Consider the following 460,125-nt stretch of genomic DNA (forward strand, 5'->3'; position numbering starts at 1 on the left):
AGGAGATGTTGAAGGTCAGCAGCTGCAGCGGCTCATTATTTAATCCTTGTAGAGGTGGATGGCAAGGGCCAATATGTAGGTGACAAGGGGAACAGAGAGAAAGGAGATAGATGGACAAAGCAGGAACAGCCTTGAATGCTAGGTTACAGACAGAAGCATCAAGATATTTTAAGCAGGAGAGCAGTGCAATCAAAATGTGTGCTCTAAATGAAAGGTTTCCAGACTTTTTGCCTGGGGCCCACTGCAATTCCCCATTTCATAGCATGACTCAAAAAATTATGAGGAAAAACTCACTGTGCTGTATACATGCACCCTAATATTTTCATGTAGTCTGTTCTTTGCTAAACCATTTTACTAAAAAATAAAATATGGGTATGACCTAAAATACTAGTATCAGTTCAGTTCAGTCACTCAATCGTGTCCAACTCTTTGCCACCCCGTGAACGGCAGCACGCCAGGCCTCCCTGTCCATACCCAACTCCTGGAGTTTACTCAAACTCATGTCCATTGAATCGGTGATGCCATCCAACCATCTCATCCTCTGTCGTCCCCTTCTCCTCCTGCCCTCAATCTTTCCCAGCATCAGGGTCTTTTCCAATGAGTCAGCTCGTCGCGTCAGGTGGCCAAAGTATTGGAGTTTCAGCTTCAGCATCGGTCTTTCCAGTGAATACTCAGGACTGATTTCCTTTACAACCCACTAATGATCCTGCCAACCTGCTGAGTCAGGACCAACATTCAGAAACTCAATGCTTTAAAAAGTGTATTCTGGCTAGTGAGAAAGGATCGAAGGCTCCCTGCAGAGGATGGTGCCAAGTCCAGAAGAGAGTGTCCTGTAAACAAACACAGCAATCAAAGGGGAGAATGGACTTGAGATACTCAGCATGAGTTGTTACCCATTAACTAACTCAAGGTGGGGAAAGGAGTGTGAGGTTATCAGTTAAAAGGCCTTGGAACAGAAAACTCACCTCAGACATCCAACAATAAAGGATGACTGGCCAGCTTAGGAGACCAGAGACCAGAAGCCGGAGGCTCTTCAGGTTTGGTTTGCTTTGGTGCCCGAGTGTCATTGAGGACGGTTTCTTCCACGTGGTTTCAAGCGAGGCTGGCTTCCCTTTGTGGTAATAAGGAGAGGACAGGTTTCCAAGCCCCTCTCCCATCTTTGGTTCATGAAAGAAAGTGAAAGTGAAGTCGCTCAGTTGTGTCGGACTCTTTGTGACCCCGTGGATGGTAGCCTACCGGGCTCCTCTGTCCATGGGATTTTCAAGGTGAGAGTACTGGACTGGGTCGCCATTTCCTTCTCCAAGGGATCTTCCCAACCCAGGGATCGAACCCAGGTCTCCCGATTGGAGGCAGGCTCTTTGACTGTCTGAGCCACCAGGGAAGTCCTCTTTGGTTCATATGACAGCCCAAACCCTGTCCTGAAGCAATCCTGGGCATAGATGTCACTGACCAGAGTGTCAGCAGAAGCCTGATTCTGAAGCTGGGGGATTGGTACTCCCACCTAGTTGGATGGCTCCTGTGAACTCTGGGGAAATGGGAAATGAGAATCCCATCCAGGAAAGTCAGAATCCCTCAGAAAAGGGCTGAGGGCACAGAAAAGCACATGGATGCTGGGAAGTAGGTGATGTCTAGACCTACAGCCCGTGAAGACATGGTTACAGACCAACATTTCCATCTTCAGCTCAAAGGAGAGCCCCAGGTAGACAGTTACCAAGCTTGGCAGCTTTGGCTGGAATGGAGAGAATGGAGGTCACCCAGAAAGACTGCAGAGGTTCAGTTTACGAGTGGTGTGTGTTCATGTGTGTGTGCGGCAGGGGTTGGGGTGGGGTGGGGATGTACTAGAGCGGTGGTTCCCAACCTCTTCGGCACCAGGGACCAGTCTCCCGTGGGCTGGGGTCGGGGGTGTTTGGGATGATTCAAGCACATTACATTTGTGCACTGTATTTCTAACCTAATGCTGCCGCCGATATGACAGGAGGTGCTGGCCCACGGGCCAGAGGTTGGGGATCCCTACACTGGAGAAAAATTTCTGGTCCAACACATTGAAAATCAGAAATGTTTCAATATTATTAGAATAGAATCGAAACACCAATAACTAGACGCGTACACAACTGCAAGACAGTTCATTTTCAGTGAAACGGATCCCCGAAAGACACTGGACATCAGAAAAATCTATTGAAGAGGTCTTCTTAAGTGGCAACTGTGTAATTCTTTAAAGCTACAGTAATAACCCCCAAAATAAGAAAAACCACAGAAATACTGGTCTATGAAAAATGGAAATGCTAAGGGTAAGTAGCTTTATTTTATATGACCATGTTTTACAATAAAATAAAATGCAGATATTACACAGGGCGATTTATTAGGAAGCAGAGAACATAAAAGAATAAACATAAAGCTGTACTAAGGGGAAGGACAGATGCTGAAGCTCAAACTCCAATATTTTGGCCACCTGATGTAAGGAACTGACTCGTCTGAAAAGACCCTGATGATGAAGGCAGAAAAGGACGACAGAGGATGAGGTGGTTGGATGGTACCACCGACTCGATGGACAGGAGTTTGATTAGGCTCCCGGAGTTGGTGATGGACAGGAAGGCCTAGCGTGCTGCAGTCCATGGGGTCGCAAAGACTGAGCGACTGAACTGAAGGGGCATCTCACCTGGCAAATGCGCTTGTAAGAGAAGTAATGACTGGTCAGTGCCCAGATGAGACTCTGCGACAGGGCCCCTGGCTCAGCGCGTCAGCCACAGCCTGAGAAGCTGGCCGCCCGCTGCCCGGCCCAGCTGGAACCCTCAGGGCTCGCCAGGACCGCTAGGGGGAGGCTCTCAGACCTCGCGCCTCTCAACCAGCCCGGGTCTGGCCTCCGGCACAGGTGAGGGCCCATTCACCCAGGAACCTGAACCCGCCCACACTTCGGCGGCCAATCAGACTCTCCCGATGATCACGGTAACGGCCACACCCCCATCGTCAGCCAATCAGAGGAGGCCTCGCCCACTCAGACCTGGCCAGTGAGGCGGCGGCCAGGGCATGGTGGGCGTGGCCTCTCCCTCACACCCGCCCCGGGGCCTGCCCCGGGAGGGGGAGGGGCGGCCTGAGGGAGCCGGGGGCGTCGGCCGCACCTGACGACCCAAAGTAAGACACCCGGGCCGGGCGCCCGGGAGCCGGCCATGGACCCGGAACAGGCCGGACAGCGCGCGGACGCCGCGGCGCCCCCGCCGCCTTTCGTGCGCGTCGCCTCCTCGCTCTTCCTCGGGAGCGCGCGCGCCCCGGCCGCGCCGGAGCCGCTGGCGCGCGCGGGCGTCACCCTGTGCGTCAACGTCTCACGCCAGCAGCCCGGCCCGGGCGCGCCCGGAGTCGCCGAGCTGCGCGTGCCCGTGTTCGACGACCCGGCGGAGGACCTGCTGGCGCACCTGGAGCCCACCTGCGCCGCCATGGAGGCAGCGGTGAGCGCCGGCGGCGCCTGCCTCGTCTACTGCAAGAACGGCCGCAGCCGCTCGGCCGCCGTCTGCACCGCCTACCTGATGCGTTACCGGGGCCTCAGCCTGGAGCGGGCCTTCCGGGTAGGGCGGGACTTCCGGCGGGGAGGGGCGGGACCTTCCGGGAGCGGCGGGCTCCGCCGCCTGGGGCGCGCCCGTGGGGCGGGGCGCGCCCGTGGGGCGGGGCGCGCCCGTGGGGCGGGGCGCGCCCGTGGGGCGGGGCGCGCCCGTGGGGCGGGGCGCGCCCGTGGGGCGGGGCGCGCCCGTGGGGCGGGGCGTCTGTGGACCTCGCCGCAAGTGCTGCACAAGGGTCTACCCGCAACCTCTCTTCGCAGACGGTGAAGAGCGCCCGCCCAGTGGCCGAGCCCAACCCGGGGTTCTGGTCCCAGCTCCAGAAGTACGAGGAGGCCCTGCAGTCGCGGTCCCTCCTGCCCAAGGAGCCCTCGGGCCCGACTGAGCCCTAAGCGGTCAGCCCTGGAGGACGACCAACCAACTCCAAAGCAGGACGCTGGGGGGTCTCCTGCATCCTCGGGGTGGGAAGACGTAGTTCATGCACTGACGGGAGGCTGGGCCATCCTCTCCTGCCTCACGTCCCACGGAGTTTTCATTTTCTGTAGCTCCCCAAAGCCCTCTGTCCCCGCTTGATGGTAGCGTAGGGTTATGTCCGCAGAGAACTGGGGAACTGTTCCTCCCCTGGTTCTCAGGTTTACTAGACAGGGCTTGATCAGGAACATCAAAACCACTCAAGAAAACTTAGCCAGAAAAACATTTACTACAGAGAGGTGGAGGGCGGGGAGCCAAGGTCAGGAGATGGGGAAACCACAGGAGTCACGAGGACCTGTCACCTTGACCCTGGCTTCCTTCCACATTCGAGCCTGCCACCAGCTCAGGCCACAGTGGCTTTCCAAACAGACTCGTAGCTGCTGTGACTCACGGGTGTGGGTTCGAGGCTCTGTGACAGACCGCTCAGCTTGGGCTCCCAGTGTCCACACCCACTTCCTACCTTACTGACCTCCCAGTTTCAGCCAAGGTCAGGCCCAGACCACACTGACCACCCATGTGTCTGAGCGCGTTGATTACCCTGGTTCAGAGGCACCTCATCTGGGCATCCTACAGCCTGAAGACTATACTAGAAAATTAATCACCCTCAACACTCCTTAAATAAGATAAAGAGGAGAGAGTAAAGGAAAAGACAAAGGGGAGAGAGTAAAGGAAAAAACGGATAATACATGAATTACAGATAATGTAGTCCCTGGTTAACACATCTGAGTGTACACGTAACAAAGTAATGGATAAAACACCGAATCTGGTGTTTATCATTTCCCTTGACCCGCAGCCAGGGCCTCAGGCCCTGGTCCTCCTAGTGGGTGTGTGGAGCCTTCATCCTGAAGGGCCGAGCGTCCTACCTGCACTGTGCCCTCTGTGATCCCCTGCACAGCCCGGGAGTCCTGAGCAGCATGAATCCCAGCAAGCAAAGCCCTGCCGCCTCTTCAGAGTCAGGGTCAGGAAGTTTACTTGAGGTCAAGTAGTTAGGATTTGGTATTTTCACTGCTGAGGCCTGGGGTCAGTCCCTGGTTGGGGAACTAGGAGCCTGCAAGCCGCACAGCACCGCCCCCCCAAAAAAGTGTCAGTCACCAAGCAGAGCAGCTCTGATTTGTGCCTTGAGGATCCCCAACTGGCTAAGTGGGGTCTCAGCGTCCTGTCCCAAATGGAAGCATCCCACCTGCAGATGAAGACCTCTGACCAAGCAGAGCCCAAAGGGTAAAGCTGGGGAGCATGTACTCCATGAGTGAGGCACTGGGGTGGTTGTGAACGGGGGGCCCATCCTCCCCAGCCTTCCTGCTCCTGCTCCTGGTTTGCCAGCACGATGGCCCCTGGCTCAGAGCACACCCCACCCCCTGCAGGCCAGCACCCACCCTGCACAGCGCCATGCATCAGCAGCGCCCATCTCCAAGAGCCACAGCCCTCGTCATAACCTGACTTCTGCCACCTTTATGGAGGGCTTGCCAGCTGCCGCCTACTCCCCGCAGGCCCCTCACAGCTCATGTTGCCTTTCCATCTACCTGTGAACAGCTCCTGCCGTTATCTGCACATGGCAGGTGAGGCCACAGTGACTCCATCTGTGACCTCAGGCATGCTGAGTGGTTTGCCCAGCTGGGAGGTCAGGAGCCAGGACCCAAGCCCAGGTCTTCTCCCTGTGTGCTCGTGGTGCCCTTGCTGGCACACCCCCTCACCTGCTGACGCGGCCCTGGTGACACAGGTGCACAGCCGTCAGAGCCCGGGCCAGCCCTTGGTCCCCCAGCTCCATCTGGGGAACCGTCCAAGTCTCCCTGCACCAGAGGCCCGGGCACAGCACAGCCCCCACCTGAGCCCACGGGCCTCCTGGAAGCCCACCCACCACCGTGTCCGCCTGCTAACAGGTGAGGCCTCCTGGAAGCCCACCCACCACCGTGTCCGCCTGCTAACAGGTGAGGCCCGGGACCCGCTCCCCTCCCGGGGCCTGCACACTCAAACAGGGGCAGCCAGTCTGTGCCCATCAGGAGAAGGCTGGGTGAAGGCGCATCCACCCGCCAAGCCAGTAAGGGTTGGACCGTCCGCAGGCTGGTGTATGGGGCTTCCCTGGTGGTCCAGTGGTTAAGACTCCACCTTGCAATGCAAGGGGCACTGGTCCAGGGAGATCCCACATCCCACGGGGCAGCCCTGCGCCATAGAACTGTGGAGGCCTGTGCTTTACAGCCTCTTCTCCACAAGAGAAGCCACCGCAGTGAGAAGCCCGCACACCGCAAGGAACAGTAGCCCGCGCCTGCACGAGTTTGCAGCAACAAAGGCCCACCACAGTAAAAAAATAAAATAATTAAAAAAAATTAAAAGCTGGTGTATGAAAATTCCTATGGGAGAAACCCCAGCCTCTGGCAGTCCCAACTTCCGGCTCCTCTCCCGCAGGTGGACTGGGGGAGGAGGGTACATTGCACCCACCCTGGAACTCTGTCAGCAAAGCAGCGCCCCCGACCCCGACACGGAAGGCACCGTCCTCCGCGGGACAGGGACGAGGTGGAGAGCGGAGACGACCACTGTGTCCTTCACAGTGCGCAGATGCCTTGGTGGACTGCCTTTAGTGCTGCAAAACACATCTGTTTGCTCCTCCAGACTGACTTGTGTTGGTTCCTTATAAAAATCTGGGGTGGAAGGCACAGCCCCGGGAGGAGTGGTAACAGTTCCTCCAGACCTACATGCCTGCACCTACCCCACTGTCCTGTGTACAGGACAGGCCACTGAGAGGTGCCCAGGGCCCTCCAGGAGAGAAGAGATGAGACTCAACCCCTGCTCCCAAAGTCCAGGGCACCAGGAGGGCAAGAAGCCCCCTGAGGTTAACTTAGCCTGTGCAGGGGGCTGGCAGACCTGCCTGCAGGTGCTTAGGGCAGGCCGGTGTGGGTGCCCACACGCAGTCCCTGATGGTCTTCCAGCCCCAGCCCCACTGGCCGGGAGAGGGGAAAGGATGGCTCCGAAAGGCTGGTCACGCCGGGAGTGCCGTCTGAAACTCTCTGCCCTCGGCCTCCGGGCAGGTGCTAGGCCCCTGAAGGCAGTGAGGACTGACCAGACCCAGGTATCCCCCGTCTTGAGTCTCGGATGCAGGGCTGAACCCCTTCCTCTAAGTGGCTGGTGAGTTTGTGTCCCCGAGGCTAAAGTGACATATGGGGCAAGCTGAAGAGGTGCCTCGGTGCGGGTGCCGACTCCATGAACACAGGTCCTCAGCTTGGCCGTTCCACCCTGCCCCCCCAGCCCCCAGGGATCACACGCATGACAAATGGAGATACTGAGTCCAGAAGGATTAAACACCCTCCAGGGATGCCATCGAGGGCGAGTGCAGCGCAAGTCAGGCCCTAGCTGTGCCGCACAGACACGGAGCAGGGAAAGAGGTGGGTGGGCCTCCAGGCCAAAACAGCCCGGCTCCCTGAGGACCTGAATTCTCCCACGATGATAGGAGAACACCTTGGCAGTCCCTCTCGTTCATGGCTTTGAGACCCACCCAATGCTGGTCTCTGAGCATCCTCGCTGATCTCCAGCCACCTACCTCGGGCCCAAGGCTATGGACAGGCCTGGGCGAGAGTGGAATGACAGGCTGGCCAGATCTTGTGACTGCCCAGCAGTCACCTCCTAAACAGTCATCCTCCAGGGCCCGGACAGCCCTGAAGGGAGCAGAGTTCAGCAGGACTTTCTGTGATGATGAAATACCTGCTCTGTCCAGTATGGTGCTACTAGCCTGATGCATGCACGCTTGCTCAGTCGTGTCTGACTCTGCAACCTCACACTGTCGTCTACCTGGCTCCTGTGTCTATGGGATTCTCCAGGACCAGAACCCTGGAGTAGGTTGTCATTTCCTTCTCCCGGGGATCTTTCCAACCCAGGGATCAAACCTGCATCTCCTGTATTGGGGGGCAGATTCTTTACCACTGAGCCACCGAGGAAGCCCCACTAGCCTGACACGCCCCTCCAAACACACAGGGAGACCCTGAAATGGGGCCAGTGCAACTGAGGGCCTGAACTTCTAATTCTATTTAATTTCAATTTAAGAAGCCTCACACATCTGAGGGTACAGTCTCAAGGTTCCAGAGCCACCAGCATGCCCCACATGGCTCAAAGCACAGACCACTGGTCTCACAGGGGAGCAGGCCAGGGTGATGGGAATCATTGCATTTTTCTCCGGGCCTGAGGCTCTGGAACGGACGAGTAACACTTCCCTGACACAAGTGTCCCATCAGTGGGTGACCGAGGAACCTCCAGCGCGCCCGGGTCCCCGCGCCTTCTCCTTCCTCCAGCCCCGTGCCTCGGCCACCTGCACACTGCGGCTGCTCCGGCCCCATGCATCGCACCTGGTTCACGGTCGCAGCCCAGCGCACAGCGGCCCCGGGCCCACGCACTGCGCCCGGGCTCACGGCCCCCAGCCGCGCTCTCAGCCCCTCGGCTCCTCGGGTCTCCCCACTCACTGAGCCGCGGACGCCCCGGCCCCTCGCGCACGGAGCACCCAGCCCCGCGTCCCCCGCGGCCCGGTCTCCCCGCGCACAGCGCCCCCGGCGGCGGCGGCCGAGCGGAGCCGGAGCGGGGCGGCGCACGGCGCGGGGCCGGGCCGGGCGGCTCCCGGCGCGACTTCCTGTTGTGCCCGCGCCCCGCCGCCCGGCGCCCGGCGCCCCTCGCCCGCTCCCCGCGGCCCCGGGCGGCCGCCGCCCATGGATTTCACCTAGCGCGGCGGCCATGGCGGCGCAGTGCTGCTGCCGCAAGGCGCCCGGCGCCGAGGCCGCGCCCGCCCGCCCGCCGCCCGAGCCGCCGCCCGCCCTGGACGTGGCCTCGGCCTCTAGCGCGCAGCTCTTCCGCCTCCGCCACCTGCAGCTGGGCCTGGAGCTGCGGCCCGAGGCGCGCGAGCTGGCCGGCTGCCTGGTGCTCGAGCTGTGCGCGCGGCGGCCCGCGCCCCGCGCGCTCGTGCTCGACGCGCACCCGGCCCTGCGCCTGCACTCGGCCGCCTTCCGCCGCGCCCCCGCCGCCGCCGCCGCCGCCGCCGCCGAGCCGCCCTGCGCCTTCGCCTTCGCTGCCCCCGGGCCGGGACCCGCACCGCCGCCGCCGCTGCCCGCCTTCTGCGAGGCGCCCGGCGCGGAGCCCGCCTGCTGCCCGCTGGCCTTCAGGGTGGACCCGTTCACCGACTATGGCTCCTCGCTCACCGTCACGCTGCCCCCTGAGCTGCAGGCGCACCAGCCCTTCCAGGTCATCCTGCGCTACACCTCGACCGACGCCCCCGCCGTGAGTCCTGCTTCCGGGCGGCCTCTCCCCGTGCTGCCGGCCTAGGGGGGCGTTCTTGGGGGCGCTGCGCCCGCGACACCTGCAGAGGGGGGCCAGCCCGGCTCTCCCTGAGCCGTCCCCTGAGTCCTGTCCAGGCGCCGGCGGGGCTTCCCAGCTGGTGCCAGGGGAGCCCTTAGGAGCCCCGGACCGAGTGAGCCCCCAGGTTCTGGTCCCGGGGACAGGGGACTGTGTACCACCAGGGAAGCCTCTCCCTTCAGCTGTGCAGGGACGGGTCCTTGCCTGGAGACAGGGGCAGCTTCTGGTGAGCACATGCCAAGCTATACATCTGCCGGAGCCTGGCACTGCGACCAAGGGCCTCCGTGTGACCCGGTCTTCAGAGGACTGTTCCCTGGGGGTGGCAAGAGGGACAGACTTGCCAGAGTGGGAGACCGAGGGGCCTGAATCGGCTCTCATGCTTCAGGCCGCAGGGGACTGGTGGGTGCTCCGGCAGGTTGGCCCGTGTCCCCAACGCAGACATGCACAGGCTCTGCGGGGCTTTGGACATGGTGCGCCATCCGCCCAGGGGCTCGACGGGAAGGCTGGGCAGCCCAGACAGCACCCTTCCACCGCAGGGGTGCTTTCAGGACCGAGCATGGGGGTTCCTGGGTCCCTGTGTGGACCGCACATTTGTGACAGTAACCCCCCAAAAACACGACATTCAAGGAGCTCTGTGAGGCCCCAGGAGGTGCCATCCGTCACTGCTGTGGCATGTGAATAGACAGGGTGACGAAAAGGCATCAGGCCAGGAGCCATCAAGGAGAAATCTGGAAGAGCCTAGGCCAGACACACACCTGCGGGCTTCCTGCATGACTCCCAGGAGCCCCCAGCTGCCACCTCACCCCTTTGTGAGCTTCTGCAGATGTGCCAGCCTGGCCTTGCCCTGCTCGCCTGGCCCCTGCTGCCTGTCGGCCTGGCCCCTGCTGTCTGCCAGCCTGGCCCTTGCCCTGCCGGTCTGGCTTCTGCCCTGCCTGCCTGGCCCTTGCCTTGCCCACCAGGCTCCTGCTGTCTGCCAGCCTGGCCCCTGCCCTGCCTGCCTGGCCCCTGCTGTCTGCCAGCCTGGCCCTTGCCCTGCTGGTCTGGCTTCTGACCTGCCTGCTTGGCCCTTGCCCTGCCCACCAGGACCCTGCTGTCTGCCAGCCTGGGCCCTGCCCTGCCCGCCTGGCCCCTGCCCTGTCGGCCTGGCCCCTGCCCTGCCCACCAGGCCCCTGCCCTGCCCACCTGGCCACTGCTGCCTGTCAGCCTGGCCCTGCCCTGCCTGCCTGGCCCCTGCTGTCTGCCCTCCTGGCCCCTGCCCTGCCCCCCTAGCCCCTGTTGCCTATCAGCCTGGCCCCTGCCCTGCCCTCCTGGCCCATGCTGCCTGTCAGTCTGGCCCCTGCCCTGCTTGCCTGGCCCCTGTTGTCTGCCGGCCTGGCCCTTGCCCTGCCTGTCTGGCTTCTGCCCTGCCTGCCTGGCCCTTGCCCTGCTCACCAGGACCCTGCCCTGCCCACCTGGCCCCTGCTGTCTGCCAGCCTGGCCCCTGCCCTGCCCGCCTGGCCCCTGATGCCTGCCAGGGGCCTTCTGGGGCTCTGACAGCTGGCAGGCATGGCTCCCATCACAGCCGTGAAAACAGAGGCTATGCTTCTCCCTGACCTTGGAGTCCATGTGTTTGGTCCATCTAAGACCAGCAGAGTGGTCGGAGAGTGGTGGAACCAGGGCCCACAGCAGGCTAGCCTGCTGGCCTGACCCTGTCCCCAGCAGCCTGACCGCGGGGACCTGTCCCCAGCGTGAGCCAGGGGCCGCTTGTCCCAGGACCTGGGGGTGGAGGTAGGGGGTGAAATGCAGGTTCCTAGGTCCCAGCACTCTGTGGTCAGATCCAGGAGTTTGCATTTTTGAACAGTCTCCCCAGACAGGCCTTCCGAACACTGGGGCAGCCCTACGGGTCAGCAGAAAAGGAAGATACTGTCGCAGGCTCTGCATGGGCAGAGAACAGAGACATAGAAGCCAAAAAGAAGTCTTGTAGAAGTCCATGAAGGCTGACAGGGGCCTGGCTGGTCTGCAGGAACCGGATAGGCAGCCCTGCAGGCCCGGACATCCGCTAGGATCTGGGGTCCCCCACCCCTGGGGTCTGAGCACGGACAGCCCCCAGTGGCGGTCCTGGGTCTGGGGTCCCGAGCGGCAAGCAGCTGTGGCTGCCATCCTGGGGCTTGTCGCTTGCAGGGGGCTGGGGGCCCTCCATCACGGCCCTGGGGGAACCTGTGTGCGCTTGGTCACTGAAGACCCGTCCAGTTGGCCTCAGTGACCACATTGTCCCAGCAGAGGGGATGTGGGGGACAGATTCGGGACCCCACAAAGTGGCTGCAGTTGGGTTGGGGAGGCCCCGGCCTCCATCCACCCTTCCTGGAGACATCAGGATGCTTGGTGGTGTTAAGAACGGGAGTGCTGAGCTGGCCTGGGCAGGCTGGGGGCAGTGGTGGGCTGGAATGCCTGAGGGACGGCTCCCTGGTGGGGCAGGGCCATCGGCCTGTGGCTCTGGTCTCCAGGAGGGCTCGGCCTGCTGTCCCAGGGAGGGCTCCCTGGCTAGAGCTGACCCCTTGCCCACCACCTGCTGCAGATCTGGTGGCTGGACCCAGAGCTGACCTACGGCAGCGCCAAGCCCTTCGTGTTCACCCAGGGCCACTCCGTCTGCAACCGCTCCTTCTTCCCATGCTTCGACACGCCCGCGGTCAAGTGCACCTACTCGGCTGTGGTCAAGGTCAGCGCCCAGCAGCACGCCCTGCCCCCCAGCTGCCACCCAGACGGCCATCTGAGAAGGCGCGCACCCTGCCCGTGTCGGGGTCCTAGACCTGGCTTGAGCCCCGGGACACCGATACAGGGATGGGGCAGGCAGAGCGGCCGGGTCCCAAGGCTCCTGGCAGCCCCCCAGCCCCACCTCCACTCCCAACTGGGATGAGAGGTGTACAGGCCAGGAGCTGGGGGCTCCTGGAACGGTGTAGGGGGTCCCTGACAGAGACGGGAGGGTCCCTAGCGGTGTGGCTGCCTGACCCAGGTGGTGGGGCTTCTCGCAGGGATATGGGGCTTGCCGACTGGGCTGTGGGGTCCCCACCGGGGACACGGGGTGGTCCTGACGGGGGCGTGGGGCTTCCCACACGCTGTCCTGATGGGCGGGGCCTCCTGGGACGCAGGCCCCATCGGGGGTGCAGGTCCTGATGAGCGCCACGCAGAGCACCTACGTGGAGGAGGAGGGTGTCTACCGCTTCCACATGGAGCACCCCGTGCCCGCCTACCTCGTGGCCCTCGTGGCCGGGGACCTCCAGCCCGCAGACATCGGGCCCAGGTAGGCCTGCCTCTTGCTTGCTGCCCGGGGTTCAGGCTCAGGAGACGCTGCCAGGGCCCGGTGTGCGGCCTGCCTCCGAGGCCACCCTGTCTGGCCCCGCGTGGTGGGGCCAGCCCTGCCCCTGCCTAACTGTCACTGCCCAGGGGCCATCCTCCCCCGGCTGCTGTCACTGCCCAGGGGCCATCCTCCCCCGGCTGCTCGCACCCCGGCGCCCTGTGCTGCTCCTTCTGGGCAGTACCTCTGCAGGCAAACCTGCTGCGCTCTGAGAGGGCATGTGGATGGGCGCGGCCCATGGAGCCAAGGGCCTGCGGGCCGGGCGGTGGGCGGGGCTGGGCGTAGGCGGCAGCCTTCACGCCCAGAAGCAGAGGGAAGGCCCGGTGGGGCCGTGGGCTGGGGCTGGGGGGCCCCGCCCACCGTCTCCCCCATTGCAGGAGCCGCGTGTGGGCTGAGCCGTGTCTCCTGCCCACGGCCACCAGCAAGCTGTCGGGCGCGGTGGAACAGTGGCTGAGCGCGGCCGAGCGGCTCTACGGGCCCTACTTGTGGGGCAGGTACGTCTGCTAGCCCGGCCGGCCGTGAGAGGGATCAGAGGGCACGTGCACCACCCCCCCACCCCTCCCCGCTCCCCGAGCCCACCGAGAAGCGGCAGGAGGCAAGGCTCACCCGCGGCCCCCACCCCGGCACCCCACAGGTATGACATCGTCTTCCTGCCCCCGTCCTTCCCCATCGTGGCCATGGAGAACCCCTGCCTCACCTTCATCATCTCCTCCATCCTGGAGAGCGACGAGTTCCTGGTCATCGACGTCATCCACGAGGTGGCCCACAGCTGGTTTGGGAACGCCGTCACCAACGCCACTTGGGAGGAGATGTGGCTGAGTGAGGGCCTGGCCACCTACGCGCAGCGGCGCATCACCACCGAGACCCACGGTGCGCCAGGCGGGGCGGGGCGCACGGTGCCCGCACCAGGGAGGGCCGGTGGGGGCGGGCACCATGCACGGAGCTGGGCCCAGGCTGCGGTCTCTGCTCCGTGTGTGTGTGTGTGTGTGTGTGTGTGTGTGTGTGTGTGTGTGTCCCGCGGGGGCAGCTCGGTGGGGCCCAGGGCGGGGAGCAGCCAGGGCAGCGGCCTCGCTCCCGCCTGTCCAGGTGCGGCCTTTACCTGTCTGGAGACAGCCTTCCGCCTGGACGCCCTGCACAGGCAGATGAAGCTCCTCGGAGAGGACAGCCCAGTCAGCAAGCTGCAGGTCAAGCTGGAGCCAGGTACCTGTTCCTGCCCTGCCCTGCGCACGTCACCTGCAGATGTCAGGCCCCCCGCCCAGCCCAGGGGGGGCCTGCATCCCCACGAGGCTTCTCTGCAGAGGCCGGGCCAGGGAGGCTTCCCTCCGCAGCCTGCGCCGACTCTCACCGTCACTGAGCACCCATCTCCCCAGTGTGTAACCTGAGGTCTCCACCGAGGGCCCGCGAACAGGGCAGGCCCCCCCACGCACACACTCTCGGGGCATCTGGATGTGAGCGGCGGGGCCCTCGGTGCCCCCTGCCCTGCAGCACCCCACCGCCATCCCGCCCCCACCCCTGGGGGCCTGGGCGGCTCAGAGCGCCTCCCAGAGCCGCGGTTTCCCTTGCAGGCGTGAACCCCAGCCACCTGATGAACCTGTTCACCTACGAGAAGGGCTACTGCTTCGTGTACTACCTGTCCCAGCTCTGCGGGGACCCCCAGCGCTTTGACGACTTCCTCCGAGTAAGTAGTCCGCTCCCGGGGGTCGGGGTGGGGGCCATGAGCGGGGTTGTCACCGGGCTCCTGGCTCTCCCACCTCCCAGCCTCGGCTGCCTGGCAGGCCCCTGTGGCAGCCGTGGGCGCCCCTGCGCCCGCCCTGGCCCTGCCCACTGCTGCTCAGACCCCTGTGTGCTGGGCCCTTTCCCGCGGTGTGTGCCTGGCTAGAGGGGGAGGGGGACAGTGGCGCACCCGGGCCTGCTGAGTCCACTCCGCCCGCAGGCCTACGTGGAGAAGTACAAATTCACCAGCGTGGTGGCCCAGGACCTACTGGACTCCTTCCTGGCCTTCTTCCCAGAGCTGAAGGAGCAGAGCGTGGACTGCCGGGCAGGTGAGGCCCCCACCGGCCGTGTGTCCTCACCGGCCCACCCTCAGCCTGTCGGGTGCGGGGGTGGGACGGGGCCTGGGGGCTCTGTCTGGCCGGCAGCTGCCGTCACTCATTGGCGTGGAACTCAGGCTGTACCACGTGGAAGGAAGAGAAAGGAGAGCGCGATTCCTGGCCCGGAGCGGCCCCGGGGAATTCCTGGAGGAGGTGGCAATTAGGCTAGGTGTCTCAGTGGGTAAAGAATGCCTGCAACGTGGAAGACACAGGAGACTCCGGGTCGAGAAGATCCCCTGGAGGAGGGCCCTGCACCCCACTCCAGCGTTCTTGCCTGGAGAACTCCACGGATAGAGGAGCCTGGCGGGCTACAGTCCATGCGGTTGCACAGGGTCAGACACAGCTGAGCGATTGAGCACCCATACATGCAGAGCCGAGTAGGCAGTTCCAGAAAGAGCTTTGGAAACTGTGCAGCGGGCCTGGGGCAGGATCCAGGAGCAGAGGGAAGTTTGCCTCAGAGCAGGCTGAAGGCAGCCGGCTTGTTCGCAAGGGTGCCCCCAGTCCAAGGCTTAGGCTGAAGCAGAGAAGGGTCTGCCATCTCAAGGGGAGTCAGCATTTATGGTAGCGCAATGAGATGTGGGCTGGGGACCTTGTGTTGGGGAAGGTTTGGGAAGTGCTCCAAGGGTCTGGGGGGCAGGGATGGCAGGACTTGCCCCTACAGCTGCCCAGGCTCCAGGGCTCCAAAGCAGGAATAGCCTTCTCCCAGGGTGGTGCTCCCCACCCCGCGCCTCCGCCTGTGGGCTCACGGCATCTCACTGTTTCTGCCCGGGAGGCGCGGGCGGGCAGGGGGTCCCTGGCCACTGGCTCCGGTGCCCTGTGCCCCCTTCCCGGAAGCCGCCATGGCCTGCAGGGTCTGCAGCTGACTCCCGCCTCCCTAGGCCGCCCCCGCCCTTGGGGCTCCCAGACCCTGGCAGGGTCTCCCTCAGGCACACCCTCGGGGTCTGCAGTCTCCCGGGCATGCCTGCTGGGGAACCCAGGAGGGCGTCTGTCCTGCAGGGCTGGAGTTTGAGCGCTGGCTGAATGCCACGGGCCCCCCGCTGGCCGAGCCGGACCTGTCTCAGGGATCCAGCCTGACGCGGCCCGTGGAGGCCCTCTTCCAGCTGTGGACCGCCGAGCCCCTGGAGCAGGCGGCCGCCTCCGCCAGCGCCATCGACATTTCCAAGTGGAGGACCTTCCAGACGGCGCTCTTCCTGGACCGGCTGCTGGACGGGTCCCCGCTGCCCCAGGGTGAGTGCCACGGCCGCCGGGGTGGGAGGAGGGGGCGGCGGTCACCGGCCCTGACCTGCTGTGGCCCCAACAGACGTGGTGATGAGCCTGTCCAAGTGCTACTCGTCACTGCTGGACTCCATGAACGCCGAGATCCGCATCCGCTGGCTGCAGATCGTGGTCCGCAATGACTACTACCCCGACCTTCACAGGGTCCGGCGCTTCCTGGAGAGCCAGGTGTGGCCACGCAGGCCTGCCCTCCCCCCACCCGGCCACCCAGGCTGGTGACCCCTGCCCTCTCCCCACCCGGCCACTCAGGCTGGGCAACCCCTGCCCTCCGCTGACCCGGCCACTCAGGCTGGGTGGCCCAGAGAATGGGGTGGGGCCTAGACCCCAGCAGACCTCAGGGAGGTTGTGCCCAAGGCCAGTGGTCAAGCCGGGAGCAGAGTCTTGGGGTCTCACCGCAGGGCATGCACTCTGGGGCCGTCTGAGCTCCTTAAGGCCTAAGGGTCACTGGATCCCCAGGCCTGTGCCCTGGCAGGGCCCCTGCAGACCAAGTCTCCTGGGGAGGGGAGGAGAGGACGTGGGGGCCGGGGGAGGGGAGGGAAGAGCGCCCCGTGACCGGCGGCCACCCACAGATGTCGCGCATGTACACCATCCCGCTGTACGAGGACCTGTGCACCGGCGCCCTCAAGTCCTTCGCCCTGGAGGTCTTCTACCAGACGCAGGGCCGGCTGCACCCCAACCTGCGGCGGACCATCCAGCAGATCCTGTCGCAGGGCCTGGGCCCCGGCGCGGAGCCAGGCGGGGCCGCGGCGGACTCGGAGCCGGGCCTGCTGCTCGGGGATGAGGCCCCGAGCAGCGCCATCTCTCTCAGGGACGTCAACGTGTCTGCCTAGCGCTCGCCTCCCAGACACCACGATTGTGCCTTCTGGGCCCCAGGCCTGGCTGGGGGGCTCTGCCGGGGCCTCTCCAGGGCCGACCGAGGCCTGTGGACCCGTCCCCCCACCCCACCCCAAGCGCTCTTGCACTGCGGGCCCTCCTGTCTCAACACTGACTGCCAGGCGCTGCCCTGGGTCGACGGCGACCGCCACACTGTGCCTTCTGCCTGCCTGCCGGGAGGGCCTGGGCTGCCACGCCCGCCCCGCACGCCTGCCTCCACGGAGCCCTGGACCCCCACCCCCCGCCCCCGGGGCCGGCAGCCTCCCTCGGTCCCTGCCCGAGGGACGAGGACGCAGACATGCCCACGCTCTCCCCGTGGGGGACAGGGCGCCGCAGAGACGGTGGATGTCCCTGGGGAGGGGGCCCCGGAAAGCCTTAGCTCCTCAGGGAACTCAGGGTCCCAGGCCCGGGGGCCAGGGCAGCAATAACACGCAGGGAGGCGGGCACCGGTGCTGTTTATAGGGCCCCCTGCTGGGAGAGGCCCGGGAGCCCCGGGGTTCAAGCTGGGCCCCCGGGGGGACCTCCGCTCGGGGTCACCGCCATTGTCCCATTAAACCTCCACTCTGCAGACTGCCTCCCAGCCTGTCCGTCCCGGCTCTTGTCCTGCACAGCTGCCCAGCAGCTGTGGCTTCGGGTCTGGAGCTGATCACAGCCCTGTCCTCTGACCCAGGCTTCCAGCCGGAGGCGGGGGCTCTCGCCTGCATCCGGCCCCTCCTGACTGTCCCACTCTGCACGAGGAGGCCCCATATCCTGCCCTGCAGCCCACCAGGGTCCGAGCACCAGCCACCGGCTGCCCCCGACGTCTCCAGCGCCTCTGCCACCCCCAGGATCCCCAAACACCAAAGCCAGGGGCACTTGTCAGCAGCCCTGCTGTGGGCCTTTCTCCCAAACTGGAGTAAAGGGAGAGGCGAGCGGCAGGCCTGAGTGTGACCTGGGAGGATGGAGCGGAGGGGCTGCGGCCCTCGCTGGCCCAGGGGAAGGTGGGGCTGGCCTCCCTGGGGGCATGGCCCCAGAGCACGGCCAAGCTGGGGTGCCGGGAGCAGCGTACCGCAGTGACCAGGGTAGCGTCCGGGCCCCCTCCCCCTGGCCGCCCACGGGGCTAGGCTCCTGGGGCGGCACCTCTGCTGTGGGTCCACTTAGCGCTGCAGAGTCTCCCCCAGGATCACACGCGCAGACTCAAGTGACCTGTCAGCTGGCCCGCTGGCGAGACCCGGTCACAGAGCCACCCCGTTCCGAAGGGGCCGAGGCGCTGGAGGACGGGGGGTGGTGGGGCCGCCGCACGGAGCCACCAGGTTGCGAGAGCCCCAGTGACTGTCCTCCCTGCCACACCCCCCACCCCCTGGGAGCTGACCCAAGCCCACCCAGGCGTGGCCCTGGCTCTCAGGGGCTGTCCTAGCACCATGGCCGGGTGTGGCTGCTCTGAGCCCAGACACGGGGAGCGTCACCACCCCGCCGTGGTGAACAGGGAGCCCCGTGCAGGGCAAGCAGGGGCCCAAGAGCTCCACCGGCAGCGGGCCTGGAGCCCCGAGTCCCGGGCTCTCTGCAGCCCTTGGCTGTGCCCCGGGAAGGGCCCGTCCTCCCATCTTCTGGCCAAGCCCTCCACGGGGCTGACCTGCTTCCTTAGCCTCCTCCCTGCCATGGCTGTTCTCAGGTCTCCAGTCACAGTTTTTAGTCCTAGGCTCTTGGTTTCTTTGGCAGTTCAGCCTTCAAAAGCCATGTGGTCCCCCGAAGTCCCAATCCCAGCTTGGCAGGCGGGGGCCACATTTCGCCCCCCACGGCCCCACCTGACATTGGGAGGCTCAGAGGCAAGCCCACGGCCTCCCTGGGGTGACCCCCACACCGCGGTGGCATGCTCACCACAGTCCATCCTGGCTCTAACCTCCCCTCCGGGACATTCCTGCCTTTCTCCACTCCTTTTCCTCCCAGCTTTTGCAAACCCAGGAATGTTTTCCTCAGCCCAATTTCTTCCACGTGGTATCTTGCCAAACGCAGCCTGTGATCCACGCATGCTGCCAAGGTTTCCCAACCCCTTCCACCGGACCTGCGAGTTATTCTGGACGTCATTGGCCCCGTGAGTCATCACGGTTGAGTCTTACCAGATGTTTCACGGCTGCATACCACGGCCTCCAGTGGTATGGGGCCCCTGCCAGCAACCCCCACCCCACCACAGGCCCGTGTCCTGTGTCCTGACAGCCGCTCATCTGTTCTGGGGCTGATGTCTGAGCCTCGGCCACACAAGAAAACACTCTTAACGTGCCGGCGTTTTAAACAGCGTAGGTTTATTTCTCACTTGTGGCATGGGTCCACTTCAGGCCAGGTGGTAGGGGGTGGGCTTCCCGTCACTGGTTCCTCAGGGCCCCTGGCTGATGGACAAGAGCATCTCGGCAGAAATAAGGGGGTGTGGGGGGGCTCAGACGGCAATCGGACTCACTGGGGTCACGTGCCACATCTGTCCACGGCATTCACACTGACCCTACACGGCCACTCCCACCAGGCGCGTGGGGTGGGGGGTTTCTGCCAGCGGCAGTAATGACCACCATAGGGGCTGGGGGCACGGTGTTGGGGGCAGAGAGGGAGCAGTCAGGCGGGAGAGTGGAGCCAGGATGGTGGCCACGAGCACAGGACCTGCTGGAGTCAGGAAAGTGGGACAGTGGGTGGACAGCCCACGCGGCCTCAAGTCCAGGGACCGCGTCCCCCTCAGGCCTCACCCTGGGGGTCCACCCTTGCCCTGGAAGGCCTCCGCTCCCCTCCCCCATCTTACTGGGCCTTCCTGGTGGCCAGGCCCCTCTCAGGCCAGGTGCCTTGAGTGGAATGTCAGATGTAAAAGACGAGGCCCACCCAGTCGAGCGCCCGCCCAGGAGAGTGTACACCACGTGCGGCAGGGCCAACACTCGCCAAGCTGATCCCAAGGAGACAGAGCGAACAGCAAGCGGAGGAGGGAGCTACAGCCGTGGCGCTGACATCTCAACCACGTGCACGGAGGGGGGCGCTGAAATAAACCAGGAACAGACACTTGTGAAACGACCGGGACTTGGGCCAAAGAACCTCTCAAAGCCTGGAAGTTTTTAAAGGGACAGTTCTTAAAAAATGAAAACTAGGAAGAATGGTCACAAAGAAGAGGGGTCATGGACTGGAAGAGCAGACAAAGAGCACTCAGCATCAGCACACGGCCCACGAAGGGACAGTACACAGGAAAAGAAGTGGGGCTCGCCCCAGACCTGGGGTCATGACCCACCCGCACAGCGACGCTCAAACTGACAGAGGCATCCCCTTCCTCCACGCATTGGGAGGCCACCCTCCCTCCCTTAGCCATCGCCCCACAGCCGCCCATCAGCCCTTACGGCCAGACCAAGCCACCTGAGGCCACCTCACCCGGGGGCAGCCTCCCTAACCCACCTGTGGGTGTGTTCCCTGACATAGGCTGTTGTTTCACCAAGAGCTATCAGATGTCAGCTGTTCAGGTTTCTTTGTTCCCACTTTCTCTCTAAATAATCCCTGACCAGACCCTGGAAGGATGAAGGCCAAGGCAGGGCAATTGCAGGGCATGGCATGGCTGCCCCCGGGGCCAGCCCAGCATCTGAGAGGGGCTCTGACAGGCATGGGCAGTGTGCTGAGAGGACAGCCGCCCACCGGCCAGGCCTGGATAAACCTCCCTTGTTCAAAAACGCATGAGCAAGTGGCGAGGCACAGACTCCACGACCTGAAATGAATGTGACGGCTCACCCACGCTGCAGAAAACAAACCACTTTGGAAAAATGGTCATCCCAAGGGACGGGAGTCAACATTAGAAATTATCAGTATCGTGTTAGTAATAAAACATAAGGACACGTGACCATTGTGGAGCAACAAGCGGAAACTCCAACAAGAACATTTATTATTTGTAACGAGGTTGAAAAACCCCAAGGTTGATCTAAAATCCTGCCCTGCAAGCATCCATTCCTCTCAGTGAGCAGAGTGACCTGGGCCTGCCTGGCCTCGGAACGCTGGCTCTGTCCATCTATAGCTGTGGGGTCCTGGGCTGCCGCCGCCTCCCGTTTAAGTCCAGGTTCCTCGTCGTAAGACGGGACAGTGACAACTACCGCTGAGGTGCGTGAGGCCCATGCAGACTCCACGTCTCGTCGCTGTGAAACGAGCCCGACCCTCCGGCTCGCAGGGTGGACCCCTCCTCCACTCTGTGAACTGATGGGGCCGCAGGAGGACACAGGGGCCTTCGTTCCAGCCCTCCCGGGATGGCTGCTCAGTTGGACCCTCCAGACGGGCAGGAGAGAGGCCCACGCTTCCGAACTCCTCCCCACCACCAGCTACCACCACCCCACAGGGGCGCAGTCCACGTCCCTGGCGCTCACGACTGCTCCCCACAGCCTAGGGCCATGACCCCCACCAACTGGCCCCTAGCCTGGGCCCAGGGTTGTTTCTCACAAGCCTCAGCCCGGCCCGGGCCCTGCACCACGGGGTCTGTAGTTGCAGACAGGGGCCCGGAGCACAGCCTGGACAGCCACCCAGCGGGACACAGCCTCCAGTGATCCTGCTTAGGTGACTTCCAGCCCTGCTGCAGTAGACGTGGTGGAGGCTGGTCCCGTGGGCCCAGGACTCGCTCTGGTGGGGGACCTCTCACCTGTCCTGTCCCCTCAGGAAGAGAGTCCCAGACAGAAGGCCCGGCCCAGAGGGACAGGAGCCCCGCCGCCTGCAGGCCCAGGACACTGGGGCAGATCCTCTGGCTGCCTCTGGTGCGGCACGTGCCTGAAAGTGCCCTGCAATTCAGATGCACCAGTGAAACTGAGAACGTGTCTAACCCAAGTTCACCTCGAGGTGTTTTTCCCAAACACTGTTGTTCTGCTGCACATCCAGCAAGGCTTCCTCACCTGAGGGGCCCAAGGTCAGTCCTTTCAGCTCCACGGGGCCTCCCGCTATCTCATTTGTGCCCATCAAACACTGCCGTGACGTGGAGCTGGTGTTCCCACCTCACTGAGGGCCGAGATCAGACTAAGTAACTGCCCATCTCAGGGCCTGGAGACTGGGATTGAGAACTGGTCATCTCCCCAGTCCAGGCTGTTTCCAACTCCTCCTTCTACCCACCAGCCAGAGGCTCCACTCTTACAAGGCAGGGGTGTGGGGGTGGGTGGGGTGAGCCCAGGAGTGAGAGGAGAGTACTGCTAACTGGCCAGTGGATCATCTTCACACCCAGGGGGTGGGGAATGGGACCCTGAAGGGCTCCCGGGTAAGTGTGGCCCAGGAGGAGCTGTGCCAGGCAGGCCGACAGGACAGCTGCCTTCAGCCATCTCAGTGCTGGTCACAAACTCGTCCCTACGGTCGTGGGCTGCTCCTTGCCACAAACCAACTGTCTCCTGCCGCTTGTCTGGGCATAAGCCCAGCCCTGGACACTGATGTGCCCACAGGAAGCTACCTGCTCTCCAGAGCTTGCAAGCCAGGGTTAAGAGGCCCAGCAGAGGCCTCCACTTGGAGTCCAGTTCTTGGGCTGGCCCCAGCTCATCTGCTAACCACCCTTATGTGTTACCTGAAGCAGACCAGTTGCCCAACACCCCAGGGCAGTGAAATCCATCCCCTCATCCTTTAGGACATCCACATGAGGCAGCTCCTGGGCCATTCCTGACTCCCTCCAGCTAGAGTGCAGCATCCAGCCTGCCATAAAACATCTCCTGTTGGAGTCAGTGCTTCAGGGTAAATTGTCATGAAGTAAGCTTTGCAGGGGGAGATGTCAGATGATACTGAGGTTCCAGAACCTCAGCAGAGATGAGGACCCTAGGCCCCCAAACCAAGGGGCTGGGGCCTGGTGGGATCGAGGTAGGTCACGCCACCACTAGCAGCTGCTCCTCATGCAGGCCCCATAGGGGCCTCAGAGGGAGGAGCCGCAGCTGTCGCAGCCTCACACTGGAGGCTCTGGAGCAAGGTCGGCGGGCGTTCTTGGGTCAGGCTCATCAGCAGGAGGGCCTGTGGGGATCTGATCTGACCACCCTGCGTATGCGGGGGCTGGGCAAAGACGGCTTGGGGACGCAAAATCTGAGCTCCAGGTGGTAGCAGAGAGCTGTCCGAGGATTGTGCCCTCCCCACCTGCCCCCGCGCGGCTCTCTGTGAAGGGTCCAGCCGCAGCGAAGCAGGCCTGGAGAGGCAGCCGGAGAACAAGCGTCAGGGTGGCTGCCTGCCCTCCTTCCCGGGGAAGGGCAGTTTCCTCGAGCAGATCCTGAAGTCGGCGTCCTCACCAACCCGCAGCACTAAGCGGCCCTGAGCTGCAACCGCAAGCCCAGCGGGTCACTGGCCAGCCCTTCAGGACCATCTAGATGGCCGGCCGTCTGGGGACCGGCACTACGCTCCAGCCTCATCGCCTGCCGACTCACGGTCCAGGGCGTCTAACCGCAGCCGGCCTCTCAGGCCTGGGACGGCCGTCCTGGGGCTGCCACACTTGCCCGGACCCCAGCACACAGCCGCAGTGATGGCGGACACCGGACGGCCCACAGCCGGCCTTCCCGAAGGCGTCCCGTTGGCTCCCAGACACCCCCGCGTTGGGGCTGGGAGAAGTGCATTGTGGGAGGCAGCGCAGCATGCTGGGACTTGTAGTCCGCGGGTCGACGTCGTTCGAGGCGGCCTTGCCGGTCCCTTCAGCCTCAGGAGGCTGTCCCCACGCCCCAGCCCGAACCACACCGGTTCGAGGAGACGCTGGCGCCGGACTCCCAGGCGTGAGTCTCGGCTGAGACACCTCCAAGCGCCCCCCGCCCCCCAGCCCTGGAAGGAGAGGCACAACCAACACTGCCGCACGGCTCGGTGACGCGACTTCCGGCGCCCGGAGGGAGGGGCCATCCTGCCACGTGACCAGGAGCGCCGCGCCTGGTTGGTTGCTGGGACGACGGTTACCGGGGCGACGGGGCGGGCGGGCACCAGGGCTGGGGGGCGCTGTGGGTGCCGCGGGGCTGGGGGCCTGGGGGGCCGGGAGTGCGGAGCCTGGCCGGGCGAGGGGGCGCGGGCAAGTGGGACCGCGCGCGGCCTGTTCGCCCTTCCCTCCGGGGCCGCGTGCCCGCTCGGCTGCGCTCGGCACCGGGTCGCGGGCTGCAGATGGGCGCCCGGGGTGCCCAAGATGCGGGCGCCGGCCAAGGAGCTCTTCCGCGACGCCGCCTTCCCGGCCTCGGACTCCTCGCTCTTCTCCAGCTTCTCCACGCCGCTGGCCCAGTTCCGCGAGGAGATCACCTGGAGGCGGCCCCAGGTGGGGCGGGCGGGGGCGGAGGGGGGGCTCTCGGGGGTCTCGCGCGGCGTTTCCAGGCCCGCTTCCCGCTGTCTTCAGGAGAGGGCTCCCCTGCCCATCCCCCAGCCAGCTCCGTGTGTCCTGGACCCGAGCTCACAGCCCCCACCTGAGAGCGCTCCCTTCCGCAGGGGATTCACGGCCCCGCGAGCTGGGCGCTTCGGCACACGGCAAACTCAGCCCCACTTGGGTCTGCTGTGAAGGGCTTCTAGTCTGCAGGTCTCTTCTGACCACAAGCAGTCTTGCTCTGTTTCTCCTGCTCCTCTGGAAGGGCCAGACTGAGCCTGCAAAGCCACAGCCGTTTTGTTCTGCACGCTGCACGCATGTGGTGAACCTCATGCCCTTTCAGGTGTAAACATCTCAAGGTGGCAGTTTAGAGGCGTGCTCCAGCCCAGTGTGCTGTGTGATAGCTTTAGAAATGGAGTATCCGCTGAATGAGGCTGTCCCCGGAGCAACCTTGTTCTCCCCGAGTGCACCCAGCCTTCGTGGAGACCTCAGCATGCACCCGCCCTGGAAGAGAGCCAGAACTGGCTTTCCTTGGACAGCACCGAGGGCCTGTTTCCAAGGGGCAACGAGCCTGATCAGCTAGGCCAGTGGACTCTAGGTGCAGTGGGAGGCCATTGGGGTGTTTTTAGCAGAGGAGTGATTCGGTTGGATTTGTTTTAAGAAGCTCACTCTTCAGCCAAGTGTCCAGAGGGCAAGAGTGCAGGTGGCCGTTGCGGTGGTCCTGGAGAAAGAGGCAGGGGCTCAGATTAGTGCGACAGCCTCAGGCTGGGGCTCTGGCATGGGCAGATTTAAGGGAGATGTCCAAGCCAGGATTCATAGGTCTTAGTGACCAACTGGAAGTAGAGAGTGAGGATGAAGGGGGGATCAAGAATTTCTAGATTTCTAGCCTGAGCACCAGTGGGGTGGGGGTCCTGGCTGATGTGCTGCAGAAACGGGAGGTGGGCTGGAAGTGTAGGCTTGGGTTTTGCTCTCACAGGTTCAAGCAGAGCTGACAGTAGGCAAGTGGGTGTGAGAGCCAGGAGCTCAGGAGGAGCGGGTTAGATGATGCTCCTGGGAACAGGGACCACACAGATGGCTTACTGTCTGGAGTCTGGGAGGGCATCTTGGAGAAAGTAAGGGCAGAGAAGAAGAGACAGCTTGGAACCAAGCCTTAAGGAACCACAGGTGCCTTGACAAGCAGACTTGAGAAGCAGCAGGCAGAGAGGGGAGAGGACAGCCCGAGCACGTGGAGTCGTGGATGCCAGGAGGGGGCTGTTGGGCACAGGGGAGCTGCAGTTCTTATGCCACTGTGTCAGGAAAGAGGAGCACAGAGGATGCCCGTGGGAGGTGATGACATGGAGGTGACACTGATGCAGAGCGGTTTTGGGGCTATGGACCTGCTCGGAAGCAAGGGGGTGTTGTAAGAAACAGGAGGGAGGAAGTGGGGGGAGCAGCTCTCGGAGGAGATGGTCAGTGAAGCGCCGGGAGGGGAAGCAGTGCCCAGGGACAGGGCATCGAAGCAGCGGGCCTCCTCTCCCAGGCCTGTGCTGGTGGGATCCCGCCTGCAGGACTGGGGGTGGGGGGGGACATGTATGGACTCAGACACTGAGAGCAGCAGGGGTCAGGCCAGGGGGCTTCCGGTGGAGCCCCAGGCGCAGCCGCTGCTCAGAGGGACCTGGGTGTTTTCAGGAGAGCAGGAGGAAGGTCAACTCATCTAGGGTGTGGAGAGCTCAGCCTTGTAGAGAAGCGGTACGGAAGACCCCCTTGAAACCTGCCTTTGTGAATTTAAAGGGAAACCGTTTTCTAGACCAACATTTCACTGTTGCACAAAGAGGGTGGTGGGATTTGTCCAGAGTTGGGGGGGTGCCAATCAAGGAAGGTCGGCGGAGACAGGGAGCCCAGAATCCAAGCTGGACAGGCTGATGTGCAGCCTGGAGGGGCTGACGGGTACTGGCCGCAAGAGGCCAGCCATTTCCCGTGCCCTCTTAGGCAACGTGGATGCCCGGAAGAGCTCCTCCCCAACCCTGCCACACGAGGCCTCTGCTCTTGGTTTCCCGGCAGCTCCCGAGCATGATATCACTCTGGACGATTTTCTTATTTCAGGAAATCTGCGCCACGCCCCGGCTGTTTGCAGGTAGCCCACAGGAAGGGCAGGTGAAGCAAGGGCTGCTGGGGGACTGCTGGTTCCTGTGTGCCTGCGCCGCCCTGCAGAAGAGCCGCCACCTCCTGGACCAGGTGTCTGCCTGCCGCCCGCGGCTGTCTCTCCTCCTCTCTCTCCCTGTCTGACCATGTAGGAAGGAAGCGGGGCGGGGAGGGCACTCCGCCATCAGGCCCAGCGGCCCCCTCTCCCGCAGGAGCTGGCAGGGCGCTTTCTGCTGCACCTGCTCCACCATCTCCCGAGCCCTGGGCCAGCCATGTATGTGTGACACACACAGACACACACACACACACACGCACGCGCACACACCCACACGTGTATATATATGTTTTAGTTTGACGGCATTGGGTTTTAGTTGAAGCACGTAGGATCTAGTTCCTTGACCAGGAATTAAATCCAAGCCGCCTGCATTGAAAGCATGAAGGCTTAGCCCCCGACCACCAGGGAAGTCCCTGGCAGGCACTTGGAAGAAAAAGACAAACACGCCAGCCCAAAGTAGGAGAGGGCCAGTTGAGGGATCCTGTGCTGGTTTGGAGTAAGTTTCCTGGCTAGTTGGGGTGGTGGTTCTCTTTTCTTATAGATTTTGAACATCAATTGGCAAAAGGTGGTTAGAACTGTTTCAGATGTAGGCGGACCCCACAGGAATAGGAGGCCGCCCAGACTCCTTCCCCAGGAGCACTCGCGGCCTGGCTGAGTGTGACCAGTGAAAGCAGCAGTGTTGATCCCTTTCCCAGCGGCTCCCATGTCCCCGGTGCTGGGCCAAGCCCACTACAGTTGCCAGCTTTCATTTTCACAGGCCTTGCTGGCCTGGACCCCCTCTTACAAACAAGGCGCTGAAACCATGGTCACGTCCCAGTTGGCAAGGGCAGAGCTGGGACGCAATGGGGCCGTCTGGGTGCAGACCCCCTCCTGTCTCAGCCCTGGGCCGGAATCGCAGCCCCAGCCATGAGCAGGGGCCGGGCACTGGCGGAGCTGTGCCCAGGCTGCAGCTGGGGTAGCTGCCACCTCCGCCACGCAGGCCTCTGAAGTCACGTTGGTCATGGATTCAGGGCCTGCGCTCCCCGGGGACGCGAGCTCATGATGGCTGGCTAGAGCTTTCGGAGGCGCCGGTCGCTCAGAGCGGCCCTGGCACCTTTCACTGGAAGGTCTGAGACCTCCTGTCCCCCGAGTGGTGTTCACACGAGTCGGACAGCCAGGCGCGCGCCGGGGGGCAGCGTCCGGCGCGGTCACGCTCTGGCCGGGCTGGGACGCGCCACCTTGGGCCTTCTCTCACCGTCTGCTTTTGCCTCCCCCCACGTGCGCTAGGTCTTCCCTCCGGGACAGCCGAGCTGGCTCGACCAGACGTACCGGGGCTCCTTCACCTGCCGAGTGTGGCAGTTTGGACGCTGGGTGGAGGTGACCGTAGATGACCGTCTGCCTTGTCTTGCAGGGAGACTCTGCTTCTCCCGGTGCCAGAGAGAGGATGTGTTCTGGCTCCCCTTACTGGAGAAGGTCTACGCCAAGTACGCCGGCCGGCGTGGAGGGGCTGGGCGGGCGGGCAGGGGTCCCGGGCCGCAGTGCCCTTCTGAGGGCTTCCAGGGTGGGCTGGCCCGTCCAGAGACCGCAGCTCTGAGGCTTGGCCCGTGGGCTGCTGTCCCCTTGGCCCGTGCCCCCTTGCCCTGCCCTCACATCACGGTCAGGCACGGGGGCATCGCCTCTAAAGAGAGGGTGCACTCTGTCCTCTCTTTTCTCAAACCCAAGTGAGACAAGTCTCTCTGCCCACCTGGTTCTCTGGGGACAGGCGGCCTCTCTGCAGGTCGCTGGGAAGGAGTGAGGCGTCCGAGGCGTCAGGGTTGTCTGTTGTGGTTTTGAGACCACAGATGCCCTCCCTGGACGCACTGGTGGTTGTGCTGAAGGAGGCTGGGTTGGGAGGTGGGCCTTCGTGGCAGGAGTGAGCCCCTCCGTAAGCCTCGCGTCAGGCCCAGGGCCTTGATCGTGAGAGGCGGAGGGGTGTGCTCACGGCCACTGTGCCCACTCCTACTGGAGCCTGCGTGGGCCTTGTGCCTGGACGTGGTGGGGACAGGGTGGGGCAGAAAGAGAGGTGATTGAGGTGGGTCAGAGGCAGGCCGGGGGCACAGGAGGGCTGGGGGCCCAGTGCCGGGCCTCACGCCGCCTGGCCGTCCCCCAGGGTCCACGGCTCCTATGAGCGGCTGTGGGCGGGGCAGGTGGCAGACGCCCTGGTGGACCTCACTGGTGGCCTGGCCGAGAGGTGGAACCTGAAGGACGTGGCCGGATCCGGTGGCCAGCAGGACGGGCCCCGCGGTGCAGGACGCAGGACTTGCCGGCAGCTGCTCAACTTGAAGGACCGCTGTCTGCTGAGCTGCTCGGTGCTCGGCCCCAGGACAGGTAGGGTGGAGCTCAACCTGCGCGCCTGAGCCCTCGCTGCTTCCTGCCGGAGCTTTGTAGCCAGGTCCTGTTGGGACTGAGTCGAGAGAGGACCTCTGTCCTCAGAGCTGGTATCCCAGGTGTGCCCTTCCCTCCTGACCAGGCTTCTCCGGAGGGCAGTGTCCCACCTTCCCTTGACCAGGACTGGCCTCCAGGGTGAGAGGGGCGTCTGCACTGGGGCCCCCAGGACGCAGAGTGGTGGCACCATCTCTGGCCCCGCTGCTGACCAGGCAAAACCAGTGCTCAGGTCTCCACTCTGGTGATACACGTGCTCATGAAGCAAGTCTGTTGAAAGAAAAAGTCGCCCAAACTTGACCGCTCTGACTCGTCAGTGCCCTTTCTCAGCTGCTTTCTTCGCGAGACGCACGTGTCCTGTGTCATGTATCGCTCTGTGCGCTGTGTGGACTCTGTCAGGATCCTACGTAATCCCTGAATCGGCCGTGTTTCTCTGAGTCCGTCCCTTAAAGACCCGTATTTATGGTCTTTCCAGTTTCACGTTGTTAGAGATGACATCACAGTGAGCATCTTTGCGCACAATTGCTTTCATGTTTAAGATTATTTTTATAACAGGACTTTTGTCCTAAGTGTCATCCGGGCGAGGACCGAGGCCCAGAGAAGGCGGTTTGCAGGCCTGGTGGCAGCTGAGCCCAAATCCAAGGCCAGGTGCTCCCGCTGGCGCCTCGCTGGATCAGGTCACACCCCGGTTGACTTGCCCGCCATGGTCAGGACACTGCACCTGTGCGCTGCAGACGGCGGCCGTGTGTCCCGGGCAAGGAGGCAGGCCTGTGTCCGCTCGGTGTGGACCTTGCGGCTGTTCCTCCCCCAGGGACCCGGGAGCTGGGTGAGTTTCATGCTTTCATCGTGTCGGATCTGCGAGAGCTCCAGGATCTGGCCGGCCGGAGCGTCCTGCTGCTGCGCATTCAGAACCCCTGGGGCCGGCGGTGCTGGCAGGGGCCCTGGAGGGAGGGGTGAGTGCAAGCGGGCGCTCTGGGCCTCACTCTGCCCGTGTGGGCCGTGGAGGGCGGGGGGCACCGTGGCCAAGAGCCGTCTCGACCGTGCGCGTGCCCGGTGCCTGCGGCTTGGACCGTGGTCAGGACAGTTTGCTTGGTCTCTGGCACAGCCCCCTTGGCACCTGCTCGTGGGCAGCCTGCTCTGTGCAGGGCCCCAGACGGCCTTGGGAGGCTGGCTTCGTGCTGGACCCCGGGACCCCAGCGACGCTGAGGGCTGGGGCCTGTCCTGAGGGCACCCACGGACGGAGGATGCCCCCTGGGCTGCAGGTGGGCGCTTGCTCCCGGGCCTCTGCTCCGCTGAAGGGGGCTCCTTGCAGGGGTGAAGGGTGGAGCCAGGTGGAGCCGGCGGCCCAGGCGGAGCTGCTGTCGCAGCTGCAGGACGGGGAGTTCTGGGTGGAGGAGGACGAGTTTCTGCGGGAGTTTGACGAGGTCACTATCGGCTTCCCCAGCACGGAGGCTGGCCACCTGCAGAGCCTGCACTCAGGTGAGGGAGGCCCAGGCAAACCACCCACCCTCTGAAGTGGGGCGGGCCACCCGGCTCCACTCTCGCCCCACTCCGGCTTCTCTTGAGGGCGGAGCGATGGTCCCATCCCCGCTGCCCCGGGGGGGACAGGTGGCCAGGTGGGATGTCCTCACGGTGCAGGGGTCCTGACACCAAAGTGGGGCTGGGGGCGTGAGGGGGACCCCATCCCCGCGTCTGAGCGGCGCATCCCCGCCCAGGAAAGGTGCTGTGCCACACTCAGGAGCTGCCCGGGGCCTGGGTCAAGGGCCAGTCGGCAGGAGGCTGCCGGAACAACAGCGGCTTCCCCAGCAACCCCAAGTTCTGGCTGCGGGTCTGCGAGCCCAGCGAGGTGTACGTGGGCGTCCTGCAGAGGCCGCGGGTGCGCGCAGCCGGCCGCCCAGGCAGAGACTACCAGGCCGTGGGCCTGCACCTCTGGAAGGTAGCCCTGCCCGTGGGACATGGAGGCCTGAGCCCCCGGAGCCCCCCAAGTCCCCTTTCCACCCCCACCCCGTCAGATCTGAGTCCACGGGACTCGCCTCCTTCCCCCAGCCTGGCTGTGTCTTCTGGCCAAAGGCACACAGCATGGAAGCAGCCTGGCGGGTGGGGGGGGGGGTGCCCTCCAGTGAGCAGAGCTGCTGGGAGGGCTCCAGGGGGCGGTCCAGCCGTGGCTCTGCGCACATGCCCCTGGGAGGTCCTGTCCGCTCCTCACCCCCTCCCCTCCAATGCGGATGGGAGGTCCCGGTGTCTTGGGTCACAGCATTGCTGGCAAGCCTGGCAGGCCCAGATGGCATCAGCCACGTGTCTTTACCGGCACGTGTGTTTCACGTGGGACTCAGCTGCAGATTCTCAGGGAGGGACCCGAAGGCCTGGGTCCTCCAGGGCCCCCCGGCTCTGACGGGCGCTCCGGGGCCCCCTGCAGGTGGAGAAGCGGCGGGTCAACCTGCCCAGGGCCCTGTCCGCGCCCCCCGTGGCGGGCACCGCATGCCACGCCTACGATCGCGAGGTGCACCTGCGCTGTGAGCTCGGCCCGGGCTTCTACCTGGCCGTGCCCAGCACCTTCCTGAAGGACGTTCCGGGGCAGTTCCTGCTCCGGGTCTTCTCCACCGGGAGAGTCGCGCTCAGGTGAGGGGCGGGCCGGGGCGGGGCGGGGCGGTTCCGCGCTGGCGGCTCGCTCACCGGCGCCTCCTGCTTGTCCCCGCAGCGCCGTCCAGCCAGCCGCCCCGAGCCCCGGCCCCCGGGAGGTGCCGCCAGCGGGCGAGTGGGAGACCGTGCGACTGCGGGGCTCCTGGAGGGCCGGCCAGACCGCGGGGGGCAGCCGCAACTTCGCCTCCTACCCCAGCAACCCCCGCTTCCCGCTGTCGGTGCCGCAGGGCGCGGGCCCGCGTTGCGTGCGCATCTCCCTGCGCCAGCACTGCCGCGACCTCCAGTGCCTCCCCATCGGCTTCCACGTCTTCCAGGCAGGCGGCGGGCGGCGCGTGGGGCCCGGGGCCCCAGGGTCACCGGGCAGCTCGGGCAGGCCTGTCCACTCACCCGGGCTCAGAGCAGCTGCATACCCGGGCCCCGTGTGAGGTGTGGAAGTGGCTCAGCCGTGTCCGACTCTGTGCGACCTGGACTCTCCAGGCCAGAACACCGGAGGGGGAGCAGTTCCCTTCTCCAGGGGAGCTTCCCAACGCAGGGATCGAACCCAGGTCTCCTGCACTGCAGGCGGGTTCTTTACCAGCTGAGCCACCAGGGAAGCCCACCTGAGTCCTGAGCTGCTCCCAGATCTGTGCTTCCAGCCAGGAGCCCCCACAGGACGCTCTGGGCACAGGGTTGAGCAGGAGCCTCCCGAAGGCCACATGAATCCCCGGCCCCCCACCCACCGAGTGCCTGGACCAGCGGGGACCTGTTCTCGCGGGGACAAGCAGGGAGGGAGGGGTAGCCCACACCGCCTCAGACAGGACAGACAGATGCTCTACCTGCCCATGAGGGCTTCTGGACCAGAAAGGAGACTTAGAGCGGGGTCCCGAGGCGCTCAGAGCCCAGGAGCTCAAGGCGGGTGGAGTCCCAGGCAGGAGAGAAGGGAGGCTCTCGGGAGAGAGTGCCATTTCCCCAGCCATGCACAGCGGGAGCTGGGGCCCCACAGAGGGGAGACTGGCCCTGGGTCCTGGGGCCACCCAGGGTCGGGTGGCAGGCAGCCGCGAGAAGGCCAGGGGCTCACAGCGCCACCCAGAGTGCCTCCCGGCCTGCCTGCCCTTCTGAGACACGGGCAGGACGCCCTTTGCAGACCTGCAGCTGGAGTATTGAGGGGAGGTGAACGCCAGAGGCCACAGACTCCCCACCCCTTCTGGGGGCCCCGCTTGAGGATGGGGCTGGGCAGGGGCCGCTGCACCGAGGAGGGTGTGGCCGGAAGGTGGCCCAGAGCCGTGCTGTCGTGGGGCTTGGTGGGGGCGGCTCTTCTCGAGAAGCTCCTGTGCCCTTGGGGTCCCGACAGCCGTGGGCACCACACTGTGGCCATGCTCCACTCAGGCCACCCGGGGCCGGTGCCCAGGGGCTTCGAGAGAAGGGCCAGGGCACGGACGACAGTGAGATGCCCGCCCGGGGCGGCCGGCACAGCGGCGCTTCTGCAGGTCCCCAGGCAGGGGGCCATGTGGGCAGTGGGGCCCCGTGAGGGGCCTGGCGTGTGACGAGGGCCAGGCCAACTGCCGGCTGCCCCCAGCCAGGGCAGCCCCACCGGGAAGGAAGCTGGGTCGAGGCTGCAGGAAGAGGACAGGCCTTTGCGGTCCTGGCGGCCGCAGCCAGTCTGGTCACCCACAGGCGGGCCTGCTGTCTGAGCCCCGGCCTCCCCTAGGTTCCGGCGGACGGCGGGGGCCAGGACGCACCCTCCCTGCTGCTGCAGGAGCCTCTGCTGAGCTGCGTGCCGCACTGCTACGCCCAGGAGGTGAGCCGGCTCTGCCACCTGCCCGCCGGCGCCTACCGCATCGTGCCCTCCACCTACCTGCCGGACACAGAGGGCGCTTTCACGTTGACTGTGGAGACCAGAATCGACAGGTGGGCGCCGGGGCTGCGCGTGTGCGCCTGTGCACGCGGCTGTGTGTGGGTGTGGGGCGTGTCCCCAGCACTCCCACCCCAGGGTCTCTCCCAGTTACCCGCACAGCCTGACTCGCACCTGCCCCGCAGAGCACGAGGCCTGTGGGAGGAGAGCCGACGGGCCTGGAGCTCAGTGCCCCCACCCCACGCCCCGGGGTGCGGGGAGGCCCAGGGTGAGGGGCCTGGAGCTCACTGCCCCCCACCCCACGCCCCGGGGTGCGGGGAGGCCCAGGGTGAGGGGCCTGGAGCTCACTGCCCCCCACCCCACGCCCCGGGGTGCGGGGAGGCCCAGGGTGAGGGGCCTGGAGCTCACTGCCCCCCACCCCACGCCCTCGGGGTGCGGGGAGGCCCAGTGTGATGGGCCTGGAGTTCACTGCCCCCCCACCCCACGCCCCGGGGTGCGGGGAGGCCCAGGGTGAGGGGCCTGGAGCTCACTGCCCCCCACCCCACGCCCTCGGGGTGCAGGGAGGCCCAGGGTGAGTGAGGGGCCTGGAGCTCATTGCCCCCCGCCCCAGGGGGCGGGGAGGCCTAGGGTGACAGTGGCCTCCTCTCCTGCAGGCGCTCCATTCACAGCCAGGAGATGCTGGGGCAGCCCCTCCAGGAGGTGTGTGTTGGGTGCAGAGGGGAGGGCCCTCCCAGTGCCCTGGGGTCTTAGCTGCCTCCCAGCCCCTCCCAGCAGCCACCCCGCAGGCTGTGCTGGGCCCTGGGACAGGAGGGGCCCTTGTCCCCCCGCTGGGAGCCCCAGGCAGAGATTCTCAGGGTGGTGGCGGGCCTGCAGTAGGTGAGGCTGGTCTCCCGCCAGCCAGGGCAGCGCCTCCCAGCCCTCGTGCCCTCCTCCCGCAGGCCTCCTTCATGGCGGTGATGAAAGCCTGAGTGGCTGACCATGCTTGCAGGCTCTGGTGACCCACAGTGACCAGCCTGCACGTGTCCCAGGAGCAGCAGCCCTGCGGTCCAGCGGGAGCCACAGGAAGGGCACCAGGGTCCTCGTGGCTGAGCCTCCCAGAATCCTCCACGCAGTCTCTCCACTGCCCGAGAAACAGGCCGTACAGTGGACGGAGCGCGTCGGGACACACGTTATTTGAACTGTTTGTTAGAAACGTTTTTAGGATCCAGTTTATAAATAAACATGAGCACCGAGCAGCGTCCAGCCGGTTCAGGTGGCCAGCAGGAGCAGGTGGGGGCTCCCACCGGCCGCTGACACTCAGGGGATGATCGGGGGCCCGGGCGGGCCGGGGCGGGGCTGGTGAGGGGAGGATGTGGCAGGTGGTGAGAAGGCGGGCGCACGAGCTGGAGGGTGCCCGTCCACACAGGTCTCCCCGCCGTGTCCAGTCTGTTTCCCGCCCAGTGGCGCTCAGGGGTGGACGGGTGGTGAGGAGGCGGGTGCGCGGCAGGTCTTGGGCGGGAGCTGGAGGGTTCCCGTCCACACAGGTCACCCCCACTCCACGTCCAGTCTCCTGTCCTGGCCGGTGGCGCTCAGGGGTGGACGCTGTCCAATGCCCAGTGGCCGTGTCGGAGCTGCAGTCCTCTGCCCGTGACTCAGCGGGGGTGTCCCTGCGGGCCTCGGCCCCGGGCCCCCTAACCCTAAGCCTCTGGAGTGGGGGCCCTGACCTTGGCCTGGCGTGTCTCCTGTCCCCATGTGTCCCCCGACTCTGCACCGTGTTGTCACCGTGGTCAGGGTGCCTGGCCTGTTGGGCTCCTTGTCCCGAGTTACAGTGTCGTTTCTTGGGAGGGGCTGCAGGGCCTCTGGTCCTGGCAGGAAGTCTTCCCACCCGTTCCTGACTTGCACCCTCGAGGCCGCACCACGAGCCTGTGGCTCCCTGGGAGCAGGTGGCGTGCTCGGGAAACCCTGGTTCTGAGTCAGGGGGTGATAGGGTGGGACCACTGCCCCTGAGGGGACCGCCCCGCAGCTTCAGGGCCTCGAGGGGTCCCCGTCCCCACCCTCCCCAAGGTACCGTCTATGATGTGTCATCTGGGCAGCGGGGCAGAGGCGTCAGTCTCACCCTTGGCCTTCCTGCCTGCACTCCGACCCCAGAGAGGGAGTTGGATGTCTGCACGTGGCCGTCCCAGTTTCGTGCTTGGAGACCAGGAAGTGACCCCATCGCCCACCATGAGCGGTCCTGGCAGGGGTCCATGATCAGCAGCTCTCTGTGTCCCACCGTGGCTTGGGGGCAGTGTCAGCTGCAGGCCTGAGTTCCTGCAGCCTGGTCCTCCCTGCCCCTCCCTGAGCACAGCCACGGAGCGAGGGCCTGCGGGCTGGTGGTGGCGGCAGGTGGGGAGTCTGTTGTGCACACTCGCTGGGGGAGGCGGCCTTCCTCTGGGGCCCGACCACCTCTGCAGTCAGCGGGCCCAGGCCTGCTCCTGTCCTGCTCTGGGGCTGCTCCTCTTGTGGCCAGCGGTGGCCTCACCCCTGGCCCCAGCCTCCTGGCCCATCCCCTGCAGCTGCTCCTGTTCCTGCGTCTCAAACCCACTGTTCCCTCTGCCCCTCCCCGACCCACCTGGTCAAACAGCGCCCAGACAGGACGAGACCACCCCTGTGCCAGGGCTGCCGTCTCCCTGCCCCCAGGGCCAGTGGGTAACCCAGCTCCAAACCGCACGGTATCGCCTCTTCGAAGACCTCAGAGGCTGACGCTGAGACAAGTTTGGGGTGCAGGATGTTTACAAGGGAAGGAGATCTGATGTGTGCACCCGGGGGCCCGCGTGGGGCTGAAACACAGGTCTCCCGGGCAGGTGTTAACCTCAGGCATCCTGAGAAGAAAGCAGAGCTTCATGTGAGCAGACAGAAGTGGCCGCCTGCAATCCAGGACGGGGCCTTCGCCAGGAACCAGACTGGCCTGGGCCTGGCCTCGGACGTCCAGCTCCGAGTTGGAGGCGTCAGCGTCTGTGGTTAAGCCCCAGGCCTGCGGGGTTTTCTCTTGGTCCCGGGCCTCGGCCGAGGGCTTCCCTGGGGTGGAACTTCTCCCTAAGCCTCAAAGGGTGTGCTGTTTGCAACTGCCGCTGCCTCAAAGCAGAACTCGTCCTGAGATCAGCGGGGGAGAGGCCCGGGGGACGGGGGGCAGGGAATCTCTTCAGACCCGCAGGTACCCCCCGCCTCAGAGGCCTCTGCGGTCGGCCAGCTCACCCCTGCCTGACGGCCCTGCCCAGATGACCAGTGTCACTGCGAGCCAGCCCGTGCCGCACACCGCTCCCTCGGGCCAGCCCTGGCTGCCTGCTCCCCCGGCCCGTCTGGGGGCGCCCTCGAGCCAGCCACTGCGTCTCGGCTGTGTCATTTACCATCCCCTTCCCTTCCCCACTTGGTCCTGGGAGGCTGGTGACTTCAGTGAGAACAGAGAGCCGGGGCTTCAGGCATGGGCCCTGCAGATCAGCCCCCTTCCAAAGAAGCCTGAAAAGTAAGATGCTGCCCATCGCCTGTCACCATCAGCCCTTCACCCCTGGGGCGGGGCGGGGGTGGGGCACTAGAACCCCAGGAGGGCAGAACGCTGCCAGCTTTTCCCCAGGAGCCGGCAGGGTGGCCCATGGTTTTCCTTGGTTCCCCTTGGGCCGTCCGGGTCCCACGGCAGGGTCGGGTCAAGGCCAGGGCCACGGCCACCGCAGGTGGAAGGCGGCCACCGCCGGGGACAGCTGGTACCGGCCTTGCCCTCTGAGCCAGAGGAGGCGGTGTCGGCGTGCAGAGGCAGGGCGCCGTCGGGGGCAGTCTCCGTGCCCCTCGCAGCAGGCCCCCTCCTGCCGTCAGCCCCTGGGCCTGCCCCAGCTGTTGTGCCCTCCCTTCGCAAGAGGCACCGGCCGGCTGAGCTGAGGGGCCTTTCCTTCCCCAGGCCAGCCTCCGTGCCGGGCAGGCCGGTTCCAGGTGGGGCACCGCCTCCTAGCTGAGCCGTCACAGAGCAGCTCGTATTCTCTGGGCTCCAGTGTCCTTGCTGCAAGTGTGCGGGCTCTGCCCGTCCTGTGTCCAGACTCTTCCCCTTTGGTTTGCCCTGGAGTCCTCGATCTGGACATGCCTGCTGGGGTAGCTCCAGGCCTGCTGACGAGGGACAGGGACCTGCAACCCGAGGTCCCCACCGTCTGAGCCCATCCCCTCCCGCCCAGGGTGGAGGTCCTGATGCATTAGCATCCTCATCCTGAGGAGGTCCTGATGCATTAGCCCGTCTAGTATCACATCTGATTCCCGCCCCCAGGCCCAGCGCAGAGTTCCCGGGCGGAATGGGGCTGCAGAAGGCGGGACCCCAGGCTCTGGGAGGGCCTGGGGCCCCGGGCAGGCCCACTGCTGCCCCCGCCCTCTGCCACACTGACTGACACGGAGCCAGGCCCCGCTCTGGGCTCCACGGAACCCGCGCCAAGCTGAGGACCCTGCACGGAGCCCAGGGCTGTGTCCAGGGCCGGGGCCCTCCTGGGGTCCCCGATCTGTGGGCATGCGGGTGGTGAAGACCGCCTCCCTCCTGGGCACGTCTCCTGGCTGACCCAGGTGGGCGGGTCTAGGTGCAGGGGCGGGCGCCTCCTTTCCCGGCTTTCCCAGCAGACTTTGCCCCAAACGCCTGCCTGAGTTTCCTTGCCGTCTTCACTTCCTGCTCCGGACTCAGCGGGCAGTGCCTCCTCGGTGGGAGCCAAGTCCACCCCAGTCTCAACCCTGGACCTCCTCTCTCCCCACCCTCCCTTCCTCCCCAGGCGAGGTCAGCTTGGGGGAGGCAGAGCTTCTAGGGTGAGTATCAAGACCCTAGCTCCCTGAAAGCAGGTGTCAGGGCAGGACGTCCTGGGCAGGAGGCAGGATGCGGCCAGCCAGGCCAGGGCCAAGGCTCTCAGATGCTCCAGGCACTTTTTCCTGTCTGTCTGTCTGTCTGTCTCCATTCACAAGCATGCCTGGCTAAGTGCCCCATGTCTGCCTCATCTGGTTCTACTGAATTTCTTTTGCTTCCATGATATTTAACAGATTCATCCTAGCTTTTACTGTGTTTTGAAATGAAGGGAGAAGTCATTTTGTTCCCGAGGACCCTCTGGGCTTTATGACCCCAGCACTCGGCCTTGGACATGGCTGCTCCATCAGACGCAGTCGTTTCTAGCTTTGAGGACAAGCTTTGCAGGCAGGCAGGGCCTGCCAGTCGGCGGAGTGCTCAGCTCTGCAGCCCCGGTCCCATCCCTCCCGTCCCGGGATCCTCTCCTCACAGGGGAGCTCAGAGGCGGCCTTGGGTTCTGGCTGCAGCCTGGGGCGGGTCCGGTCTGTGCAGTGACCTTCAGGCCATTCCTCTGATTCCCAGCAAGTGCAGGCTGCTGGGGCCCAGACAGCACGGCCCTGAGAATGGCATGGGAGCTGGCTTGCTCAGGGTCCCTCAGACACTGGCCATGGAGGTTTGCTCAGGAGCACGCCTGTGCACAATGTCCTAACTCCCCCATGCCCTACACAAAGGCGCGGCCAGGGCCCAGCCTCAGGCGCCTGGGACTCCTGGTCCTTCATAAACAACCCAGGAGGTGAGGCTGCTGGGCAAGGCTCCAGCACTGGCTTGGGCGGACCCCTGAGGGTCCCCTGCAGGGTCCGGGGCCTGGGCAGGAGTGACGCTGGGGTGCTGAGGCATGCGTGTGTAAGTCCTGTGGGCTCACCCCTCAGTCCTAGCCCCACAGAGGGGACCTGCCGGCATCGGCACAGCCCTGTCCACCACCCTGCTCTCCTGGCCCATTCATTCCAAAGCCGCTCTGTGAGGACATGAGGACGAGGCCTTGGCATCCCTGCCCTCCAGGCAGGCAGGACGGTGTGCACAAGATCACCAGAGAGGCCTGACGTGGGGTGAGAGACAACACAGGGGGTGGCGGTGGGGGTGGGTGGTCTTCGACTCACCTGGGGTAGCCAGCTGCAGAGCAGGGCTGGGAGGATCGGGCACCCTCAGTGCATGGAGCATGCCTGCGGAGAGTGGCCTGGGGCGCATAGGGAGAGCGGAGGGCGGAAGTGAGGCCTCAGGCCGCGGGAGGAGCTTGGTCTCCGGCCCAGTTTTGAGTAGGGCCAGGTGTGTGCCTGTTTGTCTGGTTGAAATCTCAGTAACGGACTGGAGGGAGGGCCCGGCCAGAAGGCTGCTGCATTCTTCCGAGGGAGACAGCAGGGCATCCTGCTGGCAGCCGGCGAGGGGTGCGGGCCGAGGGAGTGGACTGAGCTGCAGTTCCTTGGAAGCAAAGCTCACACACGAAGCTTGCTGCTCAATCAGCCTGGCTGTCCAGACCGCCGCAAGGAGAACCAGGACCCTCCAATCCAGGAGCATGGTGTAGCTCTCTGTTTCTGAGATCTTCTTTATTTCTCTCAAAAATGTTTTGTGGTTTTGAGCATCCTGGTTTCCATTCCTACTTTACTGGCCGTTTCTATCATAAATGAGTGTTGAATTTTGTAGAATCATTTTTTTGCTTCTATTGAGAGGATTATATGTTCTCTTTTATTTCATTAGCATAGTGAATTACACAGATTGACAGTCTCATGTTAAATTAAGCTTTGTAATCCTGGGATACTTATTCCTGGTGGATTATTTGTCTTCTGCACTGGTGGATTCAATCAGCTAAGTCTTCTGTTTCGGCCGTGTTGGCTCTTCATTGCAGTACTCAGGCTTCTCTAGTCGTGATTTGTGGGCTCAGTTGCCCCAGAGCACTTGGGCTCTACCTCACCAGCCAGGGATTGAACCTGAGTCCGTTGCATTGAAAGGTGAATTCTTAACCACGGGACCTCCAGGGAAGTCCCAAGCTAATATTTTATTAAGGACTTTTGTGTCTGTGTTCAGGCATGATGTTGATCTATAGTTTTCTTGTAATAATATCTTTGTCTAGTTTTAAAAAAAATATTTATCTGTGTATTTGGCTGCCCTGGGTCTTAGTGGTGGCACATGGGCTTTTTAGTTGTGGCACGTGGGACCTAGTTCCCTGCCAGGAATCAAACCCGGGTCCCCTGCAAGTGGGACAAGAGGAGACCACCTGCCTTATAGTTGTTTGGAGGCCTGTTCCTCTGAAGGACCTTTCTAGTAATCTTTGGAGGGCCTTTTCTCCTAAATGAGTAGTGGCATGTAAGGAGTTAACCAGCTTCCATTGGAGGCTTCCAGGCAGAAAAAGGAGTCCCTCCTTTTGGAACCACCCCATATGATCTTCTTGAAAGCCCTCTCTCTTAGCTTTAAGAATCTCACCTTCAGTATATGAAGGAGTTTCTGGCAAATTAGCCTGAGGAACTAAGGTGGCAATCCCTATCAGGTCATGGTTCTGTAATGCTGCTCTCCTAGCTGCCTGATCAGCTGCTTGGTTCCCTTGTGCCACTTCTGTGTTCCCTTTTTGGTGTCCTTTACAGTGGGAGACTGAAACCTCAGTGGGCAGATGGACTGCCTCCAAGAGTCGAAGAATCTGATCACCATATTTGATTGGGGACCCTCAGTGGTCAAGTGGCCCCTTTCTTTCCAAACAGCCGCATGTGTGTGTAGCACCAGAAAGGCATACTTGGAGTCAGTGTAAATGGCTATTCTTTTTCCTTTTCCCAGCTCTAAAGCTCGAGTCAGGGCTATGAGCTCAAATAATTGGGCTGAAGTACCTGGTGGCAGAGGCTTAGCCTCTATGGTCTCAAAACTGGAGACTACTGCATACCCGGCTCTTCTTTTTCCATTCACAACAAAGCTGCTTCCATCAGTGTACCAGCTTTCCCCAGGATTGGTCAGAGGATCTTCTGACAATCCCTCTCGGGGTTTTGTCCAGCGGTCCAAGGTTTCTAGACAAGAGTGAAACGGGAGAGAGCCCTCGGGGGTAGGGAGGAGGGTGGCTGGGTTAAGAACCTCACAAGGGGATATAGTGAGGCCTGGATTTTCCATCAGCATTACTTGATATCTGAGGATTCTTTGATCAGACATCCATAAATGGCCTCTCCCATTTAAGAGTTGTTTTACTTGGTGGCTGGTAAAAAATAGTTAGTTTGCCCCCAAAGGAGAGTTTTAAAGCATCTTCTATCATGATTGCAATAGCTGCAAGATTTCGAAGGCAGGGGGGCCAACCTCGGGAAGTTGGATCGAGCCTCTTGGATAAGTAAGCTACAGGCTGGGGCTCAGATCCCAACCTTTGAGTTAACACTCCCAAGGCTATTCCCTCTCTTTCATGGACATAAAGTTGGACTGCTTTTTCTGGGTCTGGCAACCTCAAGGCAGGTGCCTGAATTAAGGCCTGTTTTAGTGTAGCCTCTGCCTTCTTTTGAGGAGTTCCCCACATCAGTGGGATTGAATCATCTTGTCCCTTTAAACTTTCATATAAGGGCTGGACAATTAGACCGTAGTTGGGTATCCAAGTTCTACAATAACCAGTTAGCCTCAGGAAAGCTCGCAATTGTTTTCGAGTCGTGGGGGAGGGCAACTGGAGGATTCCTTGCACCTGATCAGAGGACAGCCTCCTGGACCCGTGTGTAATCTGAACTCCCAGGTAAATGACCTTTGTCTCGACCATCTGTGCCTTAGCACGGGAGACTTTATATCCCCTTTCTGCCAAGAAGTTTAGAACCGGAATTGCATGTTGTTGGGCACTTTTCTCATCTGGAAAGCAGATTAGTAGGTCATCTACGTATTGTAATGTTTTCCCATTAGGTCTCAGGTCCAGATCTAGGAGATCCCGGCTAAGGGCTTGTCCAAACAGGTGGGGGCTATCTCTGAACCCCTGAGGTAATACTGTCCAAGTCATCTGTTGGTGTTTTTCTCCTGGGGCCTCCCACTCAAAGGCAAAGAGGTATTGGGATTCTTTAGCCAGTGGTATGCAAAAAAATGCATCTTTGAGGTCCAAGACTGTAAACCACTTGGCACTGGGTGGGATTTCTCCCAAGATTACATAGGGATTGGGTACTGTGGTATGGAGGGGGACTACAGCTTCATTTATGATCCAGAGATCTTGAACCAGTCGCCAGGTTCTGTCTTTTTTCTTTACTGAGAGAATGGGGATGTTACATGGCGAACTGGTAGGGACCATTAGCCCACAAGCAAGGAATTTATCTATTAAAGGCTGTAGTCCCTCCCGAGCCTCTCTTTTCAGAAGATATTGTTTCCGGTTAGGAAACCGAGTGGGATCTCGGAGGACAATGATGACCGGTTCAGCTTGGTGGGCTCGTCCAGGAATCCCCTGGTCCCACACCTGGGGGTTGATTTTGTCTTCCCATAGTTTTTGATCCCTCTCTATTGAAGGTGTATTGGGTTCTTCAGTAGTAACCAGGAGCTGTAGAGCTCTGGGGGCTGAAAGACTTCCCATCACAAGGGTGGTCCCCAGTTTAGTGAGTATGTCTCTTCCCAATAAGGGGGTAGGACACTCAGGGACCACCAGAAACTGGTGGGAAAATATTTGTCCATCCCAGCAACAAAGAAGTGCTCAGGTGAATCTTTTAGGAGTTGCTTTTCCTGTAGCACCCAAAACGGTACAGGTTTGGGAGGAGAAGGCTCTGGAGTAGGAGATCAAGACAGAGTAGGGAGCCCCTGTGCCAACCAAGAAATTCTGGGACCTACCTGCCACATCCAGTTGCACCCTTGGCTCCAGCCCGTGATGGTTATCTGTGACTGGCGGGCTGGCTGGAGCAGGCCGCTTCAGTCCTCTTGAACCATCGTGAGGGTAGGCTTGGCGCTTGACCTTGAGGCTCTTGGGTCCCGAGGGCAGAGTGCCGCCCAGTGTCCCAGTTGATGGCATTTGTGGCAAGCCGTTCTAGGAGATTTGTCACGGTTTGGACACTCTTTGGCCCAATGTCCCGCCTGTCTACAGATCAGGCATCTGTTTCGTGCCTTGTCCTTCAAGGACTCGGGGTTTGCCATAGGGCTTCTCTGGTGGGCAGCCAGCATCTAGGCATGCCTTGTCTCTTTCTTTCTCTCCTTCTCCTGGGCCTTGGCCTCCTTCTCCTGTTCTCTGTTATAAAAGGTATTGGTGGCTGTCTGGACCATCTCATCTAAAGAGGCAGCAGGGTCCTGCTGTTGTAGCTGCTGTAACTTAATTCTGATATCTGATGCACATTGGGACAGGAATTTGTCCTTTAAAATCACCCGTCCCTCGTAAGAGTCTAAGTCCAGGTTGGTAAACTTCTGGAGCGCCTCTTTTAGCCTCTCCAGAAAGGCAATGGGGTTCTCATTGGGCTCCTGAGTTATTGCTGAGACTGGGCACAGTCCCACAGGTAATAGGCTTCTTTATGTTTCCATGGGTGGACTTCCTTAGGGGTGAGTCTTTCTGAAGCTTATCCTACCCAGAACTGTTGCAACCTGAGAGCCAGGCGTCCCTGGGTCAGGGTGCAGATCCACAGGCAGACTGAGGCATGACAGCCTCCTAGAGATCGAATCCCCAGGCAGGTCGAGGCATGACAGCCTCCCGAGGATTGGGTCCCTGGGCAGGTCGAGGTGTGACGACCTCCTGGGACCCCTGGGACTAGAGGATCCCCCCCGAACAGGTTGAGGCGTGACAACCTTTTGAAGACTGATCCCTAGGCAGGTCAAGGTGTGATGACCTCCTGGGACCCCCTGGACTGGAGTTTGGGCGTCCCCAAGATCTCCAGTGTGACCAGTACTGGGTAGGATTAGGGGGTTGGATATTATAGAGTATTTCCCTCCCAAGGCCAGCTATTTTCTGGTTGTCTCTCCAGAAGATTGTAGAGGCAACCTTGTGGGTCTGGATGGGGCTCAGGAAAAGAGCATGAAACAGGAGGGAAGGGAGCAGAGCACAACCTTTGAAAGAATGACAAAGCACAAGGGTATAATGTAAACCAATTAAAATCAATTGGGTCCAAGATGACAAGTCAAATTCAAGTAAACCTTAATCCCCAGTCTATAAGCCAACAGACCCACCCAGAGGTGGCAGGACAGCTCCAAGGCACAAGGTCAGAAGAGGGAGCAGTGGGTGGTTCCCCAGTGGCTGGGATGGTCCTCTCACTCATTAGCATATGAATTCCACCCCCTCACAAAACCTAGCCCGGCCTAATTCCATGCCTCAGCCCTTGCAAGCCCTTGCAATGGTTCACACCCCGAAGCGTGGCTTCTCTCTGGATCCTAACAAATCCACCTCTTATCGCTTTGTCTCTCAATGAATGTTTGCAATGGGACATCAGAGCCTGAGTTTCACTAGTTTTAGCTGGGCTTGAGTCCCAGGAGAGAGCTGAAGGACAGGAGGAAAAAGCAGTGGGAAAAACGTGCCAAGGAATCCCCTTCATAGCCCGCCAGAAAATTTGCTAAATATCTGACTGGGGCTCACAGTTTCATTGGTCTGATCCTTGGCACAGAGAGGAGAAAGGACAGAAGAATCCCCACCGGCTTGGGTAACAGCTCCTGGGGCTCAGCAGATAGCGCCTTTGGGACGTGCTAAGGAGCAGCCTCCCCAGAGTCCCTCAACTGTGCCCCTGCCGCCCGCCTGTTCGCAGCAGGTTAGAGGAAACAAGAAACCAGAGATTGTAAAGGTCCCTCCAGCCATAGGAGCGAGGACCTCTTACCTTAACCGGAGGTCTTCTGGAATCTGAGACTGGACCGCGTGAGCTTTCTGCTGAGTTCGTTTTTCGCTGTCCCGGTTTCCAGCACGATGGGCCTTCCCCTGCGCTGGGTTTCTTCGCCTTCTGCTTCCAGCGCGGGAGCTTCGCTGAGTTGGGCTCCTGCTGTGCTTGGCCTCTTCCGCGCAGAGGTTGTTTCAGCCAGGTTAAACCCGAGTCACGGCACCATAGATGTCACGCGAGTGTATGTTCCTCGGTTCTTTGTCTCATCACAACAAAGATTTGGAGCGACAGACATTAAAGCCCTCGGCGCGTCACAGCTCTCGGGTCTTGGACAAACCGTGCTACAGCTCTTAGGCAAATCAGTGTTACAGCTCCATTTTATTTAGAAGATAGCAGGAGAGTGTGAGAGAGAGAGAGAGAAAAAAGAGCGCACGCACGCGGGAGAGAGAATCCGTGAGAAAGCGCTTTGGCTCCTCCTTTTATATGTTTTTCCTCCACCTGGGCCTGCCCTATGCAAATTGGGCTCAGCAGGAGTGCTGTTTGTTCTGCCTGAAGTCTTCACTCTGGTCCTCGGACCTTCCTTTGACCCTCCTTGTCTTTTAGCCACGCCATTTTGGACTCCTTTTCCCTATTCTACCTACCTAACACTTTGATGATTATGAAGCTTCACCTTTTATCTCCAGTAAGATTCCCTGTACTGAAATCTACTTACAGATCAATATTGGAGAAGGGAATGACAGCTCCTTTCCAGTGTTCTTGCCTGGAGAATCCCAGGGACAAAGGAGCCTGGCAGGCTACAGCCCCTGGGCCGCAAAGAGGTGAACATGACTGAGCGACAGACACACGCAGATACCAATATACCCAACCCAGCTTCGGAGAAGGCGATGGCACCCCACTCCAGTGTTCTTGCCTGGAGAATCCCAGGGACGGGGGAGCCTGGTGGGCTGCCGTCTACGGGGTCGCTGAGGGTCGGAAACGACTGAGCGACTTCACTTTCACTTTTCACTTTCATGCATTAGAGAAGGAAATGGCAACCCACTCCAGTGTTCTTGCCTGGAGAATCCCAGGGACGGGGGAGCCTGGTGGGCTGCCGTCTATGGGGTCACACAGAATACGACACAACTGAAGCGACTTAGCAGCAGCAGCAGCAGCAGCCCAACTTTCTCATGGTCAGTGACAGTGGTAGCGAAAGTCGCTCAGTCATGTCTGACTCCTTGCGACTCCACGGACTATACAGTTCACGGAATTCTCCAGGCCAGAATACTGGAGTGGGTAGCCTTTGCCTTCTGCAGCAGATCTTCCTGACCCAGGGATTGAACCCAGGTCTCCCGCATTGCCAGGATTCTTTACCAGCTGAGCCACCAGGGAAGCCCTTATGATTCTTATGATCAGTGTTTCATTTTCTATCTTTTCCACTCTTTCCCTTTGTTATCATTTTTTACTTTGAATCTATTTGTAAAATGTCTATTATTTACATAGTGTATTTTCACCTCTTGCTTTTTTAATCCAATTTGATAATCTTTGTCTTTTAATTGAAGTATTTAGACCAGTTACATTGAATGTGATTGTTGGTATGGTTGGGTTAAATCTACCATCTTGCTGTTTTCTATTTACCTCATCTGTTCTTTGCTCCTTTTCCTCACTATTGGATTAACTGGAATACTTGGTTTTATAGTCCATTTATCTCCTCTGTTTTTCTATTTATTATACCTCTTTGTTTTATCTTTTCAGTGGTTGCTATTGGGCTTTCAATATGCATATTTAACTTACGGATGACGGATTGGATGTAAGAGACAGGGGAAATTTGTGTGTTAAAAATGACCCTCAAATATCTGGCCTCGGCAACAAGAGGAATCATTCTCTGAAATAGGGAACTCTGAAGGAAGATTGCAGTGTGGGGGCTGACAAAGGGGCTTGAAGATGTGATCAGTTTTGGTTCATTTTCTGAGAGAGGGAAATTTGAAGGAAGATTACAGAGTCGGGGGGCGATGAAGGGGCTTGACGATGTGGTCAGTTTTGGCCAGGTTGCACTTAAATTGCGTGTTATATATCCAGAAGATGCCGGGTGGGCAGCCCATGTGTAGTCCAGAGGTCTGAGCTGGAGCTGCTGGCAGGGTCATGGGCACGGGGCGATTCTTGGGCCAGTAGGACTGGGTGAATCTGTTACGAAGAGTGTGATCAGGTGAGAAAAGCCCCGTGAAACTCAGCCAAGGACCAAGGACCAAGTTCGGGCCCACATGGAGAACAGGGGTGTGGGAGGAAAGGCCAGAGAGGAGCAGAGCACGGCACGGGCGCCATCCAGAGCCGGAGGGCAGCCGCCTAGCGAGTGCCCCCAGGCGCCGCCCCCAGGTGGTCCTGGGCAGCGTGCAGGGGCCTCGAGGCCATCCGAGGACCTCCTCCTTACCTGTACATGAGCACCTCGTGTGCATCTAGATCCGGTCCATGTTGTATTAAAACACTTAAAGAACTAGGGATGGGTCACCGCTGCCAAGTGCTGCTGGGAGGTGGAATAAGGTGGTGTATGGGGGGTTTGCGGGGTCTGTGGTGCGGCAGCCAGAGGCCCTCAGGGAAGATGTTTCTGGGCGCTGACCGGGGAGGGTCCCCTGGTCCCAGGCCCACACAGTGGTGGAGGCGGAGGGACTGAGGAAGCAGACTCTGTGCGTGTGGGTGTCTTTCTGGAGAACTTGGGCCTGGCGGGCTTGAGGTACTGTATATGCTCTAGCTGGGCCCTGCAGACAGCTGCGCCCCGGGGCGGGGCAGGCAGGCAGTGAGCAGACCCAGGCCAGTCTTCTCCAGAGCGTGAAGTATGGGGGTGCACTGCAGGACCACAGAGGACGAGGGGTCTGTGCTCTTGGCCTGCAGGCCTTCCCTGGGGACTGGTCCCCCAAGTCCTCTCCCTCCTGCTCAAGCAGCTGCTCAGGCAGCCAGCGGCCCCCGGGGAAGCAGATTCTCCGGTCCCCACCCTGTCCCGGGCGCTCATCTGAGCAGCACCCAGCCCACCGGCTTTCCGCAGCCCTGCAATCTGACAATCTGCCTGGTTGCTGACTTCCTAGAAGTGCAGCCCCACCACGCCAACCTCGAGCAGGAGACCAGCCGCTCGGCTCGGGGCCTGCCAGAGGGGGCTCAGCAGATGGGGGAGGGGAGCAAACGGGGGGTCTGCAGCGAGGGGCCCAGGACAGGCGGGTGGGGGAGGTGAGAGCGTGAGGGTGAGGCAGTGCGAGTGTCGGGCCCATGATTGGCCCCGTGTGTGCGTGTGTGTGTGTGTGCGTGTGTGTGTGCGTGTGTGTGTGTGTGTGTGCGTGTGTGTGCGTGTGTGCGTGTGCGTGTGTGCGTGTGCGTGTGTTTGTGTGCATGCATGCACGCATGCACATATGGACAGGCCGTGGGGGCTGTGCTGCACCAACCACATCCGAAAGTCAGCCGAGTGCAGCTCCGCCGTCTGCCCTGCCCCCGCCCCCCTGCTCAGACAGCCCGTCCACTCTCTGTTGGGCAGGAGTCCTCTCCCGGGCACAGGTTGGCCCAGGGTTGCCCTGTGCCATCGGCCCCTCAAGCCTCTGATGCTCAGGGATGTCTCATCTTTTCAGGATCGCTGAGAGAACCCCGTCTCCTTCACCACTTGGGAGTCAAAAGTCTCGAATGTACTTTCCATACTGTCTGTGGATTTTTAGCAGGGTGCTGGCCATCTTTTTAAAACTTTTTATTTTGGAAAATCTCCAATAGGCATAATTTTCATAAAAGAAGGCTATGGTGAACTCCAAGTGCCCGCCACCCCCAACTTCAACAGTGATCAAATGACTCACACAGTTTTATCTGCCCTTGCCCCACCAGAGGGGAGGTTTTAAAACAAATACCAGACATTATATCAGGTCATCTACCAAAGCTTCTGCATAAATGAAAGATAAAGGCTTTCAAGCACACTGCAAGGTCACTGCCACCCTGCATCAGGCAAGCAGCCAGCGCTCACGCTCCCCACTGTCACAGGCACCTATACAACTGTTTATCTGGACGCACTGGGGTCTGAGGGTTCTGGCTGCAGGCCCGAATCCCGAATCCCGTGTGTGATGGCGAGGCCTCGCCCACCGGCTTCTCAGAGAGTGCAGTCAGCCCTGCCCAGCGGGGCCGTGCTCTTCACGCCCCTGCCTTCCCAGCCCGGGCATCAGGCATCACCATCGAGGCCTCCTTGGGGGGACTGGGTTGAGGTGCTTCTGCCCCGACTCTACCTGTCTCAGCCTGTCCCCTCAGTCCCCCACACTCCAGGGCCACACCTGGGGGGGCTTCTCAGTAGAGAAGATCCCCCCGTGTTGTGTGACCTGCCTGCGGTCCCACGGGGAAGAGTGGAGCTACCCTCCCTCCCCGCCCTTGTCCGCGCCCTCGCACTGAGTGGATAAGCTGGATTGTGAAAATGGCGCTCCACTCAGCATCCTGACTGCCTGGCCACTAGCAGCTCAGCAGGCCCAGAGTCCACGTCCCCTCCCGACGGGCGCACCGCCAAGTGAGCCCCGTCTCTTCACCTCCCCTTTTTGTAAAGAATAGAAGTGGAGTTTGGGCTTCCCTGGTGTCTTAGATGGTTAAGAGTCCGCCTGCAGTGCAGGAGGCCCAGGTTTGATCTCTGGGTCGGGAAGATCCCTGGAGAAGGGCATGGCTACCCACTCCAGTGTTCTTGCCTGGAGAATCCTACGGACAGAGCAGCCTGTTGAGCAACAGTCCATGAGGTTGCGAAGGGTTCACACACCACTGAGAGGCTAACGTTTTCACTTCTTTTTTCTCACAGTTGATTTACAATGTGTGTTAACTTCTGCTGTACGGAAAGTGATTCCGTCATACATAGACATACATATGTGTGTTGTTGTTCAGTCACTAAGTCGTGGCCGGCTCTTTGCGACCCCTGGACTGCAGCACGCCAGGCCTCCCTGTCCATCACCAACTCCCGGAGCTTCAAACTCCTGTCCATGGAGTGGGTGATGCCAACCAACCATCTTGCCCTCTGTCGCCCCCTTCTCCTCCTGCCCTCAGTCATTCCCAGTATGCGTGTGTGTACATATGTATGTATATATGCAGTCTTTTGCATATTTTCCATTATGGTTTATCACAGAATACCAAAAATAGTTTCCTGTGTTGTACAGGAAGACCTTGCTGTTTATAAGAGTTATAAGAGTTTACATCTGCTAACCCCAAACTCCCAGTCTGCCCTCCCCCAGCTCCCTTCACCTCCCCTCTTGACTCTTGTCCTCAGGGCCTGGCTGTGTAGAGCGGCCCCCAGACCAGGGCTCACCAGGGGCACCCCTGGGGTGTCGCCAGCTGTTCTGTGCCCGCTGCAGCTCCTGTCACTGGTGACCAACTCCAGAGCTTAGATCAGTTTCAGGTGTGATTTGGGGGGTTTGGCGGGACCACTTCATGAAGCAACTTTTTTTTTTTTTTTTTTAAGTACAATTGAAAATTCATGGATGTGAACACTGTGTTTCAATCTGTTAAAAATCACTCTCCTTATGGACACTAGATGATCCTGTCTTTGGCCACGGGGAGTGAGCTTGCTTTGGCTCTCGAGTCCCTTTGATGTTGGCGACTGTCTTGATCTGCTTTGCTTTCTGGTATGAAAAGCCATTCTGGGTGCATCTTATCTGTTCCCCAACCCAGACCTAAAAGCATCTACTTCTCTCCGCGGGCCCCCTTCCTCCTCATGAGAAACGCTAGCCAGAGACCACAATCTGGCTGTTAGGCATGTTGGTTTCTAAGCCTTATCAGCAGTCAGAACCAAGAAGCTTTATCTTTAAGATAAGACACAGTTCGAGTACAAACCGATACTCTTCACTCAAATTCAGGCCTGCTGGCTTTTTTTCTTTTTCAAGTAGATTTTTGTCCTTGTTTGTTTTTGGCTGTCCTGGGTCGTCACAGCTGCACAGGCTTTTCTCTAGCTGTGGCGAGCGGGTCTACCCTCTGGTATGGAGCGTGGGCTTCGTTACGATGGTTTATTTTTTCGGAGCACGGGCTTTGTGGTGCATGGGCTTTGGGAGTTGTGGCTCCCCGGCTCTAGAGATCAGGCTCAATGTTTGCAGCACACAGGCTCCGTTGCTCCGAGGCACCTGGGATTCTCCCAGACCAGGGATCGAACCTGTGTCTCCTGCCTGGCAGGTGGACTGTCTACCACTAGGCCACCAGGGAAGCCCCAGATCTGCTTGGTTTTCACTAAGTTTTATTGATGATACACCTTTATCCTACAGCGGACGTCTCAACAATACCCAACACAATTATTCACTTGCTTTATCCCATAGCACAACAGTCTCAAAATAAAAACCTCACACTCTTATCAACAACATGGTTACTGAAAATAATTTAAGATGCACTTTTACAAAAATCATTGAGTTACACAGACGTACAGGAAAAACAGCGTCTTTAAAATAGTTGGAAGGTGATTACACACAATGGAACGTTTTAGCCATTCTCTTTGTTGTCAGGTTGTAAGGATGTACAATCGAAATACTGGATTTTAAAATCACTTGGAAGAATTTGGTAGGGTTATGCTACCAACTGATCTTGCAAATTAATTGTCTTCACCTTGCTTTCAAGTTCAAGAATCCCTTTTAAAATATAATGTAATTTAATTTAGTAATTGCATAAATATTTACCTGGTTCCAAAGCCAAATCTACAAACAAAATATTCACCGAAGTCCAGTTTCGATCCCTCTCCCCCTTCACCTCTTTTCTGCCTAGTCCCTGTAGGTAGCAATTTAATTTTAAACAAATGTTATGGCTTATTCTTCCATTTGTAAAAATATAGCCTTCTGCTCCTACATAAATATATGAGCATCAACATCCTTTTTTCACTTAGCTGTATATCCTGGAGATAACCATACACTCGTGTACAAAGACATTTCTCTTCCCTTTTTGCAACTGCCCAGTTCTGCGTGGTGGGGACGGGACAGACGCCACACCACCCAGGCCCGTGGACAGCTGTCTGAGCGGGGTCCAGGCTGTCGCTGCCCTGCAGCACTGCAGGTCAGCCTCTCCTGCACCCTCTCCCTAGGTCCGCCGTCCATCCGTGGAGGAGATTCCCAGAGGTGGGGTTATGGGGTCAAAGCTGGATGCTGCCCAGTGCCCCTCTGGGGGGTTAGAGGTCAGAGGAGAGTGTCCAAGGGTGTCCTCCCCCCGTGGATGGTTGTCAGACTTGGCTCTGGCCCACCTGACGGGAGACAGGGCTCCCGCTCCCTACACACTGAGGGCCCTCTTTCGAGCCGTTTCCACCTCCTTCTCTGTGAACCGTCCAGCTGTCGCTCTACCGGTCGGCATCTTGCCCACCCTCCAGAGGGCCTCCTGCCTCAGCATCGCTGGGGTGCTGATCAAGTTGGGCTCTCCCCAGACAGACTGGCTCATACCAGCCTGAACTGGAGGCCGCCTGCCCTTGGGGGCAGGGGCGGAGGACCCCCTCGTGGAGAGACAGAGCCCCGGGGTGCTCTGAACCTGGTTGCTGACTTCAAGGTGAGGATGACATGTGTGAGGCACATGCCTGCTCTCTGCCCACCAGACTCCCCAGCCTGAGGTTGCCACCGGGGAGCAGGGCCTGGGAGCCGCTGTCGGGCTGCAGGGACCCCTGCAGGGAGTGGGTGCCTGGAGAGGAAGGGGGGCAGAGAGTGGGCAGGGGCTGCCTGGACGGGGCAGGCCCAGATGGCCATCTCTGCTGGGAAGGGAGGCCCGAGACCAGGCGGGTGCTGGTGGTCGGAGGCCGCAGGGAGGCGGTGTCCCCAGGAGGGGGGCTGGTGCGGGGCAGTGGTCCTTCCAGGCAGACAAACCCCAGGCAGAGAAAGGGGAAGGAGGCCCTGGGGGAGGCAGGAACCTGCGGCCAGCCATACCAGCTCCTCACCACTGTGGGGGGCTGTGGGGGATCCCAGGGTTCAGAGCAGGAGGCAGAGCGGGCAGCCTGGCAGCCACCCTGGAGGAGGCCCCATGAGCCACCGGGCACCCCGCCTCAGCCCAGCCAGGCCAGGGAGGCGGGGTGGTGCTCACGTGTCCCCGTCTGGGCTCTGCCTGCCCGTGGTGTCTGAGGTGGGTTTGCAGGAGGAGAGCTGCCCCTGGCCCTGGCCCCTGAGTAACGCTACTGTTAGCGGGATGGGGTGCAAGGACCAGGCACTGGGAAGCCCGGGGCCCCCCTGCCCAGCCTGTGGGTCTGACTCTGTGGGCCAGAACAACAGGTCCACCTCTCAGGCCCAACTACTCCCCAAGGGGGAGCCGGAGGTGACCCTGGGGGCAGCCAGGCCAGGCCAGCAGAGCCTCACAACCGCTCAGGGGCCCCAGCTGTGCGGTTTCTCTCCCTAGGACAAGCCCCCCAGCTGGGAAAGGACTGGCTCGGCCTCTCTCAGGCACCCTGGGGTCCAGGGCGAAGGGCTGTGGCAGGGGCTACAGAGGACAGTAGGGCTGAGGGGGTCTGTCTGGAAGCACGAGGGGCCCGGGGGCCTCGGGGAAGCGTGTGGTAAGAGCGCAGGGCTGCCCGCCCCGGGCGCAGGACTGGGAGTACGCGCCCTGGACATGTGCCCTCTGGCCACCAGGCCCCTGGCCTGAGCGGCGGTCACAGGCGCAGGGGCAGTCCAGAGCCTGGAGGGCGTCTGGTGTGCTGGTCGTCTGACCAGAGGACCGCGGGCTCCGCTGCCCGAGTGAGCGGCTCCTTTCTGGAAACAGAGCGGTCGTCCCTGGGCCCCTCAACACCTGCCCCTCGTGGGCTCACCGGCAGGAGGGCCCAGGGCGCAGTGCAAGCCAGAGGCCCCGAGCGGGCAGGCAGCATGGCTGCGCATCCTTCACGGCCTTCCCGAGCCTGGTTGCTCCCCTGGGCCTGGCTGTGTCCCCCGGACTCTGCCCCTGGAGCGGGAGCGGGAGCAGGAGCCTGTGTGGGAATAGCCCGCCCCGGGCACAGCCAGGTCCTGCTCTCTGGCCCCCAGCCTGCTCCCCGCTCAGCCACAGGTGCTGAGCGATGGACAGTGTGGGGCGGGCGGTTGAGCAGGCAGGCTTCAGGCTGCAGAGTGCTTCCTGGAGCGGTGGAGGCGGCCGCTGCAGGGGCTGGAGGGTTCCTGGGAGGGCCCCCGGCACCGGCCGTGGGGGTCCCTGCCCCCAGCCCGGTGGGGGCGGAGTGGGAGGCGGGGTCCCTGGCGCCCTGCACTTCTCACCGAGGAGGCGAGGAGGCGGGTGGCAGAGCTGCTGGGGCTGTGCCCGTCCCCGGCCCTCCACCCCCACGGTCGGGTTGAGGCCTTGGCTCTCCCTGCCCCTCAACCACTTCCGCGGCAGTCCCATCTGATAGGCTGGTGGTCAGTGCGTGGAGATGAGTCACAGGTCACATCCGAGGGCCTGCGGTGGTGGCAGGGTGAGCCTCACACAGGACAAGTCTCGAGTGGAGGGAGGGCGTGTCACACCAAAGAGCTGCAGCCAGGCAGCCACATCCCGGGGCTGAGGGGCCAGTTCACCGCCCACCCACTGCCGACCCCCGCTGCACACCGCTTCTCCATTTTTATAAACTTGTTTTATGGAAAAGTTCAACTGTATGTCAAAATAGCGGGTCTAGTACAGAGACGCCCGGGCAGCCTGCCCCACGAGGACCCAGGCCGCCTGGTCTTACAGCAGAGTCCTGTCCCCTGTGTCACCTCAGCCGGTGACTCAGGAGTGAGCGTCCAGCAGGCAGGAGTCCAGCCAAGGCATGGTGATGGGCCCAGGGACGGAAGCCGGCCCCCGGCCCCTGCCCATGCTGGCTGTTCCCCGCCGTCCACTCACAGGGGACACCGTCCCCAGGTGGCTCTCGACAGCTCAGGCCTGCGGGGTCCCTTCGGGGGCTGGAGGCAGAGCTGGGCTCATCCAACTTCCCCTTCATGAGGGACCGGCCTGCAGGAAGATGGAGGGTGCGAGTCCAGGAAGAAACAGCCAATGGGGGGCCCAGACCCCCAAAGGGACGCGCCTGGAGGTGGAGCGGCTGCCGTGGGGGGACCCCAGGGAGGAGGGGCGAGCGAGCAGCCTGGCTGGAAAGAGTCCAGGACCCTGCCTTCCTCGGGTCCCTGAGGCCGGCCTGGCGGCTCAGGACACACCTGAGCCCAGGGCCTCAGGACAGTGTCGGGGGGGCAGACAGCCCAGGGGAACAGGGCCTGCCGTCTTCAGGCCTGGGGTAGAGTTCAATGGTGTTTCCTCAAGATGGGGCCTCATTTTCCTGTGAGGTGGTGGGGAGGATGGTCCCAAGGGGTGGGTGGTGAGCCTGGGGTGGGGTGAGGATGGTCCCCCAGGGGTGAGGGCTGAGCCTGGGGTGAGGATGGCCCCCGGGGCTGAGGGGTGAGCCTGTGGTGAGGATGGTCCTCAGGGGTGAGGGCTGAGCCTGGGGTGAGGATGGCCCCCGGGGCTGAGGGGTGAGCCTGTGGTGAGGATGGTCCTCAGGGGTGAGGGCTAAGCCTGGGGTGAGGATGGTCCCAGGGGTGAGGCCGGGGTCAGGTGAGGATGGCCCCCGGGGGTGAGGGGTGAGCCTGGGGTGAGGATGGTCCCCAGGGGTGAAGGGTGAGCCTGGGGTGAGGATGGTCCCCAGGGGTGAGGGGTGAGCCTGGGGTGAGGATGGCCCCTGAGGTTAAGGGTGAGCCTGGGGTGGGGTGAGGATGGTCCCCAGGGGTGAGGGCTAAGCCTGGGGTGAGGATGGTCCTCAGGGGTGAGGGCTGAGCCTGGGGTGAAGATGGTCCCAGGGATGAGGCCGGGGTCAGGTGAGGATGGCCCCCAGGGGTGAGGGCTGAGCCTGGGGTGGGGTGAGGGTGAGGGCTGAGCCTGGAGTGAGGATGGTCCCAGGGGTGAGGGGTGAGCCCGGGGGTGGGGGGAGCTGTGCGTTGTGTCGGTCGTGGGTGGGACAAGCTGCATGCCCTCCCCTCCCCTCTCTTCCCCCAGCAGTGTCCCCACCCCCGGCAGCCTCCACGGGTGTCCCCCCTCCTCCTCCACCCCCCGAGTGGTGTCCCATAGTCACCCCTGCCTTGCCCACTACAGTGACAGCAGGCGAATAACAGGCCCCAGGCCGGTTTGGGGCCAGACCAGCGGTGGTGGCGGGGGTGTTTCCCAGCCCGGTTTTGAGAAGAGGGGAACAGAAAGTGCTGGCAGCAACAGAAGGCTGAGCCTGAGGCCCAGAGGCCCGGCCCCCGGGGTGCCCTCGGCCCCCTCCCCGAGGTGACTGGGGCAGGGCTGGGGCTCGGCGAGGCCAGCGAGGTGCTGCCCCCACCCCTACATCTAAGGGCCCGCGGTCAGCAATCAGGGTAAACTGTCTTCCCGTGCAATACACCGGAGACAAGGCAAGGTCCAGGAACAGCGGAGAAGCAGTGTCAGACAAGGCGGCCGGTAGGACCAGCGCTCCTTTGCCTCAGGCTGCGGTGGCCGGTGACGGGAGCCCCTGCGCCCACACTAGTGGCCACGTCTCCCCGCGAACAGCGCTGCCCCCCTCCGCCCAGCTGTGCCCAGATTGTGAAAGCGAGGCCGGCCCGCCCCGCCTCCAGCCTCCCCTTCCAGCGCAGAGGCACCGCGGCTCCCGCCCTTCCATCTTGCAGGAAGCCCTTCCCCACTCCGCTCCGCCCACCTCCCGGGTCGGCTTCAGGGCTGCCTCCTTCTGGAAGCCTCCCGTCCTGACCTGCCCTCCGTGAACCCCACGAGGTGAGTGTAGGCTCCCCCTGTGCCGGGTGCGTCCCCCAGGGCCATCTCCCCAACGCCCTGCCAGCCGTATCCAGCGTGGTGCCCACGAGTGAGGCAGCTAGGTGGGCACGGAAGGGGGCAGACCAGTGTAGAGCCAGGCCAGAGTGGGCACACAGTCACGGAGCCCTGGGGAGGACTGCTGAGGCGTGAAGGCCCTCGGCCAGTGGCCACACTGCGAGGCTCGTGACATCCCACCTGGGTGTCCTCAGGGTCCTTTGCCCTCATTCTGGGCGGGTCCTGAGTCCCCCGCTTTCAGGACTCCTGGACCTGGGCCAGGAGTCCCCCGCCTCTGGCCCCTGATGGCGGGGACACCACTCCCACCCCAGGTGAGGAGACTGGGGGTGGCGGTGGTGGAGGAAAGGGGTCCTGGAGGCAGCGCGGTTCCCAGGGCCAAGCATGGGGATGGGGATGGGGGCCCTGGGCACACCCAGCAGCCTCCTAGGGAGCGACCCCGCCTCCCGGGCACTTCCCTGGAAGAGGTTCATCTGGACAGGGCAGGGATGCCAACCTCCTGCAGCATTGCCAGCAGTATTTTCTCTCAAACTCCAACTATTCCAAGGGGTGAAGGGCCAAGACCCCAGGGCAGAAGGAGCCCCCTGCCTTCAGTCCCGCATTTGGACCCCTACCCTCCACAGGCTGCCACACAGGCTCTCGGGCAGGTGTGAAGCAGGAGAGGTGGGTGCTGGGGCCAGGGGCGCTGAGCAGTGAGGGTGGGGACCTCGGAGACGGAGCCCTGTCTGAGCCTGAGGTTGCAGCAGCAGCGGGGCCGCGGGGCCCTGCCTGCCCTGCTCTGCAGAGGGCGCCTTAGGGCTCTGAGCCCGCCCGGCAGCGGGAATGGGTCTGGTCTGGACTCTGAAGCCAGCCTGGTGGGGCCAGCCCTCTTGGACCCCAGGGAACCCAGTGGACCTGGAGGAAAGGACCCAGCCCTGCCCTCCCTCCACGGTGGGGGGATGGTGAGTCGGCTGCAGGGCCAGTGGAGGGAAGGGCTGTGGGGTGGGGTGGCGGGGGGGCTGCACCCCACTCCAGGCCTCAGCCACTCATGTTTACACGCGCCTGCTCTGGCCAAGACTCTGCTTGTTCCCAGGCGCTGGCCACCCAGTTGATTCCTCCGCTGGGCCCTGCTGACCCGTGAATGGGACTTGTGAGGCCCTGCCCTGTGCAGGAGCAGGAGGGGTCCCGGCCACAAGCCAGGACCAGGGCACGGGAAAAATTCAGGAGAAGGTCTATGGCTGAACGCCAGGTTGCAGAGGGGCGCGGAGGGCTGTGGAGGCTGGGGGCTGGTGGGGAGGAGATGGTCAGAGAGGAGGGACGGTAGGGGAGGAGCCAGTAGGACCCTCCAGCCTGGTCTGCAGGGTGAGCCCAATCCCCTCCTCAGGGCAGGATCCCTGGTTCCCGAGTCAGGAGGCCAGCCAGTCCCCTTCATGGAGCCCCAGGTTCTGCCTGTGGAAACGGGCAGGGTGGGGTCGAACTTGCCCCAGCCCCTCGCAGGCCATGCAGGGAGAGGTACTGAGGTCAGGTGCGGATGGCCCAAGCCGAGGGGACAAGGCGCTGTCCTCAGATGCAAGGGGAGGGCGGAGCGGTCCCTTTGAGCAGGGTCTGGGGCCCTGAGCTCAGAGGGGAGGGAACACAACTCCAGGAGGGCCTGGAGGAGCCGCAGAGAGAACATTCTAGAAGGGGAGGGGGTGGTCTGCAAGGACAGCTTCTGCAGAGGGGCGGTGAGGAGGCTAGCTGGTGGAGGGGCGGGGGGAGTCGGGCACTGGAGCAGAGCAGCAGGAAGCCCACCCGGAGTGGGCTGTGCTATGCTGCTGTGCGTGCGAAGGTGCAGGGCCTTCCTGCCAGGACGCGGGGGAGGGTGGGGGCACTGACCGCAGACACAGGGGCCCCGCCCGGGAGATGACGGGGAAGGTGCCTCTGCACCATGGGAGGTCTCGACCTCTGGCTCTGCTGTCTCCAGAAAGACCACTGCTTCTCTGGGGTGTCAACAGAGGCGGCCGCTGGCCTCCCACTTCCTCTCCCAGGAGTCCCCCAGGCAGCCCTGGTCTGGGCTGGCACAGGCGGTGGGGAGCCCCATGGGCTGTCACTGCCATCAGCCCGCCCACTGCCTGCCAGCGCTGAGGGTGCGGTCAGGACGGTGCGGGGACCCGGCTCACCCGGCCCCGCTTCCCCACCAGCCCTTCGGCAGGACCTGTCGAGGCGTCAGCAGCTCAGGAGGGAACCAGCGAGTCAGGTCAGTGCCTGCAGGGGCCGGGGGTCTCAGAGGGTGAGGGCTGTAACGGCGTCTCAGAGGGTGAGGGCCGTGACGGGGTCTCAGAGGGTGAGGGCCATGACGGGTCTCAGAGGGTGAGGGCCATGACGGGGTCTCAGAGGGTGAGGGCCGTGACGGGTCTCAGAGGGTGAGGGCCGTGACGGGGTCTCAGAGGGTGAGGGTGAGGGGGTCTCAGAGGGTGAGGGCCGTGATGGGGTCTCAGAGGGTGAGGGTGAGGGGGTCTCAGAGGGTGAGGGCCGTGACGGGGTCTCAGAGGGTGAGGGCCGTGACGGGGTCTCAGAGGGTGAGGGCTGTGATGGGGTCTCAGGGGTGAGGGCGTGACGGGGTCTCAGAGGGTGAGGGCGTGATGGGGTCTCAGAGGGTGAGGGTGACGGGGTCTCAGAGGGTGAGGGTGAGGGGGTCTCAGGGGTGAGGGCCGTGACGGGGTCTCAGAGGGTGAGGGCCGTGACGGGGTCTCAGAGGGTGAGGGCCGTAACAGGGTCTCAGAGGGTGAGGGCCGTGACGGGGTCTCAGGGTTGAGGGTGACGGGGTCTCAGAGGGTGAAGGTGAGGGGGTCTCAGAGGGTGAGGGCCGTGACGGGGTCTCAGGGGTGAGGGTGAGGGGGTCTCAGAGGGTGAGGGTGAGGGGGTCTCAGAGGGTGAGGGCCGTGATGGGGTCTCAGAGGGTGAGGGCCGTGACGGGGTCTCAGAGGGTGAGGGCCGTGATGGGGTCTCAGGGGTGAGGGCGTGACGGGGTCTCAGAGGGTGAGGGCGTGACGGGGTCCCAGAGGGTGAGGGTGACGGGGTCTCAGAGGGTGAGGGTGAGGGGGTCTCAGGGGTGAGGGCCGTGACGGGGTCTCAGAGGGTGAGGGCCGTGACGGGGTCTCAGAGGGTGAGGGCTGTAACAGGGTCTCAGAGGGTGAGGGCCGTGATGGGGTCTCAGGGTTGAGGGTGACGGGGTCTCAGAGGGTGAAGGTGAGGGCGTCTCAGAGGGTGAGGGCCGTGACGGGGTCTCAGGGTTGAGGGTGACGGGGTCTCAGAGGGTGAGGGTGAGGGGGTCTCAGAGGGTGAGGGCCGTGACGGGGTCTCAGGGGTGAAGGTGAGGGGGTCTCAGAGGGTGAGGGCCGTGACGGGGTCTCAGGGGTGAGGGTGAGGGGGTCTCAGGGGTGAGGGCCGTGACGGGGTCTCAGGGTTGAGGGTAACGGGGTCTCAGAGGGTGAAGGTGAGGGGGTCTCAGAGGGTGAGGGCCGTGACAGGGTCTCAGGGGTGAGGGTGAGGGGGTCTCAGGGGTGAGGGCCGTGACGGGGTCTCAGGGTTGAGGGTGACGGGGTCTCAGAGGGTGAAGGTGAGGGGGTCTCAGAGGGTGAGGGCCGTGACGGGGTCTCAGGGGTGAGGGTGAGGGGATCTAAGAGGGTGAAGGCGAGGGGGTCTCAGAGGGTGAGGGCCGTGACGGGGTCTCAGAGGGTGAAGGTGAGGGGGTCTCAGAGGGTGAGGGCCGTGACGGGGTCTCAGGGGTGAGGGTGAGGGGGTCTCAGAGGGTGAAGGCGAGGGGGTCTCAGAGGGTGAGGGCCGTGACGGGGTCTCAGGGGTGAGGGTGAGGGGGTCTTAGAGTGTGAGGGTGAGGGGGTCTCAGGAGTGAGGGTGACGGGGTCTCAGGGGTGAGGGCCGTGACAGGGTCTCAGAGGGTGAGGGCCGTGATGGGGTCTCAGAGGGTGAGGGCCGTGATGGGGTCTCAGGGGTGAGGGCCGTGATGGGGTCTCAGAGGGTGAGGGCTGTAACAGGATCTCAGAGGGTGAGGGCCGTGACAGGGTCTCAGGGGTGAGGGTGATGGGGTCTTAGAGGGTGAGGGTGACGGGGTCTCAGGGGTGAGGGTGATGGGGTCTTAGAGGGTGAGGGCCGTGACAGGGTCTCAGGGGTGAGGGTGATGGGGTCTTAGAGGGTGAGGGTGACGGGGTCTCAGGGGTGAGGGTGATGGGGTCTTAGAGGGTGAGGGTGACGGGGTCTCAGAGGGTGAGGGCCGTGACGGGGTCTCAGAGGGTGAGGGCCATGACGGGGTCTCAGGGGTGAGGGCCGTGACGTGGTCTCGGGTGAGGGCCGTGACAGGGTCTCAGAGGGTGAAGGCTGTAACAGGATCTCAGAGGGTGAGGGCCGTGATAGGGTCTCAGGGGTGAGGGTGAGGGGGTCTCAGGAGTGAGGGCTGTGATGGGGTCTCAGGAGTGAGGGCCGTGACGGGGTCTCAGAGGGTGAGGGCCTTGACAGGGACTCAGGGGTGAGGATGAGGGGATCTCGGGGGTGAGGGCCGTGACGGGGTCTCAGGGTTGAGGGTGACGGGGTCTCAGAGGGTGAAGGTGAGGGGGTCTCAGAGGGTGAAGGCCGTGACGGGGTCTCAGGGTTGAGGGTGACGGGGTCTCAGAGGGTGAAGGTGAGGGGGTCTCAGAGGGTGAGGGCCGTGACGGGGTCTCAGGGGTAAAGGTGACGGGGTCTCAGAGGGTGAAGGTGAGGGGGTCTCAGAGGGTGAGGGCCGTGACGGGGTCTCAGGGGTGAGGGTGAGGTCAGAGTGTGAGGGTGAGGGGGTCTCAGGGGTGAGGGCCGTGATGGGGTCTCAGAGGGTGAGGGCCGTGACGGGGTCTCAGGGGTGAGGATGAGGGGGTCTCAGAGTGTGAGGGTGATGGGGTCTCAGAGTGTGAGGGTGAGGGGGTCTCAGGGGTGAGGGTGATGGGGTCTCAGAGGGTGAGGGTGAGGGGGTCTCAGCAGGCGAAGGCTGTGCCAGGGTTCTGAACCTCGGCGGGTAACCTGTAGGAGAATCCTGTAGGGGCTGATGGTCTGGCACCGGGACGTCCCTCATGGGCAGCGATGCAGAGGAACTTGGGGTGACTCCTGGGGCCTGGTCCCCCTCACTCGAGTCTCTGAAGTCTCTCGTGGGCTGAGACCAGTGTCTGAAGCTAGAAGGGAGGGGTCTGAGGGGGGCCCTAGCACAGTGAACGCGGCTTTGTGAAACCTGTCCCAGGTCCTGGGCTATTTCTAAGTTGGGCTCCCAGCTCCAGAGGACTCCTCGGCACCCGGACAACGGGGGTCAGCAGTCCACTCTCTGCCCCAGATCCCACTTAGGGTGTGGGACTGACAAAGGCACCTCAGCGCCGCAGCGAGGGTGGCTTCCCACCCCGCTGGGGGAGCGGACTGACCCGCCACCACGGTGGGAGCAGGAAGCGGAGCCTCTGGGGTGCCGCCCTTCTCCAGGGGCCGCCTCCCCCAGCAGGAAGTGGCGGTGCCCCCACAGCTGAGCTCTCTGAGCCCCGGCCGCCGCCCACCCCTGCCCAGGGGCCCCGCGCCCTCGCCTGGGGTAGGCAGGACCTGAGTGGGTTGTCATGGCTTCTGGGGACCCCATGCTGTTTGAGCTGGACCATGGGACTTGACCCCCCCCAAACCTTTTCCACCCCCAGGGAGAGGCCCCACGAGCAGGGCATTTCCTGCAAGGCTCGCGTGCACCCTGATAATCTCGCAGAGTTGATGTCCTTCTCCCTGACGGTTATCAGTCATTATAAAGGGGAAAACGTAAAGATGGCAGCTAGCTTTTTTAACTTGCTCTCTCCAAATACTGGGCCACACGAGGCTGTTAACTGAAAGTTAACACACCCACGAGTGTGGAGCAGGACACAGCTCCGAGACAGCCGTCCGGGTGCAGGGCATCCCGTGAGGGACAGGCCTGCCTCCCCCTGCCGTCCCGGGCAGCGCCTGGGTGACCGCTGCAGCAGGCCTCGCTGCCCAGAGTAGTGAGGGGCCGTCCTGGACCCCGCCTGGGTGGGGAGACAGCCCGGAGGCGCGCGTGTGGCAGAATCACCCCGTGCTCCCAGCAGGCTCAGAGGTTCTGGGCCAGGGGCAGACAGGCAGGCAGGGAGGACCCCAGCAGTTGCCCCAGTGGGTTCTGGAGTCTGGGGAGCCGCATGGCACGGGCCTGGGGCCACAGAACAAGGGGTGAACAAGCGCAGTCCTTCAAACATGAGGAGAGAGGTTTCACACACGTCGGAAGCATTCGTGAAGCTTGAATTGCTGGCAAATGGGCACTTAAAATTCAGAAGGGATTCACCGGGACAATTGGTGGAATATTTCCGCCGCTACTCGCTGCGGTCTGTGCTCCAGCTCCCCTAATGGACTGTGGCCTGGACACTCCCAGGGGGCTGTGTCTCAGGCAATGAGCGCCCACTCCCACCCCCGGCGCCCGTGAGCCTGATACCCCCGCCTCTGGATGTTTCTTCCCTTCCTGTGTGTGAGCGGGGGCAGGGGAGCAGACTCCACCCCCCGACGGACTGAACCCCCTTCTCGACCTCGCCTGAAGGTCAGGGAGCCCCCAGGGGGCCCGGTGCTCATGGAGGAAGGAAGGCCTCTCCCCCCACCCCTCCAGGCCCTTCCAGCCGGAGGAAGCAAGGTGAGGGGTGGGAGGGGGTCCGGAGGGTGCCTGCCACTCACACAGGCCTGCTCCATGGTCCCACACGTCTGACACCCATGCCTCCGGGTGCCGCCCAGCTCAGGGTGCCACACCAGGAACATCAGACCGCTGACCAAGTCCATCCCCAGGCTGGTGAGCTGGTCCTGGCAGTCCTGGGCTGTCATGGAGCGTGCGCAGGGAAGCGAGAGGTGTGGAGGGTGAGGCCGTGTGGGAGCTTCTGACAACGACTGGGTGGAGGTCACCCAGCAACACCCCAAGGCCGCCAGAACCACAGGGCAGCCCTGACCACGGGGAACTCAAGGGGACTCTCGAACCAGGTGGGGCATCAGGCCAGGCTAGGTGGGCCTGAGGGCAGCCTGGGAGGCTCTCGGAGGGGAGGAGGGAGGGAGGCTGGGAACCAGAGCACCCAGCCACCATCCCCCCAGCAAGAGGACACAGCACAGGAGAGAGAGGGGGGCTGGACTTCTCTGGAGGCCCGAGCTGTGGCCCCTGCTGCCCTGGACCTCGGTAGCCAGGAAGGGCCCGGTCGAGAGATGCCCGCCCTGCTGAGGTGCAGGAGTGCGTCAGACGCGGGTGCCTCCTGCAGCCAGGTTTGCGGAAGACATGGAGGGGGGCAGTGAGCCACGCTGGGACCCCACGGGCCCCTCAGTCTACCCGCTTTCAGACTCCAGGGCTCCTGGGGTCCCTGTCTCGCAGTTGCCTCTGAGCCTCCCCTGGTGAGCATGGCACTGGGCTGGGGCGAGGCTGGCCACCCCTGGGTCCCCATACTGAGAGCTGGTGGAGTGGGGCCCCTGGGGTCTGAGAGCGGGTGGAGCTGGCGTGGCTGGGGCTGGGGGTGTCCTTTCTGCCCGGCAGCCAGCAGGTCCCTGCAGAGGCAGGCTCAGGCACAGGGACCTGGGTCCAGCCCCAGGCTGGCTCCCCGAGCCATCTCAGGCCCACGGGCCTCTGAAGGCCTTGGTTTCCCACAGGTGGCCTAGAGGGTGCCTCGGGGCTTCTTGGGGTGTCCTTGGGCAGGTGAACTTGGGGTTCTTGAGGTGGGGGTGGTCAGACTCCCCCGGTTGGCCTACCCATCTCACACCCTGCTCCCCCTCTGCAGCCCCGGGATCATGAACAGCAGCAACTGCAGCTCCTGGGATGCCAACCCAGTCTATTACACGTACATGGGCGGGCTCCTGGCGCTCGGCCTGCTGCTCAACGGCCTGGCGCTCTGGGTGCTGTGCTGGCGCCTGCCGCGGTGGACAGAGACCCGCATCTACATGGCCAACCTGGCCGTGGCCGACCTCTGCCTGCTCTGCGCCCTGCCCTCCTTCCTGTACTTCCAGAAGCAGGCCTCCAAGGACACGCCGCTCTGCCAGATCTCCCAGGCCGTCTACCTGCTCAACAGGTACATGAGCATCAGCCTGGTCACGGCCATCGCCGTGGACCGCTACGTGGCCGTGCGGCACCCGCTGCGCGCCCGCAGGCTCCGCTCCCCCGGCCGGGCCGCGGCTGTGTGCGCCGCGCTCTGGGCCGTGGTCCTCGGCTCCCTGGTGCTCCGCTGGTTCCTGGACGTGCAGGACGGTGGCTTCTGCTTCGCCGTCCGCTCCGGGCGGAGCACCTACACCGGGGTCTTCTCGCTGCTGGGCTTCTACCTGCCGCTGGCCGTGCTGGTCTTCTGCTCTCTGCAGGTGGTGACCGCCCTGACCCAGAGGCCCGAGGCTAACCCGGGCCAGGCGGAAGCCACGCAGAAAGCCTCTCGCATGGTCCTGGCGAACCTGGCCGTCTTCGTGGTCTGCTTCCTGCCCTTCCACATGGTGCTGACCATGCGCGTGGCCCTGGGCCTGCAGACCTGCGCCATTAAGGTGGCCATGCAGATCACGGGCAGACTCTCAGACGCCAACTGCTGCCTAGACGCCATCTGCTACTACTTCATGGCCAAGGAGTTCCAGGAGGCGTCTGTGTCAACCACATCCCCCAGAGCCAAGGCCCACAAGAGCAAGGACAGTGTGACCATGACCCTGACCTAGGAGGTGAGCCATGGGCTCCCCTCCCAGGGGGAACAGTGACCAGAGACAAGGAGCCCCACGATCTGTCCTGAACTCGCTGTGGGCCGTGGGCTGTGGACACTCTCAGGAAGCTCAACTCAGCAGGACAACCTGGGCATGGAGCCTGGGGAGGCAACACCCCCACCCCCGGGGCAGAAGAGGGACAGGATGGGCACAGGAGGAATGGGGCCTGAGCAGGGCCAAGCCCAGGGACCCTGCTGTGTCCAGAGCCTGGCACACCTGGGGCACTGGGACGGGGGTGTCTGCCGGGTGCCTGAGGCTCTGATGGCCAGTCTTCTGCTACTGCCCCACAGGGGCCAGAATAAAGGGCTCCGCTGGGGCTCTGTGCCACCCACAGCCGCGTAGTGGGAGGTGGAGCGCCTGGGGCGTCTCCCAGGTGGCTTTCTAGGGCTTTCCACTTGGGGGCTCTCCACGGGCCCTGCCAGCTGCTTCCCATCCTGGCCCACTCCCCATCATCTCGGGGGCTGCCACCAGGGAGGGCTGGTCCTCAGCTGCCTTGTCGGTCCCAGGGCTGGCCCAGGCCTGGCCCAGGCCTGAGTGTGAGCAGCTGGTCCTGAGCTCCAAGTTCAGGTGTAGGGAGAGGTGGGGAGACAGTTAACTTCTGTGTCAGCAGGTGACACGGCATCTACAAGAGCCAGAAGTGGAGGAGTCCCAGGAGCCATCTAAGGCCTCAGCCTGGGTGTTAGGAGCTGCTATAGACAGAGACAGTCTCTGGGACAGAGAAAAAGTGAGAGATGGGAGAGAAGGAGAGACAGATGGGGAGAAAGCAAGAGAGAACGGGGGTGAGAGCGCAGGGGTGGGTAGTGTGGAAGGAAGAAAGGGGGGACAGTGACGGGGACAGGACGAGAGTGAGGAAGACGGTTAGCAGAGTGAGACAGAAGGAGCCTCCAGGGAACGAGGAGAGAGCATGAGGGCAGAGCCGGGAGGAGGGGCAGAGAGACTGACAGACAGACAGGTGATGGCTCAGCCTGCTCTCCCCCAGGCCCAGGTCCCTCCTGCTCTCCTGCCACCCGGGAACCCCAAGGGCCAGCCTGGGACCCCTTCTGGCCCTTTAGAGGGTCCTCGAGAGCAGGCGGAGATCAGGGGTTCTCGAGGAAGGACCAGGACCAGCTCTTCCAGCCAGAGGAGTTTGGGGCCCCGCACCCAGGGCTACAGGAGGAGTGCCTCCCAGGAGTCATGTGGTCCGGGGCCCACACTCAGGGCTACGGGAGGAGTGCCTTCCAGGAGTCATGTGGTCCGGGGCCGATGGGGTAACAGGGTGGAGGGCTGGACCAGCAAAGGTCCTGAGCTGATCTGATGAAGCCTTGGCTGGAGAGGCTCAGAAAAGGCCGCCAAAGACCCCTTGCCTGGCAGGGTGCCACTGCTCCAGGGCTGGGGCCCATATCCCACTGGGCAGAGGAGGTGGTAGGTCCACAGTCTGGAGGGGCCCTTGGTGGAACCCCTGAGGTGAGGGGAGGAGGCACCCTGACCCAAGTTGTGAGAGAGCCCCAGGCTGGCACCTGAAATTGGGAGGGGAGAGAAAGATGGAGGTGGCGAGGGGAGGGGAAGATGGAGGTGGGGAGGGGAGAGGAGGATGGAGGTGGGGAGGGGAAAGGAAGATGAAGGTGGGGAAGGGGAGAGGAAGATGGAGGTGGGGAAGGGGAGAGGAAGATGGAGCGGGGAGAGAAAGATGGAGGTGGGGGAGGGGGAGAGGAAGATGGGGGAGGGGGAGAAGGAGGTGGGGGAGGGGGAGAGGAAGATGGGGGAGGGGGGAAGACGGAGGTGGGGGAGGGGAGAGGAAGATGGAGGGGGAGAGTTAGAGAAAGATGGAGGTGGGGGAGGGGAGGGGAAGGTGGGGGAGGGGAGGGGAAGATAGAAGGAGGGGGTAGAAGAAGATGGGGAAGGGGAGAGGAAGATGGGGGAGGGGGAGGGGAGAGGAAGATGGAGGTGGGGAGGGGAGAGGAAGATGGAGGTGGGGAGGGGGAGAGGAAGATGGAGGTGGGAAGGGGAGAGGAAGATGGAGGTGGGGAGGGGAGAGGAAGATGGAGGTGGGGGAGAGGATGATGGAGGTGGGGGAGGGGAGAGGAAGGCGGAGGTGGGGGAGGGGAGAGGAAGGTGGAGGTGGGGGAGAGGAAGATGGAGGTGGGGAGGGGAGAGGATGATGGAGGTGGGGAGGGGGAGAGGAAGATGGAGGTGGGGAGGGGAGAGGATGATGGAGGTGGGGAGGGGGAGAGGAAGATGGAGGTGGGAAGGGGAGAGGAAGATGGAGGTGGGGGAGGGGAGAGGATGATGGAGGTGGGGGAGAGGAAGATGGAGGTGGGGAGGGGAGAGGAAGATGGAGGTGGGGAGGGGAGAGGAAGATGGAGGTGGGGAGGGGAGAGGAAGATGGAGGTGGGAAGGGGAAAGGAAGATGGAGGTGGGGGAGGGGAGAGGATGATGGAGGTGGGGGAGAGGAAGATGGAGGTGGGGAGGGGAGAGGAAGATGGAGGTGGGGAGGGGAGAGGAAGATGGAGGTGGGGAGGGGAGAGGAAGATGGAGGTGGGGAGGGGGAGAGGAAGATGGAGGTGGGGAGGGGGAGAGGAAGATGGAGGTGGGGAGGGGAGAGGAAGATGGAGGTGGGGAGGGGAGAGGAAGATGGAGGTGGGGAGGGGAGAGGAAGATGGAGGTGGGGAGGGGGAGAGGAAGATGGAGGTGGGGAGGGGAGAGGAAGATGGAGGTGGGGAGGGGGAGAGGAAGATGGAGGTGGGGAGGGGAGAGGAAGATGGAGGTGGGGAGGGGAGAGGAAGATGGAGGTGGGGAGGGGAGAGGAAGATGGAGGTGGGGAGGGGAGAGGAAGATGGAGGTGGGGAGGGGAGAGGAAGATGGAGGTGGGGAGGGGGAGAGGAAGATGGAGGTGGGGGAGAGGATGATGGAGGTGGGGGAGGGGAGAGGAAGATGGAGGTGGGGAGGGGAGAGGAAGATGGAGGTGGGGGAGAGGAAGATTGGGGAGGGGGAGAGAAGGGGGAGGGGAAGATGGAGGTAGGCGAAGGGAGAGAAAGATGGAGGGGGAGGAGGAGAGGAAGATGGAAGGGAGGGGAGAGAACAGCGCGGCCTCCCCCTGTGGTCCAGAAGTCCATCCAGCAGGGCACCCCCACCCTGAGCCCGCTGAGGCTTCCACATCGTCCCACCCCCTCCCAGGCTGTCGACCTTGGTGTCTGTGGCTGCCGCCTGGGGAACGACCACAGTGGCCGCAGCTTGGGCAGCGATGTCGTCGCAGGTGGTGACCAGCGTCTCCGTCTGCCTCCCTGCAGCTCTGGGTCTGCCGTGACTGGCGTAGTTGGACAGAAACCTGCTTCCTGTGGTCAACCAGGCAACGGCCACTGCCCACTGCTGCTGAGCCGGCCGCATCGTGCCTGAGAGGTGAGGCACTCTGGCTGGGAGGCCCCTGGCAAGGGGTCCTGCAGAGTGTCCACTAGGCCAGCACCTGCAGGAGCAGGTGCGTCATCAGCACGGCTTGAGAGGAAGCTCCGGGACCCTGCCACGCCCAGACCCCCATGGATCTCAGGACCGGTCCACTCCACTGCGGCCAGAGGGCCTGGCGGGGAATCGAGTGGCCGGATCAGCACCAGCACAAAGCTGGACTGTGAGTCCAGGCGGGAGGCCGCCTGGGGCTCGTGCTAGGCCAGGGCCGCAGGGCAGCTGCTCCTGACAGCCTCAGGTGACCAGGTCCCACCTCAGCCTCCCAGGACACACAGGGAGATTTGTTCGGGCAGAATGAGCGCAGACAGGCCTCGGGCAGGGCACAGCCCCAGGCCAAACCCACCTTCCTGCCAGGCCACCAGCCCCGACCTGAGGGAGATCGACATCCTGGCTGTGACACAGTGCAGCAGGGCCCTGGACCCGCACGGCGGTCAGCGCGGCTGGTGGGAACCCCCCTCTGCCCGTGCAGGTGCCCCACCCACGGCCTCCCAGCACGGCCTGGCCCTAGGGTCCTCTCCTGCCAGGAGGCACAGGCCTCCCCATTCCCCCACCGCTAGCACCGGGCATGCTGTTCTGGGGCCAGGCACAGGGGCGCTTCAGATGGCCCACCAGAGGAGCCGTTTAGGTGGCCAAGGCTGCTGGCAGCATCAGTGCTCTTGACCACAGCTCCAGTGCCAGGGAGATCAAGCGCAGCCATCCGTTCTGTGGCTCAAGCACAGAGCTTCTCAGCCGGCCAAGAGCACAGCCACAGCCCCTGCCCCCATTTCCTCTTGGGGCTCTCTGCTGGCCAGAGCGGCAGCTGGTGGACAGGAGGAGGTGGGGCCCTGGCCCTCCATGCCCCCAATCCCGGAAACTGCAGAGTACAATGTCTGCCCCACCAGATTCAATCCTGACCACCGGTCCCTTGGGACTCCTGAAGAGGGGCACCGCCTTGGAAGACAACCTTGAGCTGCAAGTGACCCGGGAGGGCCAGACCCTCTGCCTCCCCGTCCCAGCGCACTCCGTGTGCAGTGAAAAGCATCCCGGCACAGCTGGTCCAGCCACCCTCCTCAGCTGGTGCTGCCCTCTGACCTCAGCCACGGAGGCCCAGCTCTGACTCCAGGAGGACGTGTGCTGCTGGCCATGGGCACCTCCCCTCACAGAGACCCAGGGACAGACGAGACCCGGGGCTCAGGCTGGTGGCACACTCACTGGAGGAGGGCGGGCTCATTGGCCTGCTGCGTCCTCACCCCTGCCTCAGAGGGCCCCAGAGTCACCTTTCAGGGCTGGTCCCCTTGGGGAAATCAGGTGCCAGAGACCAAGCCCTCCCACCAGGTCCAGAGACCACTGCCCCCTGGAGGCAACGCTGGGGCTCAGCAGGTGGTGGGGAGCTGGGTGTCAGACCACAGAGCGGGGATGGGCTGCTATCCACGTAGGGGGCTGGCTAGAGCCTCTTGACCGGCTCCGAGGCTGCGTCCTGAGGGTGAACACAAGCCCATGGAGCTGACTTGTTTATCAGTATGCGCAGATAAAACCTGCCCTGTGCCTGGCACTGGACTCTGAAATGTGCACCCAAAGCCTCACAGGGCTGCACTCTGGGGTCCCCCATGGACGAATGGAGAGGAGAGAGGCTGGGAAGTGGGCCAGATAAGAGGGCAGGGCTGAGAAGGGGCTGCTCTGAAGGTGGGGAAGGGTGTGCCTCAGAAGAGCGGGAAGCGCCCTGCACGTGGGCCCTGCCATGTGCTGCCGGCTGGACGCTGGATGAGGGTCAGGACAGGGAGCTGCTTTGGGGGGTCCAAGGGGAGATTGACCAGGGCCAGGGTGGCACGGGGGGCGTTGGGACAGCAATGGCAGGTGTAGGCCAGCATGGGGACTCTGAACATGATGAGGGGGTGACGACGGGACTCCGAGGGACACTCGAGGGGGGCGTGGCTAAGGAGGAAGCAGGAGGGCTTCCAACAGAGAGGTTGCCAGGGTTCCAGTGTGAAGGGGTGTGAGGGCCAGAAGGGAGCAGGGAGACCCGGCAGCAAGGAGGCGGATGCAGCTGTGACCCTGTAACCAGGAGGGTGCTCTCTGGAGAACAGGGGGGTGGACTGCCCGAGTGGTCACGCTGTGTCCTGTCTCAAGGACACCCCCAGCCCCGCCTTGCACACTGCGCCTCGCACGCTGGGAGGCCGGAGTCACTGTGCTCGGCACTGCTCAGCTTGCTGGGCCTGGCCTGGTGTCCCACATGTGGCAGGGACAGGCTGGACAGGCCAGCCCTCGAGGGTGAGCAAGGTCGGAGCCTCAGTGTGGAGGCGCCAGGCCAGGCCGTCGGAGCCGCCCACTTCGCCCCTCCTCTGCTCTAGGCTCCGCCCCCCTGCCCAGGCCCCGCCCGTGAATAGGCCCCGCCCCTTAGGCTCCACCCAGGAATAGACCCCGCCCCTTATGTCCCGCCCCAGAACTTCTTTCCCGAGAGATTCTCAGAGAGGTTCTCATTCGGTGGGGCTGGGGTTGACTGATCTCACCCTCCCCTCCCCAAAGACATTCAGGCTCCAGAAAAAGGGGGCGGAGGCCCGGGTTTTGCCTCCCAGCACACCTGCCTCTCACCACGCGGCTGTGTCCGGCTGTGATTGAAGTTTCAGTTAATTTATGGAGGGAATGTGAATTCTCACTGTGACCCAGACCACAGGGTGAAAGTAGGCTGCTCGGCAGAGACCCAGCCAGGGCACGCGGGCAGCTCAGGTCGGGGGTCGTCCCACCTGCCCGGCTCCTGGGTGCAGGACTGCCCCTGTCTGGGAGGGGGACTGTTAGAACACCAGGCGGGGTGGCTTCCAAAGGGCAGGTCCCGAGGCTGGAAGTGGACCTCCCCTCCGGGAACCCGCCTGGTCCAGGTGCCAGCACGGCCGCTTCGTGGCTCACAGACCACTGTCTGCTGCTGGGCCCTCCCTGGTAGAAGGGATGCGGGAGCCCCCCCGCGTCTCTTTCCCAAAGGCACCAATCCCATTCCTGAGGGCTCCACCCTCGTGACCTCATCACCTCCTGAGACCATCACATCCAGCTGGGCTAGGTTAGGATTCCAACTTTGGAAGTTTGGACACGGACACTGTGAGCACAGCAAGGGATCTGACTGAGGTGATCACCCAGCGTGTACCCAGGACCTGTCAGCATCACCGATGCTGGCGTCTGTTAGGGGCTTCTAAGCCCCCGCCTGAGGACCACTCTGATAGTGAGCTGCCCCTCCCTGCCTTCTCCTGAGCCGTATCCCCACTCTGGGGGCACAGCCGGGACTCCTGAGAGGGACTCCCTGGCTGGGAATGATGGGGGTCAGGGTGGCCTTCCTCAGGCGCTCCTTTTCAGACACGAAATTCTGAGGACCCACCCCCCACCCCCTGCAAACTGCCGCCTGAGCAGAGGATAGGGAAGGGCCCGTCCTGCCTGCACTCGTCCCCTGAACGACTCAGCAGCGGCTTTCAGTGCTCCTCCCATCTCGTTCCCTGGACTTGCTGCACGGCCCTGTGGGTCCAGACACTGCTGGCCTTGGCCCCTCTATTTGTGACTTAATATCACTGCCAGTGGGTTTCCCAGGCGGTGCTAGTGGCAAAGAACCTGTCTGCCAATGCTGGAGAACCTCTCCAGCACCACAGTTCAAAAGCATCAATTCTTTGGCACTCAGCCTTCTTCATGGTCCAACTCTCACATCCGTACATGACGACTCAAAAAACCACAGCTTTGACTAGACAAACCTTTGTCGGCAAAGTGATGTCTCTATAATACACTGTCTAGGTTTGTCATAGGTTTTCTTCCAAGGAACAAGTGTCTTTTAATTTCATGGCTGCAGTCACCATCTGCAGTGACTTTGCAGCCCAGGAAATAAAGTCTGTTTCCACTGTTTCCCCATCTATTTGCCATGAAGTGATGGGACCAGATGCCATGATCTTAGTTTTCTGAATGTTGAATTTTAAGCCAGCTTTTTCATTCTCCTCTTTCGTTGCCCTAAAAATTATAATTCTATCAGGTCTGCATTTGAGATGTCGTTTGATCACTTAAACGACAGCAATAAAACCGAAAGAGAAAAACATCAAAATGATTTTAGAAGACAGAATCCTTGCTGTGGGTCTGCATTATTTTATTACCCTTGTTTGCAAGAAGACACTGTAATTACTCTTCCCACAAATGGAATAATATTGAAGCACTTACCTCCTAAGAGAAACTCAAAGCTCTTAGTGGAGAAAAGCATGTGTCTTGGCCCTGAATCAATCTTCAGAAGCCTGGGGTGGGGGGTGTCACCTTGGAGATGGGTCACTTCTAGGGCTCCTTGACCGGAAGGCCTGTGCCCTGCAGTTCCAACAGCTGTGGGTGACACCCCAACAGAAGTGAACGTTGGACTAGAGGAGACAGGAAGGCAAGAGCTGATGAGACTGGGGTGAAAGTTTGGATGAAAATTGTCAGGTTTGAACATGGGCAGTGTTTGCACATTCTGTGTGTGACTTGGGGCGTGTCCCCTACCTGATCCTATACAACAGGAGGCCTGGAAACCCACCCTTCGGCCGACGTTGATGGAACATTCCAAATGGGGGTCGGTGAGGTGGTCCAGCCCACAGACGTTATTAATACGAAGGCGTATAGATGCCCGATGCCGAAAAGGGACCTCCAGGTTCACTATGTCCCGTTGGAGGCTGGAGCGCAGGAAGGATAAATTGAACTATAAAGCGACAGGAATTACCTTGTGTGGAGCCCAGGAGAAACCTTAGGGCAGGGGTCAGTGAGCGCCCCCCAGCGGTCACCACTGGGGTGCTGGACAGGAACATTTCCGCTGGAGACGCCTGACCCACTAGCCGGCATCAGGTGTGACAGAGACCCCTCCCGGACCCAGGGACACAGAGTAATCATGGAACATCCCATGTGATGCCACAGACCCGCCAGTGGGGAGGTCAGTGACCGGCAGAGTTCCTGAATGAGATGGGAATTTTATTTACCTGTTTATACAGGTGCGTCCTCCCAGGGATGTCCATGAACAGGACAGGTGCGTGCTCCTAGGGAACGTCCATGAACAGGGAGTCTTTCCCCCGTGCAGTGGCCTTGGGACCCCCCGAGGAGCTGCCAGACACCACCGCCATGCGAGCGGTGCCCACGAGCAGCTCTCAGGCAGCAGGGCCTGCCGGGTTTCCGGCAGTCAGAGGAGAATGGACAGCATCCTCTTGCGTGCTCACCGTCTGGTCAAAGAAGGGGAAAGCGAATCGGCTCACGGCTGAACTATGCGCTGTTGCCTCTGTGTTGGGTTTTTACTGACTCGTGTGTGGTGGCCATAACCTGGCCAGTCAGGCAGATGGGCAATGGGAAACTGGTCCATTAGGGCCCATGCAAATCGCCATGGAAATTTAAGGGTTGCGTTAAACTAGAGCATTTCAACACCCATCAGAAGTACCCCTCCCAGGATCCGAGGTGATTGGAATTGGCAAATGGCTATCCTGGTGCTCTTGCATAAGGTGGCCCCCCAGGCTCTCAGCATGAGTGGGCATGGGTGCTCTGAGGGTAAGGTGACCCTGGGCTCATGGCATTAGTGGGCATGGGGACTCTGCAGCCACGCAGAGATGGGCTGAGTCTAGACACGGCCTCCTGCACCCAGACGGCTGGGGGCAGGCTGGGGGCAGGCTCCCCAGGGGAGGACCTCACAAGGCTGACAAGTCAGACTGACACCCCGTAGCCCCATAGACTACAAATGGGTCCAGCCAGGAGCGGACGCTGACTCTGGCCTCGGCTTTGTGGGTCTGGTGGGAGATGCAAGCACTCAGCTATACACACACACACACCTTCTTTCTCTGCTTCTTCTCAGAATGCGGAGTGGAGCTGCCTGTGCTCTGCGGCAGGTCCTTGCTGTTATCTCTTTTATGTACAGTAGTGTGAGTACGTTAATCCCAACCCCGACCTTTCCCCTACGGTGAACTGAGGCTTGTTTTCTGTGAGGAGTTTGCTGCTCACGCTGCCCAGCTTGTCCCAGTCTTGGCCATTGAGGAGCCTTGTCGGCTGGGTCGCTGTCTTTCTGACACACTCCTGCCAGTGTGGGTGTGTTTTGGGGGAGGGTAGGGAGGCAGATGCTCCAGGCTCACCCCAAGCCTCTCCAGCCCCAGCTCCAGAAGCAGCTGTTTCTCCTAGAAGTGCTGAAGGAACCAGCTCTGAGGGCTGCAGCCCTGCTGGGGTGGGGCTGCTCCGGGGTCCTCTCTGCAGACACAAACTCCTCTCCAGAGGACCCCTCCATCATGGCAGCCAGGATGGGTGGGGGGTGGGCCGGGGCAAGGGAGGGGGCAGCAGTCCAGAGACAAGAGCCCCTTCTGGAGCCGGCCTGGATGCCAGGCCGTGGCGTCTGCAGCCCATGAAGCCACAGGTGGAACCAGGGAGGCCCCGCCCACCAGAGCACCCCCCACCAGAGCCATCCAAGAGCCCCTCCCAACACCACCCTGATCATTCCCTGCCTAAAGAATGGACCACTCAGACCAGCACAGGGGGTGGGAAAGAAAGGGGTGCAGAGATGGTCCCAGGGCTGCCCCTGGGGCCTCAGTGGAGGGCGGCCCTCTCACCTGTAGCCAGGTGATGGGCAGATTCTTTACCATCTGAGCCCCCAGGGAAGCCCTACTACAGCAAGGCACCTACAGCAGTGTGTTAGCTGTGTACCTAGGCTGGCTTTGTTGGGCTTATGAACACACTCTTAGAACCTGCTGGCACGTAGGGGACTTACTATCCTTCATTCACAAGAGATTTTGATTAATTGTCCGATTTTCCTGTCTCCCTTTTCTGCAAATTTATTAATTAGCTAATTAAAATGTCTACATTTGGCAACTTCATCTTCCGTTAATCGAGCTGAGAGCAGTGTCAGCCACTCTGGACAAATAGAGGACTGCAACCATCTCTGACGGTTCTCAACTTCGAGAAGGATCTTTCTGCTGATGGAGCCATTGCTGGGACTGTTCAGAGTGTGACTAGGCTGTGAGAGCATGGGGATACTTTCTAATTATTTTGAAATTTAAGTTCTAGGACATTTAGAGCTGATGATTCTTTCAGAAGAGAAGACTCTGGAGAAGACTCTTGAGAGTCCCTTGGACTGCAAGGCAATCAAACCAGTCCAACCTAAAGGAAGTCAACCCTGAATGTTCACTGGAAGGACTGATGTTGAAGCTGAAGCTCCAATACCTTGGCCACTTGATGCAAAGAGCAAATTCATTGGAAAAGACCCTGATGCTGGCGAAGATTGAGGGCAGAGGAGAAGGGGACGACAGAGGATGAGATTGCTGGATGGCATCACTGATTCAATGGACATGAGTTTGAGCAAACTCGGGGAGATGGTGAAGGATGGGGAAGCCTGGCACGCTGCAGTCTACTCAGTCGCAAAGAGTTGGACACGGCTTAGCAACTGAACAACAATTCTTTCAGAGCAATTTTCCTGAAAAGATTTAACCCTTCATACAAGTCATTTCTGTGAACGTTTGAATTTAAATGCGAGTCTTTGCAGTGTCACGCTCACACCTCCTATCGCTCTTGGAGGCCGTAAAGAAACTGGCTCCTGGTTTGGTGTCACTTCAGGCAGCTCTGTGTGCACTCTTCTCACTGTATCTTCAGTTTTATTGAAGAGTTAATTTTGAGTCGCTGTCCGTGTAGTAACTGGCTCGTCAAAGCTTCATATGAACATTCTGTTCCTTTCTGCGTAATTTCCTTAAATTTAATTTTTGTTCCCAAGCCTGTGGATTTTGCTTTGCAATGTTGACGTTTTTCAAAACAGAGATTCCAAACTCCTGGAATAATTCTAACAACCCGCTGCTATCATGTATTCCAGCGCCCACGTTTGCGCTTTCCTTGAACTGTCTCCCTGAACAGCTCACAGCCCCAGTGCCTGGGGTCCCTGTCCTGGAAGCCCTTGTGTGGGAGCTGCAGGGCCTTTCTGTGGGGACAGCTGAGCGGCTGCCCCCACCGGTCCTGGTGCTGCCAGTGAGGACCCCTCTCTCCGCCCAGGGTGACCTCTCACCCCTGCGGCTGCTGCAGTGACCGTCCTCCCAGTGCTGACCCCCTGGGGGACGGGGCTCCAGGAACCCCCAGGGAAGGCGCCCCATCTCATCACCGCCCCTGCGTCTCTCTGGAAGCTGCTCTCTCCCAGGGGGGCTTTCAGAGACCCAGGCCTGTTCCCCATCCCAGGTGGCCACTGCAGGGTGGAGAGGAGACCAGAGCCCACAGAGAGCAGCCTCACTACCCGGGAAGGTGGGGCACAGGTCTTGAAGGGTGGGCAGCCATAGCAAGTGGGGGGAGTCTCCCTTCTCTGCCCACCACACCGGAAGCTGGTGCAGGCAGACACCGCTCCACGCGGCATACCCTCGATGGGTGGGCTTACCCAGGGCCTCTGCTTGGCTTCTCCCTCTTGTCTGTCTCACCCGAGGAGAGGGTGGGGCCCTGGGCTGGGGTCCCTACCAACCTCCCTCTCCGGTTGGGGCTGCAGGAACCCCCAGCTGAGGGGCTGTGTTCTTGGGAGTGGGAGATTCCAGGTGAGCTCCGGTCTTTGGGGAGAAAATGGCTGGGGGCTCCTCCGAGCCTGGGAGAACCCGGAGTCTGCAGTGACGGCCCTGCTGTGTGTGCCTAGCCATGAGGGCTTTCAGGGCGGCAGGGTGCAGGGGGATGGTGGGGCTGGGTGTCCCGTGTCCCCTGTAGCCGCGGGCTCCAGCCACCACGCTGGCCGTCCCCAGCAGGTCTCGGTGCGGGAGCCGCTGGGCCGTGTCCAGGCCGGCCAGTCACCAGCACTGGGACAGTCCACCTGTGGTCTCCTCAAGGCCGGGTGTGCTCACCCTGGACTGTGGCCTCTCCTCTTAGGTCTTACCTTTGATTTTGGTTGGGAAAGACTGAAGGTGGGAGGAGAAGGGGACTACAGGGGAAGAGACAGTTCGATGGCATCACCGACTCAAGGAACGTGAGTTTGAGTGGACTCCGGGAGGAGGCGATGGACAGGGAGGCCTGGCGTGCTGCAGTCCATGGGGTCGCAGAGAGTCGGACGCAACTGAGTGACTGAACAACAACTGTAGAGGAGAGGCCCCAGAGACCCCCTGCCGCCCCTTGCCTGCCCTTCGCCGGCCCGTCAGGCCCAGGGACATGGCAGGCCTCACGGACGGTTTATTGACATGTGGGGAGAAGGGAGGTCTGCCCCCCGCCCTCAGCTCAGGGAGCCTGCGGGTCCAGCCACAGTTGGGCCCTAGCTCCCTGCTCACGGGGTCGGAGCTGGCGTGGCTGGAACTTAGTGGCTGCCCCCCACTACCGAGGCCCCCGTCCTCTGCTCCCCTCTTCAGGCGTCTGGCTGCCTCCAGGCCCCGGGACAGGCCTCCCTCTGGGGACCCGGTACTTGCTCTTCTGACTGTAGAGCAGGTTCCTCTGGAAAAGGCGAGGGAGGCGGCCGTGATACAGCAGGACGGCCAGGAGCATGCCTGCGGGACAGCGAGGGTCACACGGAGGCTGGGGGCTCCCCGGGCCCGAGACCGCCGGATGCCGCGCCCCACACCCTCCACGGACAGGAGCCCACAGATGGGGCCAGGTCCCGCCCTGGCCTGGCTCCTGCCAGCGTCCGCTCCCCTGGGGCCGACCTCCCCCGGAAGTCGGTCGGGACCAGGAACCGTGTGCTCTCGCAGACCACACTCTGGGCCCGTGTTCTGGGCACAAGTGCGCCTTCCTCCCGGGGCAGTCTCCTGACACTGGCGTGTCGTCCACGGGGTGGTGAGCGTGGAGGTGGGGCCGAGGGGGCTGGGGGTCGGGGGTGGGGCCTGGCTGACCCCTAACCCCCAGGTTCTGCCCGGAGCTTCCTGAGTGGAGGACCCTGGACCCCCACCTGGCCGCCTCTCATCCCCCCGAGGGCGGGAGGCCCCCTTGCCTGAACCAAGCAGGCGCGTGCACACGGGTCCTGGCCCCCCCGCCTCTGCCCCTCGCGGCTCCCAAGGGGGTCCTGATGGCTCCAGTGTCACCATGGCAGCTCGGGGGTCAAAGGCTGGAGCCGTGTCCCCTGGATTCAGGTCATTCCCTGACCTCGCAGCAGGACTTCACCTTCGGCAGGTGTCTTAAGACAAGGTCTCCCTGGAGAAGAATGGACCCCAACCCCGTGTGACTGCTGTCCTTCTCAGGGGACACGTGGAGGACGGAGGATGGGCTGGGACGGGACCAATGTGCCCGTAAGCCCCGGACGCCTTTGGGGGCGGGGAGGAGGCCGCAGCCCCAGAGAGGCCCCACACCTGGCTTTCTGTGCCCAGCTTCCCGCGCCCACCTGGGGACGGGTGAGTGGCCCTGCTGTCCCCAGCCTTCACTTCTCTGTGGTTCCCAGGCCGGCTGAGAGCTCTGAAGGACAGCCCCAGCCCCTCCAGCCAGCGCCCGCGTGGGTTGGGGCCAAAACGCTCTATTCCAAATGCCTGCGTCTCCAGCTTCCCTGCGAGGACCCCCGTGGGGACCCTGGGGGAGGCCCCAGGAGCAGCGCCACCCCAACCCCGGCCAGCGAGCTGGACGCCCTATGGGCCACCCCTGTCCCAGAGGACAGCCCGGACCGGCCTGCCTCCGCCCCCAGGACCCCCGGCCCCTCACCTGTCACAGGGCCCAGCCAGTACACCTGGACATACTCCAGCAAGCTGTGCCCCGAGCAGCGGAAGGTGACTGAGGCGGCCAGCGCGGGGTTCAGGAAGGCAGACGTCAGGGGCCCGGCTGCGGGGAAGTGCAGACCTCCGTTCTGGCCTGCCTGCGCCGCCTGCCCAGCAGACCCACCCACTCACCTGGGGGGCCCGGCTCCACCCCTCTGTGCCAACTGGGACACGGGGAGGCAGCCGCCCAGCCCAGGCCAGAGGTCAGGGGTCAGGCAGCAGCCGGACAGGAGTGTCTCCCGACCTGTCACCCCTGCGTGGACTCGGCTCCCCAGCCTTTTTCTGCACACCCCACGCCCGCAGGAGGGCATCTTAGAGAGAGAGAGACCCAGAGAGGTGGGGAAACACAGAAGGAGAGACAGGGACAGCGAGAAGGAGTGAGACTTGGCCGAACAAAGAAACAGCAGCGGAGAGGGGTGCGCGGGGCCAGTGGGGTGGGGTACTCCCCTGGGCAGGGCCAGAGCCGAGCCTGGGCCTTGGGGGGAGTCAGGGAGGCTTCCACAGGGGTTCAGGGACCCACAAGAGCTTGGTCAGGAGGCTTGGCCTGGGTGGGGGAGGGCAGACCCCAGATGGGGCAGGTGGGGAGGGGGGAGGAGGGAGGAGGAGGAGGGAGGAGGAGGAGGGAGGAGGAGGGAGGGGAGGAGGGAGGAGGAGGGAGGGGAGGAGGGAGGAGGAGGAGGGAGGAGGAGGGAGGAGGAGGAGGGAGGAGGGGAGGAGGGGAGGAGGGGAGGAGGGAAGAGGTTGGGGGCTGCCTTGCAGTGGCAGGTGGGCCCAGCAGGCAGCAGGCAGGGGCTGAGGAGGAAAGAGCAGTCCCGGGCCCCCAAGAGGGGTGACGGAGGACGCCGGGGCTTCCAGACCAGAGCCTTGGCCCTGAGGAAGCAGGAGCCCCCCTCCCACCCCCTGTCTGCCTCAGGTGTCGGCCTCCCGGGATGAACAGGAGCAGCTTGGGGTGCGGACAGACCCAGCCGGAAAGGACTGACCCACCAGGGTCGGGTCCCTGCCCAGCGCGCTGAGTCCCACCTGGCTGGCCACCACCCCCAGCAGGTGCCCAGGCAGTGGCCACCCCAGGCCCGGTAGCCCCGGGCCAGCCTGCAGCCCCTCTCATGGGCGGCCACACAGCCCCAGGGACGGGCAGCCAGTCTCACCTGTGCAGGCCGTGGCGGTGAGCAGCAGGGCCACGGCCAGCACCCTGTGGACGGCACGGCTGCCCTGGAGGCGGAGGAGAACCAGGTGCAGCAGGAAGGCGCAGGAGCCCTCAAGCAGGGCGCCGTGGGGTACGGCCGTGCGCAGCGCCGAGCTGCAGTGCGGGTCCATGAGGCTCTGCAACACGTGCAGGTCGCTGAGCCCCCAGGCCCAGTAGAGTCGTGTCAGGGCACCGGCTGCCTGCACGCCCAGCGCCTGCGCCGCCAGCTCCAGCAGCGTGCGGGGCAGAGAGGCCTCGGCCAGGAGGAACCGCTGCAGGGACACCGTGGGGTTGGCTGAGGCCCCGTCCAGGGTGGCCCCGTGCACCAGGAGCAGCAGGAAGACCAAGGTCAGCAGCAGGTCGGGGCCGAAGCCCCCAGCCCAGGGTCCGAGCTCCACCAGCATCCGCATCTCCAGGCAGCAGGCCCCCAGCTGGGCCGCGCCCGCCGCCTCCCGGGCAAAGTGGGCATAGGCGCCCCTGGGGAGCAGGGCCTTGGCCGCCCTCCTGGATGCCTGGCAGAGGGCAAAGGTGGCGAGGAAGAAGCAGAGGGACACGTTCAGACTGGCCATCGGCCTGGAGGCTCCGGGAGGACGGGCCGGCAGGGCCTGAGCTGACGTGTCGGGCGGGGAGGGAGCCGTGGGAGCCTCACACCTGCGCCGCCCGCAGCACCTCCCCAGCCCGCCCCTCAGTCGGGCGTCCTCCGGGGACACCCAGCCCCCCTCAGCCACTCCGGGTGCTGCTCCCCAAAGCTGCCGGGGCTCCGTGACTCAGCCCGGGGCCCTGGCTCCACCAGGCAGCTCCTGGCAGGCGCCTGTGCCTGTGTCCAGCCGGGGGAGGGTCCCTGGGCACAGCTCCCTCGGGAGGGCGGCCGTGTGCTGGGTCAGGAGCCCCACATGGGGAGCAGGGGGCGCCCTGGCAGGACCGCGCTGGGCACCTTGGAAGCTGAGCCCGCAGAGACGGGCCCACCTCACCTTACACGGTAAGTCACCTACACGCGAGCAGTTCCGTTCCGAGAGCGCGCTTGTACGGCCACACAACGCTACGTAGTTTTGTGACTGTGATAGGCTTACCATGCTCTTTACACAAATATACAGGCTGTATGTATATACACTATACAGTCCCGGGAATTCTCAAGGCCAGAATACTGGAGCGGGTAGCCGTTCCCTTCTCCAGGGGATCTTCCCAACCCAGGGATCGAACGCAGGTCTCCTGCATTGCAGGCAGATTCTTTACCAGCTGAGCCACCAGGGAAGCCCAAAAATACTGGAGTGGGCAGCCTATCCCTTCTCTAGCAGATCTTTCCAACCCAGGAATCAAACCGGGGTCTCCTGCACTGCAGACAGATTCTTTACCAACTGAGCTATCAGGGAAGCCCTTTATAATACTCTTTACACAAATAATACATGAAAAACAAACAAACAAAACATGTTCAACCTTACAGCACACACAGTGCCTTGAAAAGTGCAGTAGTACATACCAGCGGCTGGCACACAGCAGCTGGCACACAGCAGCTGGCACACAGCAGCTGGCATGGAGTGAACAGCAAGAAGCATTACTGACTGGGGGAGAGAGGAGGGGAGACGGTGGAGCTGAAGGGTCATCAGCAACAGGAGACGGAGGGCCGCTTGGCTCACACCTGACGCTGACGGAACGGACGTCTGCAGCTCTGAAAGCTTGCAGCTTGAAGGCTCCTGAGAAGGGGACTTACTGCCCTGGATCTTCTGCCTGGAGGGTGGGCATGTCACCTGCGTTTCTAGGGAAGCTCGAAGTTAGAAGTGAGTTAGTCTCGGGCAAAATGGCTGCTTGGGGGCTTCGGAGCCTTCCTGAAGGCCCCGGCACGTGGTGAACTTGGAGGAGAGGGCCCGATCCAGGCAAGTGGGGTCCCCTGTGAACCCCTCTCCACACCCGACTCGAGTCCAGGTGAGCGCCTGGCCCGAGGACATCGCTGGGCCCTGGCTCCCAAGTCGGAGGGACTGGAAGTCCGGTGCTCCGCCCGTGACTCTGCTGGACACCGGCCGGGCTGCAAGGGCACACGGCCCAGGTCGTGGTCATGGACGCTCTGCAGTGACCTCAGGACCTGAAGCAGCAGGGCCACTGCCTCTGTCAGGCCGCCCCTGGCCCGGCGGCCACTCTAGGCTGAGGGGACAGGCTGAGCGAGGCCCAGAGGACGCGGAGGAGAGGCCCGAGCCGGGCAGGGGCCCTGGGGATGTGCAGCACCCTTGCCCACAGGCCTGAGCTGGAGCAGAGAGAGGGAGCTGGCTGTGGAGGAGGCTCCCAGGGGCGGGGGCTGAGCCAGGGGCCGGGGGCACTGCTGCTGAAGGCCAAAGTCCAGGTCTCCAGGACACAGCCACACCCTGCAGGGGCCAAGGCAGCGGGCGCAGGGAGGCGGAGGGGTCACTGGGGAGGGCCCCGGGGGAGACAGGCGGCTGGCCCCAGCCTGCCCCTGCAGAAGTGGGAGGGGGTCCTGAGCACAGGAGCCACGGCCTCTGCAGGCAGAGGCCTCACGGCCAGCCACTGCTGCCGGGGAAGGGGTCCAGGTGACGCCCCCTCAAGCCCACCTGGAGGCCCCCGGCCCTGCACCCCTGCTGCTCTGTCCCTCACATCCCTGCAGGCCCCCTCCCTCCTTCCCAGGAGCTCGACTCCAAAGATGAAAGTGAAAGTCGCTCAGTCGCGTCTGACTCTGTGCGACCCTGTGGACTATACAGTCCATGGAATTCTCCAGGCCGGAATACTAGAGTGGGAAGCCTTTCCCTTCTCCAGGGGATCTTCTGAACCCAGGTCTCCCGCATTGCGGGTGGAGTCTTTACCAGCTGAGCCACCGGGATGAAAGAACTGCCCTCCAAATCAGGGTGAGTTTCCTCCTGAGGAGCTCGGCCAGGCTGGGAGCTGCAGGGTGCCCCGCGTGGGAGGCCGCCTTCGCCGCTGGCCGCGCCCACGCTAACCTGCCTCCTGCCGCCGCGCTGGTCTCCGCACCCGACGCCTGCTCCCGACGGCGCCCCAGCTGGGGACGCATCTCCCCGAGCAGGTCACTGCACTTCTAACGTGGGGGGCTCGAGACCAGCTGAGGCTTCTGTTCTGCCCCCACAAGCACTCCTGCTACGCAGAGGGGCCCTGCCATCTGACGCCCCCATCCCCGCACCCTCACAGGTCTGATGTCTTTTCCCCACCAGGCACTCGTCCCCGCAGAGCCCAGGCCTGGGCGGGGGCGGGGGCAGAGACCTGCAGCTTAGGGACAGGAGCTGACTGTTTCAGCTGTCCTGGCAGACGACCTTGGGTTCAGAACTCTCCCGGGAAGTGGGAAGGCGTCTGGTGCCCCCGCCTCCCCACCCCCACGCCCCGGGAAAGGGGTGAGGCTAACCCAGCAGGAAGGTCCTCAGGGCCTGACCTCACCCAGGAGGCGCACACGCCCCCAGACTCCAGCCTGCCGGTGGGGTGTCTGTCTTTCCCTTCTGCCAGGTCCCCACCCCCTCCAAGGAGCAGGGAGCCTTTGGGACTGAAGCCGGTGATAAAAGAAACGCTCACGGACTGAGGAGCTGGGAAGTCATACTGCTTTTACGTGAGTTAACTTGTCTTAAAATTGATTTTTATTGGAGTGTAGTTGCTTTACAATGCTAACTTCTACTGCACAGCACAGTGAATCAGCTATACATACGCATATATCCCCCCAAGTTAACTTGAACTTGAGGCCAACTGGAATAGCCTGTTTGTGGCCCAGCAAACATACATTATACATGCTTTAATTATTAAAGGAAAGGGCGCACTGGGAATGTCTGTGGCTTCCCTGGCGGCTCAGCGGTAAAGAATTCATCTGCCGACACAGGAGACGCGGGTTTGATCCCTGTGTCCTGGAGATCCCACGTGCCTCGGGGCAACTAAGCCCGTGCCCCACGCCTACTGAGCCTGTGCTCTCAGGCCTGGAGCCACCGCTGCCAAGCCGGTGTGCTCTGCAGCCCGTGGGCCCCGGCAAGAGAAGGCGCCGCACTCGGAAGCCCGAGCACGGCAACTAGAGAGCGGCCTGGGCAGCAACGAACGCTCAGCACAACCAAAAGTAAATGAATAAATAAAAACAGAGGGTGAGATGGCTGGAGGGTATCACTGACTCGATGGACACGAGTTTGAGCAAGCTCCGGGAGTTGGTGACAGACAGGGAGGCCTGGCGTGCTGCAGTCCATGAGTTTGCCAAGAGTCAGACACGACTGAACAACTGAACTGAAAAAACAAAGAACGTCCAAATTAAAGACAAAGGTTAAATGCTTCCCTTCCTGGCCCTTCTTTAACAGTAAGACTCCCTCCCAGGTGCCGAGGACACGCTGACTCACTATGGAGTATGTGCTGGGCTGTTTGGAAACTTGAAGGGACACAGGGCTTCCCAGGAGGCACTAGCAGTAAAGAACCTACCTGCCAACGCACGAGAAGCAGAGATGAGAGTTGGATCTCCGGGTCGGGAAGATCCCCTGGGGGAGGGCATGGCAGCCCGCTGCAGCATCCTTGCCTGGAGAATCCCGTGGACAGAGGAGCCGGGTGGGTATGAAGGGACACATCTCTGACGTTCGACGTTCTCTGTCCCGACGAGTTATAGAACCGCTCTGGAGCACTTCCTCCGAGTGATCTGGAAGCTCTTTCCTGGACGATAGTCTTCCGTTTGGGTTCAGTAAAACTCTCTTCTCTTCCTGTTACAGATTATCGGTTGTCTTCGTGGACCCCGCACTTCCTCAGGCTCACGCAGAGCGTGAGTGCCTGCGGGGACCTCCCGTGCACCCTGGAGCCCTGGGCCTCCGCCTTGCCCGTTGGCCACCCATGGCTCCCCCGTGGGGCCTGGTCTCCAGGCGGCCACGGTCTGCCCAGGTCGGAACACACAGAGCGCGTGACCACCAGAAATCCTGCCTGGAGTTGGACGGTGATCCACACTGAGTCAGCAGCCTGAACTGGCTGTATTTCTAGATACTTCATACTTTTAGATAAAACGTAAATGGTGTGCAGCACACCTGTCTTGAGAGTGAACTCTCACCCATGAGACGCATGCACAGATGCAGGGCACCCATGCCTTCACCCCGGCGGGAGCGGAGCGCGCTCTCAGGAAGTCCCGTCCCTTCCAGTGGGCCCCGCCCCTGATCAGAGGCATCCGGCTTCCTGCTTTGACTCATCGGAGGCTTGGGGACCATCCCATGTAACCCACGTCCTGCGTCTGCCCTGCGTCTCCACGTGGGGGCCGGCAGGGAAGTGGGCTGGTTTTGTTTCCAGTGTCAGAGTTTTGTTCCCACTTAATTCTGAAATGGAATTCCATTTCATGGCTGAACCACAATTTCTTAATCCATCTTTCTGATAATGAACAAACATTTAGGTTTTCTTCCATTTTTTCCCCTACAATACAAATAAAGCTGCTTTCAGTAAGTTCATGTAAGTCCTTGTAGACAAATGTTTTTGGTTTTGGGGGGGTGGTAAGTAGCTAGAGAATCTTCTAAATCACAGGGCAGGACAATACTTAATTCTGTGAGGTTCTCTTGCTACTTCCCACAAGGTGGTCGTAGCATTTACGTTCCCAGGAGCATTCTAATGGCAGAAAGTGAAGAACTTAAGAACCTCTTTATAAGGGTGAAAGAGGAGAGTGAAAAAGCTGGCTTAAAGCTCATCATTCAGAAAGCTAAGATCATGACATCCAGTCCCATCACTTCATGGCAAATAGATGGACAAAAGGTGGATACAGGGGCAGATTTTTTTAGGCTCCGAAATCACTGTGGACGGTGACTGCAGCCACGAAATTAAAAGACGCTTGCTCCTTGGAAGGAAAGCTATGACAAAACTAGACAGCATATTAAAAAGCAGAGACATCATCTTGCCAACAAAGGGCCACACAGTCAAAGCTATGGTTTTTCCTGTGGTCATGTGTGGATGTGAGAGTCGGAGCATCAGGAAAGCTGAGCGCCGAAGGACTGACGCTTTTGAACTGTGGTGTTGGAGAAGGCTCTGGAGAGTCCCTTGGACTGCAAGGAGATCCAACCAGTCCATCCTAAAGGAGATCAGCCCTGGGTGTTCGTTGGAAGGACTGATGTTGAAGCTGAAACTCCAATACTTTGGCCACCTGATGCGAAGAGCTGACTCATTGGGAAATACCCTGATGCTGGGAAAGATTGAAGGTGGGAGGAGAAGGGGCTGACAGAGGATGAGATGGTTGGATGGCATCACCGACTCAGTGGACATGGGTTTGGGTGGACTCCGGGAGTTGGTGATGGACAGGGAGGCCTGGCGTGCTGCGGTTCATGGGGTCAGACACGACTGAGTGACTCAACAACAGTAGGAGCAAGATAGGAGACGCTTGGTGTCCACAAACGCGATGCTGTGAGGATTCCTGCAGTCTCTCCTCCTGGTGTCTGCTCCCTCTGTGGTGGGAAGCTGCATTCCCCTGATGACAGGTGATATGAGCCACATTGTCAGGAGCCTGCTTATTGGTCATTCAAATGCTTTTTGTTTTTTACTGAGTTGTGAATCTTTTTCATTATTGAGTTATAATAATTCTTCACATGTTCTGAACACAAGTCCTTTGTCCTGTAATTGTCTTCCAAGTATTTCCTCCCAGGTCCTGTTATGCTGTGCTTAGTCGTTCAGTCATGTCCGACTCTTTGCGACCCCATGGACTGTATCCCCCCAGGCTCCTCTGTCCATGGAATTCTCCAGTCAAGAATACTGGAGTGGGTTGCTCTGCCCTTCTCCAGGAGATCTTCCTGACCCAGGGATCGAACCCGGAACTCCTGCATTGCAGCAGGATAGAGTCTCCTCCTGGATTGGGGGAGGATTGGGGGTGGTAGAGTCTGCCCCCAGTGAAGGAGACCGAGATTCGATCCCTGGGTTGGGAAGATCTCCTGGAGAAGGGAATGGCTACTCGCTCCAGTATTCTTCCCTGGAGAATCCCATGGACAGAGGAGCCTGGTGGGATATAGTCCATGGGGTCTCAAAGAGTCGGACACGACTGAGCGACTAACACTTCCCTTCTTTACCATCTGAGCCACCGGGGAAGCCCAGGTCCTAGCCATTTCTTGACATTGATAAGTACTTGTAGAAGTTTTAGCTCTGTGTTTTGCATTTAGGTCCAAGATCCATTTTGACGTAGCGTCTGAATGTCTGTGAGAAGTGTAAGATCTGTGACCAGATTCTTTAAAATGCTTTTTGCTCGTGGGCGTCCCTTTGCTCCAGCCCCATTTGCTGAGAGGATTGCCCTGGTGCCCTTGAACGGCCCGTGTCCTTTGTCAAGATGAGCTGACTCTGTGTGTGTCCATTTCTGGGCTCTCCTGTACCCTTACTACTTGTCTGCTCGTTCACCGGCATCACACTACCTTGACTTGTTGCGCACTTGTTTTTATTTATTTAATTGTGGCAAGCGGGGTCTTCGGTCTCAGCTGCAGCGTGCAAACCCTTGGTCGTGGCATGTGGGGTCTCGTTCCCCGACCACGGATAGAACCTGGGACCCCAGCATCGGGAGGGTGTCTTAGCTGCCGGGCCACCAGGGCAGTCCCTATCCTGAGTTTTAAAAGCTAATGGGCAGTCTTGAAGCTGGGTGGTGTGAGTCCTACAAATTTGCTCTTCTTCAGTACTGTGTTGGCTCTTCTGGGCCTTTGGCCTTGACATATACATTGTGGGTTCAGGTTGTCCCTATCTGGCCGGCGCCCCAGCAGCGTTACTGGGGAGGCTGAGTCTGTGTGTATTCTAAGTAACTCCAGTGGTGTCCAACTGTTTGTAAACCTGTGGACTGTAGCCTGCCAGGCTCTCCTGTCTATGAGAGGCAGGTATACTACGGTGGGTTGCCATGCCCTCCTCCAGGGGATTTTCCCAACCCTGGGATTGAACCCGAATCTCCTGCATTGGCAAGCGGGTTCGTCACCGCGAGCACCACCTGGCAAGCCCTCCTGAGTCTGTAGCACCAACCAGCAAAGCTCACGTCTTTGCAGAAGCGAGTCTTGCAGTCAGTGAACACAGAATGTCTATTTACTTATAACATTGATTCATCAGAATTCTGTTGTTTTCTACATCAGATCCTGAGCATATTTTGTTTAATTTTTACCTACCTTTAAAAAAAAACACCTTATTTCTCTCCTATAGTACTATAAATGGTGATTTTAAAATTTCAAATTCCAGCTGTTTGTTGCTGGTACACAGGCAGGCCATTGACTTTTAGTTTTGATTCTATATTGCCCCACTTGGGGGCAACAATAAGTAGTTGCTTTAAACATCTGTGTATCCATTTCTCTAAGGCACACTTTGTCATTTCTCTGGGGTCGATGCCCAGCAGTGGGACTGGTGAGTCGTATGAAAGTGTGCTCTTAACTTTCTAAGGAAGTCCCAAACCCTTGTCCGGAGTGACCGCAGCTTTTCCAGTTTCACAAATAGTGAAGCATTCCAGTTGCTTCTTCTCACCAACACTTGATATTCTCAGGTTTTGCTTCTTGTTTTTGATTTCAGCCCTTTAAGTATGTGAGTAGTGGCACGTAGCATTTTTAAGTTGGGTTTTTTTTTTTTACCTATCAGAGACTTTGGAGGATTCTTAATGTATTCTGAGACAAGTCTTGGGCCAGAGGGTTGATTGGCGAATATCCTCTCCGCATCTGCAGCTCGTCTTTTCATTTTCCTTCACAGAGCAAAAGCTTCTTCACTGTCATAAAGTTCAACCTTGCATTTCGTTCTTTGGGAATAGAGCTTTTGGTGTCACGTCCAACAACACCATGCCTGCTTTGTATCTTGAAGTTTCCTTGTAATATTATTTTCTTCTGGAAATTTTATAGATTTAGATTTTCCGTAACATTTTGAGTTACTTTTTGTACAAGGTGTTGAGTTTATGTTCATTTTAAAAGACGTGTCGGAGTCCATCTGTTCCAACATCATTTGTTGAAACGTCTATCCTTTCTTCGTTGATTGCTTTTGCATCTTGTAAACAGCATCAGCTGGTCACACTTGTGTGTGTGTGTGTGTGTGAGCGTGTGCATCCACTTCTGGGTTCTCGCATGTGCTGCACTGATCTGTGTGTCTGTTCCTTCACCGATATCACACCGTCCTGGACTCTGGAAAAATGGCACAGCTGATCTCTGCGGGTCAGGAATAGAGATGCAGACGCAGAGAACACATGTGCGGACATGGGGCAGGTGGGAAGTGGAGTGTGCGACGAACCGAGAGATCAGGACTGACGCACACACCACCAGGCGTAAAACAGACAGCTGGCGGGGAGCTCAGCTCGGTGCTCAGCGAGGCCCTAGAAGGACAGGACGGTGCGGTGCAGCCCAGGGAGCTCAGCTCGGTGCTCAGCGAGGCCCCTAGAAGGACGGGATGGTGGGCGTGGGCTGCGGGCAGGCCCAACAGGGAGGGTGTGTGTGTGCATGTGGCTGATTCACTCTGCTGTACAGCAGAAACACAGCATCGTAAAGCAACCAAACTCCAGTTTAAAGAAAGACCACACTGTCCTAACCCCTGTCGTTTCGTGGGTCAAAATGGATATTGCGACTTTTCTAACTTTATTTTTCTGTGCCAAATTTGTTTTAGCTATTCCAGCGCCTTTACTTTTCACGTAACTTTTAGAATCAGGTGGTTGATATCTACAGGAATTTTGATTGAGACCATGTTGAATTTAAAAGTCAATTTGGGGAGAGATGACATCTTAATAAATATTGAACCTTCTAATTATGAATATAACTCTTCATTTCACTTAGGTCTTTATCTCATCGGTGCTTTATTATAGGTTTGGCATATTGATTTTGCATGTATTTTGTTAGATTTATACACATATAGTTATTTTTGCTACTGCTATAAATGCTTGCTTAGTCGCTCAGTTGTGTCTGACTCTCTGCGCCCCCATGGACTGTAGCCCGCCAGGCTCCCTGTCCATGGGATTCTGCAGGCAAGAACACTGGAGAGCGTAGCCGTTTCCTTCTTCAGGGTATCTTCCCGACCCAGGAATCTGCACTGCAGGCAGATTCTTTACCATCTGAGCCACCAGGGAAGCCACCAATACAAACGGTACAATTTTTTAAAGTTTCAACAGTTTATTGCTAGTATATAAAAATAAAATTTGTGTTTGTAATTCTGTAGCTTGTAATAATATATAATGGAAAAGAATCTGAAAAAGAATATACATATACGTGTGTATCATATACATGTATGCATATGTAACAGCGTCACATTGGTGACCACCTGAAACGTAGTGAACTGCACTTTAATGAAACGTAAGTGAAATGAGCGTTTGTATACTGATGTTGCACTCTGCAGCCCTGGTTAGCTCAGGCGTTAATTACAGCAGATTTGTGGTATATTCCTTTAGGACTTCTGCCTTGCGAGCCGTTCTTATCTCCCGATCTGTGCACCTGCTCTCTCCTCATTCGCCTTACTGCCCTGCTTAGGAGCTCCATTACCTTGTTGAATCGGGTGATGAGAGAGGGCGTCCTTGTCTTGTGCCCAGTCTAAAGCGTTAGGTCTTCATTTTTTGCTGTTAAGTACGATGCTAGCTTGGGCTTCCCAGGTGGCGCTAGCGGTAAAGAACCCTCTCGCCAGTGCAGGAGACATGAGACTTAGGTGTGATCCCTGGGTCGGGAGGATGCCCTGGAGGAGGGCATGGCAACCCACTCGAGTATTCTTGCCTGGAGAATCCCATGGACAGAGGAGCCTGGCGGGCTACAGTCCATGGGGTCACAGAGAGTCGGACACGACTGAAGTGACTGAGCACTCACACACACGATGTCAGCTATACAGTTAGTGCAGACACGCTTTTCCACGTTAAGAAGTTATCTTCTATTTCAAGTTTTGATGAGCAACGAGTATTGGATTTTCATCAAATGCTTTTTCTGCCTCTATAGAGATGATAATGTGATTTCTCCTTTGTTAGCTTAAGTGAATTAGAATGATTAGCTCTTGAGCTGAGCTTGCATTCCCAGCATAAACCCAACTAGGCCATGGGGTCCTAGCCTTTCTATGTACCCCAACATTCAACTTGGTGAAATGTAGTGTGTGTCGTGTGCTGCGTCGCTTCAGTCGTGTCTGACTCTCTGTGACCCCACGGGCTGTAGCCCGCCGGGCTCCTCTGTCCATGGGATCCTCCAGGCAAGAATACTCGAGCGAGTTGCCGTGCCCTCAGTGAAATGTTACTGAGGGTATTTGTTTCTATGTTGAAGGAGGACACTGGTCTATGGTTTCACGGAATGTCTTTGTCCAGTTTTAGTATGAGGTAACACTGACCACGTGAAAGGACTTGAAGTTGCCTGGGCGTGAGGCTGGTGCAGGGCTGGCGTGCCCGAGGGCACCTGGAGCTGCTGAGACAGCTGCAGCCAGTGCTGAGGGAAGCGGGCAGATGCTCCCGTGACAAACACCACCTCGCACCTCCCACCCCTCAGGGCTCTCTCCCCTCTCCGCCTGGCCGCTGGGAGGCGCGTGCTGTCTCCAGACACTGCTGGACAGCTGGCCCTGCAGCTATAAGGCCCCAGCAAACAGACCGACGCACGAGTAAAGCCAAGCGGGGACCCTCGGGTCTGGTGTTGCATAAAGAGCCGTTTTATTTCTTAACTGGACAGAGCTTAAGTGCACACACGGGACAGGAGCCAAGAGCCTAACACTCGGGTTCAGAACATCAGGGGCTAATCGGTACATCGGAATGGCGGTTGCAGTGCAGGGGCCACACGAGCACGTATGTACAGGCCACGGGGGCTCGGGGGGCGGCCGGCCGCGGGGGGCCCGGGTCGGTCCCGGGGATGAAGGGGGGGGCCTCTGGGGTCCCCGCGCTGGGGGAGCTGACAGGGACCGGAGTGGCAGCCTCGTGCGCGCTGGAACTTCAGTGGCGTTCAGGGACCCTCCTTGGGTGTCTCGCCTCATCCGGCCCAGAGGCGCCGAGGGGGATCAGGACTGACGGGAGGTCGCCGCAGTCACCCTGCCGTGTGCGTGTGTGTGTATGTGTGTGTGTGTGTGTGTGCGCGTGCACGCGCATTGTCAGAGAACAAAACGCTGGCTTCTTATGAACAGTCACTCAGAGCACAGAGGCCTTGAAGCGGACGGTCTCTCAACACCCGCCTCTGGCCCCCAGCCCGGTCACCGGGGCCCAGACTCTCCCTCCCGGGGCTCCGCCCAGGGCCGCCGAGGAAGGCGTGACCCCTCCCTGGAGGGGCAGCGGGGCCGCCCCCAAACTCACGGCAGCTGCAGCCCGAGCAGCCTCAAGCGCCAAAACAAAACTTGTCCGAGAGAGGTGGCTTCCGACATCGTTCCCTCCCCTCGGGGACACAGCTCAACCCCACACCTGACCTCCCAGCCTGCGCCCACCCCTGGGGACCTCCGGGGCCTCCAGACTGGCCCCCATGTCACAGACGGGATGGGGTCTCGGACCGCCTCTGCTGGCTCCCATGGCATCCGGCCCAGAAGAGCGGCTTTCCCGACCGACGCGCAGACAGAGTTCTCAGGCCCAGGCTGAGAGGAGGCGGTGACGGGCAGGGGACACCCTGACCGCCAAGCTCCCACCGGGACGGCAGGAGGCTAGGATGCAGTGGCCGTGGGGGCCCCCATGGCTGTGGGGGCCCCAGATGCAGGTGAGTGCCTCAGGCCCGCTCCGCGGGGCAGGGGCTCTGCAGGCTGGCTGGCCCCAGGCACCCTGCCCCCAGACAGGGCCTTGGACCCTGACGAGGCCGCGGCCTCAGGCTGGCTGACCTGAGGGGCTATGGCCCGGGCCCTGCGCCCCAGTCTCCCCGCAGGACAGCGGGGTGCTCAGGACTGACCCCTAGAACTCACCCGTGCATCCTCCCCTGCCCACGACCTCGGCTCAGTGATGGTTCCGGAGCAGCCGTCAGCCTGCTCTCTGCATGGCCTCCAGGGATCCCGGAGGGGCTCAGGCTCCCGGTTTCTGGACGGCGTTCGGTCCTAGTCTAGACCCTCAACCTCTGCCACCTGCTCTGGGCGCCGCGGAGTGGACGGGCCTTGTGCTATGGCTGCTCTGCCCTGAGCTGAAGAGGGGCTGGCCGTGTCTCTGGGAGGAGGAAGAGCTCCTCGAAGACCCTGGGCCGGTGGGTTCCCCGACCAGACCCTCAGCCTGGGCAACCCTGCGCGGTCCTGGGCGACCCTCGAGCACAGAGTCTGAAGAGGGGACGAGACGGGTATTGTCACAAGAGGCCAGAACCAGACCCGGCGACACCCTCGGACACAGGAAAAGGCGCCTGGAAGACGGGTGACCCAGCGCTGGCACTGGCCACCCGCACCGGCCGACTGGAGTCTCCCCACCGGGACCCCTGAACACTCCTCTCCCGGTAAAAGAGGGGTCCACGGCTTCCTCCCCTTGGCAGCCTGGGGCTCACCCCGCGTCTCACCCCTGCCCACGCTGCCCACAGCCCCTCGCTGCCCGGACCACTCGTAGACCCAGCCCCGCCCCCGGCCGGCCCGGACACCGGGCACCACCCTGACCCTCTCACCCCAGACTGGGCGCCTGGGCTCCCCCCGCCTGCTCCCAGGGGCGTGCGGCCAGCGTCCCCGACAGTCACGGCTCAGGGGCTGCCGTCCGGGTGAGACACGCGCCCTGCTGGAAGGGACGCACCTGCACTGCTCAGCCTTCAGGCGTCACACCCCTGACACACACGCGCACGCACACACACACGGGCCCGGGGCCAGGCCGGCCCTGCGTGCGTGCGGACCGGCCTCAGCTCCGGCCGGGGCCGTGCATCCCCGTGGCTCCCGGGGGGCCGCCCCGACCCGTCTGTCCCCAAGAGGCTTGGGAGGTGTGTGGGAACAAGGGCGCGGGTCCGTCTGAATCCTACAGGTCTACGTGAAGGCATTAGAAATAAATACTTATAAATAGAACACAGTCTTATCGTTAACGTCTGAGGGGACTGTCTCAACATCACTAACTAGTGTGTGTTAATTATAAGTCTATGCTTAAAAAAATATGAGAACGGCGGCGACGCCCGCAACTCCTGCCCCCCGCCTTTCTGGCGCCTCCCAGCTCCTCCCACCCGGGGCGCCTCCTGCAGAAAGAACGACACGCGTGGCCTCTGCTGGCACAGGTCGTGTGGCAGGTCCCCGGCAGGGCGGGCGTCCCAGGAGGCGGGCGGGGCTGGGCGGCGCTGACAGATGGCGATGACGAAGACGGGAGGCGGGGCCGGGCTTGCGGGGGGGCTGGGCTCAGACCCGCATCTGGGCAGACCTCCTTCTGGACAGCTTGGACCTGCGGGCCGAGAGGAGCAGTGGTCAGGGGGCCATGGGCGCCCGCAGGCTGGTGTGAGGGGCATTGCGGGCACACCCCTGCCTCCCCAACCGCCTGGGAGACAGTACCCTCTGCCTCCTGCCCCTGGGACCCGGTGGGAGCAGCCCCTGCCCCCGCCCCGCCCCCACAGCCTCCTTTAAAGCATCGCCCGCTGGGCCCGGCGGTCCCGACATAGAGGCCACCTCCCGCCGGCCGACTGCGGGCTCTGGAGGCCTCGGGGACCCGCCGTGGGCGGCCGTACCGGATGGTCCCGGCCAGCAGGGGGTTGAAGGCGTACAGCCAGTCGTGCATGTCCTTGTCGCTGCTGGCCTGCAGCAAGATGCCCCGGTGCTCCGTGCACACCGCGAACGTGTTGGGGGTCTGCAGAGGGAGCTGCTGTGAGGGCCAGGCCTCCTGCTCAGCCCGGGGCGGCTGCGGCTCCGCGGGGGTCGGGAAGGAGACCCGCGGGAGGGTCAGGGCCGTCCTGACCTCCCGTCCAGACGCCCCTGCAGGTGCGACACCCTGCGCCTCTCGTCCCGTGGCCACGCCCCAGGCGGACTTGTCACTGCTCCGCATCCCCAAGGTCCCCTCCCTGGGCCCCCGGCTCAGCTGTGTGCTCGGGGCCGTTAATCCCGCCTCTTCTCTCAAGCCTGAGCCCTCGGCGGGGTGGGCGTTGGGGGTCAGGCTGAGCTCACACCCCCCACCTTGAGGAACCCCGGGCCCCAGCCGGGAGGACTCAGAGCTCCTCACACACAGGCCCAGGCTGCCGCCTGCTCGGAGAGGACCTGGGGGAAAGCCGGGGGGCAGGAGGCTGCCCTCCTGGGCCCAGTGCCCTGCTGGGCCTGCAGGGCTCCCGACACCCTCTGTGGGTGTCTCTGGAAGACGCACCGTGTCGTCAGCCATCTGGGGCATCCTTGGCACCAATGCTCGACCCACCCCTCACTGCTGGTCATCACAAGGACGGCGCGCCTCACGGGTGGGCAGAGGGACCCCGGAACGCGAGAGGCTGAGCCCGACACCCCCACCCGTGACATCCACTCACACTGCTTCGGCCGAGCGGTGAGGGGACGCGGCCCTCGGGGGGCTGGGCCCGGCTCCCGCCCTCCCCGCCAGCCCGCGGCCGTGGCGCACCTTGAGCATGGCCTGCTGGTCCTCGCTGTACTCCACCTGGGCGGTGGACAGGTTGAGCACGAAGCGCTCCACGGCGTCCTTGTCGTGGTTGTACATGTAGGCGTAGGGCCGCCGCACCACCACGAAGCGCCTGGCCCAGCCGGCCGTGTGCGGCTCCAGGAAGTGCAGGTAGCCCTTCTTGGAGACGATGGGGCTGCGGGGCGGGACGCGTCAAAACCGCCTCTCCAAGGCCTCCCACCGCAACACCCCCACTTCCGCAGCCTCCCACTGGGCACAGCCCCCGAGCCCCTGCCACAGCCTCCCACCGGCCCTGCCCGGTCCGCGGCCTCCCACCGGGCCCGCACGTCCAGGCTCTGGGCCACCGTCCTGTCCTCTCTATCAGCTCCTTTTCCACCCCTGCCCTAGGTTTGGCTGGGGCTTGGTCTCCTGATTACAGCACAGAGCTGCCCCTGCCCCACATAGGGTGCAGTGGGGTGGGGTGGGGGGGGGGGGGGAGTCTGTTTGCCCCCAGCACTGCCCCAGGTCGGGGGGTGGTCTCCTGACTGCCTGCACTCCCCCAGGTCGGGGGGTGGTCTCCTGACCCCCTGCACCGCCTCAGGTCAGGGGGTGGTCTCCTGACCCCCAGCACTGCCCAGGTCGGGGCGGCTGCCGTCCCTGCAGAGGCAGAGCTGGGGTCCTCAGGAGCCGGCTGGGCAGGGCCCTCACACACCTGACACGGATTTCCTGGATGTCAGGCACCAGCAGGCGCTGGGGCTCCTTGTCGGCTTCCGCTGCCCGGGCAGGGGAGGGGAGCTTCTTGGCATCTACCTCGGGCAGGGGCTCAGGCTCCGGGCTGGCGGGCCGGGAGCAGGGCTGTGGGGTCCTGGGGAAGCAGAATGAAGCCACTGCAGCGCCAGGGGCACCTGGAGGGCCCGGGAACCTTGGCCAGGCTCCCTGGGGGCCAGCATCACCTCCGGGACCGCCGGGGCACTCACCAGGGTCCACCTGCCGCCGGCTTCTTCAGGGATGCCCTGGCCCCCCACCCCCACCCCAAGAGAGCAGCTCCCCATCTCATCTCTAAAGTTGGACCGAGGCTGACTCGGCTTCCTCAGGGACCACCTGCATGGAGGGAGCGGGCGGTCCGCGGCCCGGCCAGAGGGGCCGACGTGCTGGCCGACGTGGCCTGTCTCAGGATGGGGCCCAGAGGGCTTCACACCTTTCTCAGTCAGAGAACAAAGACCCCAAGGAGCTACAAGATCTGGGGGTCAGACGCGAGTGGTGGCAGCGGGGGCCCCACATCAGCAGAAGTCAGTGGACCCAAAGGCCCCCGGGCCTCTGCTTTGCCACCGCTTCTCCCACTGTTCCATTTGCCACTGGGAAGGGCTTTGATTGAGCGTTTTGACCTGTTCCCAGCCTTATGGAAGAGCGTATTTTAAATTTATGCTTTAGCAGAAAGTGGCCCGGGAAAGGCAGCGTGAGCCCTGCCCCGTTGCGTGGCCACCCCCAGACGCCGGCACCTCAAGCCGGCCTGCCCCCGCCATCCAGCCCCCGCCCCCGCCCCCCGCCGGCCGCGGTGCGCTCCTGCAGGCCGGCCAGCACCTACCTCAGGTCGGTGGCCCCATACCGGCCCTCGACCAGGGAGGGGCAGGTGGAGGAGGGGGTGAGCGTGGCGGCCCCCAGCGGGGACATGGACGGGTCCCGCAGCAGGGTGACCGACATCTCAGAGAGCTGCAGAGGAGATGGCGTTCTCTGAGCCAGCGCAGGGCCCCAGTGGGAGGGCACCTCCCACCCCAACGGCCGGACCCTCCTGCCTGCCCCACCCAGGGCTTCGGGCTCTGCCTCGGGGGAATGGGAGGACCCCTGGGCGAGGACCAGGGAGGGCACGTGTACCGTCAGCACGTGTAGCCCCACGGCCATGGCGAGAGAAGCTCTGGGCAGAGGGAGAGGCCAGCGAGAGGGCAGAGGGCAGGACCCCCGCAGGGCCGAGTGAGGGCGCAGGCAGGACCCCCCCGGAGGCTCCGTGCAGGGCAGCACAGGAGCTGGGGGGACAGGCCTGAGGCTGCCGGCCCCAATGGGCCCCCGGGTGAGGACAGAAGCTAAGGAGGGGCTGGACTCGCCCAGGACAGGGGCAGTGGGGTGAGGCCAGGTCGGACGGCACTGCTACTGGAAACAGTGGGCAGAGGAGTGCACCTTGCTGTTCCCTGTGCGGCCCTGGCCTCCAGGCCTGAGCCCAGAGGCATCCCTCTGGGCTGGTGGAGGGGTGTCCCTAGGAAAACCCGAGTTCCCTCTTGGAGCCGACAGTCCCGCGGGCGCCCCCGCCCCGTGCCCACCTTGCTCTCGCTGGCGCTGACGCAGACGTGGCTGTGGGTGTACTCTCTGTTGAAGGAGTGGGTGAGGAGCCGTAAGCACTGTGGGCAGAGAAAATGCCTGGTCAGGAGCCCCCAGGACCTGGCTCGGATGTGGATGCGAGCGACTAGCCGAGGGGCCAGGCACCCCAGGAGGAGGTGGGCAGCACCCCACCTCTCCCAGGGGGTAGGGCCATCTGAGGAAGCCTCCTGCGGCAGGCTGGTGCCTGGGCAAAGGAGGGGGTGGGGGCACACGAAGTGCAGGAGGTCTTCCCCGTGGCCCACCCAGCGGGAGAAAGGGCCGGCTTTGGGGAGGTGGTGAGCTCCCCGTCAGTGTGAGTATTCAAGAGCGGGGGGCACCACTTGGAGGAGGAGGCTGTAAACAGTCCCTGAGTCCCAGTGTGGGTGGGGCGGGGTGGGGACGAGGTCAAGGTGACTCCAGGGCCCTGGGGCCCTCGTTCTCCCAGGTCCCCCGCCTGCAGGCCGGCCGGCCACCCACCTTGACAGCCAGCTCCCGCTGCCGCTCGCTGGGCGCCTCCAGGGATGCTGGCCGGGCCTCAGCCGTGAGCGGGGAGGAGGCACTGGAGGAGCCGTGGGCCTCGGAGCCTTCACTGGAGGCGGGGGACAGCGTCTCGGGGCCGGGCCGCTGGGCCGCCTCCAGCTTCTCTCGCAGCAGCAGGTAGTGCCTGGTCTTCTCCACCTGTGCGGGGCGCGAGCGCGGCCTCACTCTGTGCCCTCAGGCTGGGGCGGGCGCCGTGGAGCCCACAGGCCTGCCTGCGCCCTAGTGCAAGCGGACGGACAAGCTCCGGGGGCGCAGCCTTGGGAAGGGCCCAGAACGTGGACGGACGCGGACCCGACGCCCTCTTTCCACCCACTGCTGCAGCCGGCGGCCAGTGCCCGCTGCTGGTCACGGGCTGTCCTGACCGGAGCCACCGAAGGGCTCGCGCCCCCCAGTTCTCTTCCCAATGTCTGTCTCGTCTCTGCTACACGCCCCCTAGTCTGCGGCTGGACCAAGGGCGCACGTCCCGCCCGAGCCGGGGCCGTCGTGAGGCTCTGAGCCCCGTGACAGGCGGGCCGGGCACTCACCTCCTGCAGGAGACTCAGCTTCTCCAGCTCCCACTGGTGGTCCAGGATGAGGCTGTCGCTACGCGGCCTCCAGCCCGCCAGGTTCTCCTCGCCGCGGACGTAGGCCACGGATGTGTCCAGCACCCGGCGGCGCCGCCGCTGCATGCCTGCACGGGCCGCGGACGTGGCATACCCCGCGGGGGCTGCGCCGGCCCCCACCGTCCTCCAGCCCCCCAGGGCCTCTGGGTGAGGGCTCCCCGCATGGCAGCGTAGCCGAGGTCACCCGAGTGTCCCCCGTGGAGCCTTCTCCCTGACCTCCATCAGCGCCCCCCCAACCCCCGCCCAGAGGGCGCAGGGCAGACGCCTACCTGGGCTACCCGCGTCAGCCACGTGGCACAGACTCAGCTCGTACACGCCCGTCACGCGGTTGCTGTGGAGGGGGCGTTGTCACCCGCGTGACAATGGCCGGGCACCCGTTCACCATCACATGCACTCTGGGCACGAGTCCCACGGCCCGCACGCCAGGCAGTGGGGGCTGCGGTGTCAGGGTCCCCGTCCCAGACGCCCGCTGGGCCCCCTTTGTCTTGGGACCTTTGACTCTGCCTAGGGCACCCCACTAACCCACTCATGGAGGGGGGCCCACGGTCCCAAGGTGACCTCCTGGATGACAGGGTCACAGGGTCATGGCCATCCAGGACCCCACGCTCTTTCCTCCCAGCTGTGCCCCCCGGGGCGGCCACCCACAACACAGGGTGTGTGAGCATCACTGAAGGTGACCAGCAGGGACCCTGGGTGTCCCCGCTCCTGGGGCGGGATCCCTCCACTGCCTTCCTCCCCTCCTCCAGGAACGCAGAGAGCAGTCAGAGTGCGAGAGGACTCTGGGCCTGGGGTCTGACCCCCCAGGTGCCGGGAGGCCTGGCTCAGCACATGCCCCTGGGGATGTGCCATCCAGGGTCCCTCTGTCCCCACCTCCCTGGGCCCAGTGTTCACCCTGCCCAGCGACAGGGCCCCACGGCTGCTGGGGAGGAAGGTCACCCAGGACCACCCATGGGAGCCCCAGAGTGGACACACAGGCCTTCCTGCTACACCTGGCAGGTAGGCTCCAGCTCTCTCCCGCCCCCCAACACAACATCCGTGTCCCCACAAGTGCGCCAAGGCCTCTCCCGCTGGTCCAAGCGAGATGGGCCGGAGAGCGCTCCTGGCGGGCTCACCTCTCTGAGGCCCGCAGGCTCCCACTGCCGAACAGGTTGCGGATGGAGCGCGAGGCGGGCAGCTTGGCGTCGCGCGAGTAGAAGACCATGCAGAAGTCCTTGGTGACCACGGCCGGCTGCGTGCAGTTCTCCATCTGCGGGGTCGAGGGTTCAGTGCAGGCTCGCCCGGGCCGACCCAGCCCCCCGGCCTCAGCCCCAGACCCTCAGTGCAGGCTTGCCTGGGCCGACACAGCCCCCCGGCCCTCTCCTCCCGGGGCTCAGCTCAGGCTCGCCTGGGCCGACCCAGCCCCCGGCCTCAGCCCCAGACCCTCAGCGCAGGCTTGCCTGGGCCGACACAGCCCCCCGGCCCTCTCCTCCCAGGGCTCAGCTCAGGCTCGCCTGGGCCGACCCAGCCCCCGGCCTCAGCCCCAGACCCTCAGCGCAGGCTTGCCTGGACCGACACAGCCCCCCGGCCCTCTCCTTCCAGGGCTCAGCGCAGACTCGCCAGTGCCGACCCAGCCCTCAGGCCTCTCCTCTCTGGGTTCAGGGCAGGCACGCCCAGGCTGACCCAGCCCCCTGGCCTCTCCTCCCGGGGGAGGCCCAAGAGCTGCACCACCCGCAGCCGCAGACCCTCCCCTCTCCCCCATCCCTGGGGCAGCCCCAACACAGGCAAGAGTCTCTGCCCCCACCTTGAACCAACTCCGGCTGGAGATGCCGGGTGTCCCTGCAGGACACCCCAACATCCCGGACACGGGCCTCAGCCTCCTCCCCGTGGAACCGGGGTGACACATGGCCCAAAATGTTTGTGAGGATCTGACTGGACCCTGTCTGTGCGCCCATGGGCCAACCCTAAAGGCCACGGGAGGTCACTGCACGACGAGCGAGCCGCTGTCTCAAACAGCAGGTTCTCTTGTGTTCCCGAAACCCCAGGGTGACAACGGACAACGTGGACGTGTCCTGGGGTCTTGCTTCGGTGATGCCCTACCAGTGTTTGCTCAGCCTGAGCAAAGCTCACCCCACGGGGCGGTCACACTGGCCCCCACGTTACAGCCACAGTAACTAGACTCTGGGGTAGGGAGGCAGGGTGGCTGGGTACTTCTGTCTCTACCGCCCCGCTGGCTGCTGCACCCGTGAGAAATGCCCACACCCCCAGCTTCTCCTACGCTTCCAAGGGAGTCACAGCCAGAGACCCTTGCGATGGGGAAAAGAAGGCTTCTGTTCTTGTGCTGTCTGGAACACAGATGCAACGTCTGGTGGTGCTGCAGCCATCTTGCAACCCCAAGGACAAACCCACACACTAAAGATAGAGGAACTGACTAATTCTGATCATTCCCATTAAAAGTACACAGATTAAACTCAAGGACTCAAGAAGCCCTCTGGGAAGACAACAGGGTTGGCTGGGGTTGTGTGGGACTAACAAGCCCCCTTATTGTCCATTGTCCGGAAACTCGGGCTTGGGGGGGCAGGTGATTTGGGGGGAGGCCCTGGGCACAGGTTTCTTGCCTCGATATAAGCAGAGAGGGTCATGTAAATCTTCTCTCGGTAAGGGGTGACCCGGTTCAGCAGGAGGGAGTTGTGCATGGAGCTGTCCCACGCAGCCTCAAACTGGTAAAAGGTTCTAGAAGGAAGCAGAGGTGAGGTAGAAAGATGATGGAGTGTGGTGTGCTCTCAGTGGGGACGGGGACATGCAGACGGACACACGGAGACAGACGGACGTGTGGGCCACCTGCAGGGCGAGCCGCTGGGGCCGGGGTCCAGGGAGGACAGACCCCTCCTTACTCAGGACGGGGCCACCGGACGCCCCACCAGAGGGGGCCCTGGAGCGCTCTGAGCGCCACCCTGGGGGGGTGGGAGGTTTCAGCCCAGGGTTCTGGAGCCGAGGCGGGAATGGGAGGGTGGAGGGGAGAGGAGCTGTGATCACAGGAGAGGCGAGGGACCCCCTGAGCCTGAGTAAGGAGGTGCGCGGCCTCTCCCTGGACCCGAAGGGAGCCTGCCGGGTCTGTAGAGCTCTCTGCAGCATCTCCTCCCCAACTGATCGCCCTGGGGGATGATGCTGGGGGTGGAAACCGGGGCGGCCCCCTGAAGACAGCACAGCCCCTGCCGCTGCGGCCGGGCCCCACAGAGCAGGCGGCGGGTGCTTCTTTCTGTCCCCAGTGTCTAAGTCAGAAAGTAACGACCAGAGCAAAAGCTCACCGGAGTGAGCGGCCAGGAGCCCACGCCACGGGCGGCTCGGGGCAGCCTCAGGGGCCAGACCAGTGGTGGCCTCCACTCCTGGCCGGCTTTCCTGTTACCCAACAGCTTCTGTTCTCAATTGTCCTAAACCCCTGCCTCAGTCCCGGCCTAAGAGTCGAGGACCGTCACTCATGAGCTGGGAATTTGCCTCAAGCCCTAGCGTGGCCGCTCTGCGGGCCCTGGCAGCCCAGCTTCTCCGGTTTCCACCCCGCATCCCCACGAAGACACGGCAGAGAACAGGTCAGCACAAGCAGGGCGCCGCACACGCCCCCGCACGGCCAGCCCCACCCGGGGTGTGGACGGCAGGGCAGCGACGCCGTGAAGTGGCCGCCCCTTCTCCGCGGCGCAGTCCGGGGTCACAGGAGAAGCAGCGGGACAGGGCAGGGCCAGCGCCGGGCACGTCACGAGGCAGACCCACAGGGAGGAGGTGAGGACAGCGGGGGGACCGGAGGGCGGACGGGGAGCGGGAGGGGAAACTGAAAACCGGAGAGGGCGGGCCAGCGGGCGCGGAAGAGAAAAGAGCTGTACCTAGTGTCACTTCCAAACGAAACGCTAAAGGCGGAGGCAGCCAGGACACACGTACACACACAGAAGAGACCACATGTCAGAACGAGCACCGTCACCCGGCCGGATACAAGCTGACTGACACGGAGCAGGCGGGCGCCGCACCACGCTGCCCATGGGGCTGCTGACCGCCATGCCCGGGGCCAGACACTACCCGGGGGGGGGGGCCCCACTGAGTCCACAGGGTGGGGGGGCCCACGCTGAGCACATGAGGGTGGGGGTCCACTCTGAACCCCCGGGGCGTGGGGGGTCCACTCTGAGCACACGAGGGTGGGGGGTCCACTCTGAGCCCCCGGAGGGTGGGGGGCCCACTCTGAGCCCCTGGGGTGGGGGTCCACTCTGAACCCCCGGGGCGTGGGGGGTCCACTCTGAGCACACGAGGGTGGGGGGTCCACTCTAAGCCCCCGGAGGGTGGGGGGCCCACTCTGAGCCCCTGGGGTGGGGGTCCACTCTGAACCCCCGGGGCGTGGGGGGTCCACTCTGAGCACACGAGGGTGGGGGGCCCACTCTGAGCCCCCGGGGCGTGGGGGGGCCCACTCTGAGCCCCTGGGGTGGGGGGTCCACTCTGAGCACACGAGGGTCGGGGGCCCACTCTGAGCCCCTGGGGTGGGGGGCCCACTCTGAGCACACGAGGGTCGGGGGTCCACTCTAAGCCCCCGGAGGGTGGGGGGCCCACTCTGAGCCCCTGGGGTGGGGGTCCACTCTGAACCCCCGGGGCGTGGGGGGTCCACTCTGAGCACACGAGGGTGGGGGGCCCACTCTGAGCCCCCGGGGCGTGGGGGGGCCCACTCTGAGCCCCTGGGGTGGGGGGTCCACTCTGAGCACACGAGGGTCGGGGGCCCACTCTGAGCCCCTGGGGTGGGGGGCCCACTCTGAGCACACGAGGGTCGGGGGTCCACTCTAAGCCCCCGGAGGGTGGGGGGTCCACTCTGAACCCCCGGGGCGTGGGGGGCCCACTCTGAGCCCCCGGCCTGGGCACTGGAGACGCCCCCCTTCCCCGTGTCCTTGGGTTCGTCCCCAGCAGGACCAGCTGGGCATACCTGGAGCTGCCACCCAGACCCAGAGAGATGCCCTCTGTCCCCAGGGCCCCCAGATGCCCCAGCTCTGAGGGGCCAGGCCCATGGGCAGAGCCAGAGGCCCACTGCAGCCCAGCTCGGAGCGATGCCACTTCACAGCACATGACCTTGGGCTGTCAGCAGACACACCACGCCCTGCTTCCTGGTCGGACGGTGGTGGTCACTGTCCTGCCAGCTACGTGAGCCGGTGTGGAGTGGAGGACAGCGCCTGCGCGCGTGGGTCAGGACTAGTCCTCGCCTCAGATGCTCCCACTGGCCCAGCACCTGGCTCAGTGCTGCCCCGTCGGCCTGCCTCAAATTTTGCTGAAGGACATGGAGGGCTTCCTTCCCTTGGCAAGGGCCCAGCCCACCCCAGCAGGGCGGGGCAGCGGCCACCTGCCCGTGTGGGACTCAGGCAGTCACGCAGGGGCCCCGAGCTTGCTGGACAGGGTGTGGGAGGCACTGACTCGTGCCCCCTCGATGACATGGCAAGGAGCTCAGACCCAGCGGGCTCACAGGGAGCCACGGTATACCCAAGCGGCGACTGGGAGGCAGGACCCCTCCCTCCCCGCCCCGGCCCCGGCCCCCATACCCAAGCAGGCGTCAGGTCACCCTGGAACTGCTGCCCCACCCCCCACAGCACTGCTCCCTCTGTCTAAGCAACACTCAGCCAGACCCCGGTGCCACTAAGGGGGGCGGGTGGCCCAGACATGGGGCCTCTGGAGCCACAGCATCCGCTTTACTGAGAACTGGTCAGGAATGCAGATTCCAGGGCCCTCACACCACGGAGGCAGAGATGCCGAGCAGGGCCGCCTTGAGGGCAGACAGTCAGCACTTCACGGTCAGCTCGCCCGTCATCCTGAGGACCCTCTGCACCCAGGCATCCTGGGGAAACTCTGAGCCACAGCAGGGCCAGCCCAGCCGTTCCCCTGGCGAGGCCTCGGGGCCTAGTCTGCCCTGCCAGCCACGCGCCACACTCCGGACCCTGCTTGAAAAGGGGCGGGCGCCCAGGCTGCACCCACAGCAGAGCCCCTGGCCATGCGGAGAATCCCCATCCGCACAGCCCTGCAGCCCTCACATTCCTCCATCCACGTCCAGGAGGCTCGGCTGACTTCCTGACCCCAAGTGAGCCCTCCAGGCGGGAAGGAGGTCCTGGATGAGGGGCCTGGAGACAGGACACCCCAGGTTCAATTCTGGGACAGACCGTCTGAGGCTCAAACAAGCAAGGGCCCACGTGGGGAACACTGGAAACTCAGAAGTTTTGTTGGGACTTCCCTGGTGGTCTGGTGGTTAAGACTCTGAGCTTCCACTGCAGGGACACCGGTTTGACCCTGGTCAGGGAACTAAGATCCCACATGCCATGTTGTAGGGCCAAAATATAAAAATGATTAAAAATAACAAGTTTAAAAAAAACTGTTGACAAAGAAAATGTCATGTGTTGCAAAACATCCTCTCCGCCTCGTTTTCTGTTCAATCAGTGTGACTTTGTGGCCAGGCAGGGGTCCTGCCAGACACGGTTCCATTCTCCCGGGTCTGTGTCACGGGAGCCCCTTAGTCCTGCCTCGCACCCTCTCAGCATATTCAAAAGCAGAGACGTTACTTTGCCAACGAACGTCTGTACAGTCAAAGCTATGGTTTTTCAGCTCATGTATGGATGTGAGAGTTGGACCATAAAGAAAGCTGAGAACTAAAGAATTGATGCTTTTGAACTGTGGTGTTGGAGAAGACTCTTGATCTCTTTGGACTGCAAGGAGATCAAACCAGTTCATCCTAAAGGAAATCAGTCTTGAATATTCATTGGAAGGACTGATGCGGAAGCTAGAGCTCCAGCAACACTTTGGCCATCTCACGCGAAGAACTGATTCATTTGAAAAGACCCTGATGCTGGGAAAGATTGAAGGTGGGAGGAGAAGGGGACAACAGAGGATGAGATGGTTGGATGGCGTCACTGAGTTGATGGACATGAGTTTGAGCAAACTCCGGGAGTTGGTGATGGACGGGAAGGCCTGGCGTGCTGAGGTCCATGAAGTCGCAAAGAGTCGGACACAACTGAGCGACAGAACCGAACCGAACTGAACTGCACCCTCTTGGGGCTGGAGGCCCTGAGGTGCTCAGAGGCCCAGGGGCTGCCCGGGGGGAGGTAAGAGAATCTCAGGGCTCCCAGCACGACCCCCTGGGCACTCTGAGTATGACCACCACCCCTGCTGCGATGGCCTGACAGGGCTCATTCAGACAACTTCTGACAAGTGTCACAGCCATGGGCGCCCATGGGCAGGCCCAGTGGGCAGCCTGGTGCGAGATTCTGCTGAGAATCTGCACATGAAGCCCCTCCCTCGAGGTGTCAACCAGAAATGCCTTAGGCTCTGGGAAGTATGTTTCTTGAAAGAGTCACCTTTAGAAGTGACCTAGGAACTCAGGGAAGGTGATCTGAGCCCCCTGAATTGCAGCCAGGGCAGCCCTCCTGTCCAGTGGGGACCATGATCACTGAGTGCAGCCACGCGGCTAAAAGCAGGGGAACGGCCTTGAACCTCAGAGACGCAGCTCTGTATCTGGATGTGACTTTTGCACAGCCGAGTGGCGTCTCCTGCCACGCAGAGTGAGCACTCTGACCAGAGGGACGGAGGGAAGGGAGGATCGAGGGGTGAGGGGACAAATGAGCTCCTCAGCAGGCTCTGAGCTTCCTGGAGACAGACTCCCCCTGTTTAGTCTTTAATCCCTTTTGAACAATCGCAGAACATGGCTCATGTGTGATGAATGAACGAATGAATGAGTGGGGTCGTGTCCCGTGCGACAGGTAAATGAATGAGTGAGTGGGGGTCGTGTCCCATCGATGGTGCAGCAAACAGGACAGAGAGGAGACTCTGCAAGTTCCTGACCCGGGCCTGTCCCGGGAGGCTGGGGCAGCAGCCCTCGGGGCACCTGAGCCACCTGTCTGGAGAAATCCGACCCTGTGCCTGCTGGGAGGGGTGAGGGTCACCGTGGACCACCCTCGTCCCCAGCCTCAACACCACCCTACTTTAGAGGGTCTCGTGGCCCGTTTCTGCCCCGGGCACTGGGAGCCCTGGGGCAGGAGAGTGAGCCCGGGTAAGACGCACGGACGGGGTGGAAGGTAGAAGGTCTGACCCGCTCTTCGTGGGTCAGGCTGGGTCACCAGCTCTCCTCCTTACTCCCTACCGTGAGAGTGAGAGCGTTTTAATAACTAGGCTCTTTGCTGAGGAGGTTTGTGCCTTAGGAGTATTTCAAATTAAATGCTAAGACTCTAGGGAGCCCTTTGGACTGCAAGGAGATCAAACCAGTCCATCCTAAAGGAAATAAACCCTGAATAGTCATTGGAAGGACTGACGCTGACACTGAAGCGCCAATACGTTGGCCACCTGATGCGAAGAGCTGACTCACTGAAAAGACCCTGACTCTGGGAAAGACTGAGGGCAGGAGGAGAAGGGGACGACAGAGGATGAGAAGGAGGGATGGCATCACTGACTCCATGGACAGGAGTTTGAGCAAGCTCCAGAAGCTGGTGGAGGACAAGGAAGCCTGGTGTGCTGCAGCCCATGGGGTCGCAAACAGCTGGACACAACTGAGCGACTGACCAGCAAGGCAGCAGTAAAAATAACCACACGCGTTAACACAGCTCCGCGTGCAGGCCCTCCTTAGAGCTTGTCTGATTCGTTGCATCTAGTCTCACACACTGGGGCAGCCCTCACAGAGTCCCCGGCCTACGGGCCGGACCGCAGGCTCCAGAAGGCCCTGCTATGCCTGCACATTCACACAGCCAGCCCGGCCAGCTTGCAGCCCCAGGCCCCACCCCACCCCAGACATCCGGGACGGGCCCCTCTGCTCATCCCCAGAACCTCCCACCACAGCAGCTTCCTGCTGCGTGAGGCAGGCCCTAGCCCAAGGCTCAGGGCTCTGACCCCTCGCCCCTCCCAGCTCTCTGGGCCTCCTCTTGCAGGCCAAGGCCACTGGGGGCCCACGAGCCCAGCTCTGCAGCTGGGGGCTGGGGTGAGGTCCTTCTGCAGCCTGGGGGCTGGTGCTAAGGCCCTGCTGAGTAGGAGCCCCCCACCCCCACGGCCGTCTCCTCCTGGCCATGGGGAATGTTTCTATTTCATGAGGTACCTTCAGGGGGTGTCCTGGACCACGCCTCTATCACACCGGGCTGACTGTGGACACGCAAACTGGAACAAAACGCACACCCCTGTGTGATCGTACTGATGGACTCATCAGGGAAACAGCCCCGAAGTCGGGTCCCCTCTGGGGATGAACCCCAGAGCTCTTTTGAGAACAGGCAGACTACAGGCTGCAGCCGCCACGGAGGGCCCAGTTTGCTTCCAGGACCAGCTGGCAGGCTGCCACCTCCAGGAAGCCCTCCAGATTGCCCAAGAGGAGCAGGTCCCTGCTCTCTGGGCCCCGCGGGGATGTGACCTTCCTCTAGTGCAGCTTCACCGCAGGTTTTCCTTGACAGAGTCCCCGCCACAGCCAGCCACCTGTCCCCAGGGAGGGCCTGATCCTGCCCTGGGTGTGCATGCCCTGGGGACACGCTGACAGGAACCACAGCCTGCTGACCACCCCTTGGGGCCTCAGCTAGAGCTGCCCGGGGCACAGAGTGACCATCCGTCCCAGGACCTCGCGCCAGACCTGACCTCAGCAGGTTGGCTGGTGCCCTGCCCTCTGCTCTGGGCAACCCCCCGAGAAGGGGCAGGCACTGCCCCATGCCCCTTTGAGGACCAGGCGTCCTCACTGGGGGCCTTCCGCTGCCCCCCTCCTCTTCCAGAACAGAGACCCCAGGGCACCGAGCTCTGGCCACAGTCCACAGGGCCCAGAAGAGACCGCGGCCTCAGGGACAGGGTCCATAACACGGACTGAAGTCCGTCCACCGCGGGGCCTCCAGGACCCTGCCCCCGGCCGCCAAGCCCAGAGCCCCGGTGGGGAGGATCTCCGTGGCTGGCCCAGGAGCCCGTGACTCGGGGGCTGGTCCTGGGACGAGGCGAGTCCGGAGCCGGGCCCTTCGCCCCTCACCACCCACCCGTTTCCTGAAGGGCGTGTGGTGGCTACACCAGGAGCCTGGCTCGGTGAGGGGCCGCGCCCGGGGCGGTGGGGCAGAGTGGGGAGGGCTGGGCCGGGCCGTGCCTGTCCGCCCCCGTCCTGCGCCCACTACGCACCCCCTTTGCTCTCTCACTGTGTGGGGAGGGAGCCGGCCAGCCTGCATGCGGGCGCCTGCTCCTGCTGGGGCGAGGCGGGGCACGGGCAAGGCTCGGGGTGGGGGGAGCGGGGAGGCCAGCCAGCGTCTACAAGGGCAGAAACTACCGAAGCAGCCAAGGTCAAGAGTGGAGGGCGGGGGGCTCAGCCGCGGGGGGAGGGTGATGGGAGGAAGCGGTGTGACGGGGAGAGGAAAAAGGAAATAAAACGGGAGGAGAAGACGGCAGAGACAGACGAGGAGGTGAGCGAGTGTGGAGGGGCCCGCAAGCTGGAATGAGATCTCGGGGCTGTGGAGTGGGGGCAGGCTGAAAGAAACCAGGGGCACGGATGGTACCTAGGCATGTCCGAATCAAGAAACTGCCTGCAAAACACAAACAATCAGAGGTTAGTGGGGGCGGGGGCCGGGGGGCAGCAGCAGCGGAGCAGGCGGGGGGCAGAGCGGAGGAGTGTCCGCGGCAGGCGGTGGCCCGTCGGAGCCAGGGGCCACACAGCCTGGGGACCCTGAGCGGGGGTCGGGGGACGGGGGCTGTGGCAAAGCGGGTGGGCAGCCGAGGCACAGGGCCCAAGGCTGGCCTGGGTCTCCAGGCGGGGAGAGCGCCTGACCTGTCACCCGCGGAGCTCTGAGGGCGTCAGCCGGGGTCTAGAGGACAGGAGGGCCCTTGTGGGGGGCTGCTGGGAGGCAAGCAAGCCTCCACATGCCGCCCGCCTGGGGCCACCTGCTGAGGGGGTCCCCGAGACTCTTCCCAGGGCGGGGCTCGGGTCAGGGCCGTGCTGGGGTCAGACAGCAGGAGGAGGGGAAGTCAAGCAGGGCCAAAGCAGCTGCGGGCAGAGACTCTGGTCTGGGGGTTTCCTGGAGCCCCCAGGGGCCCTGACCTCCGGCACCTGAGCTGGCCTCTCGTCCCGCGGTCCCCAGGGCACAGGCCTGGCCTCCTGACTTCCAGGAGCAGGGCAAACCTTTTCAGCCAAAGCCCCACTGACCCGAGATCCAGCCCCGTAAGCTCCCCAGAACGTGCCCCACAGCCACTGTGCCGGCCAGAGGACGGGAGCCCAGATTTATGGTCCCAGAGGCACCCACACCCTCCTCCTCTCTGGCCCACGCGCCTTCTAGCCCAAGAATGGAGATGTTGCCAGGAGAAAGGGAGGGCTAGAGGCTGGGGGACGCTGAGGTCGCTTTCCAGGTCCCCAGAGGCACTCGGCGTGCCAGAGCCCTCCCTGGTGACACGGGTCCCCTCAGCCCCACCCCCGGGTCCCGGTCTCAGAGGCCCGGGTCCCCGCAGGCAGCCCACGCAGAGGGCGCCAGGCCCTCTGCTGTGTCCCCAGGTTGCGTCCTCACGGCAACGGGCCTGCCGCATGAGCCGCACCCCCGTTCCCGTAAGCCCAGCCTGCCTGTCATGGTGCCCCCACCCTGAGAGAACACCCCCCAGCATCCTCATCCAACCCTCCCTCCTCTGGACACGAGTGCAGGCTGCGTTTCCTCTGGAAGGTTCCGGGGCAGGACTGGAGCAGAGCCATGCCTGCCCCTGTGGGTTGCTTCCCGCTCTCCGGGGAGTCTGCGAGGAAGCCCAGCTCTGTCTGGACCAAGACCCTTTATTCTTATGGATCCAGCTCCCCTGGCAAAGGGGGCCCCACCCACTCCAGCGCACCCAGCGCTCAAGACACTTCGTACGAACGCGGCACAGGAGCCCGTGGAGATGCCCGCAGCTGGAGCTCGGGGTCAGCTCTCGGCTTCTGCCTCTTAGGCCAGGTCGAGCCTTCAGAACTTGGGAGCCCCCTCCCCATGTCCCCACGCCCCCAGAAAGCAGCATCTCAGACAGAGCCAAGCCTACCAACGTCCCCCCAGGAGGGCGGCTCTGGCAGGGAGCTGTCTGCCCCAGCCTGGCCCCCAGAGGCCTCTCCCCCAAAACCCCCAAGCCCGGCAAACCCAGTGAGGAGGAGTGTGTGCCAAGCCATGCTGTTGGGCACACCCCCACCCCGGGATGCCAGACCACTGGCCAGCTTGACCCTGAGCTGCTCCAGGACCCTGGGCCGCAGGGAGGACGCCTGCTAAAGGGGACATGTGCCCGCAGCAGCGTGGCCGGGAAGTCCAGCCCGCTCACCCGCCCCATGCTGCCTCCCGGCCGCAAGAGTCCTGAGGACCCAGCTCCTCCGCCAGCAACGCCTGCGTGCCCCTCCATCAGGGGACCAAGCGACAGCTCACCAGGGGCCCCTCCCTGCACCACCTCCTGGAGGGTCAGGAAGAAGGGCCTGGAGAGCTCAGGGCCTAGCGCAGCCAGGCAGGCCAGGTGGGGGCTGAGAACACACTCCGGGCCCTCCTCCAGAGAGCACCAACCCCGAGAGGACTCACCGGTCATCCTGGGCTGGGCAGATGTATCCAGACGAGAGGATGCTGAGCGACAAGATATTAGGGTCGATCAGAGACTCGTCCGTTTCCGGGGTGTTTCGGATGCGACCTGCGGGAAGCGGGGCGGGCTGCACGTCACTTCCCAGGAGGGCAGGCGGACACCAGGTCCCCGCTGTCCACCTCTTCCTGGGCAGGAGCTTCCAGCTACAAGGCTGTGCCACAGGGCTCCCCACACAGCCACAGGGGCACCCGGCTAAAGGCAACACCAAGAGGGGCAGGGAGGCCCACGCAGGGTCTGCAGCTGGAATCAAGACTGATGGGAGAAATACCCACAATCTCAGAGATGCAGGTGACACCACCCTAGTGGCAGAAACTGAAGAGGAACTAAAGAGCCTCTTGATGAGGGTGGAAGAAGAGAGTGAAGAAGCTGGCTTGAAACTCAGCATTCAAAAAACTCAAGATCACAGCAACTGGTTCCATCACTTCATGGCAAATAGATGGATAAAAAGTGGAAACTGCAGATTTATTTTCCTGGGCTCCAAAACCACTGTGGATGGTGACTGCAGCCACGAAATTAAAAGATCCTTGCTCCTTGGAAGAAAAGTTATGACAAACCTGGACACCGTATTAAAAAGCAGAGACATCACTTTGCTGACAAAGGTCTGTATGGTCAAAGCTATGGTTTTCCCAGTACTCATGTAAGGATGTGAGAGCTGAACCATGAAGAAGGCTGAGCACCAAGGAATCTATGCTTCTGAACTCTCGTGCTGGACAAGACTCTTGAGAGTCCCTTTGACAACAAGGAGAACAAACCAGTCAATCCTAGAGGAAATCAGTCCTGAATATTCATCGGAAGGACTGATACCGAAGCTGAAACTCCAGTACTTTGGCCACCTGATGTGAAGAGCCGACTCTTTGGAAAAGACCCTGATACTGGGAAAGATTGAAGGCGGGAGAAGGGGACCACAGAGGATGAGATGGTTGGATGGCACCACCGTCTCGATGGACATGAGTGTGAGTCAACTCCGGGAGTTGGTGAATGGACAGGGAAGCCTGGCGTGCTGCAGTCCATGGAGTTGCAGAGTCAGACGTGGTTCGGTGACTGAACAGCACCACACGCAGGGTCTGCAGCTGCCCAAGGTGCTGCCTGTCAGGGGGCGTCCTCCCGCAGCCTAAGTTCTGAGCTTCTTGGTTTCTCAGCTATAAGTAACTCTTGCAATATCTCCCCACCCCAGTTGATAGGTTCCAATCACCCAGCCTGGGACCCACAGGCCCTCCTACTCATTGGAAGAGGACATCTTGGCAAGATGAGAAGGAAAAGATGTTTCCTCTCTTTTTATACTTAAAAAAAAAAATGAAGAGAAACACTATCAGTCAAAAATGTCTCCTTGCAAAGGCTGTTTCCAGCAAAGCCTTCTAAGACGCCTGTACTTGTGGTGGGGGCAAGGGGGTGACTCTGTCTACAAAAGTCACCAGAACTGCCAAGAGTCAGGACTCCCGCCTGGCGCCTCCGTTTCCCATTTCTCGCCCCTGAGTGCATGTGCTTAGTCAGACAGGCGTGTCTGACTCTTTGCAACCCCATGGGCTCCTCTGTCCATGGGATTCTCCGGGCAAGCATACTTGAGCGGGTTGCCGTGCCCTCCTCCAGGGGATCTTCTTACTCTTATAGTAATGGTTAATTTGATCACTCTGCCTCCTCGAGGAATAAACAAGTAATACTGAGTTTTCTTTCTTAAGTCAGAAAGGAATCACTGGGCCTCTCCCCCAGACCACATCTGCAACAGGGGTGTGTGCGCTCGTTCTGCTGTTCTTCTGATTGGTGTGGAAAGAAGATGCGGAACAGCTAAAATGAAACGTTTGTCCTGGGGCCCCCAGAACCCCGCGGTCTGCGATCCTGACCTAGTGACGCAGGACGACGGGCCCCCATCACATTCTTGCTACTACATCCTCAGAGCCACTCCCCAGACCCAGGGACAGTGCCCTTGGGCTGATACCCAGGGCCACAGCAACACCCGGGGTGAGGCCTCGGAGGTCCCTCAGCTCCAGGGCCGTGGGGTGGGGAGGTGGCTTCATGCTGAGGACGGACGGCGGTCCATCCTGGGAGGGATGGCGGTCCCTGTCTTTGAACGGAAACTGGGAAGACAGATTCTTTGCAAAGAGTCAGCAAAGGGAACATTTCCAAGACAGAAGAGTTCATGGGAGAAAGCATCTAAGCCCCTGGCACTGTGAGCTGAATTGGGTCCCCTCAGAGATGTGCTGTGGTCCTGACCCCCAGAACTTCAGAACGTGACCGCACGTGCAAACAGGCTCTTGGCAGACGTAAGCAGTTGAGACGCTGTCATGCTGGACTGGGTGGGCCCTCATCTAAGTATCCAGGCCCCGTGAAGACAGAGGATTGGGGTGACGCGTCCACAAGGGGTCCCCACAAACCACCAGAAGCTGGAGGGGGGAGGAAGGACCTCCCCTGGGGCTTCAAGGAAGCATGGCCGAGCTGCTGACACCCTCATCATAGGACTTATCCACAATGTGATGGGATCAACTTCTGTGGTTTCAAGCCATCTGGAGTTCGGGACTTCCTCACGACAGCCCTAGCAAGCTAGCACGGTGATTAAACAGAAGTCTGGAATCACCACCTGAGTCCCTGCGCCTCTCTTCAGGTGAGGGGCTGAGGCACCCAGGTTAAGTGAGTCAGCCAAAACCGCACAGCAACAGGAGTGGAGCCGGGTCTGGGGCTGAGTGCGGCCTGTGTTGCCGCCACACACCTAGCCCTCACTCACCCACCACCAGCTCCCGCACTTCCTTCCAGCGGATGTGGCTGCCCGTCTCGTGCAGCAGGGTCACGGTGATCCGTCTCTGGATGCCCTGCCGGGCACCAGGGAAGAGAACACGGTCAGTCGCGGGTAGGCCGGGCGGGGCGGGGTGAGTTGGGGGGCGGGGCGGGGTGGGGCCGGGGGCTGGGGGCGGGGCTCGGGGCAGGGGTGGGATGGGGGCTCGGGGCGGGCGGGCGGGGCGGCGAGGTCTCCGCACCTGGTGGAGCAGGAAGGTCCCCATGCACGGCATCCCGCCGCGGTGATCCACCACTGCGGGGATGTAGCTGGGAAAGAGGTGGCAGGTCTGAGGGCGTGCCCGGCCCCGCCGCGCGCTTAGCACAGACGGCCGGCCCCCGCGGCAGAGCAGAGGGCAGGGGAACCACCACCCGCTGCCCTAGGCCCCTCCTCCTCGCACATCACGCGGACCCCCGCTCAGCCCCGCGCGGGCAGCACGGCTCCGGACTCACTCGCCGTTGGCCTCCAGCTCGCAGATCTCGAAGTAGACCAGCAGGTCGTACTTGCAGTGACAGGGGCCCGGGCAGGGTCGCGTCAGCGTGCTGAGCTTGGTGGCCGGCACTGGGGGACCGGGAGAAAACGCGGGTGCAAACTGACCGCTCTCGGCTGAGGGCGCGCAGAGGAGGCGTGGAGCAGACCCCCAGCAGCGGCGAGAACACCGCCCTCCACGGGGAACGACCCCGGGGTACAGACGGGCCTTGGCCACCACCCGGGGGGGCGGGCGTGACTGAGGCTCATCCATTCCAGGCGGGAGGAGCCGGCAGCCCTACGTAGCTGGGCACAGGCAGTGGCTGGAGCCACACATGCTCTGAGGCCCCACAACCCACCCAGGACCCCTCGGCCATGCCAAGCACCTGCCTCCAGCACAGAGAGGCCCCAGCCCCGGGCCCCTGCCCTACACGTGCCGCTGCTCCCAACACACAGGCTCCGTGCCCCATGTGCCCAGCCACCTCTGCCCACAGCCCCTCTGCTATGGGTGCCAGGCGTGGGCTGACCTCCCAGGGCCCTTCCTCCAGGGACTTCCCGGGCTCGCCCACCTCCAGCCTTGCCCCCGGGAAGCAGCTTCCAGGCCGGCCTTTCCTCTAAGACCGTGTCCGTCCTGCAGGCTCAGTTCACAGGGCCCAGCCCCCTGGGAGCCTCCGGCCCTCATCCCCAGCCGCAGGCAGCCTCCTGGATGTCCCTCTGTGGCCCCCGCTCTGGCATGGAGTCCTGACTCCATGGGGCCTCCGGAGGGCCAGCGGAGGGGGTGGGCAGGGTGGTGCCAGGAGGCTAGGGGGCAGGGACGCCCCCGCAGGACTGCGCTCAGCCAAGGGCGGCTGGCCCACATGGGCACCCCTGCGCCCGGGAGAGCCCCACCTACCTGGCTTGGACAGCGGCATGACCCGTGGGAAGTGGCGGCGAGAGGGCCTCAGGGGGCTGTGCGGACAGAGGTGGGGGAGTGGGGAGAGTGACTGGGAGTGACTGGAGACTGGTGCCCCTCCCACAGGGCCTGGGAAGGTGCCCCTCCCACAGGGCCTGGGAAGGTGCCCCTCCCATGGGGCCTGGGAAGGCCTGACGCCGGGCCTCCACCAGCCGGGGAGGGGGCACCCTAGAACCCGAGACCCCCCAGGAGGCCCCAGGAGGCCCCGGGAATCTAGGCAGGCCCCTCCCGTCCCCAGGACAGGCGAGCCCTGGAACCAGCCCCTCCAGCCTGCTCTGCCAACACTCGCCCTGGGTCCCGCACATCAGCTCAGAGGGTGCCCGGAGGCAGCAACAAGGGGCCCCGAGGCCTGTGGGCTGCTCTCCCCACACACGGGGGTCCCACCCTGAGAGCTCCAGGCAGGGGAGGGAGCCGGGCCAGTCGCCCCCATCCCACCTGGGGGGGCGGAGGACTCGGGAGCAGGGCAGGTGGTTGCCCCCGCCAGCCCTGCATGGCTTCCCTGAGCCCCAGGACACGACCAAGGTTCTGACAGTGACCCTCTGAGACCCCTCCTCAGCCCCGTGGGGCCGTCTCTGACCCGCCCCGTGTCCGGCCGCAGACAGCTCCAAAGCCTGTCCAGGGCCTGTCCAGGGCCCAGCCGGCCTGCTGACCTGAGCACGTCCTTGCAGAGGGGCGGGAACGGGTGCTGCTGGTAGTGCCCGAAGACCTCGAACACGAGGGGCTGGCTCTTGATGTACTCGATGAAGGACTTGGTCACCTCCACCGCAATCTGGTCGGGGGGCGGGACGGACAGTCAGGGAGGGGAGAGCTCGGCCTCCGTGGAGCAGCCGGCACTGCAGGCCCAGACCAGAGAGCCCAGGGCTGACCTCGCCTGGGTCTGCCCAGCCTGCTCCTCCACATGCCCTGTGGACCCGCCACTGCGGGCCGGCCCAAGGGCTCTGCCCCCAGGACTGAAGGGCTGAGGGCCCCTGGGCTCAGCTGCTCTTTCAGATCACAGACCTGGAGGATGGGTCTCTGCGAGCCGGTCTGAACCCTCTCGGGCTCTCGTCCACTCGCCCGGCATTGTGGGTTGAACTGTGTACCCCCGGACCCGCCCACCACCCGCCACCCGCATCCCATGTGTTGAAGCATATATGTTACAGAAGGGTCTCCACAGAGGCGATCAAGCTAGAATGAGGTCGCCGGGGACCCCACAGGCCCAGTATTCTTTTAGGAAGGGGACTCTTGGGCATAAGCCCGCATGGGACACGATGTGAGGATCCTGGGGAAGGCGGCCGTCCACGAGAGGGTGGCAACTGGTTCTCGTCGCAGCCTCAGAGGGAGCGTGGAGCCCACCAGGCTCTCGGGCTTAAGCCTCTGGGGCTGAGGCGGGCAGCCCCTGGGCTGAGGGGTCCTGCTGGGCCACCAGGGAAGGAACCCACGCAGCGCCCTGGCAGAGCTGGCCCTGCCTCCCTGGCTTAGAGGCCACCGGAGCCCCTCGTCCCTGAGGGGCAGGATGGGCCACAGTTCACAGGGCCCTTCTGAGCCAGGCCGGGGTGGCTGCTCAGGGCATATCCACAGCTCAGGTCCAACTCACACTGGCCGCCTGGGCCCCGAGGCCTGGTGACCCAGTGGCTTCGGTCAGGGCCGTTTCCCCGCCTCAGAGCAGAGTCCCCTGCTCTCCTGACAGCCTGGCTCGAGTTGCGTGTTGAACCGTGTCCCCCTTGTCTGCCAGTTCTTCCAGGCTAGGGGTTCCTTGGCCTCTCCAGCTTCTGCCTGGCCACCCTGCAGCCCTCCACATGCCCTGCCCTGCCCCGCCTCGTCCCCAGGACCAAGCCAGGGTGACCTCGCTGGGCCCCAGACCCTTCACATCCACATTTGGCTGAGGCTCGCAACAGGGGCCCTCGGGGACTCTGGGCTGCCCCCACCCCCAGTCTTAAGCCCCCCAAAGCCCCTACTGCCCAGCAGGAGCACACGTGCCCCCGCCTGGCGTCCGAGGTCCTCTGTCCTCATGCCCAGTCCGGGGCTGGTGCTCAGGAGGAGAAGCTGGGACCAAGTAAAAGCAACTCGGGGGTTTCAGGGAGGCCCGCAGAGCCAGGGCCCCGGGAGGGTGGGTCGCGGCGGGGCGGGGGGCCCTGAGGACCCACGTTTTGGACGTGGTAGAAGCCGAGCGGGGGTCCCCTCCCCGTGTTCTTCAGGGGCTCCGTAGAGAAGGCCTCGTCATGGCGATGGATGAAGCTGCGAACCAGGAGGAGATGCTCGGTGGGTGCGGGGCCTGGGCACGGGCACCTCAGCCTCCGGGGGGCACCATGTGCCCCCGCCCCCCCCGCACCTTGCCAAGGCCCACCCGCACAGCCTGGGTAAAAGGCTCACTTGAACTGGCAGAAGATGTCGGCATATTCAGCGGATATGCTGGACGCCTGCAGGACGGTCACGCGGAAGGTGAAGGTGCTGCCCAGGCCGAGGTGGTCCAGGGCGGCGTCCAGGGGCCCGTCCAGGGCGGCTTTCTCAGGGCTGTCCAGGAGGCCTTCCGGGGTCACTGCTGCTGGGAGCCAAGGGCAGAGGGGCGTGGAGGGACCCGAGGTGCTGAGCCCGGGCTTGGGAACTGGCCTGCAGCACACATGCGGGCCAAGAGGCGGGCCGCGGGGACCCACCTGAACAGGTGTTGTTGTTGACCTCGTCGGCTGAGGGCCCGGAGTCTGCGGCCTGGCCCTGGCCTTCCACAATCCGCAGCTCCTCCTGGGAGGTCCCTGAGCGGGACATGCCCACCCCGGGGCAGGACTCGGCCTGGAACTGTGCAGGCGGGGGCAGGGTCGGACAGAGCGCTGCCGGGGACCCTGAGCGCCCACCCAGGCTCGCCCGTGCCGTGGGCCTACCCCTCCCCAGGCCTCGTTCCCAGGTTCTCAGGGCTATGTTAGTCTAGGAAGCGGGAAAGGAAGGTGGGACACATCTCTGGGGTTCAGCTCTGCCCCCACCCCAGCCAGGACCCCTTCCTCAGCTCCGTCCCCTCCCTCAGCCCCGCCCACCCGAGCCAGGACCCCTCTCTCAGCCCCGCCCACTGCTCCCCCTGCCTGGGCAGGACGCAGGGAGACTCTCCCAGCGGCTTTCAGGGCCTGGCCAACGCCCCCACCAGTTGCCCATATGGCCCCCACCGCCCCCACCCTGGGCCCTCCCTGCACTGCTGGACGCCCCGTGCCCCGCCTGTGAGGCCCAGCACTGACGACCTCTCTGAGAGGGACTGGGGGGCCCTGGGCCCAAGGCCTCAGAGCACCAAGGTTCAAGCAGCCGCCCGGGCTGGGGGCTCTTACCCGAGGGCAGGAAGGGCGCCTGCAAGGAAGACGCCGTCCTCCCCCCTCCCTGAGGCCCCGCAGGGCTGGGGGCCCGTCTGGTGGCATCTGTGGTCGTACCACTACCTTCTCAAAATGCTGGTCGTCAAAGGAGATTTTGGCTGTTCCCGACTGGCGGACGCCGGAGCCGTAGTCAGGGGCCTCCTCGTCGGCTGAAACAGGACAGAGCGGAGGGTCAGGCCCAGCTTGTCCCCAGGCGGGAGAGGGCATCCAGGCTGAGTGCTGGGGGGGGCGGGGTGCGGGGTGGGGGGGGCGACGTGGGAACCAGGTGGGGCTCCGACCCGCCTAGGGGCTCCCAGACTTGGCCAAGGGGCCCTGAATGACCAGGGCGTGTCCCGGGCACCCTGAAAGCCCACCTCTGCTGCCCCAGGGCCCAGCGGCAGCCACGTCATAGGCACAGCCGCTCTGAAGGGGCCATGAACTCCAACTTGTCAGAGCCAAGCTTTCTACCTCTGCCCCCCGTCAAGTCCTGCCCCCAGACTCAGCTGCTGCAGAAGAACCTAGGGTCTTCTGGATCCCCTTCCCCCTCCCCCAACACGCAGCTGGATACTCAAAGCCCCCACGCTCTCACACCCCATTCTCCCAGTGTGCAGGGTTCCCTACTGCCTGGGACAAAACCAAACCCTTCTCCTGCCACCTGAAGGCCCCTAGTCCTGGCCCCTCCAGGCCCCCAAGCCCCCAGCTCCAGCCACTCTGGCTGGACGCCACTGCAGGAGACTTCACAGACGCCAGGGGGCTCCGACCCTCTGTTCTGGGGCCCTGTGGGGGTGCGACCACCACCAGGATGTCCACGCCGGCTGCTTGAGGGCCCAGGGCTCTATCCCACCACCGCCCAGGGTCGGCAAGTGCACAGGAGGGCTCCTGCCACGGCGGGGGGACGCGGCAGGGATGACTGTCTCCTCCAGCTCAGCCACCACACGGGGGATGTCGGGTGTGGCCCAAACACACACAGCACCAACCTGTCTGTCTATGAAGCGGCCGGCAAGGTGGGCCTGCTCTACAGGGGCTGAGGGATCAGGAAGGGCCAGGAAGAGCCCGGGGAGGATGAGGCGTCAAGAGGGCCAGGGTGCCCTCAGGGGAGGAGGGCGGCACTGGATGCCCCAGCATCGCCATCACCTGGCTCGTCCCTAAAGCCAGCCCACCCCCAGGCTCCCCTTCTCAGCCGCATCCCCAGGGCCCTCAGCACCGTGGTCACACGGCTGGAGGAGCTGGAAAGAGCGCTTGGGATCGTGGGGAAGCGAGAGCCCGGCACAGGGGTCCAGACAGCCAGAGCGTGCGCTCACGGGCCACCCAGCGGGCGAGCAGGCCCCCCGTGCTGCTCACGCTCCGTGCCCCCGTCCCGGCCTGGGCCCTCGGCAGCCACACACAGGGCATCCAGGGTGCCCGGGCCAAGCCTCAGGGAGGGGAGGAAGAGGCCCGAGGAGATGCCGGGGGCTGGAGGCGGAGAAGGGAACGCTGGCCATCGCAGTAGAGGGACCCTCCAGCCGAGCAGTCCCCAACATGTCCTCCAAGCATCTCTCCACACTCCTTTCTAAGAAGCTTCACAGAGAACCCACTTTCAGAGGGGCAAACCCAGCAAACCCGAAGCCCTCCTTGGGGTGGTCGTCCCCAGCCCGGAGGGGCGGCCGGGAGGGGACTGGGCAGTGAGGCATCTGCTTCTCAGTGGGGGGCTGGACCAGCTGGCCGGCAGTGGGCAGGGGCTCACGGCCTCTGGGGAAACAGGTCTGCACCCGAGCGGCCACACACTCCAAAGGGGGCAGTGCTGGGGAGTCGGGAAGGCTGGGGGACCAAGGGCTGGAGTCTGCACACCCGTCCTGGGGCTGAGACCACGGTGGGGGCTTGGGGGGCACTTCTGCACCAGGGTGGGTCTGCAGGCTGCCTGGTGGGGGCCCCGAGCCGGAGGGGTTTCAGCCAGCCCCGGGCTCGGCCGGTGCAGCTCTGAAGGCTCCAGATGACCAGGAGGAGCCCCAGGGGCCCGAGCCGAGTGCCGGGCAGCAGGGCTTCTCTCAGGGAGAGACGGAGGAGGCTGGCTGCACGCAGACCACCACGCAAGGCTGCGGAGGCCTCCCCCAGCCCGGGGGCCCCGTCGGAGGAGGGACAGACCCCGCCCGGGCCGCCTGCACGCACCTGAGATGGCCTGCACGGCCACGCGCAGGAAGCCCTTCACCTCGCCCTTCTCGCTGACGACGGCCACGCGGTGCACCAGCGGCACGGGGTACAGCAGGTTGCTGAGGTACACGAAGGCCCTGGGGGAGAGGCCGCCATCAGCGCCGCCCACTGGGCACCGCGCCGGGCGGCGGCAGAGGCGGCAGGGCGGGCTCACGACACAGCACTGCGAAGCAGAGGGGAGCGGGCAGCCAGGCGGGGGCAGCCAGGGCGGTGGGGGCAGGAGCGGACAGGCAGTGGGGCGGGAGGGCGCGGAGGTGAGGGGGCGGTCTGAGCAGAGGACAGGGAGGAGGAGGGCTCAGCCTGCTTCAAGGAAGACGACCGGGGACCGCCTCGCTGACCTACGACCCTCACGCTGGCGCCGATGCCCCCCGTCTCCCCTGCCCATTTCCCAGGAGCCCCTGACACTCGCGGACCCCACAGAGGGCCTCAGATGGCGAAAGACGGCTCAGGGCTCCCTGTGAGCCTCTCCAGGAACACAAGGGGCGAGAGCTCCATGACGTCAGCCAGGGCCCCAGAGGAGGGCTGAACGGAGCCCTGAGGATGCCCCAGACGCAGCAGCGCTGCCTGGCACGGCCCCACCAGCCCCAGGGCCCAGAGCCCCCCTCTCCCGGCAGCTCAGCTGTTCACCCAGCTAGTGCCAGGACAGGCGGGCCAGAGGCCACGTCACCCCGTGGCACCCCCTCCCTGAGCCGGTCGACCTGCGGGATCTCACGGGCAGCGGAGGACACAGCCTGTGCTGCCCCGCGGGTGGGCAGGTGAGCACAACTCCCTTCCGTTCAGGGCGCCCTCCTTGCAGGGGACACCCCCCTCGTTGGAGGGATCACCCTCCTTGGGGACGTGCCCTCCTTGAGGTGTGTCCTCCTCGGGGGGACCCCCTTTGAGGGAGCACCCTGGTTTCCAGCTGTGCTCTGCCCTCCACTCCAGCCCAAAGGCACAGACCTGGCAACCCTGAGCTCTGGGGGTGGGGGGACTTCAGGGTGTGGTCCTGGCAGAGGGGCAGGATTTGGAGCCGGATGGTGGGAGGTGCTGGGGAGGAAGTGCAGGGGGTGGGGTGAGGGGGCCCAGGTGGGGACAGAGGTGCGGGCAGTTGAGGTGGGGGTCTGGGCAGTGGTCTGGGTGGGGTGGGGGCGCTAGGGGACAGGAGGAGAGGTGCATCGTCCATCGCCCCGCCCCTCATCCAGGCTGGGGTCACCGCTCTGCAAGGCCCGTGGCCGCAGGCTGGGGGCACGGCTGCCCCCAGGGCCCTGCGTCCCCTCTCTGGTGGGCTCCCGGCCTGGCCACCGCCGGCCTTCCCCTGGCAGAGATCAGGACCCTGCACGCCATCCTTGCTTGTTCCTCAGCTCTGCCTCGAGTCTCTCTGAAACCCATCACCCGGCCCATCAGCCCTGGCCTCCCTCCTCCTGTATGGTCTCCACGGCTGCCAGAGGGGACCTGAGACCTGAGCAGACCCCACCCATCGCAGCCTCAGAGCTCTTTGCATCCGACAGGCGCCCCAGCCCCTGCTGTGGGCCCAGCCCCGTTCTGGCCTCACACCCCAGTCTGTCTGCTCCCTCTGCACGGCCACCCACGTCTCAGCCTCCGGGCTGCTTTCTGCACAGCTCTACCCATTGGCCCGAATATACCAGTAGGCACAACCTCTGTTGACTGGTTTTGCGTTCTGGGCCCCCGAAGGCTGAGCTGGGCCCCAGGCGCCCCAGGGTGCAGCCTCCCAGGGCCTGCCATTGCAGCCCCCTGCCCTCCAGCAGGCGGAAGCCCCCTCCCCAGCACACGCCTCTCTGAGGACGCCCCGTGGCCTCTCCCTTCAGTGCGCTCGCTGGATGAGGGGCACCTCTGCCCAACCGGGGGCACGCGGGCACTAAGGCCCACTGCCCCGGCCACTACACAGGTAAGCAGAAGCCAGCAAGAGACGCTGGAGCCCGGAGAATGGAAGGCCTCACCCAAGTCGCAGAGGGCATCGCCCAGCACCCACCTCGGACAGGACGGGGAGCCTCCCCTCCCAGGCACCTGGGCTCCTGGCCCAGCTTCTCTGATGGAAACCGGGGGTGGAGGGTGGCGACCATGAAATGAGCCAAGTCACGGGGTCCAGAAGGGGAAGCACAAGGCAAGGACTCAGGCACAGAGCCGGCTCTGCTCCCCTGAGGCCCAGCCACCCCGTCCTGCCCCAGAGGGCTGCGGGGACTGGGTGGGGCAGCCCCCAGGTGTGGGGCCCAGTCAGCGCTGCCCTCCAGCCCTGCCTGCCCCTGGGCACAGCCTTCTGCAGAAAGCAGGGTCGGGAGACTTCCCGGAGCCCCAGGCGCTGGGCGGGGGGCCTGCCCAAACCCCTGCACCCTGCAGGGACCCACAGGAGGACCCACGGGGAGGGCACACCGCCTCGGTTGTGGGCTAGTGAGGGCACGATGCCTTCCTGAGGCAGAGCGTCAGGCTGTCCAAGGGCCACCAGCCAGGAGGGCCCTCTAGGCTCGGGGCCGCCTCCTGGAAGGCTCAGGGGGCAGCCCCCTGGGCGCTGGCTCCCGGCTCCCTGATGGCCTCTTGCAGCACCCTGCAGGGGACCCGGGACCACCCTGAGGGGCAATGAGAGGAAGGAGGTCAGCCCTCTTGCTCCTGAGCCCATGGAGGCCAGGCCCTAGGCAGTCCTAGGCAGTCACAGCAGGGCCGCGGCAGGCGGGCGTCCCTGCTCCCCGACGGCCCCGCGGCTGCACACGCCCCCTGCGGTCTCCAGGGGGCGCCTCCTGCCACAGGGCCCTCCCATCGAAGGGGGCCGCACCCCGTGAGTCCTAAGGCTCAAACCATCCCACTGGCAGCCTGCCACCGAAAGCTCCAGGGGAGAAACCATGTGTGACGGCCCCTGTGGGCCCACCCGGGCCGGCGCTGGAGCCCCCAGCACCACGCAGCAGGCGGCGGGGTCCCCTCTACTCAACCTCAACACAGACATTGGGGCTCCCTCCTCAACGGCATGCCTCAGCTGGACTGGGGGCGTTGTCTTTCTAGGGGCTCAAACACAGCACCGGAGGTCTAAGCAGTGGTGCTGGGGCTGGCGAACCACAGCTTCTGCAGCCCGTCTCGCAGGTGGAGACGGACGCCCAGGCACAGCAAGGCTGGGGCTCGGCTGGGGCGGGACCAGGCCGGCTCTGGGGCAGCTCCTGGCTGTGGGCGCCGCACCCCAGCGCCCACCGGCTTACTCAAGGTTCGTTAGGCAAATCAAGTCTTTCCCGATCTCCGGGGTTTCCCCGCATCGGAAAGCAAAGAAAACCCAGACGCTTAGGGTGTGGTAAACAGCAGGGCTGGGGGCTTCAAGGGCCCCCCTGGCTGGAGGTTGGGGTTTCACAGAGAAAAAGACGCCCGAGTCCACGGCCACGCTCGCCCTCTCTGAACCTCACTGCCGGCCGTGGGGGGCTCTGGTCCCCACACTTCTGGGGGTACCAGGCAGGTTCGCACACGTATCAGACGCAGCCCTGGGCGAGGGCTTCCAGAGGGCACGGCAGCCTGGCGGGACCCTCTCTTCTAGCTGCCCCTCGCCCCAGGACGATGACACCACCTTTACCCCGAAGGGACCCCCGGGCCTGGCAGCCCCTGCCCCTGGTGCCAGCACCAGCCTCGAGGGTCAGGGCAGGAAGACCCCAGGCCCACCCCGACTGACGTGGATGGGAGAGGGTGGGGCTTGAGGGGTAGAGGCCGGGCCCTCCAGACGCCCAAGTGAACGGCAGCGCCCACCACCCCAGGGGCCGGAGCAGCCTGGCCCTGTGAGGAGGACCCCACCGGCCACGGTGCGCCCACCCGCACACGGTGGCCTGACGCCTTGCTGGAGACCACTCGGGCTGAGCAGCCTGGCCCGCAGAGCACACCCAGGGAGCTCGGCCTCACCGGCCCAGCGCTTTTCTGCCCAGAATCCTGGATCCTACACTTAGTAGGGGGCACCTGTCCTCCTTCCCCGGGACCGTCCATCCCAGACGGTCAGCCCCTCACCTCCTCTCTCTGCGGCTCCCCTGCCCAACCCCCTTCTGAGAGCGAAGGTCCAGGCGGGGAGGATCTCGGGGGAGACTGAGCCCTCAGGCCCACCTCCTCACCCTGGGCCAGCCCACCCCACCCCCCAGCGCAGCGGCACGCAGGCTGACCCTGGACTCGGAGCAGGCCCCCGCCGGGACCCCGTGCTCGGAAGCGAGGGCACCTTGAAGCAGGCTGAGACCCGCCAGGGACAGAGGGGGCGGCAGAGGTGGGGGCCGGGGCGGAGCGTGGGGGAGCGGAGGAGGCGGCGCTAACCACGAGATTGGTGAGGTGCAGACGCATGCTGGGGCCACGGAAGCCTTTCCGGAGGGAGGCAAGAGTGGGCGCCCCAATTTCGCTTAAGCTTTGGAGAGAGAGCCAGCGGCTACCAGAAGGATAAAGGGAACCACACACGGGTCCTTCTCAGGGCTGGGCCTGCACAGCTGCTGCGCGGGAAAAGCCAATTCTTGCCAAACCAGAAAAATCAGGACGTTTCCAAATGAAGCCCCTCGCAGACGGCCGCGTGGGGAGCTGGCCTCTCGCGCGGCTTTGGTTTTGGTTGTTTCGTAACATCCCAGATCACGGGGGGAGTGTGGGAAGGACCCAGCTCTTTCTGGCTGAGACTGCAAGAACCCACCCCCATTTCTCCCAGTGACCCCACACCTGCCTGACACCCAGCTGCCCTGGCCTGTGCAGCCGGGCTTTCTGAGAGGCCGCATGGGGCCAGCCCCGGGGGTCACACCTTCGCTTGGGTCAGTAGGGCAGGAAGCTGGGCTGGAGCATCTCAGGAGAGAGCCAGGGGGCCAGCAGCCCCCACTCAGGGAGACCGAGTCAGAATAAATCCGCGACCCCCTGGAGAGAGCCTGCTTCCTTCCCAGAGGAACCAGAGGGCTTCCACTTCAGCAGCTGCACCCAAAGGCTCCCATAACAAACCCCGTTATCTGGGGGCCAGCCTCGCCACCGCTTCAGCACTGGCGCTCCAAGGTCAAGACTTCCAAAACCTCCCCTGAGCCTAGCCCAGGAAGCAATCCCAGACTCCTACAAAGGTTGCTGTTGAAGCTATCTTCCACCTCAGCAGACACAGAATGCGTAAATTCAGTCTCTGTGAGCCGAGGTTTCTAGACCTCTCCTCCTGGCTTCTGTTCCGTGTGACAGAAACACAGATGGACTGTGCTTGCCCCGTCCGCCCGCAGGCGAGCCCTGAGCCCCTCCTGGACCTGGTCTCTCTCCCGTCTGGAACCCTTAATCCCTGCCTCTCCTCCACGAAAGGGCACCTCCCCGGAAGGCACAAGGCCAGGAGCGTGTCTCCAGTGCTGACGGCCTGAAGGTCAGGAGGGATGGGGTGGTCTCGGTCTTAGATGGAGACTGGCTCAGAGAGAGGCCAGGCTGCCCAGGGCTTCAGAGGGAGGCCCTCCCACTGCCAGGCTCAGCCCTTCCTTCAAGACCCCCCTGCCCCCCGACGGCCTCCTCCAGGTTCTGCTCCTCTTCCCACGATGGTGGCTGGGGGGCACTGGGAGCAGACCCGGACCCTCTGTCTCTTTTGGAAAACAGCAGAAGGAGGGACAGCAGCCTCAGCTGATGGGCGAGGGGACGCAAGGATGCCTGCCCCCACTTTTCCAAACGTCCCGAGCCCCCTGCACGGGGGTGGGGGCTCCCCCCGGGGTTCCAGAGGCCTCTCTGCAGAGACAGGCCCCCCTGCGTGGAGCCTGTGCCCCGGGGCGTCCTGCCTCCTCTGTCACTGGCCCCCACCCTCCCCGGCTGGCCTCCCCGGGACGGCCAGGGGCGCACTCGCGGCCTCACTCGCTCCCCAGGGAGGCCAGCCCTTGCCTGCCCCCGCGCCGGAGCGGCGCCCTGCGGTGGCCCACGGTGCCCACAGCAGTGCTCCTGTGCAAAAGAGCTGGTTCCTTCCCAGCATGCCGTCCTCAACCTCACCAACCTTCCTACTAAACTGAACAGGGGGGGCCGGTCGTAAAACGGGTCCCGGCCGTCGCACAGCACGTGCTCCGGAAAGACGTCGTCCTGCAGGTCCTCCTCCTCCTCCTCCTCCTCCTCCTCCTCCTCCCCCACGCTCTGCTCCTCGGCAGGCTCGGTGGCGTCGGAGTCGGGGCTCGAGAAGGTGGGGGAGGGGGTGAGAGCAGCCATGCGCTCGCTCATGCATGTGTTGAGAAGAGGGTAGCTGTTGCAGCCAGAGACGACTGAACTGGGGTTAGTGCGACAAGACAGAGAGAAGTTAACACCGGCTCCTCGGGGGCGGCGGGGTGGGGCGGGCGGGCGGCCGCGTGTGGCCCGGCCGACACAGAGACCACCGAGGGCACCGTCTCCAAAGACGAGGTGGCCCAGGCGCGCCGTCCCCAGGCGTGGACACGCACACCCGCCCGTGGGGACGGTGCGCAGCCCCGAAGGTCCCGGCACGTCCTGGCAGGCATGGTCCTGGCCGGGCATGGACGAGGTCTTGGCCATACTGAAGCCTCAGAAACCACGCCCCGCGGGGGGCAGGGGCTGGGTGCAGCCCCTAGCCCAGGAGGCAGGAACAACAGGCGTGGACTCTGGGCTCTGGGAGCACTCACGCCCCACCGCTGACCCAGAAGGCCCGACCAAGCCCCATTCTCACCCATGGACAGGTGTCGCCTGAGGGCTATGGCCCCGAAGCTGAGGTGGGTGGCAATGCGGAGACCCCCTCCCCATCAGCGCCCGCTGGTGTGTGGAGAGGATGATGGGGTTGGGGGGGGGACTCAGACCAGGGAGCACCAGGGTTGGGGATTCGGGATGGAGGAGGGCCAGCACCCGCCTCGTGTCAGGGCCAGGGCCCAGGCCCCCGCCACCCACCAGTCTCCCAGTCACCCACCAGTCTTCTCCCAATCTCTCAGCCCGGTCCAGAGGCAGACACCCACCTGCCCACCAGCCGGAACCAGGGGAAGCGGTCGTAGAAGGGGTCTCCTCCGGTCACCACGTTGTCACAGTCCTCGATGATGCTGGAGGGCACCTCGGCCGCCCGGTCATACATCTCCCGCATCAGGTCTAGCCGCTGCCTGCGGGGCAGAGGTCAGCGTGGGCCCGGGCAGACCGTCCTGCTCAGGGTTGCCCTCGGCTCAAGCACGTTTGCCGGACAGACCCTCCACAGTCCTCGGAATCGGCTGACCGTGAGCAAGGGGCTTGCGGTTCAACACACGTTCACCACACACTTCTGTTAACCCCAGCGACGCTGCAGGGTGTCAGCAGAGGATGCGGCTGGGGCCAGCCAGGGTGGGGGGGGGACCCGGACTCGAGCACGGAGCCCCGGGAGCTGCTGAGCGAAGGGCGAGTTGTGATAGGACACGAGGAACAAGGCATTTCCCAAGTCATCAGCCTGGAAGACCAGCAGGCCGTGGGAGAGACACCCGCGAGGGATATTTCCCTCGGGGGGCCCAGGTGCAACAGGAAGGGCCTGGGGGGTCATTCATCTTCCAGGAGTGGCTGCAGCTTGGAGGCCAGGAGCAGGTGCGCCTGCAAACATCCATGGTTGGTGTGCAAGTGCCTGCGTTTGAGGGTGAGCGGGACCACGTGTGTGAACGTGCGTGGCTGCACGTGTGAGTGCGTCTGTGTTCTTAATTTCCTGTGTCTCACAGTGTTCTGATGTCTCTGGGGCCTCACTGCCTGGGAAGACCCTTCCCCCACAGCGAAGACCCCCTTACCCGGCCCAAGCCCACTCAACCAGCCAGTTCCCCTGCCCTAATCTCCGGGTGCAGGGCCAGGCCACCAGGCAGCCCCTGCCCCAAGCCTCCAGCACTGTTCTAACCGGCCGGTCCTCACCGTTCACCTTGTCCAGCTGTGCCCACGAACGCCTCGAAGAGGCCATAGTGAGACCCCCCTTCATCCCCGACAGCCCTGCACCTCCCCTGCATGCAGGTGTCCCTCCTTCCAGGGGAAGCTGAGCAACAGTAAACTTTTCTCCTGAGGCAAAGCCCCGCCCAGTCACCTTCACCCAGGAAGAGTCAGGCGCATGTGGCAGGGTGGGCGCGTGGGGCCCTGGAGGCAGAGGGGAGGGCAGACTGGCCGTCCTCAGGGGACCCGCCCTGCCCTCCGCCATGCCCAGGCTCCGCCCGAGGCAGAGGAGCACCTGCCTTCCTCCCCCCAGCACCTCCCCCACCCCTTCCTCCAGCTTCAGCCTGGCTTTGGCAGAGCAGAACACAGATCCCTTCATAAGCCTGGATCCTGCGTACTTCCTTCCAATTTAAAAAGACACTGAAACAGGAAAACTAGCCGCCAGACATCCGCGTTCACTCCGCTTCCTACGCACCTGAGTTTCTCCAGTGTCCAGTAGTGGGTGGCCCCGTTCTTCTGGTCTTGGACCTCCACGGCCACGATGGTGCGTGGGAAAGGGCGAGTCTCTCGGTCTTTGGCGGCCTCCGGGGGCAGCAGGTCAGGTGGCAGCGGGGAGTAGAGTGTGTCCGTGAGGAGGACAAACTGGAACTGGACCTGTGCCCGGTGAAGATGACACCTGTCAGCCCCTGGAGGTGGAGCCCAGCCCCAGAATAGCCTCCTTCCTGCAGCTGGAGAGGAAGCTCCACTACCCCCGCGCTCCAGCCTGCCTACGCGCTCCCCTTGGTCAGCACTGGCCTCCTTTCAGCCTAGGGAGGCAGAGCCGCTCAGCTGGGGGTCCTACGGGGCTGGAAAGGTGCCCACGGCAGACGGTGCAGATGGCATGGTGGGGGCTTGGCATAGCAGGACGTGGGGCGTGGCGTGTAAGGGACATGGCATGGCAGGGTCATGGCAGGGTGTGGCGTGGTGTGGCATGGCAGGGCCTGCTATGGGCTGTGGTGTGGCATGGCGAGGGCGTGGCATGAGCCTGCCATGCATGACAGGGGTGTGGCGTGGGCGTGGCATCAACGTGGCTGCATGGGCGTGGCGGGGGCGTGGCAGGGCAGGGCATGGCATGGCGGGGGCGTGGCATGGTGAGGCCGGCCCACCTTCTTCTTGAGCTCCACGCTGATGGCGTTGGCCTCCTTGAGGAAGATGGCGTTGCCCCACAGCAGGTCCCGCAATGATGTGAACTGGTACCACTTCCACTTCCGGAAGGCCCACAGTGCCAGCTCGCACTCTCGCTCGGTCCACTGGACTGTGCGGAGAGGCAGGCCCGGTCGATGGGGGCGGGGGTCTCAGGGCCCCCAGGGTCACACCAACTGTCTGGGTGCTTGGGAAGGGATTGGGCAGGGAGAGCTGCCTCGGGGAGCGGCCCTCGGGCCCCAGAGGGACCGCCGCACCCCCGCCGTGAGCTCGAGGGCCTGAGAGTCAGGCCGGAGCTCAGCAAGGACTGGGGGCAGCAGTGGGGCAGGGGCAGGAAAACGGGCTGCGGCCTGGCACCCTGCCCTCCACCCAGGTAGACGAGTCCAGACAAGGGTGTCCAGGTCACATCCGCGAAAGGGCCAACCAGCTGACCCAAGGCTGAGCTGGATGTGAACCCTGCCTGCGGGCGGTCCTCCGCCCAGCAGCTGCGGTCAGCAGTGGGCCGCCCAGGCAAACGCTCCCAAACCGAGCAGAGACCTTGATCCGGGAGGAGCGCTAGCGCCCCTCGGGCAAGACAGGCCGGGTGGACGCAAGGTGCCCGCACGGGACCCCGCCCCGTCCTCCTCGTGCTCCAGGCTGCCTCCCCCAGAACTGCACGTGTGTGCGCAAGTGTGTATGTGTGCGTGCACAGGTGCCTTCCTGCTGCAGCACAGCCTCCCAAATCCTGCCTGCAGATCGGGGTCCCCCGGGCAAAGATGAAGACCAGCCGACCTGCAGGGAGTGGCTCCAGGCCCATCTCCTCAGGGAGACCCCTCCCCAGCCCCAGGCAGGCCCCACTCGCCCCTGCGCCGGACACGACCCCTCACCTTCGTCCTCCGGCTCCTCCTCCTCCTCGTTCACCTCGGGATAGTACCTGGAGTCCATCTGCTTCTGCAGGGCCTCCAGTTTGCTCTCGTAGTCCTGGGCACAGAAGCGCGCCTGTGGCTCCACGCGGAGACCAGCCGCCTGTGGCCCTCCCCGCCGGACACGGCCCCCCCGCGCCAGCTCCGGAGGCTGAGCGAAGGGCTGGGGGAGCGGGGACCCGGGGTGGGGGCGCCTCACCAGCCGCTGCTGCTCCAGCAGGTAGGTGGCCTCCTCGCGCTCCCGGCGGTACTGGTCCTCCAGCTCCTGGAGCCTGTAAGAGCAGTGCGTGAGTGTGGGGCGTGGGGCGGGCGGCAGGGGACTGGGAGGGGCAGTCCCGCCCACCTCTGCTCCATCTCCTGCTTCATGTCAATGCCCTGCTTCTCCAGCAGCTCGCGCTGGGCGAAGGCCCAGTCCACGGGCTCGGCCGGCGTCTCTGCGCAGGGCGTGCGCTCGCGCTCCTGACGCGCCTGCTCAGGGTGGTTGAACCGGAACACGTGGCTCTTGCCCATGATGATGCGGTTTCCTGGGGGACGGGGACAGGGCCGAGGCCCGAGCTGGAGAAGCTTTGGTCTGGGGGGCCTCAGGGGAGGGGAGGGGAAAGGGGAGGAGTCCCCCCGGGGTCCCAGCGTCACCCTCCACAGGGGGCCCCCAGTTGTCCAGGAGCCAGCCCACTGTCTCCTCTGACCAGCATCCCCCTCACCTGTCCCCTGCGGGATGGCCTCCTCCCCTACCAGGACCTGAACGAGAGCCTCCTCATGCTCCCTGAGCCTCCCCTGGGCCCCGCTCCTCCCAGCAGCAGTGATGTTTGAGAATAGTCGTGGGGTGTCTCCACCATCCCATCCTCTCCACAACCCCGCACATGCAACTCCCAGGACAGCCTGGCCTCCTGTCCCATGCCCTGGGCCCGGCACCCCCCATCTGAGGGCTAAGCTTGGCCCCTCTGCCGGGCACTTCCCTTCCTGGCTGTCCCCTGAATGGCAGCAGAGCAGGGGCCGGCATGTTTCCAGAGCCAGGCTCCACCCTGTCAGCAGGACCCTCCCAAGGCACACAAGTGCCCCCAGGGCAGTGCCAGCCATCCCGGGACTATCCTGCCTGGAGGCAGGGGTCTCTATGAACCGCCTAGTTTCCTTCTGACTTTCTCCAGGAATCACAGCTCTACTCTGGGGCATGCAAACCCGGCTCAGTCCCACTCCCCACAAGAGGCCCCCAGCCTGCAGGCAGCTCCTCCTCCAGCCCCTGAGTTCCGCTCCCCTCCCAGCCTAGGCCCTGCCCTGAGCCTGCAGGCACTGATCCTGAAGTGACACGGGAGACAGAAACTGCTCTCTGGACCTGACCTTGCCTGGCTCAACCAAGCGAGGATGCCGGCCACGGGCGGCCCCATTAGGCCCCTGGGTCCAGGATGTGTGGTGCGTCCCCCTTCAAAGCATGCCAGGACCATAAAGGCACGGAGGGCCGTGTGGAGCAGCCAGAGAGGTCTGGATGTCAGGCTGGGGTGTGCCCTCTGTAACCCCAGCTGGGGCAGAGGGACAGTCCCTTCGTTCTTAGCAGAGTCACCAGAAATGGTGACACGACGGTCTGTCTTATGTGTCAGCGGAGCCAGGGAAAGTGCCCTCGTTCACAGCAAAGTCACCCAGACACAGTGATACAACAGTTTGTCTTATGTGTCAGTTCTGCTGGGGTGCAGAGCCAGGGAAAGTCTCTTCGTTCTTAGAAAGTCACCTGGACAGAGTGACATGACAGTCCGTCTCATGTGTCACCCAGACACGGTGACATGACAGTCCATCTCGTGTCACCTGGACATGGTTACATGACAGTCCGTCTCATGTGTCAGGTGACATGACAGTCCATCTCATGTTTCACCTGGACACAGTGACATGACAGTCCATCTCATGTGTCACCCAGACGTGGTGACATGACAGTCCGTCTCATGTGTCAGGTGACATGACAGTCCGTCTCATGTTTCACCCGGACATGGTGACATGACAGTTCATCTCATGTGTCACCCAGACACGGTGACATGACGGTCTGTCTCACGTGTCACCTGGACATAGTAACATGACTGTTTCATGTGTCACCCAGACACGGTGACATTACAGTCTGTCTCGTGTGTCACCCAGACACGGTGACACAACGTCCTTCTCATGTGTCACCCAGACACGGTGACATGACAGTCCATCTCATGTGTCACCTGGACATAGTAACATGACTGTCTCATGTGTCACCCGGACACGGTGACATGACAGTCCATCTCGTGTGTCACCCAGACATGGTGACATGACAGTCTGTCTCATGTGTCAGGTGACATGACAGTCCATCTCGTGTCACCCGGACATGGTTACATGACAGTCCGTCTCATGTGTCACCCAGACACGGTGACATGACAGTCCGTCTCATGTGTCAGGTGACATGACAGTCCGTCTCATGTTTCACCCAGACATGGTGACATGACAGTCCGTCTCATGTGTCACCCAGACACGGTGACATGACAGTCCGTCTCATGTGTCACCCAGACACGGTGACATGACAGTCCGTCTCATGTGTCACCTGGACATAGTAACATGACTGTCTCATGTGTCACCTGGACACGGTGACATGACAGTCCATCTCGTGTGTCACCCAGACACGGTGACATGACAGTCCGTCTCATGTGTCACCCGGACAAGGTGACATGACAGTCTGTCTCATGTGTCACCCGGACAAGGTGACATGACAGTCTGTCTCGTGTCACCCGGACATGGTGACATGATGGTCTGTCCATGTGTCACCCAGACACGGTGACATGACAGTCTGTCCATGTGTCAGCTTGGCCAGGGAGCGGACCCAGTGGTGTGCTCGGGCACTGATGTAAGTGCTGCTGGGGTGGGGGAACGTCTGTAGCTGAGGTGGCACCTCCAATCACGTGACCTCAGGACAGGAGACCACCCACAGGATGTGATGGGCCTCGCCCCTTGGGAAAAGGCCTTAAGAGCTAAACAGAGACGTCCCTGAGGAGAAAGTTTCACCTGCAGATTGCAGACCTGTCTGTCCAGCCCCCACTACCTCCCGAGCCAATTCCATGGAATAAGTCCCTCGGTAGATGGGTAGACAGATACAGCAGTATATACACGTCTGTGTGTGTGTGTACATACATCTTCCTCCTGCATGTTTTATAACACCAGGGCACGAGGCCCAGCCAGGGGGCCAGGGTGTGGGGGTCGTGCAGCCCACACCCCGGTGGCTGCTCTACCAAGGCTCCCCGCCATCCCGCCAGGGCTCTGGGACAGGGCCCCTCGTGGAGTTCCACCTCAGCGCTGCCGCCAACAGCCTTCAGCCCACCACCTCCAACCCTACGGTGCAGCCGGGGTGCCTATGAGCTGGCCAGGTGCCTGCAGCCCCACAGCCTGGGAGCAGGGGTGCATAGGCGTGGGGAGTGGGGCGACCCCCCCCACCACTGTACCTGACCGCAGGACGCTGGGCTCCGTGACTTTCTTGCCATTGACATAGGTGTCCGCCCCTTCACAGGGCTCTAGGGTCACCACAGCTACAGGACAGGTAAGGGACAGAGAGGAGGACTGTGAGGGGCTGTCACCATGGCTGTTTCACTGAGTCCAGCAAACTGGACTCAGTGCGAGTCCAGCAAGCTCTCAGGGTGGAGGGGGGCTCGACCCACCTGGGCACCTGGCACCCAACTGTGGCCCCCCACAGGTGCCTCCTTTCTGCGGCACCTCGACTTGGCCTCAAAGAAGCCGGTGGGGCATCTCAGCCCCTCACAGGCAAGGGAGGTGACACCCAGCAGGGAGGCTCTTGGACCCCAAGTCAGAGCCAGGGAGGCCATGCCGGGCACCCACCCTGCCCTACGGGGTCTCCAGGAGGGACGGTGCTGGAGTCCCAGAGCCCCTCCTGTCTTTGTGTCTACCCCCCGAGGGCAGGGAGAGCTTTGGGGACAGAATTGTGGGAGAACCAATGTCCTCAAAACAGCTTACGGCCACCACCCTGAAGTGGCCCGATCACAGAGAGGTCAGTGGTCTGCAGCCCCGAGGCTGGCCAGATGCCCACCAGGGAGCGTGCACTGAGCTTGGGGGCCATGGCCGCTGTGACAGCAGGTACCTCCTCAAAAAGGAAGACTGCAGCGGTGACGGAGACCCAAGGGCAGGCCGGCCAGGGAGATGGACAGATGGCCATTCCCAGCCCGCGGGAAGCTGCGGCATGAGAACAGTTGTCTCCTTGACCTGGGCTCACTGCCCTCCCACCTGTGAATGCCCCGACTGGCACCCCCCCATCTGAGGAGGGAGCCCTGGGTCCCCAGCCCAACTGTCCAAGCACCTTTAGAACCGGGGTGGTTCCTAGTAGTGATTAGGAAGCCGGAGGCGGGGAGGTGGTACCTTCACTTCCCCCACATGAGTCGCTCCGGAAGACACAGTGCTCCTCCTTGATGAAGTGCCCGCTCAGAACAATGTCCTGCCGCTTCTCCGCGTCCTCCCGGCCCACCCTGCGTGCAGTTGGCTGTCAGCACCGCAGGCCCAGCACACCGTGATGCCGCCCCCCGGCCCACGCCACCCCCCGCAGCCTCCTGGATGCCCAGCCCTTACAGGGAACGGCTGGAGAGCACACAAGTAGGGGCACGGGTTACCCCCAGACACGGCCTGGCCACGGGGAGCCGCACTGCCCAGAGGGGCCCGCAGTGTCGCCACCAGCGCCCCTCCCCGCGCCCCGCCCTCCCTGCGCCCTGCCGACCCCCACCTAGTGATCCCATCCTTGATGTAGTAGAGCAGGCACTCGGACATGAGCGGGTCCTCATTCAGGTTGACCAGATGTGGCGTCTGGGAAGACAGGGGGTCACCTCTCTTGGGGAGGGCAGGAGCCTGGCCCTGGCCACCTGCTGCCCTCTCTCTGCCTGGGACCACCAGCCCTAGGCCCGGCCTCATGGGGACACAGTGTCCCCTAGTTTGGCCTAGAGGATGGGGGGAGACTCTGATGGGAACCCCAGAGCCTTGGGGGTAGCACTCAGGGACGCTGGACCTCTGGAGGGGCTGGGAGTCCAGCTCTGAGCACTGGAGGCGCGCGGGGCTTGGATGTGCAGGGCAAGCCTGGGCTCCGTGGGGCCTGGGCCCAGTCCTCCACTAAAACAGGACCAGAGGTCCCCATCCCAACCCAGGGGCTGAGGCCCCAGGGGGAGCCAGGAGCCAGGAAGGGGGCGAGGGTGCCAGGCAGGGGGGCTTGGGACCTGGAGGCCGAGAAGCAGAGAGGCTGTGAGCCAGCCGGGTCGGACGCCCCCAACCTGTCCTCACCAGGGGTCTACCAGAGCGTGAGTCACGGCCAAGGGGAGTGCCTCCCCCATGGCCCTGTCTAAGCACTGCCCACCCTGTGCCCAGAGCAGCCACGGCAGGCTCCGCCCCTCCTCCTCTGCTCTCCCTCAGGCTCTCTGGGCCCCAATACTTCCCGACCTCCACCCCGTCCCGGCAAGGACTCTGCAGCATGGCGAGGCTGGACAGCTTTCCGCTTCCCACCTGGCTCCTTGGGGCCAGCTGTCCACACCCTCAGTACAAACCCCTGGGGCCCCTCAGTACTCAGCACAGGGTCAGGGCGACCTGGTCATCAGACACAGGACAGACCATCTCCAGCCACCCTGTTCCCGGGAGAGTGTCCTGCGCGTCTCCAGAGGAGACGTCTGGGGCAGTCTCCAGGGCCAGCCCCCTCCTGGTCAGTGTCCAGGCCTGTGCCACCAACAAATCCCTCTGCCACCAACAAAGCCAAAAGACTGCGCAACTGGTGCCCCGAGGGCCTGTGTACCCTGTACCCCAGCTCTGCACACTTCCCAGGGCACCCCCCAGGGACGGGGCATCCCCCAGGGATGGGGCATCCTCCCATGAGCACTCTCCCAGGGACAGAGAGCCGCCCCCCACGAGGGACAAGGCACCCCTCCCATGGACAGGGCGCCCTGCCACATGTAATGAATCCCAAACAAAACTAAAAGCCTATCTGGACAGATGTGAAGCACCCCCAGGGCGCCACTGCCCCCCGCCCAGGGCCCCATGGCCCCAGGCACCCTCCCTCCTGCCTCTGGGCCTCCACACGTGCTGCTCCCTGGCTAGCGGGCGGGGTGCAGACACAGCCTGAGGGGGGCCCAGCTTTGTCCCCAGGGAGCAGCCACCCTGAGGGATGAGCCCTCACACAGGTGCCCCGTTCTCCTCTTCCCTTGGGGCCCCAGCGGCACAGCACTGGCTTCATGTGCCGCCAGCTCCAAGACAGGCAAACACAGAAGCCCTTTTGTGAGATAAAAAGTCAGCCAGGCACTCCCTTGCTAAAGAAGCGGCAGGGCCAGGGCCTGAGGAATCCTGTGCTGGGGCCACAGCGGGCTGCCACTGCCTCCAGGAAGGCTTCCGGGCCTGAAGCGTGGCTCCTAAGGGCTCTAAGGGTCTAGCGATCTTTGGCAGAGGAGGGGGGGTCTGTGTTCTAGAACCACAGAGACTTTTCCCCAGTGCTCATGCTCTGCCCCACTTGAGTTACAGAACAGGGGGTGGGGCTTGGTTCCACGTGAGGTCCTGGGCCATGGGCAAGCCGGGCTAGGTGCAGAAGAGGAGTCCCTCCTGGGACGGCTGGACTTATTTCAGCTAACCTCCAAGAGGACAGCTGGCTCCTGGCTCGTGTCCCCCAGCCCCACCCTGCAGGCTCCTGAGGGGGTGCTGGCTCCCACTGTTTCAGGAACCCAGTCTCAACCTAAGGGGCCCAGCCCACCCCTCAGGCAGCTAAGTGACCTCTCTGATGTCCTTCGGCCACAGAGACATCCCGTGGTGAGCAGGGGTTGGGGGGCGGCGAGGGGCCACACAGGGAAGGAATGGCTGTGGGTGAGCGTGGCCGGGTGCCCGGAGCCCGCTTCCCTGCCCCCAGGAGCTGACAGCTGCCGAGGGCTGCAGGTCCCCCTTCCATCCATGCTGGGGCAGCCCAGGGAACGGATCGGCTCCTACCTTTTTGGGAGAGAACACCCCCAGCGTGCCACCGTCCTCCCGCATGGCCACGCCCATCTCGGCCAGCAGTGCTTCCCTGGGGGTCAGAGTGAGGGGTCAGCACCCACACAGGGCTTCATCTGGTCTGTGGGTTCAGGTGCCCCTTGCAGGGACTGCTCCCCTGATTGGGGGTCAGGTCAGTGGGGCCACTGGTGACAGGCGTGGGAGCCCTGGCTGCAAGACCCCAGAGCTGGGCACAGAGTCCCAGCCCCCACCTCCCACCTCTCCATTAGATGGCCTGGTCCCAGCCCCACCACCCACCTCTCCATTAGGTGGTCTGATCCCCAGCCCCCCAGCTCCCACCTCTCCATCAGATGGCCTGGTCCCAGCCCCCACCACCCACCTCTCCATTAAATGGCCTGGTCCCAGCCCCACCACCCACCTCTCCATCAGATGGTCTGGTCCCCAGCCCCCCAGCTCCCACCTCTCCATCAGATGGTCTGGTCCCCAGCCCCCCAGCTCCCACCTCTCCATCAGATGGCCTGGTCCCAGCCCCCACCACCCACCTCTCCATCAGATGGCCTGGTCCCAGCCCCACCACCCACCTCTCCATTAAATGGCCTGGTCCCAGCCCCCACCACCCACCTCTCCATCAGATGGTCTGGTCCCCAGCCCCCCAGCTCCCACCTCTCCATCAGATGGCCTGGTCCCAGCCCCCACCACCCACCTCTCCATCAGATGGCCTGGTCCCAGCCCCACCACCCACCTCTCCATTAAATGGCCTGGTCCCAGCCCCAACCACCCACCTCTCCATCAGATGGTCTGGTCCCCAGCCCCCCAGCTCCCACCTCTCCATCAGATGGCCTGGTCCCAGCCCCCACCACCCACCTCTCCATCAGATGGCCTGGTCCCAGCCCCACCACCCACCTCTCCATTAAATGGCCTGGTCCCAGCCCCCACCACCCACCTCTCCATCAGATGGCCTGGTCCCAGCCCCAACCTCCCACCTCTCCATCAGATGGTCTGGTCCCCAGCCCCCTAGCTCCCACCTCTCCATCAGATGGCCTGGTCCCAGCCCCCACCATCCACCTCTCCATCAGATGGCCTGGTCCCAGCCCCCACCATCCACCTCTCCATCAGATGGCCTGGTCCCCAGCCCCCAGCACCCACCTCTCCATCCGGATGGCTTCCGTCCGCCGCAGCTTCTCCTCCCAGGTCTCGTTGAGCTCAGCGATGATCTTTTCTGTCTCCTGGGAAGGGAGACAGAAAAGAATGAGGTCAGGGTTGGGGGCAGGCAGTGCACAGAGGCTTGGGTGCCAGGCAAAGGGGAGATGAGTAGCCAGGGCCCAACACCCCAGTTCTGGTCCATCTAGGCAGCACGAAGTCTGAAAGATCAAGGTGAAGGGCTGAGGGTCAGCACGTGCAAAGAAGGCACGTCTGTCCTGTGGACAGAGAACAGAGCGGAGGCTGACTACACCTGGAAGAGAAGCACATGTCGAGATGCCAAGTTGCTGGTTCCGAGGCTCAGGTATCCCCTGACTGCGGAGAGACGGACGATGCATCCCATTTCCATGCCGTCTCCCCACTCCCTTCCGGGACCCCCAGCCACGGTGGGACCCCCATGTCCTTGGTGGAATCCCACACCGCAGGTGAAACCCACACTCTGCTGGTCCCCCAGCATAAGGGGGCCTACGCCCCAGGGTGACCGCACGCCCCCGCGTCAGGCCGGGTCCGGCCCCTGTGCCTTTGTCCCCGGAGTCCCTTCAGTCTCCACGGTGGGCTCACCATCCACTGCTCACAGCCGGCACTGAGTACCCATCTGCTGAAGGAAGCCAGTAACCAGAACCCTACAAGCAGCTTGCCTATGGCCAGCCAGGGGGTGGGTGGCTATGCCAGGGCGGGTGCGAGCATGGAGACCCAGGAGGGGACGCAGAGGCTCTGGGACACCCGCCCGCCCTGCTCAGCAGATGGGCCCCGCGATCCTGGACAGGGAGCACTGGGTCCCTGGGCGGGCACCAGCAGGTCTGGGGCCAGGATGCAGCCGCGTCTCCTGGCACTGCTCACGCCGCCTCTGACCCTCTGCCTGTGACCGTCCGAGAGGAGGGGTCTCGGGCCCCGTGCTCACCACCTGAGCCCGGCCCTGCCTCACCTTCAGCCTTTCGATGGCCTCCTCGCTGCCCGGGGCAAACAAGATGCGCTCGTGCAGGCTGGACACGGAGGCGGCACGGCTGGACAGGGCCGAGAGCGAGGACGAGGGGCTCATGCCCGCCAGGGCGCTGGTCACTGTGGAGAGATTGTCAGGGGCTGGGTTCAGCTCCACCCCGCCACGGCTACGGTTATTGTTCTCAAGGTCGGACACGTCTATGGGAGGAAGGGGGGCAGACAGACGGGAGGAGAGAAAAGAAAGACCGAGTTGGGAAAAAGCAGGAGACGGGTGGGAGGAAGGCAGCACACGAGGACCAGGAAGGAGCTGGGCGCCCGGGCGAGCGCATGCAAGGCTGCCCCCGCCGCCACCCCCCTCCCGGGGCCTCTGCTCCCCTGCCCGCTCACCAACCCCCCTGCCCTCCTGCCCACCGCCCCTGCTGTCCCCAGCCGGCAGCCCCCTGAACCCTAGCCCTGACACTTATCCTCACCTGCTCCACCACCCTACATGCCCACTGGAGCCCTGAGCTGTGGGGGCTGGGCTGCACTGCCGACCCCACTGAGCTCCCTGGCAGAGAGTCAGCTGTGGGACCTCCAAGGGGGCTCCCGCTCCTCCACCCCACACACTGCTCTGAGACCCCCGTGGCTGGGAGGCGGGCGCTGTGACACCCCCTGGGGCGGGAGGTGCCCGGCCCATTCCTGGCAGAAGCAGACACACAGCAGAGAAGCGGCAAGCGTAGGGCAGCACGGGGTGCCGGGGAAGTCAAGGGCGGCCTACGGCTTTTGGGTGGGGAAGGGGCACCCAGCTGCTCTCCTGCCCAGGGCCAGTGGGAGACGCAGGCCAGAGGGGCCTGGCAGCAGACTCCTGCATTTCCAAGGGAGGGGGCTTGGGCTGGGTGAGGTCAAGGGAGGCCGGGACAGAGCCAGCCACCGAGCTGTCCTGGTCTCTGTGCTGATGTTCAGCATTTCCCAGGCCTCTAGAAACATGGGGGTCAGAGCCTGACCTCAGCCATGCTCAGCCTCAAGAGGCCTTGGCTGCTCCAGGCCTCCCCGTTGCCTTAGTCACCCAGCAGACAAGGGGGTGAGCCAGGAGCATGGCCCGCAGGGCGCGTGAGTAAGAGGACGCTGGTCCTCCAGCCCCAAGGAGGGGACGGCTGCAGAGAGGGTGCACCCGCCCCGTGCTGCCCTACACCCACAGGCCGGCGGAAGCGGGGTGCACAGAGAGCAGGGGATACACACATCTGGGTCCTCCGGGCACAGTGCCGGCTGCGGGGCAGGCGTGGGAGAGACAGAAACAGAAGACCAGGTTTGCCTCCAGAGGGCGCGTCCTAGGCCAGGCCTCAGGCAGGGCGGTGGTCCTCGGCGGGCGCGGGGGCGGCCCGGCGCCTCCTGCCCATGCGGCTTCCAGGAAAGCCGTTGCTGGCCTGCTCGGGCCAGCTGCAAACCCGAACACGCCGCCCGCCAGGTCCCTCCAGGACCAGGACCCTGGCCCCCCACCCAGAGGCCACTCAGCCCTAGAACCCGCAGCAGAGCCTGGACCTCGGGCCACAAGGGCCGCCATCGGCGGGTGGTGGGCCCAGGAAGGAGCTGGGGCCGCAGCCCCACTGCCCTGCGGGGACAGGCGGGCACAGACACTCACTGTCGGTGATGTCGCCCAGACCCTGGGCGTAGAGCAGGTCCCGCAGCCGCGTCACCTCGTCCTTCAGCTCTCGGATCAGCTTGTTGTTGGGGTCCTCGTTGATGACAGCGTTGCAGCGGATCTGCTTGGCCCGGTCGGCGTACCTGGGAGGCAAGGGGCACTGGGGGCTGCGCGCCTGGCGGCCGAGGGCACCTGGAGCCCCGCCTGCACCCACCTGTGGGGCACCGCCCTACAGGGGCTCAGCACTTGGGGAAACCAAGGCCCCAGGAGGGGAGGGGACCGGGGGGGATCTTCTCCCCACGGGGATCTTTTCCCACTCGGCCCTGTGGCCCCGGGGTGCACGGAGCAGTCTAACCTGCACCCCAGCTCTATGTGTTCCCTGCCAGGAGGCGAGAACGCCCTGGCCAGCAGGACCTGCAGACACGCCTGTCCCTGGGGGCTCATTAAAGACCCCCAGTGGCTCCATGGCCTGCAGGTCGGAGTGAACCACTCAGCTGAGAGCACTGCTCTCCCAGCTTCGTTTCGGGGTCCCGGGGCCACTCGAGGTCACAAGCGGTGGGACACACAAGAGGCCCGTGAAGTCCTGGGGGCCCTGCCGGCCACTGGGAGCCTTGAGGGACCCAGCGGAGCCGGCCCCCCTGGAGGCGCCTGCAGGGTCCGCTCCCACCACCCCAGCCCCCTCGGGACACACCTCAGGGTGCTCAGCGTCTCGTCATAGTTGATGTCTGCGGGGCTCAGCGCCGCCACCATTGCGGTCCTGGAGTTCCCGCCTGTGGGAAGAGACCCGTCGGTTGCCACGGAGGGTCATCCCCGCCCACCCATCCCATCCCCCACCCTCCTGGTGCCCCCCCACAGCGGGCCACTGGGAGGGAGCAGACGGCAGGAGGGAGGCTGGCCTCCCTCTCAAGCCAGGCACCTGGCTTGCTTGTCTTCTACATAAAAAAACGTTTTTCTCACATTTGGGAGAAATCCCTATGATAAAGAGGCACGTTGCGGGGGTTTTACGGCATTTACTAGTGGATAAGGACTGTTTGTGTCCAATAGAGATTTCACTTTGGTCTCTGTCATCTGGGATGTGTTTCCCACCAGACTCCCAGCCTGGTCTCCCAGATGCAGCGTGAGGACACGCACAGCACGAGGCAATCGGCCATCTGACTCCGTTCTCCTCTGGGCAGCAGGTCCTGTCGGGCCAGGGCTGGGGCGGCCCCAGGCTTGCTCCTTGTCCTGCCCTTGCTGGGGCTCTGGACACACTGACCCCAAGGACCTGTGTCCCGGGGCAGCGTTCTCAGGGTGCGGCCCCCCAGGGACTGCGGGCTGGCAGTGTGAAGGACTAGGGGTGCAATGCCCACCCTGGGGCGGGGCCTGAGTGTGGCCCCGGGGGAGAGGCCGGGTGACGGGACACACACTCCTGAGACTCTCGTGTTCCCCCCGGGGGGCACTTTCACCCCGTCTCCCACCTACCCTCTTCTCCACCAGGAGGCCTGGCACTGCACCCGATGAGGCCCACACCAGAGAGCAGCCAGGCTGCTTCTGGGGGTCAGGGTCATGGCCCTTGGTAGCCATGCAGCCAAGGAAGGCCCCAGAGCCCCAGCCGTCCACAGCAGCCCGGGACTCAGCTCACCCTTCTGGACATCAGTCCCCCCAGCCCCTGCACCCTGCTGTAAGGGTAGGCAGCGCGGACCCCAGGGCCAGTTTGGGCAGAACACATGGGTGTTGGGGTGTCTCAGGCTCCATCTCCCTCTCACTGGCTCAGAGCTCAGCTGGAGGGGAAGGCGGGGAAGGAAGCCAGCTCCGGACAGCCAGCAGGGCTCCCAGGGGTCACAGACAGGGGGAGGCAAGTCCCTGTGACGGTCAGGGCGCCAGTGCCCCGAGCCAGGGGCACCGATGTGGGGACTGCAGGTCTGCGGCCCCGAGGGCCACCTGCCCCCAGCCTGGTGGCGTAAACCCACTGCTGACATCGCTCTGGTCCCCCGGGAAGAGCCCCTGGGCTCACCGCTCAGCCAGGGAAGGATGGGTGCCCTCCGAGACAGAGCGGGGGTGAAGGTGGTGCCCGGCAGGTGTCAGGTCCCAGGCCGGGCGAGTCCTCACCTAGGTTTTCCCGGAGGAGCCAGGTCAGCACCGAGTCTCTGTAGGGAATGAAGTCTGTCTTCTTCTTCTTCTTGTTCTGTGGGGGACGGGCGTCCAAGGTCAGCCCCGAGCCCACCTGAGGTGGGGTCAGGGGGGCACAGATGGGGAGCGCGGGCTGGCTGCCCAGGGCTCGCGGCTGGGTCTGCCCTCACGGCCTCTCCCCCCAGACCCAGGGCGCCCCCGCTGGAACTGGAACTGGGGACCTGCCAGCACATTCCTCAGCCTCCCCTTGTCTGTCCCAGGCCCCTCGGGAGCCACACAGACACGGGCTGCTGCTCTTCAGGCCCCGAGGGGAGCCTGCAGGACCGAGGCCTGGAAGTCCTGGCTGTGGGGCGGGGGTTACTGAGCGGGTTTGAGAGCGTCCAGCCCCCAGAACTCCTCCTTGGCCCAGGGAGGCCTTCCTTTGCAAACTTGGTGGTGACAGACTCGATGTCCACCTTGTGTTTCTATCACTTAATCCTCAAGGGTGAACCTCTGCCGCCTCTGTCAGACTCGTTTCCACAGTAAATGCCCCAGTCACGCAGTCACCCCACGAGGGGTCCTGGCTGGCAGCTCCCTCAAAGGCTGTTCCCTCTGCTCCGTCTGCATGGCCCGAGCACCTCAGCCCCGGGACCTTCGCCCCTGAACCTCACTGTCTTGCCTGCCACCCGGCCACCCCCTGCCAGCTGCTCCCTACATGGCAGCCCAAGGGTGCGTCCAGATGCCGCCAGCCTTCACCAGCCCACAGCCAACCTGTGGCTGCCTCCCAGCACGTCCCAGCCAGCTGCTTCCTGACGCCGCTGGGGAGCAGGTCAGGCCGGGCCCTCGGCCTCATTACCTGCGGGCACCCGCGCTCCTGCGTCCAGGGCTGACCCTCAACTGGTCCTCAAAACCATCTTGCTCAGCTCCTGGAAGTCAGAGCACCTGACAGTCCCTCCTCGGTCCTTCGCGCAGCGCCCCACACGGCTCCTCCCGCTCCGCTCGCCGAGCTACGCGCCGGCTCATCACACGGTTCTTCAGTGTCTCACCTAAGCTCCGCACCTCCTCACAGAGTTTCTCGTGTTTCCCCAACAGCTTGTCACCATTTGTCACGGGGTCCCTCACACTCCTCACAGCTCCCACAGGTCACACATACGTGTCCACTCGTCTTCTCATGCATCCCCACACAACTCCTCACACGGCTCCTCTCATACTCACCACAAGCTCCACACACACGCCCCTCACACTCCTCACACGGCTCCTCTCATAACTCACCACAGGCTCCATGCACACGCCCCTCACACTCCCCACAGCATCTCACACACTTCCTCTCACATCTCCTCAGCTCCCCAGCATCCCCACGAGTCCTCACAGTTTTGCACGCAGTCTCTACGCGCTACTCACACCTTGGTGCGCAGCCCCCCTCGCCGGCCCTCGCGCTGCCCCCAGCGCCGTGCCACAGGGCTGCCCGGCTCTCCCGGTGCTGCGCGCCCGCTCCCGCGTCTCCGCACGCCTCTCTGCACACAGTGGGTCCTCATCTCGTCCCTCGCACGGGCGCTCCGTGGCTCTCAGAGCCGCTCCCCAGCAGCTCCCGCTGAGCCGCGGCTCCACACGCGTCCTCACACGGCCCCGCACACCGTGCCAGCTCTGCACACAATTCCCACGCCTTCCACACACACTGTCTCGGTCTCCACACAGCTTCTCACGACTCCCCAGAGTCCCTCCGTCTCCGCGCAGGGTCACGTCTGCCTCCCCGGCACGGCCTGCCCTCACCCGCGGCTCCTCAGCAGCCGCGTGTGCGTCGCCTCACACTCCTCCTCGGGCCCGACAGCTGCCCAGAGCCTCTCTCGGCTCCTCACAGTCCCGTTTCCCGCTCGCTCTCACGCCCTCACAGGGCTCCTCACAACCTCTTCTGGGTCGCCTGCCACGGCACGCGCCTCCTCCACGGCTCCTCACACACATCCACAGAGCACCTACACAGCTGGGCTCGCTCCTCGCAGATGCTCGTGTGGCCCCTCTCCTGCCTCCTCACGAGTCCTAAGCCCGTGCCCTCCCCTCACACCAACCAAGCTCTTCGGCTCCGCCTCAGGACTCAGGGCCGCACAGCTGCACAGCGGCGCCGCCTGCCCGCTCGGCTCCTCCACGACCCCCAGGCCCCGACCCCGGGCCGCCTCTCCCGCGACGCCCCCCAGGCCATGCCGACAAGAGGCTCCCGCTCGGGTCACGCTCACAGCCCAGCCCTGTCCTGTACGAGGCTCATCCCTGTGCTCGTCCCTGTTAGCTCCCAGGGATCTCCTGGTCTCCTGCCGCCTCTCGTCCGCCCCACAGCCTGCTCTCCGCTCACGGGCCCAGCCCAGCTCCGAGCAGGGCTGCTGTGTGCTGGGCTCCCACGGCCTCCCCCTCCCACCAACGGCTGAGACCTTCCCCAGAACAGGGGAGCCCTGCTTACCTTGTTGGGCCCAGAATCCTGCAAAAGCGAAGACAGAGTCTGAGGACAGAGCTCTGGGCCTGGGCGGAGGCCCCAGCTCTGCCCACAGCCCCCCGCACCCCACTGCTGCCCGTCACGGCCACCGGCCCTTGCTCTGCCCTCTGCCCTCAGAGCAGGATGGCGCGGAATCTGAGTTCACACCCCCACACATCCTCCACCAGGCCGAGCCATCACTCGAGGGTCTCAGCTCCTCCTGCCGGGCGGCCTGGGGGGCACCCAGGGTCACAGCACCTGGAGCCCAAGGCCACCCTCAGGGCCCGTGAGGGAGATGGCACGTCCTGGTCTCACAGGCTCCAGGAACGACAGGATCCTGGCTCCACCTCCAGCCGGAGACTCCGTCCCCACACTCTGTGCTTTTCTGTGGGCCCAGCCCCACAGAACGGACAGCACCAGGACAAGGGGCCGCTCCCAGCGTCCCCCTCCCCTGCCCCGTCCCCCAGGCTGCAGCACCCGGGGCTCGCTCACCATCTCGGCCAGCGCAGAGATGACCTTGCCCAGGGTGGTCAGGGACTTGTTGATGTTGGCTCCCTCCTGCACGGGGATGATGTGGCCGGGTGTCAGGTGGCCTCGGAGGCCCTCGCTCCCGTGGGACCCCGACCTGAGCTGAGCTGCCCTGATGGGAGGCCCAGCGCCCAGCCCCCCAGCCTGGGGGACCTGTGAACCCTCCCGCCCTCCCCATCCTATGAAGGCAGGACCAAAGTGGGTGCAGGAATCAACTCCCCTTCCGTCCACCCTTTGCGGCCGCCCCCACTGGGTGTTGCTCCATTTTCCCCTGAGCTGCGGGCTCCGCCTCCCCTGAGACCACCCGGGCATCAGGCCGCGCTGGGCAGGCGGCGGCGGTGAGGACCCTCGTGGGCGGCCCTACCTTCAGGCGCGTGCCCTTGGCCCCGGTGGAGTCGGCCCGCTCACTCCCAGCCAGGTCCACCAGGCTGACTTTGCTCACCTGTGAGGACAGGGGCGTCACACGCAGGAGCCGCGATGCCCGATGGGGCCTGCCCCCCGGGTGCAGCCTGCAGGGCCCACCCTCCCGGGCCAGTGTCGTCCGTCAGCTCCTCCTGCTCTGCCGTGCGAGCCCAGCGCCCGGGGAGGCTGCCCCCCACCCCCCGCCCCCCGCTGCCCGCTGCGTGCTGGCTGCTCTTCACCCACACATCACCGCCACTGTCACCCACTCCAAGGCCAGGCGCACTGTATGGTGGGATCTGAGCCCAGTTCCCAGAGCCCCTCCGCCACTGGTCAGCTGCCCTGTGGGGGTGCAGCTGCCCCAGCAATGGGTAGGGACCCCGGCACTCGCCCAGCCTGGGCAGGCCGCCACATGCTCCTGGGGGAGGCTCACGCCCTTTGGAGCCACAGAGGCTGCAGGCAGGAACCCCCAGTGCCCAGAGCCTGAAGGATGGGAGCGGCAGCCCGTAGCCAGACCAGCTCAGGCCCAGTTCTGCACTCCTGCCCTTCCAGGCCCCCGGAGGACGGCGCCAAGCCGAGGCGACCCTGGCATCATCAGGGACTGAGGGGCCCCTCTGCCGACTGTCCCGGGCCTGGATGGCAGGGTGGGCGTGGGGGCCGTCAGAGAAAACAGGGCGCTTAGGGTCAGGGCCACAGTGGGCGCCCGCCCCACCGCCCCTTCCGGCACCCTCAGTCAGCGTGTCTGGCAGAAGCCCCAGGAGACGAGGCCCCTGTCCTGGCCCACTCACAAGGCCTGGGTGCGTGGGAGGGGCCTCTGGGGCGGGGCGCGTGGGAGAGGCCTGCGTGTGGGAGGGGCCTCTGGGGCGGGGCGGGAGAGGTGTTCAGCACAAGCTCTCCTTTGTGCTCACAGACACCGGCGGCCAGTCAAGGGGGTCGCCCCCAGCCTGCACCGCGGCCCATGGTCAGCCTGTGATGGGCGCTCACTCAACCTGAGGCCTTCAACTCCACCCTGGGAGGACCCTGAGGCGTCCCCGGGCAGCGGGGCTGCCCTGCAGTGCAGCCCAGGGGACACCCTTCCCGGGCCCCGTGGGCTCCACCATAACTGCCTGGCGGGAGGCTGATCTAAGGTCACGGCCCCTCAGCTGAGTCCCGCCCACTCCCAGGTGGCACCCAAGGCCCAGATGAGGGGGCCTCTCAGGGGAGGCCCAAGCTGGGCTGTGGACGGTCAGCGCCCCGTGAAGGCGCCGCCTGCACCTTGCAGGCTGACACCCAGCTTGGTCTCCTTGCCCGCCTGACCGCCGCCCCGCCCCGCCCCACCCTCACAGCCGGCTCACTTTCTCTGTGGTGATGTTGGTCTCCGCGTCATGGCGCTTCTGCGTGAAGATGATGTTGAACACGGCGTGGGAGCGGCTGCTGGTCTCGTTCATGTTCGTGGCTGCCACCGTCCTGGGGAACAGAAGCCACATATGGTCACCTGGCGCCCTGCGGTTGGACGTGAGGGCCACTGGTGGTGCCAGCCTGCTTGGCGAGGACATGAGACGTCTGTCCTCGGGGCCATCTTGTCAGAGCTCGGGCAGAGCCCACGCCATCTGCCCACCTTGGCCACTTGTGGCTCCTGCAGCCCCCAGCTCGAGCCTGGCACTCGGGGTACCATGGCTGGGGGGTGGTCTCTCGGCTTCCAGGGGTTCAGCAGAGCCCAGCTATTGCTCACTCAACGCCTGGGGCAGTGGTCTGTGGACGGTGGCGTGGAAAGGCCCCCCAGGAAGGGAAAGAGGGGTCCACTGTCACATCCCATCCCAGTTGCTCCAGGAGAAGGCTTGAGGCTGCCTGACCAGAGGCCAGGGTTGGACCCAATGCCACCGACATGCAGAGCCCCCGAGGAAGCCCAAAGGCTGGGCTCACTGCTGGACAGCTCCCTGCACAGAGAGGCCCCTGCAGGGCCACGACAGAGTGCCGGGCGTCGGCTGCAGACCCAGTCTTCCTCACCCTCCCAGGAGCCCCTGGATAGCAGATGGGGGCTGTCGCCACCACAACCAGGGCAGACCCTCCTGGGCTGGGAGGTCCAGGGCATTGCAGCCATGGAGACCAATAACTTGTGGCTGGCAGTGCCTTGAGGCTGGCCATCTCCACACGCCTCGAGAAGGCAGAGCTGGGCCTCCCAGCCTGGCCTCAGCCAGGGCAGCCATCACCAGACCCTCTAGGAGGAGCTGACCCCGTGTAGGTGAAGGCATCCTCTGCACTGGGCGAGCTGGAGGTCCCTCGCAGGCTGTCATGTGCCCTAAATGGCCTTAGGCCCAATGGGAGCCCCAAACAACACCACGGGGACACCAACAGGCGCCCCAAGGCCCTGTCTCCCTTGGAGAGACTCGAGGCTGCGCTTGTGGTGGGGTGGGCAGGGAGTGTGGGCACGTCACCCGCACACACCGGGCCTTGTTCCCTGAGTCCATGAGGTCTTGGATGTCATTGTAGGAGGTGACCGCCAGCTTGGACAGGTCCTCCACATAGGGACCCAGAAGCGGGTGCTCCCGCACACGCAGATTGCCCTTGTTCTTGGGGTTCAGGAGGTCACGGACACGCTCGCAGTAAATCTCCATGTAGCTGACCTGCAGGACAGAGTTGACATCAGGGACCCCCGAGGCAGGGGAAACAGGGTACACCATGTACCCAAGCCACCCACTGGGACCAGGGCCCCTGCTGGAATGTGTAAGTAGAGGTATCCGTCTACCCCCGCCTGCCTGGCCCTGCCCACATGGCCATGCTGCCGGCTGGCCCAAGGAGGTCACACTGGGACCACCTTGGCCACAGCCCAGCCAAGCCACGCAGCTCCGAGCAGCTGCACAATAAACACCATGGAGATAACACTGCCCCTTCCAGCGTCCAGCGTGGGGTGGGCATATTTGCAACATACATGCGAGAATGACAAGAAAAGGGCACCGACCAGTGGGGGGACTGGCTTTAGGTCAGAAAAGCCACGCTCCAAGGGACAGGCAGTGGGGAGCCCTACCTCCACGGAGTAGGACATGTTATCGTTGGTCGTGTCGTTGATGCGGGAGAAGAGGTCCTCGCAGAGCTGCCGGGATAGAGGATACAGTCAGACGTGAGGCTGGGCTGTCCCCAGAGCCCTGTTTCTCAAGGTGCTGGGCTCCTGCACCCCAGCAAGGATTCTGCTCCCCAAGCGCCTCCCACACCCTCACGGTCCACATTAAAGGCACCAAGAAAGCCTGCAGCCTAGGAGTCACTGTCTTCTGATAACTCAGGGGTCCCCCGGCTGACATCTGACCCTCTCCTGCTCCTCCCACCATCCTCACCTGCATGAGGGAGAGGGTCTACCATGCTGCAGACCGCCTGAAATTCTCCCCTCCCTGACAAGTCCAGTACTGACCAGCTCAGATTTGGAGACCTGCCTAGCGCGCACCTCCTGTCCTGAGCACCTCTCCCTGCCTGGACCACCAGCCCTCACAGCTCTCCCCAGGAAAAGCTGCCCCCACCAGCAGCTGTCCCAGCCTTCCTGTCACGGGTATGACCATGGTGGGCGCTGGGCAGGGCTGGGCAGCTCCCGCAGCTCCCCATCCACGGACCTCAGTCTTCAGCTTCTTCACAGCCAGTCTGCCCCATGCTGCCTCCTGCCCAGGCCTTACCCTCCTCCTGGTTTACCTTTCTTCCTGGTCCCGGCTCTCCGGGGGGCCTGTTCCCGCCCTCCCCAGGCTCCACCCTCCCCGGGCCTCGCCCCGCCCAAGGCCCCACCCCACCCAGCTTCAGACCACACCCCATCTGCACAGCCTTCTTTAGGCCCCTCCCCAGCCAGCTTCAGACCACACCCCATCTGCGCAGCCCTCCGCAGGCTCCGCCCCAGGCCCCGCCCCGCCCCGCCCGCCGCGTGCCTGAGGGATGATGCCCTGCTGGTCCTTCTCCTGCTTGCCCATCATGGTGTAGGACTTGCCAGCCCCAGTCTGTCCGTAGGCGAAGATGCAGACGTTGTAGCCTTCGAAGGCGTGCTGCAGCATCTCCTCACCAATGTCGCGGTACACCTGCTTCTGTGAGGCGTAGTTGATGTCTTCCGGCTGCAGGAGGAGAGGGGAGCAGCTGCAGGAGGCTGGGGTGCCGAGCCCTCCGCCCACCAGGTTCACTGAGCGCCCGCATCACACCAGGGGCCTCCGGGGCCAAGGCCAGTGATGTGGGAAGGACACCTGCCCGCCCACCCTCTCACAGGACACCTGGAGAGGGGAAATAATCTGGGAGGGGGGCGGCTTCCGGAGGGAGCGGTAGGAGGAGCCATCAGGCTAGGGCCGGACAGAGCGGAAGAGCATTTCAGCAGAGGGAACAGCATGTGCAAAGGCTGGGAAGTGGGAGTACATGACGTGGTGCCTGAAACCAAGCTTGGTGTGGCGGCCGTGGAGTGCAAGATGGGGCTGGAGAGGCAGCAGGGTAGGAGCTCATGGGCTGGGCTATCGCCCTTGGACACTGTTCTGAAGACGGTGGTCTCTTTAGGCAGGACCGGGGGTCACCCTGACTGTGGGAGAGGAGGGGCCGGAAGGTGAAATGGGGAGCCCTGGGACCAGGCTCTCAGAGATGTGAGCCAGGGTGGGCCCTGGCCCAGGGGCAGAGGGCCTGACGCCTCCTAGGATGCAGGAGGCTGGGGGATGCAGGACTGCGTGTGGACAGGATGGAGGAGGTGGGGGTGAAAAGCCCAGAGGCCTCCTGGCTCCCAGGGGAAGTGCAGTGGAGGGCGTGGGCGGGCCAGCGTCAGGGGGCGGGTTCAGCTTCGGACACTGAGCTTGGGATGTCTGGGGAAGAGGAGACGTACAACTCAGACCCTGGGCAACCGCCCCTGGTGGGCTGACAGCCCCTGGCCCCTGGCACAGCAGGGGACAGTGCCCCTGGCACCTGCACTATGACCTGTCACACACAAGGCAACTGCGGAGGGCAGGCCCCTCCCCACAGGCCTCCACCTAGCCCACACCTCCCGCATCAGCCCTGCAGGGGAGCGGGTGGGTCCCTCACCCCACTGCCTCAGAGAGGTCAAGGGACTGGCGGACGGCCACACAGCAAGCAGGGCGGAGCTGGCTTCCACCACCCCCGGAACCCCAGCCCTGGGCTTACCGAGGTGTGTGACCAATAGGAGTAGTCGAAGCTGAAGCTTTTGGGCGTCTCCTTGGGCTGTTTGGGGTTAACGATGGCTAAGGAGAGGGAGACAGACATAATGTTTAGCGCTGCCCTGCAGGGACACACTGACCCTGGACATGCCCGAGAGGAACCCCAGGGCAGGGAGGCAAGGTCCTAAGAGACCTCTAGCCTCAGAAAATCCAGCCTCCAACCCCAAAATGGGCAGGGACGAGCCAGATAATCCTCTGTCACCAAGGCAGTGCAGAGTGATCCCTCTCTGCAGGCACTGGGTCGGAGCACAAGCCCACGACCCATTCCCTCCTCCTGGGTCCACACTCTGCTCGCCTCCCCAGCCCTGGTCTCTCACATCTGTTCTGCACACACGTGCCCTAGGAGGCCCGGAAGACTGTCAATCACAGCCACGTCCTCGCTGCTTTGGAGGCCCATCACACTCATGTGCTCATCCGCGTCCAGGGTGTGCTGGCTGTCCCTCTGCGGGGACACCACACATTCCTGCTCCTGCAGGGCCTGCGCGTCCACTCTCGGGGCCATGGGGCAGTCTTCACCTCAGCTCCCCCCAATCCCCCTCCTCCACCAGCCACACCTGGGCCGGCGGGAGGCAGCTCTCACGAAATGTCGGTTCATCAAGGGACGAGCAATACCGCTGGCAGGCCTCCCGAGGCCTGTGTCCAGCCCAAGGCCACAGCACCCCAGGGATCCCACGCCCTGGACAGGCCTTGGGTCCCGGAGGCCTGGGCTTGGCTGGCAGCATGTCTGCTGTGGCCAGGCAGCAGGCACTGAGGCTCCTGGGACACTGTCTGAACCCCGATGCCTGTGTTGATAGAGGACCCCAAGAACCCCTGAGAGCCCACCTGGCCGGGGACAGACGCCTCCCTGGGGCTTCACCTCCACCAGGAACTCGGGCCATCCTGGTGCGAGAGGACTCCAGGCCACTCCCCGCCACAGCATCCCATCTGAGGAGCGCGGCACCCTCCTCCCTATACTTGGAGATTCGGGCCATGCTGCCCACCCCTCGGACCACTTTCCTCAGCTACCGGGGGCTGGGGCCCTCGCTTCCTGAGCTCCAGGACCCCACACCCTGCCCCGCCAGCCCATGTCCTGGGTGACCTATAACTCTCACTGAGAGAGCAAACCGCACCCCTGAGGTGGGCTGAGTTACATCCCTCAGCATTCACACATCACTGAGTCCTAACCCCCCTCAGAATTCATACATGGGAGTCCTGACCCCAGGACTCAGGATGTGACCTTATTTGGAGACAGGGTCCTGGCAGGTGGAACTGGTAAGGAGGAGGTCACACTGGAGTTGGATGGGCCCTGATCCTACGGGGCTGGTGTCCTTTTTATAAGGGGAATGTGATACAGACACACGCATGGGGAAGGCTGTGTGAAGACGGAGGTGGAGGCCAGGACAGCGCTTCTCCAGGCCAGGAGACACCAGCATCTCCAGAAACCGCTAGAGGCGAGAGCCATGAAGGCTGAGTGCCAAAGAACTGATGCTTTTGACCTGTGGTGCTGGACAAGACTCTTGAGAGTCCCCAGACTCCAAGGAGATCAAGCCAGTCAATCCTAAAGGAAATCAACACTGAATATTCCTTGGAAGGACTGATGCTGAAGCTCCAATCCTTTGGCCACCTGATGCAAAGAGCTGACTCATTAGTAAAGCCCCTGATGCTGGGAAAGATTGAAGGTGGGAGAAGAAGGGGACGACAGAGGCTGAGATGGTTGGATGGCATCACCGACTCGATGGACGTGAGTCTGAGCAAACTCGGAGATGGTGAAGGACGGGGAAGCCTGGTGTGCTGCAGTCCATGGGGTCGCAAAGAGTCGGACACGACTGAGCAACTGATCAACAAGAAAAAGAGGTGAGAGAGGTGGGGAGTAGCTTCTCCCCCTCAGAAGGAACACCTTGATGTCACAGCCGGTGACTCCTTGATCTGGGACTCAACAGCCTCAGGACCTATTGTCTAAGCTGCCCTGTCTGCAGCCCTCTGCTCTGGAGCCCTGGGACACTGAGACCTGCACCCCAACCTTGGCCACCCTGGCCTTGACCAGCTCGGCAGGCAGGCCCCCCACTATGCGCTCCAGAAGGTCTTGCTCACGGCCCAGGTGTTACCAGAAGCCCGGTCCCTATGGCTGACCTGGCTCCGGGCCCCAGGCCCCAGGTTTGAGGGGTTCTAGGTGATGGCTCGGCACCCTGGGGAGGCTGGCGGGAGGGAGCAGGTGGCTGACCATCACAGCCCTTTCTTTGGAGCTGAAAGGGGGTCACGTCATCCATGCTGCCTCGAGGAGCGAGGCTGAGAGGAGACCTAGCTGCCTGGGTTTCAGCTCCTGCTGGACGTGGGGACGCGGCCGCCGGAACCTTGGCACAGATAATGCCAGCGCCGTGGAAACAACAATCACAGCGCCCCCCCGAGCGCACACAGGCCCTGGCACCCACCAGCGCCCCAGCTCGGCCCACCCTGTCACCCCACCCCGCCCAGCCCCCTCTCCTTCGCCGACCACAACCCCTGTCCCCCTGGTGCTGATGCTGTCCGGGCGCTGGGGTGTCTGCCTGCACTGGGACCCCCGGCCCCCCTAGGGACAGGGCACAGACATGCTCAAGGAACCTCGAGTGGGCAGGGGACAGCCTGCTGCCAGGGTCAGGGAGTGGGGAGTGGGCCTCAAGGAGAGCCTGCCAGGGAGACCAGCGAGCAGAGTTGCTCTGGCTCCGGACCTGCTGACACCTGCCCCTCCCACTGGCACAGAGTCCGTGGTGTGACTGTGACCCCACACTGTTCTGACCCCGGGGTCCTGTGGTGTCACCATCACAGACGGTCCTGGGCTCCAGAGGGGACGGCCCTCCCCAGGGTCCAGCCCAGGCCTGCTCTCCACCGACGCCTCTGAGCCCTCACCAGGGTAACCTCCCTGGGCCAGGGGCCACAGCAGCACCCACCCGCCAGCACCCACCCGCCAGCACCGAGGCGACCTGGTGGAGGGAAGGGGCTTCCTGTGTAGCCTCGTGTCTCCTCCTGAGGCTCTGAGGAGGGGCCAGGACCTGGGCTTGTCGGGGACTTAGCACCTCGGCCCCTGCTGCGGGCACACGGGGGACAAAGACGGCGCCGTGGGGTGGGAACAGCAGGGCAGGGGCTGAGCCAAGGGGAGTCGGTTTCTCAGAGTCCGAAGGCCTCACAGGCCAGCAGCAGCCTCCGCTCCTTCTAGGAGCGTGTGCTCAACACTGAGGAATTCTGTGAATCTGTGGCTAAACCCTGGGGGTCTTGGAACCGACATGGGGACAGTATTTACACCACGGAAATGGGCAAACAGAGGGTGTGTGTGTGAGTGTATGTGTGTGAGAGTGTGTGTGTGTGTGTGCATGCCCAAGCAAGTGAGGGGCTAGTTTAGTGACAGGCCACTGCTCACCACCTGCGAGATTTAGAAAGTGGCCTCACTGAGACGCAGACAGAAACATCAGTTTCAGGGGTCCGGGTGACTTTCTCTCAGCACTGGGCTCGTGTCAGGAGGGCCCTCCGGGTAGCAGGAGGAGTCATCCTGCCCAAGGCCCCCACACCCCCAGCAAGGCCCTCCCGAGGCTCCGCCAGCCATGGCCCTTGTTCCCGGCCCATCTAGTTCCATGTCTGTGTCCCCACGGGAACGTCACCCCCAGGGCAGTGAGGGCCTCGGTCCAGCTCCCCAGGCCTGATGTTGGGGTTGCTGACCAGGGCCCTGCCTCTGACACCACATGTCCGAGCCACTCCTCCAATACACAGGCCCACAGCCGTGTCACCGCCTCCTGGCCACACCCATGTTCCCTTCTGTGGGCTCCCAGGCCCAGCCTCACTCTATTTGGAGCCCAGAACATTCTAGAATAGTGATGGGAAGTGGGGCCAATTTCTCTGAGGACTTGGGTGTTGAGAATGCACACGAGCTGCTGGTCAACAAGGGCCTTTGTGCAACTAGCAGGGTCTGTGTGGGCCGAGGAGGCTGTCAGGGGGGTCCCGATGGACCTTCCAGAACAGCAGTCCATTCCCTGAAACACACAGCAAGCCCAGCTAGCCAGGGTCCAGCCTTGCAGGCAGGAAGGCCAGGCTGGGTGAGGGCCTGTGGGGCTTTGCGGGGCTGGAGGGCCTGGCCTTGAAGGCATCCTCCCCACCACAGGCACTGGCCTGGGTTGAACAGTGTCCTCCCCAAATTCATGTCCACTGGAACCTAAGAATGCAACCTATGACTTTACAGAAATAGGGTCCCTGCTGTAACATCTTCTCCAGCCTCAAGGGGGCCAGACTGGACAGACCCCCACCCACATGGGGGCCAGGCTGGAGATATAAGAGAGCCAGGTCCTGGACAGGCCCTCTGCCTGGATGGGGGCAGTAGCTGGACAAGATCCCAGCTTCCCGGGGAGGACGCCCAGAAGTGCGTCCTGTATTAACAGGCCCCAGCGAGCTGGGCCCTGTTCCTGCTGCCTGCGGTGGCCACCCGCTCACTAACGCCCCTTCGCAGCTTCTGTGCCCCGACAGTGAGACCAAGGACCACCTCCCAGGTAAGCTCTCGGCACCCGAACCCTCACCTCAGCTCTGCTTCCGGGCAGCTGGTAGAGACAACACCATTCATGAGTCACTATGAGCCCCCGATGCACCTGGGTGCCATGCTCAACAGTGCCCCCTCACAGGCCTCTGCAACATGCCCCCGGGCGTCTGCAAAGACCCCCAGCCCAGAACCCCCTTCCACAGAGCCCAGTGGCACCCCAGGACACCCCCAGGACAGGACACCCCCAGCCACGCCCAAATCCTCAGCCCTCACAGCCCCGGGAGGCAGCCAGCATCTGCCCCGAGTGCTCCTCCCCTAGGGCAGACCCTCCCTCCAAGGCTGTGGACGACAGAGTTGTCCCCCGCCCACCTCCCCACCCCAGGGCTCCCCGTGCTCCTCCTACAACCTGAGGACCACTGGGCGCAGGTTCCACCACAGAGCTGCGGGCGGCAGCTCCAGGTGCAAGCTGCCTGCCGAGCCCGCCAACCACACAGTGTGGGGAGGACGCCAAATTTCCGCCTGACACCAGGCGTGGAGCTGGGCTCCCGATCAGCAGGAGGTGATCCAAACACTGGTTCCACTTCCGGGGTCCCAAACAAGCCTGCTGGTCCCCAGTGTGAGAAGCAAAGATGCCTGCTCTAGGGGTCGGGGCGGGGGGGGGTCTCCAGGTGGCAGCAACACCCTGCTTCTCAGTCTGGGTGGGGCTGAGTGCTTCCCAGAAGCACGTACTCTGTCCCCTCTCCCCGGGAGCACGCGCCCCGTCCCCTCTCCATGGGATCATGCTCCCTGTCCCCTCTCCCCGGGAGCATGCGGCCCATCCCCCCTCCCCGGGAGCAAGCCAACCATCCTCTCTCCCGGGGAGCACGTGCCCCGTCCCCTCTCCCCAGGAGCACGCTCCCAGGGAGCGTGGAGAAACGGGGAGATGAGAAATCAAGAACCTTGTGTCCTGGGCTGAAAAGTACCCTCCACAAATTCATGTCTCCCCTGAACCTCGGAATGGGAGAAACAGAGTCTCTGAAGATGTATGTGTTGTTGAAATGAGGTCACACTGGATTGGGGCGGCTCCTAAGTCCAGCGGTCAGTGTCCATACGAGGCCAACAAAGACCCAGACACGCAGGGGAGAAGCTTCATCAGGATGGAGCAGGGGGAGGGCGCGCAGGCGTGGCCGTCGTCGGAGGCCACCAGAGGCAGGAAGAGTCCTCATCCGGCACCGCCACCCGGAGCCCCGCCCTGTCAGCACCTTGGGTTTGAACTCTGGCCCCTACGACTGCGAGACAACATACTTCTGTGCTTTTAAGCCACCCGATTTGTGGCCTCTGTTCCTGCAGCCCCAGGAAACCGTGCACCTGTGGCCGAGGGGGCCCCGGGGTCGCGCAGTACTCACTGGTGGTGCTCCCCGACATCTGGATGATGCACTTGGACTCGCGGCTCATCTCCCGGGAGTTGAAGGGGCGGACGCGCACCGCCACCTTCACCGAGGCCCCGGCCATCTCTGCGGCCTCTGTGGGTCACTCCTGGCAGCGGTGGGAGCCCCGGCGAGCAGGGGAGACACCTTGGGGAAAAGGGAGACGTGAGTTAGAAACGGTTTCCAGAAAGGCGGAGCAGGCGTTTCTGGCAATGGGACCCTCTCTGGTCCAGCCCCCGTGACACCTACTCAGATGACCAGTCCAGGAGGAGGAGGGACAGAGCAGGCGGCTGCAGGCAAGAAAGGCCTTGAGTTTTAGGAAAGACAGTCAACGGGATGAGAGGAGCCTGAGAAAATGGCAGCCTAACAAGAAGCAGCTAATTCATTCCAGGACCCAGAAGGACTCCGGGTGCCTCTGGAGGTCACTGACTGAGTGGGACTCCCCAAGGCGACTTAGTGAAGTGCACATGGGGGAGCACCACTCGAAGAAAAGGGGGGTTGGCCACCTGAGAACCGGGCGAAAACCACCAAAAGGCAGGGCTTCGCTGGTAGCGCGGGGTGCCGGGACCGCAGCCGCCAGCGCAGGAGACCGCAGCCAACGTCCTCGCCCACAGCCTCAGAGGGAGCCAGCCTGCTGACTGACCCCTTGGTCCGGGACGCCCAGCCTCCAGACTCGGAGACAATACACTTCTGTTGTCTAAGCCCTCGGTCTGTGCTACTTTGTGACAGCAGCTGTTAGCTCCAGCAGAGTAATGAAGACCCCGAGACCCCCACCCCACCAGTGAACATCCAGGACACGCCCCACCCCAACCCCACCGCCCCCACCAGGCAGGAGGCCAGAGGGGACCCTCAGGGAGACTGAGGCTCTGTGCAGCCTGGGGCTTTGAGGACCAGCTGAAGGTGGATGTGAGGAACCCAGCGAGATGGCTGGCAAGGGGGACCCCAGCCTCCCGCTCCTGCTGTGGGGCTAGCGTGCTGGCTGCCAGGGGAGACTGAGCAGGATCACACCCTCTATCGAGATACACAGAGACTAAAACGAAGACGGGAGCGCAGTAGGAAGAGATGAAGCAGGAAAGTGTCAGTCGTGTCTGCCTCTCCGTGGACTGCAGTACCCCAGGCAAGAATACTGGAGTGGGTTACCATTTCCTCCTCCAGGGGATCGTCACGACCTGGGGATGGAACCCAGGTGTCCTGCATTGCAGACAGATTCTTTACCTTCTGAGCCACAAATTTTAAATGCTTTGTAATTCATATTCTTGGAAAGAAAGTTATTCATCCATGAGCAAGTAAAGGATACTATTTTTAAAAGGAACTTTCAATGAGTAAGAAAGAGGTCTTGGAAATTAAGAATATGAAAACAGAACCTTTAAAAGTAAATAAAAAGCTTGGAAATACAATTAAGTAATTTTCCACGTGAAAAGAGAAATGGAATTTGAGGATCAATGAAAAGAAACTATTAGAGAAATAATTCAAGAAAACTTCCCAGCATTGCCAGTCATGAGTCTCCAAATTCAGAGGCCTACCTACCCCACCTGCTATAAAAGGTCATAAACCACAGCAAATGGTGAACTTTCAAGAGTTGCGGGCTAAAGGGAAGATTCCACAGAGAAAGGCAGGCCACAGAGGAGGGAGCCTCAGAAGGGCACCACGGAGGAAGAAACACTTTCAGATTGCTGAGGGACAGCAGCAACATTCAGCCTAGAACTCTGACCTCAGGCAAACCACAGCCAGGGGAGGGTGAAAGGGAGACCCAGGAAGACTCTGGAAGAGGCGGGAGCCTGTGCTCCACATGTGGGAAGACGTGGGTGGGGTCCCAGCCAGAGGACGGTGAAGGGGTCCCAGGAGGGCCCTGGGGCTGCCTGGAGGGGGACACCCCCAGTCAGAGGGCAATGGAGGGGATCCACCTGGGGCCAAGACAGCGCTGCAAGGCTGGAGGGTCTCCCATGCAGAGAAGCGTCCATCCGAGGGTTTGATCAGAGATCAGTGATGAGCCCAGGCATCAGTCAGTCATTTCTGATAACGTCTTCTACAAGAAGGAGACTCTAGGCACTTCCCTCATGGTCCAGAGGGAAAGAGTCCGCCTTCCAGCGCAGGGGATGAGGGTTTGATCCCTGGTCAGAGAACTAAGATCTCACAGGCCACGTGGCAACTAAGCCCGAGCACCACAGCCAGAGGCTCTGTGAGCCCCAGCGAAAGATCCGCGTGATAAACGAAGATCCACATGTAGCATCCAAGACCCGACTCAGCAGATTAATAAATATTAAAACACACACACACACACACACAAGCAGAGTGCACTCGAGCAGCAGGAGAGACTATACCAGCCCCGCTGTTGTAAACAACACACTGCACTAATCAACACACAGGAAGCACGGCAGGAAGACGGGAGAGAGGTGTCGAGTGCCGAGGGGTCGCTGATGGCGCGGCGGTGCAGACAAGCTGACTGTCCCGGGGGGAGCTGAATGGAGCAGGCACACCAGGACACAGGGACTCCAGGGTCGGGGGCACGGGCGGGGCTGCTTCTCACGGAGAGCCCCCCAGCCCCCACGGAGCTTGATGCCGCGTCCACAATGTGTCACTTTGGTAATATTTTAGGAACAAACAAGAGAAAAGCCAGAAAGGAAACTGAGGTTTGGAGACCCATGGTGAGACCCGGCTCGGGGCCAACGCCTGAGGAAGGAGGGCGGGGGCACGGCCAGTGTCGGCCACCACCCCAGGTGTGAATGTGAAGCTGGCCGTCATGTCCACTTGCGGTCACACTCACACAGAGCAGGCAGTCCTCCCGGGGACGCGGGCCCCGAGCAGGCTCCTATCTCGGTCTGTGCCAGCTCGACAGGGCTGACCCTCCCTGGGCTGGACGCCCGCAGGCAGGAGGTGAGTAGACGGAGCAGCGTCCGAGACCCGGATGAGGGGGGAGGGCAGGCAGGAGGGGCTTGGTCTCCAGGCTGAAGAGGCGGGGACCCGGGCAGAAGCAAGGCCTGTGTGTGGCGGGGGGCCCACCTGATGCCCCACCCTTCCCCTTTAGGAGGGTGGCCCGCAGGCATCCACCTGTGCACCCGACTCCCAGGAGCGGGCACCGGGGCAGGGCAGGGCCTGCACACAGGGCACCTGCTTTCTCCCATCACCCCCCTTCCCAGGGGGCCCTGGAGCCCATCAAGGACAAGTGAGCTCTGTCCAGGACGCAGGCTGAGGCCCACTCCCCTCCACGGCATGGTCAGGGGAGCGGCCTGGGGCCCTGAAAGGCCAGGAGACGGGGTGTGGTGAGGCATCACCCCCGTTCCAAGGCAGCAGCACACGGGGCCGAGTGTCCCTGTGGACAGCAGCCCAGTCACTGGCACGGGGCCAGCCCGTGACGCTGGGCACACAGAGCCTCAGCCCCGCCTGGCAGAAAGGCAAAATCCACGGGAACCAAGTGTGCCCCAAGGCTCGGCCTCTACAGAGCTGTTTCACCTCCTTCCGAGCTCCTCGAGCCCCAACAGTGCCCCTACCCCAGGAGTCCCTGAGGGAGGCCAGTGCCCAGAGGCTAGTGCTCGGGTGCCAGTGCTCAGAGCTGCCCCCAGGCAGCCTCAGCAGCGCAGAAGGAAGAGGGTCGGGCAGCCTGGGGCCAGCCGCCAGCCCGCGTGAGACCTAGCACAAGCGTCCTCACCTGCAACAGGGGCAGTGACCAGCTGGGTTCTCTGCAAGTGAGAACGACCCCCACGTGGCCGGGCCTTTAAGTCACCAACAGGGCAAGGGCATTCACAGCAGTCTGTCCGTGCGCACCCTCCCCTGGGCTCCCGCAGGCGGCCACGACTTTGTGTGATCTCCAAGCCAGTAGGAAAGGAGGCGATTTACTCAGCAAACCAAAAGGGTGGAGTAGACTGCCCTAACCAACAGGACAGATGTCTGCACAATGCCGCCTGTCCTAACTCGCGTAGATCCCGGGGTCGAGTCCCGAGGCCACGCCCAGGGTGGAATCATGTCACAGTGATTCGGCGCAGGCCTGGGGTTGGGGCCAGTCCCAGTCCTGCCTTTATCTCAGCTGTGTGACTCAGCCCCTGGGCCTCGGTTTACCCATCTGCACCATGACCAGGTTGAGGAGGTTGACCCCAAAGTGATCCCACTCTGGGGTCCCAGACCTCCAGGGAGAGTGACTTCCCCAGGGCTGCAGGGAGAGGCCGTGGCCAAGTCACTTGGAATAAGCCAAATGGGGAACAGCTTCCCTAATGGGGAAAAAAATGCATGATTTTTCATGCATTATTAAAATGTAGACAAATCACTTAGCACAAGGCCTGGCATATGGAAGGAATGAAATAGAAAGCTGATACAAATTTCTAGTAAGTAGGAGCTTTTCTTTTCCCAGGGCTGCAGGGCAGCAGCCGATGCCATCGGGGACTCGGGGCTGAGGAGTGGCTCCCGGGAAAGGGGAGGGGGCCGGCTACGGAAAGCGAGCTACTGGTCATGGCAACGGCCAGGAGCTCCAGGAAACAGGCAGCTCGGAGTTCTGGGGGCTCCTCCTCCTCGCTGTTGTTCAGTCGTTCAGTTGCCGGGGCTCCCCTACTACTGTCTGAAATGAACTTGATGCCCGTTAAGTCCTGAGCCTCCTGTCACCAGAGGCATCCAAGTAGGGCAGAGGCCTGGGGTCTCTTTCAGACCCTCCCACACTGAGGGTCTGTGACACCTCTGCTTCTGAAAAGATCTGCTTCAGCCTCCCCTGTAATCATCACTCTCTGGACAGTCTGACAAAAAGACCCCCTTCCAGGGTGGGGGGCGCCTCTGTGCACGGACCCAGGACCAAGAGCAGGAGGGGCTGCAGAAACCCAGGTGCCCCTCTCTGTACAGACAGGGGAGGGTATGGGCAGGGCTGGGGTCAATCTTGCAAACTCCCAGGGCCAGCTCCTCCGTGCCCCAGGACTCCCCAGAACAGGCTGGACAGGAGCAGGACTGTCCTCTCAGGCGACATAGCTCATCCAAGGCTACAGGGAGACGAGAAAGTACCAGGCCAGCCAACAACCAAGGCCGAAAGCTCAGGACATGAGCAAAAGCCCAGGCGATGGGGGCCGAATTCGGGGGCTGGACTCACGCCAGCTCCACCCTGCAGCCCCTTCCGGCCACCTGCGCGCCTCCATCCACACACCACGGATGTTTTCTCAACACTCTCACCTGCTTATGTCCATGGATGGCCATCCAGCGTGGACTGGAAGGCGTACCTCTCTGAGAATGCATGTTGCCTTACGCGGGAAAATCTCTGCACTTTTGAAACTGAGAAAAGTCTTAGGACATTCTGGGTGGAGTGGGAAGAGTACAACAGCTGGTGAATTCCTAGTGAGGATGCAAATCAGGATGAGGATTCTAACGCACATTCAGCAAGAGGCCCTATGCCTGAGACGTAAAGGCTGGGTCCTTTGAATACGTGATCCCAAGTCCTCAAACAGGTGATAATTAGAAACAGATGTTCAATTTGATAATGCAAAATTTTCAGCTCTCCCCAGATTTAGCTATATTCATTCAGTGCAATTCCAATAAGCAAAATATTCCAACAGGATTTTCAGTGACATCTGGCAAGAGTTTGGAAGAGAGTTTTGAAAGAGAAGAAAGAGGGGAGCACGCCCTACCAGCTATCATATTTACTCTAAAGCTGCAGTAGTTCCCAAAGTCTAGTGGTGTCGTGAGGAGAGAGGAAAGTGGGAAAAATGAAGCTGGGCCACAGACACACACACAGACAAACCCAAAATCCAACAGTGATAAAGCAGCGTCGCACGATGGGATAAAGTCAGTATCAGACAACTGGCTAAAGAAAGAGAGCTTGACCTTAGTCTGGGAAAGCATTTACAAGAACACACCGGAGACCCTGCTCATGGCCCTGGGGGGAGACCCGTGCACAGACATCAAACAGGAAAAGCAAAGCAGGGCTTGTGCGTCCAGGTCGGGGAACGCTGGAGGAAGACGCTGGTTCCCTCCTCCGCCTCCGGCCCGCCCACCCGGCGTTCACAGTGGGAGGAGCTGCACACAGTTTTTGAATCTGCTTGAAGGAATCCAAGAGCTACAGAAGTCACGCAGACTGGCGGGCGGAGATTCCAGGGATGCGGCTGCTGTGGGGCAGGGGACGACTTCCCCAGCACATTCTCCCCCAGCGCTTTGCATTCCAGTCACAGGCACGAGGCTGGGAGTCCAGAGTCTTCCCACGCAGAGAGCCGTTGCTGAGGGATGGAGAACCTGCAGAGCTTTTTGGTTGAAAAAAACAACACTTAAGAGGCCAAGATCCCAGGAGAAAGAAGCAGAGACTTAAATGGAGCAAATGGTCAGTTCTCCCCTTAAGACACTTGCCAAACTCCAAAGGCAGGAAAGGGCGGAAGTTTCGAACTCAAGCAGAAAGCCTCTGGAAATCAATGAGAATTCTCCCATGGTCTCAGGTGCCAAGGAGACAGAGGTCAGAGTTCAGGTCCCCTGGGAAAAGGGGCCTCAGCAACCACACCAGGACCTGATCTGAAAACCCTGACAGGCACAGACTGTACAAGCAGGGCAGAGCCACAGGTGGGATTGTTCCACCTCCTTGAGACCCACGGGCTGAAGCACGCCAGGCCTCCCTGTCCTCCACCGTTTTCTGGAGCTTGCTCAAATCCATGTCCATCAAGTCGGTGATGCCACACAACCATCTCATCTTCTGTCATCCCTTCTCCTCCTGCCCTCAATCTTTCCCAGCATCAGGGTCTTTTCCAATGAGTCAGTTCTTCACATCAGGTGGCCAAAGGATTGGAGCTTCAGCTTCAGCAACAGTCCTTCCAATGGATATTCAGGGTTGATTTTCTTTAGGATTGACTGGTTGGCTCTCTTTGCAGTCCAGAGTCTTGTCCAGCACCACAATCAGGAAGCATCAATTCTTCAGTGCTCAGCCTTCTTAATGGTCCAACTTCCACCTCCCTACATGAGTACTGGAGAAACCACAGCTTTGATTTGACAGACCTTTGTCGGCAAAGTAACGTCTCTGCTTTTCAATGTGCTGTCTAGGTTGGTTACAGCTTTCCTTTCAAGCAGCAAGTGTCTTTTAATTTCGTGGCTACAGTCACCATGCTCAGTGGTGTTTTGGAGCCCAAGAAAATAAAATCTGTCACTGTTTCCACTTTTTCTCCATCTATTTGCTATGAAGTGATGGGATCAGATGCCACGATCTTAGTTTCTTGAATGTTGAGTTTTAAACCAGCTTTTTCGCTCTCCTCTTCCACCCTCATCAAGAGGCTCTTTAGTTGCTCTTCACTTTCTGCCATAAGAGTGGTGTCATCTGCATATCTGAGGTTGTTGATGTTTCTCCTGGCAATCTTGATTCCAGCTTGTGATTCATTCAGCCTGGCATTACCTGTGATGTACTCTGCATACAAATTAAATAAGCAAGGTGACAATATACAGCCTTGATGTACTCCTTTCCCAGCTGAGAACTAGTCCATTGTTCCATGACTGGTTCTAATTGTTGCTTCTTGACCTGCATACAGGTTTCTCAGGAGGCAGGTAATGCTATGCTATGCTATGCTAAGTCGCTTCAGTCGTGTCCGACTCTGTGCGACCCCATAGACGGCAGCCCACCAGGCTCCGCCGTCCCTGGGATTCTCCAGGCAAGAACACTGGAGTGGGTTGCCATTTCCTTCTCCAATGCATGAAAGAGAAAAGTGAAAGTGAAGTCGCTCAGTCGTGTCTGACTCTTAGCAACCCCATGGACTGCAGCCTACCAGGCTCCTTCGTCCATGGGATTTTCCAGGCAAGAGTACTGGAGTGGGGTGCCAGGTAAGGTGGTCAGGTATCCATCTCTTTAAGAATTTTCCAAATTTGTTGTGCTCCACACAGTCAAAGACTTTAGTGTAGTCAATAAAGCAGAAATAGATGTTTTCCTAAAATTCCCTTGCTTTTTCTATGAACCATCGGATATTGGTCATTTGATCATTGGCTCCTCTGCCTTTTCTAAATCTAGCTTGTACATCTGGAATTTCTCAGTTCAAGAACTGTTGAAGCCTAGCTTGAAGGATTTTGAGCATTACCTTGCTAGCATATGAAATGAGTACAATTGTGCAGTAGTTTGAATATTCTTTGGCATTGCCTTTCTTTGAAATTGGAATGAAAACTGACCTTTTCCAGTCCCGTGGCCATTGCTGAGTTTTCCATATTTGCTGGCATATTGAGTGCAGCACTTTCAGAGCATCATGTTTTAGGATTTGAAATAGCTCAGCTGGAATTTCATCACCTCCACTAGCTTTGTTTGTAGTAATGTTTCCTAAGGCCCACTTGATTTACACTCCAGGATGTCTGAATCAAGGTGAGTGATCACACCATCGTGGTTATTTTGGTCGTGAAGATCTTTTTTGTACAGTTCTTCTGTGTATTCTTGCCACCTCTTCTTAATATCTTCTGCTTCTGTTAGGTCCATACCATTTCTGTCCTTTATCGAGCCCATCTTTGCATGAAATGTTCCTTTGGTATCTCCAGTTTTCTTGAAGAGGTCTATAGTTTTTCCCATTCTATTGTTTTCCTCTTTTTTTTTTTTTTTGCATTGTTCACTTAAGAAGGCTTTCTTATCTCTCCTTGCTATTCTCTGGAACTCTACATTCAGTTGGGTATATCTTTCCCTTTTCTCCTTTGCATTTGCTTCTCTTCTTTTCTCAACTATTTGTAAGGCCTCCACAAACAACATTTTGCCTTCTTACATTTCTTTTTCTTTGGGATAGTTTTGGTCGCTGCCTCCTGTACGATGTTGCTAACCTCCGTCCATAGTCCTTCCTACTTTACCTCCAGACAGTGAATTAAAAAGCAGAGACATCCCTTTGCTGACAAAGTTCTGTGTAGCCAAAGCTATGGTTTTTTCCAGTAGTCATGTACAGATGTGAGAGCTGAACCAACCATAAAGAAGGCTGAGCACCAAAGAATTGATGCTTTTGAATTGTGGTGCTGGAGAAGACCCTTGAGAGTCCCTTGGACTGCAAGGAGATCAAACCAATCAATCCTAAAAGAAATCAACCTTGAATATTCATTGGAAGGACTCATACTGAAGCTAAAGCTCCAGTGTTTCAGCACCTGATGAGAGGAACTGACTCACTGGAAGATTCTGATGCTGGGAAAGATTGAAGGCAAAAGGGGAAGGGGGTAGTAGAGGATAAGATGATTAGGTCGTATCAACGACTTGATGGACATGAATCTGGGCAAACTCAGGAGATGGTGGAGGACAGGGGAGCCTTCTGTGCTGCAGTCCATGGGGTCACAAAGAGTCAGACGTGACTTAATGACTGAACAACAACAGCTATTTCACTGGCATTTCAGGAGGGAGAGAAGATAAATTAGAAATGACGAACCAAACACTAAATTCTATATAATTCTATTTACATAACTTCTAAAACAGGCCAAAAATGAGCAGAATAAGCACGTTATTTAGCAATACAGAGCTAAATAGCAACAGTAACAACAAAACAGCTAAAGGGAGTTGAAAGTGGTTGGGCACAGAGAGCAAAAACTGCTGATTTTCAAAATGAATCTTGTAGGTATATTTGACTCTTCTAAATGATGTTCATATTTAACCTAAAAATTATTTTTAAAATAATTATCAAGTGGTTCAGGGAAAGTGGGAGAGACAGAAAGCTAGCTCACCTTGGTTGGCAAGTGCCATGTGCGTGAAAACAAAAATTGGTTTTGTTCATTAAGATTATTATTTCAAAACTGATGGGGGGAAAGGTGAATGAAAGACTCCCATATCTGGCAGTACGATGGATGAGATATCCTCCCATTAGAAATCACCATTAAATTGGGGATATATAACAAGCATCAGAATAAAAGAAGGGAATTCTGGAAAAGGGGAAAAAGGAAAGGAGCTGAAACGAATGTGGGGAGCCCATTCCACCAGCTCACCCAGGAGGAAGATGCAGCAGAAAGGCAGAGAAGTGGGTGTCACCTGCTCACCCAGGAGGAAGACGCAGCAGAAAGGCAGAGGAGTGGGTTTCACCTGCTGAGTGGGGGATGGGAGGCGTGACCTCAAAGACAGGCAGTCAGAAGTGGAACCAAGTGTCACAAAAATCTGGATCCTCTGGAACTCGGGGAAAGCCACTGGCCATCAGAGGGACGTGGGAATTGGTCTGAATGGCCCTCAGCTCCTGGTGGTGAGAAAGCCAGTGCTTCTGAGAATTTGAGGCCACAGACCTGAACTCACACAGGTTTGGGTCTAAAATTCACAAAGCCCCTGTGATCAGGGAAGCCCAGGGTTGAGACGTTAGCTCACAGTAGTCTCAGATGTTTGCACCCAAAGTATCTCACAAAAGCAGACACAAACCCCCCTTGAGAAGAGCTTCCTCCCCTAGGTGCCCCAATATTCCCAGAGACGAAGATCAGCTACATGGGTGCTCACGGTGGCACACCACCCAACACCTGAGATGAACTTCACCACTAGAGTCAGGGGGAAAATGCAAAGAAAACGTTATATCCTCAAGGATCTCAGAGGCTGCAGCTGTCAGATTCAGATCACAGTGAGTGCACGTAAAGTGTTCACAGCAATAGCGGGAGGGAAAGAATGCAGCAAAATATGGGGTGAACCACGCAGAACTTAAAACATGTAACCCTTTAAATTTTAAAGTTTAGCTGACATTAATCAGCAAATGAAATGGAGCTGAACAGGGAATTAATGAACTGGAAAATGTCCGGAAGAAAATTACCCAGAATGGTCCCAAAGAGACAAAATGATGAAACCAGAAAACCAAGGTTAGAGGCCATGCCACATGGAACAGTTCGTAATCCATCATGGCAGGAGGTTTAATGCACCTCTCACCACTGACAGACCATGCAGACAGGTAATAACAAGCACGGAGATGATTCGAACAACACAACAATCATGAACTGATGAAAACCTGTGCTCTCTCTTGCCCTCAAAAATTAGAGAAACATTCTTTTCTAAAACATAGGGAACATTTACAATGTTTTACCATGCGGACTCTGTATCGAATGGATCGTGTAATTTGAATAGAATAAAATTAAAAAATCAATAAAAGATCATTAAAAATCCATGTTAGGAAATTTTTTAAAATAAACTTCTTTTTTAAAAACGTTTCTGGCCATGACACGAGACATGCCAGATCTTAGTTTACCGACCAGGAATCAAACCGACGCCTCCTGCAGTGGAAGCGTCAAGTCTTAACCAGCGAACCACCAGGGAAGTCCCAACATCCAAATAACCAACACACAAAAGAAAAAACCACTGCAGAGTTACAAATAAACTCAGTCGTAAATGATCATGCACATACTACCAGCAAAACCGACAGCAGTTCCATACCCAGCCATGGCGGAGTTGTCAGGACCACGCTCAGCCTCCCACTGTAAACAACTAGCAAACTGGACCCAGCAGATGCAAATCACTGTTTTTAGACGTGGCAGAAAGGCAGGGAAACACATGGGGATGAGCCCTACCATCGCCAGATCTGCCCAGAGGCGACTTACAGACCTCAGGCACGGGCAGGGGGCGCTTGAACAGCTCAGCAACTTTGATGAGTTGAGGAGATGAAGGTCAGAGTTTGGGTGGGTGGCAGCAGCTGGAATGTGTGGCTCAGAGTCTGGAAAGGAAAGCATTACTTGGTAACAGAGCTCCAGAAATCTTCTAGGGATTCACTTGTCTCACTACCGCTGGTGTTTAGTCGGCCAGTCCTGTCTGACTCTTTGCGACCCCATGGACTGTAGGCTGCCAGGCTGCTCTGTCCATGGGATTTCCCAGGAGAGGGTTGCCATTTCCTTCTCCAGGGGATCTTTCCAACCCAGGGATTGAACCTGCATCTCCTGCATTGGCAGGCAGATATATTAGCGCTGAGCCACGAGGGGAACGTGTAGACCACGTCCATGCCCAAGCGGTCCAAGCAAAGAAGACTGAATAATTCCCAAAGCTCAAAATCAGCAGACATCTGTGCTCCCACCAGTCAGAATACAATTCTTGTGATCCCTCCACCCCAGATTCCCAGCCACTCAGCAGACACCCCAAATAAATCAAGTTTATTCTGGGCTTAACTATCCCTGGAGTGACATCTACCCAAAAGTAATTCTAGAAAAGCTGAAAATCAGGCCTTGAAGGGTCAAATAAGTCTTCAAACAATTTAACTGCCTAACAAAACAAAGCCAACATTCTTCACAGAAGAAAGCATAACTCAGATGCTCCACAATGTAGAAATGGCCCGAATTCAATTTTAAAAATGACTCCACACATGCCAAGTCGCAGGAGATGACTACACACACCAAGATGCAGGAGAAGATGATCTATAACTAGGAGAAAAATTCAGTAGGAATTTTTCTATAACCATTAAAGAAATAGATTCAAAAGTTTAAAATTGTAACCACCAAAAGAAAATCAGAAAACTCAGATACTTTTATAAGGGAGTTCTACCATACATACAAAAAAAAAAAAAAAACCCAGATATTTCCAATCTTATACAAGCTGTGTAGGAGAACAAGAAAAAGAAGGGAAACAGAAGGAGAAAAATTCTATCCCTAACTCATGCACTGAGGCTAAAACGACCTTGGTATCAAATGAGAGACAGAAAATTTAAGAAATTAAGATTTAGACCAATGTCCCTGATGAACATAAGATACAAAAGTTCAAAATCTAGCAAGAAAGTCAAACAGAAAACAAAAAAGATAATGTGATAGGTTTATTTCAGGAATACCAGTATGGTGATATAATGGCTTAACATTAGGATAGCTATTAATAAAATTCACCACATGTCAGATTAAAGAGGAAAATAGGTCAAGTGAAGTTCTTCATAGATACTGAAGAAGCACGCAAGAATTTTCAAAACCCATTTACGATAAAACTCTTGGCAATGTGAGGATAAAAGAAAACTTTAATCTTATAATGTGTGCGTGCCAAGTTGCTTCAGTTGTGTCTGCCTATGCGACCCCATGGACTTAGCCCACCAGGCTCCTCTGTGCAAAGGATTCTCCAGGCAAGAATACTGGAATGGGTTGACATGCCCTCCTCCAGGGGGTCTTCCCGACCCAGGGGTTGAACTTGGGTCTTCTGTATTGGCAGGTGGGTTCTTTACCACTGAGCCACTAGGGAAGCCAATCTCATGATATGCATCTACTAAAAATCTACCCAAATACCATACTTAACACTGAAATATTGGGGACACTTTCTTTAAATTCAGGAACGAGTTCAGGATGCCTACTGTTACCACTTTTGTGTAAGATTGTAGCAGAGGTTCTTGCCCGAGTGATAAGGCAGGAAGACAAGATAACAGTGGCAAAAGATGGGCTGGACTAGAGTAAAACACACTGTCATTATATGCCGACCATCTGCTTATCTCCACAGAAATCAAGAGGGTCCACAGACAGATTATTTGATTCAGTGGGAAGGGTCAGCAAAATTGCTAGGAACCAATCATGTTGGTATGCACTACAGACAAAGAGTTTTAAAAGTATCTTTTAAGGTACCATTTAAAGAAAAAGCGCAAGTACTAAGTACGTCTATGGGAATAAATGTAACAAAGGACACATCACATAGTACAGAAAATCTAAATAAATGAAGAACCATAATCTGTTCTTAAAAAAGAAATTTCAGTATCTTAAAAATGTGTATTTTCACCCAAATGAATCAAAACATTCAGATGTAACTTCAAACAAAATTAGGTGGGTTTTTGTGTGTGTGTGAAACTGGACAGATTGCTTCTAAGAATTTCTAAATAGTAAGATACTACCAATACCAGTAACAAGCTTGAAGAAACACAGAAGGTAGAGAGCATGTCTGATAACAAGGCTTAATATAAAACTGAAGTAATTAACACAAGGTGGTTGGGACAAGTAAGTCACCACAATTGTAACAGAAGGGACACCAGAAACAGGCCGGCACACACAGCCTTCTAACATCAGAAAGGAGGCTCTGCAGACTGATGAGAAGAGAAAGGGGCGCTGAGAAAACTGGTGTCATGGACTGAATGCCTGTGTCCCCCAAAAGTCCTATGTCGAAACCCTACCCTCCAGTGTGACAGCGTTAGGAGGCGGGGCACTTGGGAGCCTCGTGCCTTTAGAAAGCTCCAAGGGGACTTGCTTCCTGTCTCTGCTCTCAGCCCTGTGGAGACACAGAGTCAGCCATCTGCAGCCCAGAAGAGGGCTCTCCCCAGAACCTGGCCACGCTGGACCCTGACCGCGCTGGTGCCTGGATCCTGGACTCCCAGCCTCAAAACTGTGAGAAAGTAGCTTCTGCGGTTTGTAAGCCCCCAGTCCGTGCTGCTGTTCTGTTACAGCAGCCTGGACAGACTAACACAACTGGCCAGTCATGTGGAAAAATACACTGTGAGATCCCCCTTCATCCCCAAACAGAGGCCACGTGGACTGAAGATCTAAATGTGAAAACACAGTTTCGGAAGAAAACAAAACGTGTTCTCTCCATGCTCACCTTTAAGAAGGATTTCGAAGCCCATGAAAGATGCCAAATGGAAAAGTCCAGGCATCAAAATACTATTAAAAGGAGAAGAGAAGTCCACCCACCCAGCCACACGATCAACAAGGACTCACGAGCAGAACATGCAGAGAACAGACAAAGTCAAAGAGACACAAAAGGAAAAAATGGGCAAAAAGATATGAACAGGCAAGATACTTATTTTGCCTTAAAGGACATGATACTCAACCACAACAGTAATTAAGAAAGTGTTGTTTAAAACCACATCCATCAGGTCAGCATTAAAATGTCTGCAACCTCAGCTGTTGTGAGGATAGAACAACAGGAACTTAGGGATCATGGGGGAAAAGTTTGTTGGTTCAACCACTTTCAGAACAACAGGGCAATTTCTAGTAAGGCCGCAGACCCTGTGGCCAGCAGCTGCACAACTGGAGATGCTGTACATGAGCCCAGGAGGCAAGACGGAGGGAACGGAGACACCTAACTGTCCCCGGACCGGAGACCGCTCAGTCACACAGGAGCGCTGTCCAGATGTGAAAGTGGATGAAGCGTCCTGGGGAATCCGACAACTCGATTCAGAGAGGAGCAGACAAATGTGTACGGTGAGGTCAGCCCACAGAGCCTCACGCCCTGGCACACTGCTGAGAGCAGGGGAAACAACGGCGCTCCGAGAACGCTGACACTGAATTCAGGATGGTGGGGACGCCCCAGGCCAGGGGTCCAACCGACTGACGCTGAGGCCTCGGTGTGAAGCCCCAGCATGTCAGCACTGGGGACAGAGCCCTGCCTGCCTCTGTGGGCCCGTCTGCAGGGTGGCTAGGACAGGCCCTCCTCCTCCCCGACCCCGTGAGGATTAGGGGCGTGGGCCTCTGTGGCACAGCAGTGCGGCTCTCAGGGCTCATGGGCCCAGTGGGGGGCAGGAGTGGGGAATGAGGCTGAAGAGGGGCCCTGGGTGCAAGTCTGCCTGCAGAACCTCCACAGCAGTGGGGACACTCTCACCCCCTCCACGCCCCCACCCCCAGAGGCCCATGGCCACCAACACTTGGGGCGAACAGCAGCAGGTTCTCTGCAGAAATGGGAGAAAACACCCAGGAAGCACGGCTCCTCTGTGTGGGTGCGGCCCTCCAGATTCTGGCACCGGGGGCACAGCCTGGCTCGCAGCTGCCATCCCTTCACCTAAAGCAGACCTGCTGGCGGCACCCCCACTCTCCTGGCAAGACGGGGGAACACATCCACTCCCCAGCAGGGCCCCTAAGATGAGTGGACCAAGGCCCACCACGTGCATGAGGGGAGTAACAGCTTCAGCATAAAATAATGCAGCAGAAAACAGGCCCTGTGAGAAAGAGAAAACAACTCAACAAGCAACAAACCTCTCTAAACTTATCAGAATGTTTCGAGAACACACTGCATTTTCAAAACAAGAACAGGGTGCTATGAAACGGGAGCTCACAGAGACAAGGCAGATGGTGCTCTTAGTGATAAACTGTAGATGCTGAAACACAAAATTCCCCCAGAGAACTCCAAAATGAAGTCCAAAAATTGTCCAGAAAATAGGACATAAAAGAGACAGAATGAGAGAAAACACCAGAACACCGAAGACCAACGCATGAATCCAAGGAAGAAAACAGGAAAAAGGAAAGGGGAGAAATGTGCACAGACAGGAGAATAAAGCCTGTCTTCCGTTGGAAGGCCCTGCTGAACACCGATACACACAAAAGCCCACACGGAACCCGTCCACGCGGCTGGTCGGGAATCCACAGATGAAGAGAGGACGCTAAGAGATCCAGGGAGGGAAGTCGAGTTGCTGACAAAGACTTCTCTTGAGCACCTGGTGCTGGTGACGATGACAAAGCCTTCAGCATGAGTTACTGACAAGGAGGGCCCCAGACGGAGCAGCAACCCAGTGTGAGGACAGAGCGAAGATGCTCTCGAGCAGCCAAGGACTCACCACCCTTTTCAGGCAGTCACACAAGGATGTGCTCCAGCAAAAGCAACACAGGAAGCCAAGGAAGCAGCCGCTCTCGGGCCCATCAAACAGGGAGCTCCAGGGGATGCAGAGAGCAGCAGCAAGGAGGCGGCTTCCGGGCGAGGATGCCAGGAAAGAGGGCACTCAGCAGAAGACAGGGAGTGACTGGGAAGCTGGGGGAGGGGAGGACAAAGCAGATGCACTCAGACACTAGGGAGAGCTGTGCTCTGCTCCGCCCGGACCCCTGCCTGGCCCCACATCACCACTCAGCCTGGAGCTGCCGCCCTCCCGGGGTGGGTGTGGAGGCTCCCGGGGAGGACGAGGACCGGGGAGGAACAAGCAGGTACGGGCTGCAGTCTGTGTGTGCGAGCGTGTGTGAGGATGTGTGTGTGAGTGTGTGTGAGAGAGGGTGTGTGCACGCAAGTATGTATGTGTGAGGGGTGTGTGTCACAGTGTGTGTGAGAGGAGGTGTGTGTGTGTGTGTGAATGTGTACGTGTGAGGGGGTGTTTCTGTGAGAAAGAATGTGTGTGGGGGGGAGTGTGTGTGTATGTGAGTGTGGAAGAGAGTGTGTGTGAGTGTGTGTGTGTGAGGGGGTGTTTGTGTGAGAGAGAATGTGGGTGTGTGGAAGACAGTGTGTGTGTGTGTGAGTGCGAGACTGTGTGTGTACGTCTGAGCGTGTATGTGTGAGGGGTGTTTGTGTGCGAGAACGTGAGCGTGTGAGCGTGTGAAAGTGACTGTGTCTCCGGGTAGCCCTCCAGTCTGCCCAAGCGCGACGGGGAGCAGAGTGACCGGCCGGGCGCACGGCCCGACGTCTCCCACCACCGCACAGACCCCCAGCAGCCCTGACCGTAGGAGCAGCAGGGCCGCCGCCCGCCCACCGGCGCCCTGTGTGGGCGGGGCGTGAGGCGGCCGGGGGCGGGGCGTGGAGTGGCCGGGGCCGGGCGGGGCGGGGCTCGGCCCAGAGCTGAGCCGGGATTAGCAGAGTAAATCCCAGGGATAGAGAGGAGCGGACGGTGTGTCCCGCTCCGTCCGGTGGCACCTACCGGACTGCCAAGGGGCCGGGCAGGGGTGGGGAGCCAGCTTGGGTGGTGTGGGTGGGGAGCCAAAGCCCGCAGGGGGGCTGGCGGAAACGCAGAGGGCTCAGGAGGCTCGGGCTCCGCTGACCGCTGACCTTGAGTGTGTCCTCCCCCCTCCAACATCTCCAACACCGCGGCCCCCTCACCGGGGCCCGGAGGCGCTAAACCGGGGGCGCTGGGGGAGCTTGGGGTCACCGCTGGACCAGAAGCCAGGGTCCTGGCGGTGCTCCGGAGTTCAAACGCAAACCTGCTCGAGCAGGTGGCGCAGGAAGCACGGGTCTGCCAGTCGCCCTATCTGCCATCTCGCCCTCCCCCCAACCCTGGGCTGCCTCTGCGGGTGGCGCCAGGTGGGAAGGGTCCCCTCAGCGAAGGGTACAGCCCAGCGGCCTGCCCGTGTCCCTGGGCACCCCAGCTGAGGAGAGCTTGGGGGAGGGCATGGCCCTCAGAGTTCTCAGAGGGGCGCCTGGCTGTGGGGCGGGGGCGGGGGGAGACGGTGCAGGAGGCACACGGGGCAGGCGTGGGGAGCCCGGGCCTTTCGGTCTAATACTGAGTGTAGAGCGCTCTGGGGAGCACCCGGGACTGGGCACGGGGGTGACCCCAGCCAACCGCTCTCCATCCCAGGGGAGGCGGCCCAGGCCCCTCCAGGCTCGGAAGGGTCTCAGGCCTGAAGAACTAAAGGCCAGGGTGGGGTTCCCAGCCCCCTGGCAGCAGGACCCGCGCCCTGCTCACCCACCTTGGCTGGCTATTTGAGCTGAAGGGACCTGCTCCTGAGGCTGGGCACCCCCATCTCCACCTCCCACTCAGGTCTGTCCCCCCATTCTTGGTCCCTCCCCCAACCCCATCCCACCTCTGCAGGGCCCACTTCCCTGCTCTGCTTCCAAAGGATGCGGTCAGCCCTGGGTCAGCAGCGGCGACACCCAGGGACTAAAGGGGGCCAAGGCTGGTGGCTGGGGCCCCTCGGCCCGGTGTGTCCGGTGTGACTCCCAGCTTGCTGCACACCAGCCTCCACCTGGCTGTGTGTGGCCGGCCCCGCGGGAGGTCGCAGGAGGGCGGTCTGTGGGAGGACACGCAGGAGGGGCACGCCCGTGGCGGGCAGCCGCAAGCCCTCCTCAGGACCCTGACTCCACGCCGGACGCTCAGTCTCCCTGTGGAGCACACCCCGCGGACAGCCCTCCGCCGCCCTCAGCTCCAGGCCCAGCACGGGATGAGCTCCGAGTCCCCGCCCTGGCTGGGACCCGGCCCCCTCAGCAGCTTTCACAGCCCGGGAAGCAGACTGTCCCCGTTCACTGCATCTCCCAGTCAGTGGCCTCTTTGCAACGGTCAGCCCAGAAGGTTCCTGAGCCTTGACCGCAGTCGAGTGCAAACCTGAGACCTGACCCAGCCCGCAGCATCCTCCACCCTACACTGCAGACGCTGCAGGCGCCGCCCCCGCCTCACTCCTGACCCCCGAGCCCCGCGGCCTCAGCCGGGGCGGGTGGCCAACCACACCTGCAAAATGGCCGCCGCAGGTACGGCCCCCGCCCCCACTCCAGACCCCAGCGGCTCGCTCAGGGAGATGGGCACGCGTCTCGGCAAAGGCCCCCCTTACAGTCCGAGAGCGGGGGGCGGGGGAGGAGGGAGGCGGAGGCGGCGGTGCTGCAGAAGCGCGCGGGGCGACTCCCCGGGGTTAGGACGCAGACGGCCCTGCGCACACTGGCCTCCCCGCACCACCGCCTCACCGCAGCCGCCGGGGCCAGCCAGCCCTTTGCCCTACGGTCTTCTACCCCAGCAACGTTGGCATCCCCGGGAGGGGCGGCCGCCTGGGGTGGGGTCCGCGGATCTCGGCGGGAGAGCCCCCATCCCCGGGAACGTGGGCGCGCATCGCGCCCGCGCCCGGCGGGCCCCATGACTCGGCATTCCCTCCTTCCCTCCCCCTCCCCGCCCTGCGGCCCGCGGTCCCCCGCCCACCCAGCGCCTGGCAGACGGCTGACCCTCCCTCCCCACCGGGATGCTGTCCGGGCCCCTCCCCGAGCGCGAGAGATGCCTGCTGGGTTGGCCGGAGAGCTAGGGAAGGAGGCAGCTTAAAGGACGAGCCAAAAGGGCTGCGCGGCGGCGCCCCTGTCACCCGAGCCCCGGCGTCCGGGAGCGCCTCCAGCCGAGACGTCGCGGTCCCGCAGCCCCCTCCCCTCCTGCGGCCGGGCCACACCTGTTACTGGGGCGCCGGCTGCGTGGATGCAAGCCGTGTCCGCAGGCGTGCCCTCCCAAACCGTGAGCCTTTCTGGAAGGGAGAAGGGGTCTCTTGGGAGGAGGACGCGACCTGGACTGAGCGCTGGGCACTCCCGGCGGCGCGCACCAAGCCGGCGGCCAGCCCTCCCGCCGCAGCCCCCGCCCGCCCGCTTGCCCGCCCGTTTTGCTCTCCGCTCCAGCATCCGCCCTCCCCAACCCCGGGGACCAGGGCCCCTGCCTGCGCCCCGCCGCCCGGGACACCCTCCCTCCGGCCGGGCCGCGCCAGCCGCGCCCCCTCCCGGGTGCCCCTTCCGCCTCTCTCCCCTTTGCTCCATCCCTCCCCTCCCCCGCCGGTGCCGTCCCAGCCCGGGCCGCTTCCCGGGTGTCGGCTCCAGCCCGGGCGAGTGGAAGATCTGGGAAGCGGAGAGGGTTTATCGAGATGCTGCCTGCGCCCTCCCCGCAGCGACCCCGCCCGCGCCAGACCAGCGTCCCCCTGCAGCCGAAGCCGCAACCAAAGGGCCTCTCCAGAGGGCCGTGCCTCGCTGCGCAAGAAGGGCGGACACTCCTGAATTTGCCCCATTGTTCTCCGCAGGGACGGGGGAGGGTCGGGGAAGGGAAGGGGCCGCGCCGAGGGCTCCGGGCGCGAGCTCCCCGCCGGGGCGCTGGGCGCAGGTGCGGGATGCGGCCCTGGAAGCCTGGCGAGCCGCGGCCCTACCTCTCCGGCGTCACTGGTGGCGGTCGCGCGGCATGAGCACCGGCAGGGGCGCGGGTCCCGAGCGAGCGCAGAGCCGCTGCTGCTCCCCGGCTGCGCTGGGCGCTCTGACGGCGGCACCGCGTGACGGCTGCGGGCCCCCGGCCCGGCCCGCCCCGCGCCCCTCCCGCCGCGCTGGTTGGCTGCGCGCGGCGCCAGAGCCCCAGCCGCCAGCTGGTTTGTCGCGCGGGGAGAGGGACGGGCGTCGCGGCCGCCGCGGGGCCGGAGGGGGCTGGGGCCGGAGGGGGCTGGGGCCTGGGTGTGACATCACCGCTGACGGGCGGCGCCCTGGTGGGGAGGTGGGGGCCGGGCAGCGCAGCCGGGACGCGCCGCCCCCTCCTCTAGCGCAACCCCAGCTCACGGGGCAACCCCGAGGCCCCGCGACCATCCACCTGCATTTGCCAGCGTGCCCCGCGCGCCTGGCCCTCCCCAGCTCGGAGCCCTTTCGCGTGAAACCACTAAATCCCTACCTGCCCCACCCGCGATGCTGGCAGGACAAACGCGTCGACGAGGAGAGACAAACTCGGGTGGGCTCCTCTCTCGGGGAGGGGGCGTGGGGGTGTAATGGGTGTGGGGACACGGACTCCGAGGTGTAACAGGTGGGTTTTTCGATCGCGCCTGGCGTTCGGCCAGAGCATCGCAGACAGCCCTCAGCGCGGGGATGATGCAACCGGCCGGCCAGCGGGCCTGCCGCCTCTCCTCCCGGCATGCCTCGGGGGGAGACCCCCACCATCCTCTGGCCCCCACGCCCCCGTCCCCACACCCTGTTTCTCCAGCTCAGCTCGTTGAGACCAAGTCACTGGCGGCCCTCCGTCCACAGCCGCAAACCCCAGCCTTCGTCAGCCCCCCAGCCGGAAAGCAGGTCACCAGGGACGGACTGGCATCTCTGCCTGCCACCGGCCTCCATCCACAGCCCCACCGCTGGGCATTTTTGACAAAGCCTCCGGCCAGCTCACCCACCGGAACTGCGGTGACGTCATGCCGCCCCTTCCCACGCAGCCCCTGGCGCCTGCACCCTTCCTCCCCAGGGCCAAGCCTCTGCGGCGTCCAGCAGGTGCCAGGCGCTACCCTAAGGGTTTGCTCCGTTAACCATTTAATCCCCACCCGGCGTCTGAAGGAGATGCTTCACCTCCGCGTGCAGCGTCCGTGGGGCCTGGGCCTTGAAAGTGGCAAGGGCGCAGGCACATACAACCACCCTACTCTCCAGAGTCCCAGAGAGCCTCTGTTTCCTGGAATACCTACATAAAAGAGGAATTATTGTTCTTCCAAATTTTTGGTGGAAACGGCAGAACTACGTGGGCCCCAAGGAGGTGAATCTTTCATCACTCCCTGTGTTTCATACTTATCCCTCTGGTCAAGTGCTCTATTTCTTGAGCTAAATCTGGCATGTTTCTAGGAATTAATCCATTTCACTGCAATTTTAGAATATTCTTATATCTACTGCTTTGAACCTTTAAACCATAACTTTGTAACCCTTCTAAATTTCTGACCTTTTTAAAGCCACAGAATTCCTCCTGCAGCGCTGCCTCAGCTGGGCCTCACAAAATCTGGATGAGCAATGTTTTCATTTTCTTCAGATCTGAATATTTCTTTTTAAAATATTTATTTATTTGGCTGCACCAGGTAAACTTGACAGGTTCAGAATGAAGGTCAAGGAGTCTCCCTGTTTCTGGCTGGAGGTTGCTGCTCTTCTTCCTTCCTGCAGACAGGTTTTGAAAATGATCAGACCCGTGTAACAGAAATGTCCACAGCATAACAAACTTCCTTGCTGTCACCTCATTGCATTGTGGAAAGGAGGCCACCCTCAGAGACTGGGAGCCACACACAGCTTGCGATCTAAATAACAGTAAAGTGATCCCACACCTTGAATGAATTTTCTGGAATGCAAGGATGGTTCAGTATTAAGGACTCCATCAGTATAATCTACCATTCTAGTAAGTCAAAGGATAAAAAGAAATAGGATTATTTTAGTAGATATTGAAAGGCTTTTGACCAAAGGGCCACCCACTTTTTGGTTAAAAAGCAAGTAATTATACCCTTTGGGGAAAAGATGCCTTCTTCTTTCACTCGAGCAAAAGCAGCCCTTCAGGGTCTTGGAGGACAAGAGACTAGCCAGAATTAGTGTCTGGCTTCATTCTTCATCAGCTGTCTGACTCCAGGCAAGTTCACCAGCACCTGGGTCTGTCACCTCTCCTGCAGGTGGGATAAGAACAATGCCAACCTCAAAAGGCAGTGGTGAGGATTCGTGTGTGCAGTGCTGGGTCCGGGGCTGGGCACACAGCAAGCCCAGTACCAACAGTAGCTGTAATGGTGAAGCAGCAAAAGAATTCCCATTTAAAGAGGGATGTTGTCTCTGGTTTATTTAGAAGTATCAGCCAATGCAATTATAAAGGAGGAAAAAAGGTTAAAACATTGAAGCAAAAGAGAAACAAAATTATCAATATTTGCAGATGATGTAATTCTCTACTAAGAAAATTTCAGGGATGAGTGAAGAGCTATGGGAAGCAGTATGTTAATGGGAAGGTAAGAAAAGTTATCACCAAGAAGACAACAGTTTCCATAAAAACAGACCAGAACCAGTTAGAGCTTATAGTGGAGGAATCCAATCACAACAGTATTAAGGGAGGGAAAATGCCGGGAAATAACAGGAAATGTGCAGGCTTCCTGTTCATAGAGAAAGTATACAGGAAAACTCTGAAAATTCATGAAAAGAGAGCAATTAATGGAAAAGCATTATATACTCTTGGAAAGGAAGAATTACATTGTTTAAGGTCCAGTTTTCCCTAAATTATGAGACTGCTGCGCTGCCTACTGTGCTAAGAGGGCAGGTCAGTTTTTCTAAATTAAAGCTACACATTTGTTGCAATCTCAGTCCAGTGTTCTTGCCTGGAGAATCCCAGGGACAGGGGAGTCTGGTGGGCTGCCATCTATGGGGTCGCACAGAGTCGGACACGACTGAAGCGACTCAGCAGCAGCAGCAAGTTAAAGAAGAAGCAAACGTGAAAGACTAGTGGGGAAGTTTGTTAGAAAGAAAAAGAGTGAAGAGGATTTGCCCAATTAGGTCTTAAACATATCGTGAAATTCTGAAACATATCATGTCATCTAAAAAGATGACAGTATTAAAGGAAACAGATCAAAAGTTTATGATAAAGGCATCATTTCAAAAAATTTGAAGAAAATAGATGATTTTTATAACTAGTGTAGGATAATATGGGAAATATATAAAGTTGGATCCCCCTTGACACAACATCAAGATAAATTCCAATGAGGTAAACATTTATCTGTAACAATGACATTTTAGGAGACTAGAATGCATTGTGAATGGATGCACTCAGCATCTCGGTGCACAGAAATCAGGATACATAAGCTGATTGCCCCAAAGAAGACAGAAGGACTACATAAAAATTAAGCATCAACTGATAAAAACAATAATTAAAAAAAAAAAAAAACATCTACATGGCCCAAACATCATAAACAAAGCCAAGAGACCAACCCCACCCTGGAAAAACATTTCAAAACATATGATGACGAAAGGAACTTCCTAAAGGAGTAAAAAGCTTATGTAAACTAATAACAAAAATTGTAAGTAACCACCAGAGAAATGGCCAGGAACTATGAGGGGGTGGAGGGACACTGCAGAAAGAAAATTGCTCAATAAGCGAAGAGAGTCCTACTTAAAGAAATGCAGGTCAAAACAGTGCACTATTTTTTCTGACCTAGCACACTGTACAAAAGGTGAATGTTGGGTGACACGTGTGGGGAGGTGAGCTCTCCGCACTTGGCCGTGGTTGGCATCAGCTATTTGATTTCCCCGAATGTGTCTGCATTTAAGGCGCCCCTCTCCTTGATTCAGCAATCCCATGGCTAGAAATTTGCCCACGGTATCTACATATGAAAATTTGCCCCAAGAAACAAGATAAGCAAGGGGTTCACCCATGGGCACTGGCTAAATGCATCAGGGTGAACAGGAGAGATTTCTCTGGTGCTACTGAAAAGAACGAGTCTTAAAAGTTATGCGCTGATGTGGAAAGATCAGCAAGATGTTTGTTAAATTATGTAAAAGGAGCACAGGAGAGTGTGCATAACATACCCCACCAATCATAAGAAACTGTTAGCCGTGTTTGCCATGGTGGAGGCTACTGTTGGGGAGGGAAGCCAAGGATACATTCATGTATATATTCCTGTATATGTAGTTTGAATGCTCTCATCATATTCAGGTATATTTTTGTAGGTTAATGGCACTGAACTTAAGAGTAGACATTAAGACCCATTTTCATTTTTCACTTTTTGGGGTACCATTCGCAATACTAATAACTACTACATTAAATTGTTTAAGTTTTAAAAATCTTATCAAAGCTGTAGACTTCCATAAGGCTGAGAGACAAAAAGACTCCAGTCCATCCAAATACTCGTTAAGTCATATAAAACTGCTGATGCTCAACTAGTTTTGACTATGAAAAATAGTAATTTTAAGTGGTTTAGCCTCATAAGAATGTTGTAGAAAAAATATATCACAAAATTCAAAAGACACAAACTAAGTCCTTGCAAAGAGGAGAGAAAAACACCCCAGGCATCACAAACCAAAAGGGAACTACAAACCGTGGTGGTGGCTACACCAAAGGGAGCTGCTCCAGGGGTGGGGATGGTAAGGTCTGGACAGCAACATGCGGGTGCAGAGGGGACCAGGGGAGTCAGGTGGATAAGGGGTCCAGCCGAAGGAGCTCTGTGGGCAGGATGAACGACTGTCCAACACGGGTCATCCTTGGGGCGTGAACCTGCTTGAGTCCTCTGAGCAAAGTTGGGAAGAAAAGGGTTGGGCCAGGGCTCCTGCCTGGCGGGCAACCAAAATCTAGGCCAAGTCATGGCTCAGCAGAAAAGCCAAGGGTCGGTAGTGGGGTTGGGGAAGCAGGGAGCTAGGTGGAGCCTGTGCCCTGTGCTTGAGAAGGATCCCTGAACTTTCAGAAGGAAGAATAGAGTATTGAAACAATATTTGCAGAAGTACTGGCTTAGACTTTTCCAGAATTGTAGATAGAAGTGCTTAGTGAGGAATCAGTATGATCCCAAGTAGGAAAAAGAAGACCCAATCTGCAGAAACCAGAGACAATGAATAAGTGAAATGACGGAGTCAAAAGACAAGTCACCTGAAAAGAAGCCACAGTCGGGGTGGGTGGGGGATGCGCGGCTATGGAGCCAGGTGGGAGGCCTGGAAGAGTCTGAGAGGACACGTGGAATGTGAACTGCTGCGCTGTCTTATCCCCGGCCTCGTCTACCCAAGCCCTCTGCCCCGCGAGGACCACAGAGCATCTGCTGGTTTTACGACCCAGGCCCTCGAGACCCCGCCCCACTGGAGGCCCTGCTCAATGGAGGCCCGCCCATTGGAGGTGCAGTCTGGTTGCCTTGGCAACCCCCCCGCGGCAGAGTTCCGGGCTTGGCGTGCCGCAGGGGAACGCGGTTGCCACAGCAACGGTGGGGCGTGTCCGGCCTGGCACCGGGAGCCGAGTGTTCATCCCCGCAGACACAGATGCTGTTGCTCCTGAGACGAGAGGGCCCTCGGGGTACCGAGCCAGACGCGGACGTGAGGCCAGTTCGCGCGGTGCTCTGTGGGCTCCAGCTGCCTCGCGGTGGGGTTCCAGATCCAACGCCGCAAGGCCCTTAGCGGCACTTTCGGTTCAGTTCAGTCGCTCAGTCGTGTCCGACTCTTTGTGACTCCATGGACTGCAGCACGCCAGGCCTCCCTGTCCATCACCAACTCCCGGAGCTTACTCAAACTCATGTCCATAGAGTTGGTGAGGGGAAACTGAGGCCAGAAAGGGAAAGACTTGCTCCAAGTCAAAATGCTGGTGTCCAGGCAGGATCCTGCCAGTCCAGCCAGGACCGTTTTCGTCCCAACATTGGCTGCAGCGTGTCCAGGCCCCAAGGTGACCTGTGCGTCAGTTTCCCCGATCTAGTTAGTGCATCCTGTGTCCACAGAGTGCTCCTATCTGGTGGAAGCCCACCTGTCCCCCATTTAGCCCCTGGAGGCCTCTGCCCCGCTCCACCAGGGCCCACCCGAAGTCATGCTCTCTCTCCAGTTTCTGCAGCCTTCCCATCCTCCAGAGTCCCATCTGGAAGCCCCTCCACACAGCCTTCCGCCTTCCCCCACCCCACCCCGGGCTGGAACATCTCCCCCCTCCGAGCTCTCTCTTGCTTCATCCTCAGAGGGTCTCATGTGGTTGTGTTTAAAGTGGACCCATTGCCCTCCTTGGGGTTCAGGGAAGAGCAAAGCCAGTGTGTCCACACTCAGGTGTGTAAACTGTCTGAGAACCAGGCTGTCTGGTGCATCCCAGGCAGGAGAACACAACAGATCCCCCAGGCTGGTGGCAACACCCGTGCCACCACCCAGGGACTTCAGCGACGGTGCAGACAGGACTCCTGCATGACCCGAGGGGCTGCTGGGATGGGGTAGAGACCAGACACTGGCCACTGGCCTGGGTGCTGGGAGAGGCCCAGCAGAGACCCTGTCATACTCAGCACAGGCAGGGGCTAGAGTCCAGAACTGGCTGGAGACTACAGTCCCAGGGCTAGACTCTGCAGCAGGCTGAGCCCAGGGTGGCCCGAGGCTGAGCACACACAGACACAGAGTGGCAGCCAGGCAGAGTCTCAGGCCCACGTTCCGACACCGCTCCGGGTGCAAGTGACCTGGGCCCCGCCAACCTTTGTGTCATGATGCAGAACTTGCAAAGTGCGTCTTTTCAAATATCTGTGAACGTCTGAGCTCCTTACACACAGGTCCCTCTGCACAGGGAGGCACAATTGTCAACCCCACTTTGCAGATGAAGAAACTGAGGCTGAGATACTTGGAAAGGCCCTGAGGGTTCCAGGTGCCTGTGGTCAGCCTGAGCCAGAACCCTGACTGAACACTTTCCATGACTCCAGTAGCTTCTCTGGGGCCAGGCAGCCCCTGAGCGGGTGGGAGGAAGCAGGCTCAGGGTGACCGCGCATGCCCTGCATTGTTAATGGAGGCTCTGCTTAGCTGGACCCACGAGCGCCTCCCCGGGAACTGGGGCAGGGCTGGGGTGCAGCCCAGGAGTCTGAATCTGCAGGAAGGCACCTGCACCCTGCATCCTCAGCCCCGTGTCGCTACAGATCACGGGGAGGAAGGCTCGGTGTTGTCAGACTTTATGAAGAAGGGAACTGACCTGCAAGAGAGAAGCAGTACTGAGTCCCAGATCTTGAACCTGGAGCAGAGCTGGGGGACCGGCAGCCTGTGGGAGAGGAGGCAGGCGAGGCCCCCAGGCTTCAGGCTTGAGAGGCCCGGGGGGACCTGCCCTGCGTGTGGACAGCTCTGTGGGCGCTGTGCGTGGGGCGCTGGAGGCAAGCTGCTGACTCAGTGTCTGGCCTGCAGCAGCTGGCAGCCGGGCGGCTGGGCTGGGCCAGAGTCCATTGTGGGGGACCACGTCCACAGGCCAGCTGCTGTTGGTCGCTCCCTCCGTGACCCAGAGCAGGAGGAAATGCTGACCTTTTAAAGGTCAGTCAAAACCCCCAGCACCCCTCTCTGGCCCCTCCACCGTTTCCCCTCCTCTGTGCATCTGCAAAGACCCCACAGGCTCTGAGCTATGTCTGGGCTTTGGGGGCGAGGGCACAGGAAGGGGATCCTTCTCTGTGTCCTGGACATGTTACTCGTTAGGAGGGCTGCTCATCAGGGTTTCCTGCTGCCCACCGCAGGTCAGGGGTAGGAAGGCTGGGACTCCCCAGTGGCACGGCAGGAATTCTGTCAGCCTGCTCCTAAAGCCAGGGAGGGGCTGGGGGCTAGAGCCGGTACTCGGGTTCAGATGAGGAGGGTGTCCCGCCTGCCGCTAGACGCTGGCGAGGGCGGAGAGAGACTGTCCTGCCCAGGGCAACTTTGCAGCCTTAGAGAAGACAGAGCCATCCTCAGGAACTTTCTGCCAAGTGGGAAGGGCTGCCGTGGCAATGTCCAGGGGAGTACAGGGCACCCTGAACCCCTGTGTCCCCACTCTGTCCCTGGAGGCTGACAGCTCTGGGCTCTGCTTTGGTTCCAGCCAGTGGGAAGGTCCCGCAGGAGGTGGAAGGGCAGGAGGAGAGGGTGGGCTGCATGGCGGCAGGTCTCCCTAGCGTCTCCTTTTCAGAACCCCCATGTGGACACAGGCTGCCACCTGTGCCGAGGACTCTGATTCCCTCGCCAGGTTCTGGTGTGGAACCTCCTTGTGCCCCCCAGGCCGGGCAAAGACACCCAGCGCCACTGACTCCTGGGGCTCCCTCCCTCAGGGGGTGCTTAGCCCTGCCCCCCACCAGAATAAATAGCCCTTCGTGAACTGTCTACAGCTACCCCAGAAGTTTCCTGCTGGAACCCTCACCAACCCAAGCTGTGCTGTGCTGTGCTTGGTCGCTCAGTTGTGTCCGACTCTGTGACCCCACAGACTGTAGCCCGCCAGGATCCTCTGTCCATGGAGTTCTCCAGGCCAGAATGCTAGCGTGGGTTACTGTTTCCTTCTCCAGGAGATCTTCCCAACCCAGGGATCAACGCTGCACCTCCTGCACTGCAGGTGAATTTGTTTACCACTGAGTCACCGGGGAAGCCCAGATAATGAGTAACGACAACAAAATTCAACAGAGAGTACAAGAAAGAAGTTAAGGTAAAACCTGATGTTATGAAATAGAAAATAAATAATTTTTAGAAAGAAAAAAATGATTGGTTCTTTGAAAATGAGAAGAAAATATAACTACAGAAAAAATGTTTAAAATGCAACATTTATATAAAAAGTGAAAATCTAAATAAAATTGATAGGTTTCTAAGAAAATATTACCCACCAAGACTTTCTCATAAGGCATCACAGGCTGGATGCTTATGCCCCAACAAGTTCATATGTTGAAATTGTAACCACCGCATGCGGTGGTATTAGGAGGTGGGGCCTTGGGCAAGTGACTGGGGCCAGAGGGTGGAGCCCTCACAAAGGGGGTTAGTGCCTTAGAAAAGAGACCCCCGGGGGCCTGCCACCTCCCAGCACGTGAGGACACAGGAGTGCTCGGGTGTCTATGAACTGGAGACAGACCTCCCCAGACGCCAGATCTACTGGCACTTTGGCCGTGGACGTCTAGCCTCCAGAACCGTGAGAAGTAAATGCCTGCTGTTTACAAGCCCGCGGCCTGCGGCGCCCTGTTACAGCAGCCAGAGCGGCCTGAGGCACAGGGAGAGAAGCCCTGCATGGTCCATCACGCGGGGGGAGGTCAGACGCAGTAAAAGGCCTGACTTCCCTCACACGGGCTCGGGCGTCAGGGACTGTTGCAGGGGCAAGTCCTGCCAGCTCCTCCAGGAACATCATACGTGTTATTTATAATGATCTAAAGCAGAAACAAACAGGGCACCTTCCCTGGCTTGTTCTCTGGAGGTGACACAGTCCTGAGATCGACAGCAACGGCAGCAGGAAAGGGAGACTAAAGACGACACCGCTTTCTAATGCCAGTGCAGAAATCTTAGGTGGCGTTGAAAGTACCGTTGTCTTGACCATGTGGAATTTGTTCCAAGAATGAAACGATGGTTCAATATTCAGAAATCTTACAGTGAAATTCATTGCGTTAATAGTATACAATAGGAAAAATCATGTTATATTGATCAATGCTAAAAATAGATTTGATAAAATTCAACAGTTACTCCTGATATACATTCTTAAACTCACAATAGCACGAATCTTCCTAACCTCAAAAAGAAATAAATCAAATCTTAACATCAAACACAGCCTTCATAACTCTCAGACACCGTGTGTGCGCGCTCACTCATTCAGCCGCACCCACCTCTCTGTGACCCCATGGACTGTTAGCCCACCGGGCTCCTCTGTCCACAGGATTCCCCAGGCAAGAATACTGGAGTGGGCTGCCATTTCCTACTCCTGGGGATCTCCCCAACCCAGGGATTGAACCCATGTCTCCTGCATCTCCAGGATTAGCAGGCAGATTCTCTGCCACTGGGCCACCTGGGAAGCACCTCAAACATGGTACCCTACTCTATTTTCAATGTGATATTTACACGTCCCTGAACTTGCTTTATTTATTTTATTTTTTCTTTTTTAAATTATGAAAATATGATAACACGTTTACAGGAGACTTGGAAAATACAGAACAAAGTCACGTACAGTTCTACTCTATATTGCAATTGTTTGTTTTATTTATTGTTTACTTCCTCTCTTCCATGGTCGAGGATTTCGTTTGCCTTGTTCATGGCTGTTCACCCAGAATCAAGAGCAGCGCCTGGCATGAAGCACAGGCCAAAGAATATTTGATGAATGGCTGAATAAATGAATATTGGGAGGAACAACTCAACATATTTCCAAAAAGGTTAAAAATCAAACAAGGATGCATGGTATTGCTGTTTAAGTTCAGCATGATTATGATTCTTCTATTCCATGTGAAGACAAGAGGGAACGAGTGTCAGACCTAAGTGTGGAAAATAAGAAAGTTACACTTTTCAGATGAGGTATTTTCACTACTTAGAAAATTTAGGAAAACAAGGAATTTAGTAAGGTGGCCAAATGGCAAATCGACCAGAAAAAGTTCCAGCTGTGAATGTGAGCGAGCGCAGTGCTGAGAAGGATTCTCGGGGAGAAAGGCGGGTGACCAGCAGACACAGACGCGCTGGAAAAGGTGCCCAACCAACAGTCACAGTCACGGCAGTAACGACAGCACCCACGGCCTTCAGATCTACGAGCACCATCTGCGCGGCCCCAGGGGGCCAGCCCGCCTGCCGCCCTGCTCCGGGGCTGCGGCTCGGAAGGTGAGTGATGACACTCAGGGTGTGACCCCAGCACAAGGCCAGAGGACACACACCAGGGCGATCATCACGGAACTGCTTGACACCCCAAAATGAGCAGCCCCTGAGTGCACCCGTGGACGGGTGGGTAAGTGAAGTGTGCTGTGGTAAGTCCTACCAGGCAGGGTGAGGAGGCCAGATCTGCACACAGTTGCTGGATCAACCCCCAAACACGCCGGGTCAAAGAGGCAAACGGCCAGTGTTCCCCAAGTGCATGCGTCTACACGAGACTTTTACCTGTTGTTTGCCATCCATGCAGGCGTAGTAAAATTATGGAGGCATGCATTTAGTTCTACTGACCTTGGAGTTGAGTTCCTCTGGGGAGGGAGGAAGGAGAATGGGGTTAGGGAAGGGTCATTAGAAGCTTCGACTGTCTGTGAGATATTCATGGCTTTGGTCATTAATGAGGTGTGAATTTACACACAGCGAATGCTCAGATGTGTGCTGGTTGGTTTCGACAAATACGCAGAAAGCCAGGCCCCTTCCTGCCACTTCCAAAGGTTCTCACGTGTCCCTCCGTAGTCCATTCTCCGCCCCAGACGCGACCTCAGAGCTGATATCTAGTGTCAGAGGTTCCTTTGCTGATTCGAGAATCTCAGTAAATGGAATCCTACGCTTCCATGTCTGGATGGTTCCAGCACAGTACTTCTGAGCTTCCCCCACGCTGTTAAGACATCAGCAGGCTCTCCCTTGTCACTGTTGAGCAGGGATCCCTTCCGCAGCTATGCGGAAATTGGTTTGCCAGAGTCCTGCTGACGAACATCTGGGTTTCTAGTCTCTGACTAGTATTAATAAAGCTTGAACATTCTTGTACAAGGCTTTGGAGAGGACATATATATTTTTAGTTTCTCTTGAAACTAAAGGGGAAGTGCTGAGTCGTAGAAAAAAAAATCTGTGTGTAGATATACATATATATATACTTTCCAAGAAACTGCAGTACAATTTTTCACTGCCATCAGAAGTGTAGGAGGTTCACAACCTTGCCGACATTTGGTAGTGTCAGCCTTTTTCATTTTAGCCATCCTATCTTCCTTGATAGTCCCCTGATGACTAATGATCAGCACTTTTCATGTGTTTTTTGACCACTTGTATATGTTCGTGTGTGTGAGCGAGAAGTTGGTTCAAGTCTTTACCCATTAAAAAACAGTTGGATATTTCTCTATTATTAAGTTGCAGGATTCTTTATGTAACACGGATGCAAGTCATTTGTCAACCGTGTGCACCTCGGATATTTTCCACCAGTTTGTGATTTGGCCTCTTTATTTCTGTGATGATGTTTTTGATGAGGAGTGTCGAGTCTTTCTGAAGCTCTCTTTCTCTCTGTGTGTGTGGTCAGTCTATGAAGTCTGTGAATGTTTCCTCCTGGGTTTGCTTCTAACTTTTACCTGTTTGTTGTTTTTGCTTTTAGCTTTAGGTTCATGATGCAACCTGAAATGACGTCCAGTGGTCCGAGCAACACGCACTGAGCCTTCTTCTCCCTGGCCAGCCACACTGGCCCTCGACAGAAACCACTGGCCATGTGTTTTGGGTCCATGTTTAGACACTCTGTTGTGTTGCATTGATTAATTGGTCTTTTCTTTTTTCCAGTACCATGCTTTCTTGATTACTGTAGGCATCAGTACATTTTATTACTTTAAAAAACAGGAGCTGAAGCAAAAGGAGGAAAATGTTAACATTTGTTAAATCTAGTGGTGGGCACAAGGGTTTTGAAGCCTCTCAAAACATTTAAAAACATTAACATGTAATGGAAAACAGGTTCCAGTCACAAGAGCAACAAAAACTTATCAGTTCCTAAGAACAAAGTAAGTGGACAAGCTCTTTATTTAAAAAAAACAAACAAACAAGGTTATTGAAGATACTGAATTTATATGAGTAATTGAAAGATAGAATACTTTCCTGAAAGGAAAGACTGAGTATTATAAATTTAATGTAATTTCTATAAAAATCATAGGAGTATTTTAGGAAGGTAAATTCATCCTCAAGTTAATCTAGGCAAAATCAATAAGAGTGAACAGCAAGAAAAAATTGAAACAAGCAGAAGTAAAAATGCTAAGGGAAATTGATCTACCTTATGGGAACTCAACTTCAAAGCTATGATAATGATAATAATTCAATTCTGGCAAAAGATAAATCAAACAACGGACAGATGATAAATGAAACAAAACAGATACAAATGAATTTAGTTTGTGATAAGGTCACACTTCAAACAAATAGGGAAAAGTCAGTCTATTTTCTGAGCCATGTTTGTTGAGTAAAAGGATCTATTTGGGGGAGAAAAAAATAAGGTGTCTTCCTCCCTTTACATATACACAAAATCCCAGATGGACTCAAAACCTAAAATAAGAGCAACAACTTCTGGTTATTTTTGTCCCACAGAAAAATACAAATGCTATTTTTCATCTCCTTGGGCTACGGAAGACCTTTCCACAAACCATAGAAGGAAGACCTGACAGATGGGGCCACCTCAAAACCTAGAGCTTGAATGTCACAAAATTAGCGACAGTCAGAGTTAAATTTTAAAAAAGATTTGACCAGGAGGAAAGGCTTATAACATACACAAAAGATGTGACTGTGTTTCCATAATATCGCTGCTGCTTAGTCGCCAGGTCGTGTCCGGCTCTGCGACCCCCTGGACTGTAGCCCACCAGGCTCCTCTGTTCATGGAAATTTCCAGGCAAGAATACAGGAATGGGTTGCCATTTTCTTCTCCAGGGGATCTTCCTGACTCAGGGATCGAACCCTCATCTCCGGCATTGCAGGCAGATTCTTTACCGTCTGAGCCACCAGGGGAGCCCAGCAGTGTAACGCTTGCTGTGATATAAGTTCTGCCAACCCTGTGGGCTCCCAAGGGCTTTGAAGGCAGAGACTGCCATGGTTGGTGGCCTTCCTGGTGGCCCAGGTCAGCGACATGGCTTTGGGTCACTCCTGGAAATTTGAGAAGGTCCTGATGGTCAGGAACAGTGACCAGCACCCCGCGATACACCCCTTTCTGCTTGAGCCAGCCGCAGTGAGTTCTCACTGAGCCCTGGCTGGTGTGACCCACAGGGTGTGGCTCTGGTGACGTTTGACACTTTGTTGCAATATTCTATGATCGTGGACCTCACCCATGTCTGCATTTAGAGCCCCCAGGAGCTGGCCCGAGACCCACAGAGCTGACTGAATCAGGGTGGCTGTGAAGGTGTCCGCCCCAGGCCGGTTGACAGGCTCGCCCAGCTGACTCCCGGGTGCAACCAGGCTGAGAGCCACGCTTTGGGCGGCTGCGTCTGCAGCGGCTTCTGTCCCGCTGAAGTATGGTTTATACCATCCTATACCACTTCCTCTATCGGCTCCGCGGCCGCAGCGGTCACCGCCAGCACGTCCCCGAGCTCGTCCAGACGACCTTCTGCCAGTGGCATCCAGTGGTCCGTTCGCGCTCCACACTGGCTCCCAGCAGCCCCTGCTCTAATTAGGCACTTCTACCGGCCCCTTCAGTTAAGTTCCCAGACTGTCTGCACTCAGAGGTCCTTCATCTCCACGCTTTTTGCTCTTGGTATCTTCCTGTCTGTTTTTTTTACCCTTGAATTTGTGTTTCTCTCCATATAAAGGTGTGCTTGTTATTTTTCTAGAGAATCCATCAATCATCCGGGACCCCTTTGGTGCAGACGACCCTGTGGATGGTCGACAGGGCGTGGGTGTCTCCAGCAGAGGGGCTTCAGCCTGAGAAATTGTGGCTCACAGAGGGTTTCCTCCCGCCTGGAGGTCAGAAGATGACATCGCAGAAACAAAATTGGCAGCAAAGTGGCTGAAATGAGATCTTTTCTTAGATCTTGGCAGAGGAGAGGCTGCCCTTGGAGGAAGGAGTTTGGGGATCGGTCCCTTGCTCATCTGTTTTTCAGGAGCAGAAGGGAGGGAGCCGGAGGCCAGCCTGCACCCCGCGAGGCTGCTGCTTGCTGAGCTCAGCAGGAGCGGCCTGCGGCTGGGGTCCCTCCACCCTGAGCCTGCTCGTGGAGGGCCGTGGGCTCCCAGTCGCCCCCCACCTGAGGGGCACTCTCTGGAGAAGTGGGTGACCTGAAGGGGGCTCTGTGCAGGGGTCTCGGGCAGCAGTGAGCGGAGGCAGCCTGGCAGCCCTGGAGGACAGCGCGTTCCCTGGGACAGGGCGGCAGGAGCGAGATGCCAGTGGCCCCGTGGTCTGAGCCACATTCTGGGCAGGGGGCAGGGAGAGGAAGAAGCAGAGCTCACCTAGAAACGACAGGAAGGCCAGCAGAGCACCCGGGGGGCCAGCCATCCACGTAAGCTGCGGCACCCAGTCCCGCCTGCCGGGGGGAGCTGCCCCGGCCGGGCCCCGCATACCTGCTACACGAGGACCAGGGCCTTGGCAGAGCTGGGGGTGCCAGAGGGCCTGCCCACCTCCAGGGGAGACCCAGGCCGCGGCCCTGATGGCAAGCCCCCCCTAGAATGCCCCAGCGTTTGCCTCCTCTGCAGGCCCACCTGGCCGGCATTTAGGAGGACACTTCTCCTCCGGGCCAGCCTGGCCACCTCCCCGTCTCTGCGCGCTTCCCTGCTGTAAGGGAACTGCCCTGGGGAGTCAGGTCCCTGCTCCAAGCCTCAGGATCCTAATTCATAAACAGCCTGATTTCCTCAAGGGGTGCCAGGCTCGGCTGAGTGAAGTGCTGAGAAGTGAGGACAGGCAACCCCAGGGCCCACCCCCCACGCCTGGGCTTCAGGGTTCAACCCTTCCTGGATGGACCCGGCAGAGGACGGGCCCTGTCACCCCAGGACCCCCCAACTGTGCTCCTGGAGGAACCGTGAGCATGGGCAGCCTCTCGGGGTCCCAGTGCTCCCCCAACCCCTCCCCCAGCCTGGTCTGCAGCCTCCCGGGCCAGGGCAGGAGTCCTGGGAGCTTGGCTGCCCCACTCCCACTTCCTGGGGGGCAGGAGCACAGGGGGAGGTCAGCAGAAGGCCCGCACCCCAATCTTCCCTCCTCCCACCCTCCCGGTCTGGGGCCGGGTAGCACAAAGGGGACTGCTGACCTTCCCAGAAGCCGCAGGGCTGGGCAGAGGAGGGGGTGTCCAGGTTAGCAGCTGGACCCCAGTCTTTCCCCAAGACTGGGCAAAGGTCTGAGCTGGGGTCCCAGGGGAGGAACCCGAAGAAGGGACCACTCCTGACCTGGAGTGCAGGGCAGTCTCACCTTCCCCACCTGGAAACCAGGTGACCCCACACCTCACGGGGTCAAACCTCAAACCCTGGAGAAAGGTGACCCTCCTGCCGGGCCCCCTTGGTCCCTCCACTCTGCCCAGAGGCTTCTGGGACAGGAAGTCTGTGCCCTGGGGGTCTGAGGTGCCTATGAGTGAGAGAGATTCAGGCAGAGGAGGCCAGCCAGCTCACCAGGGAACAGGGGGCAACCAGCCAAGGCCTGGAAATGCAGAATTCTTCCCCACACAGGGAGTTCTCATACATGCAGAGCCTCGGGCCCTACCCGGGCCCCCTGAGTCAGGATCCGCTTGTAGACAAGCTTCCCACTGAGGCCTTTTCCACAGAAACTTGAGAGACGCTCACCCATCAAAATAGACTTGAACCAGCAGCATGCGACGCCGGGACCCAGTCTCAATCCCAGCTCGAACAAACCGCCTTTGAAAAGTGGTCTTTTGGACAGTAGGTTAAATCTGTCTCCAGGCAGGTGACGTTAGATACAATCATGGCATCGAGCTCGGTAGGAAAATGTCCATTTTTTAGGTGCAAATTGGAAGGTTTGGGGGAAATCACATAAGGTCTGTTCCCCGCAGGGCCAGGCCTGCCGCCTCACCTCCTCTGTCCCAGCCCCAGGCTGGAGGCTCACAGGGTGGGCCCCAGTGCCAGCTTCACAGCCAGGTGACCTCTGACCCCAGCCCACCCGCTCTGAGCCTCCCTGTCCTGCGGGTCCTCTGGGACTCCTGGCCACCTTGGGCTTGCCATGGAGCATCTCCGGTGAGAAATGCAGGTTCCCGGCCACAGACAGTCTGGGGGCTCACACGGGGACCCGCTGCCCTCTACACACAGGTCACGGGGGAGCACCTCTCCCCTGGCTGGCTCTCAGAGCACCTTCTTCGCCACGTTGCCAGAGCTGCAGGCGACTTCTGAGAGTCCGCAGGGCTTTCAGGATAAACCGCCAAGGTGCCCTCCTCTGCTGACGGTGCCGGCTCCTGGGGCTGCCCTCTCCGCCCTCCATCCTCATGCCCTGGTTAACTTTTCTCTCCGTCAGGTTCAGAGAGCTGCCCCCACCCTGTCCTCACCTTGGACCTGCTTCCTGCCGCCCCCCGAACAGTCATCGCCAAGCCTGCCGCTGCCCTGGGCCAGCGCGCTGGAGTCGTGAGCCCGGGGGTTTCCTCACCACCTTACTCACAGTTTCTTATTCCCGTACGGCTGACACAGAGAAGACTCTCAGTCAAGGATGGTGAACACACAAAAGCACGAACTGAGGGCTCAAAACGTCAGGACCTCTCCCAGGATGGGAAAGAACCAAGGCTGAAGTTTGCCAGAGGACAGAAACGGGGATCTAATCGCAGAGTTGTCAGCGGTGAACACTCAACTCCGAGCTTAAAGAAATCAATATGACTCTGTCAGGGCCCCCGAGACCACCCCCACATTCACTCAGGGGACCCCCAGGACTCAGCAGAGATTCAGGACAGAGAAAGGATGCAAAGTAGCGTCAGTGAGAGGAAGAGGCAGGCGAGGACAGGCCGGGGACCAGGCGTGAGCTTCCAGAGCCCCGCCCCACACCCACACACCCCGTCCCTGCTGCCACCCAGCAGGGCCGTCTCCCGGGAGCCCAGTGGACACACAGCGCCCAGGGTTTTTACTGGGGGGTGGTTCAAGCGCACCTGTGCCTGGGGAAGGTTCCAGACCCCCAGAGGAAGAGGGGCTTGGCTGGCAGGAGCCTCACTCTGCAAAGACATTTAGGCCAGCAAGGCCCTCTCCTCCCCGAGGGCACTGGGGACCCTCGGGAACTCCAGCCCCGGGCGGCCTCACAGGTGGCCCTCCGGAGCAGGCTGGCCGCTCTCCTGGGGCAGGGTTGGGGGAGGGGGCAGGCAGGCCTTTAACCCTTTACTGCACAGCAGGTGGAAAACAGCTCCCGTCAAGGAGAGAAGCGAAAAGACTTCACACTAGAAACACTGAGTATATGACTCTAGCTGCCGAATCACACACACATGCTCACTGGACACACACTCATTCAGAGGATCCACTCTCTGCCCCTTTAATGGCTATGAAATGACTTAAGAAAGTTTCTTCTCCTGTTCGTTAAGAAAAAACCTGGAACCGAGAGACTGACACACTCTGAACATCCAGACGATTTCGCGAGTGAGAGATAGCGGCGGCTCTGGCCTGCTCTGTGCTCTTCCATCAGGGACCCACGAGCTGTCTGTGTTAACTCCACTCACATATCCACGTATAGTACAGGACCTCAGGGACGTAGAAAAAAGCCTGGCAAGATGCGTGTGAGAGGATAAAAGTGGGCTAGTGTCAATGGAGGGGCTCCAGGGCATTTCATTTGCTTTCAGTTCAGCTCAGTCGCTCCATCGTGTCCGACTCTGCGACCCCATGGACTGTAGCACGCTAGGCTTCCCTTCATTTAAAGGGAAGCTTCATTGGCTTTAAATTTATTTTACCCTTTTAAAAAATTATTCACAGTGAGCACATAATGCTTTTATGTTTTAAAATTCAATTTAGAAGGTGACTGTCTGGGGGCTTGCTTGTTGGCTCAGTGTTAAAGAATCTGCCTGCCAATGCAGGGGCACGGGTTCGATCCCTGGTCCGGGACCCACGGGCTGCCACCACTGAGCCTGCATGCCTAGAGCCCGTGCTCGGCAACAAGAGACGCCACCGCTGTGAGAAGCCTGAGCCCTGCAACTGGAGAGTAGCCCCGTTCTCCGCAACTAGGGAGCGCCTCCGCAAAGCAAGAAGACCCAGCGCCGCCAAAAATAATAAATAAACCTAAAAAGAAAAACGTGTCGGGTGGGCGCCGAATTCATTTTCTTGGGAAAATTCCTGAGAACAAGTCCCCCAAGTTCTCCATCACATCAGGCTAAGCTGACTCACGGCAACAGTTGGCAAAGTGTCTTCCACGTATGATGTCTTTTGAGCCTCACTAACCCCCAAGATGTAGGCGCTCGGACGCCCTGCCACAGAGACAGTCCAGGTCGGGGAGGTTAGGTGACCGATGAGGCCAGATCCTGGGAGGACAGGAGTTTGCGGAGGTCTCCCAGCTGCCCTCACAGCGTTAACCGGCCCCAGAAATAACTGAGTTTAGGGAGCTCTCAGTGAGGTCAGATTTGTAGGGAGCTGTGGGCATGAGTTCCAGGGCACATGGGCCATTTCTCAACCTCTTTCCATAAGAGCTGGGGTGTGATCGGGGCTGGCTTAGGCTGGCGGCCCACTGAGAGGGTCTCACCAGCCCGCTAAGACCCCACCGGGGCCAGAGAACAGCCTCCACTTCTGCGTGTGCTAAGCCAGGGGTGCGAGATGGTGGAGCTGGGTGAGGGCTCATGAAGGAGACGTGATGCGCCTCAGAGGGGCTGTGCCCAGGGCCAGGGGCAACCGGGGTGTGGCTGTGCTGATGGCCCACAGCGGGGAGCTGGGGTGCCTGGCTCTGAGCGTGGTGGCCGGTGGTGCCCTGGCACATGGCATCTGCAGCTGTTGACGGCAAATCCCGAAAGCAATCCCCGGGCCTGGGGGACTCCTGACACCCGAGCGTCTGGGGAAAACCCCACAACCTGGAGCATCCTGTGCCAGGGCCGGGCTGGACGTCCAGCGCCGAGGCCGTGCTCCTCCGAGGCCTCCCCACCCCTCCGTCTCACGGCCGCCTCACTGCGCCTCTGCCTCCGTCGTCACACGGCCCCGGCTCTGAGTGAACCTCCCTCCTTGTAAGGACACCCGTCCCTGGAGGGGGCCCATCTGAGGGCCGCCCTGTCTTACCTGGCACCTCTGCAGTGATCTGTCAGAGGCTGGAGGCACAGACATCGGGGTTAGGACCCGAACACGTCTCTGGGGGAGGAGCACCACCCAACCAGAGCATCTGAGAGCATGGAGCTGCATGGACTGGGCCTGTTTCCTGGCACCGGGGTGGAGTTCCTGGGGCTGTGGACGCCAGCTGCCGAGAAGGCACGGGGCGAGGGAGTGGGGCCAGCCCCCAGAGCCCCGTGTGGCCTGCCCTGAGCAGCAGGTCCTCGCGGACTGCCTTCCCACTTGGATCCCGCGGCCGCCTCAGCGAGGAGAGTGAGGCTGTCCCGGCCCGGGGCTTGGTGGGGGCCTCAAAACTCCCTGAGATTCTGACTCTTGCGGCCCAGAGGCCTCGGGGCGCTTGGCACTGTGGCTGGGCAGCTCTGGTCTCCCTGCTCACCGAGGCCCCGATGCCAGTGCATCCCTGATTCGTGGTCCAAGCAGGGCCAGCAGCTGCTCAGGGCACCCAGAAGAGGCGACTCTAGGCGCCCCACCCCAAGCCCCAAGGAGGCCAGGCCTCTCCTCTCCGGGGCCCTCTCAGTCTGTTCACCGTCCCTGTGTGGGGTCCCCAGGGTCCCGAGGATGTGGTCAGGGGTCTTCTCTCTTCTGGGAACCCAGACTGGACTCCAGGAGGATAGTGCTGGGTGCTACCCCTCCCCCAGCCCTCCCCCCAGCACCGAGGAAAGCTCATGTCAGCCAGCAGCAGGCCTGATGCCAGGGGTGGGCACCCGTGCCCACCCCCCCAAGTCCCAGAGATTCTGACCCCTGAGGCCTTCCGGAGGTCAGGGTCATCCCCAGACTCCAGGAGGCTGCCCTCGGAGGTATCCCCAAGCACCCGCCTCCTCAGCTTCGTGGGGGTGGGCAGGGCATGGGCAGTGTTCGGCGGGATCAGAGCCTGGACAGGAGAGCCTGGGGTCCTGGACGCCCCTCCACATCTCGAGCCTCGGTGGGCAGGTGCCCTCAGCCCGTGCGCAGCCTGGAGGATCACAGAGGGGCACAGGGCCCACAGCCAGGGGGCGGCAGGCCCGGGCCAGGGGACACCAGCCCTGGGGCAGCTCCCTCCCCACAGGGGACCTGCGTTCACGGCCTCCAGAGGACCCGCCGGACAGGCTGTGCAGTCCCTGACGACACGTGAGCCCCTGGACTCCCCGGCACGAGGGGCAGGGCGACATTTCACCTTGTGAGTGTGTGCTAAGTTGCTCAGTTATCTCCGACTCTTTGCAACCCCGTGGACTGTAGCCCACCAGGCTCCTCTGTTCATGGGATTCTGCAGGCAAGAATACTGGAGTGGGTTGCCATGCCCCTCTCCAGGGGATGTTCCAACCCAGGGATCGAACCCTCGTCTCTTACATTTCCTGCGTTAGGCAGGTGGATTCTTTACCACTAGCACCACTTGGGAAGCCCTTTCCCTAACCTCACATCTAAAATGAACCTTCCAGATAGAAGGGAAACAGTCGGAGAGCGCTTGCTGCCAGCGCCACGGTGACTCGAGAGAGGCGGCGCCAGGCGCGTGCGCAGTCAGCGGGGGACGCGCCACGCTTCTCCAGGAAACCCTGAGTCCTGGGTTCTGACGTCCTCCTCTCGTGCTGAACTTTAAACTGAAGTTAGTGCCGGCGCTCCACTTACCTTCTGACTCACCATAAAGCCTGGGTCCACTTGTCTGACATTTGTGAGGCCAGCGAGTGCCATCTCTGGAGGTCTGCGGGCGCAGCGCACAAAGAGCCTCTTCCTGGGTTCTGGGGTGTGAGAAGGTGGGGCGCCTGGGAGATCCTAGATCAAGGTTCTGCTGCATTTAAAGCAATGCTTTTTTAAAAAACCTTTTTATTTTGTATTGGAGTATAGCTGATAAACAATGTTGTGATAGTTTCAGAAGGACAGCAAAGGGACTCGGCCATCTGTACACATGTATCCATTCTCAGCCATCCAGATATGTGTGCATGCCAAGTTGCTCCAGTCGTGTCCGACTCTGCGACGCTAAGGACTGTAGCCTGCCAGGCTCCTCTGTCCATGGAATTCATATACCCACTTTCAAAAGCAGGGTTTTCAGTCCAAATGTTAGCGGGAAATAGGGCCAAACACGGAATGACAAGAGCTACTTGGAGTATCTCTTTACTTCCTGGTGAACTCGGCCCGTGGGCACCCAGCTGTGCCCCGGGACGCGGGCTGGGAGGCGGCGGGCACTCAGGATGCAGCCTGGCCAAGCCCTGGCCTCACGGGGCAGGTGGAGGCTCCCGGCGCAGGAGCCCCAGCCCATGTCCTCTCTGCCCATCAGCACTGTCACCTTACGAATGACACTGCGCCGGGACCCAGAGGGGGAAGGCGCTGAGCCCCTCTGAGGCCCGAGACTCACGACCACAGAGCGGGCACCCCGGAAGCCCCTGGCACACAAGGCTTTTCTGCGAGCCCACCTGCTGTTGTGACTGATGCATCCCCATCACCCTGTGGCCGGGGCTGCTCTTCGTGCTGCCTGCCCGGTGCCCAGAGAGCAGGGAGGACAGGCAAGACCAGGGGTCCCAGGGGTCCTGGCCACCTTCATCATGGTGGGCATGGAGTGCCCAGGGCCCCTCAGCCCTGCTCTCCAAGGCTGCCCTCCGCTGGGCTCCTGGCCCTTCGAGGCCTGGCATCCTCGCCCACGGTGCCCTGACCACAAGGAAGCTGCACAGTTGGACCAGGAGGGGGCAGGGACAGTTGACAGATGGTGTCCGGAGCCCAGGCCTTGTGGCGCCTGCCAGGGCACGACTAAACAAACAGCTGTGGACCTGACATCTCCACAGGGCTGCTCCACGGGACAGGCTCCAAGTGGCCTGCTCCTGGCAGAGACCCACCCCTGCCACGCAGGTGGTGACCTGGCCAGGCTGCACCAGCCCACCCACCTGCCAGCCAGGACTTCAGGCCAGGCTTCCACGTGCCGCACTGGGCATCCGCAGCACTGCGTGGAGGGGTCCCACCTGAGGCCGTACACAGACAGGGTGACCCACGCGGCCTGTGCCAGGTGACAGGCCTCTGAGGACCTCCGGACAGGAAGACTCCCTGGGCAGGAGGCTTGGCCACCGCTTGGACAGAAGAGCAGGAGGGCTGAGCAAACACAGGGACAAGCATCCAGGGAGGGAACAGTACATGCAAAGGCACAGAGGCCCCTGTTAGACTGGAGTGAGGGTGGCAGGGGCAGGGGAGGCCCAGTGAGTGGATCCAGGTGGGCAGACGGTGGGCCAACCGGGACGGGGCTCGGTCACCGAAACCAGGAGCCCAGAGCCCTGAGAGGCTGCAGGCAATGAGGCCAGGGCAGAAGCCAAGCCAAGGGGGGCTCCCCTGTGGGCCGGGGCGCCTCTGCTCCCAGCAGGCAGGAGACCCCCAGAGTGGACACAGCTGTGACCTGGGGTCCCCTCAGGCAGAAGGCTCCTCCCCTGTGGCAGGTCAGGTCAGCACCAGGCCGGGCAGGGCTGACACACCTGAGACCCCGGAGGCCCAGGCTGGCACCAGGCCCCAGATGCCACTCAGGCTGGACCTGAGACTGCCAGCCCCCACAGGAGCCTGTGCCTCCGTGTCCAGGCCCCGCAGTTCACTCTTCCTGGCAGGCCCTGGGGTGGGCCCGCCTCTCCCTTTACCAAGACCCAGCCCAGAAGCCCCCACGACCTCCTCTGGCAGCCCCTGGGGGGTGTCCTCTCCTCCAGGCTCTCGGGCCTGTTTGGCCTCTCCTCTTGGCTCCCAGGAGGCTGCCCAGGCCCTCTGCCCACCGCCTCACCCACCACTGGCACCAGCAGGGCCTTCTGCTTCTCTTTTTGTGATGCTGCATCGGTTGGAGCGACCAGACTGGGTCCCGGTCCAGAGCGAGGGCTGGTAAGGAAGGGGGGAAGGTGTCAGGAGAGTGAATGGGGGAAGAAGGGGGTGCCCACTGGACCCCCCTGTGCAGGACAGGACCAGGCTAAGCAGTGGCGCCTGGCCCCTTCCTTGCAGCTGCCCCGAGTTGCTGTCTGCCCACCACTCAGGGCCTGTCCCCTGGGTCCGTCCATCTATCAGAGTGACAGAGTAACCCCACCCAGCAGGGCTGTGAAGGTCCCCCAGGGGCTCAGGCCGTGACTGTCCAGCCTGGCTAAAGCTCGTGGAGTCCCTCTGCCCCAGGGCAGCAGACAAACGTTCAGCAAGTGCTGAATGCAGGGGCTCCGCAGAGCTGGGAGGCGAATCCCCGTGGAGTAAGGTCGTGAGCAGGTCCCGGGAGGCGTGGCTGCCTACCTGTCCACCGTGAAGCCTCCATGGCAGCTGGACTGCTTCCCTGGTTACTGTGGTCCGGCGTCAGATCCCGAAACACAGAACAGAGCCCCCAGCGAGCTCCAACCCGGGCCCCTGTGGTCTGTACAGAGCAGGGTCTACTCTCAGGACGCCCGGTCAGTGCCTCTGTGGCCTGGGCACATGCAATGCAGGGCCCCTCCACGTCCCAGCAGCGGCTCTGCTGGGCAGGCGGCCCTCACCCGGGCCTGGCCCCCACCCCCGCGGCACTCGCGGTGCTGGGCAGGTGGCCCTCACCCAGGCCCGGCCCCTCCTGTGGCATTCGCAGTGCTGGGCAGGCTGCCCTCACCCAGGCCCGGCCCCTCCTGCGGCACTCGCAGTGGGGGGCAGGCTGCCCTCACCTGGGCCTGGCCCCTCCCGCTGCACTCGCGGTTGCATTTATTCTGCTCTCCTGCCGACTCAGAGGCTGGGGGACCCCCAGCAAGCACCCCTTGGTTATGTGCATGGAGACTGAGCAACAGAACCCTTGGTGTTGACTCGCAGAGGAAAAGCTTATTCCAAAGGGTCAGGAGGACACATGCCCGTGTGCACGTGTGCATGTGGAGCACACACTCCTTTCTTAGCTTCTTTTCAGAAAGCTTGTTATTTTATACTGCAGTTTAGCCCATTAACAGCGTTGTAATAGTTCCAGGTAGACAGCGAAGGACTCAGCCACACACACACACACGTGTCCATTCTCCCCAAACTTCCCTCCCATCCAGGCTACCTCGGAACATTGAGCAGAGTTCCCTGTGCTGTACAGGGGGCCCTAGTTGGTTACAGCAGTGTGTACGTGTAAATCCCAGGCTTCTCTGGGAGAGGAGAAAAGAATCTGCCTGCCATGTAGGAGACCTGGATTCGATGGAAGATCCCCTGGAGAAGAGAATGACTACCCACTCCAGTATTCTTGCCTGGAGAATCCCATGGATAGAGAAGCCTGGCAGCCTACAGTCCCTGGGGTCTCAAACACTTGGACACGACTGAGTGACTGAGAACGCACACACACGTAAATCCCAAACTCCCCAAGTATCCCTCCCCCCATCCTTCCTTTCTGGAAACCATAACTTTGTCCTCTACGTCTGTGAGTCTGCGTCTGCAGTCAGAATATACATTGGTACACCGCTACGGAAAACTATGGAGGTGCCTTAAAAATCTGAAAACAGAGCTACGACGAGACCCGGCAATCCCACTCCTGGGCATACATCCGGAGAAAAACGTGGTCTGAAACGGGTACACTCGCCCGATGTTCATCGCAGTCTTGTTCACAGACGTCAGGACACAGAAGCAACGTAATGTCCACCAACAGGTGAGTGGACACAGAAGCCGGCACGCACGTGCAGCGGGACATTACTCAGCCGTGGAAAAGGACGGAGTGGTGCCATTTGCAGCATCACGGTGGTCCTAGAGACTGTCACACTGAGTGACGTAAGAGCCAGAGAAGGAGAAGTACTGTGTGGCATCCCTCATTGCGGAATCAAAAAAGAAATGACATGAAAGGACATCTATACTTCTAAAGTGGGTTTTTCCAAGAGCTGAGCGAGAGTCAGCAAGCTATGGAGTGGGCTGAACCTGGCCCACGGCTCCTTCTGTCACCCAAGCGTCACTGGCACAGGCCCGCACCCCGGGACAGCTTCCTCACCACCACAGCGGGGCTGCGAGCTTTTACCACAGCCAGTAGGCCCACCAAGTTGGAAATGCTGGGTCTCTGGTCCTGTATGTGAAACGTGGGGGCGCTCTGTGCCAGCCAGCCTCACGGAGCTGGGAGTCCCTGGGGACAGAGCAGGGGAGGGCTGGAGGGCAGAGGCCAGCTCGCTCAGCTCTGTCCTGTTCTCGCTGACTGGACTTTGCCAGCTCCTCCCCAGACACCCCTGCTGCCAGGCCTTTACACGCAGGACAGACGTTGATAACGGTCAGGTAACGACGACAGCAGCAAAGTCGGGGGTGGAGCGGAAACCGACCCGCCAGGCTCGCCTCCTGGACAGCCCGGTGCCCTGCGGAGCCTGGTCATCCAGCACAGGGGCTGCTGGGAAATGCTCTGGGCACTGACCACGGCCAGGGCAGTCCTGGGACACAGGACGGCAGGCTGGGTGAGGACGATGGCCTCCCACTCGCTGCTGGTGGCCCCCCCGGAGGCCCTGAGCAAGCCGCTGTTCATCCCCAGCCGGCTTCTGCTGGGGCCCGGCCCCTCCAACCTGACCCCCCGCGTCATGGCGGCCGGGGGGCTGCAGGTGCTGGGACACATGCACCAGGAGGTGTACCAGGTAGGTCAGCGGGGCCTCGGCCCCGGCCCCTGGGCGGCCCGGTCAGCGGGGCCTCGGCCTCGGCCCCGGCCCCTGGGCGGCCTCCTCCCGGGAGTGGGAGCGGAGGGGCTGTGAGCCGTGTGTCCACCACCCCCAGATCATGGATGAGATCAAGCAAGGCATCCAGTACGTGTTCCAGACCAGGAACCCCCTGAGCCTGGCCATCAGCGGCTCAGGGCACTGTGCCCTGGAGGCTGCCCTGTTCAACCTGCTGGAGCCAGGCGACTCCTTCCTGGTCGGGGTCAGCGGTATCTGGGGGCAGCGGGCCCAGGACATCGCGGAGCGCATCGGTAAGAGACGGGGCGGGGGGGTGTGGCCCCTCACTGCGTCCTTCCCAAGGCCTCCTGCGCCAGCATGAAACCTGGAAGCACCCAGGTCCTGCTCCCAACCTCAGGCCCTCCCCAGGCAGAAGCTGCCCGCTCCCCACGCTTCATGCCTCCACCTCCTGCCGGCCCGCTGCCTCCTCCCAGGATGCCCCAGGCCCCATCCCCTGGTGTCTTGGAACTTGGGGTCAGCAGTTTCCAGAGCCCACAGAGGGGTCGGCACTGCAGGGTGTTCTCGGATCTCAGCCCAAACCCGGGGGACCCCCCCACCCCAGCTCTCTGAGGTCTCTAGGGGCCAGCCCCGCCTCTGTTACAAGACAAAGTTCCAGAAGCTGCATCTCCCATAAAATCTCAGAAGCAGTTTCTGGAGCTGCAAAATGCTGAGGTAGGGACAGAGTTTGCAGTCCAGAGTAAAATTTTCTGGAGAGACAGACAAAAGTCAAAGCCCGAGTGTGCTTTGGGTTTAATGATTGATCGTGGTTTGGAAATGTTGTGAAGCTCCTGGGTGGTCAGCTCCACACGCGGCCCTGTTTGGTCCAGGTCAGTGGACAACCCCTGACAGCCTGAGGGGGTCTTGACCCCTCGCCGGAGCCCCTCCAGTCTACACATTGGCTTCAAGGGGACCCCAGGTTGGGCAAGGCACCCTCCTGGCCTGGGGCTCCCCACCTCACCCCACACCCCCGGGCTGGGGCTCTGGGACAGTCTTGGGCCTCCCTGCCTCCTGCACATGAGGCTGGGGGTCTGCTGTGCACGGGGAGCAGGACAAGGGCCTGCTTTCCTGGAGCCCCCAGGCCCCAAAGAGGGCAAAGCCCGCTCAGGCCTCCCTCATCCATTCAGTCCTTCATCAAACGCTGTGGTCCCTCTGAAGTTACCTCTGATTCTGATGTCGTGCTCTGAAGTCACCTCTGATGTCACACTCCAAAGTCACCCTCTGATGTCACCCTCTGAAGTCACCTCTGATGTCACCTCACCCTCTGATGTCGTGCTCTGAAGTCATCTCTGATGTCACACTCCAAAGTCACCCTCTGATGTCACCCTCTGAAGCTCAGCCCTGCACAGATCCGCACTTCCTCTGTGGGGAGGGCAAGGGACAGGGGTGCTCCCGCCCGGCTGGGTTCAGGGAAGGAGGCCAGAGCAGGGGGCCGAGAGCTGTGGGACCTGCTCCCATCCGCGCGCCGCAGAGCCTGGATTCACCGAGCACACCCCAAGCTCCTCCCCGGGCAGCGGCTGGGCCAGTGTGCACAGCCCCACAGGGCCCACCTGCTCAGCACGCCACAGCCCCAGCGCTGGTCCCCACCCGTGTGCAGGGGCGCTCACCACTCACGTTGCCCCCAGGAGCCCGCGTGTACCCGATGGTCAAGGCGCCTGGAGGCCACTTCACTCTGCAGGACGTGGAGGAGGTGCGGGGGACGCCGTGACCCAGGGCAGGGCCGCTCAGCTGGGCCGGCTCAGGGCCGGGAGGGGGCCATGGCGGGTCCCCGGGGCTTCTGAGCCCAGCTGCCCGGCCCTGAAAGCTTTTCCACACCTGGGGCAGGTGGGAGTTTGACTAGGAGGGTTCTGCTCCCCAAGGAAGCTAGATCAGGACCCAGGCCATGGCAGGGTGCAGGGGCAGGAGTGGGGGGGGGAGCAGGCCATGCCCTGAGTCTCGGGGTGCCAGTCCCCGCTATCGGGCAGGATCATCCCATCCAGCCCAGAACCAGGCTGACCTCATGCTGGCCCCAGGAGGATGGGGTGGGGGGCTGAGGCCACTCTGGCTCAGCCTCAGGAAGAAAGTCCACATCATCCGGAACAAGCCCTCCTCCCAGACCCGAGATGCCCAGCCCTGCCAGCACAGGCGGGGCCGGAGGAGCGTCCGGTCCCCGCTGCCCAGATCTGGCCGTCTATGGGGCCGTCTGTGGGGCGGCAGTGTCTGGGGCAGGTCTCATCCCACCCTCACAGGACAGTCTTCGTGTGAGGGGCCGGCAGACCGGGGGAGGCCCCTGCCCCGCTGGCTCTGCCTCAGGCTGTCACCTTCTCCCTCAGGCCCTGGCCCGGCACAAGCCGGTGCTCCTGTTCCTGGCCCACGGAGAGTCGTCCACCGGCGTGCTGCAGCCCCTTGATGGCTATGGGGAGCTCTGTCACAGGTGATCCCATCCCCACAGATAAGCCTGGCCCTCAGGTGAGCCTGCCCCTCAGGTGAGCCAGTGCCTCAGGTGAGGCTGTCCCTCAGGTGAGCCTGGCCCTCAGGTGAGGCTGACCCTCAGGTGAGCCTGGCCCCTCAGGTGAGCCTGGCCCCACAGGTGAGCCTGGCCCTCAGGTGAGGCTGTCCCTCAGGTGAGCCAGTGCCTCAGGTGAGGCTGTCCCTCAGGTGAGCCTGGCCCCACAGGTGAGCCTGGCCCTCAGGTGAGGCTGTCCCTCAGGTGAGCCAGTGCCTCAGGTGAGCCTGGCCCTCAGGTGAGCCTAGCCCCTCAGGTGAGCCTGGCCCCACAGGTGAGCCTGGCCCTCAGGTGAGGCTGTCCCTCAGGTGAGCCAGTGCCTCAGGTGAGGCTGTCCCTCAGGTGAGCCTGGCCCCACAGGTGAGCCTGGCCCTCAGGTGAGGCTGTCCCTCAGGTGAGCCAGTGCCTCAGGTGAGCCTGGCCCTCAGGTGAGCCTAGCCCCTCAGGTGAGCCTGGCCCCACAGGTGAGCCTGGCCCTCAGGTGAGATTGTCTCTCAGGTGAGCCTGGCCCCACAGGTGAGCCTGGCCCTCAGGTAAGGCTGGCCCCTCAGGTGAGCCTGGCCCTCAGCTGAACCTGGCCCCTCAGGTGAGCCTGGCCCTCAGGTGAGCCTGTCCCTCAGGTAAGCCTGTCCCTCAGGTGAGCCGTGCCCTGAGTGTCTGTCAGTGCTGGGGACAGGGCCAAGCCCAGCTCAGAGCCAGGCTGGGAATAGGGTGGGGTTCGCTGGGGTGCTGGCAGGCCCCTCCCCACAGGAAGTAACAGGGCAGGTCCAGCTCCCTTTCCCGCTGGGCCCACCCCAGCCTCTCTTATGTGGAGTGGGGTTCAGGCTTTCTTGGGGTCCTCCTGGCCCTGGGCAGAGGCTGGGTATACCCTCTGGTCTGAGAGCAGGATCAGGTGTCCCCAGAGTGCCACCCCCCTCCAAGCTGGGCCCAGGGCCTGCCCACCTTGCCCTGACCCCAGAGCCCCAGAGAAGCCCCCGCCCTCCACTGCTTCCCCAGGGCCCCCACCCCTCAGCGGGGTCCCTTTCTAGGACCAGCAGCCCTGCTCTGGACAGTTGACCACAGAGGGAAAGGAGAGAAACTCCACCTCCAGGCTGGATCATCCTGGCAGACCTGCTGTCCTCCAAGGGGCCATGGGGCCACTGGGCACAGCCCCAGCCAGACCACCTGTCCCCTGGAGTCCTGTCCAGGGTGCCACACTCACCAGCGTCGCCTGGGCTACAATTCCCAGAGGCCCACAGGGAACGCTCTTTGGGCCCTTCTCCTAGGAAAGTGCGGGTGGAGGAGGGTCAGAGGCTCAGCTCAGCCTGCTCCTGGACTCTGTCCTCTGCATGCGCTGGACGTCTGCCTGGTGGGCTGCCAGACAGATGGAAGGCCAGCCTTCTGCTGCCCAGCTTCCCAGACCCGACACAGCCCTGAGGCCTGCAACCTCAGGGTACCCAGCTGACCCACAGGATGCAGACTGCCCGGCTGGCCCTCTCAAGTACCTGTGTGGGGACCCGGGGTCTAGTGACCGGAGGCCCTGGCCATCCTGAGCCCCCCGTGTGATGTCCGGTCTGCTGGGGGCTGACCGTGGTCCCAGCTCAGGGCAGGTTGCCAAGTCTGAGGCCCCGTCCTGCTCTCTGCTGCCCTCCCCCAGGCACCAGTGCCTGCTCCTGGTGGACTCTGTGGCATCCCTGGGCGGGGCCCCCGTCTACATGGACCAGCAGGGTGAGTGCGTGCCCCCACCCCAGCTTGTCGGTGGGCCCTGAGGGTCAGAAGTCCTCTCCAGTGTCCCGTGCCCCGTGCCGGGGCCTGCACGTCCGTCAGCCCCACATGGGGCCCGGTCTCCACAGGCCCCCGGGCACACACCAGCTCCTCCCAGGGCTGGACACCCTCCATACTGACCATACCCCATGTCCCAGCTGGGCCGTTGGGCCGGGACAAGCCCAGGGAGAGAGGGAGGGAGGAAGGGACGCTGCAGGACCAGCACTTGGAGAGGGTCAGAGCCCTGACGAGGAGGGCGCGGGCAGTGCCAACCAGGGAGGGACCTGGGTCCGTCCATCCAGGCCTCGGTTTCCATTGACCCCACCCTCAGGGAGGTGGCGGCAGGGCGGGGCTCTGATCCCAGCCCTGGTCCTCCATCCTCCCAGCTGGCTGCCTGCCCAGCGCCCTCCGCTGCTGCTGTCCGTGTCTTAAAACCCCGGGCAGTAGGGGCGCCCCGTGGACGGGCACCTCACGATGCGAGAGCATCACCTCTCCTCACCCCCGGCCACCCGCACCCTCCCTGCCTGCACTTTGACCCCAGCCGCGTGGGTCTGCCATGCCGAGCAGATAATAGCGGGGCCCTCCGGTTAGCTCAGCCCACCTGGAACAGTGTCGGGCCCGCAGGAGAGGGGTCTAGTCCCACAGCGTGCTTGGATGGTGGGTCCCAGGTCCCCCCGACGTCTGCTGGGCCAGGCGGCCCCCACGACTCGCCCCCACGGATGGCCCCTGAGGGTGTGCCCCTGTCCCGCAGGCATCGATGTCCTGTACTCGGGCTCCCAGAAGGTTCTGAATGCGCCCCCGGGCACCTCGCTCATTTCCTTCAGCAACAAGGCCAAGTGAGTGAGCCCCGCCCACCCCCACCCAGACCAGACTGGCAGCGAAGGCCAGATGGCACCCAGTGGAGAGGGAAGGAGAAACAAGACAGGCCTGGTGGGAGGCGAGGCCTGCCGGGGAGCCCGGGGTCTCCCAGCCCGGGGCACTGGGCTCTCCCCAGGCTGTCCCCTAGGCCCCTCCAGTGAACCCCAGCTGCACTTGCCCCCAGGAGAGATGAGGCCTCTAGCCTCAGTCTCCCCTCCATCATTTTCTGTGGGTATACTATTTTTAAATGATTTAGATTTAAATTTCACCATTAAACACAGAACTTAAGTATATGGTGACCTTATCTATGTTCAGATTTCTGAAGCAGATAGATGGACAGACAGACATCTGTGCAATAAACACTGTAGAACGTACTGAACAAATAGAGAAAAGCTCAGGGCCGGGATACCTGTGTGTCTTATGCACTTGGCATCCGTTTGGCATAGGGACAGGCCAGGCAACCAGGCAGAAAGCCCGCTCAGGACTGAACAGAGGCCCTTGGGTGCTGAGAGCGTCTCTCCCTGACTTCAGGCTTGAGACAGACGGAAGAGTCTGACTCACGTACTGGTGATGTTTAGTCACTAGGATGTGTCCAACTCTCTGCGACCCCATGGACTGCAGCGAGCCAGGCCTCCTGTCCATCACCAACTCCCGGAGTTTACTCAAACTCATGTCCAACGAGTTGGTGATGCCATCCAGCCGTCTCATCCTCTGCTGCCCCCTTCCCCTTTTGCCCTCAATCTTTCCCAGCATCAGGGTCTTTTCCAATGAGTCAGCTCTTCCCATCAGGTGGCCAAAGTATTGGAGCTTCAGCATCAGTCCTTCCAATGAATATTAAGGACTGATTTCCTCTAGGACTGACTGGCTGGATCTCCCTGCAGTCCTAGGGACTCTCAGAGTCTTCTCCAGCACCACAGTTGGAAAGCATCAATCCTTGTGTGAAGGCCCTTGCATTCAGGAGGAACAGCAGCAGCAAAGGATAGACATCAGTGAAGGAGCTCTTGCAGACTGGGCCTGCGGGGCGGGTCTGCAATGGGCGGACTGCCTGGAGCTTGGCGTGTGGCCGCCGAGTCCTGGGCCTGTACGTCAAACAGCAGTCTGGAGACAGCGTGGCTAGTGCAGTCCTCAGATTTCCCCAGCTTTCCAAACGAGTTTCCAGGATGCTTTCCTCAAACTGGGTCCCCCCCCGCAATCTTTCTGTGTTTGAACTCGCCATCCAGCAGACCTTCCCGTCTGTTCTCTCTGACCTGAGAATACAGCAGGGCGACTCCACGGGAGGAGACGGGTGGGCGGCGCCAGCCCGGGTCCCCAGGGACAGGCTCACACCCCCGAGGCAGAGGCACAGGCTGGACCCCGGGAGCCTGAACGCAGACACTGGGGCCTGCGGGCCCCGACCCGGCTCACTTCTGAGGAACAAGGTGCACTGCTGCTGGTTCTTTCTCCCCAGAAATAAGATCTATGCTCGTAAGACCAAGCCCGTCTCTTTCTACCTGGACATCCAGTGGCTGGCCAACTTCTGGGGCTGTGATGACAAGCCCAGGACGTGAGTGAGGGAAGCCTGGGGGAACAGGGACTGACAGGGAGGGGGAGCCCCCACCTTCGTTCCCCCGCACCCCAGCCGGAGCCACGGGCTCTCCAGTGCCAGGCCTGAAATGCCCTCCGGGGTACCCCCAGTCCTCGAGGCCCCGGGCGTGGTCCCTGGCCCCCTCCACCAGGCCCCCTTCTCCCAGAAGTCCTCACACTCCTGCAGGCACTTCGCACCTGGCCTGACAGCTTCTCAGTCTTGGGCCTCCGCTTCACCCACTTCTCAAAAGGAAGGCTCCCCAGGCTTCTCTGTGAGGGGAGCTTATCTTAACCTGAGCCCCTTACGTGACCCTCGGGGATGGGGACCCCAGGAACTGTGCCCTGCCCAGAGGTCACAGCGAGGCACCAGGCTCCAGGAGGGACCCAGTGCCCGGTCTCCACTGCAGTCCACCTGCCCCCACAGCCTGGCCGGTGCCCCTGCCCGGAGCCCCGCCTGCACCCCGATCAGCCGGGGCTGGGGGACACCAAGGCACCGCCTGACCGTACCCGCTGACCCAGGCCCCCTCTGTGCCCCAGGTACCACCACACCATCCCTGTCACCAGCCTGTACAGCCTGAGGGAGAGCCTGGCCCACCTGGCGGAGCAGGTACTGGGTGGGGTCGGGGGGGCAGTCGGGGAGCCTGGAGCTGGGTCTCGCAGGGCGAGGCTAGGGAGCCCCCGGAGCCCCTCCCCGGGGTTTCCTCAGGCTGGGGGGCCTTGCTGGAGGAGACTGGGCCGGGGCAGGAGGGCTCTGGGTGGGGCTGGGGGCAGACACAGCGATGGGACAGGTGTGTTCCCGCTCTCTGGCTCCCAGTAAAGCACACGCAAGGGCCCAGAGGGGAGGCAGCCTGCCAGCGGAGAGGCCAGGCGGGAAGGAGAGAGGGCGGGCCGAGGGAGGGCTGGGGAGTGAGACCCCCTCCAGGAGCCCCGCTGTGCCCACCGCTCCCAGGTAGGGCAGGAGCCGCACGGGTCAGCAGCGGCTGTGATGCCACCAGGGTGGCTCCCATGACCAGGGCAGTGTCCGCACTCTCGGGACCCAAGAGGCCCAGAAACGCACCGGGATAGCGCCCAGGGGCCAGCCCAGGGGCCAACCCAAGGGGCAGGGAGAGGCCTGGGCCGCGGCCAGCCTCAGCGAGGCTGCCGTGCTGTGCTGACCACGTCTGCCCTGTGTCCACTCACCTCACCACCGCCCTGGGCCGGGCGGCGGGCCTGTCCCAGCCTCAGGCTGGCGTGTGCCGCCGGAGAGGCTGGGGGCTGCACACTCAGGGAGGGGTTCTCCAGAGCGAGGCCCCGGCTGTGAGCTCTGGAAGCAGGGGAGGCTGGGCCCCTGGAATAGGGCCTGTGGGGTCAGGGGCTGGGAGGGCACTGTCTGCATCTGGCCAGCCCCCCGCCTCTGGCTAAGTGCGCACCCCCTCCCAGGGGCCTGGAGGACCCAACCGCCGGCTGGGGCCCAGGCTATTTCCCCTCCAGACCATTTCCACTCCCCCTGAGGGGCCCAGGCCCGGCCCTTGGGCAGAGTCAGGGCCCTAAACCTGCGGCTCAAGGGAGCTCCCAAGGGGCTCAGTGTCCAGGACAGGAGAGGAGACCCTCCCCAGGCCAGAGCGCCCCCGCTGTGGATGCCAGCCAGCTTCTCCCACTCTGGCCCCCGAGGAGGGAACCCACTCGGCCCCCAGCCTGCAACCTGTCCCTCCAGGGCCTGGAGAACAGCTGGCGGCAGCACCACGAGGCCTCCGAGTACCTGCACGCGTGCCTGCAGGGGCTGGGCCTGCAGCTGTTCGTGAAGGACCCGGTGAGGAGGGTGGGGCAGGGGCAGGGGGACAGGGGGTCAGAGGGCAGGGGCAGGGGCGGGGGCAGGGGGTCAGAAGGCAGGGGGCAAGGGAAGGGAGTGAGGGCAGAGGGCAGGGGGCAGGGGTGGGAACAGGGGGTCAGAGGGCAGGGGGCAGGTGGCGGGGGCAGGGGGCAAGAGAAGGGAGTGAGGGCAGAGGGCAGGGGGCAGGGGCTGGGGGCAGGGGCTGGAGGCAGGGGGCAGGGTGGGAACAGGGGGTTGGAGGGCAGGGGTCAGAGGGCAGGGGGCGGGGCAGGGGGCAGCAGGTAGGGGTGGGGAGAGGGAGAGCACCTCTCCAGCCCCCGTCTGGATATGTGGGTCTGGGGTGGGGGCAGTCACTGTCACGGTCACAGTTCTCTGGCCTCTGGATCTCAGGACACTTAAGTGGGTGCCCCTACTCCCCACAAAGCCTCCTGCCTGGAGTCGTTGTGGGTGATCTCTGAGCTGGAAGATGCCCCTCAGCCTGCAGAGCCCCAGCCAGACACCAGCCTGGAAGGGGTTAGGGATGGGGTATGCTGGATGAGCCAGGCACCCCGAGCTTCAGAGTGTGACCTGCCAGACAGCAGACACGGGGCAGGCTGGTGCGGGGGTGGGGATCCCTGGAGGCTGGAAGCCCTGCCCTGAGCGCCAGCCCCCGGGCATGGCTGCTGGGAGGGTGGGGACTCCGCTCTCTGGGTCCTTTCTCCCGCCTCCATGCTCGACCCTCCCCGCCGCCCCTCTGGAGGCCGGGCAGCGGGGCTGCTTGCCATCTGTCATGAGGGGGCCAAGCCCCATGCGTCCTGCAGGCGCTCCGGCTGCCCACCATCACCAGCGTGGTGGTCCCCACGGGCTATGACTGGAGGGACATCGTCAAGTACATCATGGACCACCATGACATAGAGATTGCGGGCGGCCTTGGGCCCTCGGCGGGGAAGGTAAGGGCCCTGCGGCCGTGAGTGCTCCAGGCCCAGGCCTAGGCCAGTGGCCCACGGAGGGCCAGGGCAGGAGGAAGGGGACACCTTTCTCTGAACCCGGGAGTGACCTGCCAGCCAAGGGCACCCTCTGCCCCTCCTCCCGCAATGGGGGACGCCAGCCGGCTCTGCAACGGCCCCAGTCATGGCAGCCGGGCCCCCGCCCGAGGTGACCTCCTCCCCCGACCTGGCCCCCAGGTGCTGCGGATTGGCCTGCTGGGCGGCAACGCCACAAGAGAGAGCGTGGACCGAGTGACCCGGGCCCTGCGGGAGGCCCTGCAGTGCTGCCCCCGCAGCAAGCTGTGAGCGGGCTGTCTGTCCCTTGTCCACCGTGGGAGCGGGCGTGTGGCCCCGGGGTGAACAGACTCTGCAGGGGGCACCAGACAGCTGCTGCCCCGCCCAGGCAGCCGCCCCGCCCCAGGCGGCCCGTCCCCTCCCAGTGAAACCTCCTGGTGTGGCCACATGGACCCTCAGCACCTCCCCTTGAGCTGTCGCCCCCATAGGTCCCCGGCCTCCTACGAAGGTTCAATAAAGAAGTGGCTTCATTAGTCTTCACTGTGTGGAGCCCTGCTCCCTGACTGCACCTGAGCTGGGGGTTTGGATTCAGGGAGCAGAACCTTGCCGGAAGGATCTGGGCTGGAGGACGGGTTGTGTGAGTCAGTCAGCTGCCTGGGGTCCCTGTCACTGCACAGTCTGGGCCTAGATCTTGAACCTGCAAACACCTCCTCTCCCACCACCTCCACAGAGGCCCCGCGGCCCACAGGGTCACGGCTAGGGCACCAAGAGCTCAGGAGCAAACAGCCAGTACTCAGGCCCTGAGGAGCCCCGGGCACACATGCAGCACCCTGCAGGCCCTGAGAGCCTGGGAGGGCCCGGCCCTGGGCCCCTCTGCACTCACATGTGCAGCAGAGGAGGGCCCCAGGACTGCAACCCCCCTGCCCTGGCTCCCCCGACCCCCTGCCCCAGCCCCGGCCCGGTTCCCCCGACCCCCTGCCCCTAGCCCTGCCCTGGCTCCCCCGACCCCCTGCCCCAGCCCCGGCCCAGCTCCCCCGCCCCCCTGCCCCAACCCCTGCCTGACGCCCCCAACCCCCTGCCCCTAGCCCCTGCCCCTCCCTGGGAGTCTGCCTGGGCCCAGCTCCCTCATCTCTCCTTCCTAGGAAGGGTCCGGCCAGGCCCGACCAGAGTGTGCTGCTGGCGGTCATGGCCACATCCATGTGTCCTGGTCCTCACTAGACCTAAGAGCCTGCAGGAGGCAGGCTCCCGGGTCCCGCTCTTGTCTAGATGGGCACTTGTCCCCCAGCAGCCCTGAGTCTAGGGGAGGGCTGGTGTGGGCCTGGCTCCGCCCCTGTGGCTCAGCAGGTGGGGGCTGGGCACAGCTGTGGGCCCTGGGTAGGGCCCTGAGCTGACCCGAGGCCTGCAGCCCGCGGCACTCTCAGCTACCAGGGGAGCTGGCGCCAACGGGCTGATCCAGATCCTGCCACAGGGCGGCTACAGTCAGCACAGGGGCTCAGAGGCAGAGGCCCTGAAACCCTGGAGCTCAAGTCCCCTTTCTTCCTGGGTGTCTTTCACGGTCTGTGCTGCTCGGCTCCTCCCCGGGAAAGTCCTGTCCATTTGGAGGCCCTGACAACCTCGTCCCAGGTTTTCTTCCGAAGCCCTGTGGTGTCAGCTCTCTGTTGAGGTTATAACCCCCTCTCGGTGACCCTGTGGGTGCAGTGGGGAAGGGGTCGAGGTTCACGTTTATCCAGAGGACACCCAATCCTTCCAATGTTTGTTGAACAGACTTTCCTTCCTGTCTGGTTGGCGTGGCCCCTTTTCCAACTGACCAGAGGTGAAGGTCTGCCTCTGCGCCCATGCATTAATGAGCTTATCTCTCCTGTGTCCACACTGCACCGTCTTCAGTACGTCAGCTTTATCATAAGTCTTGAAATCATATACATCTTAGTCAGCTTGTCTCTTTCCTCAGAATAGCGTATTGGAATTTTGGTAGGAATTGCAGTAAATCTACGTATCTATTGAAGCTGAAGCTCCAATACTTTGGCCACCTGATGTGAAGAGCTGACTCACTGGAAAAGGCCCTGATGCTGGGAGGGATTGGGGGCAGGAGGAGAAGGGGACGACAGAGGATGAGATGGCTGGATGGCATCACCGACTCGATGCACGTGAGTTTGGGTGAACTCTGGAGTTGGTGATGGACAGGGAGGCCTAGTGTGCTGCGGTCCATGGGGTCGCAAAGAGTCAGACAGGACTGAGCGATGAGCGACTGAACAACAAAAAATGTACCAAGATGAATGGAAACATTAAAAAATTACAAACTCCCATTCATGAAGGTTAATGTAGGTCTCGAAAAACTGTACTTAGTTTTCAGTGTAGAGGCCTCACCCGCATTTTGCCCAGTGTCACTTCCCCGCCCTTTGGAGTGAAGGGCGCTAGCAAGCATGCACAGAACTGCCAGCCCATGCCGCCAGGTGTATTCGCGGGACGTCACCACACAGTGAACCCGCGTGACTTCCTACAGGTCGTCCGGACGATGAAGCTCCATCAGGCTTACGTTGGGACACGAGCAGGGGGGTGAGCGCCAGTCTGGGGCAATGCCACGCAACACCGGTGCATCTCCCACGTGACCGCAGGCTGCTGTGAGCTCCCTCCCTCGTGGTGTTGAAAACGGGGCAGTCCCCGCTAGGTAGGCGCCGGACCCCGAGGCCGTGCCGTCTGCCCCGGTGAAGGGAGCCACAGCGCAGCACCTGGCTTGCCGCGTGTGACCTGGCTCTGTTTATGTAATCCCCTGCCATTCACCATGATCCAACGGAGATTTTTATTTTCTAATTTGTCTTTAGACCCCTTTCTAGAGCAGTTTTAGGTTCGCAGCAAAAGTGAGAGGAAGGTGCAGAGGTTTCCCAAACACCCCCTGCCCCGCAGGTGTGCAGAGCCCCCATTCTCAGAGCCTCATTTTGACCTCTGCGCTGAGGTCATCCTGTGAGCCCGGGTCTCTGACAGTGGCGCTGAGTCCTGACACTGGCCTTCGGGACGTTCTGCCGGACTCTTGGCCGTGGCAGTCGGTGGTTATGTCTTCCCCTTGGTCTTTCCTGCAGCTGTAGCTCTTACCCCTGCTAAGTACAGCCCCCTGCGTCCACCCCAACATCAGAGAAATGACACAGGGTGGGCCAGGACACTGCACCCCTCACGAATCAGGTTGGACCAAGCTAACACCTTCTGCAGCTGCCTGCCTCGTGGCAGGGCGCGGGATGGGCCTGGGGGCATTCCGTGTCCCCTCCCATTAGCGTCAGCTCAGGCCCCGGGTCCCACGGCCTTCAGAGAGGCCCACGTATCCCCTCCGCAGCGTGCATGTGACCACTTTCCGGAGGAGGTCCAGGGAGGTGGCTGCCACATGGACTCACTGGGGTTTGCAACCACCTTCTCAGAACCTGGGGCATGGGCTGTGGCTCAGAACTTAGGAGTCACGTCGCTGGGAGGCAGAGTGAAGACTGCAGAATGCCTGCTGGCCGGGGCACCCAGAGGGTGGGCAGCCCTGCAGGGGGAGGGGCTACAGGCCGCCGGCAGTGCGCTGACGGGAGGTGGAAACACCAGAGAGCTGAGATGAGCAGGGACGGGGGCGCCATCTGCCGGGAGAAGCCCCCTCACCTGGCAGGGGTGCTTCTGCCACGGTGCCGCTGGCGGGGGGCTGCGGGTGGCTCCCTCATGAACGAGCAGGTGAGGACTAGGGGCGGGCAGGGGTCGTTCACAGGGACAGAGAAGGGTGTATGCACACAAGCTTGTCCACTTCGAGTGTCCAGAAAGTAGGCAGTCCCAGCCCCCGTAGACACAAGCAGTGCTCTAGCAGATTCAAGGCAGATTCAGAGGCCCCGCCCCCTGGTGCAGCAGGTGCAGGCGAGCTCCCGGTCCCCCGAGGACTCTCAGCTTTTGGCCTTGATGACATCACACGTTGGGCTCGGCACACGGAGCGCACAGCACCTTCACCCCGGGGCCTCCGAGACCCACTGTCCAGCACACTTAGATGCCCACAGGGCTGCCCCTGGACAGGCGCGGGTGGGCCCTGGGGACAAGGCCCTCCACCCCCAAATCCACTCCAGGCGAAGCCCGTTCCCTCCTCCAAACATTCCCGGAGCCTCTGTGGGCGGTGCCGCCGGCAGAGGGCAGTGAGCCGGGCGCCCCGCTCAGCGCTCCTCGGCACCCAGGGTCTTGGTCTTCAGGAAGACGCTCTGCATGGCTGAGACCCGCTGCTCGTCCTGGATGTTGAAGGCCTGAAACTGCAGGCGGGGCGGGACAGCGGGGTCACGGGCCGTCGGGGCCGTCGGGCGCTCCCTGGGTCTCTCCCTCTGGATCTTCACCTGTGCAATCCTCCCTGAGGGTGGACACACCTGGGGCCCTCTCTCCCGGGCCCTTCCCTGGACGGGCCTGACACAGGGAAGCCCCCCGGGTGCACTGCCGCCCCACCCCACGCACCCTGGAAGGAGCCCGTGTGGGCTCTCAAGGTGGGGTGAGACCTGGACAGGAGCTGGAGGGGCTCTGTGGAGGGGGAGGGGAGACCTAACAGAGCCGGTGGAGCCTGGGGGCTCAAGGTGGGGCAGCGGGCGGACACACCCGGACGTGGGCTGGCCGAGGGACCCCCGAGTCCAGGGAAGCAGCAGGAAGCTGTCCCCAGCAGGCCTGGGGTAGCCGCACTTTCTCACAAGGAACGGAGCCCGGGGGGCAGGCGGGGCTCTTAGCATTTGCCCAGTGTGGGTTTGGGGGTAGTTCAGGGGGGACCGGGGGCAGGCTCAGATGGCCTGGTTCCGAGATGGGCCCTTGGCCCTTGAGGTCCCTGGCAGCTGGGGACTTTCATGGCTTGACGCTCCTGCCGCACTGCCCCAGCAAGGACTGACCTGCCCCACCTTCCTTGGCTCCTGACCAGAGGCCACACAACAGGGGTCCCTCCCCACCCACCATGACCCCACACCTGCCGGGCCCCCCAGCCTTTGCGCCCACCTTGTCCAGCAGGACATCGAAGTAGGCAGTGGCCCAGTAGGCAGGCTCGCCGGCGGGCAGCTGCAGGAGCGCCCGGAGCCCGCTGCCCACACGCGGTGGGGGGCTGCGGCCCAGGTGGGTGGCGTGGATGCGCAGGGCGGCCTCGGGCTGGCTGGCAAAGCGCTCGACGCGCTGGTAGAGGGCGCCCAGGTCCAGGCCCGCGTCCTGCAGCAGGTTCCGCTCGCGGTGCAGGAAGTGCGGCAGGTTCCTGGTGGCCAGGCAGCAGAGCAGCACCACCAGGGGGCGGTACACGGCGCCCTGAAGCTCTGCCCAGTCCTCGGGCGCGGGGAAGAGCGCGGCAGCCCACAGGAGCACCATCTGTGGGGCATCAGGTCAGCCCACCCCGAGGAGACCCCACCTGCCCACGCCTGCCCCAGCCTCTGTGCCTCCCTGGGCGTCCCAGCGGCCCCCACCCTGACGCCCCTCTTTCTCCCTGGCATCAAGCTCAGGGGCTTCTGAGGCTCCCACCATCCTCTGGGCCTTTCCCACGTGCCCCGTCCTGCACGAACTCCTACTGATGCCCTGCAGCCCTACACAAAATGCCCTGCCCGGTGACATCGTCCCTGCCCTCATCTGTGAGTCCAGGATGCCTGAATCCATCTGAAAGCCACCAGAATAGACTTATCTGCCCCCCTCCCCCCAGCACTTCCTCCTCCCGCACCCGAGCCCCCAGCCAGGGGCCCTTCCTGCCACTTGGCGCCCTGCCGCACGCCCCCCCAGGACCCCAGCCTAGCCGCTCCCCCTTCACACGGGCCCGGGAGAGGCCACGTGGGGACCACAAACCTTCAAGTGGCCAAAGGTCAGGCCTGGGCTCTGGCCACCGTCCCGCCAGCTCTCATGGTTGACCCGGTCGAGGATGGACAGGCTGTCTAGGCGGTGGCCCCGGAGGCAGCCCAGCGCCCCCAGCAGCCTGGTGAGCAGGTAGTCAGTGGAGACCCTGGAGCCCAACAACGTGTGCGGTCAGCACCGGAGCCGCCCAGGCCTCCAGGCACCTGCTCAGAAAGGACGGTCGCCGCCTCGGTGGCCTTCTGAGCCCCATGGGATGGCCAGGCCACACAGGGGCTGGCCTGGTGCTCGCAGGCCCCTGCGCTTTTCAGGACCCACCCCTGATGGGCCCTCGGGGGTGGAACGTCCCATTTCCAGATAGAAGCTCAGACCCAGGATGTGGGGGGTTGCTGAGTGCCCCCAGGCACGTCCGGCCCTCTCTGTGTGGACAGGAAGATGCCACCGTGACCCACCAGGGGTGAAGCAGTGGCTCTGTGTGGGCGGGCAGGGGCCGGGTGAAGCCCCCTGCCCAGTCAGGGTGACATCTCCACTCCAGGCCAGGTCAGGTCAGGACGGGACACAGTCCCCAGCCCTGAGTTTGAGGGGAGCTCACCCACAGCCCCATGCCCCCACCTCCCCTCACAGACACTGAGGGGGGCTCCCCTCCCCTGCAGGACGGGCCACCCTTCCTGAGCACAGGCTCCTGGAGGGGGACCCGGGACCCAAGGTGGGGCTGTGGGAGCTCCAGGGCCGGGTGGGGGGGCCTGCAGCTGGACAGCCCAAGTAGGAGCTGTCCCCTCCCTCACGGTGGGGGATGCGCGTCTGGGAAAGGCAGAGCCCAGGGCCAATGCCTCTCCTCGGACACTGACCGCCCTCCCGCAAGGGGCCTCCCCGCTGCCCTGCGGCCCCAGATCATTCCCCCGACCCTCGCCACTGTCCCACCTGAAGGGAAGGTGCTGGGTGGGGTGACAGAGGAGGCCACCCAGGACAGCCCCCCAGAGTTCCGAGTCCCCCCTCAGGTGCCTGACAGCGCCCCCTCCCCAGTGGGACAGAAGGCGCCTCCCTGTCCCCAGCGCCAGGAGCTGGCAGCGGGGGGCAAGCAGTCTGGTGGGATCCCTGAGGCCCTAGGAACGGCAGCGCTGTTCAGGAGCCCAGGGCAGAGGTGGGCAGGGGACTCTGCAGGATCCCTGCCCGCAGTGGGGAGCAGAGGGGTGACGGGCCGCCCCTCCCGCCGGCTCCCCGAGGCCCCGCACACCCGAGTGCATCCTACCTCCAGAGCTCAGCGCCGGCGGGCACCAGGGCCACCTCCTGGCGGACGATCCCTCGCAGGGCGCCCTCAGGGAACCCTGGCACCAGCTGGGCCCCCTCCAGGGCAGGCACCCTGAGCCTCTTCCGCACCACGGGCACCATGTTGAAGTGGAGCGTCCTCCAGCCGCTGGACACCCGCAGGGACAGGCCGAGCTGCTCCTCCCTCAGGCTGTCCGCGCTCAGGGAGCCTGCAATGGGCCACCTGCTAAGCCAGCCCCTCTCTCGGGCCGGCCTCCGAACCCCAACCCCCGTGCCTCGGGCGGCCCTGACCCAGTGAGACCTGCTCACGGAACAGACGTCAGGGGTCTGCTCAGGGAAAAGCCCACAGGAGCACCCGGGGCGGGGGGCGGATCTCTAGTCCAGGGGCGCCCCCAGGGAGACCAGGCCGCGGACACCGTGACCTGGGACCTGGGACCTCAGCCTCCAGAGCACGAGGAAATGTGCTTCTGTTGTTTAGGCCGCCAGGTCCCTGGGGTCTGGAGGTTCCTAACCCTTGGCTCGAAGAGGCTGATTTTAAGGCTGAGCCCCATGCCCCGGGACACCCAGTGCCCCCTCAGTCCCTGGCTGCCTCAGCACCCCTTTCCTGGACCCGTGGGCCCCTAACCCCGGGCCGGCGGGTCATAGCAGCCCCTCTGCTAGGGACACCCTGGGCTGCTGGAAGTCGGTCCCACCCTCCCCGCAGCCTGTAGCCCCTGCGGGTCCTCCAGAGGGTGGGGGCAGCCTCTGTGGCATTCCAGCTCCAGAGCCCGAGGGGGCCTGGCTGTAGCTGGATATCCCCTGATCAGGCCCTCCTGCTCCCCAGTTCCCACCCCTGCGCCCCTGCGTGACCCAAGAGCCCCCTCCAGGCTCCACCCGTGACACCCGTCCAGGAAGGGCCAGGCCTGAGTGAGCGCCCAGTGGCCCTGCAGCCAGGGTGGTGAGGAGCTGGCTGGGCACAGCCTCATCCAGGAGGAGGCCCTGGACCCCACCAGACATGCCGGCCTGGCACCGGAGCCTGCCTCCTGCTGCACATTCTAGCTGACCTGCTTCCCACTCCCCGCCTCCTCCCCAGACCCCAAGGGGCCCAGTCTAGCCCTGGAAAGCGCCCCAGACCACCAGGAGGGGACGTTCCATGTACCTTACCCCAAACACATACACACCCCGGAGAGAGCAGGCACTCTCAGGGCAGCAGGAGGGGCTCTGTGTGCGGCCTGGGTGAGGAGGGGTCTTCCCTGCCCTCCCAGTGCTGCCCAGAGAGGGTGCCAGGCCAGAGGCCAGGGGCCGGCCAGCTGGGGCCCAGAGGGCGGGTCATCAGGTCAAAGGGAGCCCCCAGCACGTGCCCTGGAGGACGGTCTCGCCGCTGGTGAGCCCACTCTGCACTGCCCGCCCCGGGCCTCCCACGGCCCCGGGGTTCCAGGAAGAGCCCACGTGCTCCCCACCCCCGTACGAAGACCCCTCCCCCACAATGTCCGGCAGGGCAGCTCTTGGGCCACCTCTGGGACCCCGCCCAGAGCAGGTCCCAGCCCTACCACTGGGGCCACTCCGTCCCCTGCAGGGCTGTCTCCCCACCGGCTGAGCGGGGAAAGGGCTCAGGGACCCCCAGCCCCTCCCATTCAGCGTGGTTGGAGGCCCCTGTCATGCAGACACCTGGGCAGTTTCACTTCCTTATCTGCCTTTGTTCACAGAAAGGTGGCTTGGAAGGCAGCCAGCCGCACCCACCGTCCCTGGCACTCCCCGCCTCAGCCTGCCCGGTCTCACCGGTTCCCAGGGTGGGGGCGGCCTGAACCCCTGAGCCTGGGCTGCCGCTTCCCTTTTAAGGCAAGTGTCAGAAGCAACGCCTGGAATTTCCTGCAGCAGGAAGCGTGGGTGGTAAGGAGGGGCCTGGCCACTGGGCAGAGAGAGCCCTGCAGGTGACAGGGCCCCGTGGGACGAGCCTGCCCGGCTGCCAGCGGTCACTGCGAAGCTCGGAGGGGACCGGACAAGACGTGGGCAGGGCTGAGCTTAGGAGCGCCCGCGACAGGCTGCGGCCACCCAGTGGGGCGTGTCTGCCATCAGCCTGCAGCAGCCCTGTGGGGGCCGGGTGGACAGCCTCCCCCTGTGGGCTCGGAGTCCTCACGTTGGCTTACAGACAGACGCCCGGCTCCCCCGGAACCTGCAGGACCTGAGCCTGGACGTGCGGTCAGACCTGAGCTCCGTATGCTGGGCTGCCCGGGACAGGTCAGCACCCCTCGGGTGGCTGCCGTCCCACTCGCTGATGTGGGGCCAAGAGGACTCCAGACGACAGCCACAGGCGCCTCGTCCTGTCCCCTCCTGGGGCAGCCGTGCAGCCTGTCTTGGTTCCCAGGCCTTGCCCCTCGGCCCTGCCCCCTGGAGGAGGCACTTCACCACCCAGGGCCCCCGCCGTGCTGGGCTGTCCTTCCAGTGCCCGTGAGGTCCAGGCAGCGCCTGCTGGAAGGGGGCCCCCAACTTCTGGGCCTGTCAGGATTGCCGCCCACGGCCCCCACCCATCAGATCACATCACCGGGGCAACCAGGGAGACGCTGAGGCCAGAGCCTGCTCACCGGACAGTTCCCCACCACAGAACCTGCCCAGGGCCAGGACACCAGCGTACATAGAAACAGGCCTGTGTGCACCGGCACACACACCCCTTCACGCGTGTGCACACATTCACTTATGATCCCACAGTCCCACACTTGCACACACACACACACGATCACACATGCATGCACTTACACACCCACATTTGCGCTCACACGTGCACTCATGAACTTGCTATCTCACACTTACACACACAATGCACTCATGATCCTACAGTTTCACACTTACACACACACATGCACTCACCATCCTACTACCCCACGCTTGCATACGTGTTCGTACATGTGTGCACTCACACACACGTGTGTTCACACACGTACTCACCATCCTGCTATCCCACGCTTGCATATGTGTTCACACATGCACCCACAATCCTGCTATCCCACGCTTACACACACACACACGCACTCCGCACCATGTCATCCCACACTTACACACGTGTGCTTACACATGCATTCACGGGCCTGCCATCCCTCACTTACACACACACCCACACATGTGCGCACACATGCCCTCAGATCCCACAGTCCCACATTACACACACACACACCCTTGCACACGCATGTGGAGCACGCTCGCCCGCACCTGGCGTGATGAGGCCGTGGTGCTTGCAGTACACGACGGCCGCCACCAGCAGGTCCTTGAGGACCCGCAGGACCTTGCTGGGCACGATGTGGCCACAGCACCCGGCGCTGGCCTCCGGGGAGGCCTCGAAGACATCGTCCGCCTTCCAGCGCTCCAGGCCGGCCGCTTCCTTGGGGAGACCCAGGCGGCAGCACCCCAGGCCGTCCCCCGCTTCGGCGGCCCCCATCTGCTCAATCACCAGGGCCTCGGCGTCCACCCACAGGGGCACCTCCATGTCCAGCGGGCCCTCCGAGGAGCGCAGGGCAAACTGGAAGGCCTCCAGGTCCCGGGAATAGTCCACGAGGAAGCGGGGGTCCAGGGCGTGTGCCCGCTCCAGCAGGGTGAGCACCACGTCCTCCGCGCGCTGGTGCTCCTGTGCCCGGGACGCCGCCCGCGAGCGCAGGGCTTGCAGGTAGTGGTGCCACAGGGGCACCTGCACGGCCATGGCTGCGGGCACAGCCCGCGGGAACGGGCTGGGAGGAGGTGCCTGCTGCAAGCGGCCCAGCTCCCACCAGCGACTGGCGGGCGGGCGGGCGGGGTGCAGCAGCTAAATAGCTGAATGGGGCCCCGGCTTTGAAGTGAGGGTGAGTCAGGCATCAGCAATTAGGAACGTCGCGGGCGGGCGGGGCCTGGCTTCCCTCCCGCCACCGCGGCTCCACAGCTCAGGCCCAAGGGCGTCCAGGCTTGGGACTTTGCCCCTCTGGGCCCGGCCCCCCCACCCCGTGCTGTCCTGTCCCGGGCACCCCCTTTCCACCCTTATGCCCGTCAGAGCAGCCACAGGTGGGACGTGGGCCATCCCCGCTGCTTGGATGAGAGGTGAGCAGGCCGAAGGCCGTGCCGACCCCTCAGTGGGAGCTGTCCACTGCAGCTTCCACCACCCAGCAGCCTCTCTCTGAGGGCCAGGCTGCGAGGCTATGTTTCCATGGCAACCCAGACACCACCCCCATCAGGCACCTGTGCCCGCATAAAGCAGGGAGCCCAAACCCCCTGCCGGGCATGTGTCCAGCCCCGGCGCCCAGCCCCAGGCCCTCAGACCCCTGAGGGGCCCACCTCCCACCCGCCTGCCCTTCAGCCTGAGAGGAGTCATCACCCCCGGGCCTGTTGCTGGACCCAGCCTGGTTCCAGAGAGGGCCTCCCTGGGCCAGCCTGGCCGTCCTGGGAAGCCTCGCCCTGCCGCCCACTCCAGCACAGTCCAGCCCCGCCTGCCACTTCACAAATCCCAGCCAGCCTCGGGAAATGCCCTGCCAACCCCGGGCCCCGCCAGGCTGGCCGTGCATCTGTGTTCAGCCACCGCAAGGTCTGCAAACCGTGAACACGGGGCCCTCCCCCGGCCAGGCATCTGGATACGCTGTGCCTGCAGTGCTCCAGGGGAGCCCCGCCCCACCCCCGCCTGAGACACCCAGGGAGCTGTGCACACTTCAACGCTGCAGGCAGGACCGGCATCAAGCACTCCGTTCCTGGGGCTTGGAAACCCCCCTAAGAAGCTGCAGCCCCCGTGGGGTGTCTCCGCGTCCACACCTCCCGGGATGAGGAGCCCACCACCTCACAAGGCAGCTCGTGATAGTCAACAGAAGGCAGATCCGCGTCCTCAGCCCAGCTGGCCCTGCCCTCCGCGGTTAGCCCAGTTAGCCCAGGGCAGCTCCGGGGGCTCAAGCCCTCACTGTTAGCAGCCCTCCTGGTGCCCTGCTCATCTGCCTGCCAGGAGGATGCTCAGCTGCAGGGAGACGCACTGGGGCCCTTCCGCCCTGACCTGACCCTCGGCACGGGGTCCTGCCTGCATCTGGAGCCACCGTCTGTGACTCAAGGATTCTCACATTGCTCCAGCGTCACCCTCCCACGAATCTCACCACTCTCCTGAATTCGCCCCAGAGACCTGGCGACGCCTGTCTACCCAAAGTGCCAAGAGCTTTGAGCCAAAGGGAAGGCCCATGCCATGCCCAACGGGCTGCCTTGGGCTCTGCGCCCTGAGGACCCTGGGGCAGGGGCCCTCCCCGCCCGGGGCACCAGCCCCCGCCGTGCCTGGAGCACTGCTCCTGGTCAGCAGCTCTGAAGGGCCGGAGGCTGGCCGTGCACGCTCCTCGCCCTCCCCGTGCCCATCCTCACCCTTTGCTGGTGCCCCTGCTCCTGGCACCCCACAGCCAGGCCCATCCTGGCACCCCACAGCCAGGCCCCTGTGCCCCAGGGTCTGGCAGACCCCTCGGACCCAGCAAACTCAACGTGCATCTCCAACCTCCCGCAGAGGGCTCCCCCCGCCCCGCTCCGGTCTCAGGGGAGTCCCGCTTCTGCCCAGCGAGTCCTGGATCTGCTCCCCCACTCCCCGCAGACTGTCCACCCCAGCCCACCTCTCCCCAGGCCTCTGGTCCCTGGCTCTGAGCTGTCGGGGCTGGCCCTCCAGGAGACAAACCTGACCGGGAGCCTCTCTGGTGTCATCCCTGTGTCCACGCTCCCAGGAACCTTCTCCTCCATCTCTGGCCAAGCCTCAGCCCCTGCCTGCCTGACCCCTGACCACTCCTGTGTCCCCTCGAGCGGCTTAGGCAGGCTGGTCCCCTGACAGCCCCTGACAACACCCCCACCAGGCATCCTCAGCGTGCTCCCCGACCCAGGGTGGCTGCCGGCGGCCAGAGGCGCTCACACAGCGGGCACTTGGGCAACAAGAGGGATTGTGGGCCCATGGGGCAGACGTCCCGGGAAGCTGGACGTGAGCTCCCTGCAGGGAGAGACGAGAGGGGAGTGGGTGCCCACCCGGCAGGCCTCAGACCCCGGGACCAGCGACCCACAGACCCCAGCGCAGAGGCACGGGAGCCAGGGGAGTAGGCATGCTCAGCGCCCCAGCGGGTTTGATAAGCTCCCCGCGGGCGGGAGGTGCAGGGCAGTTCAGCCCGCGTGTTTGCGTTGCTTCCGCCTCTCAGGGAAACTCAGCGAGGGAGCACATATTTCAGGAATTCCCACGCGCGCTGGAAGGGGCATGCGTCCCCCCGAACAGGCTCCTGAACGGCGGCCCCGACACGGGCTCAGCACAGGTGATGGACAGCCCAGGTGGCCAGGGGCTTGCAGAGAAGGGAAGCCAGGCCCCCCGAAGCACACCGCTAGCAGTCACCCTGGACAGCCTCCGAATGGCCGGGATCAGACCCGGGCTCTGGTCCCCGTCCTCACCCGGCGTGGCCTGCCTCCTCTACATGCCCACGGCTCCAGCCCATTCACGCCACACCCCGTATCACCGGCCACCACCTGACTGGACGGCAGACGCGTGCAGGGGTGCCCTGCCCTCAGCTGAGCCTGGTCTCCTGAATGCATCCCCCATGCTGTGGCAGGATCTGCCACCACCCCTGGTGCTCGCGGCCCGGGCACTGTCCCCCTGACCACCCGTCGGCCTCAGAGGCTCTGCGGGTAGCCGGGAGGGGCACAGTGGGCGGAGGGGCAGCCAACAGCCCCCAGGAGCCAGCCAGCTGCCTGGCTGCAGCCTCTCCTCCTAGGCTACCCAGCTCTGGCGTGAGCACGAGGGAACACGCAGGACTGGGTGTGCAAGGGGGTGCCAGGCCAATTGAACCTGAGGCTCATGGAGAAGCCGGGGAGGCCGTCATGTCCGGAAGGAGCCTCAAGAGGCCCGTGCGAGCGGGTGCGGGGGTGAGGCTGGGGTGTGAGGCTCTGTCCGTCCGTCCAGCGGGGGCTGCAGAGCCCTGAGGGGGTGAGCCGTCTGGGTGCTTGTGGACACTGGGACCCCTCAAGGAGAAGCAGGCGTGCAGGTGACCAGCAACGGTCCCCAGGAAGGTAACCCCCGCCCCACCAAGAGGGCAGTGGACAGCTGACCCATGAAGGTGTCCCAGGCGGGAAGGGAGCCGGGCAGGCACAGATGGACAGGGGTGGGCAAGGCCTGTGGGGAGAGGAGGGGCTCCGCGGGCCCATCACGGTGCGGGGAGCAGCAGGTGAGACAGGGGCCCGGGCAGATGCCCTCTCAGGCCCAGGGAGCGGAAGACCGCCATCGGGGTAGCCCAGGGCGGCCCAGCTCCCATCCAGGCCGGTCAGTCAGCCCAGGGCCAGCCCGCAGCCCACAGCCCTCCCCAGCGTGTATCGGTCGCTCACTCGCATCCGACTCTTTGTGACTGCGTGGACTGTGGCCCGCCAGGCTTCTCCGCCCGCGGGATTTCCAGCCAAGAGCGCTGGAGCGGGTGGCCATTTCCTCCTCCGAGCCCTCCCCTAGGCGCAGCGTCATCGGCACAGCCCGACCCAGGAGTCGACCAGCTCTCTCCTGAAGGTGCCTGGCCGCAGGGGCGGGGGAAGCATTTGCTTCCGGGTCTGCAGGCGGGTGTGGGTCGTTCTTGTTTTTCTTTTCAGTGTGTTTTTGTTGTGACAAAAAGGTAGCAGAAACCTGGCTGTCTCCTTGCGCCGCCCATGAGCGCGGGTGTCGGAAGGCGAGGCCACAAGTCACTCCTACTCCCCTTCCCCAAGACCAGCCCCCAAGCCTGCCCACAGCAGCGCCCTCGGGCAGCCCTCTGAGTGGATGAACACAGCCGGGCCCTGCTCCTGGGGCCTCCCCCCGGCTGGACACCCCCCAGAAAACCAGGGCTGGTAGTCCCCCGTGGTCTCTGGGCAGTGGCCTGCATGTCACGGGAGGTCCCCCGTGCTGCACAGAGACGGGAGGGTTGAGGCCCGTCTCCCACAGTGCACGGGTCCGGGGCCACTCGGGGCGACCCCGAGAGGCTGGCAGGCAGTGCCCCTGAGCCTGAACCTCCCACAAGTACCCCGATCCCGCAGTGCGTCACCCACAGCCTTAAGCGTGGATGGAGGGCCGGGCTGGCCAGAGGCACCGACTCAGAGCAGAGGGTCAGCTGTACCGGCCGGTGCCCAAGCCTGTGCCCTAGTGTCCAGGACTCGGCTGCATTTTGGTGCCACAGCAGGGTTCTCAGGGCAGCTTCTGTCCAGCACCTGCAGGGGACACAGCCCCAGAGGCCGCAGACCGGGGTGGGCGGAGTCCCAGCCGCCAGGGGAGCCACTCCTGCCGTGAGCAGTCCCCGGCCATCCCGCACTCGCCTGCCTGGGGTGTGAAGAGGCCCGAGAGCCGGGGCCCAGGGTCACGGAGGAGCCCAGCCAGTCAGATCCTGGCCGATCACAGCAGGGCCAGCCTTGAGGCCGCGAGGGTGGGACAGGGACGCCCGCCCTCCCCAGGGCTGCTGTGAGTCTCCTTCAGAGGACACATCAGGGCTGCGCGTCGTATCCACAGCTGGCACGCCCCCACCAGCTGCACAGCTGCCCAGGGCCTGAAGTGGCCTGAGCACAGGGGAGTCAGCACTTCGCTGAGAGTTTGAGGTCCCATCCTCTCGGGACGGGTCTAGGTCAAGGGTGGTAAATGCTGGGGCCCCCGGGGCCAGGCAAGGCCAGCCAGCTCTGCCTCTGCTTCCCTGCCCCTCATCTTGTGGTTCCCGTCCACTCATGGGCCCAGCGAGGCTGGGGCTCTGCACTGTCCCTGGGGAGTCTGTGGGCTACCTGTCGCCATAGACGCAGTGCGAGCCGAGGAGAATGCAGTGAGGCCCCTGCTTCCACGGGGGAACAGCGCACAGGGCCAGGGCGGCCGCGGGCTGGGCCGGGAGAGGTAGCCAAGGCCACAGCACGGCCCTCAGTGCCCGGGGACTCCCTCCAAGTGCCCGGGGGAGGTGCCGGGTCCGCGTGTGCGAGTCAGGACAGCTGTGGTCCTCCCCGACCCCACGCTGCCCCCGGCGCATCCCACAGGGCCCACATGCTGAGCACCTCCACAACACCCTCCACTCGGTCCAGAGCGTTCCTTGGGGGCAGTGCCCAGGCCCTGGGCTGAGCCCCACCTGAGGGCCCTGCTGGTCCACTGATGGCCCCGGGTTAAAGCCACAGCATGGACGCCAGGCAGGGAAGCCCTGGGTGGTGCCCACAGGGCCCTTGTGAGCCCTGAGGGTATGGCCACTGGAGCCAGAGAGGCGTCTCCAAAGAGAGGACGCTGGGGGGAGCGAGGACCGCAGACCTCTGCATGCTCTGCTCCACCACGAGGCTTCAAGTGGGCAGAACAGGCCGGGGTGGGCGTCAGGCGGGGCCGGGCACGGGCAGGAACAACCCCAGCCACCCAGGCTCACCAGCTGGGCTCGTTTCTGACCGTGAAGTCTGGTCTGGACTCGTCCGAGTAGTCTGCACAGACGGTCACACCCACCTCTGCAGCCCCCGTCCTCCCCCTGCCTGAGCACCCCATGTTGAGCCCCCAGGTAGGAACCCTCCCCGGAGGGCAGGGTCACGCCCTCCAAGCCCCCGAGCCCCCTCCCTGGGGGCAGAAGCAGGCCTGAGCCCCCCGCTCCTGGCCTCACCCATCACCACTCCTGACGGGTCAGCTGCTGCCCGCGCTCGTGTGGCCCCGGGAAGGTGCAGGGGAGGGAGCGGTGGACCTCCCATGGCAAGTGGGACACGCACGACCCCGGGGCAGGTCCCCCAAAGGGCTCCAGGGGACCAGCCTCCAGAAGACACACCCAGGGCTCCCTGGTCCCCCTGCAGGCTCAGTCTGCCCACCCATTACAGGCCTCACACCACTGAACTCTAGTCCCTTTGCAAAGGCTTGGAAAATGCCATGGTTTACGATCCTCAGTCAGGAGGGACTGGCGGTCTGCACGCCTTCCCCACCTGCTGTGTGGCCCCCAAGCAACTGCCCAGCAGAGGGCTAGGGCCCTTCCCTGCATGGGTGGGAGTCTGGGGGAGAGGCCAGCCCCTCCCCCATGTGGTCACTCAGGTAGACAGCGTCACCTAGGGCGTCTCCAGGTCTCCAGGGAGTCGACTACCGGACAACAGCGTTCCTTGGTCCCCATGGCAACAGAGCCGCCCTCCTGTTTCCAGGGAAACCAAGCCCTCTGCGTCATGGTTGCTGCAGCAACGCCTATGGGTTCAGTCAGCCACACTGTCCTGCCAACTCAGAGGGGCAGCTGGGCGTCCAGGACAGAGGAGCCAGGTGCTGCCGGGGTGTAGGGCCGGTACACAAACGCAGGTCCCGGCCCGGCCAGGGTCCAGGAGGAGAGTCTCGGGCCGCAGAGCCCCTGCTTTCTCTTGGGTCCTGTGCACCAGCCCGTGATGAGTTCTGCCTCCAGTGAGCCAGGCAACGGGGACTCCGCCGAGCGGTCCCGGCTGGGGCTGGACGCCGTGATCAAGGTCAGTGCTGTGGCCGCCCTCCAGCACCCTCCTGGGCACAGGGGCTGAAGGCCCCTTGGGAGGCAAGGGACCCTGCTCGGAAGGGCCACAGCTCCCCAGCTGCAAGGGGCACTGTCCAGGTGCTCACGCGGTCAGCGCAGACAGAGAGCGCGCGCCCAGACACAGACGCACACGCGGTCAGCGCACACAGAGGGACACACGCGCACACACACACGAGCGTGCACACAGGCGCACACAGGGACACACGCGCACACACACACACGCGGTCAGCGCAGACAGAGGGCGCGCCCAGACACAGACGCACACGCGGTCAGCGCAGACAGAGAGCGCGCCCAGACACACACACACACGCGGTCAGCGCAGACAGAGGGCGCGCCCAGACACACACACACACGCGGTCAGCGCAGACAGAGAGCGCGCCCAGACACACACACACACGCGGTCAGCGCAGACAGAGGGCTCGCCCAGACACAGACGCACACGCGGTCAGCGCAGACAGAGGGCGCGCCCAGACACAGACGCACACGCGGTCAGCGCAGACAGAGAGCGCGCCCAGACACACACACACACGCGGTCAGCGCAGACAGAGAGCGCGCGCCCAGACACACACACACAGGCGGTCAGCGCAGACAGAGGGCGCGCCCAGACACACACACACACGCGGTCAGCGCAGACAGAGGGCGCGCGCCCAGACACACACACACACGCGGTCAGCGCAGACAGAGGGCGCGCCCAGACACACACACACACGCGGTCAGCGCAGACAGAGAGCGCGCCCAGACACACACACACACGCGGTCAGCGCAGACAGAGGGCGCGCCCAGACACACACACACACGCGGTCAGCGCAGACAGAGAGCGCGCCCAGACACACACACACACGCGGTCAGCGCAGACAGAGGGCGCGCCCAGACACAGACGCACACGCGGTCAGCGCAGACAGAGGGCGCGCCCAGACACAGACGCACACGCGGTCAGCGCAGACAGAGGGCGCGCCCAGACACAGACGCACACGCGGTCAGCGCAGACAGAGAGCGCGCCCAGACACACACACACACGCGGTCAGCGCAGACAGAGAGCGCGCGCCCAGACACACACACACAGGCGGTCAGCGCAGACAGAGGGCGCGCCCAGACACACACACACACGCGGTCAGCGCAGACAGAGGGCGCGCGCCCAGACACACACACACACGCGGTCAGCGCAGACAGAGGGCGCGCCCAGACACAGACGCACACGCGGTCAGCGCAGACAGAGAGCGCGCGCCCAGACACAGACGCACACGCGGTCAGCGCAGACAGAGAGCGCGCGCCCAGACACACACACACACGCGGTCAGCGCAGACAGAGAGCGCGCGCCCAGACACACACACACACGCGGTCAGCGCAGACAGAGGGCGCGCCCAGACACACACACACACGCGGTCAGCGCAGACAGAGGGCGCGCCCAGACACACACACACACGCGGTCAGCGCAGACAGAGGGCGCGCCCAGACACACACACACACGCGGTCAGCGCAGACAGAGGGCGCGCCCAGACACAGACGCACACGCGGTCAGCGCAGACAGAGAGCGCGCGCCCAGACACAGACGCACACGCGGTCAGCGCAGACAGAGAGCGCGCCCAGACACACACACACACGCGGTCAGCGCAGACAGAGAGCGCGCGCCCAGACACACACACACAGGCGGTCAGCGCAGACAGAGGGCGCGCCCAGACACACACACACACGCGGTCAGCGCAGACAGAGAGCGCGCGCCCAGACACAGACGCACACGCGGTCAGCGCAGACAGAGGGCGCGCCCAGACACAGACGCACACGCGGTCAGCGCAGACAGAGAGCGCGCGCCCAGACACAGACGCACACGCGGTCAGCGCAGACAGAGCGCGCGCCCAGACACAGACGCACACGCGGTCAGCGCAGACAGAGAGCGCGCCCAGACACACACACACACGCGGTCAGCGCAGACAGAGGGCGCGCCCAGACACACACACACACGCGGTCAGCGCAGACAGAGAGCGCGCGCCCAGACACAGACGCACACGCGGTCAGCGCAGACACAGAGCGCGCGCCCAGACACAGACGCACACGCGGTCAGCGCAGACACAGAGCGCGCGCCCAGACACAGACGCACACGCGGTCAGCGCAGACACAGAGCGCGCGCCCAGACACACACGCAGGGACACACGCGCACACACACACGGGCGGTCAGCGCAGACAGAGGGCGCGCCCAGACACACACACACACGCGGTCAGCGCAGACAGAGGGCGCGCGCCCAGACACACACACACACGCGGTCAGCGCAGACAGAGGGCTCGCCCAGACACAGACGCACACGCGGTCAGCGCAGACAGACAGCGCGCCCAGACACAGACGCACACGCGGTCAGCGCAGACAGAGGGCGCGCCCAGACACAGACGCACACGCGGTCAGCACAGACAGACAGCGCGCCCAGACACAGACGCACACGCGGTCAGCGCAGACAGAGGGCGCGCCCAGACACACACACACACGCGGTCAGCGCAGACAGAGGGCGCGCGCCCAGACACACACACACACGCGGTCAGCGCAGACAGAGGGCGCGCCCAGACACACACACACACGCGGTCAGCGCAGACAGAGAGCGCGCGCCCAGACACAGACGCAGGGACACACGCGCACACACACACGGGCGGTCAGCGCAGACAGAGGGCGCGCCCAGACACACACACACACGCGGTCAGCGCAGACAGAGAGCGCGCGCCAGACACACACACACACGCGGTCAGCGCAGACAGAGAGCGCGCGCCCAGACACAGACGCAGGGACACACGCGCACACACACACGGGCGGTCAGCGCAGACAGAGGGCGCGCCCAGACACACACACACACGCGGTCAGCGCAGACAGAGAGCGCGCGCCAGACACACACACACACGCGGTCAGCGCAGACAGAGGGCGCGCGCCACACACACACACACACGCGGTCAGCGCAGACAGAGGGCGCGCGCCCAGACACAGACGCACACGCGGTCAGCGCAGACAGAGGGCGCGCGCCCAGACACAGACGCACACGCGGTCAGCGCAGACAGAGGGCGCGCGCCCAGACACACACACACACGCGGTCAGCGCAGACAGAGAGCGCGCGCCCAGACACAGACGCACACGCAGTCAGCGCAGACAGAGGGCGCGCCCAGACACAGACGCACACGCGGTCAGCGCAGACAGACAGCGCGCCCAGACACAGACGCACACGCGGTCAGCGCAGACAGAGAGCGCGCCCAGACACACACACACACGCGGTCAGCGCAGACAGAGGGCGCACCCAGACACAAACGCACACGCGGTCAGCGCAGACAGACAGCGCGCCCAGACACAGACGCACACGCGGTCAGCGCAGACAGAGGGCGCGCCCAGACACAGACGCACACGCGGTCAGCGCAGACAGACAGCGCGCCCAGACACAGACGCACACGCGGTCAGCGCAGACAGAGGGCGCGCCCAGACACACACACACACGCGGTCAGCGCAGACAGAGAGCGCGCGCCAGACACACACACACACGCGGTCAGCGCAGACAGAGGGCGCGCGCCCAGACACACACACACACGCGGTCAGCGCACACAGAGGGCGCGCGCCCAGACACACACACACACGCGGTCAGCGCACACAGAGAGCGCGCGCCCAGACACACACACACACGCGGTCAGCGCAGACAGAGGGCGCGCGCCCAGACACACACACACACGCGGTCAGCGCAGACAGAGGGCGCGCCCAGACACAGACGCACACGCGGTCAGCGCAGACAGACAGCGCGCCCAGACACAGACGCACACGCGGTCAGCGCAGACAGAGAGCGCGCCCAGACACACACACACACGCGGTCAGCGCAGACAGAGGGCGCACCCAGACACAGACGCACACGCGGTCAGCGCAGACAGAGGGCGCGCCCAGACACACACACACACGCGGTCAGCGCAGACAGAGAGCGCGCGCCAGACACACACACACACGCGGTCAGCGCAGACAGAGAGCGCGCCCAGACACACACACACACGCGGTCAGCGCAGACAGAGGGCGCGCGCCCAGACACACACACACACGCGGTCAGCGCACACAGAGGGCGCGCGCCCAGACACACACACACACGCGGTCAGCGCACACAGAGGGCGCGCGCCCAGACACACACACACACGCGGTCAGCGCAGACAGAGGGCGCGCGCCCAGACACACACACACACGCGGTCAGCGCACACAGAGGGCGCGCGCCCAGACACACACACACACGCGGTCAGCGCACACAGAGAGCGCGCGCCCAGACACACACACACACGCGGTCAGCGCACACAGAGAGCGCGCGCCCAGACACAGACGCACACGCGGTCAGCGCAGACAGAGAGCGCGCGCCCAGACACAGACGCAGGGACGCACGCGCACACACACACGAGCGTGCACACAGACGCAGGGACACACGCGCACACACACACGAGCACGCACAGGTGCACACACACACACGAGCACACACAGGTGTACACACAGACACGAGCACACACAGGTGCACACACACACAGGGACACACGCGCACACACACACGAGCGTGCACACAGGCGCACACAGACACGAGCACACACAGGTGCACACACAGACACGAGCACACACAGGTGCACACACACACACGAGCACACACAGGTGCACACACAGACACGAGCACACACAGGTGCACACACACACAGGGACACACGCGCACACACACACGAGCGTGCACACAGCTGCACACACAGACACGAGCACACACAGGCGCACACAGACACGAGCACACACAGGTGCACACACACACACGAGCACACACACAGACACAGGAACACATAGACACACACACACGAGCACACACAGGCGCACACACACACACGAGCACACACAGCTGCACACACAGACACGAGCACACACAGGCGCACACACACACACGAGCACACACAGGCGCACACACACACGAGCGTGCACACAGGCGCACACACAGACACGAGCACACACAGGTGCACACACACACAGGGACACACGCGCACACACACACGAGCGTGCACACAGACGCAGGGACACACGCGCACACACACACGAGCGTGCACACAGGCGCACACACAGACACGAGCACACACACGCGCACACACACACAGGGACACACGCGCACACACACACGAGCACACACAGACGCAGGGACACACGCGCACACACACACGAGCGTGCACACAGACACAGGGACACACACACACACGAGCACACACAGGCGCACACACAGACACGAGCACACACAGGCGCACACACACACACGAGCGTGCACACAGCTGCACACACACACACGAGCACACACAGGTGCACACACACACACGAGCACACACAGGTGCACACACAGACACGAGCACACACAGGTGCACACACACACACAGGGACACACGCGCACACACACACGAGCGTGCACACAGCTGCACACACAGACACGAGCACACACAGGTGCACACACAGACACGAGCACACACAGGTGCACACACACACACGAGCACACACAGGTGCACACACACACACGAGCACACACAGGTGCACACACACACACGAGCGTACACACAGGAGCACACACAGACACGAGCACACACACAGACACAGGCACACATACACACACACACACAGGGACACACGCGCACACACACACGAGCGTGCACACAGCTGCACACACACACACGAGCACACACAGGTGCACACACAGACACGAGCACACACAGGTGCACACACACACACGAGCACACACAGGTGCACACACACACACGAGCACACACAGGTGTACACACAGACACGAGCACACACAGGTGCACACACACACACGAGCACACACACAGACACAAGCACACATACACACACACACACAGGAATACACGGACACACACACACGAGCGTGCACACAGCTGCACACACACACACGAGCACACACAGGTGCACACACACACACGAGCACACACAGGTGCACACACACACACGAGCGTACACACAGGAGCACACACAGACACGAGCACACACACAGACACAGGCACACATACACACACACACACAGGGACACACGCGCACACACACACGAGCGTGCACACAGCTGCACACACACACACGAGCACACACAGGTGCACACACAGACACGAGCACACACAGGTGCACACACACACACGAGCACACACAGGTGCACACACACACACGAGCACACACAGGTGTACACACAGACACGAGCACACACAGGTGCACACACACACACGAGCACACACACAGACACAAGCACACATACACACACACACACAGGAATACACGGACACACACACACGAGCGTGCACACAGCTGCACACACACACACGAGCACACACAGGTGTACACACACACACGAGTACACACACAGACACAGGAACACACGCGCACACACACACGAGCACACACAGCTGCACACACAGACACGAGCACACACAGGTGCACACACACACACGAGCACACACAGGTGCACACACACACACGAGCACACACAGGTGCACACACAGACACGAGCACACACAGGTGCACACACAGACACGAGCACACACAGGTGTACACACACACACGAGCACACACACAGGAACACACGCGCACACATACACGAGCGTACACACAGCTGCACACACAGACACGAGCACACACACAGACACAGGCACACATACACACACACACAGGAATACACGGACACACACACACGAGCACACACGCAGGTGCACACACAGACACGAGCACACACACAGACACAGGTACACATACACACAGGAACACACGGACACACACACACGAGCACACACGCAGGCGCACACACAGACACACGAGCACACACACAGCTGCACACACGTGCAGACTCCAATAGGACAGAGCCTGGGGAGAGTCTGAACTGGAGGCTGGGGACCTGAGCCTAGCCCCAGCCCCCCGATCTGTGCTGTATGAACTCGGGCAGCCAGCCCCCTTCTCTGCGCCCCGGGCCTGCTGCCTGCACACTGGGGGTGGGGGAGACAGAGGACCCTCCCACCCCAACAGTCTGGCTCACTGCTGCCTTGGTGGCAAAGTGTGGGAGTCAGCGGGCCTTCCTGGAGAGCTGTGGGCCCAGCTGTGGGTGTGGTCCGCCCTAGGGTCTGTTCCCTGAGGCCCAGAAGTCCTGGTTCTGTCTCCCTTTATGGCCCCCACCTGGGTGACAAAAACCACAGCACCTGGGCGTCACCCCCGACGCCCCCCCTTCACTACAGACCTGCAGCCCAGTGCCCAGCCCTGCCATCCCAGCCCCTTAAGAGCCCCGCACCCCGACCCCCGCTGTCACCTGGCTCCAGCCTCCACAGCCAGCCCGTCCCTACCCTGCCTCACCCCCAGGATCCCAGTGAACCCCTGGGAACCAGCTGACTCAGCCGTTTATTAACCCAGTGACTAGAAGCTCAGAACTATGCTGTAGGGGGTGACGGGTCCCCAGGGAAGAGTCCCGGCCCACAGCTGTGCTGATGATTAGATCACACAGTGGGGCCGTGTGTGCACACCCGGGACGGGCAGGGGCAACGGCAGGATATTTGAATCAGCTGACGCACAAGGCGAGCGCACTGGCCCTGGTGGACTGTCCGCCCGGCTCCGTGAGGCCGGTGCTCCGACGCGCTGAGAGCTGGCAACCAGGCAGGGGCGGGGCGGGGGAGGCAGGGCGGCTCACACCCCCGTTCCCCAGGCAGGCAGCCCCTCACTGGGAGGGGGAACCTATCACCCCTTGGGAGTCCAGGAAAGTAGAGCCTGAGAGCTGAAGTCACTGTGGCTACATGCTGGTTTGAGGGAGAAACACAGGATGGTGCCCACGTCCAGCAGTGGGCAGCGGTGCGTGGCACATGAGGCTGCCCAGCTCCCTCTGTCCACGGGACGCTCTCATCTGAAAGCCGTGGGGAGCCCTGGCAGGTGTGCACAGCCCGCCCGCCAGCACCTGTCATCTGCATGGCAGTGATTGAGATCTCAGGGCAATTACTTGTGGGCGAGCAGACGGGCGGGCGGGCGCCAAAGGCACCCAGACAGGCGGCCCAGACAGATGGCAGGAGAGATGGCTCCTCCAGCCCTCTGGCTGCAGACAGAAACCGAGGGGCCCAGGCAAGGCGCCGCCTGGGGACAGGGCTCACATGCGTGGGACAAGACCTGAAGGGGCTCCCCCGCCCCCAGAGCCCCAGACACCCGCTCGCTGCAGCCAGAGCCGCTGCCCACCCCAGCTTCTCCCTGAGCCCCTTCCAGCCCCCCACCCACACTCAGAGCTGGACTCTCTGAGGGTCTGGACCAGAGCAGGTGGACAAAGCCGGCCGACGGACAGAGGAGCCCTGGGGAGGAAGATCTGTGATTCTAGACCCAATTCCGTCAGAAGTCTCAGAAAGGTTCAGACTCTTTCTTTTGCACTACGTTTTGAGTCGTGGTGTTTTCTAAGAACTTGTCCATTATATGTCAGTTTTCAAGTTTGCTGCCCGAAGTTGTTCCTAACTTCCTCTCGCTGTCGTTCTGAAGCCTGAAAGTCCGAGGCAGGGCAATCTCCCGCCCCTCGGTGCCGGGGGTTTGAGACCCAGGAGTCCCTGGGGACCCAGGACTTTGGGGTGAAGTTCAAGCGAGTCCCTGGCAGGCCTGGATGAGTAAGTCGCCCCCGATCGACAGTTTTCACTGCTGATGCTGCTGGCTGTGGGTGCCCTTTATGGTGTTTGTTTTCTGTTTCATTGATTTGTGTGTTTATTCTTCCTTTGCTTTTCAGTTCTTTGGATTGTTGTTCTTCTCAATTTTTGAGACATGTGTTTAGCTCTTCTTTAGTGATTTAGTCTCCTTTGTTTTTTTAAAAAAATTTTACTTAAAAAATTGTAGTAAATTATATATACGTGTGTGTGCATGCTCAGTCACGTTCAACTCTTTGCGACCCCATGGACTGTAGCCCACCAGGCTCCTCTGTCCGTGGGATTTCCCAGGCAAGAATGCTGGAGGGGGTTGCCATTGCCTTCTCCAGAAAAAAAAAATGGTGGTAAATTATATATACACAAAGTTTACCATTTTCACCGCTTTAAAGCGCACAGTTCAATGGCATTAAGTCCACTCACATCGTGCAAGCACCACCACCAGCGTCTCCAGGAGTTTTTCATCTCCCCAGACTGAACTCTGCTCCCATTAACACTGACTCCCCACCCACCCCCGGCCCTGGTGCCCGTCCCGCTTTCTATCACTACGGATGGCACTGCTCTAGGGCCTCGTACGGGTGCAATCAGGCAATATTTGTTGCTCTGTGTTTGGCTGACCTACTTAGTTAGTGTTGTTCTGTCACTAAGTCGTGTCCGACTCTTTGGGACCCCATGGACTGCAGCACGCCAGGCTTCCTGGTCCTTCACCAACTCCTGGAACTTGCTCAAATTCATGTTCACTGAGTCGATGATGCCATCAAACCATCTCATCCTCTGTCTTCCCCTTCTCCTCCCGCCTCCAATCTTTCCCAGCATCAGAGTCTTTTCCAATGAATTGGCTCTTTGTAGCAGGTGGCCAAAGTACTGGAGCTTCAGCTTCATCATCAGTGCTTCCAATGAATATTCAGAACTGATTTCCCTTAAGATGGACTGGTTGGATCTCCTTGCAGTCCAAGGGACTCTCAAGAGTCTTCTCTAACACCACAGTTCAAAAGCATCAATTCTTTGGCACTCAGCCTTCTTTATGGTCCAACTCTCACATCCATACATGACTACGGGAAAAACCATAGCTTTGACTAGACTGACCTTTATTGGAAAGTGATGTCTCTGCTTTTTAATATGTGTCTAGGTTTGTCACAACTTACCTTCCAAGGAGCACGCGTCTTTTAATTTCATGGCTTCAGTCACTGTCTGCCGTGATTTTGGAGCCCAAGAATATAAAATCTGTCACTGTTTCCACTTTTTCCCCTTCTATTTGCCATGAAGTGATGGGACCAGATGCCATGATCTTAGTTTTTTGAATATTGAGTTTTAAGCCAGCTTTTTCACTCTCCTCTTTCACCCTCATCAAGAGGCTCTTTAGTTCCTCTTCACTTTCTGCCGTTAGAGTGGTATCATCTGCATATCTAAGGTTACTGATGTTTCTCCCAGCAATCTTGATTCCAGCTTGTCCTTCATCCAGTCTGGCATTTCACATGATGTACTCTGCATAGAAGTTAAATAAGCAGGGTGACAATATACAGCCCTGACGTACTCCTTTCCAAATTTAGAACCAGTCTGTTGTTCCATGTCCGGTTCTAACTGGTGCTCCTTGACCTGCATACAGGTTTCTCAGGAGGCAGGTCAGGTGGGTCCGGTATTCCCATCTCTCCAAGAATTTTCCACAGTTTGTTGTGATTCACACAATCAGAGGCTTTAGCATAGTCAGTGAAGCAGTAGATGTTCTTCTGGAATTCCCTTGCTTTTTCTATGACCCAATGGATGTTGGCAATTTGATCTTTGGTTCGTCTGCCTTTTCTAAATCCAGCTTGAATATCTGGAGGTTCTCAGTTCACATAGTGTTGAAGCCTAGCTTGACAGATTTTGAGCATTACTTTGCTGGTGTGTGAAATGAGTGCAATTGTGCGGTAGTTTGATCATTCTTTGGCATTGCCTTTGTGATTGAAATGAAAACTGACCTTTTCCAGTCCTGTGGCCATATGGTTCTCATCATCTGTATCCCATGCCCCCCCAACTCACCACCAGTGAGGTAGGAATTTCCTTGAGGGAGCGGGGAACCAAGGCTGGCAGGTGACGGTCATGGGGCTGGACCCCACATCACCGAGGCACCAAGTCTGCTCCTCCACTCTCCACAGGAGCATTTCGTAAAGCAATTCCCTGCCTGCCCACCCCTCCACTCTCTATCCAGCAATTAAATAAACTTCATTTCTAGGTAAATATATATATAGGCTTTGGAAATCATGAGGTTTCTGTAGCAACAGCTCACCTCTGATGTTAGAGCATGAAGACAGCCATGGACAGTGTGTGTGCAAATGGGTGGGGTGATTTTCCCAGAAAGCTTTACTTACGAACAACTGGCAGGCCTGAATCTGGCCTGCAGATGGAGTCTGCTGAGCTCAGGATTAGCGGACGAAGGAATAAAGGGATAGTCGTGTGGGTACCGTCATACAAATGGTGGTAGACAGTTGAGCGGGTGGGTGGGTGTGGTGGACAGGCGGCCGGTTGGAAAAGTCATCATCCTCAAAGTGTGGCAGTGAGAGCAGAAGCCCCTATTCTGGAAACTGGCCTTTGTGATGAAAACTCACTGGATATCCTTTTCATCTCTGGTTGGCGTGTTGCGTGCACACAAAAACATACAGGCATCCTGAGTGCACAGCTCAACATCCTCCCCAGCACTTGGCATTTCCTGTCCTTTTCCTATTCAGCCATTATGGTGAACATACAGGGATATCACAGGGCTTGGCCGGTGGCTCAAGGGTAAAGAATCCACCTGCAGTGCAGAAGCCGCAGGAGACCTGGGTTCAATCCCTGGGTCAGGAAGATCCCCTGGAGGAGGGTATGGCGACCCACTCCAGTACCCTTGCCTGGAGAATCCCAAGGGCAGAGGAGCCTGGTGGGCTACAGTCCAGGGGGTCACAGAGAGTCGGGCACGACCGAGCAACCGAGCAACCGAGCACCACGCAGGCACAGGGAGAGCACATACGACTCTGGTCGCCACTGACCCAGCGACCAGTGGAGCTGAGCGCACTCCTGGTTTCCTGGCCCTGTGGGCATCGCCTTCTGCGAGGGGTCTGCTCTGCATCGTGCCCAGCTGTGCTCTGGGGCGCCTTCGCTGCTTATTATTGATCTGGGTTTGACCGCGTAATCTGGAGGCGGCCCTTTATTGAACGCGTGCGCTGCAAATGTCTCCTGGGCGCCTTTGGCCCTCCTGACGGTGCTTCTGAGCAGCAGTTCAGGCACCACCTGCCACTTTCCCCCTTAGGTTCGTGCTGCTCGTGACCTATTGAAGAAACACACTGGGCCTACTCCAAGGTCACAAAGACGTTCTTCCACGCTTTCTCTTAAAGGTTTTATTGTGTTACACTCACAGTTAGACACGCAATCTATCCTGAACCCATCTCTGCGTGGCGTGAGGTGGGGCCCACCATGCGTTCCCTTCTATGTGAATAGCCAGGCAACCTGGCTCCACTTTGAAAACCACACCAGCTTCCAAGGCCCCGCGTGTCATCTGTCACCACCCAGCGTGCGCACACGTCTGGGCGTGTGCATATACGCTCTTCCACGGGTCGGGTGGTCCTTACACCAACGCCACCCTACCCTCGTCACTGTGGATCCGTGACACGTCTCCACGCCTGGGAGCATAAGCTTTGTTCTTCTTCCTGATTCCCTCCATAATTTTGCCTCTCCCATAGGAATTTTCAAATCAGTCTGTTAATTTCTCCAATACCGGCTACTCACTCCGGTATTTTGGCCTGAGAAATCCCAAGGGCAGAGGAACCTGGAGGGCTACAGTCCACGTGATTGCAAAGAGTTGAACACAACTGAGTGACTAACATTTTCACATTTTTCCATATGCATTTTCGAATCAGTTTGTTAATTTCTACAAGCTAAAAACATTGCTGGAGTTTGGACTCGGATTTCATTGAATCTATAGATCAATTTGAGGGGGCTCGAGTCTTCCAATTCACAGACAGAACCTGTTCTTCCATTTATGTTTCTGCCAATTTTACTCAGTGTCATTCTCAATGGAGAGGCCTGGCACGTTTTACTACTACAATTGCTCCTGGGTGTTTGACCCGTTGGGTTGCTTACTGTTTTTAAAATGATGGTAGCTGAGAACCCAACCCTGTTCAGAGGGTCGTTCCAGCCCAAGGCATCTTCAAAGTGCTCTGTCGCTGACCTTGCAAACGGAGAGGACCCACCCCCATGCGGGTGGCCCCACCGCCCACCTCTGGAGTGCCAGTCCGTCTGGTCCACCGCCCCCGAGGGTCTTCTGTCCTCAGTAGGCACGTCACAGTCTGATGGCTGTTCTAGACACTGCAAAGTGAGTGCTGGCTCCCAGCGCCCTCCTGCGTCCTCCATTTCATTTTTGGTTTAAGATTCCAAAGTTGGGGGGGTGCTGAGGGGGAGGGGAGGAAGGGAAAGGCTCCAGGGGAAAGGAGGCGGTGCCAGCAGGGGGTCGGGGGGGCAGTGATGGGGTCTGTGTTCTGCCTCTGTCTCTGCCACAGGGTCCCCATCTGTACGAGGGGTAGACGGGTGGTCTGGGGGCTTCCCAGAGTCTGGGTGAGGGAGGGCCCATGCATGGGACAAGAGCTGGAAGGATCTGAGAGTGCCAGGGTGTGGCCAAGCCTTGTGTGGACGGCAGCCAGGGTCGCTGCACTCATCAGACGGGCCACGTCCCCCTTCCTGGCTCAGAAATGAGGATGGGGCCCCACAGTCCTCAGCAGAAGTTCAAGCCACCAGCCACCTCTCCTGTATCCCCGCATCCTCCGCCCCCCGACCCGCACAGACACAGACTGGATGCCCACGTCGCTGCCTCTGCCTCTTCCCGGACTCCTGATCAGAGTCCCATCTGGCTGGTGGACTCTTACCCTTCAAGGTCCAACTCAAATGCCACCTGCTCCAGGAAGCCTGTGTGGGCACCGTGTGCCACCTGCTCCAGGAAGCCTGTGTGGGCACCGGGACACGGGAGCAGCCAGGACCGGCCGGACGCTGGCCTCCCCAGCGTCCTGGACCCGCGTCCCTTCAGTCAGTGATTCAGACTGTGGACTTGGTTTTCAGTCATCCTGGTGCTGACCCGTGTCCTGCTTACGTGCCAAGCGCTGATGGGGCTGGGGGCTGGGGGTGTGGGTGCAGAGGTGAACGAAATGCTGTCCCCCACCTTCTCAGTGCCTGGTTTCAGGCCTGGCAAGGACTGCCCCATTGTTCCTCTTGAGGACCACACTACTGACTCAGCTCCTGGGGTGGTGCCCAGGGCCCCAGAGACCAGGACCGGGCGGTCCTGAGACGCAGCATGGCGGGGCCAGGTGTTATCCCGGACACAGAGAGGCTCTTTCTCCTAAGGAAGTGCAGCCTGGCAGCTGGCCACCCGGGCACAGGGCCCTCTGTGCCACAAGCCAAGCCACAGAAGGAGGGCAAGCCGACGTCCGGGGCTGGATTTGACTGGACGCCCCATCCTCGGGTGTGTTCTTCAGGCTGTGCCCAGCCCTGGGGTGCAGGGGGCCCCGTGGGAGTGCCCGGGGCAGAAGAGGAGGGAGGGGCAGGGGCAGAGAAGGAGAGCGGGCTGGGGTGGCCCCAGACTGTCCCTGCTCCCCTGCCGCCAAGGTGCGGAGACCCCAGGCCAGCATGCCTGCGGAGTCCTGCCTCCTGGCCGCTGCGGGGGGGGGGGGGGCGGGGCGGGGGGGAGGGGTGTCCAGGGCAGGTCCTGACACCACCACTGCTGTTGTAGATGCGCGACCCTGAGCTGCCTTCTCAGGTGGAGACAACACATATAAATGTGCTGAGAACCCTGGAGGAGCGCCGCGCTTCTCGCTTCACCCTTTTGTCCACAGACAAGGGAGCCCCTCCATTCCCGCTGCTCTGGGGGTGGGGGTCCCAGCCTCCTTCCCAGAGCGGGGGCAGCCACAGCTTCTGCAGCACCCCTCGCGGCCACACGGTGGCGCTGTTGCAGCTCCGCCGCCGCTAACCCCGCCGGCAGGCCGGGCCGCCACCGTCGGACACCCTCACTCACCGGGCTCCTGCCCCCGAGACTGCCTCTGTCCGGGCTGATCCGAGGTCCCCGCCGCTCTCCCGCTCTCGCAGGGTGACCCGACGGGGCTTCTGGCCGCCCTCCCTGCCTCACCACTGGGCCCCTCTGGACCCACCTTGGCCCACCCAGGGGTCTCCCTAGCCCGGCTCTGGGTGTACAGCAGCCTCACCGCCCCCGGAAGCGGCGGGGCTCCTTTTGCGAGTCCCCCCATCTCTGTGGACCTGTGTGCCTGTGCAGACCCCCGATTCAGAGGGGCCCCTCGGGGCCCGAGGCTGGGCACCAGCAACGGGGACAGTGAGCCTGCTCTGCCTGACCTCCCTCTCTGTTCTTCAGCGGCATCTGCCTCCGAGCCCCCTCAAGTCTGTGAAAATTGGGGTCCCAGGGAAGCAACCCCCACCCTCCACGGAGCCGCAGCCCCTGGGTCCCTGGGACCCCCCTCCCCCCATTTTCAAAGCTGAGAGCACAAGGCTCACGACGGCAGGTGACGGGCCTGGGCTGGGCAGCGAGCTGGCCGGGGCACAGCAGGGACCCTGCCCATCTCTAGAGGGGAGTTCCCCGTGACCTCGGGTGGGCGGACGGGAAGCCCATGGTCCTCGGGCTGGAGGCCCTCCCCGTCCATACAGCCGCACGCGGAGGGTGGCAGTGAGGAATCAAGAGGTGGCCGTCCCACTGGGTCTCCTGCTGGTGGCGTCACACGGAGGCTGTGTCCTCCCGGGGTCCTCAGAGGCAGGCTGAGCTGACGGGGAGAAGGCCCTGGGCACATGGGCAAGCTCCACGGCGGGTCTGGGGTCTTCTGGGAGGCCGAGGCCCAGCCCTGCTGTCCTCTCTGACCGCTGAGATTGCTGCCAGGGGCCTTCTGGAACTTTCCCAGTGCACTCCAGGTCACAGGAGGACAGCCTACCCCGGGGACAGACCAAAACCCGGAGGTGGCCCCCGGCCCACAGAACTGTAGGTGGAGTCGCGGGGTCTCCCGAGGGCAAGGAGGTGGCTGACCGAGGGGTCCAAGCCAAGCGCAGGCCCAGGGGCACGCCCTGGCTGGATGTCCCTCCAACTTGGGGCCCCTCCCTGCCGCCCCCGGGGTTTCTGCAGGGGTTGGGGGGAAGGGAGGGGAGGGGGAGGGGCGTTGGGGTAGGGGAGGGGGCGGCCTGAGGGCCTCCGCGCACCCCCGCAGCGGCTCCATCTGGGCCGCGGCCCATCGCAGGCACCCGGCCGCAGCTGGAACCCATTACGCCCCCAGCTCCTCCGGGGACGCCCCGGCTAATAAGTGACCCTCTGTAACTGTTAGGAATGAGTCAAGCCTGTGCCGCGGCTCTTTCCCGTTAGCGCAGGGAGGGCGCGGGGAGGGGGGCCTCGGGCCGGGGCCTTCCTGGCCTAGGAGGAGGCTTCCTGGACGTGACCCCTCAGGGAGGACCGCGGCTCAGCGCCTGCCTGCAGCCTCGCCTTCCTGGAGGACCGGGCAGGTCTTGGTGGTCTTGGCGCCCCCTCCCTGGCTGGGCCCGGAAGGGGCTGCCCGCATCTCCTCCCCTCTCTCAGCCCAGGGAGGGTGCTTACCACACACCGGTCATGCTGAGAGGCGCAGCGAAGGTGCTGCCCAGGGGAGGCAGTGCCCACAGCAGGGGGCGGGGGAGCTGCCTCCTCACCCCTGGGTCCTCACTCCGGGCTCCTCACTCCAGGGTCTCACTCCAGGCTCCTCACTCCAGGGTCCTCACTCCAGGATCTCACTCCAGGGTCCTCACTGCAGGCTCCTCACTCCAGGGTCCTCACCCCAGGCTTCTCACTCCAGGGTCCTCACTCCAGGATCTCACTCCAGGGTCCTCACTGCAGGCTCCTCACTCCAGGGTCCTCACCCCAGGCTCCTCACTCCAGGGTCCTCACTCCAGGATCTCACTCCAGGGTCCTCACTGCAGGCTCCTCACTCCAGGGTCCTCACCCCAGGCTCCTCACTCCAGGGTCCTCACTCCAGGATCTCACCCCAGGCTCCTCACTGCAGGCTCCTCACTCCAGGGTCCTCACCCCAGGCTCCTCACTGCAGGCTCCTCACTCCAGGCTCCTCACTCCAGGGTCTCACTCCGGGGTCCTCACTCCAGGGTCCTCACTCCGGGCTCCTCACTCCGGGGTCTCACTCTGGGGCCCTCACTCCGGGGTCCTCACTCCGGGGTGCTCACTCCGGGGCCCTCACTCCGGGGTCTCACTCCAGGGACTCACTCCACGGTCTCACTCCAGGGGCTCACTCCAGGGCCCTCAGTCCAGGGCCCTCACTCCGGGGTCCTCACTCCGGGGTCCTCACTCCGGGGCCCTCACTCCAGGGTCTCACTCCAGGGACTCACTCCGAGGTCCTCACTCCGGGGTCCTCACTCCAGGGTCTCACTCCAGGGTCTCACTCCACGGTCTCACTCCAGGGGCTCACTCCAGGGGCTCAGTCCAGGGCCCTCACTCCAAGGTCCTCACTCCGGGGTCCTCACTCCGGGGCCCTCACTCCAGGGTCTCACTCTAGGGTCTCACTCCACGGTCTCACTCCAGGGGCTCACTCCAGGGGCTCAGTCCAGGGCCCTCACTCCAGGGTCTCACTCCAGGGTCTCACTCCACGGTCTCACTCCAGGGGCTCACTTCAGGGGCTCACTCCAGGGCCCTCAGTCCAGGGCCCTCACTCCGGGGTCCTCACTCCGGGGTCCTCACTCCGGGGCCCTCACTCCAGGGTCTCACTCCACGGTCTCACTCCAGGGGCTCACTCCAGGGGCTCAGTCCAGGGCCCTCACTCCAGGGTCTCACTCCACGGTCTCACTCCAGGGGCTCACTCCAGGGGCTCACTCCAGGGCCCTCACTCCAGGGTCTCACTCCGGGGTCTCACTCTGGGGCCCTCACTCCGGGGCCCTCACTCCGGGGTCCTCACTCCGGGCTCCTCACTCCCGGGTCCTCACTCCCGGGGGTCTCACTCCCGGGGTCTCACTCTGTGGCCGGGCAGCAGGGTTGGCTCAGTTTCTGTGGCTCACTGAGCTGCTTCGGGCAGGGCAGGATCTCTCCGGGGTCATGTATGAGCTCGGACCCTGACTCCCAGCCCCCCTGGAACTGACATGAAAGTGAAGGATTTCTGTCCAGGCAGATTTGAGCAGAAGAGGCCAGGTTTGGGTCCTAGGAGCGCAGATCAGGCTGAGCTTGTACCAGGCATGGCGAGAGGGCAGGGCTGAGCTCAGGAAGCCCTCCGTCCCCTCAGCCTGGCCCAAGATCAGAGACAGGTGAGGGGTCTCGGCCTCACGAGGGTCTTCAGGGAGGGCAGAGGAGGTGAGGGCGGGCAGGTAGAGGCTGTGCAGCGGTTACACACCACGCCCTGAACAGGGCGGAGCCTTGGCAGAGTTCGGGGAAGGGTCTCCTTTTGCTGGAGGACAGGGCGCTGGGCCCTGAGGGGTGGTGAGGGGACCCGAGTCTGTGGCTCTAGAGCCCCCGGGGAGGACATCCACCGCCAGTTCCCCCCTCAGCCTGAACTCATGGCCTGAACCTCATGGCGAACGTCACGTCCGGTGGGCAGCTGGGCACGTCCCGACCCCGGGCAATACCACTCCTCGTGCGCTCATGTCCGGAGTGCTCACGCCGCTTCAGAATTGGCTGCCTCAGCCCCGGCGTTCACACGTCCTCCCCATAGTCGGGGCTGGGATCGGCCCCAGCGCAAAGGCCCTGCCCTGCCTTCAGCCCTGGAGAGCACCCAGGCCCCCAGCGGGCCACCTTCCTGCAGCCAGGAACCCGCAGGGCCGAGGCCAAGTGCCAGCCGGAGCCGGGGAGCCGGGGGCCAGCCTCTGGGGACCCAGGACCCCGGGTCTGCTACCGCTCCCAGGCCTGTTCAGAGCGCTTCCGCAGCCACTCACCTGCTCTGGAGGGCCAGGCCGGAGGCCGTGCCCTCTGTGCGCTTGCTGCCCCGCCTCAGTCCTGCCCCACCCCGTCCCCGGGCCCCCACGGCCCCTCCCCGTGGACAGGGTGGCCGGCCTCATCCTCCAGGAAGCCATGTGGGTGCAACCCGGTCCTGCTACTGGTTGCCAGCCCCTCTGTCCACGGGGCTCTGGGCCCACTGGGTAGGGTTCAGGCCCCTCCCTGTCAAACCCCACCGTGAAAACCAGGGGACCGCCTGCTCCAGGGGCGCCAAAGGCGAGGGCTCTGCCTTCCAGCGTCCCCGGAGAGACCCAGGGTGGAGGTCAGGGCAGCCCCGCAGAGGCGCGCAGAGCCTGGGCTAGGAGCTCCCTGACCGCTCTCCCTTCCTCACCTGAGCACCCCCAGGATGGGCAGGACGCCTGCCCCCTTCACAGGTGGCCTCGGGGGACCTCAGCCTCGCCTGGTCCTCCCCAGGGTGGGGTGGTACCCCTGCCCCAACTCCAGGGGATTCATGGCGGGTAGGCAGCGGTGCCGGGACCTGCCAGCCCCAGGGGTCTCTCGGCGCGTGTCTTTCAGAGGCTGGAGGACACCGTCCTGAGCCCCACGGCCAGCAGAGAAGATCGGGCGCTGACCGTGCGTGGGGGGCGCTGGCGGGCCTCCCCCATCCCCGTGCCTGCCCGCATCCGTGACATTGTGGCTGGCAGCCTGGCCGAGGGGCCTCGCCAAGGTGAGGGGCGCCCCAGGGGAGCGGCAGGGCGGTCGGTGGGAGTCCAGCCCCGGGGAGCCCTCCCGCCCTGTGCCCTGGCCTGGCTGGCCCCTCCGGGCCTGTCACCGTCCTGTGCCAGTGTGAGACCCCCACCCTCCCACGGAGTCACCCACGGAGCTAAAAGCTGATCTGCACAGCGTGCTCACCCCTGAGCCGCGGAGACCGTCCCCACCCAGCGTGCATTTCTGTTTGCAACTCTTGCGACTGCCAGTCTCTTTTCTCACTGGATGAGTGAGAATCCTAAAGGCTGGAGCTCGGAAGGCGCAGGTGCAGAGCGGCGGTCCGCCCGAGCTCCAGCCCCGCCCACCGGCCCCACTGCTGGCCCTCTCGCTGTCGGTCACTGTGGCCACCAGCCTGGCCCCAGGCCATGCTCCTGACCCTTGTGCATGGGTCTCAGAGACCCCTTTTGGTAGTGAGGGCCTCTCCAGCCTCTGAGAGGAGCCAGGGGCCTCGCTGGGTATGTTAAGGAACAAGAGAGCCCCTGCGTGCTTAGAGCAGCACTTCCTACTCGGGGGGACGGGACCCTGCAGCCCTGAGTCAGCAGTTCTCAAGCCCAGCGGGGGTAGGGGTGCCCAGTGTCCAGGCTGCCCCCACAGGCCCTCTGCTGTGCTGGTTTGGGCTACACTGGGGAGAGACGTGAGTGGGCATGTGCCCACCCAGAGGACAGGAGGCGCCGCTTCCCTGCACCAGGGGCCCCTGGGCCAGGTGGACAGGCTGCCGGACTGGGGGCTGGACGGCCACAGGCTGACCCTGCTGCTGCACCTGCAGGGCTGTGGGAGCCCCTGGCTTCCCCGGGCTCCGGGCCGGAGGAACACACGCTCCTGCAGGATGAGCTGTCCCGGCTGGAGGACCTGCTGGCCCAGGCGGGCGCCGAGCGGGACGAGCTGGCCGGCAGGTACCACACGGTCAACGAGCGGGTGAGTGCTCAGGGCGCCTGGCAGCCTGCCCTGGGGTGACCCACGGGCCTGCCAGCAGGGGGACGACAGTGGCCAGCCATGGCCGAACCCTGTGCCGCAGAGAGAGAAACTCAGGCTAGAGTGGGCAGGTGAGGCAGGATGGTGCCCAGGGGCCCTGACCCAGCTTAGGCAATGACTTGTGCCTGTCTGCCCAGAGCCCTGGGGGGCGGCCGGGACAGTCCCGACCCGTGGGGCCAGCGCCCTGCCCAGCCCGAGCATGCGGCCACGCCTGCCAAGGGGAGGTGGGCAGGCTGGAAGGAGGTGACTGCACCCCAGCCTCTCCCCTGACAGCCGAGGTGGACAGACAGGCCCTGGACACACCCTCAGTGCCCCCGGCGGCAACAGGGCCTGCCAGGGTGACCGGCTGCAGCAACAGGCCGTTCGGCCCCGAGCTGTGCGGCCGGGAGGGCCTCCGGGTGTGCAGGTGGGGAAACTGAGTCAGAGCGGTGATGGAGGTCACCGGGCAGGGCCTCTGTCTCGTGTCCAGTGCCCCAAGTCGTGGCCTCGGAGCAGGACGGGGCAGGCCCACAGCAGGGGTGTTCACAGCCCCTGTGTCTGCATGGCCCCCTGCTCTATGCGACGGGACGGACGACCCCAGATGAAGAAATAGGCTCACCGCAGGTCCCAGTCATGCAGGGCCGCGCTGTGGGCTGAGAGGTGACCCGGTCTGGGCCTTTCTCTGGTGTGACCAGTGACCGGGGCTGAAAGCGTGATGGCCCCAGCTGGCCATGCCTCCTCGAGGGTCCTAAGGGCTTCCTGGGGTCGGTGGTGTGCCCAGCCCCACGAAGGCCCCCCACCCCCATCCTCACCCCCAACCCCATGAAGGCCCACCAGACCCCTGTCCTCACCCCCTGCCCCACGAAGGCCCCCTACCCCCGTCCTCACCCCCAGCCCCATGAAGGCCCCCCACCCCCGTCCTCATCCCCAGCCCCACGAAGGCCTCCCAGACCCCCATCCTCACCCCACCCCCCAGGGAGCTCCCTGGACCCCCGTCCTCACCCCTACCCCACGAAGGGAGCCCCCAACACCCGTCCTTATCCCCAGCTCCACAAGAGGCCCCCAGACCCCCGTCCTCATCCCCAGCCCCACAAAGTCCCCCCGTCCTCACCTCCAGCTCCACAAGAGGCCCCCCACCCCCATCCTCACCCCCACCCCACTAAGGGAGCCCCAACGCCTGTCCTCACCCCCCAGCCTCACAAGAGGCCCCCAACCCCCGTCCTCACCCCCCAGCCTCACAAGAGCCCCCCCACCCCATCCTCACCCCCACCCCACGAAGGGGTCCCCCACCCCGTCCTCACCTCCACCCCCCACAGGGAGCTCCTCGGGCAGGACCAGCGGGACGGAAGCACTGGATGAGCTCGCTGCCCTCCCCCTCCCCGGCCCGTGTGGAGCTGGGGGTGGGGGCATCTTCCTAGCACAGGGTGGGGAGATGTTGGGAACAAGAGGCCAGTGGGAATATAAGCCACAGAAGCCCTGCAGCCAGATTAGGCAACCGAGTGAGTCAGTGAGATCCCAGCTCCAGGCCGCGCCCGCCCCCCTGCACACATCCGGCACCCCTTGTGCGGACCACGGAGGAGCCTGGTCTCCCTGAGTGCCCCGGAGGAGACGGGCGGGCGGCGTGGGGGTGGGCGTGACTGCTCCGTGGGCCTCTGTCTCCTTCCTCCGCGGGTCCCCCAGCCCCTCCGCGGGCCTCAGGGGAGCCCCACCCTCCCGCCTCCTGGGCCCCAGGCCCCGCCGCAGGGGGGCCCTCCGTGCTCCCGGTCTTCCTGTCTCAGCCCCCGCCAGCCGGCCCCCTGGGCCTGCTGCAGCCCCTCCTCGGACCCCCAGAATGTGCTCTGGGTGCAGATCTGGGTGGTGCCCCCGGCCTCCAGCAGCCTCTTTCCCTCAGAGCGAGGTTCCCGTCAGCTCAGCCCTGAAGACTCACCGGTGGTCTGAGCCAGTTCCAGGGGCTTCCCTGCCACCAGACCCACCTGGGGGCTGCAGGCCCACCTATGGTGGGGTGGCTTTGTCCCCCTGCTGGATGAGGGGCTGGGGTGGACAGAGGGTCAAGCCCAGGCAGAAGGGGCGGGGTGGGACCCCACGCGTACTCACTGCAGTGCGGGTGACCGCAGGCCGGCTCCATGTCCCCTCACCTGGCCTGACGCGGGGCCTCTTCAGCCGGCCGCGGCACGAGGCGCAGGGCAGCCGTGGGGCCCGCCACCAGCCTGACCCCTCTGACCACACCCCACTCGACCGCACCCCTGACCCCAGCCTAACCCCCACCCAGCTGGAGACCCCCGGAGCCTCCCACCATCCCTGGGAGGGCCCTGTGCCCAAGCTGCCCGGCCCGCAGGGCTTGGAAGCAGCCGGCCAGGTGGGTCATTGCCCTCTCAGCTGCAGGCCCGGCTGCAGGCCACCACGGCCCAGCTGCGGAGGTCGGAGCTGGAGCGCAGCATGGACCTGGAGGACGCCCTGGGCCGTCTGGAGGCGGCCGAGCAGAGGTGAGGCCGGGCGGGCGCGGCCAGCAGGGCTGCAGGGAGCCTGCCAGCAGGGCAGGTGCCCCAGACTGTTGGCGACTCCTCCAGAGAGACTCCGAGTCAGAGCTGGGGGTGCAGAGCAGGGCGGGGCGGGGGCCACACACCTGGGCCTCAGTCTGCTCCCTGGCCTGCCCCTCCCCAGACCCCCACACCAGCTGGGGCAGGGGTTCTGGCCCGTGCTACAAGCAGGGCACCAGAGCTGCCTGTGAGCCTTGGTTGGCCTGGCCAGTTCTGGGGTGTCTCTCAGTTGCCCCCAGTCCCACTCTTCTTCCCACTCCAGCCCTGACCCCCCAGGCCCCTTTGGCTTCAAGCCGCTCTGTGGTCACGACCAGGCTCATTTGAGCACTGTGGGTAATTGTATGTCACCCCCGGCCCCCCAGAGGGAGCCCCAAGCTCCAGGACACGCCCCTGGAGGGAAGAGCATCTCACCAGGGTCCCTGCCGAGGGGGGCAGGCGGGGCGGAGCCCCCAAGGCGGCTCCGTTGCCAGACCCAGGAAGGTTAAGCTGTCTGTGGCATGCTTCCCAGATTTGGTTCCTCCTCAGGGACACTGGCAAAGGATCAGTGCTGAAAAGCATCTTGAAAACCAGTTTTGGAGAAGCGGGGGGTAGGGGCAGGGGCTGCAGAAAATAAACCTCCAAGAGGCTGAAGGCCCCAGAGCGGAGAAGAGCAGAGGAACCCCCATGGGCTCGCGGCCTGGCCAGGAAGTGCGGGCTCTGCAGGGTTTGGGGTCCCCGACTGCAGCCACACACAGGTCTGCCTTGCGGGGAGAGGCCTACAGTCACGGAGGGGTTGCCCCCTCCCCGGCGCACACCTGACCCCTCCCCCCCAGCCCACCCCGCTACAGGAATGTGCCTCCCTCCCAGCCCCGGTTCCCTCAGCTGGGGCTCCCAAGCCCTGACCCTCTTGCTGGTCTGGGGTTCACCTCCACACCCTGGAGTGAACAGCAGCCATAGTCGTGAGGGCAGAACCAGGGAGCTCGGGGAGGGAGGAAAGGACAGCAGATATGTCGGGGGCGGGGTGGGGTGCCAGAGGGGGACCTGAAGCTGGCCTCCGTTTTCTGTCCCTGTCCGCGGGGGAGCCACTGCAGGCAGTCAGCACCACTTAAGAGTGGTGGGGCTGCACAATCAAGCTGGGGTCATCTGAGCCCAGGAGGTCTTGGGGCTGGGGGTCTGAGGGGAGGCTGCCCGCCTACAATCACGCTGCCGCATCCCTGCCCATCCAGGAGCACCGGCCTCTCCCAGGTGAACGCCCTCCTGCGGGAGCAGCTGGAGCAGCTGAGGAAGGCCCACGACAGGCTGGCCGAGGAGCTGGCCAGGACAACGGGCAGCGTGCCCCGTCTGTGGGCCGAGCTGGAGCTGCGGGAAGCACAGCGCCGGACCCACAGAGAGGTGCTCCCCAGCTCCTGCCCATGGGCAGGGCGACGCCCGGCTTGGTGCCCGCGGCTGACGTGGGGGTGGACAGCGAGGACCGGGAGGGGGTGAGCTGGTGGCAGCCCCCGCCACACCACGACCCTGCTCGGCCTGGCCACAGCCATCTGCGGAGTGGGGGACACCAGGTGGGAAGCCCCCCGCTTTGAGAAGGAGCCTAGGGCTGGACTGGGAAGTCGGGTGAGGGCTGAGCCCTGGCCCCCATGTGGCTGCCCTGTGCCAGAGGGAGGAGTCTCCATGGGCCGGACTCCCGGGCCAGCAGGAACCCCGCGGCCTCTTACGAAACCCTCAGCCCTGGTTGGGGTCAGGGCACGGGGCTGTGGCCTCAGCCTCACTGCAGCGGCAATGCCGTGTGGACCATGCGGGCTGGTCGCCAGCTGCAGGACACGCAGTGTGAAGTAGGGCAGGACTTGAGACTGTCAGCCGTGCCTGTGCCTGGCCGCACCTTCCCTGATCTGCCCTGGACGCCCCCCAGCGCCTGCCAGCGGCCTCCAGGGCCGGATTTCTCCCTGGCCATGGGGCAGAGGCCAAGGTGGTCCCCGGGTCCAGGCTGACCCTGCACGGGGGTCCCTCGGACAAGCCCACTGCAGAGGAGCCATCCCAGCTCTTCCCACATGGACCCGGTGGAGCAGGGGCTGCCCCCGCTCTGTGGACATGGCTCTTCCTGCAAGACAGCTGTCCCGGGACAGGAGGGTGTGGGGAGAAGGCACGGCCTTTCGGATCAGATCAGTCCTCACAGGGCGCTGGACTGCCATGGAGCCAGTGAGACAGGGCGGACACCTCACCCCCAGCCTCAGCTGGATGGCAGGACAGGCGCCCCGGAGGCAGACTTGGGTCCAGTCTGGCGCCACCGATCAAGGCTCTCTACTCCCCCTCGGCCTTGAACGCCTCTCCCACTTGCTGGCAGTGGCTTCTCTCAGCACCTTAACGAGGTCCTGGCTCCGTCTCCTGGCTTCCAGCCCGCCAACACCCACTGACCCCTGACTCCTCTGGCGGGCATCACACTCTGGCCGCTGGGGGTTCTCTGCTGTGACTTCCTGTGACCTCCGACAGCAGACTTCTGTTTATTCTGCTTCTGCTCATCAGGGTTCCTTCTCCCTTTGTCTGGGGAAGCCGCTGTTCTGTCTTCCACAGTTGCCCGAGTCCCCCCTCCCGCACCCCTCCCCTACTCCCTCCTCTGCTCCTCCCCTCCTCTCCCTCCCTTCCTCCTCCCCTCCCCTCCCTCCCTCCTCCCCTCCTTCCCTTCTCCCCCCCACCCCTCCTTTCTCCACCCCTCCTCACCCGTCCCCTCCCCTCCCCTCTGCCCCATGCACCTCACGCTTCCTGGGCTCCTTCCTACGCTCTTAGCCTCCTCTACTTATTGCCCTGGTCTATGTCGTAGGTAATTTGTTCAAGCCCACCCTGCTGCTCATCAGTTTCCTCTCCTGGTATCCAATCTCTGTTAAACCTGCCTATTTGGTGTAACTTCTATTACTGTATTTTTCATCTTTAAAGCTCCTGCTTTTATTCTGTTCTCTGCATATCTTAGTCTCACGTTTTCCAGCCCCTGCTCTGTTTGTTGCTGCTGCTGCTAAGTCACGTCAGTCGTGTCCGACTCTGTGCGACCCCATAGCGGCAGCCCACCAGGCTCCACTGTCCCTGGGACTCTCCAGGCAAGAACACGGGAGTGGGGCGCATGCTAGAGAGCAGTTGTCTTGTAGTCTGTTTCTGATGCTCCAATATCTGAACTCCTTCAAGGTCTGAGTGTATCGTTTCTCCTGGTTCTGGATCATGGTGCTGGGCTCCTTTGTGTCTTTGGTGGTTTTCTGATTTCTTCAGTTAAGAGCCGTGTAGTATCCTTGGAACTCTGAAAATTCTTTGAAACCTGGAATGAAAATGGTATGTTCCAAAAAAGATTTTCATTTGCTTCAGGCAGATTCTAGGGACTCTGATCATCTTTGGGGCCACATGGAAGTAAATGTCCAGCTTAAATTTACTGTTTCAAAACCACCCAGGTTTTGTGAATTAGGCTGAAAACTGCACGGAGGCTAACTCATGCTTCCAAATCCAAATCTCCAAGATTTTTCCTTTCTGTCTTGGTCCCTCCAGGCTGCTGGAGCAGAAGTACCCCAGCCCCGGGCTTATAAACAAACATTTCCCACAGCTGTAGAGGCTGGAAGCCCAAGATCAAGGTGCCAGCCCTTTCAGTGGCTGGTGAGGATGAGCAGGGCTGTCTGAATCACCGATGACACCTTCTGGCTGTCCACTCAAACGGCAGAAGGGAGGGAGAGCTCGTGGGGCCCTTTCCTAAGGGCACTAACACCCTTCATAGGGTGGAGCTGAGAAGCCCCACCTCCAGATGCCATCGCGTGGGTGATTAGGTTTCAACATGTGAATTGGGGGGGACACTGCCCCTCCTACAGGCTGCGTGCACGTGTGTGCTGGTTCACCACCCACTGCAGCTCCTTGCAGTGCCTGCAGGCAGGTGTGTGTCTGTGTGTGTGTGCACATGTGGGCATGTGTGTGCTGGTTCATCTCCTTACAGCCCCTGCAGGCAGGTGTGTGTGTGTGTGTGTATCTGTGTGTGTGTGCACACTGGTTCCCTGTCCACTGTACCTGCTTACAGCCCCTGCAGGCAGGTGTGTGTGTGTATGCGTGTGTGTGCGGGTCTGCCTGTCTCTAGCACACCTTGCTTGGAATGCAACTTGGGGGGGTCACTCTTATAGGTGAGTAGACTCCCCCTTGAGAGGACCCAGGCTTTCCCCTATGTCCTCGGAGCCCCTGTGGTCAAAGAAACAAGTTCAAGTTGCGTTTGGCAAGTCGCTCTCGAGTCAGGAGCTTTCCCCGTCCCTGGCCTACGTGTCCCTTACCACAGCGGCCGCCAGCCTCGCTTCCAGAAGCTGTGGAGTCTGGCGTGTCCTGTATTTCCATCAGTGTCGGGCAGGCGGGGCCGGTGTCCACCCCTCCGTGTCACCCAAGCTCTCGATGACCACAGTGGGCGGGGGCCGCTCCAGGAGATGGTGCACCGCAGGGGGCATTTGGGCTCGTGGGGGGCCTCAGTGGGGGTCGGGGAGGGGGCTCAGCAAAGGCCTCGTGAAGGGGCGGGCGGGGTGCGAGTCTGGAGCCAGAGGGCCTTCGGCTTTGTCTGAAGCAACACGGAAAAGCACTGGGGCTCCACCAGGTGGAGGGGCTGTGGGAGCCTGCAGAGCCCGGCCTCTGAGCTCAGCGTTTGGGACCCGGCCCTGGTCGCAGGGCTGGGGAGGCGGCACGGAGGCCGGGACTCTGAGTCTGGGCTTCAGTGCATTTCTCTGCAAGGCTGGCCTCGCTGACCACACGGGGCTGTATCCTGCCGCCTCAACTCTCGCCCACACCCGACCCCCTACCCCCACACCCCCACCGCCCACACCCCAGCTGAGTGCTGCCTTCACCCTCAGGGGTACCAGGCCGAGGGGGTCCTGGCTCTGCAGCTGGGGGCGCTCACCCCTACAGCCTCTGGGAGGGGAGCCAAGCGCTGTCCCAGGTAGGGGGCAGTCTGATTGTTGGGGAGGAGAAGGGGCCACAGAGGCTGATGACGAGGTCTGCTCCCCACCCCCGGTGCCGGAGGAGTGGTGTGGGGGTGAATGGGGTCACGGGCCCCCCACCCCTCAGCCTGGCCTCTGCCTCTTGCCTGCAGGCCGGGCGCGCCCGCTCGGGGCAGCCCCAGGACGCCCTCCTGCAGAGGCAGGTCACCGCGCTCCGGGGACGCCTGGCCGAGCTGCGTGCAGCCACCGAGAAGTGCGTGCCCACCCGCTGGCCCAAGGGGGACAGAGGGCACCCTGGGGGAGGTGGCCGAGTGTACAGGGCGGGTCAGGCAGGGGGCCAGGTGCCATGAGCGGGTAGGCCACTTAGGGAGCCACCGTCAGCAGGGGCGGGCTGACTTGCATGGAGCTTGGTCCTGGCCAGGCACCTCACCCTTGGTGACTGCCAGGACCTGTCTGTCGTGGGCCCTTGAGGCTCAGACAGTCCAAGTCCCGCTCCAGGCAGACAGCCCGTCCTGTGCGTCCTGGCCCAGCCCCGGCCCAGCCCTGCCCAGCTGTGAGGCCACCTGTGGGTCCTCTGCTGAGGTGGGCAGACCGCTGTCCTGAGACCAGACCCCGCCTGTCCCAGCCAGCGTGGAGCCCCCAGGCTGAGCCCACAGACACTCCTGAGGCTCAGCCGGGTGCGCCCTGGTCTCGCAGGGGCCTCGCTGACCTGCGGGCGGATGTGGCCAGGATGGCCCGGCGCCTGCACACGGCCTGCCTGAACCTCAGCTCCAACCTGCGGCTGACGGCCGGCAGTGAGGCCGCTGCCTTGGAGCAGCAGCTGCGGGACAAGGTGCAGGAGATGCTGCAGCTTCAGGGCTGCTGGGCCGCGGAGAAGGCGGCGCTCCAGGCCAGGTGTGTGGGCGCCCAGGGCTCTGGGTCTAGGGAGGCCCAAGGGTGGCCCCAGAGAAGAAGCTGGAAGGAAAGACAATAAACCATCAGAGGTGCTGCAGTCACAGGGAGGGGCAGGGCACAACCAGGGCAGGTGGGCAGAGGAAGCCTCACCACGGGGCAGGGAGGGGCAGGGCACAACCAGGGCAGGTGGGCAGAGGAAGCCTCACCACGGGGCTGGCGAGCTGAGCTCGGGTCATGGTGGGAGCTCGATGCTGAACTCGGGGTCTACACTGACCCCCGAGACAATGGGAGCCGCTGAAGTTTCTAGAGCGGGACAGGGGCGTCTGATCGCAGTGGGGATCAGAGGTGGCCAACGGCACTACGGAGGAGGCAGACAGAGCCGGACTCCCAGGCCCCCAGTGCCCTGGGCTCTGATCTCCGCGTGGACAGCCCTGCCCCACCCCGCTGTCCCCAGACTCGCAGAACAGACTCTGCTGGTGGAGAAGCTCACCGAGCAAAACGCGAGCAAGGAGAGAGCCATCTCTTCCCTGAGAATGGACGTGCAGAGACTGGTGCGTGGCTGGGAGAGGGTGGCTGGTGTGTGGGGACCTGGGCCTCGCTGAGCAGCCTCCCCCACCCCCCATCCCTCCAGGAGTCCCAGCATGGCGGCGGAGACCCGACGGCCCCAGAGGACTCGAGGGCGGAGGTGGAGACCCTGCGGCTTCTCTTGGACAGCATCACACAGGTGCAGGCCCAGCTGGGTCCTTCCCACGCGGGCAGCCGACGGGCCACAGGGCCCCTGCGGTTCAGGCTGGCCTGGGAGATGGTCTGGCAGGACCCGTATGCCCTCAGCCCTTAGCTCCATCCTCTCTGCTCCCTGAAGGTGGCCCAGGCAGATGCGGGGAGTGAGGAGCTGGCAAGGAGCAGTGGTGCTGAAGGCGAGGGGGCGCAGGGCCAACGGGGGAGCCCCCTGCATGCTGGGAACTCCCTGAGGGCTGAGTCCCCGGCGGACCCGGACTCAGCACTGTGGGCTGTGCGGCAGGCCATTCAGAGGTGGCGGCAGCGGGAGCAGGTAGGCAAAAGCCTGCCAGGCTGAGAAGGGCCGCTATGGGCCTGCCCGTGGCCCGCAGGAGGCTGCCCCCAGGAGGCTGACCTCCAGGAGGCTGACCCCCAGGAGGCTGACCCCAGGAGGCTGACCCCCAGGAGGCTGACCCCCAGGAGGCTGCCCCCCCAGGAGGCTGCCCCCAGGAGGCTGACCCCCAGGAGGCTCGCCCTGCAGTGCATCTCTGGTCGGAACTGCGTCCTTTCTCTGGGAGTAGGGGCCTCGGCTGGCTTCTGTGTTCAGAGGCCTGGCCAGGCCACAGGGATTCACCACATCCCCACTCCCGGGCAGGAGCTGCGCCAGCAGCTGGAGTCGTCCGAGGCGAGGGCCACGGGGCTCCAGGAGCAGCTGTCTGAAAGCCAGCGGGAGCTGCAGGCCTCAAGAAGCCTCCTGCAGGAGGAGCGCCAGGACCTCCGGGGCAAGCTGGAGGCACAGAGCCGGGAGGCACAGTGGAGCCGCATGACCAGCGAGCTCCTGGGGAGGTGAGGCTGGTGGGCAGAGCCACCTCCTCCACAAGGCCCTCTGGGAGAAGCTCCTGGGGAGGGGAGGCGAGCAGGCAGGTGCAAGCCCCTGGGGAGGTGAGGCCGATGGGCAGGCCCACAACCTCCATGAGGCCCTCTAGGAGAAGTTCCTGGGAAGGTGAGGCTGGCGGGGGGCAGGGCCACCTCCTCCACGAGGCCCTCTGGGAGAACAAGCTCCTGGGGAGGTGAGGCGGGAAGGCAGGGCCACCTCTTCCATGAGGCCCTCCAGGAGCAGAAGTGAAAACATCCAGATGGAGGCTGCCTCCCTTCCCTCTTCACCCCAAAGCCCTGCCTGCACTGAGCACCCCTCTTCCTGCTCTGGGCCCATCTGGGCTGCGTCCAGGACTCACTTTCCCAAAGCCCAGGCTGAGCATGAGCCCTGCCCCTCGGCCCGCCTCCCAGACGCCCTTCCTGGGACCAGGCTGTGTTCTGCCCTGCTGCTCCATTCCCATTGCCGAGAGTCCTCCAGGGGTCTGGGCCATCCCTGGCAGGTGGTCCATGGACCCCCAGTTCCCTGCCGGCCCTCCTGGCGTGTCCCGTGGGTCTGGCGTCTCCTGGTGCACTTGGCCAGGAGGCTGTCTGGATGCTTCTGTGCACGTCTGACTCTCCTGGAGCGGGTGGTGGTGAGGGCCGGGAAGAGAACCCCTGGCATCGGTAGCCCTGGGCTTCCCAGACCCACATGCTGCCTGAGCCGGAGTGTGGGGTGGGAACGTGCTGGCAGCCCAGGAAGGCTTCCTGCAGGAGGCAGCCATGAGGGACGAATGGACAGCCTCCCGTGCTTCCCCTCGCTCACCCGGGGGTCGGGCCTGCAGGTCCCTCGGGGCTACCCCTTCTCTGGAGGGCCCGACAGTGCACTCAGTGCTGGGACAGGGGGTCCAAGGGAAGATTAGCCCCAGTCCTGCTCATGCACAGACCATGGCAGAGACGGGAGCAGGCAGGTTAGGCCTGGCAGGAATGGGGGAGTCTGCGAGGTCTCGGGAGGGCCTTCCGGTAGGGGCGATGGGCGGAGGCGTGGTGTGGGGAGGGCAGGCAGGGCCACCTCAGCCTGCTGAGGAGCAGCAGTCACTGGGGCGGGGCCACGGGGGCCTGTTCGCTGGGACACCGCCTTCCCACGAGCAGCTAGACCGCAGCGTCCTGAGGTCTGGGAGAGACAGACCCAGCAGTCCCTCAACAAGGGGATGAGAGGCTGAGTCAGGAGGCGTTTGGGGCCTCAGGACTCAGTGCTTTGGGGCCCGGCCGGGTAGGCAACAGCTGAGATCCAGTCCTGGCTGGCGGGTGACCTGCAGAGGGGACCTCGGGGTTGGGTGGGGGTCAGCAGTGAGCTCAGCTCTGACGAGGGTGCGGGTCTCCAGGGTCGGCTGTCAGGGCGGGTGAGCAGCACCTGGAGATGTGGGGGCCCCTGGCAGGCTGGGGTTCTCTCCTTCCCACGGGGTCTCGCCAGACTGGTTGGGCTTAGCGCACGGGGGCAGAGGCCCGAGTTTAGGGACACCCCAGGGTCGGCCCTCCGGGTTTACAGGCTCTCGCAAGGCCCACACCCAGGAGCCACCCTGCCTGGACAAACCAGCTGGGGGTGGTCCACATGTGTCCCTGAGCCTGGCCCAGAGCGGCCTCTGTGGCCCCCTTGCCCTGTTCGCCCCCCAGGCGCTGGGCAGAGGTGCGAATGTGCCCAGGACCCCCAGCCTTGGCCTCGCCTCCTAGAGAGAAGACGGCTCTCGAGGAGACGGTTGAGGAGCTAAGGGGGGAGGCAGCCACGTCCCACGCTGAGAAACAGAGCTTGGAGGCCAGGAACGCAGAGCTGCAGAGGAGCCTCCGGCAGTGCACGGAGCAGAAGGAGGCGCTGGAGCGGCAGGGCGAGCGCGGCCGGAGGGCGTTGGAGAGCAGGTGGGCCTCCAGCAGGCGTCTCGGCCCCCAGGCCCCGCGTCCCCCCACCCCCGGGACCAGCCTCATCAGGGGGTGCTAGTGAGACCGCAGACCCTCTCACGCTGACCACCACCCACCGCCTTCACACCCCACCCCAAGTCCAGCCAGTGCCAGACCCCCTACCTCGGGCAAACCCACCCCAATCCCTGGGCCCCGCTGGGGTGGGCCCCAGCATGGGTGCCCTCTCCTGGCCCAAGCTGTCACCCAGGTCCGGGCAGCTACTCCAGGCCTGCAGGGGACCCGTGCTCCTCCAGGGCCCTGGGCCTTGGGGGCAGCCTCAGGCGGTCACCCTGACTGCGGGCCCCACGAGGTGGCCTGGCTCTCGTCCTGAGGTGGCCTCATGCCCTCTGCCCTCTGTTTCTGGGTCTCAGTCAAGGGCGCCTGGAGCAGCTGGAGGGCACAGTCTCGGGGCTCAAGACGGAGCTGGTGTCGGCCCAGGAGGCGCTGGACTCAGCACGGCTGCAGAGGGACATCCTGGAGAGCGAGAGGGAGGGTCTGCACGGCGCCCTGGCCCGGGTGCGCCCCCAGCCGCCCTGCCCCGCCCCCTCCTCATCAGCCTGGGCTCACAGGCCACCCCCCGGCCCCAGCCTCAGTGGTGTCCCTCCGCCACCCCACCTTACCCTGTCCTCCCCGGCCCCAGCCTCAGGGTGGCCTCCTTGGTCCCCGACCAGTGTACCCTGGCCCGTCCCCTGAGTGCTGGCCAAGCTGCTCTTGGGGGACCCTCCCTGGGCTGCCCGCTTGCCTCCCCTGGCTGCAGCCTTGGACCCAGGGGCCGCCATCCACCCCCGGGGCCTCACCACTGCGGGACCACTTCCAGGCCCCCCGGAGCTCCAGCTTGCATGCCTCCATGATGCGCAGCTCACTCCCCACCCCACCGCAGCTCCCCCAGATCTAGAACCCATCCCAGCTTCCCTGCTGGGTGACCTCTGCCCTCCCCGCCCTAGGCCGAGTCCAGCAAAGCTGACCTGGAACTGCTCGTGAGCCGGCTCAAGGCAGAGGGGGTGGAGCAGAGGGATTCCCTGGCCAAGATGGCTGCTGTGACGGAGGCGCTGGCTCAGGACAAAGGCTCTCTGAACCACCTCGTCCTGCAGGTGAGACGAGAGCCCAGGGGGACGGACCTCCCCCGGGTCCCGCTTCCCCAGAGCAGCCGTGAGCCCCAGCCAGTCCCGGCCCCCCGAGCTCAGGGCTCCCCTTTCGTCCATCCTCCTCCCCACCGTATCCACTCCTGGACTTGGGGGCGAGGGCACGTGGGGCTTGGGTCTGCACACAGACCACCCCCCATCCCCCCCACCCGCCAGCTGGAGCAGGAGCGGGACGAGCTGCGGGCGCAGCAGCAGATGCTGGCACAGGGGCAGGCGGGCACCCGGGAGCAGCTGGCGCAGGCCGAGCGGCAGGTGGAGCTCCTGCGGGCCGAGAGGAGGGGCCTGCAGCGGGCCTGCGGGCGGCTGGAGGAGCGGCTGGAGCGGCTGGAGGGTCAGGCAACCCGACTCCGGCGAGAACGGGCCCAGTTGCAGGAGCAGGTGGGCCAGGTGAGGGGGTCATGGGGTTCCCAGTCCCCAGCCCCATCCGGCAGGGCCGCCCCGCCTCTGGGGTGGACGGGCACACACGGATTTAGAAGCCGCGCTGGCCCTCGGACGTCGGTTTCTAACCTCAGGCTGCCCAGCTTGGCTGACTCGAAGCCGGCTTCCCGGTGTGGGAGGTAGGGGATGGGGATGCGGCACACAGAAAGGACGTCTACGTCAGGCCTGGGCCCAGCACCCAGGGGCTGGGTTCCCCCTGCTCAGAGGGTCGAAGGCCTCGGGCCCAGTGACGCTCACACACTCTAGGGAAAGGCTCCCCTGCCCCTCTGTCGTCTTGTCTGTCTCCTTCCTGGGCCACGGCCACACAACAGAGCTGCCCAGTCACACGCTCACAGCTGCATCCGTGCATCTGTTCCCAAATCTGCCGACATGGATCTTCCATGGGGGTGGTCAGACTCCGTAGCACAAGACGCTGCGGCCCGTTTGCTCTCTCCTGACTCCAGCCTTGGTGGTGCACGTGGAAACCCGTCCCTGCAGAGTCCTGGGCCCCCGTGGCATTCAGACTTCATGGCCGGTCACCTTCGGGACTCAGGCTAGCCTCTTCCTATTTCTCAGACTCTGTCCTGTCCTTTCCCTGTTTTGGTTGACGCATCTCTACGTTGAGTAAAGCCAGTGCACAGCTCAGCGGTGAGCCCTGGTGTGGCCACCACCGTGGTCAGGATGCAGAGTGTCTGCAGCAGCCCAGCAAGCGCCCCGGTGGCATGGCCGCCCAGGCGTCCCCTGCCCTGACCTCGCCACCGTGGACTGGCTTCACCAGCTTCAGACACTGCTGCACATGGAGTCGTGGGGTGCACACACTTTGGGGCCCAGTTTATCACCCTCAACATGACGTCTTTGAGTCATCTCTGTTGTTAGGTGTGGCAAAGGCTCCTGCTCTTGACAGCATAGTAATATTCCGTCGTGTGGATAAATTACATCTTTTACCCATTTCCCCACTGCTGGATTTTTAGGTTTCCGATTTGGAGGTAGCCGAGACTGCTACAAGCATGCATGTACAAATCTATACGGATATTCTCATTTCTCTTGAGTAAATACCTGAGAGTGAACTGTGGAGTCACGGGGTAGATGTTCTCGAACATTAAAGAATCTGCCAAGCAGTTTTCCCAAGTGGTTGAATCATTCCACTTGCCAGCACTGTGGGCGGCTTCCGGCTGCTGCTCAGCCTGGTCAGCGTTTGGCATCACCCGCCTTGCCACTCTCAGTGTGTGGAGTTGCTTGCCTTTGTGGTTTTGTTGGCCATTTTCTGATGATAAAAGGCATTGAGCACATTTTCATGTGCTTATTAAACATCTGTATCCCTTATCTTGTCAAGTGTCTGTTCAGGGCTATCGTCTACTTTTATTGGGCTTTCCCATTTTGGTTACGGGTTTCTAGTTCACATATCTTGGGTACAAGCACTTTGTCAGACAGATGTTCTCACGTTTGTGTGATCTGTGTACACATTTTGTTGCCAACATTTGTGATGGACAGGAAAGTTTAACGTTGCCAATATTCAGTTTAGCAAATTTTTAAAAAATTTATGGTTAGTATTTTCTAGGTGTTGTCTGAGAAATGTTGGCCCAGCCCAAGGACAAGACAGTATCCGATGTGTTTCCCTCCAGTTCTTAGGTCTGTGATCCACTTAAAGCTGGTTTTTCTGTACAGCAGAGCCTCTCACAGCGTGCTCCTCAGACCAGCAGCGTCAGTCATCACTTGAGAACCTGCTTAACATGCAGATTCTCAGCTGCCCTCCCAAAACCTACTGAATCTGAAACTCTGTGGATGGGGCCAAAACTCTGGATTTTAATCATCCGTCCTCGTGATTCTGATGTACATGACGGTGTGAAAACTGTGGGTGTGTGGTGTGAAACAGGAACTGAGGTCCATTAATGTTTGCATTAATATCCCGTTGTTTCAGCTCCAATTTTTAAAAGACTTTCCTTTCTTCTTGGATGATCTTGGCAACTTGTTAAAAATAAACTGATCATATGTGTGTGTGTATGTGTCCTGATCATATTGTTCATCTGTGCAGACTGACCGATTTGTTCATCCTTTCACCAAACCTGCTACAGTAACCTGCATTACTGTAGCTTTCTAATATCTTGTAATGAAGTAATGTTGAGCATTCCCATCTAATCCTTCTTCTCAAGATTGTTTGGTTATTTACATTTCAGAATCATATTTGTCAATTTCTACACCCAAAAAACCCTGGTAGAACTTTGCCTGGGATTTTGTTGAATTTATAGATCAGTTTGAGAAGAGTGGACATCTTAACTCTACCCAGCTGTCTATCCATGAACATGGTACATCTCTCCGTTTTTTCTTTACTTAATTCCTCTCAGCTGTGTTTTGTAGTTTTCAGTGTAGAGGTCTTACACATCTTTGATTAAACTAATTCCTGGATTTGATATTATGTCTTGCTGTTCCCATTTCATTTTTCTATGTCCATTACTAGTATATAGAAATATAATCTCATATATCAACTTTTGATCATGCAACCCTGACAGACAGACTGATAAGCACCAGGATTTTACATGCACATCATCACACTATATGTGAATAACAGCGGTTTTATTTCCTTTCTGGTCTCAGTGACTTTCATCTCTTCCCTTAATTCACTGGCTAAAGACCTACAGAAAAAAGTTGAAAAAAAGTGGTGGGCGTGACCATCTTTCTGTTAATGGCAAACCCGACTGGAGAAAGAATGTCACCGTTAAGTATGATGCAGTCCTCAGGTCTTTCATAGATGCCTCTTATCAGATTGAGGAAGTGCTCTTTCATTCCTGGCATGCTGAGATTTTTTTTAACGATGGATGGGTTTTGAATCCCATTAAATGTGTTCCCTGACTCTGTTAAGATGATCATGTCATGGTTCTCATTCTGTTAAGCATCCGGTTCTGTGGTGAAAGTCCACACTTTGCCACCCATCTTCTTGAACGTGCTAATCACAGCTGTGTCAAAGTCCGTGTTTGATAACTTCAGTATCTGAAAGCCAGACGGGCAGGGAGGTGCATGTGTCTGTTTTATCTTACATGCAGCTTTTTGCCAAGTGATTATACCCCTGACATACCTGGTTGTGTTGAATAAAAGCCACGTATTAAATATAAAAAACTGTAGGGATAATTTCAGGATCTCGATGATGCTGTTCTTCTAGGGAAGACTGCCTTTTGGTTCTGGCAGGCAGTGGAGGCAGATCACTGTAATCCATGCCTGAGATGATTCAAACCTGATCTTCATGTCCTGGAAAGCTAGAAGAGCAAAAGTGTCAGCGGCTCGGTCTTGTCTGACTCTTTGCAACCCCATGGATTGCAGCCCACCAGGCTCCTCTGTCCATGGAATTCTCCAGGCAAGGATCCTGGAGTGGGCAGTCATTCCCTTCTCCAGGGGACTTTCCCAGCCTAGGGATGGAGCCCGGGTCCTGCATTGCAGGCAGATGCTTTACCATCTGAGCCTCCAGGGGAGCTGGGTTTGGGGGAGTGTCTATTCTGCTTCACCAGCACTACGAGGACGAAGCCCTCCTGTGATTACAGCTGGAAACTTGGATGCTTATCAGGACCCTCTGCTCTGAGGTCTGTAAGCCCGAGTTCTTATACTCCTAAAGACACAGGACTGCTGGAAGCTCTCCCTGGCTTCTCAGCTCTTCAGCCCAGACTTAAATCCACACATGCTCTAAGGAGAGAAGAGATGCTGAGTGGTGGCCTCCTCCTCTGCCTCCCTTTCCTCTGAGATTTTGGCTCCTTCAGTCTCAGCTCCTGGGCAGCTCTCTGAGGCCATATTCGGACTCCTGTGACAGATTTTGTCCAGACTTTTGTGATGCTCCTGCTGGAGGTGTTAGTCTGCAACAACCTGGTCTTCTGTGACCTTCTTCACATTTCTGTGCAATGTCTCCCAGCCCCGGAAACTTGTGGCCCCGCAAAGGTTGCTGTTTAGATTGACAGCTGGGTCCCACCTGGCGATGCTCAACCCAGTAATTTCTCCATCGTGGTTTCAGGGCTGGAGGCCCCTCTGCTGTGAAGACACATGTGCACGGGGGGTCCTCTACGTCTCCTGGCCACGCTCCTCCTCCACTCTTTCCTCTGTTGCTATTCTGAAGGAAACCACTTTTTCCGAAGTCCTTCTCCCTCGAGAGGCCCCTCGTAACCCTCCCACTCTCTCTGCTGGACTTTCCCCTCCTCCTCCTCTAGGTCACATGCAAGAAACAGGCCCTGGAGAAGCAGCTGGCCCAAAGCCTGCAGGACCAGGAGGCCCAGATGGCCGCTCTCCAGAGGGCCCTGCAGGAGAAGGAGGCTTTGTCTGAAGAGCGAGTCCAGCTGCTGGCCAAGCAGGAGGCCCTGGAGAAGCAAGGTCAGCTCATGGCCGAGGAGGCAGCCGATCTCAGGTACCTGGGGACCTACGAGCAAGTGTTCGTGTGGCCTTGACCTCCAGGAGCCCACGTAGTGGGGATGGGCAGTCACCCAGTGACTGCAGGGGCAGAGCAAGTGTGTGCATATGGGAGAGAGGCTATAAGTGAGGGGCGAATGCAGTGCCTGAGGGCCCAAGGAGCCCCTGGAAGAGGCACATGTGCCTAGCACAGCCTTCCTGAGAGACGGAGCTGCGCTGGCCAGGTGGCAGGCAGCAGAAACCCATCTCAGACCAGCAGAAAGGTGGGGAAAGTCTTGCTCACGGACCTGAGCAGTACCGGGTATACACGGCTTCAGGCAAGGCTGGATCCATGCACTCCCATGGTACCCTCAACTGCCCGCCTCTCCCCTGTCATTCTTGGGCAGGCTCAAGGTGAAAACGGGCAAGATGGCCAGCAGACACAGAGCCATTGATGTCCTTGAGTGGATCCTGGGAGCCACAGGGCTCAGACAGGCAGCCTGTGGCCCTGTGCTTATTCCTGGAGCCTGGGTGGCAGCAGCTCCAGGGAGCCATGAGGCTGGGGGGGCATGGTAAACCCTGAAACCATCGGGGCCACTGCCAGGAGAGCTGAGACAGACACTCGTAGGCAAGAAGGGGTGCCCTGCAGACTTGCCTGGTGAACTGAGCTGGCCTGTGACCTCTGACGACATCCACAGGTCATGGCTTTCTGCACCTTGCGCCCGTCTAAGGAACATCCAAGTATTTTTGTAGAAAGAGTTCCTCCCAGAATTCCAGAACTAGAGGCTATGAGGAAACTTAGAGCCCGCGGTCCTTGAACTTCGTCATGGAAGAAAGAGGGAAGGAAAAAGGGAAGACTCCCCTCTCAATGCAACTGAGGGCACAGACTGCAGCAGGAAGCCTGACGAGGTCTCTGTGGGTTGGCGGCAGCAGAGGGTCCCAGGCTCTGCCCCTGGCCCCTCCCAGGCCCCACTGGCACTCAGGGCAGGGGTCGGGGGCCTCTTTCCTCCCGCCATCATTTGCTGCCCAGCTCACAGGCCCTGGTCAGAGGATCCTCCCGTGACTCACCCGTGACCACTGGGCCCAGGGTCTCTGTACACGGTGGTCCTGCAGACCCCAGACAGAGTCACATGCCCACTATACAGCGTTTCCCAGTGACCAGTCTGAGCCTCTGCTGACAAGGTGCTTGACGTGACTTGCTTCTCCTAATGAGTGAGGACCCTGGGTTTTGAGGTCGTCTGGCCCCCAGTCCCAGGCCCTGACAAGGCTGCAGCACCAGGGACCCCTCTCAGTTCTCAGGCTTCAGCGAGACGGCCTGGGTCCTCACCCGCACCCCCACGCCCTCGCTGGTGGTGCCAGCTGCCTTCCAGGAGGCGGGATGAGGGAGAGACTGGACTCGTTCTCAGAGTCTCTCCCTCTGGGTTACCATTCAGTGTCTGACCCACACAGGCCACGACCCCAGAGGGGACCAGGCGGGCGCCTGGGAGAAAGTGGGTGTGAGGCAGACAGAAAACTGGGAAGAGCCCTCCAGGCAGAGTATACAGGCACATGGACGTGGGGGGTGGAGAACGTGTGGGAGCTTAGATGGCGGGGACCTGGGGGGCAGGTATCAGAGAAGCGAGGCTCCTGGGCTCTGCAGACACCAGGGCGCCCTGGGAGGTGCTGACACGCCCCACCCCGATGCTAGAGCAGCCGTGTGCAGGGCCCAAGGGAGGCTTCGGGGGCCAGATGGGCAGGCTAGGCAAGGCCCTCTGCGCCCACAGCGCTCCCTGGCCCGCCGGCCTGTTTGGGGCTGGGCGTGGGCTGTGTCTTCACACGCCGTCTGTGCTGAGTGTTTGTGGAGTGTCCTTGTTGTTTGGCCAGTGGGTTTTTTTCACCGTGCATCAGGGCAGGACACAGCACATAACCATCAACATGAACGCAGGCGCGCTGTCTGGCTGGCGACTGATGGACTCGCTGTCAGAGAGGCGGGTCCTGCCATCACCCTCCCCAGAAGCGGGAGCTGCTGAGTCCCCGAGCTCATCCCAGGCATTTTCTGACTGGCCGTGTCTGTGCCCAGACTCAGAGGCAGCTTCACCCCAGGGATGGTGCTGCGTGTGTTCTGCGCTGGAGGCTGCTTCTCAGGGTGGGCAGAGAGTTTCCTCACCATTGTTAGCAGCGGACGAGATGCACCGGGTTTCTGAAATGTTCTCACGTTGACGCTGAGTCTGATTCAGGCCCTGTGTGAGGCTACAGGCAGTGTCCTGGACTGCGTCATCGGTTCACGTGTATTTCTAAAGCGCTGACCCTAGAACTGGAATTGCTGGTCCAGAGAAAGACACACACAGTGTATGCTTTAGTCCCCGTCTGCCAAAGTGGCCCTCGCACCCCTGCCAACAAGAGATATGATCACTGTTTTCAGCTTTGCTAATGTGATGCATGATGGATGAAACGGCACAGGTGAAATCTGAACCCCCTTGAGGACTAGTGAGTTTCATGTGTTTATTCACCATTCCTGTTTTCTTTGTGAATAACAGCCATTATTCTCATTTTCCTGTAGGATAGGATAAGCCACTTTCTGTCATTGATCGGTAGGAGCTCTTTGTACTCGATGGATATTAACTACAGTATGTTTAGTGCAAATATTGTCTCCGAGTCTGTCCCCCATCTTTTGACTTGATCTGTGGAATCTTTTCTGCACAAAACTCTGCCTCCCTCTCTTTAAATGTACTCAGAACTGTTGGCCTCCTTATTTTTGTCTTCTGACTTTTGTGTCTCGCTTAAGACTATAAAATATCCTTCTGTACTTTTTTCTCCGCTTTTTACAGTTCAGACTTGCTTAGCTGTTACCTGTTTTGGTTTTGTATTTAGCTTTTTAATCCACCTATTTTCTGTGTGGGCGCCAATCTGTTCTTAGAGATTTAAAATGAATGAGCCATCTTCTGCTTGCCTTCAGATGGACAGCCCGGCCTTGGAGGACACCCTCCTAGCAAATAGGCTCCGCGCTGCCCCTCGTCCAGCAGGGTCCTCTGCCGGTGTGGGTGACTCGCCTGTGCTGTGATGACTCTCTGCAGGGCCGAGAGGGACGCCCTGGAGAGCAGCCTCTTTGAGGCCCAACAGCTGGCGTCGCAGCTGCAGGCGCGGCAGAAGCAGCTGGAGGGAGAGGCCCGGGGTGCACGGCTGGCCCGGCAGGCCCTGCAAGGTGCTGCTCCAACGGGCCCCCTCTGCCCGCTTCCCTGAGCTTGTCCCCTGGTGGGCAGCCCCCAGTCACTGCGCCCCAATGGGGCCCGAACACAGCAGGGAGCTCACGTCTGAGGTCACCCAAGAGCTCCTGCCACTCCCGTCTGCGACTGGCGGGCACCTGCCAGGCCTGCTGCCGGCCCAAGGCTCGGGATGGGCTGTCACAGGTCCACGTGGCAGCCCCTGCCCAACCCCGTGCCCCTGTGGGGGCTGCCATCAAGACATGCGCCTGCTGAGTGGTCAGGGGGCTCTGTCCCACCAGCTTGCAGCCTCCCCAGATCCAGGGGCCCACGGGCGGCTGGGTGTTGGGGGCTGGGCCTCCCCACAGGTCTGGACATGCCTGTCACTCGGCAGTGGAACTGGAGCAGCTGCAGAGCGTCCAGGAGGCCCAGGAGACGAGGCTCCGGCGGCAGGCGGCGCAGCAGGAGCGAGACGCGCAGCTGGCCCTGGAGAGCTGGGCGCTGGCCCACCGCGAGGACCTCGCCCGGCTCCAGAGGGAGAAGGTCTGCCCGGTCACTGCCCAGGGGTCTGCTGTGTCCGCAGGGGCGGTGGGCCAGGAGACCAGCGGGTGGCAGGCGGGCCGGAGGACCGCTCACAGAGCGCCTGGATGTTGTGTCCCTCACAGAAGAGGTGCCCCCGGGTGTAGGCTGACCTGCCGCGGTCTGAGGCCCGTATTTGCAGGGAGCTCTGTGCCCTCCGAGCCGTCCGCTGGTCCCAGGCGGGCAGACCCTGTGTGGCACTTCCTCACACACACTGCTGTCAAGGTGCCTGGCACTCCCTGAGCTCAAGAACGGCTTCTGAGCTGTGACTGGGCCATGGCGTGGTGGATGCTGAGGCCCAGAGCCCTCCACAGCTCCTGTCACTGCGGGAGACAGGCCCTGCGGCCGGCTGGCCGGGACGGTCCCCCGGCAGCTGTCCCGCCCCGGTGCCCACGAACCTGCTCTCACTCAGGAGCGCAGAGGCCTGCTGCTCGCGCAAGCTCTGACCCGTGCGTCTTCACACCTGTCCCTCTCCTTCGGCCCAGGAGACCCTGAGTCTGTCTCTGATGGAGGAAAAGGAAGCAGCAGCACGCCGGCTGAAACAGGAGAAGGAGCTGGTGGCAAAGAACGCAACCAGGAGGGCGGCGCTGAAGGAGGAAATTCAGAGCCTAAGGCGTGAGCGAGACGAGAGTCTCCTTCAGCTGCAGCACGAGAAGCAGCAGGTGACGGGCCGTGAGGCGGGGCCCATCCACCCCCGCGCCTGCTCCGGCCCAGTCAGCGGGCTGCGGGGGTTGGCGTGAGAGGCGTGACGGGGGCCGTGAGGCGGGCCCCATCCACCCCCAAGTCTGCTCCGGCCCAGTCAGCGGGCTGTGGGAGTCGCCGTGAAGAGTCGCTGTAGTTGCAGCTTTGATCTCCCACCGCACTCCTGGTGCACATTCACCCTCCACTCAGTCCCTCCATCCATCTCTCCACACCCCCAGCCATCTGTCCATCCACCTGCCTGTCCAGCCATCCATCTACGTATCCACCCACCTGTCTATCCAGACATTCACCCATCTGCCCACTTACAAATATACACACGTATATCTGTATATACACACACACATATATGTACATATTATAAAGGGCCAGTTTTCATTCCAATCCCAAAGAATGACACTGCCAAAGAATGTTCAAACTACCTCACAATTGCACTCATTTCACATTATCACAAGGTAATGCTCAAAATCCCTCAAGCCAGGCTCTAATAGTATGTGAACCAAGAGCTTGCAGGTGTACAAGCTGGATTTAGAAAAGGCAGAGGAACCAGAGATCAAACTTCCAACATTCGCCAGATCTTAGAAAAAAGCAAGGTAATTCCAGAAAAACATCTACTTCTGCTCCATGGACTATGCTAAAGCCTTTGACTATGGATCACAACCACTGTGGAAAATTCTTCAAAAGATGGGAACACCAGCCCACCTGACCTGCCTCCTGAGAGATCTGTATGCAAGTCAAGAAGCAAGAGTTCAAACTGGACATGGAACAACAGACTGGTTCCAAATAGGAAAAAAAGAACGTCAAGGCTGTATATTGTCACCCTGCTTATTTAACTTCTATGCAGAGTACATCATGAGAAACGCTGGGCTGGAGGAAGCACAAGTTGGAACCAAGATTGCCGGGAGAAATATCAGTAACCTCAGATACACAGATGATACCACCCTTATGGCAGAAAGTGAAGAGGAACTAAAGAGCCTCTTGATACAGGTGAAAGAGGAGCATGAAGAAGCTGGCTTAAAACTCAATATTCAAAAAATGAAGACCATAGCATCCGGTCCCATCACTTCATGGCAAATAGATGGAGAAAAACTGAAAACAGTGTCAGACTTTATTTTCTTGGGCTCCAAAATCACTGCAGATGGTGACTGCAGCCATGAAATTCAAAGATGCTTCTCCTTGGAAGAAAAGTTATGACCAACCTAGACACATATTAAAAAGCAGAGACGTCACTTTGGCGACAAAAGTCCATCTAGTCAAAGCTATGATTTTTTCCAGTAGTCAAGCTCGGATGTGAGAGTTGGGCCATAAGGAAGGCTGAGACCAGTTCAAAAGAACTGATGCTTTTGAACTGTGGTTCTGGAGAAGACTCTTGAGAATCCTTTGGAGTGCAAGGAGATCCAACCAGTCCATCCTAAAAGAAATCAACCCTGAATATTCATTGGAAGGACTGATGCTGAAGGTGAAGTTCCAGTACTTTGGCCACCTGATGCAAAGAGCCAACTCATTGGAAAAGACCCTGATGCTGGGAAAGGTTGAAGGCAGGAGGAGAAGGGGACAACAGAGGATGAGCTGGTTAGATGGCATTACTGACTCGATGGACATGAGTTGAGCAAACTCCAGGAGATAGTGAATGACAGGGAAGCCTGGCGGGCTACAGTTCATGGGGTCACCAGGAGTTGGACACAGCTTAGTGACTGAACAACAATAACATTTACACACTTATGCACGCACTGTGTTTCCATTCAGTTGTCCGTCATCCTTCTATCCACTTGAATGTTCATCCTTTATTCACACACCCAGCCATCCACCCACAAATCTGGCCATCTATTAACATACCCAATTGTCCATCCACACACTTGACCATACATCTGTCCATCAATTTGCTTAAATACCCATCCAGCTATGCACACACATGACCGTCAGGACTATCCATCCGCTCATTCAGCCACCCATGCACTCACTCGCTCAACCACTCATCTGTCAGCCACTTACAGGCCCTTTCCTCTGTTCACACACTCAGCTGCCCACCCATATCCACTGTCCATCCGTGCATCTGGTTATCCTTCAGTCTGTCTGATGAGCCAACCAGTCATCCGTCAGTGTGTTCATCCATCAGCCAACCAGCCAACCAGCCTCTAAGCAGACACTGGGCATGTGACAGCTACCCGCCGAGACCAGGCTCTTTCAGTGTTCCATGCCATCCTAAAGCACGCACTGCTGAGTGGGCGGAATAGATAAGTGAATACCTCCATGTGGGTTATCGCATGGGACTCTCAGATGTTAGTGCAAACTACAAATTGCGATGGAAGAGTCACAGTGCAGGAATAACCAAGGTTCGTTGTCAGACTTCTGCTTCGCTGGTTTCATCCTCAGAACACTGGAAGGGGCGCCCTGTTTCGGGGCCCCCTTGACTGGTGGGAAACAGATTCGCAGACGGTGAATAACCTGCCCGGAGTGGCTCCGTGCACCTGCTGGGCACCAAAGCCCGTGTCCTCTGCTGTTCCACTCTCCTGCATCCTGGGAGGGAGGAAGCAAGCGTTTGCAGGGTGGCAGCATTGCAAGGGTGGGGGGCAAAGGAGGACCTGGAGGCACCCTACCGACGTCCAGGGACGGTGTGAGATTCTGGGTAAGCCCCTCAGCTTCTGCTGCCCGCGAGTGGCCCGCGGGCCTCCAGGAAGCACGACTCGCAGCTACAGTTTTGCTGTAAAGGACGCAGGTCAGGACAAGTCTGGTGGAGAGACCCAGGGAAGGGTCGTCTCTTCACAGTCAGGGCAGGTCACCTGCTGGCAAATCAGGATGTTTAAACCCGCAAGTTCAGGGTTCTGTTGGGGTTGGCTTGCATGGGTGTAATCAGCCTCCTCCCTAGGCTGAGTGGGGGCCTCTCTGCGGCTCCCGGATCACAAGCTCAGGTGCGGTCTCAGGGCGGGTCCAAAACAGAAGCCCCTCACTGGGGACGCTCGGGGTTTCCACGCTCCCCCGGCTGCGCGCAGACCGGCAGGCGGGCACCAACACCGCTGTGCCCACCTCTGCGGCACAGGCAGCACCCCAGGCCTTTCTCTTCTTGGGATCGCCAACCAGATGGGTCCTTCCACACTGAGCTCACACGTGGTCTTTTTTTTTTAACACCAAAGCACTCTGTATTGGGATGCAGCCGATTAACAGTGCTGCAGTTCCCAGTGAGTAGCACAGGGACTCAGTCATACACACACACGTATCCTTTCTCCCAGACCCCCTCCCCCTAGATGGGCCTTTTCCACGGCTGATGACACCCTGGGGGGCACAGGGACACCCCCCTTCCTTCTGCTGGCCTCCCTTTGGTGGGAGTTCTGCGACTGATATCAGTAACGCTAGAAATAATCATTGGAGACCCTGGAAGCAGGGCATCCCACCCAGGCTCATACACACACGCCTCCAGGCTGCCCTCCCGTGCCGTCCTGAAGCACGCACCATTGAGTGACTGAACAGATAAGTAAACATGCACATGTGGGTTGTCGCACTGTGACAGGACTCTCAGGGGTCCCGATGGGTCTGGCGTGGGGGGAGGCATGTCTGTGACTGACTGCGAGTCACTCTGAGTCCCCTCCCAGCCTGGCGACAGAGCAGGGCCCTTCCACCTTAGGGCCAATGGGTGCATGTGGCACCCCCGGGGGGCCCTTGCCCACCCCTCACTCTCAGCGACGCAGAGCGTCTGGGGAGGTTAAGACCTGTCCGTGGTTCTTGCTCTGTGCCTGGGGTGGGTGGGGAGCTCCAGGGAGGAGGTGGTCCATGAAGCCCCCTGACCTACGCTGGGGAAGAGCAGGTACTGGGCAGGTGCCGGTGGAGGGGGGGCATCCTGGGCGGAGACGAGGGGGGCGCAGCTGGGACCCGCCCCCCCAGGACTCAGCTGCCTCCGAGGGGCTCCCTGCTCCTAGAGCCCGCTGTCCTGGTGTCGGGGCCGTGACTCCCAGCACCCCACTGAGCCCTCCATCAGAGCTCCCAGCCTGCTCAGGAGCGCCCCACCCCTGTCACTCAGGCCCTGCTTCTACGAGACGCGGAGCTGAGCCGGCTGCGGGGGGAGCTGCAGCTGGTACGGCAGGAGGCCCAGGGCCAGCAAGAACAAGCCGAGGTGAGCCCCTCCGGGCCAGAGCCGGACGCCTGGCCTGGCCGCCCACACGGCCCAGCAGGCACAGCGGACCCCAGAGGCACCCGCTCCCTGCCTGCTCCCGGGGGGTCTCCCCTCCACCCCACCCCAGCCACCTGAACCTCAGTTTCCCCCAGATGACCCAGGCTCCCTGCCGGGGGGACAGTGTCTCCATGGGACGAAAAGGTGATGGAACGGGATGGGGCGGGGAGCGTGGGGTGGACCAGGGAGGGGAGGGTGGGCAGGCCCCACGCCCTTGCAGAAGCCGCAGAGGGGAGGGCCTGACACCAGCAAGAGGGGACAGAGCCCGGGTCTGTGCCGCTAGCCCCCCTGGCATGCTGAGGCGCGGCTGCCAGAGGCTCAGAGGCCTCGGCTGACTCTCTGGAGAGTCCCCTCCCAGAGGACAAGCGCAGCTGGGGAGGCCGCGCTGGACCTGAGGCAGAGACTGCCCGGAAAAGACTCTGCAGAAAATTCCGAGCAGGGCGGGAGGGGGCATCCAAGGGGCCGGGAGACCCCAGCAGGCAGCTGCCCGCCTGGGCCAGTGGACAGAGGCCCACAGGGCATGGAGGCCACTGCGGGCAGCCGGCTGGCCACCTGGGGCCCCAAGTCCTCCTCAGGAGTCCACGTCTGGGGGTGGGGCAGGCAACAGCAACCAAGACTCCGGGGAGTAGGGTAGGCCCCTGGGCCCTATGCCCCCAGCCCGTGGGCCCATTTATGGAGTGGGGTGCCGCAGACACCAGGGCTGCTCTGGAGGAGGGGCAGGGCAGGGTGGCAGGACAGGGGGTGGGCTCGGGCAGCTGGTGCGGTCAGGCAGGACCCCGGGGGGCTGGTGGGGAGCAGATAGGAGGGGCAGGGGTGATGGCTCAGGGCAGGGTTGGGGCTGGGGGACAGAACCCCTGCAGGGGTCAGGGCTGATCACAGACGAGGCCAGGCCCGGCTCCCCGCTCCCCTCAGGGCACTCCCTTGGTGCAGCCGGGCCACACCCTGTCCCCTCTGCCTCCTGCCTCTGTGCTCCCGGCCTGGCCACATGCCTTCCCCACTGGTGCCCCATGTGTCCCCAGCCCCAGGGGCGCAGGGTTAGATGCTCCTCTGTTGGTGAACGACTCAGTGAATCCAGAAACGAGTGAGTGGACGGCCCGTGGGCTGCAGGGTCAAGCCCAGAGCTAACCCCACGAGCAGGGCCGTGCTCGGGGCCTGCCCACAAGAGGCCGAGTGGACGTGCCTCCTGACCGAGGGCTGGCCGCCCAGAAGACAGGACCCGGGGAGGCCGTGCAGTTTGCGCCAACCTACCAAACAGCGGGGGGAGGGGCACTGGGTGGGGAGGGTACTGCACTGGGCGGGGGAGGGGCATTGCGTGGAGTAGGGGCACTGGGCAGGGGGAGGGCCCTGGGCAGGGGGTTACTGGGTGGGGGAGGGGCCCTGGGCAGGGGGTTACTGGGTGGGGGAGGGGCCCTGGGCAGGGGGAGGGGCCCTGGGCTGGGAGGGGCACTGGGCAGGGGAGGGGCACTGGGCTGGGAGGAGGAGTGTTGCAATCAGGAGTTGGCTGCCAGGGTGTTTCTTCACCCCCTGCTGCCTGACACGGGACCTGGATCCCCGGATCACTGAGCAGAGCAGCTCCTGGCACCCGGGAAAGTCTTGCCCAAGAGCATCTCTCCCGGGAGCCCCCGCCCTGATCGGTCCCATGCCCGAGGCCAGATGGCCCTTCCATGGGCACAGCCTGGAGGGCTGTAGAAGTTCCCTGGGGTTGGGGGCTCGCTTCCCCGACCTCTGCCCAGCTGCTCCTTCGGCCCACCCTGTGGTCAGGGGACCAGGAAAGACCCCCAAGACCCAGAAGCTGAAGCCCCGGCTGGCAGGGTCCCTTGGGAGCCTTCCCTCGAGCTGACTGGGGTGGAGGCGCCTGCCAGCCCAACTCTTCTAGGAGCTCATAAAAGGTTCTTTCGTCACCTCGGCCTGGAAATTAAAATCCACTGGAGGGGGAGGATGGGAAGAAGAGGCAACCAGGGAACACCAGTTGTTGGTGACCTGCGAGCAGGCCCCCGCGGGTGGAGGGGCTGCGGCCATGCCGTGTGGCGCACCACCACAGGGGCCACCCCTCCCCACCGGGCAAGACAGAGCACTCGCTGCAGCCTCCCTGGGGCCACCCTAGGGGCACAGCCAGGCCTGACGGGCAAGGTGCACTTCTCAGTGCAGAGGGGCAGCCGGGGGTACAGGCGGCACCGGCGGGGCTCCTTCCCCGAAAGTGGGGGCACGCCTGATGGAGCGCCCCCCGCCAGAGCCCTCGAGCACCAGCCTGTGGATCCAGGGGTCCTGGGGGTCACCCCCTGAGCCCCAGTGGTGGCAGCAGCAGGGCCCCGGACGGGGGAGACGGGGCTGGGCCTGAGTTCAGGGAGAGCAGGTGGCGTCCCGTGCACAACAGGAGGGGCTTCAAGGAGCAGGGCGCTCTTGCTCCGGGCGCCCCTTGGTCAGCAGAGGGAGCACCCTGGGCTGGGACCACAGGAAAGCAGAGTCAGGCCAAGCTGGGCCCTTCCCAAAGGGTGTCCGAGCTAGGGGCCTGGCTGCAGGGTCTGAACCAGGATGACCCTGCCCAAGGGCTGCAGGCAGAGCCCCCAACCCTTCCCAGGCATGTCACGAGTTCTTACGCACTTAGAGCTGGGTAGATGCTGGGCGTCCCCCATGCCACGTCCTGCTTGGAAGCTTGGGAGCAGTCAGCTCTTCCGTGGGATCCACATGGGGCCTCTGCCCCCCACCACGCCCCCACGCCCTTCACCACTGTGACCCCTCAGGACCCAGCACCGGGTCAGCCAGAGTGGCAACCCTGCCTCGCGGCGCCTGAGTGAGCCGTCCAGCTGGCCCAGGACGGTGTGCGGGGGCCAAAGCGGACCGCCTGCTGCCCCTACGTGGGGCGGCCCCTTGACCCCACACCGCTTGCTGCACCCCCCAGGCCACCATCAGCACCGTGGCCTCAGAGCTGAAGGCCCTGCAGGCCCAGTTTGAGGATGCCATCTCTGCCCACCAGACGGAGGCCAGGGCCCTGCGCGAGACGCTCCGGGCGCTGGTGGCCCAGCGGAGCAGCACAGGGAGAGAGGTGAGGGGCAGCACGGGGGCTCTGCGGGCACCAGGGACCCCAGCCAGGGGCCACGTCCAACCAGCAGTGGAGAGACCCTGGGCGAGGGGCACTGCCCACCCTGGACGCAGCTCCAGGGTCGGGGTTAGAGGTGTGCTTGGGGGCAGCCATGTGCTACCCTGCCAAGGCCCTGAGGCCAGCTGCAGGCTCCAGGAGCCGGGTGAGGTGTCCTGGGGGGGCCCGGCCAGGAAAGGCCCCAGGCAGGCGAGCGGGCGGGTGAGCGGGCTCAGCAGGCAGATCGGGGAGGTGTTGACGAAGGGCTCTGACAGGCCCAGGGACGCCTGCAGGGGGGAGGGCAGGAGGGCACGGGGTGGGGAGGGGCCGAGGGGCCCGCGACCTCATGCACTCCCGGGCCGGGTGCCAAGGCTGGCAGGGGCGCAGCAAGCGAGGAGAGGGGCTGGGCCCACCCCCCGCACCCCGAGTGGGGCCGCCAGAGGAAGAGAGCGTGATTTAACATGACAGCCTGTTTACTTTGGCCCCAAAGAGAAAGGTCTCTTTTCAACAGATTTCAAAGTCAGGCCTGGTCAGCGACCACACGGGGAAGCAGAGTGAGGCTTTAACACGGGGGCAGCAGGGGGAGGAGCGGGGAGGCTGGGCACATCCGTGCTTGGGGTAAACGGGGAGAGCGCGGCCTCGCGGGGAGTTTGGGTTCCCTGATCGCTGCCCCCAGAAAGGAGAGGGGCCCCAGGAAAGGGCTGGGGTGATGGGGAGGCTGAAGCGGGTAAGGGGGGCAAGGGGAGCAATGGCAGAGAGAGGGAGCCTGGAGAGCCCTCCCAGGCGCCAGGCTGGCCCAGAGTCACCATGGAAACCATAACACTTCACAGCCTTTACACTGGAGGGACATCCAGGCCTCTGGCAGCCCTGCCTGAGATCCACACACGTGTGCGTGTGTACATGTGTCGCACGTGCGTGTGTGTGCATGCACCCACCACGCAGCTCATATGCAGCACATACACCTCCATGCATGTAAAGAACACACTCCCATGCAGAGGAACACAGTGACAGCTCACGTAAATGCATTCACATATGCAAGCACATATGGACAACACACACGCGCAGCAAGCAGCATGCACGAGTCCATGCACACTCGCGTGCATGTGCACCACACACGCGGGTGGACACATAGATGTGTGTGGATGCACACGCCACATGCTCCGTGTGCTCACACGCAGGGCTGGGGCCCGCACAGCCTCTCCCCTGCTTTCCCGCCTCCATGCAGAGCCCTCGGGTCACCTCCCTGCAGGAGATTTCAAAAGAGGCTGTTTATACAATTTCTAGTAAAGAAATAATTATTATAATCACATTAAGCGATTTGGCCGTAAGATTCCTGTAAAAGGGATGGCTGTTCTCACGCGGCGGGGGGAGGGGCCCGCGTTTGTTTTGCTTGTTTTCATCTCCTCAGCCCTGGGAAATGAAAACAGCTTTTTATGATGGATAGGCCCTCTCCCTGGTGCTTGACCTTCAGGGTGGATTTCTGCTGAGCTCGGCGGAAAACGCTGCTCACGGTTGTGGCTCCCACATGTGGGGGGCGGGAGGGGAGCGGAGAGCGGCCCTTCCCAAAAACAGAACAACAAGAACCGTGGGCGGACGCGGGAGCCAGCGGGCCAGAGACCCGGAGAGTGCCCCGCTGCAGCAGCCAGAGTGGGCTCGCTTCAAGCCAGCGCCGGACACCACTCTGCGTGGCTCCCCTGGAGGCTTCCTTCATCTCTTCCTGCAGGGGGGGGACATGCCTTCTCCAGGGTTCCCTGGTCAGAGGGGAGACCCGAGGTCCTGGCCGAGCCTCGGCGAGCCCCCACCCCACAGTCCCTGCGTCCAGGATGGTCTGCCCCTTCCCGGGGTCTGCAGTCCCCTCCAGGCCCCCCAGCAGGGGCTGAGCCCAGGGGTCTGCAGGCAACGTGTGTCCCAGGGCAGTTTGGACCACTGACCCCCCTACCCGCGGTTCAGCTGAGCTCTCAGACTCACAAAACCACTGACTCCCCAGGCCCTGCCTGGAAGCTGTGGGTGAGGAGGCCCCAGTTATGGGGTGACACAGACCGCAGTTCTGGCACGGCGAGTGCCCTTCTCTGGGGCCAGCACAGGCCTGGCAGGGGGCAAGGACGCACCTGCCCCGTCTCCCGGCTTGGCTCGGCACACAGGCCCAGGGCAGCCTGAGGTCGCCACTTGCTCCACAGCCTTCCCTGGGGTTTGAGGCCCTCCATGCTGGCGCAGGCCCCGACACCCGCTCCTGAGATGGCAACAGCCTGGCCCCGGTGGCTCTGCTGCAGCCGGAGAATCATCAGGGAGCCTGCCCAGAGACAGCCCTCCCCACGCCCCATCCTTCCACGGTCCTGTCCCTCCACTCACCTGTCCCTCCACTCCCCACGTCTCCCACTCCACCATCTCTCCACGGTCCTGTCTCTCCACAATCCCGTCTTTCCACGCCCTGTCTCTCCACGCCCCCTTCACCAAGTGGGAGCTGAGGCCGCAGACGGGGCAGGGTTCCAGAGTCCAGGGTACGAGGCGTCTGTCCGCACTGGGGCGGGCAGGCCGGGGCCCCACATCCTCACTGAAGGACAAGAGTGGGCCTGAGGGACAGCAGGTGGGGCCAGTGCACACGGTGGGCAGAGCTATGTCCCTCACAGGCCCTGCTGGCCAGCAACCACGTCCCGGGCATGCGGGGAGGGAGCCCAGTGGTGCTTCAGGATCAGAAAGGGTCAGGGTGCTCCCTGCTGGGGTCTGGGATGGGCCCCCAGGAGCTCCCCTGCAGCCTCAGTGGGCCGGGCAAAGCCAGGCCTCCTGCTTCTCCTTCAAGGCTGGAGGACCCGAGGCAGGGGACACTGCTGCAGCCAGACCCTGGCCCGTGGCCCTCCACCGCCCCTAGAGCCACCCGCTCCCCCTCAGGCCGAGACGCTGCGGGCACAGCTGGACGAGGCCCACGAGGCGCTGGCCGCGCTGCACCGGGAGCTGCAGGGCAGCGAGGAGACCCAGGAGGGGCTGCAAAAGGAGGCCCGGGATGCCCGCCGGGCGCTGGCCGATGTGGCCCGCGAGAAGGACGCGCTGCGGGATTCCAACACCGAGCTGCGGGCCACCCTCCGCCGGGCCGAGCAGGAGAAGGCCAGGTAGGGCGGCCCCCAGGAGCAGCTCCCGCCAGCCAGCCCGATTAGGCCCCGGGGGCAGGGCGGTGGGACACAGGGTGTCCTACAGGGCGGGGCCCGACGATGGTGCAGAGGGCCCACCAGCCAGGCCCGGGTGCCAGCTGCCAGCTGCCCACCCAGACAGTCCACAGTGCAGGCCTGGGAAGGGGAGGCTGGGACGTCGCGGGCCTGTCCCCACCCTTGAGGAGTTCCGTCCAGTAGGGGAGACAGGCCCCGAGCGGCCGGAAGGAGACGGCCAAGGGCTGGGGAGCGAAGGAGGCCCCCCAGGGGCAGGATGGCCTGCAGGGTGCTGCGGCCTTCACAGAGAGCCTCAGAGGGGCCATGGGGGCCGGGACGGGGCTGGGGAGGGGGCTGAGACCTAGGGAGGGGGGCTGAGACCCGGGGAGGGGGTGTAACCTGGGGAGGGGGGTTGAGACCTGGGGAGGGGGTGTAACCTGGGAAAGGGAGCTGAGACCCAGGGAGAGGGCTGAGACCCAGGGAGTGGGGGCACTGAGACCTGGGGAGGGGGTGAGATCAGGGAAGGGGGCTGAGACCTGGGGAGCGGGCGGCTGAGACCCAGGGAGGGGGCTGAGACCCGGGGAGGGGGTGCTGAGACCCGGGGAGGGGTGTGAGACCTGGGGAGAGGTGTGAGAGCCGGGGAGGGGGTGTAACCTGGGGAGGGGGGCTGAGAGCTGGGGAGGGGGTGCTGAGATCAGGGAGGGGGGCTGAGACCCAGGGGGGGTGGGCTGAGACCTGGGGAGGGGGCTGAGATCAGGGAAGGGGGCTGAGACCTGGGGAGCGGGCGGCTGAGACCCAGGGAGGGGGCTGAGACCCGGGGAGGGGGTGCTGAGACCCAGGGAGGGGATGCTGAGACCCGGGGAGGGGTGTGAGACCCGGGGAGGGGGTGCTGAGACCCGGGGAGGGGGTGCTGAGACCCAGGTAGGGGATGCTGAGACCCGGGGAGGGGTGTGAGACCTGGGGAGGGGTGTGAGACCCGGGAAGGGGGTGTAACCTGGGGAGGGGGGCTGAGAGCTGGGGAGGGGGTGCTGAGATCAGGGAGGGGGGCTGAGACCCAGGGGGGGTGGGCTGAGACCTGGGGAGGGGGCTGAGATCAGGGAAGGGGGCTGAGACCTGGGGGTATGAGACCTGGGCGGGGGGAGCTGAGACCTGAGGAGGCGGCTGAGACCCGGGGAGGGGCTGAGACATGGCCCTGGCGAGCGGCGCGGCCATTGCAGAGTCCGACCCAGACAGAGCATGCCCGCAGAGGCTGGGCTTTGGGAAGCTAGGATGGCAGGTAGGGAGATGGCGGCCTGCTGGTCTCCAGGACGGTCCCCTGGGGGTGCCGGAGCCACCCCGCGCTCCCCAGCCTGAGCCCGCCCGCACCCCTCCGTTCAGCTTCAAGCGCTCCACGGAGGAGAGGGAGCAGAAGGTCCTGGTCCTGGAGGAGGCCTGGGCAGCGGCCCAGAAGCAGGCGGGCGAGCTGCGGGCCAGCCTGCGGGAGGCGGAGCGGGCGGCCGTGGACACCCAGCAGCAGCTCCAGGAGCTACGCAGACAGGTGAGGGCGCCACCCTGGGCCCCCACCCCAGGAGCAGCCCCATTCCCGCCTCCAGGCCCCCAGGGCACTGTCCCCAGGCTGGGAGCCGCAGCTGCAGTGCGGCTCAGACCCACGGGGCCCAGGTTGGGCCTGCCAGCGAGACACAAAGGCAAGCCCCAAACTCCCTGGCTTAAAACAATCGCCCTGATGCCCATGGAGCCCGGGAGCCAGAAATCCAGCCAGGGGTTAGCACGGCTCTGCTCCACAAAGATCACACCAAGGAGACCCAGCCACACGGGGCGGAGGGACAGATGGTGGGATTCTCCTGACATACCTTCTCTGGCACCCGGTGCCCGATGCTGGCTGTGGGGGTTCAGCCAGGCAGTGCCCACGACCCCCAGGTGGCCTGGGCTCCTCCCATCATGCTGCCTCCGAGCTCAGGGTGAACAGATGGGCACCACTTCATCAGCCGGCCTTGGCTTCTGAGGCCGCGGCCACTGACACGACCACCTTGGTCTCAAGCTCACCCCAGGGGGGTCCTAGAGCCCCCCTCGTGTGGGAGGCCTGCCAAACGTGAGCACACACTTTTTCAGCTTTCTACAGACACGGCAGTTGGTGAATCGCTGTAGGGACAGGCACAATACACTCCTTGTTCATGTGGCCTGTACACCAGGCATCCTTCACCTCTCTGGGCTCCTCAGGGTCCCGGCCTCAGGATGGGAGGCACCAGCAGGGGCTGGAGAGTGGCTGAAGGGGTCAGCTCCTGGAGGCTGCTCTCCCAAGGGCGCAGAGCAGACTGCAGCCCTGAGTGCGGCGTGACTCAGCTCCTGGAGGCTGCTCTCCCAAGGGCGCAGAGCAGACTGCAGCCCTGAGTGGGGCGTGACTCAGCTCCTGGAGGCTGCTCTCCCAAGGGCGCAGAGCAGACTGCAGCCCTGAGTGCGGCGTGACTCAGCTCCTGGAGGCTGCTCTCCCAAGGGCGCAGAGCAGACTGCAGCCCTGAGTGCGGCGTGACTCAGCTCCTGGAGCCTGCTCTCCCAAGGGCGCAGAGCAGACTGCAGCCCTGAGTGGGGCGTGACTCAGCTCCTGGAGCCTGCTCTCCCAAGGGCGCAGAGCAGACTGCAGCCCTGAGTGCGGCGTGACTCAGCTCCTGGAGCCTGCTCTCCCAAGGGCGCAGAGCAGACTGCAGCCCTGAGTGGGGCGTGACTCAGCTCCTAGAGCCTGCTCTCCCAAGGGCGCAGAGCAGACTGCAGCCCTGAGTGGGGCGTGACTCAGCTCCTAGAGGCTGCTCTCCCAAGGGCGCAGAGCAGACTGCAGCCCTGAGTGCGGCGTGACTCAGCTCCTAGAGCCTGCTCTCCCAAGGGCGCAGAGCAGACTGCAGCCCTGAGTGGGGCGTGACTCAGCTCCTAGAGCCTGCTCTCCCAAGGGCGCAGAGCAGACTGCAGCCCTGAGTGGGGCGTGACTCAGCTCCTAGAGCCTGCTCTCCCAAGGGCGCAGAACAGACTGCAGCCCTGAGTGGGGCGTGACTCAGCTCCTAGAGGCTGCTCTCCCAAGGGCGCAGAGCAGACTGCAGCCCTGAGTGCGGCGTGACTCAGCTCCTAGAGCCTGCTCTCCCAAGGGCGCAGAGCAGACTGCAGCCCTGAGTGGGGCGTGACTCAGCTCCTAGAGCCTGCTCTCCCAAGGGCGCAGAGCAGACTGCAGCCCTGAGTGCGGCGTGACTCAGCTCCTAGAGCCTGCTCTCCCAAGGGCGCAGAGCAGACTGCAGCCCTGAGTGGGGCGTGACTCAGCTCCTAGAGGCTGCTCTCCCAAGGGCGCAGAGCAGACTGCAGCCCTGAGTGCGGCGTGACTCAGCTCCTAGAGCCTGCTCTCCCAAGGGCGCAGAGCAGACTGCAGCCCTGAGTGCGGCGTGACTCAGCTCCTAGAGCCTGCTCTCCCAAGGGCGCAGAGCAGACTGCAGCCCTGAGTGGGGCGTGACTCAGCCTCCCTGCATTCCGTCTGCTGCCCGAGAGGGGGGCCTCTCCCCAGAGCATGTGAGCAGGGGCAGGGGTCAGCACAGCTCGCCAACTACCCCAGCCCCTTCTGGCACAGGGGCCCAGGCAGCCCCATCACAGTGGCTCCTCCATGTCCAGGTGACGACGCTGGAGGCAGAGAACCAGAGAAAGAGCCGGGAGCTGGTGCGGCTGCAGACCCGGGGTGCCCAGGAGCCAAGCCGGCAGGAGGCCCTGGCACTGCAGACGCTGGTGGCTGAGGCGAAGGCCGCCCGCGAGGACTCGCAGTGGGAGGTGGGCGCCCAGCACCCGGGGCTTCCGTCTGGCCGGAACGGGACCGTGCGTGGAGGCCCGGGCACCTCCCGAGGGGCGGGGGTGGCTGCATTTATTCCCCGTTTGCTCACGAGTATTCAGAGGCCCCTCAGCCGACTGCAGAGGGGCACCCTGGGGGCTGGGGCACAGGTCAGGCCGTGGGCAGGGTCTGCAGCAGCAGACAGGGTGTCCACATTGGGAGGGACAGGGCGGACGCTGCAGAGGCACGGTTGGGTCAGGGAGGGCCCGTCTGCCCCGGGGCTGCACCACCCAGAAGAAGGAGAGGACGGTGGCCCAGCGGGAGGTCCCTGGGGACAGGTCCTGGTCGAGGGCAGGGGGCTTGCGGGGTGGGAGTGAAGTGATCGGGAGGAGGGGTGGCCTGGCCACTGGCCTGCGTGTGCTGACGGGACGGCATTCCGCTGGTCCTGTTTACCCCTTTGGAAGCCCATGGCGGGTGCCCTGGACTCAGGACGACCGCGGGTGAGCTGTGGCAGACTGGCTTGGGGCTGGCCCCACACAGGCCCCGGAGCAGGCGGCCTTTGGCCATCACCTTCTCTGGCGAGGGTCGTGTGGCTGCCAGCCAGGCTCTATGCTGCCTGCCGGGACCTGCTTGGTGGTCCTGGGGTGCTCTCACCACCTGGGCTCAGGGGTCCCCGCTGCCAGACATGCTTTGGGAGGCAAGTCAAGGGTCCCCCGGCTGTGACACCCCAAGGACGGGGTGAGGCCGAGATGCCTGGTGAGTCTTGGAGGGTCTGGAGCCCCCACACCCGTCCCACAGGTCCGGAGGCTGCGGCGGATGCTGGCAGAGGTGGAGGCCCAGGCCAAGACCCGGGAGAAGCACCTGGAGCGGCAGCTCTGCGAGAGCCGAGGGTCCGAGCGGGCCCTCTGGGCTGAGCTGCATGGCGTCGCCCGGAAGCTGCTGCAGGCCGATGGCGTGGCCGACAGCCTCCAGGCTCGCCCGGACAGGGCCTGTGGCCGGGCCCACGGCCTCAAACAGGAGCCGGCCCGCGCCGAGGGCACCCGGCGGGAAACGGAGGGCCAGCGGGGCCAGCTGTGGTCCATGCTCCGCCCCAGCGTGGGGCTCCACGGATGGAGCCCTGTGGCCTCTCCTGAGCCAGCAGGGCCCCCCACCAGAGGTCAGTGCCCTCCACGCCCACCCTGTCACCCACCCGGGGCGCCCCAGCCCCCCCGGGGCTCTCCCTCGCTCCCCGAGAGTGAGGCCAGCAGCGTGAGGGGTCGGGGCGCCTGTGCCTCTGTGTTCACCCCCCACCGCGCCCAGCGGTAGTCCGCGCCCCCACCGCTCCCAGTGGCCATCTGCACCCTCACTGCGCCCCCAGCGCACCCAGCGGTCACCTCTGTCCTCAGGCTCAGAGGGCAGGTCCCGCTCGCTGCTCTGGTGGCTCTCGCCCGGCCCTGGAGCCCGCAGGGCAGAAGGGGCCCGGGCCTCCATAAGGGACGCCCAGAGGGACCTGACGCAGAAGCTGTGGGATGCCCAGTGGAAAGGGTAAAGAGAGTTGCTAGGACACGCCCGGGGGGCTTAGCAGGGTGGGGAGGAGACTCTCACTCGGGCTGCAGGCCTTCTGTCTGTCCCCCCTGGCTCTGCTGAGACCCTGGCGGGACCTGGTAGGACAAACACCACTAAACACTCGAGCCACTGGAAGCCCAGCTTCCCCCTTGTCTGGCTGTCTCTGTGCTCCGCCAGCCACAGGGCCCATCCTCCGAGGACCCATCCCAGGGGCTGGCCAGGTTACCCCAGAGTGCTTCGGTGACCTGCACTCTGGGGACCAAGCCCCCACCCCGCTGCCCTGGGGACCCCCATGAGCCCTTCCCTGAGCAGCCCTGAGCTGCCCCACCGTCAGCCGCCAGCCGGGCATGTGGACTGCCTGCCCACCCACGGGCTGCCCCCAACCTCAGTCCCCCCCAGGACGTCTGGCGCTCCCAGGCGGGGGGCCTGAGTGCCTGGTAGGGCGAGGCTGAGAGCGAGCCCACCTGGGCCCTCAGCCGCATAGGGCAGCTGCAGAAGGCGCTGGCCGTGGCAGAGAAGGGGACCTCCTGCCTCTGCCCTGCCCCGGGTGCCATGGCGCGGGTCATCCTAGGAAACGCCAGGCTTGGGCCCCAGGGGCTGCCCTCAGAGCACACACCCACCGAGGGCATTTTGCACTTGGCAGCCGGCGGTCTTTCTCAGCCGTGCTTCCGCATCACAAGAGAGTCTAGTCCAGAGACCTCCAGGGCCTCCACGCCACGGCGCCCAGCTCGTCTGCAGTCACGTGGCCCTTCCCCCGCTAGGTCCCTGCCCTGCGTCACCCCCTCAGAGAGAGGGCCGCTGCCCTGCTGGTCACCCCGCCTCATTTCTGTACCCTCCCCCTACTGGGTCTGCTCAGGAGGCAGGCCGGGGCCTACCACAGCGTCCAAGGGAGGGGCTTCCGGGGGCAAAGCCAGAAGGAGAGAAGGCTGGGTGGGGAAGGATCACCTCCCCTAGGGACCTTGAGCTTCCAGGCAGGACAAGTAGAGCAGGGGACGATCAGACGGAGGCCTCTCCACCAGCTGGGTGTCGGCCACCTAGACCCACGGCGCCTCAGTCTCCCGGGCCATGCAGGTGCCTCCCGAACCTGGGAGCCAGGCGAGTGGTCCCGCTTGCCCCCCAGGCTGGCACCAGGTGGAGGACAAGCTGAGCAGTGCACAAGCCATGTGGGCTCTGCAGGAGGAGGCGCTCCCGAGGCTGCAGGCGAGGCGCCCAGCATGTGTGGCGGGCTATAAGAGGTGGAGGCTGCAGGTGGCGAGCACCCACACCCCAGGGCAGTGGGGGGACGGGGAGGCCGAGAGGGCTGCTGAGGAAGGAGAGGTTTCAGCTGCCCGTGGTCAGAGGCCGCTGAGCTGGCTGAAGCAGATGGCCCCCAGGCACACTGGGCCCCACAGAGCTGACTCCTCAGGGTTGACCAGAGCAGAGCATCTTTGAGGTGGTCCAGCCCTTACTTTACAGACTGGGGAAACTGAGTCCTGAGCAGGGAGCAACTTGGCCCCCATGGCACAGCAAGCAAGGGGCAGGGTCAAGACAGGCTGCAACCACCCAGATCTGTGCTCTCAGGGCAGGGAGAGGTGACACTGGCCCAGCCTAGGCGCTCTCCAAGTGTGCGGGGTCGGGGGTCAGGTTTACCCGCCGTGGGACCAGGTCCTGGCTGGGAGCTTGTGAGGTGCCCAGGCACTGGGGGAGGGGCTGAGAGAGCAGAGGAGGGGCCCAGGCTGTGTTTCGTTTCACATGTATGTTCACGTGTATCTGTTCCACACACATTTAAAAGCCATTTCCTGTTTGCAGGTTACAATTTTCAAAATGTCTCTATTAAATTAACCTCACAAATGCAACTTTCACATACTCCATCCGCATTCTGTCTCCTGAGTTTATCAGAGCTAAGAATCACGTGTTGAATTTTCCCACTACAATTACTGGGAGGCAATGTCTCCTCTTATTTCTATCAGTCTTTAATTTCTGATTTCTGTGACACACTCTGTCTAACGTGAACTGGAAGCTTCTGTGCCCTGTCCCACGCTATTTGTCTTGAATTCTACTCTGCTCCGTGCTGGCAGTGCCACCCCACCCCACCACCCCGACCTTGGACTCTGCACTTGACTCTGTGTGTATTTGGCCGTCACTTCGTCAGCCTCCCTTCAGTTCAGCTCAGTCGCTCAGTCGTGTCCGACTCTGTGACCCCGTGGACTGCAGCACGCCAGGCCTCCCTGTCCATCACCAACTCCCGGAGTTCACTCAGACTCATGTCCATCAACTCAGTGATGCCATCCAACCATCTCATCCTCTGTCTTCCCCTTCTCTCCCGCCTTGAATCTTTCCCAGCATCAGGGTCTTTTCAAATGAGTCAGCTCTTCGCATCAGGTGGCCAAAGTACTGGAGTTTCAGCTTCAACATCAGTCCTTTCAATGAACACTCAGGACTGATTTCCTTTAGGATGGACTGGTTGGATCTCCTTGCTGTTCAAGGGACTCTCAAGAGTCTTCTCCAACACCACAGTTCAAATGCATTGGTTCTTCAGTGCTCAGCTTTCTTCATAGTCCAATTCTCACACCCATACATGACCACTGGAAAAACCGTAGCTTTGACTAGATGGACCTTTGTTGGCAAAGTAACGTCTCTGATTTTTAATATGCTCTCTAGTTTGGTCATAGCTTTTCTTCCAAGGAACAAGTGTCTTTTAATTTCATGGCTGCAGTCACCATCTGCAGTGATTTTGGAGCCCCCCAAAATGAAGTCTGTCACTGTTTCCATTGTTTCCCATCTATTTGCCATGAACTGATGGGACCAGGTGCCACAATCTTCGTTTTCTGAATGTTGAGCTTTAAGCCAACTTTTTCACTCTCCTCTTTCACTTTCATCAAGAGGCTCTTTAGTTCTTCTTCGCTTTCTGCCATAAGGGTGGTGTCATCTGCATATCTGAGGTTATTGATATTTCTCCCAGCAATCTTGATTCCAGCTTGTGCTTCATCCAGCCTGGCATTTCACATGATGTACTCTGCATACAAGTTAAACAAGCAGGGTGACAATATCCAGCCCTGACGCACTCCTTTCCCGATTTGGAGCCAGTCTGCTGTTCCGTGTCAGGTTCTGACTGTTGCTTCTCCGCCTGCACACAGTTTCTTGGGAGGCAGGTCAGGTTTTCCGGTGTTCCCGTCTCTCGAAGAAATTAAAGCTGTGTGCTGCCTGCACTCTGCTTCTCTCCCGTCGCTGACAGGACACTCCCTGCTGTGACGCCCCCTTTGTGTCCTTTTACTTGGGGGCCGTGTATGCGTGTTTCCCCCACCCCAGCCCCCCTTCCCTCCAGCGTCTGCACGTGGCGTCACAGCTCCTCCCCTTCCTGGTCGCCTCTGGGGCAGGCGGCACTGTAACGGAAGCACTTTGCCTGCTGCTCAGTGTTAAGCGTGAAGAGAAAGCGTGCATCTCCTGAGCTCAGGGACCCCTTGGCTGGACCCTGGGCCTCCCAGCTGCAGAGCGTGTACACCTGTGCCTCTGGGCCTACAGAGCCTGCTCTGCTCTGGGCGGTTCCCACTGAAACCTCGCTGCAGCCCGCCCTCCGCTCGGCCCCGCCCTCCTTGCTGACCTTGAACTTCACCTTCCTGTCACCGTGCTTGGGCACTCAGGGTCTCAGAGAGCTCAGCTGCCCTGGCTGCTCTCCCTGCCTCCCCGAGGCCCTGGGCAAGCCCTCATGTTTTCACTGAGGATGGTTCACTCTCTGGCTCCGGCTCTGGTCTCACCTTCTTGAGAAAGGTTCTGACACGATTCGCATTTCTCACTTTTCAATTCAAGACCCTCAGATCAGACTCTGGGGACTGGCTGCTCTCCTGAACCATAGCTGACAGCAACTCACTTGCTAATTCTTTTTCCTTCTTTCAAGAAGGGGGTCTGGTCTTGTTCCAAGCTGGGGTACAGAGGTTTCATGCGTCTCTGCCCAGACATTTCAGGCTCAAAGGGAAGGCAGAGAGCCAGATTCCAAGGGGAGCCACAGGGGGCCGTGGGGAGACATGAGAGAGCCATGGGGAGGTGTGGGGGAGCCACGGAGAGATGTGTAGAGACAGGGGGAGATGTGGGGAGCATTGGGAGTTGTGGGGAGGTATGGGGAACCATGGGGAGATGTAGGGAGATATGAGGAGATGTAGGGAGATGTGTGGAGATATAGAGAGATATATAGAGATATGAGGAGATGTGGGGAGAAGTGGGGAGATGTGGGGAGATGTGTGGAGACATGAGGAGATATAGGGAGATGTGTGGAGATATAAGGAGATATAGGGAGATATATGGAGATATGAGGAGATGTGGGGAGATGTGTGGAGACATGAGGAGATGTGTGAAGATGTGGGGACGTGTGTGGAGATGTGGGGAGATGTGTGGAGATGTGGGAGATATGAGGAGATGCAGGGAGATGTAGGGACATGTGAGGAGATGTGGGGAGATGTGGGGACCTGTGTGGAGACACGGGGAGATATGAAGAGATGTGGGGACATGTGTGGAGCTGTGGGGAGATATGAGGAGATGTGGGGAGATATGAGGAGATGTGTGGAGATGTGGGGACATGTGTGGAGATGTGGGGAGATATGAGGAGATGTGTGGAGATGTAGGGACATGTGTGGAGATGTGGGGACATGTGTGGGGATGTGGGGAGATATGGGGACATGTGTGGAGATGTGGGGACATGTGTGGAGATGTGGGGAGATGTGGGGACATGTGTGGAGATGTGGGGAGCTATGAGGAGATGTGGGGAGATATGAGGAGATGTGTGGAGATGTGGGGACATGTGTGGAGATGTGGGGAGATGTGGGGACATGTGTGGAGATGTGGGGAGATATGAGGAGATGTGTGGAGATGTGGGGACATGTGTGGAGATGTGGGGAGATATGAGGAGATGTGTGGAGATGTGGGGACATGTGTGGAGATGTGGGGAGATATGAGGAGATGTGGGGAGATATGAGGAGATGTGGGAAGATATGTGGAGATGTGGGGAGATGTGAGGAGATGTGTGCAGATGTGGGAACATGTGTGGAGATGTGGGGAGATGTGGGGACATGTGTGGAGATGTGGGGAGATATGAGGAGATGTGTGGAGATGTGGGGACATGTGTGGAGATGTGGGGAGATGTGGGGACATGTGTGGAGATGTGGGGAGATGTGGGGAGATATGAGGAGATGTGGGGAGATATGTGGAGATGTGGGGAGATATGAGGAGATGTGGGGAGATATGAGGAGATGTGTGGAGATGTGGGGACATGTGTGGAGATGTGGGGAGATATGAGGAGATGTGTTGAGATGTGGGGAGATATGAGGAGATGTGTGGAGATGTGGGGACATGTGTGGAAATGTGGGGAGATATGAGGAGATTTGGGGACATGTGTAGAGTTGTGGGGAGATGTGTGGAGATGTGGGAACATGTGTGGAGATGTGGGGAGACGTGTGGAGATGTGGGGACATGTGTGGAGATGTGGGGAGATATGAGGAGATGTGGGGAGATGTGGGAACATGTGTGGAGATGTGGGGAGATGTGGAGACATGTGTAGAGTTGTGGGGAGATGTGTGGAGATGTGGGAACATGTATGGAGATGTGGGGAGACGTGTGGAGATGTGGGGACATGTGTGGAGATGTGGGGAGATATGAGGAGATGTGGGGAGATATGAGGAGATGTGTGGAGATGTGGGAACATGTGTGGAGATGTGGGCAGATGTGGAGACATGTGTAGAGTTGTGGGGAGATGTGTGGAGATGTGGGGACATGTGTGGAGATGTGGGGAGATATGAGGAGATGTGTGGAGATGCGGGAACATGTGTGGAGATGTGTGGAGATGTGGGGACATGTGTGGAGATGTGGGGAGATATGAGGAGATGTGGGGACAGGTGTGGAGATGTGGGGAGATATGAGGAGATGTGTGGAGATGTGGGGACATGTGTGAAGATGTGGGGAGATATGAGGAGATGTGGGGAGATATGAGGAGATGTGGGGACATGTGTGGAGATGTGGGGAGATATGAGGAGATGTGGGGAAATATGAGGAGATGTGGGGAGATATGAGGAGATGTGTGGAGATGTGGGAACATGTGTGGAGATGTGGGGAGATATGAGGAGATGTGTGGAGATGTGGGGAGATATGAGGAGATGTGTGGAGATGTGGGGACATGTGTGAAGATGTGGGGAGATATGAGGAGATGTGGGGAGATATGAGATGTGGGGACATGTGTGGAGATGTGGGGAGATATGAGGAGATGTGTGGAGATATGAGGAGATGTGTGGAGATGTGGGGACGTGTGTGGAGATGTGGGGAGCTATGAGGAGATGTGGGGAGATATGAGGAGATGTGGGGAGATATGAGGAGATGTGGGGAGATATGAGGAGATGTGTGGAGATGTGGGGAGATATGAGGAGATGTGTGGAGATGTGGGAACATGTGTGGAGATGTGGGGAGATGTGGAGACATGTGTAGAGTTGTGTGGAGATGTGGGGAGATATGAGGACATGTGTGGAGATGTGGGGAGATATGAGGAGATGTGGGGAGATATGAGGAGATGTGGGGAGATGCGGGAACATGTGTGGAGATGTGGGGAGATATGAGGAGATGTGGGGACATGTGTGGAGATGTGGGGAGATATGAGGAGATGTGGGGAGATATGAGGAGATGTGGGAAGATATGTGGAGATGTGGGGAGATGTGAGGAGATGTGTGCAGATGTGGGGACATGTGTGGAGATGTGGGGAGATGTGGGGACATGTGTGGAGATGTGGGGAGATATGAGATGTGTGGAGATGTGGGGACATGTGTGGAGATGTGGGGAGATATGAGGAGATATGGGGGAGATATGGGGACATGTGCAGAGATGTGGGGAGATGTGCGGAGATGTGGGAACATGTGTGGAGAGGTGGGGAGACGTGTGGAGATGTGGGGACATGTGTGGAGTTGTGGGGAGATATGAGGAGATGTGGGGAGATATGAGGAGATGTGGGGGAGATGTGGGGACATGTGTGGAGATGTGGGGAGATATGAGGAGATGTGGGGGAGTGGCACCAGAGGCATTGCTGAGTCCCCCAGAACTTTTCTGTTCCGGGAATAGGGAGTGCGGCCTGACCTCAGAGAACAGCTGGAGCCCTTCCTGGTGACTCAACCCCTATGACCTTGGTCCCTGAAGGTCAACCCCCAACCCCTGCACCCCTCCAGCCTGACTTCTGAGGTCCCTACAAGGGGTTCCCACATGGGGTTCCCACATGGGTTCCCACATGCGGGTCCGACATGGGTCCCCACATGGGCTCCACTCGGGTGCTGACAGCATCTTCAGGATGTTGTTTACATCTCTCTGCCCACACTCATTTTTTGCTTGGCCAAGTGTTTAGCAGAGCATGTGTGCTAAAATCTATCCATATTATGTCCAATTTTTCTAAGAATCCTGGCAACTATCGATTCTCCTATTTTGGGGCCAGTTGGCTTCATCTGTTCTCCATCTTTCGGGAACCCTCAAAGTCCCTGACTCCAGCTCTGAGGAAAGTTTCCCAGTTTCTGTGATCTGCTGGCCATTGCAGTGGGCGCCGGGGAGGGGTTTCAGGCGCCCCTAAGTCAGCAGAGGCCCCTGGCACGCCCGCACTACCAGGGAACCTGAGCTGCAGTGTTTCCCGCTGGCCGGGCACTCAGGACTCACGGCCACACACCCACAGCGCGTCCAGGCCAGGTGGCCAGGCTGCCAGTGTGAGCTAGAGCAAGGCCTGCCTTTTACAACATCTTTCACTTTCACGGACTGGATTTTCCCCCGTTTCACATAAGCCAATGTGTTTGTCAAGAGAAAGTTAATTAAAAACATATTTTTCTAATTAAATGGTAGGCTGTGCTATGCAAACAGTAAGATTCTTGTTTGAGAACAAACCACCCCCCGCTTCCCGCCGTTTCCAGGGCTACCCTGGGAATTCAATGGATCAACAACGCAGACCCGAGCCCTGAGGTTAGGACACGCGCGAACACAGGCCCCCGGGGGCCCGGAGGCCGCTGGTGGCCCAGCCAGCGCAGGCGCAGCGGGGGGCCTGGCGCCCGCCCACTGGGAGAGGCTGCCCGAGGCTGTCCTCGGCCCAGAGCCAGGTCACGGACTCAATGGCTCGGAGGGCTCACGGCAGCCTCCTGGCACCCAGGCATGCCACGTCCACCAGCTCGCCACACGCCCTCCACACCCTCCTCTTCCACAGAGAGCTTGCCTCCAGGGCCTGAATCAGGCTTCCGTCCAGGTTCTAGAAGCAAAGCGGGGAGCGGCTCGGCCTCCCGGGCCGGAGGCACTGGCCCGCGCTGTGGCTGGAGTGGATTCCTAATGTTTGATCAAGAATGTCTGTGTTCCTTTAGGGTGCCATACTTACCCGAGTTCTTTAATATGTTACATGTATTTTATTTTCATAAAATGAATTGATGAGCTTTCCATGTTTTTCTGTCACCTGAGAGAGTCTAAACTGCCTCAGAGTTAAGCTTTCTTGAAAGGCTGCATTGAACTTAACCGCAAGCTCCCTGACTCGCCTGTCGTCTTAAATAACCATTTGAATTCCCTCTCCCAACTCTTCCCCCTTGGTCTGTTTCAGTTTTCCATCTCTTCTGGGGTCAGTTTTTGACATTTGGAAGTCACTCATCCCATATTTTTTAATGCACCACCAGGGAATCACTCTCATATTTAACCATTATTTACACGTGTTGTTGTTGCTCATTCACTAAGTCGTGTTTGACTCTTTGCAAACCCACAGACTGCAGCACACCAGGCCTCCCAGTCCATCACCATCTCCCGGAGTTTGCTCAAATTCATGTCCATTGAGTCGGTGATGCCATCCAACCATCTCATCCTCTGTTGTCCCCTTCTCCTCTCCTGCCTTCAATCTTTGCCAGCATCAGGGTTTTTTCAAATGAGTCAGCTCTTCGCATCAGGTGGCCAAAGTACTGGATCTTTAACTTCAGCATCAGTCTTTCCAATGAATATTCAGAGTTGATTTCCTTTAGGATGGACTGGTAGTTAGATTTCATTTATATCTGTAGTTACATCTGTTTCTGTCCCTGATGTTAAGAGATTTTTGTTTCTATTTAACTTGCCAACAGTTCATCTGTTTTATTGGCCTTTTCAAAGAATTAACTTTTATCTCTTTTCTCCTTTTTGTTCATTTTTATCCCTAATAACATCCTCTTTTTGTTGTTGTAACATTTCTGATTTCTTCGATTATATAAGTGATGTACTTATGTTTGGGCTTATTCTTTCAATAGTAAACGTATTCAATATTAGCCCATTTTCCTTCATCATGGTTTTCAATATAATTCTTCCCCCCTCCCTTTTTTTTAACCAATTTTCTAGGAGTTTGTGTCTTTATTTCTTCTTTTGTTCAAAGGTTATTTGTTAATGGAAGAATAATTAAAGCTTGTGTCTCTTTTCGTCACTTGTCTTACTGGAGAGCGAGCTGGCTCTGGGCGGTTACAAGCTTTTGATCGGCTTCCAGATAATCTGCTCTTTGCTTATGCGCCTGCTCTCTCGGTTGTTGATTTTGGTTGTTGATTTGTTGGTTCAGTTTTGTCTACTTGTTTGTGGTACATTTGGAGGGAAACTGGACAAGTTGATAGCAGTTTATAGAGAATAGATGTTTGAGATTTTCCAAGGGATTTTGAAAGAGAATAAGAAAACTGACTGCATCAGTATCGTGGTGAAAGCAGCAGAGGCCGGCGGGAGGGCGAGCAGGGAGGCAAGCAGGGAGGCAAGCAGGGCAGAGTCCAGAAGCGTCCAGCTGCCAGGAACCCACAGCAGACATGGCCTCCGTCCGGGCCGCTGAGGCCCACTGTCTGAAGAGAAGGGCTCTGCCCCTTACACGTGAGCTCTTCCCAGTGACGGTTCTGTCCCAGGACTGGCCAGAGGGCTCCGGGCTCCCAGAGGGCAGGACCAGGCGGCTGTACCTGCCGCCCATGCCCACCCGCACTGGACGTTGCCCAACCGACGAACAGACCGATCCAAGTCACCAGTGGATGAGAAGGTTGAGGACCTAAGCCCAAGAGCTCAGAGGGACGGGCTGGGGGTAGCAGCAGGCTCTGCTCTTGTGCAACAGGCTGGGTGATGAGTGTCACCCCCGCCTGCAGTGCTGGTGCCTGAAGCGTTTCCGCCTCTGTGACCCCCGTGTTCCGGCAGCCCTCATACGAGGGGGGACCCCACAGTTCTCCTATCCTTCCCTTGGTCCCGACAGGAACCCCATGAAATCGCATCACACCCGTCCACAGGACGGAAACCCAGGCTGGGAGCTGGTCCAAGGGTGCACACGAAGCCCCAGCCCCTTCCTCAAACCCAGGAGCTGCCGGAGTGGGCTGTCAAGCCTGGGCAGGAGGGCCGGGCGGCGTGCACGCCTGCAGCTGCACCCCACTCTGAGTGCTGTGGGCTGGTGACGCTGGCTCGGCCAGCCCCCACCTGTCTCAGGATCAGGGCTCAGAAAAGCCACCCAAGGAGGAGACTGACTCAGTGGGGCACATGAAGGGGGCCCATGCCATTAGTACCGCAATCATTCCAGTTACAGAATCCCGTACAAGCCGCGTCAGCACAAGAGCAGCGTAATGCTCCACAGGAGTGCCTGTGCCTCCTTAAGACCGTGAAACGGTTAAGCCATATTTGAGGGAAACTTCTGCTTTTCTACTGGAAAATGTATACAAACAGAAAACTGTCATTTCCAAAATTACAAAGAAGGGTGAAACTTCAATTTTAGGTACAAGCGTTGCTCTCCTTCTTTAGTTAAAGTCCTAAATAGTCAGAACCCCAAAAATCCATGCAGGGCCACTCTGCCTGCCTTCCTCACCCAGCCTGGGACGGGACCCCAGTCACGGCCCTGCCCTCCCGTGAGCCCGTCCTCCTCCCGCATTCATTGAAAACTGACCAGGAAAGGCTGTGAGAACCCCTTAGTTACCCCGCTCCTTGTGAACCACGAGTCTGCTGCCTGAGCCTGTAACCCGAGGGCTGAGCCTGGTGGGTCATCAGGGTCTCTGCCTTCGGGTCCCCTCTCTGGCTCTGTGCCCCCCACAACTCACACCCCGCCCCTCGCCGCTGTCCTGTCTCCCCTCCCCCAGCCAGGTTTCTGGAAGGGCTGCCCGCCTCCTGTCCCCAGACCTTCAGCGCCCCAACCCCGCCGCCTCACACACAGAGACCACCAGCAACTTGGTCCGGTCCAGAGGGTCCTTTGGGGCCTGATTCTCCGGCCTCTGGAGCATCCCGCACAAGGGGCCCCCCTGTCCCTCCCGAGCTATGCCAGCTCGCTGAGCCTCCCGGGGCTGTGTCTCCTCTTCTCTCTGCTCTAAAGTCCATTTGCCGCCCCTTCCTAGCCCGAGCCGCCGCGGGCTCCCTGAGGACAATCTCGGGGAGCCCAGTTCGCCTCCCTCGCCCCCTCACCTCCGCCTTCCCACTCAGCCGCCCACAATAGGACACCATGCATTCCCAGAGGCCCAGGCCCACTGTGCTGGCTCCAGCCCCGGACACAGGGCACCATCGCCTCTCACTGAGGCTCTGAGCCGGGTGGAGGGCGGGCGGGCTCGTGGCCCTGGGCTGTCAGGCTAGGAAGGCAGTGGGCAGCACCAGGCTCGGGCTGAGGAGGAAGCCCCAGCGTCCCGGGAGCACACGACGAGCCCCGAGGAAGCAGGGCGCACGTGGTGGGCATGGGGCCGAGCCCCACAGGCCGGCGAGCTTCCGAGGACTACTGGGGTCTTTATTCCAAGCTCCGGGAGTGGGGCAGGGACGACGCTTGTCTTCCGAGGCCACTCTGACCACAGGGAAGTGCCTTTGCCCACAGAAGGCCAACAAGGCCTCCTTCTAGAACTCTCCCCACCAGACGTGGCACCGAACTGTCTGAGGGGTGCCCACTGTACTCGACCTGTTCTTGCTTCTTTACACGCCGCCCCTGCACGTGGTCCAGGCAGACACCTGGTGCCGTCGCGTCCTCTGGAGCACACCTGGGCTGTGCCCCCAGGACCGCCTGAGTCTGCCTTCCCCAGGAGCAGCCAGACGCTGCGGCTGGGTCTGGATGGGAGCTGGGGGCGCAGCCAGGGCCCCGGCGCAGGGAGGGGCGGGCCTCTGGAGCAGCCGCTCTGGAGCGCAGGGGCCGGAAGCCTGAGGGCACTCGGGAGCCCCGGTGGCAGGGGAGGGGCCCCTGGGGGCATGGTCCTGCCTTCCTTCAGAATTAGTCCCTCGGTGTGTGACGGTGTGTGACGGGACATCCAGGGAGACGCTAGGGGCTGGCGTCAGGCATCCAGCCCCCAGCGGACAGCAGGGGAAACCCAGGCGGGAGGGGCGCGCCGGGAGTCGGGGGCCTGAGGTTGGCCGCTCCACGGCGGGCGCCCCGACGAGGACAGCGGGCGGACAGTGGACATGTACCTTCAGGGAGGATCATGAGCCGGGCCAGGGGCCCAGCCTCAGGGCGGAGCGTCTGGTCCACGCGCCGCCTGCGCTCAGTCCAGGCGCTCGGCCCGGCAGCAGGGAGCTCGCGCAGCGCGGTTGGAGAGGTGCGTCCTGCGGGAGGGGCGGCCGCGCTGAGCCCCGGACGGCCCGCCTGCAGGGGGAGCTCGCGGTGCGCCGGGCGAGGCCCCGGGAATCAGGGGGGTGGAGGGGGTGGTCTCCGGAGAGATGGGGGTGGGGAGACAGGGAATGAGACGTGCAGGGCCTGGGTCGGGGGAGGCACAGGCTTGGATGGGCTTCTCTGTCTCAACCTGCGATTGGGGGCTATGCCTGCCCCGGGCCTGTCTGCCTGCCGCCAAGCTCAGCGTCAGCCCAGGGCTGGCAGGCCGCCCGGGGACCTCCCCGCCCCTCCGCAGTGTGACCCCAGCCCTACCTTTGCTGTCCCCAGGGAAGCTCCCAGTCATGGCAATCACCTCCCATCCCACGTGGTCCCCGCTGCGTGAGCCAGTGCTGCCTGGAGCTGTGTGGCCCTAGCACGCAGCCGCCCACCCCTGGAACCCGAGTCCCCTGGAGGGTGTGTCCTGCCGCCCTGGTGCCCGGAAGTGTGGGCACAGATGGCCAGGTGCAGCCGCTGCCCCTGCTGTCGCTGAGCTGGCCCTGGCCAGAGAAGGGAGGGTTTGTCCCTCATGAAGGTCCTGGTGATGGTGTCCAGCCAGAGCCTCTCAGACAGGGCACAGGGTCCAGTGTTCAACCCTGGACTTTGCGGGGGCCCCATGGGCCGGTGGATCCCTGAGCTTGTTGAGGGTCGCTTGCCCCGCGGGGTCCTGCACAGACCAGTTCCACAGTGGGGCAGGGCTTGTCTGGGTATCCTGAGCCAAGGGCAGAAGGACCTGGGCACACAAAGGCCAGGCTTGGCCGTACCAGCACGTAGTCATGGCCGCTGGGATGCGTGAGAAGCTGGCCGTGCCCAGGGCTCTTGGACTTGGAAGGACAAAGATGGGGTGGGGGCCGTGTGGACAGGAACGCGGAATGAGGAGGGCTGGCTCAGGGCGGGAGGAGAGGCAGAGGCCGCCGCCACAGCAGGGCAGGATAGGGTGCCTGCGAGCAGAACCAGGGGCAGCAGGGTCCCCGCAGGGGCTGACGACTGCCTGTGCCCCCCGCTGGTGATGACGAGGAGGGTGGGCTCCGGAGCAGACTGGCCCTCAAGCCCCAAGGCAGGACAGCAAGGCCCCACCGGCAGGGCACCACCCGGGGCACGCTGTCCAGCTGAGGTGGGCTCAGGGACAGGAGGGCGTTCCAGAGGGAAGTGGCCGGGTCAGTGGGGCGGCAGTGGGAGGCAGGGACCCTGGGGACAGAATTGGGGTCAGGATGGAGGCTCAGGGGCCAGCTGATCAGGACGGTCACTGAAAGCCAGCGGCCAGCCTATCCACACAAGGCCACTTACCCTCCCGCAGAGGAGGGTTGGCCAGCCAGGCCCAGTCAGCATGACCCTGTGCTGAGCTGGGGAAGTCGAGGGCTCCGTGGCCACTCAGGGTAGGGGGCCTGGGGATCCGGGAGGCCCAGATGGCACCGCCTCGGGCAGCAGCCCTGGAGCCCGGGGGGAGGAGAGGAGCAGCTAATGAGTTCCAGGAGGTCAGCTGTGAGGGGCCCAAAGCCCATAAACCCTTTACTGGTGTCTCAGGAGGGGAAACCCGGATGCAGCCGTTTATTTATTTTGGATTTCACTTTTCTCTCCTCTTTTTAACATGCATATCCAGGAGTGTAACTGGATTTTTAAAGAAACAGGACTTCCTTTTGCAGTGGAGGGGGACTCTTGCCTTCCCTCAGCCCTGAAGAAGAAAAGACTCTTTGCTGCTGTAGTATGGCCTCTGGCCCTCTGCCCTCCAGACCTGCCTGCCTTGTCCCAGGGCCCCCAGAGGCCAGGCCTGTCCAGAGGGCAGGGGGGCGGGTCGAGGAGGCTCAGAAGCAGGGACTGGCCAGATGGCCCCTGACCACTGCCCCACCCGGCCCAGAGCTGGGGTAGTGGAGACGGGTCCTGGTTGGGGCCCAGGTTCCCATCCTGCCCCGGTGACTGACAGCCAGGCCAGGTCTGCCCTGAGTGTCAGCTGCTTCCTCCAAAGGGACCATCCCCACAGGGGCAAAAGGAGCCCCTAAACCTTCCCCCAAAGATCGTGTGTTCTTTCGGTGACCGGTGACGGAGCATCTACCCCAGCTCTTCCATGACCCTCTGTGGGGCGTGGCGGGGGTGGGGCCAGGAAGGGCTGTGCCCAAGCAGGGCAGTCCCCAGGCAGGCAGACTGAGGGCCCAGGGGCTGGAGGGTCTAGGTGACTGTGGGTCCCGGAAGCTGGGTCTGTCCGATGGGTATGAGCTCACACTTGGGACAGACAGGCTGGACCTCTCCGGTGCAGAACAGTGTGGAGACAAAGCCCCGGGCATCAGGGGGCTCTGCCAGGGAGACCCCTCAGGTCTCAGGCTTCCATGGCCCTGCAGGAGTTGGGGGAGCAGTCAAGGACCTGTAAGCCAATGCGTGGGCCAGAAGAGGGGGCAGTGTGGGGGACACAGGGTCAGCTGGCCTGCAGGCAGGTCTGGGGGTGCTCTGTGTGTACCGGGGTGCCTGCCCTTCCCCCACTGACAGCCCCCCCATCACCAGACAGGGGATTGGCAAGTAGGGGAGGGGCAAGCCTCAGCTCGTGATGCCTGTGGGACCCACAGTCCAGCCAAGTGGAGAGAAGGACACCGTTAAAACAGACGCAAGTCTCTCTTTGGAGGCCTGTGGGCGGGATTCCAGCCCAGACAAGGCCCAGAGGTCGAATGCGTATACAAAACCCCAAGCCCACCTGCCGGTCCAGGAGGGTGCCTGGACCCCCACAGAGGGCAGTGGGGCCACCTGGATGCCCCGGGCCTCTGCGCAGCCCAGCCCGGGGTGGGCAGTGAGGTGCCTGGGGTTTCCCCCAGGTCCAGATGGCAGAGCTGGAGCAGGCCCACGCCCAGTGGCTCCAGGAGCTGGCGGCCCGGCACCAGTGACTCCAGGCTGCAGAGACGGAACGCCTGCACAGAGCCCGACCACAGGCTGCACAGGCCCCGGCGTCCCGAGAGAGGGAGCAGCGGCAGGCGAAGATGCTGGAGGGGCAGGTGGGCTGGCAGGGGTGCACAGGGAAGGGGGCGCTGTGCCCGCCTGGCCTCAGCCTGAGCTCCTCCAGGCCACCCCAGGGCCCCCACTGTGTCCTCCCGTCACCCCACACTCACTGAGGGGCGGAGGCAGGTCACCGCCCTCTCCACGCCACCATCGACCCCCATCAAGAGGGGTGGGGACAGTCCCGCAGTCAGAGGTCGCTGGGTGTGAAGTGTCCAGACGCGCCTGGCACACTGCACCATGGTGGCTCTAGAGTCGGGGACAGGTCAGCAGTGTGTGTGGGGGACGGGGTGGGCACAAAGCAGAACAGCGCCTTGAGCATTAACTCTGCCCCTCCCACACCCACGCGCACACACATGCATGCACACACATGCATACACACACATGCACGTGTGCACGCGTGCATATACAGACACACGTGCGTGCACACACACCTGCACATACATGCACACACATGCGTGCACACTCGTGCAAGTGTGCATGCATGCACGCAAACACACACATGCTGGTCAGGGCTGCCCCATGTGCTCTGAGCTCTCAGACACCAGGGAGCCACCTGGTCAAAACCCCCATTTCCCAGATGAGGAACCTGAGGCCTGGACCCGTAGTGAAGCCTATTCCCCCTGAGCAGTGTCCCTCCAGGCCACATGGGCTCGGTTCACCAGCCGAGGAGCTCTTTGTCCTCGTCGTGGCTCTGCGGAAGGGGTCCAACCACTGGGGTGGGCGGTCACCTCGGTCCCCAGGACGCAGTGGTGGTGACCCTGATCACAGGTAGGACCAAACACCCTGTCGGCTGCTGGTGCGTCTGCCATCTGCCTGGAGCTTCTCCGCAGGCACACCCGCCTCGGGAGCCAGGGACCGTGGCCTCCCAGTCCTTCTGGTCATGGTGCTCAGCCACGGGGCCCGCCCGCCCGCCTGAGCTCCTGCCCGTCCGCAGGTGGCCAACCGGAGGCAGCCGCTGGACCGGGACGTGCAGTGGCAGCGAGCCTGCCTCCTCCAGGCCTTCCGGGCCAAGAAGTAAAGGCGGCTCCCAAGCCCAGGTGGCCAGGCCGCCCCAGCCCCGACCAGCAGGCAGCAGAACCGCCGCTCAGCAGGGACCCAAGCTTGAGGGGCGCCCTGGAGTCAGCGGCGCCCTCTGACCCTTGACCGCCAAGCTCCCCCGGCCCTCAGGACCCCGGGCCCTGGCAGGCGAGGACCGAGCTCTGGGCCCTGCTCTGTGACAGGCCCCCCCACCAGCTGCACGGGGCCTCCCTGCGCCCGCGTCCGCCCTGGCACCGGGCGGGTGTGCTGACCGGGCCAGGTCCCGGCAGGCCGACTTCCGCACGCGGGCTGCATTCCGTGCCCTCAGCTCTGTAAACACAGGGAAACACGTGGAGAACATTTCCACCAACTGGAGCCAAAAACATAATGTCCTGCAAGACCCAGCCACCACCTCCCCGCACCCAGAGGCGGCCCGGCTCCGTCTCCAGGAACTGCAGGGCCGTCACGGTGGCAGGTGGCTGGAAGTGACTCAGAGTCTGGTCCCCGTGATTCACTGGCCGCGAGAGGCACTGGGGTGTAAAAGTTAGAGTTGTTAGAGAACCACCCGATTTCCCAGCCCATAAACGCCGGGAAAATTCCTGCGGGAATCCAGCCCCGGTTGCCACGGAGACCAGGGCAGCCATCTTCGGCCGGGCGGTTCACCTGTCAGTGTTTTTCTCCCTTTTCCCATGAACACGGGTCAGGGTGATCTGGTTCCGCTCCAAACGGCCTCTGGTCTCATAAGTGACATGTTGACAACATCTGTGGGCGCCAGCCAGCCCAGGACATTCCTCGAGCACAGGTGCCAGCCGCACCCCATCCGGGCTCCTGGGGGTGAGAGGGCTGAAGCTGGCCGGGCCCCCCCCCGGCCCCGTCATGTGAGCTGTGGCCCAAGCGTGTGACACCAGCCACCTGTCTGCGGTGACAGGGACCCAGCCTGTAACACAGGCTGTCCTGCCAGGGCCTCCTCTCGAATGGAACTTAGTCATGGGGTGACTGTATGTTGTAAACTGTCTAGAGAGAGGTGGCCAAACATGCTCCATTCCGCCCGTCAAGTCTGTCCAATTATCGGTGGCTGTGTTGAGAAGGATTCTGAAGTTCGACCCAGGCTCAGAGCGGAAGAGTGTTCAATTCAGTTCAGTCACTCAGTCGTGTCCCACTCTTTGCAACCCCATGGACTGCAGCACACCAGGCTTCCCTGTCCATCACCAACTCCCAGAGTGTGGTGAAGAGTGTGCTGACCCATTAGCAGTGATGATCTGGGCAAAGGAGGTGTTGGTGGTGGTAGATGCACCCAGACGGCCACCCACTGCAGCAGCCGGTTAGAGAGCAAAGAGCAACCCAGAGACACCACCCCCCAGGCCACCGCTGGAGAACATCATACAGACGGGAGGGGAAGGCCATGAGACAACGTGTGACACTCAGGGCCTCTTCCCTTCCTCCCTGGCCTGGTGGCCCAGGGACCTCGCAGTCCGCTCCCTGTGGAGGAGGGACCATGGGGTGGTGGGTGGAGAGGAAGTAGACAAGCACAGCCGGAGACGAGTCGGCATCAACGCTCTCCTCTCTGCGGGCCTGGCCTCTCGGGGTCGCACATCTGGACCAAAGCTCCCCATGCAGAGGAGGTGCTCAGTGGGCGCCCACGGATGAAAGAGGAACAGAGCCCAGATGCAGGAGGGATCGGAGAGATCTCCCAGCACTGACCTGCGAGCCACCTGGGCTTGGACCAACGTTCTCCTGGTGATTCCCAGAGCCTCCTTGCCTGGCTGCTCCCGGGAGACCTTACGTGCCTGGGACCCTCTAGGATTTGTCATATTTCAGTGAAAGTTCAACCAGTGGAGGAGACACTATTTTCACTTGTTCAACATAAAGTTGTATATTTAGGTAAAAGGATTTTTCTAATGGAAGTAAACTGTTTTCTTAAACATTTCCAGCGGTGAGCACGTAGCTTCTGTGTGAAAGTCTGATGGTCACCGCGCCTGTGCGGATGGCTGTGCGCCCAGGACCCAGGCACCCCTCTGCTCCATGCACCAGCTGCCCCAGCCCGCCTCTCAGTGTCATGACCGCACCCGGCGGGCTCCCCAGGAGCGGGACCCCGCCTGCCCTCCAGGCTCTGTGACCTGCTGACCTCATTCTTGGAGCAGATAAGGGTCTCCCTGGGGTGTCACCTGTGTGGAAGCCCCATGGCTCTGGGGAGAGGGAGAGAGAGTTGGGGATGCAGCCAGCTGGCTTCTGCCCCTAGCAGCGCTGCTGGAGACCCCGCCCCGCCCTGCAGGGACCAGCCCACCTGGCCAGGTTCCAGTGGGGGAGCACGCCCCACCTTGGCCGGCATGGGGTCCTGGGGTGTCCCAAGTCCAGCTCGGGGCTCCCTATCTAAATTGCACACACACTCAGGCCCTAAATTAAAATGTCACAGGCCTGTTGGGGAGGCTCAGGTTTCCCGGTCGCAAAACACGAGCCTGCTTGATAAAATGATTTTGGTTTTGATAAATGTGGACTTTCTGTGGCGAAGACAAAGGCACCCTTGAGTCCGGAGGGGAACCTGAAACAGCACATTGCTAAAAAGTATTTCCTGATAATATTTTTAGCACCTGGAAAAAAGAATTATTTTTTCTCTCTTGCGCCTGTGGAGTGTGTGTGTGTGTGACTGTGTTTGAAATGTAATGCCCAGCGTGGTGGAGCCTCCTGTTAACTCCAAGTCTCCCAAAAGGGACTGCACATAGCCCAGGGCGAGGGCCCTGGAGGCTCAGCAGGCCTGTGCCTGGGAAGTACAGCCTTGCGGGGTTTCGCTTGCCGCTGGCCCCACCCAGACCAAGCGTGCCAGCTCTCCGGGGGGCCCAGGCCTGGGCATCTCACAAAGTGCGAGAGGACTCCCTTGGGAGGCGGGTTGAGGCCCTGTCTGGGCCAGCCGCTCCCACTGAGCCTGGAGAAATAGTCCTTCCTGGGTACGTCTGCTGAGCACCACGGCATGCACCCTGCCCCCATAGGCGCCCAGGTGAACCCAAAACTTAGCCCCGAAGTGAGCCTTTGCTAGGGTCCCCGGCATCCCACCCAGAGCAGGAAATGCAGCAGGGGGAGGGGCCCCCCCTGCACCCCCTGCAGGAGGGGTGCAGGTTCAACAGGGGTCCACGGTCAGCCTGGAGCACCCCACCCCGGCCGCCTCCCTGTCAGGGTGGGGCCCCCGGCCCTCCCCCCTGAGGAAACAAACAGGGGCAGGCTTCTGCTGGGCTCCCCACTGGGCTCCGAGCCCACCGCGCAGCTGGCAGACGCTGCCCGGTTCCCACCGAAAGCCACACATGGAAAAGCACGTCCTCCTGGGCTCCCACCATGGGGACCAGCCTTCTGGCCCCTCTGCCCTCTGGCGACCCCATGGGGGTCATGTCCTGCCCCCTCCCTGCCTTTGCCAGTGAGGCTCAGGAGCAACCTTCCTGTCCCAGGAGGGCGAGGCTGCCACACCCCTCCTCTGACCTTGGCCGTGACCTCCATGCTGCTGGCCTCTGGGCTTCCCCCACCTCCCCGCTCTGCAGCTGAGCCAGCAGGGTGCCAAGGAGGGGTTCATGGAAATGCCCGTGTGTGCCAGGGTGTGGATGTGTGTATGTGTGTGTGCACCAGTGTGTGTGTGTGCACACACGTGCACTGGAGTGTGTGCTTGTGTGTGTGTGTGCGCTGGTGTGTGTGTGCACATGTGTGTGGGGGTGTGTAAGGTGTATGTGCTGGTGTACATGTGTATGCATGTACATGTGTGTGTGCACCAGCATGTGTGTGTGTGCCAGCATGTGTGTGTGTGTGTGCGCTGGGGTGCATGTGTGTGTGGACATGTGTGTGTGTGTGTATGTGTGTGTGTGCTGGGGGGTGTGTATGTGTGTGTGTGTGTGTGCTGGGATGAGTGTGTGTGGACATGTGTGTGTGCATGTGTATGTATGTGTGTGTGTGCGCACGCTGGGTGTGTGTGTGCTGGGGTGTGTGTGTGTGTGTGCTGGGGTGTGTGTGTGCTGGTATGTGTGGTGTGTGTGCTGGGGTGTGTGTGTGTGTGCTGGGGTGTGTGTGTGCTGGTATGTGTGGTGTGTGTGCTGGGGTGTGTGTGTGTGGACATGTGTGTGTGCATGTGTATGGATGGATGTGTGTGTGTGATGGGGTGTGTGTATGTGTGTGTGTGTGTATGTGTGTGTGCTGGGGTGTGTGTGCATGTGTGTACACGGGCATTTCCCCACCCCCACCCCCGGCCCCCGCTAAGAGCCGTGTGGCACTGGAGTCTGCTCCCAGGGCAGGTCCTGCAGTCGGGTGTCATCTCTGAATTTCTCCCGCAAACATGTGCGGCCATGGCCTTTCTCATCCTGCGTTTTTTTGGAGCCACAGTTGTCCTGCTGCCCTTGGGGTCTCCAAGGCAGAAGCCTGACCCAGGGCCGGCCCTCACACAACTGAGCAGGATGGGGCTACAGTGGAACTGGAGGGACAGTCCCTCTCAGGGTGGTGCCAGCAGGGCATCAGCCACAGTGGGTGCCTCCTGAAACTCGGCACCTGACCAGCCTGGAGGGCATGAACATCACAGGGGTGATGTGTAAATCTGTGACCCCCAGTCATGGCTCACACATACAGGACCCCTCCACTAGCTCTTAGAAGTCACATTTAGTGTGCCTTGCTCTGACTGCAAAGTGATACATGCTTGTTGAGGACATTTGAGAAAATACAGAGAAGCACGAAGCCAAGTGTAAAACAGCCCAGCTGGTGAGAGCTGCTGTCCCTGCTGCTCTCTGCTCATCTCTGAGCCGCGCACCCTAGTCTTCAGGGGCCCCAGGCTTGGCTTGTGGTCATGTATCAGCCCGCACTAGCACCTGTGAGCAGGGATGGGGAGAGGTGCCGGGCTCCGGCCCTGCACTGGGGGCCCAGATGCCAGCCCCCGCGGGGACAAACACTCAGGGTCTGATTCTCAGGGCAGTGGGCCTGGCGGCAGGAGGAGGGCCAGGGTGGCCGCAGACTGGAGACAGAAGCTCAGTTGTGGGCTCTCTAGGTCCTGCCCCTGCCCACGCAGCATCGTGCCCGCAGGCCAGCAGGGACCAGCCACCCTGGAAGAGGGATGCTCCCCGCAGGTTTCGCCCCGGACTCCCCTGCTGTGAGGTTTCCTTAGGTCCCCAAAACCATCTCCACCAGTATTCTCCTGACTAGGCCACGCAGGGCGGAAACTTTTCTTCATGCCCTGCATTCTCCCAGGCCAGGTCCTCCGCTCATAAAACCGGATGGCAAGCCTCAGGGCTGGGGTGCGGGGTGGAGCGTGGATGCAGCCTCTGGCCGCTTCCGGAGGAGCCCATTCAGGCACTGCCAGTCAGGGTGGCCCCTGATCCACGACACTCTGGCAGGTCGGTGGCCAGGTCCCCTGGGGGTCAGGGGCCTGAAAAGGCCGCCCCCACCCCGGGGGAAACCTGCTCCCCAGGCCCAGTAACCCATGCAGGCCTGAGGGTCTGTTCCGGGACCTCTTTGTGGACAAGTCGCTTCCTCTGGGCTGGCCCCACGCGGGCGGCAGGGGACCCACGGAGGAGGAAGGGGTGGGCCACTCCGGGGGCGCTGGGCGAGGGCTGGGCCCGCCGTCGGCCTGACGCTTTAAGAGCCGCCTAATTTGCATGGCCCGGCCCCGGCCCCGCCCAGGCCCGAGTGACCGCCGGCTGGATATTTAAATCGCGGCCACAGGGGCGGGTCCGGCCTCCAGCGCGGTCCCGCCCGGCGCCTTCCTCCGAAAGAGGCGACCCGAGCGCGGCCCTGCCGGCAGGGCGGGCGCGACCCGGGAGTCCACCTACCTACGGCGCGGCCGCGCTGCCCGCACGCCCGCCCGGCCCTGCGGGTCACTCCCCACCGCGGCCTCGCTCCGTCCCGCGCTGACCGCAAAGCCCCGTTCCGTCCCCCTGCGTCCCCGCCTCGTCGCCTCTCTGTCCCTGCTGTGTCTTCGCTGGGTCCCCGCTCCGTCCCCGCTGTGTCCGGCTCGCGTCCCCGCTGTGTGTGTCCCCGCTCCGTCCCCTCCCGCCGACCCCCGGCGATGCTGCGCGGCGCCACCTGGGCGCTGCTCTTGGCCGCGGCCCTGGGGCTCGGGGCGCGCGGGGCGCGCGGCGCGGTGGCCCTCGCCGACTTCTACCCGTTCGGCACGGAGCGCGGCGACGCGGTCACCCCCAAGCAGGACGACGGCGGCTCTGGGCTGCGGCCGCTCTCCGTGCTCTTCCCGTTCTTCGGCGCCGAGCACTCCGGCCTCTACGTGAGTAACCCGAGCCCGCGGGGGGCGCCAGGGAGGGCGCTGCGCCCCGGCCGCTGCCCGCCGCCCGCCGCCCCGACTCCCGCCGCCGCCAGCAACTTGGCACCGCGGCGGCCAGAGGTGGAGTGAGGACAGCGCTTCCTCCTCCGGCGGCCAAGGCCGGACAGCGGCCCGAGGGAGCGGCGGGCGGGGCGGGGATGCGAGCTCCGGCCGGCCACCTGGGCCTCGCCGCTGCCCCTTTCCCTGCCCGACCGCCCGGCGCTGGGGTCGCGGGCCGACCCTGCGCAGCGTGGGCCGTCGGCTGTCCTGCGTGCTTCACCGACAGCGCTGCGGCAGCGGGCCGGCGCGTCCTGCATTTCCCAGTGGGGCGCGCCCCCCTTCAGTTCCTGGCTTGGCTGCCAAGGTCCCAGCCCCTCTGAGGACCACACGGCCCGCGCGCGCTTGGCACCTGAGGCCCACTGCCCCGAGGCTGGGGCCTGCCGGGACCTTCAGGGGCGCTCTGGGGAACCCGGCAGGCTGGTCCTCTCTGAGCCCCCGGTCACTCTCCTGGACCTGGGGGACCACTCAGGCCCAGACCGTCACACCGGGACACCCGGAGGGAGCGCAGGAGAGTAGGGGTGGCTACACCCAAGGACAGCACCTCCGCTCCGGGGGCGGGGGGCCCAGGCCACCGAGGGAATGAAATGTTGCGCCTCAGGGTTGCATCGAGCATTCACTCGGGGGGTGGGGGCCATGCGCCAGCACCCCGCTGTCCCCCAAATCCTGGCTGGAAAAGTGCTGGGCGGGGCTGAAGTCCTGTAACCTCCCACCCCGGCTCCCGCCAGCCCCTTCCAGTACCCCTTCCACCGCCAGCCTCCCCCCCTCCGCGCCCCCCGCCCCCGCGCCCGTCAACTCACCCCCATCAGCACCTCCCCCGTCACTCACCCCCATCAGCACCGCCCCTCTTGACCCCAGCTCAGCCCACATCCCCTCTTCCTCTCCCGCCTGGGCTGCTCCGATGCCTCGGGTGGGAGGGGACAGCCATTCTCTCTCGGTGCCACCCACTGAACGTCCCTCTGGGCCCGGCCTTGGACAGAGGGGCTGGGCTGACTTCCGGAAGCACGGGAAGGGCGGGCAGCTCTGGGTCTCTGGGAGCCAGGGAGGCCCATACACCCTAGAAGTGGGAAAACCCACGCTGGCACCACCTTTCCAGAGCATTCTGTCCAAGTGCTCCTTGAGCACGCGGGCCAGGCTCAGCCACCTGGCTCCAAGTCACAGGTGAAAACATGATTAAAACAGTTGACTCTCTTAACCGCCTCACCAAAAACACCCACCCCTGCCAAAACAACTGGGAGCAAGGGCTCTGAAGGGGAGAGCTCTGCTAGCAAGACCCGTGGGTTCAGGAGAAACCAGCCCTGCGGTTCATAACAAAATATGTGTCTCCAGAGGCTCTGTCTCCCAAAACTGACACGACCCGACACCTGCCGTGGGGACAGAGGGCCCGCGTCACATTGTCTCTGCTCCGCCGGGAAGACAGTCAGACTCCCGAGGACACTTGCCTGAAATAACTGCTGCGCTCCGTGACCGAGCAGGGAGCGGGGCAGAGGGTTAGAACTGAGGGCAGAGAAGGGAAGGGATTCCGAAACAAGTAGGTCAAACGGCTGCGTCCGAGTGGACCCCTCCGGGCCAGCCCCCAGCCCAGCACCGGGCTGAGGGAGAGCCCTCCAGGGCTGGGCCCCTGCCCCCGGCCTCTGCCCCCTTATCCCCAGCCAGTGCTCCGCAAAGAGCCGGTTTGTGGAGTGGGAGAGCACACGGGTGGGTGAAGGCAGGCCCCAGCCCCTGATGCTGCCCACACTGTACCCTGCTCACACCGTGACCCTGCGCACACCGTGACGCTGCCCACACCGTGACCCTGTGCACACCGTGACCCTGCGCACACCGGGACACTGCCCACACCGTGACCCTGCGCACACCGGGACACTGCCCACACCGTGACCCTGCCCACACCGTGACGCTGCCCACACCGTGACGCTGCCCACACCGTGACCCTGCCCACACCGTGACGCTGCCCACACTGTGACCCTGCTCACACCATGGCCCTGCTCACACCATGACCCTGCTTTCTGCTGGGAAACGGACCCGGTGCTGCTGCGTACGGGTGGCCCCCTTCTGGGAAGCCCCCTCATCTTGCCACAGCAGCTGTAGCCGGCACTTATCAGGCTGTGAGAACTGTCGAGAGTCCCTTCTCAGCACAGACCAGGCCAACACTGCCAGCGGGCATGGTGGTGGCAGCCGCCCTGTGGAGGGGAACCCTCCTCACCAGGAGCCAGACAAGAGGCTGCACCTTGGCCTGCCAGCCTGGCCAAGGGGCAGGGCCCACTCGGGGCAGTGTGAGGGCTGAGACACCCTCAGAGGGCCCGGTGGTGGCCGGAGGCCCCACGCCCCTGCAGAAGCCCCCAGCTGCAGCCCCCCGAAGGCCGCTGAGGGAGATCTTGGCTCCTCTGGCATCAGGCGCCCACTAGCACCTCAGGCAGTGATTCTTTTCCCTCCCCCAGGAGGGAGTGCCAGGCTGGCAGCATCTGTGAAGGTGCTGGGCACCCTGGGAGGGCCCACAGTCTGCTGCTAGGGTGCGCTGGCTGAGATGTGGACGTGGGGTCTGTGGCTGTGTCTCTAAGACAGCTGTTGGGGGTGGTGCCCGAGGTGGTACACCCCCTACCTCGGTGTGCCCCCGCCCACCCCCCAGAGGCTCTTCCAGCCCCTCCTGGCCACTCACCTGTGGAGCTGTGACCCCCTGGACTACCGAACGCGGGTCTTCCCCGTCCTGGTCTCTGGGGCACCCTGGTGCCAGTTCCCGGGGGCCAGCCCTGGGTGGGAGCTGGAGCGTGTGGGCGAGGAGGGCAGTGAGCCCTGTGAGCCCCAGGCGAGTCCTGCTGGCTGTCGATCTGGCCTGTGCCCTGGCTGGTGCCCCAGGAAGGGCTAGCTCAACACCTGGCATCTGCTGGCCCGCTGGCAGCCCCACCTGGGGCACAGTCCCACCTAGCCTCTCCCGGACCACCCACCCAGGGGAGGGGCTTCCACCGAGAACCTGGTCCCCCAGCTCTGCAAGCCTGTCCCGCCAGTGACAGGTGTCCAGCTGGCCCTGTCACGGCATCTGCCCACCAAACGTCTGCAAGACCCACCTGACCCCCAGACAAAACCAGTGAGACGGAGGCAGAGCTGGCCGCTGAGCTCTGCTTAGAAACGCATGAGTCCCTGATGGGCAGGGAGGGTCCTGGCCAGGCCCCTCCCGATGCCCCCTTCTTGCTGGTGCCCAGGGAGGACGGGGAGCCAGCAGCGGTCGAGGAAGCGAGTGTCGCGGGGCAGCCCAGTGACCCTGCTCTGGATCAGGACCGCCAGAGGGCTGCCACACAAGTGTGTTTGTCTTTGCACACTGTGATGGGGGCGCGCGCGGAGGTGCATGGGGACATCATGCACTGAGGGAAGTGCAGGGAGTCATGACCCCCTGGCCACTCAGAGGCCCAGTGCCCGGATCCTGGCTCCCAGACACCCACAGGAAAGAAGAAAATGAATCTGGGAAATCTCACTCCAGAAAGGAGGCATGTGACCCACGGATGATCAGGACTCCACGACAGGGCACAGAGGCCGTCGGCTGGGGGCTCTCGGTGGCCGCAGAGGACGAGTGAGGCATTAAAACAGTGGGAATGACAGCCTTGAGTCCGTTAAGTAAAGAGAAGCCAGTGGGTTCACACCGGCGTGAGTGAATGCGCGACGCGGCACGCACACGGAGGACGCTCTGCGTGCCCAGTGCTGGGTTGCTGTGCGTGTCCTCCGCAGGGATTGTCCCTGCCGGGGGGATGGACGCATTGTCGGCTTCGGGGTGAAGGCCGTCACTGCTGCAAGCTCCTTTCACGGTTCAGGAAACACCTGTCTGTGCAGCAGGAGAGGGAACACGGTCACGCAGGCAGGGCAGAATCCTAGCGTTTGCCGAGTGTGGATCCAAAGTGTGAGCAGTGTCTTATAGGCGTCCTGTGAGTCTGACAGACACCTCGTTCCCCTGGGAACGCCTTCCCATGGGAACCCCGGAGCCCCGGGCACGCACCTTGCCACCCTCACCAGGAGGCTAGCCTGCCCTGCTTGGGAGAGCTCAGGTGGCCCTGTCCCAGCTCTCGGGGGCTATGATGCTAGAAGCGGCCAGCTGGCCACACTGCCCCGGACAACCCACCGTTCACTCACTACGGACTTTCTGATAATTCACTTTTATGCGTTGATCTCGAAACCTTGATGGAGCCCCAGAGCTGAGTCAAGGAGGGGACACAAACCAGCCGCACTGTTTAATTTTCAGTTTTAAAATAACTTTTGTCTCGTTTGTTCGCGGTGCTCACCCAGCCCCTGGAGGAGAGTTAGCTCCTAGAAGCAGCCTTATAAATGTCGGGTGTTCATCTTCTCATCTTCGGGACGATACACCCCAATCCCATCATTCCGAAGCAAGCACACTGAATGTTTTGGCAAAATCCCTTCTGGTGTGTTGTCGAGTGTGTTTGGGGCTGCCTGTCATACAAGTTCCCATTCGGCACACTTCTTTCAGTGTTATACCACGAGCATTTTCCAGTGCCTCAAATTTGCTGTGCAAACCTGCTTCTGCTGACAGTGTAATATTCCATCCTGTGGCTATGAGCGCTGTTACTTCAGTCGTGTCTGGCTCTTTGCGACCCTGTAGACTGTAGCCCCCCAGGCTCCTCTGTCCATGGAATTCTCCAGACAAGAATACTGGAGTGGGTTGCCATGCCCTCCTCCAGCGGGTCTTCCCAACCAGGGATCAAACCCCCGTCTCTTATGTCTCTCGCGCTGGCAGACAGGATTGTTATCGCCAGCACCACTGACCGTAATTTTTGTTGGTCACGAGCTGTGGGCAGTGCGGCAGCCTCAGTGTTTCCTGGGATGCTTGAGTGCACGTCCAGCTCACACACCTTTGTCCAGGCCTTTGGTTCTTTCCTTTTCTTACAACAAGTTCCTCATCCACACCCTCCTCTGGGGTGAAGGGGGCTCCTCGCCTGAACTGAGTCAGCCTGGAGGGCACTGCTCTGGCCCCCCAGCTTCCAGGCCACACAGGGCACCTGTGGTCCAGCTGATGATGGCATGGGGGCAGTGGGCAGGCCCAGGGACAGAAGCAGGAGGACACTGCTCCTGTAGCTCCGAGACTGGGCAGCTGCCCAGCTGGACACCCCCATACCTCCTGCGTGGGGGCCCAGCCTCAACACCTCAGGTCTGTGACTAGCCCTCTACAAACCGGGCACGCCGCTCACCCCACTGTGTGCAAACCAGCGCTCTGCTCCCAGCCCCAGGGCTCAGTCTGAGCGTCGGGGCTGAGTCCGGGGCCACAGGAGGGGCACGCTGTCCTCTGAGCTGCTCCAGGGTCTGAGTCCAGAGCCAGACATGCCCTGCCACCTGCTCCTGGAAGAGGGGGCACAGCATAGGCACCCCAGAGGTCTGCTGGAGGTGGGGGCTGGGATCCCGGAGGAGTGACCGCCGTCCCGAGTGCGCCTGGCAGGGTGTGGGAGCAGACACACCGGGTCTGCACTCAGAGACGACATCTGGGGTGGGGGGTGTCTACGGAGCTCAGGGCAGCAAGGTCAGGCTGTGCTGGGTGCAGGCTGCTGTCCCCGCAGTGTCCAGGGCCCCCTGGGGACTTGGGATCTTGTCCTGGGGGACACCTGGCCGAGGGATGGCAGATGAGGGAAGAAGGTGGCTTTGCTGGTGGCGGGGAGCAGGAGCTGTGGTCTGGTGGGGGGCGTGGGGGCAGGGGAGGGGCGGTGAGGCCTGCAGGAGGCTCAGGACAGGGCCTGGCCCTCCTGAAGAGGCCGCCCTGGTGGAGGGGCTCAAGGGCCTGGGCTCAGGGCCACAGGCAGGGCCACGAGGCCTGGGAGGAGACCAGAGGGTAGTCACGGGGAGGCCCTGATTGGACAGCGGAGGAGGGGCAGGGTGTGCAGCCCAGGAGGGCCTGGGGGAGGGCTCTCTCCAACCCCCCACCCACTGCGGGGCCTGACGCCAGCCCTCTGCCCATCCCCAGGCCTCACCCTGGTACCATGGCAGCGGCTCCAGCCCCCTCAGTCCGCTCTGGCACTCCTGAGGCCAGGAGAGGCCCGCCCGGCACATGGGGTGCTTAGGGAGGGCCAGCCTCTCCTCTGCAGGCTCTGGTATCCAGGGCCCCACCTTGCCCAGGGCTCCGGGCCCAGCCCACAGTTGTCCTGTGAGCAGGACCCCAGTCCCCAGCTGTGCTTGTGGAAGGAATCCTGGTTCCCTAGAAAGCTGCCAGGAAATAAAAGACATGCCTACATTTTTCAAAACAAGCTTATAAAAGGCCTCGGGGCTTTATTGTTTTATTTCTGGCAGAGACGTCAAAGCAGGAACCGAGGCCCCGCCCTCCGTGATCTGATGTTTGCAGAGCTGGGTGCTGTAGCTGCGGGACCCCGGCTCCCCTCCAGACTGGCCCGCCCAGCCCGGAGCAGCCGCTACCCAGCAAGGGTGGCTCCAGCCAGCCCCAAACTGCCCAGCTCAGGGACCAGCCAGACACACGTCCCACAATTTCAGCTGTGAGTGGCCTCTGAGAGTCTCCAGGACATTTCCGCTCCTTCCCCGCTTTATCCAAGTCGGAAATGCCTCCAGGTGGTCTCTGCACTTTCTCCTGGGTCAGGGGAGGGCCAGCCCTGCTGCCAGCCCCCTTCCTGGCCACACACACCCCCAGTCAAGGGCAGGCCTCCTTCATGCCCCACGGGCCACCTTCCTGCTGCACATGACCCTGGGTCTGTCCCAAGGGACCAGCGACTCCCCCACCAAGATCCTCGCCTGCCAGGGTCCTAGGCGAGGAGTCAGCACCTGCGGCTGCCCGCTCCACATGGTCGGCTCCATCCACGTTGCCTTCACGGGGCAGCCTGGGAGCCAGCCCCAGCTCGGGGGGCCAGTGCTTAGACCCCTAGAGAGGAGGACCCTACTGTGGGCGAGCACAGCAAAGCCAGCACTGCCCCCGAGGCCTGGGCTTGGGAAGACCGGAGGGTGGCCACAGGGAGGCCCTGGACGTCAGGAACTGCAGGGAAGTGGGGGGCAGAAGGGGCTTCGGAGCCAAAGTCCTGCAGGCCGCTCCCAAGTGCCCTGCTCCCTGCCCCGGGGGTGTCTCCCTGCCTTTCTGCCAGCATCCCTAGGTGGGGGAAGCAGGCAGGCCCCCACCCCGGCTGGCTTCAGGCCCTGAGGGACGGTGGGTGCAGGACCCCAGCAAACGGCCAGTTCCATGTTGGGTTTCTGATCCATCAGCGGCTGAGGAGGCGTGGGCCCTCGCAGGCGGTCCCGGTCGAATCCTTTCTCCTGTTTTCCTGTCTCTGTTGTGTGTTTTACCAAGCGCTGGCGCAAGTAGAAAAAAAATACTAAGACTGACCTCTTGTGGAGGTTGCACTCGCAGGCCCCTAAGGGGAGGAATCACAGGGTGGGGTGGACAGGGGCCCCCGCAGGGGTCTCCGCACCCCCGGACCCTGCCCCGCCCGGGGATGTTCTTCTCTGGACAAAAGAAGTCCGAGGACGGTCCTGTCCAGGTGGGAGCGCTGGCCAGCGGCCTGGCCGCTCAGCACGGGGCCCGCGCCTCCCCACCGCGGTCCCGGCCCTGCTGGGCCCTGGCAGCGGAACAGGGCCGGCTTGTTCTGCCTCCTTCCTGGCCCACACCCCGTGGGAAGGGCGGCAGCCATCTGAGGCGGGCCCGAGACGGGAGCCGGAGGCGGCCAAGTGCTGGCGGGCAGGCCGGAGGCCTCTGCACACGCCGCACGCACCTGAGCCCGGGCTTCAAAGGCAGGAAGGAAACTTGGCGGAGCGTCTGCGGAGCCACGCGGCCGGGCCAGCTCGGGGCGGGGGCGGATGGGGCGGGTGCCGGATGCGGGCCGGGCGAGCGGGCAGGTCCTCCGGCAGGTGGCCCAGCCCCGGGACCCTGCGGCCACGGCCTTGGCCTCCTGCCCTCCTAACTGCGTCCCCCTCCAGCGCGGTTCCTCACCCTCCACTCCGTTTACCTAAACGCAGGCACAGAGCCGCACCGGCGCCAGTGCGCGGCTCCGAGCGCAGGCCGCGCCCCGCCAGCCAGCCACGCCACGCCCCCACGCTCGCCACGCCCTCCCAGACCACGCCCCTCACATTCGCCTCGCCACGCCCTCGCCCGGGCCCATCGCCCTGACCACGCCCCCGCATCCGGGCTGAGGTCGTAGTCCTGCACTTGCCTTCCTCAAAATTGTTTGGGTTCCTCCATTCATATTCTGTCTACCTATTTATAATTAAAATACGTTCAAGCTACTCCACAATTGCACTCACCTCACACGCTAGCAAAGTAATGCTCAAAATTCTCCAAGCCAGGCTTCAACAGTATGTGAACCAAGAACTTCCAGATGTTCAGGCTGGATTTAGAAAAGGAAAAGGGACCAGAGATCAAATTGCCAAAATCCGTTGGATCATCGAAAAAGCAAGACAGTTCCAGAAAAACATCTACTTCTGGTTCATTGACTACCCTAAAGCCTTTGACTGTGTGGATCACAACAAACTGTGGGAAATCCTTCAAGAGAAGGGAATACCAGACCACCTGACCTGCCTTCTAAGAAATCTATATGCAGGTCAAGAAGCAACAGTTAGAACCGGACATGGAACAACAGACTGGTTCCAAATAGGAAAAGGAGTACGTCAAGGCTGTATATTGTCACCCTGCTTATTTAACTTCTATGCAGAGTACATCATGCGAAATGCCAGACTGGATGAAGCACACGCTGGAATCAAGATTGCAGGGAGAAATATCAATAACCTCAGATATACAGATGACACCACCCTTACAGCAGAAAGTGAAGAGGAACTGAAGAGTCTCTTGATGAAAGTGAAAGTGAAGAGTGAAAAAGCTGGCTTAAAACTCAGTATTCAGAAAACTAAGATCATGGTATCTGGTCCCATCACTTTATGGCAAATAGATGGGGAAACAATGGAAAAGTGAGAGAGTTTATTTTCTTGGGCTCCAAAACCACTGCAGATGGTGACTGTAGCCATGAAATTAAAAGACACTTACTCCTTGGAAAGTTATGACCAACCTAGATAGCATATTCAAAAGCAGAAACATTACTCTGTCAACAAAGGTCCGTCTAGTCAAGGCTATGGTTTTTCCAGTGGTCATGTATGGATGGGAGAGTTGGACTATAAAGAAGGCTGAGCACCAAAGAATTGATGCTTTTGGACTGTGGTGTTGAAGAAGACTCTTGAGAGTCCCTTGGACTGCATGGAGATCAAACCAGTCCATCCTAAAGGAAACCGGTCCTGAATATTCATTGGAAGGACTGATGCTGAAGCTGAAGTTCAAATACTTTGGCCACCTGATGCGAAGAGCTGACTCATTGGAAAAGACCCTGATGCTGGGAAAGATTGAAGGCAGGAGGAGAAGGGGACGACAGAGGGTGAGATGGTTGGATGGCATCAGTGACTCGATGGACATGAGTTTGAGCAAGCTCCGAGAGTTGGTGATGGACAGGGAGGCCTGGTATGCTGCAGTCCATGGGGTCGCAGAGAGTCAGACACGACTGAGTGACTGAACTGATAATTAAAATATATTATTTAATATTTAAAAATATATTTTAATTATTAATACCTAGATCAAGTTGTTCATCAGTTTCACTGCAGTGGGCTTTTGGGGTTGTCCCTACTTTTAGGCCATCCCTACTGGTGCTGTTTGTGAAAGTCCGTGAACACATGTCTGGGTGCACGTGGGCGCTGGTGTAAGGGTGGGCCCTGGAGGGAGAGGGGCGCACCTGCCACTCCAACCCTGACCCAGTGGTGTGGGTGGGTGAAAATGCGGTCCTGATGTTCTTTTTCATTCCTGAGGCTGAGCACTGGATTTCCTCATTCGTAAATGCACAAAGTCTTTTCTCTTTTCCACTGAGTTTGCTTTTTTCATGTTACTTTATGGGAGTCTGTATCTTCACTGGGTCACAAGTGTTGCAAATAGATTTCCCCTTTTTTTCTGCGCCTATTTCACTCTCTATAGTGGCATCTTGGGTGAATAGACACGCTTGAGTTTAACGTGGTAAATGAACCCATCTTTATTTTTATGGTCAGAGGTTTCTGTGCCTGATTTTTAAAATTCCCCTCAAGGCATGAATACATTTCCAGTCATCCTCCCACCCGCCAACAGCCTCATGGCTGTGTGGCTTGGTCGCTCACACCTGTGCCCCGGCACACGCACACGTGAAGCAGGCACATGACTCCACTTGAAGGAAAGTAGCCCCTTCGGCCGCCTCCCTTGCCTGAGGGTGCACACGCTCGGGCACTTCTCTGTGTCTATTTAGATTGTCTCCAATATTTTCAGGACAGTTTTATAATTGATGGCAGGGAAGACCTGCATGTTTTTTGGTTAGACTTATCCTTGAGGACTTGATATTTTCTGTACTATATAGATGGTGTCTTTACTTCGTTTCTTTTCTACTTACTTCTGTTAATGCAGAATCTCAGTTGAGCTCTTACCTTTTCTAATATTATAGTTGAAGCCAGACCAAACCTCTTATTAATTTTACTACCTTATCCAGATTCTTTTGGGTTTTCCACATCCGTGTTCATGGCATTTGCAACTGGTGACTGTGGTGTTTCTTCATCCCTAATCATTTTACACTTGGGCTCATTTTTTGCCTTGCTGTGCTGGCTGGATATCTGTGTCCAGCAGATGTAGTGTTAGCAGGGTCTGAAAAAGGAAGTGGTCCAAGTTTCACCACTAAACGTGTTGCTTCTTCCTGTTTGCTCTCAAGATGCCCTTTTATCATGTTAGGATGTCCCTTCACGGGCTTCCCTGGTTGCGTAGTGGTAAAGAACCTGCCTGCCAATGCAGGAGACATAAGAGATGTGGGTTCGATCCCTGGGTTGGGAAGATCCTCTGGAGGAAGGCATGACTACCAACTCCAGTATTCTTGCCTGGAGATTCCCAGGGATAGTCATATTCCTATTCTCATATTTGGGGAATTTTTCACATGTGGATGTTGGCTATTACTAGATACCATCTCTGTGCCTACAGAGATGATTGATGATTATATGATTTTCACATTTAACCTGTTAAATCGGTCATTTAAATTAATATTTTCTAATGTAAAGGCACACTTGTACTCCTAACAAAAATCCAAATTCGTAATGATTATCCAACTTATATATTGCTGGATTCATTTTGCTAATAATGCATTAATATTTCAGCAGATTTTATATGTGCCATTGGCCCATTATTGACTGGCCTTGTTAACTTTTACCATCAAGGTCATGCAAGCCTTGTAGAATGAGCTGTTCTGTCTGGAAGAGTCCATGTGCCTCTGGGCTTATCTCCTGGATGTTTGGTAGAACTCACTGGAGCTGCCACCTGGACCTAGAGCTTTCTTGGTGGGAAAATTTTGAACACTAATTCGATTTCTTTATGATCATATATTAAAAATTAGGTTGTCTGTTTCCACTCACATGTGGTAAGCTGTTTTTCTCGGGGGAATATCCATTTTATATACAATTTCAAGGTTATTAACATAAAACTGTTGAGCTCTGGGGTTTGATGGTACCTTCCTGATGTGCCAGCATCAGCCTGTCACTGCTCCTTGGAGACTGCCCAGGCCCAGGGCTCCCCGTCGGCTGTTAGGAGCCCTGGCGAAGCAAGCACACACCATGTGGTTTGCATTGGTGTCCCTGGCTCTCTGAGTCCCATGAGGCCACACAGAGGGGCCCAGGCAGATGGAACCCAGACTGTGGGCCTGCATCACAGCCAGGAAACCCTGGGCCCGGGGATGCCACCTCTCTTGTGGCAAGCCTGCCTTTGTCCCCAGCGGAGACCACACTTTGTCCAAGGCCAATCTCTACAAAGACAAACTCAAGACCCAGCCCAGGCGGGGAGCAGACAAGCAAGGCATGCAGACCGCCTCCCTCCCGGCCCACCTCCCCTCTGGCTCCACCTGAGTCTGCCCATCTGCCCGCCTCTCTGATTCTTCGGGCCAAACCCAGGCGATCTGCTGCCCTCAGGACTTGAGCAGCGGGACAGGTGCAGGTGGCTGAGCTGGATCCCATGGGGGCCGGAGTGCTCCATGGCCAGGCCTCCGTCCACCAGGCCCCACGACTGCGTGCAGACCGCCCGCTGACCTCAGCCACCCCCCCCAGGGATCACAGAGGCAGCTCCCGGCCTACACTGAGGAGCCCCCCGGGACAGGCAGACCCCTGGCCCATCCCCCCATCACTGTCCCTGCCTGCAGACCTGGGGGACTCGGGCTTTCGTCCAGGGTCTGTTAAACTTGATTCAGACCTCCTGGCCCACTGGTGTGGCTAAGGACCAAGGCCATGTCGCCCAGCACTGGTGGCCTCAGTCACCACACACAGCGGACCCTGAGGCCAAGTGTGCATTGCTGTCCGGGAGACAAAGGCACACTGGCGTGTTTCCCGTGGGGGTGGGGCCCGCACCGGGGCAGCAGGCGCAGCAGGGCAGTGTGTGACCCGAGCAGGCCAGCGGGATTCAGCAGCCAGGCTGGGTGGCCCTGCGGTCAGGGAGAGGGATGCCCCCCTTCGCCCCGGCCCCTGCCCAGAGGGCCACCAAAGGGAGCCAGACCCTTCCTGGGGTCGCGTTCTCTGAGCAAACAGGGCCGGAGGGGTGGATGGGGCAGAAGACCTTGGGGTGATCTTGAGGCGGTTGGCCTCGGGCTCGTGACACCAGGTGCCCTCAGAGGGTGGGGAGGCGGGGTGCCCACTGGACTGCTGACTCCAACCTCTGCAGAGGCGGGGGTGCCTGTGAGAAGCCCCCCGCATCACTGCCAGACACAGAGTTCCAGGGGGTGGACGGTGGCAGTGCTGAGGCCAGAGCGGGCAGGTGAGGCTGAAGGGCAGCAACATCGTGGAAGCATATGGACAGTAGTGAGCGCCCACCCCGGCTGCAACGGGCCAGCGTCTGTGCCCACAGGCCTGGAAAGTGGCGGTGGCTTTGCTGCCTGGCACAGAGCCCTTCCTTTCGCGGAGTCCATGGTGGTGGCCGTGTCTCTGGCCCCAGGAGGACCTCGGGGCATCCCCACCAGTCCCATCAGAGAACACACCTGAGGGCCCCAGCCGGGAGACCAGCCGCCGCCGGCCATTGCCACAGCAACAGGCCCATTGAGGGGCCCCCTTGGTCCAGGGGCAGCAGCCCCCCGACACGGGCTGCAGACCTTTCTGCAAGGTCAGGCGGTGACCGTGGGCGCGTGGTGGCCACCAGGGCTCTGAGCAGGCGGTCGGCATGTGAACAAGTGGAAACACAGCTATTTTTAAAGGGCTGTAAAAACAAAGGAAAGGAACAGTGCAGCCTGTGCGATGGAGACTGTGGTCCCGGATGAGAGTATTTATCGTCTGGCCCTGCACACAGCAGTCAGCAGACCCTCCTGCAGACCCTTAGCAGCCCCCGCCCCCCTACCACCGCCGCGGGTCAGGACAAACCCTGCGTGTCTGGACCCTCAGAGCCCCCTGCCCCGCGGTCGCGGCTGGAGCGGGATGGGTCTGCCCATCGCCCTTCCCTAGAAGGGGCTGAGGCTGGACGGCTGCTGCCCCCTAGTGGACACCATCCGGTCCGGCTTAGCTGCACCGTGTGTGAATCAGGCAGGCTTTCGGGGAATCCCCTGAAACTCGAGGTCCCGCCAAGCCAGGGCTATGCTCCAGGTGCTGGGGTGGGGCTGAGCCCCCCAGGGCAGCTGCCGCTGTTCTCGGTGGAACCGAGCCGGCCCCTGGCCTGTCCACCTTCCTGATTTGGCCACCCACCCTGCTGGCCCTTCCCTTGTCAGTGGTCGAGTCCAAGTCGGCCCCAGTGGGGGGTGGGGGGGACAGAGTCACAAACCCCACGGGTCACGCTCCGCTCCTGCGAGCTCTCACGGGGAGCCGCAGCGCCCCGTTTTACACAGGATGCAGCGGGCACTGACTCGGGCAGGGGGCCCGCTGGGCAAGGACGTGGGCCTGCGCTGGGCTCCCGACTCCGAGTCCTGCTGCTGCAGGCGCTGGGGTCGGGATGGGAGGGGTCTGTGCTGCCCGCCCGCCCCTCTGCACGTGCGGGGCCCCTCAGAGGAGACCCCAGACACTTCCCCGACAGACGTGCAGGGGCGGTCTCACGTTCACACACGGAGGCCACGTGGCCCAGATCCACCTACGGGGTCCTGTCCCCGCTGCAAACCCGTCTAAGCCCCAGTAAACGGACTCGGGCATCTTCTGCTCCCTCCGGAGCGCGGCAGTCAGGGGCCCGCAGCGAGCCGCCCTAACCCCAGCGCGGGGGCTCGAGGGGGCGGGCAGAGCGCGGCCCCTCCTCCCCGCTCCCTGCGAGGCAGCCCCCGCCTGCCCCTTCTCCTTCTCACGTCTCTCTTTCTTTCTCTTTCATCTTCACCACCGAGATAGAATTCACATACCCTACAATTCCCCCTTCATGGATCACAGTCTTGTGGCAAAGGGACTTGAGCGGTGTGCTCAGTCGCTCAGTGCTGTCCGACTCTTTGTGATCCCAGGGACTGAAGCCCGCCAGGCTCCTCCGTCCATGGGATCCTCCAGGCAAGAATCCTGGCGCGGGTTGCCATTCCCTCCTCCGGGGATCTTCCCCACCCAGGGATCCACCCCATGTTTTGTGTCTCCTGCATTAGCAGGTGGATTCTTTACCACTGAGCCAGCTGGGAAGCCCCGTGAAGGGACGCATGTAACTCAGTGAAATTATGGATGCTGTGCAGAGCCACCCAAGACAGATAGGTCACGGTGAAGAGTTCTGAAAACTCGTGGTCCACTGGAGAATGAAATGGCAACCGACTCCAGTATTCTTTTTTATTCCAATCCCGAAGAAGGGCAATGCCAAAGAATGTTCAAACTGCCATATAACCACACTCATTACACGTTAGCAAGGTTATGCTCAAACTTCTTCCAGCTAGGCTTAAGCAGTATGTGAACTGAGAACTTCCAGATTACAAATGTGGTTTCAAAGAGGCAGAGGAACAAGAGAACACATTGTCAACATTCACTGGGTGATGGAGAAAGCCATCGAGTCCCAGGAACACATCTACTTTTCCTTTCATTAATGACAGTAAAGCCTTTGGCTGTGTGGATCACAACAAACTGTGGAAAGTTCTTAAAGAGACAGGAATACCAGACCACCTTCCCTGTCTCTTGAGAAACCTGTATGCAGGTCAAGAAGCAACAGTTAGAACTGGACATGGAACAACAGACTGGTTCCAAACTGGGAAGGAGTACATCAAGGCTGTATATTGTCACCCTGCTTATTTAACTTATATGAGGAGTACATCATGAGAAATGCGGGGATGGATAAAGCTCAAGCTGGAATCATGATTGCCGGGACAAACACCAATAACCTCAGATATGCAGAAGACACCACCTTAATGGCAGAAAGCAAAGAGGAACCACAGAGCCTCTTGATGATAGTGAAAGAGGAAAGTGAAAAAACTGACTTGAAACTCAACATTCAGAAAACTAAGATCATGGCATCCGGTCCCATCACTGCATGGCAAATAGAAGGGGGAAAAGTGGAAACAGTGACAGACTTAAGTTTCTTGGGCTCCAAAACCACTGCAGATGGTGACAGCAGCCGTGAAATTAAAATCTGCGCTTGTTCCTTGGGAGGAAAGCTATGACAAACCTAGACAGAGTATTAAAAAGCAGAGACATTCGTTGTGTCGATAAAGGTCCATACGGTCAAAGCCATGGTTTTTCCATTAGTCATGTATGAATGTGAGAGCTGGACCATAAAGAAAGCTAAGCACCGAAGATTAATGCTTTCGAACCGTGGTGTTGCAGACCATGGACTCTTGATAGTCCCTTGAACTGCAAGGAGATCAAACCAGTCAATCCTAAAGGAAATCAATCCTGAATATTCACGGGAAGGACTGATGCTGAAACTGAAGTGCGAATACTTTGGCCACCTGATGTGAAGAGTCAACTCATCAGAAAAGACTCTGATGCTGGGAAAGATTGAAGGCAAAAGGAGAAGCAGGTGGCAGAGGATGAGATGGTAGGATGGCATCACCAACTCGATGGACATGAATCTGACCAAGTTCTGGGAGATGGTGAAGGACAGCAGAGCCTGGCCTGCTGCAGTCCATGGGGTCGCAAAGAGTCGGAGAAGACTTAGGGACTGAACAGCAAGCCTGCAATTCACCCTCTTACACTTCAGTGGCTTTTCATGTATTTTCAGAACTGTATGTCTGTCACCACAATCGCTCTTAGAATATTGTCTTCACCCCAAAAGAAACCTTGCACCCCGAGTTACCACCGTCCAGCTTCTTAGCACGCCCCCGACCTGGGCAATCACTAATCTACCTTGTGTCGATGGATTTGCCTACTCTGCATGTTCTGCATAAGCCGAATCATCCTGCCTTTTGTGACTGCTTCTTTCACTTAATGTTTTCAAGGTCCACTCACGTTGTGGGCAGTGTCAGTACTTCATTTCTTTCATTTGCCAGAAATGTTCCATTTATTTGTAACTTATCCGCTCCTTCACTGATGCGAACCTGGACTGCTTGCTCCTTTGGTTACTGTTAATGGTGCTATATGGACATCTGTGCACACACTTGTGTGTGGACATGTTTTCAGCTCTCTTGTATGTACACAGATGTAGTCCCAGGTGTGGAATTGCTAGGGCGTGGAGTTCTTCTGTGATTAACCATACTATTTTCCACAGTGGCTGCACGATTTTACATTCCACCAAGGGTATGTGAGGGTTCTAGTGTCTTCATATCTTCACAAACATTTATTGTGATCTATTTTTTCCCCATGATCACCACCCTAGGGGCTATGAAGTAGTATCTCAACTGGGTTTTCTTTAATATCTTATTTCTTTATTTTTATTTATTTGGTAGTTTCAGCCTGCAGAATCTTTAGTTGTGGCACGTGGGGTTTAGTTCCCTGACCAGGGATTGAACCTGGGCCCGCTGCTTTGGGAGCACAGAGTCTTAGCCACTGGAGCACCAGCAAAGTCCTTCTCACTGTGGTTTTGAGTTTCACCTCCCTGACAGTTAATGATGCTGAGCATCTTTTCATGTGGTTATTGGCCGTTTGTATATCTTCTTTGGAGAAATGCCTATTCAAGCCCTTTGCCCTCTTTTATTGGGTTGTCTTTTTCTAAAAACCATTTTTTACAGCAGTTTTAAGTTCAGAGAAAAATTGAGAGTATGGTACAGAGACTTCCCATATGCCCTGTGCCCCCCTCGTCGACCACCTCCCTTTTATCAGCGTCCTCCACCAGAGGGTACCTTTATGGTAACTGATGAACCTACGCGGACGTCTGCAGTTTGATTCAGGCCACTCTTGGTGCTGTGCGTCCTGTGGTTTGGACCAGTGTCTCGTGCTGCTGTCCCTCGAGTCGGGGCAGCATCCCTCCACCAGCCCCGCGACCGCCCTCGTTTTACCGCCTCCACAGTGCTACCTTTGCTACAATGTCACACTGTTCGAATCACACCATGTCGCCTTTTCAGCCTGACTTTTTTACTTAATATGCATGTAGGTTTCATCTATATTTTTTCATGATTTCACAGCTCATTTTTTTTCAGTGCTGAGTAATATTCTGCTGCCTGGATGGACCACAGTTTAATTATTTGTTCATCTACTGAAGGTTATCTTGGCTGCTTCCAAGTTTGGGCAGTTCTGCATGCAGCTGCTGTAAACATCAGTGTGCAGGTATCTGTGCGGACAACAATTTTCAACTCTTTTGGCTAAATTCTAAGAGTCACAACTAGTGGATCACATGGTAAGAGTATGTTTAGTTTTCCAAGAAACCGCCCAACTGTCTTCCAAAATGGCTGCGTCGTTTTACTTTTGCCCCATGAGCAACGAAAGAGAAACTCTGCCCCGCCTCCTCCCAGCCCTGGCGCTGGCAGTGTTCTGGGTCCCGGCCGTGCTGACAGGTGTGCAGTGCTGTCTCGCTGTGTTCTGACCTGCGTTTCCCTGGTAGCCTGCGAGGGGGAGCATCTTTTCCGTGTGCGCATTCGCCATCTGCACATCTAGTTTGGTTGAGGGGTCTGTGAGGCTTCTGGCCAGTGTTTGACCAGGTTGTCTGTTTTCTCATTGTTTAGTTTTGAGAGTTCTTCTATATTTTGAATAAATCTTTATCATGTTTGCAAATATTCTCTCCAAGTCAGTCTTTTCTTCCCACTGTCTTGATACTAGCCTTCACAGAGCTGGACTTTTTATTTCCTTTATTTACTGCATTAGTAGAACTTCCAGTACGATGCCGGAAAGGACTGATGAGGGGAAATCCCTGCCTTGTACCTTCCCTTAGCGGGAGAAGGTCTAGTTTCTCAACAGTAAGTATGGTGTTAGCTGCAGGGTGTTTTTTATAGACACCGTTTATCTTTATCACGTTGAGCAGGTTCCCCATCTTCCTAGATTACTGAAAGCCTTATCATGAATGAGTGCTGGATTTTGACAAATGCTTTTTATGCATCTATTAATATGATCATGTGATTTTTCTTTTTGAACCTCTTAGTTAGTGAAAGTCATTCAGTCATGTCTGACTCTTTGCGACCCCATGGACTGTATGGGCCATGGAATTCTCCAGGCCAGAATACTGGAGTGGGTAGCCTTTTCCTTATCCAGGGGATCTTCCCAACCCAGGGATCGAACCCAGGTCTTTCGCATTGCAGGCGGATTCTTTACCAGCTGAGCCTTGTAATGTGATCAATCAAATCAATTGATTTTTGAATGTCAAACCAACTTTGCATGTCTAAGATAAATCCCAGGTACGGTGGTGGTATATAATTCTTTCTATACAGTGTTGGATTTGATTTGCTAATATTTTGTAGAGGATTTGTATATCTATATCCATAAGAGATATTGGTCTCTAGTCTTCTTTTCTTGGAATGTCTGTCTAGTTTTGATCTTAGGATGATGCTGGCCTCATAGAATGACTTGGGAAGTAATACCTCAGCTTCTGTCCTCTAAGAGAGATGGTAGAAAGTCTGTATCATTTTTTCTTAAATGTTTGGGAGAATTCACCAGTGCACTCCTCTGGGCTTGGTGTTTTCCATTGGAGAAGGCTGTCCTCATTGATTCAGTATCTCTAATAAACATGGGCCTATCCAGATTGTCTGTTTCTCCTTGTGTGAGCACTGGCAGATTATGCCTTTCAAGGAATCAGTCCATTGTACTTTACCAAACTTGGTATCAAATTTGTTGTTGTTGTTTAATTGTTAAGTGATGCCCAACTCTTTGCGACCCCATGGACTGCAGCAGGCAAGGCTGCCCTGTCCTTCACCAACTCCTGGAGCATGCTCATTGTGTTGATGATGCCATCCAACCATCTCATCCTCTGTCATCCTTTTCTCCCCTTGCCCTCAATCCTTCCCAGCATCAGAGTCTTTTCCAATGAGTTGGCTCTTCACATCAGGTGGCCAAAGTAGTCAAGCTTCAGCTTCAGCAATTGTCCTTCCAATGAATATTCAGGGTTGATTTCCTTTAGGATTGACTGGTTTGATCTTCTGGATGTCCAAGGGACTCTCAAGAGTCTTCTTCATGGGGTCGCAAAGAGTCGGGCACGACTTAACAACTAGACAATTCAGAAGCATCAGTTCTTCAGCACTCAGTTTTATGGCCCAACACTCACATCTGTACCACATTCACATCTGTACATGACTACTGGAAAAACCGTAACTTGGACCAGATGGACCTTTGTTGACCAAATGATGTCTCTGCTTTTTAAAATGCTATCTAGGTTTCTCACAACTTTTCTTCCAAGGAGCAAGCATCTCTTAATTTAATGGCTGCAGTCGCCACCTGCAGTGATTTTGGAGCCCAAGAAGACAAAATCTGTCACTGCTTCCACTTCTCTTCCATTTGCCGTGAAGTTACAGGACCAAATGCCATGATCTTTTTTGAATGTTGAATTTCAAGTCAGCTTTTCACTCTCCTTTTTCACCCTCATCAAGAGGCTCTTTAGCTCCTCTTTATGTTCTGCCATTAGGGTGGTGTCATCTGTATATCTGAAGTTGTTGATATTTCTCCTAGCAATCTTGATTCCAGCTTGTGCTTCATGCAGCCTGGCATTTCGCATGATGTACTCTGCATATAAGTTAAATAAGCAAGGTGACAATATACAGCCTTGTCATACTCCTTTCCCGATTTTGAACCCAGTCCATTGTTCCATATTTGGTTCTAACTGCTGCTTTTTGACCTGTATACAGGTTTCTCAGGAGACAGGTAAGATGGACTGGTAGTCCCATCTTTTTAAGAATTTTCCACAGTTTGTTGTGATCCACACAGTTAATGGGTTTAGTGTAGTCAATGAAGCAGAAGCAGATGTTTTTCTGGATTTCCCTTGCTTTCTCTATGATCCAACAGATGTTGGCAATTTGATCTCTGGTTTCTCTGCCTTTTCTAAATCAAATTTATAGTCATAGATTTTTTTCATATTGTGTGTGTGTGTGCTCAGTCATGTCCAACTTTTGCGACCCCATGGACTGTAGCCTGCCAGCTTCCTCTGTTCATGGGATTTCCCAGGCAAGAACACTGGCATGGGTTGCCATTACCTCCTCCATGGAAACTCCTCCACCCAGGAATCAAACCCACATCTCTTGCATCTCCTGCATTGGGAGGTAGATGGGTTTTTTGTTATTTTTTCCACCACTGTGCCACCTGGGAAGCCCCTATCTCTTTATTATCCTTTCAATCTCCACGGCATCTGTACTAATATCCTCTCATTTCTCATATCTGTAATTTATGTCTTCTTTTTTTTCATAGATAGCCTGGCTAGAGGCTTATCAATTTTATTCATCTCTTCAAAGAGCCAGCTTTTGTCTTTGTTGATTTTTTAAATTGATCACCCATTTTCAACTTCATTGATTTTCCCTGTAATTCTTATTACTTCTTTTATTCTGATTTTTTGGATTAAATCTGCTCTTCTTTTTCTAGCTTCCTAAGGTAGAAACTTGGATTATTGCTTTTAGACTTTTCTTGTTTCCTAATACACGTTTAGTGCTCTACATTTCCCTCTTGGTACTGTTTTCACTGCATCTCACAATTTTTGATAAATTAATTTTTATTTTCATTTAGCTCAAATGTTTCTTAACTTCTCCTGACATTCTTAATGCCCATGTGTTGTTTAGAAGGGTGCTGTGTAACCGCCATGTAATTGGGGCTTTTCCAGTTAGTTTTGCTATTGACTTCTAGTTTAATTCCAGTGCGGTCTGAGAGCAGATATGTAGAATTCTTATGCTTTTCGGTTTTTTAAGGTGCATTCTATGGCCATGGATGTGGTCTGTGAACGTTGGTGAGTGCTCCTTGTGAGCTTGAGGAGAATGTGTATTCTGCTGTTGTTTGGGGAAGTGGTATGTTGATTGTATCTAACTTTGATAGTGTTGTTGAGTTTGGCTATGTCATTTCTGATCCTCTGCCTGCCAGGCCCATCCATTTCTGGTGGAGGAGTGTGGAAACCTCCAGCTACAATGGTGGGCTTGTCCATCTCTCCTTGCAACTCTGACAGCTGTTGCCTTGTGTAGTTCAATGCTGTTGGGTGCACACGCGTTAAGGACTGTTATATCTTCTTGGAGAACTGAGGCTTTCATCATCATGGAATGCCATTCTTTATCCTTCATAACTATGCTTGCTTTGAAGTCAGATCTGTTTGGGATAAATATAGCAACTCTTGCTTTCTGTTGACTGTTGTCAGCATGACATGACTTTCCCCGTCGATTTAGCTTTCATCTATGTGGGTCTTCATATTTAGAGTGAGTGTCTTGTAGGCAGCTTATGGTCAGGTCTTGTTTCTTGGTCCACTCCGACAGTCTGTCTTTTCACCGGTGGTTTTAGACTACTGATGTTCAGGGTGACCACAGACACGGTTAGCTTAACATCTACCACGTCTGTTACCATTTTCTATTTCTCACCTTGGTTCTTTGTTCCTACTTTGTCTTCCACTCTTTCTGGCTTTGTGTGTGTGTGTGTTTCCAATTGAATGATTGGCGTACAGCAGTGTTACTTCCACAGGCAACATGGCGATTCACTATTTCTGTACATTACAAAGCGATCGCCACTGCAAGTCTACTTACCGTGTGTCACCACGCCAAGCTATCACACTGTTGCTGACTGTGTCCCCCACGCTGCACATCTCATCTCCGAGACACGGTATTGTGCAGCGGAAATCTGCACCTCCTCTCAGCCCCTGACCTGAGTCACTCGCTGCCCCACCACGCCTCTCCTCTGCAACCGCCTGCTTGTCCCCACGAGTCTGCTTGTTTATGTTTGCTCATTTGCTTCTGTAAGTTCCACGTACAAGTGAAGCCACACGATACTGTCTTGTAGATCTGACTCAACACCCACTAAGCCCAGCCGTGTCGCCGTGTGGTAACAAGTGGCAAAGCTCCGTGCTTTCTTAGGGCTCGGTGATATTCAGTTACTATGTATCTCCTTCTCCTTCATCCATTCATCTGTTAGTGCTTACTTTGCCTCCATATCTTGTCTGTTGTAAATCCTGCTGCTGTGAACATAGGCTGCACTTATCTTCAAATTAGTACTTTTGTTTTCTTTGGGAAAATACCCAAAACTGTAATTGCTGGATTATATGGTAATTCTATTTTTAATTTTATGAGTAACCTCCACACTGTTCTCCATAGTAGCAGCATCAATTTAAATTCCCAGTAACAGTACACATGGGTTCCTTTTCTCCACATCCTCACCAAAATATAAATTTTATGTGTTTTTGACAATAGCCATTCTGACAGGTGTGATGTGATAACTCATTTTGGTTTTAATTTATTTGATTATCAGTGAAGTTGAGCATCTTTTCATGTGTCTACTGGTCATCTGTATATCTTCTTTAAAAAAATATCTATTCAAGTCTTCTGCCCATTTTTTAAATCTGGTTTTCTTTTTTGTTTGATTGTTGTCAACACTGAGTTATGAGGTCTTTGTATATTTAGGATATTAACCCCCTTGTTGGATGTACAGCTTGCAAGTATCTTCTCCCATTCAGTAGGCTGCCTTTTCATCCTGCCTATACTTTCCTTTGCTGTGCAAAAGCTTTTTAGTTTGAGTCCCATTTGTCTATTTTTGCTTTTTTCCCCTTACCTGGGAAGACAGAGTCAGAAAAGAATTGCTAAGACTGATGTCAGAGAGTATACTGCCTGTGTTTTCTTCTAGGAGTTTTATGGCTTCAGGCCCTACATTTAAATTTTTTTATTTTTATTTTTATATATGGTGTGAGAAAGTGGTCCAGTTGAGTCATTCGTATGTAGCTGTCTAGTTTTCCCAGCATCATTTATTGAAGAAGCTGTCTTCTCTCTATATTTTGCCTGCTCTGTTGTAGATTAATTGACCGTGTGTGTGGATTTATTTATGGACTCGCATTCTATTCCATTGATCTAAGTGTCTGCTTTTGTGCCAGGGCCATCCTGCTTTGATTATTGTAGCTTTGTAGTGTAGTTTGAAATCAGGGTGTTTGAAACCTAGAGCTTTGTTCTTTCCAAGATTGTTTTGGTGATTCACAGTCCTTTGTGTTTCCATACAAATTTTAGAATTATGTGATCTGGTTCTGTGAAATTTGCCGTTGCTTTTTTGATAGGAATTGCACTGAATCTGTAGATTCCCTTGGGTCATATTGTTATTTTAACAATATTAATCCTTCCGATCCATAAGCACAGTATGCCTTTCCATTTGTTTGTGTTGTGTTTAGTTTCTTTCATTAGTGTCCTATAGTTTTCAGAGTACAGATCTTTTACTTCCTTGATTAGATTTATTCCTGCCTATTTTATTCTTTTTGATGCAACTATGAAGGGGGTTGTTTTAACTTCTCTTTCTGATAGCTCATTGTCAGTGCATAGAAACACAACAGATTTCTGTATATTAATTTTGTAACATTCATCTTTATTGAGTCAATTTATTAGTTGTAATTGTTTTTGGTGGCATCTTTAGGATTTTCTAATATATAGTATCATGTCATCTGGAAACTGTGACAGTTTTACTTCTTCCTTTCCAATTTGAATTCCTTTTATTTCTTTTTCTTGTCTGATTGCTATGGCTAAGACTTCCAAATACTGTATTGAATAATATGGGGGAATTCTTTGTCTTGAATTTTGTCAAAAGCATTTTCTGCATCTACTGAAATGATCATATGATTTTTATTCCTCAATTTATTAATGTATGTATCACATTGTGTTATTTGCAGATTTTGAGCCATGCTTAGGTTTTGGTTTGTCTACATAGGCTGCCAAGACATTGGGCCACCTCAATCTAATGACTTGTTTAATTATGTTAAGACAACTAGTCCCAGTATATGTTCAAATAACACTACAGTACTTCTCAGGGAGTGTGGACGCCTTTGTAACAGCAAAACAATGCTAATCACCCCTCTCCTTTGTGTCGTTGCTGTCACGCCTTTTACACATCATATGATTGGATCCATTATTGGTTTTATTATTTTAGAGAGACTGTTGTCTGTTAGATCAATTAAGAGCAAGTTTTAATTTTACCTTCACTACTTTAGTCCTTCTTTATTAAATATATTATTCGAAAGTATTTTTCTGTTTTGTGGGGGACCTTTTACTCTGCTGATAGTATCTTTTGATGCACAAAATGGTTTTACTGTTGATGAATTCCAGTTTGTCTACTTTTTCTTTCGTTGCCTGGGCCTTTGGGGTCATTGCCAAAGCCAATGTCGTGGAGCTTTTGCCCGACATTTTCTTAATGAGTTTTCTATTTTTAGCTCTTATGTATAGACCCTTGATGCATTTCAGTTAATTTTGTAATGGTGTTAGGGAGGGATCTAATTTCATTCTTTTGCAGAAGAATATCCAGTTTTCCCAGTCCCGTTTGTTGAAAAGATCATCTTTTCTCCATCAGATGGTCTTAGCACCCTTGAAAATCACCTGGCCGTGTATGTGAGGCTTCTTTCTGGGCTCTCTGTGCTGCCCCCTGACTGTCTGCCTTCTGGGCTCTCTGTGCCCCCTCATCTGTCTGCCTTCTGGGCTCTCTGTGCCCCTGATCTGTCTGCCTTCTGGGCTCTCTGTGCCCCCCTGATCTGTCTGCCTTCTGGGCTCTCTGTGCCCCTGATCTGTCTGCCTTCTGGGCTCTCTGTGCCCCCTCATCTGTCTGCCTTCTTTGTGCTGGTGCCGCACTGTCTTGATTACCATGGCTTTGCAGTCAGTCTTGAAACCAGAAAGTGTAAATCCTGCAATGTTGGTATTCTTTTTCAAGACTATTTTGGCTTGTCTCTTGATGGAACTTTAAAACTCGCACTTTATTTCTCTGAATATAATAAAGTTTGCTCTTTTAGAGTGCGTGTCTGGTAATTCCAGTTTCTGCTGTCCCTCTTCCTTCTGCTTATTCCTGTTAGCAGTTCTCACTTCCTTGCATGCCTGATCATCTTCGACTGTGTCCTGGAGTTTGTATTTGGGCAAATATTTACAGGAGTAACTCAAGGCCTCAGATGATGCCATTTTCCTCCAGGCAGAGTTTTTCTTTACTCCTGCCAAGAACCTGGTTCCCTGTCAGAAGCCATCTTAATCTTAGCCCCGGGCTTCAGTGCCTGGATGGCCCAGGTGAAGGGAAGGTGGGGTGAGTGCCTGCGTGGGGACCATCCACTTTGGGCTCACCCTGATCATGACGGGGGCCTTAGCCGCCCCAGCCTCATGTGTGGTCACCAGACCCCTCGCCTCGAGCTGGCTCTGAGGTTTGGCGTGTGTCTCTTTCCCTCCATGAGGCTACAGAACTGCAGGGCTGGCTTGCTTCTGCTGCTTCCACACCTGCAGACGCACTCGCCTCAAATACCGGGCTCACCTCCAGTCTCCCGTTGTCCGAAACTTGGAATCGAAACGCGTTCCCGTGTTCACTCTTTGCTGCCTTTCCGAGGTGTATTTATTAGCGTTTTTGGTTGATGTGGATCACAGGGCCTGCCCTCACCCCAAGGATTGTTCCTAAAAGCACAGTTCTGACCTAAGTTTCCCAGGACAGGTCATGCGGGTTGACAGCATACTCTGTGGTCATTAATTCACTCATCTTGCCCAGCCCAGGCCAGTTCAGTATTCACACCGTCCTACAGGTGAAAAGCCAGAGCAGAGAGAGGCAAGGCTAACCTGCCTGCTGGCTGCACAGCTGGAGAACGTGGGGTTAGCACCGGACCCCCTCATGTCCGACCACAAAGACGCCACCCCACCTCCTGGGTCCACTGTGAGGCGTCCTGAGCACAGGCGTCCCCATCTGGCCATTGAGGCCCTCCCACCCCCTGGCCTCTTTCTCGCCCCTGCAGACCTGCTCAGAGTCTGCCCTGCCCTTCTGAAGCCCCTGTCAGGAGTCGGACCAAGGAGCTAGGGCCACCGGGCAGGTCTGAGCCCCCCACCCTCCCACACCCAGGGCACACGCTGGAGGCTCCCCACCCCACACTGACAGCCCCAGGCCGGGCAGCATCGGCAGCAAACAGGTCAGAGCCTGCACCCCAGGAGGGGATGGAGCAGGCCTGGGGGCCCCAGGTCAAGAACCAGGAATTGTCGCCATCCTAGGAATGCCTGCCCAAGGCTGGCTCAGCTTCAGGGGCTGCCTGGTGGCTGAGGCTTGGCCTCTCTTGCTTTCTGCCCCAACAGGTGAACAACAACGGGATCATCTCCTTCCTGAAGGAGGTTTCTCAGTTCACCCCTGTGGCCTTCCCCATTGCCAAGGACCGCTGCGTGGTAGCGGCCTTCTGGGCAGACGTGGACAACCGGCGTGCAGGGGACGTGTACTTCCGGGAGGCCACGGACGCAGCCACGCTGCGGAGAGCCACGGCGGACGTCAGGCGCTACTTCCCCGAGCTCCCGGGCTTCTCAGCCACCTGGGTGTTCGTAGCCACTTGGTATCGCGTGACCTTCTTCGGAGGCAGTGCGTCTTCCCCCGTGAGTGTTCCGTCCTGGGGGGGTGGACATCCCTCTGGGGCCCAGGGTCTCCCTCCAGGCCCTTGCCTTGCTGGGCTGGGCTGGATGTCATCCCCGTGCCATGCCCAGAGGGGACAGTGGGGCTCAGGGACAGAAGCCACTTGCCCAGGTCACAGGGCCAGGCTGGAGGACGGCGGAGATGGGACCTTCCCAGCCTCCTGGAAACCACCTGCATCCAAGAAAAGGCCAAGTGCCCTGGCACGGCAGCTCACATACCCAGGTTGCAGATGGTCTGTTGGGGGTTTTAACAGGAGCATGATGGCGAATCAGGAAATGTGCGCTCTTTCTGTAAACATTACTACAAAAGAAATTTCACATGAGTGAACTTCTGTTTACAAACGGCCCATTAACATTTCTATACTTCCTTTGTTTCTTCTTTTTTTTTTCTTTTTACCTTTGTTTCTTCTTATCACTGCTGCTGCTAAGTCACTTCAGTCGTGTTCGACTCTGTGCAACCCCATAGACGGCAGCCCACCAGGCTCCCCCGTCCCTGGGATTCTCCAGGCAAGAACACTGGAGTGGGTTGCCATTTCCTTCTCCAATGCATGAAAGTGAAAAGTGAAAGTGAAGTCGCTCAGTCGTCTCCGACTCTTAGTGACCTCATGGACTGCAGCCTACCAGGCTCCTCCACCCATGGGCTTTTCCAGGCAAGAGTACTGGAGTGGGCTGCCATTGCACTAGTTTGTAAGAAAAATGTCTTTTTAACAAAAGGTAAAAGAAAAGCATCCACAACCCCGGCAGCAGGCAGAGCCATTCAGCAGGTGCTCTTGTATACAGAGCCACAGGACAGAGAGCACACGGAGCCACCTAGGGTCTGCTGCTGTGTGAGCGCTTCCTGCGGGCACTCTGCATTCTCTGTTCTTCTACATATTTGATTATAGTTTAACCTCCGCAGAGTCATTTTACCTATTACCTCTCCGCCTGGGACGAAGGAGGTGCCCAGGGTCCCTCCTGAGCGGACATGCTCCTCTTTGCAAACCCAGTCTGTTCCAAAATGATTGTCTTGTGAGACAGGGACCCGAGACTCTGGGCTTGGGGTGGAAGTTGGTCTGGGAGCTGGGAGGCAGGAAGCCCTCTTCCCCAGGGGCAGCTGCAGGAGCAGGTGGGTCCACAGAAAGTAATAGTCCAGCTTCAGGCACGGCCTTGTCCTCCTCAGACGCCTGGACCTGCCAGCCTGCAGGGCCCCCCACCGGTCTCAGCAGCCGGGGTCCTGCCCCCCAGACCTCCCCCCACGCCAGCCAGCAGCCGGCCCGTCTCCTCCCTGACTTCCAAGGCCTAGCACTAAGTCTGCCTTCCTGCAGGCGAGCACTCGGTCTCCGGGTCACCTTTCGCCGTGGGGCTCCCCGCGTGCGTGCCCCTCATCGTGGCGGCACTGCCCTCGGGCGTCCCCCCAAGGGTGCTGCACAGCCCCCAGTGGGTCGTGAAGTCAGATCCTGCACTCAGCACTAGAAGGGAAATGGCTGCCCGCAGAAATCTAATCTCTGCTAAAAGTGTGCCGTCACGCTCGCGAAAGCCACAGGCTGGTGAAATGCCGCAGCCCGGCACCCGGCCACACACAGTACCAGTCCCTGCCTGCCGCCCACACAGGGTTTTCTAGCTTCACACACCGTTGATTTCTAGCAATGGTGAGTCATCGGCTACTTGCACTCTGTTGTGATGTTCTGTGCGTATCCTTAGCCGGTTTTTCTGTAATGTTTCTGTTCTTTTTCTCATTGATTCAAGGACGTTCTAGCTGCATTAAAGACGCCGCCAGTGCCTCTGCCACGCGTATTGTAAAAACACTTTTCACTTCACTGTTCGTCATTTGGTTCGACCTTATGACACTTTTTTGGAGTCAAATGTATAAATCTCCTTTTTGGTTCTTGCAGTTAACAAACGTCAGGCTTAGAAATCCTTTCGTGAGACGCTCTGCGTACTTGCCTATACTTTCTCCCTGGGCGCCGATGGTTTCCTTTAAAACCTGACTTGATGGGGGTTTATTTTCCTGAGCTAAGTTTCTCCGTGTTTCTTATTTGTCCCGCGATCTTTTCTTAAACAGTTTCACTCTGCCCAATCTGAAATAGAACCTCTCTGTATATTTTCATGGAGGAGGATTCCATGAAAATCAAGAAACTTAATGAGGAAAACTGCTTTTCCTTGTTTCCCCTTTTTCTTTTTACATGTTTGCTCATTCCACACACGGTGGTTTGTGGGTTTGGTCAAGCAGGCACGACCCCTCAGTGCCCCCAGGCCAGCAGGCACAGGGCCTGCTCTCACCGTCTGTGGGCCCCACACCCCTCAGTGGGCTTCAGGCCCTCGGCAGGCGTCAGGCCCATGGGGGCAAGGTCTTGGGTGGGTTGGGGGCTCAGGCCCCACTCAAGCCCCTCTTTGCAGGTCAACACGTTCCAGACGGTGCTCATCACGGACGGCACGCTCTCCTTCACCATCTTCAACTACGAGTCCATCACGTGGACCACGGGCACACACGCCAGCAGCGGGGGCAATGCCAGCGGCCTGGGGGGCATAGCGGCCCAGGTAGGGGCCCTGCTCCCCACCGCCAGGGCTATCACGAGCTGGAGAGGCAGGCAGCTGCCCCTCCCCCCACACACACCCAGGGCAGGGCCTCTCATTGCCAGAACCGGAAATATTCCCGGCCGGAGGCACTTGTCCTGGCCCACACAGCCAGCCTGACAGCGCTAGCTGCCCCCAGGACAGAGCTCTGTGTGCCCCGCGGCTCCAGGGTGGCCTGGCCAACGGCCGTGGTCTGAAGGTCAGTGGCCAGCAGAAAATCCCAGGCATGCAGGGCGGTCAAGTGCAACCCGCCCAGGTCTGAGAGCGCCCTCTCCTCCCGGCTCTCTACTTTCTTCTAAGATCACACCGGCCCCTGGCCCCAGGGGAGGCCCAGAAGCCCAGGAGAGAGCAGGAAGGGGCGGGGCAGGGGTGGGGTGGGGCGGGGAGCGGGCTGCCAGGACACCACAAGGTCAGCACGGGAGGAACCACAGGTTAGGGTGGGCCCGGCTGGGAGGCAGGGTGGCACGGACACGCCTGACCCTTTAACGCTCCCAGCTCGAGGCAACCACGCGGGAGGCGGGCCTTGGGAGCTTTGGGGAGACCTGCAGACCCAGCCCGCCCCCGCCCTCCTTCTCCAAACCGCCCCCAGGCCGGCTTCAACGCGGGAGACGGGCGGCGCTACTTCAGCATCCCCGGCTCGCGCACGCCGGACATGGCGGAGGTGGAGACCACCACCAACGTGGGCGTGCCCGGGCGCTGGGCGTTCAGAATCGATGATGCCCAGGTGCGCGTGGGGGGCTGCGGCCATACAAGTAAGAGGATGGAGCGAGCGTTGGGGTGGCGGGCGGGGCGGGGCGGGGCCTGGGGGGTGGCTGGTAAGGACACGAGGGGCGCCCCGGGCGCCGCCCTGCGAACGCGTGACTCTGGCCATCTCGGTTCCCCGCGCCCGGGCTCACCCGAGCCTCAGTCACCCCCGAGAGACTTCCTGCCTCTGCCGTGGGGTAGGGGAGGTTTGCTGGAGACCTCGGTTGGCGGTGTAAACGGGAGGCGTGGAGGTAAAGTCCACCCAGGGCGTCCTGAGCGCCCCTGCGTGGACGCGTGTGTCCTCGGGAACCCTGGGAGCAGTTCTTTCCCCACCCATTTCCCAGCCTTGCTTCTTGGTGGGACTTGGTGCTGGGCGGGGTGGGCGGGTCCCCTGACCGAACGCAGAGCAGATGGGAGCAGGGTTCACCCCAGGGTCGAGCACGTGGCCAGTGGAAACAGCGGGACTGACCACAGAAGTGTGTGTTCCCGCCACACACATCCCCCCAACCGTGTGACCCTGAGTTGCAGACCCTCCTGTAAACCTACTTATACACGGCAAGGGCGGGGCGGGGCGGGGCTCAGACGACTGGTTCGGCCCCTCCAGCATCCGTGGAGGGCTGCTGATCACTGCCCCCGCCAAGCCTGGGGCCGGTGAGCCAGGTGCTCGGACCCCCGCCCCGCCCCCGCAGAGACCACCTCCCACTCCCATGGGGACCAAGGGCACAGAGAGGCGCTGTCTCCTGAGCGCTGTTCCAGGGACGAACCCAGCACAGAGCAGCCCCCAGACCCTCCAGGGGGACAGGCGCGCACCGGGGTGGGGCTGGGAGGGGGGCAGGCGCGCGCACCCGGCGGGGGGAACTGCGGGGGCAGGCGCTCCCTGCACGGAGGCCTGGACACAGCCCTGGTGAGAGAGCCCGAGTCCACCGGCTCAGCCGGGCACCAAGTAAGAGTCAGCATGGGGGTTTCGCCCCTCGCCCTGGGGGTGAAAAGCCCTCCTGCAGCCCCAGGAGAACAGCAGGGCCCCCGCCCCTTCCACCTGGCTCAGGATGGTGGGGGTTCAGGGCGTGGAGAAGCCACTCAGTCCCCATCCTGTGGGCAAGCAGCAGAGAGGTCTGGCACCTGCCAGAGACCGGGGCTTGGGTGGTGGTTGAGGAGCACAGTGTGGGTGCAGGTGGGTGAGCAGGGGTGGGCAGATACGTGCTGCCCTGCAGAGGCTGCAGGCTCTGACCCTGAGGAGTGGGGTCCTCCGAAGAGGGTGCATTCGTCCTCCGGGGACCCTGTTCCCACGTGGAGATGCTTCTCCCCCGTCCCGGCCTCTGTGGGCAGCAGATGGGGGGAGCATTGCTGGGCCCCCAAAACTCACAGGCGGAGAGGCCCCAGGAGCACAGTGCCATGAGGGTGGGGTGCAGGGGACCAGTCTCCTGGGGTCCCCAGCACACCTCAGGCCCAGAAGATGAAGCCTGTACCCATCAGTTGGGGTCACCAGGAAGGGAGGGTGGGTCACCAGGAAGGGAGGGTGGTCCACCCCTGAGAGGCGGGGCACCCACCCCTGAGAGGCGGGGCATCCACCCCTGAGAGGTGGGGCATCTACCCCTGAGAGGCCAAGCATCCACACCAGGCAGAAGGGCCGGCCCAGAATCAGCTCAGGCAGCCAGCCAGCAACTGCCACAGGGCAGCCGAGCCCCCCATCGCCTGAGTGCCCTGGCAGCTGGAGAATGGCCAGCGGGGAGGGGCGGGCCTCGGAGACACCCACACCCTCGGTGGCTCTCAGGACCAGAGGGCCCTTCCAGGAACGTCCCCCCATCTCTGAACGCCAGCCAGCTGTCCCTGGGTCCCTCCTAGTATTGGGAGAGCAGAAACCCTGGGACGCTCCTGTACCTGCCCGTGTGTGCGTGGGGTCCTTTTTTTGGCCAAGCTATGCAACTTGCAGAATCTTAGTTCTCTGACCAGGGACTGAACCCGCGCCCCAGCAGTGAAAGCGCAGAGTGCTAGCGCCTGGACTGCCAAGGGAGTCCCCGAGTGTGCTTAGTCATGGTGGGTTTCCGTGTCTTGCTCCTGCAGAGCGTGGGGTCCCCTAAGCTGAGCTCTGCCGGCTGCCTGTCCCCCCAGGCCAGGGAAACCGTGGCTGCTCTCTAGGCAGCTGCGGACAGCGCAGCACCTCCCCCAGGAGGGACCCCGGGCGGGGCTGACGCTCTGCCCTCCATGTGTCCGCAGCCTCCGTGTGCCAGACCCTGCGTCCCTGCCTCAACGGCGGCAAGTGCATCGACGACTGCGTCACGGGCAACCCCTCCTATACCTGCTCCTGCCTCTCAGGCTTCACGGGGAGGACGTGCCACCTGGGTGAGCTTCTGCAGGACACGCCCATATCCCGCTCCTTGGAGGGACCAGCCCCAGGAGGAACCCCACCCCCGCCCTGCCCCAGAGGGGCCACAACCTGCGGCCCAGGGTCTTTGTCCCCGTGTCCTGGGCAGCGTGCACGGACACCACGGGGGAGCCAAACACAGCAGCTCCACGGCCGTGAGCACCGCCCAGCCCTGGCGGGCCCCGTCCTCCCAGGCGTCCCTCCACTGAGGCTCCAGCTGCCCCGTTTTCCAGATGTGAACGAGTGCGCTTCCCACCCATGTCAGAACGGTGGGACCTGCACACACGGCGTCAACAGCTTCAGCTGCCAGTGCCCTGCCGGCTTCAGGGGACCCACCTGCGAGACAGGTAAGAGGAGCCCACCCGGCCCCACGCGCCAGGGGCCACAGGGCGCCCGGAACGGTCCTGCCAGACCTGGGGGGCAGGGGCATCAGGTCAGCATGCTGCACGGGCCTTGCCCCAGAGGCGGGTGGCCAGAGAGGTGGTGGGGGAGGGGGTTGCAGGAGCCCAGAGTCCAGAGGAGGGGCCTCGGGGCGCGGCAGGAGCACTGAGCACAGCACTCAGCCCTGTGAGGCCTGGGAACAGGGCAGGGCCTGCTTCCAGACCCTCTCACTCTAGGACCTGTGCCCCCAAACCCTCAACCCCAAGGGCTCCTGGCAGGAGTGGAATCTGCTCCTCCCCACCCTGGGGCTCTCGTGGCCTGGCTGTGGGTTGAGGTCTTTCTCAAGAGCCTCCTGTTGCTCCCAAGCTGCAGCCCACACTGCGGTTTGCTGAGTGATGGTGCACACCCCCAGCTTCACCACGGGAGGCTGCTAGGGGAGCCCAAGAGATGGAGCCCTTAAGATCAGCACATGGTGGCCCCTGACCCCCATCGGCTCAGCCAGAGACACTCCCCCCAGACCTTCAGGGATGTGAACTGTTATTTGGAAACAACACTGTTAAATCAAACGGGTGCGGGTAACAGCCTCACCAGTGTCTCAGCTAGAAAAACATTTCTAATGGATACTTAGGGCCACAGGGCATGTTTCCAAGTCTCTGACTCTGGTGTGTAGACATGTATCCAGGCCAGCAGGGAGAGCTGCCGTGGCCAGCACAGCAACACCCGCAGCAGCGGCCCGGGCCCCCAACAGCTCCCTGGTCTCCAGACCCGCCTCGGCATCCAGAGTCCATGCCAGCAGGGGCACCAGGCAGCGTCCAGAAGGGACGTGGGCGCTGGCTGCCTCGAGTCTCCCCACTCCCACCCGCGCCCAGCCCTGCTCTGGTGAGGTCAGGGTCCCAGAGACAGGGACACCCCAGGAGGCTGGGAGTTGGGCTCCTTCATGCCCGTGCCCCTGCCATCTGCTGCGATAAACCCAGTTCAGACGAGCATTCAGTGCCAGTGGCCGGGAACGGCCCTGGACTCCAGGGCCCGCTGCCCCTGGAGACTGCCAGGGCCACCCGTGTGCAGCCCGCGGTGCAGGGTGGGGCTCAGAGGGAGACCGGGCCGCACAGCCGGGAGCCCCATGGCCGTGCACACTGCGCTCACAGCAGAGTCTCCGTGCGATGACAGAGAGTGTCAGAACGGCGGCTGGTGCCGGGCGGAGGGCGGTGCCGCGGCGTGCGTGTGCCCAGCCGGCTACACGGGGGCGGCCTGCGAGACAGGTGAGCGTGCCCTCGGCTGGTGGCTGTGGGGCGGGGCGGGGTGCCAGTGGGGCAGGGTGCTGGGTGGTCAGAGGCTGGTGTGCAGCCGAGCTCCCCCTCTGCCACCCGCAGACGTGGACGAGTGCAGCTCTGACCCCTGCCTGAACGGAGGCTCGTGTGTCGACCTGGTGGGGAATTTCACCTGCCTGTGTGCGGAACCCTTCGAGGGACCTCGCTGTGAGACAGGTAATGGCTGTGTCGCAGCTCCCCATGGGTGACGGGGTCAGCTGCCCCCTCGTCCTCTGGAGGTGGGCTCTGGTCTGGGCTCTGCTGTGCACATGCTGGATGAGGCCCAGGAAGTCTGCTCCCCTCTCTCAAGCGGATGGCCACACTCCCCAGGCCCCGCCCCTTCAGCAGATTCTAGGCTGTTTATTGCCCCTTCTTCCTGCCCCAGAGCCCTCCGGTGCAAGGAAACAAACCTTGGGCTGATCTCCACCACCCGTGATGAAGTCTGCTCACTTCTGTTCTATTGCATGTTGTTTTAAATGCTGGTTGCTCCTTGGAAGAAAAACTATGACAAACCTAGACAGCACATTAAAAGCAGAGACTTTACCAACCAAAGTCTGTATAGTAAAAGCTGTGGTTTTCCCAGTACTCATGTATGGATGTGAGAGTTGGACTATAAAGAAAGCTGAGTGCCAAAGAATTGATGCTTTTGAACTGTGGTGTTGGAGAAGATTCTTGAGTCCCTTGGACTGCAAGGAGATCCAACCAGTCAATTCTAAAGTCAGTTCTGATCAGTCCTGAGTATTCATTGGAAGGACTGATGCTGAAGCTGAAACTCCAATACTTTGGCCACTGGAGGTGAAGAGCCGGCTCATTGGAAAAGACCCTGATGCTGAGAAAGATTGCAGGCAGGAGGAGAAGGGGATGACAGATGATGAGATGGTTGGACGGCATCTGATTCAAACAACCTGAGTCTGAGCAAACTCTGGGAAACAGTGCAGGACGGGAGGCCTGGCGTGCTGTAGGCCATGCGGTCACAAGGTCTCAGACGTGACTGAGCAACTGAACGACAACAGGACTCAATTAAAAGACCAACTAGATTTTATGAGCCACAGAATAAATTACGACTTCAGCATCTGACATCCCCTGACCTCCCAGGGCCTCCACCCCCGAGCCAACAATAGCTGTGCACCCATCTCCCCGGGGGTTGGGGGGGTGCTCAAGACAAACTCATCAGATTTACTTTGAGTCTAAAAACTTAAGAAGGAAGTGAGGTTTTGCTACAAGTAAGATGCAGGTGGGCGCTGTGCCCTCCACTGGTCTGTGGCCAGCAGGCCACACGCAGGGCAGGCTGTGTCCCCAGGGGACGGCGAGGCCTCACAGTGCAGAGGGTGGGCAGGTGGCAGCCCCACCTGCTGCCCGAAATCATCGTGATGTCACAGGACGGCCTCGACTGGCATCCAAGCATCAGCGTACTTAACTAAACTCATGTCAGAAAATAGATAAAGTGATTTCAGAAAATTTTACAAAGAAATCACTTTTGTACAAAGAATAATGCTAACAAAAGCAAACTGTGAGGAACAGCCACTAATACATCCACCCCAGTACAAGCTCTGGAGCCACACTTCAAGGCACAGAGGAAGCTGGCACAGAGGAAGCTGGCCAAAAACCAGACTAAAGACTGTCAAGCCTTCTGCTTCCGGCCAACGAGGATGAGCCACTCTGGGACTCTCCCTGTCACTCTCAACAAGAAAACCAGAACAGGCACAGGAAACACCTGTTCTCAGCCACTGGACAACTGAAAGCCATGAACTTCATTCCTGGGAGAGGAGGAGGAAGCGGGGTGGAACCCACAGCTGCCACAAGGCTGCATCAGAGCCGTTGCCAGGCTGCCCTGTGGGTGGGGAGGGGGTTCCAGACTCCAGCAGTTCCTCTGAGTCTCTGAGTCAAGGAGCAGAGATCCCAGTTCAGTGCCTGGAGGTTGTACTGGTGCCACCAACAAGGACAGAGCTGCTGGGGGGGGCGGCGGGGCGGGGAGGGAAGAGGAGAAAGCAGGAGATGAGCCCTGGACAGCTGCCCTGAGACCCCTTGAATCTGGGTGGGGTGAGAGCTGCTGGGCTGGGGAAGAACCACTGGGAGTGGTGTCAGTTACTGAAACTCAAGCCCACTCCTACCAGCCAGAGTGGAGCAAGCTCTTCATACCCAGGGCCAGTACTGAGTAGAGTCCCCAGTGGTATCACCTTAGTGGTGGGGATGAATACGTGCTAAGCTAATGGCAGGTCTGATCTGCCCCAAGAAAACTGAAAAGAAAGCTTGAAAGGACCAGACAGCTCTGTCTAGTCAAAGCTATGGTTTTTCCAGTAGTCATGTATGGATGTGAGAATTGGACTATAAAGAAGGCTGAGCACTGAAAAATTGATGCTTTTGAACTGTGGTATTGGAGAAGACTCTTGAGAGCCTCTTGGACTGCAAGGAAATCTAACTAGTCAATCCTAAAGGAAAATCAGTCCTGAATATTCACTGGTAGGACTGATGCTGAAGCTGAAACTCCAATGCTTTGGCCACCTGATGTGAGAACCGACTCGTTGGAAAAGACCCTGATGCTGGGGAAGATTGAAGGCAGGAGGAGAAGGGGACAACAGAGGATGAGATGGCTGGATGGCATCACCAACTCCATGGACATGAGTCTGATTAAGCTCCGGGAGTTGGTGATGGACAGGGAGGCCCAGCATGCTGCAGGCCATTGGTTCGCAAAGATTCAGACACAACTGACTGACTGAACTGAACTGAATTTAACCGTATGTCAGAATAAAATCCTAAACTCTTTAGATGAATGTAACAGAATCCAGGACCCCAGAATACCCACCCAAAAGTTACCAGACATACAAAAGGTTAAGAGTATATGACTTACCGCCAGAAGTAAAATAGATATAAAGAAATAGTGGCCAGAGATGGCCAGAGAATCAGCAAACATAAATGTTTGATCATCCATCATGAACATGCATGTGCCATATGTTCAAGAGTGTTGAGGGAAAAGACATAATGAGAAGTAGAAGATATTAAGGAAGAAGGCAATGGCACCCCACTCCAGTACTCTTGCCTGGAAAATCCCATGGATGGAGGAGCCTGGTAGGCTGTAGTCCATGGGGTCGCTAGGAGTCGGACACGACTGAGCGACTTCACTTTCACTTTTCACTTTCATGCATTGGAGGAGGAAATGGCAACCCACTCCAGTGTTCTTGCCTAGAGAATCCCAGGGATGGCGGGGCCTGGTGGGCTGCCGTCCATGGGGTCACACAGAGTCGGACACGACTGAAGCAACTTAGCAGCAGCAGCAGAATATATTAAAGAAGTTTCTAGAGATGAAAAACATAATATCTGGATTAAAAAAAAACACTGGACGGTGTTCACAGCAGGTTAGACGCTGCAGAAGGAAAGGTCAACGGCCTCGAAGAGAGAAATGGAAACGATTCGACAAGCAGCCCAGAGAGGGTGACACGGAGGGCAGCAGTGAGGGGTGGCCTGTGCAGGGACGCCGCGCGCCCAGCAGGTGTGACCCTGCAGTCCCTGCAGGAAGGATGGGCTGAAGGGGTGCAGGGAAAGAGTGTGAAAAAGCAACAGCCAAACAGTTTCTAAGTCTGATGAAAATGAAAACCCCAAAGTCAAGAAAAACATGAAGAAAACCATACAAAGCCCAACATAAATCAAATTGTTGAAAACCACTACATGAACCGAGGAGTTCCAGATGCACAAGCTGGATTTAGAAAAGGCAGAGGAACCAGAGATCAAACTGCCAACATCTGCCAGATCACAGAAAAAGTAAGAGAATTCCATGAAAACATCTACTTCTGCTTCATTGACTACACTAAAGCCTTTGATTGTATGGATCACAACAAACTGGAAAATTCTTAAAAAGATGGGACTAGTAGACTACGTTACCTGCCTCCTGAGAAACCTGTATGCAGGTCAAGAAGCAAAAGTTAGAACCAAACATGGAACAACAGACTGGTTTAAAATTGGGAAAGAAGTGCATCAAGCCTGCATATTGTCACCCTGTTTATTTAACTTATATGCAGAGTACATCATGTGAAATGCCAGACTGGATGAATCACAGACTGAAATCAAGATTACTGGTAGAAATATCAATAATCTCAGATATGCAGATGATACCATCCTTATGGCAGAAAGCAAGAGAAACTAAAGATCTTCTTGATGAAGGTGAAAGAGGAGAGTGAAAAAGCTGGCTTAAAACAACATTCAAAAACTAAGATCATGGTCCCATCACTTCATGGCAAATAGATGGGGAAACAATGGAAACAGTGACAGACTATTTTCTTGGGCTCCAAAATCACTCCAGATGGTGACTGCAGCCATAAAATTAAAAGATGCTTGCTCTTTGGAAGAAAAGCTATGACAGACAGCATATTAAAAAGCAGAGACATTACTTTATTGACAAAGGTTCACATAGTCAAAGCTATGGTTTTTCCAGTAGTCATGTATGAATGTGAGAGTTAGACCATAAAAAAAGCTGAGTACCAAAGAACTGATGCTTTCAAACTGTGATATTGGAGAAGACTCTTGAGAGTCCCTTGGACTGAAAGGAGATCAAACCAGTCAATCCTAGGGGAAAGCAAGCATGAATATTCACTGGAAGGACTGATGCTGAAGCTGAAGCTCCACTACTTTGGGCACCTGATATGAAGACCTCACTCATCAGAAAAGACCCTGATGCTGGGAAAGATTGAAGGCAGGAGAAGGGGACAACAGAGGAGGGGATGGTTGGATGGCATCACCGACTCAATGAACATGAGTTTGAGCAAGCTCCCGGAGATGGCAAAGGAAGCCTGGTGCGCTGCAGTCCGTGGAGTCACAGAGAGCCAGACCCGACTGAGCGGCTGAGTAACAACAACGACAGAGGGAAAATCTTAAAGCAGCCAGAGAGAAAAGACAGACACAAGCGTGCCAGCAGCCTCGTCCTCCGAGTCCGTGCAGGCTGGACGACAGTGGGACGGCACCCGTGAAGCCCTGGAAGAAGTAAGCTGTAACACTAGGGCTGTACACCACAAACACTGTCTTTCAGAAATTAAGGCTAAACAGAGATGCTTTTCAGATCGCCTCTCGGCAGCGCAGAGGACACGAGTATGGAGACCAGCCAGGACGCAGGGACGTGGAGGCACTGCTGGCTGACCCAGCCTGACTGATATTCACAGAGACCCACGTTCCTTCCAGGGCCTGCAAGCCTTCACCATGACAGATGACCCCATTGGCCATAAAATGAAGCTCAATAAACTGAAAAGGACTGTGTTCTCTGATCGCAGCAAAATTAAACTAGAAATCAACAGGAGACAGATACCTGGAAAACCCCGAGCATTTCAGTAACTCCATTTCACTTGGAGCCTCTGGCCTCAGCCAGGCCCTTGGTGCACCATCGGCCCCTCTGCACTCCAGATGCTGCTTCTGCTCCAGAGAAGGGGTTCGGGGCTGAGGGCTGCTGGGGGCCAGTCTCCAGGCACTTGGCACAAACAACAGAGGTTAACGTGCCTCCTCTCTGGCCCAAGGCCCTGTTAACCCACTCCCTGCCCAGGCCCGCTGCCAGGCCTTGGGTGACCGCTGCTTTTCTTGCAGGACACCACCCAGTGCCCGACGCCTGCCTCTCGGGCCCTTGCCAGAATGGAGGCACCTGTGTGGATGCAGATCAGGGCTACGTGTGCGAATGCCCTGAAGGCTTCATGGGCCTCGACTGCAGGGAAAGTGCGTGTGGGCCGGGCCGCCGGGGTGGGGGCCCCATGGGGTGTGCATGTGGATACCCATGGAGAGGATCTGGGAGTGGGGAGAGGGGCTGCACAGCCGGTTTTATGGGACAGTGGTCAGGAGGGCGGCCCCGTACTGAGGCCTCTCTCCCCTCCGTCTGTGGCAGGAACCCCCAGCAGCTGTGAGTGCCGCAATGGTGGCAGGTGCCTGGGGGCCAACAGCACCCTCTGCCAGTGCCCACCGGGCTTCTTTGGGCTCCTCTGCGAATTTGGTAAGTGCCCAGGGTTGGGACGGGGCTCCCGTCCTGCCCTGCCCTGAGAATCCCTGAAAGCACGGTGAGCCCCGGGTGTGGGGGGCACCCCAGCCTGGTCACCCCCGGGGTCACGCGGTCCCTGGGCCTCCCCCTCGTGTGCAGAGGTCACGGCCACGCCCTGCAACATGAACACGCAGTGCCCCGACGGCGGCTACTGCATGGAGTACGGCGGGAGCTACCTGTGCGTCTGCCACGCCGACCACAACGTCAGCCACTGTGAGTGGGCCTGCCTGGAAGCTGGCGGGGGAGGTGCTGGGAGGCCCTGGGGGCAGCAGGAGGAGGCGGCGAGGGGACCTGGGGGTGGGCAGCCTGGCCACGCGCCCTGCTCCACCCGCTGCAGCCACGTGTGAGCGCCACTCGGCGCCTTCCAGCTCAGCTGCTGGGACGTGGCCGCCTGACAAGCGCCCGCGGAGAAGCATGTCCGCCGGCATATGTGTCAGTGCAGACACCGAGTGAGCCGGGTAGAGAGTCGTCACGTGTGACGGTGGTGACGTGCTACCAGGTGGTCCTGATACCAGGACTCCTGTGGAGCCCAGCTCAGTCCCAACTCAGTCCCAGCTCACAGAAGAGCAAAGGCAAAATCTGGAAAATTCAAAAATGTGATAGAAGAGATTCTAGGGGGGCCTCCGAGCCAGCATGAGGACTCAAGCCTGGCATCGGTTCTGGCCAGGACGTCAGGGTGACCGTCCTCTGCCCCACAGCGCTGCCGTCGCCGTGTGACTCCGACCCCTGCTTCAATGGAGGTTCCTGTGACGCGCACGAAGACTCCTACACGTGCGAGTGCCCGCGGGGCTTCCACGGCCGCCACTGCGAGAAAGGTGGGCACGGCAGGGGTGCCTCCCACCTCCGCCGCCACAGCGCTCTCCGCACGGTTACGGGGGGCGGGGCGGGGCGCCTCCCGCCCGTCGCAGCGCTCTCCGCACAGTGCACTCCCCTCCTGCTCACTGTGTTTCCAGTGGGATTTAGAATCACCGATTTATAAAAAAACTCAGTGTTGTCCACTCGCTAGTTCTGTCCAACTCTCTGTGACCCCATGGCCGGCAGCACGCCAGGCTTCCGTCCTTCACCATCTCCTGGAGTTGGTCAGATTCACGTCCACTGAGTCGACTTTATAAACGTAATGCAGTTGGAGAATGTCGACGTTTTACAACACTTAGCCACGTAGGAACGTAAGCGCTCCTACGCAGATACGCTGCGGGCGTCACTGCGCACGCCCTGCCTGCCCAGCAGTCCCTCCAGCAGGAGTAGCAGCACTCAGGACTGTTTTCAGTGACCCAGGCATCCTCTGGTCAGGGTCCAGGGTGCTGGCTGCCTGGCCCCTGTGCCCACGTCTGTCCTCCCGGGCTTGGCACCTGGGCCCCGTCCAGCCCTCTTGCTGCCTCATGTGTCCAGAGAGCTGAAACCTGAACCCCTGCCTCTGCCACTCCCACGGGGCCCTGAGACTGGGCCCCCGGGGGTCTGACCACAGAGCCCACGGCCTCCACACCCCTGCGGGGGAGGGCTTTCCAGAAAGCAGGCTGATTCTGTGCAGAGCCACCGAGGTGCTGCACACTTGGCCAAGGCGTCCCCAAGAGGGGGCAGAGGGACATGGCGGGGTGGGGGTGGTGGCCGGAACCTGGACAAGCGTTCTGTGAGGCCCCACAGGGCATGGGAGGGAGGCCCCTCCTGCCTCACATCCCCCCCAAGATCGTCAAGCAGGCCGAGGGTCTACACTGCTGGCTGGGCTGTGAAGGTGCGACATCCACCCCGCAGGCCAGGGAAGGCCCCCAGTGCAGGCACAGGAACACGCAGATCTGAGTGGGAGTGCCGCGGCTCCCCACTCAGCAGGAAGGCGGCAGTGGGCAGCTCTCCAGCGCTTCCCCAGCAAAGCCCGGGCAGGGCAGGGTGGTGGAGGGCGGCGGGTGCAGGGGTGGGACTCAGGCGCAGGGGGCCGGGGCAGTGGGTGCAGGGGCGGGGCGGCGGGCACAGGGCCCCCAAGCCAAGTGGGGAGCACCTGGTGAGCTCGGCCCTGGGCAGCAGCCTCAGGGGCTCTGCTGACCAGCAGCCCTGGCCTGCGGGCACTCTGGGCCAAGAGGCTGGACCCAGCTAACCAGCCTCTCTGTCTGTCTGTCCCTGGCAGCCCGGCCGCGCCTGTGCAGCTCTGGGCCTTGCAGGAACGGAGGCACGTGTAAGGAGGCGGGCGGCGAGTACCACTGCGACTGCCCCTACCGCTTCACTGGCAGGCACTGCGAGATTGGTGCGAGCCCAGCCGGCGGGCCAGCCTGGGGAGGGTGGGGAGGGGCCGGCCTGGGACCCCTGCCCTGCTCCCTGCGTCTGCTCGTCAGGAGCACCCCACAAGCCCCCTACCGCCCCTGATGAGGGTGTGGAGGGACGAGGGGAGGGACCGGAGGGGGGTGCACGCGATCCCCGGCCCTACCCAATGGGTGCCTCTGCTTCCAGGGAAGCCAGACTCGTGCGCCTCGGGTCCCTGTCACAATGGCGGCACCTGCTTCCACTACATCGGCAAATACAAGTGTGACTGCCCCCCGGGCTTCTCGGGGCGGCACTGTGAGATAGGTAAGGGGGGCTCTCCATAGCCCCGTGGCCCCGAGGCACAGCTGGTGCGAGAGGCAGGATGCCCCTGCCCCCAGAGGCCTCAGTGGGGACAGTGATGGCCAATGGGGTTCCCGCGCCCTTGCAGCCCCCTCGCCCTGCTTCCGGAGCCCGTGCATGAATGGGGGCACCTGCGAGGACCTAGGCACAGACTTCTCCTGCCACTGCCAAGCAGGGTACACAGGACGCCGGTGCCAGGCAGGTGAGCGGGCCAGGTCGGGGCAGTGCAGGGCCCAGCAGGGGACTGGGGAGGGAGGGGAAGAAGGAAACCTCTGAGCAGCCTGCTCTGGGGGCCGGTTCTGTCACCCTGGGACAGGCTGCACAGGGAGCAAGGGGCCCGGGTCAGAGCAGCGGGAGGCCAGGCAGGGGCCAGCAGCGCAGTACAGGGCTGCCCTGTCCTTGCAGAGGTAGACTGCGGGCCCCCCGGCGAGGTGCAGCATGCCACCCTGCGATTCAACGGCACCCGACTGGGCTCGGTGGCCCTGTACTTGTGTGACCGAGGCTACAGCCCAAGCGCCTCCAGCCATGTCCGGGTGTGCCAGCCACAGGGCGTCTGGAGCGAGCCCCCCCAGTGCCACGGTGACCGGGGCCCTCTGCGGGGTGGGGGGAGCCACGCCCCGCTCCCTTGGGCCACGCCCCGCTCCCCTGGGCCACGCCCCGCTCCCCTGGGCTGAGCAGGAAAGCACGAGCCGCAGTTCTGACCCTGGGCTCTGTCTCCTCTGTGCCAAGTGAGGGCAAAACCTGGTGCTGATGGTGGTAATGACCGGTCCCCTCCACTCCGGACCCTTCTCTAAGGGCTTCCGGTCCTCAGAGCAGCCCAAAACATGAGGTCTAACACCCACAAGCCCACTCTGCAGAGGAAACCGCTGAGGCCAGGAGGCAGCCCAAAGGCAGAGCCCTGCAGAGGCAGATCAGGACTTAGGTCCCACTCCTGCTCCCAGGCCTGCCCAGGCCTGCGGGATCAGACCCTGCATTTGAACAAGGCACCCACGAGCCCCCACAAGCTTTTAAGGGGTGTTGCCCTGCAGGCAAGGCCTGCCTTGAGCCAGGCACCTGGAGACAGGGTGCTACAGACAGCACCACCAGCGGTGTGTTAAGCGAAACGGAACATTCCAAACTGTTCAGACCATCTGTGTAATGGTAACACGGTCTCAGAAAGCAAAGAGCTTTCAGCAGACTAGTTTAGGGACAGGACAGCATCCAGAGAAGGGAGGCGCAGAGCACACTGCCCCCTCCCAGATGCCCTGCAAGGTGTCGGGCCTGGGCGGCCCTCTCAGGTGGAGCGTCAGAACACAGGTGCGGTCACCTGGCCTCGAGCCTGCTCCTTTACGCATGTCCTTCCAAGCCCCCCAGGGCTAGTGGTCACTGTCTAGGAGGCCACCCCGGGCCCAGTGTTGCTTCTCCTCAACATGCCATGAGGAGGAGTGGGAACTGCCAAGGAACGTGAGCTCACAAGCCAGGATACCAGGACGCTCGAGAAATGCGGCACCTCAGAGACACTGATAGAGCCCAGACAACATATACTCCTGGGAGCAGAGACGTAGAAGATGAGGAAGAACATAAACGCAGGACAAAGACACAAAAGGAAACATGACGCTGGCCGTAAAAATAGAATCAACAAGTGATGTTTAAAAGAGGCAGAAATAAGATGCTCGAAAAACTGTAACAGTAGGAGTGGCAGATGCAACTTGTAAATAGGAACAAAGACGAAGCTAATGAGCTGAAAGGCCAGTGTAAGGAGCTGTGCCAGAGAGACGAAGGGAAACACTCACAGATTAGAAAGGAGGCGTGGGCTCTGAGGAGGGAGTAAGTGCTGACACTGAGGCAACAGGCCCTCAAGAGTGACACAAATTAAAATAGGCTGGAATGTTGCAACAACTATGGAGCTAAACCCCCGGAATAGCTGATAAATGAGCAGAGATTGAAAGGGCCTGCAGAATGTCAAACAGGAGGAGAGAAACACGAGACACAGTATAATAAAATGTAAGAAAATCAGGAGGAAAAGATCCTTAGAAAAAGGGACAAGAAGCCACAAGGGAACAAGAATCAGATTGGCACCAGACTTCTTATAGAGACGTCAGGAGTGAGGTAATAAAACGGCATTTTAAAGATAGTGAAGCGACCCATTCAGTTAGGGTGTGGACAGTTAGAAAACACCATCACACTCACTGTGACATCAAGGAAGCTCCAGAGAGCCCATAAAATCGTACCTCTTAACTCATTAGAGAGCTGAGGATGCAAAGTTTTCTCACAAGGAAGCACCAGGCCCAAACAAGTCCATGGATCAATCCCACCAAACCGCCAAGAAGCAGCCTGCTGCAGTGCTACACAGGCCCTCCTGGGGAGCAGAAAGAGTGTGTGCCACCCACTCTTCAAGGCCAGGACAACCTTAAACCAGCACCAGACATGGACAGGTGGACAGAGTAAAGTTATGGCTCCATTAAACGTGAAAACAGATGCAGAAATCTGATGGTCTATAAAGACTATACACCATAATGGGCTTCCCAGGTGATGCCAGTGATAAAGCAGCAGCCTGCCAATGAAGGGGACCCAAGAGACGTGGGTTTGATTCCTGGCTCAGGAAGATCCCCTAGGGCAGGAAGTGGCAACCCACTCCTGTATTCTTTCCTGGAAAATTCCATGGACAGAGGAGCCTGGTGGGTGACAGTCCCTGGGGCCACAGAGTCAGACACGACTGAGCACACACAGCATTCTTAAGTTGGGTTGTTGTAAAAATAGTTGATATTAGAAAAATTTGCTAACCAACTAAAAGAGAAAAGTCATATAAGAATTTCAATGAATGTATAATAAGCATTTGACAAAATTCATACCTATTCAAGTAACAAATTCCTACCAAGTAAGAATTTTAAAAGCACTTCTTATCCAGATAAAAATAATATGATACACACACACCTTTCTAGTACCACATGGTATAATACAGGACTTATTGGAGGGAAAACTTATAAAAGAGAAATAGCAGAGCCCACAGAGCCCCCCAGGTGTTCATTAGCCCACAGGGAGATGTGCTTAGACCAGGCATAAGCTAGGCTGAACACACAATTCCACTGAACCTCACCAGTTACACGCCACATATTTACAGAGGAATGAGGACAGGTTACGTTAAGAGGGCTATGGGATTGCCCTGGCGGTCATGGTTAAGGCTCCGTGCTTCCACTGCAGAGGGCACAGGTTCAGGCCCTGGTCAAGGGAGTTCTGCCTGCTACATGGTGAGGCCAAAAACAAAAAGGAGAGGAATCTGTGGACCAGTGTTCCCTGACCCTCATTATACAGGAGGAGGATCTGGAACTGAAAAGCTGCTCTTCCGCCGAACTGACTCAGACGTGCCTAGCTACCAACAAGGAGGAAGGAAATTAGCTTCTGAGGCAGTTTTATGATGGGTCTCATCTAACCTAGAATAGACATTATCCTAAGTGGAGAAACATTCCCCTTAAAATTCAGGACAAAATAAGGGTGCCCATTATCACCAAGTCTAGTCAACAGTACACTGTCAGTAATAGCCTATGCAATAAAGTAAGAAGAAGAAAGCAAAGTCATGAAAACGCTAAAGGAGGGAGGAGAAACATCAGTGTTTACAGCCAATACGGTTGTCTCTCAACCAAAAGAAAACTCTATAAATGATAGGAAATGTAATATGTTTGGTGAATATAGGTTATAGCAAAATCCATTGCATTTTTATGAGTCAACAATAAATAATGATTAAATGACATATTTTTTTGTAATTAATTATAAAAAAGACATGTGCAGATGAAACCAAAAACTGATTCCTTGAAAGGATCAATAAAAATAATAAGCCTCTAGCTAGACTGATCAAGGGAAAAAATAAAAATTAGCAATATCAAAATAAAAAGAGATATCACTTAAGACTATACGAGCATTTAAAGGGCAAGGAGATACTGGGAACAACTTCAGGCCAATATATCTCACAATGTAGAACAAGTGAAGAAAGATGCTAATGATACAACTGACACCAGAATAAATGGAGAATATGAAGAGCCTCGTGTCTATTACGGAGATTTAACTCGTGGCTAAAAACCTCCCTGCAAAGGAAACGGCAGGACCAGACGCTTCACTGAGTTCTGTCAAACCCTTCAGAAGGAATAACAGCACCATCCACACGGCTCTTTCAGAGAGTGTAGGAGGAAGGGATCCTCCTCAGCTCATCTCATGAGGCCAATATCGCCTTTGTGCCGAAACCAGAGACGCTGCACAAATGAAGGTACAGGCCAACAACATTCTTCATGTGCAAAGCACAGAATCCTAACAAGACATTGCTAAGATCCAACCCAGTATTACATCAGAAGGCTAATACAGCCTGACCTAGAGGGATTTATGTCAAGAACAGTTTAACCTTTGAAAATCAGTAAATCTAATTCACCATAGTAGAAAATAAAGGAGAAAACCATATGATTGTCTTAATAGATGCAGAAAAAGTCATTTGACAAAATTCAACTATTATTTTTAAAATTCTTAACAAACTAAAGAGTAGAAGAAAATTTATTTAACCCGATCAAAGGGCATCCATGAAAAAGATCAACAGCTAACAAAGTGCTTACGGGTGAAAGAGTCCCTGCCGTCATCAGCAGACAGACAAAGGTGTCCGTTCACCAGGGCCTTCCGCCACTGTCCTGGAGATCCTAGGCCACACAGAGGCGAGAAAAGGAAGACAGCACATCTATCGGGCAAGAAGTAAAGATGACACGATCGTGCACACAGAAAATCCTAAGAAATTCTACAATAGAAGCAACAGAACTAATAAGTGAATTCAAGCAGGTTACAGGATACAGGGTCAATACACAGAAACAATTATATTTTCATACTCTAGCAGGGGAGACTTGGAAAGTGAAATGGAACAATGCTATATACAATAGCATCAAAATGATAATTTTTATATATATGAAATGAATTATAGACATAAGTGTAAAAGTTAAAACTATAAACTTCTGTAAGAAAACAGAGAAAATCTTCTTGACAACTGGAATAAAACGGTTAGGTACTCAGAAAATATTACATTGTTTCTCCACTTCTCACCATACCAAACAATTAGTTCCAGATGTATTAAGGACTTAAATGCGTTTTTTTTTTTTGACTATGTAGTTTTGTGTAGGAAATGTAGGTTAACTATCTTTTTGGCCTTAAGGCAGGGAAAGATTCCACAAAAACAACTAAATATAAAAGGAAAAAATGGACAAGATGACTAGTTAAAAATTAGGAAGTTAAATTCCTTGGCCTTAAGAAAGTTGGGCTTCCCTTGTGGCTCATATGGTAAAGAATCTGTCTTCAATACGGGAGACCTGGGTTCGATCCCTGGGTTGGGAAGATCCCCTTGAGAAGGGGAAGGCTACCCACTCCAGTATTCTGGCCTGGAGAATTCCATGGGCTGTAGAGTCCATGGTGTCACAAAGAGTCAGACGTGACTAAGTGACTTTCACTTATGGATGTATGTTATCTTCACATATATGTATATACACATACATGTTATGTATAGTGTCTATGTAATACACACACATAAACGTATAGAATCAACCCAACAGGTAAGACACGTGAGTAGGAGTCTCACAGTAGAAAACAACATTCCCTCTGTCAGTGAAGTGCGAAATGCTAGTCAGCAGTACAGTGAGACACACTCAGTTGGCAAAACTTCTGAAGTCTAAAAGCCCATAAACTGGTGAGAATGTGGACAGACAGGGTTTGTTCTAAATTGCTGGAGGGCGTGTAAACGGGTACAAGCACTCTGAGGGCAGTTTAGTCGTTTGTCGAGCTGACCCCCTTCATATAAACTGTGTCCTAGCAACTGTACGGCTTGATAATTGTAAATTGAGGGAAAACTCTACACCAGGAGATGTGAAAGACACAGAAGCTTTGTTTCAACAGCAAGAAATCTAAACCCAACCCCAAAGCCTACCAAACAAGAGAGAGAAAGTATGGTATAATCACCCTGAGGAATATTACACAGCAATGAAGAGAACCACCCACAACATAGAAACATCTTATTAATATAACGTTGAGTGAGAAAAGAGTACGTTAACCACAATGTCCTATAAATAAAGTTCATAATAGCAAAATTGCCCAGCATATTGGTAAAAATTTAAAACTAAGGAGGCACAGAGGGGATAACCGTGGAAATTCAAGTCACAACAAGTGGGATGTGCGTGCGAGCAGATGAGCCGACACTCCTAGCCCCAGGTCAGGCGCCAGCCCTGGGGTCATTCTGTCAGTAGCTCTTATTTACTCACTTACACGTTAAGCATTAAGAGTAGACTGTTTTAAGCTGAACGTCGTTACTTCAGGAGCAAAACCCCCAGCTTTTAAAAACTCCACCGTGAATATTTCACAATGAAGGGCCAGCCCCCAAGCGTCTTGGGCTCATACACGACTGTTACACAGTGGCGCGGTGCGGTCCTCAGGAGCAGCCCCAGCCCCTTCCCAGAGGTGCGTCTCTTCCCCTCCAGGGCCCTCCTCGGGTGCTGGCCTCTCCCGGCACCTGGGGTGTCGTAGACTTCTGTCCAGAGCCTCTTGTCAAAGCTCACGTGCGTCCCTCCTAGTCCGGCTTCAAGTCATCCCTGCTAACAGCAGCAACACTGCTTTTTTCTTGGGGTCTCTCCCGGCGCCTGGCACCCGGGCTTTCCTCGCTCAGAAATCGACGAGTGCCGATCCCAGCCGTGCCTGCATGGGGGCTCCTGCCAGGACCGCATCGCCGGGTACCTGTGCGTCTGCAGCCCAGGGCGTGAAGGCACCCACTGTGAGCTGGGTAAGACAGTCCCGGCCTTCCGTGGGCCGGCCGCTCCCGCTGAGCTCCAGCGCCCCAGCACGGTCCCCTTGCCCAGCCACTCCTCTCCCTGTGCTGGGGTCTGGCTGGGTGCTGCCTGCTCTCTCGGGCCCCTGCTGGCTCTGATGTCCACAGGGACGGCAGTTTATAGATACACTTGCCTCTCGTCCCCCGGAAGCACAGACTGCAGCTGACGACAGCTGACCATGACCCTCCTCCCTGCCTCCCGCAGACCCTGGCTGGTGGAGGGCGGGGGGAGGTGGGGATGAGGACCCAGGGCCAGAGAAGGTGGGGTGCAGGGGGCAGATTCCAGCCCTGTGTCTGAGCCAGAGTAGGGGGGAGGCTCCATGAAGCCTGCTCCCTCACTCCTGTGCAGGCCAGGTGGCCGGAGAACCTGGGTAGTGAAGGCAGCAGGGGCCCGACAGGCTCTGTGGGCAGAGTGAGGGCAAGGGAAGCTGAAGTCTGGGGCACAGGAGGCCCCGGGGCAGCGGCCATGCAGCCTCATGTCCGTGTCCCTCTCCTCAGAGACAGACAAATGCCAGGCACAGCCCTGCAGAAACGGAGGCACCTGCAGGGACCTCCCGGGGGCCTCTGTCTGCCAGTGCCTCCCCGGTTTCACTGGAGTCCACTGCGAGACAGGTAGGGGCTGCTCTCGGGCTCCCCACGTGCTGGGCCCTCACCCACACTCATGATACCCTGGACACCTGGGAAAACCTGTTTCCAACAAGCACCGACGCTGGGCTGCTCAGAGCAGGGCGTGGGGACGGTGCCCGGGGACAGGCTTGTGGGGGGAGGGACCCCAGCAGGGAGGACAAGGGGAGGGCCAGGCCCCTGCCCGCCTCCGCCCCCAGCGACCTCGCCCCACCGTCCCTTCCCTTCCTCCCGCTGTCCTCTCCTCCCTCCCCCAGACACCCCCTTGCTGCCCTGGCCGACTCTCTGGGTGTTCTCCAGAGGTGGATGCCTGCGACTCCAGCCCCTGCCAGCACGGAGGCCGCTGTGAGAACGGTGGCGGGGCCTACCTGTGCGTCTGCCCAGAGGGCTTCTTCGGCTACCACTGTGAGACAGGTGGGGCTCGCCACTCCCCGCCCCCTGCACCCCCGTCCACCTGCTCCATGTCCAGCCACAGGCCATGCCGCCCCTGGAAGGGCCAAGCTCACGGCCGCCCCAGGGGCCTGGCGCTCCCAGCTCCTCACGGCGAGAGCCCCTCGCTCATGAGCCTGTTTGGGCCCCTTGGGGACCGGGCAGGGGACAAGGCCTCCCCTGGCCATGGCCTGCAGTAGCCCCCACCCCGCCGCCTGCCACCCCGGCACCGTGTCTCCCTGCTGTGCGTCTCCCCAGGGCAGGTGGCCTGATCTGTGCTGTTTGAGTGTCCCCAAGTGCCCCTAAGCTGGGCCTGACCAGCACCGCTCAGATGTGCAGGGTGGACAGGTCCTGGGCTCCAGCCCGGCTGCAGGGCACAGGAGCCGGCCCAGCGACGAGCGTAGTGTGGACAGTTTGTGGCCAGAGTACCTCACCGGGGCGGGGGGCCCTGTGGGCCCTGGCTTGGAAGCCCGGGGCTGCGCCCCAGCCCTAGCAGACACAGGCTGCGGAAGGGCCGGTGTTCTCAGCTGCTGCCCAGGAGTGGTCACCTTGGCTTGGCTGGGGGTGGGCCAGCCTGGCCTCTCCGTGGGGCCCCTGGCAAGCCCTGCCCCTCCCCCAGAGAGTGTCCCCCATATCTGCTCCCCAAAGAGCCACCTGGGACTGCCCACATGCATCCCACAAACACACCAACACGGGACCAGCCCAGGGCCAGCATTGAGGGCCCGGGGGAAGGCGCCCGGCCAGACGTCCACTCACTGCTGCCTCCCCCCGCAGTGAGTGACCCCTGCTTCTCCAGCCCCTGTGGAGGCCGCGGCTACTGCCTGGCCAGCAACGGGTCCCACAGCTGCACCTGTAAAGTGGGCTACACCGGCAGGGACTGTGACAAAGGTGAGGCGGCGAGGGCGCCAGTGTGGGGGCTCCGGTCCCGCCTGAGGGATGCAGGCACCCTGCGGGGCAGGACAGGGAGCCGAGTGTCCCCAGGCCCAAGGGCCAGACACCCGCCTGGGGGCCGGGACTTGCCCGGCCGACAGCTGACACCCCCCTTCCCTTGTTCTTGACCGAAACCCTGAAGAGCTCTTCCCACCAACGGCCCTCAAGGTGGAGCAAGTGGAAGAGAGTGGGGTCTCCATCTCCTGGCGCCCCCCCGAAGGCCCAGCTGCCAGGCAGCTGCTGGATGGCTATGCCGTCACCTACGTGTCCTCGGACGGCTCCTACCGCCGCACAGACTTCGTGGACCGGGGCCGCTCCACGCACCAGCTCCGGGCCCTGGCACCCGGCAGGGCCTACAACGTCTCTGTCTTCTCGGTCAAGCGCAACGCCAACAACAAGAACGACATCAGCAGGCCCGTGGTGCTGCTTGCCCGCACGAGTGAGTGGCTCGGGCTGCCCGCCCCCCGAGGGCCCCGCCCTGGCGTGCCCCCAGCAGGGTGCCCGACCCAGCCGAGAGGGCCCCTCCTCTGGAGGAGAGGGACAGTGACAGGGGATGGAGGGGGCTGGGGACTGCAGGGGGGGCCCCTGAGAAGGGGCTGGGACTGCCGTGGGGTGAGGACAGAGCCTCCCCGCAGGCTGGAGCAGAGGCAGCCGTGGGGCAGCAGGGAGGCCGTTTGGGTATGCTGCCCTGAAGGGAGCTGTGCGGAGCAGCTGGGCTCAGCTGGCTTGTCTGCTCCTGGGGCTGTGTGCGAGGGGGAACCCCGGAATACTTCCATGATGTGGGTTGGTGGGGGCTGGCCCTGGGAGTCAAGAGATGGGGAGGGCAGGCTGGAGGATGGAATGAGAGCTGGGCAGTGGCATGACTGCTGGGCATGTTGGGAGCCCCTTGAGGGTGGCTAGCAGGGTGGGGCAGGTGGGCACAAGTGGGAACAGGCTGGTGCGTACACAGGTGGGCACATATGGACAAGTCAGCATGGGCGGGCAGGTGAGCACAGGTGGGCAGGTGGGCACGGCCAGTCACGGGAGCAGGGCAAGCGAGGCAGGCATGGCCTGCCGGCCAGGTGAGCAAGAAGACGAGGGTCCTGGAGGAAGAGGGGAGCCCCTTCTCGGGTCCCTCGGAAGGAATGCGGCAGGCATCCTCCGCGGATGCCGACAGCCAGGACGCTGATGGCCAAGTGTGAGGAGGGACGAGGCCTCAGGGCGGGGTGTCCTGGGGAGGGACAGCACACGGGGCCAGGAGGGTGGCTGCAGCATGTGACAGAAGAGCCTCGGGGGCTGGGGACGGGCAGGGCCATCCTGAGCCCGGCTTTAGCAAGAAGCACTTTTGAGGCTGCTCGAGGTGGGCTCTGGAAGGAAGACAGCCTCCCCCGTGCCATCGGGGTAGGGGTGAGGCACCACTTCCTGCAGACCAGGGCTCGGCACTCTGGGAGCTGGGGCACCCCCTCAACTCCCTCAGCCAGGGGTTCGTCCCCTTCCCTGGTGTCAGTGAGGCCTCTCCTGGCTTCTCCCTGGCAGGCCCCAGGAGCCCCCAGATGGTGCAGAGAGTCACTGTCAGAGCCACCAGCCAGCCAGGGAGCCAGGAAGGTCCCACCCTGCTCCCTGGCAGGCCAAGACCACGCAGGACAGAGCCTGCAGCAGCCCCTGTGCAACGCCCCCGCCCTGAGGCAGTGGCCAGGGCATGTCCACCTGCCCCTGGTCCCTGCTAGACTGAGGGGCGCCTGCAGCAAGCCCAGGCTGGACGGGCATCTTGAGGCCAGTCTGTACAGGTCCCCAGGGCCCTTCCTGAGCCCCGTCTCCAGCCCTGGCCCCACCCTCCAGGGGTGAGGAGGGGCCACACAGGCTGCTCACCCACTGTCCCCAGGACCCCGCCCCATCGAGGGCCTTGAGGTTGCCAACGTGACAGCCAGCGCCATTTCGGTGCGGTGGGCTCTGCACAGGATCCGCCACGCCACCGTCAGCAGCGTCCGCCTGTCCATCCGCCACCCTGAGGCCCAGGAGGAGCAGTCCACTGACGTGGACAGGAGTGTGGACAGGTTCACGTTCAGGTAAGAGCAAGGGTGCCCTCTCCCCCTGTCCCACCGGGCTCCTGCCACCCTCTCCCCTCCCAGCCCCTAGAGGAGCAGGGCCATGTGATCAGCCCCGGGCCTCACCGCTGCCTTGCCTCCTGCGGGCGCCATATGCCCAAGAGAGCAGGGACGCTCTGACTCTGTGGATGGCACCCCCTGCAGACAGAACAGAGAGGCCACTGGAGGCCAGCCCAGAGTCCCTCCAGGCCGAGTCACCAGAGTCCTTGGAAAGGGAGAAGGCAGGCACCCTTGGGCTGCCTGACATTTTTACTTTGTTCAAATATGTTCAAACCTTAAACTGGTGAAGGACAGGGCAGCCTGGCGTGCTGCATGGGGTCCATGGGGTCGCAGAGTCAGACAAGACTTGAGCAGCTGAACTGAGCGGAACTGAAATTTCTTATGGATATTACATATTATATACCAACAAAACTACAAAATAAAATACAAATGAACCTCAGTCATTGAAAATGACTAATGACTGAAATAAGCATTTCAGCAGCATCACAGGGAAGCCTCAGACCCCCGGCCTAGGCCCCGAGCTCAGAGACGCTCCCAGACGGCGGCCCACGATGGACCCATGAGCCACCTTCTGAGCCAGGCAGGGAGGGTGGGCAGTGCTGGGGGCAGGGTGAACAGGGAAGGCGGCAGCTGTGACGTCCCCACCAAGTTCCTGAGCCTCTGACCACAGCTGTGGAGGTGGGCTCAGGGACAGCTCTGCAGCGTCCAGCCTAGAGCAGCCATGGGCCGTGGCTGGGAGAGGGCTCTGGAAGGCGGGCGGGCAGGCCACCACACCGCCGCACCAGCACATGTCCCATCTGCAGTCTCCTCTCCACCGTGTCTTCTGTGCTCTTCCGTCCAGCCGGATGGCCATCTGTGCTAGAGACCACGCCCCACCCCTTGTCTGTGAAGTGTGGCTGTGGCTCCTTCTGCCCACTCCCCAGGAACAGGGGGACAGAGAAACAAATGGGGTCCCAGGTGGGCACTCCTGTGTTGGGGTCCCCAAGGCCATCCCCACGTTCCCGAGGGGGTTCCCCAAGACTCAGCAGAGATTCAGGACAGAGAAAGGATACAAAGCGACATCAGTGAAAGGAAGAGGCGGGTGGGGACCAGTCACAGACCATGTGTGAGCTTCCACAGCCCCTCTCCACATAAGACAAGTCCCCCCCACATCCCCAACACACCCCATCCCCACCACCAGCTAGCAGGTACTTTCCTGGGGAGCCACGTAGACATATATCATCCAGGGCTTTTACTGGGCAGGAGGGCGGGCAGAGTCACAGGCACCTGAGCCTGGAGAAAGTTCCAGAACCCCAGAGGAAGGGATGCTCAGCTGGCAGGAGCCTCACTGTGCAGACATTTAGGGGCAGGGAAACCCTCTCCTCCCCGAGGGCACTGGGTACCCTCCGAAGTTCCATCCCAGGGCCAGCTTCGTGGGCAGCCCTCCCGAGGGGGCGGGCGGGCCGGCCTGTTAGCCCTTTTCCTTCAGTTGCCCTATGCTGGCCTCTGCTGTCTGAGCACCAGCTTCTGGCCACACCGCAGCCACCTGGGCCTGTGTCCTGTCCAGCGCTAGACAGACCAGGGAGGAGCCCCCTACCCCAGGGGCACCCAGCTCTCAGGCCCCAGTCTGGCCTCTGTGGGGGCTGCCTGGCCACCAGCCCTGGGACGACTCCCACCCAGGTCACACCAGGCAGGGGACGACCCCCACCAGCCCCAGGACAACCCCCGCCTGGGTCACACCAGCCAGGGGACGACCCCCACCCGTGTCACACCGGCCCCGGGACGCCCCCCGCCTGGGTCACACCGGCGGAGCGGTGGTCTGCGAGCAGAGCCATCCTGTTCCTCTCCCTGGCCTCCATTCCCCACAGGGCCTTGCTGCCAGGAAGGAGATACGCCATCTGGGTGACGGCCCTCAGCGGGCTCGGGGGGCAGGAGCGCCCCACGGAGAGCCTGGCCTCGGCCCCGGTGCATGTGTGGACCCGTGAGTAGAGGGGTGAGGGCTCAGCTCCCTTCCGGAAGCACCCCTAGCCCTGCCCTCGGTCTCTGAGTGGCCGCAGCCCCGGAAAGCTGCCCTGGGCATGTGCCCAGAGGTGCCTGGGAAGGTGACTGCAGGGGGCTGGGCAGGGCCCCTGCCGGGATGACCTCCCTAGGCCGCCCTCACTGTGGGTGCTCCTGGGCCCCCGCCAGAGCAGGGTCACCGAACAAGGGCAGGAGGAGAAGACAGCGAGGATGGGCAGGCTGTCCACCCGGGCGAGGACACCCAGCCCTCACGCCCCCCCGCCCCCCCAGCACACGGGCTGTCCAGGCACAGGAGGGGCAGTGAGCAGGGGTGGGGAGGGCAGAGCCTCGCCTGGTGGGACAGGCAGACAGCAAGGCTCAAGTCCTCACTCTGACCCTGGGTGTGGGGTCCCTGGCCCACCCTCTGCCCATCTAGCCCACTTCCTTACCTACATCCCAGGAGAAGGTATGCACGGCCAAGCTCAGGGGATGGAAAATGCCATGCGGGAGGGCAACCTGATGGACTGAGCTTGGAGGGGGGAGCCTCACGGGGTGGCTACTGTTGCCGGCCCTGAGCAGCTGCCAACTTCCCTCCACCCGTCCTCACGGACACAGTGAGGTCTGTGACAACGCGGTCTGGCTTCCAGCAAGGCTTCAGCACTCTGAGTCAGATCTTCAGAGTGTGTCCTGGGCAGAAGACCCCACCAGCTCCCTTCACTCCCCTCCCCTGCTCCATGCTCATCCAGGGCCTCTGCCGCCAGCCAACCTGACCGCCGCCCGAGTCACGGCCACCTCTGCCCACGTGGTCTGGGATGCCCCCGCTCCGGGCGCCTCTCTGGAGGCCTACGTCATCAACGTGACCACCAGCCAGAGCACCAAGAGCCGCTACGTCCCCAACGGGAGGCTGGTGTCCTACACGGTGCGGGACCTGGCGCCCGGGCGGCGGTACCAGCTCTCAGTGACAGCTGTGCAGAGCACCGGGGGCGGCCAGCTGCACAGCGAGCCCGCCCACCTGTACATCATCACCTGTGAGTGTGCCCCGCCTAGGAGCCTCCCCCGGCCCAGCCGCACTGCTCCAGGCACGGACAGGCAGCCCGGGAACAGGGCTGTGCTGGCACAGTGCTGGCGTGCGAGCGCGGGGGGCGGTCCTGCTGAGCTGACCCAGCTGGGTCAGCGAGCTGGCATAAGCGTCTTGTGCCTCCCCTCATGCTGCCCACCCCAGTGGGCCCCAGACGGTGAGCAGTAAATACAGGCCTCGCCTGAAAACAGTTGCCCAGAGGAGGCAGTGGCAAGACCCACGAGGCTGGCAGCATGGAGGCGGGCCCAGGTAGCGGCCTGGCGGCCAGGCCTGACCCACGAGGAACTGCTGGACAGCACCCCAGGGAAGAGGGCAAGACAGCCGGGGCGGGGGCTGGGACAGGCAGGGAGGGAGTGCACGTGGACAGATGGAGGCGGGAGCAGCCGGGGAGAAGCCCAGGGCCACAGTGAGGACGCGGGTCTGCTCTCGGGCCTGCCCGCCCCACGGGGGTCTGCACAACCCCCTTACCTGTTCCAGATCACAAAACAGTCTGTCTGGACGGTGAGGTGCTGCAGGGAGGTGGGCAGCAGGCTGGGCTCCCTCGTCTCCCGACCCACCAGCCTGCCCTCGGGGCATGAAGCACACTTGCCCTGAGACACTGAGACCAGCTCAGCCCCAGACCCACCTGCCAGGCGGACAGGGGAGGGGGGCCCTCTGTGAGCTGGTAGGGAAGGGCATGCAGGTGAGAAGGGCACCAGCCCGGGGTTGGGGCGGGCGGCACCACCCACAGAGGAGCTGCCCCTCCCGGGTGTGCGGGCTGTGGGCCTCAGCCCAGGTGAGTCTGGCGGGTTGCCAGGGCCTTGCCTCACCTGCAGGCGGAGAGCCTGGGTCAGGCGAGGGCTGGGACCAGCGCCTGGACAAAACCCAGGCAGCAACCACAGCTCCTCCGTGGGCAGATGGGGGGTACCCCCTCTTCAGCCAGGCACAGAGGAGCCCCAGACCAGCCCACACGGCCACCCCCTCTTCTGCCCGCCCACAGCCCTGAGGGACAGCACCAACGGACGATGGCATCGTGATGGCCTCCCCCAGAGGGCACTGAGAACCCGCCCGGCCCCCGCACGCCTGCCCGAGCTGCGCCTGCTCAACGACCCCGGTGCCCCCGCGATGCCGACCCAGGTCCCCAGGTGCCTGCCTCAGCTGCTGCCCCCGAGACCCCGGCCCAGAGCCCCTGTTGACCCATGCTGACTCTCGCAGGTTCTCAGAGCTCGTGGACGGCAGAGGACGAGTGAGGGCCAGGTTCAGCGGCTCACCCAGCAAGCGGGTCACTGTGAGATCACGTGAGTGGCCAGGCTGACCCGGGTGACCTCCTGTCCCCAGCTGGACAATGGACGAGGCCCCTAAAACCTGGGCTTTGAGACCACCCCCAGTGCCCAAAGTGTCCCCAGCAGGGACCCAAAGGGGTCAGAAGCCCAGGACTGCAGGGCCTGCGTGAAGGGACAGGCTGCCCGCAGGCACCAGAGGTGGCAAGAAACCTGTTAGGAGCGCGTCCGTGTGAGGACACCCCCACCGAGTGCTGCTGTGGGAGCGCAGGGCCCTTTGACTGGCGCATCAGCCTCACAGGCTCTAGAAGGGCTGAGCGCGTGGCCTGACTTGGGGCAGAGAAGATGGGGAGGAGGCGCTGTGGCCCCTAGGGAGGGGGAGGCGCAGGGAGAGGGGAGCAGGACGTGACTGAGGGGGAGACGGCGCCTCAGCCAGGGGCTCATCGTGAGGCAGCACGCTCAGCTCTCTCGGGCCACGAGTAACCTTCACCCAGCATGCGTGCTGAGGACAGGCAGAACGGGCTGCGCTCTGCCCGGAGAAAAGCTGATGCTACCCAAGGCGGTGCCAAGACCCACTCGGACCCCGCCACACCAGGCCCTGCGGACGTCCCCATGCCCTGAGGGAGAGAAGCCCCTTTCCGGAAGGAAGGCGGCCCCAGGACGGGCCTGGCCGCCAGGCAGCGGCTTCGTGGTCAGCACTGTGGCGTCCTGATTTCTCCTAGAGCCCACAGCTCTGGTGCAGCTGGAGAACACGGACGCGGTCCCCACGCTGGCCAGCCTGGCCCTCCAGCTCCCCGAACGTGGCGGTGACAAGGACGTGGAGAGCAAGTCAGCAGGAGCAGAGTACAGGGCTGACCACCCTCAGGGGCCTGAGGACGGTAGGTGAGGAGGGGGCTGCCCACAGCAAGGAAATGGCCGAGCACCCCACCTGCCAGGGGGCCCAACACGACACGCAGGGGGACGGGGCCGGGCCTGGGCACTGCAGCCGCCCGGACGCTGGGTGCTCCCTGCAGAGACGCCCCTCTCCCCCAGAGGTGTGTGTGGGGCAGACAGCAGGAGGCAAGAGGGTAGCCACGGGGCGGGCTCTAGCTGGAGCGCCACCAGGAGGCGGCCGCTACCTGCACTTGGCGAGCAGGGCCTGTCCCCTGGCACGCATGCTCACAGGGCACCTCCCCGCTGGGCAGCGCCAACAGGCTGCGTTCCTTCCACACACCCAGACCCCCGCTCTGCCTCTCCTCCGGCTCTGACCATCGGGGCCATGTCCCTCTGGGGACAGCTTAGGGGCATGGCCCTTTCTCCTGGCCACACCACAGGCCCAGACTGGGCTCGCCCATCAGCCAGCACTCTGAGAAGGCAGAGAAGGGGCACACCCAGGCACCTGTGCCAGAGGGCACTTGCCAGTGCAGGCTCCCGGCCCCACAGTCCAGCACTCACCGGATGAGGCCTGGGTGAGGCAGAGAGGCGGTCTGTGGCTCAGATGCAGAGGGAAGACACTCGTGTGGCTGTGTGTTTTGTAAGTGAAAACATTTTGCCCAAGGGTTTCCATTGTGTCAGCCCTTTTAAATATTAGATGCTTCATTTCACAAAACTCAGACACCAGAGGGGCATGGAATGGCCTCTCCTGGGTCCCCTGGAGGAGAGACCAGGGGTGCTCCAGGCTGGCCCCGGACGCAACCGGCAGCTGCGGCGTTTGCGAACGTGGAGGACGAAGCCTTAAGGGTGTGAGATGGTTGCAGTGGCAGCACAGGAGCTCTGCAGAGGCCTCCAGGGGGCAGAACCAGTCCTGGCCTCTGGCTCCCTGGTGGCTCAGACAGTGAAGAATCTGCCTGCAATGCAGGAGACCTGGGTTTGATCCCTGGGATGGGAAGACCCTCTGGAGAAGGGACTGGCAACCCACTCCAGTACTCTTGCCTGGGAAATCCCATGGACAGAGGAGCTTGGTGGGCTACAGTCCACGGGGTCGCAAAGAGACAGACAGGACTGAGCGAGTCACACTTTGGCTCCGTCAGGCTCACGATCAGACGAGGCCAGCCCCTCCTCAGTGAGTCTGGTTAGTTAGCTTTTGCTAAAGTAACGGCCGTCAGCCCAGGCACCCACCTATTAGCCAGAGCCCAAGCAGTGAGCGGCCTCCTGCCGCCGTCCTCCTGGGAACCCGCGAGCCCCGCTCTGTGCTGCTGTCCGCTGCTCCACCAGAGGCCAGGTGGCAGGGAAGGGCGGGGTCTCTGCCCGCATGGTGCCTGAGCACAGTGGGCTCTCCTCGGCGGTGGCGTCTCGCACGCCTCCGGCGCATGCGCCCTCTCCGCCCAGCACCTGGCCCCCAGGAGCTCACTCCAAGGGCTCCGGGGCCGCCTGCTGCTGTCAGCAGTGCGGCTCTCTGCCCTGCCCACAGCTCCTGCTTTGGGATGTGGAGGTGCCCACGTGAAGAGAGCCTGAGCTGTCTTCTGAGTGGGCCACCAGGCTGGCCTCCTTCCAGCAGTGGGCAGTGTGCAGGGTTGGCCGGGTTTTGGGATCCTGCCAGCAGGACGGCTGTGAGCGCACGCTGGACCCTGGTGGGTCTCTCCAGGGCCGGCGCGGTCAGTGGCTCACCGTGGCCCCTCCTCTGTCCCACAGCCTGTCTGCCCTGGGCCTCTCTGTAGAAGGCTTGCTGTCCCGTGGGGCCATCTGGGCACTGCCTGTCAGGGCCTGGGCTGTTCCTGGCGCTCTCAGCTTGCCAAGGTCCACGTGGAACTTTACACGGAACTTTCCAAGCTCCCGAGGCCCTCTGGGCCTGAAACACACACTCGACAGTTTCCCTGGGTGCAGGACTCGGGGCTCAGTCCCTCTCGGTTCTTCGTCCATCAGTCCACAGTTGTCTGCCCTGCCACTGCGATCAGCTGTGTTCTCGCTTCCTTCTAGACTGACCTGCCCCTTCTCTCTGGAAGCTGTCAGACTTCATTTTCTCAGGGAAAGGATGCCCAAGGGCACAGCTAACGCCCCTGTTTGGCATCTGCTCACCAAGCAGATCTCCGGGTCAGGGCCCCTCCTGGAGGAGTCCCAAGATGGCAACCTGCCGTTCTGGGAACGTGGAGTGAATGTGGGGGCTGGCTGGTGTTCCTGTTTCCCTCTTCTCACCCAGGACAGCTTCTGGACTATGCGGGTCACATCCCCCGGGAGCCACCTCCGTCCCACACACAGGTGGCCTGCGGGCAGGACCTGAGCCTCCCGACCCCATGATTTGTCCCCCGTACGGGAGCCCACTGCCCCACCGCAGGGCACAGCCGCATCCTCGTCCCCAGCCTGTTCAAAACAGGCTTCAGTTTATTTACTGTAGTGTGTGTGAGATGATGAACTCGGGATTCAGTAGACCGAGGCCACAGAAGGCGGGGCCCTGGTGAAAGCCCCTCTGCTGCACACAACCCCAGGTCCAGGGTCCCAGGCACGGCACAAGCGTCGGCCAGCCTGAGAAGAAAGCACGTGGTAAAGGCGGCACCTGGACTCGACGGCACGGCACGACCGCTGGAACTCTAGAGCAGCGCCGCGCTTCCACGGGAACCCTCAGTCTGTGTGTCCTAGATGCTTGCTGACGCGTTTACAGGTGGAATGGTTTCTGCAAACTGCTTTGAAATTAATGCTTCAACTAAAGAAAGCAGATGGAAAGCCAGAAACAGGGGAAGCCAGCCGGGCAGATGCTCCTAACTGAAACCGAGTGGCAGCTTGCGGGGTTCTTCATGCCCTAAACTGTTAAGCTTTGCCTTTTTCACAATAAAAGGCATCTTCAAGCCCTCAGCTCCCTTTAGCGAACCAGGAAACACAAAAGAACGTGGAAAGCTGGAGGGCAGAAAGGGGCGAAGGAAAGTGAAGTAGACCCGAGGAGGAAGGGGAGCAGCCGACAGAACCCAGGAGGCCACGGCGGGGTGGAGTGGGGGGCGGTGGAGTCTGCCCAGGCGGCACCTCACAGGGAGGCTGCCAGGGGGACGGCGGGGGAGCGGCTGGATCGGACGGTGGACGCTGACGGGGCAAGGCCAGCTCTGCCCCTCCCTGGCAGCGCCACTGCCTGGCCTGCTTGCAGCTCCCGCCGTGCCGTGCCGTGCCATCAGGAGGCAGACAGTGGCCGCGGCACAGAGGCTGCCTGGTCAGGGCTTGGGGACAGGCACTGGAAAACGAGGAGGGCTCTCGAGGGTTGGCCTCTGCATTCCAAGCAGAAGAGCCCCATGCACAGGGCAAACTCAGCGGAAACGTGGGGCACGGGGCACAGACCGGCAGGGGGCAGAAGGGCTCTCTGGAACCGAGCAGAGCCCAGCCATGACGGGAGCCGTGGGCCCAGGCTCCTCCGCCATGCGATGGCTCGGCACTGAGGCCAGAGGAACCGCTCCGCCCTGCCTCCTCCGCTCCCCGGGCTTAGGGGCTCAGGGTGGGCACACAGGCCACCCTCTCCCCTCGGCGCTCTGACCACCCCTTGGGCCCACTGCTGTTGGGGACAGCAGGAGGCAGCAACGGTGATGCTTCCTGGCCCTCCTGTGGGGCCCGAAGCTAACAGCTCATGACCCATTTGCAGACGCCCCTGGGAACTGCTCAGAAAACCCCTGTCAAAACGGAGGCACCTGCGTGCCCGGTGAGGATGCCCACAGCTGTGACTGCAGCCCAGGGTTCAAAGGCAGACACTGTGAGCTCGGTGAGTTTGGAACCGCTCCCCCTTGCCTGTTGGGGCCACCAGGGCCTGGCCTTGAGATGCCTGTCACAGTAGGCTCAGACAGGGGCCCGGTCACGGCACCCAGACCTCCAAGTGCACGGGCAGAGAGGCTGGCAGGCAAGTGAGCCTCCAGGCTGCCCACTGCCCAGATAACAGGGGGCTCTGGGGACAGTTACTCCGCAGGGACAGGAGGTGGTGGGGGGGAAGAGGGCCCTGCCGCCCTCAAACTTCCGGGACCAGGACGAGAGGCAGATGGACAGAAGTTCCCACACCAGACACACAGCCCTTAGGCCTATCAGGCCAAGACTCTGGTGAGCCCAGAGGGAAAGCAGCCTGCAGGCTCCCAGGACCCCAACCCAGAGCAGCACCCACAGTTGCTAAGCAGCCGGGACAGGGACCCAGCCCAGGAAGCCACGGGGCAGAAGCCAGGACCACAGTGCCTGCAGGACGAGGGGACGTGGCTGTGAGCTCCTGGCGAGCAGCGGCCCTCCTCCTCTGTGCCAGCAGCCTGCACGAAGGTGCCCCAGCCCTGCACGCGGCTGTTCTCAGAGACCAAGTCCATGCCGGTCTGGGAAGGAGGCGTCTGTCGCCATGTGTAAGTCCCTGCTCCCCGCCTTTGCCGCGCCTGCAGCGTGCTCCCGGCCCTGAAGTGCTTCTGCCCAGTCCTCACAGCACCCTGAGCTCTAACACGTTTGACACTGACCCCTTGCTGGTCATACCATTTGTGAACACTTCCCCCTATTCCATAGGCTGTCCTTTGGTTTTGTCGATCGTTCCTTTGCTGTGCAAAAGCTTTTAAGTTTGACTAGGGCCCATTTGTTTGTGTTTGCTCTTCTTTCGTCTTGGGAGACTGATCTAAGAAAATATTGTTTCGATTTATGTCAAAGGTTCTTTTGCCTGTGTTCTAAGGGTTTCAGCGTTAGGCCCTACATTCAAGGCTTCCAGACTATTGGTTTTTGTACGTGGTGTGAGGGGCTGTGATTTACATGGAGCTGTCCAGCTTCACCAACGCTGCTGGCTGAAGAGCCCATCTGCCACTGTGTGCCCCTGCTCCCTTCTCACATTAATGGGCCGCAGGCGGTGGTGTGTTCCGTCACCAGGTCACGCCGACTCTGACCCCGTGGACTGCGGCACGCCTGGCTTCCCTGTCCTCCACCATCCCCCCCAGTCTGCTCACACTCACGTCCGTTGAGTCGGTGATGCCATCCAACCATCTCATCCCGTCTTCCCCTTCTCCTCCCACCTTCAATCTTTCCCAGCATCAGGGTCTTTTCCAATGAGTCAGCTCTTCACATCAAGTGACCAAAGTATCACAGTTTCAGCTTCAGCATCAGTCTTTACAATGAATATTCAGGACTGATCTCCTTCAGAATGGACTGGTTGGATCTCCTTGCAGTCCAAGGGACTCTCAAGAGTCTTCTCCAACACCACAGTTCAAAAGCATCAATTCTTCTGCACTCAGCTTTCTTTATGGTCCAATTCTCACATCCATACATGACCACTGGAAAAACCATAGCCTTGACTAGATGGGCCTTTGCTGTCAGTGATGTCTCTGCTTTTTAATACTCTGTGTCTAGGTTTGTGATAGCTTTTCTTCCAAGGAGCGAGCGTTTTTGAAATTTCATGGCTGCGATCACCATCCACAATGATTTTGGAGCCCAAGAAAATAAAGTATCTCACTGTTTCCACTTTTTCCCCATCTATTTGCCGTGAAGTGATGGAACCAGATGCTTGAATGTTGAATTTTAAAGCCAGCTTTTTCACTCTCCTCTTCTGCCCTCATCAAGAGGCTCTTTAGTTCCTCTTCTGTTCCTGCCATTAGGGTGGTGTCATCTGCGTATCTGAGGTTGTTGATATTTCTCCTGGCAATCTTGACTCCAGCCTGTGAGTCATCCAGCTCGGCATTTTGCATGATGTACTTTGCACAGAAGTTAAAACAAACCGGGTGACCACATACAGCCTTGACGTACTCCTTTCCCAATCTGGAAACAGTCCATTGTTCCATGTCCGGTTCTAACTGTTGCTTCTTAACCTGCATACAGGTTTCTTGGGAGGTAGGTAAGGTGGATCTGGTATTCCCATCTCAAAGAATTTTCCAGTTTGTTGTGATCCACAGTCAAAGGCTTTAGCATAATCAATGAAGCAGATGTTTTTCTGGAACTCTCTTGCTTTTTCTATGATCCAGCAGATGCTGGCAATTTGATCTCTGGTTCCTCTGCCTTTTCTAAATCCAGCTTGTACATCTGGAAGTTCTTGGTTCACATACTGCTGAAGCCTAGCTTGAAGGATTTGAACATTACCTTGCTAGCACGTGAAATGAGCACAGCTGTACAGCAGTTTAAGCATTCTTTGGCACTGCCTTTGAGATTAACATGAAAACTAACCTTTTCCAGTCCTGTGGCCATTGCTGAATTTTCCAAAATTTGCTGGCATATTGATTACAGCACTTTCACACCATCATCTTTTAGGATTTTAAACAGCTCAGCTGAACTCTGTCACCTCCACTAGCTTTGTTCGTAGTGATGCTCCCTAAGGCTCACCTGACTTTGCATTCCAGATGTCTGGCTCTAGATGAGTGCTCACACCGTCGTGGTTATCTGGGTCGTGAAGATCTTTTTTGTACAGTTCTTCTGTGCCTTCTTGTCACCTTTTCTTAAGCTCTTCTGCTTCTGTTAGGTCCATACCGTTTCTGTCCTTCATCGTGCCCATCTTTGCATGAAATATCTCTAGTATGCCTAATTTTCTTGAAGAGATAGATCGCTAGTCATTCCCATTCTACTGTTTTCCTCTATTGCTTTGCATTGTTCACTTAAGGTGTTCTTCTCTCTCCTTGCTGTTCTCTGGAACTCTGCATTCGGTTGGGTGTATCTTCCCCTTTCTTCTTTGCTTTGTACTTCTCTTATCAGCTATTTGTAAGGCCTCCTCAGACAACCATTTTGCCTTCTTGCATTTCTTTTTCTTGGGGATGGTTTTGGTCGCAGCCTGCTGTAGTGTTACAAACCTCTGTCCATAGTTCTTCCGGCACTCTATCTGTCAGATCTAACCCCTTGAATCTATTTGCATTTCCACTGTATGATAAGGGATTTGATTTAGGTCATACCTGAATGGCCTAGTTGTTCTTCCTACTTTCTAAGTCTGAAGTTCTCAATAAGTATGTGTATGGGCTTATTTCTAGGTTCTCTATTCTGTTCAACTGATCTGTATGTCTGTTTTTGTGCCAATACTACACTGATTTGATCACTGTAGCTTTATAGTATAGGCTGAAGCTTGGGTTATACTTCCAGCTTTGTCCATTATTCTTGGGATTGCTTGGCAATTCGTGTTTTGTGGTTCTATATAAAGTTCAGGATTATTTGTTCTAGTACTATGGAGAATTTCATAAATGTTTTGAAAAAGATTGCATTAAATTTGTAGATTGTTTGGGGGAGTATGGCCATTTTAACAATATTAATTCTGCCAATCCAAGAGCACAGGATATGTGTCCAATTCTCTGAGTCATCTTTAGCTTCCTCTATCAATGTTTTAGTTTTCAGCATATAGGTATTTCATCTCCCTGGCTAAGTTTATTCCTGGGTTGTTGTTGTTTTATGTGATTTTAAGCAGGTTTTTTTTTTAACTTTCTGATATTACTAGTGTAAAGAAACACAAGAGACTTCTGTATATTAATCTTATATTCTGCTGCCTTGCTGAGTTCATTTAATAGCTTTTGTGTGGAGACTTTACAGTTCCCTACAGAGTGTGATCTCATCTACAGACAGGGCCAATTCCCCCTGTCTTCTTCCAATCTGAACACCTGTTTCATTTTCCCGTCTGAGTGCTGTGCCCAGCATTTCCAACACTGCACTGAATAGAAGCGCTCAGAGCAGACCTTCTTTGGCTCCTTTATTGTTTGATTTTTGCAAGGCAAGTCAGACAGACCCTTTGAGGCCTGTTTTAGGGTGGCTTTAGCACAGCTTTATTCCGGGGTTCATCCTGCCTCACTTTTAAAGCAAGGCCTTTCTGGGGTTTCTGCTGCTCTGAAACAGCCCACCGTTAATCCGGACCTCCCCACTCTGGGTCTGGGACTGTCCAGCTCCTCCGTGTTCCCCCCTGCTCACCTCTGTCCACCCTGTGCACGCACAGCTTCATCTCCACGGGGAGCCCTCTCCAGAAGTCTGGAGCTCTTCCTCTGCACAGCTCCCTCCTTGCTGGCCTCTGACTCACAAATTCCTGCCACCTCTGCTTCCCCAATTCCAATCTCTTGTTTCACCAACTCAGTGCAACCACTGCGTGGATCCCCCTGAACCCACCACAGCCCAAACAGTGCCTACAGGCGGAGTGCCGCCCAGCCACGGCGCTCGTGTGCTCCCTGCTCCTCAGGCCGGTCCTGCACTGTTCTCTAACGTCCCAGAAGACTCACTTCCTGTATCTCGCCCAGTTCTCCAGTTGTTCACGTGTGGTTAATTCCAGATTCTGCCACGACCAGATGACTGGAAATGGAAGTCTTAGCTAAGGCTTCAGATCCTAAGGCTCTCCTAGACTGAGCTCATGAGCTGGGGTTTTACCCACTGAACTCCCTGGATCTCTTTCAAACAGCTCCAGCATTCCAAAAGCTTTAATGTCTCATTTGTTGTTCTCTATAAACTTGTGACAGAGGCAGGATAAACAATTCCCGTTTTGTACGAAACTGAGGCTTAAGTTCCAGAGGCATCTCAGAGTACACTAGTTAGTAAGGCAGGGCTGGGGTAAAGACTCCTGCCCACCTCTAATGCCTGCATCTCCAAGGTTTCTCCATCAACTTCCCAGAAGAGGACAGTCTTACTGTTTCAAAGCTTTAGGGCCAAGTAGCCTGTCTCACAGAGAAGGAAATGGCAACCCACTCCAGTATTCCTGCCTGGGAAATCCCATGGACAGATGAGCCTGGAGGGTTACAGCCCATGGGGTCGCAAAGACTAGGACACAGCTTAGCAACCAAACAGCAACAACAATGTCTATCTCAAGCAAGACATGCCTTTGAAACAGCAGGCTTTATCTCTTACATGACTTTGTCAACACTCATCAGGATGTATACTTCAAATGGGCATACCTTATGAAAATTATACCTTGATAAAGTTGTTTTAAAATTACATAATTTTTATGTTGACATTTTAACACATCTATAGGAGAAAGTTTTATTAGGAATAAACAGCCTTCCTTAGCAACAGCCTTCCTCAGAAGCCTGCACAGTTACCGTGGGTTGGTGTGGCCTAGGTGAAGGAGCTGGGCAACATTCCGCTCAGCCCCTGGCTTCACAGAGCTCTCTGGTGACACAGGTATAAGAGAGTCTACAAAGTGCACCCGGACACCTGCTTCAAGGAGAGCTGTGAGAGCACCCGCGCCAGAGCTCCAGACAGGTGCGTCCCAGGGGGCGCCGAGCTGTGCCCACGGTGGTCGCTGAGAAACGGGGCCAGGGTGGCCCTGCTGACTGGGGCTGGGGGATGCCACAGGCCATGGCTAGGCCCGGCTGCCAAGATGTACAGCCCGGCTATGTGTATAGCAGCACAGAGATGGGCGCCGTGGGCATGGGGCGTGCTGGTGGGTCACAGGGCGGGTGCCGTGGGAGCTTACATGGTGGGTGGGGGTTGGGAAGATCACAGGGCGGCACTAGAGGAAGTCACGGGGTGGGTGCTGAGGCATCACTCTGGTTATGGAAGTTCACACAGTATCTGGCACTACTATTAAGAAGTGTTACTGACAAGCTCAATTATATAAATACAGTAAATCTCTATCTACTTTTTATTTACTCTCACCCAAGTCTTTCCCCAAAGGGGTCAAGGTAGCCACAGAATTATTATACAACGCGCTGCCTGAGTACAGACAGCAGAGTCCAAACCTTAGTCACATTCTCCACAGACCAACCAGGTGCCACAGGCCCTGGGTCTCGCGTTACTGAGTCCAGGCGAAGCCCCGTTGCTGCCTGACCCGAGCGCATCACCTGCCTCCCCAGACCCTGTCCCCCACACCCCCATTCACTCAGGCCCAGCAGGTGCCCGCCTGCCTTCACTCCACGACACCCACGCCAAGCCCGGTGGGTGCCGAGAGTAAGACGCTAACCTGTGTCCTCGTCTCACTGACCGCACTCCCAAACTGCAAAGCGTGTGAGCTAAAGACCAGACAGTCTCAGGACCGAGAGCTGGGGCTAAGGCAGCTGCCAGGTCAGAGGGACTCGTTCTTTTTCATAACCCACATTTCTCCAATTATTTCAGGAAACAAAGTAACAGTCCTACACTGAAGAAATCCTAAGGTACGTTCCCTGGGCCCACAGAGCTGCTGCCAAGTCTGAGGAGTGTCCCCAGCACTGGGTCCTCGGGCGGGCTGCCATCTCCCTGTGCAGCTCTGTGTCAAAGACTCTCGGACCATAAGCTTTCAGAGCTTCCTAAGGGGGTTAAGATGAGTGAGGAAAATAATCCTTAAGGCCTCCCAACAGACATAAATTTAGCCCAAATACACTGAACCCCACTCTGTCTCGAACAGCAGACACACACCTTCCCCAGTCACCAGCAATAGCAATGGAGGGCTGGCTGAGCTCTCAGAGGCTGAAGCACACCTGCCTCAGGGAGGCGGGACTGCCAGGCCCGCAGGGAGGACACAGAGGCGCAGCCTGGAGCCAGAGGTGGAGGGGCTTCAGAAGCGCCCAGCCCTGCAGAGGCGGCCACTGGGGGGGCACTGACCTCACATTGGGGGCTCTTGCACTGGGAGCCCAATGCTTGTGCACAGGACCCTAAGCGTTCAGAGAGCCTGAAACAAAAGGGATCTTCTAACACTATTCTTACTTATGCCAGCATTTCCCAACCTCTTTTGGCAATTCAGCCCCCTGTGACTCGCACCTCCCCACATGGAAACTCTGAGCAGGTCTTCTCAACAGTCTAGAAGATGCTGGGCTAACCCAGAGACCCACCTAGCGCTTGACACAGCTTCTTGTCAGCATGATGGCCCTGGGAATAAAGGAGGCATTCTGGCTGGGCCAGGGCAGCTCGGCAGTCGAGAAGCCTGTCTTCCCGGTGGTGCAAGAGAGGCGGGAGGCAGCCGGGGCAGAGCAGCTGCACACACAGCCGCCTGTTACTCAGAGGCCTCTGTAAACACCAGGAGCAGCAGAGCCCTGCAGGCCCAGGCTGACACTAAAGCACATCTTGGAAGGAGGAGGCTGGGCCCGCGGCGGGGGGGGGGGGGGGGGGGGGCCAGCCACATGTGAGCAGGAACACGTGACCTCAGGCAGGTGGCCCACTCCCCCCACCGCCACGTACTCAGAAGATGCACTCCCAGGCTTGCACGAAGTTCACCACCCACAGATACAACTTGAGTGTGAAATGTTTATACTGCAATAAGTCACCTGAAAGATAATATATTTTATTAGAACTCATCCAATAAATCCATTTCTATAAAAACAAATCAGAAATCCTCAACTATTAACTTATCAAATACTAGCTTTTAGAATACCTATTCTGAATACCTATTCTTAGGTGCTTCCCTATAGCTCAGACGGTAAAGAATCTGCTTGCAGTGCAAGTGACCTCGGTTTGATCCCTGGGTCAGGAAGATCCCAGGGCAAAAGGAATGACAATCCACTCCAGTCTTCTTGGCTGGAGAACTCCATGGACAGAGGAGCCTGGCGGGCTACAGTTCATGGGGTCACAAAGACTCGGACACGACTGAGCAGCTAACACTACACTACACCACTGCTGTTCTTAAAACCACGGAAAACACACAAATAAGCAGGAAACATTTACTTCTCTGGGGTAGCCTGGTGGGCTACAGTCCAGGGGGTCGCAGAGTTGGACACGACTTAGAGACTCAACAGCATAACAACAATTCACACACAACTGTTCATCCAAGACCAAAGTGCAAGAACTCATTTCAACAGAGAGACCAGGGACAGCCCATCTTCAGAGGGGATCACGGCATCGCCACATGAAGGGAGCAGCCTGTAGGCCTCGGGGCTGAGCTGTCCCGGACACCAGGGCGCAGCTGGTCCTCCATAAGCCTGCCCCCCCCCCACCCCCCACGGCAGAGGGGACGAAGCCCACAGCTCGAGGCAGGGAGGGGCGAGCCATTTAAGTCCTTTGGGGGCAATAGCCCAGAGCCACTGTATGAAGAGGAATGCGCACAAGTGCCCTCCTCCTCACACCCGGTCTGTTTTCTCTTCTAAGGACTCAGGATGTTCCTGCTGCGTTCCATCAACCTCACGCGTTTCTAAAGCCCAAGAAGATGAGGTCTAAAATCAGACTGAAAACGGCGTCCTGGCTGGAGTCAGTGGCCTGAGCAGCTTCCCTCCTCTGGCCTCTGAAGACAGTCGGCCAGGCCAGGCAGGCATCAGCCACAGGCAGGGAGACCTCCAGGACAGACCCTCACTAGATAGAGCCCAGGCTGCTCTAAGCAGGCAATGCACACACGTCTGCCCCAGGGGAGCAAGGCTGCCCATCAGGAATGCTTCTGCAACCTTCAGAAACCAGCTTTCGGATTCCAACATCAGAAAAGGATTCTCCCCTTAGGAACCAACCACCAAACTGAGGAGGAACTGCTACCTACAGCTTCCAAAGCAAAGACCATGGGGCTGGGAGAAGGTGCAGAGGTGAGGCACTGGAAGCCCTTCGGCTGGCTCTCCTCCGCCAGCAGTCCGTGCTGACCGTTTGCAAGTAGTGACCCGCCATATGGACCAGCTGATTTTGAAAGAGAAAATGATAGCCAACACTAAGGTGGAGCTTAAACACTTTTCATATACAACTTTTTCCAGTAAAGTCAGAAGTATTTTGGGTCTGTGAACCAGACGGTCACTGCGGCAATGACTCAGCTCTGCAGCTGCAGCACAAACGCAGCCACAGACGTGTGACTGATGAGGGATGGCTGGGTTCCAATAAAACTTTATTTACAAAAACAGGCAGAGCCAAGTCGGCCCACGGGCCATGCTGAGCTCAGCCCTGGTCTTTGAGGCCATAGGCTTCAGCCTATCCCCAGGATGACAAGTCCCACCAAGGCACCAAAGACCTCAAGGGTTTCAGGGAAACCTCAATGTTTCAAGCCCACTTGGAAAGCCAAAGCAGCATGTCCACCAAGCACAGCAGGGCTCCTCCCACAAGCCAGGCGATGTGGAGAGGCGCGGCTGGGGAGGCTAGACTAGATGCTGGGAAAGGGCTCCCTGAGGCCACAACTCATGCAATGCTGTTGGGGGCCACCGGGTAGTATGCACCACCTTCCACACCCTCCTCCTTCACACGCCGACCACCGCATCATCCTGCCAGCCCGCTCTCCAGCACGCTTCCCCGCTGCAGATGAGGTGAGGACCAAAGCTGCGAAGCCCACCTCACACCGTGCTGAGCGTTTAACAGCCAACCCAGGCTGGAGCTCCAGCCCTGGGCACCTCCCAGTGATTCAGCTCCAAGTCAGCACTACAGCCCAGAAAGGCCTCCTTCCTTTAAACTTTTATAAAAAAACTTTTACAGAGTTATATTTTAGGCTTTTTACTTATATTAAAGTTCTGTGTGCATATGTCTGTGTATTATGCATTCTGTCATTTCCAGCAAGGACGTCTCTACTGTACTCCCGAAGGTACCCCGTCTCCAAGGATCACCTGGAGAAGACGGCAGAGAGCAGTCCCGGGGCCCCGGCGCCGGGAGAACCGAGGAAAGCACATACGTACACACACGCTGCTGACCTGCGCTGCGCCGGGCCCTGCCGCTGCGCCATGGAAGCTGCGGCGCCAGGCGCCAACGGCGCGATCACTGGGGAGTGCGTGGAACGCGCCACTGCCGCGGTAACAACCTTAAGCCCTCAGCCACAAGGCCAACGGAGCGTGCTCCTGTTTTGACCTTAGAAGCCTCTGTTCCTACAAGAAACAGTCTACTGAATCCAGAGCGTGGTGCTGTGTTCTTATGATTAACCCCTTTTGATGTCTTATAAATTACATATCTAGTAGAAGACTTCCTGATGCTAAAGGAATTATAACTTATCCTTAAAACATTACAAATGAGCCACTGCTTTTGCCCACATGGCTCCTTCGTCAAACTCTAAAGTCATCCTTGGAAATCCTCAGAGTCCACCCAAAGGAATGAGTAAAACGGAATCAGAAAACTGTCAGGGGCATACACAGTTCTGTGTGGACATAAAAGGAGCAATCATGGGCTGCCAAGGCAGTCTTGTGCTAATCAAAATTTGGATCAACTGACCACACAATCGAGCTTAAATTTAAGATTCTGCTAGCCCCAAATGGGGAGCACAAGAGCAACACCCCAGGTTCCAGGGACAGCGCCAGCCACCGAAAGGCCACACAACACAAGAGCACAGGAAACCTTGTTCCCGTGGTCAGAGAAGGCAGTGAAGGTGAAACCTCCCTTTCCCCTGCACTAGGGCTGGCACGGCACCAACGGGGAAAGCTACGCAGCACCTCGCTGCCCCCACCAGCACCCCAGTAGACAAGGGTCCACCCGGTGTCAGCCAACCTCCGCAACTCTGCTGGGTCGGAACTGCTGCCACCGATGCTGGACTCCCGCGTGGAGGGACTCACGCGCCACTGGCCTTGGCGGAAAGCATCTCTGCAGTCGTGCTCCAGCGCGAGCCTGGAGGCACAAGCGTCTGCTCCAGGTGCCAGTCCCCAGAGTAAAACAAGGCTCCCATCCCCCAACGACACCCCAGCACAGTGCGGAAAGGAACTATCGTAAAAAATCTTTTACATAAGAAAAACAACACAAGCAGCCATTTAGAATCTTAAGCTCTCACTAACCAACACAGGCGCGTTTGCTAGAGGCGGCCTCGGCGCAGCGTCTGAGCCTCGGCGCCACTGCCTCTGGGCTGGCTCAGCCTGCTGCGGGCCTGTCCTGAGGCCGCACACACACCCTCTGGTCCTAACGACACAACTGACCCCAGATGGTGCCGGGCACTCTCAGGAGTCAGGATCACCCCAGTGAGGACTGCCACCCGACAGGACCTACCGTCTCTGCAGGAAAAATGAAGCCAAGTGCCACGAGTCTCAGGTTTTGGGCACATCGCCAAAAATGTCTTTTGCAGCATCAATCCTGTGCCAGCCAGCCCATCGCCGGGGAAGAGCCCCCAGAACATGTAGTGACCCCCATTCCCCCCTGCCGGGCTTGTGTCCCCAGGACTGGGCCTCTACCTCAGAGATGAGCCCTGGTGCATACACCCAAGCCCATTCCCCAACCCCAGCTCTTCAACGTTGCTCCTCAGAACCTGTGGCCTCCCCAAGGGGCCATGGAGCTCCCTGCAATGACACCAAGCCCAGACCCTGGCCCTGGCTCCAGACCCCAACACCCCGTGACCCTGGCAGGCATGCATTCTCCTCTGGCCTCAGAAGCCCCATCTGGACCATGTTCTGGCATGCTCCAGGTCAGCACTCCATAGCTGCCAGAGACATCAGGACTGGATGTGGCCCCTGGACCGAGCTGGCACAAAAGCAGGTTCCCCCACAGGTCAGAGATGGGCCTGTTGTTCAGAAATGCAAAAAGCATCCCTTCACAGCGCTGGCATCAAGAAACTGTGCAGGACAAACCACACGTCACCAGTCAGCTTTCTTTTACTCTGCTGTATACTGAACGCAATTACAAAGAAGTATTTTTTATTTAAAAACATGAGTATTTTTGTGGAAAATCTGCTACTTGTTGTCATTAAAATAAACTGTTGTGATGTACTAAGGCTTCACTGTCTTCTCCTAATTCTTTGTCACTAGAAGGATGTAAAATGACTCCTGAACCACAAGAAACATCCCCACTGTGTCACAGAATTATCACCAACACAGATGACGGAGAAACAGCAACACCAGACGCTGCTGCACTGAGCCCCCGACTTCAGGAGCTCCCAGCCTGTGGGTCAGGATGGAGCAGGGCCCTCCACATGAAACCCAACCGATCGAGCCAAGGCATCTGCTGCTTAGTGTGGCCTGTCTACCTCTCAGGTGATTTCCAAACATTCTTTCATCAAAAGGCCAGTTTAAGAATAAAAAATAACCTGAGAAGAATGAAGTGAAGTTCCCAAAAGCTTTGAGGAAATTAAAATAACCTTTCCTCTCTCTGGGCTCCCTTCACTGCAGTCCATGCGTCACAGCTCCTACTCCTCCTCCCTGTCCTCCTCCTCCTCCCTGTCCTCCTCCTCCTCCTCATCCAGACTCTCGTCATCAGCCATGCAGCCCTCAGACTCCTCTTCCTCCCGGGCCAAGAGTTTCTTAAAAACCTCAAACTCCTCAGCAGAAGAAACTGCTGTTCTGGCCAGAAACTCAGCTTCTGAAACTCGGAGGATGTCCTTCAGTAAAGGGTTGGGGACCTGTGTCTGCCCCTTCTTGTCAGGGGTCTGGTACCGGCCCAGCCGCTCCAGGAACACGTGTCTCTGTTTGGTCTTGGTCATGGAGTACTGCAGCAGGTCCGTCTTCACAATGTCCACGTGTTTAATCCCCATCCTGAAATAGGCATACTGGAGACACAGACGTGGTTAGGAAGGCAGCTGCAAAAAGCCTGGTAGGTTCCTAAAGCACAGCCAACTGCAGCTGTCCAAAAGCACGCGGAGAAACCTGACTAGTCAACAGCGGTAGAGCACTGTGACCCCCAGCATCTGCACGATGGCGACAGCTTTCAAAGCATTTTCAAATTTATATCGAGAAAGATGCAGCAAAAAATAAAGGGCAGGAAGGAGAAATCAAGATCTATTTTCCTTCATGGGGTAAGAAAAACTGGGACCATGAAAAAAATAGGTAAATAATTCAGAAAACATCTAGGATCTGACCTAAGCCATCAAAGTTGTTACCAGAAACTTTGGAACAACCTTCATACTTACGTTTCTAAGATCAACATGCACAACAGATTTGAAAGAAAGGTTCTAGCTAATTTTAAATTAGGTATTTCAAGCAGAGGTCTCATATGAACTCTAAGAAGGGGCCTGAGTATTCCGTTATCAATGGCAGGAAAGTTGCGGAAGATCTTTTACCCGTGGCGAAGAAGACTCCACACTGAATTCTGGCTGGCGCTGGGCCAAGAGGGTTTAATCTTGACCTTGTCTGCTTGCCCAGGTGAGTCAGCTGACCCTGACTGCACTGGAAACCTGCTGCTACCCAGCACGCCACCAGCCATTCTTACCTGAAATTTGTACTCCAGCTCACCAGGGTCCTCCCGAAGAACATACGGGCACCTGTGCAAAATCTCGGTGACTTGCTTCACGGTGAAAAGGCACTTCTCCTTAAGGACCCCAACAATGACTTCAATGTCCCGCTGACGCATGGTGAAAATTTCAGGGCAACAGTAAAGCACCCTCTTTAATTTCCCTGAAGATCATTAAAAAGGGCAAATACATCATTTTAGGATATTCCAGAAACCCAAGGGGCCAACCACACCTAAATCAAGCCTGAATTTAAAAAACAAACAAGGATCCTCTCCTCCACAGAAGGAGTGCCGACTTCAGATACGTCTTCCCAGGAGCACTGTGGAAGCAGAAGGGGCCAGAATGGCTCAACTCCCCAGTGACGCCCCTCGCTCCTCACTGCCCAGCCCCAGCTGACAGGCGCCTACTTCATATGCTAGGGCCCCTCGTGCCCTCCTCGCCTAGAAGAGACTTTCACAGGGATGTGCTGGGAAAGCCAGACAGGAGGCTGAGGCAGCAGTCTCTCCCACACTGGGGCTCTGGACTCCTGTTTCCTCCTGCAATAAAACAGTCCTTGAAACATTCACAACCAACATCTTAGGACCTAGGAGCTAGAACGCAATGAAAAGTGGTTCCACAATAACAGCGTAATAATAACAGCGAGAATCCTGACGCACAAGCACAGAGACTGATCTCCGGGTTCGCAGGGGCCGCAGGTCTCATCCACACTAAGGCACTTCTGAGGGACGGGGGCTCTGTCAGTAACTGTATTAAGAAAACCGGCGGAAACTGGGACCATCCCAGGCAAACTGGGGCCTGTGGCCTTCCTACAGATAACCAAGTAAGACTCAGAGCCCAGACACTGGTAAACCTCCCTAACAGGTGAGTCAATGTCTTGATGAAACACACTCAGGAATGAATTTCAGGAGTTCAGTGTTTACCTTTGCAGCTGAAGCTCACGCTGAGCTTCTAATCTATAACGAAGGCACGTAAGGCGTCAGGGTTTCCCAGGTGGTGCCAGTGGTAAAGCACCCTCCTGCCAATGCAGGAGACAAGAGAGATGTGGGTTCAATCCCTGGGTTGGGAAGATCCCCTGGAGAAGAAAATGGCAACCCACTCCAGTATTCTTGCTTGGAAAATCCCATGGACAGAGGAGCCTGGTGGGCTACAGTCCCTGAGGTCACAAAAAGTCGGACCTGACTGAAGCAACTGAGCTCAAGGATGGTGTTAAATTGAGCCTTTCAGATTACACTGCAACAGGTAATCTGTTAGGAGAAACACACACCATTACCTTCTGCCCATCTTCTAGAAAAGAGAAGGAGGCCTGTAGAGATCCTCTGAAATCTGGACTCCCAACCTTTTCTCCCCTTTCCCCATCCCCAACAATACTTCACCAATAACAGACAAGAATGAACAAACAGTAGAATTCCTCTGATGAACGTGGGTAGGGGTCCTTGGAGATCCTCATGAGCCCCTACCCTCCTCCTCTAGAAAAGCCCACAGAGAGACCCAGTGGGACTTCCCTGCTGGTGCAATGGATTAAAAACCTGCCTGCCAGTGCAGGGGACACAAGTTCAAATTTGGGAAGACTGCACATGCCTCAAAGCAACCAAGCCCATGCGCCACAACCCCAGAGGCTGCGCGCTGAAGTGACGGCAGCCTGCGCACCTGGGGCAGAGCTCGTGCCCTGAAACGAGAGAAGCCATGGCGACGAGAAGCCTGCACGCTGCAACCACAGAGCCGTCCACGCAGCAACGAAAACCCAGCGCAGTCAAAAATAAAATTAATTCCTTAATTTAAAAGAGAGAGAGATCCAGTGAACTTCTAGGATTTGGGGGGAGTGAATCCTGTGTCGGGGGGGGCGGAGACGGTGGCTGGGAAACGGCCACTCCACCTGTGTCCCAGGAATCTGGGAAGATTTCACATTTCCCATTAAATGGAGACACCTGACTGGAACCCAAGCCTTTACGGGGAACTCTAAGTGTCAGTAATGCCTGACGCGGCTCCAGACCCCTCTCCTCCTCCGCAGGGGAACTCTAAGTGCCAGTAATGCCTGACGCGGCTCCAGATCCCCCCTCATTCCGCAGGCACGGCCCCGGGGTGAAGGAGTCTAAGTCTCTGGCTTCACACAGACACACACAGCACTGAGCCCGCCCCGGGTCAATTGAAGCGTCCAAGGGCACACGCACACCCACGAGCCAACGCCACCGCTGACGTGTGCGGGGCCCACACCACGCGCCCACCGCCGTTCCCGACGCCAGAGCACCCACAGGGAACACACCAGACAAGAGCGGTCACTCAGCTCCCCCTCCCACCTGCAAGGCCCTCTGCAGAGGTCACTCTGCCTCCTCAGCTCTAAGCCAAATCACACATTCCTCTCAAGGACTTTTCCCCCGCAGAAACCTCCTCAATCCACCTCCCCAGGCTATTTGGTCTCCAGCTCTGACTCCTCAGCACTACATATAAAATCCCCACCACTTCTTACCTTCTCCAAGGCCCAGCTTTCGCAGGTAACTGGAGCGCTTCTTCATTTGCATCACAGGCAGTTTCAATAACTGAGGACTTTTCTTCAAGGCCACACACACAGGCTCTGGATTCAAACCCAGAAGTATTAATTCTGAAATGATGTCCAGCATCTGTTGAGGGTGGGTACCTGGCTGTATGCTGAGCAGTTCATTAACATGGACATCACTAAAACCCATGTCCCGGAGGGAACGGACAAAATTCTCTTGCAACACAGGAGTTCTCTGCTGCTCAAGGAGGCACTGAATCAGCCCGGTTCTGTGCTCTGGTTTCTGTGCACATTTTGGGGGTTCAACAAAGGACGACTCCTCAAGGCCCCCTCCACTGGAGACTGTCATTAGCTTACACAACAAAAAAGCAGCCGTCCTTTTCTGTCCTGCAGGCTGAGGAGTCTGCCTAGCGAGGAGGGCCCAGGTAAGGGGCGTCAGGCGGTGCCAATCAAAGACCTGTAAGACACAAAGGGAATGCATTCCTCATCACACCAATGCAACGGACACCACAGGATTTCTGAGTCAGGGTCTTTAGCTCGTTGGTCTCACGCAAACATAAGTTTTTATAAGCAATCTGCAAAGTCATAACTGAACTTTAAAAGCCTAGAGAGAAAGAAGTTCATGTACAGAGAACAGAGTTTGCAGGATAGGTTTGCTTTTGCTGTTCTAACTGAGGGGACCGGGACAAGGAGGGATTGGGAGAACAATTTCAAGGCCACTGGGTAAAGTATGCCTTCGGGTGTGGGGGGTCCTCTACCTGTTCAGTGCCTTGAGGGGGGTGGCTACAAATTTAGCTGAGAGATTAACAAGAAGAAAAAAGTGTATTTATATGCGTATGTTGATTCAGGAAAGAGGTAGCTCCCTAAATGACTACAGCTGGGGGCAAATGGGGGAGGAAGGTTTCTAGGGGAAGAGCAAACGGGAGGGCTCTTCGGAAAACAAGTGGGAGCCCAGAAAGTCTGTGACAATGTTTATGTTGATACAAGGGGTCGTCCCTCTTTTTTTTCCCTTCAAGACGGTAAACTCCCCTGGAGAAAGGCTCAATGGCGCCCTCACTCCCGGAAAGCTCTGCTTTTAGTGAGATAAGGGCCGCTCCAAGCAAGCTTCTTTCAGTCTCTGCTGAATCTCAAACGTCTTTAGTTTAAAATCATTTCTGTGCCAACTCTGGGGTCCGAGTTGGTACCCACACCTGAAAATTCCGTATCTCGTACCAGTCTCCAGATTCACCTAACTGCATTCATTCCACAAACGGAACGCCGTTAGCCTGCCAGCCAACTTCAACATTCCCGCTGACCTCAGAACTCTTAGGGGTCAGGCCGGCGCGCCACCAACGGGGCCCAATCCCCGGGTCCTCAACGCCCCTCAAGACGCGTCCCTGAGCCTCCCCAGCGCCCTCAGCCAAGCCCGCCCGCTCGGAGCGCCCGCCGCCCCTTGTCGCCCTGTTTGTGGTCCAGCCGCGGCTTCGGCCCAGCGCCGGCGGCAGGCGGGGTGGGGACAACGGGCTAAAGTCGCGCCAACGCGGCGGGAAGCGCCGGAGGCCGGGGTGCCGCACACCTCCGCGACCCGCAGGAGACCGGAACGCGGCGGCACCTCACCTGCCGACCCAGCGCCGCCATAGCGCGGAAGCGGCGCTCCCAGGACCCGTCGCTTCCGCCCTCCCGCGTCCGTCGCTTCCGCCCTCCCCCTCGCAAGCGCAAGCGCGAGGGAGGCAGTTCCGCCCGGCCCTTCTCCACCTGCGTCCGGCCGCCTGCACCGTGGGCTCTCCGACCGCGGCTTCCCTGCTTCGTGCCCACTCTGCCCGGATTTCCGCTTTCCGGAGCTCCCGGCTGGCAGAACAAATGAACAGCCCCTTCCCCACACGCTCGCTTTCCGTAAGAGAAAACTGTAACCTCGGCTCACACCGGCCGCCCCTCTGGTCCCGCAGTAACCTCCCCGGAGAAAGTAGCTTAAGGCAGAGACTGGGCGGTCTGAGTAAGATGGAATCGTCCCAGGTGACGTTATTTAAGATTCGATGTGGAATCTGTATCCAGTAAGAATTTTAGTGTAGAGTTGAAATGAGAATGGAGTGATCACCAGGTTCCAAATGGGGTCTGGGGGCCGCGGAGGACCGGGTCTAAGCCCCGCTCCGCACTTCTGAGGAGTTAGAACTGGGCCAGACCCAGGGACGCCCCCGCCTACCCAGAGCAGCACCTGCCAGGAACAGCCTACGGTCTCAGGAGTTCCCCTTACAGCTACGCAACCGTCTCAGACTGCAGCCCGTCCTTTGTAGACAAGCGCCCTGCTTTCTTGCCAGCTCCAATTATAATTCTTGATAAAAACACACATATTCTAGATGTGTTTAAACTGTCCAAAGGAACTCCACAAATCTACGGTTTTTCTTTTAAAAAGTTCCTCCCAACTTAGAGGTATGGTTTCCTTCTGGGATGAAATTGTTGCAGCCTAATTTGCATTTATTCTTAAATTTTGGATATAGACCTGTAATCGTTCAGGTATAGAAACTGGGCATCTTTCAAAAGGGGATAGTGGTGAAGAAGAACAAAAGAGTGTACTTTCTCAGCTGCCTAAATTCCATCAGTTTTAAGTCCAAACCTTAATTTGTAAGCATTTCTTGTTTTATCTACTTGTTTCTGAACTGAGGAAAAGGACTTGATTTTTGCATGGATACAGTTTATAGAGTACCTGCTCTAGGCCAGGCGCCAGACGGGGTGCTAAAAATATATCTTTTCACAAAAGGATTATGTCAAAGAAGAGGAAGGTTGTAAACCGTGTGGAACTCAAGAAATGGTTCTGTTTCTATTGATTTGCTTTTTTACCCTGATTTTCTCCTTGAAATATGCAGCTGTCAATACTGCAAAGCTAATCACGTTAATGCTTTTACACCCAAAGTCTAAGAACATCCTTGTGTGCCTCCCTGGAAGGAGTCACAGAACCTAAATAGGCGTCTAGGTCTAGAAAGAGTAGTGGCTGGCGTGCAGGGATCACTCCAGAAAGTTGGCAGCAACGTCAGTGCTCTGAGAAAGCCTTGCTCTTTGGAATCTTGACTGTAATGTGGGGAGGAAAATTTTTCAGCATCTGCCTCAAAACTTTAATGCCTGGATTCTTTCTGCAGAGAATACTCTCAAAGCGTTCAGACTTTCCTCTGCCAACAAATCAGGTGAGTTTTAATTATTTTTCTTATACAGAAGTAACAGTTCTTGGAGACCTAGAACTTTGCATTTTCAGCCCATTGCACACCTGTCTGAAAAAAGCATTCTGTAACTTCTTCTGTATTATAAGCATCATAGAAACTACAAAGGAAAATATTTGGGTTTTTTTTTAACCTTTGAAGAGTTCTTAGAACATCATAAGACTTGTTTCATTCTGAACAGTAAATGTCACTAACTTACTACAGACTTTAAAAAATACACTTCTAAAAGTCCTGCCTTTACTATCTCTGCTGGACAGAGGAAGAGTCCTCGTCATTCTCTTGAGACGTCAGAGAGACTCAGGCAGCACTTCCTAAAGGAAAGGGATGGTGAAATCCTATATACCGGAAGTGGAGAATAAAATGAACTGTCATCAAGATAGCTGCATACTTCCTACACGAATACTGGAAACTGGGCGCAGGATCGCACCTGAGGCAGGCTGGCCCTGAGCATCTTCTCGGTCCTCTGGGTAGGAGCCTCGGCCCGGCAGAGTGAGGACACATGGGAAAGGGGTGCTGGGGCCTTGGGTTTGGTTTTGTTTTCTTCCTGCTATTTGAGCAGGGGGTAAAATGAAAGGTTTCCTTCTGACCCCAACCACTCCCTCTCTCCAAAACAGATACAAAATAGAGGCTGAATTTCAGATTAGGGTGGAATGGAGCCTAGAGGGGAGGAGTTATCTGAGTATGTGAGAGCTGCACTGGGTCCTGATCAGGACGGGGAGAGGGGCATTCAGGGCCGGACACCCCCACATAGTCACAGGGGCTCCCTGGGCCAGATGCCCCCACATAGTCACAGGGGGCTCCCTGGGCCAGACGCCCCCACATAGTCACGGGGGGCTCCCTGGGGCCAGATGCCCCCACATAGTCACAAGGGCTCCCTGGGCCAGACGCCCCCACATAGTCACAAGGGCTCCCTGGGCCAGATGCACCCACATAGTCACGGGGGGCTCCCTGGGGCCAGACGCCCCCACGTAGTCACGGGGGGCTCCCTGGGGCCAGACACCCCCACATAGTCGGGGGGCTCCCTGGGCCACATGCCCCCACGTAGTCACAGGGTGAGGGAGACACCCCCCACACAGTCATGGGTCGGGGATCCCTGGGGCCAGACACCCCCACATAGTCACAGGGGCTCCCTGGGGCCAGACACCCCCACATAGTCATGGGGGCTCCCTGGGCCAGATGCCCCCACATAGTCACGAGTGGGCGGTCCCCGGGGCTGGATACCTCTGCATAGTCATGGGGTGCTGAGGTGCTGGGAGGGGTTGGGGTGGACAGCAGAGCAGAGACAGATGATGGGCCAGCCCTGCTGAGCTCTGCACAAGGGCAATGGCTGACACACCATGCCTCCAGTCTCCTTAGACTGGCGAAGCTGCACAGACCTGCTGGGCACAAAGAGGGACCCCCAAGCTGACCAAGGCGGAACCACTGTGGCACACGGAGACGCACAGATAGAAAAATAAGGAAATGAAGTGCTTCCCGTACCAGCACTGCAGAAGAATTCATGTGGTCCAAGTCAGGGTAATTGTTTACTAATAAAACTGCTTTAATTTGGAAAACGTTCAAGGAAATAAAGAAACAGTTGGGTCATTTGGCAAACAGTTCTCCACACTCCACGTATCAGACAAGCGTACACCAAGTCAGAGGAAACCGAAATCAGGCACGTGTACAAAAGTAAAAAGAGAATCGAGAACCTCTCATGTGCCTTTTGGAAATTCACAAATGAAAAGCCCTTTAGTAGTACAAAACTCAAACACTAGAGTGTTTTTTCAAGGCCATGAAAAAAAATGAATTCCACGTCTATTTTGTAAACCTAAAATAGCACAGCATCACTGGCTTTTGTTCTAACAGATGGGTTTTAGAAAGTGAGCTAGGCCTAATTCTTGAGCGCTTACTCCCTAACGGAAGGCGCCTGAGAAAGCCGTGCCTCCCTAAGCGAGTCTGCAGCGCGGCAGGGAGCTGGGCCAGCCGGCGCTCTGGATCCCACCCTGCTGCACGAGGGCCGGTGGGGCTCCGGGGCCCGAGCCGCGGCACTGGGGCTCCTGCTGTCCAGCTCCAGACCAACGGTGGACAGAGCTCTGCTCCCTGAAGGGGGAGAGAGGTAGGCCGCGTCACCTGCCTGCAACAGCATTCTGAAACCCTTGGCTTCCCTCTGGAGGCATTCTGAAGAGCAGAAGGCACCAGAGGAACCCTGCAGAGCCCACCCAGCATCATTCGAGACTTGCTGGACCCCGCCGCTGTGCCGGAGCTGCACATCCAGACACAGCCCCCGCGCAGAGGGCCCCGGACGCACAGGGCCGCCGCTGCCCACTGCGGGCCCCGGCTCCCTCGCCCTCCGCTCTCCTCCTCGCTTCGGCCTGCTCTGGCCATCAGCACTTCACAAACCCTCTCCCTAGGCCTCCACCTCATCTGTGGATTTGTCCTTGTCACGGGTGCCCACGGGTGTTCACCCACCTTCTAAGGCCCCTGGGGCTGTTCAGGGCCTCTGGAGTCCGGCTCACAGGCAGCAGGCTAGCCCTGGGCCCTCACCTTGGTGTCCAGGGCAGTGCGTAGGAGGGAGCCCCCCTCCCCCAGAGGCAGGGGGCGACTGGGACCCCCTTGCCCCCCAGTGCACGGGCTGGGCTGCTCACCTGACTTGTTTAGCCGACACACCTCCTCCCAGGTGTAGTCCGCCAGGTTCACGGGCTGTGTCACCCAGCGGTCTGTCACCAGCTTCTCCAAGGTGGTACGCTGCTCGGGCACAGGCTGCAACAGCCCAGACATGAGGTTCATGAGGTCTGGGGACGGAAGGGCATGTGGTCAGAGGGCTGAAGGTGGCCCAGGCTGGGGGTGGGTGGCGCGCACTGTGCGAGTGCAGGGCCTGGGCCACCGATTCTGACCAGCACCGTGGGGCTTCTGGAAGGCGGGGTCCCTGGCCATGCTTCCCAAAGTGCTGCGGGAGGTGTGTGGGGCCCCTGAAATGAAAGCTTAGTGCTAGAGCTCCCACGCTGCTCATGACACCAGGGGGCAGCAGCCCTCATGTGGGCTGCCCGCTGGGGCTCTGGAGACACAGAGCCATGGACACAGGCATCGCGTGGTGGGAGGGGAGGGAGGTGCAGCTGCGGAGCCCCGGTCTCTCCCCACGGGAAGGGCGCATGAGTGCTGAGGAGAGCCCCAGCCCTGAGTCTGCATCTGGCTCCCACTTTCTTTAACAGCGTGGGTGTCACCGCAACCAGGGCCACTCCAGACCTCAGTGCCCGGGTGACTGTCCTGAGAGCCCAGGGAGTAGAATTCGGAGCAGCCCACTCGCAGGTGGAGCAGCCTCTCCAGGGTGGAGCAGCTCCCCCAGCCCCAGGGTGGGGCATCCCCTGAAGGTGGGGCAGCCCCCCAGGGTGGAGCAGCCCCTGAAGGTGGAGCAGCCCCTGAAGGTGGAGCATCCCCCAGGGTGGAGCAGCCCCAGAAGGTGGAGCAGCCCCGGAAGTTGCAGCAGCAGGCTGCAAGAGCCCCACTATCATGGGGATCCAGAACGTTAGGAAAGCTCTACAATTCTTCCAGGTGGCTCTAGACTGAACTGTACCCCCCGCAGATTCCCCGTGTGATGATAGTAGGAGGTGGGGCCTTTGGGAGGTGAAGGGGGTCAGATGAGGTGGTGTGCCCCACCCCCCCCCCAGCATCAGTGCCCTTATCAGCAGAGGCACCAGAGGGCCTGCTCTCTCCTTTCTCTGCCCCGTGAGGACACAGGAAGAGGCAGCTGTCTACCAGCCGGAATCCGCCAGCACCCTGACCTCGGGATCTCCACCTCCAGACTGTGAGAAATAAACGTTAGCGCTGTAAACCCCGGCCTGTGATGGGCAGGCATGGCAGCCCGAGTGGACTGAGACTCGGGCCTCCACCCTGAGCGAAGAACCCAGGCACAGGCCTGATGCCTAAGGGCGCCTGTCACCTCACCACCTGTGGTGATGAATGAGTGCTCTTGGATCACATGTCGCGACTGGGAGACCTCAGAACCCTGTGGTCTGGCTCCCTGGAGCTCCTCCAGGCATGGGTCTGAGGGGCCATCCAGGCCCGCTGGCAGGGGTCGGCACTGCAGATGCAAGCCGCTCTCATAGCTCTGCGGGGAGCCAGCTCACAGGCGCTCCAGGAGGGACAGAACCCTGGTTCCACACGAGCGGTTGGGGGGGTCAAGTCCATCCTCCCCCTCCCTCCGGCCATGCTCAGAGGCTGCCAGTGTGTCCCTCAGAAGACAGCCCCTCTGGTCCAAACTTCCCTAAGATCAGTCATGACATCAAAGTCACCTCCAAATCGCCTTTCTGTTCAGATCAAAGTCTGAGAGGAACGGAAGAGAGAGCGAGCCAGCTGTGCCTGTGTGGGTGACACCATGCACTGCTGTGAGACAGGAGCCAGCCCAGGACGTCCGCCCGTGCGAGCTCACCTTCCGAGACCAGATACGGGGGGTTTATTGCGGCCTCCATGGTCTCCTCCAGCTCACAGAAGGGGTTCTCCTCGAAGATCAGCGTGTACAGCGTGACCCCCATGGACCACATCTCCAGCTCCGGCCCCCGGTACCTGCCAGAGGAAGAGGAGGCACTCGGGGCGCTGGGCCAGCCCCACAAGACAGCCAGGACCCCGCATGTCATCCAAGAGCAACCCCCAGCGAGACGCACCATACTCCTCGACCACGTCCGCCCCCCGCCAGCCACTGGGGATAAGACAACAAGCAGAGGCCCACTCAGCAGTGGAGAGACCAAGTCAGCAGGTGGCAAGGGGCTGAGCACAGTGTCTGCTGGGGAGCTTCCTGGAGGAGGAGGAGGGAACACCCAGGAGTGCAGGCAGTGCCAGGCCCCCAGGGACCTGGGGAGCCATGGCGGCTTCAGAGCAGGGCAGCCTGCCCTTCAGAAGAGACCTGAAGGAGCCCAAGGTGAGACTGGCACAGGCGAGCCTCTGTAAGGATGAAGCAAGCCCTCAGCAGCAGGAGGGAGGAGACGGTGGGGCGCGGAGTCCAGGCGGCCACCAGCTGGAGGAGCGGGCCTCGGGGATGGCGCCCCGGGGTGCTCTTGGTTCTCCTCTGTGCTTACAGATCCCCTCCTCCCAGCTACCATCCCTGGGCTCTGAGAGGCCGGCTCTCTGCCAGCCATCTGCATGGTTCAACCCTAATGCCCACAGCAGACCAGCAGGGTGAATCCACCTTTTCCTGCACAGAGGGCCAGGCCCCACGCTGCCAGCGTGCTTGGTCCCTCAGGTCTGGAGCTGTGGGTGGGGGCGGGGGCAGCCTGGGGAGCAGCTGTGTTCATCAGACAGGAGTGCAGATGCGGCAGCTGAGGGAGCTGGTGAGCAGAGGCCCAAGAGGAGCCTCTGCCTTCCAGGGGCCACAGAGGGCCGGGGACCCCAGGAGGCAGGAGCCGGGGGCAGGGGGCCAGGAGGCAACCATGAGGGCAGAGCTCAGGAAGTGAGAGGAAATGCCAGAACAAGAGAATGAGGCTTCAGCAGAAAGAGATGGCAAGGACGCTGGAGGCCAGGAGAGAACGCCAGAGCGGAGCAGGAGTCGGCACTCCTGCTGTAAAGAGCCGGTGACGAGCGCAGGCGAGAGCCGCGCGGCCTCTGGACACTAACCCTCTCCGCCACAGCTGCACAGAAGCAGCCACAGACACCCGTGAGCCCACAGGCGCAGCCCTGGGCCAACAGGACTGTCCTTACGACAGCAGTGGAGGCCAGTCTCCCACCCAGGGATGGAAGGATGTGGAAACGAGAGGGAAGACACAGGCAGAACCTGCGGTGAAGGTCCTGGATGCTCTAACCACGAGCATGCCTGGGAGACTCGTCAGAGCCACGCTTCTCCAGAGGGCGTGTTAAAGAGACACAGTGAAACACCCGCAATCAGACCTGCCTGGAGCTCAGCTCATGCGGGTAAAGACCAGTTCCATTGCATGTGGACAAGACAGAAATCTACACATTTGGGGCACAAACACTGAGCACCGTTTCCATGCTCAGAGGAGCCCTACAAGCCCTGAGCTCCGTCTCGACATTCTCTCTCCTGAGCTCCCTGAGACTGGGCCCTGCCCCAGTTAGGCCCCCAGCACAGAGTTGGACCCGCTTCTCATCTCGGCAAGAGCAGGGGCTCGCCCCACGCCCAGCTGACATGGAGGCAAGCCGGTCAGCGCCGGCACCGCCAGCAGCAGTGGGTGAGCCCCAGCACGGGCCCTGCGTTGGCGCTTCATGCCTCACGCGGCCAGCCCGACCGCACACCAGCGCACTAGCCTGCTGGTGCTGGCATCAAAATAAACAACTAAAAAAATTCTCTTCATGCCTTTGAAGAGTCCCAAATTTGGGGACTCTTTATCTTCTCTTAACTTTTGATTATAGTGAACTCCAAACACAAAAGGTGAGAAGGCAGTCTAATGAACCCCTGGCTTCCCCGACTGAGCTTCCTTTTCCTGCCCACTGACCTCCCGAAGCATACTGTGTCACTCGGCACCCTCATCACACAGAGGCACAACCTGAAGCCGCTTCCCTCTGCTGCCGCGGAAGGTGTGAGCACAGGCTGCCCGCCCGGGACACGTACGGGTTCCCCATGAGGACCTCGGGCGCGCAGTACCCGATCGTCCCTCTGCTGCCGCGGAAGGTGTGAGCACAGGCTGCCCACCCGGGACACCTACGGGTTCCCCATGAGGACCTCGGGCGCACAGTACTCGATCGTCCCACAGAAGGTGTAGAAGAGCTTGCCCCGCTCCAGGTAGGCGGCCGAGCCGAAGTCGATGAGCTTGATGGAGAAGTCCTCGGCAATGACAATGTTCTCGTCCTTGATGTCCCGGTGGAGGATGCTCTCGGAGCGCAGGTACACCACCGCCGATACCAGCTGGAACAGGGGCCACCGTTGTGAAAAGGACACTGAACACAAGGCCTCAGAGAAAGAAAAGGTGAAGCCGACTCTGTGTGACCCCGTGGACTGTAGCCTGCCAGGCTCCTCCATCCCTGGGATTCTCCAGGCAAGGATACTGGAGTGGGTTGCCGTGCCCTCCTCCAGGGGATCTTCCCGATCCAGGGATCGAACCCGGGTCTCCCATGTTGCAGGAACTCTTTACTATCCGAGCCACCAGGCCTGCCCCTCGGCAAATCCCCAGGAACACCAGGCGGCACCGTCAGCAAGAGGGACCGCGTGTACGGCCCTGCGGGACCCACTCGCCTGCGCCTGTGCCCTTCCAGGGACGCCCCTCATAAACACCGTTTCTAAGGTCTCGGTCTGTGTGCCACCAGTGACCTCCCCGGCAGACATTCACTCACCCCACAACAGGCAGAACGATCGTCTAGGGAGGACAGACAGACGGCAGCAGAAGCCACAGGACGCGTGGTGGACGCTTGAATGAGTGTGGGCTGGGTTGTGTGGGCAGTGGCCCAGGAGAAGGCCCAGAGGGGCAGTGATTTCCCCAGAGCTCATCGGGCAACTTGAGCAGGGCTGGGAGCAGAAGCCCAGTATCCAGGCTGCAACTTCCAGGCTCTGGCAGCTTCTCAAAGAGCAGCACAGAGTGGAGCCATGCTTTCCCCAACGCCTGTGGCCTTTCAGCGGTGCGGCCTCAAAAGAACTCCCGGGAAACGGGCAAGCGCATCAGTCTCCACTGTCTCCACTGCGAGAGGGTAGTTACTAGGATGTACTGCTGCCTGCCCACACGGCACGTGTAGTGTGGGGGATCAATAGCAGTAGCACCTCAGTGAAGTTTAAGTAAAATTAGTAAGACTGCTGACCCCACTCACCACTCGGACACCAGCTGTACCGATGAGCACCGTGATTTCGTGGACACAGTCATTCAGATCGTTAGAGAAAATTTTACATTTACAAGTGAATATCTTTGAGTCAGAAGCAACAATTAATGGCAGACAAACTAAGCTGAATTAATTAACTTTAAATAAATAAAGAGGGCTTCTCCGATGGCTCACCAGATAAAGAATCTGCCTGCAATGCAGGGAACACAGGAGACACAGGTTCAATCTCTGGGTTGGAAAGATCCCCTGGAGAAGGAAATGGCAACCCACTGCAGTACTCCTGCCTTAAAAATCCCAGGGACAGAGGAGCCTGGTGGGCTGCAGTCCAGTGGGTCGCAAAGACTAAGCACGAGCAAAACAGAGTTCTGTTGGCTCGGCCAGAATGAATGAATGAACATGTATTTACACACACACACACGCAGACGTGTGCACACCTGCACATCTGTGTATAGACGACACGTGTGCATGTGCACGCGTAACACTGCACAGATGTGCGCACGCACACGGATGTCTGTGCTTACACATTCACACATACGCTCACACGTGTATGGACATCCACCGACATACACACAGGCACGCGTACGTATCAGGCCCAGGTGGGAAGCAGAAACCACGTGCTGCTCTGAATATGGACAACTTTGAGGGTTACTAATTGCAAAGCAGTAACAAGCCTGAATCGGGTGAGGAGCTGCTCACCACAGAGGACAGCTGTGCACCGAGCAGACGCGACCCAGAGCTGGAGGCGACGCACACACTTGCACGCGACACTGCCGTTCTGTGGAGCCCCGAGTCCACGTTTACACGTGAAGCCCACTGTGCACACTGATTTACGAAAGGGCCGGGAGACTTATTGCAGAGTCAGCGGCGTCAGAGCCCTGAATGAACAGCAGTCAGGCAGCAGCTGTGGGTGACTCCACGTGTCATGTCACACGGAAACCTGTTTGCCATGAAGATTTCTGAAACAAACCTCCACCATCAAGTAAAGGAGATGCCTGTATAACCTTCCAGGGGAGGAAGACAGGGAGAGGTGGCATTCTTTGGGCAGAACTGTGATGACCAAAACTTACAAGTAGGTGCCTCAGAAATTTAATTTCAGAAATCCAGTAATTTCTGGGCATTCATAGCTTTGGGGAAGAAATACCACTTCATGGAAGCTGTTATTAGAAACCAAGTCAGCTCCAGGAAACCAAGAGCAAACCTGTGAACTGGTCACATCCCCCCACCCCGCACCCCCTGGCATCCCTCCACCTTTTCCAGGGAGCAAGGAATCATCTGGAATGAAACTCCCACATTCCCCAAACCAAAGAACTGTTGTCTCCCCTGCCCCACCCCAACACCCAATTTCTCTTTCACAGGACACCTTTCTACTTAGCTGGCTACTCTCCCTTTCCAAAAAATAACAAACAGACTAAGATCAATACACGGACAGACACGAAAGAAACCAAGACAAATAACCGAGATGGCCAGAACCGCAATCTTTGCAGGTCAATTAACCGGGCAGCTACATCTACTCAGCACTTCCCGTGCGCCTGACTTGGGCGTGCTGCACGGGGGCCTCTGCACTCCCTGTTTAGCCCCAGCAGCCCTGTGAGACACTGGCTCGAGTGAGGTCCACGTGCAAATGCGCAGGGTCTCCCCATGGCGGACAAGGACTCAGATCAGATGCACAGCCTGCAAGCCCAGCCCGAGAGCTGCACTGGTTCTTCTTTGAGGCTGGGTGGGGATCATGTGAATATAACACACTTTAATCTTCATCCCACATCCCCGGTCACCCCAGGGTGACGCCTGGCCTCACTCTTCCTCCCCAACCCCAACCTCACTCTCTCTACTTCAACAGTAGAATTCTCTTCTCGAAACACGTGTCCTACTCAGTAACACTCCCAAACCGGAGGCCGGGTCCAGCTTCACTGACTCTGGAGTCCTGGGCCCAGGCGGCCAGGCCCGGCCTCACCTGTCGAAAGATGTAGCTCGCCAGGGGCTCGTCGAGGCTGGGATGGCGGTCAATGAACGCAAACAGGTCCAGGCCGGAGCCGTGCTTCTCCATTACCAGCTGAAAGAAGCCTTGGTTCTCAAACACGCCCAGCACCTGGGGAGAGACGCGAGCTGGGTCCGGCCCTGCCGGGACACCTCCAAGGCAGTGCGCTCGGGCGCGGACATGAGACGGCACCCCACCTTGATGATGTTGGCGTGCTCCACCTTGCACAGGATGGCGATCTCTAAAGTGACCTTCCCAAGCTTGGGGTCCTCAATCCAACAGTCCTCCAAAACCTTCTCCTTCTTTATGAACTTCACCACCACCTACGGGAGAGACGGGGTGTCACTGCAGCCCTTCCCACCGGCCCCCGGCAGCTGTGGAGCCTCCACTCCAACCTAACCCCCACCTCCACCCCCAGGAGTCCTGGAACGTGGAAGAAGAAGCCTGATAACAACCGTCCAGCCTGAGGGGGCCAGGAGCAAGTCGGCAGCCAGCCGGAAGTCCCAAGTGGACCTGCGCGACCTGCACAGCGGCAGGATGGGGGTGATGGAGGACCCGGGGGGCTGATGGCAAGACCAGCCCTGGAGGTCTCCGAGTGGGTGTTCCTGGCAAGACCAGCGCTGAGGTCTCCGAGTGGGTGTTCCCCAGATACCCCACGTCACCCCAATTTCTCAACCGAGGACTGGATGTCCCGGCCAAGAAAATGAAATAAGAGGCCTGAGAACTGGAAAAAAAAGAACAAAAATGTCAATCATGTTGGTTTGGAGAACTAACCAGGGAGTTCCACAAGATGGGCGGACAGAAGACAAATACATGGAAAAAATGGTGTGGTGCGGCCACAAAAAAAGGAAGAGGAAGCCCACAGTGCCCGCCGGGTTGCTGATGCAGACCAAGAATGAGGTGACCGCCCGCGGATAAATAAAGATGGCAACAGAAACTTAACGAGTCAGCCAAGAAGCCCGTGATGCCCAGAGCAGTGTGTTTAAACCTTAGGAGGTGTGAGCACACTCAGAAAACTCCACACGACACAGCGCTGAGTGTTAAGTCACAGCTTAGAAACACACGTTCAATCCAAGAAGCTAGAAAAAAGCAAAGTTCACACAAAGTACCAGAAAAGCAACATAAAGAAAAGAAACACTTGATGAAAAACATGAGCAATTCTCTGGCAAGTCCAGCAAAGAGGAGAAAATGTGCCACGAGAGTGAGGCGAGCAGGGGGAGCAGCTCTGGCCAGGAGCACCTGCAGACGCGACGGCACGGCGCCAGCCACCACCGGCGTCCCGGGAGCACCCGCAGACGCGACGGCACGGCGCCAGCCACCACGGGCACCCCCAGCTCCGCGGGCCCCACACGACTAACACGCAGAAAGGAAAAACACTCATCTACACATGAATGTAAATGAGAAAATCCCAGATAAAAACGTTAGCAAGCCAGGGGGCTTCCCTGGTGTCCTGGGGCTTAGACTCTGCACTCCCAATGCAGGGGGCCCGGGTTTGATCCCTGGTCAGGGAACTAGATACCACAAACTGTGACTAAAAGATCCCACGTGCTGCAACTAAGATCTGGAGCCGCCAAAAAATTATAAATATTAAAAAATATATATTAGCAAGCCAAGTTCAGCAACACACTAAAAAAATGTTATAAGGCAATAAAGGATTGAGTCTACGAATAAAAGTTGACTGTGGTTATTCACATGTTAATAAAAGAAACAAGAACATGATCACTGCAATAGATGCTGAAAAGTCATTTGGCCTAAGTCAACATTTATTCCTTAAATCAAAAAAAAAGTGAACTGAAAATGAAATAGCCTCAAACAAAAAGTATCCATCAAGAGATGAAAGAGCCTCAAACAAAAGGTATCCATCGAGAAATGAAAGGAGTCACTGGAGTGGGCAGAGGCCCACCAGGAGGCTGGGCGGCATACCTGTTACTCCTCATGGCTCTGCGGGTCCAAGTCAAGGTGACAGCAGGAAGGAAAAGAAGGCGAGGAGATGAAACAATAGAGAAGGCAGCACAATCGTCAGTGCCAGCAGAGGACCAGACAGATCGACTCAAAATCTCTAAAACCAGCACGACTTTCAACAGACCCCCCTGCTGTCCGGCCAAGCCTGCAGCCACGGCAGATTCCGGCAGCGACGAGAAGCGTGGCGACAGGTGCCACACGGGCCCTCCCAGGAAGCAGCGGGCCAGGCCCAGGGCATCCAGGCAGCCTGGGGGTTTGCAGGGACAGGCAGCATGGTCAGCAAACGCCCCAGGCCTACCCACAATGGGACGGGGAGGGAGGGTGTGAGGTGCATCAGAGCCACCCCCCAGCACCCAGACCCCCCACCCCTCAGGAGCCCAGTACCTCCTTATTCGCCTCCTTGTCCACCGCCGTCCACACGAAGCCAAAGGCCCCGCTGCCAATCGGGCTGAGCGTGCTGTACTTAAGGGAGTACGCCCCCTCGCAGGCCGCCAGCCCCTCCAGCTCCAGGGCCTTGGGGGGCTCCTCAAACCAGGGCTTGGTTCCAAGCACCTGTGACCACAAAGGCAAGTCTGAGGGGCCACACGCAGCACGCTGAAGGAGGGACAGCGGAGGCGGCCGCGGCCCCCTGCGCACAGTGGGCAGGGAGAGCGGCAGCCACTGCCCCGCCCACTCCTCGGGCCCCTGGGGTCCCCAGCCCGAGACTGCTCTCCAGAGGGCACACCCAGGGCCTCAGTGTGCCAGTCCAAACTGGCGCTCACCAGGCCCACCGTGCACACGCAGCACATGCAGACTTGGAAGCCACGTGCGGCTCGCGCCTCACCCAGGTCGGACAGCAGCGTGGGGAGCCACGCAGAGCCTCTCCCGCCCTGGAGGGCACGGGGCGCTGACGGGAGGGGCAGTGGACAGCAGGCGCCGTCCGCAGACACCCACCTCCCCCAGGCTGGCCGCGGACGGCTCGCAGGTGGAGTGGGCAGAGCTCGGCAGGCTGGCCAGCAGCAGGTGGGTGTGCGGGGCCGAGTCCAGGCGGCCGTGCCGCAGGTCCTTCACGAGCCAGCAGCAGAAGAGGGCGGCCGGGCCCTGGAGCTCCACGCGCCGCACCTCGAACTGCACACCTGCGGAGGGCGGTGAGACCGGGCCCCACTGAGCCCCACAGCCGTGGTGAGGCCCGGCCGCAGAAAGGCGTGGTGAGGCCGGCGGCCGCACCTCCCCGGCACAGGGCCAGGGGCAGCCAGAGGCCAAGCGACTCTGGGGACCCGACCCCAGCCACCAATGCAGATGAGCCTAAAGAAGCTGCCCCAGCACCCTCCACGCACACACACAGGTGCGCCCGCTCTGCACACTGTGCCCACCACAGCACCCAGCGGGCACAGGTGCTCGTTGACACAGCCTCCTGGGGACACAGCAAAGCAAATGTGACTATCTTCTTCCTGGCAGGGGGTTTACAGGTTCTTTTACTTTCTTCTTTTTAGTCTTTTATTTCTAGTATTTCTGGAAATAACATATATTACTCGTGAAACTCTTTTAAGGTTAGGGAAAAAGCCCTGTAGTCAATGCCAGGAAACTGGCAGTGAGGAAAACAACGGGCTGAAATGCAGCACCGCTGGGAAATTAGGGAAATAGAAGCGACAAGCCAAGGGCTGACCGCCAGCCCCGGAGCGGGGGTTCCGGGCGGGCAGCCTCCTTGCACACGGAGCACATGCAGATGTGAAATCCCACACGTGGCAAACCTCACCCAGAATGTCAGAAGACAGTGTGGAGAGCCACACAGACGCTCTCCCCACCCTGGAGGGGCGCGGTGCTCACCCAGACCTGGCTGCCCCTGAAGCCCGACAGCGTGTGGCGACCCAAGCCCCGCCTCCCCTCCTGGCAGGACTGCCGAGGCCGGGGCTCTGGGACCCCACGCCCTGCTGCACCGCACACAGCGGCCTGGACCCCGGGCTGCCCCTAGCACACGCGCTTGAGGTCCTAACTTTCAAGAGGCAAACTATAACTTCAGGTTCTTTTCTTAATATAATTCATCATTTCTGCCACACTATTCCGGGGATGAAGCCCTCCAAGACACCAGGATGAGGAGGCCCCCCAGCCCCACAGAGCCCACTCTGGGGGCAGCAGGAGCCCGGCCGCACATACTCAGCTGCGAGCCGTCGCGGTGGCAGCAGCTCCCTGTGTAGGTGCCCTCCTGGATCTCCGGCTGCAGCTCAGCCACCCTGAGGGGTGCAGGGCCGGGGCCCTCGGCTCTCACGGGCGTGGAGGTGACCTGGAGGCTCAGCCCAGGCGCCTCCAACGGGCACTCGTCCTCAGGGCCGGCTCCCGGCACGGGGAGGACGCAGCTCGGGCTGTCGAGGCCGTTCACATCCCGGGAGGGCTGTGAGGACACCAGACAGGTCTGGGACGGCTCTGTCTCCTCCAGGCCCAGGCAGCTCTCACGGAAGCGCCGGCCCCCACCCAGATCAACACAGGTGCCAGTCAGCAGCAGCAGCTCCCGGTCGTCCAGCACATCTGACCGCTGCCTGGGCAGGGCACCCACGTCCACGTCCGAGCCCACCAGCGAAGGCGAGGGTGTGCCCCCGAGTTCAGACGTGGCACACGAACAGTTGGAAGAAGTTCGGTCTGTCCAGTCCCTGAAAACAAGCTCCTTGAGGTTCCAGGAAAACGAATTCTCGCTAGCCTCTGTGACCTCCACAGCCTCAAGGGCGCCGGGCAGGTCAGTGGCCAGGGCGTAGCAGGCCGAGGAGCTGCCCGAGCGGCCACCCCGTGGGTCTGTGGCTCTCAGGTCCGACAAGGAGGCAGGGGCAGAGGGCGGGGGCTGCCCCGTCAGGACCAGCTCAGCGTAGGAGACGCCCCACGGCCCCGCCAGGCTCGAGGCGGACAGCTGCTCCTTTATCAGGCACGTGTGCAGCTCCTCCCTGTCCTGCTGTGCCCCCAGCCAGGGCTCGTCCAAAGGTGGCGTCGAGAACAAGAGCTGCAGCGTCCCTGGGGCGCTGGGGGCCGAGCGCGGGCTTCCCGGCAGCACGCTCTGCTCCCCCTCGGGGTCCTGCCCGGCCAGATGACCCTCGGTGTGGGGCGCGGCCGTGGCAGCGTCAGGGCCCTGGCCTGACTCGCTGGTGCCACCCCGCCCCGCCCGCACCTCCTGACATGGGCCATGCGTCTCGTCCCCACCACTCCTGTCTGCCCCGGGGATGGCAGCTTCAGAGTCTTCCTGGGAAGTAGATGGCTTCGTGTCCCCCAGCTCAGATCGACTCCCCGGCTGAAGGCCCCAGCTGAGGAGCTCTGCTGTCACCGGCTGCTCTTGCTCTGAGACAGAGCGCTGCTGGCCCTTGGGTGATGACGAGCCGCTGCGGGCGGGTGGGCCTCCCTCGGGCACGTCTCGCGGGCGCTCGGGCGGTGACTGGCTTCCTTCTGGGATGCTGTCCCCCCTGCAGGTTGTGACGCAGGACGACACAGTCACTTAGGAGCCACAGAGGTCACACGGACTCCCCCTCCAGCAGAGACGAGCACAAAGTGATTACCACCATGAACAGGACAGGAGAGAAGGTAAACTTCTATGACAAAGTTAAAAAAATGAAACACCAAGTCACATGTTCTCCAGACAAATCCACACTCAGCAGTGACTCACCCAGGCTCAGTCAGAGCGCTAGGACCCTGTGCTCAAGGCTGCGGTCCCCACGGTCACTGGGCCCGAGGGTGGTCAGGCTCCCAGCGTGGCGGGAGTTAAGGGGAGGAAGGGGAGGAACCATGACAGCTACGAACGCCACCAGATCCACAGCGCAGAGCGGGAGAGGGAGAGGAGTCGGGGCTGGGAGACCTGGGTGCAGGGTCCTGGGAGCCAGAGCACAGAGCCCCCGGCACGCTGGGGATGGGGTACCACAGAGGAAGAGGCCACCGCAGCCCCAGGTGACTGCGGAGCCACGGACAGGGGTCCAGCCCGGCCACTAACACCCACATGGCACAGTGCTGGGCGCTGCCCTGGGTCAGCCCAGGCTGGACAGTGGCCCCGAGGGCAACAGAGTGGCCGTGCCTGGCCTGGCTGGGGGACAGGCGTGCAGCAATGGGTAAGCATTGCAGCAGAGGGCCAGGAAGAGGCACCGAGAGGCAGGCCCCGCTCAAGGACCTCGGCAGTGGAGGCGGCTATGAGCGGGATTCCAAGGACCCGCAGGACTCTCCAGGGGAACCAAGGAGCGAGGGGCCCTCCCCTCCTTGCCCTGTGTGTGTGAGCACTCAGCCAGGACTGATGGGTCCACGCTGCTGCAACCACTGAAGCGAAGCCAGAAGCCAGGGCTGGACGCAAGCGGCAGGGGCTGCGTCTGCGGGCCGTGGCGCCGCTCGAGGGGCAGGCTTGCCCCGGGGACGCACGGTGCCTCCAGCACGTGCACATGTGTGGGAGGGCGTGTCTGACACACACGTCTGTGTAGCGAGGGCTCAGCCTCCAGGGCACGGGAGGTGGTCTGGGGGAGAGCTGGGGCACTTTTGCTGCTCACCGTTATGCTTCAGTACTTAAACACACACATTCACACAGCACGGGTTTAAAACATCATTTCAAGACAACTTGAAACCTGTGCGGTGTCAATAAGCCTCACACGATGGCTAGCAAAAGAAGCCAGAGACGAGGAAGTGCATCCGGTCAGGTTCAGGACAGGCCCTGCTGACCTGCGTCCTGACCCCGGGGCAGCAAGGGGCACCATGCGAAGCGGGAGCAGGCCTCCCAGGGGCAGAGGAGAAGACCCAGCGAGGCGGGCGCGTTGCTGCCACTCAGTCTCAAAGGGATTTTTCAAAACGAGAACCTGGCTGAGAACACAGAAGCGCTGCGCAGCAGGACTGTGACCACTGAACAAGCGGGTCTCACTCCTACTTTCCTGAGCTTTCCAAACTGAGCCCTGCTCCTCTAGATGGAATACTGTGTTGTTTAAAAACGCACAGCAAACAGGGTCAAGGGGTTTTCCAAATGAGGAAGTTATGCTGGGACCAGTTCGCTGGACCCTGACTAAACGCTTCCTTCCCCGTAAAGCAGGCGGCGGCACGGCCATGTGGGGCACCGGTGCCACCTCCGGCGCCCAGAGCACCTCCCCTCCCCTCCCGCGCGCACCTCCCCTCCCTCGGAGGGCTCACCCCGGCGGGCAGGCGGGAAGGGGGCCTCCGGGGGCCGTGGGGCACGTGTCCTGGCTCTCCGCTGGCTCTGGGGTCTCGGTGTCCACCTTTGCATCTGGCAAAAAAGAGTGTTTCCCACTGGCTAGCACATGCCACTGAAAGCCTCCTCCTGTGCGCTGGGCAGGGGCAGAAGTGCTGCCAGGCCCACGCCCACAGCACAGCCCTGGCTCCCAGCCCAGGCCTGGGCCTCTCACTGCTGACAGCCCCCAGGAGCTCCACTCTCTGACTCCGGGAGAGAACCAGAGGCCTGCGGCCTGAGGCTGCGCCTCTCCTCAGGGCTGCTGGCCTCCCTGCCATGCCCAGCCTGCTCTCTTGCCCAGGAGGCCGCCCGCTCCTTCTGGCCTGAGGGCCTGAGGAGGCACAGCCTCCCCAGCTCTGTCTCCCTCTGGAGTGTGGGGTCTTCTCCGCCTCATTGCTATGCTTATGCCACCTGGCTCTGCCCAGGCTCCAGAGGCCAGATAGAGTGCCAGCCTACAGCAGGGCTGGGGCACCGCAGTGACTGGGCTGGCAGGGGCGCGATGTCTGTGCTGCGCAGCAGCCTGTACGGGGGAGGCGCCCGGGAAGAGCCCGGCCCCTGCGGGCAGGAGTGGCGGACAGGCACCACGGGCAAGGATGCGATGCCCACAGGCCCACCATCAGACCGTGAGGGCAGAGCTCCAGTGACGCTGCCCGCCCACCTCCTACAAAGAGCACGAGTCACACGCACATTGAAAGAACTTAGATTCTAGAAAAAGAGAAAAGGGTATCAGTGACAGAGAAAAAAAACAGACGAAAAAAGGAGTCTTTGCAGATAGAAAACCCCAGATACAATGAAGGAAATCCCACGTTAAGAACAGGGGTCACTCAAAGAGAGTCAGCAGCCTGACAAAGCATCTATTAAAGAACTGGACCCAGGGCCATCGTTGCTGTCCAGTGGTGGACGTCTGCTCTTTCAAAGCAGGAGGGTGGGTTTACCCCCACAAGGGAGCGAGAGCCACACGCCACAGACCAGCTAAGGCCACGAGCACAGCTGCTGGACCTGTGCACACTGGGGCGGAGTGCACGGGGGGGAGGCCGGGAGCTCGGAGGTGCTGCATGACACGGGAGATACCCCAACACCAACCAAGCACGACAAACACCATCTGACAGTGAGACACCCCAACACCACCCAAGCACGACAAACACACCTGACGGGGAGACACCCCAACACCACCCAAGCACAACAAACACACCTGACGGGGAGACACCTCAACACCACCCGAGCATGACAAACACCATCTGACAGGGAGACACCCCAACACCACCCGAGCACAACAAACACACCTGACAGGGAGACACCTCAACACCACCCGAGCACGACAAACACCATCTGACGGGGAGACATCCCAACACCACCCGAGCACGACAAACACCATCTGACAGGGAGACACCCCAACACCACCCGAGCACGACAAACACCATCTGACAGGGAGACACCCCAACACCAACCGAGCACGACAAACATACCTGACAGGGAGACACCCCAACACCACCCGAGCACGACAAACATACCTGACAGGGAGACACCCCAACACCAACCGAGCACGACAAACATACCTGACAGGGAGACACCCCAACACCACCCGAGCACGACAAACACCATCTGACGGGGAGACACCCCAACACCACCCGAGCACGACAAACACCATCTGACAGGGAGACACCCCAACACCAACCGAGCACGACAAACACACCTGACAGGGAGACACCCCAACACCACCCGAGCACGACAAACACACCTGACGGGGAGACACCCCAACACCAACCAAGCACGACAAACACCATCTGACAGGGAGACACCCCAACACCAACCGAGCACGACAAACATACCTGACAGGGAGACACCCCAACACCACCCGAGCACGACAAACACCATCTGACAGGGAGACACCCCAACACCACCCGAGCACGACAAACACCATCTGACGGGGAGACACCCCAACACCACCGGAGCACGACAAACACACCTGACAGGGAGACACCCCAACACCACCCGAGCACGACAAACACATCTGACAGGGAGACACCCCAACATCACCCGAGCACGACAAACACCATCTGACGGGGAGACACCCCAACACCACCCGAGCACGACAAACACCATCTGACAGGGAGACACCCCAACACCAACCGAGCACGACAAACACACCTGACAGGGAGACACCCCAACACCACCCGAGCACGACAAACACACCTGACGGGGAGACACCCCAACACCACCCGAGCACGACAAACACACCTGACGGGGAGACACCCCAACACCAACCAAGCACGACAAACACCATCTGACAGGGAGACACCCCAACACCAACCGAGCACGACAAACATACTTGACAGGGAGACACCCCAACACCACCCGAGCACGACAAACACACCTGACGGGAGACACCCCAACACCACCCGAGCACGACAAACACATCTGACAGGGAGACACCCCAACACCACCCGAGCACGACAAACACCATCTGACGGGGAGACACCCCAACACCACCGGAGCACGACAAACACACCTGACAGGGAGACACCCCAACACCACCCGAGCACGACAAACACATCTGACAGGGAGACACCCCAACATCACCCGAGCACGACAAACACCATCTGACGGGGAGACACCCCAACACCACCCACACACAAACACACCTGACAGGGAGACACCCCAACACCACCCGAGCACGACAAACACATCTGACAGGGACACCCCAACATCACCCGAGCACGACAAACACCATCTGACGGGGAGACACCCCAACACCAACCGAGCACGACAAACACACCTGACAGGGAGACACCCCAACACCACCCGAGCACGACAAACACACCTGACGGGGAGACACCCCAACACCACCCGAGCACGACAAATATACCTGACAGGGAGACACCCCAACACCACCCGAGCACGACAAACACCATCTGATAGGGAGACACCCCAACACCACCCGAGCACGACAAACACACCTGACAGGGAGACACCCCAACACCACCCGAGCACGACAAACACCATCTGACAGGGAGACACCCCAACACCACCCGAGCACGACAAACACCATCTGACAGGGAGACACCCCAACACCACCGGAGCACGACAAACACACCTGACAGGGAGACACCCCAACACCACCCGAGCACGACAAACACATCTGACAGGGAGACACCCCAACATCACCCGAGCACGACAAACACCATCTGACGGGGAGACACCCCAACACCACCCGAGCACGACAAACACCATCTGACAGGGAGACACCCCAACACCAACCGAGCACGACAACACACCTGACAGAGCACCCAACACCACCGAGCCGACAAACACACCTGACAGGGAGACACCCCAACACCACCCGAGCACGACAAACACACCTGACGGGGAGACACCCCAACACCAACCAAGCACGACAAACACCATCTGACAGGGAGACACCCCAACACCAACCGAGCACGACAAACATACCTGACAGGGAGACACCCCAACACCACCCGAGCACGACAAACACCATCTGACAGGGAGACACCCCAACACCACCCGAGCACGACAAACACCATCTGACGGGGAGACACCCCAACACCACCGGAGCACGACAAACACACCTGACAGGGAGACACCCCAACACCACCCGAGCACGACAAACACATCTGACAGGGAGACACCCCAACATCACCCGAGCACGACAAACACCATCTGACGGGGAGACACCCCAACACCACCCGAGCACGACAAACACCATCTGACAGGGAGACACCCCAACACCAACCGAGCACGACAAACACACCTGACAGGGAGACACCCCAACACCACCCGAGCACGACAAACACACCTGACGGGGAGACACCCCAACACCACCCGAGCACGACAAACACACCTGACGGGGAGACACCCCAACACCAACCAAGCACGACAAACACCATCTGACAGGGAGACACCCCAACACCAACCGAGCACGACAAACATACCTGACAGGGAGACACCCCAACACCACCCGAGCACGACAAACACCATCTGACAGGGAGACACCCCAACACCACCCGAGCACGACAAACACACCTGACAGGGAGACACCCCAACACCACCCGAGCACGACAAACACCATCTGACAGGGAGACACCCCAACACCACCCGAGCACGACAAACACCATCTGACAGGGAGACACCCCAACACCACCGGAGCATGACAAACACACCTGACAGGGAGACACCCCAACACCACCCGAGCACGACAAACACACCTGACGGGGAGAGCTCACATCCCATCAGACTCACACAGTCACACCTAAGGCCTGACACACACCATCTGACAGGGAGCACTCACGTCCTGTCGACACCACAGTCACATTTCCCCTCACTGACTGTATTAAATCCACTGGTGTTTCCTCCAAGTCCAGGTCTTTCCACAGACTCGCCCTCAGGTGACAGCACCCAGGGCGCCAGCCTGGGAGGGCCCCCGAGCCGACACCAGGGCGCCCGGTCGAGCCTCCTGGAGTGGAAGTGAGCTCCCTGGAGGCTGCCGGAGCCTCCGCTGGGCCTCTGCTTGCCGGGGCTCCACCTGCAGAAGCCCCGCACCGCGCCCCTCACACGGTCTCACGGCGTCACGGTGTGGACTCGGGGCTTTTATTGGAGTCATCCTAAATGTTCAGTTAAAAGCACTGGAAGGCCTCCCTCGTGGCTCAGGGTAAGGAATCCGTCTGCCCGTGTAAGAGACGCAGACTCAGTCCCTGGTCTGGGATGAGCCCGCGTGCCGAGGGCGGTGCGGCCGGGCACCACCGCTGCTGAGCCTGCGATCTAGATCCCGCGAGCCGCAGCCAGAGCCACGAGCCTCAGCCACTGGAGCCCAGGCACCCGAGAGCCACTGCTCCCCAGCAGAGGCCACTGCAGCGAGAAACCCTCCACCTTGACTAGAGAGGCGCCTCCGCTCTCCACAGCTAGAGGAAAGCCTGCCCAGCGACAAAGACCCTGCACAGCTAAAAATAAGTAAGTAAATTAGAGGAAAAAAAAAAAAAACACTGGGAATAGACAAAACTAAACAAACCCTACAAGACTGCTGCCTCAGGGATGGACCTGACGTCAGTCCCGCCTTCGGCTGCTTACAGAAAGCTGCGTCACTTACTCGCACAGCAAGACTGCCAACCAGCTGTGCCGCCGGGCGCAGGCACACGTGACTCACTTGGGCATCTCCCGTCCTGCGCTCTGCGCCAACACAGCCGTGAGACCCACGCAAGCGCCCCATCCCCTGGGGACGTGGAAGGCCCACAAGAGACAGAGAAGACCACCAAGTCCACAGAGCAGGGTCCCCACGCCACCACTGCCCCCATCACGCCCACGCCCACCCCCAGCTCCAGCTCCTCTCCCGTGCAGAGGGTGGCCCAGGAGGAGGAGGGGCTGTTCTCACCCTGGGCTGTGCCCGCAGGCTCGTCCCCCGTGCTGACCCCAGGCCCACTCTGGCTGCCAGCGTCCAGGCAGCTGGCCAGGTCCCGCAGAGGGAAGGAGCTGTCGTAGGCAAGGTCCATGTGGTGGTAGAAACCGGGAATCAGGAAGGTGATGTTCTGGGGACAAAGGGTGCTTCAGAACTCGGCAAGGCCCCGCCTGGGCAGAGAGCAGAGGACACGAGCAGGCCCGGACGGGGTCAGAACGACCCCAGGTCAGGATGCAAGGCCCGGACGGGGTCAGAACGACCCCGGGTCAGGACGCGAGCAGGCCCGGACGGGGTCCGAACGACCCCGGGTCAGGATGCAAGCAGGCCCGGACGGGGTCCAGGACGGCCCCGGGTCAGGACGTGAGCAGGTCCAGAATGCCCCCGGGTTAGGACGTGAGCAGGCCCGGACAGGGTCCAGGACGACCCCGGGTCAGGATGCGAGCAGGCCCGGATGGTGTCCAGGACGGCCCCGGGTCAGGCTCCTCTCAGCAGGTCCGAGCACCCCCAACGCCCACCATGGAAATCGTAACTAGTTCCTCTTTCCCTTAGCAAACCCTAAGCAGCCTGCATTCACGGACTCCCTGCAAGGACTCGGTGTCCCCACGTTCCTGTGGGATGCCCTTGTCCAGAAAGTACTCCAACTATGTGGTCGCTGACTTCAATTGAACTGTTTCATTTAATTCAAACTAGCATTTCTATTAGAAAACAGGGAAGGATCTCTTTTGAGGCTCTGCTTAAAGTTCTGGCTGGCTGGCTGGCGTGCAGTGCTGGCCCCAGCAAGGGTGGCGAGAGGCGATGGCTGCCCATGGGCATCGAGGTGCTCAGTGGAAGGCATGGGGAGCCCAGGCCAGCACCCACCTCAAGAGCCGGGCCAGCCAGGCGTGGGGCCAGGGGCAGGGGCTGCTCAGGTGCCGAGTGACACAGCATACATACAGCAGCCTTTCCCTCCAGTGTGAACCACCCCTCCACCAAGTGGGGGCCCATGCCCCTCCCCAGAAGCCCTGGAGGACCACCGAGACCACCAGGGAGGCCCCCTCAGGTGGCCTGACAGGCTCGCCTACCCGCAGAGCCCAGCCCCGCCCAAGAAAGAGGTTACAGAGACGCCCCCTCCGAGCCGACCCACCGCCACCCCTGGATGGTGGGAGGAGGCATGCAGGCTGTGACACCACCCTGCAGGAACTCAGGCCAGACCTCGTGTGGGACAGGCTTTTGGGCAGAGCCCCTTCCCTCTCCTGGGGGGCACCAGGCATGCAAGGGCTCTGTCGGAGGTCCAGACAAACGGGCACAGGTGGGGCGTGGGGCCAAGGCAGAGGTCCCGCTCTCTGGGCCCAAGTCCCCAGGGAAGCCGGCCACTGCAGCAGCAGGCAGGGCGCACAGGCCTGAGGGGGTCACGCCCGGCCCCCAGCCCACCTTGCCCAGGAGCTCAGCCTTTCCGTAACCAAACAGCATGAGGGCAAAGCTGTGGTTGATGCCGTAGATGGTCCCGTCCGGCAGGAGCGTGATGAGCCCACTGATGGTGGAGAACACCCAGACGGATGCTGAGTAGCCCCCGCCAGGGGCCGCCTCGCCATCTGCAGCCTCCTCGCTGCCCGGCTGGGACTTCAGCTTCAGGCTCACAGGGAAGGTGGCTCCATCCCTGGCTCTTCCGACGGATCTCTGAATCTTGAGGTGCTGGAAGAAAGACACGCCACTGTGCCCACCGCGGCACCTCTGGTGGCCCAAGCTGTGAGGCTTTGCTGCTCGGCGGGCGCCCCCGGGACACCCACCCTCCACCCTGCTCTTCCTGCCTCATCTCCCCACCACCCCACCCCAACCCTAGGGATGGCAGAGGCCTGACCAAGAGCCGTGGCTGGGCTGGGACCCAAGCCAGCACGGCCGCTTCCCACTCCAGAACAACCCGAACACGGTGCACACGGGCCATCCAGCCACGCGCCAGGACCAGCCTGGCCCCTCTCCCAGCCCTGCAGGAAGCGAGTGCCTGCCCACTCCCCACCTGGACCACCAGGCCCCAGCACCCGCCTCTGCAGGCGGGGGGCGGGGGCTCCCCAGACTGCTGGCCTCCAGGTGGTCTGTCCATCTCCACTCTGCCTCCACGGCCCCCATCATCCACACAGCCAAGTCCTCCATCGTGTTTCTCTGCTTTAAATGCTCAGAACCTGTCTGCTCTCCTGAGCAAATCCCACAAGAGCAGTGTGTAACAGGCTTTCCTGGTCAGCTCCTTGCTGCTCTAGAGACGGCCGGTCCCCAGGCCTGTGTCTACCCCTCTCCCAGTGCTGCCTGCCTCCTTTTTAAGGGTTCCCCCGCAAGATCTGCAGAGGCCCGAGGCCCGAACATGGGGGAGCTCCCTGCACCAGCCCTGCATCCTGACCAGGGGCGGAATCAAGACCCCAGGCTTCCCCTGGTAAGACCCCGGGCCCCGGTGAGCCCTGAGGAAAGAGGGCACAGCCTCTTTTGCGGCAGAGGTGGCAGGTGGATCCAGCACGGAGCTGCTGGGAGCGTGCCTGCACACGCCTACTGGTGCACACGCGCACGCGCGCCTCCTGGCACACACAGACACGCGCCTCCTGGCACGCTCACCTCCTCTGGATGTGTGCCTGGGGTGGGACACAAGCGTGCTTACGTTCAGAGTTAAGCAAGGGCTTCCCAGGCGGCGCTGGGAACCTGCCTGCCAATGCAGGAGCCAGAAGAGACGTGGGTTCGATCCCTGGGTCGGAAGACCCCCTGGAGGAGTGCATGGCAACCCACTCCAGTATTCCTGCCTGGAGAATCCCATGGACAGAGAAGCCTGGCGGCTACAGTCCACAGAGTGGCGAAAAGTAGGACACGACTGAAGCGACGTAGCATGTCCAAAAGGACTTACGCCAGCCCGCCAGAGTTAAGCATAAGAGGCTGCCGAACAGTCCCCACAGTGGTTGCGCCAGCTGAGCCCCACAGCGTCGGGCTTCAGGAGGCCCGCTGTCTGAGGACAGAGCAAGGAGCATAAAGAGAGGACGATGCGGGAGGGGAGGCTTCCATCGACCTAGAGGGACTGAAGCTAGTACCCCACCTCCCGGGAGGGCCCGGCTCTCAGCCAGAAGCCAGAGGACAGCCAGGGAGAGCCCACGACGCCCTGGCAGGGTCTATCTCCTGCAGCAGCAGAGCCGACCTCACCCCAGCTTGACCACCCCTGTCTGTCTGACCCTGCAGGCCGCTGATCGCTACATCCAGTGAATCCTGGCAGCGCGATCTCTATGAGAAGGCCGTGCGCAAGTTGTGAAACAGGGCCCCTGGGAACTGGGGGGTCCACCTGAGAAGAGAACCACCCCCGCCCCAACCTCCACTGCCCCCTAGAGCTGCCGAGCGACCGCCACCACCTGACCCGCAGTCCTGACTTGGGCGGGAGACAACACCCACCAGTCACTCCTGCTCCTCAAGCCCCCAGACCTCTCAATAAAGAGGCCCCAACAGGAGCTCCAGGAACGGGACCGGGGGCAGGGGTGGCCAGGCGGGCGCCGCAGAAGCTCGGAGCCTCGGTCACGACTGCAGTGCAGACACCCCTGCCGTCAGCTCATGAAGCTGAGTCTAAGAACTCGACCGACACAAGACAGAGAGACTCCAGCGGCCACAGGGCCCAGCCTCAGCCAGGCAGCACCAGTGGCCCGGGTCCTGCCCTGAGGACCTACCGTGGGGACGTGCTCGCCAGGAGCGGGGAGCTGCAGGGAAGGGATGAGGTCTGTGATGCGCTGCCCAACCACCTCCTCCCCAGACGCGAAGCCATGCAGGTGTGCGAAGAGCCCGTCGCAGGATGTCACGGTGCCCTGGGAGGAAAAGCCGGTGTCAGCCTTGTGACCCACGTTTCCTGCGCTTCAGCTTTAAACCTCACTGAGCCTCCGTGCCTTCCAGCTGAAGGTAAGGCTATGGGTGCTCCCCCCGCCCCCCCCTTGGAAGTGCAGCCACCCTCAGAACGCCGTCTCCCGTCCCCTGCCAGACGTTCCCAAACGCGTGTTCCCCCAGGCACCCACAGAAGCCCGGCTCACGCTGGAGGCTCACGGACCACACACACCCGGCACCCCGCGCCGGCCTCGAGTGCGGCCTGCGTGCCGGCCACCGGGGGGTGATGTATGGCCTCGAGTGCGGCCTGCGTGCCGGCCACCACCCGGGGGCGATGTATGACTTTATCCAAGTGTTAAGACCATCCGCTGGGGGGCCGGGCTCGTATCCCACGTGTATAGGTGAGGGAACAGAGGCCAGGGAGGCCGGATGCCCTGCCCAAGTGCAGCTACCAGGAGGGCAGCGGGCACACCCTCCAGGCCCCAGGCCCTCTTCCTGCCCGAAGGCCCCGGGGAACACCACGTGCTGACGTGCTGGGGGGGGCGGGCCCCGAGTGGTAAAGGGACGCACAGCTGGGAACCCAAACGTGACTCACGTCGCTCCGGAACGCCACCCAGGCTGAGACCCGCTCCACGGGCTCCAGCACGACCACGCGGCAGAGGCTGCGCTCCTGCTTCACCCGCTTCATCCACACGGAGACCGGGATCCTCTCCCCGCTGCGGCTCACAACGTCCACCTGGGCACAGAGGGGCTCAGAGCGGCCCGAGCCCGGCCCGCGGGCACGCCTGCCCGCTGCTCACCCACCTCCCAGACAGAAACTAAGCAAAGCGCAAACAAGGCCTCCGACGCCCGACTGTACGGCCTCTGACTGAGTGGCCTATCAGAAGAGTACGTGTTCTCAAACCCCACTTCACGGTAATAAAGCGAGGGGAATGTGGCGGCCAGGCTTCTCAAAGAGACACCCCACATGCTGAGTGCCTACATTTCCTTCTTGGCGCTCGTCCCGCGCACGGGTTATTTTCTGCGTGTACGTGGTCCTATCTAACTTGTTTCAGGGCCTGCGGCTCAGGGCTCAGCATTTAACACGCAGGTTAACACGCAGCCTGTTAACGTCCAGCCTGGATACACACACGGGAGAGCCCAAAGCTCCAGGGAGCCCTTGCAGCCATGCCAGCCCCCAACACCACCAGACAGCGGGGCATGGAGACGGAGAGGGAGACGACAGAACTGCAGCTCCCCGGAGCCTGGCCTGGGCCCTGCAGGCTTGCAGTGCGCTCCTCCTCCAGGAGCACCAGGAAGGCACAGCGTCCCCACTGACGTGGCCTCCCCGACGCCCACCCCTTCCCAGCTGCCTCCTACGCCAGGGCCGAGGGCGAGACAGCCGACTGCGAGCACCGGCAGCCCAGAGGCCCGCACTCACCACGGTGCCGAACACGACGGCGGCGTGCCCGTCAGCCTCCACGTGCTCCTCGCTGAGGGCCTGCACCACGTCGGGGTCCGGCTTCAGGAAGAACTGCGTGAGCTTCTGGCCGATGAGGTCATGGCTGCTGTGGCCCAGGAGCTGGCAGGCCCTGTCGTTGGCCACCAGGATCTGCGGTCACAGAGAGGAGGGCCCTGTGTCACCAGCAGCTCCTCCGCCCCCTGGAACAGCCGAGGGGAAGGCGGCGCAGGCCTCACTCCCCACCCCGCCGTCGGCACTCTCGGCAGAGCCACCCCGGCTCCTCCATCCCAGAGAAACAGAAACCGCTGCTGGCAGTGCGGCAGGCAGTACGGAGACTGCAGCCAGGCCGGCTTCCCCCAGCAAGATGGGCGCGGAGGTGCGGGCCAGCCCCACGCCCACCCATCTGAAAGCCTCAGCTCTGCGCACACAAACACGCATCCTGCAAATGCATTTGCTTTAAATCCTGGCTCTCCACGCTCGGCAAATGAGATTACATGACACACTACCCCCTCTCGAGTCTCTGCATCGATGGGAGGACTCGATCTGTCCAGACAGATTCATACTGAGGTCTCCAAAGTCATCGCTCTCGCCACTGCAGAGGCAGATGCAGCCTTTCTCCTAACTGTACTGACACACCTGGGCGCCCGTCTGAGGCCGTAAGCTGAGGCCGCAGACCCCAGGCGCGCAGCTGGGTCACACCCCGAAGCACGCACCTCTGCGGTCTTGGCATCCACGGTGAACACGGCCTTGTTGGGGTTGCACACGGGGGCCGGGAGCAGCGGCGTGGACCACCCTGGGGACAAGCCCCGCAGCAGGGAGCAGCAGGACGTGCTGCCCAGGGACCCCGTGCGGTCCGCCTGCCCAGGCGTGGCCGAGCAGTGCAACTTGCTCGTGCAGATGCTTTGGGCGGCCAGTGACGTCAGGCAGTAGGAGCTCCACCTCTCCTCTGGAAAGCGGAGGGACGCGTGAGACCCCACCTGCCCCGCCTCGAGCTCCCACAGGGGGCCCGAGGACGAGGGGACGCGTGAGACCCCACCCAGCCCCGCCTCCTGCTCCCGCAGGGGGCCCGAGGACGAGGGGACGGGACGCATGAGACCCCACCCAGCCCCACCTCCTGCTCCCGCAGGGGGCCCGAGAACGAGGGGACTACAGCGTTGAAGAGCACTTGGACGTGCATCCAGCGCCCCCCGGGGTCCGCCAAGACCCCCACACAGCAGCATGAGCGCTGAGCTCCCTGCTGTCCCAAGGCCCTCCAGGGCCCCCGGCCGCAGGGTCGTTTACCATCACTCCAGAAAGTCCACTCCAGCAAGCGGGACGTTCTCACCCAGCCCCTCCAGGTCCTCCTCTGCTTTTTGCACCTCCCTCCCCCCAGCCCGCTCCTCCAGCTCAAGCCAACTCCCACCTGCTGCCCCTCACGGGGACCCTCCCACAAGGAGCTGCCCTGGCAGAGCAGCGCTCTCCCCTGGCTGGATCTGGGCCCTGCAGGCCGATCCCAGCCCGGCTTGGACGAGGAGAGTGTCTCGTCTGCTCAGGAGTCACAGCAGGCCTTCCCCTCTTCCTGTCAGAGCAGAGTCGCCAAGCGAGGAGGCCCACATGGCCCCGTCCTGCACAGGCGCCACCCGGCCGGCGGAGAGAGGCTGCTTACCCGACAGCGCAATACGGCTCTGGCAGAGCTTCGACAGCCCGGTCCTCCTGCTCGAGTGTCTATGGGCTGAGGACCCAGACCTGCCGGGCTCCGAGGCTGCAGGCGCGGCGTGGCCCTCCGGGGGCACTGACAGGGAGGGGCTCCCGCCCGGGCCCTGGTAGTCCTCTGCGGAGGCCATCGAACCCCCGTCCTCCATGAGGAGCTAGAGAGCCAGCGGGACGGCTGTCCACCGAAACACCAAGGAAACTGACCAGCGTCTGCCAGGCAAGGACACAGGCAGCTTAGCTAGCTCGTCCTTCAGCTCAGTCCCAAACGGCCGTCTGGGGTCAGAACCTATGATGCGAGGACCATCGGAACAAAGAGGAAGGGGTGGGAAAGAGAGAAGGGAAGGGGGGAACCTGAGCGGAGTGGGAAGGGGCCAGGAAGGACGCTGCAGTACAGACCCACGGGTGGGGGGCCCAGCCAGGGGCCTCCAGGGCCAGGGCGCTGTGCCCCTAGAGCCTGCACCCCACTTCTGCATTACCGTCTGGGCGTCCAGAACCAAGAGCTGGCAGCTAGGGTTACAGGAAACAGAGACTGTGCTCTCAGAGGCTGTGCATAGACTCTCACACACTCTGAACTCCAGCACAGAGACCGTGGTCCCAGAGGAGCCTGGGCCGGACCATGTGTGGGTCCCAGAGAGGCTCCCAGAGAAGCAGGCGGCAGCAGGGCTTCCCCTGGGGACTGGGATGCTGGCTGCAATCATTTCTGTGATCTCGATCCTCGGGCTGACACCAGGGCTCATGGGCACAACCCTGGAACCCCCCCCCCACCCTAGTAGCACCAGGGGTTCTGCCCAGCCCACCAGTGTGCCCACAACAACGCCACGAGGCAAGGCCTCCCAGGCAGCTGGGCTGGGTCCAGTCCTACACACCAGCAGACCCACAGCAGCCGGCCCCAGTGCAACAGAACGCTGCACGCCACCCACACAGGAAAGAGCCCTGAAGCCTCAGGTCCTGCTGCCAGGGCGGGGCATGCTGTGGGGCCCCACAGGACCCCACGGGACATTGTTCACACAAGGCCACTTCTCCGAGGCTGGGAGACATAACTAACCTACCTAGTATGAAAAAATGAAGGTTAGCAAGATGAAGCGATGGAAGAATATGTTCCAAATGAAAGAACGATGGAAAACCTCAGAGAAAGAACTTAACAAAACAAAGATGAATAATCCACCCAGGTGGCTCAGTGGTAAAGAATCCACCTTCGAACACAGGAGACCTGGGTTCAATCCCGGGATCAGGAGGATCCCCTGGAGGAGGAAATGGCAACCTGCTCCAGTATTCTTGCCTGGAGAATCCTATGGACAGAGGAGACTAGTGGAGTACAGTCCATGGGGTCGCAAAGAGTCAGGCACGAGTAACCAAACACACACACAATCCACCTGATAAAAGTGTTAGTGTCCAACTTAGTCGTGTCCAACTCTTTGTGACCCCAGGGACGGTAGCCCCAGACTCCTCTGTGCATGGAATTCTCCAGGTAAGAATACTGGAGCGGGTTGCCATTGCCTTCTCCAGGGGATCTTCCTGATCCGAATATTGAACCTGGCTCTCCTGCATTACAGGCAGATTCTTTACCATCTAAGCCACCAGGGAAGCCCAAGAGTTCAAGATCATGACCATAAAGATGCTCACAGGATTCAGGAGGGCAAAGGGATGGACACAGTGAGAACATCTACTAAGAGTGGAAAATATGTAAAAGAACCAATCAGAACTGGAGAATACAACAGACAAAGAAATGCACTGGGAGGAATCAAGCAGATCAGATGACAGAGGAACAGACCAAAGACCTGGAAGGCTGAGTAGCAGAACCGCCCAAGCTGGACAGGAAGAATAAACCAGAATCGAGGAAAATGAGAACAGCCTCAGGGACCGCCGGGACAATATCAAGCACGGCAACATTCAAGTTAGAGAGGCCGCAGCAAGAGCAGAGAGGCAGAGCAGGGGCCTCCCTGGAGAGCACAACGGCGCAAGGGGCAGAGCGCCAGGCCCCGGAAGCACACGGCAACACGGCAGCGGTGCTGAGAGGCGACAGGCGGCCACCAGACTCCCTGTGGAGATGGCCCCTAATGTACATAAACGTCAAACCCATACGATGTACACCGAAACCAATGCTGCAAGTCAACTATACCTCACCTTTAAAAAAGGCATAAGAAAAGAAAAATAGGCAAAAGACAGGAAAAAAATTTCTCAGGAGAATATCCTGTAAACCTATGACAAGAAGCTTAATCATGACATTTGCATAACCATGACTACTTTACACCTACTAAATCAGCAAATATAGAAAACTCAGCAGTGGCCACAGGACTGGAAAAGGTCAGCTTTCATTCCAATCCCAAAGAAAGGCAATGCCAAAGAATGCTCAAACTACCGCACAATTGCACTCATCTCACACACTAGTAGAGTAATGCTCAAAATTCTCCAAGCCAGGCTTCAACGGTATGTGAACCGTGAACTTCTAAAGCTTCAAGCTAAATTTAGAAGAGGCAGAGGAACCGAGATCAAATTGCCAACATCCACTGGATCATCAAAAAAGTGAGAGAGTTCCAAAAAAACATCTGCTTTATTGACTCTGACAAAGCCTTTGACTGTGTAGATCATAACAAACTGTGGAAAATTCTTCAAGGGATGGGAATACCAGACCACCCGACGTGCCTTCTGAGAAATCTGTATGCAGGTCAGGAAGCAACAGTTAGAACTGGACATGGAACAACAGACTTTTCAAAATTAGGAAAGGAGTACATCAAGGCTGTATATTGTCATCCTGATTATTTAACTTATATGCAGAGTACATCATGAGAAATGCTGGACTGGATGAAGCACAAGCTGGAATCAAGATTGCCGGGAGAAATATCAATAACCTCAGACATGCAGATGACACCACCCTTATGGCAGAAAGTGAAGAGGAACTAAAGAGCCTCTTGATGAAAGTGAAAGAGGAGAGTGAAAGAGTTGGCTTAAAACTCAACATTCAGAAAACTAAGATCATGGCATCTGGTCCCATCACTTCATGGCAAACAGATGGTGAGACAAGGGAAACAGTGACAGACTATTTTGGGGGCTCCAAAATCACTGCAGATGGTGACTGCAGCCATGAAATTAAAAGACGCTTGCTCCTTGGAAGGAAAGTCATGACCAACCTAGACAGCATATTCAAAAGCAGAGACACCACTACTTTGCCAACAAAGGTCCGTCTAGTCAAGGCTATGGTTTTTCCAGTGGTCACATATGGATGTCAGAGGTGGACCATAAAGAAAGCTGAGTGCTGAAGAATTGATGCTTTTGGACCGTAGAGTTGGAGAAGACTCTTGAGAGTCCCCTGGACTGCAAGGACATCCAACCAGTCCATCCTGAAGGGGATCAGTCCTGGATTCATTGGAAGCACTGATGCTGAAGCTGAAGCTCCAATACTCTGGCCACCTGATGTGAAGAGCTGACTCACTGGAAAAGACCCTGATGCTGGGAAAGATTGAAGGCAGGAGAAGGGGACAACAGAGGATGAGATGGCTGGATGGCATCACTGACTCGATGGACATGAGTCTGAGTAAGTTCCAGGAGTTGGTGATGGACAGGGAGGCCTGGCGTGCTGCAGTCCATGGGGTCACAAAGAGTCAGACACAACTGAGCTACTGAACTGAAATCAGCAAAAATTAAAAGTTCTAAAAACTCTAATACCAAATGTTGATAAAGATGTGAATCAATGGGAACACTAACAATATAATCTCTTTAGAAAAAAAATCCAATGTTCACCTTTTCTGACAGTACTTTCCACTGTTAAGATTTACATCCTACAGAAATCTTTGCACACAGGTAGCAAGTCACACTCAAGAATGTTCAGGGCAGTATGGTTCATAATGGCAAAAGAAAAAATAAAAACCTAAGCATTCCTCAATTAGAAAACAGACTTAAAATCCTGGTACATTTGTGCTATGAATTATAGAGTGAAAATAAATTCTATACACACAGGGATAAATCTTAGGTGCTGCTGCTAAGTCGCTTCAGTCGTGTCCGACTCTGTGCGACCCCATAGAAGGCAGCCCACCAGGCTCCGCCATCCCTGGGATTCTCCAGGCAAGAACACTGGAGTAGGCTGCCACTTCCTTCTCCAATGCATAAAAGTGAAAAGTGAAAGTGAAGTCGCTCAGTCGTGTCCGACTCTTAGCAACCCCATGGTCTGCAGCCCACTAGGCTCCTCTGTCCATGGGATTTGCCAGGCAAGAGTACTGGAGTGGGGTGCCATTGCCTTCTCCAAATCTTAGTAACATATGTGAAAAAAAACCAAGTTACAGAAGACTATCGTCAATAGGATTCCTTCTGTGTAACATCCCCTCATCCACGCAGTTTAGGGATACACACTTACATGACAAACCCAAACATCAGGCTGAGGTGTCTTCTGAGGGTCCTCTGAGCTGCAAGGAGGAGGGGAACGAGGGCACAGGGTCTTCCACGTCCTAATTCGGGTGGTGGCTTAAACGTGTCCACTTTACTGTTTTGATTTGTGACTGATATTGCGAATCAATCAACTAGTATACAGTGAAAAACTGAGATATTTTACGTGTGCATGTTTACATAGCTCATGGGATCCTAACCAGTAACAGCTGACCATGAACCAAATAATGAACAGGAAGCAAGAAAGAAGCGAAGTAATAAACTGTTAGAAGGTGTTGCTCTCCCAGGGGCAACATCTAAACGTCACAGCTTGAGATGTCCTTCTTTCGGCATCTCAGTGTTCTAATTATTCCTACAATAACTGACGACGACATGGTCATGTTTTAGTTTTCCACTTCTACAACCGGAATATAGCCCAGCAGACTTGATTATGACTTCAGACACTGTAAATGTTATAGAGCTTTACTTTGTAAAAGACAGTAAATAAACAAATAAGTAAATAAATAAAACTCTTCAGCATACGTTGTAAATGTTATAAAAGCTTACTTTGTAAAAATGAGGAAAACCGGGGACAGGAGAGAAGGAAATGAAGGGAGGGGAGAGGGCACAGAATGTTTTATGTTTTACTTCCTGATGGGAAGAGCTGACTCACTGAAAAGACCCTGATGCTGGGAGGGATTGGGGGCAGGAGGACAAGGGGACGACAGAGGATGAGATGTTGGATGGCATCACCGAGTCAATGGATGTGGGTTTGAGTAAGCTTCGGGAGTTGGTGATGGACAGGGAGGCCTGGCGTGCTGCGATTCATGGGGTCACAAAAAGTCGGACACGACTGAGTGACTGAACTAAACTGAACTGAGAAAGTAAAAAGTGTCAAAACTTGATAAACCAAGAAGTGGCCTCAGAAAAAACCACCTCTTCTCCGTTCCCACCTTCTGTCCTGAGCACAGTCTGTGGAGCCAGCTCAGCCTCACACAGCACATCGGGGCCACAGCCCCAGGGTGGCTCCTGAGGGCACAGAGCCCAGCTTCACATGTCCTTAGATCACTTCCTTTCTCACCTGTTCAAGTTTGACTCAAACTGTAATCAGAAATGCCTGCAAATCCAGGCCAAGGTTTTTGGAATAGGTGGGGTGGTTTTTAAGGGCGGTGGGGGGGCAGGGGGAGGCAGTGTATGATTATTCTGTTTTGCATCCCCTCTGAGCAGAAGCCACGGGAAGCTGGACGCAGACAGCATCTTATGGTGCCTCAGAGTAACCCTGCTCCTGGTGCTGGTCTTGATTCCAGAAAGTGTGAGTGACGCTCCCCACCCCCAATCAAACAGAAGGAGAGGTTTGCAGGGAGCTTCTGGAAAAGTACTCCTTGCTCTTACAGGTGAACGTCTGGAAGCAACTGGCTTTCTCCCAGGAGAACAAACGCTAGGAGACAGTTGGTTCCAATTGCTCCCACCACTGCTGTACAAGCAGAGCAGTAGAGCTTGAGGCTAACAGGCTGGCGGGCAGAGCTGAAAATGACAAGATGTCATTTTGAGCCACAGGAGACCCTACCCTTCTCGACGTCAGGTGTGGGGTCTATCCTGAGACTGTTTCTTGCGTCCAGGCCCCCTCCAGCGTATCCAGGGTGACGCTGCTGAGATGGAGTGTGTGAGTCAAGGGCGCCTCTCAGACCTGAGAGGCCAGCACAGGCGTCCAGGAGGAGGCACCAGCAGAGTTGAGCCAGCAAAGCAGAGTGAGGAAGCCTTTCAGGCAGAGCTGCAATGAGTCCCACAGGGCCCCTGGGGAGGAGTCCACCCATCAAGACGGGTCTGGAGAAACTGGGCTAACTCCCAGGGCCTCCTGTTGCTGCCGGCAGTTATGGCTCTTACCCCAAAGACTGACTTTCAAAGCCTGCTTTGAAGTAACCTGACCAACAGGGGGAAGGGGAGAGTCACAGTCATTCACGCAAGAAATTATGTCTTAAAGCAATAAACTGTGGAAAATTCTTCAAGAGATGGGAATACTAGACCACCTGACCTGCCTCTTGAGAAATCTGTATGCAGGTCAGGAAGCAACAGTTAGAACTGGACATGGAACAACAGACTGGTTCCAAATAGGAAAAGGAGAACGTCAAGGCTGGATATTGTCACCCTACTTATTTAATTTATATGCAGAGTACATCATGAGAAACGCTGGACTGGAAGAAACACAAACTGGAATCAAGATTGCGGGAGAAATATCAATAATCTCAGATATGCAGATGACACCACCCTTATGGCAGAAAGTGAAGAGGAACTAAGAAGCCTTTTGATGAAAGTGAAAGTGGAGAGTGAAAAAGTTGGCTTAAAAAAAAAAAAAGAAAAAGTTGGCTTAAAGCTCAACCAGAAAACGAAGATCATGGCATATGGTCTCATCACCTCATGGGAAATAGATGGGGAGACAGTGGGAACAGTGTCAGACTTTATTTTTGGGGGCTCCAAAATCACTGCAGATGGTGACTGCAGCCATGAAATTAAAAGACGCTTACTCCTTGGAAGAAAAGTTATGACCAACCTAGATAGCATATTCAGAAGCAGAGACATTACTTTGCCAACAAAAGTCCATCTAGTCAAGGCTATGGTTTTTCCTGTGGTCATGTATGGATGTGAGAGTTGGACTGTGAAGAAAGCTGAGCGCCAAAGAATTGATGCTTTTGAACTGTGGTGTTGGAGAAGACTCTTGAGAGTCCCTTGGACTGCAAGGAGATCCAACCAGTCCATTCTGAAGGAGATCAGCCCTGGGATTTCTTTGGAAGGAATGATGCTGAAGCTGAAACTCCAGTACTTTGGCCACCTCACGCGAAGAGTTGACTCACTGGAAAAGACTCTGATGCTGGGAGGGATTGGGGGCAAGAGGAGAAGGGGACGACAGAGGATGAGATGGCTGGATGGCATTACTGACTCGATGGACGTGAGTCTGAGTGAACTCCGGGAGTTTGTGATGGACAGGGAGGCCTGGCGTGCTGCGATTCATGGGGGCGCGAAGAGTCGGACACGACTGAGCGACTTAACTGACCAGAAAGCAACAGCAGGAAGACACAGAGGGGAACCCGCAAGAGAAAGTGAGACACAGAATCAACATAGGTTTACTTTGCCAAATGTAGAAGGTAAGGGGACAGAAAGCATAAGACCGCACCGCAAGGCCACAGTCCTTGTCTAGGGAAAGAAACCCTTGCGAGGAGGTTAAAGACAAAGCCCAGGTGTGCAGTGGGGACGTCGGGCAGCATGGATGAGGTGCTACAGCTCACGGCTCTCCGCACACACGTCCACTGAGGGGCTCCTGGGTGTCAAGCTCCGCGAGCCTCCTCCTGGCCCCTTCCAGGGGTGGGACAGGCGCGCACAGTTCCTCTGCGGGCAAGGACCGAGCGCCGGGTGGGACCAGGCCCAGGCCGAGACCCTGAGCGGCGCTGAGGGGCGGGACCGGCCAGGCGCGAACAGCCACAGGGCGGCAAGCGGGCCGCGCGGGGAAGGCAGTGGGACAACGTGGGGCGCGGGGCGATGCTCCCACGCGGGTGGCTCACCTGAGATCGCCCAGTCACCCGCCGAGCTCTCAACGCGCCGGGAGGGCGCCAATCCGCGCCTCTAGCGCCACCAGCCAATGGCAGAGCGACGGCGCCGATCGACAGGTCCCAGAGGCCAACCGCCGGCGCCTGTGGGCGGGGACCCAGGGAACCCGCGAGGAGACGCCCGCGCTAACTGTTGCTAGGGACGCGCCGGAGTCCGTCTACGGTGCCTCGGAGGAGCCAAAATAAACGGCGCCTCCGCCAGCGCGGTCACCGGACGCCGTTTCCTCCGGTCTCAGAATCGAGAAGGCTGAGGACCGCGGACCTCGCCTATCGGAGGCCTCGACCTGAAGGCGCGGAGCAGAGGGCGGCTCCCTCACGGCCCCCGATGCCGGGGCCCGTTTCGGACTGCGGCGCCCGCAGTAGCTAGATAGGCGTCCAGGTCCGACCAGCTCTTCCGGACCCGTTAGCGGACAGGCCCCGGAAAAGAGAGCGGGCGCCCCGCGCTGAGCGTTAACTGGAAGCGGCCCCTTTGTACGGGCTCAGTCCACACCGCGACGCCGGGACAATGTCTGCCCAATTCTGCAGACGCCGCCACCGAGGCTCGGAGGGACTGGGGAGCTGCCCCGCCGTGTCCCGCCACCAGTCCACGAGCGCAGAGCGACCCCAGGCTCCTCTCCGCTCGCCCGCAGGTTCGGCTCCGTGCTTGCGGCCCCGAGCATCCCTGCCCTCATCCCGCTTCCCGCCTCCAGAGCCTCCAGTGCGCCCATTACCTGCCTGGCGGGCGGGGAGACTGGCGCCGCGGAGGCGGAGGCACGCGCGGCCTCGAGGGTGAACTACAACTCCCATGAGGCTCTCGAGCCGCGCAGGAGCGCAGGGCCCCATTGGCTGGGAAACCTCTGAGCTGGGAGCCCTGATTGGCTGAGGGGCCTGAGGCGACAGATTCCGGAAAGGGAAAGAGCAGCCAACATGGCGGCGGAGCGTGGCGCGGGCCAGCAACAGTCGCAGGAAATGATGGAGGGTGAGCGGCCCCACAGGGCGGCGACCGAAGAGCCCGGCGGGCGGGGGCGGGGTTGGCAGCCCGTGCCAGTCATGCCCGGGAGAAACGGGGCGGCCCGGGCCCAGCCCCGCGCGCCCCGTGACATCTGCCAGCCGGCAGGGCGGGGGTGGCCCCTGACAGCCGGACGCGGACCCCGGTGCTGAGGCGGCAGTGGCCGGGAGGGCGCGGGCGGCCGGGGCGACGGGGGCCGCAGGGCCGGGGCGAGCGGCGGGAGGGCCGGGCTTGTGGGTGAGGACTGAGGGCGCGGCGGTCCCGCAGCCCCCTGTACCCGCCCCAGCTGCTGGGAGCCTCGCACCGAATCCCTGAGCTTGACCCGCGAGACAGGTCTCCAGGCAGCTGACCGGGATACGAGGCGCGGGCTCGCTGGGACCCGCCCGAGGCAGCTCATTGGTGGACGCGGCAGGGGTGGAGAAGGGTCCTCTGGAAAGCGAACCGGTTGAGGGGAACGGCTGACCCCAGCAGAGAGTTGAGTAATAGAATCGACAGGTTCCAGTTTTCAAAGCTATAATAGATCCAGAAGACTAATTTCAACTCTTTGGCTTTGTTGAAAACAAATCTGCATGCGTGTTATGTGTGTATATAATTACATGCACACCTAGCCCCAGGGGAGAGCCAGTCGTGTCTTTGAGCGCTCATTGTACTTTTGGCTCTGCTGGTTTCCTGAGGGCTCCCGAAGAGAAGCCGGGGTCTCCAGTGTCAAGTGCTAGGGAAGGGGTGGAAGAGGCGGCCCCATGTTTGGGAGTGATGGCTGCAGCAGCCAGAGCCAGCTCCCTGCTGCACCTCGAAGGATGTACCAGTCAGCCAGGCTGGAGACCGGGGTTGGGGGTGGGGGGGCGGGAAAGAGCAAAGGCCGCCTCCGCTGAAGGAAAGCACGCACAGGCATAGGGCTGTGAGGGAGTGTGACCTGTCGGAGTGACCAGGAGTGACAGGGGTACTGGAGGAGAGTGTGGCGGGTGAGGCACGCAGGGCACGTGGTGGAGGGCCTGGGTGGAGGGGAGGAGCTCGGGAAGGTCTTGGATCTGGAGACCTTTGGGTCTTTCTGAGCAGGGAAGCACCTCTTCTTAGCCGCCTTCTTCCCGCCCTCCCACCTCTCCCACTTCCTCTTCAGCCGTCTCCTTGTCTTGGTAAATGGCAAATGGGAGGAAACCTAGGCAATTCCTTCTCTCTGGCTGCCACCCATTCGACAAATCAGCAAGCTCTGCTGCCCCCACTTCCCTAGTATCTCCCAGTATTTACTACCTCTCCTGTTCCCCCTGCCAATACCTTGAGCCAGGCCACTGTCCCCAGTGCCCCACAGTCACCTGGTATGCTGATCTGCTATCCCATATTTCACTTTGGCTGCCCTTCATGAGCTAAGCCCCTGCCACCCTGGGCTCAGCTGCACCAGACCATTGCCCAGTAGACTTGCTGTCCCTTAGCCTGGACCACAGAGAGGCTGTGCCTAGTGACGGCTAATTTATTACACGTCTTCATGCATGTCACGCACATGCTTTTGTGCCTGACAGCGACGCTGATATGTGGGTACTGTACTGCACCTTCTACTTGTGAGGAGACTGAGGCTTCGAAAAGGAAGTAACAGGTCAAAGCTGTGTCTGTCGGGGTAAGGTGCACACTCAGGAAGAGTCACGGACATTCTAGGCATTTGGGGAGTCAAAGATCAGATTTGGATTCTGGGATCAGATCAGAGTCTCTGGAGAATAGATTTAAACAGACAGACAAGCCACTGAGAGACCAGTTAGGAGGCCAGGCAGGAGCACAGACCACAGGTAGTGAGTAGCTGATCTAAGACAGTTGCCAGTAAATCGCAGGAAGAAGGAATGGGTGTGGTGGTGTTAGAGATGAATTCATCAGGACTTGGCCAACAGCCTTTGCTGGTGCTGCTTTACTAATCCCAGTGGAAGACTCGGAGTTGAAGCAGCGTCCCTCCCCACGGAACACACCCCTCTGTAGATGAGCTGTGGTCAGAGAAGAGAGAATCCTTGCCCTGTGACTGATGACACCACGCAGCCTGCGAGTGCTCTAGCTCTTCCAGACAGGCTTCCACAGAGGTTGCAAAAAAATTGAGAAAAAGGAAAATTATCTGACAGTCTTGCCAAAAGATTTTTTACCAGTCAGCTGCATTTAACTGGGCTCCCCAGGTGATGCTAGTCGTAAAGAACCCTGCCTGCCAATGTAGGAGACATAAGAGACATGGGTTTGATCCCTGGGTTGTGAAGATTCCTCTGGAGGAGGGCATGGCAACCGACTCCAGTATTCTTGCCTGGAGAATCCCATGGACAGAGGAGCCTGGTGGGCTGCGGTCCGACGACTGAGGTGACTCGGCACTCACCGAGTACAGGACTGCGCTGGGTTGACCGTGCCGTGGTGTTAAGACCATGACTCGTGTGGGGCGTGGAGCACTGCTGGCTGTCTTCTCCTTTTCTAGAGCGCCCCACTGCCCACAGTCTGATTTGAGTTAGTCTTGATTTCTTTCAGAACGTGGGCCTGTGAACTGGGCTGGTTTTCTTGGCCAAATGGATAGTGGAGCCTGGATGAAGGTATGTGGCGGGAGGGTCACACGGTCCCCTCTGTGTGGATATCCAGGCCAAGAGGGCGCGGACAGGAGGTGCTTCTCTGTGTGTTACCATTAGCACGTTCAGCCACAGGCCACCCAGGCCTTCCAGATACCTGGCGTTCTTCACGATTCCTTGAGAGCAGGAGTAGTGTGCTCCTCACCTTTGTAACCCGCGGCCTCCCTGGTCTACCCTCTTCCCAAAGCCCAGTCCTCCCCTCCTCTGGGTGGTGCCTCACATGGTGCCAGGACACACGTGGAAAGTACTCAAATGTTTGTTGACCTGAATTCAACAAAAGTTCTTGAATGAAGTCTTTCTGACTTCCAGCTGGATGTCAGTCTGTTATATGTTCCTCACTGAGTTCCCTAATGTGAATATGCGTTCTTATGGGTGTGTGTGGGTTCAGTTGACAGGCGGGTTGAATCAGAAGAGTCGGGCGACGAAGAAGGGAAGAAGCAGAACAGCGGGATGGTGGCGGACCTCAGCGCGCACAGCCTAAAGGATGGAGAGGAGCGGGGAGACGAGGACCCAGAAGGTACCGGCCGAGAGGAGGGCCTGAGACCCACTCAGTGGCAGGACACGAGCTCTGCTGCCTGTGCTCAGCCTGGGGACGGGGGAGGGATGCCACCCGGCACGGACCCTGCCCACTCTGGAGGCCCACAGGGCCCAGTGGGCGAGGGCTTGGAGCAGGGCCCCCTCTGAGGCGCTCGCTGAGTCAGCTCCACACTTAGGGCACTTGCAGGCAAGATGGATGGTTTCCTAATTTCACGGAAGGCAAATACAGCCACTGGTGATACTGGACGAGTGTGTCCTCTGGAACAGAACCAGGAAATTATGTATCACCCCCATGTTCAGAAAGCGAGACTGAAGTGAAATAAGCATTGCGTGCCTTCCTCTCCTGCCTCGGCCACATGGACTAACTTTATCTCAGAGAGGTCGTTTCTGAATCCCGCTCCACCATGCTTGTGAGCCTGAGGATCAGCTTCTAAATTGTCTTCTTAGTGATTAAAAACAGCAAAATGAATTTAGAGTTGAAAAAAGTGTTTTCTGCCTGTAATGGTGGTTTTTCACCCCTGAACCATGATCAAAACCTTTGTTCTTTGTTTGCTTAGAAAATCAGTTTCCACTGAGAGAAGTGAGGGAAACCATACACACAGAAGGATGTCCAAAATATATTAGGTAGAAAAAGCAGATTTTTTTACAAACAATGTGCATGTTAAAATCCTATCTTTGTTTTTTAAATATTGATAATAGCATATAGTTTTGCCTACTTGAGAGAGAAAACATGTCCAGTGATTGCGGCGGGGGATCTCTAAGCAGCAGGTTGAGAGGGCCTTGTGCATTCTGCATTTTCTCGGTTTGTCTCCATCGTGGGGGTTTTAAGGCATCAATACTCGTGCATTCCTCTTACGGTGATAAAAGCAAAACTAGTCTTTAAAGTAACATCATGCTCTGTGCCAGCTCACATGCTTGGTAACTATGGCAACCTAATTTCAAGGCAAAAGGCAACTACCACAGAAGTACCACTCACGTTATTTAGGAACTTCAGAGGCAGCGTTCTGGAAGCCATGTGGGTGGAGAAGCGCGTGGGAGGGATGGGTGACAGCTCTCCCTGGGGCTGAGTCACGGGAGGCCGGGGCAAGCGCCTGACGGCACGTCCTGCCACCCAGCATGCTGACGCGCTGGCGCGGGCGCCCCCGGCACGGAAGCGGGTCCCACCCAGGCTCCTGCCTCCAGGAACCTGGCTAGCAGTCCTCCAGGGAGGCGCGCCTGCCTAAGTCCTCAGAGGCCTGGGGCCTGCTCCTTCCTGTGCTTGTTTAGGTCTTTAGGTTCCAGTAAACAGATTCATACCTGTCAGCTGCTACCTTTCCCTTATTTTCTGTAAGTTAATGTTTTAACACTTGAAACATATGTGAGAGGTTCAGGAAGGTGGCTGGTAGCGTCTGTCTCAAAGGTTAAGCGGGCGTGTTGAACGCCGCCCTGCGCTGCGTGCACCACAGACAGAGCCCTTAGCCTTGTGACCAGGATCCTGGTTTGGACCCCACATGGCCGCCCTGCCTTTGTTGAGCCGTGTCTTTCTTTGCAGCTCTGAGTTCATGTTGTTGGCTGTGCTGTCTTTTGAAGAGAGATCATTTTGGGCAATCTCTTGGTTTTGCTCGACTCCTTTTATTTAATTCTTGGATTTGTTGACATTCCATAAAGCTATGGCTGACCTAGAGTAAATGGCATGTTTTGTTTTGTTTTTTAACTAGCCATTGTTGACAGTTATGGAAAAGCCGGTACAATGAATTTAGCCAGTATAGGGCCAGGAAGTCTCTCAGGCTGCTCCCAAGTTGGGCGTGCCTCTCCGGGGCCTCCAGTCCAGCGTGTGAGCTGCCCGTCCTGGGGAGGCGCCGGGGGTATGAGGCCAGGATGTGGGCAGTGTTGCTGTAGGGAAGATGCAGAGGCAGGAGGCCGCTGAGCAGTGGCGGTAACCGTCGTCCCCGGGGCACAGGCCAGACAGCAGGCACGCCCACCAAGGACCAGGCGCTCTGCACACAGGCGACCCAGTTTCTTCAGCAGCATGTTGTGAGCAAAAGCAGACTGCATGGAAATGCTCTCCGGTTCTGTGCGTGACCTCTTGCAGGTCCTGATGCACCTGGCAGGCTGGGAGAGCAGCTCAGCCTTCTAGTCAGACGTGCTGCGCTTGGTCCGGACCTGCCCTCCTTGGCCCCTCCGGGGCCCTGGAGACTGCTCTCCAGGGTGGACTGGCTCCCAGCCTCCCCGGCTCCTCAGCAAGCTCTGTTTCACTTACTTGGCAAGGCTCTTTGATCCTGCTGGTTGAACTGAGCTTCATTTTGTTTTGCTCTGTGCAGAGAGATGTGTCTGTAGATGCAGGGCCATTTTCCAAAGTAATGAAAGGCACGTCCTAGAACATCTGATGTGCCTGGCATGACCCACATTTAAGTGACCTGATTCATTGCCACAGACCGGAAGGGAAAGACTGGGGGCAGGCTGCCCCGAGGTACCGCTGCAGGCTGCGCTGGAAGGTGGCGGTGGGCAGCTTCCGTGCTGCTGGCTCGGGTCACCTGAGGCTCGGTCACCCCCCGCCCTTCTGCCAACAGCTTCAGACTACATTTCCTTTCTTGGAAAGTTGTAGGACGTGGGTGGGATCTTGGAGGCCTTTGCCAGTAGCTGAGTTCAGGAGACAGAACCTTAAGAGGTGCCGGTTGTCAGGTGTCAGCTCCACCGCGTCATCGCTGCCCTCGGGTGTCGCCTGCAGGGTCCTCCTCTGTTGAGCTGGCCCCGCGCTTTAGGCAGCCCGCCCCAGCTGGCCCCCAATGGCCAGGCACGTGCTCCTGGAGACCAGAGCTCTGAATGGGCTTTTTCTTCTTCCTTTTCCAGAAGGACAAGAGCTGCCTGTGGATATGGAGACCATTAGCCTGGACAGAGACGCAGAGGTAACGCTGCCTGCTCAGCCACCCCAGGGGCCTGGTGGCGGAGTGCTCTGCCATCAGGGTGTCTTTTACGAAGGTGCCAGATTAGTAGGTGGTTTCCCTGGAAGGTCCAGTAGTCGGGGCCTCCCTTGGTTGCTCAGAGTCCTTGTGTTCTCACTGTTTTTAACACCAGTGCTTGATCTCATTGTGCTTTACACACCAAGAATTGTGTGGCAGAGGCAGCGCCTTGACTGCTGCTACACGCGTCGGATGATTGCACCGTCCTGGGGCCATGAGGAGCCGCAGGCGAGGGCGGGGCAGCCCCCAGGGTGACGAGGGGCGCGCGGGCGAGAGCAGACTTCTCGCGCCGCTAGTTCGGAGGGTCGGTCTCACATCAGGCCACTGCCTGTCACGGCACGGCTGTGCCCGCGTCAGCTGTCCCCACGGCTCCGGAAGGCACTGTTCCCCAAGCCCCGCCGCCTCCCAGCCTCCTCGTGGCTCCAAGCCTGGGGAGCGCGTCTCCAGGTGCTTGTCTGCAGCTGAACTAGGTTTTGTTTCTGTTTCAGGATGTTGATTTGAATCACTATCGCATTGGAAAAATTGAAGGATTTGAGGTGCTGAAGAAAGTGAAGGTGAGAGGAGCTTGTCCTTGCATGGGAGGGGCCCATGTGACCCTGCAGAGTGCATCCCCCTCAGGATGTGGATAAACCGGAACAGATCAGTTCTGCGCGGTGACCGTGCTCAGGAAGGTGCCGCACTGCACCGGGAGCGTCCCTCGGGCACCTTTGACCCTGAGCCCTGCAGGGTGATAGGTCGGACGCTCAGCTGGCTGGCTCTCCCCAGGTTCACATGGCGGCTCAGATCAGCGGTGCCTCCATCAGAGCCTGCCTGCAGCCACGTGCAGCCCAGACTGCGCGTGCTTAACTCACTACAGTTCAGTCTGGTTTTCAAAACTGAGCCACCGAGAGTTCTCTCTGCTGCAAAACAGCACCCCTCCCCTTGCCCAGTGCCTCCCTCACCAAGTAAGAACGCTCATCAGGGCCTCCCTCCATCCCCGTGGGTGTCTGCCCGTCCTGTCCAGGTCAGCACCTTTCTAGAAAACAGGAGGAAAACCCCGTGTGCGGAGGCCAAGTCCGGGGACAGTGGGCCCTCCTGCAGGCCTCCCCGTCGCCTGTGCCAGCTGCCCTTTTTCTGTCCCCCAGACGCTCTGCCTCCGGCAGAATTTGATCAAGTGCATTGAGAACCTAGAGGGGCTGCAGAGCCTCCGAGAGCTGGACCTTTACGACAACCAGATCCGGAGGATTGAGAACCTGGACGCGCTGACAGAGCTGGAGTGAGTTGTGAGGCTGCAGGGGGCCCAACAGCCACCCCAAAACCAGTCCCGCAGCCCGAACCTGGGCCTGGGGAGCCCCCGGGGGCACCGGCTTGCCCACAGTCCCAGCCCACACGTGAAGCCTTTGACTGGAGATGTCAGGCTGAGCTCCTCGGGGAGAAGACGGTTTCTGTCCTCAGCCCTGTGCTGGGAACCGGGGCAGCAGGCTTCGGGGGCCCTATGGGCTGCCCGCCCCGCCACGTTCCCTGGGCGGGCTGCTGCCTCTAAGCCCGCTACGTCCTGAGCTCGGTGTGGCCTGTGCTTGTTAATAAATGCTTTGCCTGTTCCCAGGGTTTTAGATATTTCTTTTAATCTACTGAGAAACATTGAAGGAATTGAAAAGTTGACACGACTGAAGAAGCTCTTCTTGGTCAACAACAAGATCAACAAAATTGAGAACATAAGCAGCTTGCACCAACTGCAGATGCTGGAGCTGGGGTCCAACCGGATACGGGTGGGTGTGGGCACAGGGCGCAGCCTGGAGCTGTGTCTCACGAGACCGTGTGCTTGCTGGGGGTCGGTGTTAGTGAAAGCCTGGCCCTTTCTTCTGCACACAGCACTCTGTTGCTCCTCATTCGAGTCACAATGTAACTCTTAGCTGACCCTCCCATTGCACTCTGCCCGACAGGAGCCCCCAGGGCTTTGCTTTTTAACATGCCGCTGGGTGTGTTTTTAGACGCACCTCTTGGCACAGAGGGGCCCGTGCACAGCAGGGTGACGGGCCCCGACTCCGGGCCGTGGTGGGGTGGGCACAGCCTGGTGCATGGTTGGCCCACACACCCCTGCTGAGTGGCTGAGGGCGGGGTTTCTGAGCCCTTCCTGCACCTCCATGCCAGAAATGCCCCTCCAGCTTTTGGAAGCTTCTAGCACACTGGTCAGCTCAGGTTGGCCCTTGTGAGCTAGACAGGACGCAAACCAAGGAGAGGAGTTGCGGCACGGGGCTTCTTGTGCCGTTGGTGGCGGTGCGGCTGAGAGCAGCAAAGCAGCGCGTGTGAGACTGGGCGTGACCCGGGCATCAGCGTGTCCGCAGCGTCCCTTTGGGGGGGGGGGGGGCCCCGCATCACTGCCCTGCCCCGGGGTCCTCGTCCTCCCGGACCAGCCCCGGCCCGTTCTGTGAGGACTGAACAAGAGGCTCGCTCTGCACTCAGAGGCCCCACTGCAGCCCCTGCCGGAAAAGCTCAGCTAGCCTGCTGTGGGAGAGTGGTGTACCCGGGAGGCGGGGACCTGAGGCCTGCCAGGGGGCGCTCACTAGCGCAGCTGCCCACAGGGCACTGGGGAGCACGGGGCAGAGCGGGGAGGGGCAGAGCACCCCCAGGAGCCTGGAGGCGTCCCAGGCCCGGGGCTCCCGCAGCTGTCACCCGCAGGACACCACCGCGTCTTGTTCTCAGGTTGCACTCTGAAGTGAGGTTGCCTAGGGGGGATCCCAGAGTGGGTAATACCTGCTTGACATCGCACGCAGCTTCGTCGGCTCGCCCGAGGGGGCGGGCCCTTTCCCCTCCCCAGTGACTGCTGCCTTGTCCTGATTTTCACAGGCGATTGAAAATATCGACACGTTAACCAACCTGGAGAGTTTGTTTTTGGGGAAAAACAAGATCACTAAGCTTCAGAATCTTGACGCACTCACCAACCTGACCGTCCTCAGCATGCAGGTACGGACCGCCCAGCCTCCCGCCCCGCGCGCCCCTGGGGCAGGGCTCTGCCTCTCCACTGTCTCCATGCTGGGCAGCACTTGGCTTCACTGGCAGTGAGAAATGGAGACATCACACTTCACAGATCTGCAACACCCATGACAGGCATGGACCTGAGGTTTCCTTCCTTAACACACCACGTATCTTCTCCTAACGAAAGTCCAGGCGGTTTTTAGCCAGGGCAGCTCATCTTTCCACAGCTCACGCTGTGCTGGGCTCCATGGTGGGAGTGACACCCCCATCCCGTCCCGTCCCGTCTGTGCTCGGGGGCGTGCCACCTGGGCATGGGTGGGCAGTGCCCACATAGGGTGGGCAGTGCCTGCGTGGCTGCGGCCCGGCTCCTTTCGTCAGGAGCAGGCGCGTGGTGGTGGGCCTGGGGGCATCAGTGGCAGGCCATGGGGACAGGACCCCCAGGACCACCCATGCCTCTCGGAAAGCAGGTGTCTTTCAAATCCGTGTGAGAAGCGGGCGCTGTGCTCTAACTCGAGTTACGATGGATGCCAAAAGAAATGAGAACCAGATGATTTTAAATATTCTGATTTTGACATTTTTGAGTTAATTATTTGAGGTAGACCTTTCTCAAGTAGAATTTGAAAAGTGAGTTTTGTGCATCAAAGCCTTTGGCCGTGTGCACGAGTTTGGCCCAGGACAGCAGACGAGTTTGGCCCAGGACAGCAGACGCAGGGCCCTAGTCTGCCCCCCTCTGGGCCAGGCCCCTGCAGGCGCTGTGGGCGGCGCCCAGTTCTCAGGAGCCCTGTGTCCGCCGCCCTGCTCCCAGAAGCGCCCGGTCTCACGCCATTCCAACTCTCCCTGCAGAGCAACCGGCTGACCAAGATCGAGGGCCTGCAGAGCCTGGTGAACCTCCGGGAGCTCTATCTCAGCCACAACGGCATCGAGGTCATCGAGGGCCTGGACAACAATGTAAGAGCTGAGCTGTGTCGCGGGGGGGTCACTGCAAGGCCCGGTGGGCCCTGGGAGGACGTCTGAAAAGTAACCCTGGGGGCTTCCCTGGTGGTCCAGTGGTTACGTCTTTGAGCTTCCAGTGCAGGGGACACGGGTTCCGTCCCTGGTGAGGGAACTAAGATCCTACGTGCAGCGTGGCATGGCCAACAATAATTAAAACAGAAACCCTAGCTGCTCCTGGGTGTCCCTGTGCCGTGGAGGACTCTTAGTTGTCAGCCGCTGCCCTCTCTTCCTGCCCCTGGCCATCGGCTTCCTGGCCCCACCCCCAGCTGAGAGCCCAGATCCTGCACCTTCCTCGCTCCCTCCTCCCCCTCCCCGCTTCTCCCCCTCCCTCCCCACCAGCCCTGCCCACCCAGCACAGGACAGCCTTAGAAGCACTGGGCAGGGGGGACAGCCCTGGCCCTGAGCCTGCAGGAAGTCCCTGCCCTCCTCAGCTGCCACAGGCCAGCCTGCTTTCCCCCAGCACAGTATTCAAGACAAATAAAATGCTTGAACTCACTCAATTTCACTGGGTGTTTTTTCCTGTTTTAATTGCCAGCAGGTGTAACCTAGTCGGTCGCCTGGTAAGCACTGTTTCAATCTTCGTAAGGGCTTCTTTGGCCCTGGGCCTCATCAACATCAGTGAGGTTTTAGGGGAAACCCACTTTCTGGATTTTGTTTCACCAACATTTACAGAATTCTGGAAGAGGTGGTGAATTCACCTCCAGTGGGTGTGGCACCTCCCCTGCCTTTCACTTGGATGTTTGCAGAGCTGGCGTGTGACCTGGGTGCACGCCCGGGCGGCGCAGGATGGGAGGTCGAGGCCAGGCTCTGAGAGGTGGGGCTGGGCAGGGACCCCTCCCCACGCCAGTCCCTGAGGCCAGCTGGAGGGTCTGCGCGGGAGAGGGCGTGGCCCCCGGGAGCAGCAGAACGCCAGGCTGGCAGGACGGGGCAGGAACTTGGGAGGTGTCCTGGAGGTGTGCTGCACGGCCCGGCCCGGTACTGGACCCCATGTGGGCCTCTGCAGCAAAACAGGACAAAGAATTGTGGCTTTAAAGCAATTGTATTTTTGTAACGTTCTCCTAATCAAATGGAACAGGCTTTATCTAACTAGAGAGCACAGGTTGTCCTGTATTTTCCTCTGAGCTGCGTCTCTTAACTTCCCTGGAGTTTACTCTTGTGGTACGAGGCCAGCGGTCAGTGATCTTTCTCCCAAACGGAGAACGCCCGCTCCCCCGGAGAACGCCCGCTCCCCCGGCGCCGGGGCCGCCCTGCTCGGGGCTTCTCCAGGTGCTGGGCCTTGCCGCAGCTCTGCCCCGGGAGACTGTGGTTGCAGACGCTGCACTCTCTGGGGCGCTTGCTCTCCCTGCCCCACCTTACCCCCATCCCTCTCCTTACCTTTTTTTAAGTAATTAGTACTGGTTTGCTTTTGAATGAGGTTTCAAAACACTGTCCAGCTCCCCAGAAAATCTCAAGGTAGCATCAAGCACGTGATGGGGTCCTTGTGTGGAGGTTTGGGCCTGTTCTGACCGCTGGGCGCCCCCGCCCTGGTCTCTGCACGGGGGCTGCCACGGGGTCACGGCCTCCACATGCCATAGAGGCTGCAGCCCGGCCAGTTCCCGCGCACGCGCTCCCCACACCACCCAGCCCCTGAAGCAGGCACAGCGGGCCTAGCCGGGCCCCACCCCACCATCCCCGCGCCGCCTCCTGCGCGGTTCTCCCGAGTCCCTGTCTGCCCAAAGCCCCTGCAGCCCGCGGGCAGGTGCCTGCCAGCCTGCTGCAGTCAGTGGCCATCTGAGCAGCAGTCGGCAGAAGCAGCCCCTGCCCGTGTCAGCGCCCAGATGGGCTGCTCGAGTGCTCTTCTCTGCGCCAGAAGCAGAGTCCCTTCCAGAAGGGATGGCGCGGGGCCTGGCCCTTCCCCGCCCTCGCCATGCCTCGGGTCCTCTGCCCTAAGTGAAGAGGGACTGTTTCAGGATCGTTTGGGGTTGAATGTCTCCTCGGGACAGGCACTAGATAAACGCTGCTACACCTCCTGCCCCGCAGGGCCCACCCCAGGGGCCCGGGCAGCCTCCCAGCGCCCAGGCCTCTTCTGCTTTGGCAGGTGTTACCTGCCCCTTCAGGCCCGGGCATCTCACTGGGGTCCTTTGGACCAGGATGTGGGACTCTGGGTCGTGGAGTCCGATGGCACTGGTTTCAGACCCCAGGGACAAGCGCAGTGAGGCAGCAGAGAGGATTCGGTGTAAACTGGGCAGGAGCTGCAGGAGGGCGCAGGGCCATGCCCCCCACCCCTACCCGCCAACACCCCCTTTCCTGTGAGGGCAGAGGGCAGCTCGCCTCGCGCTGTAAGCCCAGCGCCCAGCGCGGTGTGCATGGCCACAGAGTCGCAGCAGAAATGAGGTAATACAGGAAAATTTTATCTCCTTGTTCTAGAACAAACTCACGATGTTGGACATTGCGTCAAATAGAATCAAAAAGATTGAGAATGTCAGCCACCTAACAGAGCTGCAGGAATTCTGGGTAAGTGCAACGCATGTGCGCTTGCTGGCGCTCAGCTGAGCGGGTCCCGGTGCCTGGAGTGTGTCTTCTGTGGCTCTAGGGGCTGGGCCAGGGACCGAGGGCTCGGGGGGCCGCAGACGCAGTCCCCACGCTGCGTGTGGCCTTCCAGCAACAGCGTCACCAGCGAGCTGGGTAAAGTCACGGCAGTCAGGCCCTGCCCCAGCCCAGAGGCAGAGCAGTCGATGGCCAGGCGCGTGAGAACCTGGGAAGCCGTGATCCGTGTGGGTTAGTCCCAGGATCGCCGTGTGGCTGGAGGGCTTCCAGACGCAGCCCTCGGGCCGTGCTTCCAGCTCAGATGGCCCAGAACCATGGGAGGAGGTATGGATGGACCTCTGTGGTTGGTCACCTTGGAACGTGCCTCGTGTTGGTCTCATGGCGATGGGGGTGGTTCCTGGAGCCCACTGATGAGAAACGAGGCAAAAGAAGCGGGCGTTGCAGGTCAACCCCCAGCTGAGATCCTCAGGGTCAAGGTTCCACATGCGTGCCCCAAGCGTGACTCCTACAGGGAGTGCCATGTGCAAAGCGGCGTCGTCAGAGATCTGTGCTGTGTCCACGGCCTGCCCCTTGCTTGGCCAGCCATTCTGCCAGCCCTCTGGCGTCCTGGGTGTTCTCTGCTCCCCGTCTCAGAAGTGCCCCGGGCTTCCTTGTGAGCACGCCGCTGCCCCCTAGTGACGGCACAGGGCGCGACGCCAGGGCCGGCCTCCGAAGTCGGGCGTGAAGCGAGCCGTGGGAGCTGCGGTTTGGTGTGCAGCCCAGCCCTGCAGGAGGGTGTGGCCGGGGGTCGGCAGAGGATCCGAGCAGAGAGATTCGGTCTGAAGAGGCAGGGAGCCACACAGCCAGAGCAGGAGCCCAGAGCCGGGGTCCTGACGGGCTGCTCCAGCACCGGGGCACGCGGCACACAACATGCGCCCACCCCTCACCCCAGCCCAGCCCGGTGCCGGCCCTCGTGCCCCTGCGATCCTCCCGGGAGCCTGTGCTGGCCTGAGTGACAGAGGCCCCAGGAGGCAGGATGCCCCCACGATGGGGTCGTAAGCAGACTGGCTGTGTCTGGGGGGCTCGCGTGCTCTCCGACCCCCAGCTTTCTATGAAGTAGCAGACTCCTAGTCTGATGCCAGCAGCCTACAAGTGATTTTGTTGCGTCAGAAAAATAGCTTGAGGATTCTCCCACATCTGGGTTTTGTTTCAAGCGTTGCTGAATTGGAGGAGAAGTGAATGTGAATTTTGTATGTATATGTCAACCACTGGAATAGACTCTGGAGACCGTGTGCCTGGAGCGCCATCCCGGCTGTGTCTGCAGCAGGACCCCAGCGTGGGTTCAGGCAGGACGCTCACGTGTGAGCCCAGGCTCACCCGCCAGGAGTTGGCAGAGTCCTCGGGGTCACCAGCGTGCCCACACGACCACACGTACCCGGGAGAGAGACGGCCACAGGCCGCCGTCCCCATGTGCTCTGCCTGCGAGGGGTGCTGGTCAGGACGTTGGGGGGACCTCCACTGTGTGTCCACGTAACGCAGCGGTCAAGTGTGGAACGGCTGGAGAACAAGCTCGCGGCCGCAGGGAGCAGCCCGCTGCATCTGGGTGCGGGCCCTGCTGCACGACCAGCAGCCAGCTTGCTTTAAAGGTCACTTCCTGTGACAGGAAAAACCGAGAAGGAGGCAGGAGGCGGTCTAGATCGGAAGGAACTAAAGTGGTGCTTCTGGGAGGTTCTTTGAGAAGACGAGCGCACCGGGAGCTCACTCCCCACGCCTTGCTCCTTCACACCTCGGCTGGGAAGATCTCAGGAGAGACATACAGACCACCGCCCCCCACCCACCCCGCCGCGTGACCCTTCCAGATGTTCTAGACTTTTTGTGGAGACGATACAGGTGAATGGTTTTGAGTTTCATTTTGAACACATACAAAGACGCATCTGGGAGTTCCCTTGTCTAAGGCGAGGGAACACACTTGGCGCTGAGCAAAACCCCTAGGTCCACTCTCCTAAATCCTGGGGAAAGCGCTGGAGGCTGGCCGTGCTCGGAACACCCGGACTGATGAGGCCCGGGGCTTGTGAACGCAGTAACTGCCGGGACAGCGGAGTCAGCACACCTGTGACGGCTCACGGGGGAAGCATGTGGCAGACCCGGGGCTTGTGAACGCAGTAACTGCCGGGACAGTGGAGTCAGCACACCTGTGACGGCTCACGGGGGAAGCATGTGGCAGACCCGGGGCTTGTGAACGCAGTAACTGCCGGGACAGTGGAGTCAGCACACCTGTGACGGCTCACGCAGACCCGGGGCTTGTGAACGCAGTAACTGCCGGGACAGTGGAGTCAGCACACCTGTGACGGCTCACGGGGGAAGCATGTGGCAGACCCGGGGCTTGTGAACGCAGTAACTGCCGGGACAGCGGAGTCAGCACACCTGTGACGGCTCACGGGGGGAGCATGTGGCGTGCACGTCTGGCTCAGATGACTGGAGGGGAGAGGAGGCGCGGGCGAGTCGTGGACAACACCAGCAGCGACACGGGAAAGGGGTCGGAGTAGATCCGGCTGCCACGCCCTCCACTCTGAAGGAGAGACAGGGCTCAGTTTGTTCCATGAAGGTGTCTTTTCACTTCTGTGGACGTTATTGACACTCACGTGATACAGACCTGCCTTAAGAACACACCTCGCAGCACTCCCCCGTTATCGCCGTATTTTGTAGCAGAAACACAGAAGCCATGTTTTTTAAGGAAGAAAATACAAAAAATGGTTATAAATAGACTGTGTGTTTTGCCAAAAGAAAGGTAGAAGGTGCTGCTTAAAACACAAAACAAACACTAAAGACCAACTGGAGAGCAGAGCCGTCCGTCCAGTCTGGAAGGTGTGGGGCAGTAAGACTGTGGGCGCCAGGGGCCCCCGGACCACAGCAGGAGCCAGACAGCCGTGCTTACCAAGGGGCACGTGTTGAAGGCGTGCACCCCGTGCTCATGCGGCCCCTGTTGGCTGGCCGGCTGTAGCCCCAGCCCCTGGGCCACAGCCTCCTCCTGCCCTGACTGCACGTGGTGGAGCCCGGAGGACGGTGATGGACGGGCGGGGCGGGGCGCTGGTCACGGCTCCTCCAGGAGCAGCCCTTGTCCCTTTGCGGTAGAGGCACCGCGGCCCCCTGGGAGCAGGCCTCGGGGCCTCCACAGCCTCCGAGTTTGGAAACCTGGGTGTCCCAGGGCGGCTGGCACACGAGGCCCACGGGGAGTTCCGTGAACACGGGCTTCCTTAAGCAGGCGAGTCTGAGAAACCCTCTCTGCCTGGGGCAGGGGCGGGCACTGTGTGGCGGCTCCTTCGTCCCTCTACCGGACATGGACTTTGCGCGTCCGCCACGTTCCTCCCGCGGGACGCAGCCCGGCCAGCACACGCCCGGGGGACGGCTGGCCTATCTTCTGCATGGGGCGGGGTGAGGGCCGTGGGGTCCTGAGGCATCTCTTGACGCGTGCCTGTCCCCCCAGATGAACGACAACCTCCTGGACTGCTGGAGTGACCTGGACGAGCTCAAGGGCGCCAGGAGCCTGGAGACGGTGTACCTGGAGCGGAACCCCCTGCAGCGGGACCCGCAGTACCGGCGGAAGATCATGCTGGCCCTGCCCAGCGTGCGGCAGATCGACGCCACCTTCGTCAGGTTCTGAGGCCCGCTCCTGCAGAGCCTCCCGGCCACGGTTCTAGCCCGCCCGCCGCTCCTGCAGCGCCACTGTATCGGCAGTCACAAACCCAGAGGCAATAAAAAGGCGCTGAGTGAAGCTGCGTGTGCCGGGCCGTCCCCGCCGACCAGGTGTGGCCCCCCCGCGCTCCGTGTCCTCCCCTCAGAGGGCGCTCAGAGCCCCGCCGAGGGTGAAGCAGTGAGTCTGGGAGGGTGTCCAGGGGCCCTCGGGCCTTTCTGCCCACAATTCTGCAGTCTCTTGGGCCAGTAGATGCCCTTTGTAAACTGTACGTATTAGCAATAAACTGCAGGCAGAGGGCGTCTCAGCCCCGTGTGCCGCAGCCCCCAGTGCCCTTGGAGGGCGGGGGGCCCCATCGGTCCCCGCAGCCCTCAGGCCGGAGGAGCAGCCTCTGCACACGGTGTGGGACCGCTGGCCGGTCTGAGCCCACCAGGTCTCCACAGGACTGTGTCCAGAGAGCTGCCCTCGTTGCCACGCTTACGTTGCCCCTTCTTACCCCATCAGTGTGCTTTTCTGTATAAACTCACACCCACAGTCACCCTGAGTGTGACAAGGACCTTGTCATCTCGCGGGGCCTCAGACTTGCCCTTCTGCAGCCTAAGAACCAAACCACGCGGTCCCCGGGGCTCCTCCTGCTTCTGAGGCTCGAGCTGAGCGGCCAGTGTGGGCCCCTCCTGCCTCGTGTGTCTGCGTGGGTTCAAGGTTAAGTTTGTTAAAATGGAATTAAAACTGCATGTCCTCGGCTGCGTCTGTAGCCACGTCTCACAGGGGCAGCCAGTCCCTGTGGTCACAGGGAGTCCTGCAGGCAGGCCGCCCAGGAGCTTGTCACAGCTGGGCATCCACGCTGGGGTTGGGAGCTCAGCGGTGACCCCTGCCTGGTGGGCTGAGGGTGAGGTCACGTCCAAGTCCTCACTCACATCTGGGCCAGAATGGGCCGTGTGGCCGACACGGCCGAGCAGGCTGTGGGCCAGGAAAGCAGGCTCAGGTGTGGCCTGAGCCCAGAAGGAGCCTGCAGACTGTGCTGTGAGCCTGGGACTCTGCCCTTGGCCAGGCAGGTCTGAGGATGAGAGACAGGCGTTGTAGACACACACGGGCTCAGGGTCTGAGTGCCCTTGCTGGGAAACGTGGAGGAGCCCGTCCAAGCTAAACATAAATCCAAGTGAGGAACCTGCAGCAGCACTGAAACCAGAACCCCTGGTTTAAAAGCACGCCCAGCTGCTGGCGGGGTCTGCAAACACCAGGGCACGGTTCCCGACGAGACGCAGAACTTGCGCCTAAACAACAAGAGTGGCCTGACTGCGGCTCCAGTTCAGCTCAGTCTAGTCACTGAGTCGTATCCGACTCTTTGTGACGCCATGAACCGCAGCAGCCAGGCCTGCCTGTCCATCAGATGCCCGGAGTTCACCCAGACTCACGTCCATCGAGTCAGTGATGCCATCCAGCCATCTCATCCTCCGTCATCCCCTTCTCCTCCTGCCCCCAATCCCTCCCAGCATCAGAGTCTTTTCCAATGAGTCAACTCTTCGCATGAGGTGGCCAAAGTACTGGAGTTTCAGCTTTAGCATCATTCCTTCCAAAGAAATCCCAGGGCTGATCTCCTTTAGAGTGGACTGGTTGGATCTCCTTGCAGTCCAAGGGACTCTCAAGAGTCTTCTCCAACAACACATTTCAAACGCATCAATTCTTCGGCGCTCAGCTTTCTTCACAGTCCAACGCTCACATCCACACACGACCACTGGAAAAACCATAGCCTTGACTAGACGGACCTTTGTCAGCAAAGTAATGTCTCTGCTTTTGAATATGCTATCTAGGTTGGTCATAACTTTCCTTCCAAGGAGTAAGCGTCTTTTAATTTCATGGCTGCAGTCACCATCTGCAGTGATTTTGGAGCCCAAATAATAGAGTCTGACACTGTTTCCACTGTTTCCCCATCTATTTCCCATGAAGTGATGGGACCAGATGCCATGATCTTCGTTTTCTGAATGTTGAGCTTTAAGCCAACTTTTTCACTCTCCTCTTTCATCAAGAGACTTTTTAGTTCCTCTTCACTTTCTGCCATAAGGGTGGTGTCATTTGCATATCTGAGGTTATTGATATTTCTCCCGGCAGTCTTGATTCCAGCTTGTGCTTCTTCCAGTCCAGCGTTTCTCATGATGTACTCTGCATATAAGTTAAATAAGCAGGGTGACAATATCCAGCCTTGACGTTCTCCTTTTCCTATTTGGAACCAGTCTGTTGTTCCATGTCCAGTTCTAACTGTTGCTTCCTGACCTGTATATAGGTTTCTCAAGAGGCAGGTCAGGTGGTCTGGTATTCCCATCTCTTTCAGAATTTTCCACAGTTTATTGTGATCCATACAGTCAAAGGCTTTGGCATAGTCAATAAAGCAGAAATAGATGTTTTTCTGGAACTCTCTTGCTTTTTCCATGATCCAGCGGATGTTGGCAATTTGATCTCTGGTTCCTCTGCCTTTTCTAAAACCAGCTTGAACATCAGGAAGTTCACGGTTCACATATTGCTGAAGCCTGGCTTGGAGAATTTTGAGCATGACTTTACTAGCGTGTGAGATGAGTGCAATTGTGCGGTAGTTTGAGCATTCTTTGGCATTGCCTTTCTTTGGGATTGGAATGAAAACTGACCTTTTCCAGTCCTGTGGCCACTGCTGAGTTTTCCAAATGTGCTGGCATATTGAGTGCAGCACTTTCACAGCATCATCTTCCAGGATTTGAAATAGCTCAACTGGAATTCCATCACTTCTAGCTTTGTTCGTAGTGATGCTTTCTAAGGCCCACTTGACTTCACATTCCAGGATGTCTGGCTCTAGGTGAATGATCACACCATTGTGATTATCTTGGTCGTGAAGATCTTTTTGTACAGTTCTGTGTATTCTTACCACCTCTTAATACCTTCTGCTTCTGTTAGGTCCATACCATTTCTGTCCTTTATCGAGCCCATCTTTCCATGAAATGAACTGCGGCTTACTGTTTTCTTAAAGCTGGAGGTAAGATGAGGGCACAGAGGCAGAAACTGTGCAGGTTTTCACTTCAGTGTAGAAGGGGAGCGAGAGCCTGCAGGTGAAGTCGGGGAAAATAGAGGCAGCTGCTCACGCCGCGCTCAGCCACGCAGGCGTGTCCGACTCTGACCCCGTGGACTGCAGCCCCAGGCTCTAGTCCTTAGAACTAGTTGCTCAGTCGTGTCCACCTCTTTCTGACCCCGTGGACTGTAGCTGCCAGGTTCCTCTGTCCATGGGATTCTCCAGGCAAGAATACTGGAGTGGGTTGCCATTTCCTTCTCCAGGGGATCTTCCCAACCTAGGGCTCAAACCCAGGTCTCCACATTGGAGGCGAATTCTTTACCATCTGAGCCTCCAGGGAAGCCCATAGAACAGATAAATAATCAAACGTCCAACTCACAAGTAGGAAAAAACAAGCTTCAAGCAAAGAGGACATGAGAGAGGGGCACACAGAGGTCCACATACAGACATGCGCACAGGGTCAGAGCTCGCCCGCCACGGCCCCTCAAAGGGCCACAAATCCTGGCCAGCATCCATTTTTTAATAGAGACTTTCAAAGTTATACAAAAAACAGTAGAAGGGATGGGAAATCTGCGCTAAACCCAGCACAATCCTAAAGAAAATGCTATTTGATTTTTTTCTAAGAACCTCCTTAAACGCTAAGATTTATGTGGAAGAGAAAAGATCCACATTGAACCTCGAAACTTTAAAAAAGTTTAGTCAACTTTGAAAACGAGTCAGGAGACGATTCCCTTCCAGGTTCGAAAAGCTACAACCCCCCCTTAGAAAGTGTAGGGGCCAGCTGGCCGTCCCAACTCCTGGACAAGAGACCTGTGTCCTGGGCGGGGCTGGCAGGGGCCACAGCCTGTGGGGAGATGCCACCCAGAGACTGAATCTCTGCGTGACAGCAGAAGGAAGGCTGCTGGGGAGCACGTTCGCCAGCTGCGATGGCAGGAGAGCTACTCCCCCCAGAGCACAGCCAGCGACGCTTACAGAGAGGAGAAGCCCGGGCGGACACTGAGAGCAGATGGGGAGATTCCTGCCAAGCTGAGAGCCTCGGGGGCCCGACGCTGAGCAGCAGGACCCTGCCAGTCAGAGGGAAGAAGCACGGGCCCAGAACAAGCCGGCCGCTCAGAAGTCTGGGCCAGCCCGGGGGGCTGCAGTTAGAGGGGTGCGGTCAGGGCAGGGGGCCAGTTAGCTCGCGAAGTCCCTGCTCCACAAAAGGGAAGCAATGAGAAGCCCGCACACCACAATGAATGCCCCTTCTCGCTGCAACTGGAGAAAGCCCTGGCAAAGCAGCGAACACCCACCACAGCCAAAAACATAAATCTTGAAAGAATTATTAAACAGTAATCTTAGTAAGACAGTTATATAGTAGGAAGGTGATCGGTGCTTTGGAAGAACGCAGAGCATTTTGGAGAGACTCACTGAGGAGTCATTTAGCAGCAGGGGTGGGGTGACCCTGCAGAGGGGCCAGAACTCAGACCAGCACTAGGGCAGGGGCAAACCTGAGAAGGGGCAACTGGGGGAGGGGAGCAGAGAGAAGCTGTGTGCACAGCAAGCTGAAGGGGGTGGGGAGAAGGCAAAGGAGGCCTGGAGACACCCAGTTCTCAGCTCGGGGCAGGAAGAGCCAGGGAGGCAGGGAAGGTGGGGGTCCCAGGTGGGCCCGAGAGGAGGTAGGGGACATGGGGGCAGAGGGACAGGTGCCTGGACACGCTGGACCCCGGGCCGAGGCGGGGGCATGGGCGGAAGTGCCCTGTGCCGGCAGAGACCAGCAGGCCCGGAGGCTCCCTGGACGAGGGTCCTTACTTTGGGCAGGGAAAAGGTTTGGAGGAGTCAGAGGAGGGTTCTGGGGGGCAGGGAGAGGCTGTGCGGGTGGAGCCTCTCGTCGGGGCGTGGGAAGGGGTGAACGTCCGTGGCCCACCCCTCAGGCTGCGTGCAGAGCAGTCAGATGTCAGGAAGGCAGTCCTCCCCAGCCAGCACTCACTACAGCAGCCACTCGCCTCAGCAGTTTTGCTCAGATCAGCAATGGGTCCACACCCAGGGATGAGGTGCACTTGTTCCAAGCCAATTTGATGGATCTCTTGACAGACTGTCTCATGGCCAGGAGTGGCCTGAGACTCACGCTGAGCTGATGACACCTGCTTTCCCAAGAAAAAGGGCATGTGCAGCTGCATAATACCTTGAATGTGGACTTGATGGCTGGACCTGCTGCAGCCATCCTGCAACCATGAGGCAAAGACCTGGCCCCGAAACCCACCCCTGAGCCACTGAACCAAGCTAGGTGCCAGCTCCTCCCTACTTCTTATGAGGTGAGGAAGAAGACCTTCTGTGTTAAGCCACAGCAATCGGAGGCTTTTCTTTTCCTCCTTCCCTGAAGGTATTTCTGAATATTATATAAACATGCACTAAAAGTCATGGTCAAATAAAGAAAAAGCTAGGATAGCAGCAGGGGCCCAGCCCGGGTCCGCCTAGCACCTGGGACCCTGTGATACCCCTGTGCTAGTTGCAGCTTGCTTGCTTAGTTTTTTTAAACTGCAAAACTAATGCAACTTGAAAAACTTTCAAACCGTAAAACATTGTATAAAGTGAAAATTAAAAATGACACCCAGGAGCGTGCACGCCTTTATGCATGCGTGTCTCCTTCCCAGGCCTCCAAACGTGCAGTTCACCAGCCTCCAGCAGCCTGCCCCTACGGCTCTTCCTGGGCGGACTTGCTGGGGCCCCCAGAGCTGCCGTGCCCCGAGAGTGGAGAGCCCGGGGCCCTGTGGGTTGGCCGCTTCCCAGACGGTCCTTCTCAGCAGCTGCCAGAGCAGAGTGTCCAGTTGCCCGAGACTGGAGCACTCAGCCTCGCCTTCCTCCTACAGGCCCTGCTGGGTCAGGCCGAGGCCAGCCTCTCCGTGGACTCCTCCTGGCACACCTGCCTCGTACTCCTGTCTTGTGTCCGTCCCAGAGCCAGCAGCCCACTCTGGGACCCCAGACCGTCCTCTGTACAGACACGCTCAGGCCTGCCCCGCCATCCAGGGTTCCCTGGGAGGCGTGTGGGGACTGGGGGCTCCAGCCAGGACAGGGGTCTAGTCGGGGAATTACATCAGCGTCAGAGGGCACCAGGGGAACAGCAGGGAGGGCCAAGTGTGGGGAGTGCCCGGGGGGTTGCAGGGCTGGGGCCCCTTCTCTGTGCTGTAAGTGGGGTGGGACCTCCTTCACAGCCGAGCCCTGAGCCCCGGGATGCACCCAAGGTCACCGCGGGAGGTGGCGGAGCTGGGTTCTCAGCCTGGTCCCGGTCTGCAGCCCCGCCCGCAGCAGGTGTGGATGGCCCCCTGCTGCCCTCCACAGAGGCATCGCCTGCCCCGAGGGCCCAGGCAAACACGGGACGGGGCGGGGTGGGGGGGCGCAGGGGAGCCGGCCTCGCCCGACAGCATGTGCCGAGGGTGTGTGACAGCTGCCAGGGAACGGCCACCTCTGCAGATGAACCCGCGCCCCCTTCTCTGACAAGGGCGGGCCCTATGCGCAGAGCGCAAGGACTCGCCCCGGCCGTGTCCGGGATGCACGGGGCCCTCGCTGCCTGGGCAGAGCCGTAAGGATAGGGTCCCCAGCTCTCTGCCCTCAAGGCTGACCCAGACTCGGCAGCCAGACCAGGCTGCTGCTGGGGGGGTGGCCGTGACCCCGGAGTCCTCTTCCGGAAGCTGCTGTGCCAGGTGGGAACCCATTCTGCGAAGCGGGATCCCCAGGAGGAAGTGGGGAGAGGGCTTCGGGGAGGCTGGCAGCACCCAGCCCGCGAGGGCTCCGCACCCTGGGGCCTGGCACGGCGTCTGTCCCCAGCCAGCGGCTTGCTGTGGCTTCCCACAGGGCACCTAGCCTGAGTACCTGAGCTCTCACCCACCCGCCGGATGCACCTCAGAGCGGCTCCCTCTGTGGCACCTGCGCAGCTGGGGTATCTGCCAGTTCCTATCCCTGCTGCAAGGGGCGCTGGGGAAGGACCCCCGCCCACCCCAGCCCCTTGCCACAGCGGGGGCTGCCGCCCACCCAGATCTGGGGACTTCCCTCCGGGGTGGGGGCCGGTCCTCGGCCCGCCCGGCTCTGAGACACCTGCAGCCTGGCTGGGGCTCCCGTCCCCGCCCTCGGGGCCCCAGGCGACCTGGGTAGGGTGGGTGGCCCCCCATCGTCTGTGGCCCCTCCCGGCCCCAAGCAGCCCCTGCTCAGGTCTCTCACCCCTCCCAGCCACGGGCCCCCCACTAGGAGAGGGACGCAGGGTCTTCAGGCCAGGCTGTCCTCCCGTCCTGCCCAGGACCCTCAGTAGGAGCCTGTCTGTTAAAAGCCAGTCTGTCCTGCAGGTGAGCAGAAAGAGGAGGCCTTTGCTCTGAGCCCACCCCAGGGCCCCCCAGGCCCTGCCCCCTGCCCAGGCAGGGTGGGGGCAGGGTGAGGCGGGCATTTCCTGCACAGGGGGACAGACAGACAAACAGACAGCTGCGGGCCAGGCTCCCGTGTTCTCCCTCCCTCACCCGGTCTGGAGCCAGGGCCCAATCTGGGGGCTCCCCGAGACCCCACTGCCAGCTGCGTGCTCCCCTCGGAAGCAGGCTCGCTGCTAGCTGTGCAGGGAGGTAGGGGCCAGCCCTCACGGGCCCCTCTCTGCCCGCACCCCCTGACCGCCCGGCCCTGGGGCTGCAGGAGCCACCCACTGCAGGCCACTGCCGGAGCAGAGGAGGGGTCGGCACCGCAAGGTCATCTCCTCCCTCTCCCACGACCCCAGACCTCGCCTGTCCTGGGGCAGGGGAGAGGGGGCGTCCTTCACCCCTGACGGAGGGCAGAAACACTTAGGACAGGGTAGGCGGGGCCCAGCAGGGTCCCCACCAAGGAGGTGGGGGAAGGGACACGAGTGCCCGCAAGTGGACACGTGAGCACCGCAGAGGCACCCGGCGCCGGGCCTGCTTCCTGGCTCGTGTCCATTTGCCGGTTTGTCCAAACCAGAGGGAGCAGGCACCCCTCACCCCATAGGAGGGAGCCCGGCTCTAGAATCAGGTCAGGGTCGGCTGTGCGTACGTTCCGGTTGGGGGGGGTGAGGGTCAGAGCTCTGCACGGCTGAAGTTGTTGATTACGGTCAAGACCAGTGACAATGGCGCTTACGGCGGTACAGATGCCTGTTACACGGTGCCAGGGTGGGACCCCCGGCCCCAGCTTGTCTCTGCTTCCGGCCGACCCCCAGAGCCCGGGTCAGCCGCTCTGCGGGCCGCAGCCCCACCTCAGGCTCAGATGCCCGGGGTCAAAGCCAGAGAAGGAAGCACCGGCCAGGGCCTGCAGGGAGCTCCCCCCGCATACACCTCTGAGGGCCCCTTTGCCCGAGCCCATCTCTGGGGCTCCCACCCCTCCCCTCGCAGCCACCCCAGGTGAAGCTGTGGGGAGCTCCGCGGCCCACGGCCTGGAGCTCCGGGACTGCCTTCCGCCCGCCCACAGGCCACATGGGGGCCACCGGCTCGTCCCCAGCCCCCGGAGGCCAGCACGCTGAGCGCCCCAGGTCCTGCCCCAGCTGCCTGTAAACCTGACGTGGCCCAGGCCCTCAGAGGCCGTGCAGGATCCCAGGGGCCGGCCTGGCCCTGGATGCACCTGTGCCCTGAGGCCCTGGGCCCGCGGGGTCAGATGCTACCATCCTGCTCCAGCGGGACGCCGGGCAGTGCCAGAAGTGGGGAGGCCCCGCCAAGCCCTGGGTCCGTGGGCCCCTGCCCCTGTCTGCCAGCCCATGTTAGTCCCGGGGGTGGGGACCCAGATAGGTGCCCGGGGGTGGCCGGGGGAGCTGGGACTGCCCCCTGACGCGGCACCAGCTCCTAAGCTGGCCTGGGCCAGCCGTGCGCTGGAGGGAAGATGGCAGGGAGGGGGCACAGCTGGCCAGGGCCCCAGGGCAGGGCACCCTCTCCCGCCTGCTCTGACTCTGCCTTCCATGTGGATCGGACCCGCTTCCCACTCCCCTCTCCATGGCTCCAGCTGCCCTGAGCCCCGGGATCCCGCCAGAGCTCTGACCTACACGGACCAGGCTCCCAGGTCCACCTACGACCCCGCTCTCCACCCAGCACCAGGATGACAGCTAAAACCGACAGATGCCGTGCCCTCACACCCGTCAGAACGGCTCCTGTTTCAACAAGAAAAAGCCAGAACTGGAGTCCTGCGGAGGAGTGGAGAGATGGGAGCGTGAACGGTGCGGCTGCTGGGGAGCGGCACAGTGGTCTCGCAGAAAGGTGGACAGAGTCACCGCGCGATCAGCAGCCACGCTTTGAGGTCTGCGCCCCAAAGAAGGGACGAGGAACGCTTGTGCGGTTTCCGTTTCAAGGGGGATTGTGGCTCATGTGGCGATGAAGTCATGTGTTGAAAGAAGCATTCGTTCCCGGGGAGGGGAGACAGTGACCACTGAGTGGAATTCCCGCGTCATACAGCCACTCTGTTTTCAACACTCTGAGGCCCCACCGCTGCTTTCCGAAGTGACTGAGCCCGGGATCCCCGGTGTCCAGGGACCAGCGCTCGGTGCTCCCTGCTGGGGCCCCGGGTTCAGTGCCTGCTCAGCGAGCTAAGACCCTGTAAGCCACACGGTGCAGCAAAAGAAGTTTTTTAACTTTTAAAAATTAAAAAAAAAAAACAAAGTGAGGCTACATTCTTTCACTTTGTCGTTATTGTGGTTGCTCAGTCGCTCAGTCGTGTCCGACTCTGCGACCCCCTGGACGGCAGCACGCCAGGCCTCCCTGTCCATCACCAACTCCCGAGTCCACCCAACCCATGTCCACTGAGTCGGTGATGCCATCCAAACATCTCATCCTCTGTCGTCCCCATCTCCTCCTGCCCTCAGTCTTTCCCAGCATCAGGGTCTTTTCAAATGAGTCAGCTCTTCGCATCAGGTGGCTAAAGTACTGGAGCTTCAGCTTCAACATCAGTCCTTCCAATGAGTATTCAGGACTGATTTCCTTTAGGGTGGACTGGTTTGGCCTCCTTGCATCCAAAGTCTTTTACTTCACTTTGTTTTAACCATGCCACGTGCCTTGCAGGATCTTCCATCCTCCAGGGATTGAGCCCGGGTCACAGGTGTGAAAGCACCGAGTCCTGAGCGCTGGAGGCCAAGGCCCTCCCGAGACTGCTGTCCTGGGACACGGCAGCAGCAGACGAGAGTCCCAGTGTCTCCACATCGGCCCAGCACTTCCTTCTTGTCTACCTTGGCGTCAGTTGTCCTGGTGGGACACCTTGTATTCGACTTGTATTTCCCTAAAGATGGCTAATGTTGAGCATGCCTTCCTGAGCTTACTGACAGTCGTCTATCTTTAAAGAACAGTCCACTCAGAGTCTGTGCCGACTTCCCAGTCCTGCTGCTTGCCCTCCTCTCACTGAGCTGCAAAGGTGCTTTATGCTCCGGACGCATGTCCTGTATCAGACACAGGGTGTGCACACAGATTTCTCCTCCCGCTCTGGGGGCTGCTTCTTCACGTCCCTGACGATGTGCTCTGAAGCAGCTGGGTCTTTAATGTTGATGAAGTTCATGCTACCAATCTTTCATTGCCGTGCCTTCGGTGTCACGTCGAAGAAATCACTGCCTAACGCAAGTCACCAAGACTTACAACTATGTTCCCTCCTAAAAAGTTTTATCATTTTAGCTCTTATACCTAGGTCTGTGATCTTTTTTATTATCTTATCTCCACTTTAATTTTGATATATGGTGTGAGGTAGGTCGGAGAAGGTGATGGCCCCCCACTCCAGTACTCTTGCCTGGAAAATCCCATGGACGGAGGAGCCTGGTGGGCTGCAGTCCATGGGGTCACTAAGAGTCAGACACAACTGAGCGACTTCACTTTCACTTTTCACTTTCATGCATTGGAGAAGGAAACGGCAACCCACTCCAGTGTTCTTGCCTGGAGAATCCCAGGGACGGGGGAGCCTGGTGGGCTGCCGTCTCTGGGGTCACACAGTCGGACACGACTGAAGCGACTTAGCAGCAGCAGCAGCAGCAGCAGGCGGTTCAGATTTATTCTTTTGCAAGTGGAAATTCACCTGTCCCAGCATCATATACTGAACTCACTATTCTTTTCCCAATGGATTGTGTTGGTCTCTTTTTTAAAAAATTAACATAAAACACAAGCTTTTTTCTGAAATCTCACGTATATTCTGTTGATCTGTGTGTCTCTCCTTATGTCAGCACCACTCTGTCTTGATTACCGTCTTTGTAGTAAGTTTTGAAATGAAAAATATGCATCCTGAAACTCTGTTCTTCTTTTTCAATGTTTTGGC

General features: G+C 60.3%; 12 protein-coding genes and 5 long non-coding RNA genes across 76 annotated transcripts; 11 read left to right on the forward strand and 6 right to left on the reverse strand.

Moving 5' to 3' along the window:
- Window positions 1-743: 743 nt before the first annotated feature.
- On the reverse strand, window positions 744-2,735 carry LOC133244984 (uncharacterized). Its single transcript, XR_009735577.1, has 2 exons — window positions 2,657-2,735; window positions 744-1,157 (listed from the first exon to the last, which is right to left on the reverse strand). It is a non-coding gene; the product is annotated as an uncharacterized LOC133244984 (long non-coding RNA).
- Window positions 2,736-3,051: 316 nt separating this feature from the next.
- Window positions 3,052-6,343, forward strand: DUSP28 (dual specificity phosphatase 28). The gene is made up of 3 exons (XM_061412867.1): window positions 3,052-3,557; window positions 3,809-5,893; window positions 5,942-6,343. The coding sequence occupies exons 1-2, from the start codon at window positions 3,165-3,167 to the stop codon at window positions 3,935-3,937; spliced, it is 522 nt and encodes a 173-aa protein (XP_061268851.1). The 5' UTR covers window positions 3,052-3,164; the 3' UTR covers window positions 3,938-5,893; window positions 5,942-6,343.
- A 2,272-nt stretch (window positions 6,344-8,615) lies between these two features.
- RNPEPL1 (arginyl aminopeptidase like 1) lies at window positions 8,616-17,475 on the forward strand. The gene is made up of 11 exons (XM_061412852.1): window positions 8,616-9,263; window positions 11,893-12,033; window positions 12,464-12,615; window positions 13,047-13,163; window positions 13,304-13,539; window positions 13,756-13,869; window positions 14,235-14,347; window positions 14,603-14,711; window positions 15,756-15,986; window positions 16,060-16,202; window positions 16,604-17,475. Exons 1-11 carry the CDS (start codon window positions 8,724-8,726, stop codon window positions 16,862-16,864), a joined length of 2,157 nt encoding a protein of 718 aa, XP_061268836.1. The 5' UTR covers window positions 8,616-8,723; the 3' UTR covers window positions 16,865-17,475.
- Window positions 17,476-23,842: 6,367 nt separating this feature from the next.
- Window positions 23,843-34,441, forward strand: CAPN10 (calpain 10). 6 transcript variants are annotated; one of them, XM_061412853.1, is made up of 13 exons: window positions 23,843-24,120; window positions 26,245-26,376; window positions 27,605-27,801; window positions 28,467-28,684; window positions 29,550-29,691; window positions 30,051-30,217; window positions 30,454-30,674; window positions 31,155-31,357; window positions 31,437-31,692; window positions 33,066-33,265; window positions 33,395-33,597; window positions 33,863-33,908; window positions 34,148-34,291. In XM_061412853.1, exons 1-13 carry the CDS (start codon window positions 23,995-23,997, stop codon window positions 34,164-34,166), a joined length of 2,130 nt encoding a protein of 709 aa, XP_061268837.1. In that variant the 5' UTR covers window positions 23,843-23,994; the 3' UTR covers window positions 34,167-34,291. The 6 variants fall into 6 exon arrangements, with proteins under 6 accessions (XP_061268837.1, XP_061268838.1, XP_061268842.1 ...); XM_061412854.1 differs by having other exon boundaries at window positions 34,198-34,284; XM_061412855.1 differs by lacking the exon at window positions 33,395-33,597 and having other exon boundaries at window positions 23,846-24,120; window positions 34,198-34,441.
- A 3,257-nt stretch (window positions 34,442-37,698) lies between these two features.
- On the forward strand, window positions 37,699-74,403 carry GPR35 (G protein-coupled receptor 35). Of its 6 annotated transcripts, XM_061412862.1 has the most exons (4): window positions 54,953-57,074; window positions 58,571-58,626; window positions 64,184-65,096; window positions 68,402-74,403. In XM_061412862.1, exons 1-3 carry the CDS (start codon window positions 56,796-56,798, stop codon window positions 65,091-65,093), a joined length of 1,245 nt encoding a protein of 414 aa, XP_061268846.1. In that variant the 5' UTR covers window positions 54,953-56,795; the 3' UTR covers window positions 65,094-65,096; window positions 68,402-74,403. The 6 variants fall into 6 exon arrangements, with proteins under 6 accessions (XP_061268850.1, XP_061268846.1, XP_061268845.1 ...); XM_061412861.1 differs by lacking the exon at window positions 68,402-74,403 and having other exon boundaries at window positions 54,957-57,074; window positions 64,184-65,466; XM_061412864.1 differs by lacking the exon at window positions 68,402-74,403 and having other exon boundaries at window positions 54,968-56,360; window positions 64,184-65,466.
- Window positions 74,404-77,279: 2,876 nt separating this feature from the next.
- On the reverse strand, window positions 77,280-80,926 carry LOC133244985 (aquaporin-12-like). Of its 2 annotated transcripts, XM_061412870.1 has the most exons (3): window positions 80,320-80,926; window positions 79,122-79,238; window positions 77,280-77,983 (listed from the first exon to the last, which is right to left on the reverse strand). In XM_061412870.1, the coding sequence occupies exons 1-3, from the start codon at window positions 80,924-80,926 to the stop codon at window positions 77,814-77,816; spliced, it is 894 nt and encodes a 297-aa protein (XP_061268854.1). In that variant the 3' UTR covers window positions 77,280-77,813. The 2 variants fall into 2 exon arrangements, with proteins under 2 accessions (XP_061268854.1, XP_061268852.1); XM_061412868.1 differs by lacking the exon at window positions 77,280-77,983 and having other exon boundaries at window positions 78,655-79,238.
- A 2,198-nt stretch (window positions 80,927-83,124) lies between these two features.
- Window positions 83,125-85,120, forward strand: LOC133244986 (uncharacterized). Its single transcript, XR_009735578.1, has 4 exons — window positions 83,125-83,206; window positions 83,814-83,913; window positions 84,654-84,878; window positions 85,037-85,120. It is a non-coding gene; the product is annotated as an uncharacterized LOC133244986 (long non-coding RNA).
- Window positions 85,121-91,854: 6,734 nt separating this feature from the next.
- KIF1A (kinesin family member 1A) lies at window positions 91,855-178,908 on the reverse strand. Of its 23 annotated transcripts, none has more exons than XM_061412876.1 (51): window positions 178,798-178,908; window positions 158,434-158,601; window positions 152,522-152,598; window positions 151,303-151,482; window positions 150,426-150,491; window positions 149,846-150,024; window positions 148,756-148,867; window positions 147,387-147,464; window positions 146,987-147,052; window positions 146,483-146,500; window positions 144,037-144,112; window positions 142,640-142,718; window positions 141,949-142,091; window positions 141,549-141,575; window positions 140,317-140,450; window positions 139,338-139,417; window positions 138,189-138,264; window positions 135,964-136,043; window positions 135,606-135,712; window positions 134,681-134,764; window positions 131,587-131,767; window positions 131,443-131,515; window positions 131,208-131,301; window positions 130,305-130,453; window positions 129,635-129,813; window positions 128,250-128,387; window positions 127,295-127,558; window positions 121,336-121,454; window positions 119,275-119,360; window positions 118,516-118,654; window positions 118,235-118,403; window positions 118,009-118,099; window positions 116,533-116,651; window positions 115,823-115,878; window positions 114,915-115,023; window positions 114,665-114,731; window positions 114,415-114,499; window positions 111,641-111,746; window positions 109,631-109,657; window positions 103,010-103,033; window positions 101,753-101,867; window positions 100,271-100,404; window positions 99,428-99,489; window positions 99,081-99,226; window positions 98,494-98,694; window positions 97,980-98,057; window positions 97,253-97,377; window positions 96,380-96,532; window positions 95,671-95,863; window positions 94,802-94,920; window positions 91,855-94,521 (listed from the first exon to the last, which is right to left on the reverse strand). In XM_061412876.1, exons 2-51 carry the CDS (start codon window positions 158,537-158,539, stop codon window positions 94,479-94,481), a joined length of 5,412 nt encoding a protein of 1,803 aa, XP_061268860.1. In that variant the 5' UTR covers window positions 158,540-158,601; window positions 178,798-178,908; the 3' UTR covers window positions 91,855-94,478. The 23 variants fall into 23 exon arrangements, with proteins under 23 accessions (XP_061268860.1, XP_061268855.1, XP_061268858.1 ...); XM_061412871.1 differs by having other exon boundaries at window positions 140,317-140,528; XM_061412874.1 differs by lacking the exon at window positions 141,549-141,575 and having other exon boundaries at window positions 140,317-140,528.
- A 1,494-nt stretch (window positions 178,909-180,402) lies between these two features.
- On the reverse strand, window positions 180,403-184,288 carry LOC133244988 (uncharacterized). The gene is made up of 3 exons (XR_009735579.1): window positions 183,975-184,288; window positions 180,870-181,026; window positions 180,403-180,532 (listed from the first exon to the last, which is right to left on the reverse strand). It is a non-coding gene; the product is annotated as an uncharacterized LOC133244988 (long non-coding RNA).
- An 11-nt stretch (window positions 184,289-184,299) lies between these two features.
- LOC133244989 (uncharacterized) lies at window positions 184,300-191,436 on the forward strand. Of its 2 annotated transcripts, XR_009735581.1 has the most exons (4): window positions 184,301-184,751; window positions 187,330-187,466; window positions 189,026-189,598; window positions 191,043-191,436. It is a non-coding gene; the product is annotated as an uncharacterized LOC133244989 (long non-coding RNA). The 2 variants fall into 2 exon arrangements; XR_009735580.1 differs by having other exon boundaries at window positions 184,300-187,466.
- A 13,287-nt stretch (window positions 191,437-204,723) lies between these two features.
- AGXT (alanine--glyoxylate aminotransferase) lies at window positions 204,724-215,161 on the forward strand. The gene is made up of 11 exons (XM_061412896.1): window positions 204,724-205,110; window positions 205,247-205,439; window positions 206,808-206,872; window positions 207,495-207,595; window positions 209,304-209,374; window positions 210,162-210,246; window positions 211,716-211,811; window positions 212,369-212,438; window positions 213,525-213,620; window positions 214,442-214,570; window positions 214,805-215,161. The coding sequence occupies exons 1-11, from the start codon at window positions 204,880-204,882 to the stop codon at window positions 214,910-214,912; spliced, it is 1,245 nt and encodes a 414-aa protein (XP_061268880.1). The 5' UTR covers window positions 204,724-204,879; the 3' UTR covers window positions 214,913-215,161.
- Window positions 215,162-217,394: 2,233 nt separating this feature from the next.
- On the reverse strand, window positions 217,395-226,269 carry MAB21L4 (mab-21 like 4). The gene is made up of 5 exons (XM_061412898.1): window positions 224,864-226,269; window positions 221,664-221,889; window positions 220,412-220,565; window positions 219,590-219,946; window positions 217,395-218,871 (listed from the first exon to the last, which is right to left on the reverse strand). Exons 1-5 carry the CDS (start codon window positions 225,345-225,347, stop codon window positions 218,779-218,781), a joined length of 1,314 nt encoding a protein of 437 aa, XP_061268882.1. The 5' UTR covers window positions 225,348-226,269; the 3' UTR covers window positions 217,395-218,778.
- Window positions 226,270-231,783: 5,514 nt separating this feature from the next.
- Window positions 231,784-308,754, forward strand: CROCC2 (ciliary rootlet coiled-coil, rootletin family member 2). 8 transcript variants are annotated; one of them, XM_061412902.1, is made up of 27 exons: window positions 231,784-232,051; window positions 251,204-251,354; window positions 252,162-252,310; window positions 254,723-254,829; window positions 256,089-256,254; window positions 259,946-260,046; window positions 260,490-260,687; window positions 261,142-261,238; window positions 261,319-261,411; window positions 261,550-261,738; window positions 262,060-262,250; window positions 263,988-264,170; window positions 264,581-264,725; window positions 265,154-265,300; window positions 265,508-265,738; window positions 269,953-270,146; window positions 273,181-273,308; window positions 273,701-273,849; window positions 274,371-274,547; window positions 278,597-278,689; window positions 281,646-281,789; window positions 284,709-284,926; window positions 286,337-286,496; window positions 288,602-288,754; window positions 289,551-289,908; window positions 305,631-305,807; window positions 306,746-308,754. In XM_061412902.1, the coding sequence occupies exons 1-27, from the start codon at window positions 231,974-231,976 to the stop codon at window positions 306,952-306,954; spliced, it is 4,386 nt and encodes a 1,461-aa protein (XP_061268886.1). In that variant the 5' UTR covers window positions 231,784-231,973; the 3' UTR covers window positions 306,955-308,754. The 8 variants fall into 8 exon arrangements, with proteins under 8 accessions (XP_061268886.1, XP_061268889.1, XP_061268883.1 ...); XM_061412905.1 differs by lacking the exon at window positions 305,631-305,807; XM_061412899.1 differs by having other exon boundaries at window positions 305,631-306,838.
- A 3,766-nt stretch (window positions 308,755-312,520) lies between these two features.
- SNED1 (sushi, nidogen and EGF like domains 1) lies at window positions 312,521-387,401 on the forward strand. 10 transcript variants are annotated; one of them, XM_061412909.1, is made up of 32 exons: window positions 312,523-313,063; window positions 339,616-339,903; window positions 342,316-342,456; window positions 343,082-343,244; window positions 345,451-345,576; window positions 345,832-345,945; window positions 347,125-347,238; window positions 347,350-347,463; window positions 352,849-352,974; window positions 353,141-353,245; window positions 353,390-353,503; window positions 353,989-354,105; window positions 355,407-355,523; window positions 355,727-355,843; window positions 355,968-356,081; window positions 356,285-356,458; window positions 362,535-362,648; window positions 363,192-363,305; window positions 363,618-363,731; window positions 364,521-364,634; window positions 364,819-365,115; window positions 366,538-366,721; window positions 368,608-368,720; window positions 369,484-369,765; window positions 370,795-370,939; window positions 371,010-371,092; window positions 371,797-371,952; window positions 375,609-375,725; window positions 376,248-376,338; window positions 381,035-381,115; window positions 381,968-382,005; window positions 383,909-387,401. In XM_061412909.1, exons 1-31 carry the CDS (start codon window positions 312,851-312,853, stop codon window positions 382,002-382,004), a joined length of 4,299 nt encoding a protein of 1,432 aa, XP_061268893.1. In that variant the 5' UTR covers window positions 312,523-312,850; the 3' UTR covers window position 382,005; window positions 383,909-387,401. The 10 variants fall into 10 exon arrangements, 6 of the variants coding, with proteins under 6 accessions (XP_061268891.1, XP_061268892.1, XP_061268896.1 ...); XM_061412910.1 differs by having other exon boundaries at window positions 376,251-376,338; XM_061412911.1 differs by lacking the exon at window positions 376,248-376,338 and having other exon boundaries at window positions 312,522-313,063.
- On the forward strand, window positions 313,071-324,528 carry LOC133244998 (uncharacterized). Its single transcript, XR_009735589.1, has 2 exons — window positions 313,071-322,337; window positions 322,379-324,528. It is a non-coding gene; the product is annotated as an uncharacterized LOC133244998 (long non-coding RNA).
- LOC133244995 (transcription termination factor 4, mitochondrial-like) lies at window positions 387,265-432,482 on the reverse strand. Of its 8 annotated transcripts, none has more exons than XM_061412916.1 (18): window positions 431,625-432,429; window positions 423,668-423,924; window positions 422,736-422,968; window positions 422,002-422,172; window positions 421,177-421,317; window positions 420,434-420,568; window positions 418,182-418,442; window positions 416,748-416,901; window positions 411,307-411,400; window positions 408,331-409,616; window positions 407,131-407,312; window positions 406,582-406,749; window positions 404,433-404,558; window positions 404,212-404,346; window positions 401,159-401,358; window positions 398,938-399,071; window positions 397,157-397,303; window positions 391,708-391,801 (listed from the first exon to the last, which is right to left on the reverse strand). In XM_061412916.1, the coding sequence occupies exons 2-18, from the start codon at window positions 423,861-423,863 to the stop codon at window positions 391,794-391,796; spliced, it is 3,771 nt and encodes a 1,256-aa protein (XP_061268900.1). In that variant the 5' UTR covers window positions 423,864-423,924; window positions 431,625-432,429; the 3' UTR covers window positions 391,708-391,793. The 8 variants fall into 8 exon arrangements, 7 of the variants coding, with proteins under 7 accessions (XP_061268904.1, XP_061268900.1, XP_061268899.1 ...); XM_061412915.1 differs by lacking the exon at window positions 391,708-391,801 and adding an exon at window positions 396,049-396,611 and having other exon boundaries at window positions 432,380-432,482; XM_061412913.1 differs by lacking the exon at window positions 391,708-391,801 and adding an exon at window positions 396,049-396,611.
- Window positions 432,483-432,520: 38 nt separating this feature from the next.
- On the forward strand, window positions 432,521-448,937 carry PPP1R7 (protein phosphatase 1 regulatory subunit 7). Of its 3 annotated transcripts, XM_061412922.1 has the most exons (11): window positions 432,538-432,627; window positions 435,142-435,203; window positions 435,625-435,753; window positions 438,603-438,658; window positions 439,201-439,266; window positions 439,837-439,967; window positions 440,298-440,460; window positions 441,539-441,655; window positions 442,511-442,615; window positions 445,067-445,153; window positions 448,650-448,937. In XM_061412922.1, exons 3-11 carry the CDS (start codon window positions 435,687-435,689, stop codon window positions 448,824-448,826), a joined length of 969 nt encoding a protein of 322 aa, XP_061268906.1. In that variant the 5' UTR covers window positions 432,538-432,627; window positions 435,142-435,203; window positions 435,625-435,686; the 3' UTR covers window positions 448,827-448,937. The 3 variants fall into 3 exon arrangements, with proteins under 3 accessions (XP_061268905.1, XP_061268907.1, XP_061268906.1); XM_061412921.1 differs by lacking the exon at window positions 435,142-435,203 and having other exon boundaries at window positions 432,521-432,627; XM_061412923.1 differs by lacking the exons at window positions 435,142-435,203; window positions 435,625-435,753 and having other exon boundaries at window positions 432,531-432,627.
- Window positions 448,938-460,125: the final 11,188 nt, after the last annotated feature.

This window comes from Bos javanicus, chromosome 3 (genome assembly GCF_032452875.1).
Source record: "Bos javanicus breed banteng chromosome 3, ARS-OSU_banteng_1.0, whole genome shotgun sequence".
Taxonomy (NCBI): Eukaryota; Metazoa; Chordata; class Mammalia; order Artiodactyla; family Bovidae; genus Bos; species Bos javanicus.

Bases quoted from the DNA above. Each gene is read 5' to 3' on its own strand.
- DUSP28 (XM_061412867.1), top strand. From the start codon at position 3,165: ATGGACCCGGAACAGGCCGGACAGCGCGCGGACGCCGCGGCGCCCCCG. The intron at 3,558-3,808 runs GTAGGGCGGGAC...CTCTCTTCGCAG, and splicing joins GCCTGGAGCGGGCCTTCCGG to ACGGTGAAGAGCGCCCGCCC.
- RNPEPL1 (XM_061412852.1), top strand. From the start codon at position 8,724: ATGGCGGCGCAGTGCTGCTGCCGCAAGGCGCCCGGCGCCGAGGCCGCG. The intron at 12,616-13,046 runs GTAGGCCTGCCT...CCCCCATTGCAG, and splicing joins CCCGCAGACATCGGGCCCAG to GAGCCGCGTGTGGGCTGAGC. The intron at 14,712-15,755 runs GTGAGGCCCCCA...TCTGTCCTGCAG, and splicing joins GAGCGTGGACTGCCGGGCAG to GGCTGGAGTTTGAGCGCTGG.
- CAPN10 (XM_061412853.1), top strand. From the start codon at position 23,995: ATGCGGGCGCCGGCCAAGGAGCTCTTCCGCGACGCCGCCTTCCCGGCC. The intron at 28,685-29,549 runs GTAGGGTGGAGC...TTCCTCCCCCAG, and splicing joins GGTGCTCGGCCCCAGGACAG to GGACCCGGGAGCTGGGTGAG. The intron at 29,692-30,050 runs GTGAGTGCAAGC...GGCTCCTTGCAG, and splicing joins CAGGGGCCCTGGAGGGAGGG to GGGTGAAGGGTGGAGCCAGG.
- GPR35 (XM_061412862.1), top strand. From the start codon at position 56,796: ATGGGGATGGGGATGGGGGCCCTGGGCACACCCAGCAGCCTCCTAGGG. The intron at 57,075-58,570 runs GTGGGTGCTGGG...CTTCCCCACCAG, and splicing joins GCAGGTGTGAAGCAGGAGAG to CCCTTCGGCAGGACCTGTCG. The intron at 58,627-64,183 runs GTCAGTGCCTGC...CCCCCTCTGCAG, and splicing joins GGAGGGAACCAGCGAGTCAG to CCCCGGGATCATGAACAGCA.
- LOC133244985 (XM_061412868.1), bottom strand. From the start codon at position 80,926: ATGGCCAGTCTGAACGTGTCCCTCTGCTTCTTCCTCGCCACCTTTGCC. The intron at 79,239-80,319 runs GTGAGACTGGCT...ACTTCCCCGCAG, and splicing joins CACCGCCACGGCCTGCACAG to CCGGGCCCCTGACGTCTGCC.
- KIF1A (XM_061412871.1), bottom strand. From the start codon at position 158,539: ATGGCCGGGGCCTCGGTGAAGGTGGCGGTGCGCGTCCGCCCCTTCAAC. The intron at 129,814-130,304 runs GTGGGCCGGCCT...CACCGGGCACAG, and splicing joins GCGTGGAGCTCAAGAAGAAG to GTCCAGTTCCAGTTTGTCCT. The intron at 97,378-97,979 runs GTGGGCACGGGG...TCTCCTCTGCAG, and splicing joins TCAGCGCCAGCGAGAGCAAG to CTCTCTGAGATGTCGGTCAC.
- AGXT (XM_061412896.1), top strand. From the start codon at position 204,880: ATGCTCTGGGCACTGACCACGGCCAGGGCAGTCCTGGGACACAGGACG. The intron at 205,440-206,807 runs GTAAGAGACGGG...CGTTGCCCCCAG, and splicing joins GGACATCGCGGAGCGCATCG to GAGCCCGCGTGTACCCGATG. The intron at 214,571-214,804 runs GTAAGGGCCCTG...CCTGGCCCCCAG, and splicing joins TTGGGCCCTCGGCGGGGAAG to GTGCTGCGGATTGGCCTGCT.
- MAB21L4 (XM_061412898.1), bottom strand. From the start codon at position 225,347: ATGGCCGTGCAGGTGCCCCTGTGGCACCACTACCTGCAAGCCCTGCGC. The intron at 221,890-224,863 runs GTGCGGGCGAGC...GGCCCATTGCAG, and splicing joins CCACGGCCTCATCACGCCAG to GCTCCCTGAGCGCGGACAGC. The intron at 218,872-219,589 runs GTGGGCGCAAAG...CCCCGCCTGCAG, and splicing joins TCGATGTCCTGCTGGACAAG to TTTCAGGCCTTCAACATCCA.
- CROCC2 (XM_061412899.1), top strand. From the start codon at position 231,974: ATGAGTTCTGCCTCCAGTGAGCCAGGCAACGGGGACTCCGCCGAGCGG. The intron at 260,047-260,489 runs GTGCGTGCCCAC...CTGGTCTCGCAG, and splicing joins CTGCGTGCAGCCACCGAGAA to GGGCCTCGCTGACCTGCGGG. The intron at 260,688-261,141 runs GTGTGTGGGCGC...CGCTGTCCCCAG, and splicing joins AAGGCGGCGCTCCAGGCCAG to ACTCGCAGAACAGACTCTGC.
- SNED1 (XM_061412907.1), top strand. From the start codon at position 312,851: ATGCTGCGCGGCGCCACCTGGGCGCTGCTCTTGGCCGCGGCCCTGGGG. The intron at 355,844-355,967 runs GTAAGGGGGGCT...GCGCCCTTGCAG, and splicing joins GGGGCGGCACTGTGAGATAG to CCCCCTCGCCCTGCTTCCGG. The intron at 371,953-375,608 runs GTAGGTGAGGAG...ACCCATTTGCAG, and splicing joins CCCTCAGGGGCCTGAGGACG to ACGCCCCTGGGAACTGCTCA.
- LOC133244995 (XM_061412915.1), bottom strand. From the start codon at position 423,863: ATGGAGGACGGGGGTTCGATGGCCTCCGCAGAGGACTACCAGGGCCCG. The intron at 411,401-416,747 runs GTGAGAACAGCC...CTTTTTTGCCAG, and splicing joins GCCTGCGGGCACAGCCCAGG to ATGCAAAGGTGGACACCGAG. The intron at 407,313-408,330 runs GTATGTGCGGCC...CGCCCTCCGCAG, and splicing joins CCGCGACGGCTCGCAGCTGA to GTGTGCAGTTCGAGGTGCGG.
- PPP1R7 (XM_061412921.1), top strand. From the start codon at position 432,576: ATGGCGGCGGAGCGTGGCGCGGGCCAGCAACAGTCGCAGGAAATGATG. The intron at 435,754-438,602 runs GTACCGGCCGAG...TTCCTTTTCCAG, and splicing joins GGGAGACGAGGACCCAGAAG to AAGGACAAGAGCTGCCTGTG. The intron at 445,154-448,649 runs GTAAGTGCAACG...CTGTCCCCCCAG, and splicing joins CAGAGCTGCAGGAATTCTGG to ATGAACGACAACCTCCTGGA.